Source organism: Sphaeramia orbicularis, chromosome 10, assembly GCF_902148855.1.
Source record: "Sphaeramia orbicularis chromosome 10, fSphaOr1.1, whole genome shotgun sequence".
In the NCBI taxonomy this organism is placed as follows: Eukaryota; Metazoa; Chordata; class Actinopteri; order Kurtiformes; family Apogonidae; genus Sphaeramia; species Sphaeramia orbicularis.
Window position 1 is genome coordinate 12,969,806 of NC_043966.1, and position 576,716 is coordinate 13,546,521.

The 576,716-nt window shown below is 37.1% G+C and overlaps 2 protein-coding genes across 3 annotated transcripts; one reads left to right on the forward strand and one right to left on the reverse strand.

Annotated features, from left to right (window-relative positions):
• Window positions 1–127,751: 127,751 nt before the first annotated feature.
• fstl5 (follistatin-like 5) lies at window positions 127,752–467,041 on the reverse strand. Of its 2 annotated transcripts, XM_030146006.1 has the most exons (17): window positions 466,656–467,041; window positions 408,758–408,899; window positions 394,981–395,011; window positions 348,000–348,248; window positions 293,806–294,002; window positions 282,007–282,127; window positions 237,857–238,023; window positions 229,526–229,537; window positions 223,334–223,454; window positions 189,150–189,311; window positions 186,221–186,355; window positions 169,316–169,342; window positions 168,973–169,091; window positions 157,858–158,007; window positions 151,395–151,502; window positions 145,020–145,144; window positions 127,752–130,165 (listed from the first exon to the last, which is right to left on the reverse strand). In XM_030146006.1, exons 1-17 carry the CDS (start codon window positions 466,676–466,678, stop codon window positions 129,463–129,465), a joined length of 2,592 nt encoding a protein of 863 aa, XP_030001866.1. In that variant the 5' UTR covers window positions 466,679–467,041; the 3' UTR covers window positions 127,752–129,462. The 2 variants fall into 2 exon arrangements, with proteins under 2 accessions (XP_030001866.1, XP_030001867.1); XM_030146007.1 differs by lacking the exon at window positions 229,526–229,537 and having other exon boundaries at window positions 466,656–467,039.
• Window positions 467,042–523,978: 56,937 nt separating this feature from the next.
• qdpra (quinoid dihydropteridine reductase a) lies at window positions 523,979–542,405 on the forward strand. The gene is made up of 7 exons (XM_030145997.1): window positions 523,979–524,157; window positions 524,283–524,375; window positions 526,591–526,687; window positions 527,890–528,030; window positions 532,328–532,436; window positions 538,322–538,405; window positions 541,257–542,405. Exons 1-7 carry the CDS (start codon window positions 524,074–524,076, stop codon window positions 541,357–541,359), a joined length of 711 nt encoding a protein of 236 aa, XP_030001857.1. The 5' UTR covers window positions 523,979–524,073; the 3' UTR covers window positions 541,360–542,405.
• Window positions 542,406–576,716: the final 34,311 nt, after the last annotated feature.

The following is a 576,716-nucleotide window of genomic DNA, read 5'->3' on the forward strand; positions in this document are numbered from 1 at the left end:
TTAGGCTCAATGACAGAAACACATTGATTTCACTGAAAACACAGTTGTAAGTCTCTTTAGAGGTAAACAGGCCTTAATGTTGTGGTACTGATACAAATGTTAACTTATGTTTGCACACACAGCTGTCTGCTTTTTTGATTGTGATTGGCCATGTGGTGCCCTTTATTGTGAATGCACTCACTATAAGAGAAAATATGTGTCTATATGTGTTTACAGTAAAATCACAACAGACATTTTTAATATATGAACAACGCAAGTCTGTAGACCTCACATCACTTTGCAGTAAAGATAGCATTTCTGGTTCCTGCTTATACAACATCACAAACTCTTTGTTCTTGTTAAAAGATATAATACAACCTATATTTCACTTATTCATTTACTTTGTGATAAGATAAAGAACCTGAAGGCCCCAAAAGGCTCCTGAATGTGTCAGCATTGGTGTAGTAGCTGTATTTATGCTTGTTCATTTGCTGTGACAGAGCACAGCGATCGCTGTGAACACCAGGTTTGTAGTAGATAAACAGTAAGTGTATTGGAAGTATTTTGCTGAAAACAAGAAGATAATTAGTATCAGTCCTTTTTGCATTTCATTTTGTCTTTTGTCAACAAACTCTGACAGCATCAGGAATATGAAGGAGAAAACCCAAGCATCCATTATCAACGGAACATGAACTAACACTCACATACCCACTGCTGTTATATATTTATTATGTATGTTATGTGTCATCTCATAGTTGTGTGTGTGGGTAACAGAGACTTTTTTTCTTTTTTTTTAAACATGAAAATTACTTGTGACCCAACGACAATTCCTATGGTGCTTTACAGCTTAATAATATAAATAGATGTCTTTTATATTTTTATTGCTTAGTGACAAAATGCGTAGTGCACACTGAGGGCAGAGTTTACATGAAGTTCTGCATGATGGTCTTTGTTTCTGTTGCATATAAGTGAAATAAAGACCGTCAGCCACAATATCAATGTCTAGTCAGATGGCATATTCAAATTTCATTCTAAAGTCATGTCTTGTGTCATATCCCTAACAAAAGCACAAAGGCAAGGTCCAATTCTACCGTAAATCTACTGTACTGACTATTTTCTGTTTTGAAAATTCATAAAAGAGTTGGAGCAACATCTCATGTAAGTCATATATTTTCTTGTTGTAGTCTCCACCTTGCCATAATTAAGTTATTTGTGTGAACCCTTGGTCTCGCCCTGTACCACAGCCATCTATAACCGTAAACTCTTGTAATCTTCCCGCTATTCATTAAAATATGAGGGCAGGAAACTGTGCACGGAAATGGGCATTTGACAGATTTAATGAGACTAGCTGCGAACAATGAGCCGTTGGGGTCTGTAGCAGGGCGATTCACACTTACTCAATTTAATGGGGAATTACATTTAACTGACAGACAAAGGTATTGGTGAGAGTTTGTCATTCTCGCCTCTCTTCACACATCGATCTGTACGTTAAGTTAGACGAGAGATTAAAAAGTTAACAAAGAAAAGTGTTTCTTTACAAAGTTGTACCGACTGTTTTCAGTGTGTGGAACAATATGAACTCATTATACTGATGTAATTATGATGCAGTCATAGGGTACAGTTGGTTCAGTTTGTGGTTGGGGAAGAGTAAGAGGTGGTGGTGTCAATTTACATTTCATTATAAAGGAAGACTTCATAGATTAAGCTTTTCATTAAATGTTAATTAGTTGTCTTACATCTGTTCTAACTCATCAAAAAATATTTAATTTAACAAGTGATTGATTGAAAATAAAACCATGTATTAGATTAACTTAATTTCCTCAGCTAATCTTCATTTCTTTCATATTTCATAATAAATGAACAAATTATTCTTTTATTAAAACGTCTGCTAGTGTGCAGTAATGAGGTCCGGGAGGTCGCCACCTTTGCTCATTGTGTATTTTGGCGATGCTTATGAAGACTGTAGTTAAGCGTCCACTGGGAAGTCCCCAGACTGGCTTCAGTTTATTGAATGTTTTAAATGTTTACTGCTTAAAGGCAAATGAATCAAAGATTATCTGTACACCTGAAGCACTGTGGTGCAGCAAAACAACATAAACAACAGCTCATGAATATGTATAGGGATGCAAATGATGTGCTTTTTGCTAAGCACTATTGTCCTTGGTTTTAATTTATGCATGGATATGTTTGTGGTATGTGTTTATAATACATTGTAAATATGTAATAATATGTTTTGTTTTTATTGAGCCGCTTTCATAATGTGTCAGTTAGCTTTATTCTCAGGGTCTGGGCTTTCTCCCCTAGGAGATCCTGAGCATTAGCCTAAACATCATTTGCTGCATTCTGATGAATTTATTAGCCAACTCATGCCATTAGTTTATGGAAATATATTGATTTATGTAAGGGAAAGCACAAATTCAGGCACCATAAATTTGTACCACAATATTTCTGAAATCCTGTATTATATTAAAGTATTTATTGTCCTGTGCAGTAACAGCCCTGCCAATGTCTTAAAGAAAGTATTTACACACCTTCTGGTATTCAAATACATTTTAGATTTAGTACTAACGTGCTGCCCATTAAAAGAGGTCTAACCTGCAACCCTTTTAATAGTAGAGACCAATTATGAAAAATCCCATGGTTGAAGCTCTGTAATTTGTTTTATGTTTATTTGTCCTTTATTTATTCAGGAAAGTCCCATTGAGATACAAGATATCTTCTTCCAGGGAGTTGAGGTCAAAATGGCAGCAAAGAATTAATATAAAAGATAAAAAAAAAAAAAAAAAACAACTTAAAAAACATAGTAAATGAAGGGGGAAAAAAATCCCATATTATGGCCTTTGGATGGTGGGAGGAAGCCAGAGTACTTGGAGAAAACCCACACAGACATGGGGAGAACAAGCAAATGCCACACAGAAAGGTCCATGCCAGCACTGGGATTGGTCCAGGATCTTCTTGCTGTGAGGCAGAAATGCTAAATCTAAGCAAAAAACAAATTCTCATTCCACATAATTCATTTAAAGATGCTAATGTAGCCACTTTACTCTAATTTGTCTATTTAGCACAACCTTTATTACTACAAGTAAGAATGCTCTTTCCTTGGTCTCTCATGGTATTTTCCCATCCTAAATTCTCATGAACCATCCAGTCTGTTGTTGTCCATGCCTGCTGTCACTTTGACTGACAGGGCTACCATAAGCCTTCATGAGCTTAGAAGTTAACTGGGGTTTTATGATTGATCGCTGACAGGGAGTCTGTTGTTTGGACACCACAGAAGACCATCAAAATCCAAAATTCTGCTGCAAAAATATAGCTTCTCTGCAGTTGTCCTGTGCTGTAAAAAAAAAAAAAAAAAAAAGGGTGGGAAGAAGCCAGGAACAATGTAATGTTTGTTCGATGCTAAGGTTAACACTGTGGATACACTGGGTGTAGTGTGAACTGCAGTGGCATCACTACGTGTTGCATTGGCGGTGTTCAGGCGCCATACTGTTAGGTCAGAGTATTTCTTTGCTGCAGGAAAGAAATACTCTGAGTATACAGCCTACGCTAAAGGGAAGTTAAACATTCAGCTTCAAAATTTGTTGGGCAGAATCTCTGTTTAAAAAAAAAAACAAAAAAAAAAAACACAACCAATGCCAAATAGACCATAAACACATAAAAAATATAATAAAGAATGGATTTAATACAAAACTTGATTATACTTGGCTGAGCTCTATACAATACCATAGTAAAATGCAGTAAAACACTCCATAAAAACACACTTGTGACTGCATTGTGTCAGTATTAAAGTGCCAAACAAACTGATTTTGTGCTGTGTTTTTGATTTAGTGGGTGACCCAAAAGTGGAAGAACTCTGGAGAGAAGTGGAAAAGATAGACGATGAAATAAGAAGGAAAAGACACATCCATGTGTTGCTTGGCAACCATCACTAAACATGGCTAAAGAACTATATTACTCAGCTGACCAGAGATCATTTATTGGCGGTACGGAAGTGCTGTCAAAAATGGCATTTTGTTATTCTTTTTAACAAACAGACAGGTTCAGACTGTGGAGATTTTTTCTACATTTTGTCCACAAGACAATCATACAACAATGGTCAGAGATACTGGTTAGGTTTATTTAAACATGTCATACACACAATGGCCAAAGAAAAAAGTACCAAACAAGATTTAACTTTTTTGTATACAAGTTTATGTTGTGGTTCTACACTTTGCCATCAACTGACCAACATCCAGAATATTTCCAAACCAGATGTTATAGGTGCTTGGACTTCAGATCATTCTCTTTGAGTTGGTCTAGAATCATTGGCACAAGGTTATTATTAAATCATTCACTTGAGCTTAACCTATAGCCCATATGAAACTGTGCAAAGTAACGATGTATGACTCCTGTCTATCATGCATTGCACCCAGTGTAGTGGCCCAGACCCATGTTGGATCTCTTTGAGACCTGCGGCACCAATAAAACTGTGCAGGTGAATATTGTCATAATGAGTTGCCTGTCTTTGTTTACCATTCTAGTCATTTGAGTTCTTTGTAGTTCTTTGTTTGTATTATGAAACTGTGCCAGGTACGTGGGCTAAGTAGGACTGCGCACTATTTTGAATTAATTGGAATAAAAGAGCTTTTGTTTTATTCAATAAGAATTTCAAGATTACTGATTTCTTTGGAGAATGTCTTACTCTACAGAAAATAAAAATCCAGTTTGTTTGTTATGATTCAGTATGTTTCAGTCTCTGGTGCTAAAAAGTATTCTTACAAATAATGCAAATGGACACATATAAATCCTGTTCTTTTATCACTGGTGTTTCGTTGTAGATTGGTAAAGAAGAATTGAACTTAATCTTGAGTTCATATGGGGAGGAAAAATGAATTAAAATTTCATCATCTATAATGCTGAAAAATAGAGACTAAATCTTTAGAGTTGTATTGTCTAGCTCTTGTTGTTTGTAACCCATCTGTTGTGTTGGTGCCAGAGCCCATCCCTGTTACTGTTGTTTGTAACCCTTTTTATAAACGCATTAAGCATTGTGAGACCCACAGTGCTGCTCTAGAATCGCTGTAAACCATGGCCTCTTAGGGCTCATTGCTTTAGTGAAGTGAGCAAATTATCCTCACCTATTAAAAACGCAGTATTCTCCTTTTGGGAAAGAAACAGCTGTTTACAGATATTGAGCTCTCAGGATCCAACAATATGGCTGAAAGAGTTACTAAAAGTCTCCTAAAGTCCCATTCCCAATAGCCAAGGCCTGGACTTTAGCTGATGGATGGTTCAGGGGATGGATTTCAGACGTAATTAGAGGTGACATTCTTCAAAGTCTGCAGTCAGCATCAAAGACCCTCTCTCTCTACAGGACCTGCTACTGTTCTGGTAAAGGGATGGGGAAGACCCTGAAGACTGCTGGCTCCAGATGCCTTTTTTACACTTCCTTAGTGAAGCAGACGGCTGACAACTTGCTGACACTGTGCGTTATCATACTGTGGCTGCCACTGAGAGGAACATGAAAGTGTGTGATTGACAGAGGCATGGATGGTAGTGTGAGAAACGGATGAGAAAAATCTGAATGTCAATGCCTCACTTTAGGTTGTCTCTCCATCATATGGTAATAAAAAGATGGTAGCGCCTGCCTATGGACTCTTCAGAACAGAAAAAGTCACCCATTCAACACGCTCATAGGTATTATTGGCCTTATCAAATGGAAAACACCTGCTGTACATGAAAATAAGTGATGATTAAAGTCTCGCAAATCATGGTGTTGAATTCTTGGGACAAAATTAAACCTCAGCTCCTGTTAGCATACATATATTTTGTGAACACAAAAATTTACCAAATGCTGAGAAATTTTGTAGTAATAAGTCTTATTTCCAGGGTTGCACTGATCAGATTTTGGCCCCGATATCAACATTTTAGCTGGATCTGTAAAAGCAACCGGTCCATAAGACAGATCCCTCCCCTTTAAATTTTTGTGGCACAGGCTACGTCATGCATGCCGAACGTTATTCTAAAAGTAATGTGACGGACCGTATGTGGAGGACGTGGTGGGTTATATAGCTCTGTACTGTCGATAAAACTGTGTGAAAGTGAACTCCCCTCGTCTTGTCTACCTGCTGCCCCCTGGAAACAAATTTGCCACTGGAGGGAGGTCATAGTACCGGACGACATGCTCGCCCCTGCCCCTCATGAAACTCAATCCGTGTGTGTGTGTGTGGTGGTGGTAGGGCTGCTGCTGTGTGCCGAGTGATTTATACTTGTGATTTTATACTGCATCTGCATGCATCCACAACGATGTCACTCGGAACCCCACCACCACCCCAGAAGAATGTCCCTCCTGGTTGAGAACCTCTGCTCTAAATCAACAATATCAGATGAGTATTGGGTATCGACTGATACACAAAGCATTGGTATCGGCATCAGAACTGAAAAAGTCAGATCAGTGCATCTTTACTTATTTCCACTTCATTTGTATTTATGATTTGCCTGAAATGTTTTTTAAAACTCCTTACTTTGTTTTTGTATTTCTAACTGTATTTTCAGTATTTAATCTAAAGACTATGAATGTCAGGAATCCCCAGTAGATGTGAAGCTTTCGTCTGTAATCTGTAAACCATTAGTAACAATCTGTCTGATATTGTGCTTCACATGCACTTAAACCCTTTTCAATTTTTGGATTTCCTTGCTGCTTTTTTGTCCATTCTAACATTGCTTCCTCACAAGTTTAATCCACAATGCACACCAGTAACATGCGGGGAAAAAAAGCCACTTACTAAGGTTTAGTAAGGCATCGCCAATTATCTTTTCCGTTTCTGCACAGCTGTATCAAAGGTTTGAGCTCACTGAGAAGAAAAGGCAAGAAAATGTGTTTGAATGTCTTGTCCATATTAATGACAGATAAGACACAGCTGTGAAAGGATCATGCCTGAAGGATGTACCACTGAACACACTACAGAGCCTTCTTCGGCTCACACTACTAGTCGCAGGATACTGGGTTAGAGCTGTGGTGAGACAGTGTTGGACAATGCATCAGTGACAAAAGTTTAGTGTTCATGTCGGTGAAGAACTGGAAGGGTAATATGAGCTTTTCTTTCACCAAAATGACTGAAATTTAGCAAGGTGTTTGAGACTGGTTTTTCATTCAGTGTCATCATCAGCTTCTTCATTGTCTTTGTCCTGAGTTTTTGTCAACTTCGGTTTCTTCGTTGTTGTCTGTCGTCTTCATCTTCACCTCATTCTTCCTCATTGTCTTCTTTGTCATCTTCATTGTCATTTTAGTCTTCATCTCTTTTGTCTTTGTCATCTTCATCTTCGTCTATCACCAGTTTCGTTGTCGTCTTCATTGTCTCCATTGTGTTAATTTTATTCACCTTTTTTTCTTCTTTGTTGTCTTGATTGTCATCTTCTTATTCTTATACTCTGATGTATGACCAAGAATCCTCAACTCTTACTTTTTACTGTCTTTCAGTAAATGTCACTATGCTAACAGTCTAAACTAGGGCTGTAACAATTATGTAAATATGTTGATTCATGTGGGATGTGTTATGCTGTTTACATTCACTACTCAATTATGATGGTTTGCACTTGGAGCTGCTGAAATTAAGACTTCAAAGAAAAATCCTGTGGCAGATGAACTTCAGGCAGATACGTTTTTACGTATTAAATTAAATATATTTTACATTCATTCATTCATCTTCTGAACCGCAGGGGTGCTGGAGCCTATCCCAACTACCTATGGGCGAAGGTGGGGTACACCCTGGACATGTCGCTAGTTCATCACAAAAAATGTCAATTCAGTCGACTTTTCAATGACAAAACTTGATACCACATCAATAAAACCTTTTCCATGCACTGCAAAATGATTGAAACGGAAGAATTTTTAGAACACTGGATTGAATGGGAGTCAGAAACAATAATGATGGAGGTAATGACGATTGTTTATTGATAAATTAGCTAAAGGTTGAATTGTCTAATTGCAGACTTAGGGCTGCATTAATTGATTTTAAATTTAATTAGGACAGTGTTTGAAAAAGGGTAATCATCAAATCGAATTTTATCTCTCTTGTGTCTCCAGGCCATGCGCCTTCAGGTTACCGTAAGCTCCTCCTCCTAACTGGGAGAGCGGTCTCCGCAGTCTTTGGTCTCCACACACCAGTACAAAAATAGAATTTGCTAAGGAGACTAAGAAGTTCGTGGCTAAAAACAGCAAGAGCAAGTCAGTTGTGTGGAATTGTTACAGCTTCGAAGTTTCCGATAAAGACCAAACCATTCCTCGCTGCAAACTCTGTCTGAAGGTGGGATCTGTCAAAGACGGCAGCACAACCAACTTACTTCAGCACCTCAAACATCATCACACGCCACAGTGGGAGCAGTGTGTTGCATTGTGGGCTGCACATGAAAACATGTCAACACGCTGACTTCTGTTGTCTTTTGTAGTTTTACCTAAAAATCAGAATCGAAAATCAACAGCCCGAGGTGGACTAATTAGTTCTGCATCAACATATTGTCACTGCGAATTTATGTATTTTAGATTCTCCTACTATCAATAAAGGAAACATTTTTACCAGGAACTAAACTAGTTCAGTTTTGAAAGTGTTTGCTTTACACCTGATCTGAATCCATAAAGCTGCAGTGTGCAGTAGTTTTTTGGTGTCATTGGACAAAAATAAAATCCCTCCTTACTTTCACTTTCAGCCCTCTTTAATGTAGGTAGTCTGAGAGGAAACAACAATTCTACTCCCTTCTCTGGACTCTGTTTTCAAGCTGTTGAAACATATTGGCCACTCATATGTGTTTTGATGGTTAAATACATAAGTGGCCTGTATTACTTGCTATTTGGGTGACTGATGAAGGAATGGGGCTATGATAAGATTATGTCTCTATGTATGACTGATATTGTACTGCCGTAATTTTCCTTGGTACACACAAATATTTATTTTCCATGTGACTTCTCTTTATGGTATTTCTATTGTATTCCATTTACTTTTGCTTTAATTCATAGGCTCCTACATCAGAAAAATGTTCTGTTTTGTGGGAAAATAAAAATATTTGAATAAAAAGTAAAAAAAACAAACAACAAAATAAAAAATGCATAAGTGGCAGATTCTATGGCCAGTTGTTTTAAAGAATGTGTCAGATGTAACTCTGCTGTTGTGTTTTGTGGTTGCAAACTCTTTACTTTTCCCAAAATGGCATAAAACAGCATCAGCTCATCTATCTTTACATTTACTGTTGTGATGTGACAGAGAGGAGGAGTGTATTATCAAAGTCTGCGGTTTTCTTTCCTTGTTTTCATCTCAGTCACTGGTCTACCCCTGCTGTGCTATGTTACTGTGTGGTATCTTGCAACTTCAATGCTGTAACATGTTGGTGTAGATCTAAACTAACTGATACTGACTGATTGAGGCAATGATGACATGCAACTCCATGTTTTGCAATGTAAAATGACTGTTTCTGTGGGAGTGTGGCAACTTTGAAGAGAGGAGCGTTACTTATTTACTTAGATCATATTTCAGCAAAATGGCAACAACTGAATAGTTACAGACATATCTGAACCTGAAAAAGGTAAATTCCTCTGATGTATTTTTATTACTCTTTCACCAGTCCTGTTAGAGTTGAATGCTAAGAAATGTTAACGCATTTGCACAATGAAAGAAAGAATCACACAGATAGTCTAATCTATGACTGTTTCTCAGTCACGAGGAAGGATATTTCAAGGATACATTCACATACAACTGCATCAATAAAATAAAATGACTGTTGCAATGTCCAGGACTAAGACCTTTTTCTGGAGAATTTCAAGGATGATTCTGTGGGTCCTTCATGTTCGCAATGATATTGAAATGACCACAATCCTCAGTGTGAGTCCTGAAAAATGCAGGTAAAACTGCAAATAAGAAAAAGAATAAAAAGCCCATCGGTTTACAAGTGTAAAAATACATTTAAATCTAATGTTCAGGCAATCTTATTAACTAGACGAGTCAAGGTTATTTACATTATTGAGAGCAAATTCTAAATAAATGGATGACGCATCATCAAAGAATAGATCAAACTGTAATAAAGTAATGTAGTTAAACAGTATTTAAAGTGATGAATAGAAGGAACAGTCCTGGATTTAGTAACAGTAAATCATACAGTGGAATAACAACTAATGAAGAGTTCAGTCACAGACACATGACAAGTGAAATGTTTTCAATTAATTTAAAAATATCAACCTCCGACAAATGTAAAAGAAGTTTGTTTCATTTTGCAGCAGAAAACACAGACATAATTATTTCCTCTGTAAATGTGTTTTCAAGTTTTCCATTAAATCCTGCCGTCATGTGTGTCAATATGTTATTGATCCATTGATTTGAGGGCAGGACGTTTTCTGCTCTTGTTAGACAGTTTCAGGAATAAATTGTTCAGAGGGAAGGATTCTTGCTTTGTCTCCAGAGGAAGTGACTAACAAGGGAGGATTCTTGATACTGAGGGAGGGCCTATCACTCCTGCTGATCCAGTCTGACTTTATATTATAACATCAACAGCTACTGCTTCTTCATCTTGTGTTGCACTGGAGGCAGACTGGCCACTACATTGACTTTAAGGTTATAAATTAGTACAATGACACAGGATGGAGTCAGCCAGCTTGTTAGTATGCTAACTGCTGTAGATAAGGTCCACTGACATACAGTAACTCTTATATCTTCACACTCTGATGTCAGGTGAAAGTACATGTTATAAATTCCCCCTTAAACTCTTGTGTTTGATGTGTATAGATATGGTTTATTGCAGTCACAGAGCTGCCAACGCGGCTTTTGAATCTTGTAGTCTCGTTTAATTAACAGAGTAAAACATTTTTTTAGTAGAGGCCTTGGCTCGACATGTGCTGCGTACACCTGCTGATCTGGAAACAAGCCACTGACTCTGCTTCACTGTTACTGAAAAACACAAGAACTCTGTGAGCAACACAGAAACTCACTGATCCGTTTGGTGGCCTTAACTTCTCTGGTGTGACTGATTAACACCTGACAGACTAAGCTTAATTTTCTGCTTACGTTGTTTTTAATGTACGCATAATATAAGTTTGCAATTAAAGTTAGAAGTTTTGTTCTCTACATTTTTGGAAAAACAGAGCTCAAGAGGGAGCTTTTTAATTAAAGTTCATGTTTGCTTGCTGTTATTTACCAATGAAATGCCTCGGGCTCCCACTCTGTGATTCCAGAGGTTTTCTGGCATTGAGCGGTGTGTGTTGTGTTTTATGTGCATGTGTATTGTCTGTGTAGAAAGACCATGATGATTAGCTACAGAACTGTGGGTAATCCATCACATCTTCTATTGGAGCGAATTCACAAACCTGACCTGACCTGTACAAGTTTTCAGTGAACCTGAGTTGCTATTGGTTGGATATATGCCTACAAATAGTTCATACTATCACCCTCTAATTTCGAGGAACATGCGTACATGATTAAAAAGGTTAGTTTAGGTAAATATACAAGCTTTCATAACAACTGTGTGGTATCTACACTCGGTTGCCTCCCTAATCTCATTTTAACGATATTTTGAATGCAAATCATTAAATAATGAAATTAGTGCATTGTGTGCCAGTAAATGATTAATGTCTTATCTCTGAACGATGCACATCTTGGAACAACTGCTTTAGAATTACACGCTCCATTAAAACTGTATAGGAAAGTCCGAAAAAAAAATCCCATCCTCTAGCAGTGAGTGCACTGTCCTGTAGTTTCCCCACTGAAACTCTGCAAATATCCACCATGGCTCTGAGCAAAGTGAATGATGATTCAGCAGTATTCAGAGACAACTGCATCCCTCACTTCTATAAATGATGAATGCACTTTGTTTTCAAAATCCTTTCTGTCAATTAAACAGTAAAATGAGTTTTATTCATCTTTGTCTTTGTAATCACTGTTTGAGGAGTTTTGTCTGTAATTTTGAGGAATATATTGATTAATTAATATTTTATACCATTAAGTTTCTGCAGGTCTTAAAAGGTATAACCCAAATATGGACATTTCACTGTTAACATTACTTGTGTAGAGTTTCATTGTGTTTCTGGGATAAAATGTATTAATCATATTAAGCTATTACAACAGACAGTACTCCTGCAGACTACAACACAGCCTGGGCAGAATATTTGTCAGAGCACACCCAGATAGTGTGTAATCCTGAAGTGTGTTGGTTAATGTTCTGTTTCCTATCATATAAAAATTCAAAAAATAAAAATTAATCAGGATTTATTTAATCAAGGAGCCCCACTGAGATCTGAAATCACTTCTACAAGGGAGATCTGGCCAAGGTAGCAGCCATGCAAAATCAACAGTTACAAATGAATAATAACACAGAATAATAACTATTCAAGCACAATGGCCTCTCAATAAAAGGCACATACACAATAACAATGGATCTTACCAGGTCCCGCCGCCTCCAGATGAAATCCGACATGAATGTTCAGACCGAAGTACGGGTGTAGCAGTACAGAAAAAATTCAGTTCAGTATGTTTTCGGTACAGTGAAGGAGACCAATTACATAAAAAAAAAAAACAAACAAAAAAACTAAACAAAACAACCGTTTAAATATAACCAATCTTCATGAAACAATGCTGGCACACCGCTTAACATAACTGACAGGGAATCTGAAATGCTCCCAAATCGGAGACCTTAGAGAAGATGGAGGGTCTTCCAACTCTGGCTTTGTACCTGTAACGTTGTGCTGAGCTGCAGTGCTGGTTCACATTTAGCATGTGTATGGTGCATGTACTGCTTAGACATCTAGGATATCAAATATTGCACATGGGCTCTGCTTTTGGCCACCCTGCTCATACTATGTGTTCCGCTTGAGTTCTTCACATAAGCTGCATGTATTCGTTTGGTACACCTCCGCATTGCATTGAAGGCCCTGAACTGAAACGGTTCGGTACGAACAAGTGTACTGTTACACCCCTAGACTGGAGTCATATTGCTGAACAGCAGATATGTATCTGATTTAGCACCACTTATGAAAGTGCTGTTGGTCTGACTTGAAAAAAATCTGATTTGTGCTATTCAGACTGTCATTAAATAAATACATAAATAAATAAAATTAGATAGGGGTCACACATATGGGCAAAAAGTCAGATTTGGGCCCCTTTTACCTGCAGTGTGAATGTAGCATTAGAGGTGTGATGATGGTTAGAGAGAAGGTACTGAGGTTTTCTGGGAGTTAATCGAGCAAAACTTTATACATATGCCAGTGTTGTTGAAGCATGGTACATTGGATCGAAACTCCTTAAAATGTCTAAGTTCAGGTGGATGTGTCTACGTTTGTACCGTAATCTTTACATACGGTTGTCCGTTACCACCTGCAAAGTGACCAAACCTTTCAGACATTCTGTAAAATGTAAAGAGACTGATGGAAGAACAGACCTCCTTAGATAAACCTAGATACACCTAACAACAGGTACCTGCAGAACTAATAAGCAGAAATTGCCTCTGTTAACATTTCATCTAACATGGGTATGTGCTGGTTCAAGGACAGTGCATTCAGTGCTTTAGTGAACTGCTCTGCCTTGTGAAAAAAATTGCTCAAACTGGGAATGTTGGGTATAAAGTCGTCTGGTCACATGGGAGGTCATAAATGCATATACCTGCTAAGAGCCACCAGAAAACGCCTGCCATTATCTAATATTGTCATGAATTTACACCCACCTCTGGCTCTAACAGGCCTTTGAGGCTGGGATCAGACTCCTCTCTGCTGCTCGGAACCCTCACATGTTCCACACACGACCAGAGAGACTTTCATTTGCAGATGTTTCAGTCCTCCATTTTCATTTTTCAAACAGGCCGTTCACATTTTCTTGTTACTTATATCCCTTCTGAAGGGCTTTGTGCTCCACCGCTCCCTCTCTTCACTGTGTTCGACTTGAGCAGGTCTCGGACTCAGCTGTGGAGTTTTGGAGTGGATCAGAGGGGTTTTGAGAATTGCCTCTACATGAGCCACATAATTATTAATGTGTGGGCAGTGAGTTAAGCCACTGTGCCTCAAATCAATATAACAATTCTATTTCGAATATATGTCTTTTGTTTCAGTGCAAATATATGCTTTTATGTACTCATTTTTTTTGGTGAATGAAACAAAAGCTCATCTCTGGCTTGATAGACAGTTTCTAAAACAATGTCATGCTGTTTCTCTGCACGTCTAAAAATCCAAATACTGAAATCCTGTGGGGTTATTATCTCATCTGTGCATCTGATAATATTAATGGTAATACACTGGGCTTGTTTCGTATTGTGGAGCATCTCAGCTTTGGCGATTTGTGCAGCATATTTGCAGTTTTTTCACAATCAACCCATTTTTTCCGATGGTATTTCTGCCCAGCATTGATGCTCCTCAGTTCTGTATGTCTTGTATGTATAAAGCATAATGTATTTGCACTCGTTACCTCTGTATAGAATGCCTTGTCATTCCTTTTCCATTCATTCTAATTGTGTGCACATTCACAAAGGATTTCCAGGAGATGATTCATGCACAGACTAGAGCCATCTCATGATCATTATATGTAATATATCACGTACTGCAGCACTTTGAAAGAAGGGAATAGCAAGCCACATGCATTTTAAAGAGGAAAACAAATATGCACAGGTGGAAATGAAGCTGTAGCCGATATGGAGTGGAATACAATTTTCGTGCTGTATTTGTAGCTCCTCAAATTGCAATTCTTGCCTCCAGTGACCAGAAAGTGTATTAGAAGTCAGGAATTCATATTTTTAAGGGACTGTATTATTAAAACTACTAAACACGGTTGTCTCCATCTTAAGGATTATTGTTCTCTCACTGAATGTATTGTTGTACGTTGATGTGGCTGCTACTGAGTTGTTTCATTCTTGCTGATTCAGTGTTTCTGTGCACCATGGCATACATTTGATACAAAAAAAATCGTCACCATCCCATTAGACTTATTATACATATGTATAATATATAATAGGGGTACTGTTTTCAGTAAGAAGCTGCATGTGTGAGGTACAGGGAAAATCATTATGCAGTTCTTCTGTTTAAAAATACTTACATTTATTGAATACAAATGTTAAAAAAACTTTAGGGAAGGGAAAGAAAGGGTTTCTGAGTCTCTGGAGCCCTCCTAGCTGAGCCCACAGCCCGGCTTTAATTACTGGGAAACACCCCCTGCTCCGTGAGTGACATCACACACCCAGGTGAAGATGATTCCCTCATCAGCTGCAAATAGACAGTGCACAGTGTGCACTCTGTGCTGTTGTACAATTTTTAACCCCCTTTTTTTTTTTTTACCCCCTAAGAATTATGTGCATGCTCCAAACAACTGAGAATGTGCAACTGCATTCTTTTCAATGTAAACATCCTGTAGTGAAACCTGTCATAGTGAATTTACCCCGTTTATTTATCACTTACTACAGTAAATTTCACTTTAATTGGATATTCAATGGACATGGACAAAACCTGTGCACTATGTCATTGAGTGTATCATGACTCAATAATTAATACTATTTTCATTATCAAATGTCATTATTAAATTATCAAATGCTGCTGCAATATATTAATTTTCTTTCCTTAAAAATACACAACAGAAACTGACTAACCCCCCAGCCCCGACATACCGCCACACCAAGAGATCAATTCCACAGGAAACACTGTGATATTGAAATCTCTTCAGGATAATAAAGTACCCATCTTGCATGTACTGGTAGCTGAACTTGGTCAGTATTTTGCCCTTTCCTTTTATTTCCTAGTTCTGAAATTACAGAATTTACGGCTGAGATCTGTATGACGTTACAGAAAAGTTGCAGGATTTTGGTTAAATCCCCTGTTACCTGGCCATCTGGCTGTATCAGTGATGCTGAGCTGTCAAGATGCTGTCAGATAACTGACAATCTGAGTATTTTGATGAAAACCCAGTGGATAAAAACAACACGGTTGGAAGTTTCACATTGAAACTCCCCAGTCAAGTCCAGTGGAACCAGGAGTTACATTGTTTTTGGGAAAAATCATGTTCAATTCTACTGTATGTATTTTTCATATGTTACAAAAACAGTAAAACGCATCATCAATACGAGATAAATATAAGATAAATGCTCTTTTCATAGTAAATAGGAGTAAGGTGAGAACTACACTGGTCTCGAACCTTGTTATTGTCTTTCCAAGTCAGTTTATTACTGACTATGTAATTTTTTACCTGAACAGAATATAAAGCTAATATTCATGACTGAGCAGACAGAGTACGCTATTTATTTATTCAAGTGTTGTGAGTAATAATTATTTACATCTTAATATGCAATCAAGTCCCCGACCTTCACACTATAGCTTTGCTCTCACCTCTCTAAATGCCACATTGTATATGAAGTGATAGAGGAAGCAAAACCATTTTATTTGTGTAGGCTCAGTTTTACTATTTGTTTTTCTCTCTTTTTTTTTATCAGGAGACTAATACATAACCTTGTAAGTTTGTGGTATTATAGGAATTGAATAGGAAAGCTGGAATGCAATAAAAAGAAGAAAATAAATGAGAAAATAACGAATTAAAAGCACTAAACAGCAATATGTGAACTTGCCACAGAGCTGGGATCACATGGTGATGTTTTGACAAAGTGTCTTATTTTATGATCCAAATTACAGTTTTTCTCATGATGTGAAGCATAGAAGATAATCTTTCTTAGGCTATAGTTTGATTGCTTTGTCTGCTTGTTAAACCAAAAGCTCTGACAAATATTTAGATGAAAACTTGAAGAAACCTGAGACAGATCTGCTCACTAATTCACATGTTCCCAAATGTACATCCATCTGTGACTGCTGCTCTGTTTTCCATTAATTACATAGACTGTGGTGGCCTATTTTTTATTTCGTCCAACATCTGGTTGGACAAAATGATATAATGAACTGGTATTTAGCAGTAGAAGCTTGAGTTTTGCATCATTGTTTCTGCAAATTATCTTAATAAATCACTCTTACCATCAGAGTTTAGAAACTGAACAGCTCAGGGAGTTAATGAAGTTCTCCTCTGTCTAGACTTGTCATTTCATCAGTCACTATTTCTGTATCAGTAACACAGTGCACAAAGAAGACTCTAAAGAAACTTCCTCTTTAACAATTAACTCAGTAGCCTAGCAACATGAACACTACAAATAACCCATGATGCAACATTACTGTATTTACACCGATGGTTGGGATGAGCATGTAAGTTTAGGCAGTTATTTGTTTATTTAATGATAAAATCTGTGTGATTTCCACTGATCATATGACAAAAGATATATATGATCAAGCTCTAAGACATTTCATACTTACCACATCTTTCCTCTTTGTTGTGTTGAGTACCAATGCTTTTTCCATCTCTCTCTAAACGTTAGAATGCTAGTGGCAGTTGTACAAGTTTGTGAAGGTCACGGACTTTGGAACTGGGTCCCAGACTGTCCTCCTGCAGTGTTAACCTTGTGATTGGTAAGCTCCCACATCTGCTGTGGAGTGTGAAGGAGCATGCCAGATGTGTCACAGCCTGTAAACAGACATGCTGACAACAGTTTAATTTCATGAAGTTCATTTCTGGTATTTTTTTTACCACCTGTTGTCTGTCTTTTCTTGTGTGTTTTTGGATTTCTCTCCACATTTGCCCTCCAGACACATAATAAGTGGGATGTAGCGATCTGCACGTCTGTCCATCCATCATCATTTTTGATAACTGGAAAACATTCAATATTTCTTCACTAAACCTGCTACACTTATCAGTTATGGATTGGAGTTTTGCTTTTGTGGTTGTTGTCCGTTTGCATTGTCTGTCATGCCATTTGTCATCATTTCCAAAGCAGAAATAGAAAACCGTTCAATACTTTGGTATTAAACTACTCAAGAAATACTCCTCTGCTGTCAGTAGCCCTTTTTATATAGCACTTCTGTACCTGGAATATTTCACCTTTATTCCGAAATGACATCTGTGTAAAGAAAATGGTGGCATCATTTGGTCCCACCTCTGTCATGGCTCTGTAATGCCTCTGGAGGTAGAAATAGAGCTGTGATAAAGGTGGAATCATGATTCTGGAACGCTATGTAAAAGGAACACTTCTTGTTCCACAACCATGGTGTGATGTTTTGATGGCGACCACCGTGCCGGGAGGATTTAAAATTGAGCGTGTACAATAAACAAAATTATCAACGCAACCAGAAAGATGTCAAACTGGGAAGACTCTGAGATCCATGAGCTGTTGTGACTTCAGGTGGAGGACTCTATCCATGCTAACATTTGTGGAACGCTGAAAGACTGGCTGGGGAGGTTAGCAACACTGCTATGCTCGGGGTATTTCCGATGTGCAAGTTATACGTCACAGTATACACTTTGCGTCACCATGCTTTTGATTCTGGAACACAGGTCGGCTGTGTAAAAGTCCGGCCTGTCTCATCTTTGTTATTCCTTTAGCTTGGCTGTAGAAATCAGTCAATGGTGGAAAAAAGGTGGGATCACTATCTCACCTTTTTTCCAAGATCTCTGTGTAAAAGTGTCTAATGGGTAAACTCAAAGAAAATAAGTAGCATCACATCAGCATTACTAATAGAGTTAAGGCCTCTGCAGTTCTGTTTATTTAATTGAACTTGTCTAGAAAGTCATCAACAGTAATCAATAAATACAAAATGTATTTCAGTACATGATAAACTAGTGTTAATTCCTCTGTCGCATTATAAACAGAACTTTCTAATTTAATTTGATTTAGTGGCTTTAGGTTCACACAGTAAATCATCTGCACCTGTTATCACAATGCAAATGAGAAACTCTTATTCCTCATGCAGGAGAAAAATTGTTGAGCACTTGTTAAGAAAAAATTGAATATTTCAATTCCCAAAGTAAAACCACTGGCTTAGTCTAATTACTCTAATGTAAGATGACTTAAACTGTAATTACAGCTTATTGGAAGGATGGATGTCAAAAAACTGCACCAATTAGCTACCAAACTTGATAAACAGGCAGCTAATCAACTAAGTTAATACTTCCAAAGTTTGAAGGGACATTTTCTGTCTAAAAATATTTGCTCAAAATAAATATTCCAGTTTTTCTTTTGAATAACTCTGTCATCAGCTGAGGTAATGCTATTGTGAATGAGCTTGTGAGGCACTGTCAATGTCACATGAAAGTCTTTGTCTATGGTGACATTTCTGGACATGTGTTCCATCACCATGGTGACCTGTGGCCTGTCACTGTGTGTGTTGATGTGTGACCTGAACACACAGAGAGGTGAGACGGGTACTGTTTCCTGGTGTTTAGACATATAGACTTTCCTGAGCCTCATAGATATTCACAGCCATCAAAATATTTTTAGTTCAGAGTGGGTAATTCTAACATTTTACCTTCATCAGTGATTCAGAACTATGGATTCAGTCTGAAAGTAGAGTTTTTCATGACAGTATTCCATGCATTATATGTAACGGTATTCATTTAGAAATCCTTAAAAACTGCTTTTCCAGAACTCTGTTCTTACTACTCGACTACATCTGATTCAACTAGCAAAAGTATGAGTCAGGGGCAGCAGGAGTAGACTAGGTATAATAATATATAATAGTATAATAGTGTTCATTCATTTCATTCTACAGTTCTAGCCCGTATCAAACAGAAGGTGCTGTTATTCTATTATCCTGTTCCTGTAAACAGAATAATAGAACAGAATAATGGGGGCGGCTGTGGCTCAGGAGGCAGAGCAGGTCATCCAATTACCGAAGGATTGGCGGTTTGAATCCCACTCTGTCCTGGTTTGTTGTGTCCTTGGGCAAGACGCTTCACCCTCCTTGCCCCCAGTGCTGCTACTCACACTGGTGTATGAATGCACATGAATAATCGGTGGTGGTCAGAGGGGCCGTAGGCACCAGTTGGCAGTCATGCTTGCGTCAGCCTGCCCCAGGGCAGCTGTGGCAACATCTGTAGTTTACCACCACCAGAGTGTGAATGTGTGAGTGAATGAATAATGGATCCACTGTACGTGCTTTGAGTATGCATTCATAGAAAAGCGCTATATAAATCGAATCCATTATTATTATTATTGTTATTATTATTAAAACATATTTATAGCCTACACATGCCAACAGAAAGTAATCCTTATTATAAAGTTATTCTTTGTTAAGGTGCTGCTGAAGGTGGGAGAAACCCTTGTGAACCATGATGATGTTGAACCAACATATGTAATATCTATTTGTATAGGAAATGCTGCTTCATACATACACGTTATCAATGCTGGACTTGAAGTGGACTAATGAAACACTTTGTGCAGACAAAGCACAACAGATGAAACACTCCTGTATGAATCACTGTAATCAATATCAGGGCATGGCCACAGGATTCAGCTGTCAGCTGATTGATGATGAAGGATGATGTCACATGGATGACTGTTCTGAACACTTTAAAGTGCTGGTCTAAAACAAATCTGCAGTTACCACTCATCACCAATAGGGGCCACCTAAAAGAACAAAACAGAAGGTCTGGGTGAGAAGGTATTAATTAGAAATCCGTAGGTATCTAAGAAATATGCACGTTATATGTAAGATCGAAGGCTACCTTCAGACGGCAGGTCTTAATGCACAGTTCAGGTTTTTTTGGTGAAATCCGATTTATTTGTGTGCTTTTTCATATTACACATTAAATGCGACTTCTATCAGTTTTGAATATTAACAGAATGCAACCCTGAAGTGACCCACATGCACAAAAGAGGTCCTGATGTAATACGTGGCCACGCAGGCCCGCACTGTGTTTACGGGAGTACATATGTTTTTCCTGCTGTTCCTTCTCCTGGGACACAGAATTATGACGTTTGTCATACAGGGGTTGGACAAAATAATGGAAACACCTTCACCTCAAGATGATAATGCTCCAATCCATACAGCTAGAATTGTTAAAGAATGGCATGAGGAACATTCTAATGAAGTTGAGCATCTCGTATGGCCGGCACAGTCCCCAGACCTCAACATTATTGAGCAGTTATGGTCAGTTTTAGAGATTCAAGTAAGACGTCGATTTCCACCGCCATTGTCTCTAAAAGAGTTGGAGGGTATTCTAACTGAAGAATGGCTTAAAATTCCTTTGGAAACAATTCACAAGTTGTGTGAATCAATACCTCAGAGAATTGAGGCTGTAATTGCCGCAAAAGGTGGACCTACACCATATTAAATTATATTTTGTTGATTTTTTAAGGTGTTTCCATTATTTTGTCCAACCCCTGTATTCCAATGACGTAAAGGTCGGGTAATTGCAACCTGGCCGTTCAGACTGAAGTCGCATTGCAAAATGTCACATATGTATCGGATTTAGGACCACAAATGAAAGTGGCATGGGTTGGATTTGAAAAAATTGGATTTGTGTTGTTCAAACTGTGTTTAACAGATCAGATACAGGTCACATATGGGCAAAAAAAATCAGATTTGGGCCACATTTGCCTGCAGTCTGACCGCAGTCTTTGTCTGAATGTGCTGATCAAAGCTGGCTGCTTGATCAGGGATGTGATGGTCAGCTCTGAAACCATCTGTTTAAAGAAGTAGTCTCTTTGACCTATATTAGACTATAATGGTTTTTTGCTCTGTCTTTCCTCCTCTGACTTAAACTCAAATTACATGACAGTGACTGACAGCAAAGACACACAAAGACATACCAAGTGTGGTGTAGTCAGCTTGTTAAATTTGTTTCCTGGAAGTCAATGTCGGACCATAAAATTGAACATACCTACACAACCATGCACTGGAAGGATATGCAGGCAGAATCTAAAATATAATGCAAATGGTTCAGCAGATAGCAAGACACCAGTGATTGAGAAGCTGTCATATACTGCGCACACTGAAAGAAAAAAAAAATATTGTGGTATAAAATATTAAGGTCCTCACTTCCCTATGACAGCTATATACTAGCACTGGTGGGAGGAAGAGAAGGAACACTTTTAAGATAAGTAATTTAAGTGACAAAGTAAGGGTTATTTTCAGAAAACACACAGCCTTTAAACACAACATTTTTACAGTAGATGGTGGGCGACTCCACACTATTAGAATTATTACATAATCACCTGATCACGATTATTTGATTTATATTTGATTATTTATTTTTTGACAGTGGTTATCATGGTTTCCATTCATTTGGTGTCGGCAGAAAAAAATATCAAAACAGCATTACGATAAACATTATGTTCATAATGATTAGCTATACAGATACACTGCAAAACATTTTATAAAACAAATCACACACATGTCAAGTGTCCTGTCTTTGGACATCTAGAATGTGGATCTTCTTGTAGGACTGAGTTATGGAACAAAATGCTTTATGTAAATATTTAAAGGTGAGATGTACTGTAGATTTTGCGTTACAGTTGTGGACAGACGGACATACCCAGATCCATGTACAATGCAGAACACTACTGGTTTTGTATACGTGTTTAATGTGTGTGTTGGTTCTGGAGTATTGTGGTGTAGAACACTACTAGTTTATGTATACATGTACAATGATAGGGGTTTACTAGGAAAGCTAATCACCAAAGCACCACTGGGGGAAATATTTACTGTAAAACAGAAGACAGAAATGTTTTTTAAATAAGCTTTTATTCATTTGTTTAATGGATAATATGTAATATAGAACATACTAGGGTAGCATGTAATGAGAACTGCAATAAGCTGAATATAATATGACTGTGATCCTAAACATACTGTTTAGGTATCCACACGACGTTTTCCATTTTAAGCAACATGTTGGCCAAGACTTACAATTAAATGAAGCTGAACTTAACTTTAATGTCTGAGGCTTCGGTTAATCCTTTCAGCTCTCAGTCCATCTGTTTGGGTTTCTGGTGAGATGCAAAGCAATGTTCATGGGGACTCATTCTTCATCTTTGAATACAGTTCTCCTGGATCACATGCCAAGAGAGGAAGAGTCATTATGCCTTCGCTTGCCTGCATGCCTCAGAAGGAATCTGTACTTTGTGAAAGTGGCTTTTACAAAGTAATAATATCTGTGACAGCAGATGGCTTTGAACTGTTTTCTGGAACACAGAAACGAAGATCAGAACACTGAATGATAACTTAATTTAGTGCTCAAACACATAACCTAATAGGTAAATTTTTTCATGTATGTGTTTTCAGTGGTTGATGTTAATCAGTGCTAAATAAAACTGACAGCAGCAGTTAGAGGTTAGAAACTAATCATCCCTTCTACCTGTCACACTAATAGGCCTAATAAAAAAGTTTTCTGTAAGTGGAAATCATAAATATGATGCCTAAGAATAGTCTAGTATAATTTACATTTCATTGTATTTGATGAGAATTTAAACGCCACGATCATATTTCATTAACTTTATGGTCACAATAACTTGTTTTCACAACTTTGCCTGGATACAATCAAAGATAACAGAAGAATCAGGTCTGACATGCTTCACTGTTGAGATTCAGATTCAGAAAACTTTATTTATCCCATAGGGGCAATTCATTTGCAGCTTACCACAGACATCGGTCAATTTTCAAAGTGCGATGAGACAAACATGAATCAGTATGCAAATACAAGATCATTGGAAGGCAACTACAAACAGATGCATTAAATAATCAACAATAAATAATCAATAAATCCCATGGTAGGCTAAAAGACTAAAAGACCCTGTTGGTTTTGCTAACATTAAAATTCTCATGTAAAATGTGCTGCAGAGCTTAGAGTATATATTTTTTGTGTGTGTATTTTTCCAGTGAAAACATAGTTAACTGGCTGTTACGAGCATGTGGGATGCTCAACTCTACTTCTGACTGGTATTTTGTCATATTCTGGTACAATTTTAAAATGTGTTAATTTTATACCTGACAGTTCAAAAGTGCTGGATGGCAGGATGTTAAGTTGTTCATGTTGGTTCTCACATGCTGTGTGAATAAAAGCCCTGTTAGATATAAATATTTAATGCGTACAGCTAGGTTTTTTTCCCTCCCATGAAGACATGTTACACGCTGGTTGATGACAGCTATGGTTCAACTGAGGCGAAAGGACCTTGGCTCCAGTATGAAGCCAGTGTGGACGTGTCTTTAAGTATCATACGGCTGTCAAATCTAAAGATCTGGCCCACTGAAGTCAATTATTTTATTTCCAAGAGGCTTTAAGATCTCATTTATTTTATATAGACCATTTAATTAATGATCTGGTTGTCCATCTTTAAATTGGTGTTCTGTTAATAAAATTTCATAGTAAATAGATGGTTTGATGTCAGACTCTGACAGGTGTGAATGTTGCTACTGTTTATTGAATTATTCTGTGTAGGTCACGTAACCACACTAGCTGTGTGTTAATTCATGATGAGATTACTGTTTTACTGAATCTGTAAGCTAGTATTTAACATTATCTCACCCAAGACTAGTAGATTACTGTGACCCCTCCTGTTCCTGCAGCCCCGCCCCTTTGCCCAAATATGGTTGCTGCCAGCGCCAAAAAGACAGTATACTATTGGCTTCAAAATAGCAGTTGACAAACCAATGGCAGACATCACCGTAACTCCATTAACCTTTTATGTACAGTTTATGGTTGTTGAAAGCTTAATTTAGACTTGCTGTGTGTTGCAAAGATGTTGCTATGGTTCACATTTGAAATTTTCATCATGTCTTTTTCTGACTCAGACATAAGATTGACAAATTACATCACCATCAGATTCACTTGAAGAGGCTCAAAACATAATAATGTTAGTTTCCAAGCTGATCTCACCAGAAAAATGACTGTATTAACAATTGGTTTTTAGTTAAAACATTTGAAGGGCTGTATAATAATTTTAAAAAAAATTAAAAATACAGTCTTTTTTTGAAGGATGTACCTTTTTGTTTCAGTTGTGCAGCGTCATTTTCCTTCCTCCTGATATCTTCAGGTTGCCATTTTCAAAGTCCTCCGCTCTACATGAAAAAACAACAACCTCAGACTGAAAATGGCAAATTTTTACAGACTTCGGTCTTTTTATGTGGCATTTTCTTTTGTAGGGATTTAGTCATTTTAATACCAAAGTATGCTTCCTTGTGTGCACATGTTCCACCAAAACAACTTGTCTTTGAACATAATTTTCCAAAAGCTACATCCAGGGCTTAGCAGACCACTGTGATCCATCTAAAGAACAGCAACTTCTACCCCTTTTGCTAGAACAATAGCGCATGGTGCCAGACCTACAACACTGGCACAGCACTACCAACCTGTGGAGACGTGCCTGGGTGTGTAAGAATATTATTTTTGTGCAGTTTCTGCTGGTGTTAAAGGGGAACTAATCTGTATTCCACAACCAGCAAATCTAGTCTCTTTCTTTCTTTAAATGTTACAGCATTAAACAAGACATAAAATAACATTTAAATAAAACTACAGACTCAAAAGTAGCTCTGCTTACTGACAGCCACAAGCTGTACCTAACAATGAGCTAATATTTAACTCTATTAATATCTGCAGTAAGGGCAGGAGCAGAGGTCGTATTAACTGAAAATATTCAGTCGTTGACAGATTTTTTTAAAACGATGATGGAAAATTCTGAAGGCCATCCGTCATTTTGACAGATTAAAATACTGAGGGTAATCTAACAAAGAAAGTTTTCACATACTGCGAACAGAACCTGCTTGCAGGATCGCTGGACTGTCTCTCTCTTAACAAGGCATCAAACGGTGCATAACGGTATCCTTCCTGTATAGAACCGTGCAGCGCCACTGTTCACAACTACGCTGAATACAACACAGGGCTCGTGACTGCGACTGAATTACGGTCGCATGCGCCTGAGAATTTCGGTAGTGCGACTGTTTTTGAGATTATGATCGCACGGTGCACCAATAAAAAAATGAGCGAAAATTAATACGTGCGCCTAGAATAATGGCTGCAGAAGTAACTCGTCAGCTGAAAATAAACAAGCTCCACGCCCCGCTGACTGAAGCGGAAAATCTAGTCCCCGCCCCCTCGCGTGCGCAGGCGGCATAAACAAAGGGATCAAATAACTCCACCGACGTTTGAAACAATCTCCTGACTTCAGGCGTGGTGTAGACCACAGTGACTAAGGGGCACCAGGTCAAGGAGACTTGACTTCAGGCGTGGTGTAGACCACAGTGACTAGGATACGTTTACACGGCAACACTCCGCAAAGATTTCTCCTTTGCGTTATAAAATCATTCCGCGTTAAGACGCCGCCGCTGTGATAACGATCTGCGTTAACATGAGTCCGCGAGGACGGCTGAATACGCTGTAGTGGCCATGCCAGACCAGTAGCTGGCGATGTAGAGCTGTAGTGAAACAGTGGTGGTAAAACAGGCGCCTGCGCACAAACAATTTCCGGTTTAGACAGCCTTTAAATGAGGAGAAGAAGAAGAAGAGGAGGAGGCGGACAACACTATTTACAAACAACAATGGCGAGTGGTCGTACAAAGACGCAGGACTTCTTTGTCTGGACAGACGAGCTGAGCACAGTTAGCAGCACGTATGTTGTTCTGAAACCGGCCATTGTTGTTGTGGTTGTTCCTTCTTTTTCTGCAGCTTTATTGTGTCATAGAGGCTGGCAAACCAGCTTGGAGGCGCATTACTGCCACCAACTGGCCCGGAGTGGGTTAACTGGCGGTTCTTGGCTGCGCGCGCATGCGGTGACGTCATATTTACCCCGGAACGCTCCGACTCGCGTTAACATGGAGCTGGAATGCGGAGCGGATCGATAATGTTCCACCCTGGACCCTGGTATCAAAAGTTTCCGGATTCAGGCACTCTAGGCACCGTTTCCATGTTAACAGAAGGCTAATCCGCGATGAAATCTTCCCGGAGTCGACTGAAGCCGACGCCGTGTAAACGGCCCCTAAGGGCCTTTAGGCCATGAAATAAAAAAGTTGGTTGTTGCAAATAATGGTGTGATTCGTCTTTCTTCTCCAAGAACCAACTAAAGTATATACCACACATTGACAATTGTTTTGCACCTGTGTCAATGTAAGCTTTTTCTTTCATACTCTATTCAAATACTTTATTCTAGGTTGTTAACATTGCTTAAATACATATAGGAATATTACTTGGTATGGCCAAGAGTTTTGCTTGTTCTCCAAATTTTTTATATAATAGTGGTGCGCCTAGATTTTAGCTTGTGCTCCTAACTTTTTAGGGTTAGGAGCACAGTGCTCCTAGGTCAAAAAGTTAATTTTGAGCCCTGCAACACCGTTACTTCTTTCAAATGATTCACCGTTAGTTCACCTGTAGTAGACCCCTGTCCAGCTGATGGTGATTTGGCATATTAATCAATCATTGTCAAGTCTTGTCTCATTGTTTAGCTGACTTTATCCAAAATTATATGATTTTTTTGCTAGTGCAAAATGTCACAACAGCCAAGTCTCCTCAGTTATTTAAAAAGCCCAGTAAATGTGATGGCATTGATAAATGTAGTGAAAAGAGAGGGACTGATGTGATGACAAGCGCGTAAGCAAGTGACAAGCAAGTAATACACCAGTTTTTTTGGCATTTGGTGTGCTATACATATGCATATGCATTTTCTACCCTTTTTGTGTTCTTCAATGCCATTTGATGGTGGGTCAATTTACACTAAGATCTCCAGTTCACATAACCCTAAGCGTAACCCTCAGTTTGTGGTATTTGATGCGGTGTGAACATACAAGTGCAAAGCTCATAATGTATGCAGATAACACACCAATTAAAAGTGGCATTTATATTTACGCGAGTCATGATATCACATTGGGTTATCAGCTAGCAGCAACTACAGCTGCTGCATCATTGAGATGTTTTTGAACATTAAATACTACTAGGAATGTCTCATTATCATGAAAAAAAAATATTTGAAATGGCAGATAATGTGTTAAGACGGAATTTTTAAAATGTCTAGCGCAACTACTGGGCAAGAGTGCATGTTTGGTCTAGAAATCCTGAGGTAAAAGGTCTGTGCACAATGTCAGTTACATCATGCATACATGTCCTTTAGACTCACATCAGGGGGCTATAGACCATAGGTATTACAGTCTCTCAATGGGTTTTCACTGCCAGAGTGGCAGGAAAAAACTCATTAACTTCAGAGTCAGACGGAGTGTTTCATGCTGTGTTCAGGTTGTCCCTATGAGCCTTTGCTCCTCTGCGCCAAGAGGTAAGACTGGTAGGCTTCAGTACATGAAAAAAACATAATGCTCGACTTGAAGAGTCTGTGTCTGAGCTGCCCTAGAAGATGTGATGTCAAAGCTGCAGGAAATGCTAAAATCACACCACATCTGCTTTCTGTAGGTGTCTCCTCTCTGTCCAAATCAAAAGAATAAATGAATAAAGATGTCCTGATGCTGTTTCTGCTGTGGAAAAGAAAAGCCACTCGTCAAGCCCCTGAGAAGAGCCACTCAGAGGAGTTGTATCACACAGAATCGTAACACTGATCAGTAATTACAACCCTCAACCACATATTTAACCCTATTCCTTCCTGAAAACATACATGAGTAGCTCACAATCTCCTGTTATGATGTAAAATTTCAACAGCCCAAACACAAAGCCATAGGTAGATGCAAAAATCATGTTGCTGCTCAGATCTTGTAAATTACAATATGCTAAAGGTTATAGAACTTTTACTCACCAACACAAGGAAAGTATTGTGCAGTAAAGCTTTAATTTGTTGCTTTTCCCTCCCCATCCTCAGATGTCTGTACTGTCTCTGTGCCTTTTAAACAGGTTAGTAACCTAGAGTATTATCTCACCATTATGGCCAAACCACGCTCTCATCTCATCTAGATGAAAGAAATCTCATTTACATGGCACATCTCTGGGAGAGGAATTCCACATTGCAATATTGCATTACAAGATTAAATGGATTTCCGACTGCCTTTGCACATATTACCACATCTTTATGTGTTTTATATAGAGACCAGTACTACTACTGTAGAAAGGTTTGTGTACCATTGAGTTATCCATAGACACCTTAATCAGTTTACTGGTAATGAAGTCGCCAGTGGTTGAGTAATTTATTGGTGTGTTTGTCTCCATGCTAATGGTGTTTTGCCTCATTAAGCCACATAGTGTAGGCAGATATTTTATCTTAGGAGTTAGTTGTACAGGTTTAACTTTAGCTTCAGGTAATAATTTGCTCCTTTTGGCATATCAGCCTCTGTTGCATATGGTTATTGAGTTCATCATTTGGATTATAATTCATGTTTATTTTATCTGCACAACAGCGATAACTTACTACAACAATATGCAAGCCCATTTCAGCCTCCTATCATTATCATTGCAACAACATTCATATATCAGTGTTATATAGTACTCCAAACAGAGAGAGTTGGGGGGTTGACAGTGTAAAAATTCATTACCCTGACAGTCTTTTTGTTCATCTGTAAACAATACCTTTAACCAAGTTCTCTCTGAGTAGTTCTGGCTATTAAATCATGAAGCAGCGTATAGAGGTCATTACTTTTAATGGTTGCATTGATTAATGATGGTTCAGGGCAGGATGATGAGGTCAGGAAAGGATGGAAGCCTGAAAGTACCCCATATAGACCTCACTGTGTGTGAGCACTTTTTTTTTTTCCGTTTTTATTTTCACAGATATTATCAGTGCTGTACACCACTGACTATGGTCTTGGCAGGATTGTATGAATTAAAGGTTAAAGCGACTGGGAAAACAAAGTGCCACACAGGCTCTGCAGTGTGCACATGGTTTTGAGCCAAATTATTTTAATACTTAAGAAAAAAACAAACAAACAGGAGAACAACCCCCAGTGTGCCACCATCTGCAATTAGTTTAAAATATTACACAGTTGTTTTGTTGCCTTGGAGATCTTCAGCTTTAGCACTGATCAGTCACTTCCCCCTCAGTGTTTTCCGTTATTGCTGTTCTTAATTTTAACCTCCGCCACAAACTCACTGTGTTAAAAAAATCATTGCACCTAAATGTATCTGAATTCCTAGATAATAGTTGTTTTCAGCACGCTTGCCTCTCTTAATCAAAAGCCTCTCATTGGTTTCTTAATAAATATGCTCAGTTTAAGCTCCACTTACATGAGTTACTCATATTAAGGAGTGGTTTAATAGGTACATTTAGTATAAGCTCCACTTACAGGGATTACTCATGTTAAGCAGCTGTTTACTATAATATTTCCAGCAGAGAAAAAAGTGTTTTATCCAAGGCAAAAAATGTCTGCATCAATTAATGGAATTATTTCACACCAAATAATATTTGATTTGGACTGTGTAGAGCGTGGAACGAATAAAAAACACATTCCTCTGTTGATACTGCAAACAAGAAAAGAAATATGAAAACAGATTATTGAAAAACAGCAGTTGGGACATGGTATTACTTATGTTAACCATGGGTTAAAGGGAGTTGGTTCATTTCATACTAGGGATGCACTACAAGTAAAACAGTATCAAGCTGTGCAGTTTTACGAAATACTGCAATCTGATGGTCCAGATAAAAAAAAAAAAAACAAAAGACAAAAAAAACATCAATTTTTAGTTTGAAGTGTTCTTCAAACTAAAAGTCAGAGTTGATTATTTTGACAGTCCATCACTCTGTCAGTCCAACACACTTATAATCCTGTGCTGCATCAGCTGTTGGCTTATGTTATAGCTCTGTTAACTTAGCTCAGCTGCAGTAAAACCACAAATCCCCTCCATTTTCTGTACGGTGTGTCTTGTCAGTAGCTGCCATTTCCGCATCAAAGCCCATTCTTTTCATTTAGAGCTTTATTCAGTTCCAGAGAAAACAAGAGTGATTCTAGCTTTTATCACTTTCTCTCTTTTTTGATTCTATTAGTTGTTTCTTAGTCGTTCTCATCCCATCTGATCACTTTTGGATGCTTTGGTCCTGTGGCGGTAGTTTTCCTCACCATGGGGGACCAGCAGAGTGACTCACCACTCCCTCTAGTGGTCACATAAATCCCCCCCCCCCCCCCCGCTTGTCTGTAAATAAATTCTGTTCATATCTCTGCAATCTAATACAATGGCATCTCTGACTCATTCTAAACACAGTGATACTCCTAGGTCATTTTTCTATAGCTCTTTGAAAGTAGCAGTAATCTGTTGAAAGATATCCTCAGTTATTTGTTGTATTTTGTGTAGATGAAGGTCACACGTTTACATAAGTGAACTCTGAACGGAAGTGTGAAGTATAAATGTTGAACATATAAAGACATTTTTCATGCAGCATTTCCTCTCATATCTAATGGGTCCATCACAAATGTCCATGCTCACTGATTAGCTACATATTGAAAAAGAAAATGAAATGCTGCTGAGGCTGTGGGACGATTGGTGGTCACAGAATTTGTTGAGTGGCAGCATGTCACAGCAGTAATAATTACTGACAGTTCTGACAGCCAACCATTACGCAGATTCATAGCTGTTGATCAGATATTAAAGTGAACACACAGCATGGAATTACTGAGCAACAGCAAAGGTGAAACAGTGGCTGGTGACAAACAGTCATTCCTGTTAATTAATCGTGCTGTAACAATTAGTCATTTTTGACATAAAAATGGTTAATTGGCTCTTATTCAAGTCAGTGTTAAATGTTGTCGTACATATTCATTCATCACCAAGGGGAAAGCCAATGGGAAGTATCATAGCATCTTGAAGGAGTGATATTTTGCTTTTTTAAATGGAATAATGCATTTTAAAACATTTCCCTGTGATCTACATAAACTGTAAATGCTATGCTTGGGTCTGAATTCTTCATTAATTCAACTCCACAGGTCTATCTTCAACCCTATTTCTGAGTAATGACACCAGAAAGGTAATTTTGAGTGCTGGCCCATTAAATGCAAATGAGCCAATTCACGCCCCGCCCTCTCTAGGTTGCTGACCATGTGGCTCTGTCCCATTCAGCCACTTGTGTTTGTTAATACAACCAACAACTGAACATTTTAGGTAATTAGCTCGAAATTCGGACATATTTTCAGTTTTTACTTCAACTGCTGCTGGTGATAAACAGTTATGGCATACTCGGATGAAAATGTTCGTCAGAAGTCTTGACCTTATATGTGCAAATGTCATGATGTAACTAGCTATAGATGTTACAAATTAACACTTTCAGTGCCATGGGCCGATTAAATCGGCTTTACGAAAACAACCTGTAAAGTGGCACGGGCCGATCAGATCGGCTTTGGAGAACACGCCACATTTGTGTACAAACAAACCATCCACCCCCATTTCTTTCTCACATTTCGATGACGTTCTTTCTGTGTCCCCCTTTTGAGACCAAGCAGACGGGAATTTGAGGTCACGCGACCGAATAATATTTTTATATCTTTTTAATGTTTCTTATTCTCCGGTGTTTCATCAGAGGGAGCCCTCCATGCCGGGGGGCGGCGGCTGTGGACTCCGGGGGCTGTGGCGCCTTCTCTCACTGGGGTCCGCTCCTTTCTGGTGGGTGGGGGTCCCAGTTGGCCCTCTCCCACTAGTTGGGATGCGGGGCTGTGTTGCTGGTGCCTGTTCGCCGGGGTCGGCGGCTGCATCCTGGTGCGGATGGCTCCCTGAGACAGCGCCTCCTAAATTGATGTTTTACTTTTACTTGTACATTTTTGTTCTGGTCTACCCGTGCTCAGTCAGTCTTCTTAAGTATGTGTGAGCTTGTGGGTTTGCATGTATGTGTGTGTGTGTGTGCGGGTGAGTGGGTGGGTGTGGGTGGGGGGCGGTACTGATTTTTAAACTGATATGTAAAGCACTTTGTGCTACAGTTTTTAATGTATGAAAAGTGCTATATAAATAAAGATTATTATTATTATTATTATTATGCAAATTACGATCAATAATGAATCGGCTGCGTCCGGTGCGTTTTGAATCTAATCAGCAATCGGTCGGATGTTACTGAGCGGTTTCCTGCAGGATTCTTCAAATATTATAAAAACGATGCGAAATACTGAAAAACGGCCAAATTCTGTGGCACTTTTAAGGCTTATTAGCCCCTTAACTGTCTGGCACTTAAAGAGTTAAGAAGGAATTAAAACGGGTTGTAGAAATCCACTCGATTTTTGCCTAAATGAATGTAAAGAAAGCTTTGCAGCACCTGGAGGGTTTCAATTCAAGCTTTTTGAACTATTAGGGTCCAAATACACAAATAAATAAACCAAAGACTAATAAAAGTGGTTTTAGCAAAATATGACCCCTTTAAACTCCTCTGTGTTGCCATGGTAATCACTATGTGGTGCTTGTTGCCATATACACATTCTATACAACCATGTAACCAGAAGAATATCACTTAAAACTTAACAAAACCAATTTTTGGACAACGGAACACAATCTAAACAACAAACCCTTAAATGGGCAAATATCTAAAGCCAGCTAACAGTTTGAGACCAGTGTATGTCAGGAATAATTTTATAAAACAAAGGACCAATGCATCAAACTTTGCAGTGCTAGTCTTATACTAAGCACATCCAACAGTACAATTATTATTCTCTACCACTAAAACTCGTTGAACAAGAAAAAGACGAACAAAAATGAAGATTGTATATGAAGTGATGATATTTTCTCTCTCCTTTGCTGTTTTCTGTTTATGACTTGGTTTTGTATGAATGAAGCATCTGCTATCAACTAATGCACTGAAATGCTGGTTAGAAACAAATGGCCCAGGTAGTTTAATAGGTTGTAAGTTGTAGTACTGCTGATAACCACTAGGATTGGCTCTGAACAGCCCTTTCACCTGTAGATTTAAATTAACTCTATTTAGTTATTTTTGTTCCCCCCGGACTTATTCTGGTCTCATTCCTTTAATTTGGAACCACTAATAAATGATCTGGTCCATCTTTAAATTATTGCTCCATTAATGAGATCTCAGGCAAATAAATGTCTTTAATATCTGCTTTGTCTGGCTTTGATTGACACATCTGAATGAGTTTGCTCACCGGCAAGTTGGACTTCCTGAGTTTTTCTTTAATAAAACCCATTTTTCCTCCTTACAGAGTGCTTTACAACTGAGCCGTTAATAGGCTCCATTAACAAGACTATGCTTGATGTTTACCATCTGACCTTTGTAGTTGACTGTTGCAGTTCTGCAGCTCCACCCCTTTACCCAAATATGGTCAAATAACAAACTCAAATTACAACTGGCTTGAAAAACACAATTCAGAAACCAATAGGTGACATGAAGATTCCTCAACTCAACATTAACCCTTAAAGAACCACAATTATGTTTTAGGCCACGTCCAAAGCAATTATTCCTCTATTTTTAACCTATTCTGAGGGATTTATTACCATTTATTATTATATTATCATCTGTATTTTACATTTTTCAGTGTAAATCATGTATTTTTCCATATTTAATGTACTGATCATGTAGATGTTCATAAAAGCTCAGAGCAATTTCTTAGGTTATTTATATGGGTGCTTCTATGGAACTGGGTTCATTTTGGTATCTGGGACTTTGCCAGCTTTTTACACCCAATAATAAAAGAGAAATTTTGACATATATGCCCCCAGGATGTACCTAATGATGACCTCCAATAAATACAACAAAATTGTACTCTTGCTCTGAGCCATCCCAAAATTAATGAATTTTTAATAAAATATTGGAGCCAAAAATAGGACCAAAATTGGGACAGGAAAAGCTACCTCGGTATCAGCGCATTTTATCTTGAAAACACAGCTTGAAATGGTCTTATATACCACTATAAATAAAGACACTGTGTTAAATTTGACAATCCTAGTTTTTCTAATCCAGATTTCTCATTCGAGGTTTTGTGTGTAACCCATCGTGTCCACTCATGTTACATGCAGAACCTGCCCATTTAAATATGTATAAATCACGAGTGATTTTGCAACAGCGGTCATTTTTGTTTCCTTTTTACTGTGTTACATGCAGATTTTTGTATAAAAATAATATGAAATGTGTTGTATCTGAAAAAATAGTTTCTCTTTTATCTCAGTAAATACTTAGGTTTAAAACAGACCCAAAGTGCTTCCAAACTTGCTTCATTAGTCTCCATCTGGTTTGAATTTTTAGCCCCTCTGTCCTGCTTTTAGGGACCAGTTTCATAGAAGCACCCACATCAGAACAGATACAACTGTGGCTCGACAGTTATTAAACATTTTAGATCAGCTGATACTTTTGCTCATTCTTTGAGGCTTAAATTACATTAAATCCACAGTGTATTTATATCCACAATGTAGCAGAAAATGAGTAGGAAGAATTGTAAACTTCAATGGTCCCTTTATGTAACTCTTATGAATTTCAAATGAATTACATTTAATATATATTCTCTTCATTGTCATGGTTCATGTGTCCCTCCACTAACACCCCCTCTCCAAAAAAACCAACAAAAAAACTAGATAAACAACTAACATTACTACCCTGAAGGAAATGCCACTTCTTTGTCCTTGTACGTGCCCTGTTTTACATATTTGAAACTAATTCACACAGTAGCTACTTGTTTTTCATGAGCTAAACCATTCCACAAATTCACCTTCTATAGGCTCTTCAAAGTGGGACAGTTATAGTTTTTATTTTCTAATATCAGCCTTCAATAGAACATTATATAAACTCTGTTAGTTTGTTAGCCTAATAGGTATTCATTGCTGCTGTTGTCCTCAGGAGGATGTTATGTGTATATTACCTCATCACAAAAAAAAAAAAAATGAAACGAAGAACAACACAACAGAAAACAAAAGCAGCATCAGAACAACATGAAAACAGGACGTTCCCTCAATGGGTCATGTTGTTTATGGCTGCCGTGGCTGCAGGCTTCAAGCTTTTGCCAAAACAAGCTCTTGTGGATCTCGGGGACCTGAATCTGCACCCAGACGAGAGTACAGTGAAGAGGCCAGTGAGTGCCATTGTATTTTAGATGTGTGAGATGGTCTTACAATCGAACTCTGAGAGGTTGGGTGTTGGGAGACCTATTATCGTAGTGTGATTGTGGTTCAGTTTGTGACAGAGGACGCCCAAGAAACAGGTGCAGGATAGGTTGAACAATACATCGATTCAGCTGTTGGAGGAGATGGTGGGATGGCATGGAGTTGAGGGTATGACTGTCTTTTGTTTACCGTCCAAAGCTGAGTTTATCGCCCAGTGTGAGTCTGAGGTAGTTGAAGCCGTCAGCTGTTTCTGTATAGAAGGATGATGGATGGTGAGGTGCTGAGGTGCCTCTTACCAAATCTATTGTTTGTCTCGCATCGATGCTGTTTATATGCACACTAATATTCTAATTCAGGAAAAAGACAATTATGAATATGTTGTTTACATGATCAATGAAAATGACTATTCCTCTCATATTCTCATTTACATGCAGCCATTTATACCCCATTAAAATGTCTTCTGGAGGCAGATGGTCCACGGTGAGAACTCAGCCTCTCTCTGTTGTTCCTTCAAACTGCCTCTGGAAAAAGGGGAGCTCATATATCCATAAACCTGTTGAGGTCCTTTGTCATGTCGAACAGGAGGTGTGTTAGTCATTCCAACCAAATATGTGGACTTCTTTTGGAGCATCCATCTGTACAAGAGAGGATCTTTGATTTTACCACCATATACAGTTACAGTAAAATGCTTAAATTAGACTGATTTTCTGAAAGCACTGTATCCACGTCTGGACAAGAGTTCTGGTGGTGATACACACTGACTTTGCATATATATATATATATATATATATATATATATATATATTTAAATATATATATATATTTAAATAATCATTGAAACTTTTAAAGTGCTCTGAATTTTTTCTCAACGTACCTCTGAAACACATGGAAAAAAAATCAGAAAGAACAGTGAAAAAGAGCTGAAAGTTTGAGAAATTAAATTTATCTCACTGTCTTGACAGTACATGTCCCTTGAATCCTCACAAAACCAGAATAATATCAGCATATCACACATGTCTGAATTGGAAAATGCTCCATTCTGGAAAAAAGGTCCAATTCAGAATATCCACAGTGAATATAATGGTCAAATTCAGGATATTCTTAAATCTGGAGCAGTCTTGGAATATGAGTGTGCATGTAAACATACTCATTGATAGCGCTTTTCAAGATTTTTTACAGTGTATTATGTCACTTGTTAACACATGGGAAAACACAAATTTACTCACAGTCTCTGAGGACCATGTTGGGTGGGTCAGACCTCCAACTTTCCAGTTTATGGATGACCTGCTCTACTTTCTGGGCTGCAGTTTTCCCCCACTGTGCAACAGTTTTTGTTTTGTTTTCATAGCGGTTATCAGTGACAAGCAGAAGATTTGCAGTGTTGATAAAGAATCAGAGGTAAGTGGTTTAGGGACAGGGGAGTTGGTGCAGGTGTTTATGAACAGTGTCTCTGTTTTCAAAATGAAGGCAAAAATACCACATAGTTATCATAACATTGGGACAGATTTCTGTCTTCTAACTAAGCAAGTAATTGGTTAAAAAACATGATTGAGAAAAGGAAAACATTCTTGTATTCCAATCTGGTGCAGTATGTGTCATAGCAGTATTTCTGCCACTAGGGGTCTCTCAATCAAAACAACAATAGAAGACGTAATAGTAGAAGACATTATGAAGTAGTGTGGGTTCATGGAAGTTTTTGTTTTCACCATTATTATGGATGATAATCTATTTGATATGACTTAAATTTTTTTAGAGGTCATGTAGTGAAACTGGATCCACGTTTTATCTTGTGATGTACATTTTGAGCCATTGTACTGAATCAAAATTTAAAATTCCCTGAATTTGAGAAGCTGGCAATGTTTGATATGTTATGAAAGTCAACAAAATTTACAACACAAAAGTAGTTTGTGAATGATGGAAAATGCAGTGATATTCATACACTTGACTTGCATTTCAGTGTATACAATATGGACTCTGTTTTATCTGGTTGTTTGCAAATATACATCTATTCATCACATTCAGGCTGAAACACATTTGACAAAGTCACAATGGGCCCAATTTAGAGCTAGTGATGAGATAGAATAATGAAATAATGATGTGATTTAAAATTTAAGATATCAACACATGATTGTGGTCATGGTTTGGCACAAAAAGCAGCATCCATTAAAGGTCTATTTTCTTTGGAGCAAAAAGGAGGAAATTATCAAAGTGTTTAAAAACAATGTTCCACAAAGACAGATAATAATTGATTTCTACCTCTACGTATGTCTTCTACTCTAAGGGCAAAATCCTGAAGTGAACAACTGTGACTCAGACACCATCACATCCAGCACCATCATTCATCTACAGCTGATAGATCCATGTGATAGACCTCTGTCAGGATCTTACATATTATATCCTACACTTCTGATTTAGATGTTTCTGATCTGTATCAAACTCATATTATACAGCAGTACTTCTCTGTAATGTCAGCTGGAACTGTGTCCAGAAAATTATTTCTGGCTCAGATGGTGAAGTCTGGTGAACTTAATAATAGCTGCCAAGAAAAAAAGTTGAAGCCAAAACAATTAGCATGCACTTTTCTGAGGGGAAAAAAAGTCAAATGATTGGACACTGTGGCTCCATGAAGAGTAGGAGTAGCACACAGGCAGTTTGTGAAGCTGTTTGGCACATTCCTGGCCCTGAGTGGATTTAATTGTCCTGTGGTCAGAGACTGTCAGTTCGTAGAATGTGTATTACCATGGTATTAAAGTGTTACCGCCCATCAATGGTTCTGACCATGATGTGAGGAGTTTAGTGATTCCACAGGCACATTACGTATAAAGACCTTTTATTTAAAGATTTACAAAGAAAAAATGTCAAATTAATTAGATTTAATCTGTACTTAGTTTTGCTTTGATATTATAGATGGGTGATGAAGGAAATGCCTCGTGATAGTGGTCTCCTCAGGATGACAACAACCTCCCACCCACCCACACGACATGAGGAATCACCAGATAGTTCATTTAGTGATCACAGAGAATGAAAATAATTAGATTCGGACTAACACAGCAAGAGTTTAGAGGGAGTTGAGATGATTGGTGAAAGGTGATCACAAAATGAGGTCTAAATGTTACAAAAATAAAACCATGTTGATTTTATAAGTTTTGAACCTTGGCTAATAATGCAAACATGAGGAAATAAACTTGAGTGCAGTTGTGTGATTAAAATAGAAAACCCACAGCCTTCAGTCAACGCCGGAGTTTTTGCGCACCATTCAGACAGACGGACAGATGGTGTGCCGGACGTGCCCCCCCCCCCCCCCCCCCCCCCCCACACACACACACACACACACACACACACAGACCTCAATCCAGACCTCAATACATTATTCTAAAGTTACATGACAGACCTGTATGTGGAGGACATAAAGCTGTGAGAAAGTGAACGTGACCTCCCCTCACCTTATCATTGACTTTCTTCTCTCCGACAACAATTTGCGACCCCCCCCCCCCCCAGCTTATGGACCTCCCAACCTCAATACATAATTCTATAAGTAACGTGACAGACCTGTATTTGAAGGACGTGCCAATAAACCTGTAAGAAAGTGACCTCCCCTCACCTTATCATCGTTGTTGACTATCTGCTGCCCCCCATGGTTGAGAACCACTGGTGCATGCCAATGTTTTTGTACGTACATGGATGGATGGATGAACGGACGGACAGACGACCAACTGATGAAAATACCCTGCAGCCAGTGCAGCCGAGGGTAAAAATGACAACAGACATCAGCTTGATATGCATTCTCTTTGTAGAGAAATGATGGTAGTGATGCAGATGATAATGAATGTACAGTATTTTACAGACACATGAGTTACTCCACTCCGCTTTGTTCTTCTTCTGGAGTTAAAGTAGTGTTAGTGCAGACAAGACTGAAGGTCATTAAAATACCTCGTTATAGCTCTAGTACTTTTTGCCTTTGTTCTTTGGCCTTAAGAGCAGAAAATGCCAGTCCATCCAAAGCTTGAGGGAATTTCTTCATATTTTGCACAAAAGTTGAACTGGTTATACATCGGAAAAGCAGGTTTTGGGCATTAACGCCATCATTCATACAACAGTTATGATCAAAGTTCCCTGCAAATATATTAGAGAATTACCCGATATCAGATTCAACATATAGTCAAGCTATCCTATGGGTATGAAGACACTTCTTACCATTTTAATTACCACTCAGCTGTTTGTGAAGCTGTTCTAGTGGTCAGTCAGAATGTTAAAGGTTCTTTATAAATAGCTTTATCCAAATGAGATGTTAACCAGAGGATCGTCAATAGGCTGTGTTGTCTGTGCATGCCAAATGTAACAAACAAAAGACAGAAGTAAATCCATTCCAAATGGCTGTCGATGAATGTGTTGGCCGTTGATGGGGTTTAACACTTTCTAATTAAAGCACGTTATCTTTAACCACAGCGGCATCTCCTTTGTGCACCACCAGGGAAATCAAACTGCAGAAGAGATTTCCTCTCTGGTGTTCTGCAGCCTCTGTCTGTGTTTTATACGTTTGTCCTTGGCCTTCACTTTGCCTCCTCACTTCCTTCCTCAGCCAATCCTGCTTACTGAGATGTTTCAGTACTTGTAGGTCTGGGTGTCTGATGTCCTCTGAAGCTCAGTAGGTAGAGCGTCGTGCTCTCACTGCCAGGATTAACGTTTTTATTACATGTGTAGCTCAGTAGATAGAGCATCGACCTGACTCTGCCAAGGTTAGGGATCTGATGCACGGAGCAATGGTCATAATCATGATGCTGTGTAGATGCTTGGATTATAACTGCAGCACAGGAAAACCTAGTCGAGAATCGCATTTCCCAAATCTATACTGAAGCAGGTGCAGCCACTGTAGATATCAGGTTGCCATGGTGACAAATAATGCTATCGTCATCTAAATTATACTGTATATTTGAACAGCAAGGAGTAAAATATGTTTAACCCAACAAATAACAGCATCTGTAAAATGGATTGAGTGAGTGTGGCTTAATATTGATGGAACATAGGTGTGTGTGTGTGTGTGTGTGTGTGTGTGTGAGCAGAGCGTGGATGTGTGGAATACAGGCTCGAGTTATAATCGATTCAACAAGTCAATGAAGTGAAAAACACACCCTGTCTTGTGCTTTTCACAGTATCTGAGGCAGGAACAGGAAGATAGATGCATTAATTTAGCAGTGCCAAAAGGCTGCTTAACTCCACATTTTCATCTACACTTACAGCTGATACCGTAAAGTGTGTGTGCCATTCAAGTTGTCCATTTCATTTAATTGTAACAAGTACATTAATTGTTGCCAATTTACAGTTTATTTGGGAAAAAAACTTTTCTTACCAATTGAACAATGGCTTCTATTGTTTTTTTCTTGACTTTATTCCAAAACTTTTCTGCTAGTACCAAGTTGTATAAATGAAATGTGCACTTCATCCAAATACTCCTTTTCATTGTTGCTTAGAATAAGTTGCTTGAATATTTTAAGATTTATTTTGACAAACTTTTCTCTCGATTATCAGAGTTTAAATGGCCAGTAGAAAGCTACTGAGTGAGAGCCAACCAGGAAATGAAGAAGGAATGTACAATGTTTGGATTACTTCGCACTGTTGAGACCAGTTATGTGAGTGATTTTTAATTTAGTAAGTAAAGGCACTGATATGGGATTTTTGTGGCCGATGCTGATATTGGGGGCTAAAAAAAGCCAATAGTTGATGTATCGGCCGATCACCAATATATCCGATATATATCGGCCAATCACCGATATGTCAACCGATATATGAAATAAGAACATTGCTATACACAGGATATATAGTCTTACATCAGATAATGGTGGATGTGTGAATTAATAGTTGCATCTTTATCTCACAAAGATAATTTACACAACTTTAACAACTTCGGTCTGTGAAAGTGAAACTGATCACGCTTTACTGTTCCTCTAACACACAGGGGCAGAGCGACAGAATCTCCGCACAGCTAAAAAGTTAATATATCGGTTACATATTGACTGAACTGCTGATATGTCCGGAGTGTAACCCACCTTCACCCATTGGTAACTGGAATACGCTTTGATACCTCCACAACCCTCTCAAGGATGAAGTGGTTCAGAAAATGTATGAATGAATGGATGGATGAAGTAAAGAGTTTGTTTAGAGTTCAGTTCATTGATATGTCTGTTACAGACCTCCAGTGAGTGTTTCTGGCACTAGTGGAACCAGTAAACACACAGACTATTCAATTCAATCCTATTCTTTAATTAGTTAACATAATTATGTGCATTTATGCAGGTTTTCAGAAAGGATGGTGAACTTACCAGTAATGTTTGGAATCATCAGTCACAGAGGCTGATTTTATCCGTCCATTCTTTTGAAACACTGTCATTATAGATGGCACAATGCAGAACAGTATGGCAAAAGGGTCCTTGGGTGAACTTTCACAAAATAACCTACAACAGAAACAAAACAAAGATGACGTAAACAGTGCCCAGTGTGAGAAAGTCGACTAAACTTTTGAACCAGCTGCAGGTAAATCTCCTCCACCACCATCCGGTGCTCTGTGGCTGACAGCCTGTCAGCAGCTCAACAGGAGAGATGCTCTGCACTGTGCTATTTTATAACACCAGTGCAACCAGGAAGCACAACTTTTTCTTTATTCTCTTCCTTTATGAAGATGTGATGCTGAATGTAGGGCATTAAATATAATTCTTAAGGCCTTTTCACACAGAATATCATTTTTTCAGATCTTTCTCACCACAATATAGGTGTACATCCATTAATCAGATACAGAATAGATGACACATCACAACAGCAATACTGAACCTTTTGATTCCTGTCTACCCTGTGTTGAATATGTTGCATTTATGTAGTTCATTTATCTGAGTAAAGGATTTTATAAGTGAAGCAGCAATTCAAACAGCCTGAAACATAGGATGATCTATTTCAGTATAAATACACTGTTCCTGTGAAGTTGGAGCAATTTTGTTTCTCTTCATACCTCTTTTTATTCCTATTCATACTAATCAGTAATCACCTTTGACTAGGAGCAGTGATTACATACGGAGTCCCAGTTACGCTTTATCTATCAAAAATAAATCACATTGTCACAGTTATGTCATGAGAATAGGTAACAATATTGTATTCCAACTTCATGGTCAACAGTGTATGTCTCATATGTGTTGTAGATGTAAGAGATAAAATGACAGCAAAATGTACTAGAAACAGATACTTCACTGGTAACAATCAGTATGTAAATTGAAGTAGAAATGCAGTGAATGCAAATCATCATGAAGACACATCACAAATGCACAAAGTTCAGTTGCGTGCTCACTCCCCGCTTCATAACAGATAATCATATCCCCTGATAATGGAGTGTTCTACACGTGACACACAAACCGCATCATTTAACAGGACTGTCACTATAAAAAGCATTATTGGTCGGTGGAACACAACAAATAGTTTGAGTCATACACAGGTGACAGTGGTATATTCAGTCTTCACCTGAAAATAGCAGACACACCAGGTTAGTTAGAGCTACAGAGGCTAACTGTGGTAGCTTATGTGACAGCAACATAACATATTGTATGTACAGGTGTTTCACAAGCCAATAAAACAGCAGCTATGAAAAAAGAACTTAATCAATACCCAGAAAAGACAAAGGGGCCCCTTTCCAGGATGAACGCGATGAAACCCAAATGATTAAACACAACAACCCTGTACAGAGCTGCATTCAGCTGTTTGTGAAAGTGGGTTCGAGTGGTGCAGTGACACATTACTGATTAGTCTTTGTTTAACTGTTGTTGTTTATTTGCTTTTGTGCCTTGATGAAGTGGATAAATCCAAAGAGGTGAGCATTTTTCCATTGGTCTCCTCTGAACAGGGGCATTTAAACAATTAACAATTGTTGATATTTACTGAAATAAAACATTTTTCAGCTATAGGCTGTAATGCAAGTCAGTATCAATATAATATCTTTGCTTTTAAAATAATTTAGTACATCGTCTATGGGAACATGAGTTGATTTTTACTGTTTTTTTTCGAGTGTGTCGCTGTAGTTCTGCAGGTAGAATATTGTTTATGCATGCACATCTCAAAACCCTCCCTAAACCTCTTTATGTTGAAGCTCTGTTGCTCTATATTTGTGTCTGTCTTCCCGACACATTTCTCACGCAGGAAAAACTATCGATTGAGATTACTCGATCCTCAGTGCTTTGATGTTTCTGCTCACCACCGTGTCCTGCAGGACATCTTTGTCTCCTCTGTACAAAGACAGCCTCATCAGCTCTATCGCATTGAGAGTTTATTTTCCTTCTGGTTTCACTTTTGATCCTGTGTGTGCATTTGTTCAGAAATACATCTCACAGCCTTTTGTTCTGCAGAGCTTCATGCTATAGAATTGTCGGTGTAAGCTAGAAGTAATTTATTGGATAACCACAAAGGAAATTTTTTGAAGAGATTTTCTTGGAAAAGTGATATATTTCCTTTAACATCAGTGACATGGGAAAATGAAAGTAAGTGGAAAAGTGTAAAATTACAATTGACAGATAATGTGTTTTCTGAAGCATTGACCGTAAAATTGTGTTCTATATTTTTTGTTAAATTACCCAAATTCTTGAGGGAAAAGTTTTCAACAACACTGACTTCAAACAGTTTCAGAACAATTTTGCAGCCTAAACAAAAACTAATATTTGACTTGCTCATCTTATTTCACAGTCGCCACTGGGTAAACTCTTCTAGAATCCCAAATGAGATTCTGCAGGGAGCAAACATTAAGCTTTAATTTATTGTTTCATACCTCAAAACTGAGCGTGATCATGGTAGGGAATCATCTCTGTGGCCTTGGTGTTGATGGCTTTGTTGTCAGTCGCAGTTGTTTTATGACAGGGTCTAGATTGGGTTTTGTTGGCGAGCCTTGATTACAGCAGCAGCCCTACTCATTTCACAAATGAGCACCTCGGCAGACACCACACCCTGTTGTATCATCTCTGACATGCTGAAACTGCTCCCCCTGTGATGGAGACTGTCCTGTTGGAAGAGTTTTCATAAATTATTCAAGTACCTTGTGTATACGCCTGGTCGTTCTCATGATTTTAGATTGTGAACTGTGGCTGTGAAGACTGGGAATCTTAATTTGGAATATGATCTAGTTTTTAGAGGAATCATACACATTATTATTCTGCTGTAAATCATAGGTCATATTTGAAAGCTGGTGTAAGAGGCAGCCCTTTCTGTTCAATAAGTACAAATGCTAGCATTTAGTTTGGAATCTCATTTTGATCCATCCATGTTTAGATTTTGAAAGAAATACAATGTGCTTTTCTACAAATGTAACTCGTCCTAAACAGTTACGAAACATAAGCCTTTTAATGTTTCTACTAGGGATGTAACAATTACCGGGATAGCAATAAACCGCGGTAAAATTCCCAACGGTTAGTATTACCGTTGAAATTCAAATTATCATGAAAACCGTGTTTGATTACCACACTTTGAAAACTCACAGTGATACTGCTCATTTCCTGGAGAAGCAGCAGCACTCAAGGCATGCATGTGCAGTTTGCAATGTTTGGCCTCTGAAAATATGGCTGAAGGCACCCGCATGACACAGTGACCTGTCCAACTACTTTTTTTTTCCCCACTCAAAAACCCTCAGGAATCAGTAGGAGAATTGATAAGGAATTGAATTGGTAAGCAGAATAGACAATGGCACTGATACTGACCAAATCCTATCAATTCCCACCCCTAGTGCAGATATCTCTTATGGCCATAAGGTGCCATCTTTAATTCATGTTTGTATGTTTGATGTTTACATGTTAATATTTTAATGTTTCTGCCAACAGAAAGTACATTGTGTGTGTTATTTAATTTGTGTTTTTTTTTTTGTTTTTTTTTTTCCAAAATACAACTTGGTAAAATTATTTCAGTGTGTGTATAAGTACTTTTTGAACATTTTGAGCACATTTCAACAACTCCAACTACTACTATGGTCACAACAACCATGATATGAAATTTTCATATTGCTACATCTCTGGTTTCTACAAATGATGGTTGGCTACATTAAAAAAAGTAAGACGCACTCCTGCAGTAACTGTAATTGGAACATAACACTTCAGGTGAGTGATCTAAAACAACATATTGCTGAAAACATCAAACATCATCAAATATATATTAAACTTGTACAAGTAAACATTTTGAATAAGTGGCAGCTCATTACATGACGGACACTAGAGGTTTATTCCTATAATTTTTTTCTGTCTTGTAATATAGAACCAGTTTTTATTTGTTGGTGTTGACTTATTAGAGACCCAGCTGGTAATTGTATTCTATCTTTTATTTGATGAAAGAAGATATTCACTGTAAATTACAGTGTTGGACAAATTGATAGGTTGATCGCAGTGATATTGCTAGACTAATGTGTTTATTTCAGTATATTCATAGCGATACTTCAAGCTCTAGCCACACTAAAGTGTTCCATTTTACTCTCCAGCCTGCAGAATTTGTGTAACGACTGTAATTGTTTAGCTGCTCCTGAAGAATTAATAATGAAGAACTATCTTAAATCTGACAACTGCTGGTTTGGTGTCTGGCCTCCGGTGTGCAGTGAGAGTGATTCACATTACACATAGAAAACATTTTGTTATTGGACAGAAAACTGTGACAGGTTGTCTAAGGCTGTCACAATCTAGGTAATTAATGGAAACGCTGCAGCGGTATGCACAGGAAAACGTGGTTTACTATATCTAGATATTGTCAACATTGTCAACAGATAAAACTAGAGGCAAAGTTCGATTGCAACTTGCCTACATTTAAAGGCTGAGGAAATTGGGATTCAGAAAGAACATCATGATTGTACATTATATTGTCATATGATTATTTGGCTGCAATGCCTGCATATTATGATCCAAACATTCATACTGTTGTTTAAAGGGTCATATTTTGCTAAACCCACTTTTATTAGTCTTTGGTTCATTTATTTGTGTATTTGGACCCTAATAGTTCAAAAAGTTTGAATTTGAACCCTTCAGGTGCTGCAAAGCTACCTTTATATTCACTTTGGCAAAAATCGAGTGGATTTCTACAACCCGTTTCAATTCCTGCTTAATTTATTACGTCTATAACTAGGCCTAGTTGTTGGTTGTATTAACAAACACAAGTGGCTAAAATGGACAGAACGCATGGTCAACAACATGGAGGGGGTGTGGCGTGAAGTGGTTCATGTATTTAAAGGGCCAGCGCTCAAAATGACCTTTCTGGTGTCATTACTCAGAAATAGGATTGAAGATGGACCATTGGAATTGAATTTAATGAAGAATTCAGAGCCAAGCATAGCATTTACAGTTTATGTAGACCACAGGGAAATGTTTGAAAATGCATAATTCCATTTAAAAAAAAAAAAAAGCAAAATATCACTCTTTAACCGTGGCAAAACGTGTTTTACAATCCTGATTTTACATTTGGGTTATATCTCATACATAAGAAGAATCTTCACAGATTTTCTTGCCTCTAATTTGGAACGTGCACACACTGTAAAATCTGAAACATAACATATCACACACTATCACACACAGGATAGGATTATCATGCTGATGGAACAGCAATACACCTCGTTTAATCTTACTGGGGCAGAGACGTAAACATAGGTTTTACATGGTGATGGATGCCATGACACATAAGTAACATAGAGTAAAAATGAATCCCTTTAAAATCCCTGGGTCACGAGAGCTGACATGTATGTGTGATGCAACTTGGAGTCAGAGTCTGACAGTACTGACACAAGGACACCATGGTTACCTGTAGGTCAACTGCCTGGTTGGTTTACAGTTACATGTCTGATGGTCCGATATAAAAAAGGAGACAAAATACTGCACTAATGTTTTGTAGGGGAGAGTAAAAGAAAACACATAAGGCTAAATAAAGGAGTTGAAATTGCTAAATAGTTGAGGAAATGCAGTAAACTCCTAAGAACTAGAGGTAGGATATTAACAGCCGTGTTAGATATTTGTTAAAATGTGCTCGCTAACTATACCTGAAGCCTTTGGGGGGATATAACCATTAGGGACTTGTCTGCAGCCTATATTGCTTTGGTTAAATATTGATCTTTGAGAATTGAGTCTTTTGTGTTTATCTGATAAATTGATTAGTTATTAAAGTAATCTACAGATTAATAAATTATTAAAATTATCATTAGTTGCAGCCCTATCTAAATGCCATAGCTATTTTGTAAATTTTAATGTCACCTGGAGTGTTTGTCTTGCTCTCCACATCCACTGTTTTATGGCATGTGATATATAGGGTCAAAACGCATTAATGTCCCATCAGAGAGCGAAGTTTGATTGATTGCCATTCCAACATTTATTTCAATATAAAATAGCTCCTTGTTTTAGATAATCCCTTATGGTCCAACTAAAGCAAAAATGAATTTAAAAGTAAAAATGTAGGTCATTTAGCAACACTAATCGGTCAAATTGTCTCTAAGATGTCCCGTCAAAGAGATTTCGAATACTTTGTTTTGACCTGATAATAGATGTATGATATTCTCCTGGACGCCTCCCTGGGGAGGTGTTTTGGGCATGTCCGTCCGGGAGGAGACCTCGGGGCCGACCCAGGACACACTGGAGGGATCATATCTCTCGGCTGGCCTGGGAACGTCTTGGGAGCTGGTGGAAGTAGCTGAGGAGAGGGGCTGTCTGGGCTTCTTTGCTGAGGCTGCTGCCCCCACGATCCGGACCCAGATAAGCAGATGAAGATGGTACAGTTCTAATTGATTAATCATAACAGGTCTAGTAAACATATTATCAATGTTTTCAGCTTTTGAGCAACTCAGTTAACAGTTTAAAAATAAAAACAAAACACTTGCTGTATGTCTTTTTAGTTGAATCTTTTTTTCGATGAAACTATTGTGCTGTTCGTGTCGTAACTAAGCTGCAGGCTGATATTTTGAAGCTGTTGCGATCCACAAAGTTCAACATACTGCCTCAGGAGTCCGGCACTTCAACATTACAATAGCTGTTGGACATGTCACCTGCTGCCTGTGTTTATTTTCTTCAGTCTAAATGGTACGTACAGGCTGTTATGAGCTCCCTCACTAATCCACTGCTGGAGTTATTTATACTGTTGCATTGTCACAGTGGATCCGGTCTCACCAGGAGTCAGAGAACCAAAAGAGCTGTCATTGTCATGTGTCATTGTCAGTCCAGCTCTACATGCTGCGCCTCAGTACTCTCACCCGTAGAAACACTTCATCTCTCTTCTATGCTCTCTGCCACTGAGAATGAGGAATAGGCAATGTTTTGACCAATCAGATGTGACTTTGACCTTTCAGCCCATTCCCAAGACAGCAAAGTAAAACACACCAAAAGACGGGCAAGGACAGTTGGAGCTGGGCAGCATGTGAGCCTCCAGTAAGGTGTCTGGGAAATACAATTCTCCATTTGTTCCATTAGTCTCCTCCCTTGGCACATCCTATTCCTTCTGGGAATTAGTCTGTCGATAAGAGAGCATCAAACCCGCAGCAAAGGATAGAATCCATTTAACCAGCCTTTTTGTTTCCGACATTTTTCAGCCGCCATCTGGAAAATGTCATGGCAACCTTATCACAAAAGTCACATGCCGTAGTGTCAACACTCAGCATCTGACAGATAGAGTCTTGGAAATAATTTGACATGTCGGTCCATATACGGTCCAATCAAGCTTTTGCCATTTTGCAACGTTTGTTCGTAACAAGCTATGGGTGTGAAAGGAGTCAGCTGTGCACAGATGATTGTTAATGGCCGTTTCTCAGTATCAAGAACGCAGAGTATGGTCTTGGTAAGAACGGTCCCAGAGAACAGACTTCCTAAAAACTCAGATTTCTCCGTTATTGGAACGGCTGTCTTCTTGTGAACTTTCCTCCCTATTTTTGCTGGATTTCTGCCATCGGCTCCCTAATGGATTTCCCTCAAATCTCCACATTGTCCCTCAATCTGATTTCAATACATTTGTACTAGCATTTACATGTCATTTATACATTTTGTATATTTTTCAAAACTAAAACATTTCGTTGAATCCCATATCATGATAATTAAGACTTATTTCTCGCTGTTCTGCCTCTCGCTCGTGCTCTAACATTGTATCACATCGTCTCGTTACAGTCATTTAGTCAAAAAACATTTCTGATTTAAGTTATCACAGAGGCCACCATAGCATTCGAGAATAGTATGAAGTACATCTTGCGAATTATTTCCCAGCCAAGTCTACACGAGTCACCAACCAGTGCATCCTTGGTTTAAGCTAGCAGACAAGAACAACATCCGGGTATTCCATGTGTTCTTGGTTTATGCGAACTTTCAAATGGAACAGTACTTGGGCTGCAACTGATGACGATTCACGAGAACATGAGAATGGAAGAAAGGACAAGAACGCGTATTGAGAAACGGCCATTGTGCTTGGTTTGTATTTTGTGTGCCATTTTATTTCTGCACTTTGGAAATAAAACACTTAAGGTAATCAAGAGCTGAAAGGATGTAAACTTCATCATCAGCCTTGAGGGTTCATCAGTTTTAGGCTATAATTCATCCTTTAGTGGTCAGATCTTCTCAGACGTGACAATTTGCTATTTTTCTCTCCTTAACATTGACAACTGAAGATGCCATTGTGGGATTTAGAAACTTTTAATTGCCATTGTTCACTTTTTCTGACATTTTATGGACTGAACAAAAAATTGCAAATGCTTTTCTCATCCATTAACCACTATAATGACATACAGGATGTGTCACTTAAGTACAAGAAGTGAAACTGTACTGAAGTTTCTGAATTACACTCCTTCCACCTACATTATCAAACATGGCCATGATGTAGTTCAGTGTACTGATAAGTAGATTATTTGTGGATTTACACGTCTTTGTCTTAAACTGTATTAATGGAATCTGCTTTGCGGGTTTTGGACTGCTCATTTTTAAATAATTATTTTGTGTTCAAAGTATCGTATTGTACTTGTGCTGTTTATTAATTGACATTTCACAAACTAAACAAATGTGAAAAGTATTATTATTATTATTTCTAACTGTTTCCAGTTCCACATGGTTGCATCAGTTTTGGACAGTCATACTTTGTCAGTTTAATGCCTGATCTTCTCTGTTCAGTTTTTCAGTACTGTAAAATTGAGCATAGAAATTACAGTATTTGTTGTTGTTGTTGTACTAGGCTATGCCTCATCTTGTGATTTCTCAGGTATGTTCCGTTGAGGTACCACAATGATTTCTTTATTCCAGGAGATCTCTATTTCTAGACAGTACCTTTAAAAGACAGTGCCTGGTTTATTTTTAATTGAGTCTTCCCTCTGCAATTGCAATATGCCACAGTGCAGTAGACAAGCAATTAGTCCACAAAGGCCAGACAATTACAGAGACTGTAGCAACACTTCAAAGAGACCAGGGCATAAATCCTTAAGGGCACAGTATGTTTCCCCTCACACATCTTCGCTGGTCGGCAGTTTGTTATTTTGTCTGCAGCTAGTGCAGAGAACCAGCTGGAATGTGTCAGTTTGAGTCTCCACTGAGCCGTAGGCGAGATAAAGCAGCAGAATCGTCCTGTAAACACACAGAGACAGACCTGTCAGTAATTTCGGAGGAAGGCTGCCTGCTCTGTGCAGTTAGCGTTTGCTTTCCCGTTGCTGCGCTGTGTTGAATACTTTAGCCGGTGCCAGGTCTGACCTCCAGTGATGTTGCTGTCTGAAGAGACATTTGCATTTGAATCAACTGTCTCTACTGTGCACAGTATTGTGTCTGAAGGAAAAAAAAGTTAGTGATGAAATCACCTGTGTCAACATTTGGCAGGCTGGTGTATTTGTAAGATGAGCTGTCTTCTGATGGTAAGGTCACTGACTCAATCATACAGCTCCTAACATTACAAGCTGCTGTGTTGTTGTGTTTTGTTTTATTGTCTGGGAGGTGACAGGAATAAGTCAAGGGTTTACAAAGACCGGTGATTTTCCTTTGATTATTGTTAAAAAAAAAAAAAAAAATTTGAGACATCTTACAAAGAACTGACAAAGTTATTTCTTGTTTGTTGTTTCCTAGGAGTTACCAAAAAAAAAAAGTACCAAAATAACTGCCAATGATGAGAAGCTGCTGCGCTCAGTTTCTTGCCAATTGCTTGATTACACCATTGTTGATTGGAAGAGAAATGCTATCATTAGATCAAATTACAATGATTTGCTGAAATTACAGTCTGATACATTTTTCAAGTACGTTGGGTGAATTATTTGACATAAAAATGGCTGCAATCATTACTTCTGATTTCAAAACTGATGAAATTGGCAGAAAAAAAATCTTAAAATTACAAAAAATTGCATTAGATTTCTTTCTTTCTCTCTCTCTCTCTCTCTCTCTCTCTCTCTCTCTCTCTCTCAGTCATTAAGGTTATTTTTGTCATTATACAACTATAACATAACCACACTGCATGACTTCCCTCACTTGAAATCTCACAATTATTACTTAGGCACACAACTGTAAGATTTTGTAGGAATAAAGTGAAGACAGTAGTTGTCGTAATAGGCTGCTTCTTCTAAACATGGACAGTCTTTTCACTGTATTTTCTAACTTGTACTTGACTGACCCCATGTATGTACATCCACACTGAAAATTCACTATTATTCTGAATATAACAATCAACCCATTTTGACATGGGTTATGTAAACTGCATGTTGAGTTTTGTTCTTGTGAAAACAGCAAATCCAGAGTAAGTGTTTTCCATCCAGTTTGTGACAAGCAGCCTCTTATCTGTTTACAGCCTGCCCTGTGCATCACACACAGTCCAACAGATGACAGTTTTCATGGTTGGAGTGTAAATGCATGACCAGACCCAACTGGTTGGAAACAGACACACACCTATGTCTAAACATGAAATACTGGTATTTTAACAGGTTTTTGGATATTTACAAAAATTGAAAAAACAACCCTTTTGAGAGGGAGGCTGAAGGAGCAGAAGAGGGAAGCTGCATTTTAATGGCTGAACAAGTCTGCAATCGGGAAACAAATCACACTGTGACGCAAAACTTTAATTTCCCTTGGGATTGATAAAGTATCTATCTACCTAAACATACAATATAGCACAAGCCACTCTGAATGTTCCTATTTCCCATGTTCTTATTTGACAAATTACTTATTATGGCATTAATCTAACATGTCATAAGTGTTTATAATGAGGAATATTAGTGAAATAATCATTTTAATTAGCCATAGAAAAATTATCTTTGTGGGAACACTGTCTTTTTCAGTTTATGTTCAAACCTGGATTTTGTCCCAGCATGTAAACACAGTCACTGTTACATTTAGCATAAGACAGGGATTAAAGTTTTCTGTCTCTAGTATGGAATTCCATTAATTGGGAAAATGATGGAAAGAAGAAACACATGAGTTGCGCTTGATTGTTGTTGTTTTCCTGTATAGGGTACATGTAACACAGCTCTGTTGTAGTACAGATGGAGCTACAGCCATTACACTGATGTGGTTGTTAACCCGTAAACTAGTCAGATGTGATATTATGGTATTAACCAGTCAGAAGTGTGTGTTTGTGTGTGGTGAGGGTGGGGGCGTGTTGGTTTTGTTGATATCTATTCATGTTCAAAGCTAAATGAGCATGTCAGCAATGTCACATAAACGCATTGTTTGTGGATGAAGGTGCCAATGTGCCGACAAAACTGTGAAAATACCATTTATCATGTAGTCAAGCCAAAAGTGTTAGTTTTACTGAATAGATTAAAATACAAATAATTAATAAAGTAAGTACATTGAAATTACATAAAGGTATCCTAACAATAGAAAAGCAGTTCAAAATCACCCCTACTTTAAAATGTAGTTGTTCTTGAGTATCTAATAGATGTAGGTTAAAGCATGTTACTCACTATACTCTGTGTACTATACTTCTTAAAGTCTTTCATTCTAACCTCTTGAATTGTGGTGTGGTGTGTGTATGGCTGGGGAAATATGTTTTGGCTTTTTTTACCTCACCCCCTAAAGGGAGGCAAGGGGTATTGTTTTTGGTTCAGTTTGTTTCTTTGTTTGCTTGCTTGTTATGACCCGAGCAAGAATACTATTGGTTGAATTCATACCAAATTGGGTTTATAGATTACCAGTGACTCAGAATAGATGTGACTACATTTTGGGAAAAGTAGGTCAAGCTTTAATTTTTTAATGAATTTTTTAGATCTCTTTTTCTCCCATTTACTTATAATGGGCAACATTTCACATGCCTATAAAAACATCGGTTTTGTTTCAATTTACTCCAAACTTGGCACATACAGTACAGGCCAAAAGTTTGGACACACCTTCTCATTCTTTGCATTTTCTTTATTTTCATGACTATTTACATTGTAGATTCTCACTGAAGGCATCAAAACTATGAATGAACACGTGGAATTATGTACTTAACAAAAAAGTGTGAAATAACTGAAAACATATCTTATATTCTAGTTTCTTCAAAGTAGCCACCCTTAGCTCTGATGACTGTTTTGCACACTCTTGGCATTCTCTTGATGAGTTTCAAGAGGTAGTCACCTGAAATGGTTTCCTAACAGTCTTGAAGAAGTTCCCAGAGATGCTTAGCACTTGTTGGCCCTTTTGCCTTCACTCTGCGGTCCAGCTCACCCCAAACCATCTCGATTGGGTTCAGGTCCGGTGACTGTGGAGGCCAGGTCATCTGGCGCAGCACTCCATCACTCTCCTTCTTGGTCAAATATCCCTCACACAGCCTGGAGGTGTGTTTGGGGTCATTGTCCTGTTGAAACATAAATGATGGTCCAACTAAACGCAAACCGGATGGAATGGCATGTCACTTCAGGATGCTGTGGTAGCCATGCTGATTCAGGTTGCCTTCAATCTTGAATAAATCCCCAACAGCGTCACCAGCAAAGCACCCCCACACCATCACACCTCCTCCTCCATGCTTCACGGTGGGATGTAGCATCCATCCGTTCACCTTTTCTGCGTCGCACAAAGACACGGCGGTTGGATCCAAAGATCTCAAATTTGGACTCATCAGACCAAAGCACAGATTTCCACTGGTCTAATGTCCATTCCTTGGGTTTCTTGGCCCAAATAAATCTCTTCTGTTTGTTGCCTCTCCTGAGCAGTGGTTTCCTAGCAGCTATTTGACCATGAAGGCCTGATTCACGCAGTCTCCTCTTAACAGTTGTTGTAGAGATGTGTCTGCTGCTAGAGCTCTGTGTGGTATTCATCTGGTCTCTAATCTGAGCTGCTGTTAATTTGCGATTTCTGAGGCTGGTGACTCAGATGAACTTATCTTCAGCATCAGAGGTGACTCTCGGTCTTCCTTTCCTGGGGCGGTCCTCATGTGAGCCAGTTTCGTTGGAGCGCTTGATGGTTTTTGCGACTGCACTTGGGGACACATTCAAAGTTTTTGAAATTTTCTAGACTGACTGACCTTCATTTCTTAAAGTAATGATGGCCACTCGTTTGTCTTTACTTAGCTGATTGGTTCTCGCCATAATATGCGTTCTAACAGTTGTCCAATAGGGCTGTCAGCTGTGCATCAACCTGACTTCTGCACAACACAACTGATGGTCCCAACCCCATCAATAAGGCAAGAAATTCCACTAAGTAACCCTGACAAGGCACAGCTATGAAGTGAAAACCATTTCAGGTGACTACCTCTTGATGCTCATCAAGAGAATGCCAAGGGTGTGCAAGGCAGTCATCAGAGCTAAGGGTGGCTACTTTGAAGAAACTAGAATATAAGAGATGTTTTCAGTTATTTCACACTTTTTTGTTAAGTACATAATTCCACATGTGTTCATTCATAGTTTTGATGACTTCAGTGAGAATCTACAATGCAAATAGTCATGAAAATAAAGAAAATGCGAAGAATGAGAAGGTGTGTCCAAACTTTTGGCCTGTACTGTATATAGAGGCAATTGATATGCTGACATCAGCACACGCATAGAAATGATGAAATCAGCTGGATCAATGCCAAAATAAGCTACAATATGTGCGAGGGGCGTGGTTTGTTGTGCCTGGGACCACTTGTTCAACTCTGTTATTGCATTAGGAATGAAACTTCTGCTAAATTTTTAAAATGTTTTTTATTATTTATGTGTTTATTTTATGCTTTATCCCATGAAGTAAGAATAAGCCATGATGATCCAATGATGGTCTCATGATACAGCGATTCTAATATATGTCATACACTGCATTCAACTCAAATATTTTATATATATATATATATATATATATATATATATGTATGTATGTATATATGTATATATGTATGTATATATGTATATATGTATGTATATATGTATGTATATGTATGTATATATGTATGTATATGTATGTATATATGTATGTATATGTATATATATGTATGTATATGTATATATATGTATGTATATATATATATGTATGTATATATATATATATATATATATATATATATATATATGTATATATATATGTGTATGTATATATATGTATATGTATATATATATATATATATATATATATGTATATGTGTAATGAAGTCTTTGAAAACGTATCCATAGAAAGAAAAAAAAAACAGGCAAACAGGAACTATGTATTCACTTTCACTCCCTCCATTGTGGTGTTAAACAGAAACTGACAACTGAGATGAAACAACGTACACAGCAGTTGTTAGTTCTATCTTAGTCCCTCTCACATGTGCACATGATGCAGCCTCCATGTCTATGTATACATTCACAGAAGCTGCAACACTGGAGAAGCTGCCAAAGCCAATGCAGGCACGTTACAGTAAAAATCTTAATATTTTGTGCCAGTGAGATAAATATATTCCTGTGTTATTTCAATATTCTTCATTCTGTGTCAAATCTCTGCTTTATGTAATTGTTGCGTGCTGACTCTTCACACTAACTTTACTGAACTGTTTTCTTTTGTGCTACTGGTAGAATTTTGTACATGCAACCAGGAAAATTACACTATTCTCTATCTTTATTTTCTCCTCTTCCATCTGCTTGATTATCACAGTAGAGGAGCCATCATGTGAAAGAGGTGCACGCGAGAGTATTCATCTCAAAATTTTGTATTAGTAATTACCACAATTAATCTAGCTCCCAGGAGGCAGATAAGTTGCCAAGAAATGGAGCCTCTTTAGAATAGTAATCTCATCAGTCACTCTGCAGAGACTTAATGTTGACATTTGGGTGGTCCCATTATTTTGACCTTACCTTGTCTGTAATTTATCATAAAAAGCACCTGCTGATCAGATAAGCTGTCAGTTTCAGCCTGGAAACAGATATATCAACACGCTTTTCTGAAATCACTGGAGCACAAAATTACAGCTCCAGTTACCTGACAGAGTCCTATCAAGTTTGTGATTAGGTGTCCAACCTGAACGGGAACCGATAACCAGCTCGATTGTTCTCTCGGTCACCAGGCAGTCCAGGGTTGATGATGTGCCTACTTGAAATACAGACGAGTCTTGTGTCACTAATCATCTGCAACATTTTTATTTGACTCCGAGTTGATTTACAGGGACAGGGCGCCTTAAAACAAAACGCCCTGTGAATATTTACTTCTCATCTTCTGAGACTACTTTAAAAGTTCCTGTTTTTCTGTGTATTCTTGCACTTCAAAGCAACACAAATCATTTTTCGCTGAGGTTAACATCTTTATCTGTTACCTTGATGCACTATTAAATTGACACCCCATACAAAACCGAGCAGAGCAGCAGAAAAGGACTGCGCACTTCCCCGACTTGCTCCTGCTAAAGTGAATGCTCTTACATCTGAGCGCACTGTTCTGCTTGACTGGATTTGTCAGCCAGCTTGCTTTTGTCAGGCCCCGATAGAAACCAAAAGAGAGACAGAAAGAGAAAGATGGAGGGGAAGACCGAGAAGCTTAGCTCTGCCAGATGCTCACTTGCCACAAAGAGGAGACAAAAGAAAAAGCCAGAGGGTTTGGGGCAGCAAGATCATCTCTCCTTTCTTTTCACCTCATCTTTTTTCACGATCCTGTTCACCTGCTTGAGAGATATATCATCATGAGCGTCAGAGCTGTGGGAAAAGTGAACCTGCTGAGGCTTCCAGGTCCTCAGGCTCCTTCAAGAATGGTTAAATGAGCAAAATCCTAAAAATCCCATTTACTGAGGAGAACCAAAACCAAGAAAAATCCCACTTTGACTCAAAAGAGGTGGAAACATTTTGTGGGTGTTTTTATTTGGCAATTTAGTGCTGATTACCACATAGGCAGGCTTTCAACAAAGCAGGCTTTCATTTATTTAGTTACGGCAACATGTAAATTCATTAATGCAATAAGAATTAGTTTCCCTTTGTGTTTTTTTTTTTTTTTTTTTGCTTTTAGTGAAAATTAAAGGGAAAAACAATCAATAAACCCAGCTGCAGCCGGTTGATTAAAAAAAAACATAGGAGAAAAGAACCGTCTCCAGCTGCCGGATGAGTGACCATTTATCATCATCTGACCACCGAAGTTGCCAATTGAAATCCAAATTTAGGTTTCTAAGAGCGTATAATGGAGGCGAGAAAATGAGTGAAGTGGAAGACAAAAGAGATACGTTTTTGAGATGAGGAAACAAAATGAGATTTGGAAAATAAACTGTGATTCTAATAGGAATTTAGTGAAGGGTACTTGCCAATTGAAATCTGAATTTAGGCTTTTTTTTGGAAGGGGGTAGCAGAGTGGAACACAAAAAAAAGGATAAGTTTCAGAAATGATGAAAGTAAGTGAGACAATAAAAAATACAATGTGACGTTAAATGGAAATTAGACAGAAATTGCACCAAAAAAGCAGTGCCTAGAGGTGAAAAGATTCTGAAATAAATGAAAGACCCGAAGAGGGGTGAAGACTACTGAGGAAGGGGGAGAGAGGATAGAAAATGGGAGTAAAAGACTGTAGAAGCAAAAGGGAAAATAAGAGGAACTACAGGGGAGGCTCGGAGAATGTTGGATGTCTGCCTGCTATTGTAAAGCTGCCAAATCCCCTCTTGGACCTGGGAGCTGCTGGAGTAGCTGAGACAACTGTGGGAGGTTCTGGGATGCTGAGATCCATCTCAACTAAGGGCAGGGAAACATCCACAGCAATGATGAAGAGGCAGGTTATCATTGTCATCTGGATATTATTAGATTTTCATGCAAGTGATGCATTTTACACAGCACTTTGCTTGACTTCATAGTCAAATTTCACTGCACTGGCATGAAATTAAAATAATCTGTCAGAGAAGCTGTAGTCAAATCGTCAATCTCTCAGCGGAATTGGCAAATCGACATTTCTTTATGACTCCTGCATCTTTGTCAACAGAAAATTGTGTGATAAAAGCTATAACTGACAAGAAATGATGAATGGTTTGGCTGCTGTTTGCCAGCTGAGGCTTCCAATGAAGAAAGTGGAGTCACCAAAACTAGTGGAGAGATGCAGCTGGCACTAGACTCAGCCTGAGGGTGAGGTCACGCCACAGTGGAACAGTCTTTTGGAAGGTTTTAGCATGAAAAAGTAGGCTAGAATAGTGAAAGTGAATGAATAGCACACTTAAATCTGCATCAAAATGAAAGGTTTTCAAGATAGGAGTATTTTTATTAGGCTAATCCATGTCCATTTTGATATCACTGGCCAATAATACATTATCAGCTGTTATGAAGGTGTTGTATCTGGTGTCTTCATCGTCATCCTGTTCCTGATTTTGGTTAGCAATTTCTTCAGACATCTTCTCCGTCGAAACTACTGGTCATATTAATTTCAGATTTTTTTAAATGTAGCTTCCCTGAGATAATGCCTGCAAAGTCTGTTCACAGTTTTGACATTTTGATTTTTAAATTTTTGACGAATTTTTGAACTATTAAAACATTTGCCTTTACTTATAATGCGACATATTTTGATGGTTTACAACATGGAAATGGTTAGAGATATCAATATTGAGCACTGTTAAGAAGTCATATACAGACTTTCATTTAATTAGTTATCCTGCAGTGAAAGTATCGCCCATTTCTATTGGGAGATTGATCTCCCGCATCATCACCACAGGACTCTAACATAGTGGCAGAACTCGGCAGACTTGCAAATTCAAGTTGTTATTGATTCTTGATAGAACATGCTGATGAGATACAGGTCCATTGATCCTAGTTTAATTAACTTCTTTATTTATTTAGTCTCAATAAAATCAAAGACATGAAAAAAAAAATACAAAGTTTGTGGTCTAAAATACATATAATGCCATTGGTGGAGGAAGAATAGAAGTCCCAATACCACAGTCGGAAAACACTTAAGCAATATAGCAAATGCGTAGTATCCTTCCATTGGATAATTACTGCAGTGATTAATGTATTTCAGTTTCTTCAGGTACCCTTTAACTGATGCAGTGAGGAGCTGCTCATTCCATAAACGACTATCAGTTTAATAAAGAACAAAAAAAATTAGACTGTGTTTCAATGGAAAAGGATCATGCGGTTTAATGAGTCCAGATACACCCTGTTCCAGAGCAATGGTGATCAGGATGAGAAGAGAGGCAGATTAAGTGATTACCCATCATTCCTAGTGCCTATGGTACAAACCTGTGGGGACAGTAATATGATCTGGAGTTGCTTCAGTTGCTCAGGTCTAGGTTCAGTAATATTATGTGTATATTTCTTTATTTGAGTTTTTACAATCCCAGATCTGAATGTGCTCAACAGTCATGTCAACAGTTGTCATTGGAATATCAGCTGGTGTCATTTTAAAGCTTTTAATATTGTGACTCTCCAAACCTTGAGCAAACACTCAGTAACCATGGGTTCCTCAAATCACCTGTGTACAACTATGAAAATGCAAGTTGTCAATGTCCACAGGCTACGAAAAGTGTATGAAGCATTTTCAGTGCGCAATTTCCACAGTGGGAATTGTAATTAAGAGATGGCAGGTGAGGGGAGGGGAACTGTGGAGGTCAGAATGAGATCTTGAAGACAAAGAAAACTCTGAGAGAACTGCTCAGAAGATGGGTAGAATAACAAATCAAAACTCCCATTATTATTGTTATTATTATTATTATTTTTTTTTTTAAATAAATCCTGCAGGAAGATTCAGCTGATGTAGGAGTTGACATGCACCATTTTACTGTGCAACAATATGTGCACTAAGAACAGTCTGTTGGAGAAAACCTTACCTATATCATAAAATCCAACGTTGTAATTGTCTGACATGTTCTGGCAATAAGTGCTGTGGACTGATGGAGTTATAATAGAACTCTTTGGCCCCAAAAATAAATATTTGGAAGAAAACAGGAGCATCATTTCCATCTGTGAAGCATGGAGGTGGAACCATCATGCTTTTAGGTTGTGTTGCAGCCAGTAGGACCGTGTACACATATGCATGGGTAGAGGGAAGATTGGATTCCTCAAGTTCTGGAAGCAAACAACAAAAGAAAGAAAGAAAGAAAAGTTTAATCATAAAGGATGATGATGATGATGATCTGAAACATACTTCAAAATCCACCATGGATGACTCCAAGAGACACCAGCTGAAGGTTTTGGAATGACCCTCTCAGTCCCCCAGACGTAAACATCACTGATGATCTGTGGGTAGATTTTAAAAGAGCTGTGCATGGAAGACGGCCAAAGACTATCGCAGAAGCAGAGGTCTTTTACAAGGAAGAATGGGAAAGACATTTAGCTGACTACAGAAAATGTTAAAATACTGTGATATCTGCCCAGGGGGGTCTTTCAAAGTATTGAGTGAAGAGAGTAAACAAACTTTTGTGTGTGCTACAGTTTTATTTTATATTATTCACAAAATATATAACTGCATTAATATTCTTGGTATATTGTTGGTTATTTCTATATCCCAAAGAGTTATAAATCTCCAAATAATGCAGTTTTCCAGGCGTGCACCTTTTTGCATGCAACTGTAAGTGTGGATGACAATGTAAACAAAACTAACCCTAAAGACAAAAAATCAAAATCCTTACTGTGGTGATATTTACTGCAATGTGAATTTATGTCATATATTATTATTGTTTTGTAGCTCAGCCTCTAAACTCAGTGTGTGCCGATACTTTTGTCTAAAAATCGTGTAACTCCTCCGACCCAACCCACTTTTATAAGAAACATGTCACACGAGAACTCTTTCACCTTCTTTAATAAAGGACAAGGTCATAGACACTGCTGTTTCATGAATATCACAGTATCATTACACATTAATGTAAAGTCTCTCTGACAAATGAATTTTTTAATTGAGTGTGCTTGCAGAATAGATGAACCCAGCGGAGGTTTATCAGTCACCGTCTCTTCCACTCTGTAGTAGTGTTCGGTGGTAGAGTGGGTTCCAGATCGGCTGAGTGAAAAACAGATGTGCAGCCGTCAGATTTACCGTCACCTGCCCAAATAAGCCGTCCAGATGTTTCACATGTATGTAAGAGAACGCAAGAGGCACACAGCTGATAGTTACTGAAAGCAGCTGCAGGATATGCTTTACTAAATATGAGAGGACAAAAAAATGTCCAGGAAAATGACAAACGAAGTTCATTTTGTGTGTGATTATTCTTTTGTATGATAAGTACTGAGCATTACAGAAAAACACCCTCCATTTCTGGTCATTTCTGTTGGATGGATGATTATGATAAAACAAAAATGGCTCCTATTCTCCAGAGTTGCATTGTTTTAACAGAATGTCTTCCATTGAATTTTTGCATATTTATCAACATTCTAATGTTTGTTGGAAAATATGTAAATGGGATTTGTTACAGCTCATTGATGTAATTCCACACACCGTCGTTAAATGATAATGAAGGAGAGGAGGGGTAACTGAGGATAAGGTGATTTAAATACAGCCTGAATGGTGGTTTTGTACTTTTAAATCCCTCTGTACTATTGTGAAGGGAAAAAAGCTTCTGCAGGTTGAAGCCTCTGACAGCTATAGAAGTACGACTGTGAAAATCACATGTCTTTTCAACACTTGGCAAAAGCTAAAATGAAAAGTCATTCTTAGATTCTAATAGTAGCTTATTAAAGAATAAAAGTAGACTGTTCTGCTTTATGTCATACTCAGAAGGTGTAATTGTGCTTTAAACACTATATGTAATTAGGCTCTGACAGGATATAAGTGTAATTAGTTTTACCTGAAGACCCAACAGCGTGTAGTGACTGATCGAGGTGGCACATTTATGATTAAGATTTAGAATACAAGTGCATTACATGGCAGACACATAGTCACCTTATTATTTTTAATTACTCTGAATTCTTTGAAAACAACTTACTTTAGTTTTTCAGTCAGTGTTTGTGAAGCTTACAGTAAAGTAACCACCGCCAGACTCATATGTGGAGATGTTCTCAGACCCCATGAAGATCATTTTAATAGTGAGTTCAGAGTGAGTTGCATGGCAGTTCTGGTATTAATATGAGACAAAAAAAAATCATCTGTCAGTACAGTTTTTCTGAATGTTGATGCAATGTTGTTTTCTGGGTGCTTCTATGAAATTGGGTTCATTTTGGCCAGCTTTTTAGACCCAATAATAAAGGACAAATTTAGACTTATTTCCCCCCAGGATGTACCTAATGATGACCTCAGATAAACGCAAAAAAAAAATTATACTCCTGCTCTGAGCCATCCCAAAATTAATAAATTTTTAATCAAATATTGGGGCCAAAAGTAGGACCAACATTGGGACAGGAAAAGCTACCTAGGTGTCAGTAGATTTGATCTGGAAAGCATGTCTTGAAATGGTCTCATATACCGCTATAAATAAAGACACTGTGTTAAATTTGATGATCCTAGTGGTTTTTTGGCCTGTTTTGACAAAAAACTTGCCAATCATCAGGAAACGTAAATGAAAAAGTGAGTTTCACATTTGTGGGTAAAAGAATCAGGATGATTTGTACTTGATGTTTCTAATACTGTATCTGCCTGTTGTGGCGTCATGGAATTGTGAAATACCTCCAATCCAGTCAACAATGGACTTCTTTCTTACGTGAGGCACCAGTGTGAGCTTACAATTAGTATAGTCTTCAATAGCCTGTGTTTGATCTGCAGTAGATAGTGGTCCACAAGGACACATTTACAGGACTGGCAACTGAAACATGTTCCACAGGTTATCAAAGACTTCCATAAAGATCCAGTTTGGCAGATGCAATATCAGCTAAAATTAGCTAATGTGCTAACGTCAACCACCTTCTCCACTCTTTATCATCATATGTAAAATAGTAGAATGAGAACTGTTTGTGTGTTTTTTTATTGGCTCACAGACACAGCGCTGCAGCTGATTGAATATAGATGAATGAACAAAAAAAAAGACCTGGAAACAGGAAATGACATCACAGCTTCACAAGCAGTTGCTATTTACGCATGGCATTAAATGTATTCAATGTATCACTGTGCCGTAAAGGGGGTGGGGTAAACATGACAAATTCATGAGGCCCAGTGGATATACGTCAGAAGTTGTGAATATTTTTGTGTGAGCTCCACAGTAAAAGAGAGGAATAGAAGACAGGAGTTGGATGTTCAAAGTTTAGTTTTACTTTCATTTTCACACCCGTTGTGATTGTTCCGGCATTTATGAAACGCACCCCTGTACCTGCATTGGTTACACAATGTTCACCCCCCCCCCCCCCCCCCCCCCAACCAATGACAGATTTACACATAGCTTATTTTCTGAAGTCTCCATGAAACATCTGGAAGAGTGCTATTTGCTTGTACATATTTACACATTTCTTGTAAAAACAGGAATCTAGAGAGGGCAGCCCCTTCCTGAAAAGCTCAGTCTGGTCTGATTGTCGACTGAAGACCCGGTGACGACCCAGATGTGCTGGCTCATGGGTCAGTGCATTATAAAAAGTAATGAAAGTCAATTAGACACAAAGTTCACATTTTCAGAAAATAAATGTGTATGATGTGTGCTTTTTGATCGTTACACATTCGACTAAACATTCTAAAGGTAGGCCTAATTTTTTATTTATAAATGTAATGTTCCAGCAGTCATCAGGGGTTTTACTTGTACTTGAAACATGGATTTTAATTCATGGAAACCAGAGAACATGTAGCACAATACTTATTCCCACAACTACAAGAGGCTGCTTGGAGTCATACATAAATTTAGCTTTGTGTTTTGACAACAGCCCAGGCTGCTGTTCTCCTTTCTGTGCTGTCTGCACTTAGTTAGGATGTGGGTTTAATAAAGGCAGCAGTGTAAGTGCTGTTTACACATCTGAAGTAATGCAGATACCCAGTTACACAGAATGTGTATTTTTCAATCTCCTGGGTTTTGTTTCAGTTTTTTGTTCTATATATACAGTTTGGGGTCACGTTGAGGTGAATTTTCGTAATTTTCCAAGTATCCAGTATGATTTAACCCATAAAGACCCAGTGTTGCTTTTGTGTCAGTTCCCAATTGAATTTGTATCTATTTTTAACCTTTCATAAGTGATTTATCACCATTTACTCTAATATCATGCTCTGTATTTTGCATTTATAAGTGAAAATCAGGTATTTTCCTATATTTAATGTATCAAATCAAATTTTATTTATATAGCGCAAAATCATAACAAACATTATCTCATGACACTTTACATATAGAGTTGGTCAAAATCAGACTCTAAGCCAATTTACAGAAACCTAACAGAATCCTCCAGGATCAAACACTTGTGACTGGTGACAGTGGCGAGGAAAAACTTCCCTTTAACAGCCGAAACCTCCAGCAGACCCAGACTCCTGGAGCATGGCCGTCTGCCTTGACCAGTTGGGGTTAAAGAGAGTGTAAAGGAAGAGAAAAAGAGAGTGCAATAAGAGAGAGACTGGGGGAGAGGGGGAGAAGAGGGGAAGTAGGGGGAGACACATGACTGCAGTTGATGCACAGATAATTAAACTAGAACATCTATGGAAGTATATAATAAGCACTATCATAACTATATGGATAAGTGAGTGATGACGATGAAGGCAAGAGAGAGGCAGGACCACAGCAGCAGGTCCAGAGATGATTCAGAGAAAACCTGTGATGATCCTGGGAAAACCTGTGAGGCGATAAAGCAGAGACTCCAGGGAAGAAGTCAAGTCAGTAACATGTATTCACTGGGGCGTAAATAGAAGAGAAAATTAGGAGATAAAATGTCAGGGAGAAAGAGGAGCAGAGAGGAGGTCAGAGAGGAGGAGGAGCAGAGAAGAGCTCATTGTATCCAGATGAGTCTCCCGTTAGTCTAAGCCTGTAGCAGCAGAACTAAGAGCAGCCTGAGCTGCCCTAACTACAGTCTACTCTCGTTATACCGCCAACTTCCGTTCACGGCCAAATTGGCGGTATAGTGAAAATGGCGTTACAACGGGTTGCGTCCATAATGTGCATGTCTTTACTATATGATGTCTATGCTGCCTCCGTTAACCCGTTCTAATTGCGTTTCTAAATAAATCTTGATTCTGTTATGTTGTAAGGCAGGGATCGGCAACCTTTAACACTCAAAGAGCCATTTCAACCCGGTTTCCATGGAAAAGACAACACTGGGAGCCACACCTCGGAGGTGCCACGGCGGCGCACCTCGGAGGTGCCGCGCCGCGACGCTGGCGGTATAACGGTCGGGAAATCAATGGTATAAGTGTTGTTTGTGCATGGAACTGGGCTGGCGGATGGCGATAAGCGGAAATGGCGGTATAACGGCGGGCGGTTTAACGAGAGTAGACTGTATAAGATTCATCAAAAAGGAAAGTTTTTAACCTACTCTTAAACAGAGGGTGTCTGCCTCCCGGACTGAGGCAGGGAGATGGTTCCACAATCGTGGAGCTTGATAGCTGAAGGCTCTGGCCCCCATCCTACTTTTGGAGATTCAGAATGTACTGATTATGTAGATGATCATTAACGCTCAGATTAAAGTTGGCAGTTATTGCATCCAAAACAGAGAAAATTGAAGAAAAAGATACATTTTTCTGCAAAATATATTGTTAACTGAACATAAAACAAGTGTCTCTATCCACTTTTGTTGATCAAACTCCATTGGTTTTACTGGTGAATCAATGTTGTAGAAGATGACTGTGTTTCCATGTTCACTGCGGCTCTTCTGAATGTCCAAATGGGTCATATCTGATGACCATGAAAAGATGACAAATTGCATTTTACACCAATTATTTACATGTATCAATAGGATTAGTGGATCAACAGGTATTGACCATTTTATATAAGTGAATGATTTTGGTCGCCAGTGGCTGTTTGGGTCTTTATGGGTTAATAATGACAGAAATACATTTTTCTGAGCATGTGCATGAGTGACCTGAGTAATATAGAGCACAGAGATAATATTTACTGATTATGAGAAATATTTGCCTTTTATTCTGATCGATATAAAAAGCCTGTCATCGTTTTATTAATGCAGAGACGTTTGGATATATTGATGGGTTCTGGGTTATTGTGTGTGTGCATTAGCATCCAGTGCAGTGCATGACTTTGTGTTGTTTTGAATTTGTGCATTTATCTATTAATGAATGAGATCTCCCAACCTCTGCCTTTTGGCTTCAGCTCTGTTCCATTTTATCTGCAGGCTCATCCAGTCGCACTAAAGCACTCAGACGTGATCAAGCGCAGCATTCAGAAATTAGTGAGTTAAAATAAAAGATGGAAATGGATTTCAGGCCCAAGTTATCAAGTGAATTGAGGATTACAATTTACATAGTTTGTAATTCAGAAACCTCAATTTGAGTTAACCCAGCAAATAGCAGCCAGGAGATGCAATGCAATATCCTCTTAACTCCATTAATGGGTCTGCAGCTAGAGTGAGGTTACACTATCCACACTATAAATGATTGCTTATGAATGCACCTTTGTTAATAGAATTATAGAAATGGATCCTTCAACCAAAAGCCAACAGATTTGTCAGAGCTTCAATTTCTTTGTAACTCATTTTTACTCTTCTGTACATATTATGCCCTAACCCCAACTAAGTATAGGTTTGAAATCGAACATTTAGTGTCCCATGAAGAATAAGTAGCTGTGAATGAAAACTGTGACTCAAACAGACTCATTACTGGCGACAGAATAATACTGGTTGTTTTCAAAGTCTAAACACAAAGAGAGTGATATCTGGAAATCTCTTTAATATTTTGCTTTCTGAGGCATTATTTCAAGTGTTTAGAGCAAATGCAGAAATGTCTGAAAAGAGTGTGGACTGACCTTCTTGTTCCGGAGTCCTGTGTTAATTTTCCATCATCTAAAGTGTCTCTCAAAGACAACATCATTTGTGTGTTTACTATGCATGAGGAACTAAACATTTTCCAGTCAGCTCAGTGTGTACTTGGCAGCACTCTGCATGGCTGATGCTTCTCGCAACACAATTAAAATACAAACAGGGTTGGGGTTTTTTTTCTTTGCTTTTTACAGAAAAGATGTGCCATTTTCAGCATATCATTCTTGCGTATGCTGGAATAAAACACATTACATGCACAGTTTATGATTGAATAAAGCTTTATCTGTAGAAGTTAAGTGTGAAAAGGTTAATATTGCCACCTTTGATTGCCATGAGTTCTTAATAAATACAGAAAAGAGTGCAATACATTCTTACATTTTTTTTATATTCTCAATTCTATCCTTTTATCTTCATATTGTATAGAAAACTAACTTCTCTGTCTTGTAGGACTTTATCTTGTGCATATGTTGCATTTATATATAGTCACCTGTTTGCGCCATTTGTACTGAAAAAGGAGAAGCTCTCCAATCTCGTCATACATTCCATATAATGGCATTGAAGGGCATTCTATTTCTATTCTATAACCAAGAGCATTTTAAATAGCACTGTATATTAAATGGCATTTTTGATTGTGATAGAAAAGTGCAACTATCTCTGCATGAATTACTGATTTTGAAGGAAGCAACAGCCCTGTTCAGTTCAGTAATAATTTTTCTACACTTATCAGTTTCCAATAGTCAGAAACAGATGTCTGGAAGTGTTTTTTCAGTTACAAGTATTAAATACCTTAGAAAAAAGTTGTCGTCGTCTAACTAATGTTAATTCCCACTGCATCTGCCAAACTGGATCTTTATGGATTCCCCTGATAATAGAATATGAGTTCCATGAGCTGTATAACATCTTCACATTTAGTGTTTCATTTGTGCCGTCCAGGAGTTTATGTCGACACACAGCTGTGCACAAAGTAAAGCAACATAATGTTATAGAAGGACAAGAAGTTGAAACAGTATTTAACACTTGAAATCTCGATTTACTGCAGTTGAAAAACTAGCCCCTTTTACACAGCACTTCTGTTCCGGGAATATTTCACCTGTATTCCGGAATGGCGTCTGTAGTAACGGAACTGTGATGAAGGTGGAATCATGATTCCGGAATGCTATGTAAAAGGAACACCTCTCGTTCCACAACCAAGGTATGATGTTTTGATGATGTATTGCGACGCTCACGCTGGGGCATTTAAAAATGAGCGCTGGCCATGTACAATAAACAAACATATCAACGTGACCAGAAAGATGTCAAACTGTGGAGACGCTGAGATCTGCGAGCTGTTGTCACTTCGGGTGAAGGACTCTATCCATGCTAACATTTGTGAAACACTGAAAGACTCTGAGAGGTTAGCAACACTGCTATGCTTGGAGTATTTCCAATGCGCAAGTTATACGTCACACTATATGCTGCGCCACTGCCCCTTTGATTCTGGAACACAGGTCAACTCTGTAAAAGTCCAGCCTGTCTTATCTCTGTTACTCCTTTGGCTTGATTGCGTAAATTGGTCAATGGTGGAAAAAAGGTGTGATCACCATCTCCCATTTTATCTGGGATCTCTATGTAAAAGTTGCTACTGACTCTGGAAGCTAGTCATTGCATTTGAGTCAAAGTAGATTTAGACGATGCAGGGGACAGGTCAGATGGAATCAGAGGATTTACTGTGGTGACCCTTATAGAGACGAGCCACAGGTAGTAGTAGTAATAGTAATAGTTGTAGTAGTAGTCTAACTTGTATGTTTTTTAAAGAAAGGAGTTAGAGTAAAGACTGTTTGGACCTAAAAATGAGTTTTACAGTTCAGTCATGTTAGACTCAACAACTGAATTAAAGCAGACAGACTTAAGACATTTGCAACCAACACATACTTTTAAATAGGGCTGCTCGATTATAGAAAAAAAAAAGAAATCACGATTATTTTAGCAATAATTGAAATCACAATTATTAAAAACGATTATTTGTTAACCTTAAAGTTGTTTATTTTTTTCTTGCAAAACAATGTAAGATATATAAATATATATATATAATAATATAATATAATATAATATATATAATATAAATAAAGCTTTTAACCATTAAAACAAAGTATGTTCACTTTTGTACAAAACAAAAAAATCTTTGAATGCAAATAAGTATACTGTAAATTCAAGTATGTTTCCTTTTCTAAACAAACAGTGCACTGGAATTAAACTGCTATAGACTTGCCATAGAACTGGAGCAATAAAAAAAACTCATGTAAAGTGCAAATTATAAATTCAAGTATGTTCAATGTAGTATGAAACAGTAAATTCAGTGGCGTGCCGTGAGGTTTCAGTTAGGTTAATATGGGAGTTGCAGCGTAAAGAGATTCGGAGACTGAAGATTGCATTGCGGACGAAGTTGTAGACAGAGTTTTTTTATGTGTTTTAGTTTTTCATAAGGTTATGATAAAGGTCGCGGTGGTTAAACTTTAGATGGTTAAAAAGGTTTGTTGTGTTACCGGTCGGTGCGGACACAACTACAAAACACTTTTTGCACATAATGGGTTTTTGCTCTTCATCAAACCCAAAGTGATTCCATATAATTCAATTTGACTTGCCTTTTTTGTTTACCAAGCACTTCTGCTGCGATTCTCCTGCTATTTTTCCAGACCGCTAGGTACAACTTTCCTCTTGGGGTGGACCTGCTGGCTAGCTGGCAGCTGTAGCTTAGAGGGGGGTGGGGCAGAGCAGCTCATGGTAGCTTGCGTGCGCGTGAATTAAACAACTCAAAATTAATAATCGTTTTTTCTCGATTACATAATTTTTGTAATCGTTGCGTGTAATAATCGAAATCGTAATTGAATTTCGATTAATTGCACAGCCCTACTTTTAAATATTTATTTTTCAGAAGTCAAACCATCGCAATATTGGACAGTGTCATCTCACATCACAGCCTGTCATCCTGCAGGTCTAATTATAAAAATATGATACTCTAAAGCTGAAAAAATCTAAATCCTTTATCAGAAATTATGCAGGAAGTCTCCATCATGATTATATTCTTTCAGCAAACTGTATTTGTTTGCATTTTCTGCTGCTTTATCAACCCAGAGGCTACACAACCATTTTCATACAATGCATGTCTATTATTCTGTGCGATTCTTATAGATCTGCATTATTTGCATGCAAATTCCTTGAGACAGTGAATGAAATTGGCTGAGGAAATGTAAAGAGTGAACGCAGCAGCAGATTCCACGCCTCAGTACCCTGTAAGGCGTCAAGAGACTGAGTTGGCAAAACCCTGCTTTACATTCAAGGCTGAGCGAGGCCATTTTAACCAGAGCTTAGACACTTCATATTAGTTCAATGAAGTGAGCAAGTCGAGATAAATGCACCCCCCCCCCCCCACCACCACCACCACCACCACCAACCAAGAGAAGTTACAAGTACATGCTGTTTTTGTACCAAGTTGGTATTAATTCGTGATCTTCTACACCTACAGGATAGTGATGCAGTAACTTCACTGAGATTATCTGACTGATTATGATGTTTTGTCAATACTGATGCTCTTCATCAAATTCCCATTCAGCTGCTATTCAGTGACTGATACCACCACAAAACCCTTCACCCACTGCCCTGCTGATTGGAGCTCTAATCAGACAGGTACAGATGACAATAGGAGGTGATTCCTACTAGCCAAATTACACAAAGACTTCATTATATACTGTACATAGTAAAAACAACAGCGAAAAAGGTATGTGATGAGGAAGGAATAAGGGCGCGTACATGTAAATTACTAGTTAACATGATTACAAAGATTAATTATGGATGATATCTTCAAAATCCAATTATCAAACCGTGATTGAAAGCCCTGAACTATGCAATTCATACAATCTGCTTCACAAAATAAAGAGCCTTTCAATTTAGGGACAAAGATGGTGAATCATACAGACATAAAACAGAATAAAATCCAATAAAACATAGCTTTTCAAGACCATTAAAACAAAAGAGATAAAACGGAGTGATAAAAGCAGAATATAAAGAAAAACATTAAAAGTTCTGAATAGACACGATAAAAATATTATGTAAATGCTGGTGTGTACAGCTGTGCATTAAAGGGTTTGTAAAAGGAAGCACTGACTCAGCTGATCTGATATCGAGGGGAGTTTGTGCCACCGTTTTGGAGCCAAAACAATAGTAACATGATCCCCTGGTGTTTCAAGTCTAGACCGTGGAATTAAAAAAATAAAAGGAAATCCGTATGCACTGGAAAACCATTTATATAGAGATCAGTAACTCTAATTCTGACTAATAAATTGCTCAATAAAAACAGAAAGTGTGAGTTCTCTTATCACTTCTTTTATTGTTCCATTTTCAAACTTGGCCTTTGAGTGCAGTTAATGGAAAGAGAAATACATACATATGAATCCAAACATTTGTTATTTGGATTTAACAGCACATCTATAAAACACTGCAGCAATAAAAACACCCATAAGAACACGAGAGTCATAAAAAACACAAAATGATGCAGCAGTTGCACAAAGTTCTACCTCTGCTGCAGTATTGGCTGTTTTTAGTCAAGTGTAGAGTGGAAGATCTGGACAAAAGAGGAGATGACTTTTTTTTTTTTTTTTTTTTTTTAATCATAATGACTATCTGTTCTCAAATCTGCTAAAGATTGTAATGAAAACAATATTACATTAAAGATAGCACTAAGGTCCAATCCCAATTCTGGATCTTGCACTTGGCACTACCCCGTAAAACACCTGACACCGGCACACCCGAAAATCACCTGACTTGGCTCAACAAGCAATGTAAAACAAGTCACTAGAGGTTCATAGGACTACTTTCTTTACACAAACAATGACTCAACATGACATTCACCTTAGTAACGCTGGGCTTGCTGTCGACTTAAACATTAAGGCCCAATCCCATTTCACCCCTTGGCCCTCCACCTTACCCCTACTCCTTGCCCCTTGCACTTGGCACTACCCCTTAAAACAGAGTTGTAAGAGGTAGGGGTTGAAATATTCCCCTATGAAATGAGACAACCCTTCCAGACCTGTTATGTCATCAGCAGTCATCAATGCCGCTATAAACAGATGCGACAACTTTGTTTGTGAAATAATTCACCATACCGTCAGCAGGTGTAACCATTTCTGTTGCATGGGCTTTAAGCATCTTTTTACGGAATAAATGCAGTCTGTAATACATTGAAATGGTATTAAACAGACGATCAAATGATTAAGTTATTTACAAAGAAATTACTTACATTTGTGTGTTTCTTTTATCGCATTGCTGCACTTTTTTACTATGTTTACTTCCATCTTCCCGATGATTCAAACAGAATTATGGGAAATTTCTCATACCCCTCCGTTTGTAGCGTGGTCCTGAAAAATCTGTTTCGAGGGCCAAACCGCCCTTCCCCTCTGACTCATCAAGAATCGGGACACTCTCATTCACATAAAGATGTGAATGTGCAAAATGGATGTGTAGGGGTAAGGGGGAGGGGCCAAGGGGTGAATTGGGATTTGGCTGTAGTGTTTATTAAGTTTATTTGCACATTTCACACCAGACAATGGTAAAAATAAAACAACGGCATTATGCAGGAGATGCTGGAAGCCAAAAGATTCAACAGTCATATAAAGACTCACAAAATGAGGCAACTAAAGCAACAGTTTACATATAATCTCTGGGGGAAAAAAAAAAAAAGTAAGGAAATCATTCTTTAGGATGGATTTTTTTTTTTTTTTTAATCTAATGACCAAGATTGTTCCAAACAGAGTGTCCTCAATATTTCAATGAATAGTGATTATCTGGAGTCTGGCAGTTTGGAAGATGAAAGTCCTTAGAATATGTCTGTCTTGTGGAATAACTCTGAGTGTCTGAGGGAAACTTGAAGAAATGTTCAGGCCTTTACATACCAGGAACATAGTGAAAAAATAACATGAAAGTGCAAAATATTCAGAACTGTTCCCACCAGCGGCGATGCAACACTTGTTCAATAAAAGATTCATCTACTCGTGCCAGGCTGTTCAGCAGCAGTATTAATGGATTCACCGTCTTTGCATCTGTACGATCCAGCATAATTTTTTTTTTGCAAGTCCATGTTCATTGTATAGATAAAAAGACAGTCATGGTGCAAACTGTATCTAACTCATGTAATTTTCACCTTACAGACTCACTATCCTGATTGTCTAGTTGTTTGTCGTTGCTCGCCCACACATTGTCCTTTCACCTGATGGTCTTTAGAATTTTCTCACAGCTAAACTAAGTGTGACTAGAAATCAATACAGCCAGCGCTGTTATTGTTGTTGTCACATGTCTGGTCTTTATTTGTGCTGTAAAAGCTGAGAAAAATCAACCTTGTTGTGAAAAAAATTAAATGTGTCTCTTTTTTGCTGTGAAATACTCACATGCTGTGTGAAATTACTCATGACTTAAACAGCTCATGACATAAATCGTGCAAAAAAAGTCCACTGAATTATAGATAATTACTGTTCTCAAGATAATGATTAAAACATGGGATTATTACGTGGTCAAGATAAGAGTTGTCCCCATTAATTAAAATTACCTTTGGCATCTACAGACTTGATACTGGGAGGTTTTTTTTTTTTTTTTAATGTCTGTAATGGTGTTTTTTTTTTGCATCATTGCTTCAGAAAAGTGTCTCTGTAAAACCATGATTATTCTGCTGTCAGTTATATGAAGCCATAACACTCCTGGAGGTTAAAGTGGAATAGTTGTGTTTAGTTCAATCAGATTCCAAAGAATCACTACAAACAGACTAACTTCTAAACAAGTCATGATGCTCTCTGTAAATATGTATTGGTTTAAAAGTAATATTAGAAGAGATACATTTTAACACTGTTAATAATGTACATTGACCAGAATATGGTGATATGATGCATATCAGTGCATATGGGTTATGATTCAGTGTTTTGTAATATAGTGTGATACTGTTAGTAAGGCGATGTATGTTATTTTTTCTTAATATTTAGGAAAAATTGATAAAGATTATAAAGTACACACTACCCACAACCAACAACTTCAAAGATGACTCCATCATAAACACAGTCCATTTGTTTACATAACAAACCGAAATGTCACTTCGGCCTTTTCGGAAATTTTGTCGCAAAGTGCATTGTGGGAATGGGAATTCCATGCAGTAGCAATTTTGCTGTCTCTTCGTGAATGCTGAACCTAAGTGAGGCCTTTACCTCCATCCACCGACTATACTCATTCTTAAAAACAACCTTGGTGGACTGTGTATAATTTTTTTTACGGTGCAGCGATCTGGCTCCTTTTCTTGCATCGAATCTGTGAGAAATCACTTTCGCTTGGTCGCCATTCCCACAATGCACAATGCAAAACTTTTGAAAAGGCCCGAGTGACTTTTTTTTCTTGTTATGTGAACAAGTGGACTGTGTTTATGATGGAGTCATCTTCAAAGTTGTTCATTGTGAGGGATGTGATTCAGGTTTGTAAGCACAGAAAGACTAATGAGTTAGTAGTAATTATCACTGGGGTTTTACACATTTGAAAAACAATTTGTGATGGAAGTCACTTGCTGCTTTAAACACAAAAAAAATCAACCTCTGCTTGACACAAATCTGTATATGAACTATTACTTCAGCACACATGCAGTGTTTTTTAGAACTCATACAGTAACACAAAACATAATATTGTGATCCTCAAGTGTAGTGGTATTTTGTCATATGCCTCGTGTCTGTGTAGTGAACCATCGCAGACAGATGCTTGAAGGAAAAACTTTCACATTCACAGCCAATTGCCTGTGTCACACACTTGAAGCAGAGAGTGAGGAGAAGAAGAAAAACTCAGGCTAACAGCACTGCTGTCACGTTGAAGGTATTAGAATACTCCAAAACCCACACAGCATACAGCTAAACAATTTGTTCCAGCTTACAGATGGTAATTTCTGCCGTGTTGCTGTCATGGATAGTTGAATAGTGGGCAGCCAGCATTTGTTGACTTGTACTCAAAGCTTTAGACAGATTTTTATTTGGCTCCTCATAACAAGAACTGTAAATGAAGAAAGCTTAAAATCTAAAGTTGGTTGTCCTTGTTTAATCACATCTCTGCCCTGTGGTGACCAATTAAGGCTTCTATTACTCAAGTAAAGAGAGGTATACGCAGCTGTTTAAGTTTTATCTGTCTTTTTAGTTGAACATATGGATGAAAAATTACAGGGCATAGTGCAGGATTTGCTTTTCTCAGATATGTTTTACTCTGTAATGGGGAGTTTTGCTTGCTTTTGGTCTCTCACTCATTATCTCTCTAAATGGGCTCTCTGTGATAATTAAATGCAGTTCTGCTGCGGGAAAATGCAAATGACTGGGACCAACAGAGCAACAAGTCCTTGGATTTCCCCATGGACAAGCCAAGCCAGGAAGTGATTCATAGACAACAGAGGAAACAGTCCCGATGTGGAAACAGCAGAAGAGCATTGCAGTTTTATTGTTAACTCTGTTGTTGACATAATGAACTACTTCAGTTTTGTGTGGGGCTAGATTTTGACATCCAGAGGTGATTAATTTCTGCAAAAATGCTTAGTTTGATTCTGCAAATGCTATGCATTGGTCTCTTTGATCCGAGATATTGCTCATTTTGTGGAGTTTGAAGTTAAGATCATTTATGCTAAACAAGCTGGAAATACAGACTGATGATGAATTAGAAGAAAAACCTAAAGGGAGGATTTTGTGATTACAACGCCCACAGCAGTAGGGAAGAGGAACATGAGAATCATATTCACCACCAGAACTGAACTGAACACTTACGGATCCATGTAGTAGATATGTCTATCCACACCACAGACTTCAAAACAACAAATGACTCCACTAAGACCATTAGTCCTCCTCCTCCTCCTCCTCCTCCTCCACCTTTTTCATCTGCTCCTCCTCCTCAACAACATAAAACTAGCAACTACGATCAATCAGTTTTCCTTATTTCTGTCAGAGTAAGAACAGCCACTTAAATGAAAAAAATAATATAAAAATCCTTCTTGGCCCTTCTGGAACAGGGCATTGATTTGACATGTATTGTGATAATTATGGAGAGGTCACATTAACATGTTTATCTTGACACTCTAAGTATGATGTCTAATATATATCTTGGAGGAATGATGTTCATCCCTCTAGAGGAGGAGGAAGGATTGAAACTGCTCTGGACCCACAGTGGTTTTCTAAGATTATGTCCACACTAATATGTTTATGTTTTATTAGTAAATACATGTAAGTAACTCCTCATATTCATCACGGCCCTGTCATGTGACTCTTTTCAACTGAAAACCTCAGCCTCAACTACCAGCTGTTCAAGGCAATTCAGCCGGTATTATCCCTGCTAGCAGCTGCTGTGTATTTCAGTTCAGCGTTATATCATAACACAGTGGACAAGACATTGTTCAACCACTTCGAGACAATTCCTGTCCATCCTGAAACATTTAGTCAAAATGCTCATCCCCAGTAAAATTGGAGCCAAATGTTCTTGTTGCTCTTTTTGGGGTCACTGGAGTGGAGGTCCCTTTTTTTTGGTGTGGTGTGTTGGGGAGAGGGAGCTCGCATTTCTGACAGAAACAGACTGAACAAACTCATTAAGAAAGCGAGCTCCATCATTGGGACTGGACTGGAAACAGTTCAGCAGGTGGCTGGGGTGAGAATGCTCAGGAAACTGGACTCTATTCTGAAGAACGCATCTCACCCATTGCACCATCTTGAGGTGTTCAGAGAGAGCACCTTCAGCCACAGACTGATCCCCCCTCGGTCCAAGACTGAACGCAGTAGGAGGTCCTTCCTGCCGGCTGCTATTAGACTTTTTAATATCGCTGTGCGATAAATTATTATTGTATGCTGTGCATACTTAGGTGTGTTAGGTGTTTTCAGGTTATTGTATTATATACAGTACTTGTATTGTACATATATATATAGAGATATATATATCTTCTATTCTGTTTATTATTTATTTGTTCCATTGATGGCTGTTTGTGGGATGTTCATGCGATGGGTCAGAGTGTTTTTCTTCTTGTACTGCTGCTGTTGTAACAAAGCAATTTCCTGCAAAGGATCAATAAAGTATCTATCTATCTATCTATCTATCTATCTATCTATCTATCTATCTATCTATCTATCTATCTATCTATCTATCTATCTATCTATCTATCTATCTATCTATCTATCTATCTATCTATCTATCTATCTATCTATCTATCTATCTATCTATCTATCTATCTATCTATCTATCTATCTATCTATCTATCTATCTATCTATCTATCTATCTATCTATCTATCTATCTATCTATCTATCTATCTATCTATCTATCTATCTATCTATCTATCTATCTATCTATCTATCTATCTATCTATCTATCTATCTATCTATCTATCTATCTATCTATCTATCTATCTATCTATCTATCTATCTATCTATCTATCTATCTATCTATCTATCTATCTATCTATCTATCTATCTATCTATCTATCTATCTATCTATCTATCTATCTATCTATCTATCTATCTATCTATCTATCTATCTATCTATCTATCTATCTATCTATCTATCTATCTATCTATCTATCTATCTATCTATCTATCTATCTATCTATCTATCTATCTATCTATCTATCTATCTATCTATCTATCTATCTATCTATCTATCTATCTATCTATCTATCTATCTATCTATCTATCTATCTATCTATCTATCTATCTATCTATCTATCTATCTATCTATCTATCTATCTATCTATCTATCTATCTATCTATCTATCTATCTATCTATCTATCTATCTATCTATCTATCTATCTATCTATCTATCTATCTATCTATCTATCTATCTATCTATCTATCTATCTATCTATCTATCTATCTATCTATCTATCTATCTATCTATCTATCTATCTATCTATCTATCTATCTATCTATCTATCTATCTATCTATCTATCTATCTATCTATCTATCTATCTATCTATCTATCTATCTATCTATCTATCTATCTATCTATCTATCTATCTATCTATCTATCTATCTATCTATCTATCTATCTATCTATCTATCTATCTATCTATCTATCTATCTATCTATCTATCTATCTATCTATCTATCTATCTATCTATCTATCTATCTATCTATCTATCTATCTATCTATCTATCTATCTATCTATCTATCTATCTATCTATCTATCTATCTATCTATCTATCTATCTATCTATCTATCTATCTATCTATCTATCTATCTATCTATCTATCTATCTATCTATCTATCTATCTATCTATCTATCTATCTATCTATCTATCTATCTATCTATCTATCTATCTATCTATCTATCTATCTATCTATCTATCTATCTATCTATCTATCTATCTATCTATCTATCTATCTATCTATCTATCTATCTATCTATCTATCTATCTATCTATCTATCTATCTATCTATCTATCTATCTATCTATCTATCTATCTATCTATCTATCTATCTATCTATCTATCTATCTATCTATCTATCTATCTATCTATCTATCTATCTATCTATCTATCTATCTATCTATCTATCTATCTATCTATCTATCTATCTATCTATCTATCTATCTATCTATCTATCTATCTATCTATCTATCTATCTATCTATCTATCTATCTATCTATCTATCTATCTATCTATCTATCTATCTATCTATCTATCTATCTATCTATCTATCTATCTATCTATCTATCTATCTATCTATCTATCTATCTATCTATCTATCTATCTATCTATCTATCTATCTATCTATCTATCTATCTATCTATCTATCTATCTATCTATCTATCTATCTATCTATTCTATCTATCTATCTATCTATCTATCTATCTATCTATCTATCTATCTATCTATCTATCTATCTATCTATCTATCTATCTCATCATCATCAATCATATCAATCGTCTTCTTCTCCAAAACTCCAGTTGTAATTGACTTCAAACTTGGCATACAGCTTCTGTATGACGATGTCAACACAAGGTACTGAAATTATTTCGATCCGGATCTGATTCTGGATTTTGTGTGACTTTGAAAAATTTTCCCATTATAAGAGATAGGAAGTGGATCAGTACAATAAATCATTAAATATCAATGGTATCAAGTTGGAATTTAATTTTTTACAGATCTGATTGGAATATGACGAAAACATGGGCTATTTCTGTAATATAATAAATACACATAATTGGGTGATAATAAATGGCATCTGGATACATTTCTCAAATCTTTTCTTTTGGCCGGTAAGCTACAGGGCCGTTGGTCCTATTTTTAAACATGTTTCAGGCCTTGTGAACATTTAACATTATCCCAAATTACCAATCCGCGCCCCATGCATCATTGTTATGACAGGCTAATACTGATATTCGAAAGTTCGCTGGCAGTGATGGGGGATTATTTTTTGTTTTTGTTTATTTTCTATTTTATTTTTCTTTAGTTATTCTTCCTTGCCGTAATGTGCTAAGATATTGACCTGCATCTATTCATACAACTTATCTGTAACAACTTAACACCTGTGCACTATGTTCTGGAAAGCAAATTAAAAAAAAAAAAATGCTCATCTCAACAAAAATCCCTTTTGAAGATGCCTTAGTGCAGATGTTGCTGGTTTTTCTTTTAATTTGTCACCACTTTGCGGCTGCTGCAGCAAAGTTGTATGATTACTCCATACTTATCAAGGTCAAAGTAATAAACCAAAAATTCCAACCCTAAATCCTGCACAAAATATAATGGCAAAACATTAAAGTAAATGTCACACACTGAAGCACCTGGAGAGGAGGTTTTACATGGAGGGACTTTTGACAATCACTGCTCATCAAGCAAACTATTTCCATTTTCTGTGACATCAAAGTCCTTTGCATTGTACGCCTGCCGTCCCTCCCTCTGAGGCCAGTCAGCAATAAAAATGAGTGCTTTGTTCATTTCATTTTGCGTCACCTCTTTACATTAGGACACTGATAACATTTGTCAGAAAAATGTGTTTGCGGTTGCGACATACTCGTATATGAATGTAATTTCTGGGAGACAGGGTTGACGGATCACGGCAGATCATAATCACGGAGATGAAAGAAGGAAAGTTTGTTCTATCAGTGTTGTGACAGAGGCGGCACATTGTTTTCTACATCCTCCCCGGGTCAGATGTAGACTGTAGTGTAACAACTGTGACTATTCTCAGATTCACAACAGTATCCTGAGCACCGAACCCGAATATCCTTACGTGATCATAACAATAAGTAGGTTTCTAAAGGTTTGTGTGCAGGTGTGTGTCTGACGTGAATAACTGCAGTTCCAAACTTAGAAAACTCAGAGGTAAAATGAAGAAATAAATAAAAAATCCCTCTTTAGATCTTCTTATCCCACAAGCACTCACAATTGTACGGTATAAAGATGCACTCTCTGCACATCTATTATGCACATTTATTTATTTATTTATTTACAGTTGACCCTAAAGCAGAGCACATCAACTCACCTCAGCACTAACACAGCTGTATAAAACTGAAGAGATCTTTAACTGCTCACTAGGTAATTTCCTTAGGTTTATTGTAGAAATAACAGGACTGTAGGACTTGGCAGTAATAAATGAACATGCAGCTGTTTGAAAGGTACTCCCGTGTTCAATATATTCCAGAGAAAACTCTAAATTCCCATGTGAAGCGAGTGTGGGGGGTTGCAGGCAGGCTGTTGAGAAATGCTGCAAGTATTGGCTGGCTCTATATTATTTTGGGAAATATAAGCTCGCTTGCTCCATTGCATTTGAATTGCCTCCAACTCACCTGCGCATAGCGTTCTCCTGGAGGGAATAACTGTTTATACTTGTGCCATATGTGATGTTTTTTTTTCCCCCCGCCATAACAAAAACAAATTTATATTGAGCACCATATAAAGTGGCCCTATTCTTTTTCCAGCGTAAGAACTATTACAATGGTCAGGGGACGTGTGAGGAAGAAGATTAAAACCTTGTTACAGTGTCAGACATCAGTGAAACATCTGACAGCTTTGTGGCTGAACATGTAAATCAAACGTCCCCACAGATTTGAATACCAAACACATTCATTTTACTGCTTTATAGTGCAATATGTTGGAGCTGTGTTCCCGCTCTTTGTGCTGGTTCTACCACTTCACCTACGAAGGACGAAAAACAATGCTGTTTCTTTGCTGTTTGAGCATAGTATCTAAGGCTTCTACCGAAAATCAAAAAGACATATATGTTGGAGCTTTAGGCTTCAGGCGTAGGTTTATCTGTGCAATATCTACAACAGTATCAGCACTGAAATGACACTGTACTAACATTGTACTTGTCCTTGGTTTAACCCCTAGGGGTCCATGGTCATGGCCCCGTGACTGAATCACATGACATATTCAACACATCGTAGCATCGGAAGTCGGTCACGTAGACCACTGGGGATAATTGCATTTGAAAGTGCAGACTTAAAACACTCTCCCAGGGGTGAGAAAACTGGTGAAAATGTCTATGTGAAGATATGCTTTTATATTTGAGTTTTAATTTATTACAATTTTAATCTTATATACCTAATATTTGGAACCAATTTTCACTTTTAAAGTTTTTGAAAAGGTTTGTTAAGCATCTTTGTGTTATTTGTGCAATGAATTATATACATTTTTCAAATCAGATTTTATCTTTTTTCTGTATTTTTTGGCCTTTTATGTTATATTTGGTTAAAGTGAAAAAATAATAGGCAGATGAGATAGATGAAGTTGTGCTGAAAAAAAAGATACCAAACATGGGTATAAGTAAACATTTCTATATAAAGTATATAAAGACAAAATCAAAAGTACTAAAAAACGGCCAAAACGGGCTCAGACCCCTAAGGGTTAACTCATAAAGACCCAGTGGTACTTCTGTGGCAGCCCCTTAATGAATCTGTCTCTGTATTTGACCTTTCTTAAGTGATTTATCACCAGTTATTATTATATTATCTTCTGTAATGTTGCATTTTTCTTTGGAAATTAGGTATTTTCCTCTATTTAATTCACTGATCATGTAGATCCTCTTAAAAGCTCAAATCAAAGTTGAGGGTTATTATATCAGAAACAGAGAAAACTGAAGAAAAAGTGACTTTTTCAGCAAATATATCAATAACTGAAGATAAAACCCAGTGTCTCTATCCACTGTCATTGATCCAACTCCATGGGTTTTATTGGTGAATCAGTGTTGTAGAAGATGACGGTATTTCCATGTTCACAAGAGAGCCTCTGAACGTCCAAATGGGTCATATCTGATGACCATGAAAGGATGACAAACTGTATTTCACACCAATTATTTCAACCTATTGATCGGATTAATGTTGCAGAAGTTATTGGACATTTTAGAACAGTAGATGCTTTTAGATGCCAGTGGCTGTTTGAGTCTTTATGGGTTAAAAAAAACTCAGACATGGAAGGAGAGGCAAGTCCATGTAGCACCTTGTAAATAAAACACTCATTTAAATAAGGTAAACTTTCTCAAAACTCAATATATTTAAGCAAATGTTGCAGTGATGGAAAGAACATCATCTGCTTCTGTCTGATCCTGTCTGCTGCATCTTCTTCTTTCATACCTACTACCTACATGTCCTCCTTCACCACATCCATAAATCTCCTTCTTTTTTCTGTCTATGGACACCTTTACCTCCTCTCTTTCTTCAACCAACAGTAACCCAGTTTCCGTCTGCACTCTGTTCATCAGTAGCATTGGTGGTGGCCATTGTTAACTCAGACCATGACCAATCTAGTATGGAAGTCTTGTATGTGATTTGCATGGTTTTCATGGCAGAAGTTTCACAACGGATGCCCTTCCTGATGCAACTCTCTCCATTTACTAGAGCTAGAATGCATGTTAGGCTTCAGAAGAGGCTAAAAATGCAATGACTAGTTTCCAGAGGCACTGTTTTACCTGCAGTAAATCACAAAAAAATACTGTTTCAGCTCATGGTCCTTCTACAACAGTGTATTGCTGTACTTTGTGCTCAGCTGTGTGTTGACATAAACTCCAGTACGGCACAAAGGAAACACTAAATGTGAAGAATTTTAACTTATTGACATCATTCACATTATCTACTCTTTAAAACTGGAATCAGTGGCTGGATTATGGCATGGGAATTCTGAAATGGAAAATGTGAAGGAACCCTAACAATGTAACAAGTCGAGGCAGCAGTAGATTTGCAGCTCTTGTTATGTGAGATAAAATTACTTATTTTATTAAAGGAGTCTGGTGGTTTCACTTCTCCTTCAGAAAAATGGGGATATCACATTAAATTCATAGTCTCACTTTTTATTATGGATCCTCCTAGTGATGCCTGATGCTTTTTCTGTGCAGTGGAAAAATGTCCTACACAATGACCTACACATTTATTTTATTTATTCAGATTCTGAATGAAGTGCAGACAGTTTTATATGAATTGCAACGATTGTATGAAACCTAATATTTTATTGCATCACTCACTGGTTGAAGAATCAACAAGTATTTCGGGTGACCAGTATCATACTGAGGCTGTTGAGAATTAAGTGAAAGTGAAGTGGAAAAATGGAATGATTTTATTCAGTTTGATCTGGGAAGAGTAGAACCCATGGATAATGATAGATAATATCTGTACATATTAGCACTGTGCCAGCACTGGAGTCAGGTTTAGCACCATCCTTTATCGTTCTAGAGTAGGGTTGGATTTTTTTTAAATGAATCCCAATCATCTGAGGCAGCACTAAGTGCAGGATACAGTGTCAAAATCGTGTCAGAGAGAAGCCATTTGGGTGCAACATTTACACAACGGGAAGTGAGCCATGGCATTAAAATAACTAAATCCCTGCGAAAGGAAACGCTGGATAAAAAAAGATGTATTTTCAGCATGTAGTTACCTACCTCAGAGGCTGTTGCTATTCTTTCATGTTGTGAGGAGGAACGCGATAACACACACAGATAGTGAAGTGGGGGAGAATGCCGAATGAACAAGTCGCTGAATGGCAGGATTATTCCAGCAGAGTACATCCCATGAGCCAGAATATGAATGAGCTGAAGTCGAGCATTAATAGAAGATGCTTTGAACCAACAAGTACATTCAGTCATGTGAAATATCCACAACAGTGTCCTTAATCCACGCCTCTTTAAGGTGGAGAGGAGGGATGGCTGAAGAAAATGTTTGGTAAGAATTCTAGTCATAGCAGTGTAAAAACAGTGTGGTTTGGGTATCATATTACTGTAAAAACTGTTTAAATATGTGTTTTTTTTTCCCCCTACAGTGTGACTCTGGTCTGTATACTGTATATATATGCTGTGGAAAGAAGCAGAGAAGCTGCATGGTTTGCTTCTTTGTCATGGAGACAGATGAATTGTATAAACGCTGCACTTTCATCATGTGATATCGGTAAATGGTATAGAGTGGATCATAACTCCTGTCTGTAAGATGGTTGCGGTAATAAATCTCTAGATGACCTTTAACCTTTCTCTTTCTGCTGCTGTTCTATTGTCCACGTTCTGCTGACGTCTGTGTTGTTTGATGGACACATTGTCCCATGTGATGTCCCACTGGTTCCATTTCTCCCTCATAGACATTTCTGTCTTTACTGGGAATCCTAATGTTGAATGGCTTTACTTTAGCCTCCTATTCATGCACTGTTGAGTATTGTTTATATACTAATATTTATAATATGTCAACTGTTGCCTAGAAACAGTGGCTGTAAGCATGAGATAACAGACAAGTGTTCAGAGGATTGACAAGGGAGGATTGTAAGAATATCCGACTGACAGAGGAGACTGAGCATGTTTGAAAAGTGACAATCGTCTCAATATTTTGACTTACCTTCATAGAGATGAGGATTTCAGATAGAAACTCCACCACTGTCACCTCGATGAGCTGTACGCTGACTTAATAAACCACGGAGAGACACATTTGGTTCATCCTTATTTTTCAAATATAAGTTATATAATGTGATACTTCACTCTTTACTCGAGGGGCATTTGTCACCATATGACAGAGACTTTTCTGACAGTGGGTGTAGAAAAACACTGGAGTGAATAACACTCAGGGGACTCTGGATAAATTGCATAGACAGATTTTTATTGACAATACAAGTGTGGAAAACAGATGTGGTGAATATGAATGTACTTCCTTTTGACCAGTTTTTTGCACTAGTAGCACAATAATCCATCCAACATAATTCCATCCATCATTGTTTTACATTGTGGGGTTTTTAAAGTATGTAATCTTTATGTGTGAGAATGAAAACAACATCTCAAGATTTCAGAACTCTGATATTATCTAGGATATTGTTATGTGTACTTATCCTGGTTTCTGACAGGTTTGGATTATTGTGCAGGCACTTATGGTGTCTTTGCACCTGAATTTTGTTCCAATTCAGGGAGTAATGTATTACAATGTATGACAGCGTTGCACATCACCTTGTTTCGGTTCGTGTTCACAGTGTTCCATGCCCTTCATGCGCTCACTGACAATCTTGAATACTTAAAAGTTTTTGTGCCTGTTATCAAGCACTTCCAATATATGCTTGTCTTCTCAAATGCCAATGAGGCATTCTATCTCTTCCTTCGTCCAAATTGCTTCTCGACTCATTTTGTTCACTTGTTTATCCGGCAGCTGACGAAAGGTGTGAAGCTCATTAAGCTCTTTAGCCTACTGTCTGTTTACATCTGGCAGCGGCACTTTTTCAACAGAGCCACTCTGCTTTATGATAATGTTTGTGACATCGCAGCGTATCATGCCCAGAGTGATAGAGAAAACTGTAGTCCTCTATTTCTGTCACTGTGTTCACGTTCACACTGGGAACGAAACGCTCTGCAGAGCGATTGTAATCGAGCTAAGACCACCTCTTCCAAGCAGTCTCAGCTTGGTTGTTTTGTTCCTAAATGGAGCGTGATCATGGCTTTCACATAAGCCCAGTCAAACCAAGCTGAAGACTTGTTTTGGAACAACGGCTTCAATCGATCCAGCTGTGAAAACACCCTAAATGAACAGAAATACAAACATGGGATTATTAAATTAATAACCTGTAATGCGTAACCAAGATACTGGGAATTTATCATGTATACAGGGATATAAGTAACTAGATTTCTCTGTGTTTCATGAAAATTCCATATTCTGAATATGATTAAAACCAGAATAAACCTCGTAACATGATACTAGTGTGTATTTATGAAGGTTCAATCCATTTTTTCTACCTGTGTCATGTGGGTTTCCTCCAGGTACTCCAGTTTCACCAAAAACATGCATGCTAGGTTAATTCTCCTGTCAGTACCATAGATCTGATGGGCCCCAGGGTGCCCTCAGTGGCCCACTTTGCTTTGTGTTTATACTAGGATGAGTGAAATGTAGGGGCGATCAAATTGAACTTTACTTGAAATAACATATTGTTAATGGTGGTAATATAAAATGTCTGTGTGATGATCCCATTGGGAACAAAAACCAGGACAACTGTTCTTATTGGGCCACATTAAAACCTCTGTTACACTAAATAGTGCAAAACAGGCCATAAACATCACTTTCTGAGGATAGCTAGCTTAGTTACCCCGCCCCCCCGAAGGGGAGGCCAGGGGTATTGTATTTGGTTCAGTTTGTTTGTTTCTTTATTTGATTGTTAACACTCTAACAGCAAACTATTGGTTGAATTCATACCAAACTGAGTTTATAGATTGCCAGGGACCCAGAATATATCTCATCACATTTTGGGAACAGTAGATCAAAGTTCAAATTTTTTAATGAATTTTCTCCATCTTTTTTTTGTTTCCTCATTTACTTATCATGGATGACATCTCATATGTCTGTAGCAGCAAAATTATTGGTTGAATTCATACCAAATTGACTTTAAGATTGCCAGTGACCCAGAATGGATCCCATTACATTTTGGGAACAGTAGGTCAAAGTTCAAATTTTTTTTAATGTATTTTTAAAATCTTCCCATTGACCTATAATGGGTGAAATATGTGTGAGGGGCGGGATTTGTTATGCCTGGCACCACTTGTTGTACCTTTTTTGCTGTTGAAAAAGTTGATCAATATAATGCTGTCAATCACTGATGTATGAAATTTCTGTGACACTGTCCCTATAAATCATTAGCAACTAGAGCTGCAACCGATTAATTGATTAGGTGTTTGACATAAATGCAAAAATTCACGATTTGATTAATTGACTCGAATTGATTGACGGGAAATATTCTATTGCAGTTTTCCTGAACTGAAGCTTCTTTGTGCGCCACAATAAGTGTCTGTGTGAAACACAACAGTGGAACCAATGTTTAACAGCAGAGACGGGAAGGAAACAAAGCTTTGATTCAGGAGGATTGTGGTTGAATGATTTTTTTTTTTATCACTTTGAGTCAGTTAATCAGTTGCAGCTCTATTAGCAACATTCAGAAAATCTCATCACATTTTTCTTCAGCATTTGATTCACTTCACATTATAATTCAGCAGTTGTCAGAGTTTAGTTTATTCAGTGCAAACATTGTTGACATTTTTCTAGAGAACTGTTCGTAAGATTGTACTTTTAATCCCATAAAAATCACTGAAAACCGTGTGACATTTCCTAGTGCATGAATTCTGTTAATTACCAGCTAATGTCAAGGCAAGTAGCGGCTGATCTACAAATACTACAGCTACACATAGTGACAGGTGGTGGTATTGGGTTGGTGGTCGAACAAATACATTATATCCTTCAACATTTCACATGGCAACGGAAGCTTCACATTGGAGGTACTAAGTTAACAGCAGTGACACTTGCATACCTTGTTAAAGCAAGTGCTCTACAATATAAAGCTGCAGAGAAGTACTTACAAAAATAGTCCGATGCCAAAAAACTATTTCTCACTCTGACATTGATTCGAATTCATTGTCGGAAAAGGGTCCACCTGGGCATACAACTGTAATGACTGTCAGTAGATACCGCAACTGTTTTAATCACAACTCATATTGCCAGACATCATGCACATAACAAAACACTTTGGTAAATATTGCAAAAATAAGAGTTATTATTGAAGAGAGACAGCCAATATGTACACAAACAAGATGAAGGAAACGTGTGATACAGTCTACAGGCCTGGCTCTTTGTTATTTGGAAGAGAAACTCAATATTTCTTCAACACAAACAGGTTAATTAGGTCCTACTCAATACTTGCTTCGGCTGCAATTGTCTGTTATTTTCATTCTTTATTAATCTGCCAGTTAGCTTCTTCATTAATTGATCACTTTAGATGGTGAAAGATGATTGCTGTCAAATGTCAAATCCCAAAATGACATCCTCAAATGTGTTGTTAGTCCGAAACCCAATAGATTGAGGAGCTCATGAGAAAACCAGATATTATTCCAGTTTTAAGAATCTAAAACACTGTCAAGTATCAAAACAGTTGATCAGTCATTTCTATTCTATGCCTCTTGGATATTGTTAAAGGAGTGATATTTTACTTTAAAAAAAAAAAAAAAAGAAATTATGCATTTTAAAACATTTCCCTGTGATCTACCTGAACTGTAAATGCTATGGTTGGATCTGAATTCTTCATTAATTCAACTCCACAGGTCCATCTTCAGCCCTATTTCTGAGTAATGACACCAGAAAGGTCATTTTGAGTGGTGGCCCTTTAAATGCAAATGAGCCGCTACAGGTCCCACCCCCTCTTGGTTGTTGGCTGTGCTTCTCTGTCCTGTTCAACCAACAACTGAACATTTTAGGTAATCGGCTCGAAGTTTGGACATATTTTCAGTTTTTACTACAACCACTGCTGCTGATAAACAATTATGGCGTACTCAGAGAAATGTTCATCGGAAGTCTTGACCTTATATGTGCAAATGTTGTGACGTAGCTTGTTATAGACATAACAAATCAAACAGGAATTAAAACAGGTTGTAGAAATCCACTCGATTTTTGCCAAAATTAATATAAAGATAGTTTTGCAGCACCTGGAGGATTCAAATTTTTTGAACTATTAGGGTCCAATTACACAAATAAATGTACCAAATAAACGTGAGTTTAGCAAAATATCATCAATGAGCCTGTTTACAAGCAAACCAATACTACGATCATTATCCGATCTCTGTAGTTGTCAGGTTATTCAAGTGACACTGTAAACAGGATAATCTGATTGGTTTTATCAGATAATGGCAGTTATCTGATTATGAGAAATTGAATTAATACACCTGGATTTCTCCCCAATACTCCGTCTTCCTGCATGTATATGGGTTTATCTGATTTATTTCATTCTTTTACATCTGTATGTGTAAACACAATTAAAATCATAGAGAAGGGAAGTTACATAATCAAACGTGAGCAGAAAACAACAGGAAATTTAAGTCTATCATCATTACAGACATAATGTACTCCGATAGAAATCTGATAATGGACTGGAGTGTCTAAAGCAGGATTTTTCAATTATTGCATTTCTTAAGTGCATGTAAATTCGTTAGATCTGATTATTACAATTCTCTGATTACTCCCAGATATCAGACTTTGATAGTCATGTACAGGGTGGGGAAGCAAAATTTACAATGAACATTTAGTTGTTTTTTCTCAGCAGGCACTACGTCAATTGTTTTGAAACCAAGCATATCCATCCATCCATTATCTTCCGCTTATCCGGGGCCGGGTCGCGGGGGTAACAGTCTAAGCAGGGATGCTCAGACTTCCCTCTCCCCAGACACTTCTTCCAGCTCTTCCGGGGGGACCCCGAGGCGTTCCCAGGCCAGCCGAGAGACATAGTCTCTCCAACGTGTCCTGGGTCTTCCCCGAGGTCTCCTCCCGGTGGGACATGCCCGGAACACCTCCCCAGGGAGGCGTCCAGGAGGTATCCGAAACAGATGCCCGAGCCACCTCAGCTGGCCCCTCTCGACACGGAGGAACAGCGGCTCTACTCCGAGCTCCTCCCTGGTGACTGAGCTCCTCACCCTATCCCTAAGGGTGCGCCCAGCCACCCGACGGAGGAAACTCATTTCGACCACTTGTATCCGGGATCTTGTCCTTTCGGTCATGACCCAAAGCTCATGACCATAGGTGAGGGTAGGGACGTAGATTGACCGGTAAATCGAGAGCTTCGCCTCTCGGCTCAGCTCCTTCTTTACCACAACCGACCAGTACAGCGACTGCATCACTGCAGATGCTGCACCGATCCGTCTGTCAATCTCACGCTCCATCCTTCCCTCACTCGTGAACAAGACCCCGAGATACTTAAACTCCTCTACTTGGGGCAAAGACTCCCCACCGACCCGGAGATGGCAGACCACCTTTTTCCGGTCGAGAACCGTGGCCTCGGATTTGGAGGTGCTGATCCTCATCCCGCTCGCTTCACACTCGGCTGCAAACCGCCCCAGTGCACGCTGAAGGTCCAGGTTCGATGAGGCCAACAGGACAACATCATCTGCAAAAAGCAGAGATGAAATCCTGTGGTCCCCAAACCGGACCCCCTCCGGCCCTTGGCTGCGCCTAGAAATTCTGTCCATAAAAATTATGAACAGAACTGGTGACAAAGGGCAGCCCTGCCGGAGTCCAACATGCACCTGGAACAGGTTTGACTTACTGCCGGCAATGCGAACCAGGCTCCTGCTTCAGTCATACCAAACATATATTGATGTCATAATCATACCTAACACTATTATCCATACCTTTTCAGAAACTTTTGCCCATATGAGTAATCAGGAAAGTAAACGTCAAAGAGTGTGTGATTTGCTGAATGCACTTGTCACACCAAAGGAGATTGCAAAAATAGTTGGAGTGTCCATAAAGACTGTTTATAATGTAAAGAAGAGAATGACTATGAGCAAAACTATTACGAGAAAGTCTGGAAGTGGAGGAAGCAACAAAAAACGTACCAAAGCTTTTATTAAAGCTCTCAAATCTAAAATCCTAAAGGATCCAACCAAATCCATGAGAAAAATGGCAACTGAGCTTGAGGTAGACAACAAGACCGCTAGAAATGCAGTAAAATATGATTTGAAGTTAAAATCTTACACAAGAACACCAAAACATTTGTTGACAACAGCAACAAATCCAACTTTAACAATTTTTGGGAATTGTGTTTATGGCCGCCTTCTAGCCCAGATCTAAACCCTCTGGATTATGCTGTTTGGGGCGTTTTAGAACATGCTACCAATAGAACATCACACAGCAATGTCGACTTTCTTAAAGATACTATTAAAGAAGAATGGGAGAAGTTGTCACCCGAATATTTGAGGAACACTTGCGCAAGTTTCAGGAAGCGTGTGTAGGCAGTTATTGAGAAAGGAGGAGGACACATAGAATCAAAACATTTTCTATTATGTAAATTTTCTTGTGGCAAATAAATTCTCATGACTTTCAATAAACTAATTGGTCATACACTGTCTTTCAATCCCTGCCTCTACATATTGTAAATTTTGCTTCCCCACCCTGTTAACAGGCTCAATGTTTAAGTCCACTGTTACTGTCAAATGAGTCTAATGGTGACTAAGTTTATGACCCACTTAGACCATTATAGAAGAACACGTGAAGGTTTTGCTTCACTTTCATGTTATCTAATTTAGTTAGATAATGTTTAATATGCACAAGGACATCTGCATGAAAAAGATAAAGATGAGCTATTAGATGTTTTGTTGAAACCAAGTAAAGCAAAACAGGATTTTTTCATTTGTCGATTTGTTTTTATACCATAAATTCCATTACAGTTGCCTTATTTCTGTCATTTTATGGAGTATTAATGTAATCCCTGTGTTGCACAGTTGCTGATGTACTTGACTTCTTTGGAGAAGGGTCAGCAGAATGAAGTGTGGTAGAAGTGTGGTCTGAACAACAACACTATTGACATGTGTGGGAGTTGAGTAAAGCTTTTGACCCTCTGTTAAACTGGCACATTACATTAAAGTAAAATACATATACAATCATTTCTTAACATTGAGTTACAGCATAATCTGATATATATTTACTGTAATATTTTTTTTAATTCAATTTTGTTCATTACTTCAGATTCAAATGTTAAGACAGAAGATGATCTGTCAAATAGCACAATGGGCTCATTTACATTTTCAGAAAAATCAATCAAGAGCAAGAAGGAAATAATTTAAACCTGTCATTACCAACATTCGTGTGACATTAAATTCTCCTACTGTATTTACTTGATATTTTCTATTTCAGATAAAGGAGCCAAACTCAATGTAAAACTCAGACAAAGGCTACGTTCAGACTGCAGGCAAGTGTAGCCCAAATCCAATTTTTTTTATTATTTTTGTCCATATTTGACCTGTATCTGATCTGTTGGACATTTTGAACAGCACAAATCCGACCCAGGCCACTTTCATCTGTGGTCTTAAATCCAATATGTATCTGATATTTTGCAGTGTGACTTCTATCTCAATGGCCAGGTCGCATTTATCCGACCTTTATGTCATTGAAATGCGACAAACGTCAGAATTCTGCATTCCTCCATATTTACTTCTGTAAACACAGTGCATGTCTGTGTGATCACGTATTATGTCAGGACCTCTTTTTCGCATGTGGGTCACTTCAGGGTTGCATTCAGTTTATACTCAAAACTGACAGAAGTCGCATTTAATGTTTAAAATGAGCAAGCACTCAAAAAAATCAGATTTCCCCAAGAAAATCCCAATTGTGCATTAAAAGTAGGATAGGAGATATTTTCCTGGGACATTTTTTCCTATATTGCTTAAAATCCCCTTCACACTCCGATTGCAGCCAATTAATTACATAACACAAAAATAAAAATTTTTAGTCACTTGTGGAACGGACAAGACTGCAAAAACACCATCCAATCATTTTAACCAGTCCATCGAAATGATTGAATGATGATCAGTCTCTCAAACTCAACTGCCATTTGTCTCTCCCCCCTCGGCACGTACCCATCTTTGTACATGAATCGCGCGGTCTCAGAGGCTTGGGGCACTTGTACAGGAAACAAAGCCAGAGCTAGGCTAGGAATATTCGCTATATTAGGATGTAAAGTTCACCGGCAAGCTGTTTTGTCACTAACATTTTATTTTTTTATTTTATTTTATCTTTATTTAACCAGGAAAACCTCATTGAGATTAAGAATCTCTTTTTCAAGAGTGTCCTGGCCAAGACGGGCAGCAGTACATTAAATAGTTACAGACAGACTTCCATACATAAAACGAATACATAAAAAGCACACAGACAAGTCAAACCTTCCAAAGTCAACTCAAAAAGCGCTCATGAAATGTAGACAAAAGTCCGTCAGGTAAAACATCTGCAGCCAGATATCTCCCTCTCTAAGTCACACAGCATCCTCTTAAAAGTGTCCACCGAAACCAGATCCTTCAGTTTCAGGTCTTTTTGTAGTTCATTCCAGGTGAATGGGGCCACATACCTGAAGGCCTTTTTCCCCTGTTCAGTTCTAACTTTAGGAACAGACCTCGGGAACAAGAATTGTGTGTTCTGGTACACTGGAGGCGTGGCTTTGGGGGAAAGTCTGAAGAAAGGGGTTTGGACTTGGACTGAATTGTGTATTTTCAAAATGTAGCTTGCTCGAACTGTTTTTCCAGGATCTCCTACCCCTCCTTTAAGACCTGCAGTCTGAACGTAGCCTAAGAGGCTGAGGCTGGTGGACGATATTTAGGTGATATTCTTGTTTTCCTGTTAAGGTTTGAGAAGCTGAGAATGATGTTTTCCTAATGATTTATACCTATGATGTGGTCTGGGATTGATTACTGAGCCCGGTTTTAAGATTTTCTGCCGCTCCTTGGTCTGAATGTGACAGTTAATATGACTGGGAGAGTTGATTCACTTAGACTGACATGTCCTTCCTGCTGCCGCCAAGTAATAGTTTCATTAGACAGAATGAATCAATATGATGATTACTTATCAAATCATTTTCTAATAAAGATTTGGATGAGAGAGAAATTATATTTCACAGTCCACATTTGATTATCTTGGTGTGTAGTGTAGTGTTCAATTTCGTGAGGGTGTTATAAATAATGTTCTTGGGTTTTTTTTTACAAAACATGTAACAAAATATTTTATTTATTTATTTATTTATTTATTTATTTATTTTGCAGTTTTCAGTTATGTAAAACACAAAAACAAAGGCTCAGATGTGTGTAACAACTAATTAATTAACTAACCAGTCCTTTTTCAAAGAAAGAAAGAGGGGCAGAGGCAGAGGACAGTCACAGGTATCCAGATATAATCCTTAGTCCATTTTATCTTCCTCCAAGAATGCGAGAAACTGAGTCCAAGCACCTGAAAAAGTGTTCACAGAAGAGGTTCTCAAAGATCTTAGCTTTTCCATCTGTATTAATGACAACATATCATTGACTTGAAAAGGAGGATTTGGGGACTTCCATTCCTTTAATATTAGCCTCTCAGTGATTATTCCAAGTTCCAGTGGACGCTGTAGTGTTGCAGGAATATTCCCAACAGTGTGAGAACTGCCAAAAATAGCAAGTCCTGGTTCAGGCCAAAATAATAATTTCTAAGGTGTATCAATAATTTTCTCTTTGTTGTAAAAGATTCAAATGTTTATCAATCCAGTGAGCTAATAGTATCCAGCACTGATTAGTGTTTTTTTTTTCTTTCTTTGGACAAATTTACAATGATCAGAAGTAAAGTGATTGTTTTACTTTTAAACTGACAATATCAGCTCAACTCACTTCAACTCAGCACAGCTTCTTCTGAGCAGGGACCACCTACCATCACATTGTATTTCTACTCCCAACTGAGGTTACAAGCAAGCCAAAGCAATACTAAACATAACTGAGAACACCTGCAGATCACAGATGGATCTATCCAGAATTGTCGCGGGGTCAATACGCATGTGTATGGGACACCGTCAAACTAACTGGACATTTACAAGTCTGATAAATCAACCTCATATTTAAGTCGGAACAGCTACATTCTTACTTTAAAAAGTTGTGATATTTTGTTTTCTTGTGGAAATTATAAATTCTAAGTTTCATCCTCCATATTCTCAGTCTCCACACCCTGAAGAAGGTGCATGCCGACACACGTTGGTGTGTTTTTAACTTCATCCCCAATGAATTAATCTACAGGCCCTCATGAAATAAAGACTTTTTACAATTGCTAATTTTTCCAACCGAGTGAGTGCCTGGATTTTTGTCTTTTTTTTCCTTTCATTCTCAGTTGTTGCATTGCATGTGCCTTCTGTGGTGCTGAAGATGACATCACAATAATCTATATTGTGTTGCTATGACAACACGGCACAATGAGCAAGTACTAACTATACTATATGCAGGGGAAATGCAATGTTCTGGAGGCCAAACTGAGGAAATAAAGTTAGTGAGTCGCGCTGATACCATTAGTTGAAAAGCAGAATTATATGCATTTATCACACAGTTCTATTACCTGTACTTTATTTCTTAGATTTTTTTTTTTTTTTTTTATGTGATGATTAGGAACCCCTCACACGGAATATAAATCATTAATCAAAAACATTTCCTTTAATTTTTATTATATAATCACAGTTTTTTGACTTCTTACGTACTGTAGGGAGATACAGGCAAAGTATAACATACTTTCTTTGGGTTTTGAAGATGTTTAGTTGTTGCTTTTATCTGTCCAGAAACTATTTTTGTGTTATTTCGAACAATAGCTGATGAACACTTGTCCATTATTTTCCAACTCTGCATAGAGTCACATACAAACATCTTCATCCACCTGCAGATGTGCTACTTTCGCAGGGTTCATTCATTCACTCATTCATTCTTTAATTCATCTCCTGTAACCTCTTAACCCTCTGGAGGATCATGGGGGGTTGGATTGTTTCCACTAATTGCATAGGCTGCAGATGAATTTTTCCCACTGGAGTTTTATAATGAACCAAAAGTGTTTGTACACTGTAATATAATTCTAAAGTGTCTGAGACAATCACAAGTACTGGACACCGGAGTTCAGAATCGAACCAGAGACCCACAGACTTGGGGTAATTCTTGAATGTCTGACTTTGTGATTTCACATCATTAATTCTTCAGCAGCAGCAACACAGCAGGTTACACAAATGCTGCAAATTAATGTGGACTAGAGCTGAACACTGTTTGAGTATCATGTGAATATTGTTTAAGGTGTTGTATTGAAGTTAGAAATTCAACCATTGTGACATTGTGCTGTTTCTTGGGGGAGATTAAAGGATTTAACATCACTTTCAGAATTGTCACTGATAAACTGAGCTTCAGTTCATTATACAGAAATGAAAATATGTATGTGTCAAAGTAATACTAACTAGTAACTCTCAAATAGTTGTAAAGTGATTCTACTGTGTATAATCACGACAAGGAGAATAATGTCAATATCAATAATCAGAAGTAGGTCTTAATATGTTCTTTTATTCAGTTGTACTGCAGGATTCTTTTAACTCACTCTATTACTTTAGATTTTTATCCATTTTTATTCAGTACAAGTTCCATTTTTCTGTCAGAGTCAGATCTCTGAAATGCCCTCACCCTCCATTTCCACAGTTTTATTGGAGGATTTACACACAAAACATTCTAAGACTTTGTCAAAATATTGTTTGACATCACTTCAATCTTTCTAAATATGTAATTGTTAATTTTTAAGAGTTTATTTGGTGTGAATTAGATGCTTCCTGCTTTGCTCAAAGTCCACTTTTATTCTTTGTGCACTGATGGCTTTAGGTTTTCACATATTTTTGATGAGTACTGAGGAACTTTCCCCTCAGATGAATGTGAGAAATCTCTGACAGTGTCAAACTCTTCACAGACATCATTCTGCAGACTGAAAGTCAAAAGAGTGCTTTGAACAAACACAGAAGAGTACTTTTTATTGAGATGAGGGCGAATTTAAGTTAACTTTGCAAAATGAAATGAGGTCAAAAGTTGACTAAGAATGGACATGAAGGTTTGATTCACACTCATGGAATGAATGTGCCATAGACTAAATTAAATTGTACTGCGCTTTCATTATTCAGACAAATCCAACACCGCAGTGGTTTTATGGGTTAATTTTCTTTCAAAAGTTGCTTTTACATTTCAGTGGCGGATCCAGAAAAAAAGGTGATATCCTTCTCCGAATTGTCATATTCTGACTCAGCAGGAATGCTTACTTTGTTTACAGAAAACACTATGCATTACAGTCATTTTTCACAACACAATATACACTGTAATCTTAACTGTCCCTGAGGCTTTTTCTTCTTTGTAGTAGACCTACGAGTAGTTCATACAGGAAAGTGTGTGTGTGCATGTAGAATTCTTGACCATCTGTCAAACAAAACACTGATTCACTAGATGCTGACACATGTCCAACAGCCAGTAAATGCAGTGAAATGTATCTACACACCCCAGGTAGATATAGACCTATGTTTGACAACTGCCTGTTGATTCACTCTGTCACCGGCTGTGTTCTGTGGCAAATGTCATGCAGTTCTATAGTTACGACTGTATAATAATACATTATATACCTTCTGTGGTGGCCCATTTGTTTTTGTGGCATGTAGACCCAAATGCTGCGTGAAGACAGTTGTCTCTTCATGATAATTAGACTTTAGATTTAACTCCCTTTGCCATAAAAAACGCTAGTTATAAATGGTGCTTGCACAGCAGACCCCCCCCCCCAATGCAAGAGATGGGAGAGCCTTGGGGCACAAAAGTTAGTATCCAAGCCCCACCCACAGGAGTAAACGTCACATCCCAAAAAGCACCAAGACAAAGAGGTAGCAAATAGGTCGGCCCCATCGTTGACTCAGGTTTAGCTCAGTAGGTAACGCTTCAGACTGCAAGGTGGAAGACCAGAGTAAAAGTCCTGGCTATAGTAGCATTTTTTTCTGCAGATTTTCAAATGGGAGTACAGCGCCATGGGCACCAGTAGGTAAATCTGCCATTGCATTTGTAGATATTAACTGTCCATTAGTGCAGTTTACATCCTGTGGGCAAATTCAACAACTGAGAGCTGTACAGCCCACTGTAAAGAAAAAAAAAACAAAGACACAGAGAAATGGCAAATACCACCACCTGCTTGTGCATGAAACATTCACAGTGTACTGTAGGTCTGTTCTTTCCAAGAGCTGAATAACATCTACCAGAAGCTCAATCCTTCTCACTCAAGTTAATGTGATTTTTGACAATTTGAGGTTGATACTCAAAGGAAGCGCTGATTAGTCACACCTTGCATCCTGTTGACTGATTGACAGCTGTCAGTTTGTGTTCTTTGCCCTTTGTGCGTTTTTGTTTTGCTCTCTGTTTCTAAATTGGCACACAGGACATAACGTATATAGTTTGAGTGGGTATGTTTTCCTGCTTTCCAAACTTTTGATGGAAACTTGACATGTACTGTTGAAGACTTAAGTCATTGTGAACAGATCAGTATTTACCAGTTTCTAAGCTTGTTCACTGTCAGAACATCTACAGAATGATGGGAATAATAAATACTGGTCTTCTGTGTTTATCGGCATTCATTAAACTGAAGCAAGAGCTAAATATTTAATCTGTTTATGTTTTGTTTCCTCAGATGAACACTCGTTGATTATTAATAAACACTTAAGTTGTAAGTTGCAACTAAAAAGTAATTAAATTTTCAGGCTTTTTCTTGGATACTTTCTTAGAATATTTTGTAGCTATTCTTAAATATTAAATATGCTTTACTGATATCATTTCTTTGAGCTATCAGTTATGGTTTTAATGGCTTTGACTGATGCAAATGTCCATGGTACTAGGTAAGGTTTATTTTGTTTACATATCTGAAGTTTGTTTATGAAGATAATCTACTTTCACAGTGTTTGTTTGTGTGTGAGATAAATTGTATTTAACTTAGAGAAACAATAAGTCCCAAGAACTGAAACCTCCAGAATTCAGAATTACTGCTACTGTAAACAGACCGTGTCCTTATTTCTCCTTACGAAGATAAATGACAGAAGTTAAGAAATCAGTTTGAAGTGTTGCAGTGTTTGCTTCAGCTTTCTAGATGTGAATTCATTAAATGATGACTGAGGAGCTGACCTGACAGGGACCTGTGGAAAAGACTGATGACATGAGCAGTGCCACATAAAAGGCACTGTGTTTCTGTACGTGTTAGTGTGACCAACCTTTTTTTTTTTCCTAATCTTTCAGTGAAGTGTTGCACAGTTAAAGGTCATTGCTGTAGACATCCTGTATGTGTTTAATCTTGGAGGTTCTGTGACAAACGTGCAGCTCCAGGCACAAATCCACAGAGCAGAACAGCTTTGAGCTTACATCTCCAAATGGTGACATGTTGTTTTTCAGCAGCATGGAGATGTCAGGCTGGCATTTTCTGGTTTTTAAATATTGATCTATAATCTATTATCTTCATCAGTTGTCACTGGCGGGTACACTGTGAATGCCATCTGCAGATGTACATTTACCAGTGGGACTCCAGGTTAGAGCTCAGAATAACTCTAATGCTTCAGAGTATAATGTCATATTCTCTTATTGTTTTGACACGTCTGCAGGTTGATCGTGAGCAGGTATAAGGTGAGAGAACTCAGGGGTGATGTACGTCTTAATCTTACTAACTATGAGTCACAGTTGCTGAAACAAGCGTATAATTAGCACATTCACATGTTGAAGTTTAGTGTGATATGCCGGTTTGGAAGTGTTGTCTGAGATGACAAATGAGGAATGCTGGAGGGTCCTAGTAGTTTGATGTTTTACATTAAAAGTCACGTACAGTGATCGCACTGTTCATGTGAGTCCCTGCCAGATGTTGGATAGCATTCCTCCTGGCTTTGTTCTATTTTCCTATAATCTCTGCTGTGTTACTTACTGAGAGCTTGCTTGCATATGACATGACGTCAGTGCATTGCTGTGGTGCAAACTGCAGACGGAGGCAAAATGCGAACCACCACAAACCCTCACAATGCCTCTGGTTTGCATTGTTTACAGTTTCTTAAACCAGTCAAACCAAAAAACCACAAGGAAACTTGATCAGGTGCCAAACATTGTTGGTCATGAGGGGAAAAAAGAAGCTGATATAAAAACAATAGCAAAAAGTGGCTTATTAGCAGTGTTGGGAGTAACATGTTACAAAAGTAATGCATTATAGTAACAGGTTACTTTTTAGTGTAAGGCATTGCTAATCAATTTTCAGTAATATTTTACTCAGTACATGTTCAGTAGCAGTTGCGTTACAATACACTTTTCGCCCATAATTTGATTGCTCAAATAAAAAAACAAAAAACAAACAGCAAGACCGTGAGACGTGAAGGAATCAAAAATGCAGCAGGAAACTTCTATTTCGTGTTGGTGTTCGGCCAATGGGTGAAGATGGCAGAAAACAGTACATTGGCCACATGGACATATGCTCATTACTAACCCTAACCCTGCTTTAGAGAAGATAGTTAGCATGATCCCTTTGATCAGCAATGACAAAGTAAGCTAACGTTTCTGTGACTAGTTAGAATTGTTTCCCAATTGTGGATATGTCTACCGGTGTCCTCAGTGTCGTACCCCCCGTTTGAACATGTAAATGTTGAAAAAAATGTAAGCGTTCCTGCTGGGATTCAAACATCGTAGACTGTAGCGTTACTTGTTGAGCTATCCATCCACATGCACTTCAGGGGGCAAATATATGCGTCACAAGGCTCTCCTATCTCTTGTATTGGGGGGGGGGGGGGGGGGGGGGGGCACACCAGAGTCCTGCATGGGTCCACTTTTCCAAACCCACAGCCATCCGTACCTGCGTACATTAGACTCACAACCCAACCCGACCCAACCTGCGATTAAACACATTGTCTACACAGTAACTCGCTTTTAAAGGGCTTTATTTTCGTCTAAGACGTACGCCATCAATAAATCTCTAATATATGCTGCTCAATGTCGTCTGTGGCCAGATATAAACAGAGGTAAAGCTCACTCCACACTAAAACATATTAACTGTGGTTGAGCCACAGCAAAAACAAGAAAAGCACTTGAAGAGAACAGACCTCCACCAAGACAGATCTCTGCCCCCCTTGATCACCACCAGAATTTTATCATTACTTCCTTGTGCCAGTATCAACATTTCCTAAAAATTTCATGCAAATCCTTCCATAACATTTGGAGTTATCTTGCTAACAATCAAACACAGGAGGCAGATCTGTCTTGGCGGAGGTCTGCGCTCTCCGAGTGCTTTTCTTGTTTTCATCCATGAATCTTCTTTCATTTTTTCACTTCCTTGCCCACTACCCACCTGCATTTCATTTCATTTTACCCATGCCCATATCCATGAAAATTATTTATTTTATCCGTCCCCATATGTTTTTGCCAGTACCCAACCCAGTGCAGGACTCTGGGGCACACGCTATTTATCTATTTATGACAGGAGTCTATATGTAACTCAAAAGTGATACAGATGTCATGTAACTCATTACAATTCTGAGACGGTAATAATGTAAGGTAAGGAATTACTTTTAAACAACATTAACAAGTAATCTGTAATGTATTACGGTTTGGAAGTAACTTGCACAATGCTGATTATTAATCTTCATTTCTTCATTGTGTTGATTTATTTGGGTGTACAATGGTGCTTGTAGCTGCTTTTCACCATTGTACACCCAAAGAAATCTACCCAATGAAGAAATGAAGGTTAATAATCAGCATAGTGCAAGTTACTTCCAAACTGTAATACATTACAGATTACTTGTAACAGCTACTAGCAATGCCACTAACACTTGAATAATGTTACAAAAAACCCAAGTAAACATCCATCCTTACTCTGCCAATCAGCTGCTCCCTTCAGCTCCATCATTTTTTGTGGTGACCTGTGTCTTTAGTAGCCTTTCACCAGACATTTGAGAGAAACTTGGAACATTAAGTAAACAGCCATAATGTGAAGCACTGCGGCTTGAACTGGGAATTAACATCTGTCCTGAAAGATCTGAACACATGCAGACATCACAAATGCCAGGGGTCATCGCACTCAGTATGCGCTGAGGAGGCATTGAAGTCTGTTCCCAGGATGCATTTGGAGGCGATCTGACATGCATGCATCCACATTCTGTCAGTAGTCTGAACAGGAATGTGTCCTGGGATGGATTGCAAATTCACCTGATATTGTATGCTTAACCCACGAAGACCCAAATATACACCAGTGACCAAGAGCATCTACTGATCTAAAATGTTTAATAACCTTAGAGCCACTAATCCTATCAATACATATAAGTAATTGATGTAAAATGCAGTTTGTCGTGTTTTCATTGTCATCAGATATGACCCATTTGGACGTTCAGAGGCTCCATAGTGAATGTGGAAACACCATCATCGTCTACAATATCAATTCACCAGTAAAACCCATGGAGTTGGATCAGGGGTCCTCAATCATGGCTCTGTTACTGAATCACATGACATTTTCAACATGTCATAACATCAGAAGTCGGTCACATAGATCACTGGGGAAAATTGCATTCAAAAGTGCGAACTTGAAACACTCTCCCACTTTTTATTTGACATTGATAGAGCAAATACAAGCAGAGATATGATGTTTTGAAACCGGAGCAAACAAGCGATATACCGTTATTATAGCGATATAAAGCAAGTGTTAAATTTCTTAACATATCTTCGTCATTTTTTGTCCTTTTTCAAAACGGAAAAAACTGGCCACATCTGTGGACTCTAATCCACAGACTGCATTAGCATTGCAGGTAAGGGTGAGAATGACTCCCACCTTAACCAGATGCGGAAACCGGGAGGACCCGGGGGTGAAGAAAACCGGACAAAACACCTATGCTTTTATGTCATGTATTTGAATATAGTTTTAATTTATTACAATTTTGATTTTATTTACCTAAAATTTTGAACCAATATTCACTTTTAAAGTCTTTGAAAAGGTTCGTTAAGCATCTTTGTGTTATTTATGCAATAAATTATATACATTTTTCAAATTGGCTTTTATATTTTGTTTGTGTTTTTTGGCCTTTTGTGTTGATAGAGTAGGTTAAAGTACAAAAAATAATAGGCAGATGAGATAGATGAAGTTGTGCCGAAAAAAAAGACACCAAATATGGGTGTAGTAAACATTTCTTTACATAGTTTATAAAGGCAAAATCATAAGTACTCAAAAATGGCCAAAATAGGCTCAGATCCCTAAGGGTTAAATAGCGAAAAATACAATTGGGAACTGCCACAAAAGTAGTACTGGGTCTTTATGGGTTAAGTGAAACTCAGATAACGTCATATTAAGTTATTTTAAAGACATTTGAAATGCACTTTTTAGATTGGAAGTATTCACAGTTCACATAGACCTAGAGATTCAATCATTCTGAAAGTGTACAGCCGATAACAACAGGGGACATGATCAAAGTTGTTATGCTGATATTCAAGGTGTACACGGATTCATTGTCACCTCATGCAGTAGATAAAGACCAGAGAACATTCTATTTTAAAAGCAGCTGCTGATAAATACAATCTGCCATGAAACATCCTAAGACCAGCCTGTTCAAAGCCAACTGAGAGGTTCCACTATGTTTTAGGCTGTAGATGTGCTTCTTTGGTTCCATATGGAAGCAGAATGGGTCTTTTCAGGGTCTTTGTTGCTAAACCACAGAAGCGAACAGGTAACTAAAATAAAAACAGTATGTCTCTTTACTTTTATTAATTTATTTTTCGTTAGTAGACGGTTGTCTGGAGGTATTTATCGTCCACTGCCTTCATAGCGAGCAAGTCTTTCAGCAGTTAAAAAAAATAGTTTCTTAAAAAGATCAAGAATACATTGAACACATGTGCCCCTCTGTCTACATCTTTCTCATGATATTTTCTGTACTTATTGAATCTCCTCTTTCTGATTCACTGTTTATCACTGGACACCCTCCATCAGAATGGACTGTAAACATAGTCATTTTAAGTAATTATAGTATACTTAATAGGACGTCAGGTTTTATTATTAAATTCTTTTTTATTTTAGACAACTATATTCAGTGGCATTAGAACTGTTTATCAAAAATAAATAACAGAATCTTGCATGCTGTAATCCATTATACAGTACCTTTTTTTTTTTTTTGTTAACAACATTAGAGTCTGATTTAATCTCCTATCATGACACATTTGTATGTTTTTTTTTTACAGACTGTACTAACTTGTCTCCTGGATAGTGATTCCACAAAAGGCTGTAATCACCTTCTTCCCTTTTGCACTTTACTCAGTATTATTCATTACGTGTGATTTAACCTTTACATGTAAAACCATACTGTTCTTCGTGTTCAGTGTTCTCATACTGTTCGTGGGTGAAGGTTGGGTGTTTTTTGCCCAGTAACACAGCTATATTCCTCCTGGCTTCCTGCCCAGAATAAGTTATTTACATCCATTCATGTAGTTTCATAACAAAGCCAGATTGTATTTGATCAAACTGAGGATGACAGGTTTTATGAAAAAGTATGAATGAAAAATGACCTCACCTGTCTGAGCAGGATGAAATGATCTACCTTTTCCCTCAGTGAATGAAAATAAACAGACTTTTCTTTAACTTTCACCAAAAAACAACATTTGTTGTGGATGTTGTGTGAATCACAATATTCCTAGACCAGTGGAGCAGATCATGCATTTGCATATATTTTAATATATATGATATTTCTTAAGGTACAGTAATAAAAATGTCTGTCTTTTTTTATAGTGTTTCCTATGGTTAAAAGTCAAATCTGCTGCCTATAGAATCTGAAAATCTCCTATTTTTTTCTTTATGTTATGATTGAATAAGGTTTTAATGAAAGGTTTTGATTTTAATACCAGTTAACAAACACATTCCTTCTTCTTTATTTACCAACTAACTGCAAGTATACCAAGGCAGCAATGTTTTTACATGTCAGTTAAAATGTTTGTGGTTTATTGAAGTTTGTGAGGCGATAGATCATGGTCTTATTAGTAACTCTGGAGCCTTAATTATGTTTTATACTTTTTTATGGCACTTGATGTGATTACAGCGCTGTTTGGCCTTGGTGAAGGTATTTGCTCTACTGAGGCCTTTCTAATCATTGGTGTCTTTTTATACTCATATTATTTACTTAATAGTACCACTTGACTGCATAACTTTTAGTAACTACTTTAGTTTCCTGTTCTTTGGTTGAGAACTTAAGGACACATTGGAAACAACAGTGTCACAGTGATTAAAGTTTCTCCTCCTACTGACAACTCAAAAGTACATTTTTCTGCAAAACTAAGGGTAAGGGGTTCATGGTGCCTTTCAAGCATGTTTCTCTTTATTTTTTTTATTCAGACTACTGTATATTCTACTGTAGAAACATAGCATTACAACTTGTAACACTCAGAGGCGGTGACCTCATGAGTTTATATATAAATGATTAGTTATATGGTTACCAAAACACAACTATTCTTATTTCCATCCACTAATGAAAAAAAATATGAATGTTATTTTTGTAGTTAAACACTGGACCTTGGAACATAGTCTTCATTTAATTGCAGAACAATTCCTTTGTGATATGTTACAGTAAGATAAAACTATATAGTAAGATATATTTTCTGCATATTACCCACTCAGGTCCTTCTGTAGTTATTCCAGGAAGTGGGGGCAGCATTTAAAAACTTATTTTTTCCTTTTTCTAGCCTAAGACTATTCTGACTAATAAACCACCCAAACCGTCTCTCTCTGGATTCACTCAGTGGGAAAACAGGTGCATATTTCTTCCAAACACTTAGACGTGTGGTTATTTTAAGACAAAGCCAAAGATACACGATAAAAGCAACAAATCCAAACACTAGTCCATGATGTTGCTGCCTGCTACAGTACTTGAGTGAGGAGCTTTACATATTAGAGTCGTCCTCTCAGGCTAAAACCACAGGACTACTACTTCTCTGTGCACTCAGAGTTCCTCTCTTAACAGCTGGCTCTTTGGCTGAGAGCCGTCAAGCTGGAGAGAGCTGTGTGATGTTTCCTCCTGGCAGTGATAGAGCCGCTCACTAGAATGATTTCCCCCCGGTGCAGGATGCGTCTCGCTGTGTTCCGCAACCCAAGAGGCTGGCATCACATCTGGTCGTCCGCCCGGGAGCGTCAGTCAGCGAGAAGTAAATTCTCCTAATGACGCCAGGCTGGCCACCGGCCCGGTCCGCCCAGACCCCGCTGTAAAGCTGGCCTCCTGCTCTAATGGAGAGAGAAATCTAAAGATGGGGACCGTCCATGATTTGTGAAACGGTGAACACATTTCAGGGCTTGCACTTAACGCCTGGATGGAAATGAGGAGGGCTGAAGCCAGAGCATATCGCTGCACGTTTCACTCTACTAGTTGTTTTCCTCACACATATTGTAACTATAGCTCACTTAACAATGGTGTGAAGCTGCTGTATCCAGATGGAGTCAGCCAGATGGATAATAGATGCTAAATGCTCAAATTGCTCCTTTCATTAATAATTTATACAACAGTGATTTTACTTTTAGCCACTGGAAGTACAATGCTATTCACCAATACCAACATATCAGTTTTTTGCACAGGAATATTTCCTATTTTCCTGCAAGAGCGATGCTGTGTTTGTAAAGTAAATAAATAAATACAGTGGGAGCCAGATAATTAGCATGAGCAGGAATGTCCTCTATGGCTGAGCAGACAAAAAGCTCCGCATAGAGACACTTGTAACTTCCTCGCCACAAAATTCAGCATCAGAGACATCGCCTAATAACTTGTAAACAAACATTTAGAAGAGATGCTTAGCAGTGTACAAACATATGATATATCAACCTTATTTACTATGAACATCTTGGAAGGATATCCAAGTAAAAGCATCTGTACACGTGAGACACTGAACAGAAGCACAAAGCAGTTCTTAGGCTGCAGAGAACTTAATGTCTTTCTGGGTTCAGTAACCACATCCAGGGAAAACAATAGGATAAGCTGCTCGATTTGGTTCTGGACTAATGCCAGGAAAATAAAAAGAAGTGCAGTTTTGAGTTTGCTTTATATTGATATTAATCAATAAATTGTTCCTTTATTAATGTAGATAAGTGTTTCATAAATGTGAAGATATGATTGTTTTCATTGACGTATCTGAGAGGAAACTAAACTTGCTTGGATTGTGGATTTGAGCTTATAGAAAATAAGTCTTCTTTTTGTATGACATTGTAAAGAAGTGAAGGATTATGGGGCTTGTTTTCACCACCATCACAGATAAATATCTGTCTGATGTGACTCAGGCAGAAATCATGTATTAAAGTTTTATTCACATTACTTTTACTGATGTATATTCTCATCTTATCATTTCATTCTGATGAAATATTTGCAAGTCACATTAAACATTAATGTTTGTAAATGGGATATGATGCCACTGACAGGCTGGGCTGTAACACTGAGTAAAGTTACAGATAATAGATGAATACTTGGCTGTAATGGTTGCATTTCACCTTCACCTTGGAGTTGTCCTTTCTCCTTTCAGATGATCTCATACTTCAGATTTTCTGTGACTTAAAATAAATTAATTCTTATCCATTTCCTGTAATCAACATCATCTGCATTTATAGGGCAATGGAAACTAGAACTCAGAATTAAACTAAAGGATTTGCACAGAAAAACTAACATGTGTTTTCTACATTGAAAAAAAAAGTATCTAGCATCTGGATTAAACTAAACAAATGGCTAAGATCTTTCTACTGGATAATTACTGCTGTATTTTAACATTTTTGGTTAAAAGTTCATATAATAAAAGTCCTTAGAACACAGTCTAAAAATCCTCAAGTAGAATAGCAAATAGATCAGAGCCTTCAATTGGATATTTACTGCAGTGATTCATGTTTCAGCTGTTCTTTAACCCTTTAACTCATGCAATGAGTAGCCTCTCATTACTTAAACAACCATCAGTTTGATAGAGAGAATAAAAATTAGACTGTGTTTCAATGTACAATGGTCATGTGGTCTGATGAGTCCAGTTTGAGCCTGTTCCAGAGGGATGGACGCATCAGTGTGAGAAAAGAGGTAGATGAAGTGATTATCCATCATGCCTAGTGCCTACAGTACAAGCCTTAAGGGGCAGTGTTATGATCTGGGGTTGTTTCAGTTGGTCAGATCTTAGTTATTGAAAGTTATGGGTCCAAAAAATGACAGAAATACATGTTGAATACAGTGAATGTGTGTCACAATCAAAGCTAAAGGCTAATTAAGGCTAAGACAAAATATTAGGGCGTGGAACTGTTTTCTTTGTTTGTCCAGGCATTAACTAATAACCATCTCACAACAAACAATTTATAGAATTACCCATCATGCCTAGTGCCTACAGTACAAGCCTTAGGGGGCAGTGTTGTGACCTGGGGTTGTTTCAGTTGGTCAGATCTTAGTTATTGAAAGTTATGGGTCCAAAAAATGACAGAAATACATGTTGAATACAGTGAATGTATGTCACAATCAAAGCTAAAGGCTAATTAAGGCTAAGACAAAATATTAGGGCATGGAACTGTTTTCTTTGTTTGTCCAGGCATTAACTAATAACCATCTCACAACAAACAATTTATAGAATTACCCATCATGCCTAGTGCCTACAGTACAAGCCTTAGGGGGCAGTGTTATGACCTGGGGTTGTTTCAGTTGGTCAGATCTTAGTTATTGAAAGTTATTGGTCCAAAAAATGACAGAAATACATGTTGAATACAGTGAATGTGTGTCACAATCAAAGCTAAAGGCTAATTAAGGCTAAGACAAAATACTAGGGCATGGGACTGTTTTCTTTGTTTGTCCAGGCATTAACTAATAACCATCTCACAACAAACAATTTATAGAATCTGTCTTACCCTGAATTTCCAGTGAATTTGTGGAACCTTCACACATTTATATATTTAGTAAACTTTGAGACCTTTTTCCTCGTTGTTTTTCTGTCTGGGGTCGACCTTCAGCACCCTCCCCTCCGCTGCCTTTACGCAGCACACTGATCAGCAAAAGGACAGACAAGGTGCATGTTAAGCGGAGGTGGTGGCTCCTGTCATGGTCGACCTGGGCGCTATCAGCGGGATCAGTCGGCTGTGTCTGGATGACAGGACTCTGCCTGCATCCCCGTCACTGCTGATTGTCCACGGGCGTCCTTCGGCCTCTGTGCCATGAGAGGCAGCTCAGCATGACAATAGGTTGACTAAAGGGACTGAGGTGTCTGCTGTCAGTATCTAAAACCACACCCTGAGCCTCTACCATATGCCCAGCATTTACAAAGCTCCAAACAGGCACAAACATAGTTAAAACCAATATAAACAGTCAGATGAAGCTCATTATTCATCATGTCTATAGTGCATTATTCAGTGTGTAAATGGGAGCGGCAAAGATTTACTAAATGACCTTTAAAAAGTTCTCTTATTTGCAAAGACTGACTTCCAGATCCGTGAACTCCCTGAAGGACTGCTAAACACAGCTTAATGAGCGAAAACCCTAAAACTCCCATCTGTTAAAGGGAGCAAAACTGACGGGAGCAAAAACACTGAGAGCGCTTTCAACATTGCATCTCAGTAATTCTGGCTCAATTTATGTAGAATATTATGTTGATGTTATAAGCTGTTTAGATTATTAGATGATGAAGGGAAAATCAACATCAGTTGAGAAGTAAATGCTGATACTAATGCTGCAGTGAGGCCTAAAAATATTCAATCTAGACTTAAGAGGTGTTTTATATTCAGTTGTTTTGTTCTTTTGAGCCATTTTGCCGGATTTATGCTTGGAAATTTTTGTTCTTGGAAATTTGTGTTTGTTATTTTCGAATCTTTTATAGACTTAACTATTAAATATTTGTTGAATTAATTCTTAATGAGCCCTATCATCAGTAAAGTGTGGATTGACTTGCAGACTTGGCTTGTGCTAGAATGAATACATTATAAAGTTATGTATAACTTTAACTTTGGCTTTAGAAAATGTGGGTAATTACATTTGCAAATTAATAAGCAGAGGTGACAGTAAGTCACTCATGCTCAAGTAACAAGTAAATCTTGAGTTTTAGGCCCAATCCCAGTTCACCCCTTGGCCCCTCACCCTCACCCCTTAAAAGAGTCAAGTCTTAGGAACCTTTAATGATTTGTTTTACATGGCAAATTGAGCCAAGTCAGGTGATTTTCGCTCTATAAAATAATGACCTTAGTATGAATGATTCATTAGTATATTGGTATATTTGACTCTGACTCAGTCCCTTATTTCACTTAAAGGGAGACTGACGCATTTAATTAGAAATCAAGCAATAATAATAATAATTAAAAAAAAAAAAAAACATTAAAAAAAACAAAAAACAAATCAAACATGACTATACATTATATTTCTGTGCAGGATGACTTGGGGAGTTGTCAGCCACAGAGTCAAGTTGTCTCAAGTCTTAAAAAATACTGTTAGACTTAAGTCAAGTGAGTCCGGTCCCTCACCTATATCACTAAGGAGAGTAAACCGGCTGGTTAAATTGCTATTTTTGTGTTTTGTGAAAATAGTAGTATAATGGATACATATGCTTCTGCACAGATTGTAAAATTATTTTCTGATGCCAATACCAACATTATTTTCTATTTATTTACTGTGGTTTTGTGGTTATTTATCCCCCCTTAACAAGGAAAATTTTAATTTTGAATAAAAGATTAGTTACTATTTTAAAGCCTGAACAGATGAACAGATTGAAATATCCAAATTTATGTTTTTTAACGACAAAAAAAAAAAAACCAACAACTTCATACCAGCTGCCACCATTGGTGAAAAGATATCTTATATTCCGATACCAGCAAATATCAGTGTTTCACCATTATGTTGGCCTTGATATGATAACACGTTTAATGTTAAATTGTGGGCCATTTGTTTTAAGTAGAAATCATTTCACTGAAACACAAAACAATGGATTAGCCAATAGCATTCATATAAACCCAGTTAAACAACAGAAAACACCAAAAGTAATGTTCAGAATGTGATTTGTATTCAGTGTCGGGCAAATTACTCTTAAAAAATAATTAATTATAGTTACTAGTTACTTTCCCAAAAAAGTAATGAATTAGTAATGGAATTACTCCTTTATAGATGTAATTAGTTATCACGGAAAGTAATTATTGCATTACTTTTTTGAAAAACCCTCAAATATGTAAAAGGAAACTGATTTTTGAGCGTGTTTCATGGGCCAGTTGCATAGAGTAGAACAGCAGACAGGTACTTCATACCATGACTGTGGTGAGGCTGGGGTCTACCAGGGCCCGGCTTTTCCACCACATAAGTGCATATCTGCATTTATAGGAAGAAGATGCTCCTGCAGTTAATCCCACATCTCCACTTTTTTCAGTCGCTCCTCCCTGATACAGCGGTAAATGTCTCCAGTCCAGTCAGTCAGACTCACTGATAACTCCTCCCCTAAATTAGCTGCACACGTAGCTGCGTTCAAGTGAATGGGGTGTGCTGCAGACAACTCAAACTTGGAGATATCATTAGTCGTTCAGGTGAAGGCATCATGGACAACTCAGACTCATGGACACACAGGTGAAGCATGAAGGCAAACGAATGGTTTGCAACTAATCGGTCCTTACCGTTCACTGAAAAGAGCCATTCAAAGACTCGACTCGTCCGCGAACGTCACACCTCTTGTGCCTGGCTGAGCGAGCCAGGATGGATAACAGCTGTTAGATATCAGTGCATAGTAATGCACCACATTTCACTGCCGGCGTTGTAACGTTTCAAATAGTAATTCATTAGATTACCCATTACTGGAAAACAATAACGACGTTAGTAATGCTGTTATTTTTAATGCCATTATTCCCAACACTGCTTGTATTTTTTTTCTTCTTTGTCTTGTTCGGTGAGTTTTATTGGTAGATTAATAATATTTGTACTGTTGGATCTGCTTAGTGTTAGCTTAGTGTTAGCTTAGCACTGCAAAGTTAATCGCATTGGTCTGTTGTTTAATTATATTATTCATGACATATGCTGGTCTGGACTGTTTGCTTCTTCTAGGTATTTGCCCATTTAAGTGGTTGTTGTTTTGATTGTGTTCTTTGGTCTGAAAATTGGTTTTGTTGAGTTTATTCATGTGATGATCTTCTGCTTACATAGCTCTATAGCATATGTATATGGCTGCAAGCGTTGCATAGTAATACTGTGGCAACCTAGACGTTACTGTGGCTGCTACTGGGTGTAAGAGGCAGATAGTTGAAAGCTAATTAGGAATATACCAGTAATGAACAGAAATATATGCATGTCTCCTATACCACTAATTACTTTTCATCATAGTTACAATGAGTACAGTGACCAATGCGATATCATGGTACCAGCATGGTACCATAGCAACACTGAAACTATGGTGTATGTGCGCAACAAAAGTCATTTAAGCAATAGCTGTTAGGAGAAGTACCTTGTAATAGTAATATATCACTCATTTACATTGTCTGGTACAACACTGGAAACCTTAATAGAAAATATCACCTGCTCAGCCCAGTTTGGTGAAAAAATGACAAAGCAGGGTTCTGTGTTGTAAATGATTTACAGTACACTGTGTGGAATAAGCTGTGAGTACTCGTCCACCTACCTCTCTGTTTGTCAGTCTCTGTTGAACACACAAACACCTGAGGGTTCAGGTCCACTAATGCCCAAGCTGTCAAAAAAATCTGCATTAGTGAGCTGTAAAGTAACCTACACACATCACTCAGGCTGTCATTTATAATGCATTAGACCAGGCTGCAATTAATAATTATAGTCAGGTCCTGGTAGCTTATTATTACCCTTATCATCAATCTGTGATTACTGTTTTGGTCAGTGCATGTGTTTCAGAGTATCAGTAACAGCAAAAGGAAAAAAAAAAAAGAGTTTTGAAGCCTAAGTGGTTTTTGATAGCTAAATGTGCTTTTTGTTGCTGTTTTTACTTTTTGCAATTAAAGTCTAACAAATGCCTACACCAGGGGTCCCCATCCCTGGTCCTCAAGATCTACCATCCGGCATGTTTTAGGTGTTTCTCTCCTCCAACACACCTGATGGTCGTTATCAGGCTCCTGCAGAGCTTGATTTTAGGCTTATCATTTGAATCAGATGTGTTGGAAGAGGGATACATCTAAAATATGCAGGATAGTAGATCTGGAGGACCAGGGTTGGGCACCCCTGACCGACACACTTGGTAAAACTGCATCTAACTCATTATGGCTGGAGCACACTTAGAAACCAAAACACCAACGAATCAACACTATACATCCACAGACTGTATCACTCACTGAATAAAGTCTAAAGCTCATTGTTTACATATGTCTGTATTATAGTATCATCACATTTGCCTCTAACTTATAGACGCTTATTTCAACAGTTGGTCAAAATAACACAGCCTTATCATCTTCAAGTGCTGCATCAGCTGATAGTTTACATATTGCACTGTTAGCTTAGCTCTGTTTTCAGACAGAAAACAGTCACAGCAAAACCACAGATCACCTCCATTTTCTGTACTATATTTCTGTACCTATAATACAAATACCATAATGAAAATAGTCAAATATAAGCAAAAGGTTAGCATTCCAAACCATATGCATGGAATCGTTATCAGAAAAATGTACTTCAGGTATGAAAAGTAGAAAGACTTTGTTCTAACCTGACTGATTTTAATATTTTGAATTTATATTTAAGAGTAAAGTGAGGCACAACCAGAAATGTAAAATCAGTTCCTGTCATGAGGAATCATGAGGATCTGTTCAGAGCATCATAAGTCACTTTTCCACTGGACATATGCACAAAATTTTACAGATATTTACTAAATGTTGATAAAACACAAGTGTGTAATGGCAGTTTTTTCCATTAAACCACAAATATTATACCAATAAAAAAAGTGTTTACTTATTAGCATGAGATGACGTGAAAAATCATTCCATAAACATGGCAACAAACGTAAATATCAGGTTGATTTACAGATATATTCATTATTATATATTACCCCTCTATCCCGTACTAAATTAAAAAGTGATTTGGTTTCCTGGTGTGTCCACATGCCATGTTTATTTTAAAACTCTTCTTCCCTTGTAATGTCTGTCAACAATTTTTTTTTTTTTTTTTTTTAAATATATATATATATACAGGTGACTCTAATTGCAGAAAAAGGTCTTTCCATTGCAGTTTTGCATGATATACCAAATGCATTATGCCCGAAAAACCACCTCTCGCCGGCACAAAAACTTTTAATCGAATGAGAATTTTGGCAAAATTTTTGTTTTTCCATTAGGTAAATTTTTATATGCAAGTTATATTTGTGCAGTTTGAGGGTCAATGGAAAAGCAGCTATAGATGCATGCATGACAGTTTATCACATGTGAGGTAAGCGGCTCATGGCAAAAAAGCTCTATTGATAGTCAAATTAGTTTTGTCTTTTTTTTTTCGGGCAACATCTGAATTGGTCATATACATGAAAAAAAAAAAAAAAATCAGTGTAATCTCTATTTCTCTCTTTCTGCTGTTCAAGGTTGAATGTAAATCACACCATGGCTTATAACGTTCACTTTTCTCAGAAGCTTATTTATAGTTAAATGGAGTCATATTGATAGGATATCAGTGGGAAAGTAGACAGTAGGATTGACAGGAGCAGCTCTGCCTTATAGAGGTGAACACTAAGTATACTGGCGCAGGTTATGAATTGTGCGTATTATTCACAGCTTATTTAATGTGGTGAAAAGTACGACCAAGCATCAAAGCAGTTCTACACCCTCAGGCTTTGAGCAGTGCATTTCCCAGCATCGAAATCAGTTACTTAACCTATAAATGTCAGGAAATCAGATTCTTGCATCTCCATGGACCACTGATTCTTTGGTAAAATGTTAGGGACACTATTGAGTTGATCTGCCCTTAATTTAACCAGATGATCATTTATTTCACTCCTAATTGTGCTGTTTTTCCAACTAAACCCATCTTCCATGTTTTGCCACTCGTTCTGACTGAGTGGGCATTTCCAGTGGGAAAGTGAGTTCAGTGTAAACCCTCTATAGACTCATACATGTCGCCTCCTATTTTGTCAAGTGCACCATTAAGATGTGAAGGAAACAGTGTTTGTGTGTGTGTGTGTGTGTGTGTGTGTGTGTGTGTGTGTGTGTGTGTGTGTGTGTCAAATAGAAAGAGACAGTGTGTGTCTTTAATGAATGGTTACTTGGTTTGCTGATATCTAATACAGAACACCATATGCTACTATTCATCTGCTTGGTTAGTGGCTGAGACCAAGACTCTATTAAGCACAGATATAAGAAGATCTGCCTCGCAAATCAATATAATGCACTAATGTTTTGGAAGAAGCTCTAAATACTGTTAGAAAATGGCATGTGTTGCTTTGTGATAAGGATGTCATTTCTATACAGTCAGCTTTAGATACTAATGGATTAAAACATTTTTGGGCCCAGCTGAAAAACTTGACCAATACATCAATGATCATCATTATTCCTAGATCAATAAGTAGACAGTGTTGTTATTATCTTTGAACTGGCAGATGTTTGGATTCATTTTGCATTCAACATGTCAAGCAGTGGTGGATCAAGGATTCAGATCTCCAAGAAAAGTATTAATATGTGCTAGAGATACTCCACTACAAGTAAAGGTTCTTAATTCAGAACCACATACATGCATATATGCATACATACATACATCACATGCATACATACATACATACATACATACATATATACATATTGTACATACATACTGTACATACATTCATACTGTACATACATACATACATCACATGCATACATACATACATACATCACATGCATACAATACATACCGACATACATACACACTTACATACAGTCCACACATACATGCATGCATACATACATGCAGTACATACATACACACACACTTAAATACAGTGCACACATACACACATACAAACGTACATACAGTGCATACATACTAGGGATGTAACGATTACCGGTATAACGATAAACCGCAGTAAAATTGCAGATGGTTAGTATTACCGTTTAGATTCTAATTATCATGATAACCGTGTTTGATTACCGCATTTTTAGGGGGAAAAAAAAACTATTAAAGCTATGCTTTTATGTCAAATATTTGAGTATAGTTTTAATTTATTACAATTTTAATTTTATATACCTAATATTTGGAACCAATATTAACTTTTAAAGTCTTTGAAAAGGTTCATTAAGCATATTTGTGTTATCTAAGCAATAAAGTATATAAATTTTTCAAATCCGATTTTATATATTTTTTTGTGTTTTCTGGCCTTTTATTTTGATATAGTAGGTTAAAGTGAAAAAATAATAGGCAGATGAGATAGAAAAAGAGATACCAAACAGAGTTATAGTAAAGATTTGTTTATATAGTATTTAAAGGAAAAATCAAAAGTACTGAAAAACGGCCAAAATAGGCTCAGACCACTAAGGGTTAATACTTGAATGTTTCTGCTGACAGAAGGTACATTGTGCCTATTATTTTATTTTATTTGTTTTTGTTTTTTTAAATACAACTTGGTTAAATTATTTCAGTGTGTGTATAAGTACTTTTTGAACATTTTGAGCACAGTTTCAATAATACCGTGATAATAATGATAACCGTGATAATTTTGGTCACAGTAACCGTGATATGAAATTCTCATATTGTTACATCCCTAATACATACATGCATATATACATACATACATACATACATACATACACACTTACATACATGCATACATACACACTTACATACATACACACTTGCATACATACACACACACACACACACACACTTGCATACATATACATACACATACATACAGTACATACCTACTTACATACACACATACATACACACTTACATACAGTGCACACATACATGCATGTATACACACAGTGCATACATGCACACATACATACATACATACACACTTACATACATACATATCAGGGTTTTGGGGACAGCAGCTTAAGCACTGGAGCCCAGACCTCCCTCTCACTGACCATCTCCTCCAGCTTTGACACTGACATGTTTCCAGGCCATCTGACTGATATTATCCCTCCAGTGTATCCTGGGTCTGCCTGGGGGTCTCTACTTGGTAGGACATATCTGAAACTACCTCAGCCGGTTCCTATCGGAGTGGAGAAGTAGCAGCTCTACTGCGACCACCTCCTGGATGACTGAACTCCTCACCCTATCTCTAAGGGAGATCCAAACCTCCCCGTGGGAGGAAAACCTAATTCTGCCGCTTAAATCTGTCGTCCTTTCTGTCACTACCCACACAACTCGTGAGCAAAGGTGAGAGTAAGAGATTGACTGGTGTCTGTCCCTCGATCTTTCCCTGACTCACAACTTAACCCCAACCTGGGGGGGCGCTTCATGCCACCCTGGCTCAGAACCAAATGTTTCATATAAGTATGATAAGTAAAAGTAAGACAGTATAACTCTAACACCTGTATTAAGGTTGGTTATTTGAATTAGTATTTTTCAATTTTATTTGCATTGTTACTTTGTCATAGAAGTAAAACTGAAGAACAAAGTGTGACAAAACCAAAAATGTAAAACTGTTCCTCTTATGAGGGATGATAAGTTTTCACATTTGCATTTGCACAACACAAGAGACTCACAGACTGAGATTACTCTGCACCTTGGCAGAAATTACAATACAACATGAGTTTTGGATATTTGTGCTTGCCCCTTATTGTTCTGAATAACTCCCTGCTCCCCTGTACTACTGCTGCTGCTGCTCTGACAGTGTGCTCTTTGTGCACTGCAGTGTTATCAGATATGAATTTGTTTTTCACTCAGCAAGGAAATGGACATGTGGCATGAGAGCGGGTGAGAAGTGTAAATTGCTTTGCTCAATCTGGGAGAGTTGGCAGCCCTGAATAAGTTCATGCTATGCTGGAGTCAGTTGTTACTGAAGGAGCAGAGCTGGGATAAGTGTAAAGCAAACCCAGAGTGAAGACAGAGATGCATTGTCGCTCTTCACTTAATGACATGTTCATCCTATTTAACCACCTCATTTGTTGTTCTCTTTCTTGAAACTACCTCAGTAAGCTCCTTTTATTGGAGCTTTGTGAGGGCGGATGCTACTTGATAGTGTAATATAACCTATTAACCAACTGAATTCCCTAATGTGTGCATGGGAGCTGGAATTCCTTCCTGGGTGAGTCAGACATTTGATTAGAGAATCGATTTGTGGGATTGATTTTTTTTTTTTTTTTTTTTTTTTTTTTTTTATTGCCACAGCAGCAAATATTTTGTTGCACTTGGACGCTATGGAGAAACGATAGAGTCAGGAAACGGTTCCATATATGTATAATTTTATGTGTATCTGATATTTACAGTAAAAGTAGTGTAATTGTTCATATTGCATGTTCTGTTAGTGTAATAACCTCTGTATATTTGCATTTTGCTTACTGCACCGCTCCAACAAGTCAATTTTGTAGTTTAGTAAGGCTTCCCTCCCTGAGAGAAAATCCATTTTCTAACCGCTGCCATCTAATACCACACACAAGTACGCTGATTACTCTGTATGCAGCGAGAAAAGTGAGCAGGCAGGAGAATGCACGATGAGGACCTACAACTGGCACAAGGTGCAGCGGCATCAGTGGCCTCAATCAGTCATCAGGGGCCCGGGTGTGGATGGAGCAGGGGGGTTGTACAGCCGGCAGCCCCAGCAACATGATTAAGGAGCCGCCGCTATGATTACGCTGCTCGCCTTATGAATGGAGTAATAGAGAGAGGCAGAGGCTGGTGCTAAATTCTCCTGATGGAGGCGAGACACAAACGTGGTGCTGGGGAGGAGTCCGAGGCCCTCCCATGTGACCGCGAGAAGATAAAGGACTGACAATAGATAATTAAGGAACTGCCAGGACCTCTTTTCTATTCACATGGCTGTTTTATTAAAGGGGATTCAGTAAGGAAGAATATTAATATAAACTACCAGCCTGGGTGACTCAGAGATGAATATAAATTGAGAGCGGTGGGGGAGGAATGCATTAGGGAGCGTTTATCAGGAGTGCAGGGGGGCATGGTGATCATGAAAATGGGCCGAACACTTTGGCACCGAAGCGTCGGCTCTGCAGATCTCCGGCGAAAATTGCACTCGTCATCGCTGAGAGTTTGCGCGTTCGCATTTATTCTGCTGTCGGAGAACAATAACGCAGCTGTTTTTGTTTTCTTTCTTTGCATTTTAGTCTCATGACCTTTCAAGTGGGGTTTTTTTGTTGGTTTTTTGTCTTTTTTACTTTTTTAAGACAATTCTTCAGAACTTGTTTTTTTTTTTTTTTGTTTTTTTTTCCCTAGAGTGTTGTGTAAAGTCATAGCACTCGTTTTACAAACCACTGAACGCAGCTACTGTTGTTAACCTTGTTTTCATTTGACCTGTCCTGTTCATGGGTCCTGGACTAAGAGAGTTGATGCTCCAGAGCAAAAATACTGTAGATTATTTCCTCTCTACTTTGAGTCTCTTACAAACTGTACAAAAAAAATATCCATTTTCACTTTCTCCCTTTTCTCCACAGGTCAATGTACACATCTATGAATGTATCAGAGTAATTACTAAACATGTTTGTTCTTAACAACTACAGTGACCTCCATATAAAGTAGTGTGTGTGTGTGTGTGTGTGTGGGGGGGGGGGGGGGGGGGGGTTTCGGACATCCTTAAAATTTTACAAAATCTCAAATATTATCATGAAATATTTGTAGAAAAAAACATTTGTGTTTCAAAAGGTGTGGCTCCATCAGACAGACACAAACAAATGCAATGATTTTTTTTTAAGCGAGAAAACATAGTTCTTGACTGTTTCAACATGTCATTTCCTGGATGTTATTGGTAATTCTTCTCAGTTCAACTGGACTGGTTTAGCTCTTTTGAAAACATTTTGTCTCTCATCCAAGAGACTTCTTCAGTCACTGAACTACCAAGAAGAACAATGACCTGGCCAAATGAGAACCTACACAGACTTTTCCTGGATGTGTTTCATTTTCTGCTGAAACATCCCGTTCTGACCTCGATGGAACAGAGCATGTGCAGAACAGAGCATGTGGGTTAGAGAATAGAACAGTATTTGGCAATGTTCAATGACTAAAGTGTGATTCTTAACGGAATATATCATGAATGCATGGGTGTGCAAAAACTTTTTTCCTCCACTGTGTGTGGACTTTTTTACATAGTGGTCTATTGGGAACAGCGCTCTACTCCCACTACCACAAAACCCTCAACATCTCCCAGAGAACATTGTTGCAGGATACTTTCACCATAACTGGCATTATCATTTTACAGATCCATTTTGACCAGTTACCTCCCAGTTGTCTTTTTATAACTTGTGGGGGACACTGTCCTCTGTCTTGGTCAATAACAGCATGTGCATGTTGGATATAGGGTTGTAACTATATCATGGTGTTACGATTAATTGCGATTTTAAACGTCACGGTTAATTGATCGTCAAGGCTGCTAAAAACCACTTCATAAAGTACAGTAGATTAAGAGCGGAACCAAAGACACACCAATATGCGCTTCCCGCACAGAACAAAAGCAACGTTACACAAACACTACATTCAACATTCCACAAGTGAAAATGACAGAGAGAACAAGCTGACCATCTTTTCTCAGGGGGTGGACATATTTCTGAATTGTTTTGACCGTAAATATATTTTCGATGTGGCCTCACTTTGATTTCCATAGAATTTGTGTTTGCGACCATCATCTACACAGCTTCAGGCTACCATTGTGCAACTCATCTGTGAGACCACCACACCCATGAACATCTCTTATAGAAAAGTAGTTTTGGACTCCTGGATTCTCACATATCTATACTCTGTAGTACATTAGTCCTGTGCCAGTTCTGGAAAACCATCTGGTGCCCTCCAGTGTCATTCTGGAATAGGGGTAAAACCTGACCGGGTTGTTTCGGTACTTCTTTAAATGAATCACACCGGACTTGGGCAACACTGAGCACAGGATGTAGCAACTGTGCATCTGTAAAGTAGCATCTGGGGAGAATTTGTTTTGGTAGAATACATGCACTTGAGGACATACATTGTGATCCAAAAATGACTAAATCCCTGAAAAAAAAAAAAAAAAATTCATACAAAGTCATGCCTGAAAGTAAAAATTTCCAGAGGTTGCAGAGTGAGTCTTTTAAAGCAGCAACAAACAAACAGCTGAAAATTAAAGACATCAATAGAAGTATTTGCCCTTTTTCTAGGGGAGTCTGTCTCAACATTGTCTGTTCTATTACATTTTAACCCCTGTGGTTCACCAGACAATTTGAGTTTTTGGTCATTTGGCCCATGTTTAACATAAATAAGTAAGTTTTATTTATAGAGCACTTTTCACAGACAGAGTCACAAAGTGCTTTATCAAATCAAAATCAAATCAAATTCACAAAAACCCAACAGAGAATGGGATAAAGTTTCAACCACAGTTCCCGTTGTAAGTCTTTAATAAGCTGTGTTTTCCAAATAGTACCAGCGTTACCTCAGGGACAAAACTCCCTCAATGAAACCCATTAAAACTGCACTTTTAAATCATACAACCATTACTCATTTAAATAATGCGTTCTGTTATAGTAGGCTTTGGACGTTTTCAATCTCTCTTTACAGTTTTTTTTATCGCTATTGGTGCTTTTTCTCTCATATTTGGCTACACAGGTTTCTACTATATGAACTGTTCCTCTGCTATAGAGGCCTGTGTGTGTTGATATTATTGACCTACAAAAATAAGTACTTGATAGTTATGATGAGGACTTAAGATTAAAAGTCTTAACTCAGTAGAAGTGGGACATAACCATATATTACATTTTTATGGCATTCTTAGATGCACATATTTTTGTCCCTAGAGACCCAAAGAAAATTTTTAAATGAGCCACCAGAGTTAAATAAATACTAAAATGAGCACATAGGCCTTACTGTTGCACCAGAAGCAAGTTGAAAAGCCTTAGAAACAATTCAGTGACCCCTTACTATTAATTATCTTAGAAATTATGTTTTTTTAACTGGGGATGGCCCAATTTGAGCCAAACAACCAACCATCGATGAACACATCCCAGAGGACATTATTGCAGGACACCTTAACATCTGTGACATTTCTAATTGAAATATCAAATTGAATATTACATTTTGTCATCAGTCATGTTCAGTGACCCCATCATCTCCTCTTAAACTACTTTCTGGTTCTTTGGATTACACATGGTTTGTACATTATTCTCTCAAAATTAATTGTTAAATAAAAATATCAGATGTTATTAATTTAGCTTTTTGGTGTGGAGTTGTATGAGTTGCTTATCCAACCACACACAAAAATATGTCCCTGTAGTGAAAATATGTGGCTGCAACCTCCCCAAAGCCAATTGAAATATAATTTACTGTTATCTGGACAAAGAATAGAGCTACAAAAGGCATTAATATTTTAGTGTTTGGCCTGCAAACACCAAATATTTTTCTGTCTTTGAAAATGTTTTATGCAGTTTTTGAAGATTTTGCCCTGGAGTTCTCTGAATACATCATATATGTGAAGTAGGGCTACAACTAATGATAATTTTAATAATCAATTAATCTGTAGATTATTTTAATTACTAATCGATTCATTGGATAAACTCAAAAGACTCGTTTCTCAAAGATCAGTATTTAACCCAAAGCAATGTAGGCTGCAGACAAGTCACTAATGATTATATCCCCACAGTGGCTTCAGGTATAGTTAGCGAGCAGTAGCCCACTACCTAGACTTGTTATGGCTAGAGACTAGCAAGATATAGTCTTCAACCAGCTCCGGTTATAGGCTTGATAAACAGAGATGGATGAAAACAGTATAATTGCTGCAATAGTGTCTAACTAGCTAGCGGGCTAAACTAATCATGATGCACAGGCTATCTTAAGCTGATGTTTACATTATGTGGCCACAGCAGCCCCATTTGCCCAAAATTTAGTGCGCCATGGGATTTTGGCCATCTTTTTTCTCCATATTCAAGTTTTGTTACATAAATGGCGCACTACATTTCAGCCAAACGGGGCTGCCGTGGCCACTGGGAACATAATTTAAACCTAACTTTAAAAATCTGTCCTGAATGTGATTCAGTCACTTTTAATGCTAGCAAGAAAAGCCATAATGGTCAAATGGGTTGGAGAAGACCCCCCCACCTCCATTCCTATGTGGAAATCCCTGATCTCAGAAGTTGTGATATTGGCAAAACTAGAACACTATATTAATGAAAGGACTCATGTTTTCCTGCAGAAATGGAGGAAGCCACTGGAACTTTTGGGAGTGCAGTATAATTTGGACTTGAATACATAGCATGGATATCTGTCACTTTTTGTTTTGCTTTCTCTACTTGTCTTCCTTTTCACTTTGATTGTATAGAAATAACATTCTTGATTCACTTACTCATGTGTTTTATTTTACAATATGGTATGAGCTATTGTGCAAACATCCACTACCTCAGTGTGCTAGTGATGTTACACAAGCATAGATTACATAAACCAGCTTGTAACATTATTGTAATTAAAAGTTTTACTGACTGTTTTTTTTTTAAATATTTGTTGGTTTATTTTTTGTAAAGTTATCATAAAACTTGAATAAATAGAAGTTTAAAAAAAAAAAAAAAAAAATTTCTCCCGGCATCCAAAACCTCAGCCATGCCGCTCTGTGTTTTCCTCTGTTTCACTCCACTGCATGTGGGCATGCCTCAATACTAATGTGCTCAAGACCCAACGAATCGACTCCCGAATTTGTTGCCAACACTTTTAAGAATTGATTTGGATCGATTTAATCAATTCGTTGTTGCAGCCCTAGTGTAAAGTAACCAGCGGGCTAAACAACAATGTATGCATTTTTAAAATTTCATAGGTAATGGCAGGTTTTCAGGATCCACAGTGGAGTACATAGTGATACAGGTTCAATATGATTCAGTAAATATAGCAGCTGTTCTCCTTTGTCCTGGATGTGGCTGGATGTGGTGGGTGTTCATTATCAGTAGGAAAAGCTTATCTGATGTAGAGTTGTTCAGATGGAAGCACCTCTCCACATGGATTTTAAAGATAAGTGCAAGGCCTGGTGCAGTTTGGAGCATCCTTTTATCCAAAACAGCTCACAGCACCAGAAACCCTATGAATTTTGGGGATGAATAAACCCAAAGGGTGGAAAAAAACTGCCTCAGAGTGTTAAAATAAGAACATACTGAACATTTTATTGATGATCTGCTGGTGTTTTTGTGTTCCATAGAAATGGTTAGTGTGGTGGAAGGCTCATTTATGTAGAAAGTTTCTTTACAGATTGATTAAGATGCTCCTTACATCTTGTTTGAAGTCGTCGTAAACAACACTTCACGCTGCATTCCCAGAAAATAACTATTAAGCAGAGTTTTCAAATGTGTTATTTTGTTGAAATGTGTTGTGTGTGTAGCCTGTTAGAAATGTATTATGTAATTTAAGTGTTTTAATTACTGCATTTTAGTGTGTCTAACTGACTTGTACTTACCCAATGTGATTGGTTGAAGTAATATTAACTGAGCTATAGTTGTTTCTTCAGGTTTGACATCCAATACTCTGATGCTGATGGCACTTTCACCACTGGTAAACAAGCTTTACACTTCACAGGAATGTTGGAGCCCTTTTGTGATTTCAGAAGGAAAATACTGTTGAATTTTCAGCACTGAAAGTCTTTCTTGTCTGACATGTCTGACTGGCCACTCACCTTGAAGTTGTCGACTGATCGCAGCCAGACCTCCTTGTATTTATCAACCTGCTTCCCTGCTTGTCTCAGCAGGTAAAACACAGGTGATGCCAATAACAATGCTGTTGTAATATTCTGTTACAGAAAGTTAGGCCAGTGACTCTGGAACTGAAGCACCTACCTGTGCAAAATACATAAGCATTCGCCTGTTTATTCATTTTCTGTCAAAATATCTGTTTTCAAAAAGTTTCACAGGCTTTGATATTATTGGCAGAGCAGAGATGCTGTGAATACTAAGGAATCGAATCATCAGAAACACTGTTTGGTGCATAAGGTCAAATAAATGGGGTTTGTATTGATGTAGAGACAACCCATTGTGAGTCATTTTACCTCTGGTAGTCCTTTGCTGACGTGTGTTTCACAGAAATGTGCCAGTTTGTCAAATAAATGCAAAGTAACATCATGCGTATTTGCCCATATACGCTTTTTACCGTAATGATGTATTCAGGCACAGCCTCTTTGCATCACCAATATTTGCATAAGAAACTGCAATTCTATATGCATATTTTTCCCAGTGATAGTAATAAGTGACCGTTACATTTATTTTGTATTTTCTAAGTATTATTACACCATTACATGTAAAAAAGTGGCATTCCTGCCTGAAAGTACAGATAATTGTACTTATACTTTACACATATTCATATCTGTAGTTCACCCAGTTGATATTGCACTTAGAGTCTCCCACATTTTCTTCACAGCTGAGATCACATGTCTAAAAACACCTGTCAGTTGTTAACTACAGTGGGGTACACACGTAAGGATTTTCTAAATCTGAAGAGATCTTTTATCTGTTACAGACCCCACACATGAAGATAAAAATCAGGCATTAAACAGTTTTGATCGTACTGTGTGTGGTGTGCTCTGATAATCTCAACACAGCACGCCACACATATGTCCATTCTGTCCCACCACCGATCTAGAATCTAGTCCTCCAAGCCTGAAATCTTGCGTGATCAAATTCAATCTAACAAAAACGAAGAAGAAACATAGCAACAACCAGAGAACACAACACGTAACATGGAAGAGGACATACGAGAGGAGGGAATGATAGTGTTCTTGGGACTATTTTTGCCGGAAAAATCACGAATTTCTGAAGTCCACCAAACTTTGTTTCAGGTCAGCCATGTTTGTTTTATTTAAACCTGCTTCCTTGTTCCTCAGTCAGCTCGCTTCTTGATTGGCTACATTTCATTCCACGTCACAATTCATGGAGTCATGACTCGGGAGTAGTCGGCTTTCCCCACATACATGAAGATTTTTGGTCGTAAATATTGAACAAGTTGAATATTTACGATTGTAGGCCCCGACCCATTTCGGAGCTGATTATCAGGACAAATTCACTCTTAACACACCTCAGAACACAAGATTATTTTATAGGATAATCTTATAAAACATAAGATAATCTAGTGTTTGCCGTCCTTGGTTGGTAAGGGGGAAAATCGGGACAAAAACAGCCTGATTATTTTTATGTGTGTACCCCACTTAAACATCAGTATAAAGATAAGAAGAACCCAACCTGCTCATACTTTCATGTTAATACCACCTATGTAAGACTTTATAAAGAACCCAGTCTGCAAAAATTAAGTGCATTTACATTTTATATTTATAAATTAACTTACACTAATTCATCAGTCTCTTCAATAAATGTGATCTTTGTCTTTGCTTTTTTTTTTTTTTTTAAGAAGAGTTTCTGGCAGTGAGGGGAGACTTGGTTCACTTTGCCTCAAATACAGGCTTTTCCAAAACAATCAGTTTAATTTATATGCAGACTAATTTACATTTAGTCTCCACACATTTAAATGTACAAAACACCTCCTAGACTTTGGGTGCCAATGTTTTATTAAGCTTTTATTGACTGAATTATTTATCATCTTTATCTCCACAGTTCATGTAAAAAAAAAAAAAAAAAATCTAGTTCTTTAACTTCTGTAGAATATCTATCTGACGGAAAATTTACACAAAGGTCAGTTTCATTGTTTTAAAACATTTATGAAATGTATTTTTGCAGCATCAAAGTGTGTAGTAATTTGTGTTGTGCCTTACACAATTAGACAGTGTGTATTTGGAATATATCCGTTTCTTTGTAGCAACTTTAGAAACTTTTCTGCAGTGAACAAGTACATAATTTAAACCTAAGAATCCAATCTTTATATAGTACTTGCACAGTGACTCCATAAGAAGTCGCCCACTTTCTCATAAATCTATAAATGTAAGTCTATAAAATATTTTTTCTTTGCTAATTATAACCGTACATTAAAGTGCAAGCCTTGCTGTGAGATAAGTGCACCTTAGGGAAAACCAAGTCTTGACCTTGTTTCTGTAGCATCTCTTGTCGCATAATAATTTTCAACAATCTACTTTTGCTCCTAAAGGAAACTTGTCATCGTGTGATTGTGTACCCAGACCTATTTAAGCAGGATTTAATGAGGAAAGGAGCAGACATTACACGGCATTTCCATGGTATAGGTTTTATTGTTGGGTAAAATGACAAACGTGTTTTCTCTATATAAATTACAGTCACATGAAGGAACATACAGGACATGGCTATATGAAGGTGGAAGTGATCACAATGTGCTTGGTACAAGATGACAAGAATGACAGCTGTTTGTTTTTTTTTTAATTTCTTAAAAAGGAGTGTCATCGGAAAGTCAACAGAAATGTGTTAAATCTGTACATTAATGGAAACCTAATGGATTCACAGTCAGCTGCTATGTACAGAACAGAGAGAGAAAAAAAGCTTATCAGCAGTACTGTTGAGTTTAAGGGCTGGAAAACAACATGAGACAGGAAAGAAAAGGATTAAATGAGACTAGAACTAAAACGTATGCCTTAACAGCAAGGAAAGGAAAAGCAAGGTGACTTTATGTAATCTGTACACATCAAAAGTCCATACTAAATTTGAGATACATTTGCCCATTGTGAGTCATAGAGTGCTAGGGTGAAGATGCATAGAAATGTGTCCAGCTAGCAAACAGTTTTCCATCGACTTGCCAACTATGTCAGATTTCTCACAGCTACGAATCTACCGCAGAAAGATTTGTTTTATTCAAAGCTCATCCTCAAAAGACCCTCTACGCAAACACCACAAACTACCCACTCCCCTGTGAGCTAGCTCATTACTTCACATTAAAACATCAACTTGAAATGCGCTGTCAGACAGAGCAGACAAAGCATGTCCTCCGCATCCACTCAATTACAGTCTAAGATGCTTTTTACTCATCTTTTGTTGGTCCAAACATGGTTAAATTTTGAGAAGGTTTTTTCTTCACATACAAGTGCTCTATTGACTCGTCGCTAAGAACATCTGAAATACCTACATTTCACAATGTGTAAGTGTATAAAGCTGGTAACTATCACCACTGACTTCCAATTGTTCAGCTTTGGACTAAAGAAAAAAAAAAAAAAAAAGAAAATCATTGCAAACCTTCCAACGCTGGTTATAATTTCAGATCAAAGGTTACCGAACGCACAACTGTAATGAACCACTCTGTCTCTCAGTCTCCACTTCAAACAGGATGGGATCACAGTAAGGGCTCGTTTTAATTAGACTAAGTCGGCAGCGTCGGACGGACTCGTAGAAGAGAGCGGGAGATTTGCGAGGAACCACACTCATCACAAATGGAGGGGTCAAAGAAAGAGGTGTAGTCTGCAGTCACACTGGGAATAATTACGCTAATTCCTCTGATGGAGCGGAATTTTCCTTGAAGGCACAGGAAAAAGTCGGGGATGGGCAAACTGAAATTACTGGACATATACAGTATATATATGGATGTCTTTTTTGCCAATTCATTTAAGTATTAGTTTGTTAAAAGATTATCTACAGCATTCCCACACACTGAATACAACCGACTGAATAATTATGCAAAGTTTCACATATTTAGTCATACCAAATGTACCATCAAGCAGCTTTATGGGGAAAAAACTGATTCAGACTTAGCCTTAGGGTTATACTCATAGTTAAATCCACTGCATTTTTTTTATCATTATGTTTCTTTTTTTGTTTTTTTTGTTTTTTACATGGCAGTCCCTCTTCCATTGGACTTAAATGGTCAATTTGGTTTTGTTATCATGTCTCGCTCCGATAAAATTAAAAAATCTGCAACAGAATTCAGTGCAACAGTACCTTTGAGGAAAACAAAGCTCATTGGGTGTCGACGTATGACCTAAGAATCCCCAACCCACACCACCACGTTTCCTTTGAGGACATCGGTGATCTCACAGTTGAGCTTGTTGAGTCGTCCGTCCAGGATGAAGAGGGACTCTCTGGACGGGGTCGTGAGGTACTGTCCAAACAGTCCGCTGCTCACCATGACCCTGTTCCTGCTGCTCCACGGCCACTCGAATGGCTTGGTCGCCTCTTTCAAACTCTTGATCATCTTGACTTTGCCGGTGCTCAGCTCCACAAACAGGACGTCGGTTTGCCGGCCCGAGCTGCCGAACATGTTGTACTGGTGGATCTCAGTGAAGGAGCGCTGGAAGGCCAGGTCGGACAGGTGGAGGTTGGTGTGGATGTCGAAAGGCTCCTGGATCTGCCCTCGCTCCGTGATGGTCTGGATCCTCATCAGGCCGTCGCTATCGTCGACAGTGACCAAGTAGTGACCGTCTGGAGATACGTAGGGACTGCCGGTGACGTCGCGGTTTTGTCCGATCACACTATCGGTCACGCTGTCCAAGATGAGCTGGGGCTGTGTTGCGCCGGTGGAGTCGGGCCTGCAGTTGATGAAGTAGTAACCGCCAAGATGGGTGTAGGCCACAGACTTGGGGATGCAGTTATACTCCTGTAAGCTGATGTTTTTCACGTATGATGTCGTCTCCAGGTCGATTTTGTGGAGGACAGGCTCATTTCGATGAAGGATGAGGCCAAATCTGTCAACAATTTAAAGAGAAAAACAAAGAAAATGAGTCGGTCAATAACATATTTGATCTAAGGTTAAACACTGGTGGATGAAGAATTCACAGCTTCATACCATGATGTGAAAATACTACAGTAAACACAGTGCACTTTAATCCAAAGTAAAAGTATGTAAGTATAATCACCAGAATGTACTTGTAGTAAAATGGTCACAGTTGTACTATTATATTTTATGCCCGTTGATACATTTTTACTCCCGTGTTTATGTGTATGGTTCCTTTTAATACTCTATGGTTTAAGGATGAGCTGTACTTTATTTACTGTTGGTACTTAAATATGCATCAGTGCATCATAATCTTTCGTTGTATGTTTGTACCGTCACTTTCTGTTAAATGCTTACATTGCTAATGCTACTTCCTCACTGTCTGTATCACCTCAGCTGGGTTTGGCCTTTCTATTGTATGTTTAGTACCGTCCATGGAGGCTGTTGGCATATTAGTGGCATTGTCTTCAGTGCAACTGCAATGACAAGCAACGCAACAAAGGAGGAGGATGAAACTTAACCTGTAACCATAACCTTTATTTTGGTATCAGGCACATTTCCAGCTTTTTAGACCCAATAATAAAAGAGAAATTCAGACGTGCTTTCCCCCTCAGAGTACCTAAAAATGACCACAGATAAATGCAAAAAAATTATACTCTTGTTCTCAGCCGTTCCAAAATTAATGTATTTTTAATAAAATATTGGGGCCAAAAATAGAACCAAAACTGGGACAGGGAAAGCTACCTAGGTGTCATCTATCTATATCTATATCTATTATTTTGAAAACATGGCTGGAAATGATCTTATATACCATTATAAATAAAGACACTGTGTTAAATTTGGCAATCTTAGTGGTTTTTCTAATCCAGATATGTGGGTTTTTCATGAATCGGCAGTCTCTGTCTAGGTTTTGTGTGTAACTCATTTTGTCCACTCACGATATATTTGGAACCTGCCCCTTTAAACACGAATAAATCTAAAGTGATTTTACAAGTCAATTTTTGTGAAACACTCTGCCTTGCATATTTAGATACCCAAAATGTACCTGTGAGAGAACAAAAAGATATTTGAAAAAAATAGTAGATCATAATTTTCATGTAATTTTACTGTGTTACATGCAGATTTTTGTTTGCATGCGCTAAATGTGATATCTGAAAAAGTTTTTCCTTTATCTTATTAAATATTTATTTCGAAAATAGACCCAAAGTGCTTCCAAACTTGCTTCTTAACTTTAGTCTGTATCTGGTTTGACTTTTTAGCCCCTCTGTCCTGTTTTTAGGGACCAGTTTCATCAAAGCACCCACATCCAATCTGTGGTCAATTCATCCAGATAGAGCCTTCTTAAAACTTCCTCCGCTGTTTTTGGACATTTCTTGCTAGCTTGCCTTATCGTTCGATGTAACAACATGATGACACATGCAGCGATGATTCAACCAATGTCACATCTGCATGATTTTACAACATGTTTAGTATTGCTCTGACTTGCTCGGATCCTCAGTAAAGGTGATTCTAGACATACTGCAGTATCTGATGGTCTTTACTCACACTGAGGAAATGCCAAAAAGTCGGGTTAAGGCAAGTTGAGCCGATACCTGCAGTGGAAAAGCAGCATGAAAATGTAGCTTTTCAGGAGCTAAGAAGAGCACAGATTTTAGTTTCTTGAAGATTCATTTTCTACTTATTCCAAGTAGATTTTAAGGCTTATATTTATTTGAAGTTGGAGAAAAATTGTCTTAAAACAGGGGTGTCAAACTCATTTCAGTTCAGGGGCCACATTCAGCTACATTTGATCTGCAGTGGGCCGAACCAGTAAAATAATAACATAATAATATATAAATAATATCAACTCCAAACTTTTCTCTGTTTTAGAGTGAAAAAAGTAAATTTACAATACGAAAAGGTTTACATCTACAAACTATCCTTTCGAAAGATGTGAATAACATGAACAAACTGAAAAAATAAGTGTAATTTTAACAATATGATGCCTCAGTTTATCTTTTACACATGTACATTATAACTTACAGATCACAGTGGATCTACAAACACACAAAACATTTAATAGCAGGCAGAATATTGTTAAAATTGTACTTAAGACATTTCAGGTTATTCACATTTTTTGCAAAATTATACTTTGTTTTAGTGTAAACACATGAAAATATTTACATTTACAAAGACAAAGATTTGGAGTTGTCATTATTTATATGTTATGATCGTATTTTACTGATCCTGCCCACTTGAGATTGAATTGGTCTGAATGTGGAACCTGAACTAAAAGGATTACTAATATCTTAGTGTAATTTTTGCATTTCACAAATTCATCCCAAGGGCCGGACTGGACCCTTTGGCGGGCCGAATTTGGCCCCCGGGCCGCATGTTTGACACCTGTGTCTTAAAAGAACACGTTATGCTTGAGTTTATAAAAAACACTTAATGAAATACATTTGGAAATATATATGACATAAACTGGTCCGGAAGAGGATGATAAATTGTAATGTAAGATGTATAGGAGAAAATTGAATAAAAATATCCATTCTTAGTTACATTCAGCCTCAACTTTAAACTCCAATTATAACATTTTTATCCTTCATGAATTCTTGATTTTCACTGATGCATTAAACACTTAAATCTATGATCAATAGAAAAAGAATGTCTACGGAGAAAATCCTGCTTTTAAAAGCTGCATCCCACTCCTCTAAAAGGGTCCTTTCTGCTTTAACGTCTAAAATAAAGCAGCACAAGCTTCACATCAATATGACATTAGCACAAATGCAAATTGATTTGCACTGAGTAATTATAAAATCTGTTGACCTTGCACAATTTTAAAGAAATGTTATGGAGAAAAATTAAATGTTGCTTTTGGGTCCATTTAGCCACTTTAACAGCCAAACTCTGCTCCCTGACAATCTCTATGACCGTCTAGTATCATCTACAGCCCTTCTTAATAGAATTACAGCAGACTTGCATGTGGCTATGGATCAGTGAAAATGCTGCTCATTAGAAAACCCAAAGTGTCTGTTAATGGCACATTAGACGTTAACAGCTGAACAGTGTAGATGGGGAATATTCAAGCCTCAATTAAATGTGAACACCAGCAGATCGATGCTGACAGACACTTCAATTTCACCATCATTCATCATCTTTTATGCCATCTGAACACAAAGCTGTCTGTACCTGTGAACAGAAAATGGCTGTTGGAAAAGGCATGAGGCACATAATGGTCCCTGTGGACGAATCATTGATCCAGAGATCGTTGTGTCCGCCGGGTTAAAGCAGGAGGCTCAGCTGGGTCAGAAAGAGGAGATCTGAGCTTTTGTTTTTACTTTGAATAAACGCAATTAAACTAAACTCTGTCTACTGTGAATGGACCGGCATGTTCATTAGTTTACACATTATCAACTGCAGTGCGTAACGGATCAACCACTTCCATTCTTATCTGCCAGACTAGACAGAATAGAACTTGACAATTGTTTCAGACCCAGATGTCTCTTCCTAAATGTTTTATGTCTTTGTAGATGCATATCATCTGTAAAATTGCACTTATCTTTCGTAAGAAATTTCTGGTTAATCATATTTGTTCAGGTTATTTACATTTTTTGTGATAAGATACTTGGTAAATGTAAATATTTTCATAATTCACAAAAACAGAGTAAAAGTTGGAGTTGTTATGACTTATAAGTTATTATTTTACTTGAGATCATATTGGGGTGAACTAAAATGAGTTTGTTTTTTGTTTCACACCAGCATTAGTTACATTAGTTATGGACCTCATACCGGCCCATACCCCCCAGCTCCGACAAAAAAAAAAAAACACCCCCCCCTCTGTTTTTTAGACAAATCGCACCCTGCCCCTAAGTGCTGGTATCTTTATCTACCGAAAACAGCCACTATCAGCTGTGGTAGGGGCACATATTGATCTGTTGTATTTTATAGAACATTGTTTCATTCATTTGATTAAATTAATTTGTATGAACTTGAAGATAATGTGTGGCTCTGGTAGACTTTAAAACAGTTAATTCAGCCCAGTATGTGATAGAGTTTGCTCTGCTTCCCTGATGCAAAAGAGAGAATAAGTAATAAAAAACCCCCAAACAAAATAAATAGTTAGATAACATTGCTATCGGCCTGGAATGTCATAATTAGTGCATCCCTAGAATCACAATTGCACAGAGCAGAACATCACAGATGCTTTCTTCTTCTTCTTTCACGGTCTCTCAGATTGTAGACAGTGTCCAGTTTTCCAGCCCATTATACCTCTGTTTAATCCCCTCCTGCCGTATGCGCTCGCATCGCATGTATGAATCCGGCTGAACTCACTATAATGATCTTATTTACTTACTTTTCCATTCCTGTTGTCAGACAGCTGAACGGGCATGAAATAGACCTTTACTCACAGCATATAAAGGCTGCATGTGAACCAGCAGCCACTTGGAAGCCACCAGAAACATCTTTATTTCATTACCATGTTGTTGACAAATAAAATAGTATGCAATTTGAATAAGAGTGGAGCATCTATTGAATAGTATTTTTACTTGACAAAATATCCTCAGTTGAAGCTGCGGCGCTTGATAGTTTTTTGGTATTACTGAATAAAAAATTCCATAATTACCTTTCAGGGAATTCAAGTGGAGACGGGAAACACAAATTCTAACAATATCTGTAGGCTACATTTTCAGACTGTAGAGAATTTGCTCCATAGTGCAGACGTCAGATGAATCACAGGTGTTTTCAGGCAGGTAGGGGGTTAAATATATATGATTGACAGTTGTAATTACTGATCGCTGTTCATATATGTAATTCCACTGCTTGACTCAACACGGATGTCTTCTCTTTGCACAGCGGCATGAAAGAGCGTCAGGTTCATCTATATTTTTATTAAGTCTTTTGATTTTCACTGAGAGGAGAGAGCTGCAGAAGGAAGTGTATTTTCATATTCTGGTGTTTTTCCCCCTGTGATTTCAGCTCCTGCAGTTTTAATATGACCCTGAACAAAAAGCCTAGAACCAAACCTCGGCTCTGGTTTTCAGCAGCCTCGACCAGATTTCACTAAATATCACACACAGTTAAATAATGGCATTACCTACCAACAATTATATTATTTCGCAGTAAGTCACTCTTTCTTGTATTTGTGCAGATACATATGTATTTACTTATTTCTACTTTAAATGTATTTATTTTTTATTTTATTTTACCTTTATTTAACCAGGAAGTCCCACTGAGATTAGGAATCTCTTTTGCAAGGAAGACCTGGCCAAGGTAGCAGCCATACAAAGTCCAAACAACATAAAACACATACATGATACACAATGAACAATAAAACGCAATAACAACTATTCAACCATAATGGCATCAAGAAAAACAGTGACATTTCCTTCTTCACTGAATAAATAACATAAATGAGTGACTAATATAAGTGGGAAGAGTCACTCCTAAATGACTAAGTAAAGACTCATTCTATGTCAGGTGGGAGATTGGAGGTTTTTGACTTTTATGTTGAAGTACACATAGTAGTTTTATGTTTAGAGTAAATTCACTGGAGTCCTTTTGACACCAAACCTCTGGTATATCAATGGTATTTACAGAAAGAAGCTGAGAGATGGGTAGGGGTGTGTATTGGCAAGAATCTAGCGATATGATACAAGTCACGATACTAGGATCACAATACGATATATCACGATACTGTTTGTTTCTTTTTTTTTTAAATGATTATTTCCTCGAGGAATTGAATTACATCTGAAATAAGCACAAATATTCAACACATTTTGTTTGATCACAACAGGATCTAATCTAAAAGCTCTAATTTTCTAAAATTTTCCTGTGTTAAAATTTAAATTATGTTTTACAGACATTACAGATTCAAATGTATATATTCTATTAGTTCATAACTAACATCATAGCATTATTTTTGTGCAATCCCAACAAAGGAACTCCCATTATTTAATAAAAGAGTGTTAAATAATAATAAATAAAATATAAGCAAAAAACAAAAAACAAAACAAAAAAACAAAATGAACCTCCACAATATCTGCATTTGAATAAATACCTAAAAACATTGATACAGTACTTTTTAATATCGATACAGTATTGTGGAATGAAATATCGCAATATATTGCAGAACCGATATTTTCTTACACCGCAAGAGACAGGTGAGTTTTACTGAAAAATCATCTTAAAAATGTTGTGCAGTTTAAAGCTTAAAAATGCATTTGCCTTTTCTATACTCGGGGCGACGTGGCTGATGATTTACACACCAATATCAGGACTGTGCTGTAACCGGTCCACTGTGTACATACTGTATTGTTTTGAACTTAGTGGCTGTTATGACAGATCAGCGGGTACTGATATTGTATTGTGATTTATTGGTAAAATGGTTGGAAAGTAATGGTTAGGGCTGCATTTATCCTGCAATGAAAATAATATTTGCACCACCAGCTTTCCATGTTTGATAAATCAATAATCAGACAATGTTTGGCCTCAGTCTGATGTGAACACAGCTGGGTTGCTTCATTGGCAAATCCAGATTGCATTCAGCCAAAGTGACAGCTGCTGTTTGTCGTTTGTACCAACGATTAATGCACTGACAACTCTCCCTGCCTCTGCACAACACGGTTATGTTCAGCTAAAGCTACTCATATTCTAATAACTCATCTCCATGTCAATAATGTAGAAGTGAGTCTGAGCACTTAACCCCAAAGTTGTGTTCGCTTTGCAGTTCAGTTAAAGATCCCCAGGCCAAAAGCCATCAACAGTGAACAATGAGTGCTACACAGTAAAAGATATCCATAACATAGCAATTCTTGTTCACCCATCCTCCTGCACAAATACATTGAATCAACACATCTCGCTTGGATTGTTTTGCCAAAAGGCAGTCTGTGCAATGATTAGAAATTTGTGAAAAATAGGCGTTGGCATCCAGAGCTGCAGGGTACTGTAGATGTGGGTAACAATAAGAAATAGCAGCCTTTTTTTTGCTGACATGCAGAGTCGCTGGACTGTAAGTCGATGGTTGTAATGAATGACAGTCCACAGAAGTTCCTGCTCACTTTATATTAGCTGCTGAGGGAATCCCCAGCCGTTAAACAATCCCCAGAAGTTGCTGAATATATGTTGGATGTCCGCACACTGTTCATGTTGCTAAATCGACTAATCAATGGTGCGTTCCTGCCAACAAAGGGCACTAGATCAAAAAAGCGGAGCCACAAGGCAGCAGTTAATTTAGGCTCTCCTAATATCGGCAATAAAACAACTGACCAAGTACAGAAGAAATGCTGTAATACTCCTTGTGTATTTTAAAAATATATTCTGCTGCTAGCATCAACAAAAACGCCATCTAGCTACACCAAATCTAATTCACTGACTGGGGTTTGAAGTGGAAACAAATATTACAAAGACTATTAAATGTAATGCACTCTAATTAAAGGATGATTTATTTTTTTTTTGTAATAAATACTTTTGTTATTGTCAAGTCCAATGGAAGAGTAACAACAGCAATGAATTCTTCCCACAACTGGCATTATCTGTGTTTCCATTTTAGCTCCACCGTTATCTGAAAACAATTAAAAACACATCAGTGAGCCTCACTGTTGCACTGGCCGACATGTCTCTTCATTATGAAATGGAGGGCAAGACTATTCTTTAACAAAATGACTCCAAAGTCCAATAACAGACGTCTGTTTTTAACATTTTTTGTAAAAGGGCAGAGGAGGATAGCTGATGGTGAGTTCCTGCCAACGGGGGTATTAGATCAAAACCAGAGCCACAAGGCACCAGTTAATTTAATCTTTCCTAATATCTGCAATAAAACAACCTACCAAGTACAAAACACACACTGCAGTAGTTCATGTGCTGTACTTTAAAAATGATAATACATTCCACTCACATACAGGCATTCATCTTAATACTGTTATGATTTTATTTTTATTTTTTTTTAATCACCACAAATTCAGTGACAATTTTAGATGAAACAATTAACACAATTAAGACATTCACAATTAAAGGCGATTTTCACAAATTCTATGGAAACACTGACACCAGCACTGAACTAATCCTCCAAATGGATTAGAAACTACCAAATTTTTGCTAGTCTCACATAAACAAACCTATCTCTAGACTTTGTTACTTCTGTTCCAGTGCTGTAAAAAGGTCAAGACAAAAATTTTGACAATTTCTAGATGTGTTAAAAAATCATATTCACAGTTCTGCTAACATTCAAATTAAATACTCATAAAATGTTATATTAATGTGGGTACCATGTTAGACAAACTTAACAACTCCAAAGTATTTGAATATATTATTATTATACTATTAGTTTTGACTGATTAATAAACATTGTATAAATAAAATACTACTATCAATACACATCAGATACCATGACATCATCGACAGCAATGGTCAGACAAAATATCAAAATGGCACATGTTGTATTGATTGTTATCGATGCTGTGATGTCAGATATCTGTTTTTTTTTAAACTCTGGAGTTTGTGTTAAAGGAACGATAAGCAAAAATCTATGCACTTTTTTTTTTTTTTCATATGCCGTTTCATCTCAGTCGTCAACTTTGTGAACCTGGCACCACAACACAGTAAATAGTAACACAATCCTACTTTTTGGCTTTTTAGGGCTATCTTTTCTTCTTCAACTACACATACATTTTGAATTGTAGATGAATGTTTTGCATATTTTATGTATCACAGAATTTCTGCCATGATACCATGATTATTGTGGGCATGAAAGTGTAAAAAACAGTTACTTACACCGTTCACACCTCTTATCGGATGTGATCACCAAGACGACGACAACATTAGACTGATGTACACATATTTTAATTTTCCTCGTAAACATCTGTATGAAGTTACATTTGCTATGGTGTGGAAGGCGGCGGCAGCAGCAGTAACATGGAGCAGCTCACTTATTGAAAAGCATCAAAGGTGATGAGCAGCTCACTGGTAAACATAGCAATTTCCTAACACAACATTGCAAAAAATGAGGCCACTCTTTCCTGCAATCTTCCCTGCTGGTCTCAGTGGATCTAATTACAGCTGTGCCAGCGACGCCATCCCACCCACAACCCCCACCACACACAAACACACACTGGACTATTTGTGCCTCCTCTCCAGGAGAGCGTTAACATCCTGAAATCCTCCAGGCCGCTTGCTTTACACTTGGCCTCTGCGTGACATTAGCCAAGCGTTTGGGACTGACTTCCTCTGTCCACATTAAGCCTGAGTGTGAGAGGCTCATGACTGGTGAAAACCGCACTGGTCATTTAATACACACTGCACTTTGTTTGTTTTACTGGCATACTACAATAATTTAAAAGAGGAAGATGAAAGATGCCAACTATCCCCTACTGTGTCTTTATACCTAATGTATTTTCAATTTCCAGTGTGTCTGTGGAAGAAATAAAATCCAAATTAACCCATATAAACCTGGTGCAACTTTTGTGGCAGTTCCCATAATAATAATAATAATAATAATAATGATAATAATAATAATAAAATTGCATGTATAAAGCATTTTTCATTCGGCGGAATCTCAGAGTGCGACAGAGAGTAATTGTAATGTTATCCTCTTCAGTTGTAGTTTTGTCAGTGTAAATCATGTATTTTCCTATATTTAATTCACTGATCATGTAGACATTAATTAAAACTCAGAGTAAATTCACAGGTTATTTCATCAGAAACAAAGAAAACTGAACAAATAATGACTTTTTCTGTGAAATCTATCATTAACTGAACAAAAACCCAAGTGTCTCCATCAACTGGGTGAAGTCAAGGGTAGGTTAAAATCTGGTCAAAATAATAAAATTACAATAATCTACACCAAACTTATATTTTTGGGTAGGTGATTACTTATATTCTCAGGAAAATGTATTTTGAAATGAGAAAAAATTGGTGAAGTTTTATGAGTGTGAATGTTTGGAAAGTGACAAAGTTCTCTGCCGTCATTTCGGGTTCATTTTATAAACTCTCATAAATAAACTAAATGTGTTCCAAATACATCGATATTGGACTATTACATTGTTTATGTCATATTCTAAACACACTGTTTGAAATTAATAACTGCATATATCTATGCAAAATACATTTGAATATAATATTCAAATGTTAATATTATTTGTATGTTGTAAATATTGAAAAAAAAAATTTGATAATTGAAATAAAAAATGTTTAATTTGATATTTACTTTTGTTGTTCATCCGTGACGTGCCCTTATGTCCAGCAGTAGCCTCGGTCTAGCTCATTTAGATCAGCTATTGTCAAAGAGAAACTGTCAGGGCTCATAAACATTATGTGTAATTCAGTGTTTTAAAGTTTGTGTCATCGGCGTGCACATTCAAAGAACACGTCCTCTGTCTAAAATGAGTCTGCACTGGTGGTCATTCCAGATGCTTAGCAACATAATTACACCTTCAACTGTTTGTTTGACTGACACACGTGGTAAAAGCAAGGTGCTTATTAAACACCGGCCACGCTGGTAAAAGAAGCTTCAGGTTTCAGATGAACAAAAGACCAACCTGCCAGAATAGACAACGGAACATTATATAATAACAACAATTATGGGCTGTTGTTGAACAGACTGGAAATGTAAAAAAAAAATAAAAAGGCTTTTCTTTTAGAGCTATTTCAGATGATTAGCCATGTTCTCATCTGCAGCACAGACAGTAAATATCTGAAACCACCACACACAAACCCACGGATACTGTCATAAACTAGGCCTTCAAATCTATAATCTCGGACTAAATCTGAAAGGGTTAACAGGTTTTAAATCAATCAATCAAAGTTTATTTATATAGCACCTTACAACAACATGAAGAAGACCAAAGTGCTTTACATCTAAAACATGATTAAATTATAAAATAGAAACAGTTTAGTCAGATACCATAAATATGCATAAATCAGTAAGACACAATACACAGTGATAAAAAAGACCACAGATTAAAACTTAATATTGCCTCAGCACTAAGGGTTAAAAGCCACTCTGAACAGGTGTGTTTAAACTGAGGCACGCTGTTGACGTTCATCAGTTACAGCCCCAATTCTTAAGCATTCAGAAAATAAGACTTTATACAGACGCAAAACAAATTAAAAGAAAAACAGTCGAACATCAAAAGTGTGAATCCTTTCAACACTGACTGAATAAAATGGTGCTGTGAACACAGTCTGAGGCTGAAATAACGGAACATAAGAGCTCATTACAGGCTAATGCTAATGGATATCTACAGGTAGATCTGCATCCAGATATTTGTTTTGTGTTTTTTTATCCTGAGAAATGCATATTTGTGAGAAACACTGAAGATAAAAGGTTTAAAGATTAACTGCACAAGTTAGTTATTGCTGTTTATTATCTATTCTTTTCAGTTTGATTTTTTCAGTTTGTACTGACATTTTTTTCAGAATTAATCAGTCTTTACTTCAGACTCAAAGGTCCATATAAAAAACAACCACACACATGCAGTAAGATTTAACCTTATAGTACATATAAGAACTGTCTCCAAAGTCCAGATGTGTACCTGACACTGCTCTCCCCAGGTCTGACAGCTGCATTTATAATTGTCTTCTGTGACAGCTTCAGTCTGCCTGCCTATAAATTTATACATCAAGTTTTAATCACAGCATTAAGAGTGGGGACATTATTTTATACAAACAGCTGACTGGCACTCACCCACTGTGGGACCTTCAATAGAAAGCACAGCATACCATTGTACACAGGAAATAAACAGTGTCAATTTAACTCTTAGATAGTTGAATTTAACTCTGTTTCAGATAACATTTGGTCCCACTTAAAATTAGAGTAAATTGACTCTATGGCCAGTGTCAGATTTTCAGAGTTAATTCTGCTCAATTCAGTGTCAAAGTTAACAATGAAATAAAACAAAAATTAACACTGTGGTGTTTTCACACTTTTAAGAGTAATATGATTACACTTTATAGAGCTATTTTTACTCTGAATTTAGTTGAAAATGACTATTATGTTTTAATATTTATTTCTCTACAGTGTTATTTTCTTCATCAGTTTGCACCCTATGCTTATATTGAAACAATGTAGAATTGTGGGGGTCAATGGGTAAAGAGCGTAAGTTCACTCTATGGGTTTCGTTCACCCTAGAAGGGGGGTGGACAACCTGTGGCTCCGGGGCCACATTTGGCTCTTGAGCTTTTCTCCAGTGGCTCCCTGTGGTTTTGTCAAAAAACGTGGAAATGAATAAAACATTTTTTTTTAACCATTTTGCTGTTATTGTCACAACCATTATGTTATTCTGATGGTATGCAATTGTAAAAATGTGACTACTCTCCAAATTAATGTAAAAACAAAAATACTACTAGTAGTAAATGTAGAGTACTTTTATTTTATGACACTGAAGGTATTCATCTGTATACTCCATTGCAAAGACAGCCTTCACATACCAGGTGGTTTTCGCTGCACATCCCAATAATGACAAATGTCACCATTTTCTTTAATGTAGTTCTGTAATTTCTTTGTAATTCTGAAAATGCACTAAAACTTTGATTTAATCTTGACATATTCTTTAGCAACTCATCCTGAAGAGCTTCTCATAGTCAGCACTTTGACAGAAAACATAGTGAGTTTTTCTTAATTTTTGACCCAAAATGGCTCTTTAAATAGTAAAGGTTGCAGACCCATGCCCTAGATCATGCTTTTCCTTTGAAAGAGCAAAATCCTCCTAACTTGTAATACAATTATAGCTTCATAGTGACAATCAGGTTCAGCATTGTTCTGCCTACAGGTTTGACAAAAGGTGTCACATTCACAAAAAAAATAAACATAAGAAGGCCAATAAATGTTGTAAAACAGACATATTAACCTAAATAAACATTAACAAAAAAAACAAAACCTTGAACCCCTGCACATAAAATAGAACACAATGAGTAAAATGTCCAGTACCCACAATGCAATGCGGCAGACTGGCACTAATCATCACTCTATAGAGTTGAATTTTACACTGTATCTGTGCACAACTTTACAATGACTTTTAACTCTACTGTCGGAGCTGGTTTACTGTCCATATAGCTAAAAATACTCAATCTAGGTTAAAGTCGCTTGACTCTGAAATAATGACACTGCATTTTTTACTGTGTATGTAACCTGCAGCTTCTTGAATTTGGCTCTGCTGCAGTTCCACTACAAGTGGGCAGTGTACAGCTGGGTACAGTAGGCTTTGAACAAAGTTAGCTTTACTTTGTTCGTACATATGCTAAATTTGCGTGCTACCACATTTGCTTTGACATACAATTGACAGTTTTGCCTTTGTATGTCCTCATCATCACAAAGATCACTCCTAGTGACTCGACCAAGATAATGAACTCATTTCCTGACAGATGGAAAGAGGGATGTAATGTAAACACTAATCTAGACACTACATTTCATGGACAACAAAACAATATTGTCTGAAAAGGTGTAGGTTTAAGCTGTGTTAGTTCGCCTACCCACTGTACTTATTAAAGCAGCAGCAGCTCTGTAGGTTAAAGCAGCCCCTCCTACAGTTTAGTGAGTTATCAATAGAAAATAGAAACTAATAAAAAAACAAAAAGAACATTTCCATTTGGTCTACACAATCAACATATCTTGTGATTATGCATTACTTTTATATTTTGTTCAGCAACACGTTAACCCAGTGTTTTTCAACCGTGGGGTCACCTGGAATTCAAATGGAGTTGCCTGAAATGTCTAGTAATTGATAAAAAAAAAAACGTACTAATAAAAAATATATGGTGAGTTGAGAGAGACAATCCCAATACATAAGACATGACAAACTCTGAAGCTGAAACTGAAGCATTGTGGTACTGTTTATCTTTAAAATGGTCATTGTGGTCGGGTTAATATGCTGCAGCGCTTTCATAATTCATAGTTTGAGTTCTTGTTTGTTCAGTATTAATTGTCAGCCTTGTAAATCCAAGCTGGACTGACTGTACATATCCTGACCAAGGACAATAAAATTCTCACTTTGTGCAGTAATCTACACCTGGCTTTTCTACCTCCGTCCATAATAATATTCATTATATAGAATGTATATATATATATATATATATATATATATATATATATATATATATATATATATATATGTATATATTTATATATATATAAATGTTGTCTAAAATTAACGTTTATTTGCAACATAGTGTAGCAAACTATTACATGATCAAAAACAAATTAATTTTAGCAAAAAAAAATGTGATGTTAAAATGGGGTCATGAGCCAAAACAGGTTGGGAACCACTGGGTTAACACCTTTAACAGATAGACGCCTACTCTTTGTATTGATATGATAATTTATTGGTAAGTTAGCTAAAGTCTTAAACAATTAATTACCAAATAGGATAAAAGTATAAGTTATCTATGGTCTGTCCTTCAGCTGAGTTCACATGTGCCACTCCACCTACACATGTGAAAACATGTTATCGACCTCCAATAGTCGAAGCCCACAGTCAGTGGGCTCGGTGGGCCCACAAAATGTCCTCTTCGAAGAGCTCCTCATTTTCACCCATCGATCGAAAAAGCTTCCAATGCCCTCATGTCCTTCCCACATTGAACTGTTATTCTCCATTGTTTATCATGAAATATCCGAACACAGAGGTTTCGATTCCTGAACATAGATGCATTAGACATATGACAGCGTCCTGTTGTGAAGCTGCTCTACAATTTTTTTTTTTTTTTTTTATTTCTTTCCTGACTCATGCTCTCCACACAAAGGCCAAAACAAATGATTATTACATTGGGTCTGGCAGTGATTAAATGCCAATAAAGTGAATTTAACTTTCAAATCAATTTGCATTAAGAGCTCTCTTGGATAACGCTGAACATACCTGACGTGGTTAATGATGAGGCTGGAGGCGGGGATGAAGAAGTCGTCCACCCGGTCGAAGCGTCTGCCCACGGGCTGAGTGTGGACCGTGTGGTGGGACACTCGTCCACTGGCCTGATTGATCACCTGGTGAGCAGCAGATGAAAGCGTGTTTTAACATGAGGCTGATGAATCCACTCTGTGCTGCCTGTCAGCACACCTGGGTCTGAGCCTTGTGCTTATCTGGAGCTCATTACCAGATGGAAATTATTGTATAATTGACATGTTTATTTTTCATTTTGGACGAAAATGTTTCATTTCAAAGTGTCCACCTGAGATAAATCATTTAATAGGCTTCAGCTATAAGTGAAATAATTGTTGTGTGGATGCTCTTATTTGGTATGAAACTCCTCGCCTTATTACTAAGACGGAGCTTCACAGTGGGAGGTGGTGTGTGCGGTGTTGTCATCGGTGTCTAAATAATGTTTGTGCATGCGTGGAAGCGTGCAGACGTGTGCTTGTGTGTAGGCAGGATGTGATTTGATTGTGGCACAAAGCAAATCGCCGCAGATTGAACCCTGCATTATGAATATCTGCTCTGCCGATGACGAGCTGGATTTACAAATAAGCAAAACCACATCCAGGCACTCAAGCTGAATCCAAATGGCTCTGAGCGGAAACAAGGAAAACCAGTAAAATATGTGTTGATTCTATTTGTAGTGCATTAAATATGCATCAGTGTAATCTGTAAATGTTCTATAGCGCATTGAACGGAAAATGCAGGGACTATAATGTGGAGTTGTAATTTGAGGGTATTACTGTATATATTGGATGAGTAGCACAAGAATTACTTTTGTTTGAGTTGAGCATAAAAGGAGGTAATTTTTCTACATTATTTGCCAAAACTGAATGTAGCTACTGTTAATTTAAAGCTGAGATTCAGCACTTTATATTCTTTTCACTTTTATTGTGCTTTATTACAGTACCAAAACAACTGAAAATCTGTCACTGTCCACATATTTACAGACTCTAAGTGACTTTTAATTGGTTCTCATCGAGCAAGGCAAACAAATCAATTGAAAAATGAAATCCCAGTGAGGCTGGCAGCATTAATTACACATTCTTATCTTATTGGGGAGGAATAGATGGACTTGGATGTGTTCATATTTAATTATTCATCATGCCCTGCCAATAGGGGGATCATATGGTTATTTGCAAAATATTGTATATGTGTCGCCTTAAAAAACAAACAAACAAAAAACCCCTTCAGATTTTGCTACTCTGTTTGTGTAAAAGGACTGTCGTAAATATAACTGGTCATTTGAGTTTTGTTAATTTGTGTCTTTGTCGCCTTTGTTCTGCATTTTTGATGTCCATTTGACACTTAATTAAATCCCATCCCACACATAGTAGATACTTCAGTCAGCTCTAAACTACCACTATCCCAGTTTATCCCAGTCTGTTCATTCTGTTTACAGAAACATGATCTCGACGTCCACCAAGGCCAACAGTCCACTCTTTCTACTGTTCCACAACATCATTAAAACACGCGCAAATTATGAGTGTTCCTGTTTTGTTCATTTAGTTTAACTGACAATTATTACCCCGCCCCCCAAAGGGGAGGCAAGGGGTATTGTTTTTGGTTTGTTTGTTTGTTTGTTTGTTAACACTAGCAGCAAATCTATTGGTTGAATTCATACTAAATTGGGTTTATAGATTGCCAGTGACTCAGAATAGATCTCATTACATTTTAGAAACAGTAGGTCAAAGTTTCAATTTTGTGTGAATTTTCAAAATCTCCCCCCCCCCCCCCCCATTTACTTATAATGGGCGAAATTTCACATGTCTGTCGTAGCAAAACTATTTGTTAAATTCATATCAAATTGACTTATAGATTGCCAGTGACCCAGAGTAGATGTGATTACATTTTGGGGAAAGTAGGTGAAGGTTCAAATTTTTTTGGGATTTTTTTTTTTTTTTCCTCCCATTTACTTATAATGGGTGAAATTTCACATGTCTGTAAAAACATCAGTTTTGTTTCAATTTACTTCAAACTTAGCACATATATAGAGGCAATTGATATGCTGACATCAGCATGCATGCGTACACATGATGACATCAGCTGGATCGATCATAAAATAAGCTACAATATGTGTGAGGGGTGGGGTTTGTTGTGCCTGGCACAACTTGTTATGAAAAAGGTTTACATTCAGTTTTGTTTCATGTAGTTTTTGTGTCATCCTGCTGACAGACAAGCATCCTGTGTTTATGGACAGTGAATGAATATACACTTGAAATATTTTTTCTTCATCAGCTCCTTAAATGGGGCTATTTTTGTTTCTTGTTATAATTACATGGGTTTTGGACTTTTTTAAAAATCAATCAACCTGAAGATGTTTGACACAATTATAAGCAAAATAATTAAGTAAATAATCTGCAGATTAACCAACAGGTCATACATTAACAGAGCATGTATCAAACATCTTTAGACCTTTGAACAAATGCTAATGAGGCCAATCTTTTGTCTTGCAGAGGATGAACATTAAACCATGTGTAAGAAGACTCCTAAGTCGAATGAGATTTCTCAAGTAGAGCTGTATTGATTCATTTATTTCTATTTCGTCCATGTATAAATCCTTCTGGTCTTACAGAGGCTTATGAGGAGCATCTGAACCCACCATCAAACACATTGTAATAGGTGGCGTTGGACTGAGAGTAATTGACTTACCATGAGGATGTCAGAATAACTCCCTAAAAAGCCTCCACTTAATCCAACAGGAGCCAGAAAGAGAAATAATATCGTCTCTTCAATAGCTCCCCGTTAAATCTAGAATAGACTTTCATATCCCACTGCTAACACACAAAGCCCAACACAACAAAGCTCTGTGGCGTATCAGAAACCTCATAGTGTCTTATAACCCAACACTTGGCGTCCACTGGGCAGGATTAGACTACTTCTGTTCAGTTGTGAGAGTTTTTAGAAGTAGACTAGGAGTGCTCAGTGTCCAGCTCCTCTGCTGTGGAACCAGCTCCAGGACGCAGACACTCCTCCTCTACCTTTAAAGGAGTGATATTTTTGCTAAACCCACTTATATTAGTCTTTGGTTCATTTAGGCTATGAAGGGCTATGAAAGTAATATGATTACAAAATAACTTATTACACTGAATGTAGTATAATTTAAGTTTAAATATTTATCTGCTGCAATTTAAGGTGTGGACATGGACTAAGGATGTAAATAGGAGAAGCAGAAATAAGCCTCTGGCTTCAGCTTCTTCCTTTTTCAGTTACAAAATGTGTTAATTTTATGTTTGTTTTTTTTAATATGTAGGTGTTTTGTTTTGTTGTTTTTTTAATATGTATGTGTTTTGTATTTTGTATTTAACTGAAATAAACATTCATTCATTCATTTATTTGTGTATTTGGACCCTAACAGATAAAAAGTTTGAATTTGAACCCTCCAGGTGCTGCAAAGCAATCTTTCTATTCATTCCAAAAATCGAGTGGATTTCTACAACCTGTTTTAATTCCTGCTTAATTTATTACGCTTTATAACTAGTCACGACATTTGCACATATAAGGTCAAGACTTCTGACAAACATTTCTCCAAGTACGCCATAATTGTTTTATCAACAGCAGTGGCTGTAGTAAAAACTGAAAATATGTCCAAACTTTGAGCTGATTACCTAAAATGTAGGAATGTTCCAGTAAACAAACGTACTACTCCCTCAAATTAAAGTTTCTGAAAGTAGGTAGAAGGAAAATTACCTGCACAACAGCGGGAGGCTTAGAAGAATTAGTAAAGCATCTATAAGTTTCACTTTCACTTTAAGGTCCAGTAGTGATGCACAAGACAGTGTTTTTTTGCAACCTGAGGGGCTTTTGTGGAATTATTTGACCCGACCCAAGCCACCCCCGCAAATAAACTGACAGTCTTTTGACCCGCCCCAACCCAACCTGCGAGTAACCCGCTGATCCACACATCACTAATGTACGGCACAGAACACACCCCCATATAATCCCTGGGTGGACCTGTTCATAGACACGCTACAGCGATGGCAAACATACGGCCCGTGGGCCAGAACCGGCCCGCCAAAGGTTCTAATTTGTCCCACAGTATGAATTTGGAAAGATCAAAAATTGTACCAAAGTTATTAAGAGTCAAAGGTGTCATAGTTGTTTTAGTTCAGCTTCTACATTCAGCTCAACTGTGATCTCAAGTCAAATAATAGCATAATAACCTATTAATAATGACTCCAAATTTAAATCAAAATTTCATTGTAAAAAGTCGGTATCGGATCAGTATCGGAAAAACTAATCCTAAAAAAATCGGATTGGATCAGAAGGAAAAAAATCCAGATCGGGACATCACTACTAAAATGTTCAGTTGTTGGTTGTATTAACGAACACAAGTGGTTGAATGGGACAGAGCAGCACAGTTAACAATCTGGAGGGGGTGGGGCATGAAGTAGCTCATTTGCATTTAAAGGGCCAGCGCTCAAAATGCCCTTTCTGGTGTCATTACTCATAAACAGGGTTGAAGATGGACCTGTGGAGTTGAATTAATGAAGAATTCAGACCCAAGCATAGCATTTACAGTTTACATAGACCACAAAGAAATGGTTTAAGATGCATAATTTCATTTAAAAAAGCAAAATATCTCTCCTTTAAGACTAAACTCATAGAGTAGACGCACAGTTATGACTGACCTGCCTTAGTTCTGTATAGTCCTAGGCTGTTGGTTGACTCCCATGAAGCACTGAGCACCTCTGCTTTGTCTAAGAGTCAGGTTCTGTATATTATTATAGCATTTTAAGGTCTTGGCCTTAATTTGTGAAGTGCCTGGAGATAATTATATACCATGATTGGCACTATGTAAATAAAACTGAACTAAAATTAACTCTCTGTAATTAACTAAATTCTTTCTTCATTTATTTATTAATTTTTCTGTAAACATTAGGATGATAACTTATTTAGACAGTGTGACATGTTTTCGATAACTCATCCTCTCAATTATTTCCTTATGCCTATTTCAGAATACACATGCACCCTTGGCCTCAACTGTACATCTTGATTAATTTTAAGTTAATTAGTGGCTTTGCTTTGGCTGCATACTTCATATGCAGCTGTCTTTTATAGGGTTTTAATGCCTCAAGAATATGTTCACGTTGTGCTACTGCATGTCACACAGTCGTGGAAAAAAATATTAGATCATCAAAAGTCATCAAAAACAATGGTTATGTAATCAAGTACTAACTCCTGTGTGTATCATGATACACACAGGCTAAAACAGAAAAGAAAACACGGAATGCCTAAAAGCACTGTTTTTGTCAGTACAATGCCATAGCTATTGATGTAAGAACTGGAGTGATTTTGGTTATTATGAAGAAAAACAAGGAAAATGGCTAGATATCAGCTCTGAAATTAAATTCTTATGAGCTATTTTTTTTGTTATCATTATATTTGTCCAAACAAATGTACCTTTAGTTGTGCAAGGCATTAAAATGAACAGGAAATTGAAGAAAACAAGGGTGGTATAAGAATTTTTTCCACAACTGTATAGTGATTTTATGATTGTCAGATATGGAAATGATTGGATATAATGATAAATAAACAGGTACAGAAGAGTCCCATCCTTCCAGTATGAGCCATGAGATCAAACTTTGGGGAAAAAAAAAAAAAGAATTGTGATAAATTGTGAGAGACTTTTAATCCCATTTTAATTATGGCACCATTTACATATATGATCTTTTTTTTCTTCTTTGATTTAAAAGATAATTTAACAGACATCTTACTTTGTGTGAAATGGTTCAGTGTCCTCACATGTTACCCGTTAATAACACCAAAACCAACTGTTAACTTTGTCATATTTCACCTTGATTTTCAAGATGGAGGTCAAAAAGTAATAAAAGGAGGTGAAAATCACTCTAAGTCTGATCGTGTTGAAGCTTCAGAGACATCCTCGGGAACTCTCAACAGATCATGGCGTCACCTTCATAACTGTTGTCTTTATGTGTATTTATGCATTTCCACAGTCTGATACTTTCTTCAATGGTAAAGTTAACTTTTAAATAAACAAATTTCTTATGTTTAAATGGTGATATAATAATAGAAGAAAAAAAAAAAGCGTGTTATTCTCCACTGACCATAGTACTGTTTTTTTTCTCCTCTCTTAAATAGAGTCTCATGGGACCAGTTTCATAGAAGCACCCAGACGTAAAAGAACTAAATAAATCAGATTAACGGGTATACGTGCATGAAGGCATCGGAGTATTGGAAAGAAATTGGAGTGATAATTTTAGTTTTAGTGTGTATATAAACAGGCTCAGTGTCACAAAGATTAAACTGAAGAGTCATGAATATCATCATAATGTGACAGACGAAAAAGTGTAATCTTACCTGAAGCGTAGGGAAGTTCTTCTCCATGTCTCCCCAGCTGAGCAGCCACACCTGGTCATGTGACTTGTCATAGTGGAGCTGCACGGGATAAGGGTCGGTGCTGACAGTCTACAGGGAAACACAACCACATCAACCTGAGCCTTTAAAGACAGCAGGGCCACAGAATTACAATTTAAAGCAATCTCGGCTGCGCTTTTGAAGAGATCCCTCTTTGATGTGTGGTGGTAATGCTTTGAAAAGTTTTCCTACACACTAATGCTTCATGGGTTGACAGGAGCAGGTCTTCTTTTAACAAGGCGCATTGAAGGTACGCTTTTTATAAAGGTGTTTTTTTGCGTTCACTGCATTTCAAATCAAGTGGTGACAGACACAATTGCTTTACCACAGTGAAGTAATTGCTTTCAGTCTTTATCCGTTCCTTGACACACCGTGGCTATATTCCAAGACAGAACAATAGATGAGTCGCATGTGACAGAAAAAGGCTCCTCATGCATTATGTCCACCTGAGTGCGAATAGACAGGAGGCTCAAAGGGAAAAGGGAAAAGCACTGGGGAAAAGAATGCATGCAGCAGCTTTACCCCTTGACAGCCGAAAAAAAGCAATCATCTTTTTTCACTAAAATTATTGCACCCCAGTATTCACAGAATCCCCTTAGACTGCAGCTTGCTTGCAATACTATTTGTTTTGCTATGAAGTCCTAATAGTATTGTTTACCTCTGCAAATATATATTGTATCACTGAGAGTAAACGGCTCCTGAGAGGGATGTAGCAAATAAGATGAGCATATCTGTTGAATCCTAACTAATCTCTGAGCATGTAGTCATCTGAGAAAACAGGTGTTCATGTTGTTCTTTTTCTCTTGACTAACAACTTCCTCTGGCTGACGAAGATTATCAAGATCCTCAGCCAATATGCTCTTGTAGCTCAAGCATCGACTGCAGATCTGTCAGAAATCAAGCACAGCTAACATTTATCTGCAAATAATGTGATACGAGCAAAAAATTAATAAAGCCGCTCATTAAAAACCTGTCAACATGCATTTAGTGGGTTACAAGTTCTAATATGCATTTTGCTCATTATTATGACTTTACACATCTCAATCATGGTTATAATTTAATAAGATAGTGAAAATCCGGGAAAGCAAAACCAGAACTTGCATCTTTTTTTCTATTCCAGATGAGAAATGGGTTCAGGTGCTTAATTAACAACTGCTAATATAATGCAGTGAAGCTAAACCTCCAGGCGACTGAATAATGAGCCTGTGACAGTCTCTGGGACGCCAGCGCGTTCACTGGCAGGTCCCTGAGAGGCTCTTGAACTATAAACAGTCATCACGGTGTCAGATACATCAGCAGGGACTGGAGCCACCCTGGATTAACCCGACACACCCACAAACCCATGGACACAGCTGATAACCCACTCAAAAGGGGGCTGGATTTAGTCGCATATGAACTGTGGTACTCCCCGAGCCACGCTTAAAAAGTAAAAATCCTGTCTGGAAAAGAAATGTTGCTACGAGGGGTTAGAGTGGTCAAAAGACTCTGCCTCTAAAGATGACTGCACAGGCTGCCATGTTACAATATCTGTGAAGGGTTGCCAGGTTACAGTATCCATGAAAAGTGGAACAGAGGTAGGTCTCCGGGTTATTCAGTCACCACATCGGTGCGTAGGTCAAGAGTAATTCTCACCCATTGCAGTATAAATGAAACGGGTCAGGTCAAGGCGTAGGGGTGGCACAATGGGTGAGAAACCTGATCTAACAGCTGGAAAAGCTGCAGTTTAGATGATCAGTGTGAAGTGTAAAGAGCAGGAGTCACGAACCAAGAAGGCACTGGACAAGGTAGACACTTCAGTCATGTAGAAGAACACACCATGTATGATATAAGCTACATATCATCTGGTTTAATAAACGACTGAACGTTTATCCAAATCCAAAACTTGCCAATGACTCAAAATGTTTAGAATTATAAATAAATGGGAAAACAGGAGAAATCTTTAAGTAGCTGTTGTTGGCAGAGGAAGTAAAATCATGATGTTAAGACGGCAGACAAGTGGCTCCAATCTGATTTTCTTTTGCTTTTAAGAGACTCTGATCACTTCAGGACAGTGTGAACGGCTCAAATCACATCATGCTGGGACAACAGAAACAAATAATAATATTAGCTTTAATCCATCATTTTTACATCTGATGTCTCAATACAGATGTTCATTAATGTGCATTGTTCCTACCAAGTAAAGTAATAATAATAATAATAATAATAATAATAAAAATAATATATGGAATCAAATCTTTTCCATTGTAATTTGGGAAACTCATTTTTAGTAACGTGACCTGTCTGTCCAGTCAGATCAGAATTATTGGACTCGTCTACATTTGGCGCAATTGTGTACTACACTTAAAAGTAATGGTTTAGTTACATTATTCATGTTAGAGTGCCACCACTCCATCTTCATGCATGACCAAAAGTAGCAGCTAATGTTTAAAAAAAAAAAGAAGAAAAAAATAAAAAGATGATGGAGTCGTGTGTAGGTCAACGATCAAGGTATCTAAACAAAAGCACATTGGTGCATGTGTTCATTTTATCGTGCTTGAAGGGCAGCAAATCTGTCCTGTGGTGAGACATGTCTGTGGAAAATGGATCTCTTGCAAAAGTACATGTGATACAGAGGGTACCATGTTACTGGCAGAGTAAAGAGGCTTAAAGCAAAGCAAAGTGTTTAGGGCGTAAATGTTCAGCGTGGCAAAGAAAATCACTCCAAATGAGGCAAACCGAGACCTCAGCAGAACAAGAACCTCTAGCTGTGCATAATGTTACATTACCTGATCCTCACTACAGCGTGGATACAGGAGGAGGCAGGTGTGCATTTGTTACAACCTTGCAGGTTTTTTTTCTTCACACTTTACACAACAGGGAAATTCAAGATTTAAATGGATGAAAATGATGCACATATTCTGTGATGTATAATTATGCACTCGTCATACAATAACTATGAGCAAAGTGCTAACCAGCCTGATGTTCATGGTTGATGGAAAAACAAATGCCATTCTTCAACAGAAACCACACTGACATGAACAGGAGCACACTGCTACTGCGTCTTTGAGTACTTATAAAAGTGCTATATAAAACTGATGTATTATTATTATTATTATTATTATTATTATTACAGACAGACAGTCAGCCGTATTCTAATCTGTGGCCCTTTAGTTTTTCATTATTATTGTGATGTTGTCTGTATTCTTAATCTTAGGTGAATCTGCCATATCTAAAACTTGTAAAAGTCAGAATTCCATTGCAAAGACCATCCAACCTATTTTGATGGACACAAAGATCTTATAATAGCCACTTTTACACAGAGATCCTGGAAAATAGGTGAGATGGTGATCCCACCCTTTTTCCACCACTGACTGATTTCTACAGCCAAGCCAAAGGAGTAACAGAGGTGAGACAGGCTGGATTTTTACACAGCCAACCTGCATTTCGGAATCAAAGGGGCGGTGATGCAGTGCAGCGGAAAGTGTGACATATAACTTTAGCATCGGAAATACCCCGAGCATAGCGGTGTCGCTAACCTCTGCAGAGTCTTTCACCGCTTCACAGATGTTAGCATGGATAGAGTCCTCTGCCTGAAGTGACAACAGCTCATGGATCTCAGCATCTCCCCAGTTCAACATTTTTCTGATCGTGTTGATGTTTGTTTACTGTACACGGCCCTCGCTCATTTTTAAATCCCCCTGGCGTGGGGGTCGCACATGCAATACGTCATCAAAGATCACACCTTGGTTGCAGAACGAGAGGTGTTTCTTTTACATAGTGTTCCAGAATCATAATGCCACTTTTATGATGGCTCTGTTACAACCTCCAGAGGTGTTACCGAGGTGGGACCAAATGATCCACCATTTTGTTTACACAGACGTCGTTCCAGAATAAAGGTGAAATATTCCTGGAACAGAAGTGCTGTGTAAAAGGGACTATAAACAATGTTTGAAATGGTATCTCTGTAAATTGGGCTGATTTTCAATTATTTTTCCGTGTCCACTTATCTGTCCCCAGGTTGAGAATTATGGAAGCTTGACAACTATAGTTGTAAGTTTAAAAACACTCTGTCTACAGATTTAGGAGCATGGAGATCCATTCATGGAGCTTCCACCTCCAGACCCTCAGATGAATGACATGTACATAATAAGGACCATGTTTCTATCATGTCATCATCTTCCATCATCTTTCAGGTACCAGGATCTAACAATTTAACTCCACGGTTCTTCTGATTTGAACTCGATGGATAACACAACCTTCAGAAAGCTCTGTGTTTTGTTCCACAACAAACATGCAAGTAAACACGTTTCTTGTGGATTATACAGCTGTCACATGTCTTAGAATGGGAGGCTGACAATTAGAGACTTAAAGGAGACGACAGTGGTTGTCAAGGACGTTTAATGTCATCAAACTGAACACAGAGGCTCATCTCATCACTGTCTGCCTTTAAGCCTTTGTGTGTGATTCTTTACAAACTATTCTATTCATTAGTTTGATTAAGAGGATTAGTAAAAATGTTTACTCATGTTGTAAAATAATAACCCATGATCAGGACAACAAATGTCTCAGAAATCTAGAACAGTAGAACAATTATAATGGAAAAAATTCCAATTAAGTCAAAACAAACTGAAGCATTTTGTATATTTTAGGTCAGTGGTTCCTAACTGTTTTTTCCTTGGAGCACCCCCCCCCCCATTTTTCAGACATGGTGTTTTACACATATGACATTACACTGACAACAGGGTAAAAAAAAAACTGATGAATCATCTATCTGACCTGACGAGACTGTTACTCTGGCTGTGGGGGTCACAAAGTTTCAGGGGTCAAGAGGGCGTGGCTACTAAATGGCTTGATATTTTTAAATGCAGACAAAATATGTTTTGAGTGGGTTCATACAGGCTTTTGGTTTTCTTAATGGGTATATAAGTATTTTTTTCTGTAACACCCACAAATAGAATTTTCACACCCAGGTTAAGAACCACTGTTTTAGATGACAATATAAATAAATGAAAAATACAAATGTTTTTGGCAATAATATTAATTTATTAATTCGCTTATTCATTTTCTGTAACTGTTTAATCTTAATGTGTTGGAAGGTTGTATTATGTCATTTTACATAATTGTTTTGCATCCCAACACCCTGTCAGAAATGAGACAATAGAAATGACTAAAATCTCATGGGTTTTCCTATACATGTCTGTATTGGAACTCAACTGCATCTTCTGTCTGAATGGATTCAAATATGCAAATTGAAGTATTTATGAAACATTAGCACTGATATTCCCTTCACTTCAGCCAGAAAACAAATCATTTTCATATAGTTGTTTTTTTCCATCAGAAACAGTGACATGTTGTGGAGGTGCAGCCTAAAACTGTGAACCTGCTTCCTTAATAAAGTGCTCTTTTATACAACGTCCATGTAAAAGGAAGAAAAGAAGAGCAAGACTAAATGTTAAAGACATTTCTTTGCTTGGGTAACACTTGTATATTTCCAGTAGGAACCCAAACCAAAAAGAAATAATTTCTCTAAGCTTTCTCACTAAGCCTCATTATATGAGAATCTGACAAATTACAGTTTTTAAATCCTCACAGGAGAGAATAATTTCAATGTAAAATCTTTACTTTGGAGTGCACTAATGGTGTCAAAAGACTTAACGGTACTTTGTAACCTTGAGCACTTTTCAATACATTTAGCACATAAAACCCTCCGGTCTCATTTCTGGAAGCATCAGTCAGGCTTATTTATTTATTTATTTATTTATTTACAACTTTGATTGCTAGCAGTATCTTCCAAAACACTGAAGTGCAACAGCTATGAATAGCCAAATGAGTTTCTGATGAACCACAGGTAGGATTTAAGGGAGATCTAATGCAGTTTTTACATCATCAATCAGCTGAATCTGGAACTCACTAGTATCAAGTGTATTAGTAAGCTTCTAAATTATTACTCAAGAAGAATATTTTAAGTGTAGGCTGGAGTGTGTTTCAAAAAGTGTAACACAAAGTTAAGATACAGAGTGGAAAAAGTTTTGACTGCACTCTGTAGTAACTGAGTTTGTGGATGAAGGATAACGTATTATTGTATCAAACTGGATCCAGGGGCCAAGAGAACATTGAAATGGATGTGACCTTACTCCATCAAATCAATCACCAACAATACAATTTACAGTGATGATAAATTGTTAAATGTTTGACAAAATGAGGCAAAAAAGAAAGAAAAACTATGTTTTGACTCTTCCAACCTTGAGATTTGTTGAAACAGATGGAGGCAGCTCTCTAAAAAACTTCACTTTTACAAAGGCATGAACAGGAAGGATCATTACTTTCTTTCCTGCGTTGGGTGTTGTGTATATAACTCCTCTGACGTTATATACATTGTTTGAAAATTGGACATGAACCCAGCTTTCCAATTTGGTCAGAAAATTACCTGGACAGCCTTCTGGGACTGGATGTCAACTATGAGCACTCGGTCCAAGGTTGGCTGAGTCGCATAAATAAACTTGTCCTTGACGTTGACCGCTGATGACCACACACATCTCTGGGTCGCCTCCCCTGTTGAACTGGGACAGACCTCCTCCTGCAAAAACAAAGCACAGACGTGCACTAAGTGTTTGTCATATCACAGCGAAAATACGTTTCATTAAAAAACAATTATCTTTTTCCAGTCGCTATTCTGTGTTGTTTACTGCTTGCGGTCTTATCACCTATGCTGATGAGAATTGCGTTATCTTGGCAACTTAGATAAATGAGCTTTTCAAGGTCCTGCAAAATCTCAGTAATCGCTCCCATTTGTTCACACATAATCCACAGAACAAAGCCTGCAGATGATCTGTGGTCGTTGAGCCTCCAGTCCTGGCAGCTCTTTCCTTCCTGGGCAATAGGAACCTTAGCCGTCCGTCCGTCCGTCTGTCTCTAGAGCTTTCCTCCCCTTCGCTGCCTCCCAGCCTTCCGAACCTCCAGGCTCTGCCCAGTCATCTGTTCAAACTCTGTGGGACGATTTAGGGAGCTGTTCAGCATCAAGGATGAATGAAGGGCTCCGCTATGGTGTGATGAACTCTTTTCCCCTTATTTACAGTCACAAAGGCAGCCGACTGACAGGTACCTGCCTAAAGGCCAGCTTTTCATAGTCGGAGGGAAATTAGGTACCGTATGAACGTCACTGAACTCGATCAAGAAAGAGGGAGCTACACTGATCTCACCTTTCATACTCACTCTGTCAATAAAGGCAGGACATTTACTTAAATACGCTCCATGTACAACAATAACATTTAGTGAGGATGACATTAACATATTTTCATTAACCCATAAAGACCCAAACAGTCACTGGTGACCAAAATCATGGACTGATGTAACTGTTTAATACCTGTTGATCCACTAGTCCTATCAATACATGTAAATAATTGGTGTAAAATGTAGTTTGTCGTCTGTTTATGGTCATCAGATCAGGCTCCGTAATGAACATGGAAACACCATCATCTTCTACAACGTTGATTTACCAGTAAAACCATTGGAGTTGGATCAATGACAGTGGTTGAAGATGCTTATTTAATGTTCAGTTAATGATATATTTTGCTGAAAGTCACTCTTCATTTTTCTCTGTTTCTGATATAATAACCCTCAATTTTAATCTGACTTTTTATGGACATCTACATAATCGGTAAACAAATATAGGAAAACACGATTTACACTGAGAAAAACAAGGAGGGTAATATTACAATCAATGGAGAGAAAAATTCATTTCAGAACTGCCACAAAAGTAGCATTGGGTCTTCATGGGTTAATAGTAATATAAAATGTTCCAATGTTCAACAGTTTCACTTAATTGCATTGATCTATGAAGGCTGTTTTGAACATTTGCATGCTTGTCCCTGTAGAGTCGGATGCAAGATGAACGTGTTTTGTATCTTATAGCTCTCATTTTCAAGACGTGACCAAAGAAATCCATTGTGATTTGCTGTAGTACACACAAAGAAGGCAGAAGGCATTATTTTGTTCCTTTTTCTCCAGTGACAATGGCTGACCACTCTATATGAGGGGAGTGTGTATTCCAGTTCCCATGTGTATGCCAGTGAATCAGAAAGTGTTTCATTGATCACGTGTCTTGAGAATGCACTTCTCTAAAGGGAGAAGCATGCACCCGGTATTAAACGTACATCACATCAAGAATTAATTAGGTTTAACTCAAACCGCCACAAAAGCAGCCCAGCAGACCCCCTCCCTGCTTCTGAAGAGACAGTCCTCCCCCTTGATAATGGAGCGTGTTACGAGTGAAAAGTAGTATCTATTGGTGAAACATGAGGGAGTTTATACATGACATAGAGCTACAGCAGATGTAAACTTCACTGGAGATTATCAGTAAGAATTCGTGAGTTACAGGTAAATCATGTGGCTGTGGTGGCGCAAAAGACGGCGTCATGACTGAATGTTTCTACGTTCTATGTAAGCTACAAAAAAATAAATAAATTACTTTAATGCTTCCACGAAGGAAAAAAAAAAAGAATCAGCCACTTTTCAGGCAGAACGCCATTATGTCCTAATGATTAAACACACACACCAACCTTGAACATAGCATGCTGAGTTCACAGTTCTGTGTGGGATTGGAAAATGTCAGACTGAATAAAAGTAACTGGAATTGGTACAATGACGCACGACTTGTTTTTTGTTTTTTTTTTTGCCATATATTCTACATTCCGCAATATTCATCCATCTAGGAAAGGTGTTGAATTCAAAACAAAGTTCATTTTAACCTTATGTTCTTACAGATTTTATTGAAAAGATGATAAATGTATCAAATGATCATTCATTCTATGTGAAATGATGTTAAAAAAAAAAAAAAAAAAAAAAAAAAAAGCAAGAATTTGTCCTGCATTGTTCAGCCTCATAACCATCTGTCAGTATTTTCAGTCTAAAACAAAGTTAGGAAAGTCAGCTTATGAAATTGATACTGCATTAGCTTTAGTCATCGTTGAGTCATTGGTGTTGAACCCCATAAGACCCTTACAGACCCACACTGTGGTCATTTCACACCACACGCTGTAAATACCTTACTTATTGCACCTTTAAGAGGTGTGAAATGGAACATCTGATGCCCAGCTGAGGGTGAGAATGGAGGCGGCTGTAATCCTCTGCGTTTGTGCGCTGCATATGTCTGTATGTGTGTGGGTGACAGCATGTATGTGATTTATGTAGTAACTGACAGCTTGTAAAGAGTGCAGAGGGATGTTTCCTTTTTTTCCCCTTTCTTATGGAAATGCCTACACTCTCCAGTTGCACAACAGTAGATATTTTCACGGAGTCACTAAAATCCTTATTGTGCGGCTCTGGAACCACGCCAGAGACAATATAGTACAACTGGGTATTTCATGCGCATGGTTGTGACATTCAAGAGGACATAATCTGCAGTGCATATATATTTGTGACAACATCAGTGTCTTTAGGGAAGAAGACAGTCGAAAACAGTAAAGCCGAAAAATCCATAAAACTACACCCTATTACACTCATTTCCTATTTACCATATGTATGCATATGTCGAAAAGTCATCTTTTGTACCAAGCGTTGATTATTATAACTTACAGTAAGCAATATCTGCCGAGAAAAACTAATGCAAAGCACAAATAAGCAGTTTTGTGCGTCCATTTCAGGCTCCGTGTACAGTATAGATGACATTTCCTCTGTACACCATTATAACCTCCCTGTAGTGCGTTTTGGACATGCACTGCAACCCTGAACTTAGGACGCAGAGGACCTTGATGTGAAAATGCAAATGTCCACATCAGTTGGAGGGACATTAGACAAATTGCTCCCTCATACATAGTCTCTGTAACATCCTATTGTCCTGGTCCTGTGTGTGAACTGGGCGGGTCACTGAGTATACATCGAATGGGTGTATTCATGACGCCACCATCATGTGACCAATGTGAAATAGAAAACAACAAGTGGTGTCAGGCAAACAAACCCCTCCCCTCGCATGTATTGTAGCTTATTTTGGCATCGATCCAGCTGATGTTATCATGTCTATGCATGTGCTGATGTCAGCATGTAAATTGCCTCTATATATGTGCCAAGTTGAAGTAAATTGAAACAAAATTGATGTTGTAGATGTGAAATTTTGCCTATTATAAGTAAATAGGCATATTAATTATCTCTACAGTCACAGAAAAAATTATTAGACCACCCCTTGTTTTCTTCAATTTCTTGTTCATTTTAATGCCTGGTACAACTAAAGGTACATTTGTTTGGACAAATATAATGAAGAGTTTAATTTAACAGCTGATATCTATCCATTTTCCATGGTTTTCTTGATAATAACCAAAATCACTTCAGTTCTTACATCAATATCTATGGCATTGTACTGACAAAAACAGTGCTTTTAGGCATTCCATGTTTTCTTTTCTGTCTGTTTTAGTCACATGATACACACAGGAGTTAGTACTTGACTGTATAACCATTGTTTTCGATGACTTGATAGTCTAATAATTTTTTTCCATGACTGTATATATGTACCAAGTTTGAAGTAAACTGAAACAATATTTATACTTTTACAGACATTTGTAATTCCACCCATTATAAGTAAATGGGAGAAGAAAAAAGATTTAAAAAATTCATAAAAAAATTTAACTTTGACCTAGTGTTCCCAAAATGTAATGAAATCTATTCTGGGTCACTGTCAATCAACCAACAGTTTGGCTGCTACACATATTTGAAATTACACCCATTATAAGTAAATGGGGGAAAAAAAAGATTTAAAAAATTCATAAAAAAATTTAACTTTGACCTAGTGTTCCCAAAATGTAATGAAATCTATTCTGGGTCACTGTCAATCTATAAACCAGATTTGGTATAAATCCAACCTATAGTTTTGCTGGTAGAGTGTTAACAAACCAAAAACACCCCTTGCCTCCTCTTCGGGGGGCGGGGTAACCAACCAAGGATGAAAAAACAGGGTAATCTGCACCAAGACACCAAAAACAAACATCTAAAAGCAGAGAGCAGTTCAAATAACAGTGGTACAGGTGTCAGTGCAACAAACCAGACATCATTCTGTGATGGGCTGTAAACACAACACTGCTATTTCCTCTGTGTACGTTTTACATCATGTCCTGCCTCCTGCACGATTTACTCAGGGGTCACACAACCCCCCCTCCCTCCTCAAACCAAACAACATATTTCCAATGAGAATGTGTCTGCCACGGACAATCTCCTGTTGTGTACTACAAGTGTGAAAGGGCAGCAGGTCATATGAGAAAACAGTTAAGGTTTAAATAATAGAACAGAACAATACAGTCGTAGTTTCCGTATTTTCCACACTCTCAGTAGCAGCGAGAAAAACATGGATGTTACCTTTCAGTCTGCCTGCAGAGAAAAGCAAAATACATGCAGTAAAATACAGAGGAAAGTGCTTATAGCAGGGGTTTCCAAAGTTTTTCTGCATCAGAGATGAAGTTGGTGTCTTCCTCGGACATAAACTTATAGAATTATTGCAAGAATCTGTCAGAAATTGCCATAAACTGCTAACAAAGAGTACAACAAACAGCAACTTTTGACTTCTACAAATCTACCAGGCAAGCATATTTTTAATGGCTAAAATGTGAAGTATTTCCAAGGCTGGGTAAAATATTCCATACCACCAATACCTTCAATAACAATTCATAAGTGATACATTTTTTTTTTTTTTAACTATATGTTTGCATATAGACAAATAGAAACAACACAGCACAAACCTTACAGTTTACAGTCGCGGAAAAAAATATTAGACCATCAAAAGTCATCAAAAACAATGGTTATGCCATCAAGTACTAACTCCTGTGTGTATCATATGACTAAAACAGACAGAAAAGAAAACATGGAATGCCTAAAAGCACTGTTTTTGTCAGTACAATGCCATAGATATTGTAAAAACTGAAGTGATTTTGGTTATTATCAAGAAAACATGGAGAATGTCTAGATATCAGCTCTTAAATTAAAGTCTTATGAGCTATTTTTGTTGTTATCATTATATTTGTCCAAACAAATGTACCTTTAGGTCTACCCGGCATTAAAATGAACAAGAAACTGACAAAAAAAAAACAAGGGTGGTCTAATATTTTTTTCCACGACTATATATTCAAGACAATTATACCTTCATAAATATAAATCTATTTACTAAAATGTGATTTAGATGAAGTTGTCAAAGCTATTTACTGCAACTTAAAGTGACATTAATTAAAATGAAACCAACACCCAGACCGACCTTGGAATGACTTTAGTGCTTAGAATATTTAACAACGCTGCAGTAAATCAACTCGAAAATGATCCCAGAGTAGAAAGTAGTTAAAGCCTTGGTGCCGATGGACATCACTGTGTTTCTTGAATATTGTATGTATCACAGTAAACAGCCTTTAAAGTAGTGAAGTACGATGTAATAGTTGTGTGATTACCATAAACTTATCAATCAGAGCTCCTGTGCGCCACACAGGCAGCATGTGTTCACGGAACAAACCTCCCAAACAGCACTGGAACTGGCATCGCAGAGCTCCCAGTGATTGATATCCTAATACAAATACACTCTCAGAGGAACACTTTCCTGATTGTTGTGCATTCATGGCATCGCTTTATGTATAACAGCCATCAAATCAGCATGGGCTCCTGGATGAAAAGCAGCTCTGAGGAAAGCGTCCGTTGGAGAACACATGTAAATCTAACAGGTATCTATCAGCGACCTGCTTTGAATATTTTTCTGCTTGGAGGCTTTAGTGATAAACAGTGATTCATTGGGGAAGAAGGTTGTAAAGAGTCTGCCGGGAGGTGAAACCCCTTCTGCTGTAGCATGTGGTAGGTCATTGGATTAAATTAAACACTGGTTGAACACAGCGGGGGGTCCATGGGGCTTTGTGTTTTGTTTTGTAGCGAGCAGTAGAACATGTGTGACTATCAATAACCACTTTAAAGCTCCTCACATCGATAGTTTTATATTAACAATGGAAAAAAAAAATGACTGTGTAATATAAAGGGGTCGTTCATAGTGACAAACCCACAGGGAAATAACGTCTGGAGTTCTTCTGTTCTCTTCAGCTTTGTGGACTCAATGCACTCATTTTACAGCCAACTTTTTGATCCAAGCTGAGCATTTTTTCTGCAAGAAAACTTCTTAGAAATTCCAAACAGCAGGCAAGCAACGAGCTAAGTACCACTGTAGCATTTAGCAGCTACAGAGCAACATGTTTGGGTTTTTATTGTTGTTTTTTCTCCTCCTGTATATTTTCTGTTTTTGAGACTATTACACTGATATTCATTACAAAGCAATAAATACAAATATCTGCTGCTAATGTCAGTTTATGCAAGATGTAAACAGTATATGAATACCATATTTACAGTGTCATGTAAACAATAACATTGTAAACAATTGGTGCCAGGCACGTATTTCACCCATTATGAGTAAATAGGAAGATTAAAAAAATGTAATGACATCTATTTTGGGTTACTGGCCATCTATAAACCCAATTTGGTATGAACTGAACCAATAGTTTTGCTGCTAAAGTGTTAACAAACAAACAAGTGCCAGGCACAACAAACCCTGGCCCTCGCATCTATTGTTGCTTATTTTTGCACCGATCCAGCTGATGTCATCATGTCTGTGTGTGCTGATGTCAGCATATCAATTGCCTCTATATATGTGCCAAGTTCGAAGTATTTTTAAACAAAATTGATGTTTTTGTAGGCATTTGAATTTCACCCATTATAAGTAAATGGGAGGGGGAAAAAAAAAAAAAAATCATAAAAATTTTTAACTTTGACCTATTTTTCCCAAAATATAATGACACCTATTCTGGGTCACTGGCAATCTATAAACCAAATCTAGTATGATTTCAACCAAAAGTTTTGCTGCTAAAGTGTTAACAAGCAAACAAACCGAATCAACCCCCGGAATCGGAGCGGGGGGGGGGGGGGGGGGTGTAATTACTGCTTCTGACTTGTGGTTAAAATCTTCTATTAGTGTGCAGTCATCAAAATATGCAAAAATGGAAATGTCTCAATGTTGATATTGGTGGTGAAATCAGTAAATAATAAAATCACCTGAATTTAACCAATTAGTTTGTATTTTTTATAGTTTGTATGATCTTTTCTAAACTCAATAGTACAGAATATGCCAGTGGCTTTGAAAACTCTGTGTTGTGGCAGTTTTACAGCATCATTAAGTCCAAACAACATTCCATGACAGATTCGTGCAAATCTCAGATGACCGTCAATTAGACCTGCATATGAGGAAAATCTGTGATCTGGAACAATATTACTGACTATGACTTTGACAGTAAAACTTGCAATTAACAGAATATAGAAAACAAACAAACAAAAGGAGCATGCATATTAGCCGTACAGGTCTTTGAGCTTTTACAGGGATGTTTCTAACACAGACAGACAAACCTCAAACACCTTGTATCTGCTGAATAAAAGAATAAAATCACTGCCAAACTGACACCAATTAATCTGAGAGGAGCCGACGGGAAGACAGGGAGGGCTTCATCGAATTGGTCAAATGTTTGCATAAATAAAATTCTTTTTCTTTAGGGCAGACTTGTGTGATTTATTTATCATACATGTTCATATCATGATGACGGTGGGATTAGATTTATTGTTCAGTGCTTCTAACAAGATGAGTCTGTAATGTCATTATTTGTCTGGAAGGTGCTTAAGGACAAATACACCAGGGTTCAAATGATATCTGTGTTCTCTTATCTGAGCTGGTGGTGTGGTAGTTTGAGGCAGTGTCCTCTAAGTTCACAAAGGCAAAGCCTGTTTTTCCAGAGCAGAAAATCCCAGTGCAAAGTATATTGACTGCTAATGATTGATTTCAGCAGTCGGTACTAGGTCAGGCAACAGGACACATCAAATGTTGCCTTTCGAGGCCAATGAATTATGAATTAAATTGTGAGTCACACACCACAACAACCTGCTACTGGCAAACCGAAACGATTCCCTTTCCTGTCAAAAGGAAATATCTGTGTATGTGTGGATGGGGGTGTCGCGCAGTTCTGGGATTTGTAGGAATTAAAACTGTGCATTTATTTTCACAGATTTTTAGGCTATTGCAATGTCTATCTACCCTGGGTTTGTGGAAAACTTAGACCTGCAGTATTTAAGTTCAGATAATTATGGATGAATATTATAATACCTATGAAAATTTAGAAAGGCAGGAGCAACTAATGAATAGAAAACAACCCAAAAAGCTTAAGTCTGTAAGATTTAGAGAGCTGTAGGGGATGATTCATAGAGATAATGACATCACAGTGATGGTTTTATCTGTGGTGGGAGCAGAGCAGATCATCTACCCTGGAATCATCTACTCTGGGGTGGTTTCTCCTGGACCAGACTCTGTGAAGGTCCATCATACTACAGTCATGGAAAAAATTATTAGACCACCCTTGTTTTCTTTAATTTCTTGTTCATTTTAATGCCTGGTACAACTAAAGGTACATTTGTTTGGTCAAATATAATAACAACAAAAATAGCTCATAAGAGTTTAATGTCACAGCTGATATCTATTCATTTTCCATGGTTTTCTTGATAATAACCAAAATGACTTAAATTCTTACATCAATATCTATGGCATTGTACTGACAAAAACACTGCTTTTAGACATTCCTTGTTTTCTTTTCGGTCTGTTTTAGTCACATGATACACACAGGAGTTAGTACTTGATTGCATAACCATTGTTTTTAATGACTTTGAATGGTCTAATAATTTTTTCAGTGACTATATGTATATATAAATATATATATATATATATATATATATATATATATATATATATATATATATAGAGAGAGAGAGAGAGAGAGAGAGAGAGAGAGAGAGAGAGAGAGAGAGAGAGAGAGAGAGAGAGCATATATTATACACAAAGTAAGCAATAAGCAGTCAGCAAAGAAACAATTTTTTTTAAAAATAGCGTAAAAAATCAACATTGGAATGCATGACTTGATTTAACAGTGAAGGTGATGGCATTTCCACGTGTATTATGCAAATTGTAGGGATTTGGAGTAAACAGCTGTGTTTCCTTAAAAACATCAATTAAATGATCAATGAGGACAATTGAAAGAAATAGCTTTGATTTACTAGAGAGCATAAAGAGTGGACTGTGTTTCAGTGGAAAAGGTCATGTGGTCTGATGAGTCCAGACTGACCCTGTTCCAGAGTCATACACCCATCACAGTGAGAAAAGAGGTGGATGAAGTGATTACCCATCATGCCTAGTGCCTGCAGTACAAGCCTGTGGGGGTAGTGTTGTGGTCTGAGGTCAGTTCAGTTGGTCAGGTCTTGGTTCAGCAAAGTTACATGTCCATAAAATGAAGTCAGTTGATCCTGAATATACTGAATGACCAGATCTGAATATCTGTGGATTTTTTTCTTCGCTGATGACACAAATGTATTCAGAAATGACAATACCAGAATTAATCAGGATCGGATTGTTGAAGAGTGGTTCAGAGAACATCAGTGGTAATTTTCACATATGGATGAGAGTCTATACCTGAACCCCCTTGAGAATCTTTGGGATTTGATGGAAAAGACTTTACTTAGTGGTACTAGTCTTAGTGCGTTACCCAGTGGTCCTACATATTTGAAATTTCAAAATTCCATACTTTTTCCAGACCCTAATTTCCTGATATCTTGGTTAAAAAAAACAATTCCAACCAGCCAACCAGTCTTTATATTTGGGATCTATGAGTTAGTCGTCAGAGAATTTACATCTACCCATTATGGGTTCTGACAGCGATCATTCAAGGCATGTTGAATAGCTTGCTCATGAACAGTGTGTGAACATCACCTGTCCGTCGAAGCAGCAGTGAAACTTGACAACACCTGGGCGGGCCTTAAAATGGGTTGGAGGAGGATAAGAGCAGAAGGCTGGGCATTCAACTTGTCAATCTGCCCAAATTTTTCCGGGGATGCGTATCCTACTATATGTGCTCTCACACAAACATTTTAGCTGCGCTAGCAAGAGCCTTAGAAAAACTGATTGATCCATTCCTTTTTTAGATATTGATAATTTTATGTTTTAGAAAATAGAACAGTGGTAACAGTCTTGGAAACATGAATATGTTTCCATACATTTGTTTCCATTTTCCATACTTTTCCAGACCTGGAAATTTATAAAATCAAATTCCATACTTTCCATACTTGTGTAGGAACCCTGGTTACCATCACGTGCTATGTTTGAGTGTGGACTGATTTATTCCTCTCTGAGCTATAAAGTCCAGAACAGACGAAAACCCAAACACTGGGTCTAAAGGACGGCCTTGCACATTTTTATTGGCCACCACAGGAGACGATGCAGAGAATATTCATTTGGCAATAATCTGCAACTTCTCTACTAAATGCCACTAAATATTAGAGTAATTACCTCTTTGACAGAATGTTTTTAAAGGTTCAGTGTGTTGGTCAACACGGTAATTTGGCTGAAGTCCAGAACGACTGAGGTGCTGCACCTTCTTATAACGGTTTTGAAACCCCTGCTTCAAACAAAATATTAGTGTGAGCTAAAAATGGTTTATTCTGCTAAACAACTCACCTGCAGAGCCAGCAGCCTCTCATTGGGCTTAATATGTCGCTGTATTTCACAGGCCACAGGTTGAATGACTTTAATTCCATCTTCATAGAAAACATAGAACATGTTGCCAATGCCAAGACCTGGAAGCAGAGAAAAAGAAAAAGCATTGCTTTATACCTGAAATGGGTTTGGAGACTGCACAGCATGAACATTTGCAACGGAAATAAGCCTACAACACTGTTATCTATTTTCAAAGCATCAAATCATTTAATCCCTCTCACCACAGTTCAGTAACCCTATTACAAAAATTCAATTAACTTAGTTTAATGAATGCAATAGGAGAGCTGATGGAGTCTAGACGTACCTTCTTCTCGCCACAAAATGTTTGCCACTGTGAGGGAGAAAAAAGCGGAAAGCATGGTTGAAAATAAATGCAAGAATCAATAGGGTCCCTTTGTGAGAGCAAAAGACACAAACAGTAAGTCTTGTTGAGGCAAAGAGGAAAGCAGACTGCATGAAAGTTTTATGGAAACCGTCTCTCTGACACCTAGCGCAACAAACAATCGATAGAGCCCTCTGCTTGGAAATAATTTGATACCGAACACTGGAAAATGGAGTGCAGTCAACAAACTACAACTACAGTAAAACAGTTTATGATTTTATAGATGCTGCAACTCAAGTGAGCGTATGCGTACAGATGTGGAATAAGTCCCAAAAAATAATCCAACACATCAGATTTTATCGATCAATATGAGTTTTGTGAGTAAGCACTCTTAGACGCCCATGAGTAGTCGGCAGGTTTCAGGCTCTGATGATTATCATAAGTCATTAGGAAGGATTATGGGGCTCCTTCTGTACCAGTTTTGGATTCTCTAACAGGTAATTTCTCATTAAATTCACTTAGATGTGACTAATGACCTGAAATATGGATTGAAAGTCACATAAGAGCTTTGGCGAGTTAATGGACAGTCTAAAACACAAACCAGCTGCTAGCTCTTGAAGCGTTTAAAGAGAACATATGCCATTACTTTAAATCATATAAGGCCTGATATGCTAACGAAGAAGAAGAGGTAATTTTCCGTGCATATGTCGGACTGAATTCTGCCGCTCAGTTATTATACTCCAACCCTTGGCCGCTACATCTACCCTCTCACACTTGCTTTTTTAACTATGACCTTCTCCCTCATTGTTCATCTGTCCCCAGCCTTCCCTCTGCTTCCATTCCATCTCCCATTTTCAGGCATTTTCAGTCTACAAACCAATCTCCCGCCCAATTCACATCCGATTCTAATCTCACCTCTATTGCAATACTCATTCCCTCAGCTTCTGCTCGGGTGGATAGATGCAGAGAAAGAAAAGGGGGGAGACAAAGCCAACTAGACACTGCCGTGCCGTTAGTCAGCCTTAATCTTTCAAAAGTGCTTTGTCAAGTGTTTCGCTGCGCACTCTTGCATACCTTTTAGCTCATTAAAAGTTGGACAAAAGGTCTCGTCTACAGATACAGGGACAAGAAAGGGAAGGAAGGCAAGGACAAAACAAAAAAAGGAGAAACAATACAATTTATTTGAGATGTGCCAAAAATGGAAAATGGGGAAAATGGAAAAGAGGAGTTGAGATGAGATCTTGCGTGCCCAGGTCTTTTCCAATAGCCCACGGTATTGATGCTATTCATCACTTGGCAGAAAGACTGTGGCTGCTCTGCGCATACAAGAGGCCCATACATCAACTTCATCATCCATATAACAAAACAAGCTGGCTGCCACTGTAGGCGATGAGTTCACTCTTTTTGGCCGTAATAACTGTGTTTCCACTGGGCTCCAGACATCGGGAACGGCATGCTTGTGAACTGGCCTGGACTCTGCAGTTCCTACCCGTCAGCAAGGTTACATAAATTCAATTTGTTTACAAGAGCATGCCGCTGCGACAGTGGGCCAAACAGCCTGTGGTGCTCACCATAGTGGCATGGCGGAAGACAGCGACTGCATAATATCGGTAGAGTAATTGGGTCAGAGTTGATGCAAATGCAAAATGTAGCCGAGGAAGACGGCCCTGGGTCTCGAGGCCTTTTTGGCTCTTCCCATGGATTATATCAGAAGTTTCCAGGAAAACTGTAAACCCTGCAGTCTGTTTAGGTTTAATTACACGCTGTAGAAAAATACTTTACTATTGACGAGCTGAAAGTGTTGTGACAAGTAGAGGCCCCGCAATACTGGAGCAAGTTTTAATGAGGAACTAAAACGGAGACGCTTCTTAAACAGACAGAAAAATCTTTATTACCTCCTTCTCCTTTTTACTTTGTTTCTTGTTGTAATGGAACAAATGACCTTTCAGTTCGATGAGTAACAACATGCAGAGCAGGTACACCACATGTCCATTAGTCCAGCTATGCTAAAAAGATTCCAAACACACCTGCCAACACCCACTTACTGAACATCCAGGATCCGGGACTAAATGAAGACGCCTGAGAACCCCCTGTTTTGGTTCCTTGCCAAAGCATGTGAACCTCACTATCAGCAGAACTGTGTATATCAAGGAAATCTCAGTCCTTTTCTCTAAAATGCTTTTTATTTTCCAATACCATTCTCTCTCTTCCATTACTAACTCCAAATTTGCTGCCTCTAACGTCCTTTTTCCATTCTGCTTTTATTGATTCTCCATTAACAAAGGTGATCACCCTTGCACAGTTTTGTTTTGCTAATCAAAATTCAGTCATACTTGACTAAATTTTTTTAAATTTATTTATTTATTTATTTTTTAAAGAAAAAAACAGAGTAGCTCAGAAAAAGGCTGGATTCAGAAAGGGAAGAAAATGATGAATATGCTAAGAAGTTGAACCATGCACACAAAGAAAGGTTGAACAATTCACTGTCCAGCTTTAAGAATGTTGTTTTTATACCTTCCATTGCTCCACACTCAAACTGGGTTTAAGGAGATCACAAAATTGTTAAACTAGATAGACAGATTAGAGGTAAAACTCTTCTTTATACAGGGAGAGAGGCAGCTAGGAAGGGTGATTTAAAAGCAGAATATTTCCATGTATAACTCAAAGAGGACACCAACCGAGACTGGCTTCAGCTTTCAACTACTACAGCACATGATTAAAAAATATATATATGTGTGTTTCAGTGCTGTGTGTGTCTCCTCTCACTTCGTCTATCAGCATCATACAGTCATGACTCACCGATCATACACTACTTCTGACAGAGCGAGACATCTTTCAGCCTTAATATTATATCGATCAGACGGAGATAGGAAATTGTTCAGGTTTTTTTGGTCACTTTTGGTGGTTCTGTGTGTGAAATACAATTCAGTGAGCATGAACAACAAGAGCTACCTTCGACAGAAAGTCCAAAGCAATGAATTTACCAGCCAGGTAGAGTAAGGACACAGTGAAAATGACAAAACTCAATGTGCAAGAATTGGAGTCAGAAGCCCTAGCAGGACTGAAGGCTGTATCATCTCCTTAACAGGAAATGTATTTAAAAGACATAATCCTTGAGGAAAATCCCTGAGAGTTAGAGAGAAAAAAAAATACAAGTTCTTGGAGAAAAAGCAAAACTTTAGGAATATAACAAAATCTCCCTTAAATAACAGAAAGACACAGAACAACGCTGCGTAAAGGCTTGATTTAGTTTATTTGATCAAATTAGTAGAAGCTTTTGGATCCATATTATCACATGAACAATTTTTAACCCCTAAACATGTAGAGCTATTTTTGTGGTGACTTCAAAATGAAGTTTTCTCTACATCTTTTCATCTCGTCTCAATATACGTATGGTCAGTACAACTGTCCTGTCATTGAGGTAGATTTTCTACAGCGAGAAAATGCAACCAGGAGATAGATGTCAAATTATAATGCTGAATTGTGTTAGGCTGAGAGGCCTGATGATGGAATCTTTGTCCAATGACACTAAAAAAAACTTGAAACTGAAGCTTTAATGTTTCTTTCAGTATCTAAAGGATGTTTTGAAAAAGCTAAAAAAAAAAAAAAAAAAAAAAAGTAGATTTTAAAAAAGGCACAAATGATACAAAGTGTGATTAACTGTTTGACTTTGAGAATACCTGTAAACATTTTAATAGTCTGCACTTCACTGTAAAAGACAATAGTGTTTTCTTTTTTCATTTTCTTTTGTGTGTGTGTTTGCGATGTCTGTAGGTACACACCATACGACTGTGCAAAGTGGAAGTGAAACTTAAAATACTTTACTAATTCCTCTATGTATCCCAATGTTGTGCACTTCATTTTCCTTTTCCCTACCTTTGGAAGCTTTTATTTGAGGGGGCAGGATGTTTGTTGCCCCCCCAATTGAGCCAGGCCTGGATGATGCCCTGGTGTTCGCACTGCCCCTAGATTCACAAGTGTTGCTAAGTAGCTTATCAAACACGTGACATTCCTGCAAATGAATCGCATGCTGTGCAGACAAATGTTTTAGCACATTAGAGGGATTTCCTCCCTTTGAAGAAATGGAAGCTTTGCAAGTGTTACAAGTGGCCCTGGTGTCATCTTTTCGTATGAAATATAGCCATACTTTGGAGTGTTTCTGCCTCGACGCCATGTTGGCTACGTTCTGAATCAAAACAATGCAGTCTACATTTGATATCATCATGCATGTGCAACAAAGGTGGAATCAATAAGCAGGATCATTAAGCAGGCAGGCAAACGATTCCAAGGAATTAAGCTACTGGGAACCGGTTCTCAAAAAAAGAACTGGTTCTCAATTCCTATCCCTATGTTTTAAACAGTTATTTTTAGCAGTATTTGTGGAAAAGACAACTGTACTCGAGTAAATCAACAGAAATATGCATATGGTGCCATATTGTAAGTAAGGCTTCAAGGAGTTTAAACTTTCTGGTGGATTTACAATACTTATTCCATAAATCCTTTAGCATGAAACTCAGTCGACAGGCAGTGGGCTGCTGACACTGTGGATAGCGTCACTGCCTGGTTAGAGCTCCTGGCTGCTGACAGCGTGTCCAACACTGTGTGAAAGCCTGCTGTGATGGGGAGGGACACTGCTGATGGAAACATGGGCGCTATTGGCATGAGCAAACATTCTGTTCAGAGGATGTGGAGCACACAGCATGGTGGACGCTGTAGAATGGAACAGCTTTGTGGAGACATTAGTGTGAAGCATTGCTTCTCAACTGTGCGTCATCGAAGACCAGGAGATCGCAGGGTTTTGTTACAACCAATCACTTCACCAGCAGGTTTTGCTGATTAGATGTTTTGTGTGTCTAAATCTGTGAAATGAACAAGTGGCATGTTTGATTGGAACAACAGCCTACGAACCTAAAGACTTAAATGGTTGGAGAACAGCAAATATGGAATGAAGAGGGGTGTGTAGAAAACAGAACATAGAGGGTTATGTTACATGAACATGACAGCTTTCAAAACTATTAAACTTGTAGTACAGTGAACAATGCAACAGGTCCACGGTGTACAATGCATTACTCAATAATAGACTTTAAATAATCAACAGTATTTGTCATGTCAGTGGGAGGGTACCAAAACATACTTTATTGTGGAGGACCGGGGGGGGGGGGGGGGCACAGAATTGCCCCATTGACATAACACATACCTTGATATTAATACTTATACAGACTAACACCCTCGTTTTGGTCTCAGCACCCCCTTCTCAGGTTTCTCATTCCAAACACCCCCAAACAGTCTTTCAGTGCTCCCTGGGGGGCAGTACCGCCCCCGCTGAGAAACACTAGACTTTTTTTTTTTTTTTATTCTCACAGGAGGAAGAAAATATCTTTTCAGAAAAATATCCACATTAGTGTGGACGGAGTAAAAGTCACACAGGTGTAAAAGTCATTGTATAACCTGCAGTCGATTGAGGTCAGTGCAGATACATTTGGGAGACAGACGTGGTGGTTTTGTGGTGAAAACTATAGAATATAAAAAGTAGAGTTTACCTACCCGAAGCAACACTTAAGGTAACTGAAGTTTATAACTCAACTTATTGTTGCTGCTCAACTTGATAACAGAGTAAAGTCTCTGTATTTGCTGCATACAGATCTGTGAACAGCGGAACAGTTTTTAGTCCCCCCCCCCCCCCCCCAAAACAATGGTTTGTTGATGCATTTGTAACAGATGGTATTTGCTCGGGTTGTAATATGGACAAATACAGTGGTGGAACAACGTTTTTGGACACTCCATGCATTTATGATGAATTGCATTATGAATCACTCTTAAGTCGCTGAACTGTTGTTCTATTCTCCAAACTCAGATGCTCCCTTCTGCACATGCTCAGTTCCATCAAGGTCAAAACTGGATGTTTCAGCAGATAATGAAACACATCCACGGCATGACATGTTGAAACTGTCAAGAATTTAGTTTTATAATTTTGTTTCGTTAACAATTAAAAAAAAATAAAAATTTCCATTTGTTTCTGTCTGTCCACAACTTTTGAAACACAAAAATAAATTAATGCAAATATTTTATGATAATGTTCGAGATTGTAGTGTTTTCCACTGCTGTATTTTGTAAAATGAAGATCCAGTGGACAGAAAAAATAAATAAAATGGAGGAAAATACCCTTTTAGAAAGATCTGTGTTAACATGGACAGAGTATTAAGTCAGTTGGTGGCCTCTGAACATCAAAATAGTCAGTTCTTCAGAATAAAAATAAAAAAGCTTGACCAACTAATACTTAACTGAAAACAGAAATATTTATATTCTGACTTTAACATATCACATACCAATCAGACTGAATCTAAAACTGGACCTAAAATACTTTCATACACTTCATAGATTTGTTATGTAAAGGTCACACAGCACATCAGTCCAGGACTAAATGAAGATACCTCTGGACTGTCATTCTTCATCAGAGACTGTGAACCAAACATCAGCACAGATGTGTCAATAACAGTGAACTCTTTCAGTCCTTTTTTCTCAGATCTTTTTTTTGTACCATTCCATCTCTCTGCCTCTAACTCTGTCGTTCAATTCTCCTTTCATTGATTGTCCATTAAGAAAGCTGATAACCCTCACATACAGTACACAAAAGATGATCAATAACACAAATGGATGGATACACACACACACACACACACATATATATATATATATATATATATATATATATATATATATATATATAAACCTCACAAGAACCCTCAGACTCTTAAGTTTTGTCGTGAACATACACTAAGTTTCAAGTCCCACAAACTGACTCATATGCGAGTGGAGATGTTTTGCTGTTCAGCCCACTGGGGTTTTAGGACTCTATGTGGTACGTAAAGGTCAAACATTATATAACAATCCTTAAAGTGAATCATGAAGCAGGGAGTAAAATAAGGCGGATGGACTAATGCTGCGAGTGAAGACCACAGGATGAGGACGAGGAGGAAGGTGCAAAGACATTTCAGATTGTTTTCACTCCGATCCCGTTACATCCATCAAGCCTCCAAACTACGTCACCGAGCGCCTTCAAAAAACCAATTTATCTCTGACTTCCATGACCGTTCATTCATGATTTCAAGAAACAAATGATCTCTGTAGGAAAAGAAATGGCAACTTTACCCCGAAGACATCCTGCCATAAGAGTTTCTGCTCTAGGCTCTTTTTACTTCGGTCTTTTGTGTTTATCCTCATTCATTAATTCTGGTTGAGGTTCTTGTCCTTGTCAGAGAAACAACAGACGTCCTGTGTTGTCCTTTCTCTCTGCAGTCTTTTCATAATGAATCACCTTTTGAAACCAGCTTCACACACCGGCTTTTTGTTTGGCATTTGGCCTCCATTGTTTCAGTGTGTGTGGTTGTAAGCACTACTCAGTACACAGCTTGAGAATTCATTTTTGGAGCTGCTTTAACCACTGCCAACCGATCTAGGGTTACGCTGTTACACTCGGATGCAACCGATTCTTGATGTGGTAGATTATATCTTAGTGATATTAATTCAATCTTCAATTTTTTTTTTTTTTTTTTTTTTTATTATTTGCAAGTTTTCAAGGGTAACTGGATCAGAAGACCACAAACTCCACAACAGTACACACCATGCAGTGTCCTCTATGCTAATTAGACTACTTCTTTAATGAAAACCAATTAAAAATGAAATGGTTGGAGAACGTGTGGTTTCAGGCAACATGCAAACTAACCACAACTTCCAGCTCAATCACCTCCATTATTACAAATAATGACATTTACCAGGTTCGCTGATGTATAAAGGAGAATAATGGTGTTTATAGGAACATTTCGTTCTAAATTCTGGTAATGAAACAAATATGTGGCCCTGACAACCATGGTACCAAACCAAAGCATTTTATATAATAGTAATTAAACAGCCCTGCAGACACATTATAAACTAAGCACAAATACCAGGCTTTGAATGATAATTTGTGTCTGATGTATTTTTGTTCACCGTTTTTCCTCAAATAAAAACTGGCATTTAATTAAAAGCTGGGTCTTTGATAATGGCTGTGGTCGTCATGAACGAACATGGCAGGAAAAAACAAACGTAGACAAACTCCTGGTCCCTGTCATATAATGAGCGAGTCTAATGTACATTTCTATGGCTTTATTTGAAATGGTTACATGAGTAATGCAGCTACTTCAACAGCATAAACAGAGCAGATCAAAACTAGTCTTTCTTTGAACATATGTCCAAGTTTACCTATCAAACAGGGAATTATGAATAATAATAATAATAATAATAATAATAATAATAATAATAAACTTGTCTGTGATACAAGCCTGTTCTGTATGTAGATACATTACTGTCTGCAAATGAGGTAAATAAAGGACCCGGTCATAGTTTGTGGAAATATGGTAAACAAAAAAAGTTCAAAGTTCCACATTAAAAAATCCCAAAGAGACCATCTCCACCTCTTCTCAAATAGAAAAACTCTTACTAAAAAATACACAAATATTCCCCATGAGACGGCTAACCGAGGGATATTAGCTTTTGCATATTGATGAACTTTTTGGAATCTAGTTAGTTAGGCCGTCCCTGTCCTGAGAAACAACCTGTAACTGGAACCTCTTAGATCAGAACTGTCAAACTCATTTTAGTTCAGTGGACACATACAGCTCAATCAAGTGGGCCGGACTAAAAAAAAAGTGAAAAAAGGAAAATTACATCATGAAAATGTTTACATCTACAAATTATCCTTAAAAAAAGTGAACAACATGACACTTGTTTCCTTAACCCTGTAAGGCTTGAACCATTAAATCATTGACAGAAAATTCCAGTTCTTTGAAAGTGGAGCCTTAATTGGTTCTTCTGAACAACCTCCCCCAATTTTTGTTTTTCTCCAAATATCAATTTCCATGTATGAGTTTCAATTTTGTATCATATTTGATACATCAGGTCTCAGTGCTTTAATATTATTAACTTTGAACAAACAAAAACGTAATATAACACAAACATGTCTAACAAATTGGTAATTCCTTTTCAAAACTGGCAAAGTTCTGCCTCCTTCCTCATTAATGACAATCTTGTAGTGTCACTGGAAAGTGCTCTGGTGAATGAATTCCTCCCCCTGGTGGATTATCAGTGTACTGCAGGTATCTAATTGTATGCATCAGGTTTTTGAAGAAAAAAAATATCACACTGATCATGTAGAGGGCTTCAAAACTCATGTATCAAATATGATACATTTGGTGTTATAGGGTTAAAGCCAACACAGTGACAGCCACGTTACACAGTTTTACTGGAGGGTTCACCCTCTATTTCCATACTATCTATGTAGGTAACGTTGGTGCTGACTGACTAATAGTATTTGTCCTCTGTAAATAAAACAAATCAGATAAAGCCTCAGCCATCCATTAACTACTGTCAGTAATTAGTGTTTATTTAATAATGACTAGGTTAGATTATCACAGTACTGACAGTCATTATTACACTTTGTGAATTTTCCTCATTAAATAGGTCTTGGTGGGGTTCCATATAAAAATACTTTAACACTTAGTTTTACTTCATTAGGGCTTTAATTTCGTGTTAGCCTAACCACTGGACACCACGGGGGCAGCTCTTTGTAAAGTTCATTGTCATTGTTGAGGCCCTGAGGCTTAAATGTACAATGTGGCATGTCCCCGATTTGACTGGATCTATATTTTAATTGAGCACAAATAAACATTGCTCTACAGCGGAAGAATGCACAATAACACCTCCAAATTTAAGTGTTAGGGAACACAAAGCTAAGAAGCATTTTTGAGTGGGAAGGGACAGTAAATGATAGTAGCAGAAGCTTCAATACTTCCACCAATAATTACTGTCTCATTTTTTGGTGTAAAAGGGCACTTCATCCAACTGGAGCAAAAGGCCAGCAGCTTGAGCGTCTATATTCACTGTACAGACCTCGGCAAGTGCCGAATATGAGGCATGAAGGGAGGCATAATGTGAAGACAAACACAAAGTGGAGAGACTAAAGCAACAAACGGAGCTTTACAGATCCTCTGACACTGCAGAAATAATTGGCACATTGTGAAGGGCAGATATTTATGCCAGTTTAGCGGCAGACTGTCAGAGATGGATGGTGCTCTGCCTGCTGGTGACAGACTCCGTTAAAGAGATCTCAGAATAGTGACTGCTCAGGTTTTCCCAAGCAGTGAAGCGGCTGGGTAAATTTGAGAGAAAAACAATTCACTTTAATGTCGCGCCTGTGAAAAAAAAGGTTTTGACCTTCAAGCTGGTTGTGAATTCACACAAAGAAGATCTTTCTCAGCACAGTCATCAAATTATGTTATTTAGATCGTCTCCTGCTTAATACTTCATTCAGCCGGGGCTTAGTTAGTTATTCAGCTCTCTGTTTTTCGAGTGTTTCAATGACATGCCTAAGGCGGGTCATAAACACAGTGACTTCACAGAATGAGTTCATTACTTTCCACAAAGTCAGATTTCTAAAACATTTCCGAGTACAATCACAATGTGTCGTTTGGATGTGTGTCTGTTTTACATCAGTAGCATGAGATCAAGGCTTGTCTGCTCTACAACATACCCATCAGCATTTCATCTTCAGTGGGATTACAGAAGGGCCTCTTGGTTCAAAACATCCTTGATGCTGCGACTTCAAGGCAAATGCCATCCGTTTTTTAAATGTGCATGTCTTTTTTTGCCACAAGTTGAAGATAATTCAGATAATACTTGTGAACTCCAAACATAAATTGCGATGAAAGTCGATGCGGGCTGCTCTGAGTATGTGAGGACATCTGTTGGGCTTTTTATTGTGACGGTGTTGTTCATATTTGTTATTTATACTGTTTTATTTTCATCTTGCTACATCGTGCCCTCCCAAAAACCACAATGTCACACAAGATGTTGTTCTATTGATGGATGATAACGTAATAACTGCAAATGACTTTAGAGAGGCTGTCTGGATAGAACATGCCATCTGGATTTGCACTCTGGACGTACTTCAGCCTGAGCTTGAATGAGGTTTGTGACATGACTCTGATGGATGTGACAAAAATGAGGAACACAGATGTTAGAAATATGAGAGTTTTGATTTCATTATGGGGCTCTGGCCAATAATAAATAAATAATTGTGAAAAAGTGTAGAATCACATGAAAATTTCACTTTGAATTTATTTTTTATACATCTGCAAGAGCACAGTGATGTATAAAGAATACTTAAAGATTGATATTGTAGTTTGTATTAATGCAAATGGTCCTTTGTTAAACTTGGAGGGATTTTATTTATTCTGTAAATTAATAAGATTTTGATCTAAGTCTTCAGCAATAACAGTCTGGTTGATGACAGATTAACCAGTTTGTAATTTTTGGATGAATGAAAAAAGAGATTGGGAGAGGTGTTTTAGAGAAGTCACATAAAACATAAGACTGATCACTAAAAAGCAGATTATTACAGTGACCTGACACCTGTATAAATCATAATAAGAGATTTGAGCGATATACGATAGACAAGAGTCTTCAGGTCTTTTCAATCTAAGAGTCAGTAGTGACTTTTCCAGAGGTCAATGAAACACGCCATTTTCACAACAAACAACAAATTTATACATGAACTGACGCTAAAAGTCTCTAAATGAAAAAAGTGAGCCCACTTGAAGTGATGATCATGAAGAGTTTTAGTCAAACTGAGCTGAGCTGTAAACACATCATTGTCTCCATCACACATCCATCCCCAGACAATGCAAAAAAGGGGTGTCTAAAAACTAGATGAAAACACTAAATCTGAGGAAAAAGGTGCTCAAAAAAAGTGAAATATCTGTCCATGCAACAAAATTATTTAACTTTACAAGATTTCTTGAAGTAAGATTATTAAATCAAGAAATGAGCATGTCCACAGATGTATGAACACTTAAAATAAGAAATTGACTCTTAAAACGAGATCAGTTACCCAACACTTCTAAATCTAAGTTTTATATCTTGGCAAGAACCACATAATTTGCAGTGCATTGTTATTTACTCATTCTAGTTTTTATTTTTATTATAGCACAAAAATAAATTTTAAAAAATTCGATGTATTACTTTTGGTGTGAAATGTGTTTCTGTTGCCAGTGGTAAGTTAAAAAGTGGAAAAATCTAACACTTTGATCTGGTTAAAATTCACACCAGGCTGGATATCACACTGGGAAGTCTTACTGATACATGTAAAACACATGAAAAATTCAGTGTGAAATAAACTTCGAACGTCCCAATATTTTTTGTGTGAAATTAAACTAAGTTACAGATATCAATATACTGACTGCACCTTTCAAAGTAACAACATCTGCAATTGAAATTCTTCCCCAAAATGACATATTTTTCTGCATCGTGGTACGGTTGGAATTTCTAGACAGATGAGTATTAATGACCTAAACCTAAATTATCGGAGACTTCTGAAACGTGTTTTGAGAGAAAACCTTGTGTGAAATACATTTCCATTAATTAATGAATGTGTGCACAGCTAAATCTAATACTGAAATGTGTTAAAAATACGTTCAGGCTGAGGGAGTGTGTGCAGATATGTCCTGTGAAATGTTTGGGGTGAAAGCGGTGCCACTGCTGCTAAAGTGTGCCAGGATCCCAACTGAGCATATGAACATAGCACAGCAGGGAGTGAGTAAACCACAGACGGGACTGTGTTGTTTAGTTAAATGAACAGCCCTTCATGCTCGAGGCTTTCATTGCACGATCATCTGTTTGTACCGACTGCATACATTTATCCCGAGTGCTCATCTCTTCTCCTCACTGTGTCCTTTTCTCTCTCAGTTTGAACCACTCTGTGATGGGCCACCGTTAAAAGCACTTTAGAAGTAAATTTGATTTGACCTTTCCACGACTATTAAACTAATTATACTTGTAAAGCTCAACAATCTGATAGTCCTCTTTCCGTCCATTTCATAGCAGACCTTTTGAAGTTTCATTGTAAAGGAGACATGATGAGTGGAGTGCTTTTAGTACATGAAAAGAATGTCTTGATTTGATTTGACTCATTTAGTAATACCTAAAATATGCAATAATTGAATTCAGTGCTACTGTTAGACTCTGATATTCAATACTTCAGGTCAGCAAAAATAAAGCTTCTTGGAAATAAATGAAACCACTTAAAGACAGTGATGCTGCTGCAATGTTGAGTTGTATTAAATCAGATGCCAATTAACAGGATTTTAGGCTCAAAAAGAGGCCTGAAAATCCCTTCTATTATATATGCATCTAAGGCTACATTCAGACAAGAAGTCATGTAGGTCCATACACACCATCACTTATGCTAGCGTGAGATGAAACTGAAACTTAAGATACTTTCAATGTCAGACTCCTGACTTCTGTGCCTCTCTTATACAACAGATGTAACATGAAAGTTTCACAACCTCTTGCCTGTATCCACTGGACCCCCTCCACTACTCTATGGGCCCCCCACAAATGCTGGGCTCCATGAATTTGTCATGTGTCCCCCCCTTTATCGATGCCCCAGCATACAACCAGGAAAAGTTTTTGTGTTTCGGTCAGTGGGGTGAGACTGTGGAACAGATTCAACATAGAGTTAAAGCAATGTCCAAGCATGAAACAATTTAAAAGGAGGTATAAAGACATAATTTTTAAGAGATACAGGGATGAGGGAGGTGTTGGCTATCACTGGGTGTTATGTTTAAATGTTTAATTTGTTTATTTATTTTTCTTTCTTTTTTTTCACATTCATATTCGAGATAAATACATCAGTCAGTCAGTCAATCAATCAAACTATCATCCACAGCTACACATTTTACAATTAATTTATTTAAAGATGTGTTGGTGGCAGAATTTACAATCTGTGCATTTAACCTTTGCTAGTGTTTTGGGAAATTGTTGGTGAAAAAAAAAGTAAAGAAATACATGTATAGAGATAATAACGGACATATTTTTTCATGATCTTCATGCAGTCGCGGAAAAAATTATCAGACCACCCTGGTTTTCTTCAATTTTTTGTTCATTTTAATGCCTGGTACAACTAAAGGTACATTTGTTTGGACAAATATAATGATAACAACAAAAACAGCTCATAAGAGTTTAATTTCAGAGCTGATATCTATCCATTTTCCATGCTTTCTTGATAATAACCAAAATCACTTCAGTTATTACATCAATATCTATGGCATTGTACTGACAAAAACAGTGCTTTTAGGCATGCCATGTTTTCTTTTCTGTCTGTTTTAGTCACATGATACACACAGGAGTTAGTACTTGATTGCATAACCATTGTTTATGATGACCTTTGATGGTCTAATAATTTTTTTCGCGACTGCATATGAAACAAGGCCTCTTCCAGGAATACAGACTGAACTAAAAGACTTGTCAGGTCTGATATTTTTAGGTGCAGAGGTGAAGGTTTCAGCTGTTTAAGGCTGCAGTTGGTGTGAGCTGACACTGTGCATTAGCCTCAGGCTGAGAGAGACAGTCAATCCAGGCGGGAGAGATAGTCAGCTTCCATTTGCTCACTTAATTTGTTTCTGACTAAAGGTGGCACTCTCATAGGAAAACTGCAGTGGGTCAAGTATGCAGTCAGTCTTTTAGTCAGGCCAGACTACGACAGCATAGTAAAGTTTTTTCCCTCCCCTGTTCTTTTTGTGGTGTAGTGCAGCCATGTCTGTCCGTCTGCGTCTATCCTTTGAACTTGTGTCCTGTGGGGCTGCTCACTTCCTAAAGGGTCTGCAGTATCTAACTCCTAGCACCATTTTGGCCCGCGGTAGAGCTTCAAAAGCTTCAAAGCACACCGGTGACTTCTGACCCCGGTGAGCACGAGCCTCTGATGCATGACAGGTTGGGTGGAGGAAGTGTTGTACATGGGGATGACATCTAAACGCATGCAGCCCGGTGGAGGTGTGTGACAGTGGAAGTGGGCGCTGTGACTTGACTGCAGAGTTTGTGCCGGTGCTGTTTGGGAACCCTAATTACCCTTGGAAAAGAACAACACACTTAGAACTAATCCTGAACCCCTAAGACAGTTTCTGGCATCTCTGAAAAGGTCAGTGTTAATTACTCTGAGACTCTATTCACGGGCACAAACAAGAGCAGATTGTTTCCAAAATGGATGTGAAATTTGACAAACAAGGTGACTTGTTATACAGTTACATATTGACTACAGACTAGAAATATCACACTTTTCTGTTACTATTCGCTCTAAATATTTTCAGACATGGACTTTATATAATGCAGAGCTACAACTAATGATTTTGTGGATCGATCGATTACCATGTGTCCAGTTACAGGCTGTAATTTCTGATTATGTCCCAAGGCACCATCAGTGCAAACAAATACAGGCTGGATTAAAAAGACATAAACTCCCGCATGTACCACCTGAAAATAATGTACACTTTAATATAGAACTGAATGAATTCAATAATCTGAAGTGTTATTGTCTGATTTCAATCTCTGATCTGAGACAAACTGTATTTTATCGTTGTATACAATCAGGCCCCCATGAAAGCATAAACGTTGTGGACCCTTCATAAATTCACTGTCATCTCAATCTGCCTGAACGGGGGGGGGGGGGGGGGGGGGCTTACATACCGTCACTTATACTAGCGTGAAATGAAACTGAAACCTAATATGCTTTCAACGTCTGACTCCCAACTTCTATGTCTCTCTTACATGAAATTTTCACTACTTCTAACCTGTGTCCACTAGACCCCCTCCATTGCTCTATGGGCCCCCCACAAATGCTGTCAATTTGTCATGTTTACCCCCCCCCCCCCCATCGGCACCCCAGTATACAATTGTCACAAAATACTAAAGCTTTCACAACAAAAGTGCTACACAGAAAATTAATTTTGTCCATCAGCTGAGCTATGAAAGACCTTTTAATATGAAATGTTGGGTTTGTATGGACGGCACAAATGGCAGCAGATTAAAACTAGGGTCAGTTGTAAAATATGACCTGTTCTACTTATTGAAAGGAGGGAATATGAAATAAAGTCCTGTCTTTACTACAAAACCATTGCAGATAAAGGCCTGGCACCTTCTGAAGTTCATGTAGTGCAGTTCAGGGAAGGCCCTGGATTATTTTTAGGAAATATTCTAGTTATTTGGTTCATGAAATGTCAGAAGATGAAGAAAAATGTCAATTAGAGGATCACAAAGGAAAATATGCAGTTTTTAGAAGGTGAAATCAGCTTAAAAATGGCTCAAAACAATTAATGTGTTGTGGCAAAATTTGGTGAAGCTAACTGGTTAAAGTTTGCAGCTTGAGTAATACATATAGTACCACGGTTTTCAGCTTATTATTCTGAAACAGAGCAATGCTGGAATTGTACATATTGGAGGTCTGGATGTTTCCTGCAGTGTGGACATTATCAAATCATGGGTTCAGTGAATATTCACACCTTTACTTATAATGAACTGCAGAGGGATTTATATTTTCTTTGTGTGATATTTATGTACTGAGGTGAGTCACAGAGCTAGGCTACTGGTATTAAAATATGTGGCTTGTTTTTTACATAGAAGGTTGCAGTTTGACATTAGACGACCACAAGGGAGTTTGTATTAATAGTTGAGGATGAATATAGAAATGAAGAATTATTAACAGGTGAATCTTAATCCAACAGAACTGGGTGGCCAGAGAAGATTCACACCTCTAATAATAATATCTAGAATGAACTGAGAGAAACAAAACTTGTTGCAGGAGAATAAACAACAGAAAAGGCTTCATGAGGAGACCAAAGTATAGAAACCACTGGTTCTGCTCCCAAAATAGAGGCTACAGAGAGGTAAAGATAGCATCAATATTATCTCCATTGCAGAGGCTCTATCATTGTATCATCAGATATAAACCATTAAGAACCGACAGAATAAAATATTCAGATCTCCATTTGATAAAAACAGCCTGGCATCATGACTTATACATACATGTCTTGCGCGCAGAGTCTTCCACAAATAACGATGAGATGTCCTCGTCCACTCCAGCCTCATTTTTGGCAATGCAGGTGTAGGCGCCGGTGTCCTCAAAGTGAACGTTGCTGATGTGCACCTCGCTTCCATTAGCTTTGAAGAGCAACAGAGGAAACAGACACAGGTTTGCCCTCAAGAAAGAGATAAAAGATGACTCTCATGCTGCCATCCTCTAACCCATTACTGCTACAGAACAGTTGTCTCCCACATTAGAAAGGAGAGCAAAAGGTTTGTTTCGTAAGGAATGTAAAATTGTAGAGTTCAAAGAGAATTTGTCAGAGTCCTACCTCACGCTGTGTCTCTGTGACAGGTTTGTGGTTTTGTATTTTCATGTACAACCTTAAAAAAAACATGGGCTTTTTCGGTTTACTCCAAGACCTTTAAGGAAATGTAATACTTTGCTTCGGAAATTTCAGTGCAGGAGATGTAAAGCATTAAAATCAAATACATTTTCTTGTTACTAACTGTCATTTCCCTAATAACCAGTCACAGTATATGAAAAACGTCACCATACATTTGTACGGTCTACTGTAATGATAGTAGCAATAGTGAAATAGCAGTAATATTAGGGCCTTTACATCCTGTATTTTCACAAAAAGTACATATATTATGTGTGGGGGAAAAATATGTTGGGGGTTTTTCATGATGAATTCAGTTTTTTGAGCTTTAACATCAATTTCATGATGATGTGGCACATAGAACAGCATCATCTACTGCAATATGTTCTCTAAATGCAAACTGCAGGGGGTTGAGGTGATGTATAATGTTAGGGCCCCCACTCTGTAGTGGTTTAACTCAGCTGGACAGCATACTTAAGACACTAGTGTGATACGTGATGTTTTCCACAGAGCTCCAACTCTCCCCATTGTAGATTCAGGTTAAAGATCTCCTGGAGAGGTTCACACAGTTGGGCAGCTCAGTCCTTAAATAGCCTCGAACACACACCATCTGGACCGGCTGCTTTCCCAGGATACAGTTACCAAGATCCATCCACACTTCTATCACAGTGACAGACAGTGGAGGGGGTCCAGGTGTGGAGGTGTGGAGGGGAGGTGGGGTGGGGGTGGGGGGGTAGCTGCTGTGATGAGGATGAACACTTGTGGAAAGCAGGTACAATCCCAAGCAGGTGGAACAGCTGTATGAAGATGGAGCTGCTGCTGAAGTGGAGGAAGATTGAGTGGGTGTGGGTGTTGGTGTAGTGCCTGTTACATCTACTCTGAACACATGTAGCTCCATGTGGTTTTTACCAGGGTGTCTGCAGAATCTTTAATTTGAATGTCCTAAATTAATGCTGCGTTCCAGGCAGGTTTTTGAGCCCACAAGTCACGACTTCAAGCCACGACTCACAACTTTGTAGCATTTCAGAGAAATCACGCCAAACTGCCTGAGGTGGTAGTTAGATGTAAACAAACCAGCATGGCGGACCGTACAGGGTTTATGCTCATTTACAATCATTTCTATCCCAGAGGTGCTTATTTGAGGGAAACAGAGGAGGAAAAACAGGGCATAAGGCAAGAGAAGCTGTTATACCTTTTATGTTACATTATTTGGATACGTATTTGGTATTAATTTATTCTTGCACTCAATGGACTGAAAACTAGCTAACGCTAGAGTAGCTGCTGATTTTGCTTAACATTTGCAAATAAATAGCGTTAGCGTAATACCTTGTTTTAATAAATAATTAGCATAAACACCGCCATCCATGGGGGCCGCCACTGTTGTTTCACGGGCTATGTGTCGTCAAAGCGCGGAACTGGGAGTACATAGATCTAGTACAAGTTCACAGGTGGGAAGTCATGGCTCTGACTGCCATTCCAGTGCATTTTCACTGGTAGAAGGTTGGAAAAACACAGGTTATGGGTTGTGTGGAATGCAGCATAAGGCCTTAATTATCTTGTATAATGTATAACACGTATAAGTAACTAACGCTATGACCCATGGAGATCCACGGGTTCCAGATGTGTTCGTTTTTCTGCTGTTGTGTATTCGTGCATGCTGTACCGCATTTGTCCAGCAGTCACCGCCGAAGCATTCTACCCATAGCAACGTAATTATAAGACTATTGTATTCCAAAATTACTAGTGTCTCCCAAAATATTGGTCCTATCAACTTGCCGTTTCCACTAGTCTCTTCCTTGACCAAAAATACATACATATGACAAACTGCAGCAGTCAGCTCTTTCTAGATTTTCTGTGACTCCCTGGACACACACACAAACACAGAGGCCACTTGGCTTTTATAATGTAAATCCTTAAATCTGACACAGAACTATCTTCCACAGACACAATAAATGATATTCCTGTGTTTGCTTTGGAAATCTTTGTAAAGAATTGGTCATATTTGTCATTCATTGATGGAGGGGCTCAGCTGTGAGCTTCAGCAACTTGAACGTCAGTAACAGAAACATTAGCTGAACTGCAACATATTTAACACTGGTTCATGCCAATAACTATGAGGCCTGCTCTGTTATTTTTGTGAATATACGGTCTTAAATTTGAGCAAAGACATCTTGAAAACTGTCTTAAGAAGTGATATATGTGGCTTCCGCAAACCTGTGGATATGCTTTTTTACATGTTGCATATTATGCTCTTGATGAGTTGTCCACATGATGACATTTCCATCATTTTGTATTTGGACAAGCGTTGTAACTATTGCAGATTCATCATTGTGAGTATAAATAGTTTCGTAGTACACCACTGACAGGCATGTTTTGTATTTCATGTCATTTATTCATCTTGTGTGCGGTGTGTGAAGGCCCTTAGTAGTGATAAACGTTGTAGTTGAAGCTGTTTCTATAGTAGAAATGCTTGTCATAGTTAGAAATATTAGTGGAAGTATAAATAAAACCATGGTGGAGCCCAGGCAGCAGGAGTGGGCTGTGTGTACCTTGCAGGGTGAGCTGTTTGGACAGCTTGGTTGCGATGTCCATGCCGTTCTTCAGCCAGGCCAGCTGGGGGCTGGGGATCCCCTCGGCATGGCAGCGCAGACTGGCAGTGACGCCTGGCTCCCTGGCTTGGCTCTCTGGGTACACTCGGATAACAGGAGGGACTGGAAGAAGGAAAGGGGGATTAAGATGAGTACGATGGGGACATGATAGACATCCGACCATCTTAATGGCAATGATACATACTGAAGTTTTATTTTAGGAAAGATGCAGAGTCCGGTTTGGCATTAGCATACACTATCAATAGACCTGAGAGTATTTTCAGCTTTGCAGAGTGTTTTTAGATAAGGTTAACATGCTCTGTCAAGCCAAACAAATCAGATAGATAAATAAAGGAGAGAACCTCTGTTCGGACAGTATCGATTTTGCTTGGTGTCCATTGATTTTATGCAACCTTTTGTCAGAAAAAAGAAGGGAAGATAAGGCAAAGATAACAAAATGTGTGGGGAAGAGAACAAACAAAACTAAACGCTGCTTTCTTTTGCAAAGTCTTCCATAAGCTGACAACACATTCCGACACACTGTGCCACCGTCACCCAGCAGTTTCACTTCTTTACCCTGAAGCAAAAACAAACAACACAACTCTCAGACACACAGCACTTCTAAGAACTGTAAATCACCATGAATCAATGAAACACAAATACAATATTAATATGCATTTATGCATTGGGGGAAAAACATGCTACAAGTATTTCTCTAAAGCTGTGAGCTGACTGGTCAGAGTCCTGAAAAATATCAAAGGAACACATTAGAATAATCCCCTAAAACAACAAACCTTCCTATCATTGTATAACCACAGTAAAGCTTTCAACAGGACAGTGGCACCGAGGAGACTCACATGCAGGGTCGGTGACTCAAACTTGGGCAGCGACAATGAACTGTTTACAGTGGGACCATAAAAAAGCAGCATGATTCATTCCACAACAGCCTGTCACATATAAGGATGACAGGCTGGCGGCAGTTTAAGTAGGGACATCAAATCTCTATCTCGCCATCTTGCTTTGAGAATCCCTCGTAGCCCATGTGGCCCAAATCAGTGTCCTCTTTTTTGGCGCTCTGAAACGGACTTGACAGACAGCGAAGCAAGAGCTTTGGCAGACCCAGAGAAGGCAGACGCTCTGTAGAGGCCGTTTCCTGTGGGCACTGGGTTAGAGGAAGCCTTTACTCAGCCAGGTGAGTGCAGGACTGAAGATTTCTGCCACGGCCATCTGGTAACCACGGCGCTCCCGGGCTTTGGACCTCACATCAACCTGACTGCCAACACGCTGTACACAGTGGGTCACAGAGGAATCCTATGGCACCCAGGTTACTTTACCAATCATAGTCTGATATAACTGGACCTCTGGCTCAGCAGAGTCCACGGACTGACTTATTATGGACAACATTTAGACTGAATAACACAGCTCACACTATGAGGCACATTCGGATTAGAATATCTAAAACTGTCCATGCATGTGTTCTGTATTTCTTGGGCTTGTGTATTCACAGTATAATGTTTCAGAAAAATCACATCACTGAACTATAAGATATTTTATAGAGTTGCAGTATATTTTTAAGGCTTTTATTGTGAAAAGTAATTATGGAAGTGATGGATCCACAATACATGACAATAGACATCAGCAGTGAAAGGCAGAAAATATATACATTGTAATCAACCCTTTATTGTGCAAATGACTATTTTTGGTCCCGTAGTAGTCTAATATAAGACTATTAGACAGCATTTTAAAGTTGTTTAAATTATCTTTCTGAGATAAACAAAGATGCAGCTGTAAATTCACACGTCCACCATTATCTAATACAAGACTGTTAAATCCTGTGTATATCAATGTTCTTATTTCATATATCGGCCGATATATCATTTATCGGGCAATATATCGGATATTGGCTTTTTTTTTAGCCCCCAATATTGGTATCAGCCACAAAATCTTGGATTTTATTTATTTATTTTTTTTTTACAATTATGGGCAAGGAACCAAATATGGTAACTTCATTGACCTTGATTTTCTACATAATAATAAACAAATTTTACAAAAATAACAAAGTCTTGTTATGTCCAATAACAAACTAAGGTTGAAATTTGGAATTTCAGAGTATTTCTATGAGTGTCCTATAAAGGGTTAAATATATGTTTATTGTATTTGTACTTGTTTATTGAAGAGGTAGTTCCATTGAGCTCATTGTTTCTATCTAGTGTATGTGTGTGTGGTTGAAGATTTAAAATTCTATAGCGATATAGGGAATTTTTTGAAGTCACAGCAAGTTAATGGAAGTTTGTGTGATGTTTTTAGCGATTTAATGTCCGTGTTTTGACCAAATTAAGTAGGTCTCCCATGTTTTTGTAATATATTTCCCTATGCCCATCTTTATTTATGTTGAATTGGGTTTGTTTATACGCCCAAAGCAAATAAAAATCCCAAATTTGTAGCCATGTATAGAAAGGCCCAGTCTGTAAAAAGGTAAAGCTAATGTTAAAATGTGGTGAGTTATTATAGTTTTGCAATTTTCATCTAGTTTAAGTGCAAACGTTTTATTTTTAGTCTTATGTTGGTTTATTATTTATTAAGTTCATTGTTAGTTTTAGCTTTTCAGGTATTATGAGCAAAGCCTTGATTTGAAAAAGCTGAAAAGGGTAGGATTTAACTAAACATGGCAAATACATAATATAATCTTTGTTTTATTAAAAGGACCTTTATCTTTTTCTGATCCACCATGAATTACTAACATGGGGATAATTAAGCGGATTTTATCTACAATTCTATTTTTTGTCTGTCATCATTTTGCATTGTCCATTGTTACTTTTCTTTATTTTTTTTTGTGTTTATAATATTTAGCTGTACATAGAAAGCAGAGGGTTTTTGTCGCAGAGCTTTACAGATCAACAGCATTCAGTAGTGCTGTATTCTGTGTATTAAGAAGGCCCATCACACCTTTTCATAGAGGATACAAAGGTGAGTGAGGAAAGTATCACTTGTGATGGAACAGACTGAACCGTGATACATGGAGTGAAAAGGCTTAAAGGGAGATGGTGAAGAATACATATACAACATCACCATAATCAAGTGCAGGCAGGACTGTAGACTGTACAATGAGCTTTTGAGCAGCAAATAAGAAAAATGTTTTGTTTCTATACAAAGAAATCCAATTTTGCCTTTCAGTATGCTTGTTAGACACTCCACGTAGGCCTTGAAAGAGTCATGAACCCCATGTATTTATACCACTGAACACCCTCAACTTCAGGTTGGTGAATGGCTTGGATTTGTCCATTGAGCTGTAGATCAGGGGTGCCCAACCCTGGTCCTCCACAGCTACTGTCCTGCATGTTTTAAATGTATCCCTCTTCCAACACACCTGATTCAAATGATAAGCCTATCATCAAGTTCTGCAGAAGCTTGATAATGACCCGTCAGGTGTGCTAGAAGAGGGAAACATCTAAAACATGCAGGATAGTAGATCTCGAGGACCAGGATTGGTGATCCCTGCTGTAGAGTATCCAAACACATGCATACAAAACCTCTCACCTGATATTCAAGATGTGGTTTTCTGTTTCATATTTTTTATTGATGTGTATACAAGAGGAACAAAGGCACTTGCATATACCCGGGCACACTGATGTCAACATTTACCATGTTTGTAAACACCGGTGTTTTTCAACCTTGGGGTCAGGACCCCATGTGGGGTCGCCTGAAATTTCTAGTAATTGAAAAAAAACAAAACAAAACTTAATAAAAAATATATGGTGAGTTGAGAGAGACAATCCCAATACATAAAAGACAAACTCTGAAGCTGAAACTGAAGCACTGTGGTACTGGTTATTCTTTCAAATGTTCATTGTGGTCAGTTTCAGATGCTGCAGCTCTTTCGTAATTCATAGTTTGAGTTCTTGTTTTTTCAGTATTAATTGTCAGCCTTGTAAATCGAAGCTGGACTGACCAAGGAAAATTAAATTCTCACTTTGTGCAGTAATCTACACCTGGCTTTTCTGCCTCCATCCATAATAATATACATTATATAGACTAAATGTGTCTAAAATTAGCGTTTATTTGCAACATAGTATAGCAAAAACAATGTCTTTGTTTTGAATGTCTGGGGTCTCCAGAAATTTATGATGTTAAAATGGAGTCATGAGCGAAAAAAGGTCAGGAACCACTGGTATACACCGTTAGATTTACTGTAGATTTATATATTTTTAAGAACAAATAACAATGAAACCTGACAAACAATACAGTGAAAAGAACACGAAAACATAGTCTGTGTAAAATAATTTAACTGGTCACATAAACATAACAATTAATAAAACAAATAAATAAATAAATAACAGTAAATTAAAAGGGAGGGGAAAAAAAGGAAGAGAATTACATTGTCTCAAAAAAATCCATAAACGGTTGCTATTTATTGTCGAATTTTAGTTTCCCCCATTTTGAATATCTAATTTTCTCTACTTTTAAAAAGGACATAACCTCGTTAATCCACTGTGTGCTGGAAGGGACTGTTGTGGATTTCCAGTTAAGAATGAGGAGGCGTTTTGCAATTATGAAGGTAAAAACTATTACTTCCGGGTATACTCGTCCGGAAGACCAAAAATACCAATGTGTGGTGAAGTGTCAATAGGTTTGGAGAATACCTTAGACGTGGTGTCAAGATGTGTTTTTCGTCCAGTTTTATTATTATTTTTCTTTTTATGTTCTTGTTTGTTTACCGTCTGACAGCCTTGTTGAACCACTCTGCAAATGACAGCTCACAGTTTGAATTATATTGGCGTCATTATTTTGGTCCACATGGATAAACATACATCTGCAGTTCAGTACAAAGGGCTTAGACCACCTGTGGGTTAGTCATTTTAGCAAGATGATAATGGCATAAAAGTGTCCAGTACTGAGTGTGACTTCTCTTTGTACTTAACATGAGTTGAACTCTTGTGGGCTGATGAAACACTGTTGCCTGTAGAAGCCATTAGTATTGAGGATTTTTTTTTATACAATGCATAACAAATTATCCTTATGTTCTTGTTTTATCTTAATGAAGAGACAGAGTTTGATATCATGCCATAGAGAGCTGAGGTCAAACTCCTTCTGCTTTTGCTCAGTGGGAGATGATTTAGGAAAAAAAACTGCATTACCTTTAATGTTGTGAGACAAGTGTTTTTTGTTTTTATCCTGTTTGTATTATGCTTCTATCTACACATATGGTATTCATCACTTTAAAAGATCATTTTACAAGTTAACCCTCCGTTATCCCGTCCAGCAAGGTCCTTACTAAGCACCAAGTGTGCCTTTTTGGCACACTTGTAGAATAATGTCAAAAAAATTTTCATACAGTTTGTTTTTAATTCTTTTACACTTTTTTCTATTTCATCAACTTGAGCCGTAAATAAAAATACCAAATACTCTATAATTGTCACATTTTTTAACCCTTTAAATGCCATGTTTGTAATGTAAATAAATCATTTTTTTGGATGCAAAAAACACAAAAAAATTATTTTTTTAAATATACTATATAAAAAGTGGATCACATATTTGATTTTTGCAGCCTGGCATATGTCAATGATTAACAGCAACACTGGTTAATTTGCATTATTATTTTTGGCGCTAGGTCAAATGTTCAAAAATACTAGCATCTGTCACCAAGTGTGCGTAAAATGCACACCTATAAATCAAACTATTAAATATTATATATTGATTTATTTTTCTGCTCTAATTTGATTTTATTTTTGTAAATCAAGGTCAGCCCTAATCATCATACATATCAAATAATCATTCATTTTAGATTTTTTTTTAACCCTTTAAACAATCTCTTTTCATCATGATATCACTATATTTTTTGATTCAAAAAACACAATATATGTTTTGTTTTGTTTTTTTCAAAATACTACTTAAAATTTGGATTACATATTATTTGATTTTTGCAGCCTGGCATATGTCAATGATTAACAGCAACATTAACAACCTTAATAAATTACTTTAGACCCTCACCTCTCAAATGAAGCCCAGATATCAGTAAAAGCAGGATTTATGCCTTAATGGCTTACAGATCAAAAACAGTGGTTATAATGGAGGAAGTAGTGCGTTTTAGGCACACTTGGGAGACCGATGCTAGTCTTGTAATTTTCTTTTGTTTACAATGTGCAAATTTTAGTTGGTGGCCAGAATTTTAAAGATCATACACAAATGAACAACTTTTGAATTCTAACCCTATTTAAATTGTGAAAAATAATATGAAGTTTTTTAACACGAAGTGCAAAGTGTGCCTAAAAAGTGCACCCGGATACCGGAGGGTTGAGAAAGTCATAATTTGGGTTCAGATTGTTGATTATCAGACTGATGATATGGACATTGAAAGAGTGCACCTCTGAAAAACCTGTAGGTGAAGTCATTGGAACTGTTCGGAGGCACTGGAGATGTCTCTAGTGCTTTAATTTGCCCATGATTGTAGGAATTTTCATTTGTATTATTATTATTTTTTTAGTCTCACTCTCAAAAACTGAAGTCATTGATCTATTTGCCTCACCGACTGATTACTTGACTGTTCATTTTCATTGTGTTTTTTTTTAATCAATTCAACAATTTCTGTAAAGCCCTGTGAGAAGACTGTCGTGACATTGGGCTCCATAAATAAAATTGAATTGAAGCAAAATATACAGAGGATGTAGCTGTTTTGGTGACACAGTCCATTTAACAGTTTAACACAAAACTATATATTTCTTTTCTATCTTTACCACAAACCAGTATTTTCTTGGCAAACATCAAATGTGTAAATGGCAGCACAATTTAGAGGAGATCAAAAAGTTGTGCGTCTCTTGCCATTGACCAAAACTCATATTTTTTTTAAAGTTAGGTCCCATGGGGCACAGTGGAAGGGGGGAGATTTCAGATCTCTATTTAAGCTTACAACCCTGTAAAAATGTCATTGCTAAAAATGTTTGAACACTTTTGCACAGTACTGCTCATGAGCAATAAAATATGCCAAATTAATTACGAAATGATTCAGTTATATGACTTGTATGCAGCGGCGCCACTACCAATTGTGGGCTCCATCAAAGGTAAACGTTGCAGACCCTTCACAAAAGTCAATATCTTGTTGATCTGTCAGAACGGGGAGGGGAGGGGTATAGGTGGGAGCGCGGTCTGTACATAACGTTACTTACGCTAGCGTGAAACAAAACTGAAACTTAGGGGTAGGGCAACTTCTGTGCCTCTGTTATACAGCGGACCTTACACAAAATGTTCACAACTTCTACCCTGTATCCACTGGACCCTATGGGCCCCCACAAATGCTGGGCCCCATGAATTTGTCATGTTTATCCCCCCCGGTATTGGTGCCATAGCTTGTAAGCATGCATGCTAGTGGGAAAATAAGAAAATATCAATATTAACAGTTTACATGTACAGAAAGAGGTTTTTTTCCCTTTGATTCTAGGCAAATGGTGTTCTTTTTGCAAATCACAAAACATTGCCTCCCTTAAGCCAGTTTGAGCATGTTTATTTATCACGTCTCGACTGGACTATTTAATTAACTCTATTATGGATTGGACCAGTCCTCCATCCACCAGCTGCAGGTGGTCCAGAATGCAGCGGACCCCCCCCCCCCCCACACACACACACACACACACCCGTACTGGCTTCCCTTCACTGGCTTCCTGTCACTTACAGGATCCAGTTTAAGATTATATTGTTTGTTTTTAAGTGCCGGAATGGTTTGGCACCCCCTTTACCTTTCAGAGCTTTTAACTGTGCACATCCCAGCCAGAGAAACACGATCCTCAAATCGCCTGTTTTTAGACGTTCCAAGAACCCACCTGAAGACAAAAGGCGACGGAGCCTTTTCTGTTACAGGTCCAAGGCTCTGGAACATGTCACATGTGCACAATCCATTGAACATTTTAAATCTCTTTTAAAGACATACCTATTTGCACTGGATTTTAATACAAGTGTGTGACTTTTAATTTGTTTTATCTTCTCGTTGTATTTTTAGAGACTATTTTATTATTGTGTACCTGTTTTATCAGTTTTAGTATATCTTATCTTTTATATCCATATATTTTTTATTAGTTTTATTATATTTTGTATTTTTTTTTACCTAGCTGTATCCTTTGCGTTGCAGTAAATGTGCTATAGAAATAAACCTGACCTTGACCTTAAGCACCACAACATATCCCAATGTGTTGTACTGTAACATATGTACTATGTACCACAGCTCTACAGGGCAGGGAGATGTGACTTGTGGAAAATCCTGGTGATGAATCATATCCTGCTTTTAACAGTATCTGGGGTACCTTGCTACCTAGAGTTACAAAAAAAAAAAAAGTAAAACTTAAAATAGTTGTTTGGGTTTCTAACAATTCTCTGCTACGTTCACAGTCTTCTCCTCAATAAATAGCAAGAAAAAACCTGATAAATTATACAGTTATGTCATGATGAAATTAAAGTTGATGGAAAAATTTAAAGTCTCAAATGAAAGTCCCTGATGATAGAATTTACTGACATTTTTATGCCAAATGAGTGGCAACTGTGTGAACCACTAATCTGGGTGCTGAGGTAATGTTATTGTTCTAGAAGTGTCAAAAAGACTAATTTTTGCTAATTCAGAAGGCTGTAAAACTTGTTAATTCAAGTCATGCATAAAAGAACCAGAATAGCCAGGTTGTTCTACTTTAATGTCAAAATAACACCGATTATAATAAAAATCCTCTGACACCGAACTCACTTAACGTAATTTCATGAAATGTCGTGCTGTAATTGGTTTTTCTCTAAAACATGGTTCAACCAAAGTTCTGTCATGCGCATCTATGTACATAAAGAGATGACTGCGGCTTTATCTACTTTGTGATCTGTTGAGGCTGAATGGCAGGATGTGTAGCTGGATGTGTGTAGCGGTTGCAGGGACATTTACCTCCACAACCACAACAGCCTATTAATCAGCGGTCGTATAGTGCGAGCATTAATCGACCAGCCTCCCAGGAGCACCTCATTAATAAATCCTTTCAGGCAGTTCAACAAAGACATGTTAATTAGTGTGTTAAAATTAAAATGGAATGGATCCACGGGCTTTTTTTATTTAAGAGAAAATGTACACTCTGCCAGGATACCAGTGATATTCAAGTACAGCTTAGTTAATCAGGGATGGAGCTTCAGTGGGAAAAAGTAGAAAGGGTTTTAATTCAATACCTGGTGGTGATATTAATGACACAACAAATCAGGTCTAAATTGGAGAAGAAATTGGGGTGGTCTAACATTCAAGGCCTACCTGCATCGTTAAATATTCAACAGTCAAGGAAAATAATGATGGACATTTTTACCCCACCCCCCGAAGGGGAGGCAAGGGGTATTGTGTTTGGTTTGGTTTGTTTGTTTGTTTGTTAACACTCTAGCAGTAAAAATATTGGTTGAATTCATACCAAATTGGGTGTATAGAGTGCCAGTGACCCAGAATATATGTCATTACATTTTGGGAACAGTAGGTCAAAGTTTGACTTTTTAATGTATTTTTTAAATCTTTTTTTTTTTTCCTTTACTTATAATGGGTAAAATTTCACATGTTTGTAGCAGTTCAACTTTTGGTTGAATTCATACCAAATTGGGTTTATAGATTGCCAGTAACACAGAATATATGTGGTCAAATTTTGGGAAAAGTAGGTCAAAGTTAAAAGTTTTTATGATTTAATTGTTTTTCTTTTTTTCTCCTATTTACTTATAATGGGAAAAATTTCAAATGTCTATAAATTCGTCAATTTGGTTTCAATTTACCTCAAACTTGGCACATATATAGAGGCAATTGATATGCTGACAGCTACAATATGTGTGAGGGGTGGGGATTGTTGTGCCTGACGCTGCTTGTTTTTTTTGTTTTTTTTTCCATCAAATTCCTACAAGATTTTTCATCATCTAATCAACCATTTGTTTAAGATCTAAAACACCGCCATGCATATTTACAAGCTATTCTGGTCAAATCTACTAATATGTGGTTTCTGTTTTTTTTTTTTTTTTTTTTCACTTAAGCCCTATTCACATGAGATCTCTAGTAATTTGGATAAAATCTCCATGCATGTGTTAAGCAAAGTATGTTTCTTACTCCAATTAAGCCATATTATTCCATGGTTCTGATGTCAAAAACAGATTCAACCCTTACCAGTAATTGCTGAAATACAGAATAATGTCCCTTACTATAGCTGCCATCATGACTTCTGTCCATCTTTTTTAGATGTTGTGCTATATTGCAACATTACTCTTCTGGATTTTCACTTAAAACACTTAAAAAAAAAAAAAAACTTGATTTATCATCACCACCACCAGGAATATCTATGCAGAAGAAACTAAAAAATGTTGCAGATTACAGAAATGTCGATTTGTATAGAAGTAAAATGATCACAGGACCTGTGTTTACTGAAATAGGGTAGATAATTTGTGGAGGAATTTTTACTTTACAAATTACAGACATGGTAGATACACATGAGAATAAGATCATAGATGACCTTTGCAGTTATTACAAATCAGCAGAAGTCCACTGGTAGAACTAGTCTGGTGTAAATAAGGCTTTTGACTGTATTTCTTTGGTCTTATTTGGCTTTAAAAAAGAGTTCCCCCACATCATTTTTTGCTGAAAACAGCTTGTAGAAAGTGAAATTGTGACTATTCAAATGATCACAGTGGTTTTCTGTTGAGACCAATTCAATGAAATACAATCACAGGTCTGATGGATAGCGACAGATAGCATGGAATTGTGCTCACATCTCTTGCACCTTTTGGAGTAAACTGTGAGTAATTCAAGAAAAAGGAGCAGAGGGATGCTTAGTGTTGAAGAGTTCATCCTGTGATCTAATCACAGCTACTGACAGAGGCAGCACCGAGTTTATAGAAAAAAAACCTGTTGGTTCTACTGAGGTGTAACTGCAGAACAGTTACTAAGGGGGGTGGGGGTGGGGGGGTCCAATCAGTGTGGGTCTAATCAGAGCTGAGAAAAAGATATATAAAGGCTGGCTGAGGCACAGCAGAATTTGCAGTTGAGGCCTCTGTAGGTTTCGTGAACCCAATTCAACCAAACATCTGTCAGAGGAGGGGCCCAGCGCCTGCCAAAACTTTAATAACCCAGCCTAGTTTCCTCAAACAGGCATTTTCCTGCCTGGGTCTTAAGCCTATTTCAGTCCAACATGGTTATGTATGTGGAAAAGAATCGAAAATAGAATAGTTTATTTTTGTTGTATAAAGCATGGTTCTATAGAGTAAACATGTCTGGAAGTGGGGATGCATAATTTAATGTCTGATACAAAGCTCTTCTATGTTTTTAATCACATGTATCATAAATAATACTGCATTAATCACAGTGAGCTTGGGAATTGTTCCAGTTATTTTGATGATTGTACTTTTCACTTATTATCTAAAGGTTGTAGGTATATTCAAGTGTTGAGACCACAGACTGTATTACAGAAGTGGATAATGGTGTGATACACTGGATTTTGGACAACAGAAGCTGGGAGTGTGTTTTGGTCATTGTAGTCATGGCTTTTATTAGGGATGTAACGGTACAGAAAAATTTAGGTTCGGTATGTTTTCGGTACAGAGGAATTTAGCTCGATACTTTTTCGGTACAGTGAAGGAGACCAGTGGGGGGGTCAGAGGGGTTCGGGGGCTTCTCCATAACTACCCTGAACATGGGTTCTGCTTGCATCCACCCTTCTCATACTGTGTGCTGTCTGCTTCAAGGTTCGTGTGGAAACTTAAGGCGAGTGTTTGCGTTCTTCACATAGGCTACATGTATTCTTCTGACCACTTGCATATTGAATCAAAGGCCCCAAACCGAAACAGTGCACAGTTACACCCCTAGCTTTTATGGAGCTTGGATGATGGCAAGCTAATACTCAATACCCTACTGCTAACACAGGAAAACGTGTGTAACAAAATAATTTTTAGTGTAATATTACCAAAACTATAATTGTTGTCAAGAAAAAAAAAATTGTTTAATAAAAAGAAGCTCTCAAACATGGCAGACACAGAACCCTCCAGTTCAACTAAAGTCCATTTAAACTGGGATCAACCGTTCTGTTGTCAGAGCGTCCAAATAAAACAAATGAGAACAGAATGACTCCTGGTAAAGATAAATAAATAAATACATAGAAAGATGTTAAATATATCTTGTTATGCACTCTAATATATACTTTAATATACTTCAGCTTTGACTTCACTTTCACACCACAGTTGTTACCTTTTGGTTTTCACACCTGATAATGCTCAGATAGGGACGGTTCATTGTTTGGCATATTATTAAGCAAGAAAAGACAGTGCATGTTTTTTTTTTTTTTTTTTTTTTATTTATTGTATAGTTTAACTTTTCTGTGATACACCTGTCACTTATTCAGGTGCACATTGAGACCTTTGGTTGTAGTTCAAGGATTTTCCATTAAATGCTGCATGAAACAAAAGTAGAGACAATCTAGCAGTAAAAAGTGTTAAAGGTTTACATGAGTGTTAAATGAGGAGCATGTTTTGACTTTCACAAATTAAATGATGCCTGTGAGCTAGTTGAGGGAAGCCGCTTGATCTGTGTTTCTACCAAATATCAACGATCTTGGCTCCAAAATGAAGCCAATGCTCAAATATCTTAAGTTTTAATGCCGCTGACTGCTGATAGGATTGGTTCTGATTAACTCCAAAAAGTCAATCATTTCTGGTTGATCTTTAAATATTTCCTCTGTTAAGACCTCAGGGCAAATAGAAGCTGTGATGTCTGCCACTTCAGGCTTTGACAGGTCGTCATGACAGCTGAGTCTTGCTTTTGGAGATCCGGTTTTCTTAATAAAATGCATTTTTTTCCTGACAGACAGCTCCACTGTAGTTGTGGTTGACAGATTCCACTAATAAAACTGTCAAATGACTTGTTTTGCAGTGTTCAATGAAGTCAGTAAGCTAGCGATTAGCATTAGGTCACCTTTTGACCCCTCTGGCTCCCATCATTCCACCCCGTTTTGTCTAAATACGGCTATCTATGGCTCCAAAAATCCAATATGCCAACAGCCAAATTGAAAACTATGACAAATATTTTTTCCATCACTCCCTATATTTAAAATATCTGCGATTAGTAATGATCCCAAAGCTTAGACACCAAACTGTAAATGTCTCTCCTGCAATTAAAATATATATATATATATACATATACGAGGGCTGTTCAATAAGTTCATGGCCTCACCCAGAAATACTGGTTGTTATAATACAGGATGTTACATTCTTTTGTGATGGAATAGTGATGCTTGAACATCGATGGACCAAATGCATTGCTGTAAATGGAGATTATGTTGAAAAATAAAATATAAATTATCAGTCTGTGTTGTTCTGTTCTGGGTGAGGCCATGAACTTATTGAACGGCCCTCGTATCTGTATGTATACAGGGTGGGGAAGCAAAATTTACAATATTTTGAGGCAGGGATTGAAAGACAGTGTATGACCAATTAGTTTATTGAAAGTCATGAGAATTTATTTGCCACAAGAAAATTTACATAGTAGAAAATGTTTTTATTCTATGTGTCCTCCTTCTTTCTCAATAACTGCCTTCACACGCTTCCTGAAACTTGCGCAAGTGTTCCTCAAATATTCGGGTGACAACTTCTGCCATTCTTCTTTAATAGTATCTTCCAGACTTTCTCGTAATAGTTTTGCTCATAGTCATTCTCTTCTTTCCATTATAAACAGTCTTTATGGACACTCCAACTATTTTTGAAATCTCCTTTGGTGTGACGAGTGCATTCAGCAAATCACACACTCTTTGACGTTTGCTTTCCTGATTACTCATATGGGCAAAAGTTTCTGAAAAGGTATGGATAATAGTGTTAGGTATGATTATGACATCAATATATGTTTGGTTTCAAAACAATTGACGTAGTGCCTGCTGAGAAAAAACAACTAAATGTTCATTGTAAATTTTGCTTCCTCACCCTGTATATATATATATATATATATATATATATATATATATATATATTTTTTTTTTTTTTTTTTTTTTTAAACAACTGAATAGTGCTTCTAGTAGCTACAGCACAGCTTTCTTGCCAATTAAAAATGAATAATGACATAAGCTGAGGCATCTGTCACTAACTACTTAGGCAAAAGTAAACTTAAAAACAACCTTGAAATTTGAGAAGAAAGAGTTTGCTCTTTAAATGTTGATTTTGTGGTGTGCTTAAAAGGGTTTTTGAATGGACACATGGAGAATTTGCAATACTGAAGAGGTATTTAATGGAATTTTTAAATGATTACATTATGAAAAGAACAATGTGTGACCTTACAACATGGTTTAAGAGCGTCGTAATACCATATCAGCAAAGATAAACATCAGTGAGTCAAATGTGTCTTTAAAAACTGCTGAGACTTCTGCCTTTCATATCCGCTGGCTGACAATACAGCACTTTCCATTGCACTTATCTCATTCTTACACCTTAAAAACCTGTAAAGCAGCATCACCACAGTTTGCATCGTATTACCTTTTATGGATTTTTCTGTCAGGACTCTACTTTAAATATCTGCCTTACCTATCGCTAATGTGCAAATGTGAGTGGTGCCTGTCAATTAGAGCCTGCTGTCGTTTCTCAAGGGGATGGGAGGCGTGGAGTGTCGTGTCAGAAGCCTCTCTATGAGGAGCCAACTTCTATCAGTGTTGCTGCAATTCCCACTGGTTGCCCATTCAGCTCAATAAAGGTCATTCCTTAGTTAAAGGCCCATTATTAGAGAACAAGCTCATATCCCTGAATTCCCTGAGTAACAGTGAATGTTGGAGAGAACGTACATCCTGAGCTGCTTTTGATGTGTATTTTTTTGCTGTTTCTACCGGTCACTGATTTAATTCCCTCCCAAGGTAGAGAGGAAAATTAAAAAATCACAAGGTAATGTTAAAAATGTATCTGAATGTGGATATTGTTTTAAAACAGAAATGTCTGGAGAGTGCAGATTAAAATGTGTTATTGCATTAAAGAGTGCTTTATGTGTGTAATTTAGTTCAAAGCTTTTACCCAGAGAATTACGATAATTGGTGTTAGTTTAGGATAAGTATTGTTTGCTGTAGGAATTGCTAAACACTTGTTTCCATGTCAAAGATGAATAAAAATGATTACATAGAACACAACCTTAGTATCAATTGGTAATACAGTACTATGGACATGAATACTGATGTTTTAAAGCTAAAAAAAAATGGCTGTATTTAGAGTTTAGTAGATGGCGGTGGCTCAAAAATAACAGTTAATACATTCCAGGCAGTTATGTGATAAATTAATTACACTCTGCTCCTTTCAAAAACACAATTTGCCGGAAACACTAACACAAGTACACTCACAGTAACAGACTCTTCAGATGAGTAATGCATAATAACAAATGTTGTGAAAATAGCATGATCACCGTTTTGAACTTACTAAATTAAAACTGTAGACATGCACGTTATTTAACAGGTATGAGGAGTTTATAGTGGGAGTCCAGTATGTATTTTAACATCCTGATGAATTTATCTTGACCTCCAGAATGAACATAGAGATCTCAAATAAAGAAAATCAAAAGCTTAAAGGTGGAAAATGAACATTTACTTTTCAGTAGTTATAATTAATTACTTTGAAGCTGACATGAATTTATTAATTAACCCATAAAGACCCAGTGCTACTTTTATGCTAGTTCCCAAATGAAATTTTCTCTATATTTAACCTCTCTTAAGAGATTTATCACCATTTATTTATCATATTATCCTCTGTATTCTGTATTTTATAAGTATAAATCAGGTATTTTTCCTGTATTTAACTTACTGATAATGTGGATGCCCATAAAAGCTCGATTAAAGTTGAAGGTTATTATATCAAAAGCAGAGAAAACTGCAGAAAAAGTGACTTTTTCAGTAAAATATATCATTGACTGAAGATAAACCAAGTGTCTCCATCCACTGTCATTGATCCAACTCCATGGGTTTTACTGGTGAATCAATGTTATAGAAAATGACAGTGTTTCCATGGTAACTACAGAGTCTCTGAATGTCCAAACGGGTCATATCTGATGAACATGAAAATATGACAAACTGCATTTAACACCAAATATTTACATGGATTGATAGAATTAGTGGATCAACAGGTATTGAACAGTTTAGACCAGTAGATGGTTTTGGTTGGTGGTGAATGTTTGGGTCTTTAAGGGTTAAATGCAACTTAATTATTGATTTAATTAACAAAAGTATTTTTAAGAGTTACCTTGTAGCCTGAAGCTGTCAATTAATGTTCTCTGAATATGTCAGTGTTTAAAAAAAAAAAAAAAAGTTTTTACCAGTCACTTGAACGTCTCATTTGGTCTCCAGTACCTTGAAGTTAATTTTTTCTCCACACAGAAAAAGCAGGAATCGAGTGTATTATGGCCTTTTGAAAATATCACACTTACATACTCCGACAGTGTGCATGTGTAAAGTAAATTCTTGCATGAAGTCACCATTTCCTTTGTCTGGACAGTCGTGAAAATGAAAAGACTGAGCTTGTCTGCAAGTTTTTTTCCGCTCAAAAACTCATTTCAGACAAGATGTGAGAGAAGTTGTATTCTGATGTGTTTCTGAGAGTGTCAGGAGAGCCACTGCCAGGAGAATGCGACACAGCAGGGCTGACAGCTCCATCATAAAGCTCCCCAGCCAGTCGTCAATCACTCAGCATGGCTCCCGTCGACCATGGTGCTCTAGAAGATGAGCAGGCGTGCACACTCACACATACATACACAACAGACTGCACAAGCACAAAAACACCATGGCAGGGGACCACTTCGCCATCATACTACTGGGAGATTTCCAACTAAGCCTGGCAGACTTGTTACAACTCTTCAATCAAATTGAACTTGTGGCTGTTGCAAGAAACATGGTGGCCGTAACCACTGGATTGAGAATCATCCAGGTAGCAGTGAAAAACAGTCAGAGGTCACAGAAAGGATCTGGTCTCTGCCTTTTTCCTGGTTCCTCCCAAGAAAACCAATCAATCAGACGTCATTTTCTAATGTGATTCGCTGCTACTAATCCACAAAACACTAACGTTTAGTGATGCTCATGACATCTCTAGTTGTTTCTGAGTCTGCCCACATTTGGTAAATCTGTTTAAGTTTCACAAACATGCACTTCGAACAGCTATCATTTAATGAGGTTATGATGATGTTGAGTTTTTAAGTCACAAAATGCAATGTCAATAGAAAATAATGAAATGGGCCAAACCAGTAAAATAATAACATAATAATATAGGAATAATGTCAACTCCAAACTTTTCTCTGTTTTAGAGCAAAAAAAAGTTAATTTACTGTACATTATGAATAGGTTTCCATCTACAAACTATCCTTTCAAAAGATGTGAATAACATGAACAAACTGAAAAAATAAGTGTAATTTTAACAATATTATGCCTCAGTTTATCATTTCCACATGTTCATTATAACTTACAGATTAAAGAGGATCTACAAATACACAAAACACTGAGTAACAGGCAGAATATTGTTAAAATTGTACTTGCTTCTCTTAAGACATTTCAGGTTATTGACGTTTTTAGCAAAATTATACTTTGTTTTAGTGTAAATACGTGAAAATATTTACATTCACAAAGAGAAACATTTGGAGTTGTCATTATTTTTATGTTATCATGATAGTATTTTACTGGTCCTGCCCACTTGAGATTGAATTGGTCTAAATGTGAACCTGAACTAAAAGGATTGTTAATATCTTAGTGTAATTTTTGCATTTCACAAATTCATCCCAAGGGCCAGACTGGACCCGTTGGCGGGCCGGATTTGGCCCCCGAGCCGCATGTTTGACACCTGTGCCTTATAGCTTTCCTCAAACTGGTGACTGTTTAAGAAGCTCTTTAGGATTATTTTTACAAAGTATGTGGAAAAGAAATCAAAGTTTCAGTGCATTTACAGAACTACAAATAAATGACAAAACTAAAGAAAACAGTGACGTTTGTCATTATTTTTGTTTGATGCAAAAATCAGTTGGTAGGTGAAAACTTTCTTTGCAATGGAGAATACAGATGAATATCTTCTGTGGTATAAAATTAAAAAGTAATTTACTTTTGCTACTATTACTATATAGTTTTTTATTCATTTGGAGTAGAGTCGACATTTTTACAACTGCATAACGTCAGGATCACTTTATTGCAATGGCAAAATGTGTAAAAAAAAAAAAGTGTTATTCATTTTTATATGGTTGTTGACAAAGCCACATTGAGCCACTGGAAAAGGGCCCGAGAGCCATATGTGGCCCCGGAGCCACAGGTTGCCTACCCCTGGTTTAAACCATATAAACCCAGATTCTTAGATCTATTGACTCATCATCCCATGGAGCCCAGAGTCAACACTAAACATGGTGAAGTAGTGTTACCTGCTGTGTTACTGGAAAACACGGACAGCAGATCTAAGATGGGTACCAATGAAGACATTTTTAAGTCTTGGTTAAAGAACAAAGCAAAACAAGTGGTGCCACTCACAACAAACCCCGCCCCTCACATGTATTGTAGGTTTTTTTGGCATCGATCCAGCTGATGTCATCATGTCTATGCAGGTGCTGATGTCAGTATATCAATTGCCTCTATATATGTGCCAAGTTTGAAGTAAATTGAAACAAAATTGATGTTTTTATAGACATTTAAAATTTTGTCCATTACAAGTGCATGGGAGAAGAAAAAAGATTTTAAAAAATTCATAAAAACTTTGACCTACTTTTTCCAAAGTGTAACCACATCTCTTCTGGGTCACTGCCAATCTATAAACCCAATTTGGTATGAATTCAACGAATAGTTTTGCTGCTAACAGACATGTGAAATTTCGACCGATATACGTAAATGGGAAAAAAAAAAAATCATAAAAAAATTAACTTGGACCTACTTTTGTCAAAATGTAATCAGATCCATTCTGGGTCACTGGCAATCTATAAACCCAATTTTGTATGAATTCAACCAATAGTTTTGCTGCTAGCGTGTTAACAAACAAACAAACAATACCCCTTGTCTCCCCTTTGGGGGGCAGGGAAAAAGAAAAAAAACATCACTTAATAGACACATTGATTGTTTATGTATCTTTGGTGTTCAAATATATATTTTTATGCACATTGTACAACATTTTAATTCTATTTTTTTTATATGTCCATCCTTTACTGTTGATGCACTTTGTTTTATTTTTCTCTGGATGTTCTCTCTGTTTATATAAACCCCTCTGAATTGCCTTTATGCATTAAATGTACCATATAAGTTAATTTGCCTTTTCTCACTTTACTGTACTGCACCACATTCACCAGCTCCAACTAAAGTATTATCCATGACCTGAATCTAATCCATTACATGTACAGAACATTTCTAATTTCCAAGGGTAAAACAAAAGTAAAAACGGTAAAACTGCTGGTGCAGTTCTGCAAAAGATCTGGGACAGAAATTAAGAAGCGTAATGGATCTCTGGAGGATACCGCCGTGCCCTGTTTGTACGCTTTTTATTTTCTCAGTTTCTTCTTCTGTAGTGTATGTAAAAGAGGGTCTCATTTTCTACATTTGTATTGTGTTCTTTTGTTTGATTTATTATTTACTGGAAAGAATCTAAATTATTAAATTTAAATTAAGGCAGTTTAATCCACAGAGGATACATTTTCCAAACAATAGAGAACACCGTGTTACAATAGGATATGAAAAATTCATAATTTTGAAAAAATGATTGTGTAAATGAATAAGTGGAGCTCTGATGCTTTTAATACTTCTTTATGTATCCACAATAATTCTAAAGAGGGTGGTTAAACTGTAATGGAGGATGTCAACGGGTCACATGCTAATGATGGTATTTTTTTTTTCTTTTGTAAGGGGTTTTAAAATGGACAAAAGGAGGTCTAGTTTTATTAAAGTAGAATCTGGTGGCAAATGCTGCACTGAAGTTCAATCATTTGAGAGAAAATGTATTGATAGAACAGTCCTGTCATATCCACGGTGTGCAAGGAGACCCTGTATGTGTATTGATATTATATTTGGTCATGCCTGCATCAGTGTATTAACAATAATCAAAGCAGTGGTCTTTTTATCTGTGCAAAACATACAGTCTAATATACCCCTGGTCTGGTGAGGCTGCAGACGGTTCAGCTCCCATCAGGCCTGTGGTTTTTGGTAAGTGATGTGTTGTAAAAGGTCTGGAACATCCTGTCTACCTCACCTGTAATTGATGGCTACGTTACAGCACTACTGCAGCTTTTATTATTCCCTTTTGATAATCCCATCAATAATAGAATGTTTGACTTAAATTCTTTATGAACTTAATTTACATTTAGACGGTAAAATGCCGAGAAGTATGTATTCTCAAGGCAGACCCTCACCCAAGACCAGTAGTACACTCTTTTTGTTCCATGGCATTTTTCAGCGTTTTCCTTTAACCAGTGGTAACATAGATCTTAGTGTTTAGTTCTAATTCATCAGCTAATGATTAGTTCTGCATTCTAAGCTACCTGAAGGCTCTCTGATATTAACCCATAAAGACCCATAGCTGCTTTTTTGGCAGTTTGCAAATTAATTTTTCCCTGTATTTAACCTTTCTTAAGTGATTTATCACCATTTATCATAATATTATCCTCTGTATTTTGCATTTTTTCTGTGTAAATCAGATATTTTCCCTCTATTTAATTCATTGATCATGTAGATGTTCCATTAAAGCTCAGATTAAAGTTGAGGTTTATTATATCAGAAACAGAGAAAACTGAAGAAAAAGTGACTTTTTCGGTAAAATGTATCATTAACTCCACATAAACCAAGTGTGTCCATCCACTGTCATTGATCCAACTCCATGGGTTTTACTGGTGAATCAATGTTGTAGAAGATGACGGTGTTTCCACATTCACTATGGACCCTCTGAACGTTCAAATGGGTCATATCTGATGACCATGAAAAGACGACAAACTGCATTTTACACCAATTATTTACATGTATTGATAGAATTAGTGGATCAATGAGTTTTAAGCAGTTTAGATCAGTAGATGCTTTTGGTCACCAGTGGCTGTTTGGGTCTTCATGGGTTAAGGAACAACTGAAAAATTCTACCATTTGGCCTTTTTATTGGCTCTCTTTCAAAATTTAAGGGGTTCATCCTTAGATTTTGCCCTTCCATTCTTCCAAGTCTCACCAAAGTCAGTGCAGTTGCTTTTGGGTAATCCAGCTAACAGATAAACAGGCATGGTAATGTAACCTCCTTGGCAGAAGTATTAAAAATGAACATATCCACACTTCACCTGGCTCAGTTTAAAAGCATCAGTTATGTAGTTATGTTCTGCTACAGGTTTGACATCAATAACAATAGTATCTTCACCGATGACTGTCTGAAGATCCGTGTGACTCATAGGTAAAAAATAGGCTTCTTGCTTTAACTCTAGACGATGTTGTTTTTGCCACGAGGTTGGAGTCACATCTCAGAAATAGCCTGTGAGGCTGCTACAACCTGTCAAAGACTCTGTGTAATATATAGTGGCTGAAGTAGCAGATTTTAACCAGCATAACAAGTCCTCTCCTTTACCTGTGGTGGCTGTTGAAAATGTGAAACTACTTGTTTGAATCAATCTTTAGTTTTCCAGTTTTGCCTAGTTTGGTTAAGACAATAATAACTCGTGATGACACTCAAACATAGTAGGTGATGGTCATGCATCTGAATGTTGACAAAACAGGAAGAAGAAAACTTTCATTGTTGCAGAGGGGACAGGCAGGGTTTTTGTATTAAGACGAAGGAACCTAATTATTATTACTAGCATGTGACCCATGGGGAACCACAGGTTGTAGATGTGGGGAGGATTGTGGTCCATGATTGTCGGACTAAAGATGCTTTACTATTCCTTTAACTCTCCTGGCCCACTCCACTGCTGCATGGGCCCCTTGGGAATGCTGGGCCCCATGAATTTGTCATGTTTGTCCCCCTTAACGGTGGCCCAGGCTGAAGGTGCCATTGCTAATAGTGATATGATGGGACTGTAGGAGTAAATGTGGCGTTCCAGTTTTTAACTTAATTTCCCATCATGCAGCGTGGTACTGTGCTTCCGTGATTGTAAGGCAACTGTATTCCAAAATAACTAATATCTCAGAAAATATTGGTCCTATCAACTTCCCGAGATATTTAATGTGGAGATGGGCTATTCCTCAACTGTAGGTACCAAATTGACCAGGTAAAAACGTCTACATTTGTCAGAATTGTAAATGCGGCGTTCCTGTTTTTCACTTAATTTCCTGTCATGCAGCGTGGCACTGTGCTTCTGTGACTCTAAAATTAGTAATAACTCAGAAAATATTGGTCCTATCAACTTGCTGTGATATTTAATGTGGAAATGAGACTATTCCTCAACTGTAGGTACTAAATTGGCCAGGTAAAAACGTCTACATTTGTCAGAATCATGCCAATACACACACACACACACACACACACACACACGCTCTGAGCCCTTCCTGTATTATGATATAGATAATATACTTAATTTCTGCAATTATGTTCACCTAAATCTCATATACTGAACCTTTAACATAGGCACCAAAATGAAAAGAGGTTCCACAACTGTCACACACAGGGCAGGTAAGCAAGGTGACAACAGAGCATGCAATACATCTACTACACCCTTCAAGTATAAGTAAACCCTGACAACGGTTGGAAAATGAAATTTAAAATTGCATTCAGGACACTTGGATAAAAACTACAGTGGACTGGAGCCACAACAGAAGGGAAAAATAGAACCAATGGCCCTATAGCTCACCAGCGTGTTTTTATCAAGAATCAATAACAACTTGAATTTGTGAGGTTGTCGGCTTCTGCTGCTGTGTTAGAGTCCTGTGGTCTAGATGCAGGAGATCAATCTCCCAATTGACGCGGGTGTTACTTTGACAGGAGGATAACTCAACTAATTACTTAATTTTACATAAATATTTTCCTATTAGTGCTCAATACTAACTATATTGATATCTGTAACCATTTCCATGTTATGAGTCATCAAAATATGGCCCATTATAAGTAAAGGCAAATATTTAGTATTTCAAAAAATTTGTCAAAAATTTAAATTTCTCAAAACTGTGAACAAACTTTGTAGACATTATCCCAATGAAGCTACATATAAATTTTTATGTGAATCCAACCAGTAATTTTGTAGAAGAAGATGTCTGAAGAAATTGCAAACGGGTCAAAACACGGTATTCGAAATCTCTCTGACGGGACATTTTAGAGACAATTTGACAGATTAGTGTTGCTAAATGACCCACATTTTACATTTAAATTCATTTTTGCTTTAGTTGAACCATAAGGGATTATCCAGAACAAGGAGCGACTTTATATTGAAATAAAAGTTGGAATGGCAATCAATCAAAGGTCGCTCTCTGACGGGACATTACTGTGTTTTGACCCCAACAAAGATGGTGAAGATGATGCCAGACACGACACCTTCACAATTGGCCAGTGAGCTAAACAGAGATGTTGCACCTTGGAAAAAAGAAAATGACTATCAGCACAGGCATTTTTTTTTCTTATCTAAAGTTGTCTTGTTAGGAAAGAGCTTGAGAGGACATTGATGAGACGGAGAAGGACAGAAACAGTGGTTAACCGTGAACCAGAGCAGCATCAACAAAGACATGAAGCAGACACCTGTTCATCTACTCCACCTTCATCTGCACCGGAGCTGAAACTGATCCAGACTGCAGACACCTGGTAGGATCAGTGTATCAGAATCAGAGTTTATCTGTTACAGTTCACCGAAATACTTCAGCTATACAGACTACAGACAGCAGGATAAAGAAACTGAAGGAGAGATGGTTTGATCATAATATAAATTCACTCACAACCACAAAAAACCTCAGAAAGCTAAAATAAAAATGGCATCAGGGCTTGTGTTCAGTGTTTCACTCTGATAGAAAAGTACTAAGAGGGTACTCGGATGAGAGAGAAAAGCTACATCATAATCATTTCAATCAAAGAATAATAATCAGACTCACATAATGGGACTGTCTGTGTGTTTACATCCTGCTGAGTTGTCTCAGGCTTTCTCTACAGATATCTACAGCTAATGATATTGTCCTTTCGGCTGTGATCATGGGCTGTTATGTCTCAGTGGAAATACAGGTGTTAACAACTGCTCTGCTCATTAACCACTGCAGCCATAAGTTAGTTCACATGTATGCCTCTTTCATGTGCTGTTTGTGAAGCTGTGCAGACCTGTGTACACCTTTATTTAATTGTGTAGACCTGTGGCTATGCCTTGTTGTATGTGGATGTCAACTGGCACCACATTAGCCAATAGGAAATCTAAGTTGTAGTAACCAGTGTTCAACCTGTAGAGGGCAGACTAAATCGAGATCTAGTTACTGTTTGAATGACAGCCTCACGACTAAGCTGTCCAAAACAAGACACACAGGCCACTTTATTAGGTACACCTGTTCCAATGCCCATTAGGCCAATTATGTGACAGGAACTCAGTGTAAAACATGAAGACATGCTTAAGCATCAGAATGAGAAGAAATAGGGATCACAATCGAGAACTGGTTCTTTTTGAGAACCAGTTCCCAGTAGCTCAATTCCTTGCAACTGTTTGCCTGCCTGCTTAATGATTCTGCTTATCGATTCCACCTTCGTTGCACATGGGTGATAATGTCACATGTCCGCTGCATTGTTTTGGTTTAGAATGTAGCCAACATGGCACAGAGGCAGAAACGCTCCGAAGTATAGCTATATTGGACACAAAAAGATGACACCAGGGCCACTTGTAACACTTGCAAAGCTTCCATTTCTTCAAAGGAGGAAATTCCTCCAGTATGATAACCCCCCCCCCCCCCCCCCCCCCCCCCAATCATTGCTTTTCTTACCAGCATGTGCCCCGTTAACATTCCTGATTGCCACCTCATATATGACTATCTGGAACCAGGTCCGGTGTCATCTGTTATTATTATTTGTGCATACTGTATATATTATATTTTCTGTGCAGAGATAGAAATAGAAAAGTCAGTTAAGGCAAACAAACCCGTTTGTACTCTTTTATTCCCTCACCCAATGAGAATCAATGAGAGAATCGATAAGGAATCGGATCGATGAGCAAAATCGATAATGGAATCATTAAATTCTTAGCAATTCCCATCCCTAAGAGGAAAAGTGATGTAAATCACTTTGAATGTGGCATGGTTGCTGTGCCAGATGGGCAGTATTTCACAAACTGCTGATCTACTGGCTTTTTCACACATGACTGTCTCTAGGGTTTAAAGAGAATTGTCTGATAAATAGAAAATATCCAGTGAGAGACAGTTCTGTGGGTGAAAATGTCTCGTTGATGTCAGAGATCTGACAAGAATGACCAGACTGGTTCAAGCTGATAGAAAGGCATCAGTAACTCAGATAACCACTGGTTAGAACTGAAGTCTGCAGAAGAGCATGTCTGAGTATATATGTCGACTCAACACTCACTGGCCATTTTATTAGGCACACCCAGTATCAAGAAGGTGTACAGAATAAAGGGGCTGGTGAGTGTAGTTTTGTGAGTGATGGGCTTACACTTCCATGCCAGCATCTCATTATTTAACCTACAGGTAAAGCCTGGACCACAGACCACAGGTATTCCATGTTCATCACATGACCGTCCGGGTCCATCACAGGGGACCAGTTTGCCCTACCAGGAGCTGTTGCCCTTGACAACGCAGCTCCCCTGGTTAAAAAACCCAATCCCACTTAGTGATAGAGACCACCTTCAGAGAGTCCTAATCAAGCCATTTTCTGTTAATCAAGATATCGTAACAGTGCAATTAAGATGTGACACTGACAAGAACTATGATATGAAACACTCCATATCACTAATAACTGTGAACAGCAGCTGCCAGGGTGCAGCAAACATAACATTAGGGCTGATATTGTTTCATTTTACCCATTAGAGAAACTTATATTCCAAATTATGTATTAAAAATGAATGCAGCTTTCAAGTGTGGAAAACTAAATATATTTTTCCAGCAACAGAATTGGTTCATGTATTCGAAGATTCAAGCAAGTCTTCCATTAATTTACCCCGAACAACAATTTGCTTTCTGCTAAAGTAGTTGGCGAAGTGGACCAACTTTGGAGCCACAGCACAAATTAGATGCAACATTATTGATTTCTGTGGGTAAAACAGGGTCAGTGCAACAAAGGAAGGGATATAGATTTAATTAAAAAAAAAAAAACAGTAGACAGAAGACACTGAAAATAAATAATAACCGCAAGGAAATACACATCTGTATCAGAATGAGGCAGATCATACAAAGAAGCTGACTATCAATAAAACACATGGACAAAGCATCTGTGTTGAATTCATGCTTGTAAGATTTCAGTGAGTTTTTCTACCTGTTGTGCCTTTTCCAAAGAGGGCACATGGGATAAAATGATTCTTAATCCATGACACTTGGACTGTGATTCAGAAACGTCTCCACCGGCTTCACTTGGAAATCACAAAGTTCCTTTAAAACCTCATTACTGTCTAGATTTGATCAGATTTTCTGAATAAAACCCCAAATACTGTTTAAGCTGTCATTCTCAAGTGGATACAGAGTGATGGACTGCATTTTGAAACCAGTTTTTCAGAAATATCCTCCCTTTCAGCTGTTTCTTAATTGAGTTTTAGGAAATCTCAGTTGCCTTGGAAGAGTGATAGCAGGTCTGTGGAGACTTCCTCCTGACTTGAAATGTGAAATTCATAGTCTGTCGTTAAAAGGTCATCTGGAAAGTTCTATATCAATTACCTCTGAGTCACCGTCCTCATGAGACTCACCCTTTCCATAAACAGAAGATGTGGCATAATAAGACAAAAAAGGCAAACGTATTATGTATCATTGCAATTAACCTCAGGGAAAGGCTTTTCGAAGAATGATAATGAAGTCACTGTCAATGTAATGAAGACGTTGAGTTTTCTTTATGCATTCTTTATTCATACTTGGCTCATTTAAACGAGTATGATTCTTAACCTTGAGGACGGAGGGAAGGCTCATTCACTCAGGTTTAATGAAGCTGCTAAACCTTTGCCCTCTTTATACTGTTATACATTCATATAGAGGGTCAGTCACAGCAAAAACCATTCTGGAAAAGGAAAAGGACATTGATGCTGATGTAAGGCAGGGTAACCTGCAAAAACATGAGGGGACGGGTAAAAAAAAAAAGAAGTATTTTTACAGGTACTGGCATGGGTGAAATTAAACTAAATGTGGGCGGGTAGCGGGCAAGGAAGTGAAAAACTAAAAGAAAGTTCATGGATCAAAATAATTTGCAGGACATTTAATGATGATGATCAACTAATTTGACCGTCATTGATCCACAATCAGTTTGTTTTATTTTGAAGTGAGCTTTTCCTCTGTTTACATCCAGCCACAGATGTCATTGAGCAGTACATGTTAGAGATTTATTGATGGCGTGTGTTTTAGCCAAAAATAAAGCCCATCAAAGTGAGTTACTGTGTAGACAATGTGTTTAAATACGGGTCAAGTACAGGCGAGTGTGGATTGGACATGGAGAAAAAATGCGGGTAGCGGGTCGGGTTGCAGTACTCAGCTTTGCAAGTACAGGCAAGTGTGGGTTTGGAAAAGTGGACCCGTACAGGACTGGGGACCAGACCGGACTGCTGTATGTAGTGCCTCTGCTTTCAAATACTAAAAAGAAACTAAAATACCAGTGTGTGTTTTAGAATAAAGAGTCCTAAAGTTCTGTCAAAGATGCCATTGTATTGGATTATAGAGATACGAACTAAATGTATTTACAGTAATGGGCCAGGGATTTATGGGACCACGAGGGGGAATAATGAGTCACTCTGTTAGTCTCCCATGGTGAGGAAAACTCACACCACAGGGCGTTTGACCAAAGCATCAGAAAGTGATCAGATAGGAAAAGAAACAAATATTAGTATTAAAGAAAAAAGTGATAAATGCTAGAAGCAGTTACTGTTCACACCACTGGACACAACAATAAATGAAAAGCATGGAGTTTGATACTGAAATTGCAGCATTTTGGGTGAGTTTGATTATGAGGCTTATGCAGGTATAAAGTTAATATGGGATATTATTATCTTTGCTAAGTGGCAATTTGTTGATCCATGGTTCAGACTAAACTATGACAGTTCTGACCTTGCTTGTTCAATTCCAAACAGATCTTTTAGTGTCATTTACTGACAACACAAACTGTACAGAAAATGGAGGTGATTTGTGGTTTTACTGTGGCTCACACCATACAACCGCACAAAGTGAAAGTGACACTTCAGACGCTTTACTAATTCCTCTGTGTCTCCCGCTGTTGTGCACCTCATTTTCCTTTTCCCTAGCTTTGGAAACTTTTATTTGAAGGGGTAGGACGTTTGTTGCCCCCCCCCCCCCCCCCCCAGAACCGGGCCTGGATGACACCCTGGTGTTTGCTCTGCCACTAGATTCACAAGCGTTGTTAAGTAGTGTATCAAACATGTAGCATTCCTGAAAAACAGCAGTGTACTCATGTTTAATACTTGTATAATTTTATGTTTCTTTGCTTTAACCTGATTATTTTCTTTCCTATACCACAGTTTTGTATGTAAAAGGTCATTGTCTCTCCATTCCTCTCTGTCTTTTAACTTTTCATAAAAGCCCATCGAGGGACCGGTGCTGCAAATTAGCTTTTGCTATAGACACTATGATGCATGCATGGGATTGCTGTGTTACAGTTGGTCTATGTCTTTGGTATCTGTCCCTATCAAATAAACCAAATAAATAAATAAATAAATAGATAAAAAAATCACATGCTGTATGGACAAATGTTTGAGCACATTGGAGGGATTTCCTCCCTTTGAAGAAATGGAAGCTTTGCAAGTGTTACAAGTGGCCCTGGTGTCATCTTTTTGCATTAAATATTTTCATACTTTGGAGCACTTCATCCTCAATGCCATGTTGGCTATGTTCTAAACCAAAATAATGCAGTGTACATGTGATGTCACCATGCATTCGCAACAAAGGCAGAACTGATAAACAGAATTGTTAAGCAGGCAGGCAAATGATTCCAAGGAATTGAGCTACTAGGAGCTGGTTCTCAATTTCCATCCTTAGCTGTGAATTTTAACTTGAAGAAAACTTGATGACACCATAATACAGATGTGTGTAAACAATGAGCTTTATATGTTATTGAGTGGGTGATACAGTCTGTGGATACATAGGGTTGATTCATTGGTGGTTTTGGTAGAAATAATTGGAGTGGTAGAGAATTGTCACTTGAGTTTTTGGGATTCTTCAGCTTCGGCGTTCTCTAATGATAGGTAATAGATTCAGTGGCTTGTAAGGCTCTGCAGGAAGCCTGTGTAAACATGATGATGCAGTGTGTGGTCTCATAGGGTACATTTATTAAATAAACAAGGTGATAGTCCCCAACTAGAATCATGATTCTTCATCTTTAAATTCAAGATGCATCAGGACCAAATGGCTTCTACATGCAGTTAAACATGAACCTGCAGCAGGAAACGCCCACATGAACTCCAGCTGTCACGCAACATAACAAATATCCCACAGGATTAGACTAATTTAAAGGATTTCATTACTGTTAATTTCATAGATTTATTACAGACTTGGGGAGGATGTTGGGTAGTCATTAGCATGGCCAGCCATCCATCTTTCTCAATAAGAAATCCATCTGCAATTGCGGGGCTTGAATCCAAATATGATTCAGTCCGTCCTATCACAGGTAAGGTGGGTGTGACGTAATTATGTGACGAGCAGATCCCTAACGTCAACAAACCTCAGCATGTTTCCATCATGGCGTGTGGTGGTGGTGGTCGATTAGAAACTTCGGTGATTGATTATTGTTGCTTTTGCCCGAGAAATTTGAGAATACAGGGTGTAGTCTGTAATTCAGTCCTTATTTTTGAACCAAGTAAACAACCGACAACAGTTTTAAACAGATTTATGGACTTGGAACTGACTTTGACTCATGACTAATAGAAGTTGGTGTGTATGATGCATTGTGAAACACCTGCCCCCAGACTTGTGATTGGTCGGTATAGAATAGATAGTGCATGTCAGTGATTGGCCCAATTCCAGACTGTTTTCTCAGTATACTTTTTATACTTTATACTTTTTACTTTTATTTTTATTTTATTGTATTTCAAATTTCATTTTATTTCTTGCACTTCAAAAATTCTACGTATAATCAAATAATTTAATGTGCACTGTTTTTATTTTTATTTTATTGTATTTCTCTCAAATTTCATTTTATTTCTTGATGTATAATCAAATCTTAATGTATTTTAATATTGTATTTTTTCAATCAATGTGAAGCACTTTGGGCTACAATTTCTGTATGAAAGGTGCTATACAAATAAAGTTTATTATTATTATTATTATTATTATTATTGTTGTTATTGTTATTATACTGAATACACCGAGGAAACCGGATGGCTGGCCAGGCTAGGTAGTCATAGGGATATGTTTTTGTGCTGTTTTTATGACTGCTTCCTGAGAGGGGCATGTGGCACACAGCTTACCCACTTATGTGGCATCTCCATCACTAAGGAGTGCCCTCCACAGCTGTTCATAGAGACCACTACGCTTTGAAGCGCTGCAGTGGATGGACCTCTTTCAAAAAGCTGTCTCCCAGGAATAAATCTGTCTAAAGTAATATCCCCTATGTATTTTCTGTGAGTGGATTTCCACTTGCAGTCATTAGGTGTAGCCCGACCCAATGCTGAAGGATTATTTTGATGTACAGAGGGTTATGTACTTGTTTTGTTGTGTTTTCTTGTTTTGTTTACTTCTGTTTAAGGCCCAATATATTACATTTATGGGAATTTAGGACAATTTAATCAAATATAGCACTTCTTATTCTGTTTTCATTAGTGCACAGCCACACAACAATGAGAATCATTGTCTTTTCTTTACTTCAACCAATAAAGACCCAAACATCCACCGTCGACCAAAACCATCTGCTGATCTAAACTGTTTAACCCCTGTTGATCCGTTAATCCTATCAATACATGTCAATAACTGGTGTAAAATACAGTTTGTCATCTTTTCATGGTCATCAGATATGATCCATGTGAACGCTCAGAGGCTCCGTAGTTACCGTGGAAACACTGTCATTTTCTACAACATTAATTCACCAGTAAAACCCATGGAGTTGGATCAATGACAGTGAATGGAGACATTGGGTTTATGTTCAGTTATTGATGTAGTTTACTGAAAAGGTAACTTTTTCTTCAGTTTTCTCTGTTTTTTTTAATCAGAGCTTTAATGAACATCTACGTGATCAGTGAACTAAAAACCGGAAAATACCTGATTTATACCGATAAAATACAAAATACAGAGGATAATATTTTAAATAAATGGTGATAAATCACTTAAGAAAGGTTAGATGTAGAGAAAATTTCATTTGGGAACTGACACAAAAATGCTGTTGGGTCTTTTTGGATTAAAATGAGAGGTTTATATTTACAACTGCGGCAAAGTGCCATGCCTTTGCAGTAGCTCATTCCCTTTTTTTCATTTAATAAAGGGTAGTATTCAGTGTTAAGGTGTATTACCATCACCTAAATGTGTGGAGTGCGGACTAGTGTTAAATTTTTTTCGACATAAATCACCAAAATAGAAGTAACCACAGATTTAATGCCCTAAGCCACACTTACACAAACTAAATAATGAACACAAACACACATTTTTCCAATCAAGAGTCAGTTTTCACTTGTCCATGTATAAATTGCTGTTGGTTGTTATGGCCTTAAGGCTGTGATGTTTTTGGAAACTCAATGTACCTTTGAAAACCAGACCCATTTTATCCGCCTTTTTCCTCAAATTTAGGGCAAATTGCTCAATTAGTTGGAGACTCATCTATAAACTTCACCTCCACCTAATTACAACTTTTTGTTCTTTTTGTTTTGTTTGTTTGTGAAGTGTCTTTGAGTGCCCAAAAAAGTGCTATATAAGTGTGATGTATGATTATTATTATTTTTGAAGATAACTGAAACACCTGCTTGAACTTTGATAGCTTCATCCTGCTTTTTGAAAGTGACTGATCAATATTACACATGTGCAACACTTAGCAAACATGAGAAGGAACCAAAGTCAGTCATTCAGCTCAGTATAAAGCATGTGTCTGATGCAGAAGTTACCAGACTTTTTCAGCTCCAGACACAAAACATCAATTTTATATCTCCTGAATTCCAGCATGGATGGCAGGATAATGTCAACAATTGGTTGCAGCAGTGATGTGTATGTTTTTCTAGGAAGCCACACAATGTGTCCAACTAACGGATGCAAGAAAGAAACAGGTCCAGACAGTTTAAATCCTCAAAACATGACTCATTGACTTTTCAGCTGCCAAAACATCATGTCTGAAAGTTAGTTTTTTTTTTTTGCTGAATTTTCAACTTGTGGCATGCTTTTGATAGATAGATAGATAGATAGATAGATAGATAGATAGATAGATAGATAGATAGATAGATAGATAGATAGATAGATAGATAGATAGATAGATGTAAAAATAGACTGGTACTGCAGTTAAATCTGATGTAGAGTACACCAGATAATGCTACTAATGAAGGACTTGTTTTATACAGTATTACCAGGGTGTGATTTGTTGGGGGGGATAGGGGGGGTCAACCTCCCCTCTGGTTTTTACATCCCTACTTCTGCTCATTGAATTTCATCCTGGAAATAAAAGGCAGGTTGAGACAGCTTTCTTACACCTATATCCTACATTACTGACACTAACGTTCACCTGAACCGAACTGTCCGCAGTCTCAGAATTCATGAACGTCCCCATGAACTGGGGTGCCGTACAGGGGGGTAAATGTAACAAATTCACGGGGCCCAGTATTAGTGTGTCCAGTGCATACAGGTTAGAAGTTGTGAAAATGTCATGTAAGAGCTGCTGTATAATAGAGTAATAAAACCTGGGAGTTGGACGATGAAAGTATGTAAAGTTTCACACCAGCGTTAGTTACGGATCGTACCCCCACGTATATAACTGCTGCCCCACCGACTCCAAAAAAAAAAAAAAAAAAATCCCCCCCCTCTTTTTTTTTTGACAAATCGCACCGAGTATTACCACCTATAAACATGCCTTTTTAACTTAATTGCTGCTTAAGACACTTAAATGTGTAACTTATTTTAAAAGCATATGAGTTAAAAGGGAAATCAGGAAAAAAAAAATCAATTTAAACAAATAAAAAAACCCAGAAAATGCATGTTCTGCCTTCATATCACTGGTATTGCCAAAGTTCATAGATAATTTTTGTCTTATGATTCATATTACTTTCATCTTACGTCTTGTTCACCATTTTTTGTTTTCACCTAATTACATCAGTTTCATCTTGTTACATCTTTTACAACTGATGCCTCCTCACTGCATGTCACATGACTGTGGTCAACATTTATAAACTCCTCCAGAGAACACTGTTCTATATTAATTGGGGAAATGAATTCACATATCCTCTTATTTTCATATATGTTGTAATTTTCAACCGAAAAAAAAACAGCTCCATGACACATTTTGGCTGAGACCCTAAATTTGACAGTCAGGTCTAATATGATGATGTTTACATATGAACTTACCCTAACATGTTGTACCTGGCCTCGTCAACCCTGTACTATAATGCGAATCTCAGTAAAACCTTCCCACTGATCTGACTTTTAACTTCATTGTTGGTATTTGCAGGATAATCCAGACTAAAACATTTAATAGACATTTTAAAATAACTATAAAAATTCATCAACTTCTTTGAACCCTCACAGGTTATGCAGTTTCCATCTTCTAAAATACTTGACATGCTTGACAGACTGGTGCTTTTCTCTGTCTTGTCAAATTTTAAAGAAAAATGTCATAGGCACTAAAGCCATGTTTTGCCAAACAATTAGCAAGAAAGGGCAGAAATGCTAGACGTTTACTAACGGATGTTAGTAAATGCTTACAATTACCACTTTATCTCCAATAACGGTTGTTGAAATAAATTGCTTTACTATCGACAAAAGACCGTGTTGATCAGCACAACAAAAGAGTACGAGTGAATCTATCTGTGCTCTGAAAGACTGAGACTATGAGGCTTCCATCTGCCAAACAAAGTGGATGATTGGATGAAAATACAACAGCTTTTCATTCAGCAAGGACACATTTTCAGGCTGGTAATGGACTGTGACTGGTACTGTGCTGAGATATTTTCAGGTCCTTACCGTTCACTTGGAGAGTGTGGGTCTGGAACAGTTTTTCGTAGCCATCAGCGTGGCAGGTGTAGTTCCCCATGTGGGTTGTGGTCACTTTGGTGATGTACAGCGAGCCATCATCCCCAAAGTCCTACCAGAGAAACACAGATAGAAATGAGTTAAAGAAGCTGCCGGGAGCTTTTCCTTCAGGAGTGATGGGTTGGACATGAACTGTGTCAGTGGAAATACGACATGCTGCAGTGTGTGCACAGAGGCAAGATAGGAGGATGTTTCATAGCACAGGAAATGAAAAATGAAAAATATAACTATTATCCAAACAAAAGGTACACCGTGGAGCAGATGACCATTGATCTACGTCAACACTGAGGTTATTCGGTGCCACAGAAAGCAAACAAGGAAAAAACTGTCAAAGTCATAGTTAAGAAAAATAGTTTGTCATTTTTCCAATGAGATGAAAATGATCCAATGGGAAAAGACTGAAGCTGTCATTTGCAAACAAAATAAGTTACATTCAAAGTATTGACTATCACAACAGGTGGGTGTCACTTGAATTTATTTACATGCAAATACACCAGACATGCTGATATATAATGGCTGAAACAAAAGCTGCAATTAAACCAAAACCTTTCTGTGTTGTGAACTTGTGTTAAAGCCAGAACAAATATGATTAATTCATGCTGTGCTGTGATTATTAATCCAATAAACACTAAAAATGGTGCTGGACAAGGCAGAGAACCAAACAGAAACAGAAAATGAATTATTCAGCGTTATCACAGACTGAAACCCCCAAAGCTAATGAGTGTGTGGTTTAAGGAACCCATCTGGCAAGAGTGGAGGTCTGCCACTGTGTGAAGACCACACATCTGATACCACAGAGGCGTAATATAAACATACATGGCACTACAAAGAAAATGAAACCAATGGACATATGGATTTTGTCTTCTCTTTTCTAATCAGGGGTCAGTTTTATCAAAATGGTAGCTGGTTAGAGGCACATTTAAAATTTACATTAAAAAAATTGTATTTTGTAGAAAACACTTTTTTGAGGTTTCTATCAGAGTAGGCAACCATGTGTCATATGATGAAACAGTTCCATATGAATAAGAATTTTTAGATTAGAGGAGTAGATTAAAAGAGTATATTTATTTGATATCCGAACAGTTTCTACTTTTTGTTCTATGTATTTGCACATTCAACAAAGATATATTTATATATTTATTGTATTGAATTGGATTGTTAAAAATATCTATTTATTGTATATTTCTAAAACCTTTCATTTGCAGCAGCAACTTTTTTTTTTTTTTTTTATCTTAGGTGTATTTATTTATTTATTTATTTATTTTTCAATCTTTAAGATGTTCTTTTTTTGTTTTGTTTCGTGCATAGGACATAAAAGCCTTTGATTAGATGCAAAATGAAAATTCATTGATTCTATTTAAGCTTGATTGTTGAGGTTGTTGAAGTGACCGTGACATGAAACACCAGCAAAATATACAAAGTAAAAATGAAAGTAAAGTAAAATAAGAACATAAAACAGTTGAACAAAGACAAAGGCTAAAAAATTTTAATCGTCTGAAGCACATGTTGATGGAAGATGAGTGATTTTTGACCGTGGATTTAAATTCACTAAACGGTACTCCTCCAAATGCAAGATTAGTCATCAGATAATAAATATATACGGATATGAAACAACTTGGCCTCACCGTGGTGGAGAGGTGTCGTGTTCTAGAATCTTCAGCTCATTCAGATCATTCACTCAGGGTTTAATTATTCCTTCATCATGTTCTGTTCACGTCCCTAGAAAACTATTACCAGTTACTGTTGTAAATGAATATCAATTCTAGTAAGTTGGGGCAAATTTGATGATATTCTGACAGTATTCATCGAATCTCCCTTTTTAAATCCTCTTATAAAACCTAAACATCAAACTAATTGTCTCATTGGGGACTACAGAATATGTGCATGTGTGAAGATTCTGCTATTTTTTCAGTGAGAATAGAGAGAAAGATGACTTAATGAAGTTACTGAACTTTCTGATGACACTGAACTCAAACTATTATTCATTGCAGCGTATTTTTATTGTTCAAGTTGTTCATATTTGTAGAAATATACACCAAGGGTCAACTGAGTGCATTAGCTGCTACATTTAACTAATAGATATAAATGCCTGAGCTCACATTCACTTATAGATTTCACTATATTCCAATGCACATCAGCCTTATAGAAACGAACGTCCTCTGCCTTCAGGCATTCAGCCTTCATTAGTTTTCTTTAGTGCTCACTAACTGGATGAAGGCCAAGAGGCAAAACGTGGTCACTTGTGAATGCTGCATGCATTAAAAACATTCACCTACGAATCTGATAGCGGAGTGAACCTTGGCCCTTAGAAATGTCTGAGCTTGTGCTAAGGCTCCTTATTTCTAATGAGAAAAAAGTGGATTCAAGTAATTACTTGTATTTGCCAAGTTTTTCTCTAGAGGAGTTCATAGTAAGTGTCTTTTCTTATTACATTGTTTTTAAAGGAGTGATAGTTTTGCTTGTTTTAAATGGAATTATGCATTTTAAAACATTTCCCTGTGGTCTACATAAACTGTAAATGCTCTGCTAGGGTCTGAATTCTTCATTAATTCAGCTCCACAGGTCCATCTTCAACCCTATTTCTGAGTAATGACACTAGAAAGGTCGTTTTGAGTGCTGGCTCTTTAAATGCAAAAGAGCCATTTCATGCCCCGCCCCCTCCAGTTTGTTGGCTGGGCTGCTCTGTTCCATTCAACCAACAACTGAACATTTTAGGTAATTGGCTTGAAGTTTGGACATATTTTCAGTTTTTACTACCACTGCTGCTGCTGATAAACAGTTATGGCGTACTCAGAGAAATGTTCATCGGAAGTCTCGACCTTATATGTGCAAATGTTGTGATGTAACTAGTTATAGACGTAATAAATTAAGCAGGAATTAAAACGGGTTGTAGAAATCCACTTGATTTTTGCCAAAATGAATATAAAGATAGGTTTGCAACATCTGGAGCAGTGTTTTTCAACCTTAGGGTTGCCTAGAATTTCTAGTAACTGATTAAAAAAAAAAATTACTAATAAGAAAAATGTATGGTGAGTTGAGAGAGACAATCACAATACATAAAAGACATGTCAAACTGTGAAGCTGAAACTGAAGTACTGTGGTACTGTTTATCTTTCGAATGTTCATTGTGGTCGGTTTAAGATGCTGCATCTCTTTCATAATTCATAGTTTGAGTTATAGTTTTTTCAGTATACCTCCATAATAATATACATTATATAGCCTAAATGTCGTCTAAAATTAATGTTTATTTGCAACATAGTATAGCAAACTATTACATGATCAAAAACAATTAATTTGAGCAAAAACAAAGCCTGGGGTCGCCAGAAATTTGTGATGTTAAAATGGGGTCACAAACTAAAAAAAGTTGGAAACCACTGATCTGGAGGGTTAAAATTCAAAGACTAATAAAGGTGGATTTACCAAAATATAACCGCTTTAAACGACAATTAAGTGATTAGAGCCTCGTCTTACGTTTATGTCCTCCAGGTTCAGTGAGTTCAGACATGGTTTCTTTTCCACAAAATTTAATTGTGTATTGTGTGTAGGGGTGTGTATTGGCAAGAATCTGGCCATATGATACAAATCACAATACTAGGATCACAATACGATATATTATGATACTGTTAAAAAGGCATTTTTTTGTTTTTGAAATGATTATTTCCTTGAAGAATTGAATTACACCAGAAATATGGACAAATACTAAACACATTTTTATTTGATCAGAGCAGGATCTAATGCCATATCACAAAAATTTCCTGTGTTAACACTTAAATTAATGTTTAACAGACATTACAATTTAAGATCCTGCTCAAATGTTCATCTTCTATTAATTCATAACTAACATCATAACATTATTTTTGTGCAATCCCAACACAGGAACTAAAATTATTTAGTAAAAGAGTGTTAAATAATAATAAATAAAATATAAACAAAAAAGAAAAACAAAAAAACTAAAGTGAGCCTCCACAATATCTTCATTCGAATAAATACCTAAAAATATGAATACAGTACTTTTTAATACCCATACAGTATTGTGAAATGAAATATCGTGATATTTTGCAGAACTGATTTTTTCTTACACCCCTAATTATGTGTGAATTCTTTGAATATCCAAGACTAATAAAAGTGGATTTAGCAAAATATGACCCCTTGAATGTTTCCATCACCTCCTCACTGGTTGTTTACATGTTGGCATTTAGTTTCCACTTAAATTCTACAGACAAACGAGAGCATGAGCTGTGACTGTCATGTGTACAGATGTACAGTATGTTTATCAGTTCGTCCCGGTTTGCTCTGATCTCTCAGACGACTTTGGCAACAGCTCGAGCTGAGTGAAGCATCAGAGCCTCACAATATGAGGGGAAATCGATGGTGCGTTTTGGCCCCTTGGGCTGAGAGCATATTGTGTCACCTTCTTAAATGAAAAATGAATGGGGGGAGAAATGAAACTCAGAGGGGTGGAACGAGCCGCGGCGGAGGCTGTCGACAAGATTCCTCCAGCTCAACTCAGCACCCTCACCTCAGCCTTCAGCGGCCGATTCTCTGCAGACGAACAGGCCAGGGTACGAGCGCTGAGACTGAGGGGAGACAAGGGCAGGTAGAGGTGGATTTACAAATAGGCTGTAGCCTTCAAGAAACTATAATTAATAAAGCTGTCAGCTGGGGGGTCACCTCTGAAAGGACACTAAAGAGCCACCTCGCCGAATGGCTAACCTCAGGTAGATGACGAGGCATTTTAGAAAATGAGGTGGTAGAGATATTCAGTGTGGCCTTTTACAACTTTGAAATATGCCGCCATGAAAAGAAATGTTGTGAAAATGGGTGGTATGACATTAAAAAGGCAGGTTTAACAAGTATCTGGTCATGCAGATAAGTTTGGTTGGTAGAGGTGGTTTATGTCCTAATGTTTAGCAGTATCGACCCCACAAAAATGAAGCCTTTTTTATTTATTTATTTATTTATTTATTTTACTATCTCTGTTTGCTGGATTTGTTTCATTGCACAATAACTCCAAACTGAAACTGCACCCATTAGATTGAAATGAAATGAAAACCTGACATTTCTTCATTTGTTATGACTGAGTTCTGAGGTGCCAGTAACATCTAGGTCAGTTTTTGGAAACACATTTTGTTGGATTTAATTTTCTTTGCTGTCAATATAAAAAATAAACTAAAACACATGTTTAAAATAATCCCAGGTCTATGTCTATGTCTTTTGAATGATGATACTGCTTTGAACTTTAAACTAATTTGTTGGAGATTTTTTTTTTTTTTTTTTTATTTTCCAGCTGTGAGAAAAGCAATCTTAGAATTAAGGTTAAATAAAGACATTAACCCTGTTAAACGCTGGTTATTAAATGTACAACACATGGCTAATTTAGAGAACTCGACAGCCAGACTTAACCGAGCAAAGCCCCAAACTGTAGCTAAATGGTCAAATTTTGTGGTAGATATTACTGGAATGTTGAAAAAACAGTAATGTATTTTTCCTTTGCTTTTTTTTTTTTTTTTAAATTTGTATGTATATGTATTGTAACCCTCACTTTTTCCTCTCATCTGTCAAACATGGTATGCGCCTATTTTCCTTGGTTTTGACTTTAGTTCTTAATGAGATGACGGTCTGTGTTCTTTGTGTTTTTGTTGCGTTAGTGTTGTTAAAACTTTTCAATAAAAAGTAAATGACAAAAAAAACAAACAAACAGAAGAACAATCACAACCATAGCAATAAAATCTTACAGTGAAGATTTTATATGAAGGAGTTTTATAAAGTATAATGAAAGACAATAGAGTTGATTGGTATTAGTTTTAGATTTTTTTTTTTTTTTTTGCATCAATTACTGAATATATTGATCCACTGAAACGTTTTATAATTGAATCATTTAAATGTTTTTGTTAACTTTACTCAATCATACACTAATTTTGATATGTGTGCATGCAGTAAATTAAAACCATGTTTGTGTGATTAGTTGTTTTCAGTCTGTTGTGTGTTTGGAGTCTGAGGTTTTGCCACAACATCTTGAATCCCTTTAGAAGAACCTCAGTAGCTTTGGGTTTTGTGAGTGAGTTGAAAAAAAAAAAAAAAGAGTGAACAAATGTCTTGTTTAGACAGAAAAAGGCATCCTACCTGCGATGGGATCTGTTAGGAGAGAAAAATAGAAGTCAAACATTTAGAGGTTACACAACCACAGCAGGCCTCGTCTTCACTAATACAACATATTATGTAATATTTATCCAAACAAACATGTTCCTCTTATTCTCATGCAAACTGCATTTTGTTTTATTACTCAACAGAATTCTGAAAAATCTCAGTTCGTGTAGGTCCATGTGAACACGTGGAGACACATAACAGTCAATGTTTTCTCATGATTTCATCACCTCGTATCATAATGTGACACTTAACACCAGCTCCATCTCCTTCATCTGTTCTGTTTTGGTGTCAGATTCACACCTTGGGCCATGTACCAGAAAAAAGATGATGAAACAGATGTCAAATGACTATAAATGAATAAGTACTTGGCATTTGATGTTTATGTTTTACTGTAACTATGCACGCTCCGAATATTCTTCTCATATCATTGATGTAGACGTACGCAGCATCTTCTCTGGTGTTTTGAGTATTTGTAGTCATTCTCACATTCTGGTGTGTGACTAAAGCCATGTGGACAGACTTATTTTTTATAAACTGAGAAGAAAGCTGTTGGTATTTATGGGCCTGGCCAAGCGAAAGTGAACATCAGGGTCAATTTCTTGTTTCTCTAAAATAATACGTTTGATTACTCAGCATGACAGACATGTATCTCTAGTTTCTAAAACTGTGTTTATTTAATTTGTACCTGAATTACAATTGAATATATTAAAAAATGTATGAGAATACAGCGTAATTTAAGAACAGTAAAGGTTGTAAATGAATGTATACAGCATACAATCAAAATGTAAATAGTAATGTGTAAATAAACATGTTCCAAAGATATGCCTGTGTCTAATCTTATATTTCATAATAATCAAATACAATAATGATTTTGAATGGTATTTATTATAAAAAAACAGCAGACAGATGTGTATTAAATATAGTCATGAAACATATGTGGCCAAAGACTGATTATTTTGTCAGTATCTTAATAAAATCTTTGATTATTATTCTGGTGCATCACACTGAACAAACACCTCACTCCATTACTTTTTTGGATTCTCACTTTGTTACCATGACTTAATGTCTTTTAAAACTAAAATAATAAAATAAAAATGATATCAGTTTAATTTTTGGATATAATGTACTCTCATATATTAAGAAAAGTGTAGTATGCTAAATATTTGCATTTTCCTTGAGGAACAGCACTTTTTGGCATTTTTTCCAAACCTTGAATAACTGCTGTATATTTTTCTTCACTCTGTTACTTTGTCAGTGATGATAAATTCATGTTTTTATTAAATAAATCTCATTCATACTGCTCTCATCATTTAAAAGATCAATGAGAGATACACTTCTGGACCACTGCACCTGTTTCTATTTGTTATATGTCATTGTAATTGGTGTCCATCCTGTTTGGTTGTTTGTTTGGTTGTTTGTTTGTTTGTTTGGTTGGTTGGTTGGTTGTGCTGCTTCTTGGTCTGGTTGTTTTTGGAAATGAGAATCAGTTCTCAACTACGGGACAGCCGTGGCTCAGGTCGCCAGTTCGATTCCACGGACTGGCAGAAAAAGTTGGTGGCTGATGTGCCCTTGAGCAAGGCACTTAACCCCTCATTTGCTCCCCGGCTGCCTGCTATGGCAAGCCCGCTGCTCCTAATTTGCAGTGTATGTTGTGGTCCTACATGTTCTAGAGATGGATTAAAAGCAGAGGTTGAATTTCAGTGTATGGTAAAAAAAATGTACTATGTACTGACAATAAAGGATCTTAAATTAAAAAAAAAAACTAACTTACCCAGTTAAAGAAAGGTTAAATAAATACATTAATAAATAATATAAATATTGGGTTATTATTCCTTAATGGCATGTTAAAGTACTTGCTTAGACCTACAATTTGAGCTATTATGGTTGCTGCTAAATAATCTGTAAAAACAGATATGGACTGATTAGTATTGGCGCACAGTGCTTTCTCACTCTGTTTTTCGCTTGGCCAGGCCTTTATGTGGTCAAGGCTGGTGTCTTATACAAAATGGACTTAAAGCAAACAGATGTTGTTGGGGTCATGTCCAATGATTGATTTAAACCAAATAAAATAAATCCCTCAGGAAAGGTCTCGCATCCAGGTGATGCAGGACCAGCTCCATCCATGATACTCCCTTGTGTGTTTTCATTCAAGGTGATTAATTCGACAAAAAACCTAAGCTGACAACATAATACAACAGGCCACTATGATTCATACATTATCTGCCATATCTGGTTGATTTATTCATCGTCAGGAAACGGCGCAGCGAGAATACAAATGATATTCCACCATGTACACTCTGATCAAAGAAGAACGTAGATATAAAATATAATCATGTATGCTTTATGTTACATATGGTCCATCTCCAATATGCAGAGATAATATGGAACACCTCAGCTGAAGGCACGGAGCATTATGGGAGATAAAAACACCTATTCCAGTGGACAAGATAAGAAAAAAAAGAAGAGAGATTGAACTCAGATTATGCCGCTTTCTTTGTTATTTCTATTTCTGATGTAGCTGCCATCTCTTCCCCCAAAAACATATTCCACACACTATGAAGTCCCACATTTCTCTGTTTATTATAAATTCAAAGGTTTAGCTGCTAAATCTAAAATACACTGATTGTGACCTTAAAAAGTGGAGTTAGGACACAGTACGTATAATCCAATCCTTCCCCCAAATACATTTTCACATTTCTAAGCAAGAATAACTAATGGTTTTTCAATCTGCATAAATATTTTGCACCCCGAAGGATCACCATCATCACACATAGAGGCATATACACAGTGCGGGGCTGTATCTCTGGCTCGTCCACTTGGGAAGGATTGAAAAACTGACAGCCTTGGATGATGATGCAATAGCCAGCAACTGTCAACTTCATGGAATTACAGTAAGCTGCTTTGTCAAAATTTTTAGAGAGGCTCTATTGAACTTGGGGATACAAGCAAACCGCTGGGATTAATGCATGATTCGCTAAGTCGGAATGTCGACAAACATTTCTAAAATAACCACGTTCTACACTGGGAAGGCCTGTTAGATGAGACTGCATAAACCTCCCATGTGTACTCACAGGAATATGACTCTAATTAAGCCTGGCAGTGGATGCTCACAAATATTAACAGCCAGCAATTATACAGAAATTGTCTGCAAGGCAATTTAGAATGGGTGTGTGGATGCCAGGTGCCGACGAAATCCATTCTCCTCTGTGGAAGAACAACAATGATTGACTGGGAGCCTGAGAGCCAAAAATAAATCTGGATTAAGACAGTGTTGGTGCGCCGCTCTTGTTCTGTTGGTAGTTTCTTTTGGTGCGCTGTGGTCTGCACACAGTCTTCTGATGAGACACAGGAGACTGCTAGCGCTAATGCTGATTCACTTGCTGGTGGTGTTTTGTTGTTGTTGTTAGCGTAGTTGCTCTGGTGGTAGCAGAGGCTGGAAACTCAGACTATGTTAGAAATGGACAAAGAAAATATTAAATCTGACAAATGCGGTCTCCTGAGGGTCATAGCAGCGAGTTTCCACTCCCAACAGTGGTTTACTCAGTCTCACTTCATGAAACTGCACCACCATCATCTGAACATGCCTCTTGTACCAGTAATTTTATGCGACAACCTTAAATACCAGTAATGTGAAGATCCACCAAAGTGGTTCAGAATTAGTTGAAATGCAAACAGAGCTCGAAGCATCCTTTTTCTTCCTCGTTCTTTCTATCATCTATAACTGGAACTCTGTGGACTGAAATCCAATGTTTCCTCAAGCAGTATGAACAAAGCACAAAAGACCAAGTCATCGATTACCATGACAACCTGTGAACCTTTCCATCGTGTCGATGAATGAAAAAAAGTTTAAATTCAATTCAAAATTGTTTTTGAGGAAAAAATCTGAGCATCGCTGAACAGTTTTAAGGGACAACAGGTCAACTCAGGTTCTACAAATACTCAAGCTATGCATTTTCATGAACAATTAATGCAGGGTTCCTCAACCTTTTTTGAACCACGCACCACTAATGGCATCATGAGGCTACTGGCACCCCCCCCATGCCTGAAAAAATGTGTGGGATGAGGGGTGGTGTTTGTGTGAGGGTGGTACTTAATTGTAAACTAAACTGAAGCAACACGAAGGACCTATATCAGGAGGATGTGGTGGGTTATATAGCTCTGTAGATAAAACTGTGACAAAGTAAAGTGAGCTCCCCTCTCACATTTGCAACTGGGGGGGGTGGGGGGTGATATGCCAGGCAATATACCCCCTGGCACATACCCCCTCCTAGACCTCAATTCATGAGAGTATGTGCTGAGTGATTAATTTAAACTGTTGTGATGTAAAACAGTAGTCACTCGCAACCCCCTCCTGTGCTTGTGCCCCCCCCCCAGGAGAGTGTGTGTGTGTGTGTCCTCTTCCTGGTTGAGAACCACTGAGTTAATGGATAAAATATGAAAAAACATCTCAAGTTAAGCAAAACATTTTTACTTGTGTGAGATGGCTTTGGTCTTTTTTTTTTTATTTTTTTTAAATATGTGTAAGAGAGGACATTGAAACCCCTAACATAAATACCAATTCAACATTTGGGATAACTGATGTTTGTGTTTTCTTCCCAGATTGTCCCTTAAACTAAAACATGGGTATTTTTACAACAGGTAATGTTTACTGATGAGGCAACCAAATTATTCTGTGGCTTCATGCAAAACTTATTACCGCATTTTTAGATGGAAAAACAAAAACTGCAACGAAAAGTTCTACTACTTTTGTCCTACTTCAGCAGAGCCTTATGTAACAACCTATATGACCACTGTCTTCTGTGGGTTAGCATGAAAATCAGAAGAAATGGGTTTTGTAAGTTTCTGAATGAGTGATATGACATTTACATGCGCAAACACAAAAGTGCACTACCTTTAAAACCTGACTGTAACCAGGATATTCAAGTCACCCATTGATGAACTTCTGGAAAACCTTTGATTTCGTTTGGAATGGGAACACTTAACATTATCTCAGAGCAAAACTTTTGATCCCAGAGCATCTTAATTAAAAATAAACCTGTGCAACAATTGATATTAGTCAGCGGGGAAACTGATGACAGATTGTGTGAAGCACAAAGACCACCTCCGGTCGGGACACCCTGAACTTCATTGTGTCTTCAGGCAAAATCAGGAGATGAAATAAAAGCTAGTTCTATTGAAACCGCCAAAAAGGAAGCTGTGAAACAGTTCATAGGAAAAAAAATAATGAAAGTTAGATCAAAGTCTGCTTTGACCCTGAAGGACCTGGATCCTCTGTTTCTCTGGTAAATCCTGTGAAAGATATTCAGTGCATTTTCTAGACATAATCTGGCTTTACATTTTCCTTTTTGCTACACACAGCAGTTGCATACACATTTTTCACCGGGAATGAGTTAAAAGCATTTACAATGTATTAGAGAATGTACTAAAAATGGCAAAGAGCTGAAAAGCTGTTCCCTGTTGTGCACAGCCTAAAATCACTTCATAGCTTGGCTCTTTATGTGAATCACACATCACCAACAACCAGAACCGGCATGCGAGTTTAGAGCCAGTTGATGGTGCCAAGGATGACTGGCGACAGCTGGGCGCCTCTTACTCATTTTAAGGGTCATCAACATTTAATGTTACATTAGTGGCTTCGCTGGGTCTCCCTTTATCTACTGCGACAGTGTTGACTTAATTATGCACAGCGGTATCGCACTCATCTTGGTCAGCCCTGACACATACAGAGGAAAACGGTAAGGTAACACAAGTCTGACTCCTCTACCTCACCACACAAGTGCTCTCCCTCCTTTTGATGTGGAGAAAAATGACTTACGGGGCTGGTCTTGGGCCACGCGTGCTGATTTAACACACATACTTTTTCACTGACTAGTAAAAGTAGGTCCGTCCTCTAGGGTCGAACCCCTTTGGTATCCCCCTTCATCTTCTTTCTTCATCTGAAATCCCTGTCCCTCCCAGCAGTCTCTAAACACAGGCACTCAGAACACCAGCTGACACCATGGATTACTGTCAGACCTACAATACAAAGCCTGCATCAACAGTCAATAATAAAAAAAGGGGGATTTGAGTCACTGACCAAGATAACATGATGAAAAAGAAACATATGCAAAAATACAGCTCTGAAACAGTCATTTGGCTTCAAGATATGGAATTTTTTTTGTATCCATAAATAATAGTAGTTTTATTACATTCTTTGGACATTCTTGTGTTTCAAACATGTCCTATACATGAAATCATCTGGTATTACAAAAATGTGGTCATTAAAATTAAGTTGCAATTAAGCTGACACTTTGGCAATGAAATGCATTCAATGGACCTGAGTATCCTGATTACTGTTGTAGTTTTAATTATCCCAGTATCGCATGTGTTGCAGGTAAACCTCATATCTTTCAGTGTCGTGGTCTTGAGAAAACTGAATATTGTTACTCCAAAAGAAACTGGGATATTTTTGCATGCTTACATTTGATCCCAGTTCTAAACCAATAAAGTCAACCTGAGCAGGCACATCTCCAGCCAAGTGATGCGACTGAAAAACAAATAATGGTGGCGATGGAAGTGTCTCACAACTGGAGCAATAATGTCTTGTGGAATTATAGCCTGATGCCAGTTCCAATAACAATTTTCAGAAGCATATTCAAAAATCATTTGCGGTTTATTTTGTTTTTAAAAACTTATGTACCTTTTGTGCCAGGGAAACAATGAAATCCTCATTATTACCACCTGCTTATTGTTTCGGTCCCTCATTTGCTGCCAAAACAGCTTCTGGACTCAACCAGAACCATGAAGGTGTGCTGTGGTATCTGGGATTAAGTCAGTCCTGATATTTTTTCCCGCTGCTCCTCCTCCTGGGACGCAGAATTGTAACGTTTGTTGCATTTCAATGATGTAAAGGTCCGTTCAGACTGAGGTCACATTGCAAAATATCAGATATCAGATTTAGGACCACATATGAAAGTGGCCTGGGTTGGATTTGTGCTGTTCAAACTGTTTTTAATAGATCAGATACAGGTCACATATGGGCAAAAAAATCAGATTTGGGCCACATTTGCCTGCAGTCGGAACGTAGCCATAGCCAAACGTGAGCAAAAGACGGTAATAGGAAGTATGAGTCCACCATCACTATATATGTACACACTCTGAAAAAAAAACCCATAATGGACTGAAATGTCAACACCAGAGGTGGACAATTGTCACATTTCTGAAGTGTATGTAAAGGTGCCAGCTCTGTTTATTACAATTATGTGATTACTGGCAGTTACTGGATTTTTATGGTCATGTAAACAGGCTCAACGAGGACTAAATGTTCACTTATTGCCTATTATATCCCACCCACTGATTGCGTTGATCGTCTCATTACAGAGACCCCTATTACCACTTCACCTCTCAGTTGTCATAATGTTATGACAGATAGGTGTACGCTGATATCAGTGGTAGAAATAATGGTGTGGAAATGTACCTGCCACTTAAGGTGACTCAACTCTATCATCAAGATCCTATCACAGCAGCTACAACTGTGTGTCTTAATCCACCGCTCCCTTGTCTTACACAGACATTAACTGATTGACACCTGTGTTGTCAACATCACAGGCCTACTATGATCTAAAACAGAATCAGCTGCATTGTGCACTGTTGCACATGTACACACAATCTGAGTATGTTAAAGGAGTGATATGTTGCTGTTTTTTGAATGGAATTATGCATTTTAAAACATTTCCCTGTGGTTTACATAAACTGTAAATGCTATGCTTGGGTCTGAATTCTTTATTTATTCAACTCCACAGGTCCATCTTCAGCCCTATTTATGAGTAATGACACCAGAAAGGTCTTTTTGAGTGCTGGCCCTTTAAATGCTAATGAGTAACATCATGCCCCGCCCCCTCCAGGTTGTTGGCTGTGCTGCTTTGTCCCGCTCAACAAACAACTGAACATTTTAGGTAATCGGCTCGAAGTTTGGACATATTTTCAGTTTGGACTATAACTGCTGCTGTTCACAAACAATTATGGTGTACTCGGAGAAATGTTCGCTGGAAATCGTGACCTTATATGTGCAAATGTCATGACGTAACTAGTTATAAAACATAACAAATTAAGAAGAAATTAAAACAGGTTGCAGATAACCAGTCGATTTTTGCTGGAATTAATATAAACATAGCTTTGCAGCACCTGGAGGGTTCAAATTCAAACTTATGGAACTATTAGGGTCCAAATACACAAATAATTGTACCAAAGACTAATAAAAGTAGATTTAGCAAAATATGACCCCTTTAAAACTACAACTGAGAAAGAGTGATTATAGCCTCGTCTTACGTTTATGTCCTCCAGGTTCAATGAGTTCAGATACTGATGGTTTCTTTTCCATAAAATTGGAGGTCTGCGTTCCCCTGTGATGGCACAAGTCAGCACCACACTCTGTCCAACCGTTACTGTGGTGACGCTCACCTTCTGGTCATCTGGAAGGTTAAGTAGGTACACATCTGTCAAGGAGAGGAAAAAAAACACAGTGTCAGATAGTTTATCCTGACTCAACCAGGCTGATTTAATTCAGTGCAAAGAAAAAGAAACAGCTGAGTCAATGTGGACATATGTCATGGTTTTGTAGAACTCTCATAGTTCAGCCTGAACAAAGGAAAGGAAAGTCATCAAATTCTGCATGTCGGAAAATTGATACAGTTCTTCAGCACATAATTCAGGAGAGAAAAACCCACTGAGATATTTTAAAATGTAAGAATTCATGTTTGGCCACATTTTTGTCTTAACCCTTAAAGACCTGGTGCTACTTTTATTTCACTTCCCAAATGATTTTTTCTCTCTATTTAACCTTTCTTAAGTGACTTATCCCCATTTATTATAATATTATCCTCTGCGTTTTACACATTTTTCCCATGAAAATCAGGTATTTTCCTGTATTTAATTTAGTGATAATGTAGATGTTCATGAAAGCTCAGATTAAATTTGAGGGTTATTATATCAGAAACGATGAAAACTGAAGAAAAAGTGACTTTTTCTGCTAAGATATCAACAACTGAATGTAAAAACAAGCATTTCCATCCACTGTCATTGACCTAATTCCATGGGTTTTACTGGTGAATCAATGTCGTAGAAGATGACAGTGTTTCCACGTTCACTACAGAGCCTCTGAATGTCCAAACAGGTCATATCTAATGACCATGAAAATATGACAAACTGTATTTTATACCAATTATTTACATGGATTGATAGGATTAGTGGATCAGAAGTTTAGATCAGTAGATGCTTTTGGTGGATGGTTGATGTTTGGGTCTTTATGGTTTAAAACTATATGTACGATAGCACATGATATCAAAAAAAGGCAGCATTTGTGTCAAGTGCAGAAATGTTAAAAAAAAAAAATGCAAAAAGAAAGAATACAAACTAAAACAGCGTCTCAATTAGCAGTTATGCTATAAAGGCAGATTTTTTTTTTTTTTTTAGTTAAAGATGCACCGAGGCAGTAGCCTGGCCAGCCATCTGTCTTTCTCATGGAGAAATCTGTCTGGAATCAGGGGGCTTGAATCCAAATATGAAGGCGGGACTAACAGGTGCCGAGTAAACGAATCACAGATAAGACGGATGTGACACTTTTGCCAGAGAAACTAGAGAATACAGGGTGTAATCTGTAATTCAGTCCTTATTTTTGAATCAAGTAAACAACCGACAACAGTTGTAAATATTGTGTATATTGTGTGGGAGAGTGAGTGAGTGAGTGAATGAATGCCTCATGTATAAATGCAACACTGGATTTTCCAATTGTATGGTATGATCGTTTTAAATGATGTATATTTTATACTTGTACTGCAGTGTTGTGGAAGAGCCCAACTGGGAACTGGAGTTGAGAATTAGCACTAGCTATAAACTCCATACGCATCACATCAGCTGCAAATTTGTAACTATGTTTGACTGCATTGTCCCTGTCAAATAAATAAATAAATAAATAAAGAGATTGGCAGGCTTGGAACTGACTTTGACTCATGACAAAAAGAAGTCGGTGCATATGACACATTGCAAAACACCCGCCCTCCTAGACTTGTGATTGGTCGGTAAAGAATAGATCGTGCATATTTCACAGCCATTCCAGACTGTTTTCGAAAACCGGATGGTTGGCCAGGCTACCGAGGAAGCACAATTATTGCAATTTGCAAAGTAATGGGAAGGAATTAAGTCTGGGTTGAGTAAATGCATTTCATAATTTATGTGATAATACTATAATGGGAGTCCTACTTCTCACAGTGCCTCGGAGGACTGTGTGTCCAGAACCATGTACGTCCTTTTTAACAGAACAAAACAGACACTTCAGGGAGGCAGCAGTGCAGCTGGTCTGCTGACTGTTGAAATCTCATCTGAAGAAAAGTGCTTCGTATCCAGGAGTATTTTTAACATCCGCTGTATTCTGAGAGTTTAAAACAACCCAGGCTCTCAACATTGCTGTAAATGCCCGAGAGTGCATCCGATCTGATGGAAAGTAACAGGAAGAAAAACCCTTCCCTACCAGGAGAGATGTCCAAAAGCAAAGACCAAAACCAGAGTCGGTGTTTCTCTACAAAAATCCAGCAGTGCCTCTTGGTTTTTAAGAGCTGCTGTGTGGTGATGTGGGTTGAAACTGTACTCACCAGGTTTATTTCTTTATAATAATGAGAATAAATACTGGCACGAAGATAAAGCAGAGTTGGTGAGAGGTCAGCATGGCTATGGTTGGTTAACAGCTTTTGTGTCCAGTGTTTTGATCAGACAATGAACACAATGTACACTCATCCATTCTTTGACAGCATTATGTAACACGGACTGTGAGAGAATGCTTTTTAATCTTTCTCTTGGGTAATGAGCAACGGAGCAAAAGGAAACAGAGACTCAATTTGTTCTGCTCCTAAGGGCATGAAATACAAAACCTAATGAAAAAGCAGGTCCAGCAGACACTGTTCACTTGCCACAGCCCCAAGAATAAGGATGAGAGCACCTTCAATTACAGGTTGACTTCTGTGGCCTTGTACAAATGGCTTCTCAATGCTTTTTTAACCTTCTCACTCATTTGCTGTGTTTGCTCCACTTGCTGGGTCTTTGAACTGTAAACTGCACAGACCTGTTACATCCAGACCAATCTGACTGGATCCATGAGACAACACATACTTGTTTTCAGTGAGAAGCTCAGAGTTAAGATGACTAATCTCTCATTTAGCCCCCTTAAACCCTGCTAAAGCCCAGGCAAATCACTGCCAGGATTATATCAAAATTAGATGATGAATAACATCCATTACTTTTGAGTGGGTAACAAAGTTTGGAGAATGACTGCACAGAGATGGTTTAACTCTGTGATGATCTGGTGAATCGTAAGATATAAAGCATGGGTGTATTTGACTTTTTTTTTTTTTTTTTGCACTTCAAATTAGTCCCGGTAAAAATCACTCTAAAATAATAATAATAATAATAATAATAATAATAATAATAATAATAATAATAATAATAATAATAATAATTATTATTATTATTATTATTATTATTATTATTATTATTATTATTATTATTATTTTATTAATTTATTTATTTATTTTTGCAACTTTATCATTTTTCAATATCAACAACATTGACACCATTAACCCTTTCATGAATAGTGGCCACTACAGTGGACAGCTATTCTACAGCTACTCTCTTGTATATTTATGGATTTTGTTGTTTTAGTTCCATATCAGCCAACATAGTGGACGCTTATGCACCATCCCATACACTGCAATTCATACCATTACTGTAACTTTCCTGTTCTTTATAGACTTGATCTTCTGTAACATATGAGTATAAATCAATTGCTAATTGTTATTAGACTGTAATTAACAGTTAAGGATGTTATTTTTTTTTGCATATTATCTGAGTGTGTAATAACTAGTATTATAGTTTGTTAAAATGTGAGAAAACATCAGATTAGCAGCATTAAAAATGTCTTTATTTCATAGTTTTCACACAGTAAGTCGCTTCAAAAGTGAAACACACGGTGTCCAGCTGAGAGGACATTTTTGTAACTTACGTTCGGAAAAAAATTTAACCACATTGTTGTTTTTCATGCCTAAAGAGGAATAAAAACACTCAGGAAAAAAACATCCTGATTAAGGTTCTCATAATTCATGCATGAAAGGGTTGAAGCATTTCTTACAAAAGTTGTGAACTTGCCCCCCACCCCACCCCCCATCCAGGTGGCATCCCCACAAATACATCCACGTAAACACACACATATCAAATAGGCAAACAGAACACCAAAAGAAGAAAAGATATATACACATAGGGCTGCTCGATTATAGAAAAAAAATAATCACGATTATTTTAGCAATAATTGAAATCACAATTATTAAAAACGATTATTTGTTAACCTTAAAGTTGTTTATTTTTTTCTTGCAAAACAATGTAAAATATACTCTTTAAACATAAATAAAGCTTTTAACCACTAAAACAAAGTATTTTCACTTTTGTACGAAACAAAAAAATCTTTGAAATCAAATAAGTGTACTGTAAATTCAAGTATGTTTCCTTTTGTAAACAAATAGTGCACTGTAATTAAACTGCCATAGACTTGCCATAGAACTGTAGCAATAAAAAAAAAACCTCACGTAAAGTGCAAATTATAAATTCAAGTATGTTCAATGTAGTATGAAACATAGTAAATTCAGTGGCGTGCTGTGAGGTTTCAGTTCAGGCCTTCTGTATACATCAGCCATCTACAGGGTGTCCCATAAGTCTCCATACATAGGAGACATAATACAAATGGTTCTAACATGTATTTCTTTATATTTCTTCTTTATAGTTCTTCAGCAGTGGAGGACACGCATTGAAATGTGTTCCCGACAAAATGTCATATAGAGCATATTATATAAATAAAAATGGTTTATGTCAAGAAACGTTTATTTTTCCTATGTATGGAGACTTATGGGACACCCTATAGAATTCGTACGTTAGGGTTATACGGGTTAGGGTTAGGTTAATACGGGAGTTGTAGCGTAAAGAGATTCGGAGACTGAAGATTGCACTGCGGATGAAGTTGTTTTTATGCGTTTTAGTTTTTCATAAGATTAATGATAAAGGTGGAGGTGGTTAAACTTTAGATGGTTAAAAAGGTCTGCTGTGTTAGCGGTCGGTGCGGACACAACTACGAAACACTTTTTGTACGTGATGTGTTTTTGCTCTTCGTCTTCTTCATCAAACCCAAAGTGATTCCATACAACTGAATTTGACTTGCCTTTTTTGTTTACCAAGCACTTCTGCTGTGATTTTCCTGCTATTTTTCCAGACCGCTGGTCCAACTGTCCTCTTGGGGTGGACCTGCCGGCTAGCAGGCAGCAGTAGCTTAGAGGGGGGCGGGGCAGAGCAGCTCATGGTAGCTTGCGTGCGCGTGAATTAAAACAACTCAAAATTAATAATCGTTTTTTCTCGATTACATAATTTTTGTAATCATTGCGTGTAATAATTGAAATCGTAATTGAATTTCGATTAATTGCACAGCCCTATATACACAAGTTTAACATTATTTTAAAGGGGCATTTATATAGTATATATACTTTCAAATCTTTAAAAATGATCTACAGTTATCATTAGAGTGTTTCTTATGTTCTGTAAACGATGATAATGCTTTGGATTATGTACATATGAACTGAATTCATTTACACCGACAGGCTGAAGGATTTATGTGACCATTAGAGGGAGTAGTGAGTCACTCTGCTGGTCTCCCATGGTGAAGAAAACTATCACCACGGGGCCTTTGACCAAAGTGACCACATGGGATGAGAACCATTAAGAAACAACTATTAGAGTCAAAGAAAGTGATAACGTGATAAAATCTAGAATCACTGTTGTTGTTTTTCCCATTGGCCACAGCTCTAAATTTTAAAGAATGGAGTTTGACACTGAAACTGCAGCATTTTGGGTGAGTTTGATTATGAGGCTTATGAAGGTATAAAGTTATTACGTGATGTTAATATATTTGCCCAGCTGCCATTTGTTGATCCACAGTTCAGACTAAACTATGGCAGTTCTGACCTTATTTGTTGGATTCCAAACAGATCTTTAGTTCAGTTACTGACAACACAAACTGTACAGAAAACGTAATCTGTGGTTTTACTGTGGCTGTTTTCTGTCTAAAAACAGAGCTAAGCTAACAGAGCTGTAATGTAAACTATCAGCTAATGCAGCATGTGATGATCATAAAACAGTGCTATTTTGACCGTCAACATAAGCAGCCATGAGTTTTAGTTTGAAGAAGAAAACTTGATGATACCATAATCCAGACGTGTGTAAACAATGAGCTTCATACTTTATTCAGTGGTTGATTCAGTCTGTGGATACGTAGTGTTGATTTGTTGGTGGTTTTGGTCCTAAGTGTGTTCTGGTAGGTGACTTTCCGCTGCTGTTGGAAGTGTGGAATATCAATTTAATATACTGTGTAACCCGTTTAACATAATATTATAGTTAAACCACTTTTTGTTCTTCGAGGGATTTGATAATAACAGCCAATAAATGTGCATCTTTTCCAGTTTTCCTTGTAGGTTATGTTATTATTGTGGCCAAATAGGGGACAATGTCCTTTTTCATTGTCAATGAAAGCTGTTTTTGATATACTTTACTTTCTGCTTTGTGGGTAAAGGTTAGGCCAGGGAATTTGACGAGCTTAATTTGTCACATGATCTGCTTTTCAGAGAAATCCTACATGTTGCATCATTAAATGAAAAAACATCAGCACATTCCAAAATTTCTGACTCAACAAATGTTAATTTTAATTTGTCAGAGTACCAGTGTAATTACTGCAGCAGGATTTCAGTCTGTTTCTAGTGATTATTTAGAGCGTGTTGGCACTAAAAATGTTAGTTAGTTCGTCTGTGTCAACCTGCAGGAGGTTGTGTAATGTCTCGTTTGGCTGTCACTGGGGCAGTGATGAGGTGTCCCACTCAGACTGTGGTGGAGCTCCACAGGCTTTAATGGGAAACACTATGAGCTGTCACTGACCTGACTTAAATTAATGGCTGCACCCAGTTTTGACGGTCAGTTCAGTGTATTGTGTTACAAAAAGAGAATACAGGAGAAAAAAAATAAAAAATAAAAACATATGAAAGTTGGTTTGTGAATGCAGAGAGCTGACTGCTTATTAAAAACACATAATTGTGGGACTAATAAAGGATAGGGTTGGGCGTATCAATCTAAATATCAATAGTATTGATACCAAGGTGAGTATCGGTATTGGATCGATACTAGCATGATGAGATCGATACTTTTGTTGCAGTTTCTCTACTGTACATCCAGCAAATTACTCTAATTTTCTCACAGAGTTCGTGCAAGTGTAACTTCTCACCAAGTCTGTCAGCCCGTGATGGTGGACAGAAAGAGAAGGAGCTTATTCACTGCAGCTGACAGGGAAACTGACGCATGTGATGTGTGCAAAACATGTTTATTTGCCTAAAGTCTTTGTCCTGTTTTTTGTCATAATCATCTAACTACAGGCAAAATCGCAAAATTATTCAATGATCATGATATTTCAAGTAAAAACTATTGGTATTGTATCAAAATCGGCAATACTAGCCCTGTATTTACTTAGTATCGCATCAATATCAAAATTCCCATAATCACCCGCCCTTAATAAAGGAATATCTTATCTTATCTTATCTTATCTTATCTTATCTTATCTTATCTTATCTTATCTTATCTTATCTTATCTTATCTTATCTTATCTTATCTTATCTTGTCTTGTCTTGTCTTGTCTTGTCTTGTCATTTGGGTGTTCATGTGCTGCAGTTTTCATTATGGACACAACTATGTGTTCAAATGTGGTGAAAGGCCTGAAACACCTTATAAGATGAAAAACAATAGACATGTCACACTCGGGTCCAGATGTCATGTGTGTTCATATCATATCAGTGTAATAATAGTGTAACCTTTTGTTTATTGGTCTTCAAAACAGTGGCTGTGGGCAAAGATTATGGCCACAACTAAAGTGTAATCCCACAACCTTTACTTTGTCTACTTTTGGTTTGCTTCAGTCCCCCCCCCCTCAGTTTTCAGATTTTGAAAACTTGAAAACTCAACCCTATAATGCCAAACACATCATATTTGATACATGAGTTTTGAAGCCCTCTACATGATCAGTGTGATGTTTGTTTTCTTGAAAAAACTAATGTATACAATTAGATACATGCAATACAGAGATAATCCACCAGGGGGGAGGAATTCGTTCACCAGAGGCCTTTCCAGTGACACTACAAGACTGTCATTAATGAGGAAGGAGGCAGAACTTTGCCAATTTTGAAAAGGAATTACCAATTTCTTATATATGTTAGTCTTATATTATGTTTTTATTTGTTGAAAAATAATAATATTTGAGCATTGAGACCCGATGTATCAAATATGATACAAAATTGAAACTCATACATGGAAATGGATATTTGGAAAAAAAAAACAAAAACAAAAACAATTGGGTTGTTCAGAAGGACCAATAAAGGCTCTAGTTTCAAAGAACTGGAATTTTCTGTCAATAATTTAATAGGTCAGGCTTTCATTCATTTGTTTGTTTTGAGCAGACGAAAAAAAATCTAACATCTTTCATGTACTGACAAAGTGTCAGTTTAATTGTAACTTAATTTTAATGAAGACATTTTTCCAATACCAGGTGATTTCATGTATAGAACGTGTTTGAACCACAAGAATGTCATTAATTCTTTACAAGGGTAATATCGCTTGGTTACAACAAGCTTACATTTTTCAATTCTGCTCCAAAAGATCATCATAGACAGCATACCATCATTCATCATATGTTGTGTACAGGTACCTAAAACCATACCACAGAGATGAACCAACTTAAAAGAAAAAAAAAAAAAAACGATGAACACCCAGCATCATTAAGTCCATGGTAATGATGTGAATATTTCCAGGTTACTGCATCAGACTTCATTTTCCCTTACAGCTGTTTCTATTTCTGTGCTTAAATTGAATTATTAATTAACTGGGTAGTATATATGTATTGCTTTATGTCAGGTTTGCAATTTATTTTCAACATTTCGATTTTTGGATATTACAAATGTTTAAAAAAAAAAAAAAAAAACATTGAGATTTTAATAGCAATGTTAAGTAAGTAAAATGAGATCATTATTCATACCCACTAATCCAGTCTCACACATAACATCTAAATGAAAAGATCAGAAAACGAGTTCAAGCATCCATTAATGAGCAAATCAGTTCTTCATTTCCAAAACACAAACATGTGATTATGCATTCATTTGTCATTCTCTCTCAATGGTTGATGATGAAATGTCGTGTGAAGGCCCGCGCTGACGGAAATGACTTCTGCTGTGAACACGACTTGTCACTTGTATTGATCTGGAAAAGGCAGGCTTTAAATGCTGCATGAAATGGAATAAGCAGAATCCTGAAGCAGCGGAAGGACTTATCCCAGAGACATCATAGTGTGAGCGAAACACACTCAACAGGACGTTTTTGATCAGTGAGCGCTTTTTTCTGTATAATAGGACATGACAGCAGAATTGAGATTTAATGTTCAATATGAGAGCCAACATGGTCCGAAATAACAAATGACTGAACAGAAAGAAACACGTGTTGGTGTAACAAAATCTCGCCAAATATCCGTTTTATCTAGCAAGGCTGCGATAAAGCTAGTTCAGTTCAAGTACAGCAGAATTCAGCAGAGGCCACAGAGAATGTTTTTGAAATTATTTCTTCCACTGTTTACTCATAGCCACTTGTCTCAGCTATTATTTTAAAGCAAAAACACATCCATGCTGCTTCAACAAAGTAGTTGAGCTGCAGAGAAGAATGACTCATCACCTTACTTTAGACATTGAAATTGAAACTTGAGAGTGAACGCACAAACAGTCCTTAACCGAGGTGAGCAAGTGCTGTTTTCAGAGCAAACTGAACTAAACTGCAACGCACCTTCTGCCTCTTGTCTGAAAACATCACAGGCCCGGTGGAAAATGGCAAATCCAAGTTCAGTTGTTGACATTTTTGGAACTGTGGTTTATTAGCTGTACTGGGTAAGAAGGGATAGATAGATAGATAGATAGATAGATAGATAGATAGATAGATAGATAGATAGATAGATAGATAGATAGATAGATAGATAGATAGATAGATAGATGTTATTTTGAATACAAGTATGCAAAAGAAATTCCAGATTTAAAAAGATACTCAAATAAATGAAAATAAATCAACAAAAAAGAAAACAAATATTACACAAATGTAGCTATACCTACTTCATTGTGGCTCTTTAACAATACTTTATGTCTGAAAAGGAGTTCGAAGAAGTCGAGCTTATATTGTCCAAACCCCGATTTTATATAACTTGGCTAATCAGCTAACGTATAGACTATAGTCCATAACAAAGAATAGGTCAGTCATTAAATTACAGAAATAGAGAATAAATGATTACATACCATCAGTAACTATTATTGTTGTACTCACGTTATTGTTGCTGTTTCTCTGGAAATGAAGGTTTTTATACATCTTTTTAAATTTTGTGATGTTTCCATACTGTTTGATATTAAGGCTATGTTCAGACTGCAGTCAAATGTGGCCTAAATCCGATTTTTTTGCCCATATGTGACCTGTATCCGATCTGTTAAAGACAGTTTGAACAGCACAAATCTGTTTTTTTTTTTTTTTTTTCTCAAATCCGACCCAGGCCACTATCATATGTGGTCCTAAATCCAATACGTATCTGATATTTTGCAATGCGACTTCAAAGTGAACGGCCAGGTCGCATTTATCCGACCTTTACGTCATTGAAAACGTCAAACGTTACAATTCTGCATCCCAGGAGGAGAAGCAGTGGGAAAAGCACATTTACTTCCGTAAACACAGTGTGTGCCTGTGTTGTCACATATTATGTCAGGACCTCTTTTGCGCATTCAGTTCATACTCAAAACTGAAAGAAGTCGCATTTAATATGTAATATGAGCGAGCACATAAAAAAATCTGATTTCACCAAAAATCTGACTTGTGCATTAAGACCTGCTGTCTGAACATAGTGTTAGATCCAATCCATTGCACAAAACCACCATAAAATACACATTTTTAAGATTTGTTCTAGTGAAATGTTTCATATTTAGTGTCTGTCTATAGTCATAACCACCTCCTCTATCTGTGAATAATTTCTGTATGTTACTTGGAAGTAATTTATTTCTTGCTTTGTATAATATTTGTACTGTTTTAATTTCCACCAAAACCTTTCATTTGAGCGTATTTGAGAGTAAAATAGTCTATCGGTATGTTCCAGATAGCCTGTATTGTTTATTATCCTTATCACTCTCTAGATTGATGATTCTTGTGAGACAAAAAGAGGTGGTCTTGATGATGAGGCAAATTAAAAGTACAGTTTGGTTTGTTCCTAATGTGAAACAATCAAACAGATGGTTCAGCATTTCAGGCCAGTTTTAGGATTCAAAGGCAGCCATCATCAACCATTAAACAAAACAACAAGAAGATGATCCAGAAGGTAAATTGAGCCACAGAGAGAGGAGGAGACGGGAAGTCTAGTAGAGAATTGGCCAGAGTAAGTAATAAAAAGTCAGTTTGCTTGCAATTAAAATTTTTACATGGACACTCATTTGGTGAATTCCTGCTGGACCACTGGTAGTAATGGCAAAATAATAATGGTACAGTGACAGGAAACAGAAACAGCTACCTGCCAAATTCAGACACACACCCTTCTACAAATCAATCAATGTCAAGAACAGGGAGACATAACTAGTCAGGTGATAAGGACAGAATGTACCACAAGTATGTCTTGAAAAAATCTCACAGAATGTCATCATGCGACCAAAAATAACTGGAGCAAATTTATAGAAAAAAACCCTCGGTACACACTTCAAGTGAAAGGCGCCAAGTGCTTGTAGAGAGTTTGGTGCATCAAGCAAAAAACCTGACGAGTCATGTAATCAGACCTACAATTCTACCAGATTAGCTTCAGAATATGGAAGGAACGCATCAAAGATCTCCACACAGGGTTCCCATAGAGTCTTGAATTAAGAAATCTGCATTTAATACCTTAAAAAGTCTTTAAAAGGTATTAAATTTGATATGGTAGGTCTTAAGTTATGTTGGCATAAACGTGTTGGCTCTGTTGTGTTTAAGGATGTTTTCAGACTGGGTATCTGGACTGTGCTGTACCTGGATATGATCACACCTTTCCCACAGATGTTGTGTTCACAAACACATATCAGGGACCGTGTCTGAGAACGAGTGGGTGTTACAGGGTCCAAACAGTAGGTGGCGGTGGGGAAGGAATTCTGTAGCTATCCAACAAACGCAGAAGTGACAAACCCCTACGTCATCAACCGAGCGACTGTTCTGTTCACAGGCAATACTTGTCTATCTGTTAGCCTGTTTGAGGCAAAGAGAAGAAAAGCGACCTTCGTTGTCCCTGATTTATCACTGAATAGTTTGGTCGATGAGGCAAGCCCATGCCGAGGCTTTTTCAGGAGACAACAAGAGCGCCGACTATGATCTCCTTGTGATTAGGTCACTTCCGATCTCGGGTACAGATCGCTTTCACACGGCAACATTCCGTACTGGAATCCACGCAGTCCGTTCCCAGGACTACCTTCTCAGCTGGACTCGTGTGGAGTATTGACGCATGGAATGTTTGCATTCACATTGATACAAGTAGGTGGACTTTGGGGTCCGACGTAGTCAGATACCCAGTCTGAAAAACAGCCTAACTGTGTTTGTTAATGTCCAAGCTGCAAAGAAAGTAACGTTAGTCAACTCAGTTCCAGCTGTTCCAACCCAACAATTTATATTGAAATTAGGAACCAGTTATCACTAACTTTGCCCCCAGTGAGAAATGACTCAGAATGGTGGGAATGAAGGCATTGGAGTAAATAAACACATTTTCCTAAATTCGAGGAGTCACAAATTTTTGCCAGTATGGCTGTGAAATAGGTATTAAATTCTGTTCTAAGTAGTCTTAAAAGGTCTTTAAAAGTCTTAAATTTAACTTGTAGGAACCCCGGTGCAACTGTGAAGGATTTTTCCTACAAGCAGTCTCACCAGATATCTTCATTCTGTATTCCAAAATAACTTATCCATGCAGACAAAGGTCAGTCACTGGACTCCAGCTAATGTGGTATATGACATTTTTCAATACAATTCAATACAACCTTTATTTTATTTCAGGATATATTGAGGTACGAACCTTATATAACAGTATATAACAGTGCAACATCTGTACAAACAGCTGGGACGATAACAATAAACATAACGGTAAACATTAGACTTAAATAAATCAACAGATTGCCATATCAGCCTGCCAAAAATTATATAATCGCTAAAATCTGCAGTGTACATGTTGAGTTTTTGCATTTTTATAATAGAACATGGACATTTCATCATGATCAGCACACACTGTATTTTCCTACTAATAGAAGAGACAAATTGTTTTCGTTGTATTGCTCAGGATATTACTTTCTCACTAAATTGTGCAGCCGAGTGGACAATAAAAAAAAAGAATAATTGCAGAGATTTATGTTTCATAAAGTCTATTAATACTTCACTGGTGTAAGGAAATGTTCCATTTTCTTAGTATTTTGTGGGTTTAACTCATAAAGACCCAAACAGCCACTGGTGACCAAAACCATCTATTGATCTACAATTGTTTAATACCTGTTGATCCATTAATCCTATCAATCCATGTAAATAATTGGTGTAAAATGCAGTTTGTCATCTTTTCATGGTCATCAGATATGACCCATTTGGACGTTCAGAGGCTCCGTAGTGAACGCGGAAGCACCGTCATCTTCTACAACATTGATTCACCAGCAAAACCCATGGAGTTGGATTGATTACAGTGGATGGAGACACTTAGTATATGTTAAATTAGTGATATAATTTGCTGAAAAAGTTACTTTTTCTTCAGTTTTCTCTGTTTCTGATATAATAAACCTCAACTATAATCTGAGCGTTTATGAACGTCTACATGATCAGTGAATTAAATACAGGAAAATACCTGAATTTTATTGTAAAAAAACACAAAATACAGAGGATAATATTAAAATAAATGGTGATAAATCCTCTAAGAAAAGTTACATACAGAGGAAAAAACTATTTTGGAACTGCCATATACGTAGCACTGGGTCTTCATGGGTTAAAATAATAATTTCTGATATTTCTTAAAACCTAAAAGCAGGAGAACAGCATGGGCAACAACAAAGCAGGGTTAAAAAAAATACATTAAAAGTGGCCAAATGTAGGAAGTGAAGAATTACTAATAGAGGATCTTCCATCAGTCACACATGGCTGATTCATGATCCTCCTCCTCTCCGACACCGATAACAGATCAACACAGGATGCAGACACTTGGCACTCCTTATGATGTTCAGGTGGGAGGGAGTGGATGCAATAACAAAAAAAAAAGAAAATCACCATCCATAATATCCTCCCTAACCATTAAATTACATCCGCTTTCTATTTTAATGCTTTCGGAAGATGCTGCAAGTTACAAACTCGATTTGTCACCGAGCTTTAAGAAGGATTGAAATGTGTTATAGTCATAGTGAGAGTTTAAAGAAGAAAGGAGGAAGACAGGCTCTATCATAGCTGTCGGATGGAGGAGGAGGCAGAGGTGGGAAGGAAGGGGTTTGTATCCGACCTGAATGAGAAATTCCTTAGAGAGATGGGAGTCTGGGCTGTTGGATCAGACTCAAACAGTTTTGAGTCCTGCTCCTTTTCAGTGGGAGATTTATCAGAGGAGGAAGTGGCCTCGGCTTCTCTTCTTGGTCTGATTTGAGGCCTGGGGGACTGAGCCTCCTGGGAAGGATCAGCCTTCACCGTCCAACCTGTAATTAGTGATTAACGGTGAGGTCCAGACTTTTGATTTACTCTGCTCTGCTCCCAGACTGGGATGTTGGTCAGTGCCACAGTGAGAGGTAAATCACCTATTGCACCGAAGGCAACAAGCTTGTCAGGGAAAACAGCCTGGACCTGCAGGACGTTTGGAGGGCCCGACTGCATGAAGACAAATTGCACCGAGGTTGCTTAGCCAACCCGGTTACTCCATCCTCTATCATACTCTGTCGCTCCCCTCTCAAACATGCTCACTTGCTCTGTCTCTCTTTGCCAAGCCTCTCATTCCTCTCCAACACACTCTGAACAGTTGTGTACCCCCATTTGGCTTTGAGTTTGACATTCTGAAGTGCAGATAAAAGTCTTTTTCCTAATGCAAGCATTCACACTGCAAAATCAAAATCATACCAAGTGTATTTTTCTCATTTCTTGTCAAAATATCTCATCACACTTAAAATAAGACATAATCGCCTAAAGAGTAACTTTTCACTGAGATATAAGGACTTATTTTTCCCTCTGCCAAGGAACGGCGGGGGTTATGTTTTCATTGGGGTTTGTTTATTTGTTAGTTTGTTTGTCTGTTAGCAAGATAACTCAAAAAGTTATGGACTGATTTGGATGAAATTTTCAGGAAAAGTTAATACTGGCACTAGGAAGAAATTATTAAATTTTGGTGGTGTTTGGGGGGTGGGGGGGTTGATGAAATTTTCAGGAACTGTTGGGGGGGAGGGCTAATCTGCCTTGGCGGAGGTCTGCGCTCTCTGAGTGCTTTTCTAGTTAGACAATAGATCTTGAAAATCTTATTTCAAGAAATCTTACCAAGATCATTTTCACTTGTTCCATTGGCAGATTTTTTTTTTGCTTAATTCAAGATTTTTTTGCTTAATTCAAGCAACAAATCTGCCAGTGGAGCAATTGAAAATGATCTTGGTAAGATTTCTTGAAATAAGATTTTCAAGATCTATTGTCTCCCCCTTGAACTGCCACCTTATCGTGGTGGGGGAGTTTGTGTGCCCGAATGATCCCAGGAGCTATGTTGTTGGGGGCTTTATGCCCCTGGTAGGGTCTCCCAAGGCAAACAGGTCCTGGGTGACGGGCCAGACTAAGAGCAGTTCAGAAGCCCCTATGAATAACAAACATCTTAAGAACGTGACGTCGCCCGGTACGGCGCAGCCGGGGCCCCACCCTGGAGCCAGGCCCGGGGTTGGGGCTCGCATGCGAGCGCCTGGTGGTCGGGCCTATGCCCACGGGGTCCGGCCGGGCCCAGCCCGAAAGAGCGACGTGGGCCCACCCTCCGACGGACTCACCACCCATCGAGGGAATCATAGGGGCCGGGTGCAGTGTGGATTGGGTGACAGTCGAAGGCAGGGAGCCCGACAACCCGATCCCCGGACACGGAGTCTAGCTCTTGGGACATGGAATGTCACTTCGCTGGGGGGGAAGGAGCCAGAGCTTGTGAGGGAGGTTGAGAGATACCATCTAGATATAGTCGGGCTCACCTCCACACATAGCTTGGGCTCTGGAACCCAACCCCTCGAAAGGGGCTGGACTCTCCACTTCACTGGCGTTGCCCGCGGTGAGAGGCGGCGGGCTGGTGTGGGCTTACTTATAGCCCCTCAGCTCAGCCGCCATGTGTTGGGGTTCACCCCGGTGAACGAGAGGGTCGTGTCCCTACGCCTTCGGGTCGGGGACAGGTGCCTCACTGTTGTTTCGGCCTACGGGCCGAACAGCAGTGCAGAGTACCCGGCCTTCTTGGAGTCTCTGGGAGGGGTGCTGGATGGTGCTCCGACTGGGGACTCCGTTGTTCTCCTGGGCGACTTCAATGCCCACGTGGGCAACGACAGTGAGACCTGGAGGGGGGTGATGGGGAGGAACGGCCTCCCTGATCTGAACCTGAGTGGTGTTCTGTTACTGGACTTCTGTGCTAGTCACAGTTTGTCCATAACAAACACCATGTTCCAACACGGGGATGTCCATAAGTGCACTTGGCACCAGGACACCCTAGGCCGGAGGTCGATGATCGACTTCATTGTCGTATCATCAGACCTCCGGCCACGTGTTTTGGACACTCGGGTGAAGAGAGGGGCAGAGCTGTCAACCGATCACCACCTGGTGGTGAGTTGGATCCGCTGGCGAAGGAGGAAGCCGGACCGACTCGGCAGGCCCAAACATGTTGTGAAGGTCTGTTGGGAGGTCTCAGAGGTGGACTCGTCCATCACCCAAGCTGAAGTCACCGAGGTGGTTGGCAAGCTCCTCGGTGGCAGGGCACCGGGGGTGGATGAGATTCGCCCTGAGTACCTTAAGTCTCTGGATGTGCAGGGACTGTCTTGGTTGACACGTCTCTGTAACATCACGTGGCGGTCGGGGACAGTACCTCTGGATTGGCAGACCGGGGTGGTGGTTCCCCTTTTTAAGAAAGGGGACCGGAGGATGTGCTCCAACTATAGGGGGATCACACTCCTCAGCCTCCCGGGGAAAGTCTATTCCAGGGTACTGGAGAGGAGGATCCGACCGATAGTCGAACCTCAGATCCAGGAGGAACAAGGCGGTTTTCGTCCTGGTCGTCGAACGCTGGACCAGCTCTATACTCTCCATCGGGTGCTCGAGGGTTCATGGGAGTTCGCCCAACCAGTCCACATGTGTTTTGTGGATCTGGAGAACGCGTTCGACCGTGTCCCTCGTGGTATCTTGTGAGAGGTGCTTCGGGTGTATGGGGTCCGGGGCCCTTTGCTAAGGGCAGTCCGGTCCTTGTATGACCGAAGCAGGAGCCTGGTTCGCATTGCCGGCAGTAAGTCAGACCTGTTCCAGGTGCATGTTGGACTCCAGCAGGGCTGCCCTTTGTCACCGGTTCTGTTCATAATTTTTATGGACAGAATTTCTAGGCGCAGCCAAGGGCCGGAGGGGGTCCGGTTTGGGGACCACAGGATTTCATCTCTGCTTTTTGCAGATGATGTTGTCCTGTTGGCCTCATCGAACCTGGACCTTCAGCGTGCACTGGGGCGGTTTGTAGCCGAGTGTGAAGCGAGCGGGATGAGGATCAGCACCTCCAAATCCGAGGCCATGGTTCTCGACCGGAAAAAGGTGGTTTGCCCTCTCCGGGTCGGTGGGGAGTCTTTGCCCCAAGTGGAGGAGTTTAAGTATCTCGGGGTCTTGTTCACGAGTGAGGGAAGGATGGAGCGTGAGATTGACAGACGGATCGGTGCAGCATCTGCAATGATGCAGTCACTGTACCGGTCGGTTGTGGTAAAGAAGGAGCTGAGCCGAGAGGCAAAGCTCTCAATTTACCGGTCAATCTACGTTCCTACCCTCACCTATGGTCATGAGCTTTGGGTCATGACCGAAAGGACAAGATCCCGGATACAAGCGGTCGAAATGAGTTTCCTCTGTCGGGTGGCTGGGCGCACCCTTAGGGATAGGGTGAGGAGCCCAGTTACCAGGGAGGAGCTCGGAGTAGAGCCGCTGCTCCTCCGCATCGAGAGGGGCCAGCTGAGGTGGCTCGGGCATCTGTTTCGGATGCCTCCTGGACGCCTCCCTGGGGAGGTGTTCCGGGCATGTCCCACCGGGGGGAGACCTCGGGGAAGACCCAGGACACGTTGGAGAGACTATGTCTCTCGGCTGGCCTGGGAACGCCTCGGGATCCCCCCGGAAGAGCTGGAGGAGGTGTCTGGGGAGAGGGAAGTCTGGGCATCCCTGCTTAGACTGTTACCCCCGCGACCCGGCCCCGGATAAGCGGAAGAGAATGGATGGATGGATGGAAGATCTATTGTCTAACTAGAAAAGCACTTAGAGAGCGCAGACCTCCGCCAAGGCAGAACCCCCACCACCACCACCACCACCACCACCGATCACCACCAAAATGTAATCATGTGTTCCTTGTGCCAGTATCTACATTTCCTGAAAATTTCATCAAAATCCTTCCATAACTTTTTCAGTTATCTTCCCAACAGACAAACCCCGATGAAAACACTGGCAGAGGTAAAAATCAGTTCTTATATCTCACAGAAAGGTCACTCTTTAGGTGGTTATGTCTTATTTTAAGTGTGATGAGATATTTTGACTAGCAATGAGAAAAACACACTTGGTAAGATTTAGATTTTTCCAGTGCAGAGCCCAAACTCATTGATGCAAAGGGGGAAAATACCCCAAAAACAGAATACACCTCATGTGAATATCCTCTGATGTTGAATGGTTGAGTTGATTTGTGCAAACTCTTCCCAAAACAAGAAGAAAGGAGCAGTTTTTTATTTCTTTTTTTTGATACTGGAGATAAGTGACTCTGTGGACGTATATATTTGACGGCTATTGAAACACACACACACTCCCCTTTGTTTTCCCTGGAAAATAACTTCTTTTTTCTTCGTATATTGAATTGCTGCCACCAGTCACACTACTAAAGAAGTTGCAACCCCAGCTGATAAGACAACAATAATGCTGATCAGGTAATGCCAAGACAAATATGCACTGACAGGCAGAGATCAAGGCTTCAAATCCAGGTTGTATTTCCTTTTCAGCTCTTAACACAGATGCAACTCACTTTAGAAGAGTAAAAAATATCTGACTGTGATGTTAAGTGAGGAAACTCTAGGAGGAGACACAAACGGGAACACAAATAGAACTTTGTTTATCTTCAGCGTGACTGGCATAAAGTAAATCGAGGCATATTAGATAGTACATTGGCATTTAAAGGAAGATCAGGGTATGCAGACAGTCAGTGTGTAGAGCACCTTTGCCCTCCGTGGTATTTCTGCTGTTTATATTGAATTGGATTAGATTTTGTTGTAAATCAGCGTTACCTTTCGGTGATCTTGAGTATGTAAAATATCATGTTCTTAAGTTAAACATCTTAGGTCACCACTTTTTGCTGCATACTGTGTAATTTTGTACATATAAATAATTTATTTATTTATTTCATATTTTATTTTTTGCATATTTTATGGTAGTTTTTTCTACCCTTCTTACCGTGTATATTTATTCTTTATCTTATCTTATGCTACAAACCGAAACCGGGGTAACTATATTTCATTCTGTCATGTATCATCGATCGATTGAATGACAGTAAAACTGAGTCTGTGTTAAAGTACTTGTCAAAAACATTCTGGAGCATCTGTTTTTTGTTTTATATCCATTTCGATTTCCATATCCATTTTGTCCTGTCTTTTTGTCCTATCTCTATGTTCGATCAAGTACCTGTCTAATATGTTCAATGTATGTCTTGCTGTAATGCCAAAGCAATCACCTCGACTGCAAAACAAATCTACCCACGGGTACAAATAAAGTAACCTTGAACCTTGTTGAGCCGCATTGTGTAATAAATTCCCATTATGTAATAAAAGTTCAAAATGTAATAAGAATGTCACGTCATCTTGTAAAAAAGCCGCATTATGTAATAAACTGACACATTTTGTAATAAACTACCTCAATGCATTATGTAGTAAATTTTTTCGCGTTATGTAGTAAGTTATAACAGTTTGAGAAATTTGTTACAAAATGCACTTGACACATTTTTATTTTCAGGACAATGTAATAACATGGTTCATTACGTAATAACGACACTCAAGTTGTTTTTTTTTTCCCGTCTTTAATTGAAGTAGCCCTGCAGATTAGTAGTTGTAGTAGTGGTAATGATAGCCTGTCAAGTACATTTTGTAATAAATTTCTCAAATTGTAATAACTTACTACATAATGTGAAAAATTTACTATATAATGCGTTGACGTAGTTTATTACAAAATGCGTCAGTTTATTACATAATGCGGCTTTATTACAAGATGACGTGACATTCTTATTACATTTTGAACTTTTATTACATAATGGGAATTTGTTACATAATGCAGCTCAACAAACCTTGAATCTTTCTTTTCCATAAAAGGAGATTTTATTTGTGTATTTGGCATGTCTTTGTATATGGGTGCTTCTATGAAACTGGTTCATTTTGGTACCTAGCTTGTTGCCAGCTTTTTAGACCCAATAATAAAAGAGAAATTTAGACATATTTCCAACCAGGATGTACCAAATGATGACCTCAGATAAATGCAAAAAAAAAAAAAAAAAAAAAAAGATACTCTTGCTCTGAGCCATCCCAAAATTAATACATTTTTTATAAGTATTGGGGCCAAAAATTGGGACAGGAAAAGCTACCTGGGTGTCAGTGCATTTGATCTGAAAAAATGTCTTGAAATGGTCTCATATTCCGCTATAAATAAAGACACTACGTTAAATTTGATGATCCTAGTGGTTTTTCTAATCCACACATGCAGGTTTTTCATGAATTTCAGTCTCATTCCAGGTTTTGTGCGTAACCTATCATGTCCGCTTGTGTTACATGCAGAACCTGCCCATTTAAACACAAATAAATCTCAAGTGATATTACAACAGCGGTTATTTTTGTGAAACACTGTGCCTTGCATAATTGGTTAGATTCCCAAAATGTACCTGTGAGAGAATAAAAAGATATTCCGAAAAATAGTAGCGTGTAATTTTTGTGTCCTTTTTACCTTGTTACATGCAGATTTTTGTATAAAAAAAATAATATGAAAATGTGTTGTTATCTGAAAAATAGTTTCTCTTTTATCTCAGTAAATATTTATTTTTAAAATAGACCCAAAGTGCTTCCAAATTTGCTTCATAACATTAGTCAACATCTGGTTTGAATTTTTAGCCTCCATGTCCTGCTTTTAGGTTCCAGTTTCATAGAAGCACCCATGTTCCTAACGTCATGCTCCTATAATTCCACCCATCTGCCGTCTTTGTTCTGTGGACTACATGGTCTGTTGGAATTTTTTTGTGATATCCCAGTGCCCAAATAAACAAACTATAGTAAGTTAAAAACTGAGGAGACAAGACAGAAAACCATAAAACACATGTAAACATCAGGGGCTTGTTATCTCAACATCACAGCTTTTTAATTAAGATCTTCTGAACATCTTTGAAGGTAATGAGTCAATAGCATCTCAGACAGTCCTACCCACGTCTGCACCAGTGAATTTCTGAATGCAAATAAATGGCTGTTTACATGAACTCTGAAGCTAAACTTGAGGTCAAAGAAGTTTGGTATCATTTTGAGAGTGGAACTACCTTTGAAGCTGATTCTTGGCTTTTCCACTTAAATGAGATTTATTTCATAAAGCTGAGAATAGTCCAAATGTGGGAAAGATACCCTAGGGAATGCTGCGGTGACTAGTCTTTGAGTATTTTTCCAGCTTTTCTGTGTTATCCCTCTGCAGCTTGTGAACGTGAAAAAAATAATTGTTTTTTTCACAGAATAATTGCTATAACTTGTCTGAAATGCAGAAATTACAGGTAGTGGGTTATGGGTGTAAGGATAATTATTACCCCCTTCTTCTCTCTTCCTACAAATAGTATAAACATCAGGATGGCTGTAAAACATTAACAAATGGCCTTAGTGAATGCATTACCTCTGGCTGATCAGCTTCAAGCCTGTTTCCAGAACAGCTGCAAGGAGTGATCCTGAGGGACGGCCAACATTAGTATGCAACAGAGCCAAAGAGGAGCTCTAATTGGACTAATTTTATCACAGCTACCTTGAGAAAAACAACTTATGAAAAATTCCCCTATCTCACTGCAATAAGTAAATCATTGCTCTATACAGCTATAGCTTAAGAGAGGCCTTGATTTAATGCTTCCATCATATTTCACAAGCGAGCCTGCATAACAGAGCGTGTGTACTTTATCTTGTTAAGTGAAGTCTTTTTTTTGTCATGGAACTTCATTATCTGAAGAAAGAGACACCTGATTTGTGTTTTACATACAAATTATCATCCCCACAAAATACTGCAACCTTCTGTAAAGCGATATCTGATAGTGACTGTGTTCCATTTGATGTTAAAGTGTGTTTTAGTGATCTGAATATTAGAGGACAGCCTGCATATATCACTGTTATTATACGTTGGCTGTCATGTATTAAAGATGTTTGGATGATTTTATTACTGCTGAGCAAAAGAGTGATGGATAAAACAGAAAGGAAGATTCTGAAGCTGTTAAATTATGCATGTGAATGTTGATACTTAGAACCAAGAGCCTTGGCTCCTAATGGAGCCAACCTGGAAGTATGTTAATGTTGTAATACCGCTGACAGCCACTAGACTTGACTCTGAATGGCTCCAAAAAGCCCTGGCTCCCATACACTTACATTGAACTTCGCTCTAAACTTAAAAGTAAAGTAAATTACAATTTTTAGGTGGTTTTGGTCTCACGTTTTATTTAGAAGTTGTAATAAAGGATCTGGTTTTTCTTCCATTAGTAAAAGATCTCAGGGCAAATACAAAACTTTGATGCCTACCAAGGTGGACTTTTGGGTTTTGGTTTATTTAATTGAAGTGGCTTTTGCCACAGTACTGTGGGACTAACTTTCTCATTTGTCTATGACCACAGAGCCAATCAGCGCTCTCGTTATGTCATGTGTAGAGATAACCTGTCATCCTACTGTGGTAATAAGCATTGCACAGGCCATGGGCCGATACAGGAAAAGGCTAGGGTACCAGTTACCGGAGGCTGCGTCCAGACGACAATGCTTGTGGTATTTTTTTTGCGGATTCTAAACATTTTGCATCCATACACATATTGTTTCAAGAAATATCTGCATTCAGGTGGAAACTGTAAAACGTGTAATACATATGCCACATCTATAGGTGGCACTGTATACAAACACACAGAGCTGCAGGATACACTAAAATCCCAGAAAAATGTAGTGAGCATGCGCATGAAGTTATGTCCAGGGATTTCTTCTTCTGGTCACTTCGTACTTTAGCGTCATCGTTTCCATAAAGTGGTGTTTTGTCTATCCAGCAATGTGAGGGCGACGTTGTGAGATTTTTCTGCTCTGGGACTTGTCCTCCAAAAATGTGATTTCAGGGCACCGACAACACCAGTGTCATGTGGATGAAAGTCCTATAATGATATTAAACTTCTGCAGACTGACATCATTTCGTTGTCGTGTGAATGTGGCATATACTCCATATATCACCACAGCACTGAGACAACAAGAGGCTAATGAGTTCATGGAACAGTATCCATGATTGGCTCTGTGGCAACAAAATGTCCTTACTGCTTATTGTCACAGGACAAATGCTAACACTTGATTGGTTCTGTAGCAATAGACAAAGCAATATTTCATGCCCAAGTACTGTGGCAGTAGCCATTGCTTTATTTAATAAAACACATTTCTTCCTGACATATCTACTGTAATTGTTGATAAGAGGCTTCACTGTTAGTCTTTCATAATACTTTACAAAGTTTACTGTTCTACAGAGCCAGTAGGTTAGCATTTAGCATTAACTCACCTCTGATTACTCAGGCTTTTGAAGTTCTGGCCTTTTTGTCCAAATATGGCCACTTCTGGCTTCAAAAACCAAGTATCATGACAACAAAATCACAAACTATTTGCTTCAAAATGTGAGTTCAGAAACCAATGTGTGACATCATGATTCCTCCGTCTGCTAATTATCTACAGTCTATAGTTGGCTAGATGTAACTGATGATGTACTTTCCTGTCATGCTGTTATCAGGGATGAATCAAGACACAGTAACATTTATAAAACAAAATATATGTGATGAAATGTATCTCAGACAAACTCGCTCTTGATGGTCATTTCTGTAAATATCACATGCATCTTTAACTAGATGACATGTTGATGGAAGATATTCTGCTCAGTAAACTTCTCGAAGTGCACTAAGGACACTGAAAACCATCCTCAGAGATTCTCCTTAGAGGGAAATTTAAACCAGACATGTCAGGGACGCATAAGTGCATTTGTTCATTGAATCCACAGAGACACTGAGCTGTGTGTCCTCAGAACCATCTGTCCTGTCAGCAGCACAGCTCCCAAAAAGATGTGCTGACAGCGGCCAAGCAATGGGTATTAAACAAGTCAGTAACAGCAATTCAATGGGTGAAAAATAGCAAAAAAGTGTCTGCAGAATTCACACAGGACAAGTGTTTGTAATTTTTAAAGAAAGTATTTAAACCTCCTGCTCTGTTAGACATTTTCATTAAACTACTGATAACGTCTAAACTCTGGTCTTTCATTTACCTTTGTAATCAAGAAAGTCACAACATTATCAAACAAGAAAAGCACTCGGAGAGCGCAGACCTCCGCCAAGGCAGATCAGTGGGCCCCCGTGGCCCCCCCACCCCCAATCACTACCAAAATTTAATCATTTCTTCCTTGTGCCAGTATCAACATTTCCTGAAAATATCATGAAAATCTGTCCATAACTTTTTGAGTTATCTTGCTAACAAACAAACAAACACGCATGCACACAAACACACAAAGCAAAGCGATCACAATACCCCCTGGCGGAGGTAATTATAATAGCCTCAACTGTAACTTATTGAGATAATAAGTAAGACAAAAAGAAAACCTTTGAAAACATTAACCCATAAAAACCCAAACATCCACCACTGACCAAAACAATTCTCTGATCCAAAATGTTTAATACCTCTTGATCCACTTATCCTATCAATACATGTAAATAACTGGCATAAAATGCAGTTTGCATCTTTTCATGGTCATCAGATATGACCCATTTGGACATTCAGATGCACCGTAGTTACCATGGAAACACTGTCATCTTCTACAACATCGATTCACCAGGAAAACCCATGGAGGTGGATCAGTGAGAGTGGATGGAGACAAGTGGTTTTTGTTCAGTTAATGATACATTTTACTGGAAAAGTCACTTTTTCTTCAGTTTTCTCTGTTTTTATATAATAACCTTCAACTTTTCATTTGGATTTTTTAGGAACATCTACATGATCAGTAAATTAAATATAGGAAAATTCTTTATTTTCACTTAAAAATTTAATTCAGAGTATAATATTTAATTAAATGGTGACAAAGTGACACTGGGTCTTTATGGGTTAATGACAACAACAATCCCTACATGTTTCATAGTTGAAATAGATAATTAAAAGAAAAAATGAGCTATACTTGTTCTGTGCGATTGGCAGACATTAATAACACTTCCTAAAACAGACTGCAGGTGTGAACATGCCCTTTTCAAACTTATGCATCTTCTACCCAGCAATTATATTTTCTCTAAATTGTCTCATTTAAATACTATGGGATAATGTATTTTGAGCAGTTGAGAAGTAAAAGTAGTTTAGAGCTGAAGTTTTAATAAGGTTTATATAACCTTTCTGCACATTGCCTATAGCAATGACAGTTACCACATGCAAGTTCTTATTATTAGTGACCAGCCAAACTCTGCTGCTAAGTGCTGGAGATGATTTTGCTTTGATTTTCCTACTCTGCAGCATAAGGTCAAACATGCCTTAAATTTCACTATAAACTATTAAATAACTTTAACTTTCTTTAGTGATAGTCTAAGCTCGAACTTGTGGACAACATTGAAATAATCCAGTTTATGTGAAATACATGAGGAGCCAGTATCAAAGAAACGCTTCAACCTTGTCAGAGTTTGATCAAAGTACTATTATCTATTATTTATACTGTATCTAATACCATTGTAATAGGAGGCTCTTTTACATATCAATCGAATAGAAAAAAAGTGCTCTGAGTGCTGTGTGTGGTTCAACATAAAAACATATTATTATTTCAAAATAAACTACAGTAGCAAGTACACACCTCAGTCTTTAACTGCTTTTAAGTTACTCTGTTACTTTCAAAGCAGCTGCATTAGAGCAGCTTTCAACTCAAGGCCCAAAAATATTTCAATACCCAAATTTACAAAACATGTCATTGTCCACATTTCTACTGACTCACTTCAACCATTTTGTCTTGGAGGGAAAGGTGCAATATATAGATAAGGTGTAACACATAACTGTGATTATGCTGACTTCAATATTTTGTGACTGTGTTTTGTCACTGTATGTGTCCGAATGTGAATGTAGCAACGTGTAGCACTGTTGTACAAAACAAATTTCTCGCATTCGACAATAAAGTTTATCCTGATCCTGATCAAAACCATACTGAACAAGTGGTGCCAGGCACAATAAACCCCGCCCTTTGCATGTAATGTATCTTATTTTGGCATCGATCCAGCTGATGTCATCATGTCTATGCATGTGCTGATGTCAGCATATCAACTGCCTCTATATATGTTCCAAGTTTGAAGTAAGTTGAAACAAATGTGATGTTTCTATAGACATTTGAAATTTCACCCATTATATTATAAGTAAATGGGAGAAGAGAAAACAATTGAAAAATTCATAAAAAATTTGAACTTTCACATACTTATCCCAAAATGTAACCACATCTACTCTGGGTCACTGGCAATGTATAAACCCAATTTGGTATAAATTCAACCTATAGTTTTGCTGCTACAGACATTTGAAATTGTGCTCATTATAAGTAAATGGGGAAAAAAAATTAAAAATTTAAAAAAATTCATAAAGATTTTGAACTTTGATCTACTTTTCCCAAAATGTAATCTATTCTGGGTCACTGACAACCTATAAATCCAGTTTGGTATGAATTCAACCAATGGTTTTGATGCTAGACTGTTAACAAACAAACAAACAAACAAACCGAACCAAAAACAACACCCCTCGCCTCCCCTTCCCATATTTGCTGAAACATGGATGTCGACCATACATGAAACAAACACTTCAAATGAACACAAACACACAGACACATCTGATTGACATTTCCATGGTCAAAATACTGTTTGGAACTCTCCTCTGTATCATACTCTTCCCGTTGCTTCCTTTACATTGTTTTCATCTTGTGTTGGTTTACCCTTTTATGCCTCTTTTATGTCATCCCCAGCTTGTTATGTTTTTACTGCTTTCAAAAGGCTTTTGTGAGGTCAACATACAGCTCGCCACAAAACTCTTCTGTTTTAATAAGGAAAATAAATGCACATACCATATTATTAGCATTTTACTCTGGCAAAGGACAACCCAATAAAAAGAACCCCACAGCCCATTATAGGTCCCAACCCTAAATTTAGTAGCACAATAATAGAGTCACTGAAATATATTATAAAGATTTGTTTGCTGTATCTCTTTCTTTTACTGTTTTGCAGAGCAGCATTGATCCTTTTGGGCATTGAGTTCAAGAGTTGCACTGGTATTTCTTGCACTTCTACTCTTCTATGATAACTTATGTATGAAAACCAGTTGTTAGTTCACTTCGAGTTTCATGATATTCCACAAGTGTTTGATTGGGTTCAGACGTCAGAGGCCATCTTCTTCAAAACATTGTACACAGGGGAAACCATCAATTACTCTGAACTCTCAAGTATCAGCAGCACTCATGCAGCCCCAAAATAATAGAATAAAATTGAATAGAATAGGCTTTATTGTTATTACATCAGTTGCGTAATGAAACTGTGGTCTCTACTAGCGACAGTGCACTTAAATCTAAATAACAACACAATGAAATACAGACATATGGGTCTTTCTATGAAACTGGCTTCATTTTATTGTCTGCTTTTTAGACCCAATAATAAAAGACAAATTTACACATATTTTCCCCCACGATGTACCTAATGATGACCTCAGATAAATGCAAAAAAACATATATTCCTGCTCTGAGCCATCCCAAAATTAATGAATTTTTAATCAAAAATTGGGGCCAAAAATAGGACCAAGACTGGGACAGGAAAAGCTGCCTAGGTGTCAGTGCATTTGATCTTGAAAACATCCCTTGAAATGGTCTTATATATTGCTATAAATAAAGACACAGTGTTAAATTTGATGATCCTAGTGGTTTTTCTAATCCAGACGTGCAGGTTTTTCATGAATCTCAGTCTCATTCCATTTTTTGTGTGTAACCCATCGTGTCCACTGGCGTTACATGCAGAACCTGCTCATTTAAACACATATTAATCGCCAGTGATTTTGCGACAGCGGTCATTTTTGTGAAACAATCTGCCTTGCATATTTACTCGAATTCCCAAAATGTACCTGTGAGAGAATAAAAATATATTTGAAAACATAGTAGCGCATAATTTTCATGTCCTTTTTACCGTGTTACATGCAGATTTTTGTATTTTAAAAAATATATTAAAAATTTTAAAAAAAAAGTGTGTTATATATGGAAAAATAGTTTGTCTTTTATCTCAGTAAATGTTTATTTTTAAAATAGACCCAAAGTGCTTCCAAACTTGCTTCATAACATTAGTCTACATCTGGTTTCGAATTTTTAGCCCCCATGTCCTGTTTTTAAATTGTCTCAAAATTTGATTTGATTTGATCTATGTCTGCTTTATGTGAAGCACTTTGTAACATGTTGTTTTAAAAAGTGCTATATAAACCAAACTTTACTTACTTACTTACTTACTTACCAGTTTTATAGAAGCACCCATATATATATATATATATATATATATATATATATATATATATATATATATATATATATATATATATATATATATATATAGTGTGTGTGTGTGTGTGTGTGTGTGCAATTGAAATATGTGCAAATTAGAATTGCAGATATACTGTATGAAAGGGTAAAATTAAAAAATATATATAAAAGTAGTAGAAAAATGTGCAGATGTAACAGTGTAAACATACATGTAAACATACATGTGCCAGACATGAGGCATAGTCTCTGTGGGTTATTACACATTAAATTATGGTATGGAAACTCTATTTAAGAGCTGAATTCCACCATCACTGTCATCACTCAAACCAGACCACTGCTGTTTGAAGAAGTGGCCTCGTCTGTTGCCTGATCTGAGCCTCATCCAGCACTTGTGGGATGCCATGAAAAATTAATGGGAGGAACATCAGGTGTCCAACGTCAGCAGCTCAGAAAGGTCATGACAGAAGAGTAGAAGAACATCCCAGCAAAGACTTGTGCAACTCTGTGAAACCAGTGCCCGGTAGGATGAAGGTTCTATGTAAGGCTCTGTTCTATATAAACAATATAAACAAATCAGAGAATACACAATATACAATATATTTCAGGTCAGTGCCTCTAATAAAACTGCTTGGGAACAGTGAAATAATTAAATAAATACAAAGGGGATAGTCGCTTGTGGGAGCTACTGTAAATACAGTGCTTTCTTTCGTTGTCTACTTAAAAAGAAGAGCAACCATCCCCTGAGAACTGTTGAGGAAATTGGCCCATGTACTTCAGTTGAGGATCACGTCGAATTAAAAAACCAATTCAGCTTCTTTTAAATCTCTCTAATACATTCCGCAGATAGAGGAGTCACATGTTGGGAAATGAACCGTGCATTATGAAACCATTTTAACATTACTTCTCACTGCCTGTGAATGGAATTCTCAGCAGGGGTTTGACGAGTAAAAGCCTGACTATCCATTAATTGTGGTTGTGCCATGGGTGCTGAGTAACACCAGTCTCACATAAATGGAAGAAGTCTTCCCTCGAGTAGGCCCAGCAATTGGTTTGGAGGTATAATTTTAATCTTCACAGAAGTAGAAAATGAAAGTCAACTAATTTTCTTGCTTGGCAAACTTGCTGCAAATCTAGGGCTTATATTAGACTGACAAAAGATACATAAGAGCAAAACGAAACAAAAAAGTAAAAAAAATATATTTCTTTCAGTCACAGCTCTGGTGTTCCTTACATGTTGGGTAATAAAACTATATTTATACAGTTGCGGAAACAATTATTAGACCACCCTTGTTTTCTTCAGTTTCTTATTCATTTTAATGTCTGGTACCTTTCACATTATTCCAAGTACATAATAAGCACATTTAAGTATTCATATCTTCATTAGATTCCTTCAAAACACAGAGTTGCTGTTCAAGTAAGATGAGAGCGATACAGCTTGTATAGTCGTGGAAAAAAAATATTAGAACACTCTTTGTTTTCTTCAATTTCTTGTTCATTTTAATGCACTAAAGGCACATTTGTTTGGACACATATATCATGATAACAACAAAAAAGCTCATAAGAGTGTAATTTCAGAGCTGATATCTATCCATTTTCCATGGTTTTCTTGATAATAACCAAAATCACTTCAGTTCTTGCATCAATAGCTATGGCATTGTACTGCCAAAAACAGTGCTTTTAGGCATTCCATGTTTTCTTTTCTGTCTGTTTCAGTCACATCATACACACAGGAGTTATTACTTGATTGCATAACCATTGTTTTTGATGACTTTTGATGGTCTAATAATTTTTTCCGCAACTGTATACATTTTTTTTTTTTTTTTTTTTTAAGAAAAGATCTGCTTCAGAGATTAAATGTGCTGAATGACAAAAGTGCTGGTTTGCTGATGATTTCAAGGTATAGGATGAAGTGTTATAACACACATATATATTGGTTTATGTACATTTATACAATAGATTTATAACCATTCTTTTTGATGACTTTTGATGGTCTAATAATTTTTTTCCCGCAACTGTATGTACCAGCAATGGACACTTAATCAATTTGAGTAAAGAAAATTGTTTGATGCAATGTTCAATTAAATATATAAAATGCAAACTGCCATGACAGAACAAAACGAACATGCAAAACTCTGATGCATGAGCAAACCTCCAGCATTGTCCTTCTGTGCGTCATAGACAGATAATCACACGCCCTGATAATGGAGTGTGCTACGAGTGTTCGGCTGTACCGTCACTGTGAAAAGTAATAGCAATCTGCCAGTGAAACATGACTAACCCACAGCTGACGGCGTTATATGTAATCTATACTGGGAAATATCACACAGGCTTATTGAGTTATAGCTAAGCCGGCTAACTGCGGTAGTCGACATGACAGCAACATTACTTACTGTTTATAAGAGCCACAAAAGCCCATAAAGGAGCGAGCAATAGGTATGAATACACAACTAAAGACCATCCCAGAAACACAGACTGACAAGCTATCAGCCGCTCCCCAGACTGAACAACATCATAAGAAAAAGCACAAACCCTTAATATAGTGCGGTGCATTCACAGTTCTATGTTAGAGTTGGAAAACTCAGACTAAGTACGACTTTAATTTGGATTACATTTCCAATTAAATAGGGGTCTGTTAAGGTTATTCTGTATCGTCACATCAGTTAAAACTATGGTGAATGAGCTCATGACCCACTGACAATATCACATTAACCCATAAAAACAGTCACAGGCGACCGAAACCATCCACTGATCTAAACTGTTTCATACCTGTTGATCCATTAATCCTGTCAATACATGTAAACAATTGGTGTAAAATGCAGTTTGTCATCTTTTCATGATCATCAGATATGACCCATTTGGACGTTCAGAGGCTCCGTAGTTACAGTGGAAACATCATCAACTTCTACAACATTGATTCACCAGTAAAACCCATGGGCTGAATCCCAATTCACCCCTTGGCCCCTACCCCTCTGTTTTGTGCGCACACGTGAAGTGGTAATGTTGTCCTGATTCTCAATTAGGCGGAGGGGAAGGGCTAGGGTGGTGCTGTATAGCCCTTGAAACGAAATATTCCAGAACCACACTACGAACGGAAGGGTAGGAGAAATTTCCCATAATTCTGTTCGAATCATCGGCAAGATGGAGGTAAACACAGCCAAAAAGTGCAGCAGTGTGATGAAAGAAACACACAAATGTACGCATTTTCTTCATAAACAACTTAATCATTTGATCAACCATTTAATGCCATTTCAATGTGTTATAGATCGCATTTCTGCAGTTTATAGTTGATAGCCGTAAAAAGATTACCAAAGCCCATGCAACAGAGATGGTTACAGCTGCTGACAGCATGGTGAATACTTTCAGAAACAAAGTTGTCGTATCTGTTTATAGCAGCATTGATGACTGCTGCTGATGTAACAGGTCACGAAAGGTTGTTCCATTTCACAGGGGAATGTTTCAACCCCTAACCCTTGCAGCTCCATTTCAAGGGGTAGTGCCAAGTGCAAGAGCCAAGGAGTAGGGGTAAGGGGAACGGCCAAGGGGTGAATGGGGATTGGGCCATGGAGTTGGATCAATGACAGTGAATGGAAACACAGGATTTATGTTCAGTTAATGATAGATTTTACTGAAAAAGTCACTTTTTTCTGCAGTTTTCTCTGTTTTTGATATAATAACCCTCAACTTTAATCTGAGGTTTTTTGAACATTTTCATGATCCGTAAATTAAATATAGGAAAATACCTGATTTATACTGATAAAATGCAAAATACAGAGGATAATATTATAAATAATGGTCATAAATAACTTAAGAAATGTTAGATATCATACAAATTTCATTTGGGAACCGACACAAAAGTAGCACTGGGTCTTTATGGGTTAAAGTCCGTCCTTTTACAGTTTTATGATCCGGGTGTCTCTGGTAATGTTCCCACACAAAAAAAAAAAAAAAAGAAAAAAATCATCATCTGTGAACAGTAGTGACGTATCTTCCATCACCATAGGGACCAGTGACCGGTTACTGAGTCCATGTCAGACCTGAACAGACAAAGAGGCAGATGGAGGCAATGTGCGTATTAATGGCTACCAAAGTATATTGACTTTATAGTGAGTAATTATCACATTTTTACCTCCACCAGGGAGGTTGTGCAGTGCAGTGTTATAGGCTTATTTCGCCAAATGCAGACACATAATGAGCCAAAAGACTTCCCATCTGTTTTCACTCGCAGGCAGAGTCTCAACTTTTCCTCTCCATCATTGAGGAGGGAGGTGAAGGCCCATGTTCCCTCTTACCCACTGTGAAGTCCTGATCCAGGACAGTGACAGGTGACATGGTTTAGTGTTACCTGCCAAACTGTGATGCAGCTGTTCTAAAGTGAACAGACATGTTCTCTGCAGACAAACGTTTAACACTCCCAGAACACTGCAGTTTTGGAGTTCTTAACCTCACTGCTACTTTTGTGGCAGTTCCAAAATATTTTTTTCTCAATATATACATTTTCTTAACTGGTTTATCACCATTTATTATAATATTATTGTCTGTAGTTTTGTGTTTTTTCAGTGAACATCAGGTTTACCATACTTAATTTACTGCTCATGTCGATGTTCATAAAAGCTCAGATTAAAGTTGAGGGTTATACTTTTTCAGCAAATAAATCACTGACTGAACACAAAAACATGTTTCTCCATCCGCTGTCATTGATCCAACTCCATGGGTTTTACTGGTGAATCAATGTTGTTGAAGATGACAGTGTTTCCACGTTCACTACAGAGCCTCTGAACGTCCAAATGGCTCATATCTGATGACCATGAAAACATGACAAACTGTATTTTACAACAATTATTTGCATATATTGATAGGATTAATGGATCGACAGGTAACTTTGTTAGCCTGTGTTCCTTGATAAGTAAAACAGTTGAATATTTTTTTCTCCTGGTCTTTGTTCAACTTCAGGTCATTAATAATGTTCAGTAATAACTGATGTTGTTGTGACCTCAAAACAAAAACAATCTGTAGTTTAATGTATAGACTGTGTCCCTCCCCTGCAGTAAGAGCCCACTGTAATGCAAACTCTGTAATGTGACAAATTTATCAACAATTCTGCACATCCACCCAACCAATATATCACTTATTCATTCATTCATTCATTCATTCATTTTCTGAACTGCTTAATCCTCAAGATGGTTGTAGGGATGCTGGAGCCCAGTCACCAATTCAATACATCATTTAGAATAATTTAATTTGTCAAATCCAATACTTAAATTACACGATTGATTGACATATGCAGATGAATAATGAATTAAATCTTTAAAAACATTGCTATTAGTTTGCGGACAGTGAAGCAGTGACCTGATGTGAATATAAAGTACACACATTCTCCCCTGAAAATATTGTCAATTTTTACTTTTTGCCTTGTAAAATCTATACATCAATAAAGTGAGGGATCATATTATAGTTTATCTTTGTGTCCCATCAGTCCTTTAGGTCTCTAACAGCCACTCTAAGGTTTCTGGCCTCAGCAGAAATCAAAGAACTGTATCTCCTGGCTGTGTGTTCTGTCAGAAGGTGTCAGAGTTCAGATCAATATCTTCGCACCCAAGAAACAACAAGCAGGGTGAGATACATCCTACAACGCAGCACACACAGCTTTACCAATTTACTTAATAGAAGAGTACAATTAAGGTCACTGCAGAACTAATATTTCAACTTCATTTGTAAACACAAACCTTTTAGAACTACGAGAGCAGAAATACTACAATAGTGTTTAACCGTTTATGGGGAAAGTGACTATTTTTGGTCATTTCTGCACATATTACAAGACAGCAACAGTTACTGAGGACAGTGAGTCAACAATCTCAGCTCCAATGTGGTCTCCAGGGTCTGTAAGGTCCACCTCTGCATGAACAGTAAGTGGACCTGCTTTGTTAGGTACCATGAAGTAATGGTACTAATGTAAGGAATGATGTTCAAAGGGTTAATGTGGATGTGGACAGGGGTCTGGACCAGCACTTATGTTGGTCTAATGTTCTAAAAGTGATGTTCTAGTGTTGTAAAAATACATCTTCCTTTCACATTATGCATTTTTTCTTGTCTTTATATATATATATATATATATATATATATATATATATACTTATTTGATTTTTTTTTTTTGGTCACATAAGGGCAAGGAACCAAATACGGTAACTTCATTGACCTTGATTTTTGATTGATTGATTTTTTTTTTTACTTATTATTTATTAGAGACAGAGACATTCAGTGTACAGTCGTAAGACTTACACTGTACATACTCAAAAGACAACAAACTGAAAGTGTCACATCAGATCTAGACACAAACAAACAAACACACAAAACAAAATAAAACAAAAACTACCAGGTCTTGTTCTTTTGACTCAAAACATTATGAGCAACACAGGTGACCATCTCCTTGGGAGTTTCTCCCTCTGGAGTCTTAAATTATGAGTTCTAGCCTCCATTCTATAGAGTTCTCATACATGGTCTTTTCATGACTAGAATGCTGGAACATTTGCTGTCAACCAGTTGACAGTGATACCCTTAATTGCTGCTGCCAAGAGGATGTGAAGTAGATATATATTATCTCTACATTCAAAGCCCTCAGGGATGGCTCCTAGCAAAGCAAACGAGGGCTCCTTAGGTATGTGTATTTAGAATATGTCGAACAGTACCGTGTAGATGTCATCCCAGTATTTTTTAAGCTGACTGTAAGACCAGAAGGTCTCCCCACACTTCCTCCAGCAAAAAGTCAAAATACGTCTTCCTTTCACGTTATGTGTTTTTTCTTGTATTTTTATATACATACTTGTTTATTTTATTTTTTTATTTTTTTTATTTTTTTTTGCCACATACGGGCAAGGAACCAAATGTGGTAACTTCATTGTCCTTGATTTTCTACATGACAATAGAATAAAATAGATCTTTATTGTCACTGTCACAGGAACAATGAAAATCAGTTTAGCAGCTCAGTTCAATTTAGCAGCAAAACACTTAGTGCAAAAGGGACTGAATAAGAAAAATAAAATAAAATAAAAATATCACAGAGTATTAAGGAAAAGTAGGACTGTGCAAGGGCTTCAGAATAAAATATTAATACACATGGGCTGCTAAAGTAATGCTAGAACTCCATGACGATAAAACATTTTGAAAAATTTCATAAAAGTAATGAAATCTTCTTAGGTCCGCCAGTAACACACTTGAAATGTTGAATTTCAGAGAATTTGAGTGCTCTATAAAGGGTTAAAGCTCTTATAAGGGATGATACCCCTAACATGCACTGTAATCCTTCTGTGTATAGACCAAAGAGTGTTTCTGGGGGCGACAGGGATGAGATTTAAGCCAACAAACTACCTTAAGGGAGCATTTGGACAGAGGATTCTCTACAAACTGCAGCACATTCATTTTCTGTGCAGCCTGTGAAGCAGAATACCCAGACACTTAGAGGATGCATTTCGTAGGTGTACCCAAACTAACCACATTTAAAGTGTGTGCAGCACAGGCAAAGCTTTGTGATTGTCCAGCCAACTTCAAGAGGCTTAAAAGAACATTGGCACAAGGACGAAGTGTGGGACTCTGGTAAAAGCACTGAAAATACCACCAACTTGGCTAATGGTAACCCACCCTGTAGACCTGTACCCTGTGTTTATCACTTGCAGCTCTCAGTTATACTCCACAGTAAGTCCAAAATCAGCTGAACAATAGCCCAGACAGAATTTTTGTATTCAGGTGAAGATATTACTTGAGGCAAACTGCAAGCGTGACCTTTTCCTAAGTTTATTCGGTGGTGATGACAGATATTGGCTCATCTTCTGCAAGTCTTCCTCCTAACACCGACTGCACAAAATGAGTTTAACCATCCTACTTTGGCAGTGGAAAGCTGCAGAGAAAAAAGAAAGCAACGCAATCAATATAGTCCAATATATTGACCACTGGTGACCAAAAGCATCTACTGATGTAAAATGTTTAATGACTATTGATCCATTAATCCTATCAATACATGTCATTAAGTGGTGTAAAATAGTTTGTCGTCTTTTCATGGTCATCAGATATGACCTGTGTGGACGTTCAGAGGCTCCGTAGTTAACATAGAAACACTGTCAACTTCTACAACATTGATTCACCAGTAAAACCCATGGAGTTGGATCAATGACAGTGGATGGACACAGTTGTTTTTGTGTTCAGTTAATGATTTATTTACTGAAAAACTACATTTTTCTTCAGCTTTCTCTGTTTTTGAGATAATAACCCTCAACTTTAATCTGAGCTTTTATGAGCATTTACATGATCAGTGAATTAAATATAGGAAAATACTTGATGTTCACTAAAAAAATACAAAACAAAGAAGATGGTATTACAGTAAATGGTGATAAATCACTTATGAAAGGTTAAATAGAGAAAAATTACCATCTATGGCACTAACACTGTGCTAATATAGTGTTTAGGTAGGTGTCAGTATACAAGACTACATACGCTGTATAAAATTCTGCATAACAGTGAAATATGAATAAGAATGTGAACATAGTAAGAAGACATGTTGCAGCGTTAATGCAGGAAAACAGATGTTTCTGATTTGCACAGAACATACAGGGTTACCTGCAAATATTGAAATGCATTACTGATGCTACTATACTATACTAAAGCTAAGACACAGCTAACTCATTTATCACTTTTCTTAAACATTGTTCCAGCTGACATTTAAACCTGTTGTAGAGCACTGGATTCATTAAATATTTAGGCTCTAAAATGTGACAGAGCAACAGACTCCTGTCTCAACTGCCAATACCTGATGTTTAAGAGTGACAGCTCACACCCCGATGTATTATGACACTCTCCTACCACAAGTTAATGACACATTATGATAGATGACACCTTATCTGTTTACCCGTGATGCACTGAGCCATCACTCACCAAATTATTCAACGATGACAAGGGGCTGACTATCAGTAGCGTGGCAGACATCATTCATATCTGTAACATCATCTAATTAAAAGACATCACTTCTGCTAGACACTTTCCTTACTGCAAGCTGAAGCAAATTGATTCTCAACCCCCTTCTAGCCTATGCAAAGCAGTAATGAATAATGCATGGACATTAAAGTCTTATCTTCTGTCCTGACAAACAATGTTGCCATGCTTTCAATATTCCACAAAGGTGTGCAAGGGTCCTTATTAGCAGAGTAGTCAGACAGGTGCCGTTTTCATGGGGAACCATTCTGCATTTACTGCTATTCGTTTCTAAGCTGCTACATAATTCTGGACACACTGGATCAACACATTTACTTTATGACGGGACTCAGTTTACGACAGCGCTTAAGGTATTTGCATAGATTTTAATAGCTGCCACTCACAGATTATGTCAGCAATGAACTGAAGAGTTTAATCTTGTGATGTGTTTTTGGCCTCGGGCGCACTGACCACTGTCTATAAAATAATTTCACAGATTTCCGTCCATGTTGGGCGGCTGTACTGCTGGTCTCAAAACTACAGCTGCCATGTCACAGTGGAGACCTGTAATTACATCATATTAACAGCTGTGCAGGTTTGCCGTAACAAAAAAAGTTGCAGCTCTAAATGCTGTTACACTATTTTACATCTGCATGTGGGAGAACACCAACAGTAATAAAATAGATTGGCCATGCTCAGTAAATCTGATTGACCAGTGCATTTTAGTCTGTTCAATAACACAATAAAAGTAATGCATTTTCCAATTAGCATTTAGTTCCCAATGCAAATTTTATAGATGATGCCGAATGATTATTAGCATTAGGGTAAAGTACATGTTATTGCAGCAGTGTGATGTGGTGGAGGTGATTTGTAAACTCCCAGCATCTGCTTGACTACAGTCGAGGAAAAAATTATTAGAACATCAGAAGTCATTAAAAACAATGGTTATGCAATCAAGTATTAACTCCTGTGTGTATCATGTGACTGAAACAGACAGAAAAGAAAACATGGAATGTCTAAAGGCACTGTTTTTGGCAGTACAGTGTAGGGCTGCACGATATCGGAAAAAAATGACATTGTGATTTTTTTTTTTAACCCTGTGATATATATTGCAAAATGAAAAAAATACTCAGAGGATATAATAGCTGTGTGGTGCCGGGTCAAACAATGATCAAATTAGTTGTGTTTCCTCTCGTTGTGTTGACACAGAACACATGTTTCAGTATCATCCTTCTTGTAACTGACATAATTCCAGATAACTGACGTTGCTTTTCTTTTTGGCACCAAGTCTTCATTTACGGTGATGTTCTCTTGTTCGTTGCTCATTTTTCAATGTTGTTACCAGTGACTCACTCCAAACTGATTAAGAACAGTTGTGATTGGTGGATCTCTGTGTCCAGTGTGTGTCAGGTACCCAGGTTGAACTTAGATGAGAACACATTGAGTTCATTTGCCCCCTACATTGCAGGATCTGTGATGTGACTATTGCGCACACTTACATCGTGATGACAATGCTCAAACAATATATTTTGCAGCTCTAGTACAATACCATAGCTATTGATGTAAGAACTGAAGTGAGTTTGGTTATTATCAAGAAAACCATGGAAAATGGATAGATATCAGCTCTGAAATTAAACTCTTATGAGCTATTTTTGTTGTTATCATATTTGTACAAACAAATGTACCTTTAGTTGTACCAGGCATTAAAATGAACGAGAAATTGAAGAAAACTAGGGTGGTCTAATATTTTATTCCGCGACTGTACATACTGTATTGCTCTCATCTTACTTGAACAGCAACTCTGTGATTTGAAGGAATCTAATGAAGCTATGAATGTTTAAAATGTGCTTATTATGTACTTGGAATAATGTGAAAGGTTCTCTGCTGAACCCTCTTCAACTTCTTTTGGTTTGCTCGCTTGGCACTGACTTACATAACAGATAAATCAGTTCTTTTGAGTAGCTTCTTCTCTTCTGCTTGATGTTTCTCTTGTTAGATGAATAAAGTGTTGTTCTTTTGAAATCAAGTTCCTTATAATATTTAATATACTTGTTAGTCTGCAGACAAGGTGAATTTTCAACCTTATGAGGCTTTTCTTCCTCAGCTCCTCACAAGTGAATTAAGGGTAACCTGTGAAGCATTTGAGCATTTATCAGAGCAAAGTAATTTATTAATATGATGAAGGCATCAGCTACAAACAACAGTAACCTCCATCATTAACATTCAGTTTTGTGTGGAGGTGGGAAACTGAACTTGAATGTTCATTCTGTGGAACTGCAGCTAATGCTATATTATTTTCTTCTTTCTTGCATAAGTTTTGGGCGTAGAAATCTGATTCTATTACATGGTGGATAAACATGACATTACTGACATGACCTGCATTCTGTTAAACCACAGGTCAATGGAATTCATCCAAATTATTGCAATAATTATCCAGTCTTACATGTTTCTAGGCCAGAATTATGCTTGATATTCATCCAGTTTTATGCTTCATGTGTCTAAGTTAGAATTATCCTTCACCTTCATGCAGTTTTACATGTTTCTAAGCCTGAATGGAACTTCTATTTTAGATGTTTTCACATTCTTAGGAAACATCATAACCTTTTTAACCCTTAACAGGTCACTCATAGAAATACTGTGTATTTTAAAATTTCAACCTTATTGGAGGACATCACAAGAGTATTACTTTGGTGATTTTTTTCCCCAATTTTTTTTTAATTGTAATGTAGAAAATCAACATCAATGAAATTATCATATTTGGTTCCTTACCCGTAAGTGGCAATAAATAAATAAATAAATAAAACAAGTGGTTCCAGGCGCAGCAAACTCCGCCCCTTGCACATATTGTAGCTTATTTTATCATTGATCCAGCTGATGTCATCATGTCTGTGTGTGCTGATGTCAGCATATCAATTGCCTCTATATATGTGGCAAGTTTGAAGTAAATTGAAACTAAATTAATGTTCTTTTTATGGTCATTTTAAATTTCGGCTTTTATAAGTAAATGGGAAAAGAAAACAGACTTGAAAAATTAATAAAAAAATTTGAACTTTAACCTACTTTTCTAAAAATGTAACCACATGTATTGTGGGTCACTGGCAATGTATGTATGAATTCAACCAATAGTTTTGCTGCTAGAGTGTTAACAAACAAAGAAACAAACAAACCGAACCAAAAACAATACCCCTTGGCTCTCCTTTGGGGGGCAGGGCAATAAAGAAGAAATTGTAAAAAATACAAGAATTACACATGTAAGGTGAAAGGAACATGTAATTAGAAGATTAAAACATCACTTTTATAACATTAGACCAACATAAGTGCTGATCCAGACCCCTGTCCACATCCACATTCTCCTTTTGAACATCATTCCTTACATTAGTACCATTACTTCATGGTACCTAAAAAAGCAGGTACACTCACTGTTCATTCAGAGGTGGACCTTACAGACCCTGTAGACCACATTGGACCTGAGACTGACTCACTGTAACTGTTGCTGTCACTGTCTTGTAATGTATGCGGAAATTACCAAAAATAGTCACTTGCCCGATTAAGGGTTATATAGCTCTCACTGAATACTTTGTTAACAGACTATGTTAAAATGAACAAAGATGAAACCTGCTCAGAGTTTTGAGGATGGTCTCAGTTAAATAAACTCACAATTTCCAGCAAAGAGACTGGATAAAACAGCACAATCACAGCTAACTCTTGCTAACAAGCTAACTGTTGCTGTTTAATTCCACATTTAGTCGTACTAGAGAAAGAAGAGTAGGGAAGAAAAAAATAAGAAGTTCTAAAAGAAGTTCTACCACAGAGGTTTTCGGTTGAGGAATTAAGTTGGAATCTTGCAATAAAAAAAAAAAAAATACTTGAAAAGTGATGAGGCGGTAGTTCTACTTAGAGCAAGTGAACTCTTCAAGGAAACCCAGCTGTCCCCGATTGGCTGAGGCTCGGTTCTTTTTGTGATTTGCCAGAAGCGGTTTGCTCCCACACATTCACGTATGATGTGGAAGAGGAGATGAGACTCCTTCATTTTGCCATTTGCAGTCTCAGGATTTCATTTTTTTTTTCTTCTTTTCTGTCTGCTCTAAGAAATGCTTTAAATACAAAAGGCAGATGAGATGAAAGTTGATTATGAATTCTCTCCCACTGCTAAATGTGTCGAGCCAGCCAAATGTCAGAGGATATTCTGTCAGAGGATATTGAGCTGACTGAAAATGTCAGACAGGGAGGACTCATGAAAGAGCGCATGAGGAGGAAATAAAGGGGGGAAACTGGAGCATGTGTTGTTGTTATTCAGACATTACAGAGCTCCTGTTATCATTGTGTCACTTAATGAGGGGATGAGGTGAACATGTGACCTGGTTCTTTTGGCACCGGCTCTGTGTTGAACCCTTTTTTTTCATCCCAAAGGATCAAATGTTTGACAATAAAGAAGGCAACAATCTGGAGCTGTGAGTGGGTAAACCCTGGCTGAATATCAAAGACTACTCCAGGTTTACCATCCTCGTAGCTCTGCGATGGAACATATTTGTGTGGAAATGCAACATCGACTGACAGATGAGATGAGATGAGATATCATCCTCAGGTTTTAAAGCAGACTGAAATCTCAGTGTAATTAGAATACAATTTTTAGATGTACATTACGAGGTTGGAATGTGTAAAGGTAGGTTTTTTTCTTTTTTTTTTTTCAGGTTTTATTAATTTATAATGAATGGAAGAAAAAGATGAAGAGGAGGGAAATGAGGTGGAGGGAGAAGGAAAAAAAGGAGGAAAAGGAGGAGAGAGTAGGAGAAGAGGAAAAGAAGAGGAAACAGGATAAGGAGGGAGGAGGAGGAAGAAGCGAAGAAGTGGAAGAAAAGAAGTACAAGACAAATGGGGAGGAAGGAGGAGGTAGAAAAGAAGGAGGCAAAGGAGGAGAGAGCAGAGGAAGAAGAGAGGAAAGAGGAGAAGAAAAAGGAGAGGAGAAGGAGGGAGGAGGAGGAATAAAAGAAGGGGAAGAGAGCAGAAGAATGGGAGGAGGTTTAGAAGAAGATGATGAAAAGAAGCAGAAGACAAAGAAGAGAGGACAGAGGGAGGAGGAGGAAGAATAGAAGTAGGAAAGGAGGACAGAGCAGAAGAAAGATGAAAAAGGAGAGAAGGAGGGTGAGGGAGGAAGAAAAAGGAGGAGAGAGCAGAAGAAAAAGGAGAGAAGAAGGAGGGTGAAGGAGGAAGAAAAGAATAGGAGGAAGAAAAGAAGAAGGGGAAGTGAGCAGAAGAGGCAAAGGAGAACTAGAAGAAAAGAAGTAAAAGATAAACAAGAGGAGGAAGGAGGAGGAAAAGGAGAGAGCAGAAGAAGAAAGAGGAGAAAAAGGAGAGAGAACAAGGGAGAAAAGGTGGAGAGAGCAGAAAGAGGAGAAGAAAAGGAGGAAAAGGAAGAAGAAAATAAGAAGGTGAAGAGAACAGAAGAAGAGGAGGCGAAGGAGAACTAGAAGAAAAAGACAAACAAGAGGAGGAGGAAAAGGAGGAGAGAGCAAGAGAAGAGGAAAAGAAGAGGAAACAGGATAAGGAGGAAGAATAGAAGTAGGAAAGGAGGACTGAGCAGAAGAAAGAGATGAAAAAGGAGAGAAGGAGGGTGAGGGAGGAAGAAAAGGAGGAGAGAGCAGAAGAAAAAGGAGAGAAGAAGGAGGGAGAAAGAGGAAGAAAAGATAGGAGGAAGAAAAGAAGAAGGGGAAGTGAGCAGAAGAGGCGAAGGAGAACTAGAAGAAAAGAAGTAAAAGACAAACAAGAGGAGGAAAAGAAGGAGAGAGCAGAAGAAGAAAGAGGAGAAAAGGGAGAAGAGGAGGAGAGAGCAGAAAGAGAAGAGGAGGGAAAGAGGAGAAAAAGGAGGAAAAGGAAGAAGAAAATAAGAAGGGGAAGAGAATAGAAGAAGTGGAGGTGGAAGAGAACTACAAGAAAAAGACAAACAAGAGGAGGAGGAGGTAGAAAAGAAGGAGGAAAAGTAGGAGAGAACAGAAGAAGGAAGAGGAGAAAAAGGAGAGAAGTAGGGAGGAAAGCAGGAGGAGGAGAAGAACTTGAAGACAAAGAAGAGGAGAAGGTGGGAAGAGGAGGAAGCAGCAGTAATAGTCCCACTGACATCCACAGAACATCAGCAGATACTCCACATACACATGCAGTGGTTTGGAAGCTCCAAACATACAAGAGCGAATTATATATAAAATATTCATGGACTATATTCACACTAGAAGACACTGATCTAAAGTCACATACATCAGGACTAACATAAATGGAAAAAATGGCCTTGAAATAGTCTAAACATTTCTATGTATCAGAATAAAGGGTTTGAACTGCTTTACTCTGAACGTCCTAAAACCTACTCTGAAACCCTTTGGACTCACCAAACGCTGTGTAAAACTCCTCCTTTGTCAGATGCTCGTCGTCGTTGATGTCGTTGTACTTGAGCAGGTCAAACAGTGTGCACTCAGACTTTTCCTTGGTCAAACCCTCTTGTTTGATGACCTTCAATGAAAAAAACATTTCTGTGTAATAATGCTGCGGTCTTCAGGATTCATTGTTGTTCATTTTACTCCTAATATTGTCCAGTATGAACAGAAACACTTCAGAGTTTACAACAAACACTTATATGAATGTCCTGTACAATGAAAACTTCAACCTTCATACACATGTTTCAATGTATTATAGCAACTCTGATAAAGTACAATTCACATTGAACTAGGGTTGTGCAACTTATTGAATTAATCTTTTTTTTTTTGTTTTATTCTGGAACAATGTAGAAAATGGTCTAAATCATAAAATCGAGGTAAGTGTTTCTCCTTGCAGACCTTTCCAGTGCAACAGGAATTCAATTTGCAACCTCATTTTCTTTTAATACATCCACTGCAATTGTTTTTTTCCACTATGTCGCTCCATTTTATTTTACGATACATGCACTTTTTTTTTAACATTGCTGCACATTCACACTTGTAAATGCTGCCTTTTGTTCATATCATGTGCTATCATACAGAGTTTTAACCCATAAACACCCAAACCCAAAGCATCTAATGATCTAAACCAGAGATGTTAAACATGCGGCCCGGGGGCCAAATCCGGCCCGTGGGATGAATTTGTGAAATGCAAAAATTACACTAAAGATATTAATCATTTTAGTTCAGGTTCCACATACAGACCAGTTTAATCTGAAGTAGGTCAGATCAGTAAAATACTATCATAATAACCTATAAATACTCACAACTCCAAATTTTTCTCTTTGTAAATGTCAACATTTTCACATAATTTACACTAAAACAAACTATTATTTCATTTAATGCAAATAACCTGAACAAATTTGAACATTTTGAAATGTCTGAAGTACAAGTTTACCAATATTCTGCCTGTTATTAAATGTTTTGTGTATTTGTAGATCCAATGTGATCTGTAAGTTGTAATTTACATGTGTAAATGATAAAATGAGACATAATATTGTCAAAATTGCACTTAATTTTCTTAAGAAATTTCAGTTTGTTCACGTTATTCACATTGTTTTAAAGGAATAGCTGGTAGATGTGAACATTTTCATTGCATAAGTTTACTTTTTTCACTCTAAAACATAGAGAAAAGTTTGGAGTTTACATTATTTACATATTGTTATGTTATTATTTTACTGGTCTGGCCCAGTTCTGATCAAATTTGGCTGGATGTGGCCCCTGAACTAGAATGAGTTTGACACCCCTGATCTCAACTGTTGATCCCTTAATCCTATCAGTACATGTAAATAATCGGTGTAAAACTCAGTTTGTCACTTTGTCATGGTCATCAGATATGACCCATTTGGACATTCAGAGGCGCCATAGTTACCGTGGAAACACTGTCACCTTCTACACCATTGATTCACCAGTAAAATCCATGGAGTTGGATCAATGACAGTGGATGGAGACACTTGGTTTATGTTCACTTAATGATGTATTTTACTGAAAAAGTCACTTTTTCATCAGCTTTTTTCTGTTTTGATATAATAACCTTTGACTTTAATCTGAGCTTTTATGAACATCCACATGACCAGTCGATTAAACATAGGAAAGTAGATGACTTTCACTGGAAAAAAATGCAAAATTCAGAGGATAATATTATAATAAACAGTGATAAATCACTTAAGCTGGATTTATGGTTGTGCAGACGTCACACACCTACACCAGCACCGTCACTTTGGACAGCAGCACGTTGGCCCACACAGCCTTGACACGCTCCTCTTCCAGACTGTAACTACGCAGCATGGCAACACAGAGACACTGCCTCCTGGTTGGCCAATTTATGATCATGTGACACCAGGACTATAGAGGATATGCATGTGATGTCACCACTAGCGGAAGTCACCACGGTTCTGCGCACTGAGTGGCAGAAAGAGGGAGATAAGTGGCAGCGTTGGCTTCAATACTGTCTAAACTTAAGAACGATATTTAATAAAAATGGGGAAGAGCTGTTGTGAGATTGACTGTATGAACAGGTTTGAAAAGCAGTCGGAGTTATCGTTTTACAGGTACCGAAAGACAGAAAAGAGAAGTAGATGGATCCACAAATCCAGGAAACCAAACCTAGATTTGTGGGTCCCGTTTTGTGTCAGGTAACATTAATTTAAGCTGTATTTTTGGGTAAAATCAGACCTTAAATTACATATTGTTTTGGCTAACGTTACTTCTTACTAAAGCTCTTGGTTTCATGATCAGATCTTTCATGGTTTTTGTCTTCATTGTGTGATTATGAACCTTGTGCTACTACATGATTAGTAAACCAACTTAAACTGAGGCTAACCTAGTTTTTCAAATACAGGGGTACTCGAGCATAAAGCTACGACGGCGTATTAGGGCCAACACTTGTCACTACGAGTATAAAGTCATAAAATACCGATATAAAACCCATAATTTTATGATAATAAAGTCGAATACAAAAAGAATCTTACTGTTATGAGAATAAAGTTATAGTGATAAAAAAAAAACTCATAATTTAACAAAAATGTCATTAGTTTATGAGATTAAAGTCATCATATTCTGACAATAAAGCCATAATATTACAAGAATAATGTCGTAATTTAAAAACAGGCGGGAAAAACATAATTTACAAGAATAAAGTTGTACCCTGCTCATCCCCAGCAGTGGTATCTGTGTTGTATAAAGTACTTGATATTAACAAGACGTACATATCAGAAGTACCAGTAGATTATGCATATATTCACTGGGGTCAGTACATGGTCTACTGTAAATGCACTCTGGATCAGCTGGTTCTCTGCCTAGTTTTGGACCCTGGTTGTCAGTAATGATGAAACCATGTATATTTGTTTCAGGTAAAAATAGCGATGATCCCCTACACCCTGGATGCCCAGATATGTGATTTCCGTCCGCATGTCAGTGTTCATGGACCACTTGTTCTTTGGTAGCTCGTACGGATCCATGTCCAGTCCAGTTGTCCTTAATTTAATTTCATATTTCACATTTTTCTGATCTCGCTGCATTTACTGTTATACTCCGTCATGTTAAGCAGGTTGGTTTTTGCCACTCAGTCTGACTCAGAGGGGCGTGGCCCAGGGGGAAGGGACGTATGGGCATGCCCTCTATACAGCAACAACGGTTGTGGGGTTCTGCTGTATATAGTTTATTTGTTTTTGTTCATTACTTATTTCACTTCTGTTCTTGTCTGTTATTTTTTGCTCCTGAAAGACCTGTGTGGTTATGCACATTAATTAACCCACATAATTTACCAAAATTGTGCCTTTATTTGATGAGTATATAGTAATAGTCGTTTCAACTGTTTTCGTTCAGCAGTCACAGCCCATCTCCTGTGTTGCCTCCTTCTCCATCGCTTACGCTGTAATACTTTTAAAAGAACAATGATATCTTCGTTGACTTCTACAAGCCCGCACAGACATTGCTCCGTGTCGGCCGCTATTGTTGATTTAAAACAGGAAATGCCTGCCGGAAGATATCGAAACCATGGAAACAACTCCGCCCAGTTGAGTTTAATCTTTAACCAGCCAATACCAGCACTACTGCCACCTTCTGATTTGAAGGAAAACTACAACACTTTCTCAAAATAATGCCACTACAGTATGCTCGAGTGTGAGAGCAAATAACGCTACATGACGCAGAGCTACGTGCGACTATAAATCCAGCTTTAGGAAAGGTCAAATAGAGAAAAAAAATCATTTGGTAACTGCCATAAAAGTCAGACTGGGTCCTTATGGGTTAAATGAAAATAATGTCCATGAATCATTTTTACTCTCGGCCTTCACCGCAGGGTATTGTCATTGGTTCAGCGTCTGTCTGTCCATCTGTATGTGCAAACACTTTGGCATGCACCAGTAGTTCTCAAGCAGGGGGGGTGGGGGGCAGATAGTCAATGATAAGGAAACCCTGGTGTGGACTGAAGGCCGAGGGTTTTCAAGTGCAGGCACGTTATGTTTTGTTTTGAATTCTTGTTGACAGAAAAAACCCCACATTGAACCACCATCATCTGACAGGGTTTCATTTTTTATTCCAGTAAACCTCAGGTATCTCAGTGGAACTCTTATTTTGAGTAGATGAACTTTCTGTTACTCACAGATTTATCATAAATATCTGCAATGAGTCCAAACTTGTGGCCTGTGATGAATGTCATAGTTGATGATGCAGACGTGCAGTAGTAGCTGTCAGTTTATTGTAGCACAAATTGAGACTCAGACGTGTTGTCAGAGTAAACGGTGGAAGGGCTGCAAACACTCTGCAGGTTTTATCGTCATCCTGCTAAAACATGATCCTATTCAGCACTCTCAACATGGCCCTGGTGGCAGTAAAGCATCCATCATACTAGATCAGCTGTCAGAAAGCTGATCACAAGGGACGGCTTTATACATCATGGCTCATCCTTCGGATCAGTGCACTTCCCTTCCCAGACGACTCGCCCAAAATTTAGGAGTCACCTGTAATGATAGATCTCAACCCTATCTGAGAATCTCTACAAATAATGGATATCTGTGGTGCACAGCAAACTGATACTAGTGTCTTTGGCATTTTAAAGGAGTCATATTTATCTAAACCCACTTTTATTAGCCTTTGGTTCATTTATTTGTGTATTTGGATTCTAATAGTTCATAAAGTTTGAATTTGAACCCTCCAGCTGCTGCAAAGCAATCTTTGTATTCATTTTAGCAAAAATCGAGTGGATTTCTACAACCTGTTTTAATTCCTGCTTAATTTGTTACGTCTATAATTAGTTATGTCACGACTTTTGCACAAATAAGGTCAAGACTTTCGACGAACATTTCTCAGAGTACAACATAATTGTTAGTCAGCAGCAGCGGTTGTAGTAAAAACTGAAAATGTGTCCAAACTTTGAGCCAGTTATCTACAATGTTCAGTTGTTGGTTGAATTAACGAACACAAGTGGTTGAACGGGACAGAGCAGCACAGCAAACAACCTGGAGGGGGTGGGGGGGTAGGAAGTGGCTCATTTGCATTTAAAGGGCCAGCGCTCACCATTGTACTTTAAGTTTTGAGACTGCCCTGTCTGTGCTTGTTGACGTCTGTTGCTTCTTATGTATTTGCATTTTCGTTTTGTTGTCTGTTTGTTAAAAAATGTAAAATCTGTCAAAATTAAAGTATAAAGAAAAAAGAAAGAAATTAACTGAGGCCAGCAGGCTACAAAAAGACAAAAAATAAAAATAAAAAATAAAGGGCCAGCACTCAAAATTACCTTTCTGGTGTCATTACTCAGAAATACAGTTGAAGATAGACCTATGGAGTTGAATTCATGAAGAATTCAGACCCAAGCATAGCATTTACAGTTTATGTAGACCACAGGGAAATGTTTAAAATGCATAATTCCCTTTAAAAAGAAGTTAAATATCACACCTTTAAATGATTTGATTCCATCTATACATATGGCTTTTTTTTTTTTTTAATAATTGTTACTAAATGTTTAGCTGAATTCTTATACAAATCTAAAATGAATATAGGTCCTAAACTAGTAGAGTCAGCTTGACTTTCTTTCATTGGAGCTCAGTGTGAGTTGGAGTGATGTAGGTGGCCTTGAAGGTAAAGTGCAGGCTTTGATGCTTAAATTTCTTGGAAATGGTGTGACATGGGCCCACTCCCCCCACACAAAGCTTTTATCCCTGTGAATGCTTCAGATTTTGCAGTCACTTCGCTCTAAAGAGTGATTATTGGGCTCCATTAAAAGAGGAGCCATGGACATGCTCGCTGGCTTTCAGCAGATTCTGAGAGCTAAATGAACTGAGACACATCATTGATGTGATAACCAGCTGTAATGTTTATTGAGAATGTAGCTTCTGCCCATTTTGAATCAAAGCTTAATTTAGAGCCAATAGAACATTGACTGGTTAGTCAGATAGAACATCTATCTGATAATTAACCCCAATACGGAGTCTGTACTTCTTCATAATCTTACAGATATGATAGGGCCTACTGAGCAGAGAATGGGAATTGGAAAAGACCTGAACGTGATGGAGTACATAGTTTTGTTTAGAAAACATTAACCCTCAAAGACCTTGAATTATTTTGTGGCAACTTTAAAATGAATTTTTCTGTACATTTAAGTTTTGCTAAGCAGTTTATCACCATTAATGACCATATTATCCTTTGCATTTTCAGTGAAAATCAAGTATTTCTACCTCCGTTAAGTTTAACGGCAGAGGTTATGTTTTCATTGGGGGTTGTCTGTCTGTGTGTTTGTTTGTTTGTTTGTCTGTTTGTTAGCAAGATAACTCAAAAAGTTATGGACGGATTTGGGTGAAATTTTCAGGAAATGTTGATACTGGCACAAGGAACAAATGATTACATTTTGGTGGTGATTGGGGGGGCTGATCTACCTTGGTGGAGGTCTGTGTTCTCCGAGTGCTTTTCTAGTTACCTATATTTAATTTAGATGTTCATAAAGACTCAGGTTAAATCCAAATGTTATATCAAAACAGAGACTTTTGCTGTAAAATCTATCCCCACCAGAACATAATAACATGTATCTACAGACATTGTTGTCAAAGTACATGGCTTTTAACCAGTGAATCAGTCAATCTGAACATCCACGTATGTTATATCTGATGATGCACAACAGCTGAGAAACTGCATTTTACCTCAATCATTTACACATACATTTTACATTTAGTGGTTCAAAAGTGATTAACATTTAAATCAGTAGATGCTTTTATTTTCTGGCGGCTGTTTAAGTCTTTGAGGGTTAAAGAACAATTATTATCGTTATTTTATCAAAATAGAGAAAACTACACTGGGTTTTACTGTGAGTTTTGAGATATGCGATATACTGTGATTTATTTTCTCTGCCAACAATTAACTTAACTTACTTAACTTACTTATTTCTCCTAAAGAAAAATCCTTGTGTAAATTTAAAAACAGGCTTATTATGTATTTGTAAGGAAGTCTTTGAAATACCACTGTCAATTAAAGCTTCACACTCATCACCTTCTTGTTCTTAGAGATCTGCTTTGTTTCAAATACACACAAACTCTTGACTCCACTTCTGTCCAGGGACACAAAAGGCAGTTTTAAAAGCTATGGCCTTGAAACTTTAGTCAGATATTCTTTCTTTGATCAACAGACAGATACACGCAATGCATGGAGAAAAAAGAAGTTTTGATTTGCCATTTTCAAAGGGCACCCTTGACCAAAAGGGCAGAGACAATTTGCTCCCCTGCCCCTCCTTGTGAATATGCCTAACAAGTCAAGCAAGCCAGGATGAGGGAGCTTTTCTGAGAGAATGAGATCAGAAAATGCTCCAATTATAAAGGCTGCTTTAGGGCATGAGCGCGTCAGTCATGGGTTTATACTTATAACTGCTGATAGGAGCACGGTTTAATGTGCACTGTTCTATTAGGGCTTATTCACACCAAAAATTTAAATGAATGAATTTATCTTTTGCATTTGCATTCATCTTCAGTCAATAACACAGAAGTCTGCTGCTTTAAACAACTGGGGTTAAAACATACAAATGATCCTGGCAGAGCCTTGTGTGATACATGCATAAAACTCGCTGCATTTCTAGAGTATACTGTCTGAGCTACTTTATTATTAAAAATGAGATTGTGAAATGCAGCTGAGAGAACATTTATACAAGAAGATAAAAACTCATTATAGACCCAATCCATAATTACATTCAGGCGCCTCCGTGTTAACACGCTGTCACCTCACTACAGCATTTGCTTATTAAGTGATTTATCAGATTGATTAAACAGTTTTTTTTCCTAAAATGTATCAAGTGAGCATTTAATCTGAAGTGAGAACTGTGGAGATGTATAAAAAGTTTACTTCTCAGCTGTAGGTGTTAATAATGCTATTATTTTTGTCACTCCTTCAAAACAGATCTGGCAGTTTCGGTAAGATAAAAAAAAATATATTATTCACAGTCTTGTTTGTTTTATTTCTGTAAAGGGCATAAATAAATCCAATACAGCTGCCACTCATTTCTCTGTGTGCATCAAAGTTAAACCACAGAGAAGACGATGAATGTGTGCAATAAAAGCCTTTGAATTACGATATGAAAAAAAAGCCCAAAAGGGTCACCTGCACTCCACTGATAGTTTATTATCAGTCTATTCTAGAAAAGCTTTGTGAAGAATTTGTCGTACTGACACTGTATCAAGTCCGCCAACATTTCCATATGTCTCAAGGATAAAAAAGGAGAGGTGGGCTTAAAGCAACCCTCGAGGATCACCTGAAAAGAGGTTCTCCATCTGGATGTTAATTATTACGGACTAGCTTGTGTCATTCAAACTCCAAGGGAGAAGTGAAGTGGTACAGTTCAACCTCTGACAGCAGAAAAAGCATCGCCAAGAGGTTTGAGAATCTGCCCACCGTATATATTCACAGCGTTTAAAGGGCATATTCAAATGTGATTTCAGGGCACACACAATAACATGGCTTGTTGACGTTGCACTCACTAAGCATCAGCTTCTCCCATGCTGTGTGTAAAATGTAAAAACATGTAAAAATATGTAAATTATATTAAAATACGGCACAAATATCTCTGTTTTTTAGGGTATTCTTACATTCTTTGAACTAAAAATACTACAGACACATTTAAATAAGTTTAATGACAAGTCAGCGCTGAAAAGCATAACCAAGGTGACTCCTTTACAGATGGGTTTTCTTACTGGATCAGCAGGAAACCGACCTCAGACCAGTAACTGGATCATGGTTCTGAAGCCCACCACAGGCTGCGTATTGAAATTATTCAAATACCTCACATATTGGCAGATTGTCGTTGTTATGCACTGAATATTTCCCATCCTCATAGAAGCCACAAAATGCTTTTTTGTTTCCTTTTTTTGCCTTTTGGCAGCGCTGGTCAAAGGCTGCAGCCTGCAATGAGCCCAGGACTGCTTTAACCCACGCTGCTTTTCTAAAGGTTTGACCGAAAGCAATGCACCACAGCGACCAGAGGGGAGGGTGAACGGAGCGAAATGGACAAATCACAGACAAATCTCGCCTCACACATGGTTTATTTATTTTTTCAGCCTGCTTTTGCACATATTTACCGACTAAACACTGGGGTAACATTGGCCAGTATGACACTTCATCGCAGTGGTTCCCAAGCTTTTTTGGCTCCTGACCCCATTTTAACATTATTCACATTTAACAACATTAAATTAATTTGTTTTTGATCATGCATTGTTGTAATGTATGTATTTATTAACTGTTTGTTTTTGTAATTGTTTAACCTTGTTTTTACTTTTAGCCCCCTCACCCCCTACCCCTCAAGGAGCCATTGCTCTTTGATCAGGGTGCATCTGTAAGTAAGAATCTGTTCTTAACTGCTTGCCTGGGTAAATAAAGGTTGTATAAAAATAAAAATAAAAATGTAATAGTTTGCTATACTATGTTCCAAATAAATGTTAATTTTAGACACATTTAGTCTATATAATGTATATTATTATGGATGGAGGCAGAAAAGCCAGGTTTAGATTACTGCACAAAGTGAGAATTTTATTTTCCTTGGTCAGGATATGTACAATCAGTCCAGGTTGGATTTACAAGGCTGACAATTAATACTGAATAAACAAGAACTCAAACTATGAATTATGAAAGAGCTGCAGCATCTGAAACTGACCACAATGAACATTTGACAGATGAACAGTACCACAGTGCTTCAGTTTCAGCTTCACAGTTTTGTGATTCTCTCTTAACTCACCATATATTTTTATTAGTAAGTTTTTTTGTTTTGTTTTGTTTTTAATCAATTACTAGAAATTTCAGGCAACCCCACATGGTATCCTGAACCCAAGGTTGAAAAACACTGCTTCATACCATGAAACAAGGTTATTAAAACTAACGAAATGATGAAAACTAGCATTGAAAAAACATTTTTGTTAACTGAAATAAATACACACTATTATTAAAAGAAAAAATGATAACTAACTGAAACTGTATTGTGTGCTTACAAAACTAAAACGTGTAAGAATTATGGATAAAATTCCGTTAATTTTCATCTTCGTCAATGTCGGACTGATATGAAATCGATTTATTTCGCTCAAGCAATTTTAGATGGCGGCACCATACGGCACTTCACGGACCGTCAACTTGTCGTTTAGATCCGTCTTCTCGTCCCCACTCTACCTGACAACGTGGGTACTAAAGTTGTTCAGAAGCAGCAGAGTCCTGTATGGGATTCATTTGAATACGACGACGAGGAAGAGAAAAGATATGAAAACACTAAAACTAATATTAAAGCTAAGCATTTAGAAGAAAATGAAAACTACTAAAAACTAGCAAACCTGCTTTAAAAAAAATATTAAAACTGAATCAGAGAAAGAAGAAAGTCAAAATTAAATAAAACTAACAAATCCTAAACTATTACAACCTTGCCATGAAACAGTATAAATGTTTCCAATAGTACTGTTTCCTCTACAGGTTCCATCCTTGAGGGTTTCTGCCATAGATTCAGGGCAGGATGCTCAGTAAATCAATGCTAGACTTTCACATGTAATCCTCATGTGATTTCATGATCTTATGAGTCCAGCCGCCTGGCAAGGTAACATGATTTGAGACTGCTTAGCATGATCACAGACTATACCACAGAAGAAGACTGTATCACTTCATCCTCTGAAAATATACAGGATGAGTGTGAAATTGTCAGGCATCGTATTTACATTTTGACAGTGTTTATCAGCTTTTTGAGGCTGAAGATAAACAAGTCATGTCTTATTTTTTCTTTTGGCATGCACTAAGATCCACATTTATATGGATTTTAGTCAGGGTGGTAGTTATTTGCATGTGTTAACCTTCAAACCTTTAACCCTTGAAACTGTAGTTAGCTTCCATTTTGTTGTTTTACCATTCTGAGGTTCGGAGTCTTGTATTTTGAGCTCAGTGTTGTCTTTGTTTCTGTTTGCATGGAAAAACACATCTTGTTTAAAACCCTCAACCTTTAAAGACCTTGAATTATTTTTGTGGGTTCCAAATGAATGAATGTTTCCCTACATTTACTTTTTCAGTGAAAATCAGGTATTTCTGTATATTTAATGTACTGACCGTGGAGATGTTCATAAAAGCTCAGATTAAATTCAAAGATTATTAGGAGAAAATGAAAGAAAAAGCAACTTTTTGGGGGGCAAATCTTCTCATTAATGCAAAGCAGGTGTCTACAACCACTAGCATTTGTGTTGATGACAGTGTTTCCACGGTAACTGCGGAGCCTCTGAACGTCCAGATGGGTCATATCTGATGACCATGAAAAGCTGAGAAATTGCATTTTACAGGAATTATTTAAATACATTGATAGGATTAGTGGTTATAAAGTTATTGCACATTTTAGATCAGTAGATGCTTTTAGACACTGGCCACTGTTCAGGTCTTTTAGAGTTACAGAACAATTACATACTCTATGTTGTACCACAGTGTGTATGCTGTGATTGATCATAGCATAAATTTTGATTGATTGATTGATGATATTTCGAATATGAATGTCAAACAGAAGAAAATAAATAAACACTTAAACATAAGACAAATAATACATATTCAATCTTTTTTTTCTTTAATTTAACATTAAAGAAATAAACTACACAAACACATTTAACAGTGCATTCTCAGTCATACCATGTTTCTAGCTGTATAAAGTCACCTAGTTTTTGCCTAAGCAGTGTTTTCTTCAATGGTTAACATCTAACTAACATCAAAGCATCTCCTCCTGTTTGACATTCTTACCTGTGAAAGCTCTCCGGCATCTATTTGACCGCTGTTATCTGCATCAAAGCGCTTGAACATCATATCGACCAGCTGCTTCTTGGCGGCCATGTTGTCCCTGTGGCTCCCGCGGACTGCAGACCCCATGTATCTTTTGTCATGCAGCTCTAGAATCTTGGTTTTCAGACGACGGTAATCACTCAATCGGCAATTATCATCTGGAGGAGAAAAGAAACAAGAGATGCAGAAGCAGAAGGTGAGAGAGAGGCTCTGAAAACCTGCTTCTACTCATGTGAGAGACGAGCAAAAATCCTATTTAAATGTTACTGGAAAAAAGGGACGCCTAAAAACACATGTTTTTTTTTAACTACATAATGACTCCCAGGTGTTGAAATGTGCATGATTAAAAAAACACTACATTTAGGATTTCAGAACCAGGTTGCAGCGTTTTAAATCGCAGCCAATTAGTACCTGTACATAAAAAAAAAAAAAAGATTCCCCTGAAGACTTACATTATTTAACAATGAGATGCTGTTTATGTTCAACAAAACCCAAATCTGGGCATGTCTGTGATTGTCTGCATCACAATAACAAAAAGGAATAACAAAATAAGGATTATTTTCCTGAGGGGAGCACACAGTGACAGTTGTGCAGCTTTTCACTGCCGCAAACTAAGAAAGCAGCAGCTTTGTCAACAAAAGAAAGTGACGAACAAATCCATCACACAGGTGTCAAAAGCTAACCCTGACAGCAACAGAAAACATGAGGCTCCAGATCAAAGAAGTCAACTACATGAAAGGTTCAGCAGAGTGGAGTCGAGGCAAAGAGAAAATAATGACTAGAACTAGCGGTTGACACATGTCATATCAACTTCCCATTGTTAGATCTAGAAGTGTTTCTCCTCTAATAACAGTCATATTAGCTGATGTCAACCAGCCCACAAGAAAAAAATCAAACTTAGTTGTTTGGAAAGACGCTTTTCAATTCCCAGGGGAGGTAGGTGACATCTCTGCCACGTTGTATGAAGTAATCACCTACCTAAGAGGGGAAAAAACACATGTTTAAAAGCTGCTGCGTAGAGTCTTCAGAAAGACAAATGAACTTTGCTTGGGATGATCAGGCGAGAATGATTTAGTGAGTGCTGTAATGAGATCTCCACTCAGTAGAACTGGGTTCTCACTGAGCGCTGATGACTGGTTTAGTGAAATCAGTGCAACTCTACAAACCAATGACATGTCATTACTGAATGCGTGGGATCCCATTTTTATCTGCTAAATTCCTTCCAGCGTACGTTCTGTGAAACATCTTGAGTAATCAGTGAACATTTAAATGAGATGTGTCGTGTAACACTGACGCCAACGACAATTTGGATATAAGAGGCTCAAAGAAGTTCTATCAAGACTCTGTAGAAGTAAAATCAGCACAAAAGCCAAGAAGTCATTTTCATTTTCATCTTCAGTCTGTTTGACCTCAAATGAACCAAAGATATTGAAAGGCACTGAAAATTTTATCATTGTTTCTGAAAAATAAGTGACTCCTTTTTAGTTTAGAAACTTTAAAGAAGACAGCTGTGAAGATTTTCTATTTCACAGAGATGAAAAATGCTCTGAATTATATCAACTGCAAATGATATTTGACATTTCAACCATATCACTTCTGTTTGGTCCAACTGGCAGCTTTAGATAGAGTCCAAAAAGTCCAAAAATAATTCAATATGTGATGCAGAGTTTATTACTGACAAATGACCAACAGGACTCTCAACCCAACTGCTAAAATGCACTTGTTTTTCTCTAATTTTATCTTAAATAGATGTTTCTGGGCTGTAGAATTGTCCAAAATGGAAATATCTTCCCACTTTGAACCAGATGAGACAAAAAAGCACAAATCTTCATTTTTGAAGATCCATCTCATCTGTCTTCTTTTACATGGTCTATCATTTAACCTCAAATAAAAAGAAAAAAGAAAAAGAAAAGAAGTGGTGTCAGGCATAACAAACCCCACCCCTCGCACATATTGTAACTTATTTTGGCATCAATCCATGATGTCATCATGTCTGTTAACTTTGACCTACTGTTCCCAAAATGTAACCACATCTATTCTGGGTCACTGGCAATCTATAAACCCAATTTGGTATAAATTCAACCAATAGTTTTGCTTGTTAGACAAACTGAACCAAAAACAATACCCCTTGCCTCCCCCTGGGGGGGCGGGGCCAATAATGAAACTTTTGATCTTGCATGCAAATGAGGTTTCATTGTCAGCAACAGAACTTGACATATTTTAATGCATTCTTCTCTGCAGTCAAGTCGACCTTTCATTTCTGTTTGATCTTATGTATTTTTATGCTGCTTTCGTCTTAACATGTCATGTGTGATAAATACTAGTGGATTATCTTATATGTTTTTTACAGGTTGAAATCAGTATCTGTGTTGGGAATGCAGACGATAGTTAAAAAAACAAAAAAAAAAACAATACAAAACACCCGTCAAGAAAAATATCCATATTAGAGAAGACAGAGCAATAGTCAGGGAGCTTTGAAATGACGCCTCAGTTTGTTTAACAGTTACATCTGACAGGAAGACACAAACGGACTTCTTCCAGACATAAGTAAGAGCTGCATGTTAAGTGTGAAATGTTCTCTGAGTACCAGGGTACAAACATCCTATCTAACAGCACCAATAAATAAAAAAACAAAAACAAGAGAATCTATTCATTTAAAAAAAAAAAAAAAAATCTGGCTGTTGCAACACAGAGAGGCTAGTTAATTTCTGGGAAGGGAACCAACAAATTTAATGTTTGCCCTGGAATCTGCATAAGCCGCTGTAGTGGGTGCTGCTCAGGCGGCAGCATGTTGCATATCATGGGACAGGGTCTGTTTTGACAAGTGTCGGTGCCAGAGAAGCTGCCGTGGTCACAAATGGCAGTATGAATAAAAGATAAATAGCTGCTGGCGTACCCGGGGGATATGAAGGTCAGCACCGTCAAAGGAGCATGTGCACACCCCCCCAACCCCACCCCACCCCAACACATACATTGTCTATAGGCACACAAACGCACACAACCTCTTACATACAGTATCTACACCCCACCAATCCAAACAGTGCAGGTCTACACAGGGGAGTGTCAACATTAATTAGAAAATGGCTACCATTATCCCATCTAATTTAACCAAGTCAATTTGCCAGAGTCCGTTAGGGAACCAATAACAACTCAGCAGGAATCTAGTGTATTTTTAGAGTCGAGTGTAGGTTTGCGTCTTACAACACCCAACCCTGGACTTGTCAGACTGACACTTCCTCAAATTTCTTTCAAGCTGTGATAGTAGCAAGACATATTGTAACGCCATCTGTGCCTTTATTATATGTGATTTATGAGGTAATAATAGGTTTTAATAAACAGAGCTTCCATTATTGACTGTATATTGCGGCTCTTGTGTTATGTAGCATTCACATATCCACTGTAAAGCATTTCATTTAGTTCTATGCGAATGTAGTTTCATCCATGTAAGATTAAACAGAAGTGGCAGTTTTCCACTTCAAGTGTGTGACTAGAGAATGTGTTTTCCATGTCGCAGGAGCCTGTCTCCTCTTATAGCAAATGGACATAGCACAGATTATGGAAATGTATGTGAAAGAGCAAACAAACAATTAAATATTTACATGTTAAGTGTTCAGCATCCTTTGGGTTTCTTATATTATAGATACAGAGGAACTTCATTGATCTCCAGGGGAAAATGTAGTTTTTTTCATCAGCTCACAAAAAAAAAATAGAAAGTAGAGCTGCAACGAATACTCAAGTAATGTGAGTACAAAAAAAACCCTTGAATCTTTTTTTTTTTTTTGCCTCCAGTATTCGTTTAATTATTTATTTCGGTTAAGTGGTCACTTGTGTTCCGTCCAGGGTTTGTGTTCTACAGGGACTGTAAACAGTAATGCACATGATTTAAAAAGTCAAAAAGTCATTGCTATGGAAGAGAGCGAGGAGACCGTTCGCAAAAGGCAAAAGATGTCCAAAGTTTGGGGTCACTTCAAACTTAAAAAAACAGAGAATCTTGTGCAATGTGTGTACGTACAGATCCGATTCCAGCACGAGATAAATGCACATTTTCCACTCAACAGTAGCCTAACATCAGCCGATTTAACGGGATTGTTAACTGTGAAACACAACAGCGTGGTTAGAACGTAGGCTATGCATTTGTTGTAGTTTACAATAATGAGTCTCGATGACGGCTTGATGATGAAATCTGATTACTTGATTAATCACTGAAATATTTGGTAGAATACTCGACTCCAGAAAGAATCAATAGCTGCAGCTGTAATAGAAAGAAAACCAAACGAAAAACAGAACTAATGAACATGTAATCACTACACAGGAAATACAGTTTGGTCTTAGAGCCTGTCTATATATCAAGAATAATGACCATAGTACGGCAGATAAAAGTATCCCCATGGGTTTTTAATCCACTTAACACTCCTCAATGAGAGATAACTCTGTTGTAGCAGAACCATCAACACTAAAACTCCCAAAAGTTAACCCTTTATAGGGCACTCATAGAGGCACTCTGAAATTCAACATTACAACCTTGGTGTGTTATTGGAGGACATAAAAAGACTCTATTACTGTATTTTTATTGTCATGTAGAAAATCAAGGTCAATGAAATTACCATATTTGGTTCCTATAGCAAAAAATGAAAAATAAGAAATCCAAGAAGTATATATGAAAAATACAAGAAAAACACATATGAGGTGATTGGAACATGTATTTTAGAACAGTAGACCAACATAACTACTGATCCAGACCCCTGTCCACATCCACATTATCCTTTTGAACATCATTGCTTACATTAGTACCATTACTTCAGGGTACCTAACAAAGCAGGTACATTACAAAAATCTAAATCTTACGAAATCTATTTTTCTCATTTCTAGTCAAAATATCTCATCACAATTAGAATAAGACATAAACACCTAAAGAGTAACTTGTTAGTGAGATATAAGAACTTATTTTCAGACAATAGATCTTGAAAATCTTATTTCAAGAAATCTTTCCAAGATCATTTTCACTTGCTCCATTGGCAGATTTTTTTTTTTTTTTCTTAATTCAAGATTTTTTTTTTTTTTTTTTTTTGGAACAAGTGAAAATAATCTTGGTAAGATTTTTTGAAATAAGATTTTCAAGATCTATTGTCCAAAAATAAGTTCTTATATCTCACTTACAAGTTACTCTTAAGGTGATTATGTCTTATTTTAAGTGTGATGAGATATTTTGACTAGAAATGAGAAAAATACACTTGGTAAGATTTTGATTTTTGCAGGTACACTCACTGTTCATGCAGAGGTGGACCTTCCAGACCCTGTGACCTTCCACATTGGACCTGAGATTGGTGACTCACTGTCCTCATTGTAACTGTTGTTGTCACTGTCTTGTAATGTGTGCGGAAATGACCAAAAATAGTCACTTGCCTGATAAAAGGGTTAAAGCACATGGCATTTTTTCAGGCTGATGCATCTGAACTGGGTGCTGTGGAGTCAAACTATTTCATCCACTCAGCTGAGCTTTTAGTCTCCATTTTGTGATATTTTAAAAACGTCGATGTAGAAGAGTATTTGCAGAGCGGTGGTTAATCTGACACCGAGGCTTTTAGTCAGAATGCAGAGGCATTTCCGTGGTAGGTGGTGTTCAGGTTTGGTGTTGGCGTGTGAAGGTCATGTTCTTGTCACAGTTTGTTTTAGTGTTTGGCTTCGGCTGTTCAATGACCTTGTGTGTGACAAATGCCTCTGGTTACATGCTCCATATGTGGCAACTGGAGCCATGTGTTGCCACGTTCCACACTGAAAACCATTGCCTCTTATTAATTGCCTTGAACTGTTCATATTACGTGGAGGTCGTGTTCGCACTTGGATGGAAATACTGGACGTCTGGTGCATTACAACAGTTGGGGTCAAATCATTTGTGATTAAAGTGTTTGCCAGTAGAAAATACTGCTGCAGCATGTGGCTCGTCTCCAGGAAGTGAGGAGCTTTGTTATTACTGTACACACAGAAGAGCAGCGTCTCTCTTACTCTGAACACAAACACATACTAAAGTGCCCAAGGTCAGTTTCCAGTATGAATAAACTTAACAGGCTCTAAATAAGTGGCAGAAAAGCAATCGTAGTTTTAATGGATGTTGTTATATGTCTATATGCCACTGGTATAAACAAATGGAAGCAGTGATGGAACAAATTCAGATCTCTCACTTAAAGCCACAGGAGCGAAAATCAGAGGGGGAAAAAAAACAAAAAATGAGAATATGCAAATGCACTCCTTCCTTGTGCTGCTCTCCTTTCAGTCCACATCAGAAGACTAAGGCCCAATCCCAATTCACCCCTCGGCCCTCCCCCTTACCCTACTCCTCCATTTTGCACATTCACGTGAAGGGGTAAGGGGCTGGGGTGCCGATAAGGGAAGGGTAAACATAAACTCATGAGGCCCAGCATTTGTAGGGGGCCCATAGAGCAGTGGAGGGGGCACAGTGGGTGTATGTTAGAAGTTGTGAAAATTTCGTGTAAGAGCCGCTGCATAAGAGAGGCATAGAAGTCGGGAGTCGAACGTCGAAATCATGTTAAGTTTCAGTTTCGTTTTCAAGCGATGGCTAGTTTATGGACCGCCCCCTCACCTATATACCCCCCCACCCCTGTCCGATAGATTGAGAAGATAGTCATATTCTGCAGGGTCCACAATGATTATGCTTTCATGGGGCCCATAATTGGTAGATGTTTCAGCAAAATGATGAAACACATCCAAGGCATGACATGTTCAAGAAATTAGCTTTATTACCCCACCCCCCAAAGGGAAGGAGAGGGGTATTGTTTTTGGTTGGTGTGTTTGTTTGTTAACACTCTAGCAGCAAAACTATTGGTTAATTCATACCAAATTGGGTGTATAGATTGCCAGTGACCAAGAATAGATGTGATTACATTTTGGGAACAGTAGGTCAAAGTTAAAATTTTTAATGAATTTTTAAAATCTTTTTTTTTTTTTCGTCTCATTTACTGCCATGTCTATGTCTATGCTGATATCAGCACATGCATAGACATGATGAGGATGAGGAGAACCCTCCTTCTTGGCAAGGAAAAACTCCAAAAAAAAACCTAGTGGGAAAAAGAGAAACCTCAGGGAGAACCACAGTGAAGGAGAGATCCACTCCCATTATATATGTGTTATAACACTTTATCATATACCTATAAAACATCAGCAAACCAGAACTTTTGTCATTTATTTTTCTAATTAATCAGATTAAAATATGCAACATTTAGCACATTTAATCTCTGAAGCAGATAATTTCCAAAATAAATAAATAAAACTGTAGACCAGTGTAATGTGAGTGTAGCTTCTTTATAGATTTCTTTATTTCCTTGGAAAAACAGAGAGAATACATGCAATTATTACACAAAAAATATAGTTAACTGCATTTTTAGATGCAAAATAATCTTGCTGAATAACAATAGAAATACCCATGTATTTGGAAATATTGGTATACCACACAAATACCAGTCGGTCTGGACTCTGCAGCCACTGAAGTAATAAGAAGCTGCAGGAACAAACAACTTCTCCTCCTGTAATCACTGTAAATCCAGGTGGCACTCAGGAGACCTAAAAGTTCCCGTACATCAACCAAGACTGTTCCATTACGTAAAGATATATGCCTCCGCTTATCACTCTGGTTCATTTTAACTGCATCGAGTAATTAAAAACATATAAATCCCTCTCGAAAAAGTACAGTCAGTGGAGTAAAAAAAGCAAAGCGTGTCCAGTCTGATTGCTGAGGCCATAACCGTGAATGAACCCACCACCCGCTGGCTGCTCCAGCTGCCCCTTTAAAAGCACTACTGTTTTATTTATACGGCCAAAGAGGTGCCTCAGCAGAATAGCAGCAGTCAGCTAAGCTACAACAGCCCCATCTCGGCCCCCCCCCACCTCCCCACAGTCTCTTCCAGCTTTTCCATCTCCGTCTCCTGGGCCCTGGTACTGCCACAGCTCACAATATATCAAGCCAGTGCAGTGTGACAACTGGGCTACCCAAATCAGAGGTCACTGATTGCAATCTTTAAGAGCAACTAGAGGTGTCACTACGGCAACACCTGACTGAATCTGAAATGGATATCTAGGCAGTAGGGCAGCGAGCTCCTCACCGCCGCTCTGCCCAGGATGATACAAATGCAAAAACTCCAACAGTTCCCAGGCCCACGGAGCAGACTTAACAGGATGCTTGGGAACAGAATACAACTTCTAGTCTCACACTGTCAGGCTGGAGGTGTGCACATTTATATGAAAGTGCACGAAAAAAAAAAACATGAAGTTGAGACTGCATCTTGAAAAAAAAAAACGTGAAGAAAAAAATCCCTTTAGTAGCATTTAACCTGGTATTTAGAAAGCGAGACGGAGCCAGGCTTTTAAATCAACATGGAAGAGACGTCTTTAGAAGTGCTTCGAAAAAATGTGCCGTCACCTCAGGTAAACTCCGTCTGCTGAATACCAACACAATCTCATCTTCTGGTATGATTGCTATCTATGATCAACAATTTTTTTTTTTTTTTTTTTTTTTTTTTTTTTTACAAACCAAATTCTCATGATTTTCACTTTGCTGTGAGTAGGTTTTCATATCAAAGTGTCTTCAAGGTCCTGCTTCAAACATACTCTGAATGGTTTGGTTTATAAGCAGCAACGAAATCATTCTGCGGCACAATTCTTTGCATCATCAATGTAAAATAACCGTGGACAAATCTTATATTTTGAGGTTTAAAAATACACACAGTTGTGATCCAACCAACTGTATGTAACGGCAAAAAGCAGGCGTTGCTGTAGGTGTTTTTATGTCACTCATCAAAAGTTTTATGTTTGCAATTAGACACACAGCTGCTGAAAGTACGCAATTAAAACCACAGACATGATCTATTTATTATAAACCAAATGCCATCCACAACCTCTTCTTTAATTATTTTCATGTTTGTTTCGGAGCAAAAACAATCATTGCTTACAGAACATGATTAGTCACATTAAAGGGAGATGGGAGAAAATGATCTAGACATTATTAATTACCTTAAAAAAAAACAACAAATGCTGTTGTTGTTTTTTTTCACTGCGATCATTTTCTAAGATGTTTTCTCTGGGACTTAATGTTTGTTTGTGCTGCTCTGTAACTTTTTGGATGTACTGTGTAGATGCAGACACGTTATTAATTATCTTAGGTGGTTAAAAAAAAAAAAAAGTAAATAAATAAAATAAATATCAGTAAATGTTCTTTTTGGTGTGCTCGGTCCCTAAACATCAGCTTCTTCTTGGACTTGACATTTCTGTTTACTGCCCTGTAACTTCCTGGATCTGTCGTGTAGTAAAGGAGATGGGAGAAGACAGTGTACACATTAATTATATTCTTTCTTTTTTTTTTTTTTTTGTGAAATCAGTCTAAAAGCTTGGGTTTCTTCTGGGACTTCTCATTTCTTTGTGCCGCTCTGTCTCTTCCTGGGGGTGCAGTAACAGTCGAAGACAGATTTCCTCTTTTCATTTAGTCCCTGTCACTTCGGTTTCCTCCCTGGATGCAGGTGTAATTCTCTCCCTCCCATCTTTCATCAGGATTGCTGCTCTTCCTCATGTCTTAATCTCTGATGTATTACCCCTCCAACCCCTCCTCTCTCACCTTGAAAGGCATCATTATGGTCCGGTGGAGTGCAGCCCCACCCACCTGGCTCACCCCTCCCACCTTCCTCTTCTTCGCCTCACTTATAGAAGTCTTCAACGATGTTCACAGCCTCCAAATGTCCTCATTAAACCGTCTGAACACCTGTGCCATCTGCTTCTCTTAACTGTGGAACCCCAAACTAGACTCCTTCCACTTTTCTTTGGAGTCTGTGTTAAATCATGGTCTTGGAGGCTGTTGTGTTCTGTTACGACGAATCATATTCATTTTTAATGACAACAGGGAAAACTAAGGCTCATTTTGACCCTTGCTTTGTACTTGCAAACTAGCAAAAAAAAAAAAAAAAAGCTCTCCAAGCTGTAGCTCCACTTAAAACAGTGGTTCTCAGTCTTTTTCTGTGGAGAATGAAAAATCTCCAGGCCCCCCTCAACCCCAACAACATTGTAACAATGGTGCAATTATAACTTTTATTGAAATAAACATCAATACACGAACAATACTTTTTTGCTTTTCCTTGAATAAATAAAAAATAAATAAAACCCTATTTGTTGTACAAATTAAAAATAAATAATAAGTAATCGCCAACTATTGTGACAAGAGATTAATCAGCTCTTGCAGAAAACAACTCAAATTTATCTGATTCTAACTCTTTAAATCTCAGTATTTTCTGTTTTTCTTTCAGATGAGTATCACAGAACATTCTCCTCCCAGTCTTTCCCATAGACCACTGATTCATAAACCTTTTCAGCTTCACACCAAAAGAGAGATTTATTGTCTCCTTGGGACCCCGACTTACAGAAATATGTCATAAATTGCCATAAATCTACATTTTTACTAACTCATCCAAGATCAGAACACCGTCTGTTTTTTAATCCTCTTTTATTTCCTTTTTTTATCTGATAATATGTTCCATGTCTTTAACATTGTCTAGTCATGTATTTTTTCCATGTTGCATTTTCATGTGTCATTTTAATACTTTTATGTCTTTTACAAGGTTTTCATCCTTTACATTTCCTTCTGTTTCTCTTTGGTCATTATTCATGAACTGTTCCAGAAAACACTTGTCTTCTGTTTTAATTAGGAATATATTCCTCTGCCAGTTGGTGACCCTAACAGCTCCCTGACCCATTTTAGATCCTGACCCTAAGTTTGGGAACTGTGTTAACAGACTGTAGCAGCTGAGCAGATTCTTATAGGGAGCTGAAAATATTGGAGTGAGCTGAGTCTCACTGCTGAATGAGAATCAGTCTAAGTTCATTTTGGGACAAATCCTGGACGAACCATTACTGAAAATAGTGGAAGGTGACAGAACTGTCCGTGGTGCTGACACAGTACGAATGAAAAGTGAACATACTGTAGGTCCGACTATGTGAGACTAGGGCCGAATCCCAAGTCACCCGTTGGCCCCTCCCCCTCAATTTTGCATGTTCATGAGAAAGGGGTAGGGGTAGGGGTGTCCCAGTTCTCGAGGAGGTGGGAGGGAAGGGCTGTTTGGCCCTCGAAACAGAGATTTTTCAGGATTTTTTTGCTAGTGACGTTGTTTATGGACCGCCCCCCACCTACATACACCCTAGTCTGATGTTCGGTTCGCTGGTTCAGTAAAGTTCTAATCTCCACACATATGCATTTCTCAGTCTCTGTATTAAGATCCAATCTGGACATATGAGAAGTATGTATAGCAGTGCATACAAAAGTTTCAGTGAAAAACAGCTTCTCTAAACCATAATGGTTGTATTTACTGTGACCTCCAGTTAGACTTTCATGTCTTTAACTCTTTTGTTCAGACAATATAACATTTATTGCTTTAACTTTCAGGTTTCATTCAACACGCAGAATGTTTAAATAGTGTCTTTAACCTTTACAACACATTTAGTTCAGGGTTTTTTTGTATCTTTTAAGTCTGTGCACATATTTTCTGTATTTTCTTGTTGTATCTGAAGAAAAGAGATGGAGAAATAAATATATATTCTCATTCCAACCCTGAAAAAACAACCAAGCTGAAAGTAGACTAAGAAGTTTGCACAGTTACTGTATGTGTATATGGACAGTTAATAAATCAACAGATTAGTTTATAATGCGTATACACATTCATCATCACTGTTCCTTTCCTTGTTTCTTTAAGCCAGTGCTGGTATCCCACAGGTTTGTCTTTTCCTGTACAGAATACTCACTATATGACAGCTTTTCAATCATTGGTGCCTTTGTGCATTTCCATTACATTTTAATATTGGCTGCACATCTGCTCAGTGTATGATTGTGTACATATGTTTAATTTAGAGGTTAGACACCCACTCCAAACAAATCATCTGTCCACACCATATTTGCTATGTCTTTCTGTGCCTTTGAGCTGCCAATCACTGCCTCCTCTGAGTTTCAGTCAGAAGAGGCAACACGGAGCCGAAAACTATTATATACAGTACATTACAAGCCAGCAGACGTTTATTTTTTTCATAAACTGACAGCAGTATTTGAGCTTAACATCCACATAAAGACTAGATGCAACCTCAGACCAACAACTGGTTTCTTAGACATCATTTTAAAGACAGGAAACTGCCCTTTAAATGCTACCCACTGTAACCCCATTCTTAGTAAATAAATACACTGTCAGTCTAGTTTAGTAGCAAGTTTATGCATTATTGTTTTTGAGGCTTACCTTCTTGAAGTGTGTATTATTAGAGTTCAAGGGTCGTAGAGTTGTATAAATAAACGCTATTAGAATTATTCAGCTCTTTTAATCTGTGTTTTAACCCATAAAGACCCAGTGCTGCTTTTGTGGCAGTTCCCATATGATTTTTTTCTTCTAAATTTAACCTTAAAGGTGGGGTGGGGGATGTTTTCATGGAGCATTTTTTACTATATTTCTTAAAATCCCCTTCACACCCTGATTGCAACCAATTAATTAAATGCTCTAACACAAAAATGAAAAAAATTTAGTCACCTGTGGAACAGACAGGACTGAAAAAACACCAACCAATCATTTGTACTGGCCCACTGAAATGATTGGACGGTGATATGTCTATCAACATCAACTGCCATTTGTCCCTCCCCCCTCTGCACGTACACCTCTTCGTGCACGAATCGCGCCTTCTCAGAGGCTTGGAGCACTTGCACAGGAAGTGGAGCCAGAGCTTGGCTAGCAATATTAGCTATATTAGCATGTAAAGTTCAGCGATAAGCTGTTTTGTCACTAACATAAATCACTCAGGAATGTAACATTAGCCAGATCAGTTTGAATTGGGGCTGTTCTGCCGACAAACACAATGGTGAAATGTACAGATTACAGTATTCAAAGCTAACTTTAGTGGGCTGCTAGCCTGACATCAGTCTGACTGCAATCAGTTGTTCTTACTAGCCCGAGATTACTTAGAACACATATCGAAACAAGAAGACCTGAACTCAGGGGTATGCATGGATCCGCGGAAGGAGGGGTGAATCGTAAGAGCGGGGGGGTGTTGAAGGACAATAAATGAAGCACACATGGATCTACGGACTGTGGGGGGGGGGGCAAACTGATGCTGCACAGTGCTCATGAACCCTCAGGAACAAGCATTGTGTATTCTGGTACTCGGGAGGTGTGGCTTCAGGGGGAAGTCTGAAGAAAGGGGTTTAGACTTTTGAATTGTGTGTTTTCAAAATGTAGCTTGCTCGAACCGTTTTTTCAAGATCTCCTACTCCACCTTTAAGTGATTTATCACCATTTATTACGATATTCTTCTGTGTGTTTTGCTTCATTTCACTAAAGATCAGGCATTTTCCTATATTTAATTTACTGATCATGTAGATGTTCATAAAAGCTCAGATTAAAGTTGAGGAATATTATAGGAAGCTGAAGTAAAGAGTGACTTTTTCAGCAAAATCTATCATTAACTGAACATAAACCAAGTGTGTCCATCCACTGTCACTGATCCAACTCCATGGGTTTTACTTTTGAATCAATGTTGTAGAAGATGATGGTGTTTCCATTTTCACTATGGAGCCTCTGAACGTTCAAATGGATCATATGTGATGACCATGAAAAGATGACAAACTGTATTTTACACCAATTATTTACATGTATTGATAGGATTAATGGATCAACAGGTATTAAACAGTTTCAGTAGATGGCTCTGGTCGCCGGTGGATGTTTAATTGGAGTTATTTCTTGACTTATTTCATGTTACATCATGTCCCTAAAGGTTTAACTTGAACTGAAAGACAGAATAAGGAGGACAGGAGATAGCAGGTACTGAACAGGACAGCTTTGTCCACTTCCCAAATCCGATCCCAGGAGACTTGATTACATCGAGCTTATTCTTTCTGCTGGGACGTGGGGCTGATGACATGACAGAGGACAGTGACCCAAAGGACGGAACACAACTCAACAGAGATATCAAAACACACTACTGCTGCTCTATATTTGGACTACGGCAGACAGACCACCGAAAAATGATTTTATCAGAGTCATAGCGTACATTGACAGTCCAGGGTTTTATACTTGATACAGAAGCATGTCTCATATTTAGATGTGGGTCAAAATTCATGTCATTGGTTGATTTAAAAGTTTCATGTCAGACTACAGCATCTACAGCCATTATTAATCATTACTCTCTTGCTGCATGACAAAGTTATAATCTAACAATGATATATTTCATAGGTCATAAATAATCTAGGTGATGTTGCCTTTTCAGATTAGTGATGGCAACTTTAAGATTGATAAAAATGAACAAAATGACATCTGAAAGTGGAGCTTTTAACCGGTGAAGATATGCCAAAACACAAACGTCACGTTCTAAACCAGCTAGTGTTACTTCATTACTTAACAAAACTGTTACTGTCAAACAGAAGTACGTCACGGAAAATTCACGGAATGCTGCTGTTTTACTGAAAAGGGTAAAACTTGGTTTATAATTTTAAAAACTGCTTGAATATCTAATTTGTAACGGGACTTTTGGATTCCTGTATCAAAATTGAGTCGAATTCCCGATGATCTTTAGGAAGCAAAAAAAACAACAACTCTGGACATGCTTCTGCTTCTGTTCTTCAGTCCTCGGATGCAGTTTTTCACTGTGCGTGCAGGTTTATTACTGCAGATGTTTAAATACCCTCCATTCCATTTTAGATAAAATGTTGGGTAGTTTTCCTTGCGTCAAAGACAAAATATGCATATTCTTGTCATAACCTCCTTCCCATATCACTTTCCTGTTACAGTGGTCTCAAGGAAATGACTAAACTCAGTCCAATAACTGGCTTTCACTATAAGTTCCACATGTTTTTACCCAACTTGGAAAAACTACTTTTAGTTTTTATGAAATCAATAAATGGAACTTTTTACAGAGCCGCCTGAGAGTGAACTTGCTCACAAACTGCTCATCTTCTATTGGCATGTCCTTCAAATTATTAGTTGTTTTTGTTTATTATATAACTGTCTTCAGATGCCTATTTTCATTTAATTATAATTTATTATTCTGTATTTTACATTTTAGTTTTATGTCATTGTCGCTCTTTGTCAATGTCATTGCAAATTAGTGTCATTATTTTCTTGAGTTTAAATAAAGCATATTAATAACTTGTTAACTTTAAAAAAATAAATAAATAAATGATTTGCAGTTGAACTCACTGGGCCTAACGTTTCAGAAGTTTAAGCCACTTTAAGTGCTTGAGCGTCGGTGTTGTTAGACCTCGGCATTAAGCCCCGAATGCCCAGGTTTGTTTTTTCTTTTAAAATAAGGATATGAGTAAATACATGTCCCCTTCATCATTGGCGCCTGCAACTGTACAGCCTTTTTATTTCATTTATTTAACCTTTATTTAAGCAGGAAATCCCTTGAGATTAAAATATCTGTTTTGAGGGAGACCTGGTCAAGACAGCACACCATTACAAAGTTACAAATATTCTAAAATAAAACACATTAAAAACAGACAAAGACAACAAGCACATACAGCAAAATCCAGCTTAGGAAAAGCAATTGCACTCTTCAGTAACAGTTTTTTTTTTTTAATCAGACCTTTGAACTCTCCCAGTGAGACCAAATCATTAAGCTTTGCGTGCCTCGTTCATACTGAGTGAAATTTGAGAGAGAAATAGAACAGTTTTACGTACTATTCATCCTCCACCCCACCTCACCCCCAGTTGCAAATTTGTTTATTAACCCCCGGAAGTTTTCAAGTCCTAACGGCGCCCATGTGCTTTAGTGAATGAACCGTTGAACATATATTGTTCCCTTGCAGTGTGAGTCTCTACACTCACCTCTCATACAGATCAGATGGACATTTTACATTTGGTTTTTATTGTAGAAGTCTGTTCAAATAACTGGAAACTTCAGTGTGTGTGCTTGTGTTTGTGGTTTTTTGTCCATGTGCAATGTCTGCATCTCCTCTCAGATGGATTTTTCCAGTGAATTAAGAAATGCTGATAATCCAAGACAGGCCAAATGACTGATGACAGCCATGTAACACAGCTGAAACCTCTGGAAGTATTCAGCAAACAGACCTTCAGCAGACCTCGTCCAGAAAGCCAGATTATATCGTTTAACCACAGGGAATATGCTCTGCCAGCCTGTTGTTTCGACACAGTAAAAAACGGTTGTGTCCAAATAGCTCTTCTGTGGCTGAGCGTTAAAGTTGACTGTATTTACATTTTATGAAGCCATCTTTGACGTACCAGTGTTTACTTCAACCAGTAACTTTATTTAGTCCCCAGAGCAGCCCAGCCTCTCAGAAATATGTGAGCTGCATTAATAAAATTCTAATCTCCCGTAAGTCTGTTTTGTGGTCCAGAGCAGTACGAGACTCCATCCACCTTAATGTAGTGGCTGGGATTCTAAGTAGACTGAACGCAGACACACTCCTACTGGAGGAATGAAGCAGATCTAACACTGACCACCGCTGATAATCACACAGCCTCCTGAGCCCTGCTTTTCATCTCACACCGGGGTCAGCATTAGGTTAAAGGACTTTATTATCATCCATCTTGCCACTCGACTCATGGTAGTAACTATAAAAAGTTCAATTCACATAGATCTGCTGCCCCAGATATAAGATAATCTACGGCCTGTATTGATCCGGTCATAAAGCCTTCAAGTTCACAAACAGCATTGGAAACAAGACGGTTTTGTCACAACAACCAAATAGATCTTTTACACAATTCAGAAGACAGCCAAATGTTTCCAGTAACCTGTCTGGGCACTTGATTTAGCTGAGGACAGTGGCAAACCTCAGCCATATATTAAAGGAGTGATATTTAGCTTTTTTAAATGGAATTATGCATTTTAAAATACTTCCCTGTGGTCTACATAAACTGTAAATGCTCTGCTTGGGTCTGAATTCTTCATTAATTCAACTCCACAGGTCCATCTTCAACCCTATTTCTGAGTAATGACACCAGAAAGGTCGTTTTGAGCACTGGCCCTTTAAATGCAAATGAGCCACTTCATGCCCCCCCCCCCTTCAGGTTGTTGACTGTGCTGCTCTGTCCCGTTCAACGACTTGTGTTCGTTAATACAACCAACAACTGAACATTTTAGGTAATCGGCTCAAAGTTTGGACATATTTTCAGTTTTGTACTACAACCGCTGCTGATAAACAGTTATGGCGTACTCAGAGAAATGTTCATTGGAAGTCTTGACCTTATATGTGCAAATGTAGTGATGTAATTAGTTATAAAAAATTTTAAATCCAGGTTAAAAACCTTCCTCTTTTCATGGCTTATGAGTCAATCTTGTCTTTTAAATGCACTTTTTTGATTTTAATGTCTTGCTTTACTGTATTTTAATTTTAATGTTAATCTATAATGTATGATTGTAATATAATTAATGTCTTTCTTTTATTCGGTGAATGCATTTTAAAATCATGTTTTATCTCTGATGATTTTGTCTTTTTTCCCTTTTTTGATTTTCATGTACTTTCAATGTCTTTTTTTCTTCTGATTTTTTTTTTGTTTGTTTATGCCTTTGTAAAGCACTTTGAGTTACCCTGTGTATGAATAATTCTGTTCAATAACCTTGCCTTGCCTAAAACATGACAAATTAAGCAGGAATTGAACATGGTTGTAGAAATACGCTCAATTTTTGCCAAAATGAATATAAAGACAGCTTTGCAGCACCTGGAGGGTTCAAATTCAAACTTTATGAACTATTAGGGTCCAAATGCACAAATAAACTAAGACTAATGAAAGTGGGTTAGCAAAATATGACCCCTTTAAAGAGCATTTAGCTTTTATGGCTGACATTTGCTTTTTTGACATAATTATTGTGACCTGTGCAATCGTTTCACTTCAGCAATTTCAGATCTGAAACAAAACATGACGTCAGGTCATTAGTTTGACATATATTCATAAATCGTTTGTGTTTTTCGTCTTAGTGGAAGTGAATTGTGATCACCTGGCCCATCGGTGCTGAGGTGCAAATGGTTCGCGGTCAGTTGGATTGTAAAGCATTTATTTTGAGGCCAGAACATGCATTTTTCTTGCTGATGGTTTGTCAGAAATCTGAACATTTTCTGATGTATGGTCTAATCTGCAGTATTGGCAGACAGCTCAGTCATTTCTGCTTTCGACAGACTCTCATTCAAACTGATAGAGCCATGAGGAAAAAAGTTTTCATACCAAAAATCACAGAGGAGCTTTTCCTGCACTTTACTGTGTGTGTTGTTGTGAATATAAATGAATTCAGTCCAACATTAACTACTGCAATTTCTTCATCAGTCTGTGCCGTCTATGCCAAACCCTGTGAGGAGGGTAAGGATTTTTCAATGTTTGGTCTTAAAATTTTCTTCAACTCCATTTAAAACTGGCATGGTGAACATTTTGGCTTCATGTCGGTATAATGACGGTATATGACGTAGTAATATTTGGCTTAGGTTAATAGATCTGACATTTAGAAAATCATAGTTATTTTTGAAAAAACATCTTTATCAAAGTATATTCATGTTAAAGCCTTGTTGGAAGTTTACCTCTCCAACCCACAGACAGACTAACGTCTATCAGTGCAAAATTTAAGGAGGAATCAGTCGATACTGATATCAGATATCGGTCTAATACCTGATTCAAAGCTGGATCAAGTATAGGTGATAGTCGCTGTATTTTCATAAAACGTTAAGCAAATTTAAAGCAGACTTTTACAAAAACAGAAATGTGAATTATGTTCATAATATTAAATTGGTTTGGAGCAAATGATCTAAGCTGTGGTGTGTCTTCAGCAGGTAAAGGTACTGTAGGATGCCGTGCACATAGCTGTAGATCTATGTTGTTTTCCGTCTATGACTATGATGTTCCTTTTGTCAGTTGGATAATTCAGTCTCCACATCAGTCCTACCCATTATACCAGATGCTTTATCAGAATGTCTTTGAAGATGCAGATACAAACAGTTAAGTAAATCTTCATTACAGCATAATGTGTCAGAAAAAGGTGTTTCCATTTGCCCTAAACCACCTAAAGCAAGCAGAAAAACTAATGTGCAAAGTGTTTTTTTTTTCCTTTTTTTTCCCTCCCTCTTACCAACATGAAATTTTAACATGTGCATTAATTTCTGAACATTTATGAAATGACACTTAATAGGGTTCATCTATGATGTTCTATGCTATTTGATGTAACACTGTGTGTAACGTGATACGTCAGCAGTTTGTTGGTAGAAGATCTAACACACACACACACACACACACACACACAAGTTCACACACAGTACAGCTGTAGCATAAAACAACAGGAGCATTAACAGAGCATGAATTATAAGTAATGTTCACCCAGTTATCCTTGTAATTTACAAATGTTGCCCTTTGTTGCATTTGCATTTGACTTTTAGTTGATGAAAAAGTCATAGCTAAGTATTATTTTTAGTTGGAGCAGTTATGATGAAGAAAGACAAAGATGGAGGAGTCTTCACATATTCACCAGCAAAACTCAAACAAACAGTTCATAAACTTTCTGCAACCCATGTAAAAGGATCGGGAAATGTAATCAGAACAGACCAAATTTAATTTAACAAGGTAAGAAAAGTTATGACTGAGTCAAGCCTGATGTGTGTTTACATAAAAAATGATGCCAGTTTCTTCCACACTTCGGCTATGTTTTTTTCAAATCCGACCCAGGCCACTTTCATATATGGTCCTAAATCTGATACGTATCTGATATGTTGCAATGCAACTTCAGTCTGAACAGCCAGGTCACATTTATCTGACCTTTATGTCATTGAAATGTGACAAACATCACAATTGAGATGCCTCCATATTTACTTCCGTAAACACAGTGCGTGCCTGCGTGGTCATGTATTACGTCAGGACCTCTTTTGTGCATGTGGGTCACTTCAGGGTCACATTCAGTTCATACTCAAAACTGATAGAAGTCGCATTTAACGTGGAATATGAACAAGCACACAAAAAAATCGGATTTCACCCAAAAATCTGAATGTGCATGAAGACCTGCTGTCTGACCGTAGTGTTTGAGACTCACATCTTTGTAATTGGTATCGTCCATGTGTTGGTGTCGCCCATTCATAGCAACAACAATGGAAAAGGATATTGATCACACCGCTGCGAGAAAACACAACCTTCATCACATCCTGTGATGCACAGATATTTTTCTCCCTCTTTCTGTTTGTGTCTTCAGTGTGATGTACTATTCACTTTATTGCTTTGTCCAGAACCTGAAAATCCAACACATTTGTCACAGCACTAGGTCACATGGTCAGGCTCTATACATAGAAAGCTTTGACATTAGACGACGCCCACAATGGTGTGACCCAGCTGACCCTCTCCCTCCATGCTCTTCTCCAACTCTTTGTATCTGTGACTAACTCGCACAACACTGTGTCAAGCTAAGTTGGCAGCTACTGTTTACTTTTTTTCACCTAATTGCTCACAGTCTTAACCCTGTATCAGGCAAGTGACTATTTTTGGTAATTTCTGTATACATTACTAGACAGTGACAGCAACAGTTACAGTGAGGCAACAATCTCAGGTCCAATGTGGTCTACAGGGTCTGTAAGGTCCATCTCTGTATGAACAGTGAATGTACCTGCTTTGTTAGGTACCATGAAGTAATGGTACTAATGTAAGGAATGATGTTCAAAAGGAGAATGTGGATATCAGCACTTACAGTCACGGAAAAAAATTATTAGACCACCTTTGTTTTCTTCAATTTCTTGTTCATTTTAATGCCTGGTACAACTAAAGGTACATTTGTTTGGACAAATATGACAACAACAAAAATAGCTCATAAGAGTTTAATTTCAGAGCTGACATCTAGCCATTTTCCATGTTTTTTTTAGATAATAACCAAAATCACTTCAGTTCTTACATCAATAGCTATGGCATTGTACTGCCAAAAACAGTGCTTTTAGGCATTCCATGTTTTCTGTTCTGTCTGTTTTAGTCACATGATACACACAGGAGTTAGTACTTGATTGCATAACCATTGTTTTGATTACTTTTGATGGTCTAATAATTTTTTCCACGACTAGATGTAGTGTTTTAAAAATGTTGTTCAAATGTTCTAAAGTACATGTTCCTTTCACCATGTTTGTTTTTTTTTTTTGTTTTGTTTTGTTTTTTTTTACACATATTTCATATATTTTCATTGTTTGTTTTTTTTTGCCATGTATGGATATGGAACCAAATATGGGAACTTCTTCTTCTACATGACAATAAAAAATTTAGAAAATTTTCTCAAAAGTTATAAAGTCTTGTTAGCTCCTCCAATGAACAAAGGTTCAGTTTTCAGAGTATTTCTATGAATGCCCTATAAAGGGTTAATATCCAGGATGGAAGAGAGTGGATGGAAACAATAGAGAAGTAGAAGAAGAAGTATGAGAGGCAGCAATAAATTAAAAACTTTTCAGGATAATGGCTTTTACAAGAAGGTGGTTTTTGCCAGAGGTTTAATGGGCAGAAGTTGTACAAACTGAAAGAAAAAAAACAACTAGAATCCAACTCAATTCATCATACGCCGAAAGAGTTGTGTCTATAAAAAATGTTACTGCTTCGAAAGCTTTAGAAGAAAGAACAATCAATGACATAAACTGTGGCTTTACACAAAAACTACAGACAAAAAGTCAGAAAAGTCACCCATTCTGACAGAGAAAATCAGATCTGTAAACTGTTCTGCCCAAGCTCAGTTCTTTAAAACTGCACAACTCAGAGCTAGTTAAAAAAGACGCTCTATATTTACCCTCCTGGAAATGTTTTCTCTATGTTTCCTTGGTTATTTAAAACTTTTCAAATGGACTTTTCATAAAATGTGTCCTGTGAAGATTCCTGGAATGATTCTGTGCTGTCAGCGTCTTATTCAGCACTGCAGGGGACAGGAACATCAAACCTGTTTAATTGGCTAATTTGTCATATGAGTGTTTGGGATCCATGGCCCGGTCGTTTATACACACCTTTGATGGAATAATTGGCCATTTTAGACACATAATGAACATGCAAATGAATATAGGAGGCTCTGAAGCTGAGCAACTATAAATAAGTCCATCGATCAAAAGCACGAGTTCTTTGTCCTGAAGTGTGCAAACCTGCAGGGGTTTTTGGCGTCATCTACATAGAGCTATAATCTCCTACAAACACTAAACAGAATCTATTAGTTTCGGTCTATTAATAGAATTGTTGCTCCTGTAGGCAGATACAAGTAAAGAGTGGCTGATATTCTTTTATTTTCTCCTGCAACTGCACAGGGCAATTAAAAATCTTTCAGCCAGACATTTATTTCTATAGAAGCATACTTGTGTTTCAGACTGAAGTACATGATGTTGATGAAGATATAAAAGCTGTGCTCTGTGTCCTTGACCCTTTAACCCCTGATGTGTCTGCGGTGAGCGTTCTGTTTGTATGATTAATTTGAAATATTCCTAAAAATTCAACTGTTTGCTCAGTAAGAAAAATTTCCATACGTGCTCAAAGAATAGACCTTGTGCTTTCCATACACATCTGAGCATGCCCAGTTCACCCCCCACTGCATTTGAAATGGGGGGCGGGGGGCAGTGAATGAGTGCGACTTGCTATAAAAAATAGATGGCTTGGGCTTTTTTTTTTTTTTACTCTGTTTTCCTTGTCACTTTTTGTTTTTCCTGTTGTTTGCAGTGAAGTATTTTCCCGTATTTATTATTTATTTATTACTGTGTATTTAGTGACTTTTGACTGTGTAACTGCGTTTTGGAGTTAAACCAAGGAGCCAAAAAACAGCTGGACTGATTTAGAAAAAAAGAGCCCCAAAACAAAAACTACGGGGTCAAAATTCAAATACTTCTTGTTTTTTTTTTTATCTGTGTTCCAGTTCAAAGTTCATGTTCAACATCCTAAATCTCTTAGTGATGTACATTCTGAGTGCTTTATTTAGTAAATATAATGTGCTGCACACTTTTAATAAACCTCAGCCATGTATACTGTAAGATTTTGTTGGAAATTACTGACCTATAATTTCGATTAGATTGTCTTTGTGTAAAACCTATTACATATATATTTATATTTGAAAGTATTCAGATATTATAACTGTACAAGGCCATTTGACTTTGAAAAAGTAGGTCAAGGTCACCTATTTTCAATAAGCTTCCGCTCCATGCCAATATGTATCCACTGTGTACATTTGGTGCAGATATGTCAATGCATTTTTCAGATAATGTGATTATATTGTTGAATGGACAGACAGACGACAAAACGGCCAAGGGGTAAAAACCAGTAAAGTTTCAATTCTTCTCTTTGTCTTTTTCAGTTATTCCACCTGTTTTGACCCTAAAACACACAGTAAAGCAAAACCACTGAAGAAAAGGAACACAAGTACATACATACTCACTGCAGCTTTTATGACACTGAAATTCACAGCAGAATGTTTCATTGAAATAATGTCTCAGGAGTTAAAGGGTTAAAATCATTACTGAAATGAGCTTGTGGCAATGGTTGAGTCTAGTTTATCATCCTGTGATGATTTCCACACTACCTCAGAGCTGCACCAACACACTCTTTTGCATGTAAAGTTCATGCACCTACACATAACTGAGTATTCTGAAGGAACTGGTGCGTGTTATCAATGATTTATTAAAAGCAAAAGCAGGATTTTAACAGCACCTGACATTTACAGCTGACGAGACTTAAATATTTTTAGACTGATTTTCTATCATTTTTAGCATTAATCACTAACCTAAGGGACAGTCTATGGCCAGAGGAGATAGTCATTCACGTCTTTGACAGATAATGGGGTGGTTCACATTGGGTTCATCACAATAATGGGGTTTTGGGGCTTTTCTCTGGGGTCTTGATGAGTGTGGAAAAGAAGAAGGAAGGAGGGGAATTTAAAAAGTATCTTCTCTTCGCTTCCAATCTATTGTCAAACACAGAATATGTATAAGATTATATTTCAAGGCTTGAGGTTTCTTTATCAGTACCCTGGGGTAAATTTGTTTGCAGAAGAATATATAGTAGTGTTGTAGCTTATTTTGGCATCGATTCAGCTGATGTCATCATGTCTATGCATGTGGTGATGTCAGCATGAATATTGCCTCTATATACTGTATGAGCCAAGTTTGAAGTAAATTGAAACAAAATTGATATTTTTATAGACATTTGAAATTTTGCCCATTATAAGTAAATGAGAGAAGAAAAATATTTAAAAATTCATAAAAATTTTAACTTTGACCTACTTTTCCCAAAATGTAATGACATTTTTTCTGGATCACTGGCAATCTACGAATCCAATTTAGTATGAATTCAATTAATAGTTTTGCTGCTACAGACATGTGAAATTTCGCCCATTATAAGTAAATGGGGAAAAAAAGATTTAAAAAATGCATTAAAAATCTGAACTTTGACCTACTTTTCCCAAAATGTAATTACATCTATTCTGGGTCAGTGGCAATCTGTAAACCAAATTTGGTATGAACTTAACCAATAGTTTTGCTGCTACAGACATGTGAAATTTTGCCCCTTTATAAGTAAATAAAAAAAACATTTAAAAAATTCATTAACAATTTAAACTTTGACCTACTTTTCCCAAAATGTAATGAGATCTATTCTGGGTCACTGGCAATCTCTAACACCAATTTGGTATGAATTCAACCAGTAGTTTTGTTGCTACAGACATTTGAAATTTCCCCCATTATAAGTAAATGGGGATGGGGTGGGGTAAAATAAAAAAACAAGACAAAGTTAACTCATGTTAACTCATTTTGGTGAAGGTATCTAAGAATTGCTGCGAGACATATGATTGAGACTCCATACTGGGTTCAGTGTGACTTAATACACACCGCAGACACACACGGTGTTTAGTAGCCTGAGAGTAAGTCTGTGCTTGGGTGGCTCATTAGAGGAAGGTGCTTGGAAGGTAACAGCAGGGGACGGGCGCTATGTGCACGGAATTACACTGACTGCAGTATCTAGTGTAATTGAAGTTAGCCAGATTTCATGGTAACTCAAAGTTTTTAATAATGATCTCAACTCTGTTACTATGACACAGCTGAGATCATCCGCAGCGACCAAAATTAATTTACTTCGAATGCCGTTTGTGTATTAAATTATATCTAGAGTTGTCGATGGGAGGGCAGAGGCTGTTAAATGGAATCCAATGGGAGAGGGGCTCAGTTCCATGAACAAACAGTACCGTGGTTTTATAACAATTAGACGACCTCTGTGATGAACTTTAACATTTTATCAATAAACCAGCAAAATATGATACCACCTGATAAGATGGAAGATGTCATAATTAGTGTTTTGTGAGACTGATGGCAGCTGTTGTTAGACATGGAACCCGTTTACTCAAAATTCAACATCCAATGAGTCATGTAGGTTGTTTTGGTTTATTTATGGATCATCATGTGGAATATCCTCCTGAGAGCCACGAAAGTAAAGGTTTGAGCTGTTTTACATTAAAAGTTCTACACAGCTGCAGCAGGAGGTAATGAAGCTGTTTCCGTGTTTGTTGCCGCTGCAGCCAGAATGTGGCTGCGTGGAGCTCCACTTCCCACAATGTATGCCAAAAATGCCTGAGTGACCTACCAGCTCTGTAAACAAATAGGTTGTTTATGGTGGAGTACACTTCCAAATTGTTCACCATGAGGGAAAAGATTCAGGTGCATAATCACGGAAAGACTTAGCGATTCATGATACTTAGGCTATGACTCAGGTTTTACAGATTTGATGAAAAATCGGTAATGAAAGTCATACGCAGCTTTAATATTTATGCCTTTTTTATGCATTTTTTAAAAATATTTCTTAGGTTTTCTTTGCTTTTTAACTTGACTTGGGGAAAAGCACAAGAATTCCAAAGTATCTGCACAAATGGCATTAAACTTGATTCTATTCTATTCTTTTCTATTCTATTCTATGAAAACATTGAAAGACTGTCTTTTTTTTTTTTCCATTTGTGCTTTTGTTACAATGTGCACCATAATATTCCACATTTTTGACACATAAAACATGTATATTATTCTATAGATCGACTGTTTCACTGGGGAAATGTCAGTTAACGACAGGAAATAATCACATAAAAAAAACAAAAACACACTGGTTCTTCTCACCATTTGTGAAAAAAGTGAAAGTTCAGACATTAAATATAATTTAACTGTATTGTTCATATCAGTACTTATTTTTAGGTGGGTAAACGTAAATCCTGGGTATTTAGTGGATTTTATATTATATAGTAACTGTGTATATTTAATACACCACTGGTTTGTGGTTATTTTACAAAACACTGCAAACATTCAGAGTTTATTTCTTTTTTTAATACAGTTGTGTTCCTCCACTCTACTGATAAGTGCTTTTACTGATTCCATTATTACATTTTTTAAAAAAGAAAAACAATGTCATTTCTCTCCCACACAGTTTTTTTTCCTTGTGTGGTTTTCTATTTTCTACCATTGTCCATGATATTGTTAACCTAACACTAAACTACCTTATGGGATTAAACGCAGAAAAATGCCATTTGAGACATTTTCTAGAGCTCCTGTAGGATTTTAAAGGTCTAAGAATGGCATTAATGGTTAAAGCTTAGTTTTTTTCCCCTTATGGCTATATAAATCTTTTGCTTTTTAACCCATAAAGACCCAAACAGCCACTGGTAACAAAAAAACATCTACTGATCTAAACTGTTTAATACCTGTTGATTCACTAATCCTATCAATACATGCAAATGACAGGTGGTTTCAGGGACAACAAACCCCGCCCCTCGCATGTATTTTAGCTTATTTTGGCATTGATCCAGCTGATGTCGTCATGTGCATGCATGTGCTGATGTCAGCATATCAATTACCTCTATATATGTGCCAAATTTGAAGTAAACTGAAACAAAATTGATGTTTTTATAGACATTTGAGATTTCACCCATTGTAAGTAAATGGGGAAAAACAAGATTTTAAAAATCCATAAAAAAAAACTTAAACTTTGATGTACTTTTCTCAAAATGTATTGACATCTATTCTGGGTCACTGGCAATCTACAAACCAAATTTGGTATCAATTCAATCAATACTTTTGCTGCTACAGACATTTGAAATTTCATCCATTATAAATAAATGGGGGAAAAAACATTAAAAAATTCATTAAAAATTTTAACTGTGATGTAGTTCTCTCTAAATGCAATCGGATCTATTCTGGGTCAATGGCAATCTATAAACCCAATTTGGAATGAATTCAACCAGTAGGTTTGCTGCTTGAGTGTTAACAATTAAAGAAAGAAACAAACTGAATCAAAAACAATACCCCTCGCCCCTTTCCTCCCAGGGGGTGGGGTTGAGGTAATTAGTGTAAAATACAGTTTGTCATCTTTTCAGGGTCATCAGATATGACCCGTTTGGATGTTCAGAGGCTCCGTAGTTACCATGGAAACACCGTCATCTTCTATAACATTGATTCACCAGTAAAACCCATGGAGTTGGATCGAAAACAGTGGATGGAGACACTTGTTTTTACATTTAGTTAATTGTATATTGATATAATAACCCTCAAATGTCATGTCAGCATGATGATTCAAGAACATGATTAGTAAATTAAATCTAGGAAAATACCAGATTTTCACTGAAAAAAAGCAAAATACATAGGATAATATTATGATAAATGGTGGTAAATCACTTAACAAAGGTTAAAGTGAGAGAAAACTTGCCACAAAAGTAACACTGTGTTTTTATGGGTTAAGTTAGATATGTTTCTTTCCCACAATTCATTAGAGACATTCCTGTATTAATGGCTGCTGTAAAAAGTTTATATATGGATTATAAGAATTGCAGAAATATTTTCAAGCAATAAAAGGCAGTTGGTGCTAATTGTTCCTATAAATAGAGTAAATCAATAGTCAGATGTCAATATTCTGCACCACTGAGGAGCTCACCTCATAACAGGCAGGAGGAGCGGCATGCATAAATATGCCCTGAATAAATTAGAACTCTTTTGGTGTGAAAATACTCAAGGGTTCTCTCCTCACTAAAAAAGCACCCAGAACAATCTTATTTATAGGTACACGGAGAGACGTTGTACTGGGACAAATTTAATCAAAACAGTATAATAATTTTGATAACAGGGTGTGCATAAATCCCCAGGCTATGGAGTTTCACGCTGTGTGTTTGGAGCAATAACAGAATGCACAAAAGCCATATTTTTTATTTGTCTTGGTTTTTCATATACCAGTATACGTACTAACGGTCTGTAAACATAAACCAGAGAAGTACATAGACTTTAATGCTGACGGTATTACACAGAGAAACATTAAACACAAACTGACAAAGGAAAGAAAATCCAACAAATCCACTTCATGTAGATAAATTATTACATAATGCATAATATATGATGGATAAACTGAGCAGATTGTGACAAAGCAGAGTGGAAATGTCATTTAATCAGTCGAGTTGTAGTTTGAGGTTCATGCGATGCAATTAAACCCAAATTAATGACAAGCCTCTGAGTAATGGTTGCTTAGTTTTTCTGAGTAGGAACTCCCTCAACAGTTCACGCAGGTGTTATCACACCACAAATCAACACATAATGAGAAAAATAAGCAAAGATGGAAAACAACAACGACGACAGGAGAAAACAATGTGTGAATGTGTCAACGCTGAAATGAAAAGGTAGTAATTTGGTCCAATGGGATTTAAAGCATGTTAGAAGGAGAGCGGCTGATGTTTACTAGATGGAAGCGTTTGTTGGAATGTGTACACAGTGTTCTAGACGTTTCTGTGTCAGCTGTGGGGTCATCCTCACTGTGGTTATGTCTCAAATCACGACGATTGATGACACGTTCACAGACAGAGCCACCAGGGATTTGGAGCCCCATGAAACAAATATGACTTTAGTGCAAAACCTAAAAATATAACACTGTTCAGACATGGATCAATATTCTGCTAACAATAGATTACACAATTTTGTGCAAGATTGATGAGAAAGGTGTCATCCAAACCATCTTTTACATTTTAATCATGTTTTTTTTAAATGATAACAGTGTTACAATTTATTTACATTGATACATGAATAAAATGGTAATGGCTACTGCCACAGAACTGTGTCACTATTGCCGAAGACCAATCAAGTGTTAGCATTTGTACTAGAGCCAATCAGGGATACTGTTACATGAACTCAGTCACCTCTTGTTACCACAGTACTGTGGTGATATAGGGTGTATACTTCAGTGCATTTTTTTGTACATTTTGCTACCACAGTACTGTGGTAACTGATGGAAGAAACAACAAATTAGTGATAGTATATCGTATAGAATAGGAATTATTGTTCTAAATACTCTATATGTTGTTTTATGGTGTTCTTTGCTCTGTAGGCTGGAGAAAGTGGGCGGAGCTACATGTTAGATACGGCCGTGTGCTGTGTGACTTCAGTTCTGTGTCGGTTCAGTGTCAGTTGAGTGCTGTGGTCCTGTGGAATTCTGTGTCCTGAACATTGTCCCAGTGGCTGACTTATATCAATGTCAAATTTACCCCCCCCCCCCCCCCCCATCACTTTATTAGGTTAGTAATTAACCCTTTATAGGGTACTCATATAAATACTCTGAAATTCAAAATTTCAACCTTAGTGTATTAGTGGAGGACATAACAAGACTTTATTACTTTTGTGAAAATTTTCTACATTTTTGATCATTATGTTGAAAATCAAGGTCAATGAAATTACCATATTTAGTTCCTTTGGCAAAAAAAAAAAAAAAAAAATCCAAGATGTCACCTATGTGTAAAAGACACAAGAAAAACACATATAAGGGGAAAGGGGAACATGTATTTTAGAACATTAGAACACCTCTTTTACATCATCTGACCAACATAAGCGCTGATATCCACATTGTCCCTTTGAACATCATTCCTTACATTAGTACCATTACTTCATGGTGCCTAACAAAGCAGGTACACTCACTGCTCATGCAGAGGTGGACCTTACAGACCCTGTAGACCACATTGGACCTAACGCTGACTCGCTGTCCTCACTGTAACTGTTGTTGTCTCTGTCTTGTAATGTGTGCAGAAATGACCAAAAAATAGTCACTTGCCTGATAAAGGATTAAAAGTTAATAATTTTTGTTAATTTTTTTTTTTTTTTTTACTAATAATCTACTATTTTCTGGAGCCCCCCTCAGTTATAGGCCCTTAGAATCAGTATCAACTGTCTCCCCCTTACAGTGTCCCTGAATGTGAAGAACCCAGAGCAAAACAAAACAATTGGTTTCCATTTCCATAGACTTTTCTTTTTGCCTGTTTTCTTCCTTACCTGTACTTTTCCACCACCTCCAATCAGCAGCTACATAAATCTGATTGGCAGTTACAGGTACAATGTCAAGCAAGTTCTTTTTTTTTGTTTTGTAGCAGAGTATTTCTTTCAGCTGATGCCATCAAGATACTCACCCAACAAATCACAAAGTCATTTCCCTCCACGGCACTAAGATCACTATGAAAGTTACACACTTCCCTTTGTGTCCAAGTGGGTGTAAATGTTTACAACTTAGATGAGAGGATGAAGCGGAACCACAAAAATAGGGGGAAACACAAGAGTGAAGTGGGAACAGCAATCAGATAAACTTTTCTTTTCTCATTTTAAAATTCGAGGTCAGCCAGTAACAGTGGCGTTATGTAGATGTGGAAGTAACAGCTGCATCCCGTAGACTGTATTTTGCTTCCAGGATTTTCTGTTCTTTCGGTTCAAGATCAGTGACTCTGACAAAAATGAAAATGCAATACACCTATTTCAGAAATGCCAACGGCACAGGTGCTTATAAACTGAACCTCGGAGAAGATAACAGCTCCAAATGTGAACAAGCATTTATATATGTGAGACTGCAGTGTCTCTGCAGAGACCAGACAGTACATGGGACTGACGGGTCATCACAGACAGACAGTGACTCTAGTATCTGAATAAGGTTCAGTCATAACTCTGGTCTAAATGGACTGATTAACCCTTTTATACATGGTGTTATTGAAGCTTCTGTTAAAACCACAATATTTGCAATAATTACTTCAAAGTACAAAACCAAAATTACTACATAGATTGTTTGATTTTTTTTTTTTTTTTTTCGACCTTATCGGATAATATGTATTACCACTTAGGTTTAACATCAACTCCAGTTACATTGTGGATTAAATTTTCTTAAGTAAATCATACTGCTTCCCTCAATGTATCCTCCAAATCACTTCCTGTAATGTGCGATAACCCTGCAAATGTGAATTATGTGCAATAAATTGTGCAATTATCTTTTGTCCTGCAGTAACAATGCAACATTTATTCAATATTCATCAAAAATAAATGCACAATTTTTATATAGAGTTGGTTCATAGGTATACTGTTTATATATATACTGTTATTCATAAGTAATACATACTGTTCATATTGTTCATAGATATACATACTGTCACATAATCACATACTGCATTTATTCAGATTTTGTCCAGTTTTATTTTTATTCTAAGCTGTATTCCTGTGTTACCTTGTTTAATTGTAATTTTTTAAATTATATTTTCTCATCTTATTTTTAGTATTTGTAATTTTATATTCGCTCTCTTTTTACTTCTGTAGTACTGGTGTTTTGTTAATATTGTTGCATTGACTGGAGTAGCACTCCTAATTTCATTGTACACACAATGACAATAAATTCTATTCTATTCTATTCTATTCTATTCTATTCTATTCTATTCTATTCTATTCTATTCTATTCCAGTCTAGTCTAGTCTAGTCTAGTCTATCTTTATGCTAAAAAATATAAGTATCAGTAAAGTTGTGTTTAAGCAAATAATTGGCTGTAATATATAGCCTATTTCACACAAACTAATCCAATAGTACATATTATTTGTTTGGATGTAATGATCCCACTCAGGTTTAGAATAATTCATGCATGACAGAGTTAAATACTTGATTAAAATGTTGATTAGCTGAGGCAGACTGGTCCACATTGATGCATATTTTCATCTCTCTGTAAATAATAAACATTTGGAACTCAGCCAAACCATAATGTAAGTAGTATTTTATATTTGAAAAGGAAATCTGGTTGGAGTCCAGCTGATGGCATTAATAATAGTATTGTTATGTATCATTTAAAAGGGCTGTGGTAAGGTCTGTCATCAGGAAGTACAGGCACACACTCTGTTGGTCCAAATCCAGCCTCAGTCAGTATTAACACAGTCCAAGTACAGCCAACCTCAGCAAATACGGACACAAACACAGTATCCACAGGTCAGGTAGGAGGACACCCTGGCAGAATTTTGCTCAGGGGCCCAGGGATGACAGGATCAGCTCTGCTCACAGTACAAATCAATCTGGAAGTTATTTTTGAGAGGAGTCATTTCTTGCCACTGCACAAGATTTTAGGATTCCCCACCTGCCAAATCCCACTTTAACCCTGAAAATACCTCACAATTCCTTCCAATTCATCTAATCCAAACATCCTATGACTGTGAGGAAACACACATAAACACGAGGAAAGCATGGAAACTCCTCCAGCCACAGCTGACCTGCAGGCAACTGCCAGGGCCGTTTCTAGCTTTGTGGGGGCCCTAAGCAAGCAGCTGTGTGGGGGGCCCTAGTTCGTCAAACAACGCTGAAGAGATTCCTAACCCTTTAGATGGTCTACCAAGATGCCACAATCTATTAGACTTCATGAGCAAAACAGGCTACAGTTAAAACAAGAAAAGCACTCAGAGAGCGCACACCTCCACCAAGACAGATTGCCCCCCCCATCACCACCAAAATTTAATAATTTCTTCCTTGTTCCAGTGTCAACATTTCATGAAAATCCGTCCATAACTTTTTGAGTTATCTTGGTAACAAACAAACACGCACGCACGCAAACACACAAAGCAAAGCGATCCCAATACCTCCTGGCGGAGGTAATTAAACATCTTAAGTTGAGCCACTCAGGCAGGTTAAACTGATACAAACTACAATACAAGGAAAACAACAATCTGTTATACATCAATAAATAAAACGTGTGTTTATAAACAGAACCGGTAGGTCACTCGGGCATTTTCAGAAATTTGTCTTGATGTGCACTGTGGGAAGTGGAGGTCCGCACAGCTGCAGTAGCAGCAATAACAAACATGTTGACCAAGTGAAAATGGGTGCGTAGAGCTTCGCTTCCTACAGTGCACATCGTGACAAATTTCCAAAAATGCCCGAGTGACCTACCGGCTATGCTGGCAGATGAGGCTGAACGTGCAGTTTTGGGGGCTCCTAGTGGCTTGGGGGCCCTTAGTATTTGCCTAGTTTGCCTATAGCAAGAAATGACCCTTGCAACCGCTTTCAGAGAGATGACAACTCTGCGTTTTGAACTTTGGCAGCAGACCTGAAGCATTTCCCAAATTTCAGATGAAGCTACAGAGATGCAGGCCTTCACAGGACGTGAGCTGCCCAGGGAGTCATAACTCACAAATGATACTCAAGGTATCAGTTGGTAACGAAATGCACCTATGACAGGAGCTCCTGTATAAACCTACAGCCATTGACTTAGCAGCTAATTTAGGTGACGTGTGAGGTGTTTAGTGTTTTGTCACTTTGACAGGAGTCAGGGTTGTGAATAAACAAACTGAACCCAGAGCCTTTAAAATTAGACCACTGTAGCTGCTCATCCTTGTCAAACAGCACAAAGGATAGCTGCTCCAGGCCCCGTCCTTCAGTAAATATTAACTGTCCTTGCCATCCACTGTGACTTTTTGCCACTCATTTTCCCTCCTGAAACCTTACTGTACAGAGGAGCTTCATATATCTTGTGCAGCTCAGCCAGTGAATAGAGGTATTTTTTTCATGTAAATGAGTATATGTAAATGTGAAATAGTCTGGATCACAGGATGTACCCTGTCGGAATAATCCTATCATTGAGAGATTACAGAGAATACCTCATCTCATCTAAATCTGGTTGGATGACTCTGAATCTGACTTTAGAATTTCACTAACGTCATGCACAAGTCACTATGTAGCTATTATCGACATATCACACCAGTATTTTAGTTCTACAAATGATAAGGGATCCAAATAGAACAGTTTTGTGCAGTCTGAAGTGATACAAATCTGGAATTTCATTAGGGCTCAGATTGGAGAACTCGTTGGTGGTCATGTATTCCCCTCAAAGCTTTCGAATTAATTGACTGGGATTCATTTGTGAAAGTGGTGCATCATTTTCTGACCATAAAGCACCAAATTATGACAAACTAGTTGAGGACATAAAATAAAATCATGTGAATGGATGGGTTATAGAAAGTCACTCCAGACTAGTTTCCTCTACTCACACCTTTATTTTTCTCATCTAATCACGTGGCATTTGACGCGGTGGGAACATACACGTAGAAAGCTTATAATGTGTACAGATAACATGGCAATTAAAAGTTGTGTGTTATCTGTACGCAATTCATGATATCACATTGCAATTTTACATGGTTTAGCTGAGACCATTATTGGGTACTGCACCTTAGCCTTTTAACAGTAAAGAAAATACTGTGACAGCTGCAAACTTTGACAAAACAAGCATCTTTTTGCACACCGTTTTCTTATAGAATAGAATAGAATGCCTTTATTGTCATTATACACATCAGCTAAAATTTACTTAGGGGGTCAAATGAGTGGCCATTTTTGTCAAAAAAAAAAGTTGCAAGAAATGCATAGAGCTGTGTTGAAATAATGCTAATACATTTGTGCACAGACTACTGATATTATTTGACAGTGGAAGCTCTATTTTCAGAAATATTGGATTTTGAATAGCACGCGTATGTGAAAACTTTTGCTGGTGGATGGACGTGACATTACCCATGATGATCTGGTCAGTACCAGTGCTTAAAATTATATACTTACTATTGTTAATTATCCTCTTATTCATAAACGTTAGTATTGTGGATCTAAAACAACAACAGCTGATACAAAAACACAAAATGTGGCAGTGGACGGATGTGACATGGTTGTTACAGATCCCATCATACTGATGGTCGGCAGCCATGTCACCGTTTCCACAAATGATCCCTGTGCAAAAACTAGGGTCATAATTATTTATTGTATAGTTTATCATCATACTAAAGAGTAAATAACAATATGGAATTGTTATTTCTTTATAAAAATGCTTATTATTAGAGAACTGTTGATTTAAAAAGTGACGTGTGACATTCTTCATGTATGTATTGGCGTAACATAAGCAGGATGGATCAGCACCATACTGCATATTGCAACCTGTAAAAATAAAACGTGATATGTAGTATATAATCTTGTAAGAAAAATTGGGGAATCTAAAAGAATAGACTATTTGTTTTTCAGGTAAATTCAGTTAAAATATAACTTGGCCATTTGTGACATGAAAATATAGCATTAATTGTGATGAAATTGGACATTTTTGACCTGAAAACATAGTTCATATGACCATCAACATGTTGCAACAGAACTGAAATCCTGTAAATTTGCATAACTTGCATTTACCAACACAAAGTTCCTTTGGGGATTCACTTATATTGATTTCTTATGCACAAAGACATAACTAAGACCTCTAAGCAAATTTTAGCCAACATACAATGAAATTAAAAGAGACAGCTCTCTTGTGGTGCATAGTGCAAAACAGTGTAGAAGTTTAAAAGAAAAGTGTAAATATATACAGAATAAAAAAAAGCATGTCAACCAACCAAAAACAAAAACAGAAGGGGTTTCGTCATTTTAATACTACAGGTTTCTTTCCAATGTACAGATATTCCACCCAAACACCCACAGGCTACCCAAAACACATCAACTGTTTCAAGACATATAAAACCAGCCAGAAACGACACAGTTTTCTCCTTATGTGAGTGAATGATAGTGGAAGGAGCCAGACTCATCTCCAACAAAGTGGATTTCTGTGTGGTTTTTCTGATATTGTCTGTGGTATGAGTTTTCAGTCCTGACTTCTGACCCTTGTCTTACTGTATTGTCCCTTTTTTAACCTCTTTTCCTGTGTATCAACACTGGTCTTTCGGTCTTTTGTCAGTGCATCCTTCCTGACGACTGCATGAAAAAGCTGTTCCTGCAAGGCGAGACACAAAGAGTGATGAGACCATTGTGCTCTGAAATTTTCCTTACTATATCAGTTTTCAACAAACGGACCCGTGCCAGTCCCTACAGCTATGTCATACATCTACAGTGTTTTTCTCCGGCATTCGTCTTCATTGGACTGTAATAAGGGAGGCTAACGGTGCCATGTATTCAGTGATATGACTATCATTAGCAGATGCCTGTGTCATACAAAAAAGCTGGGAGTAAAAAAGGAATCAATGAGGGGGGAAAAAAATCACAATATCTTCTTTGGATTGAATGTAATGCTCCAGCTGTTAGTTGAAGGTTTTCCATTGGTCAAGTTTGGTGAAACTTACTCAAATATTACTTTGTATGCCTTAGTGGGGAATATGAATTTACTTTTTCAATGTCTTCTTTTAAAATCCAGTGAAATGAGTCATAGCAGGAGAATTTATTCATGCTCCAAAAAGTAATTTCATTGTGTCCTTTCTAGTATTATGACCTGGCCTTGTATTTTCCATTTCCTGCATTATGTGTGAACCTGAATTGTACTGTTTATAGTGAACGACGACCAGGTCTGGGCTGAATTTTAAAGGCTGAACATATGTTGCTCTCAGCCTCTTCATGTTTTGGGTAATAGGATGGTTGTACTCATTTTTGTCTGTCTCTCCACTAGGTTATCGCTGTTGACATGAATATCAATTTCCAGGATAACAAGCTTGTTTTTTTATGATATTGACTAACAAACCCTGAAGTCAGTGCTTTTCTGTGTGTATCTGGAGTAAAAAAACAAAAAAAAACAAAAAAACAACCCCGATCCTACATCAACAGATCTGCTACACAACAGATGAGCAGATAATCTGGATAAATTGAACTGACACATTAATCTTTTCTGCCCTGAGTACACTAAAATTCAAGAGGAACACTGATTTGCTTGAAATAACACTTTCCTGTTCATTTTCATTCATTCATTTCACTCATACCTTATGTATATTGTACCGAATGCACTACTGTCCTATCACACAGGACTGTTGACTTCATATAATGTACTAATGTTTTTTTTTTATTATACTTGGACAATTGTAGTAGTAGCACTTAAGAAGCATATTTCTATTCATATTTTATTCTGAAGCCTTTGCACATTCCTACTTTTTCTTAATACTCTGTGTGATATTTAGAAAATTACATGCTACTATTTTTTTTAATATCTCTTTATTCTCTCACAGGCACATTTTGGGAATTAAACTAATACTGCAAGGCAGAGTGTTTCACAAAAATGGCCGCTGTTGCAAAATCATTTGCGATTTATATGCGTTTAAATGGGCAGGTTCTGCGTGTAACAGAAGTAGACACGATGGATTACTCAAAAAACCTGGAATGAGACTGAGATTCATGAAAAACCTGGAAGTGTGGATTAAAAAAACCCACTAGGATCATCAAATTTAACATTGTGTCTTTATTTATAGTGGTATATAAGACTATTTCTAGCCATGTGGTCCAGACAAAATGACACCTAGGTAGTTCTTCCTGTCCCAATTTTGGTCCTATTTTTGGCCCAAATATTTGATTAAAAAAATCACAAATTTTGGGATGGCTCAAAGCAAGAATATATATTTTTTGCATTTATCTAAAGTCATCATTGGGTACATCCTGGGGGAAAATATGTCTAAATTCCTCTTTTATTATGGGGTCTAAAAAGTAGATACCAAAATGAACCCAGTTTCATAGAAGCACCCAATTCTTCTTACCCAAATTTTACCAAGATATTTTCTAGTACATTTTTCTTTACATGTTACTGTGTTGGTCTTAGATAAGAGTGTACGTCAGAGCAACAATTTAAAGAATAAATCAGCTCCCAGTTCACAGAAACTAACTTTAAAGGTGAGTGGCACAAAGACCCCGCCTTTGACAGTAGTTTCGACGTCCTTGCAAACTTAATGATCCGCAGCTCCAGATTTTAATGAGGAGCATTTCTGTGGCACTGCGGTTGAACACAATGCTAAGTTTCATACAGAGGTCGCAGCATTAATGGCACCACAAAGTCATTAAAAGAAGCAGGAACGTACAGGAGGTTCTGAGGAGGTTTCTCCCATAGGACAGACACATCGTTAAGGTACAAGGTCTCAGGAGGAAAGTAGCTACGAAGCTTCATGAGTGTGTTTTTCTTGGCAGAGCCCGGGGGAGACATCCACATTGAGTTGATTCTGCTGAGACGTCAGGGGAACAGCAAACAACAAAAGAACTCTCCTTCAACAAAGCGTACAGCCCAATTACAGATTGTCATTATTGGTCTTTGGCATATGTGTTTAGTTTTCTGTAAAAAATACTCATGTAACTGTGTTGTACAGAAGCAGTTTAACCAGTATACTAAACATATAAAAGTATTAAAGGCCATTTAACCTCTAACAGGGTACTTCTAAGAGGGTCAAATTTGGCCTCATTTATCAAAAGTCGACATCAGGATATAAACAAAGAAGAGAAACTGATGATGAAGTGGCATCAGTGTGTGTCAGAAAACTGAAACATGGAATCAAATTACTGCTGTGGTTAACATCTGTGCCATCAATAAAATCCATATTGTCACCTTCTTAAATAATGGCCTAAGTCAGTGATTCTCAACTGGGAGGGCACAAGCACATGGGGGGTCGCGAGTCAAATCGTCGTGCGGGTGCATTAGCAACTAGTTGTGCATCACATTATAAATCACTTGGCACATACCCCCCCTCCCACACACACACACACACACACATATACTCATGTATCAGATTGAGGTCCGTGAGTGTGTGTGTGTGTGTGTGTGTGTGGGGGGGGTATCGTCCAGCACATTATTTGCCCCCTCTGGTTTCAAATTTGTTTCGGGGGGCAGCAGATAGTCAGTGATAAGGTGAGGGGAGTTCACTTTCTCACAGTTTTATCTACACGTGGTGTTACTTGTAGAATTATGGATTGAGGTCTGGATTGAGGACACATTGAGGTCCGTAAGTGTTGGGGGGCATATCGTCCAGCACATCCCCCCCTGCCCGCAAATGTGTTTTGAGGGGGCAGCAGGTATTAGCAGGTATAAGGTGAGGGGAGTTTCACTTTCACTTTTTCACAGCTTTATCTACAGAGCTATAAAACTCACCACGTCCTCAACATACAAGTCCATTGCGTTACTTGTACAATTACGTACCCCCCACCACCTATCCCACTTTTTTGGGGGGTGGGCATAGGGAGGCCGCAAGTAGGCTCATGACACCATTCGTGGGGCTTGGTTCAAAAAAGGTTGAGAAACCCTGGCTTAAGTCAGAATTTTCAGGTTATTCCAAAAACTCAAAAAATATCATATACTCATATATTTGGTGCAGTTTTTTTTTCTGGTTTTTGAAAAACTTGAAAATTACATAAAGCCAAATGCATAAAGCCAAATCTCTGAATATAATGATAGGCTTATGTAATAGCTTATGTTAGAATTCTTTACATTTAGGTGAAGCGTAAAAAGACTAGAGCTCAAATCCACCCTACATTCTCAGAGCTGAAGTCCTGGAATGGAGGATAACTGAGAGTCTCAGACAGAAACCCTATTCAGTTTGTGTTTCAAATATTTCACTACACCGCTTTAACGCTGTTGAAAACATTTGTGCTGCTTTGTTCAGAACAGATGACCAGAACTTCCAGGTTCAAATTCTCTGAGACACTACAGAAACTGTAAAAGCAGCTCTAGCCTTACACAGTCTGCCTTTTCTTTTAAAACTGTTAAGGATGGAAACAAGCTGCCAGATGTAGTCTGAAACATGTTTTTATATTTTCTTTCACGATGCTAAAAACTTGATTTTAAGAAACTAGTATGGCTGACATCAATTTGATGTTTTCCATCTCTGTATATCTGTTGTTAATATTACGATCATGTGTTGATGGTGTGATTTGAGGATTGAATGTAGAAGTATGTTTATAAGTATATGTGTGTGTTACAGTGTGAATGTGGGTATGACAGTGGGTGTCAGTCTGTGCTTGTGTGTTTGATGACATCATCCTAATAATATTTAATACCTTCTATATGCATCTGCATTTCATATTCACGGCTGTACCTACTGGGATATGGTAGATGGAAACTAACTGGTAGATATGGTCCAATGAAACATTTCTGTCATAAGATTAATATTTTTGTGCATGATCCAGGATAATTTCATAAATACATGACTCATTAACAGCACTTCAAGACTTGCATAAAAGTCTGAAACTCCAATACATAAAATATGAATAAATGTTGTACTTTGTTTTCCATGTTAAATTTGGGACTATACTTGAAGCTCTCAGCACAGCAGCTCATTTGACAACCAAATATTAATGGTACCTTGTTATAAGAGTGCAATACTGTGCAGAACCCACAGACTGAAATATGGAACAAACTTTCTCTGGTTAATGCAAAAAGAAATCAATTGTAATTAAAGTCAAAAAATATTATCACTGCTAATTGCAAACAATTTGAAAACACCAGGGCTATCTATATTATATGACACAGGGTCGTTGCAGGCCTTTTTATAATATGTTGCAGTAGGCTGTGTTTATCTGTCCACACGTCCGTCCATCCATCCATCCATCTTCTGATCCAAATGTGGCTGACATGCAGATGAACATTCCCTCTAACATTCACACCTACAGGTGATTTAAACTGACCAATTAACTTATTAAGTGCATGTCTTTGAACAGTGGGAGAAGGTGGAGTACCCACAGAGAACCCTTGTAGATACAAGGAGAACATGCAGACCTCTACACAGAAAGGCCCATACCAGCCAAACCACTGCACCACCCATATACTTTTATGTGATGAATAAATATTTGCATTCAAGTACATGCCAGAAAAACAGTTCTGCCTGAATTGATTCAGAACAAGGACTATAACAACATCTGCAGGGTGTGATTTGTTGGGGGGGATGGGGGCAAGCAACTCCCCTCTCTGGTTTTTACATCCCTGCGTCTGCTCAATGAATTTCATCCTTGGGGGGGACAACCAGCCAACTGAAATAACAGTCAGGTTGTGACAGTTGTCTTACACCTATATCCTTCATTAGTGGCACTAACGTTCACCTGAACTGAACTGTCATCAGTCTCAGAAATTCGCGAATGTTCCCATGAACTGGGGTGCCATAAAGGGGAAGTAAACGTGACAAATCCATGGGGCCCAGCATTTGTGGGGGGGCCATAGATCAGTGGAGGGGGTCCAGTGGATACAGGTTAGAAGTTGTGAAAATTTCATGTAAGATCTGCTGTAAAAGAGGAATAGAACTTGGGAGTTGGACGTTGAAAGTAGGTAAAATTTAACTTTCGTTTCATGCCAGCGTTAGTTAGGTCAGTTATGGACCGCACCCTGATGTATATAACTGCCCCCCTTGCTCCGCCAAAAAAAAAAAAAAATCCTTCCCTCTGTTTTTTTGACAAATCACAACCTGAATGTCTGTATATCAGAATGTAATAGTTTAACTCAGTCACATTGGAGCAGCAAATGGACATGATATGTATCAGACCAAATGTGTACATTACACACATCATTATGACGTAATGCATCCACCCTGAACCACCGGTGGGCCCTTGGGTGCGCTCCAGTGGGCTGTAGAGGCTGTGGTTCTACCAAATATTTCAAATTAAAACCTAAATGCATAAATAAAAGAAATGTAAATGTGTAATTTCAGTAACAGTTACACTTGAATATCACCAAAGCAATCAAAAGAAATTATGGGGTAGAAACACATGTGTTTCCTGCTGTTAGCTTGCTAACCTGCAACTGGATGCAATGAAATGAAATAATAGATTTTTAATATGAAGGAGAGATCCTTAGTCAGCAGGTGTTGGAGAAATATGAGCTGGATACAATTAATTTGGATTCATAAAGGTGTTCAGTGATAAGGAGATTTATTTGTGTATTTATTCATTGCTAACATATTTGATTTTTTTTTTTTTTGGCATGTTCAGATTTATTTATTTAATGAATTCATTTACTTAGAGAATGTTCTCCTCTGAATAACAGTCAGAAGTTATGAAAGGTTAGGGAACCCTGATGAAATCTAACAACCCATGGAAACATTTAGATCCACATAATTTGATGAATTTCTCACCTGAAGATAAATAAACTCTATCTATATCTGAATCTCTATCTATAACAGGATGATGAAACAGAAAAGCAAGTGATGCATTTACACTAAGTAGTAAATAAAAAATCGAGAAGCTCTGGCACGGAGGGTTTATTGAGAGCCAAAAGACTGAACGTTTTCTAAATGTATGATCTCCCAGATAATTGGATGTGCTGTATGAATTGAAACCACTTGCTTGATGTCCCACAACCTCAGCCATAATTGTCTCCGCTTGTGGCAATTGCCTGCTGCAGAGAATGCTCGGCCTCATGCACACATTGCCCTCCGCAGATTGGACAGGCTTTTGTGCACCACTTAATTTTCAATCAGATCCGATCCTGGCTAAGTTGCCATGCAGTGAAAATGGGGGTCATATGCTCTACCCAGTGCTAATGAGAAGCTTCAGTCAACACATGGCTGTCATTTTTTATCCTGTCTTCCCTAACAGATAAGAGGCATGGTGAAGGTCTGGCTGACAAGGCCTTCCATTCCCAACATAGACTTATCCAACTGGGACCAGCAGAACCAATATAGATTCATCCTTTCTGCATATGGGTGTCAGTTCAAAAGCAGTCATTTCAGAGTTTAAGCTCACCCAGGAGACTAATTGTCGATCAAATTAATATGAAGCACTTTTTTTTTTAGTCATAATGACATGGGAATGTCTGCTAATGACATGTACTCTCATCAAGACATCCCACTGAGCTGTGGACGCAGGACATAATGGTGCAATATGGTGACTTCAAGCAAGAACCAATGGCACATCACTGTTGTATTCAACTGTGGTATCATTACTCTACTTTTCCAAATGGCATGCTAAAATCACCTCTCAAACTTATCCATGAATATTTATTCAGGTTAGATGTCACAACCTGAATAATTATTAATATTTTACATACTTACTTGGGCTTCACAGTTCTGATATTTTTGACTTTTGACCAGCTTCATTTGCAAAAAAAAGAACAATTATGTGTATAGTATGATCCTGGTTCCATTATAGATATCACTAATCGATTCCCTATCGATTCTCTTATCAATTCTCTTTGGATTAGGAAATTAACTGTAGTACAAGTGGCTTTATTTGCATTAACTCTTTATTGTCAAATATCCTCCAGAGACCCAACATTGCATTTTTGTCCTCTGTAGGGGACAAGAGTTGCATAGCTTTGCTAAAAAAAACAAAACAAAACAAAACAAAAAAAAACAGCATCTATTGCAAAGAACATTCTATAAATAAGAAAAAAAAGTAAAAAAAACAAGTGGTACCAGGCACAACAAACCCTGCCCCTTGCACATATTGTAGCTTATTTTGGCATTGATCCAGCTGATGTCATCATGTCTATGCATGTGCTCATGTCAGCATATCAGTTGCCTCTGTATATGTGCCAAGTTTGAAGTAAAGTGGAACAAAATGGTTGTTTTCATAGACGTGAAATATTGCCCATCATAAGTAAATAGGAAAGGAGAAAAATATTTTAAAAATTCTTAAAAAAAAAAAAAGAAACTTTGACCTACTTTTCCCCAAATGCAATGGCATCTCTTCTGGGTCACTGGCAATCTATGAACCCAATTTGGTATGAATTCAACCAATAGTTTTGCTGCTAGAGTGTTAAACAAAGAAGGAAACAAACAAATAAACAAACCGAACCAAAAACAATACCCCTCACCTCCGCTTCGGGGAGCGGGGTAAAAAAAAAAAAAAAGTCATGTTGGTTCCAATCAAGTCAATTATTTAATATATAAAAGCCAAAACTTTCACTTTCCTAGGCCTCAGGAGGATATGCACCACCTCATGAAGGGTTCTAAAGGTGTGGTTAAAGGAGTGTGAGCTCTACCTGCTGCAGCCTCTGAGCTTCGTTCTCATCTAAGTGTCATTATCAGACATGGAGATTATTCATAAACAATAGTGACAGCAGGTCACCATGAAATGGCACTAACATTAACAGTACTGATAGAACCCAGAGGAGTTTAATGTTAGCAGGTGCGACAGAAGGTGCTTCACTGTAGGCCCCACTTCCAGAGTCACCGCCCCCTTCGCTAAGCAGCCAATCAAAGACGTTCATTGGTGCAGTTTAATTGGATGCAGTGGTTGAACGTTTCTACATGTTGGAGGTATTTCCCCTTTGTCGTGCCGTCTTTACTGGTGAAATACAACCATACTTTAGAGGGTTCTGAACCAAAATGTGGAAATGACGTGTGATGTATTTCACATGGTGACGTCGCAGAATCATTAAAACAAACTAAATATTCGAAGCAACTGAGCTTCCGGTTCTGTCCTCCCATCCCTAAGTGTCAGTGCTCCACCGCTCAACAAACACACTGGGTTTAAATACTGCTGTAAACTGAGGCTGTTGGTGTTGGTATGTGTGTTACAACCTGAACGAATATTAATATTTGATGTACAGAGTTCAACTTGACAGATCTGACCGTTTTCCCCTTTGAAAAGCCGCTGCTGTTCTTTCAGTATTGTTAAATGTTTATGTGGACTTTTCAGATTCCATTCACTGTACCAGTTCGACACATGGATGCTACATTTAAGCACTGATGCAAACTAGAACATCTGAGCTTTTGTTCAGGTATTATTTAAAAGTGGGAAAGACGTTTTAAATGTAACGTGAACTGACATTCTTGGAGCTGTTAATTCCAGGCGTGTTCGGGGCCTAGTTTGTTGCTAGTTTGTTAACATTACTTGTCAGCGCTCGAAGCAAGTTGTGACATTATCTCACAAGCTGTGATTGACATTCTGTGTCTGACTCGCAGCCTTGTCCCTAATGTGGATTTTGGCAGATTACTGCATTTAATCACCATTGCTTTGAGGATAGAAGAGTCAATAATTTAAAAAAACAAACAAACAAAAAAAAAACAAAAGCTGTGAGACTTGGGAAACAACAGCTTTAAAAAAAAAATGTTAAGAGCTGGAAATACAGTCACTGAAAAAATTATTAGACCATCAAAAGTCATGACCTTAAACACAACAGACTGACCGACATTTGACAAAAAAACGTCTGAGTGCATTGAGTGATTTAAAAAAAGGAAGTACACATGTTCAGGTGTTAGCAGAAAAGGTGAGGAGGAATGTTAATTGCATGCGCAGTATGTAGGAACACTTCCTAAAAAGAGAAAGTGATAAGTAACAAGTGTTAAAGGAAGAAAAAAACACATTAAAGTATTGAGAGATGAAAACAAACACCAAAGATGTGTTGGAAATAAATATATAACAAACTTAAAATTACATATATTATTGAACACAAATAAATACAATAAAAATTCCCATATCTGATGAAAATTTCAATGAGGACTCCCTTTAATTTCACTACTGAGCTTAAAGCCTGGTTGTATTCTGACACGAGCACTTGTGGAATCCTTAATTTAAATTTTTTTAACCTCCTAAACTCTTTTCTCCCACATTACTGACACGAATTTTATGTATACAGTCGCGGAAAAAAATATTAGACCATCAAAAGTCATCAAAAGCAATGGTTATGCAATCAAGTACTAACTCCTGTGTGTATCATGTGACTAAAAGAAGACATGGAATTCCTAAAAGCACTGTTTTTGTCAGTACAATGCCATAGATATTGATGAAAGAACTGAAGTGATTTTGATATTATCAAGAAAACATTGAAAATGGATAGATATCAGCTCTGAAATTAAACTCTTATGAGCTATTTTTGTTGTTATCACTATATTTGTCCAAATAAATGTACCTTTAGTTGTACCAGACATTAAAATGAACAAGAAACTGAAGAAAACAAGGGTGGTCTGATACTTTTTTTCTGCAACTGTATGTCTAAATATACTTATTCTGAACAGATTGTCTGACTATTTTTATACTGGAAGATTTCATATTTGAAAACTATAACTGTAGTTATGGGTGAGAAGGTTTTGCTAAAACACTTGATTTTATTTGAAAGATTTGCCAAGTAGTTATGTGTGTCTTCAAATAAAACGCCATAGCTGATTAATGATTGTACCAGACCATCTGCAACCTCTACTTCATTAGCTCCTCTATATCCAAACACAAGCAACATATGACATTTTCTGCACCTCATTAGTACAACAGACACGTCATCCATATGGCACTGAAAGTTCATTTATAGACTCTGACACAAAATAAGCCTCACCTGGAAGCGTGAAGCCTGTCAGCGCTATCCCCTTAAATTAAGGATAAAAACTTTTTTTTTTTTTTTTTTTTTTTTTTACAAACTTTAAATAAGCATCTGGTTTTCAATCTGCAACAACAACATTGACACATTATAGACAGGCAGAGTGGCTAATTGCAGCTGTAAAATTTGGAATTTATGATGCAGTTTTATCTTAAATAAAACTTAGGACATTGTTTCAAATGACTCATACTCATAACAAGAAAGAATAGATAAAATGTTGAATTTTACAGACATAATAGAGCCATAGCTGATATCTGTACCACATGTGAAAACTTTCCATTTGGGAATGTACTGAAATACAAAAATTCTGGCAAGAGCTGAAACAATGCATCCAAAGCATTTTACAGATTCAAATAATCTTAGTCCCACAGCTGTTTATATTAGGTTTACACCCAGATGATGGTAAGGTTTTAAAAAAATCAACAAATATTTGCAGATTTAAGCAGATTATTGGCAAAAGGAGTAATAGCCCCCTCTCGGAAAAACACCAAAAGACCAAGAATAAGCAGATGGTTGTCTGAGCTATCTACAACTGTCCCTTTAGAGAAAACAACATATGCAATAAAACATCAACAATATACAGGGTGTATCCGAAAAAAAGTAACCACTGGTAATTTTGGCCTCAAAATTGCATAATTCATGGGTATAAATCTGTGCACATTCTGTACATTGGCCTTGCTGTTCATCTGGATGTCCATGTGGTTTGGCAGAAGATGGTCAGCCCTCATGAATTATGCAAAATTGCAAAATTACCAGTGGTTATTGGTCTGTTTCTAACAAATTAAAATATGTATTCATTCAAGCTTTATTAAGGACAATATATATATATATATATATATATATATATATATATATATATATATATATATATATATATATATATATGTATATATATATATATATATATATATATATATATATATATATATATATAATATGTTGGTTAAAAAAAACAACTGTAATGTTATGCAGTATTTATCACTGGTGAATGTTCCAGGGATTTAAAGAGTTTAAAGATAAATTTTATGTTTTATCTGAAATGTTCCAAATCATATAATATGTGTTGAACTATTTTTACATCCTGATAATCAGATTTATTAACATGGCATCCATTAAAAACACGGCATCAATTAACCCTGTAAAGCCTGAACCATTAAATCATTGACAGAAAATTCCACTTCTTTGAAACTGGAGCCTTTATTGGTCCTTCTGAACAACCCAAAAAAATGTTTTTTCAAATATCAATTTCCATGTATTTTGTATCATATTTGATACATCAGGTCTCAATGCTCAAATGTTATTATTTTTTGAACAAACAAAAACATAATATAAAACAAACATGTCTAACAGATTGGTAATTCCTTTTCAAAATTGATAAAGTTCTGCCTCCTTCCATTAATTTAATCTTGCAGTGTCACTGGAAAGGCCTCTGGTGAATGAATTCCTCCCCCTGGTGGATTATCTGTGTATTGTATGTATCTAATTGTATACGTCAGGTTATCTATTTTTTTTTTTTTTTAATATATCACACTGATTAAGCAGGGGGCATCAAAACTCATGCATCAAATATGATATATTTGTCATTATAGGGTTAACCACACAACCTGATGCAAAAACATAACATATTTAACACGTGGCTGTGTTATTGGTTTATTACAAAATCTGTCTGATTAAGTAACACCTTCGAGCAGACAGAGAAAAATGGTACTGAAAACACCCATCTAAAGTAAAGCTGAACATGGTTAAATTCATTATTATGCTCTAATCAGCAGCGTATACCTCCATATTGTGGGTAAATTGCGAGAATTACCTGGAGGACAAGTAGTCAAGTAATACATTTAACATGCCATGGAGGGCACATTCCATTTTACTCACTAATAACCCCTGAACCATAATTACATCTAGATTTGGTTGTAAGCTCTATTACATTTGTTCAATTATCCATTTCCTCCCATCCACAGTGCCTTTTGTAGCAGCAACAAAGAATAAATTCCTTGAAGCAATGAAGAAATACCGTCCCCCTGCTCATATGTAAATATTTAAATCTGTAATCAACTTTTTTTGTTTTTTGTTTTTTTAATTTATGCCGTTATTTTTCAATTTGTTGCAGTGAAAATAACACCTTTGGCTGAGATAATTAATCAGTCTAGCAGATTCCTGTGTCCTCTATCTTGAACCCTCATCCGATGAGAAATTGATTACATATCAGTCACAGTAAAAAGAAAAACCGTGTGGATCGAGAAAGGAATGAAATGAGAGAGGGGGGAAAAAAAACAGAGCGCGTTTGTGTTTTTATTCTTTCCTTTGGCTCCTGTTGATCTAATATTGATTCCCTGACATTGGTCAAATATCCCACTCTGCATTGCGGATAGATGTTGATTGGGGTTGGGGACAGTTGGGGAGGGTAATCTGACAGGACAGGGCACATGAGAGAGGCTGATTAGGACTGTCACCTACCACTGGAGACGCTGTCATTGATCTGAACACTTTTTTTTCTGTGATTGGAATGAAAGCTTTGATTGTTAACACCGTCTTGCTCCCACTGTTTCTGCACAGGCTGCTGTTAATGCATGCCAAATCATGAAGCTGCTCTCATAGGATCTGTATGAGGGAATTGAATTGTAGTAAAAGGCTTGTAAGCATCTTCCTCCCTGTAGTTTGCCTCTGTTTATCTCTATATTAAACATTTCAGTAGTGGAAAAATGTGTTCTTGGTAAAAAAAAAAAAAAAAAGTGTTGTTTGCTTTTGTTTTGGTTATTTTGGTTCTACAATCCGACTTAGGAAGACCACAGAGAATTTCATATGCAACAGTATACAAACCCGAAGCCATTCCCAGCCTTCTATGAAGTTACTTTCAAAGTTAACAAGAAACACTGTCAAATCAATGCAGGGATTCAGTCAATTGCATGAATGAATATGCTGTCTGTGTGCCGTTTCCACCTATTCCCTTTTGCCCTGAATGGAACAAAGGTGCAGTGTCGGGAGCTCTTACCTCACTGATGTCTAGCTTTACAAAAGGGAGACTAGCCTTGTTTCCAGGGACTAGGAATAATTGGTGTGTTTATACAATCAATGGTAGAGAGCAGTCAACCCTCTCTGGGGAAATATGAGCGGTACAGCAATACCACCTGCTCCTACCTCCAAACCCAGCTCTGCATTTTAGAAGGAGCTAATATGACTGCTTTCAGATTGTGCCTTTTATTCTTTATGTTCCACTCACAATATAATGTTCTACACCGATGCGTGTGCCAATACGTCATGTCGCTGGTCCTTTCAGTAATGTATGCTGTGTTCGTTACATGTTGTGTGAAGGTGTTATATTGTAGTTCATACACTGTACGTGTTTGTGTTTTGACATTAGCAGGTTAGAGTGCACCATGCATCCACTTCAGGAAGTACTTATTCTGTTAGTCAGGGTTAGAAATGCTCTCTCCATTACAACTCTGCTTTTCATGTTGCTCCCTGTATGATTCACTCACATTATTTTCTTTATGAAAATACAAAGATGCAGATGCTGGAAGGGGTCACTTTTTACAGGCTATTGTTTTAATAAGAATCTTATGGAAAACAAGTATATTGTGGCTATATTCACACTAATATGTTTTCTGTTTTAACCCATGTTTAGTTTATTTTATTTTGAATATGCAACAAAACCAAGTAATCCCACTGAGTCTTTACAAATGAAATAGATTATAAGAAAACAAAACAAACAAAAACCTGTACATAGACATGAAAACAAAGTATGGCTTCATTTGCACATTCGAAAAGGAGTGGGAGGAAGTCTAATTTATTTAATCCCACCCCAAATGTTGACATATTTTGATGTGAAATGCTGTCGTGAAATGGCCAGAGTCTATCCTTGATATGTATAACATGTTGTGTTTTGTGCTTAGTCAGAATTTAGTCTGTTATGTGTAGGATTTTTGAGTTACTTTTTGGATGTGACATAGGAATTTAGGGGAGGTAGAAGGATGAGGTAAGGGTTATAAAGAGATTATAAATTAAATTTCATCCCACTCCTTTTCAAATGTTTTCCTTTCTCTTTATATAAATCTTTTTGTTGTTTGGTTTTAATGTTATATTTGAAAAAAATAGGTCAACAAACAAACCCATAAAAACCCAAACACCCACCGTTGACCAAAACCCTCTACTGATGGAACTGTTTAATACCTACATCTGCATGATCAGGAAATAAAAAGTCAGTTAAAAAAAAAGAAGAAAATATGTGAGTTTTGCTGAAAAGCACCAAATAAAGAAGATAATATTACTATACATGGTGATGAATCACTAAAAGAAATGTTAGATATGGAGAAAAATTCCTTTGGGAACTGACACAAATGTAGCACTGCACTGTAAAAAACAATGGTAGCTGTGGTTACCAGAACAATACATTCAACAATGAATTCGACATTGGATTTTGGTGATATTTACAAGTTCAAAATGTTAAATTTGCTTTTTTTCAAAATTACTTTTTAATTTAATAAACAAACATTTTTTAAGTATGACAATAGGCTGTTATTTCAACATTATGGTCTTGAAATTTAAACAGCACCACACCGTTTTTCAACTAACAGTTTTATTTTCTCAAAACAATATCCAAATCTAGTTTTGTTAACATACTCTTCCCATTAAAAATACAGCTATATTTGATTTAATTGTTAACACAAAAATCTTTACAAATAAACAACTTTGCATTGTATTTTCACTTACAGTTTATTAATGTTGCAATTTTACAACATTTTGGTGTTAATTCTATGGTCATTCTTAACAGTGGGGGTCTTTATGGGTTAGGATGAAAATAACCTTCCTCCACACCAGTGTTTTAGTGAAGTGTCAGAAATAATCTGTCATCAGTGGGATCATGATCAAATGCAGAAATTAACTGTACAAGCTGCAAATACAGACAACACAGTTAGCCGTTATGTAGTTACTGATACAACCCAGCCAGACAGTGAATGGAGGAGTCTGTGATCATTGTTTGGAAATGTCTCAGTTTCTTTCCACTTGCACTAAAACAAAACCTCTAGAGTTTCCCCAACTGAAACAGGGTCAGCAACCTTTACAGAAGTCTTTTACAGATCCCAAAACACCAAAGGTTTGTGGACACTAGGTACAGGCATAGCAAAAGATACACATTTTAAAACAAAAGCATTTTAGTGTGCGTATAAATTCTGCATCCCAGAATGTCTTCCCTATAGTCATTTTAAAAAGTACTGTGTAACCTACAGTTTGTGGTTTTGCCAGCTCAATCCGATGTGGGAGATTAATGTACAATGCATTGCCAAAAAGAAAAAGTCCCTCACACAGTATTTCATCGGAGCACCTTTAGCTTTGACAACGCTGATGCAATGTCACAATAAATGTCTCCATATTTATTTCTATCCACAATTGCATTTGTTTTTGACTAAGATCATGTACTGATGGTGGGAGGGTGGGACTGCAGCATAAAGTCCAGCACATCCCATAGATTCTGAATGGGACTAAGGTCTGGACTCTGGTGGCCAGTCCATGTGTGACAAGGATTTCTCATGCTTCCTCTACCACTCTTGCAGAAGCTCAACAAGCCCATTGAACCCTGGTTTCGTCCAATCCTTATGTTCTCTACAAAGTGATAGTTGTTTAAGAAAGAAGAAGCTACTCACTGCATGAGTTAGCATTACAGATTTACAGATGAAACATAATCACTGCACTGATCATCCAATGGAAGGGTCTTACCTATTAGCTTTGTTAAATCCAGTTTTTGGGTTTTTTTGGCCAGGCCGTATAGTTTACTTTATTCAAACTGACTGAACTCATATGTATCATTATAACAGGTTGTGTTGAATTAAAAAAAAAATGTTGTCAACCTGATTGTGACAGCATCTCAATGCTAAATGTAACTTGTTTTGCATCAGTAATAACCAACAAGACAACCTGATGAACAAATGATTGTAATCTTGTTATAAACAGAGGACTGGAGCCATGTGTAATTTGCTGCCAAATTGAGGCTGGTAACACGAAGAAGATCAAGATTTCAGTAGAGGGAGAGCAGATGCACACTATGCACTGATATTGTAATGTGTCAGACGTGAGGCTACAGGATATGAGCTAAAAATGTGGATGAGGCAACATATAAAGTAAACTCTGCAAAAAGTCATCATAAAAGTGACCATGAAGCTGCATTTACAACCAGATCATCCCCACATTTACTCATTAATTTGTGTTTAGTGGTAGTTGTCAAAATAGATTGAAGGTTTGCATTACTGCTCCACAGTGGACTGGGCTCACTACACTCTACTGGGAATGTCTGCTGAGGGGAATTAAAGATAGGTCGATCCAGTGTTTGGCTTCAAAATAAACCAGACACAAACTAACCAACCATATACAACGTGGTAAACACTTAAAGGAGTGATATCTAGCTATTTTTTAAATGGAATTATACATTTTAAACATTTCCCTGTGGTCTACATAAACTGTAAATGCTCTGCTTGGGTCTGAATTCTTCATTAATTCAACTCCACAGGTCCATTTTCAACCCTATTTCTGAGTAATGATTCCAGAAAGGTTGTTTGAGCGCTGGCCCTTTAAATGCACATGAGCCACTTCATGCCCCACCCCCTCCAGGTTGTTGGCTGTGCTGCTCTGTCCCGATCAGCCAACAACTGAACATTTTAGGTAATGAGCTCGAAGTTTGGACATATTTACAGTATGGACAACAGCCGCTGCTGCTTACAAAAAATGGTGTCATACTCTGAGAAATGTTCGTCGGAAGTCTTGACTTTTTCGTGCAAATGTTGAGATGTAGCTAGTTATTGACGTAACAAATTTAGCAGGAATTAAAACAGGTTGTAGAAATCTGCTTGATTTTTTGTCAAAATGAATATAAAGATAGCTTTGCAGGGTCCCCAAATACACAAAGAAAGGTACGAAAGACGAATAAAAGTGGGTTTAGTAAAATATGACCCCTGTAACAGTTCATTGCTAGTGATGTTTTCTCAAAATTCAATGAATAATTGAAGACCCTGGTGCTTAAAGTACTGAAGTCACATTTTTTGGATAATTCAAGTTGAGCATATAAACATGTATTTGTTTAGCTAAGTCCACCCCAGACATATTTACAACAAATTTTTTGGGGGGCTTCAGTACTTTTACTTTTAACACTGGGGTTTTCCATTCAAGTATCAGCTCTGTTGGGTACCGTTTTACGTTTCCCAGCCAAAACAAAGACCTTCCACCAGAGCATCATACGATTAGAGCAGATCTTCCTATTGAAAGTTGGTCATCTGCCAAACTGGATGGCGCAGTAACATGCTTATCGGGCATTTGGCCGATGGTAATTTCCCACCCCGCATAAGTCTGTAAGGCACAGATTATTCAGTTATTCCTCTTTTTCTATTTTGAAAGAACAGGTCTCCTTGATTCACTTTCATTTTCCCATTCCTTTAGGTCATAACTAACCTAGATGCAGTCCAGTGTGAATTAACAGGTCAGGCATAGTACTTTAACTGCCTAGGGCCATGCATTTGTGGCCCATGAGGGTATCATAAGAAAGGTACAGGCGCTTATGCATGTAAATCTGCACTTTGGTTTAAAGCATCCATGACATTGCTTTATGGGTCATTTTTTTGTTCCAGCAGCAGTGGACAATAATTGCTTTTACTTGTAATACTGGAGAGACATCTTTAAATGCACATGGCCTAACTATTTAAAGTAGGACTGTCTTAAAGGTAAAGTATCATGGTGCATTTTTAGTGCTGTTGTGCAACATTAGACTCATGTAAATGGTATCCCACAGGGTTTAAAGCCAGCAGAAATACATAAATTGCAAAGAGTGCAGCAGAGAAAATATCGTATAAGTTTAACAGACACCATACATTAGTGGACGGTGGTATGAGCTCTTACCTTTGTAGAAGCACTCCTCACTGTGCATGATGGTAATCTTGCGTCCCCTGAGACAAGACGCCCGATGGAGCTCACAATGGTTCTGGTAAAGCTTCCCATCTGAACCGCACACAGGTTTATAGTGCGGTTTACAGTGATCCAAGCATTTACAGTCTCCTTGGCCGGTCTCATGGTTGACCACACAGTGACGTCCCAAGCCACAGTACTTATGTTCACAAGGACCTGGATAGCCATTATGTCCCATAAAACCTGAGGAAACACACACAAAAAACACATTTCTTTTCACTCACTAAACATTTAATAAGGGCAGCTGACAAAAAAAGGTCTCATTCAGAGAGTTTCAGTCCCCTAAAGCAGGGTTTCTCAACCTTTTTTAAACCAAGCTCTGCTAACGGCATCATGAGCCTACTGGCACCCCCCCCCCCATGCCCAACGGGACGGGATGGGGGGGGTACATAATTCTACAAGTAACGTGTGTGGATCATGTAGTCGGTTATATATGTACTACTCCCCTCACCTTATCATTGACTATCTGTTGCCCCCGAAAACAAATTTGCGACCGGGGTGGGGTGTGTGCTGGACAGTATGCCCCCCACGCACACATGATGATGTCACTTCCGCCCCCCCCATGTGACCCCTCCCTGGAAAGTGTAAAGGCATCACCAAATACATGACACTATCTTGGTCGCCCGTAAAGATGGAATAGTTTTCTTTCTATTCCTATGTATCAGTAATTACCTTTGAGCAGGTGCAAGGATTATATACGAGTCTCAGTTACACTTTATCTATCAGGAATAAATCACATTCTCATAATTGTTTCATGAAAAGATGTAGAAATATTTCAATCCAACTTTATGGGCAACTTTTATTACTATAAGTGGTGTGAGAGACATTCATTATCTTGAGTTGTAATGTTGGTATGTGTAAAATGAATAATGAACAGTTTGTAATGGTTGCCTCTCTGTGTACTGTTTCTTGAAATGCTTTTTAAATGGTTACTATGGTGACGCACACCAACGTGAGGACGTAACCTGTACACTTCGAAGTCAGACAGGAGCTGCTCCGGTACCGATATGCTGCTTTTGTTAATAAGTTGGGACTCTCAAACCATTTATTTAGTTTTTCCCTCGACAAAAGTATGCTTATGTGACATGTGAAGAATGTCTGAGCTGCCCTGCAAACATTAAACATGCAGTGTGACAGTAAAGAGCTGTTTCGAGTCATGGTTTCAACTAGGGCTGCTCGATTATAGGAAAAAAAAAAAATCACGATTATTTTAGCAATAATTGAAATCACGATTATTAAAAACGATTATTTTTTAACCTTAAAGTTGTTTATTTTTTTCTTGCAAAGCAATGTAAAATATACTCTTTAAACATAAATGAAGCTTTTAACCACTAAAACAAAGTATGTTCACTTTTGTATGAAACAAAAAAATCTTTGAATGCAAATAAGTGTACTGTAAATTCAAGTATGTTTCCTTTTGTAAACAAATAGTGCACTGTAATTAAACTGCTATAGACTTGCCATAGAACTGTAGCAATTAAAAAAAACTCACGTAAAGTGCAAATTATAAATTCAAGTATGTTCAATGTAGTATGAAACATAATAAATTCAGTGGCATGCCATGAGGTTTCAGTTCAGGCCTTCTGTTTACATCAGCCATCAAGAATACGTACGTTAAGGTTATACGGGTTAGGGTTAGGTTAATACAGGAGTTACAGCATAAAGAGATTCGGAGACTGAAGACTGCATTGCGGACGAAGTTGTTTTTATGTGTTTTAGTTTTTCAAAAGATTATGATAAAGGTGGCGGTGGTTAAACTTTAGATGGTTAAAAAGGTCTGCTGTGTTAGCGGTCAGTGCGGACACAACTACGAAACACTTTTTGCACGTGATGTGTTTTTGCTCTTCGTCTTCTTCATCAAACCCAAAGTGATTCCATACAATTGAATTGGACTTGCCTTTTTTGTTTACCAAGCACTTCTGCTGTGATTCTCCTGCCATTTGTCCAGACCGCTAGGTACAACTTTCCTCTTGGGGTGGACCTGCCGGCTAGCAGGCAGCAGTAGCTTATAGGGGGGCGGGGCAGAGCAGCTCATGGTAGCTTGTGTGCGCGTGAATTAAAACAACTCAAAATTAATAATCGTTTTTTCTCGATTACATAATTTTTGTAATCGTTGCGTGTAATAATCGAAATCGTAATTGAATTTCGATTAATTGCACAGCCCTAGTTTCAACTCTTCTGACTCATGGAGGCCTCCCTGACCACTACAAGTTCTATCTCCTGATCTTACCTCCATTGTGTTCTCAATATTCCAAACCCAATGACAAGGTGTCTCAAGTTTAACTACTTGGTAATTTGATCACTTATTTGAAGGGAGTGCATGAGTGTAAAAGGCCCTCACATAAGAAAACCTTCATCTTCTTTTTATGCTTACTGTATTTACTTAGTGTGGGAGTAGATGAAGTTGTAACCATTCTATCCTGAATGTCTAACCTACAGCCTCTGTAGTCTATTGTGTGTGTGTTTTTCCATTTTCTAAGTCAGATCTAATACTTCCTTTCAGCTTTGGGAAACTGTCCCATGTTGTCCCACGTTAACATCCTCTGCAATTTCGTGACCTTAATTCTCAATTGTACTGTGATTTAATAAAATGCAGGAATTTTCTTCAAATAAAAACAAAACAAACTGTGACTAAAAAAATAAAACACCAAAAAAGAAATCAAGGTTTGAACCAAAAGATGGGTTTGGAGAATTGATGCACTTCTATAAATTATTCAAGTCATGTTCTCTACAAAGCACTCACAGTGGGAGTGATTAAAAAGTCAGTTTACTTCAACGCTACGCAAAACAACTTGTGTTTTATCTGACCATATCTGAATGTGTGCAGAATCACAATGTTATATACAGCCAATATAGACTGTAACCATTACACATTCATACAGGAATATCTAAAGATCTGAAAGATTAACATTAACGTATTCTGGACATGTAGCCAATGCGATTCATTTTGCTTCTGGCTGTGTGTTCAAACAGAGGATTCTATGTTTTCTGGGTTATATGAGATCAGTTAGCAGGGAGCCAAAACTCACCTTGAACCCTGATGACTATAACATGGTCAGTGAGGATTTTACAGTAGGACTCTATATCTGCAATACTAGCATTTCTTAGTTTTTCTTTCTGAAATGATGTGAAGGTCTTATTTTATGTGCCTTTAAATGGCAAAATGTGTGAAAAGTTGTGCTGAACTTCCTTAAGTAAAAGCCTGTGATAGGGCTGAGGTAGTCTTGCATAACCATAACCATCTTCACACCGTTCTGGACTGTCATCAGAGTTATCTGGCTTAAGTAGTACTGAGTGCAAGTTGCTGCAACAGTGCATTTGTAAAATAGTGCTGGGAGAAGAGTTGTTTTGGTGCAACATTCGCACTTGAGGGAGCATGTCGTGGTATGAAAATGACTTAATCTCTATAAAAGTGTCTTTTTTAAATGTGCTACTTGTGCAGGTGTAGTTTGGAAGTTGCTGTTCTTTCATGTAGCTAGGAGGACTTTCAAAGCAATAACTCACAGACGGCAGAAGAAAGGAGGACAGTCCTAACACTGTGCCATACAAACATTCACCCTTATTCCAGCAGACTAGTGGGGATGTGTGTGTTTTCATTGGCCTCACGACGTGATTCAGTTAAAATGTACTTGTTATGTGTGGTATTACTTCCAAACTCTCAACAGCACAGGATAGTTCTAAGTGTGTACCAGAACACACCAACCAAAACCATCAACAAATCAACACTGTGTATCCACAGACTGTATCACTCACTGAATAAAGTATAAAGCTCATTGTTTACACACATCTGTATTATGGTATCATCAAGTTTTCTTCTTCAAACTAAAACTCATAGCTGCTTATTTTGACAGTTGATCAAAATAACGCTATCTATCTATATTATAAAAGCCAAGTGGCCTCTGTGTGTGTGTGTGTGTGTGTGTGTGTGTGTGTGTGTGTGTGTGTCCAGGAAATCTTACCAAGATATTTTTCACTTGTTCCATTGGCAGATTTTATGCTTAATTCAAGATTTTTTTTGCTTAATTTTTTTGCCAATGGAACAAGTGAAAATGATCTTGGTAAGATTTCTTGAAATAAGATTTTCAAGATCTATTGTCTATAAATAAGTTCTTATACAGTATCTCAGTGAAAAGTTACTCTCTAGGTGCTTATGTCTTATTACCTTCACCAACGAGGTTATGGTTTTGCCAGCATTGGTTTGTCTGTTTTTCTGTGTGCAAGATAACTCAAAAAGTTATGGACGGATTTGGATGAAAATTTCAGGAAGTGTTGATACTGGCACAAGGAACAAATGATTAAATTTTGGTGGTGGTGGTGGTGTGGTGTGTGTGGGGGTGGGGTGGGGGGGTGGGGGGCCAATCTGCCTTGACAGAGGTCTGCGCTCTCTGAGTCCTTTTCTAGTTTTAAATGTGATGAGATATTTTGACTAGAAATGAGAAAAATGCATTTGGTAAGATTTTGATTTTTGCAGTGTGTGTGTGATTGATCCTTCATACTTTAAATTACTCTTTCATTAATTAACACAATCAGCCAGGTAAGTCTGAAATCCCTTTCTGAAGACTACACCAGGCTACAATAGTCTATATAATACAGCATAAGTCGCTACATCTTTACCTCCGCCAAGGAGGTTATGTTTTTGTTGGCGTTGGTTTGTCTGTTTGTCTGTCTGTCTGTGTGCAAGATAAGTTAAAAAGTTATCGATGGATTTGGATGAAAATTTCAGGAAATGTTGATACCGGCACAAGAACAAATGATTAAATTTTGGTGGTGATCGGGGGTGGGGGGGGCCACAGGGGGGCCACTGATCTGCGGAGGCGGAGGTCTGGGCTGTCTGAGTGCTTCTAGTTTCAGCATAGATAGATGTCTGTCATGAACCCACCACAGTGCATAAAAACATAAGACAGTTTCTCTGCAGTCCATTACAAGCAGAGGTGTGAATATTTCCCGACCTCACCATTTGATGATGATGACCATAATGTATCTATGAAATTTCCACAGCACTAGATAGGGGTCACACCTAGCCATTTCTTCTCTTGAAGGTGTAAAGTTAAAAAGGTTGAGAATTGGAGTTTGTTTTATAGCCAGAAGAGCATATAACAGCTGTTACTTTTATACCCTTCACCTTAATATAGACCTTAACAGCTGTCAGTATGACTAAATGTGGAGTAAGACTCGGTGATGAATGAGAAAGGGGAAAGTACTGTGTTTGCTGTAATCTTTCTCAAACAAAGTGACCCTTGCAATGAAACGGACTAAAACATCATCAAGTAATCATTAGATCAGAGGCGATGAGGAGCGAGGCACTGAAATGACAAGCAAATGAAAGGTTGGGAAAGTGTCCTTGAGAAAGACACACTAGGGTTTTGCAGTTCTGCCGCAGACCCTGAAGTGACCAATGTGTGGAGGCAGAAAGTAAAAGGAGAATTTCCCTACAGGATTAAGAGAACGACGTGGAAGGGAGAAAAATAATAACACTGGTCTACAAGGAAAATGCTTCCAGAATAAAAGTAGTGACATTTTACCGTGTGTGAGTCATAAATGCTGGTTGGCTGAAGTTTCCAAGATACAGTCTTGGGTCAAAATGTGAAATTCCAGAATTAACGAGAGAATGGGTTTTACTCCAAAGGAATATTTGTCTCAGAGCTACCAGGTCTACTTCAAAACACTGTCTGCACATGACAATACATTCACCTTACAGGTTCTGTCTAGTGGAAGATTTATACATCTATTGTATAAATGTACATAAACCAATAAATACGTGTAATAACACTTTATCATATACCTTGAAAACATCAGCAAACCAGCACTTTTGTCATTTTTTTCCAAGTCATCTTATTAAAATACGTAACATTTAGCACGTTTCATCTCTAAAGCAGAAAATTTCTAAACAAGTGGTGCCAGGCACAACAAACCCCACCCCTCGCACGTATTGTAGCTTATTTTAACATCAATCCAGCTGATGTCATCATGTCTATGTGTGTGCTGATGTCAGTATATCAATTTCCTCTACATGTGTGTCAAGTTTGAAGTAAATTGAAACAAAATTGAGGTTTTTATAGACATTTGAAATTTCACCCATTATAAGCAAATGGGAGAAAAAAAAGATTTTAAAAAATGTATAAACATTTTGAACTTTGACCTACTTTTCCCAAAAGGTAACCAGTTCTATTCTGGGTCCCTGGAAATCTATAACTTCAATTTGGTATGAATTCAACCAATTCCTTTGCTGCTACAGACATGTGACATTTCGCCCATGATAAGTAAATGGGGTAAGAAAAAGATTTTAATTTTTTTTTTTTTTTTTTTTAACTTTGACCTACTGTTCCCAAAATGTAATCATGGATAATCTGGGTAAATAAAAGTTAAATAAAAATAAATAAAATAAAATAATCACTTCTATTCTGGGTCTCTGGCAATCAATAAAATCAATTTGGTATGAATTCAACCAATAGTTTTGCTACTAGAGTGTTAACAAAGAAACAATCTGGACCAAAAACTATACCCCTTGCCTCCCCTTCGGGGGTCAGGATTAAAATCGTAGACCAGTATAATCACAGAGCCAATACTGCAGCCTGCACTGTATGAACTGTATGTATTTAATTGGAATATAATCCAGTACTGTGAGAAAAGCTGCACTTGCAATAGGGTTTTCTGAGAGCAAGTTCTTCCTGTAATTGGTGTGATTTTCTCATATGACACAAATACAGTCTCCATTTATGTATTAACACTTGCATGTGTTGACAGGCTACAGTGTGCACATTAAACCTTGAACTGTACTATATATACAGGCTTTGTAAGAAAAATAATAAGAAAGACAGGAAGAAAGTCAGTGCTGCACTGTTAAGTAAAGTTATAACTGTAAGGGTGTGATAATAAAAAGTGCACAGGCTATATGTGCAGGCTTGTCTTGTTCCTCTATGAAAAGGTCATTGTGTTTAAACAGGTTACATTATTCTTTGGAAAAGAAAGAAATTAGATTAGTACAAAAACCTGAATGTCTGCTATTGAATTGTATGCTTCTTCCAGTTAAATTACAGTTTCCATCCAGGTTCATAATTGAAATGAAGACTTTGAAAGGTTGTGTGCAAATCTTTGATATGTTTTTGACACTAGAAAAATAACGTTACTGGCATGTACTAAAATGCTTCATCATTCCACTTCAAACAGTGTGTCATCAGTGTCAGTGGAGGAAGGGCATGTTGTTTTAATAATTTTCTTTAACTAAAGGTATTTTGTTAATAAGCAACTTCAACTTATTTCTATTTTTTGAGTTAATAAAATTAAGGTGAGGAGTTGAAAAATGTTGACGTCCAATGTAATTTTCATTTTCTTGTAATGGAAAATTGGTTATGAAACATATTCTATACAAACTCATATCAAAGGATACCAGTGGTGTAACAGTTCACAAAACTAATTTTTAATGTCTTTTCAGAATAAATTATAAATAAAGAGAAACATACAAACACGAAGTACAAAAAGAGAGAAAAAAAATCAAAAAAGTGTAATTGGTTATGATTTTTACAGTAACTGATGGATTCAGATGCTCCCCAGTCAATAACAAATAACCCATTTTCTCGAGTATGAAATAAATCAAATAAAGAAATGTCCAAACACAGCAGAACCAACTCATCATTTCCTTAGATTAACCTATAAAGTCAGCAGTTCTAACATCAGCTTCATAGACAGACTAACATTTCCTTTTCCTCGAGTGAACAAAGGTCATTAACCCTTCAGAGTCAATACAAATTAAATTCCTGACAAAATCAAAGTACACTAATGACTATTATTAAGGCTAAACTCCCAGCATGCACCAGTGAAGTAGCTGTAGATGGTGTGTTCAGGTGTGACTAGAGTGAGCAGAAAAGTCACAGACTGTGGATGCAGGAAAGTCATTTAAAGGCTTTATGTGACTTAACACATCACACTTGTGTATTAATATCTGCTCAACGTCTGCACACCTTCAAGGCTAACGTTAGCATACTGTACTGATCTGTTCAGGTGGATGCCACGCATTAATGTTCTTTTTGAGAGTGCGAGTATGCAGACATAAATAGTAGGGCTGTCAAAATTCATGCATTAACGCAGATTAATCCATCATCATGATTAATCTGATTAAACATTTTAACACAGTTAACCCATCTGCACAATGACTCTGAACGTCTCTGCTAACACATTTAGGGCAGTTTGTCCAAGTAGAGTTAGCGTCGCCCATGAACAAATGTTCAGTTGGTCCGGTAGTGACAGGCAGCAGAACCAACCCATAAAGACGGAAGACACTAAACAGCACGTTGTCCTCTGGATGGAATTATGGAACAGCTGTTTACAGTTGTTTTGTTTCAGCTGTTGAAGGTGTTTAATAAACACGTTAAGTGCATTTATATTCCCTTCTTTACAAAATGAAACACGATTAATATAGACTGAAATTTCGTATATATATATATCATTATCATATATCATTTCGTATATATTTCATTGTGAATAATTGAAATTAATCCACAGCAACCCTGTGATTAATCTGATTAAAAATGTTCATCGTTTGACCGCACTAATAAACAGACGTCTGACAGTAAATGCATGGTTCATAAAGTGAACTGAACAGAAAATACACCAACTGAATCAGTACTGTATAGTAACTAAGTACTAATACTTCACTACTGTACTCAAGTATGTTTTGGGAGACTTTGTACTTTACTGAGTATTTTTTTATTGTGTTTACTTTCACTTTTACGTCACTGCATTTCCTAACTCAGTTGCATACTTCTGCTCCCATACATTTTTAATGCACAGTATCAATACTTGTTACAAAAAAATAAATCAAAGGAAATTTGGTGTTTTCACCGCTGAGACTACCGATGACTGCAGTGAAGTCAGGAAGATGATTTGTCATTGGGCCTAAAGTGAAAACGGCAGTGCTCACTCAACCTGTCAGTGATCTGTTGATGTGAGGGAGAGTTGAATGAAGTTTTACCAAAACACAGGCTGGTATGATGTCAGTGGTTTAGACTTTGGGTACCTTGTTTATGAAGTGTAACGGAGGCTCCAGGTTTTGAGGTGCCACATCAGTTGCTTAGTTTTCTTTTTTTTTTCTTTTTTTAAACAATAACAGCAGTAGCCTGCTCCTGTTTAGGTTTTTGGAACCTTATTTTTTGAAGTGTGTGATGTAGGATAATTTTTTATATTTCGACTGCTTGTCTTTTACTTCACCATGTTTTAAAATCCTGGATAAACTATATAATATTCTGAACATTTACTTGTACTTTTGCTTTCATTACTTGAGTACATTTAATTGTAGATTACTTGATGTACTTAACTACAGTAAATACTAGATACTTAAAGACTTTAACCCATAAAGACCCAGTGCTACTTTTGTGTCAGTTCCCAAATGATTTTTTTCTCTCTAACCTTTTCTAAGTGATTTATCACCATTTATTCTTACATTACCCTCTATATTTAACATTTTTTCCAATGTAAATCATGTATTTTCCTATATTTAATTTACGGGTCATGTAGATGTTCATAGAAGCTCAGATTAAAGTGAAGGGTTATTGTATTACAAACTGGAAACTGAAGAAAAAGGGACTTTTTATGGTAAAATCTATCAATAACTGAAGATAAAACCAAGTGTATCCATCCACCGTCACTGATCCAACTCCATGGGTTTTACTGGTGTATCAATGTTGTAGAAGATGATGGTGTTTCCATGGTAACTACGGAGCTTCTGAACGTCCATATGGGTCATATCTGATGACCATGAAAAGATGAATTTATTTACATGTATTGATAGGATTAGTGGATTAACGGGAATTAGCCTAAACAGTTTACATCAGTAAACGCTTTTAGTCACCAGTGGCTGTTTGGGGCTTTATGGGTTAACTTGAGTAGCGTTTCAGTTGGTGACTTGAACTTCTACCTTAGTCATTTTTTGTTAGATTACCTGTACTTCTACTCCAGTGTGACCTTCCAGTACTTTATACAACACTGAATTGAATGTTCCCGAAACCAAAATAGTTCAATAACAAATCATAAATGTAAAATGTATGAGTCCAATACTCAACCAGTAGTCCTACGAAGATATTGGTAATGGGATTTTTATATATAGTATATTTTTGACAAAAGCATATTTTCCTAGTATTCCAGTGAGTAAATTCAAATGTAAAATGTGTCATGTTAACTCTATTCCTCTTATCTCCCTCTTCTTACTGAGGCATACGGCATTGAATCATTTTTAAGTGCCATCATTTTATACTGCACCTTTGTGTCCTAATTATATTAATTGTTGAGTTACTTCCAAAACCATGCTTTGTGAGGTCACTATGATCATTGACGAGCGAATCTTTACCACCTCAGCCTTGAGTTGCACAAATGCCCGATCAACTACCTGAAAGTATCACATCTCCATCCATAACCATCACGGGTGCAGAAGCTTTATATTTTTGCACTTTTTTCTTCTCCAGTCACATAAAAAGAACATTTTCAGTGAAAGCTCTCATGCAGCTGCCACAGTGCTCATACTACTACTCCAACTCTGACACAAAAGATCCTGCAGCAGCAAAGAAAACACGGTGGCAATGTCTTCTATTTGATGTATTGTGTTCATCAAAAAAACATAAATCTCAACAGCCTGCATATTAAGTGATGAAGAGTATGTTGTATGACGATGAAAGGGTTATGCAGACAAGACTGATAAAAATCAGACAGGATGCAAACTTTCATCTGTAGTGTTCATGCAGTCATGTGCCTAATTCTAAAAACAGTCACGTAAAAAAGAAAAAAAAAGTATTGAGCCTCCAGACTGGGATCCACTCACATCGCACACATTCTATGTTGCACTGTTGACCAATAAATATTGACTATAGAGTGGTGTTCCATTGCTTTGAGCTGCAGTCTCCTGATGTGGAAACCCACAAAAGCTACCGTCAGTGTTAGTGTATGACCAAGGCAGACGGGTGTATTAATGCATTATTGAAAAGGAGCTTCGTTTCTCGATTAAAACATGAGTATCAGCCCAGTATGTCGTGCTTGACATTTACATCATAACACGAACGCAAGTTGAACTGCCTGGTTGTAATTTGATTTTAAATATTTAATATTTTTCTTCCCAAATGTTTGTGGCATATATCATCTGTCATCATTTGTTTACCGGTACATTCTAAAGACTAATCAGCTGAAAAACCATGAGTCTGTAAAGGAAGTATTTCTGTTTATTCTATTAACTTCAGTGGCTTTGAAGGTCATTTATTGTGGCTATGAGGCTCAGTTTTACTGGAAGATAAACCGCTGTCACAGAACTATCTGGACATTTCTGACATGATTATATTACATGATTTTTGTCTTGTGTAAGAAACAGTATTTATGTCATTTCCCAGTTTGGGATTAATAATATCTATCTATCTGTCTGTCTGTCTGTCTGTCTGTCTGTCTGTCTGTCTGCCTGTCTCATATCCATGTTGGCATGAATCAACACAGGCAGAAAAGGGCATTCTGTCAACATAACAGAGTTTAGATAGGTGGAAAATACTTATAGGCCCAATCCCAATTCACCCTTTGGCCCTCCCCCTTACCCGGCCCCCTCCATTTTGTGCGTTCATGTGAAGGGGTAGTGTTGTCCCAATTCTTGATGAGTCGGAGGGGAACGGCTAAGGGGGAGGGCTGTTTGGCCCTCGAAACGGAGAATTTTCCAGGACCACAGTACAAACAAAGGGGTATGAGAAATTTCCCATTATTCTGTTCGAATCATCGGCAAAATGTGTTATAGACCGCAAAAAAGATGCCCAAAGCCCACGCAACAGAGATGGTTACAGCTACTGACAGCATGGGGAATTCTTTCAGAAACAAAGTTGTCGCATCGGTTTATAGTCAATGACTGCTGATGACGAAACAGGTCATGAAGGGTTGTCCCATTTCATAGGGAAATGTTTCAACCCCTACCAAGCGCCAAGTGCAAGGGCCAAGGGGTAGGGGTAAGGGGGAGGGCCAAGGGATAAATTAGAATTGGGCCATAATGTTATATTGTTATATACAGGGTTTCTACAAATTAAATTTAAGACCTTTTTAAGACTACTTAGGACAGAATTTAATGCCCATTTCGCGTCCATACTGGCAAAAAATTTGGGACTCCTAGAATTTAGGAAAATGTATTTATTTACTCCAACGCCTTGATTCCCACTGTTCCGAGTCATTTCTCCCCAGGGGCAAAGTTAGTGATAATTGGTTCCTAATTTCATTATAAAATATCGGGTTGGAACGGGTGGAACTGAGTCGATTAATGTTACTTTCTTCGCTGCTTGGACATTTAACAGACACATTTAAACACAATGCAGTGAACAAGTTTATAGCAACATAACTTAAGACCTACCATATCAAATTTAATACCTTTTAAAGACTTTTTAAGATATTAAATGGAGATTTGTAAATTCAAGACTTTTTAAGACCCTGCAGCTGCCCTGTATATCACATTTAATCTCAATAAAACATTTTCATATAAAACAAAAGAGCTTCTAGAAATGTTTGACATCACTGGACGTAAATCCCAGTAATTGTTTTGCTGCACATGACATGCAAAGACCATAAGGCATGAGAGGAAAAAAAAATTCACCCGAGCAGTAATGAGAAACCAGACATAATTAATTGTGAAATTCCACTTTTGATAGATACATGGCTGCCAATTAAAGTGTGCTCATGAATACTGAAGCTTTAGCAGTAGGACATCAGGGTAAACAAAGTGACTTAAAGTGTTAAGCCTCATTCACATCCCCGACATCTCCCCGCATGGAGGCCTGCATTATCCTTTACCCGTCACAGAGGATTTAGACGAGATACAAGTGTGTACACTGTGACCTGATTGGAGCCAGTCAATTTGCTAGTTTATTAATTCCCCACAGTGCCCTGGCATAATGATTATCCAGTGAATTTGTGTCGTGCAGCCAGGCATCCTCTCGCCACCAGCAGGGTCAGCGAAGGCCGCAGTCATCTGTTATCAGTATGCACATCCAACAGTCCGGTCATCATCTGACATCGGAGACAAATGAGGAATTGCACAAAGCCATTCATTTATCGATGACCTATTACTTTTTCAGAACGTGGATGGAAATACATATAGAGATGCTGAGTGTTCAGTGAGTGCCTCAGGGTCAATGTTAGACACAAAAGCTCAGCGATTGCTCAGCTGATTTCAGTTGTAATGCACAGTATTTTGCCAGACAATGTTACACATATTACAGTATAATACAACAATGTAATAGTTATGAGTTGATTTGTGAGGTTTGTTGGGGCTTAGGCTCAGAGTTTGCAGGCTTCTCGGGTTTGGAGTGTTTCATACTTTTGATATAAAATGTACATTTTTACAAAATATGCTGTAATGTTTAAAGGAGGGATATTTAGCTTTTTTAAATGAAATGATGCATTTTAAAACATTTCCCTGTGGTCTACATAAACTGTAAATGCTATGCTTAGGTTTGAATTCTTCATTAATTCAACTCCACAGGTCCACCTTCAACCCTATTTCTGAGTAATGACACCAGAAAGGTTGTTTTGAGCGCTGGCTACTTCATGCCCCACCCCCTCCAGGTTGGTGGCTGTGCTGCTCTGTCCAGTTCAACCAACAACTGAATATTTTAGGTAATCGACTCCAAGTTTGGACATATTTTCACTATGGACTACAACCGCTGCTGCTGATAAACAATTATGTCGTTCTCTGAGACATGTTCATCAGAAGTCTTGACCTTATATGTGCAAATGTTGTGACATAACTAGTTATAACACATAACAAATTAAGAAGGAATTGAAACGGGTTGTAGAAATCCACTTGATTTTTGCCGAAATATATAGATAATATATATAAAAATACCTTTGCAGCACCTGGAGGGTTCAAATTCAAACTTTATGAACTATTAGGGTCCAAATACACAAATAAATGAACCAAAGACTAATAAAAGTGGGTTTAGCAAAATATGACCCCTTTAAAATACAATAAAAATATGCAGGTTTTCATGTTATAAGCAAAGGTAAATGTCATTTCCATGTGCCATAAAAAAAATTATAATTACAAAAAATGCTGGATAAACAATAGCAAAGGGATCTGAAATTTTAATTAGTGCAGCTTTAAATGACTGTAAACATGGGGAATATGATAGATAGTCCCTTTTTTATTTTATTTGTCTTATGTGCCGGGAAAAAAAAAAAAAACACATCAGTGCTACATCAAAGGAAACCCCTAATTACAGAATATTCTTTTACATAACATCACTGGATGTCAGACAGAAGACAGTTAAAAGAAAATACTGTAGTAAAATGTCACTGAAAGGAAAATAATAGTATCATCGTAGGTTTTATGATGAATGCATTTTGTCGATGAGTGGAAATATAGTCAAGGCTGAAGAAGTTTATATTATGAAAAAAAAGCTAAATATCCAGGGACAATGTTATCTACTGTAAGTGTCATAAAATGAGTCACATGAAACAGAAAAGCAAAACAAATGTTGCTCAGTTGCAGCTTCATTATGCTGTTGGAAAGTAAATATCTGTTTAAAAATTACACATGGCTGCAGCATATGTCAACGCATTGGAAAATAGACTTACAAAATGCCTACATGACAGCAACATGACAGTGAAATAATAGAAACACTAAAAATAAAATTGCAATCAAATACATTAAACAAAGCAAATAGGTAAAGCCTTTCATTGGATCATTACTGCAGTGATTGTGTTTCAGTTGTTTACCCCCAACTGATGCAGTCAGTAGCTTCTCATTTCTTAAATAACTAAATATAACAAGTGGTGCCAGGCACGACAAACCCCACCCCTCATACATACATAATGTAGCTTATTTTGGCATCAATCCAGCTGATGTCATTATGTCTATGCATGTGGTGATGTCAGCATATCAACTGCCTCTACATATGGGGCAAGTTTTAAGTAAATTGATACAAAATTGATATTTTTATAGACATTTGAACTCTCCCCATTATAAGCAAATGGAAGAAAAAAGGATTTAAAAAATTCTTTACAAATTTTCAACTTTGACCTACTTTTCTCAACATGTAATCACATCTATTCTGGGTCACTGGCAATCTATAAACCCAATTTGGTATGAATTCAACCAATGGTTTTACTCCTAGAGTGTTAACAAACAAACCAACCAAAACGAAAACAATACCCCTTGCCTCCCCTTCGGTGGGCAGGGTAATAAATGTGACTTCAGGTGATACATGAGGCATTTCTCCATATCAAGTTTGCCAAGTTCAGACTTGGTAAGAATGGTCCAAGAGAATGGACTTCATAAGAACACAAGTCTTAAGTTGACAGTAGCACAAAATGCATCTCAGAATATTTGCCATCCAAGTCCACAGGAGTCACCAACCAGTCCATCCTTGGTTTAACGGATGAACTTGTAAATGGAACAGCACCTGGACCTTGATTGATGACATTTCACGAGATTGCAAGAATAGAAGAACAGACAAGACGGTGTATTGAGAAACGCTTATTGATTGTAAGTCAGACGATAGCAGGCCAAGTTAGAACAGTTCAGAACTGAACAAAGACAGTAACTCATTTGAACTGGAATGAACAGAATTGGCTGATGTCATCCCACATTTCAAAACCTGACTACGGACCAAGTAACTCTGACTGAAGGAGTGAATACTACGTTGAAGAAAACATACATTAATCTGAATCACTGAACATCAAAAGAGTTCATCAATAAATTTAGAAATGAAAGGGTGGAATCGACTTTTATTTTTTGGGCTTGGAATTATTTTCCCTCAAAGTCAGTTTTTGCAACTGAGACGCCACCATTAACCTCAACTACAGCTGATACAACAGCTGGAAACACATCCAGTCAAAGCTGGTAAATGGGTCTAACACTGACAGATGATTGACTGGTCTTTTCTGTGAGTTCTACTTTATTTACCTGTTTGTCTTCAGGTGATTAAAGATGAACTGACATTGAACATGTTATCATGGCACATTTTTCAGTTCAAGCGTCCATTACTGGAGTAAATACAAAGAAAACGACTCTGAAACGCCTCATTAAAAACAAAGCCGACATGGAACGCACCCTGCGCTGGTTAAATGTTAACCTTTAATCAGAGCATGTAAGCAACACTGAGGTCCTGACATGTGCGAGTGCAGTGTGCATCATTTGAAGGGCATCAACCCTTGATGCATGCATAATAAGGTGGAACAGCCCAACAGACGTACTTGGACATGGCAGACACAATCAGATTGTCATTGCAGACGGATCAAAGTAACACTATCACAGCCAAAGTTAAGCCCCAGGAAAAAATGCAAACCAGAATAATGGAAAAGTACAAATGTGGAACAACCTGCTTTCTGCATCTAAAACCTTCTGAGCTGCTCTCAAAGATCTCCAGCGCTCACACTGAATGTAAATGTTTACATCCACTTAAGCAAAATGTTCCAGTGTTTTGAAGCTCATTCACTCTCGGACATGGAACTTGTACGAAGCTATAAAACATTTTCTATTTCTGGTTTACCTTTTTCGTCTTCCCTTCATAAACTAAGACTGTTTGTGCGGTACCCATCTGATGTTTTCCATTACATTTAGAGTCCTGGGGGAGAGACCAGACTGTGGTAAACAACAGTCTAAGGCTCACTAGGTGAACTAAGTTAAGCCAGCCCACAAGGTCTATGAACAAGAACAAGAGGATGCAAATCAGAGTAAGCAGCCTCTAAAACACAGGTGACAAACATAAACTGGCTGAAAATGCAACTGAAATGCAAAAAATACTCAAAATGTAACGAAAAATGTATTATATTAACCCTTTATAGTTCACTCATAGAAATACTCTGAAATTCAATATTTTAACCTTAGTGTGTTATTAAAGGACCTACAAAGACTTCTTTTTTTTTTATTGTGATGTAGAAAGTAAAGATCAATACTATATATCAATAATATCAATACAATCAATCAATATTTGGCTCCTTGCCCATTTGTGAAAAAAAAAAAAAAAAATCCAAAAAGTATCTGAAATTCAACATTTCAACCTCAGTGTGTTATTGGAGGACATAACAACCGTGTTCGGTCCATAGGTGTTTGTGTTATGTAGTGAATTTGAAAATGAACCTTGAAGAAATTTCAGGTTGTTCATGTTCACGTTGATTTTTTTGTTTGTTTGTTTTTTTAACTTTATTTATAGAACATTTTGAACATTTTAAACCGACACAGTGACACGCAGCTTGAGGTACAAAAATATATAGAACAGACATCGACTGCCACACCTGAATGTCAACCCCCACCACCACCACCCAAGGCCAGCCACTCAAAACCCAAACAAAAGACAAAGAAATAGTTAAGAAAAACAATTCAGCCAAAAGTAAATAAATGGATAGATAGATAGATAGATAGCTAGATAGATAGATAGATAGATAGATAGATAGATAGATAGATAGATAGATAGATAGATAAGGGGGAAAAAAGTGTATACAAAAACCCATATATATATATATATATATATATATATATATATATATATATATACACACACACACACACACACAGGGTGGGGAAGCAAAATTTACAATATTTTGAGGCAGGGATTGAAAGACAGTGTATGACCAATTAGTTTATTGAAAGTCATGAGAATTTATTTGCCACAAGAAAATGTAGATAATAGAAAATGTTTTTATTCTATGACACATGTGTCCTCCTTCTTTCTCAATAACTGCCTTCACACGCTTCCTGAAACTTGCGCAAGTGTTCCTCAAATATTCGGGTGACAACTTCTCCCATTCTTCTTTAATAGTATCTTCCAGACTTTCTCCTAATAGTTTTGCTCATAGTCATTCTCTTCTTTCCATTATAAACAGTCTTTATGGACACTCCAACTATTTTTGAAATCTCCTTTGGTGTGACGAGTGCATTCAGCAAATCACACACTCTTTGACGTTTGCTTTCCTGATTACTCATATGGGCAAAAGTTTCTGAAAAGGTATGGATAATAGTGTTAGGTATGATTATGACATCAATATATGTTTGGTTTCAAAACAATTGACGTAGTGCCTGCTGAGAAAAAACAACTAAATGTTCATTGTAAATTTTGCTTCCCCACCCTGTATATATGCAGACATTTACAAATACACATAAATATATATAAATTAGAAATGAATAAATAATATTACATAAAATAAAAAGCAAAAAATAAATAAATAACCACATATCAATCCTCCATATGTTATTGACATTTTTAAGGAAATTTTGCAGATGTAAACATTTTCCTAATGTAATTTTACTGTTTTTACTGTTATTATTTTACTAAGATCATATTGGGCTGAATGTGACCCCTGAAAGAAGATGAGTTTGACCCCCCTGCTCTAAAACAAAGCTTAAACTTTACATCACACATAAACAATGTCCCACTCGTCTCAGTTCCATGCTTTGAATGACTCAGGTACCTAATACCGTGGATCAGCAGTTAATGCCAGACACAAAAATCTACAATAGCACCAGCATGTTAGGAGTATTTTTAGCCAACCTGTTGTCATGCAAAAAAGTGTAATATATTCATGGCTAAAGGTCTGACGTTATTCAATCTGCCATCACCTAGGAATTTCTCCCACAATGACTGAATTAAACTGTGACCATTAGCAGTGTCTCAGCAACTGCAAGCTCCTGAATGTCACCAATTTGTTGACAATGAATTATTTGTGACCTACTTCTGGAGAATGAAATCTAATGGCCGGGAGCAGGATTTACAGCTTGAGTTAGAGCTATTCCCCATTGTTGTAGGTTTTTATTTGATATGTTAGGCTCTTAAACTGGCAGCCATTTAACAAATAGTGGGTGAATTTTGCTTGAGGACACCAAAACAAAGCAACATCAGCTGAAGTTTGTCCCTTTTCATTTATTTAATAAGAATGATTCATTTTAGTTTTTGGCTCTGTGCAGGTATCCTTGGGCTGTCACTGAAATGATACCACCAAAACACAAGTGCACTTCCAAATGATGCACTCAAGTAAAGCCAAGTTGGAGATGCTTTCAGATGCTATTTGATTGTTCGCATAAAATCCGTCTCCAGTCGCATATAGAACCTGTGTCCCGGCTTAAGCTATAGAAAATATGTTAATGTACATAATTACTACAATTTCCATAATAACCATAATTTCACACTTCAGTACAGAATTATCGTCACCTTGTTGTGAATAAGAAGTCTGCAGCAGTAGTGGATACAGCTTGATGTTAACTTTCAGAAAGTAAAGTGTGACGAGAAATATTCATCCCTTTTTTTGCCCCAAAGGTGAAAAACGTGTATCTATCAGCAGAGTAATAGAGGTGTTGCGTTATCACCAGCTGAAAAACATATCCTGTTTTCCTCACTGTATGCTAATTGCAACTCTGTGACAACACTTTCACTCCTAGTGGCATAAACAACTCGTGAACATTTTATGATATGCTATTTAAGGCCTAAGAGCTTTTCCAACCCAGAGTAACCCGCTATGTTTGAAACATTGATGACTTCTCTTCCACCTCAGTGGGTCCATTCCACGGTCTGTTCTCTGAAATACCAGGACAAAAATAAAAGAAAGAAAGAAGGGGTCATTTTTCTCAGCTAAATTCACACTATTTGAGAGAGTCATCGTCACCGTCTAATGAACTGAATGCTGGTTGTATCTTTAACCCATAAAGACCCAAATATATGCCAGTGACCAAAAGCATCTACTGATCTACAGTGTTTAATAACTTTACAGTCACTAATCCTATCAATACATGTAAATAATTGGTGTTTTGGTCTTTTCATGGTTATCAGATATGACCCATTTGGACATTCAGAGGCTCCGTAGTTACCGTGGAAACACCATCATCTTCTAGAACATTGACTCGCCATTAAAATCCGTGGAATTTGATAAATGATAGTGGAGGGAGACACTTGTTTTACATTCAGTTATTGCTATCTTTGCTTAAAAAGCCACATTTTCTTCAGTTTCCTCTGTTTCTGATATAATAACCTTTGAATTTACTCTGAGCTATTATGAACATCAACATGATCAAGAGATTAAATATAGGAAAATACTTTATTTACGCTGAAAAATTAAAGATACAGACAATAATATTTTAATAAATGGTGATAAATCCTTTAAAAGAGGTGAAAAGTCTCAAAAGTAGTATTGGTACTTTATGGGTTAACACTAGTGCCCATGTAAACCCAAAAAGGAAGTTTGCCTTCTTGATCACAAACTTTAAACATAAATATAAAACATTTGTAACGCAGAACAGCATGACTGTGGATGGAAACACTTGGATTATGTTCAGTTAATTCAAAGATTCTTTTTTGTCAATTCACTAGATTCATAACATACAGAGAATGGAGATACTGTTTCTCTCTCACCTTGTTCAACACAAGGTTATTATTGCTTACGAAAACTAACGAAATAATGAAAACTAGAATTGAAAAAACATTTTTGTTAACTGAAATAAATAAATGAAAACTATAATTCAATGAAAAACAATTACTAACCGAAACTGTATTGTGTGCTTACAAAACTAATGACTAACCAATATCGGACTGATATAAAATTTATTTATTTCACTCGAGTAGTTTTAGCTGACAGAGATTCACGGTCCGTTACTCCTCGTCACTTGTGGTTTAGTCGGCTTTTCATCCCCACTCTACCTGGAAACATGGAGACTAAAGTTGGACGAAAGCAGCAGAGTTCTGTATGGGATTTGTTTGAATATGATGGTGAGGAAGATAAAAAATATGAAAAAACTAAGCATTTAGAAAAAGAAAAAAAGGCGACTCATAAAAACTAGCAAACCTGCTCTAAAAACTATTTAAAAGTAACTGAATTACAGGGAAAAAAAAGGTTAAAAGTAAATAAAACTAAACTATAATGAAAAATCCAAAACTATAACCTTGGTTCAATGTCATGCACTTAAAAAAGGTAAAAATAATAATAATAATAATAATTTAAAAAAAAGAAATAGAATAGGAATAAATAAACAGTATAAAGAATAAACTACAGCAGGATATAAAGTGTACATGTCAGTCTATTTACAGTAGCAACAGTAGTGCAGTACAGTAATAGGAATGATTATGAGGTGAGAAGGTGCATAATGGAACCAAACAGCAGCAGCTATGACACTAGTGCAATGTTAATTTAAAAAAAATGTGCAGAAGACAGTCAGCAGCAGATGTGAGAAAAATCACAGGATATAAGTCTAATGTGTCTTATGTGCAAAAAAAAGACTGTTGCGGTAGCATCTTTGTGTAAATATTAGGATGGGTAACGATATATTTTACTGAAAAAGTCCCTTTTTTTTTTCAAGTTTTCTCTGTTTTTGGTATGATCACCTTTTTTTTTTTTTTTCATTTCATTTTCTGAACCCATTTTATCCTCACTAGGGTCACAGGGGTCACTTGGAGCCTATCCCAGCTGCATAGGGGCGAAGGCGGGGTACACCCTGGACAAGTCGCCAGTTCATCGCAGGGCTGAACATATAGAGACAAACAATCACTCTCACATTCACACCTATGGGCAATTTAGATTAACCAATTAACCTATCAGTGCATGTCTTTGGATGGTGGGAGGAAGCCGGAGTATCCAGATAGAACCCACGCAGACACAGGGAGAACATGCAAACTCCACACAGAAAGGTCCCACCCCCGTCGACTGGTGTTGGAATGGAACCCAGGACCTTCTTGCTGTGAGGCACGAGTGCTAACCACTGCACCACTGTGGCGCCTGGTATGATATTCCTCAAATATAATCTCAGCATGATGATTAAAATACATGATCAGAAGGAAAATACCTGATTTTCACTGAAGAAAATGCAAAATAGAGTATAATATTATGATAAATAGGGATAAATCACTTAACCCTTAGGGGTCCACGGATACGGCCCCGTTACTGAATCACATGATACAGGGTGACCCAAAAAAACAGGAATTTTTGAAGTGCGTATTGGCAGACATGAGCAAGTGGCAGCACTGCGAGACAGTGACCTTGAGAAAGTAAACTCACCCCCATTTTAGTAACCATTGGCGGCTGTGCGAGAATTGTTCGGTAACCGTGTGATCTCAAGATTCGGTAACGTTCCCTGCCCCCCTAGATCGCCAGATTTGTCCCTTTGTGATTTTTTCTTGTGGGGCTATCTCAAGCGTGAAGTGTACACGACTCGACCAAGAACACTGGATGAGTTAAAACAGAGAATTCAGGATGAAATTCACAGTATCCCAGCTGAGATGTTGCAGCGGTCAATGAGGAATCTCAACAGCAGATTTCAAGAATCCATTCGTACAGGAGGACGCCATCTACAGGAAGTAATTTTTAAAAAAATTAAAATTCCATCATTGTTTCTTAAATGGCATGTTTTAAGTTTTCAATTAGTATGAATAAAATATTTTTCTTCCATCACTCTTGGTTTTATTGGATTGTTAAAAAGTTCCCGTTTTTTTTGTGTCACGCTGTATTTTCATAAGAATACCAGACAAAACGCCGATGTAAAGATAAGGGTTTATGTCAGATATTTGAGTATAGTTTTAATTTATTACAATTTTAATTTTATATACCTAATATTTGGAACCAATATTCACTTTTAAAGTCTTTGAAAAGATTTGTTAAGCATCTTTGTAGAATAGAATAGAATGTCTTTATTGTCATTGTACAGGTACAAGGGAAATTAAAAAGTGCAATCGTCCTAGGTGCCATAAAAAAAGTATAAATAATGTATATAAAAGAGTATAAAAACTAAACTATAAAAGGAAAACCCTGAAGGCATAAATATCTAAAAAGCAGCATAAAAAAGAGTGTTACTAGAAGTATAAAAGACACATAAAACATCATCATATACTCTGGACAGTATTCAGCATTCCACACAGTTAATTAATGTCCAACAGTATTCAGTGCAATTATGGCCCTGGGATCAAAACTGTTTTTTAGACAGTTTGTGCTGGCTTTTAGTGTCTGGAAACGTCTGCTGGAAGGTTGTGTTATTTATGCAATAAATTATATATGTTTTTCAAATCAGGTTTTATCTTTTTTGTGTGTTTTTTGGTCTTTTGTGTTGATATAGTAGGTTAAAGTGAATAAATCATAGGCAGATGAGATACATGAAGTTGTGCTGAAAAAAAAAAAGATACCAAACATGAGTATAGTAAACATTTCTGTATATAGGATATAAAGGCAAAGTCAAAAGTACTCAAAAACGGCCAAAATAGGCTCAGACCCCTAAGGGTTAAAATAGGTTAAATAGAGAAAAATATTAATTTGGGAACTAACACAAAAGTAGCACTGGGTCTTTATGGGTTAATGGTGATTTTCCAGTTGTTTTTTTTGGGAAAGTTGAAGTGTGCAACTTGCTGATACAACACCTGTTTTTATTCTTACTATAAAAAATACAACAGTCACGGTGAGAGAAGGTGTTGAACAGTTGCATTTATATTTTAGATGGTTACTCTTTGGCAGGATGACTCAACAGTACAACTCAATTTTCTTTTGAAGAGTAAAAGAAGCAGAAGTGCAATGGTCCTGATGTGCTGACAGGAGCTGCAGCAAAATGACTCCTGTGTTTTTCAAATGATCATGTGTGATGGAGAGGTATACGATAAAGAAGCACCAACAAAAGCCAAATGCGTTACATTTTAAGAAGAGGCCGGGTTTTCAGTGCAGGTATAGGAGGAGAATGTGCGACGTGAACATCCATCTTGTGGCCATTTACCAAATACAACTGACAGCACATGAACAGGCTGTGCTGGGCGTTCGCAAAATCTAACAGAACATTCAAATCAAGTCACGTCCAATTTATTCATAAAAACCCGCCTGACACATTCATCACAAACCACTTTGCAGAGTACAGAGGACATACTGTAAATACTAATTTTAAAATGTATGAATGCGCCGAACAAGGAACATTCTCGAACTTGTCAATTGTTCAGCGCGCTTTAATTCTCACTGTCTGTCCTCTAAGGAGCCTATTAAAAGCATCTCTGCCGCTCATTTACTTAATATTCTATTGTTTTTATGTAACTTAAATCAGTGAGGATTCATTATTCTCCTATGACACTATTCAGAAGTTTTTCCTTTTGAAATGGAATCAACAAATCTGTCTTTTTCGCAGTCTGCAAAGCGTATGATACGTTTTGAAATATAGATACTTCTAAGACAAATTGCAGCGCCTTGTGAGAGGACAATCCTGTTTTGTTTTACAAGAACAGGCTGTCAGTAGGTACATGGCAAAGCAGACTGGAAACACTTCAGCTATGTACAGGACTGTGCAAAAGGTTTAACCCACAAGGACCCAAACGGACACAGGCGACCAAAGCTATCTACTGATCAGAAATGTTTAACACCTGCTGATCTACTAATCCGATCAATACTTGTAAATAACTGGTGTAAAATGCAGTTTGTCGTCTTTTCGTGGGCATCAGATATGACCCATTTGGATGTTCAGAGGCTCCGTAGTTACCATGGAAACACTGTCATCTTCTACAACATTGAGTCACCAGTAAAACCCATGGAGTTGGATCAATGACAGTGGATGTTCAGTTCATGATAGATTTTGCTGAAAAAGTCACTTTTTCTTCAGTTTTGGCTGTTTTTGATATAATAACCCTCAAGTTTAATTTGAGCTTTTTATGATCATCTACTTGATCAGTGAATTAAAAATAGTAAAATACCAGATTTTCACTGAAAAAAAGCAGAATACAGATGATAATATTAGAATAAATGGTAATTAATGTAAAATTGGAAAAAATTAGGTGCACCCGAAATAACTCTGTCAACAAATTTAACAAAGTATCGGAGCCTCTTTTACACTATGTGAATATATTACCTGGCCTTGAACTGTAAACACATTTTACTTGTTTATATTGTGATTGACCTATTTATGTATTTATTTATGTATTTTCTTTCTTTCTTTCTTTCTTTCTTTAAATGTACCAGAATGCACTGACTGTCTTGTTATACGTGTTTTGTTCGTATTGCCTTTTTTTTTTTTTCTCCATGGGTTCTGTTTGTTTATCATGTCCAGTGTCAATCTTTGTATTATGAACACATTACTTGAATTTATGAGTGTTATATTTTTTACATTTTGAAAAGTTCTATAAAGTTAAAAAAAAAAATGGTAATGATGAATCGCTTAAGAAAGGTTAAAATATAGAGAAAAATACATTGGGGAATGGCCACAAAAGTAGCTCTGGGTCTTTATGGGTTAAATTACTATAATGTTTGTTGTTTGAGCAGGAATATTAAGCAAATATGTAAGTGATATTAAAAACAAAAATGCATTTCAGAAAAATAGAAATTTCATAGAAGCTATATGGGATTATCTGGACAGAGAAATGGATAAAATAGTATAAAAGCCTCCGGGACACTCTGAAGGTGTGTAATATAACACAACATTATTTAAGGAAACATCCTGATAGTCGACCCAAGAGAGTCGGAGATTTACTGAATCCAAATGGAGGTCACACTAAATACTGACTTCACACACAGAAGCTGTTCAGTTCTGGCTTTAATACTGTGCACATACTGGCTGCACATATCTTCTTAGTAATAGACACACACCCATTACAACCCTACAAAAACGACATACCGAAATGCTGACTGAGACGTTTACACATTTTATACCATAATTCTTTCTTTAGTTAAACCTGCTTTCCTCTTCAGTCATATTAAGAAGTGAAATTTCAGCTCAACTTTCTCTTAAAAATCATAAATCCTGGTTCTTACCAAGAAAATTTAACACAAGCAAATTTATCAATGCTATTTTCTGTTCATTGATTTTGTTTGTTGTTCATTTATTTCCCATTTTGTGACAAACAAAGAAAACTTCAAAGTAACCAATATATTGTTCATGAACTCATCACACCAACTTTGAATGAGCACAAATCCAATCATAAATATCTACAAAACAGTTTCTAACAAAACACAGCAGACTGGATCAGCCAGTGCCAGCAGACGTCAGTCAGCAAAGTCAATATTTACTGATACCAATGTTCAGCCTATATTCCCCCTATATTTTTTGGACAGTAACTAAACTACAAAATATGACAGAAACCTCTATATAGATTAGCATTTAACAAAATGTTTTTCCCTTATGTATTGTTTGTAGGAACTTGTGAGTTGCATGTTCTTAACACTTTACCAGGCAAGACTGTTTTACACATTATAAGACAGTGACACTGAGGACAGTGAGTCAACAATCTCAGGTCCAATGTAGTCTCCAGGGTCTGTAAGGTCCACCTCTGCATGAACAGTGAGTGGACCTGCTTCGTTAGGTACCATGAAGTAATGGTACTAATGTAAGGAATGATGTTCAAAGGGATCATGTGGATGTGGACAGGGGTCTGGATCAGCACTGATGTTGGAATGTTTTAAAAGTGTTGTTCCAATGTTCTATAATACATGTTCTTTTCATCTTTACATGTGTTTTTTCTTGTATTTATATATATATATATATATATATATATATATATATATATATATATATATGTATATATATATATATATATATGTATACTTCTTGGATTTTTTTGTTGTTGTTTGTTTTGTTTGTTTGTTTGGCCATTTATGGGCAAGGAACTAATTATGGTAACTTAACTGACCTTGATTTTCTACATGAAAAAAATTTGTTTTGAAAAATTTCACAAAAGTAATAAAGTCTTGTAATGTCCTGCAATAACACACTATAGTTGAAATTTTGAATTTCAGAGTATTTTATGAGTGACCTATAAAGGGTTAACCTTAAATCATTGAGGATTCATTATTCTCCTCTGGTAGTAAAATCATGAATCCAGGTTCTTGGTAATAAATCTAAGACAAATGTATAAAATAATTTAATCAATAACCTACATCATTTAGTATTTGTCTTTCTTTTTCTCCTTTTGGTGATTATTTATTCCCCCATCTGTGCCAAGAAGACAAAGAAATGTTCTTTATAAAAAATAAATGTTCTGTTGCACTACCTCATTACACAAATTCACCTTATAAAAGATTTACAGAACCACTTCTAACAGAACACAGCCGATAGAACTCATCCAGTGCTATTGCCGAATGCAGATGTAAGCCATCAAGGTTGACATTTGTTGATACCAATGTTCATTCTACAGTATGTTTGCAAAAATATGTCAGAAGCTGGACAAAATAAGGGGAGCTAAGAGGATACTTGGCCTTAAAGAAAACCCTCCCTTCTCTATATTGTTTGTAAGAACTTGAATGTTGCATTTTTTTGTCAGAAAGTGCAACTTATATTGATTCAATAACTCTTTGCATCCAGTTTCTCTGGCAGCTGCTGGATCACGTTGTTTCCGTATTGATTTTAAGTTACAAAAAGGTCATGTCATTGAATAATGTCCACATTGCATAGCCTTCGTTCTAATGTGAGCCATTACTATATTTATTATTTCCTCCTCTCGTGTTCTATAATTCCCTTTATGAGGATTGTGGTTTCCACATTTACCGCCGCCTCAGCAAAAGCACAAGTATTTACTTTTGTTCAATATTTGCAATGCTCATGCAGACTCAACTTAATGTACTTTGTAATGGATGTGATGATACAAAAGCGTATTCCACCGCAGTAACGAGACCAAAAGGAATGTGTATCTTCCAGGCCTGTCCGTTATGTGTTGCTGATTGCTGGCTGAGTGGATATGAGAGCACCTGGCAGCCACTTGGCAACTTTCCGTCCCATTTCATTCCCTCGCCTAATGACTGAACGTGGGCCTGGCTCCTCTCTCATTCTGTCCACATCAGAATGCAGTACTGAGAGCGTTTCCACCAACAACCCCATTTATCAGAGATTACCCACTAATTGTAAGCACCCCACACAGCTCCCATTACTACTTCACATTACAGTGAGTCTGTTTGGTAGGCAAACAGCACAAAGCTGAGTAGTCTCCTTTATTTTACTGGATTTCTTTCTCTGCTGTTGCACTTGTGTGATCATTTTATACATTCTTACAATATTCGTGTATTCAAGCATCAAATATATACATATACTTACATACAGCCCCCCTACAAATGAAAGAAATAATTTAATGTAGATTATCTTCATTTGAGTGCACAATAAAGAACATCCAATTGGGGATACAAACCCACATCTAAGACAAAAGGCCCATCTCTTAAAGCAGTGGTTCTCAACTGGTCTGGCTTCAGGACCCACCATCACCCCTCAATGATGACCCTCATTGATAAAAGTTAAACTTCTTAAATTTATTGAATCAAAAAATGGTGTGTTTTGAACCTCAGATAATACAGAATATCACAGTATGAAAACACATGAGACAAGTTTAATGAAAAACCAAACTGACCAGCAGGTGGTGATGCTAAATATGGGAATACTAGCACACTGACCCGTGGGGAACCACTGGTCATATTAATACCAATATCTAGGGACTGAAGTTAGTAAATGGGTCTTTCCTGTTTTTAATTTCATTTCCCATCATGCAGCGTGGTACTCTGGTTCCATTCAACCATCATGGGCAATGCAATGTGATTATAAGGCTGTTGTATTCCAAAATGACTAATATCTCCCAAAATATTGGTCCAATCAACTTGCCAAGATGTTTAATGCGTAGATGGGACTATTCATCAACTGTAGGTACCAAATTGGCCAATTAAAAATGTCTCAATTTCTCAGAACTGTGCAGATACACACACACACACACACACACACACGCACGCTCTGAGACTTCCAGTATTATAATATAGATTCCCTTTAACACTAAACTGGGTACATTTTAGCCAAAACCAAACATGTGCAATCAGTTAAAAATTAAAAGTGCCTTCAGTCACTTATTGAAGCATTAAACACACTGAGGTTTTTCTGCCCCATCGTAGATAAAACCATATCTGATGTAGTCGTCCTACCTGAGTTTCACCACAGTATGAACAGAAACTTTTGGGTCTTCTTTCATGCTGTGAAATATCTGGTGTTATTTAACATTACAGCACATTACCGCCACCTACTGTTGGGGAGTGTGAATGGACAGGGCTGAACTAGATAAGAAATAAAGCACAGGATTGGTTTCTTAACATTATTTTTTGCCCAGGCATAGGCCCACGACCCACTGAAAATGGGTTTGTGACCCATTTTTGGGTCATGACCCACCAGTTGAGCATCACTGTCTTAAAAAGAACACAACAGTTGTTAAGACACCATTTTTTTTTTAAATTTTCCAGCAGGACCTGAACCAAAATGTACTTCACAGAAACACAAACACAGTTTTTAGTTGTTTCACATCCCTGACAAATACAATGTTCTGTTAATGTCACAGTTTTCTCTGTCATTTTAAATGTTATTAGAGTTTAAGGACCTTGGCTCCAACATGATGCTAATCCAGACGCATCCTAAAGTTGTAACTACAGCAACAGCCCAAAAAAGCCATGGCTCCCATGATTCATTACTGCTGTTTATCAGCAGATCAATTATATGACTAATTTCTGCCATGTTGGGGTTTGATTGACAGATGTGATTGACAGCTTGCCGAGTTAGACTTTCAGATCTTCTGTTTATCAAAAACATTCTTCCTGACAGACAACTCAGCTGTGGTTGTGATTAATAAGTTCCACTAACAAGACAGGGAAATAAGTTTGTTGTGAAATACTTTGTATAAAGTTGGGGAATGACCTGATCCCATTCATCCAAATATGGTCACTTGAGGCTAAAAAAAAGTCACCATGGTGATGACCAAATTGCCAGCAGCTGGTTTCAAAATGGCAATTCAGAAACCAGTGGGTGACATTATGGTTCTTACATCCATTAGTTACACAGTCTGTTGTTCAAGTGTGTGTGTGTGTGTGTGTGTGTGTGTGTGTGTGTGTGGGGTGGGGGTGGGGGGGTACTGTGATGTACCTTGTTGCTGAGGACCAGTGTGTGTGTGTGTGTGTGTGTGTGTGTGGGGGGGGGGGGGGGGGCATGGTGATTTGCCATTGACATAACATGCAGCTTGATATGGATACTTATACAGACTAATGAACCCATTCTGTCTCAGCGCCCCCTTCTCAGCTTTCTCATTCCAAACACCCCCCAAATGTGTCTCAAGCCCCCTGGGGGCAGTACCGCTCTCGTTGAGAAACACTGGTATAGACCGTGTTAATTTTACAAAGTAAATGGGGGATTTTCAGATTCCATTTCAATCAAAATGAAAGAAAAACTGTTTCCAGGTATTCATTCAATCAATATTCAGCCTAATATATCCGCAGATGAGTTATTCCACTCAAACTTACACACACACACACACACACACACACAAACCATAAAGAGATGTTCATTAAGAAGTAATTGAACATCTAATGCTAGATGCTCTTTGTTGGGAGCACTGAGAGCTCATTTCAGGTTCAATGTAATAAAGCAGTGGGTTGACTGTAATGAGAGCAGTACCAAATTACAAATATTTTTTATTATGGCAGAACACCAAGTAAGTACTTTTGGTGGTTAAAATGCACGATAATAGTTTATTCAACTTTATGTATCAGTTACAGTCATTGTAAATGAATAAAAACCTTCTACAAACATGATCACACAAATATAGTCGTGGAAAAAATGACTAGACCACCCCTTGTTTTCTTCAATTTCTTGTTCATTTTAATGCCTGGTACAAGTAAAGGTACATTTGTTTGGACAAATACAATGATAACAACAAAAATAGCTCATAAGAATTTATTTTCAGAGCCATTTTCCATGGTGTTCTTGATAAAAACTAAAATTCAGTTCTTACATTAATAGCTATGGCATTGTGCTGTCAAAAACAGTGCTTTTAGGCATTCCATGTTTTCTTTTCTGTCTGTTTTAGTCACATGATACACACAGGAGTTAGTATTTGATTGCATAACCATTGTTTTTGATGACTTTTGATGGTCTAATAATTTTTTCCGTGACTGTATATTGAAGCCAAACCACTATCAAATATTGTGCCTATGGTGTAATTTCTGTTGTTTACTCACAACTTATTCGTCCCTAGAAAGCAGGTGGGATCAGAAGTCCATTTTTTTCCCTTGTGATGAATATATGTTTTGTTCTGAAACTCTTATGGTTGTCTGTCACTACTCCAGGTTATAAAAGCAGAGAGATGGATCAAGGCTTTTGTTATATTGCCTCAGAGGGTTTTTCTTTTTACACTCAGAGGCCTTTGAGAGTGCAAAAAAAAACTTCTAGTGTCACATGAAGAAAGTAAACAAACATAGGACTAGAACTTAACAGTGATGAGATTAAAGCACAACCAACATCTTTTTGTGAAATGATGAAATACATAAGAGACTATCCAACATTTCAACTTTGAAACTGAAGAAAAACAAAAATTGTAGTGGTATTTTTTCAACAAACTGCAGAGAAAAGCTGAACCCCTGCTGAGAACAAGACCTTACAAACACTACAGAACTATCCTGCCACTCAAACTGACTTTATATTCCTCTACATGCAACAAATTGTTTAAAAAAAAAAAAAAGATGTTCTGAAGGATAATCTGAGTATGGAGACATTGCATCCTCAGCAGTTTCCACTCATCTCTAGATGTTAGTTCTTGCTGCCAAGGGGTGACATGAAACAATCAGTAAAGACTTTTGAAGAATCTTAAATAATTCACTCGTACGTCGATAAACTTGACGCATTTGGATTTTATGTACAATAAAATAAAATAAAGCCACGTAAAAAGGCTAAGCGTTTTCTGATGGAGTTATTGGATGTTTCCACACTGACGCGGTCCTGCCATTCAGATAAAAGGTACATTAAAGATAATCTTGGCTGAGAGCAGAAGCCGTCCTTCAAGATAATGTTCCTTCCTGTGATTACCATGTTGACCTTCAGATGAGGAAAAAGCACCACTATTGCCAAGCCTTCATCATTACCCACTGTAAGTACCACGGGTTCATGTAGATCACTAAGAATTATTGATGAATCTCAATTAGATTTGTCTCAGTCCATTTAATTCCACATATTCTGAATATAGTTTGCCAAAATTATGGGTATCAACATCCAGGGAGTCATTTACATGCTGAAGATAAGTGTTGATGGAAATATTGTTGATCTTGCTAAGTGTGTAGCCCGTTATGAATGCTTTGACAGCACTGATGACACCCATGACACCTATTACTGTATTTTTTTTTTTTTTTTTTTTTACCTTTCTGCATCATTTTCAAATATGCAATTTATGTTCTTTGCTAAGTTATTAAGCCATGACCTGAAAACAAATAGCATTCCATAACAGTATAATAGTGTATGGCTCATAAATGTTATTATTATGGAATAGTAGAGTCCAGTTAATGTTTGTGAGCATTAATAACTCACTTTCAAAGGCAGACAGCTATGATTTAAACAGGCTGTATAATCAGAAATAAAAATCTGTCAAGGACAGGATGCTCATAGTGACGAGTAGAGAGGCTGTGGGAGAGATAATATATGTGCTTTTTCTGTGTTAAAAATTTGGTCAAATGTTACACAAGTCCACAAAATGTGCATTTTGTTCTTTTCAAGTGAAGCAGTCACTTCAGGAAAAGCAAACAGCGAATGACGGACATGAAACTGTTTAAGTGATTATTTATGGTAAAGTAGCTCATTAGAAATCTGTCAGGATCCATTTGAGTAAGTCACATTATGATTCACAACATGCAAAAGTGTGCTTTTTTATATTTTATATATCCACTCATCCATCTAATTAAATGACTTTACACTGAGAATTAGCAAAGACAATGGAAACGGCTGTGGATTTATGACATAGTGCAAATCATTTAGCAAAATTAAAAACTGATGTCCTTTATTAGGTTGTTGATATATTTAAAACAGGACTTTTGAAAGAACAAAAAAATAGAAATATAGTAGGAAAATGATTGTTAATTTAGCTGTTCTTGTGTATATATTATCAATAGTCCCTTTTCCATTGACCCTCAAATTGCGCGAATATAACTTGCGCATAAAAATGAACCTAATGGCAAAACGACAATTTCGCCAAAAGTCTAATTTTTCGATTAAAAGGTTTTGCGCTGGCAAGAGGTGGTTTTTCGTGCGTAGCGCAAATGGTATATCATGCAAAACCGCAATGGAAAGACCTTTTTTCACAACTACAGTCAGGTGACTTAAAAAACTGGATGTTGACGGACATTACAACAAGTGAAGAAGGAGAAGAAACATGTTGCGGTATGTGTGGACACACCAGGAAACCCAGTCATTTTTTAATTTAGTACAAGATACAGGGGTAATATATAATAATAATGAATATATCTGTAAATCAACACCATACTTATGTTAGTCGCCATGTTTATGGAATGACTTCTCGTGCCATCTCATGATAATAAATAAATCATTGCATTTGTGATTTAATGGAAAAACCGACATTACACACTTCTGTTTTTTCGTCATTTAGTAAATATCAGTAAAGTTTTGCACAGATGTCCAATGGAAAAGCTACTATTGTTGAATTCAAGTCCTTTCTAAAAGCACTGTATATGATTTTATTTCTATTAAAATCACATTAATGAGTAAACTCTCCAATAGCTACGGCTACGTTTAGACGGTAACAATCTGAACGCAAAAGTGGCGTTGCGTTCTCACTTTTAATTCCACATTTAGTCGTGCATTTTGGGGGGAAAACCTGCATGCAGACGGACACGCAAAAGTGTGTGAAATGTCCCATTTATTGATGTAGTATGCACACCAGGGTCTCATCCACTGCTGTCTGGTTCTCCTCCACTGTGTTGGTGCGTCAATAATTTGCTGAAGGTAGTTCATGTGCCTTCTCTGCTTTCTAGTACTCTCTATAAAGATTCATGACAATTGCTGAAATGACTCTTGGATGTAAATTAGAGCCGTTATGTGCAACTTGAAGGTCTGTCGTAGGGAAATAATCTGACATGATTTTGTTTTCCTGTACTGGCGCCTGCCTGTGATGTAAACTCTATGCGACGAGAAAATGTAGTTTTGTGTTTTCAACCTTTAGTTGGTTGCTTGGTTGGAATTGTTTTACCAAGACGTCTGGAAATTAGGGTCCGGAAAAAGTATGGAATTTTGACATTTCAAATATGTAGGAACCCTGTTTTTAGTGGTTCTCATCCATCTGGTCACTTTGGGATGCTTTGGTCTAAAGCTCCGCAGTGTTAGTATTCCATTAGAGTGACTCACTACTCCCTCTAGTGGTCACATAAATGTGCCTGACCAACAGTGTAAACACTTGCAGTTCATATCTCTACCATCCAATACATTTGCATCATTGGCAGAACTACAGCCCTTTCATAATAATTTAAGGTCATTTTTTAAATATTTGAAAGTAAAAATATTATATATAGCCCCATTAAAGGGGTCATATTTTGCTAAACCCACTTTTATTAGTCTTTGGTTCATTTATTTGTGTATTTGGACCCTAATAGTTCATAAAGTTTGAATTTGAACCCTCCAGGTGCTGCAAAGCTATCTTTATATTCATTCTGGCAAAAATTGAGGGGATTTCTACAACCTGTTTTAACTCCTGCTTAAGTTATGTTTATAACTAGTTATGTTACAACATTTGCACATATAAGGTCAAGACTTCCAACGAATATTTATCCAAGTGTGATGTAATTGTTTGTCAGCAGCAGAGGTTGTAGTAAAAACTGAAAATATGTCCAAACTTCGAGCCGATTACCTAAAATATTCAGTTGTTGGTTGTATTAACAAAGTCAAGTGGCTGAACGGGACAGAGCAGCACGGTCAACAACCTGGAGGGGGTGGGCTCATGTGCATTTAAAGGGCCAGTGCTCAAAACCACCTTTTTCATGTCATTAATGAAAAATAGGATTGAAGATGGACCTGTGGAGTTGAATTAATGAGGAATTCAGACCCAAACATAGCATTTACAGTTTATGTAGACCACAGGGAGCTGTTTTAAAATGCATAAATCCATTTAAAAAAGCAAAATATTACTTCTTTGAGGGAATGTTTCAAAATTACAGATTGCTGTTCATGGATGTTGTTGTAATTTTTAAAACCATTTATGTTAAACTCAGTATGAGAAATTAGAGAAAGATGAATAGACACCCACATCCTCATTCTTCCATCACTGGTTGTGTTGTAACAGTGTTGTCAGGTTGAATAATATCAGTATGGGCTGTATCCAAGGATTTTAACACTCATCCAGAAAAAGTAAAAAAAAAAATCTATAAAACTGAGCATTAATACCTGCAGCACAAATGCTTCTTGAAGCGCAGTGTGACCATGAAAGGTATAGCTGACCTCGTCCTCTGGGAAGGTGACAAAGTTGTACCGTAGAGCATTTAGACCTGACATATCTGTCATTTTATGGCTTAATGGGTCAAGAAGCACAAGTTACCTGTAAAGTTAACAAGAAGGTCCCATGATAATTCAAATAAAACCCTACATAACCCGATTTGGGAGATATGACTGTATGATATGTATCCACTGGTAGAGATTTGGCAATACCTTTTCCATCACAGGAGCCCCTCAGTCCCTTATTCCCTTAGTGTCTCTGCTATATATTCAGGGCAGGCGATGTAACAAATCAGGCCTGGATTCTCATGTAATCTTGCAATTCCCGTGTGATCACCCAGATCCAAATGCTTTGCACAGAAACATGATTTGGGCAGCAGGAGCACTTAGTATGTTCTTAAATTACTGCAGCACAACAGTTGGAGGGAACATGATTTTTCCTATTTGAAACCCTAAAGTCTCCACTGTAGATGAATATTACCTTTAGTGTTTGTAGTGTCGTGCTTCAAACTCAAAAATAGCTTTGTCATTTGGCTGGAATTACTCATTTTTGGTGTAATTTTGGACTGCAATTCAAGGATTTTTGTTGTAATTTTCACTGTGCGCCTACATACACAAGAGAATGAGATGTTTGTTCCTCAGTCTGCGCCTACAGTGCAGTAGCAACGTCAAAGAAATAATACGCTTCATAATAATTAAAATGTTCGATGGCATATTAGAGCCACATAAGAAAATGAAAACGCTTGTTACTATGAGAATAAAGTCAGAATATTTTGAGAAAAAAGTCATAATATAATGAGAATAAAGTCATAGTTTAAAAAAACGCATTATTTAATGAGAATAAAGTCGTAACATTTTGAAAATAAAGTGATAATATTATTCTAATTATTTTTCTGTACAGCACTTTGGTCCACTGTGGTTGTTACCTCCGCCAAGGAGGTTATGTTTTTGCCGGTGTTGGTTTGTCTGTCTGTTTGTCTGTCTTTCTGTCTGTCTGTCCGTGTGCAAGATAACTCAAAAAGTTATGGACGGATTTGGATGAAAATTGGGGGGGGGGCACTGATCTGCCTTGGCGGAGGTCTGTGCTTTCTGAATGCTTTCCTAGTTTTACAGTGCTTTACAAATAAAATTGGATTGGATAATATAATGAGAATAAAGTCATAATTTTACAAAAAAACTCATTATTTAACAAGAATAAAGTTGTAATATTTCGAGAATAAAGTCATAATATAATGAGAATATAGTCCTATTTAAAAAAAAAAACATTATTTAACGAGAATAAAGTTGTATTTTTATGAGATTAAAGTGGTAATATTTTGAAAATTCGACAGAGTTTCCGGTTTTACAGCAAGGAAGGAAGATGGAGGAAGATAAGGAAGATGAAGTCATTTAATGTGTGCGGGACTCTGATGACTGTTTTTTATCAGTGCTTTATTGCCTCTGCCAAGGAGGTTATGTTTTTGCCGGCGCTGGTTTGTTTGTCTGTCTGTCCATGTGCAAGATAACTCAAAAAGTTACGGACAGATTTGGATGAAAATTTCAGGAAATGTTGATACTGGCACAAGGAACAAATGATTAAATTTTGGTGGTGATTGGGGGCAGGGGCACTGATCTGCCTTGGCGGAGGTCTGCACTCTCAGAGTGCTTTTCTAGTTGAATCTGTTTTGACATTTTGTATTGTGGTCTGGTTTGGTGGTCTTTCAATGATCAGCAAGTGTAAGCTAACTAGGCTGGTAAATGTAGCGTCAAAGGTAGTCCAGCTGCAAGACGTACATGTTAAACAGGTCAACGGGAAGGCCAAACACATTTTAAACTGCCCTGATCACCCACTCTTTGGGGAGTTTAATTTGCGCCCCTTCGGTCGCCATTTCAAGCTTTCTGAATTGAGACCTAGATGTGATAGGGATTGTTTTATTTCTGTAGCTATTAGGAATCTGAATTCACTTGGCTCCACTGTTACTGATGTTGATCTAATGAGGGGTTTACAGATGGAATATTGACATTATATTTGTTGTAGTTGTTCGATATTAGACTGCTTGGACATCAGTAGTCTTACAGTCACGGAAAAAAATATTAGACCATCAAAAGTCATCAAAAACAATGGTTATGCAATCAAGTCCTATCTCCTGTGTGTATCATGTGACTAAAACAGACAGAAAAGAAAACATGGAATGCCTAAAAGCACTGTTTTTGTCAGTAGAATGCCATAGATATTGAGGTAAGAACTGAAGGGATTTTGGTTATTATCAAGAAAACCATGGAAAATAGATAGATATCAGCTCTGAAATTAAACTCTTATGAGCTATTTTTGTTATCATTATATTTGTCCAAACAAATGTACCTTTAGTTGTACCAGGCATTAAAATGAACAAGAAATTGAAGAAAACAAGTGTTGGCCTTATACTTTTTTTTTCCACTACTGTACATTCCATCTCTTCAGTTTGACAGATATTGGAATGTACAGTAAAATCTTCACCTCCGTTTGTCATGTGTTCACCACATCTGCCTAACAGTTTCCTCTTTCAGTCTTCTGTTTGGTCGTCGTTTATGTTTTTCAGCGACAGTGACTTTATGTTTAGTCATTTTCCCATGAGATCCCACGAGGTGGGGAATCTGAATATCCTGCGGTGTGTGATGTGTTATTGTTTTCAGTTGTTGTAATGTGTACATGTTAGAGATTAGAGAGAAGATTATCTGTGGAGATTCTCCTTCCGTGTGTGGTGTAACCAGATTTCACATCTTAAAATCCTCTGGTGTGGGCCAGGCAGAACAGAAAACCCACACTTATAGAAAGCCGATTTCCCAAACACACCGGCTCTTTTCTCTGCAGTGGTGGAGAAATCTCAGCACTGTTTTCATATTTCTTTAGTCTGAGTTTCTCTTATAAGTCTTGTAAAAGTAGGGAAAACACTGTCAATGCCTTTTTTTGTGAAATAAAATTTAAAAAGAATCAAATGTGATGAAGTCCATTCATAGTTATACTAACAGAAGACTGACTGCCAGGGTTGACCTTGGAGGTTTTGTGGAGTTTCTTCTTTGTATAGTTGTTTTTAGGTCAGGGCCTGAATTTGTGAAGTTGTCTTTTTCTTTTTTTCTTTATCTTGGACAATGGGCAATGCAGTGAAACATAGTGGACGTAAAGAACAACTGTTGTTCTGCACAAAGAGTATTATAGCATTTAGGTCATTTGCAACTCCCACCCCTGGTTTATGATTGACACTATATGGATTTGACATATTTTTTTATTTATGACCCTGTGCCCTGAAGGGGAAGTAAGGGGTATTGTTTTTGGTTCGGTTTGTTTGTTTCTTTGTTTGTTTGTCTGTTTCTTAACACTTTAGCAGCAGAACTATTGGTTGAATTCCTACCAAACTGGGTTTATAGATTGCCAGTGACCCAGAATAGAACTCATTATATTTTGGGAAAAGTAGGTCAAAGTTCACATTTTTTTATGATTTTTGAAAATCCTCCCTTTTATTTATAATGGGTGAAATACGTGTGAGGGGCAGGGTTTGTTTGTCCGGCACAGACTTGTTTAACCTTTATTTAACCAGGTAAGAGCTAAATTTCAAGGGTGACCTGGTCAGCAACACACATCAGAACAAGTGGTGCCAGGCACAACAAAGCCCGCCCCTCGCACATATTGTAGCTTATTTTGGCATCGATCCAGCTGATGTCATCATGTCTATGCGTTTGCTAACGTCAGCATAGATATAGACAACATAGACAAATTTCGGCCATTATAAGTAAATGAAAAAAAAAAAAAAAAAAAAGAAGATTTTAAAAATTCATAAAAAATTTTAACTTTGACCTACTTTTCCCAAAATGTAACAAGATCTATTATAGGTCACTGGCAATCTATGAACCCAATTTAGTATGAATTCAACAAATAGTTTTACTGCTAAAGTGTTAACAATCAAACAAAGAAACAAATACAAACGAAAAACAATACCCCTTGCCTCCCCTTCGGGGGGGTGAGGAACAATAAATACAAGTTAAATATCAGAGTAAACCTGAGTTGAATCAAGTTATTATTCTATTATGACACACTGATGGCACAGTATACACCATGTGATAGTCCTTTACCAGGATGTACTTGTTTTGTGTTATATCTTTGCTCATATCTTAGCTTAGGTCCCATCTGAATCTGTTAACGGTGTTTGTAAACATGTGGTGTTGTGGAGTTTCTCAGACAGCTTAACTTTTTCCACCCATACTCTGTGGACAGTGACTTGATTAAGACTTAGTATATGAGGAATATTATAAATTAAGTTGTTGCAAAAGTCTAGATACAACAACAGGGAGTCTTCCAATATTTCCATTGGTGGAAGGAGGTCCTCTGTACAGCTGTGACGACTTATTAGAAGTATAACCCAGGCCCAGGGGGGTGGTGTGTAATTTTAGAATTAATATACAATTTAGAGCTTAGTGTTTGCAGCCTCTGAATTATTCAAATATATTTCTGCTATGAGCTTGGGTCTGGTGAGGGTAAAGCAGCTGATTTGCATACAAATTAATTTATTATGTCAGTGTAGGACAGAATGGCAGCCATCATAGATTAGAGAAACATAAATATTGGTGCTAGGCAACAAAACAAGATGTTTGCTCTTTTGCAGAGTTAAACCTGAAGGGTTGTGGCATACTAATGTGTGACTGAGGGATGACAGATTCATGATTTAAGCCAGGTGCTGCTTAAATAATTGCCTAAGTCTAATACAGTGGAAGTTTTCCCTTAGTGTCTGTAAGAAGTCTTATGTTTGTGAACTCAACACATCCACTAGTTATGAGAAAGGACACTAGGACTGGCAACTAAAACAAAAATGAAAGCACAATAGCATGAAACGATCAACATCTATCACATTAATTTAGTCAAAATGATTATTTCAATAAGGAGTCGATATCAAAAAGATTGCTTTCCTCTTACTTTACAAGCTATCATAAATATCTCTTCACACCTCTGGATGGTTTATTCACGCAGACATGAAACAGCAAAGGGTCTAGTTTTTTATGATAGACTGTGAATGAGTAAAAACATGGCATCGACATCAAACCTCAACTGTGATTAGAGCTAGACTGCCATCCTAATTTGTACTGACAAATCTATGGCCTTTACTGAAGTAAAGGAAATCACAGGGCTTTGAAGACTATAATTTAATATGTATAAGTATAATTTAACATAATTTTAATGTCATTCTTATTACATTTATCACTAGAGAGGAAAACCTCATCTTAAAGTGCAGCACATTTTCTGCACATCCGTACTACAGAGGCAGACAACATCTCGAGTCACATTTATGTATTTGTCATATTTTCCATCGCTGTTGCAGATGCACTGAAATGTCACTGCCCCACGCAAAAAATATATCATTTGGACGAGATATAGACTGAGCTGGCATCGTCTACTAGACAGGTGTGACCTGACAAATCTAATGAACATCTTTACAAAGCAGATTATGGAAGGCCTCCAGCTAAAGGGGCCTTTTCTAGTAGCTACTTCATCACATTCAACTACATACTAGATGAATGATTTAATTGCTTTTTATATCTGCACTAATATATAAAGGCTAATTAAATATTGTCTTACTGCTCTGTTGGGCTGACATGCAAAATTATGTTTTCATATTAGGTCGCAGGTTGCAAACCACTCTCTTTATGGCAACATTTTTTTGTATTTTGGGTAAAAAAAAAAAAAAACTGGAAGGAAAACTGTATTAAAGCAACATACACACAGAGGGAAATGAACCTGACACAGAACGGGGTTATTCTGAACAGGAATGTTTGATTTAAGCTACAAATGAAAGAAGAAAATTATAAAATGATGAATTACAGTTTGAATATTTCACCTGCTTTAATTGGAATATAATATTGCATATACCTTATATATTTATATACTTCTATGTGCTTTGTAAATGTATAAATTGTAATGTTTTTATATTGAGAAGTAATCATGTTGAGTTTTAAACAAATATTAAGAAATCTGTAATCAATAATGAAACTATGAAAATAATGAAATGAAATAATGTTTTTCTGGGGGGTTCTGTCTATGTGCTTTGTAAATGTAAAAATTGTAATACTTATTAATATTTGGAATGGACCCCAGGAAGAATAGTCTCTACTTTGGTAGAGACTAATGGGGATCCTTACAGAAAGAAAGAAAAATACCGTGACCGCTCCCACTGCTTCAGTGGTATTTGGAGTGGAACAACAATTGAAAATATTGGCTATAATATAGGTTTCAAATACTGGAAGTTTGTGCAAGTAACCAAATCGCAATAGCATCAGTTTATATCCGCTTGTGCAGTTGTATAATGGCAAAAGGCTACAATTTAAAGGTCAGATTCACTTTGCATCATACTTTGCATAAATATTCTCTGGCAGTGCCAACCTACAGAAAATGAAAAAGTTCAGTATTGTATGAATTATACACTATCTACTGTATTATATTCTGCCTCAACCTAAAGCCAAATATGTCAGAGAACCTGCAGAATGCTTCAAGACAGGCTATCGTTCCTCTGTCCCCTGTTTTTGATACTGTACCAGCAAAAGTCAATCTTCATAACAGTCTTTCCGCAGCTCTGACATTTTACAAGTAATGAGGATTATATGGAAAAAGTTCCATCAGGTATTTCATAAGCCTAAACCAGTCTTTTTATTCCACGAAATTGCATTTCACCAGCAGCCTAAGGTGTTTCTGCATCTGGCATAACAAGCTTGGTTAGTGTGGCACACACTCGATCTGGGACTCCAATTACAGTGCATCCTGGAAAGCGGCTGGCATTTGTCTGTCTTTGTCTCTTACGAGCTGACATTCAGATATCGTTTAGAGGGTGCTGCATTCCCTCGGTCTATAATTATTTTTTGTTTTCTCATTCATGGTAAATGTAGGAATATAATATCATCCATCAATCTATGCTTCAATTTTCTAAACTGCATATCTTGTTAAGGGCTGTGGGATTCTGGGCCTATCCAAGCACACACTGTGAAAGATTAGACAGCCTATATCTTGGACAGGTCTGCAGTCTGTCAGAGTGCAAAGAATATTATAGCACTGGAGTAATTTGGACATAAAGTATGAGACATACAGTCACGGAAAAAATTATTAGACCATCAAAAGTCATCAAAAACAATGGTTACGCAATCAAGTACTAACTCCTGTGTGTATCATGTGACTAAAACAGACAGAAAAGAAAACATGGAATGCCTAAAAGCACTGTTTTTGTCAGTACAATGCCATTGATATTGATGTAAGAACTGAAGTGATTTTGGTTATTATCAAGAAAACATGGAAAATGGTTAGATATCAGCTGTTAAAGGGGTCATATTTTGCTAAACCCACTTTTATTAGTCTTTGGTTCATTTATTTGTGTATTTGGACCCTAATAGTTCATAAAGTTTGAATTTAAACCCTCCAGGTGCTGCAAAGCTATCTTTATATTCATTTTGGCAAAAATTTAGTGGATTTTTACAACCTGTTTTAATTCCTTCTTAATTTTTTATGTTTATAACTAGTTACGTCACAACATTTGCACATATAAGGTCAAGACTTCCGACGAACATTTCTCCGAGTGTGACAAAATTGAAGAAAACAAGGGTGGTTTCATAATTTTTTCCGCGACTGTATGTGCAAATAAATACTATAATCAGACACATGACGACTCTCAGCATTACAGACTGAACATACATGTGATTCACCAACATAAATACTACTCCTATGCCACCTTTTCTTGCCATGAAAGGCGTCCACTCCAAATATAGATGGTGACGTAGCTTGTTTTAAAGCTAAATTGACCTCAGTTACGTAATAATGTGAAGCCTCAATTGTACAGTGTGACGCCTGAATTATTTATGATTTTCTCTACAGTTCGCTCGGCTTCTCGTTATCAGGACTGGAAATGAGTTTGCTGAAAACTGGCCAAAGTGAGATCTCCCCTCTCGGCTTACAGAACATGGCGCATTAAAGTGAATCACAGCAGACAGCTGGGGCCGCCCTTTATGGTAATGCACCCTCTACAATTACTGCTTCGACCTTCTCTGGTGAGGAAAAATGGGGAGACGTCCATTTAGCGGCCCTTTCAAACACTTAGTGGCAGACATGTTGGGCAGTAGGGCCACCTTTTGCCTGACATTGACTCTTGTTTAGAGGAGACAGAGAAGACATTAGAAAGGTGACAGGTTGACGGATTAGATGCATCTGTCAAACAGCAAGAGGATCAGAGCGCATTAAAGTGTCCACAGTGCACAGTGTCACCGCGAACACAGATAATAGAGCCAATGGGATAATGACACAGAGGTTGAATTGTAGTCATTTAAAACTTTTACTTGTATTATTATTATTGTTATTATTATTAACTGAGTGCCGTCATTGGTTTGATTTCATTGAACTGTTTGAAGTGGGGTTGTATGAGGTACTTGTCCATAGTGTGCTGCCTATGTTTGATGGCAGTCTGCTGAAAACAGGCAGGAATAAAGGTATGGAGGCTGAGCAACGCAATGTACTGGTCTGGACCAAGGTTTGTTTGTTTGTTTAATTATTTATTTCGAATATTGCAATAAAATCAAACAACAAAAGAATTATATAAAAAGAAAGTAAACCATTCGAAAAGGAGCGGGATAGGACAGGTTATTATTGTTAACAAAAACTAACTAAATGCCAAAAATTAGAATTGAAAAAACACTTTTGTTAATGGAAATAAATAAAAATGTTTGTCACAAGCTGTTTGTCACTAGCCGAAGTGCTAGCAGAACTAATGTACGCTTCACGTTAATGTGGTATTTCAAGGTGGAAGTGCTTCGGTGAAAAGAAAACTCCTCCCTGCAGAGTATGGATAATATTTTATGTAGGTTGACTGTTCCGTCTTGTTTTTTTTTGTTTTTTTTGGGCTCATATTTCCATCCAGAGGGCCAGCGTGCTGTTTAGTGTCTTCCATCTTTATGGGTCAGTTCTGCTGACTGTCACTACCAAATCAACTGTCCATTTGTTCATGAGCAACGCAAACTTACTTGGACAAACTGACCCAAATGTGTTGCCAGAGACGTTCAGCGTCATTCTACGCTGCAGATGGGTTAATTGCATTAAAATTTTTAATCATATTAATCATGATAAGATAAGATATGCCTTTATTAGTCCCACAGGGGGAAATTTCAGGTTTACAACAGCAAAGTACAAGCACACAAGAGCAAAGAAAGTGCAGAATCAAGATAAACACAATCAAGAAAGTTATATGCACTATTTACAACTGAGCACATGCTGATCATGTCACAGGTTTATTGCACAGTTTACTGTATGATGATGGATTAATCTGCGTTGAAGTGTTCATTTTGACAGCCCTAAAAATTATAATATGAAATGTGTCTTTATTGTTTTGTGGTCCAGCCTCCTGTTAGCAATGAAACACCTGAATACAATGTGTCCCAATACTTTTGTCCATAAAGGTATGCATTTCAGATAAATAAGAATGGTCGGTAATATTTCTAATTCGCAGTTATTCGGCTGAGTTAAGTACTGGGTATTATCCTTTATAGGCATTAGCACTTATGCAAACTCATCATATTAGTTTCTTAAGCTCATAGTTATTTAATTTTTCAACATCTGACGTTCTTTTGGAGCCTCATACGACTAAGACAACACAACTCTTACGCATATAATCTTTAAGACTGAAAGAAATGACTGTGATAAGAAGAACATTAGCGTAGTCTCCACCTGATTTGTACTGATCCACATCACACGTTACTGCCTTGTTTTATTAAAACACACACATATAAACACACACACATAAAACTCCTACTTTATGCATAATTGAGGAATCTCTTTTACAGAAGGATATCACTGTACACATGCTATTCTGCCCGAACCCACAGAACTGCAGGTTTTGCCTGGATATGTTTGGCTATAATTAACAAATTATAACACAACACCACCTGCTCTATGATGGAAAAGTGTCTATAGTCTGTAAAACATGTGTAGATGGTGGATTTTATCAGGAGATTGCCTTATCTGTAGCTTGTTAATTAAAAAGCTCATATCAGATGTTAACACCTGAATGTGTTAACCCTTTCATGCATGAATTATGTGAACCTTAATCAAGATGTTTTTCCTGAGTGTTTTTATTCCTCTTTAGGGGTGGAAAAAAACAATGTGATTGAAATTTTTCTTATGAACCTATTTTTCATGGAGTTGCAAAAATGTCCACAATGAAACATGTATTTACTGATATACTGTGTGAAAACCATGTAATAAAACACTTTTTAATGGTGCTAATCTGATGTTTTCTCACATTTTAACATACTCTAATAGTAGTCATTACTCACTTCATGGAGACACAATGCAAAAATTAAACTCTTACCAAGTGTATTTTTCTCATTTCTAGTCAAAATATCTCATCACACTTAAAATAAGACATAATCACCTAAAGAGTTTTTTTTTCAGTGACATATAAGAATTTATTTTTAGACAATAGATCTTGAAAATGTTATTTCAAGAAATCTTACCAAGATAATTTTCACTTCAACCATTGGCAGATTTTTTGGCTTGAATTAAGCAAAAAAAAAAAAAAAAAAAAAAAATCTTGACTTAAAGGTAGGGTAGGAGATGTTTTCCTGGAGCATTTTTTTACTATATTACTTAAAATCCTCTTCACACCTCAATTGCAACCAATTAATTAAATGCTCTAACACAAAAATAAAAAATGTAGTCACCTGTGGAACAGACAGGACTGAAAAAACACTATCCAATCATTTTAACAGGCCCATTGAAAGGATTGAATGGTGATATGTCTATTAAGTTCAACTGCCATTTGTCCCTCCCCCTCTGTGAGTACAGTCAGTACAATGGAGGTGTGGCTTCAGGGGGAAATCTGAAGACAGGGGCTTGGACTGTTGAACTGTGTATTTTCAAAGTGTAGCTTGTTTTAACCGTTTTTCCAGGATCTCCTACCCTACCTTGAAGCAAAAAAAAAAATCTACCAATGGAACAAGTGAAAATTAGCTTGGTAAGATTTCTTGAAATAAGATTTTCAAGATCTATTGTCTAAAAATAAGTTCTTATTATCTCACAGAAAAGTTACTCTTTAGGTGATTATCTTACTTTAAGTGTGATGAGATATTTTGACTAGAAATGAGAAAAATACACTTGGTAAGATTTTGATTTTTTCCTGTGTACTAAGCTAAAAAAAAAAACGTATTGTTTTAAAAAAATCCCTGTTAATTACAGTCTAATAACAATAACAAGCAACTGATTTACAGTCAAACATGTTACTGCAGATCAGGTTTATCAAGAACAGCAAAGTTACAGTAATGGTATGAATGTCAGTGTATGGGATGATGCATAAGCGTCCACTGTGTTGGCTGATATGGAACTAAAACAACAAAATCCATCACTATATATATAAGAGAACAACTTTGAATAAGTGTCCACTGTAGTGACCACTTTGCATGAAAGGGTTAAACATCACTATAAAGGGAGGTCTCTTTATTGAACCTAAAAGGTCAAATATAAGACAGAAAAGTGCTTTAGTCCTATCAGTATCAGGTTACTTGATGTGAAGCCTGTTACTAAGGCTGCTTTCTATTGCAAATGTTCACCAAAAAAAAAAAAAGAAAAAAAAAAAAGCTCCTGATTCCTTTTGGTTCACAATATCAGACAGTGGATTTTACTTCCATGCTGCAACATCCAACTGAGAACAACCATAGACCTAACCTGCATGAAGCTGGTTGTCCATTATCAGACAAAAAGAGGAAAAAGCACAAAAATACAGCAAGGATAAAACTCACCTTTTATCCTCAGGCTCTCAGGGATCCCATCCTGTTGGAACAAAAAGAAAAAAGAAAAATTCAGTTAAAGGAAAGTAATTTTTGGAACAGAATCATTCTCCAGGTGTCATACTTAATATGTTAAATAGAACACATTAACAGCCTCTGTCCCTGTAAATTGCCGATTTTCCAATGTAAGCAATACGTTCAGGCCCACAGGTTTTCACTGGGGTAGAACTGTCTAATGCAATGTAGTGTTTCTCATTTGAGTGGCAGCTAATGATGCAATTGATAAGTCAGGCAATAATATGCCATTATATTAAAGCGGTCATTTCTCTCTCATTTCCCTTTGTGTTGCCATAGTTACTGCCACTGCTATTCTGCATTTTAAGAATATGGTGGCAATTGCTTTCCACGACTAGATTTAAACACCACTCCAAAAACAGGTGAAATAGGGTCTGATGACATTATCCTTCCTCCTCATACTGGCCATTAAAAATGATTTCCTTTACGATTTGTAACAATAGTAACGAAAGACAAAACCCACAGTGTTTAGCAGAAATACTGTTCCAAATTATAAGATTAATGTTATGTTGTAAAGTACTGTAGTCAGTAATGGCTGTCATGTTTTTACCACAGTTCGTCCTGGTTTTCTTTCATTGGACAAGAGAGGAGAAGAGTGGAGAACTGACTTTTTTTTTCCACTTGTGAACATTATTGTCATTTTCAATGATGTTCCGGGCAAATCACAAACCCACCAATGTATGATAACTAAGATAAAAAAAGCAAACAAAAAAAACAACATTCATATAACAAGTGGCTCCAGGCAAAACAAACCCCACCCCTTGCACGTATCGCAGCTTATTTTGGTATAGATCCAGCTAATGTCATCATGTCTGTACGTGTACTGATGTCATGTGCCAAGTTTGAAGTAAATTGAAACAAAATTGATGTAATTATAGACATATGAAATTTCAGCCATTATAAGTGAATTGGAGAAAAAAAGATTTTGAAAATTCATTAAAAAGTTTAACTTTAACCTACTTTTCATAAATGTAATGACATCTATTCTGGGTCACTGGTAATCTATGAACCCAATTTAGTGTGAATTCAACCAATACTTTTGCCGCTACAGACATTTGAAATTTCGTCTATTATAAGTAAATGGTGAAAAAAAAAAAAAAAAGATTTTAAAAATTCATACAAAATGTGAACTTTGACCTACTGTTCCCCAAATGTAATAAGATCTATTCTGGCTCACTAGCAATCTATAAACCCAATTTGGTATGAATTCAACCAATAGTTTTGCTGCTAAAGTGTTAACAAACAAACAAACAAACAAACTGAACCAAAAAACAATACCCCTTGCCTCTACTTTGGGGGGGGTGGGGTAATAAAATAAAAAAGATTGCAAACTTAAAATTATTAAAATTATTATAAGGGCTTTCATCCATTAGTCACCAGGATGACTTCTTTTTTATCTTTAAGATGTTCACACATACAGTATTCTGAGACATTTTATAAAGTTTGAAAAATTACTTATGTTCCTCCCGAAGCACTCAATTCATCACAGTTAGCCCTCGTACAGTAGAAACAGAGTTATTAAAAATTAACAAATTCAGTTAGAGGACCAAGGCGCTCTCTGTAGGCGCACTACAAAACCAACTTCCTTTAGAGCATGCATAATAGTTGTAGAAAATGTATTTATCGGGCCACTATTCTGAGGAGCTGCTCTCTACAAACCATGAATACGAAAGAAAGAGGCATAAATATTTGATTTCTCCACACTGAAATCTGCATAGCTCATCCTTCTCTTTCTTGTACAGAACATCCAGACTCTTTTTCTACCAGCAAAAGCAAGGTGCTGTTATGGAGAAGATGCATTATGCAACAGGTCTAGAGTCAATAATGAACAACGGCCCCTGAAAATAGCAGATACACCTACTGGGTTCCTGGATTTCCACTGAAAATCTGCATACGGTATAATTTTTGTTAAAATATATTAACCTAATCCTAGTTTTATTAACGGGCTGAGATGTTGTTTTATGCATGTAAAGGTAATTGTATAAAGAGAATTTCAAGGATTAAATAATGTACTGACTTCCCTTGGTTTTTAAAGCTTTGTATAATACTGAATGCTATTTTATTGTAGACCAGTGGTTCTCAAACTTTTTACAGTGGAGTACCCCATGAAATATACTTTTTTTAGCCAAGTACCCCCAACTCTCGCTTCAGCATTTTTGATTGAAAAAAAATTTGGCAAAATTTGTTCCTGAGCCAAAGGTGTCTATTTATATTTTCAAAACTTTGTAACCAAACAGCATATATTTAATTGTGATTTATAAAACATAGCAAATTTTTTATAGTAAATTTTGTGTGTAAAATATAAACGGAAACGTGCCATCCTTCATTGATAAGAAAAAAATAAATAGACTGTCATTAATTAATAAATGAACCTTTCAGCAACAAAAAATAATTACTTAGCCACTCAAATGAACTTATTTTGAATAATATAAAATACAAATGTTCTTAAACTGTCACCAAAGCTTAAACAAGATGGTTGATAATAAAACTATTATATAAATGTATTTATTGTGTTTTATATTTCAGCGTTAATTCTCATTATTTATTTTGTATTCAGTACATGATGACTCATTTAACGTATTATTCCCCAAGCAATTTCAAGTACCCCCTGGGCTTCTTCCAAGTACCCCTAGGGGTACACGTACCCCCTGTTGTATACTGTGTGTCATGCTACACACATATTTATTCACTGAGAATATGGCAGTGACAAATGAGATGATTATTTGTTAGAAAAATCACTGCCAACCCCAGTGAATTTAGACTTAGACAAACTTTATTGATCCACAAGGGAAATTACGTGGTTGCAGTAGCTCAGTTGCATACAAAAACACTCTTTAAAAAACATTAGCAAAAAGGAGGAAAAAAGGAAAGTAAGTGTGAAGAGATAAAAGCAATAAATAATAGAAATAAAATACACACTGGAAAAAATCTAAATCTTACTCAGTGTATTTTTCTCATTTCTAGTCAAAATATCTCATCACACTTAAAATAAGACATAATCACCTAAAGAGTAACTTTTCAGTGAGATATAAGAACTTATTTTTAGACAATAGATCTGGAAAATCTTATTTCAAGAAATCTTACCAAGATAATTTTCACTTGTTCCACTGGCAGATTTTTTTTAATGATTTTTGAATTAAGCAAAAAAAATTAAAAATAAAAAAAAAAAATCTTGAATTAAGCAAAAAAAAAACTGCCAATGGAACAAGTGAAAAGGATCTTGGTAAGATTTCTTGAAATAAGATTTTCTAAATCTATTGTCTAAAAATAAGTTCATATATCTCACTGAAAAGTTACTCTTTAGGTGATTATGTCTTATTTTAAGTGTGATGAGATATTTTGAATAGAAATGAGAAAATATACTTGGGAAGATTTTGATGTTTTCAGTGCACTAATAAAGCAGAAAGGATACAAAATTTGCATATGCACAAATCTACAGGAAATGGAAGTAAATATCCATTATATACATACAGGTGTAAAAGTAATTAAGGTGCAGTAATGTGAATGTATGAGCTGTGAGTTTACTGTGTCATGTCTTTTGTCAGTGTGTGAAATGAACAATAACTAGTTTTGTTTTGTAAAAATAGCTGCAAAAACAGTTGCAGTTGAATCCTCAGGTTGCCCGTTTTTTTATTCCCATCTAAAAAAATAAGATCAAACTTTGGAAAATATAATCAAGACTGAAAATTGAGTTAAGCATCAGTGGCTAAATTGTGTCAACACACTTCACGAATGTTTTACCAAACAGTGGTGAGTGCATAAATCACAGCAAACACCTGTGGCTTGCTGACATTCTTCATATCCCACCACCCTCTAGAGGAGGTGACATTTAGAACTGCACCAAGATATGAAATGGGGCTTATTTGCATATGGCAGACGGTGTTCACACTTCATTTGTCTGAAGAGAGTGATTTCCCCTGGGCCGCCGGCACTCCTGTCTCTGCTGCCCCTACACCCAGGGGACGGCGAAGCACCCAGCTGCACAACCTGTGGTTCATCTGCCCACATCGCTCCCAATCTCATCCTCTCGTCGTGATACGCAAACTTTTTCCAATCTAAACCCCTGCTTTGTTCTGAATAGTTTCCATAGCGACACCAGGCCAAGGCGAGATTGAGAGAGAAAAGAGAAAAAGGTAGATCTATTTAATATCATTTTGTCTTGTGTTGGACAATTTTTAGCAAATTCCATTGAAAGGTTCCTTTAAGTCAGTGGTTCCCAAACTTTTTTGGCTCATGACCCCATTTTAACAGCATGAATTTCTGGCGACCCCAGACATTAAAAACCAAGACTTTTTTTTATTTTTTGCTAAAATTAATTTGTTTTTGATCATGTAATAGTTTGCTATACTATGTTGCAAATAAACGTTGATTTTAGATGACATTTGGTCTATATAACAGCTGCTCAGTGGCATCCTGAGACACTGTGGTCTGAGTCCATTACTAATGAACAATAAACTCAGCTGGAAACTACATACAGATATAAAAACAAAAGTCTCAAAACCATTGCAATACGACATAAAATGAAGTACACACTGAACAAAAACTCACTTTATATACTGTACTGCTCCTTCATACTTCCATACTTAACATATTGTGTAGAGCAGTGGTTCCCAACCTTTTTTGGCTCATGACCCTATTTTAACAACCAGACATTCAAAATGGAGCCTTTTTTTTTTTTTTTTTCAAAAATTGATTTGTTTTTGATCATGTAATAGTTTGCTACACTATGTTGCAAATAAACATTAATTTCAAATGACATTTAGTCTATATAATGTATATTATTGTGGACGGAGGCAGAAAATCCAGGTGTAGATTACTGCACAAAGGGAGACTTTTATTTTCCTTGGTCAGGATATGTACAGTCAGTCCAGCTTGGATTTACAAGGCTGACAAATAATACTGAACAAACAATAACTCAAACTGTGAATAATGAAAGAGCTGCAGCATCTGAAACCGAACATTTGACAGATAAACAGTATTACAATGCTTCAGTTTCAGCTTCACAGTTTGTCATGTCTTTTATGTATTGGGATTGCCTCTCTCAACTCACCATATATTTTTTATTAGTAAGTTTTTTTTTTATCAATTACTAGAAATTTCAGGCGACCCCATTTGAATTCTAGGTGAGGGGTCCTGATCACAAAGTTGAAAAAACACTAGGTTAGATATTCTATTACCTACGAACAGGAGTTGACAGAATTATGGATTGTACCCTCAATAATGTTAAAAAAATTGCCAAGCAGTCAGTACAAATATTAGTCACAACACTGTGCTTGAGTAGAAGAAAACCTAAGCGTCACCTTTTATCAAAATAGATCTGAATTATGCCTAAAGCTCTTAAATGTGGGCTGTTGAATGGTTAAACTGTTCCACATGGGGTCCCGACCCCAAGGTTTGAAAAACACTGCTTTAAGTACTAATATAAACGGTCTTGTCTCGTTTCAAGTGTCTAGCGTTGGAGCACGGAGCATGACTGGAAAACATGCACTCTGAGTCAAATACTTTTGCTGTTGAAAAAAAAAAAAAAAAAAAAAAAAAGCACTGTTTCAGCTTAGGTTATTTATTTTGTTGCTGAGTTGGCCAAGTGCTGTCAGTACATCCAGGACTTTCATTCATTTATTCATTCATTTTCCGAACCGCCTAATCCTGGAGAAGGTCCTGGGGGTGCTGGAGCCCATCCCAGCTACCAACAGGCGAAGGCGGGGTAAACTCTGGACGTGTTGCCAGTTCATCACAGGGCTGATATATAAAAACAAACAAGCATTCACTCTCACATTCACAAGTACAGACATCCACAACCTGTGTCCTTCAAAATACGAAAACATTCTCCTATCTTTTCATATTATGCAGTAAAGCCTCTTCATTTGATTTCATATATACAAAAATTTCATGAAAAGTTAGGACGTTTTTCAATCAAAACTAAATTGTGGGATTTGTTATTTCATCTGAACCTTTAACTATTATAAAAATCACTATTGAATGAAGGTGAGATTCAGTTCTTCAAGCAGCATCTCAAAAGAAACCATTATACACTGAGATGAATGCACACTGCAAAAAAGGGGTGTCTAAAAACAGATAAAAACGCTAAATCTGAGGAAAAAGGTGCAGAAAACAAGTGAAATATCTGTCCATGCTGCAAAATAACTTCTCTTGACCAAATTTCTTGAATCATGATTGTAAATCTAGAAACAAGCATGTCTACAGATGTATGACCACTTAAAAATAAGAAATTAACTCTTAAAGGGGTCATATTTTGCTAAACCCACTTTTATTAGTCTTCGGTTCATTTATTTGTGTATTTGGACCCTAATAGTTCATAAAGTTTGAATTTGAACCCTCCATGTGCTGCAACGCTATCTTTATATTCATTCCAGCAAAAACTGAGTGGATTTAATAATAATAATAATAATAATAATAATAATAATAATAATAATAATAAACTTTATTTGTATAGCACCTTTCATACAGAAATTGCAGCCCAAAGTGCTTCTCATTGATTGAAAAAATACAATATTAAAATACATTAAGATTTGATTATACATCAAGAAATAAAATGAAATTTGAGAGAAATACAATAAAATAAAAATAAATATAAAAACAGCGCACATTAAAATATTTGATTATGCATAGAATTTTTGAAGTGCAAGAAATAAGATGAAATTTGAAATACAATAAAATAAAAAATAAAAACAGAAATACAATAAAATAAAATAAAAATAAAAAACTACAACCTGTTTTAATTCCTGCTTAATTTGTTACATTTTATAATTAGTTACATCACAACATTTGCACATATAAGGTCAAGACTTCCAACCAATATTTCTCTGAGTACGCCATAACTGTTTGTCAGCAGCAGCAGTTGTAGTCCATACTGAAAATATGTCCAAACTTTGAACCAGTTACCTAAAATGTTCATTTGTCGGTTGAACGGGACAAAGCAGCACAGTCGACAACCTGGAGGGGGTGGGGCATGAAGTGGGTCATTTGCATTTAAAGGGCCAGTGCTCAAAACAACCTTTCTGGTGTCATTACTCAGAAATAAGGCTGAAGATGGACCTGTGGAGTTGAATTAATGAAGAATTCAGACCCAAGCATAGCATTTACAGTTTATGTAGACCACAGGGAAATGTTTGAAAATGCATAATTCCACTGAAAAAGCAAAATATCACTCCTTTTAAACAAGATAAATTATCTAACATTTCTAAATCTAAAGTTTTTTTGTATCTTGGCAAGAACCAAATAATTTGCAGTGTCACTACGCAGTCCACTCCTGCTTCAAGAAATGTAACAAGAAACTGTATTTCATAAAGAGGAAGCCCTGTGTCATGTCTGTACGCATCAAATTCTCTAGGATCTGTGATGGTCTGGGGCTGCATCAGTGTCCACATGAAGACCTGCATGTGTCTGAAGGTACTGGAAGGTCTGAAGAGTTTTAGACATACATATACTGCCATTGAGTTGACATGCCTCAGGGTCAGAGTGCATGTGCTTAACGGGCCGACTATTGAAAATGTATGGAGCATCAGATTCAGACAACCGCCATGGGACTGTTGAGCAGCTGCAGTCTTGTAAACCTTGGAATGAGCAAAACTTCCACTTGAAAAAATGGCAGTGACTTGGACAGTAGAATAAGATTTAGCATCCTCTTATTGCATACCTTGAACACAGAAGCTCTTAAACTCTGATCGAGTCGTACACATTGTCACCCATATCAGTTAAAGGGGGGATGAGTGAGTAAAGGGCAGAGGATGGGGATATGGGAGAGGGTAAGGATGAGGGGGAAGGTTAGTGGGAAAATAGGATGAAGGGCAGTTTTTCTTTGAAATATCTGCCCTGATAATGTTCCAAGTCTTAGGAGGTAGTCCTGCCCTACTTGTTAAATATTTGTGAGAAATGGAAATCCAATATTTCTGTATTTTTATTTTATTTCAAATTATTTTATTTCATTTTTTTAAGGGGGGGAGGGGGGGGGGGGTTATAAGCAAAAATGAGCATTGAAAGGACAGTTTTGTATGTATAAGATATCTTGGCGCAAAAAAAAAAAAAAAACATTTGGAGAAAAAACTGCAACAGCTAATGTCTGCAGTTTCCAAACTCAAGGAAACTCATTAGCAAACATGTTCCAGCCTTTTTGTCACCGGTATCAAACTCTAAATGTGTTTATATTTACCAAATAAAATAAACTTGGCCAGTGAAAACACAGAAATAATTTTTTTTGTACCTCGTTCAGTTAAACAAAGGTTCAAGGAAATTAGGAAATCACAGATTTCAGATAATATTGCATGTCAGAAAATATTCCAACTTTTGAGAGACATAACAGAGGAAAGGATCAATAAAGGGCAGAATAATGGTTGGACACAAAACATCATATTATAATCATGATGAATAATATTTTTCCAATTCAAAACAACACTACAAAGTAATCACTAGAGGTGTGGGGATGTTTTGTTTCATGATCTAATTACATCATGAAGCCAGTGAATCTCTCCTTACAATGCACTGCAGAGGGATGTTTAGTTTATGTAATGTTTCCATTCAGTGGCAGATCACACAAACCCAGGTATTAAGAAGATGCAGCTGCTTATATCACAGTTTACATAACAGGTGTAGTCTGTTTTAGCACTTTCCCAGTTTAATGGAATTCAGATTAATTTGACTGATTTAATTAACAGATGAAAAGTCGCCATGTTCAGTAATATAGAAAACAATACAAGGAGATGGAGAGTTGTTGTGCATTTGATTTGTTAACTGGTGAATCAGAAATGAAGTCAATAAGGGTTCACATTCCTAGGAATCACTTCTGAGGAATAAGCATATTTAAGCAATAAATAAGGAAAAGAAAACCAAAAATAAGCGTACAGTAATGATTTAGAAAACCGCAAGTTAACAGCAGCATCGACACCGGCATCTTGTTATTGTTCTAGTAGACTGGCTTCATACAGTGTGTGCTTCCTGAGCCCCAGAGGAGACTTTACAGAAGCTGGTTACCTCAGCCTCAGGCTGGCTGCCATTTGAAAGTAGACAGCTCATCAAGATGAGTGACATGGGTTGGGGCTAAAACTGACCAGCTAAGGAGGGGGAGGATGGGAATAATACTGACAATAGTCACATTTAAAGCCAAACATTGCCTGTTGCTGTTTTTATTCCAGATACTGTGTGTCATTTTCCCAGTTACATCTAATTTTTACTCTATATTCCTGTATTTATAATTTGTTCCATCCTTTATTCCCTGACGCTCCATCTCAATCTCATTTGCCCACTCCCTCTCTCACTGCCCCCCCCCCCCCCCCCCCTCTCTGCTTATCCTCGGTTAATCTAGATTTGCCATGTGGCCAAGCTGGTGCTGGATGGATAGGGCTTTGCACACAGTTGTCCTTGCCTCCATTTTGTTTGTCCTGACATAACAGCTTGATGTCAGATCGACAAACTCTCAGAAATTGCTTTTGTCCCTCGTGTCAAACAGGCCTGGCTGCTTTTCCACAAATTTCACAAATTACACATACAGCCTTTCCATCACTCATCCGGGGAAACTTGCTGAAAGAGCCTATAAAATAAGGAATACGGTGGAAGCTTGAAAACAAAGCCCAGCCCTCTGTGTGGTGTTCTTATTACAATGTTCAACTTAACCTGACCTCATGTGGAGGCTTTCATGGTGAATTTCTGAAACAATACATGGGAATAATGGCTAGAACATGTGACCAGCTGTTTATGGCCCAGTGGCTTCTGGTGATTGAAGTCTTTGTGAGGAAAGCTTATAAGGTCGGACCCGATCCTGTTACCCATGTCAAACACTGTCCTTCAAAGGAGACGGAGGAGCATTAACACATTTCCCCACAGCGAAGCTCATTTCTTTAAGCACGTAGACGATGAAATGAATAGTGTAACGTTAAGGAAAATTAAAGTCATTTCTCTGCTATTTTATTCTCTTCTAATGGAGGCTAGGGAATGGAATATATTAGATTTAGAATTGTACTATGTAGAATTCAAAGCATGATTTATTTATTTTTGTTACATATGCAAATGGTTGTAAATATATAAAACCATGTCACTTCTTTTACACTACTACATTTATAGCAGCGAACAATGTTCTAATATAAATACTGGGTCATATATCCAACTAAGGACGTTAATTACTACATTCTATTAAAATATGTCATTTCTAGTAGTTAACCATGTTCTCGTATTTGTAGAATTTTACGCAAATAGGATTTATGACATGAATATTTTGTCATATATCTGACTTTGGACAATGATGACTACATTCTTTTAAAAAGGAGCTTTTCCAGCTGTTAACTGTGCTTTAAATCTTGACATTTCTTTTGTGCAACTTTGGGATATCTCATTTTAAAACAACTGTTCTTTAACTCTGCTCAGTCAACTGTATTGACAAGTAGATGACCCAGGACTCTCTGCAATCGAGCGAACAGCAGAGAAAATTCTCCGAGCAACAAAAAGGCCTATGACATTTGGAAAAGGGCTTGAAATATGGCCATTTTTCACCAAAGGCCTGTAAATTCCCACAGCTTCATCTGACAGGCGGATAGATGAGCGGAGTTTACCTCTGTCCTCTCACAAGACGAATTGTAATAGTATGCAGATGCTGTAATGACATTCCTCTGCGATGTAATCACAGTGGTGGCACATTAATTTCATTGGAGTGGAAAAGCACATACATCATTTTTGTAGCTTCTCGTCAAAGTCCTGCTACATGTGGACATACATTACTGTAACTATTAAAGTCACTCTACTCCAAACTAGGACAATAAAAGGAGAGGAAACAGTTTTCCACAAGAAGAACTGTTGTTGTTATACAAAAAAATAAAAATAAAAAAATGTAAAGGACTATTCATGCCACCTTCAGAATCAGTTGATGGATGAGGGTTATGCTTATTCCCCCCGTATGAGATGGCACCACAATGGAGCACAAAACGTACATTCATAGTTCAGTACAATGGAGAATAAGGTGAAAGCAAGGATTCCTGGGATTTCGCTATGAAAGCCACCTTGCAAATTTATGTCTTATTGTCTTTTAAACAACCTCGGCAATTTTAAAACTGCTGGCATTAACAAAAATGCTTCCAATACACTTCTCAGTGTCTGCTATAATGAAAAGATGATGATTTTAGGATGTCACGTGTAATAGTGAGTACACAGTTTCACCCTAACACATAAGATCCTACTCATATATTCTGTCACTGGTCACTTTTCCATTGACCCTCAAATTGTGCAAATATAACTTGCGCATAAAAATTTACCTAAGGAAAAAAACAACAATTTTGCCAAGTTTCTTTCTTTTTTTTTTTTTTTTATAAGTGATAGTTAACAGGACAATGTGGACAGAAAAACAACAACACATAAAAAAAGAGAAAATCAAACAAATAAACAAACAAACAAACCAAAAACAACAACAACAGCAGGGTACTGACAAACAACAACAACACATTACAATGAAAAAGATCATCAGTGTAAATAGGAACTAAACAATATAGCTTGGGCGATAGGGAAAAGGGAATGAAAGTGTGAATGAAAGTGAGAAAGAGAGAGGGGGGAGTGAGGGGGAAAATAATAATTGTTGTAATAATACCAAAAAATATATAATAATACTAGTAGTCTAATTTGCCAGAATTATTGTGGCGGCAGTAGCGGTGGACGCAGTCACAATACAACAATGAGTTAAATAATTTAATATTTGTAATAATGTATTTGTATCAGTTACAATCTGTTTTGAGTTTATATAAATCAATTTTAATTAATATGGCTATGAGGGGGGGGTGGAGCCCAGCACGCAGAGGAGGGGAGGAGGAGGGGAGGACACCATCAACCCCCCATACAACCTCCAGCACCCCCAGCAGCACAGTCACAGCCCAAGGATGAGACCAGCTATGGCCAATCAAAGGATATTCCTCCTAGCCCCCTTTTTTTTTTTTTTTCTTGTTGTTGAATATAGACGTAGTCCACTCCAAAGTTTCGCCAAAAGTTTCATTTATTGATTAAAAGTTTTTGTGCTGGCAAGAGGTGGTTTTTCGGGTGTAACACAAATGGTATATTACGTAAAACTGCAATGGAAAGACCTTTTTTCACAACTAGAGTCAGGTGAATTAAAAAAACAGATGTTGACGGACGTTACAACAAGTGAAGAAGAAGAAACATCTCACGGTATGTGTGGACACACCAGGAAACCCAACCGTTTTTTTTTTTATTTAGAGGGGAGATAGAGGGGTAGTATATAATAACAATGAGCATATCTGTAAATCAGCATGATATTTACGTTCATCACCATGTTTATGGAATGACTTCTTGTGTCATATTGTGATAATAAATAAACAAATCATCGCATTTGTGATTTAATGGAAAAACCAACATTACGCACTTATGTTTTTTGGACATTTAGTAAATATCGGTGAGGTTTTGTGCAGATGTCAGATGGAAAAGTGACTACTGAAGGATTAGGTTCAACAGTGATTCATTTAGTCGTATCACACACACACACACACACACACACACACACACACACACACATACTGTCTGGAGTAGTGATGTGGTCCTTTAAATGAAACTCAATACCATTCAGGAAGACGAGGATGCCGGATCATTTGACTCTGCTCCTTCCCTATAAAGCATCTCAGTTGGGCAGAAGTGCTATCTCTGCAGTTTACTGAGATCATATTACAGGGTTTTAGGGTATTGAAGTTTAAATCTCTTTACTTCTTTAACTCATACCATTTGCAGCGATGGTGTGACTGAAAAGAGGCTGAGATCTCGTTTGGCCGGTCTCCGCCTTCTGCGTGTTTAGAAAGCGTCTCTGTGAATGAACTTGTTGAAAAGGTCAGGTTCGTTTGACCATTGTGTCGTTTCAACAGCTTTGCGTCACTCCTCACTCAGCTCTGATACAGTTCAATGACGTTCCCGCCATCTGTTCCTCCGTTGTCCCTCCCCATCTCTCACTCTACCCAACCACCTCTCACCCCTCTGTCTTTAGTTTCACTGTCTTTGCCTTTAATTCCTACGCAGCTAAAGCCGGTTGAAACAAACTGCATTTACGACTATGAAGATGAGAGAATATGCAACATTTTTTCATCATTATTACTCTTATTAATCTTGGATTATATAGGGAATAAGGGTTTACTAGTGAGAAGAATTGGAAGAGGGGCTTATGGGAAGTATGTGAAGCTACTATCTGAGTAATTCCTCTTGACAAACCACTTTGCTTTCCCAAAGTCCCCTTCTGCCAGAACAACTTCATATCCAGCTCGATCCCTTTCAGCTTCTCTGTCATTTTGGAGTCATATCAGAGAAAGCACTGCCTGTGCTACTGGTTTAGAGAGGAAAAGAAATGGAAGCTCGACACACTGCTAGCGAGATTAATAAAAGTGGAAGATTTTGCTTGTGGGGCCTGCCCTGTATCACTGAGTCGATAAGCATTCAATTACATCTTTTACTTTAAACGTTCAGTTAAAATGCCACACGGACATCCTCATCTTCATCTTAGCTTAGCTGTGCCTCACATTAATCTGATATTGTCTTTGAAAAGACAGTCCCCTGGCTCAGAGGGAGGGATAATGATTCATCAAGTATTTTTCAGTGGGCAGAAAAACAACCACAGGAGAGTCATTTGATGCAGGAAGAAAGCGCTGCTGTAATTAGTTTCATACTTGGCAAAAGCACACGGGCTTCTTGTTACAGACAACAAATGAAAAAAGAAAGTGATCAATACCTTGTGTCGGAATCTCACGACTGGTCGATAGGGTGGCGACCCAAATCCTTCCTTGTTGGGTACCCCGTTGGCGCCCAGCACAGCGAGCCCCAACAGTACAATTGACGCCAACCACCATCTGGCTGTCTTCATTGGTCTTTTCCTGTCAAAAACCAAACAGGAATGGTGAGCACCCGTCTCTACTGAACACTCTGGGGGTTCAATATGGTCGCCCAAGACAATAGATCAACTCCTCTGTAATTAGTGTAGACAATAGGAACCGCAAAACTGTCGCTGATTTCAACTAGAGCTATCAATACGTGGCCCACACTCAGCGAGGAGATTAGATCTCCTTTTGAATCAATTAAGAGGAAATAGACGTCATGAGAAAATCAAGATAAAGAAGACAAAGAGCTAATATATTAAGGCAATTACAGTGAGGGCTTTGGATTAATTAGGCTGAGTGTCTAAGTCAAGCAACTGTGATGTCGCACAGAGATTACATCTTTAACAGTTTCCTCACACCCTCACAGAGATGCAAACCAAATATATTTAGTTAAAAGAACGAGGCTGTTCATTTTAACCCAAAATACTACCAGATTCAATTATTCATTATGCTGTAGAAAAGAAGTGTGACCCATCCATGACATGAATTAAACAAAACAGTCTTTGAAAAAATGTCTGTCTCCTACAAGCAACATTTTTAAAAAGGACTTAAAAAACAGAGAATACACAGAGAAGAGGATGTGTGTGTTATCCAGGGCTCTCATATTGCCTAACACAGGGTTTAACAATTGCACAAGTACACAAACACATGCACACAGGCTTTATGTTGAAGACTGTTTGTTCTTTGTTATTTTTGTTGGCCATTTTTATCTGCATTCAAGCCCTTGGTTCTTTGTGAAATGCGCTGCAAAATCCCCTTTGTTAGACGCGCTTATAAATACATGTGACTCAGCTTGACTTGTTGATTTTTGGAGGCAAACACTGAGCTGTACTTTCTAAGCCATCTCAAGCCACCAGAGCCTGCTCATCATCCTCTAGCCGAGGGAGATGACTGACAGCAGCATGGTAACCCTGCCTCCTTGTTCTTCTGGAGTGACACTGAGTCAGACAACATCGGCGCTGTTGAGGCAGCTCTGTGGCCCACATGCTATTCGCCGCAGGTCAGGGGGTCACTCCGGCGGAGCAGCAAGTCCCTGTGATGCACTGGACAAGAATGGAGCTCTGAAAGTTATTTTCATGAATGTACGTGACTTTTTATGCCTTTGTGAGCAGTTTGACATTGGCACTTTTCCAGCCTGTTTCTGCTTTTAAAAGACAGTCCTTTTTTGTAGTTTCTTTCCACTTTACTGCTGATAGTCATGATTCTCCAGCACAGCAATCATTTACAATATTTTTTATTACCAAAGTCCACACTCCATTTTTAAGACGTGTGGATGAACTTAACTCAGTGGTTTCCAACCTTTTTTGGCTTCTGACCACATTTTAACATCACAAATTTCTGGCGACCCCAAACATTCAAATCTGACACTTTTTTTTTTTTTTTGGTTAAAATTAATTTGTTTTTGATCATATAATAGTTTGCTATACTATGTTGCTAATAAATGGTAATTTTAGACAACATTTAGTCTATGTAATGTATATTATTATTGCCGGAGGCAGAAAAGCCAGGTGTAGATTACACAATGAACATTTGACAGATAAACAGAACCACAGTGCTTCAGTTTCAGCTTCACAGTTTGTCATGTCTTTTATGTATTGAGATTGTCTCTCTCAACTTACCATATATTTTTTTCATTAGTACGTTTTTTTTTTGTTTGTTTGTTTGTTTTTTTTAATCAATTACTAGAAATTTCAGGCAACCCCACGTGAGGTCTCAACCCCAAGGTTAAAAAACACTGACATAACCCATGAAGACCCACACATCCACTGACGACTAAAACCATCTACTGATCTAAACTGTTTAATACCTGTTGATCCATTAATCCTATCAATACATGTCAATAATTGGTATAAAAATACAGTTTTTCATCTTTTCATGGTCATCAGATATGACCCATTTGGACGTTCAGAGGCTCCATATTTACCATGGAAACACCTTCATCTTCTACAACATTGTTTCACCAATAAAACCCATGGAGTTGGATCAATGACAGTAGATGGACACACTGGGTTTATGTTCAGTTAATGACAGATTGGACTGAAAAGGACACTTTTTTTCAGTTTTCTCTGTTTTTGATGTAATAAACTTCAGCTTTAATCTGAGTTTTTTGTTGTTGTTTTTTCTGGTCAATGTCTTTATTGAGTTTTTTATATAACACAAAAAAAATAAAGAAAAGAATAAATACAAATATAAAGCAAGAGGCTGGAGAGCCATAAATGAAAGGTTATACCATGTGTAACAAAACTAGATTACACTGTCTGTTCCTTCACATATACAACATGTCATTATGAGCAGCCAAATATACATAGACACAAACCAGCATAGACAGGAACAGAAACAAACAATGCGGTCTTAGACTAAAACAACCATAACATCAAAAACAATAGGGGATGGTGCCATATCATACATAAACAGAAGAATCATACATGATACATAGAAATAAGAGGGGGGGGGGGGTCCAATTTTTACATTCCAGCATCATTAGCATAAGTGCATATTAACTCAGGTAACCCACTATGTGTTGATCCGTTGTGTATTTTCTCACTTATGGTCCACCAGGCCCTTCAACACAATGGTAGTTAGTAGGGCTGTGCAATTAATCGAAATTCAATTACGATTTGGATTATTACACGCAACGATTACAAAAATTATGTAATCGAGAAAAAACAATTATTAATTTTGCGTTGTTTAATTCACGCGCACGCAAGCTCCCATGAGCTGCTCTGCCCCGCCCCCCTCTAAGCTAACGCTGCCTGCTAGTCGGCAGGTCCACCCCAAGAGGAAAGTTGTACCTAGCGGTCTGGAAAAATAGCAGGAGAATCACAGCAGAAGTGCTTGGTAAACAAAAAAGGCAAGTCAAATTCAATTGTATGGAATCCCTTTGGGTTTGATGAAGAGCAAAAACCCATTACGTGCAAAAAGTGTTTCGTAGTTGTGTCCGCACCGACCGGTAACACAGCAAACCTTTTTAACCATCTAAAGTTTAACCACCGCCACCTTTATCATAATCTTATGAAAAACTAAAATACAAAAAAAACTCCGTCTACAACTTCGTCCGCAATGCAATCTTCAGTCTCCGAATCTCTTTACGCTGCAACTCCCGTATTAACCTAACTGAAACCTCACGGCACGCCACTGAATTTACTATGTTTCATACTACATTGAACATACTTGAATTTATAATTTGCACTTTACGTGAGTTTTTTTTTTATTGCTCCAGTTCTATGGCAAGTGTAGAGCAGTTTAATTCCAGTGCACTGTTTGGTTACAAAAGGAAACATACTTGAATTTACAGTATACTTATTTGCATTCAAAGATTTTTTTGTTTTGTACAAAAGTGAACATACTTTGTTTTAATGGTTAAAAGCTTTATTTATATTTAAAGAGTATATCTTACATTGTTTTGCAAGAAAAAAATAAACAACTTTAAGGTTTACAAATAATCGTTTTTAATAATTGTGATTTCAATTATTGCTAAAATAATCTTTTTTTTTTTTTTTTTTCTATAATCGAGCAGCCCTAGTAGTTAGTCTTGTACCAATGTAAGTCTGGAATGGGGACCAGATTCTGTAGAAAACTTCAGTCATACATCTAGACCTGTATTTTACGTATTCCATGGGTAGCAGGTCAAAAATACCCTTATGTCATCCAGCTACTGTGGGGGATTTACAATAATCTGATCTTTTATGAACATCTACATGATCAGTGAATGAAATATAGGAAAATACCTGATTTACACTGAAAAAAACCCAAAATAAGGAAGATAATGTTACAATCAATGGTGATAAATCACTTAAGAAAGGTTGAATAAAGGTTGATGAAAATGCACTCCGTACTTTAAACTGCTCCTTGGTCCTCCCATACCTCACATATTGTATTGAAGTGTGGGGAAACGGTTACCAATGGACCATAAATCCATTAGTTATATTACAGAAACGAGCAGTACGGATCATACATAAAGTTGGATTTCTAGAACACACTCATAATTTTTTTATTCAGTCAAAACTATTAAAAATCCATGATCTTGTAAAATATTATACAGCAATAACTTTGTTTAAAGCATTCAACAAATTACTACCAAGTAATATACAAAAAAAACTTCACAATTCGGGAGAGTACTCATAATTTGAGAGGTTTTGGAGATTTCACATTACCCAAATTTCGAACCACTTGTAAACGCTTTTGTGTGTCTGTATGTGGAGTGAAACTTTGGAACAGTCTGGACATCCAACACAAGCAATGCCAAAATATCCACCGATTTAAACTGCTCTACGGAAATATGGTCTGGTCCCAGTATAAAGATGGAGGGTCTTCAAACTGATGTTCCATAAATACTCTGTCTTAAATGTTAAGGTGTGCTTGTCGTTCCTCATCTAGTTGGTCTGTGTTGTCCATTACCATCTGCTAATGTTCTTACCATCGCTGGTATGTGCTGCCCTTTACCATTAGTGCTATTGTAGTTTTTTGGGGGTTTTTTTTCTTACCATTGCCGGTAGGTAATTATTGCTGTTCTTTACCAATTGTGGTATTGCAGTTTTTTGTTTTTACCATTGTTGGTATGTAATTATCATCATGTAAGTTGATGGTTAACTGTTACCTGTGGTAACATCACCAGGAATTTACTTTGTTTCAATTTTTTTTTTTACGCACATTTTGGTTATGCAATGTAAATACTGTCAAATGAGTTTACTCTAGTTTGGTACAGGCCTATTTTGTTCTATTTTGTCCATTGTTCTGGCTTGAAGTTGAAGGACAGGAATAAGTATTTAAAATGTTATTATATTCAGTTATTTGATGATGAGAGTGGGGGTGGGATTAAATAAGTTTTTCTTCTTCCCACTCCTTTTTGAGTATAAATGAATGATTTGTTTTTTGGGGGGGGAATTTTGAATTTGCATGTGTTCTATAATGCTCGAAATAAACAAACGAAAAAAAAATATGGAGAAAATTTTAATTTGGGAACTGACATAAAAGTAGTGTTGCGTCTTTATGGGTTTAAATCCTTATCTAATGCTAAAACCACCTTATTAGTATTGACGTCTACTTAAAGATAAAAAAAACAATTCCTGTTCATGTTCATAAACTGTGCCTCCTTCCACTTGATGTGGAGGCCAAGCAAATGGTAGAAAAAATGAGAACGCAAATAAAGAGCTGTAAAACATAAAAAGCACATCAAATTCACAGCATGTTCCAGTATTTATGTAATATTACATACATACACATGCCCACACTCTTACATACAACCAAAGCCTTCACTTCATTCCTCTTATTTATTTTTTTTATGCTCAGATGTTGTTCATCCGTCTTCTTTATCTTACTTATCTTATCTATACTTCCACAGAACTACGAACAGCACAATGAACTGGAATTGCTTTGCGTTTATGTTGTTCCTGTGCGTCTTGTGTGACGATGTTATTCAGTAGCTATAGGTGCAAACACACCACCTGAAGGTCAACACCCAGAAACATCTCAAACACAGCAAAACAAGAGGAAAATAGAAAGTACAGATAGAGGGCAGGTTCTCTGCAGGTAAATACAGACCGACAGAGGGTAAGAAGTGAAGGATTTTTATCATATGAGTCTGTAGATCTGTGTTTTTAGTAAAATATTACAAAATGGGCCATTAAAGCAATGTTTTTCAACCTTTGGGTCACCTGAAATTTCTAGTGATTGATGAAAAAAAAACCTTACAAATAAAAAATATATGTTGAGTTGAGAGAGACAATCACAATCCATGAAAGACATGACAAACTGTGAAGCTGAAACTGAAGCACTGTGGTACTGTTTATCTGTCAAATGTTCATTGTGGTCGGTTTCAGATGCTGCAGCTCTTTCATAATTCATATTTTGAGTTCTTGTTTGTTCAGTATTAATTGTAAATCTAAGCTGGACTGACTGTACATATCCTGACCAAGGAAAATAAAATTCTCACTTTGTGCAGTAATCTCCATATCTCAATAATAATAAAGGTTAAATAAAATAAAATAAAATAAAATAAAATCAATAATATACATTATATAGCCTAAATGTCATGTAAAATTAACGTTTATGTGCAACATAGTATAGCAAACTATTACATGATCAGAAACAAATTAATTTTTCGCATTTTGAGATCCGGGTTAGAGTTTTTTTGTATTGTACTTTTGAAGATGCATAATGAAAAGAATAAAAAAAAAAAAAAAAAAAAAAAAAAAAAAAAAAAAAAATAATAATAATAATAATAATAATAATAATAATGATTTTAGCAGAAAAGTGTCTCCGTTTTGAATGTCTGGGGTCACCAGAAATTTGTGATGTTAAAATGGGGTCATGAACCAAAAAAGGTTGGGAACCACTGCTTTAAAGTCTGTGTAAAGCAGTGGTAAATGAGGCCTGGGTTTGTTTTAATCTCTAAACCAGATGAATAATGAAATCTATATCATTAGGTTTAAGCTGTATTGTCTGCTCTGATATGCTGCAACATGTAGCTGAAACCACACACAGTTGTGAAAAACGTGCAGCCTTTATTAAGTGTCAGCCTGGAAAATGGATGCTCTGTGCAGCAGCGTTATGTATATCTGCACATGTCTGTGCCACAGAGCAAGAATCCCATTTAAAACCAGAGGACACTGATCAATGTGAGAACCAACCTTGTTTCTCTCAGTGTGTAACACAATGGCCATGTTTTTTTTTGTTTGTTTTTTTCTAACATGTGTTGTCACTATTGTGACCTAGTCCATCTATTGTGTATGTAATAATTCACAATCAAGCAGAAAGCGGGGCAGATTAATATAAAAATAGTCTGCATCTTGAGCATAATAATAATAATAATAATAATAATAATAATAATAATAATAATAATAATAATAATAATAATTATTATTATTATTATTATTATTATTATTATATAACCTATTCAGTAATACACAGTTCCAGGTAGATAATGTGTTTAAAAACAAATCCCTGAATTTCATTTGGACAAAAACTTTATAAGTCAAATTTTCACAGCAGAGCAAACAAAACCAGCTCATTAGAGCATATCTATAAAAGGATCTACAGAGAATAAAGTGCAGATTTTAAGCAATACCCAGCATAATAATACTGCTCTAACCCTTGGTCTTCATCTGATTTGCGTTGGCAATAAGGCTTTTAAGATTTTGTAGATCAAGTGTGTTGTCATACCAATCCCTCAAGTTACTGTTCAGCAATAAGATGTGGGAGGTAATAGGAGCGCTGATATATTCCACTGGTCAGATGGATGCATATCTTCAGAAAAACCAAGTCATCAGAGCTATTTAGTCCAAGCAATTGTTTAAACATGAGAAATATTTACTCAGTGTTTCTTTAATGTGATGATATTCATGCTCTGTGCCTGTCTACCGTCTACAGATCCAGGTAGGAACCCTGCCTGCAGCTGCTGCTGCTCCACTTCAGAGTTAATGCAGTATTTTAGCAACACTAGGTGGATTACCATATCAGCTCGGACAATCAATCACCTTCTATACAGCATCCCACTGTTAAATGGGTTATTAATGGACTAACTTTTGTGAGACGCTGTGTCAGAGACAGAGACATATGTACAGTTTTACATAGTTTAACTGCATCACACAGCTCAGTTAGTCACAGATATTTAATTCATTATAATCTGTCACAGTTTAATCTAGAGGTGTAATGGATGTGAAACCGAGTCTACAACACAAATGTCCATGGTTTCACTGCAAAAATCTTTTAAATCTCACCAGGTGTATTGTTCTCATTTCTAGTCCAAATATCTCATCACATTTAAAATAAGACATAATCACCTAAAGAGTAACTTTTCAGGGAGACATAAGAACTTATTTTTAGACGATAGATCTTGAAAATCTTATTTCAAGAAATTTTACCAAGATCATTTTCACTCGTTCCATTGGCAGATTTTTTTGCTCAATTCAAGATTTTTTTTTTTTTTTTTTTTTTTTGCTTAATTCAAGATTGTTATGCTTAATTCAAGATGTTTTGGCTTAATTCAAGATTTCTGTCTTAATTTAAGATTTTTTTTTTTCATAATTCTTTTTTTTTTTTTTTTTGCGTAATTCAAGATTGTTTTGCTTAATTCAAGATTTTTTTTGGCTTAATCCATTTTTATTTTTATTTATTTATTTATTTATTTATTTTTGCTTAATTCAAGCAAAAAAAATCTGCCAGTGGAACAAGTGAAAATGATCTTGGTAAGATTTCTTGAAATAAGATTTTCAAGATCTATTGTCTAAAAAGAAGTTCTCACTTACAAGTTCCTCTTTAGGTGATTATGTCTTATTTTATGTGTGATGAGATATTTTGAATAGAAATGAGAAAAATACACTTGGTAAGATTCAGACTTTTGCAGTGTGTATTCTTATTTCCTTTTTGTGAAGCGCTTCACGGTGTTCCTCAGTAGCCTGGGAAACAACTACATGCATCTGGCTGAGAACAAATGTTCATCTGCTGTGGTAGACCGGTCTGGCACGGCTCCCGTTCCAACTGAACCTACTGAACCTCGACTGGGCAGAACTGATCACAGCCGTTTATCTGATACAGGGTGAGTCAGATGTGGTTTGACACGATGACGGGCTGCCACCTGTGACTGATGTCTGCCCTGCGTTGGCTTTTGACTTTGACCGTTGCTCTGATCGGCTGCTCAGTGGCATCCAGAGACACTGTGGTCTGAGTCCATTACTAATGAACAAGAAACTCAGCTGGAAACCACATGCAGATATTAGAAAAACAAAAGTCTCAAAAACCATTGCAATACGACATAAAATGAAGTACACACTGAACAAAAACTCACTGTACATACTGTACCCCAGACATTCAAAACCAAGACTTTTTTTTTTTTGCTAAAATTAATTTGTTTTTGATCATGTAATAGTTTGCTATACTATGTTGCACATAAATGTTAATTTTAGATGACATTTAGTCTACAGGGTGGGGAAGCAAAATTTACAATAAACATTTAGTTGTTTTTTCTCGGCAGGCACTACGTCAATTGTTTTGAAACCAAACATATATTGATGTCATAATCATACCTAACACTATTATCCATACCTTTTCAGAAACTTTTGCCCATATGAGTAATCAGGAAAGCAAACGTCAAAGAGTGTGTGATTTGCTGAATGCACTCGTCACACCAAAGGAGATTTCAAAAATAGATGAGTGTCCATAAAGACTGTTTATAATGGAAAGAAGAGAATGACTATGAGCAAAACTATTACGAGAAAGTCTGGAAGATACTATTAAAGAAGAATGGGAGAAGTTGTCACCCGAATATTTGAGGAACACTTGCGCAAGTTTCAGGAAGTGTGTGAAGGCAGTTATTGAGAAAGGAGGAGGACACATAGAATAAAAACATTTTCTATTATGTCAATTTTCTTGTGGCAAATAAATTCGCATGACTTTCAATAAACTAATTGGTCATACACTGTCTTTCAATCCCTGCCTCAAAATATTGTAAATTTTGCTTCCCCACTCTGTATATAATGTATATTATTATGGACGGAGGCAGAAAAGCCAGGTGTAGAGTACTGCACAAAGTGAGAATTTAATTTTCCTTGGTCAGGATATGTACAGTCAGTCCAGCTTGGATTTACAAGGCTGACAATTAATACTGAACAAACAAGAACTCAAACTATGAATTATGAAAGAGCTGCAGCATCTGAAACCGACCACAATGAACATTTGAAAGATAAACAGAACCACAGTGCTTCAGTTTCAGCTTCACAGTTTGTCATGTTTTTTTATGTATTGGGATTGTCTCTCTCAACTCACCATATATTTTTTACTAATAAGTTTTTATTTTTATGAATTACTAGAAATTTCAGGTGACCCCATTTGAATTCCAGGTGACCCCAAGTGGGGTCCTGACCCCATGGTTGACAAACACTGGTGTAGAGGTATGGAGAAGCACATACAAAACAATCATCAAACCAACCATCACCCTGCAAAAGAAAGCCATTAGGATTACACATCAGAAGGATTGCTTTGCACTAACTAATCCACTTTTCATCAGTACAAATATTCTGAAATTAGAAGATCTGGTTAACCTTAACACTGCTGTATTCATCTATAAGATAGATAGATAGATAGATAGATAGATAGATAGATAGATAGATAGATAGATAGATAGATAGATAGATAGATAGATAGATAGATAGATAGATAGATAGATAGATAGATAGATAGATAGATAGATAGATAGATAGATAGATAGATAGATTGATTGATTGATTGATTGATTTACTGTATTAATCCCCAAGGGGAAATTCAAAGTACAGTCACCGCTCCACAGAAACAGTCATAACCACATCAACAATAAATAAATAAATAAAGGCAGAGTAAAAGTAGCTAAGAATAAGTTAGATTAAAAAGAAAGCTATATCTCTCTATCATCTATAAGGCACACAACAGCCTACTTCCACCCTGCATACAGGAGCTGTTCTCAGTCAGTCCCAGTCCAACCTTAGGGGGACCAGTATGTTCAAGAAATCAAAGGCAAGGACCAACACAAAAGGCAAAAGTATATCTCTAATTGGAGTAAAATAACCTTGATAAAGAATTAAAAACATGCACATCAGTCACTACATGTAAAAGGATGTTTAAAACTAAAGTATTCAATAAATATAAAATATTAGGATAAAATAAACCAATTGTCAGTATGAGTCTAAGATTTTGCTTAGATTGTATTATTTGTCTTATTTATGTTATTGTTTAAAACGGCACCATCTTGTTATCTTGTTCTGTTTCGGCAACTTTCCTTTTTGTAAATAGGGTCGGCATAAATAAGCCGTTGCTTCAGCCTACGCCTTTTCACCCATGTTTAATATAGAAATCCAAACTGCATGTATGTATATATCGTGTTCTGTTAAATGGACAAATAAATTACTACAAATGAAAACTGCAGTTCATGTGATAAAACCTTCTTCTTTATTGCACTCCAGTAACATGTGACTGATCCTTGTTTAATTAGTTCATATGTAGACTGGTTTTTAGTAGATATTGTTTATTCATCTACAAATTCATGGTCTGAAAGGCGTGTCGCAATTATTACATAATCACCGTATCACAATTATCGGAGCTAATTGAAATTATTTACAATTTCAATAATCGTCTCTATTTAACTGTACAAACACATGAATTGGATTACACTAAGAAACACATCATCCCCATTTTTTCACCTTGTTTTCTGCCTCAGTAATTTCATTGTAGATTTCAATAATAGGCTTTGTATATTTATTTATATCAAATGTATCCTGTGTAATTCTTGATTACTAAGCTTTAAAATCAAACAAAATTCCTGCATGTTTCCCAGTATTAATACCAATAAATATATTTTAATTATAGTGACAGCCCTTAGTCTGAACAGTGGATTTGGAGCATTAGTACACTCTTTCTTGTCCTTCTGTGTCATAATGACAACACTTACAAACACTTCTCAGTTCTGCTGTTACTGACTCTGCACTGAAAGCACTGAACTGTAAGGTCTTTTTTCGATTTAAAGCTTAATGAAAGTGGTGAATAAGAGGTCATACACCCTGAAAAGTCTATTATTAAACAGAAACTACACACAGAAAATCCTGGATTACTTTTTTTGAGCGCTTTATGGTCATTGATTTGACTTCTGACTGTGTGTGTAATGTAAAACTGCACTAGTTATGTGCGGAAGATACCAAACATCCACTAGTTGGTGGATCTGGAGGGAGTCCACCTAAGAAGAAAAGTAAACAGATAACAGAAATGTTGGAGAATTTGATGTAGATCACACACGTTTTTTGGAAATGTGATAAAATAATTGGGTTCTGGGAAATGGTGTGTGTAGTACTACAACAAATAATGGGGTATGAGATTCCAATGTGTTGCGATGTGCTGTATTTGTGTAACTTATCTGATGGAAATGTAGTGGGAAATGACATATACTTGGTTAAGGTACTTTTAGTGGTTTGCAAAAAAGCTATTACAATGAACTGGGGAAAGACAGAGCCACCATCACAGGACCAGTAGATCGCAATTATTGAAGGAATATATACAATGGAAAGGGTGACTCATAGACTGTGACTACAGGAAGCTCAAATGGACAAAAAGTGGAATAAATGGACGGTTTACAGAGCTCAGAACGGAGGAAAGACTGGATAACACCAGTGTATTGAAATGTGTGTAATGTACCCAAACAATGTTGGTTTGTTCATTTTTTGTTGTTTTACTAAATATTTGTGTAGAAAATTTACATAAAAATTTAATCATTAGGGATCTGATCCTATTTTGGCCATTTTTGTGTACTTTTGATTTTGCCTTCATATACTATATAAAGAAATGTTTACTATACCCATGTTTGGTATCTTTTTTTTTTCCAGCACAACTTCATCTATCTCATTTGTCTATTATTTTTTCACTTTAAGCAAATATATTAACACAAAAGGCCAAAAAACACACAAAAATAAAATCCGATTTGAAAAATGTATATAATTTATTGCATAAATAATACAAAGATGCTTAACAAACCTTTTTAAAGACTTTAAAAGTGAATATTGGTTCCAAATATTAGGTATATAAAATTAAAATTGTAATAAATTAAAACTATACTCAAATATTTGACATAAAAGTATATCTTTACATAGCCTCCCCCTGCCCCCCCATCCTCACCCTTACCTGTAATGCTAATGCAGTCTGTGGATTAGAAACAGCAGATTCTGCCAGTTTTTTCCATTTTGGAAAAGAACAAAAAATGACAAAGATATGGTCAGAAATATAACCCCCACCCACCTCATTGTCATAATTTTATTCATGTTTGTTTGCTCTGGGTTCAAACCCTCATATCTCCGGTTGTATTTGCTCTATCAACATCAAATAAAAAGTGGTGTGGAGTGTTTCAAGTCTGCGCTTTCGAATGCAGTTATCCCCAGTGGTTTACATGACTGACTTCCGACGTTATGAGGTGTTGAAATTGTCATGTGATTCAGTCATGGGGCCGTAACCATGGACCCCTAAGGGTTAAGTGAAAAAAAATAAAAAATAAAAAAAAAGCTGCACTAGTTGCCTTATGTTAGGAAGAGTCCAGACTAAAATCTCAAGTCTTATTTATTTGCCAGAAAAGCACAGGAGACAGGAACAGTCCACAAGTTTTCCCCGGACACCCCAGGGGACGCCATCATAACTTTGACTCACTGTTTTAAGTCCCTCTAAGCACGTCCAGGCTCAGGAATTGACTTTCAAATGAAGGCTACGTATTTCCCACTATGTATACAATGCATCATGTCCTGACAGGCTCAACACCTCCTCCTCTCCCCCTCCCCCTCTCCCTCCATTCCTCCATCCCTCTATCCCTCCGTCCTCTAGTCTGTCTCATTCAGCACATTTTCACTCTTCACTGTACAGGCTGAGCATAACAACATACATGTCCACATACAGATACTATGCATGTACTGACACTATACTGGTTGAATTAATTCACACATTTCCATTTACTATCAGCTGTCATGCATATTTGGTAAGTCATAAGTCTGGAAAATGGGAATACATAATTAAAACATGCTATACATTTTTCTGACATGCTGCATGATTTTGTTTCCCCCTCAAAAGGACTCAATTTAAGGATGGCATCTCCCACATGAGTAGTTTAATTCAGCCAAGTCTTACACTGACTTATTGATAATGATTCAATTTACAGCTTTCTAATTACAGTCAGCTCGTCTCAAATGTAATTAATCAAAACCCTTGAGAAATATGGACGTCTAAATCCAGTGGGAGCAGCTCTGAGCCTTCCCCCTCCCCGTTTTAGTTGATACTATAGAAGGAAGTCAGTATATCAGAAATAAGTATCGTTTTAACAGTAAGAACGTCATCTAGCAGAACAGATATTTAACCTTAAAGGAGTGATATTTAGCTTTTTTTTCTCTTTTTTTTTTAACGAATTATGCATTTTAAACATTTCCCTGTGGTCTACATAAACTGTAAATGCTATGTTTGGGTCTGAATTCTTCATTAATTCACCTCCACAGGTCCATCTTCAACCCTGTTTCTGAGTAATGACACCAGAACGGACGTTTTAAGTGCTGGCCCTTTAAATGCAAATGAGCCACTTCACCCCCCACCCCCTCCAGGTTGTTGGCTGTGCTTACTGTCCCATTCAACCACTTGTGTTCGTTAATACAACCAACAGCTGAACATTTTAGGTAATCGACTGCTGCTGACAAACAATTACGTCGTACTTGGAGAAATGTTCGTTGGAAGTGTTGACCTTATGCAAATGTCGTGACGTAACTAGTTAGAGATGCAACAAATTAAGCAGGAATTATAACAGTTGTACCTTTTGTATATTTGGATTATATGTGCTGTCTCTGTATGATTGTGCTGATGTTTCACTGTTCTCTTTTAGCTTTTTCTCTTTATTGATTTATCTTGTCTCTTAGCTGTCTTAACTATCTCTTTTTAATTCATGTGATGTAATGTATATATATGTATTGTATATGTATATATATATATTTTTTAGGGTGCCTATTGTCATCAGGCCGGGTACTACAGCAGGATACTAGCCATGTTGGCTAAAGCGGCCCTTTTTACTGTTATTGATACAGTTAATTAATTGGGATTGTGCACAATACAATAAACTAACAAGAAAAGCACTTGGAGAGCGCAGACCTCCACCAAGGCAGATCAGCCCCCCCCAATCACCACCAAAATTTAACCATTTGTTCCTTGTGCCAGTATCAACATTTCCTGAAATTTTCATCCAAATCCATCCATAAGTTTTTGAGTTATCTTGCTAACAAACAAACAAACAAACACACAAAGCAAAGTGATCACAATACCTCCTGGCAGAGGTAATAAACTAAATTAAATAAATCCACTTGATTTTTGCTCAAATGAATATGAAGATAGCTTTGCAGCACCTGGAGGGTTCATATTCAAACTTTATGAACTATTAGGGTCCAAATACACAAATAAATGAACCAAAGACTAATGAAAGTGGGTTTAGCAAAATATGACCCCCTTAAGTATTAATAATACTCAAATGTATAACAATGACAAACAATACTGTTGCAAGCCTCTGTTTCTAATGCAAAATTTCCAGTAACAACTGATACTGTGACAATTTAACTTTCATCCGACAAAATGTTGGATAATACTGTATATTAATTACATACTGAATTTATTTTTAATGAAATTATCCGATAAAGACCCAAATAACCACTGGCAACTCAAATCATCTAATGATCTAAAATATTTATGTTGATCCACTAATCCTATCAATACTTGTAAATAATTGGTGTAAAATACAGTTGGTCATCTTTTCATGGTCATCAGATATGACCCATTTGGACGTTCAGAGGCTCCGTAGTGAATGTGGAAACACAATCATCTTCTACAACATTGATTCACCAGTAAAACCCATGGAGTTTAATACATGATAGTGGATGGACACTGTTATTTTACATTCAGTTATTGATATTTTTGCTGAAAAAGTCTCATTTTCTTCAGTTTTCTTTGTTTCTGATATAATAACTTTTGAATTTACTCTGAGCTATTATGAACATCGACATGATCAAGGGATTAAATATAGGAAAATACCTCATTTATGCTGAAAAAAGCAAAAAAAAAAACAAAACAGGATATTATTCTAATAAATGGTGATAAATCACTTAAAAAGGTGAAATGTCACAAAAGTTGCACTGGGACTTCATGAGTTAACACTAGTGCGCATGTAAACTCAAAAAGGAAGTTTACCTTCTTGATCACAAACTTTAAACATAAATATTAAACATTTGTAACGCAGAACAGCATGAAGAAGCCTAAGATGTAGAGGGATGGAGGCACTGATAGAACTGCAACACTTCTGCCTGCAGCTCCAGTAGAAGGTGATGTATGACATGAAATGCAATACTCCTCTATCTGTATCTAAAGAGGATACATATCACAGTGCATTTGCACAGTATAGACGACAGCACAACAGTGGAGCTCTGCAGGAAAAGATGACTCAGACTACAGATGCATGGACAGTAATATTTGGAACAGGGTTGGTCAGTCTGGACAAAGCTTCATAGGATGTTTAACCCATAAAGACCCAGTGCTACTTTTGTGGCCGCTCTCAAATGTTTTTTCCCTCTATATTCAACCTATCTTAAGTGATTTATCACCATTTATTGTGTTATTAACATCTTTATTTTGCATTTTTTCCAATGAAAATCATGCATTTTCCTATATTTAATTTACTAATCATGTAGATGTTCTTAAAAGCTCAGACTGAAGTTGAGGGTTATTATATCAAAAACAGAGGAAACTGAAGAAAAAATTACTTTTTCAGCAAAAACATCATTAATTGAACTTCAACGAAGTGTCTCCATCCACTGTCATTGATCCAACGCCATGGGTTTTACTGGTGAATCAATGTTGGAGAAGTTGACAGTGTTTCCATGGTAACTACGGAGACTCTGAACATCCAAATGGGTCATATCTGATGACCATGAAAAGATGACAAACTGTATTTTACAGCAATTATTTCTCTTATTAATAGGTTTAGTGGTTCAGAAGGTCTTTAACATTTTATCAGTGGATGATTTGGGATGATTGGCTCTTTATGGGTTAATGTAGAATCACAACATTAGGTGAGTTATAACCAAATTTTTACAAGTTCATCTCTAGTTTTCTGTGGTTTCTGAAACTTTAGTCTGTGTGGATTTGCTGTTAATTTCTAACCAGAAAACTCTGCCTTGTTGCATAATTTTTGACTGACATTATTCCAATAATAATATCTAGATGGTGTAAACACTAGTCAGATTCTCCTGAACAAACAGCTGCAGTGTTTCCATTAATTACCCTCACTGTGATGGCCTAATTTGTCTACTGGAGTTTTATAATCAATTGAAAATGGTTTCACACCAGTAAAACTCTAAAGCATCTGTGTAAATTAGTCTCACTGTACGCCAGAGTTCGGAGGCCGGACCTGCAGCCGACAGATTTATTTGAATAGTAATTATTTGTCGGCAGCAAAACAACACGTCAAATAAACTCAGTAAGCTTATGTAAGTTAATACAGACTAAAATCAATGTAGTGCAGATAGATATTAGAAGTTGCTAGAAACAAACTGAAATATCCAACATTGTTATTTCAAACCTGTAGATTACTGCAATTCTTTGTTCAAAGTTTTCTGTAAAACTCCATAATTACACTAATAAACAGGCTATTAAAGAATGTTAACTAACTTTTGACAGCACTGTTTTTATTTAGTTTTTACCTTAACCCGTAAAGACCCAGTGCTACTTTGGTGTCAGTTCCCAAATGAATTTTTCTCTCTATTTAACCTTGCTTAAGTGATTTATCAGCGTTTATTGCAATATTATCTTCTTTATTTTGTGTTTTTTAGCTGAAAATCAGGTATTTTCTTGTGTTTAATTCACTCATTATATAGATGTTCATAAAAGCTCAGATCAAAGTTAGAGTTATTATATCAAAAACTGAGAGAAATTACTTTTTCTGTAAAATATATCATTAACTGAATGGAAAAACATGCATCTCCATCCACTGTCATTGATCCAGTTCCATGGGTTTTACTGGTGAATCAATGTAGAAGATGACGGTGTTTGTACTTTCACTACGGAGCCTCTGAACGTCCATATGGGTCATATCTGATGACTATGAAAAGATGACAAACTGTATTTTACACCAATTATTTACATGTATTAATAGGATTAGTGGATCAACAGGTATTAAACAGGTTAGATCAGTAGAGGAATTTGATCGACAGTTTATGGGTTAATGATTCATCTGCAATTATGAGATCATCCAGCCCTGATTCAAACTCTGAATTTTTTACATTTCATGACCAAAGCATCTATCACAAATACATTTAAGATGGGAAAAATATCATTAGCTTCAAAGAATAATTGCTTAAGTCATATTTTTTTTAATTTATAGTCAGTGATGGAAAATGTAGCCGCAGTGTTAGGAAAGTAAAGTTATGCAGATGTCACAATTTGGCCAAAAATATGACTTAGGCAATTACGCTATGAAGCTAATAATATGATGTGTAGAAGTGGAAGCGGTGGTTCAAAAATCTACTATGGAAGAGTTTGTCTGAAGCCCTCAAATACTACAGCTGTCCTCCAGAGTCATTGGTTCACACCTCCAAACTATTAAGAGTGAACTTTTTATTTGACAGCGTTTAGTCCTGTTTAAAAGTCCTCATCCAACATTAGGTTTGTTGGTTCAGAGTAGTTCTAATTACCACAGGTATGCATTTCTCAGTCTCTGTATTAAGCTCCAGTCTGGATATATGTGAAATATATACAGCAGTAAAAACAAGTTTCAGGAGAAAAACAGCTTCTATAAACCAAAGTGGTAGCATTTAGTGTGACCCTCCTTTGTACTTAACATGGCTTTTGTGCATATATTATCTGATGTTTTATACCTGGTTGTCAGATGTTTTTAATTGTTTCTGCTGCTTCTTGTCGTGGGGTCAGAGGTCACACTAAATAGTTCTTTTCGAACCCATTTAGTTCAGTTTTTTGTGTCTTCTGTTTGCCTCTGCACGTTTCCTATATTTTCTTCCTGTATCTGAAGCAAAGAGAATGACACTTAAATATGTATGCTCATTTCAACCCTACAAAAACAAAGCTAAAGGTGGTCCAAGACGTTTGCACAGTGCTGTATATTTAAAAACACTTACACAGGCCATTTCTTTTGCCCGACACAAAAAAACATGTTATGAGTCTTAATCCCAGCATGATGCAGCAACAGAGACAGGCGTCCAGTCGACACAAACAACAGTAACCACACACCACAGACCAAACAGGAGCTCCACTGGAAAACATGAGAACGCCGCAATTACATAACAAGGATGGATAAAGGCGCTACAGAAAATACAAAGTGTGTCTGCTCAGTCACTGTGCTGGCGGAATGACTTTTTGTCTCTGAGTGTCACATATTTCAAGTGCCAGATAATGGTGTTTGAGAAATCCACAAGGTCACACTTCTGCCACATTAGCTTATCTCATTCTCATGTTGTGACAAAAATAAATTCATGACAGATGCAATTCAAAGAAGCAGCACAAATGCAGATCATTTCAAAATGCAAGTCTGATCTGCTGCATAAACACATTTCTTCACACCAACATTATTGGGAATAGTTTCTTTAAATACCATTTTTGCAAACCGTGTTTGAAACCTGTCAAGTGCTGAAGCTTCATTCGTCATTTTCCTGTGGCAGCAACTTTTCAGCCTTTTGGCAGGTGTATCATATTTTTTCAAAGGATAAAATGAAGGGAGTCTGACGGAAAGAAATAAATACTTTTTCCCCCATTTGTTCACTGTTACTAATCTAGTTTGCTGAGCATGCATGAGGTGTTTCCTTTAGAGACAGCTATACACATTTTTCAACCACTGAGGAGTTTTGTCTTTAAATCATTTTACAATTTCTACAAATCCATCATATAAAAAGAGCATCCTCACCATCTGCACGTTCATATTTTATTTAATTGAGAGTCTATTAAATAAGTAGTTAATGATGACATTGAATAAATACTGAAAGTTACAGCAAAGGCACTGCAAAAATAACTTTAGGTTCTGTTAGACAGATATTATCTGTAGCTGAGGAAGTTCAGCTTTAAGCAATTTTTAACAAATGTTAATTACTGACTAGAATTATATTAAACTAGCGTATTGACCTGTGGTTCCCCGCAGGTTCTAGATGTGGTAGTTTTTATGCTGGGCAGAGCTGACTTTTGGAAATAGAAGTTAGTCTGTACTATATAAATACTGACATAAAAATGGTTTGGTAAATCATTCTTTAAAATTTATTTATTTATCTATTTATTTATTTTTTAAACCCGCCACCACCACCCCTCTTCACAGGACAACTTTATTTTTAATTACAGCTTGTGTTTAAGTAACAATCTCCAACTTTATATTCACATGTTCATCCATTCCTTGCTTGTGTACATATACATAGAGGAAGCGCTTATATAGTCCAAAGTGTACAGGGACAGGACGAGACGAGACAGTGGGACAAGCCAGACAAGACCTTTAAAATTTAAATGAAAATTAATATATTAATACTGATATCTAGGGACTGAAGTTAGTAAATGTGTTTTTCCAGTTTTTAACTTAATTTCCCGTAATACAGCGTAGTACTGTGCTTCCCGTCAGCCATCATGGCCATAGCAAGGTGATTTTAAGGTTATATTATTTCAGAATTACTAATATCTCCCAAAATATTGGTCCTATCATCTTGCCATTTTCGCTACTGTCTTCCCTGACCAAAAATACATAAGTATGTCAAACTGTAGCAGTCAGCTCTTTGCAGATTTTTGTGATTCCCAAGACACACACACACACAGGCCACTTTACTTTTATAATATAGATAGCAAGTATGTGTACAGATGCATGATTTACGAAACAGTGACTAACATCAACTAATGTCGAATATAGTGGATGGGAAACAATGAAAAACACATTTGAAACATTTTAAGTACACTGCAAAAATCTTAATGTTATCAAGTGTATTTTTCTCATTTCTAGTCAAAATATCTCATCAAACTTAAAAGAAGACATAATCACCTAAAGAGCAACTTTTCAGTGAAACATATGAACTTATTTTTAGACAATAGATCTTGAAAATCTTATTTCAAGAAATCTTGCCAAGATTATTTTCCTTTGTTCCATTGGCAGATTTTTTTTTTTTTTTTTTGCTTAATTCAGGATTTTTATTTATTTATTTATTTTTTTGCTTAATTCCATTTTTTTTTCTTGCTTAATTCAAGCAAAAACAATCTGCTTTATTTAAGTGTTATAAGATATTTTGACTAGAAATGAGAAAAATATGCTTGATAAAATTTAGATTTTTTCCAGTGTATTGTCCAGCTGTAAATGATACAACCACCTTATTTACAGTTAACATGAATCACTTCTAAACAGTATTCATCTGTCTTTTTTTGCTGATGACTGTGAGTTAAATGCACTAATGTCAAGGTGTCTTGCCTTAAGAATTATCGTTAATGCAATTAACGTATCATGCAAAAATAGCTCATCGACTTCTTAAAGCGAACCACCCTCTCCTACTCCTTACTCGTCACATAAATTTCAGAGTGTTTTCATTTGAATATCTCTTTGGTAAAGTTGAAAATGTCTTGTAGTGACTTGTTGAGTGCTAAAGGTTGACAGGTGTTAACAGCAGTAACTAACAGGAGTGGGATTTAACGCTGGGTCAATTCAGCGCAATCCGGATTAAATCCAAGATGGTGCACATGCGTCTTTGATTAGTCTGCTGTGCTTAACAGTTACATAGGCTTCTACTGACGGGCAGGAAGTGTATGTAAAGCCTGTTAAATGTATCTCTTCTGTTAGCAGCAGTGGCGGAGGAAATGCAGCCCATTATAATCAATGTGCAGTAAAATGGTCCCTGTCAGTGTTTGACTGTTATATATATAATGTTTTTAGATTTGTAATACTGCTGTGTTTTACTGTTGGTTGAGTACAGGTTGAACCCATTTCATTTACTTCATATAGTTGGGTGGTTTAAACTACAACAAAGTAGAATATTCAATAAGATTATCACATATATAGTCGCGGAAAAAATTATTAAGCACTGCAAAAATCAAAATCTTACCAAGTGTATTTTTTGTCATTTCTTGTCAAATATCTCATCACACTTTAAATGAGATATAATCACCTAAAGAGGAACTTGTGAGATATAAGAAACTTATTTTTAGATGATAGATCTTGAAAATCTTATTTCAAGAAAACTTACCAAGATAATTTTCACTTGTTCCATTGGCAGATTTTTTTTTTGGCTTATTTCAAGATTTTTTTTGCTAAATTCAAGCAAAAAAAAAAAAAAATCTGCCAATGGAACAAGTGAAAATTACCTTGGTAAGATTTCTTGAAACAAGATTTTCAAGATCTATTGTCTACAAATAAGTTCTTATATCTCACTGAAAAGTTACTCTTTAGGTGATTATGTCGTATTTTAAGTGTGATGCGATATTTTGACTAGAAATGAGAAAAATACACTTGGTAAGATTTAGATTTTTGCAGTGAGACCAGCCTTGTTTTCTTCAATTTCTTGTTCATTTTAATGCCTGGTACAACTAAAGGTACATTTGTTTGGACTAATATAATGATAACAACAAAAATAGCTCATAAGAGTTTAATTTAAGAGCTGATATCTAGCCATTTTCCATGTTTTCTTGATAATAACCAAAATCATTTCAGTTCTTACATCAATACCTGTCATTACACTGACAAAAACAGTGCTTTTAGGCATTCCATGTTTTCTTTTCTGTCTGTTTTAGTCACATGATACTCACAGGAGTTAGTACTTGATTGCATAACCATTGTTTCTGATGACTTTTGATGGTCTAAATATTTTTTTCCTTAACTGCATAACATATTTCCTAAACATAATACAGAGCAAGCAATCACCATAGTCATGCAAGGTCTGGAATTTTTCCTATTTTGAGTTTTATCCAATATTTTCAGCTGTTTATGCATATTTTTAAAAAATAATTGTGTTGGGGTTTTTTGTGATTTTATTTTCATTTTCCCAAATTCCATTCAGTTCAGTAAGTTTTCAAATTACATGTGTGCTGCAATTACCTAAAAAGTAGCACAGCGGGTTCTTATAAACGCTGCAGCCTTGTAAGGTGAGGTGTTGCAGGGAATACCAACCCCACAAATTAGATTTTCTTTTAATTATTTTTGCTTTTTCATAGAGAGGAAACGGGCTGTAGATGTAATTTAAGCCCGAAATTCTTTGTTTATAAGGCAACTTTTTACAGTTTTGTGAATTAACACATTGTAATGCCAGAGGGGTTAAGAGTTTTTTGTTTTTATTATATGGATGGTTTAGTGGCATTTTCTCATAATGTCTTCTGAGATTTGTTTTTCAGGAGTTATGAAACAGAAGCAGCGCTCTGTAAACAAACGAAAAATGTCAGCTCTATTGTGACCATACCTGCCTTTACTCAAGTTTCAAACCCCAGTGTTTGCTTCTGAGGAAAACATTATTATTTTCAGCATTCCTGTTGGGCAGGCAGTGTAAAACCCACCTGTACAACTGGGAAATGGGTTGGAGTGTGGGGCGCTGAGGCCTGTTCTGACGGCGGGGATGTGCTGACGCTCCCAGTTTACTCTGTAAACCAATGATTTCCTAGAGAGACTTGTTTGAAATTATTCAAATTGTCAGCGAGGTCACTGGAGGAGAACTTGAAGTCAGCAGATAAATTGCTCTGCTTTTCTTCCCCATACCCCCCCCCCCCACACCCATTCACCATATGCTTCAGCTGACACATCTCTGACCCCCTGTGGGCAGATCTCTTTAAGCACGCTCAGCGGTATTTCTATGTACAGATCAATTCGGCTGGAGTACTACAGTTTGTCTCTGAGATATCTGGAGAACACTGGAGCATCTGCTGTGTGTTTGCTGCCCAACCAGTCAGCCACAGCATGTCTTATTTGGCAGAGTTATCACCACACTTCTCATACTCATACATCCCCGGCAGCACTGTACACTGATAAAGGACTCCTTCAAGTTCAAAGCACGTCCAAAATCACAGGAGAGGTGACACTCTTCCCTCTGAGGTACTGCTTCCATTTGGTGCTTGTTCTTCGCCTAGAAATGCTGGAAAAGCTAATACCAGTATCTTCAATTGGAACCACAAAGGACCAGTCATACGTGCCTAAATGAGTATCTTACATAGAACTCATATTATGTCCCTCCAAACCATCTGTATATTTTTTTTCCCCTTATAATCCTCACATCCTGCACTTGCTGTGTTATTATTCTAATGCGTGAAAAGGAAACATCAGCGTTCTCTGCAGTCCACATGCCCACAATGCCCATGCAAATCAAACACTTGAAAGGACAGACTGAGAATATTTTTTGGTGAAACGTTTTTCTCTAAGTTCTGAGGGAGAGAGGAAAAAAAACACTCCACCGTTCGACAGTTCTTTCTGCAAGACCTACACTCAGTCAGATAATAAATGGCAAAAGTGGGTTCATAAAAAGAGGCAGCGCTTGCCTAGAGGTTAGAGAAGCTTGGTGGTGAATGTAAGGTTGTAAGCTTATATTCTCACAGCCGTTTGGAGAAACTTGGTGTTTGAAGTAAAGCAACAACAATCTACCCCCCTTCTCATAAAATACTGCCGGAATCCCCCTTGAGCGAAGTACTCAGCCCCGAATATCTGCAACTACACAGAGGTCAAGAACATAAGAGGGAGTATACTGTATGTTCCCAATATATTTTTAGAATAGCTGTTAGTCTGATATTTAAGTTATATGGAGAAAGTCAAGGTAGATACTACAGTTTTATTTCTTAAACCTCATATTTCTGAAATCAGGGCTTGTAACTTTCTGCTATAAACTGTGCAGGCATTGGCGATAAACTGTGAATTAAAATTGAACTGTGGTGGCTGCAAACATTGTCATATTTTCTATGTGATGGAAGTCATTACACTGGTCTTCAGAAGTGATCTGTCTGAGAGATTAAATGTGCTAAATGTTATGTATTTTAAGAAGATTAATTGGAAAACAAATGACGTAAGTGCTGGTTTGGTGATGTTTTCCAGGTAAATGATGAAGTGTTAATACACATATACATAGACCACTTCGGAGTCGACATCACGGTCTATGTCACCGCAGTTGTGCACGCAGTTTGATGGCAGAAAAACTCTGTATGTCAACGGAGGTAAATGTAGAGATTGGAGAGAACAGAGGGAAAAGAGGAGGGAAAATGTCTTACTGTGCTGTAGGTTGTCAGAATCAAAATGCTAAAAAAAAAAAGCAAGCGTCACTTTTACTGAATACCATTGTTAAAGATGCCATTTTAGGCAAACTGTAGACACTTTTGATTGAAGCCATTAAACGTATGGACTGGACTGATGAAACTGACTGAATCAGCAGTGATTTACATTGTTCTAACGTCCATTAAACCACACTTACCCAACCATGCAAGTGCAGTTGTCTGTCAGTGTATAGTTGGTCATCCTGTCGATGATCGCTCACGTCTGATAAAACTGTGTTTTATGTCCTCGTCGCTGACTAGGCAGCACATCGGTCCTCAACACACCAAAACCATCAGACAAATTTGATGTTCTGTGTTCCAACCTGTTCTGTGTTCTTTGTGCTCTTAAACTGAAGGGTCAAACAGGACGTTCACTAATAAGTGACACGGGCTCAATGTTACCGATGGCTGCGTATGTGATTTGTCTTCCATGAATTGTGCGACTTATCACGGTATACCTACCCTTAAAAAGTTCGGTGCAACACTCAGTACACATACACATAGAGTGTATATTGGTTTATATACATCTATACAACAGATGTATAAATCTTCCACTAGACAGAACCTGTAAAGTGAATTATTGTCATGTGCAGACAGTGTTTTGAGGTAGATCTGGTAGCTCTGAGACAAATATTCCTTTTGAGTAAAACCCATTCACTCATTAATTCTTGAATTTAACATTTTGACCCAAGACTGTATCTTTGTAACTTCAGCCAACCACCATTTTTGACTTGATTTTTCTTTATCATTGACCCACACGTGGTTAAATGTCACTACTTTTATTCTGGAAGCATTTCACTCGTAGACCAGTGGTATCAAAACACTTGAGCATTTTGTTTTATTCACTCTTCAGGAGTGTAAAATGCAGTTGTCCAGAACATGTGTAATATTGGTGAAAGCTCAGAATAGAGTTACGGAGTGAATTCCTGAGTAACTGTGTCAAACATATATATCAAGTTGAAGTCCGAACCCATAATGATAATTGTTTTGTGCAGTATAGTGCTGATGTACAGCTTTTGCTTTTGGCAACAACTGAGATCGCACATACAGTTTATTAAACATCTTGGCAAGAATGTGGATGTCCTTTTCTTTTGTGTAGTTGATGTTTCTGCAAGTTGTGAGTATGCAAATGTAGATGATGGCTATTAACTGGACAGTCTTCCAGTTTATTCCAAGCTGTTGCAGTAGGTGCAAATGTGAAAATGTAACTTTCTGTGTGTCTGTGAGCTTTTCAGTGGTGCCAGGCACAACAAACCCCGCCCCTCACACATATTGTTGCTTATTTTGGCATTGATCCAGCTGATGTCATCATGTCTATGCATGTGCTCATGTCAGCGTATCAACTGCCTCTGTACATGTGCCAAGTTTGAAGTAAATTGAAACTAAATTGATGTTTTTATAGACATTTGAAAGTTTGCCCATTATAAGTAAGTGGGAGAAAAAAAGATTTTAAAAATTCATTAACAATTTGAACTTTGACCAACTTTTCCCAAAATGTAATCATATCTATTGTGGGTCACTGGCAATCTATAAGCCCAATTTGGTATGAATTCAACCAATAGTTTTGCTGCTAGAGTGTTAACAAGCAAACAAACAAACAATACCCCTTGCCTCCCCTCCTCTTTGGGGGGGTGGGGTAACAAAACAGAATAACCCGGTGCTACAAGAGTGGAAAGTACCACCAAAAGGGTCTTCTTTGGAAGAGAATTTTGTAAACTCAGCAGTGAAAAGACAGTCATTTTGCTGTCTTCAACAACAGAAATGCATTGAAGGATTTCAAGTGCTTGTTCTGCATTACAGAGACGTCTTGGCCAAAATGCAAACACAAGCTTTGAAACTGCAACAAAAACCACTGGTTGTATATGTACATTTTCATTCAATTTGTTGGAAGTGCAGTACAAGGACCAAGGACGAACCACTAACATTTTGGAACAGATCCATAAAAACGGATGTCGGCTGGAATTGTTTTCACTTTCTTCAATTTCAGTGAGCAGTTTACCCAAGGCTAAGTTAAAATTAGACCAAAGATTTACACAAGACAAATTAGTTTTTAAGACATCATGGGGAGGAGTTGCTGCAGTGTGAACTGACCTCAAGGCTTTGTCTCACATTGTTAAAACTCCAGTGGCAGGTCTTAGAATACGCTGTTATATTATCTATGATTTTCTTACTATATGTATGTTGTAGCTCACCTGTTGCCAAGATGTGCACCATTATCAGCAGTCCCTGTGGTAAAACGCTGGCTCAATAGTTCATGTTTTCTCCGCTTATTAGTGGTGACATCAACACCCCCAAACAATGTAACCACTCTGGGAATACCGTCTCATTTGGTGTGTTTTTGCCATTTCATCAATAGTAGAAATGCAATTGCAGTATGTATTGCTATCCTCATTCATATTTCAAGACGATACAAATTATCCAACAAAAAGCCTGAAAAAAGGCAGGAAGGACACAAGTACAGAGAGTCACTGCTATGGAGACGATACAGTGGAAGTGGCAGGCTTTCACAATGATGTAGAAGAAAATAGACGTTTTCAACTCATTTCACTGAAACACTTGTAACTATAATAACAGTCAAGCTAACCAGCTGCACAAGCTGACAAATGATAATGAAGACCTTTGTTACCATGGCAACAATCTGTTATGCTAACATGAAATGGTCCTCAGAAAATGATCACAACACATCTCAATCTCCCACTAATCATAAACACAGCCCCTCTATATATATTCTAGATATATATTTCAAAGTCTATTAAGTGTTTCCCATGTGTCATTTCAGTCTTTTATGAAGTTATAAAAACAGGTGATTGACAGCTGTAACGACAATCCATCACACAAACCAGACATGGAAGCTCTCAAGAACATGGGATTTTGGCGTCGTTCAGAAACAGTGTTAAGGTGTCCATCTTTATATACAGATTTTGCTGTAACCTGTGGCATCAACTGACAAAAAGGATTAAAACGTAGGTCTTAAAATGTTTGTGGTTTCATAATATTGTAAAAGATGATATTTGACCTTAGTAGAGGTTTGTACTCTTACTAGAAATTTTCAGCCACAGTATTTTGTCCAAATATGGTTTAAAAATTGTCACTGAAGTTCCTTTTTTCTGGGCTCCTCAAATTTGGTCAAAGAGGCACGATGAGCATTATTTGTATTAAAATATCACACAACGTTTAGATGTTATTGATTTGAAATTCTGACATGGCACATCTAATCAGCGGCTCTTTTTCCCTGGAGAGTAATATGAAGTCTTGTCACTCGCCTAAGAGGAGATGGTTGGAAGCCACTTCCTGACAAAACTATCATTGTGTAATCACAGACCATTCATCTAAAATGACATGGTGACAGATGTTTTGGTGAGAGGATGTACAGAATCTTTTTGCTATGAGAGCACTTCCTCTGCAGACGCCCAGCTGTGCTCGCAGCTGTATCTGCTCACAGCTACAGTGAATTCTGCTTTGTGAGCAGCCTTTAATTTGCCAGTGATCTCCACTTTTGCGAAGTGCAGTTACATATGACATATTTAGCTCATGCTGGAACAGAGATCAGGTCATCTGTGACCTTTAGGTGGTGCTGCGGTCTCTGCGATAATTAGCTGTTGGTCTGAAAAAGACTGAAAAGAATCATGTGATTCTGATTGGTCTGACAGGTCACAGCTTGTTTTACTTTTCTTTTATCTTCAGAAAGGACAGATCATTATTTCCATAACAGATGAACTTAAATTCACTTTTAAGTTACTTGAGGCGGCCTTTACTGTTCAGATGTCAACAGGAAGTGTAAGACTTCATTAAATGTGTTACAGTTTGTGTTATTCACAGCAAGATAACGAGCAGCAGTGGCAACTTTAAACAAAGCTGTTACAGGCTGTCTTTTTTTTCTTCACAAAAAAAAATATATGCTGGTGTATTAATTTCTCTCTTTTCATCTCAAGGGTACTTCTAAAAAATGGGGATTTCTTTGTGGAGATGAAAGCGAGTCCAAATACTTCAGCTAAATCTGAACAGGCCTAGAAAAGCAGAGTCCTGAACCTGGCAGAGTCTTAATCATCTGTCAGATAACCTGGACTGAATCCAACTAAGTCCAACTACCGAATGTCCTCTCTTTATCACCACGGTATATTAAATACAGGCAGTTATGCTAATGGACTAATTCATTAAGCTAATTAATGTGGCAATTTGTATATATTGTACATTGATGTAATTGCCTTCATACAATGTGTAGGTGTTACTATCAACTCCGCAGAATTCTAAAGCAGTAAGGGGTTTAAGTCATTGAAAAATCATGCATTTTGCCTCATTACTATGCCAAATTATGCAACATCCAAGCACATCAGCCTGAAATCTACAATATGAATATGAAGTACAACAAACAAAAGCAGGCAGACTTCAGCTGCACTATGTGCTAGGCTGGTAGGAGGAAATATGACAATGTCCCAAAAGGGCAAAATGAACCGAAAACTATAGTTAAAGTCAAAGAAATGATCTAAATGGTAAAACATTTTCTCTTATCCCATAAAGACCCAGTGCTACTTTTGTGGCAGTTCCTAAATTACTTTTTTCATCTATCCTTTCTTAACTGATTTATCACCATTTAAAATAATAATAATAATATTATCCTCTGTATTTGCATTTTTGGGTGTAAATCATGCATTTTTACCTCTGCCAAGGAGGTTATGTTTTTGATGGCATTGGTTTGTTTGTCTGTCGGTCTGTCCATGTGCAAGGTAACTCAAAAAGTTATGGATGGATTTGGATGAAAATTTCAGGAAATGTTAATACTGGCACATGGAACAAATGATTAAAATTTGGTGGTGATCGGTGGGGGGGGCACTGATCTGCCTTGGCGGAGGTCAGATCATTTAGATGTTCCTAAAAACTCAGAGTAAAGCAAAGTTAATTCTACCAAAACAGAGAAAAATGAAAAGTGACTTTTTCAGTCACTACATCATTAGCTGAACATAAACACCAAGTGTCTCCATCCACTGTCACTGATCCAACTCCATGGGTTTTACTGGTGAATGTTGTAGAAGATGACGGTGTTTCCACGGTAACTATGGAACATCCAAGTGGGTCATATCTGATGACCATGAAAAGATGAATAACTGTAGTTTACACTAATTATTGACATGGATTGGCAGGATTAGTGGATCAACAGGTATTAAACAGTTTTATATCAGTAGATGGTTTGTGTTGCTGGTGGCTGTTTGGGTCTTTATGGGTTAATTGTTTTCCATCTTCAGCCTACCTGAATGCTGTAAATGTGATTAGCAGATTGTTGAAAACTAGTATCTACCAAGAAAGATTGCGTCAGTTAGTATATGCCCTTTAGTAATAAATGTAAATCTAATCCATGAAATGTAAACATAACTTCAAAAATCTTGTGTTGTTGAAAGAGACACCCTTCTATCTGATGCAAGCCCTCGAGTTTTTAAAGAAAGTGCAGAGTACTTTTAGTAGAGCGGGCTTCTCACTCAGGAAGTTTGCATTTAATTTAAGGTAGTTCTGATTTTTACTGCCGCCTTTTGCTGTAGGTAAAGTTCGGGTAATGGTGCACCCTTTTAACTTCACATTAATTCACTTTATACAAGGTCACACTTGAGACCTTTCCTTTACAGCTAAAGTCTTCTTCGGGCCACTGAGCAGCTGCAAATAAATAAGTAGAAGTTAAGGGATGATTCAGGACATCAAGAGGCTGTGTGTCCTCCTATTAAGGACAGAATAGTAAAAAACTTGCCCCACCAAAGTCCCCTTGAGAAGTAGTGGAGATGAGACACTTCAGATGTTGTATGATGTTCCAGAGACACTTTTTTATGTGGAGGGGAGGTGGATGAATGACAGTTTAATGCCTTTAACAGTAACACAGCAGAGAGGCGACAAAAAGCAAGGAATGTCCTGTTCCCCAGTTGTCAAAGATGATTTGCATATTTGTTCCAGTTGTATTGAAGATATTCCCTGGCACTGAAAAGGCTGCCTCAACACTGAGGAAAATGTTAGCACACTCTAAGAAATGATTCATGGGGTTCATGAGTTAAGCTTCAAATCAAGAGCTTTTTCTGCTTAAAAAAATAAGTTTGTCACATGTAGACATTTTAATCAACTGATAAGTTATTTTATTAAGTTGGTCTAAATGAAAAATAAGGAAAACAGTCTTAACTTAGTAACATCGATTTTGAACAGGCAATTCTGCCTTAACTTAACATAGAAGTTAAGGCAGAAATGGAGATAAGGCTTATTATTAAGTTAGTACAGCTTAAAAATTGCGTAAGCTTCCTTTAAAAGCGGAGTACAAAGCTGACAAGCCTGGACATGTTTTACTAACAGATGGAGGGAAGCACAGAAAGAAAAGGGACACACATGATTTTGCATGGAACTTTACTAAACTTAAAGGCTTCATGAGTATAATTTTGCTTTGTTTTATTCACAACAGCTAATAACTATCAGCACACACAACAAGACATCGTTTTTACACCACACTAAAGTCTTTTCCTCAGCTAGAGGTGGTAATGTTTAAGCTAAGACTTTTAGCTAATTGATGTAGGAATTCAACCATAACATTAGTTTTGTTTGATTTTGATTTACGGAAGCCGAATGGCGTTATGGTTATTAACTGGCACTGAATTTCTGCAACAGTAGTTTTAATTATGCAAGGACTGGATAATACACATTTTGCTCTTTTCTAATTTAAAATTGTAGTGTGTATATATATATATATATATATATATATATATATATATATATATATATATATATATATAGTTTTATGTCATTTATTTTGTGGAGGCTACAGTTTTGTGTGCTATTGAAATGTCAATATGCAGTCAGTTCCAATTGGGATGCATGGTGTTATAATAAACAGTTGGATCATAAAACTGGATTTTCAATGTGTAATTTGCTCTGACATTCAGAAATAAGTTAGGCCTACTCAAAAAATTAAGGTAACAATTTGCATGGACATTTTTGAGTAGAATAAAAGTAAAAGAATAAGTTAGTATAACTAAACTGGAGTAGTTTTTCCACAATTAAAATTAAGTTGGTTTGACTTAATTAAGCTTGTAGAGTACAAAGTAAATCATGTTGTTTGTACTTAATAGAGTTTGCCTTTAGAGAAGTCTTGTGGCTTTTACGCAATTATGGCCAAGTTGAAATAACTTAAAAAGATCCATGCAAATTATTACCTCAGTTTGTTTTTTTTTACGTTGAGCCAGCATATCATTTCTTAGAGTGCAGTAGAAAAAAACCTGTTTGAAGATCACCTCCAGACACGTAATGACACATAATGAAAACACTCGTCTTCAAATAATGATTTAAGTCTGATAAGGTTTTTCCTCAAAGCAAAAAAAATTCTAGTAGAAGTATTTTCAGACCAAGGCCAGTCATGTCTGCTCTTATTCCACAACAATATTACGCCACAAACCATGACCTGTTATTTAATGAATTTATCACTTAGTGCCACTGGATAATTGAACCAACAATGAGCTAATGAAAGGAGGAAGATTCCAGTCAGTATGTGTAAACATATTTAGCCCATAAAGACCCAGTGCTGCTTATGCAGCAGTTCCCAAATTATTTTTTCTCCTTATTTAACCTTTCCTAAGTGATTTATTACCATTTATTTTAATATTATCCTCAGGTGTTTTTTTTTTTTCATTTTTTAAGTAAAAATCTGGTATTTTCCTGTATTTAACTCATTGATCATGTAGATGTTCATAAAAGCTCAGTTTAAGGTTGAGGGATATTATATCAAAAACAGATAAAACTGAAGAAAACGGGACTTTTTCAGTGAAGATGTCAATAACTGAATGTAAAAACAAGTGTGTCCATTCACTGTCATTGATCCAACTCCATGGGTTTTCCTGGTGAATCAATGTTGTAGAAGATGACGGTGCATCCACGGTAACGAAAAAGCCTCTGAATGTCCAAATGGGTCATATCTGATGACCATGAAAAGATGACAAACTGTATTTTACACCAATTATTCACATGTATTGATAGGATTAGTGGCTCTAAGGTTCTTAAACATTTTAAATCAGTAGATGCTTTTGGTCTCCAGTGGATGTTTGTGTCTTTATGGGTTAAATTGATGGTGATGTTGAATCTCCATCTGTTGAAGGTACAAGGCCTGTCCTGCTCATTAAGTAAATATTGAAGTTAAAGGTGGATAAAAACAGCTAAAAAAAAAACAGGACTCATTGTCATCTGATATTTGTTGTACTCATAACAACCATCTACATATTTCATGAACATTATGAAATGAAATTAAATATTTTGGGGCAAAAAATGTCATATTTTCAGATCTGTCAGGTGTTCTAATAATTTTGGCCACCCATGTGTCTAAGTAATGCAAGTCGTGGAAAAAATTATTAGACCACACTTGTTTTCTTCAACTTCTTGTTCATTTTAATGCCTGGTACAACTAAAGGTACATTTGTTTGGGCAAATATAATGAGTTTAATTTAAAAGCTGATATCTATCCATTTTGCCCATATCTATGGCATTGTACTGCCAAAAACAGTGCTTTTAGGCTTTCCGTGTTTTCTTTTCTGTCTGTTTTAGTCACATGATACACACAGGAGTTAGTACTTGATTGCATAACCATTGTTTCTGATGACTTTTCCACCACATGGTCTAATAATTTTTTCCCATGACTGTATAGCCTAACATATTTGCTAAACATAATACAGAGCAAACAGTCAACATAGTCATACAAGGTCTGCACTTTTTCCTATTTTGAGTTTTATCCAATATTTTCTGATGGTTTTGCATGTTTTTTTTTTGTTTGTTTTGTTTTTAATAATTGTGTTCGGGGTTTTTTCCTGATTTTATTTTAATATTCCCAAATTCCATTCAGTTCAGTAAGTTTTCAAATTACATGTGTACTGCAATTACCAAAAAGTAGCACAGTGGGTTCTTCTAAATGCTGCAGCCTTGTAAGGTGAGGTGGTGCTACGGCATTGTACTGCCAAAAACAGTGCTTTTAAGCATTCCATGTTTTCTTTTCTGTCTGTTTTAGTCACATGATATACACAGGAGTTAGTACTTTGCATAACTATTATTTTTGATGACTTTTGATGGGCTAATAATTTTTTTCTGTGACTGTATCTATTATAAAAACTAGAAAAACATACCGATCACATCACTGCTGTTCCACAAAGATGAACTACATGAGGAGACAGTGATGCATGTGATTGAAGTTTCAGGTTCAGATAAGCCATTGTGTTTTTAGCAGCTATCAAACAGCCAACTTGGGAATCTTTCCCTTGAGTTTGATGGTTTAACGGTAAATGGACGCGCACTTATAGAGTACTTTTCTATTGTTATGATGCTGGAAGTGCTTTACACTGCATCACCTTCACCTGTTCACACACAAACACAGCACTCAAACAGTCTTTGGGAGAAACGAGGAGCTTAAGGACACTTTGGCTACGTTCAGACTGCAGCCAAATGTGGCCCAGATCTGATTTTTTGCCACTATTTGACCTGTATCTGACCTGTTAAAGACAGTTTAACCCTTTCATGCATAGTGGTCATTACAGTGGACAGCTATTCTACAGCTATTCTCTTGTACAGGGTGGGGAAGCTAAATTTACAATGAACATTTAGTTGTTTTTTCTCAGCAGGCACTACGTCAATTGTTTTGTAACCAAACATATATTGATGTCATAATCATACCTAACACTATTATCCATACCTTTTCAGAAACTTTTGCCCATATGAGTAATCAGGAAAGCAAACGTCAAAGAGTGTGTGATTTGCTGAATGCACTCGTCACACCAAAGGAGATTTCAAAAATAGTTGGAGTGTCCATAAAGACTGTTTATAATGGAAAGAAGAGAATGACTATGAGCAAAACTATTAGGAGAAAGTCTGGAAGATACTATTAAAGAAGAATGGGAGAAGTTGTCACCCGAATATTTGAGGAACACTTGCGCAAGTTTCAGGAAGCGTGTGAAGGCAGTTATTGAGAAAGAAGGAGGACACATAGAATAAAAACATTTTCTATTATGTCAATTTTCTTGTGACAAATAAATTCTCATGACTTTCAATAAACTAATCGGTCATACACTGTCTTTCAATCCCTGCCTCAAAATATTGTAAATTTTGCTTCCCCACCCTATATATTCATGGATTTTGTTGTTTTAGTTCCGTATCATCTCAGCCACTGCAATTGATAGTGATGGGACTTTTGGCTCTTTGAAGGGAGCCGTTCAAAAGACTGGCTCTTTTATGTTTTTTTTTTTTTTTTGCATTATTTTGAAACACCAATGTTTTAATGACTAAATAGGCTACATGTGATTGATGACTGACGTTACATTTTATAGGTGTTTAACCCTTCCATGCATAGTGGTCACTACAGTGGACAGCTTTTCTCCAGCTGTTCTCTTATATATTTATATATTTTGTTGTTTTAGTTCCATATCAGCCAAAACAGTGGACACTTATGCATCATTCTAAACACTGAAATTCATACCATTACTGTACATTTGCTGTTCTAGATAAACTTGATCTGCAGAAACATGTTTGAGTGTAAATTAATTGCTTGTTATTGTTATTAAACAGCACAAATCAGATTTTTTCAAATCCAACCCAGGCCACTTTCATATGTGGTCCTAAATCCAATATATATCGGCTATTTTGCAATGCGACATCAGTCTGAACGGCCAGGTCACATTTATCTGACCTTTATGTCATTGAAATGCCAGTACAGCCTGACTGCAACACGCTTGCGAACAGATATAGGTCGCCGGAGATGAGTGTCTTGTCGTGAGAGTGTCACGGAGAGGCGGTCACAGATATATTTAAACGTTCTTCTTGTCATTTGAAAATTATAAATGAAGTCTGTGTGAGTGAAGCCGCTAACATCACTATCCCACCACTCCTGACTCTGACTCCGCATCCAAATACTTTGTTGTACAGACGTAGCAGCCATTGCACCACAAAAGGCCATAGCACAAAACCTGGCTCTCCTCTTTTTTAATCTTCTACTTACGATTATTTGACTGTAATGGTGCTGACTTCGGTTGTAGAGAAACTTTATCAGTGCCGCACACGCGCCGACATGAGATGCCTCCATATTTACTTCCGTAAACACAGTGTGTGTTTACGTATTACGTCAGGACCTCTTTTGTGCATGCATTTAATGTGTAATATGAATGAGCACACAAAAAATCGGATTTCACAAAAAAATTCGAATTGAGCATTAGGACCTACTGTCTTAACATAGCCTTTGACATGTGGACAGGGTCAGAGGTCAGGGGTCAAACCACCAGCCGTCTAATTTGCCGTCAAAATCATCTTCGATTCAGGTGACTGTTCCTCGGTAACAACACCACTTGCATTTGTCATGTGAAGCCTGTTGGTGAGGGTTCGTTTTTTAATTTAACCATTACCATTCTACACTAGCCTGGGGTTCTGCACTGTGTAAGAAAGTGAAAATCAATTCCACCTCATGTCCCTGGATCTGCTGCAAAACTGAAGGGGTTCATCCTTGGCTCTGCCCTTCTACCAAGTTTAATGAAATCCGTGTGGTGCTTTTTGGATAATCCTGCTGACAGACAGACATTGATAATAATGTTAAAATGACATCTCGTCATCATTGAAAAACCCATAATCTCTCTATATGCAGACGTTAACTACAGGTTTTTAGTCTCTTAAATGCCCGTTTTTACACAGTCTAAAAGCACCTCACACAACGAAATGCTTCCTACGACATCAGAACTGTCACAAATCACACAGGCCTTGAACATAGATTGTAGCTGAACACAGAGAAAAGTTCCCCTTTCAGCAGAAGAACATGAAAACACCCTCATAGATGCACAGATGAAACCCTGCACAGTGAAACCGAGAGAAGAAAAATGGATGAAATGTGTTTTTGAGTGGAGGGTAGCTTTAATGTGAAATCCATCATACAAATTTTTGTGGTGTAATGATAAAGCTGAAAGTGCAGATTATTTTGACACCCTGATTACCTGCAGTTAAGATACATTTATCCCCCATTTGCTCCAGTGGCTCTGCTCAGCACTCAGCATGTGAAAACTTTGGCTAGACACAGCAGTTTAAGAAAAGTCATGCTGACAAAACTTAACATGCATGAAGAAAACTGCACTTATACTCTGAAAGACTGGTCTAAAAAAAAAGAAAAAAATGCTTTAAGTTCCTTTAAATCAATTTTCAATGTCAGTTTACTTTTAGTTTCATGAATAGTTTTATGCAGTGTCCACACTAATGCAGATATTTGGCAAAACAGGTACTTTTCTCTATATTTGGGCGTTTCATCCACATTTTAAGAGCATTTTAGGACAACAAAGTTTTTTTTATTTCCAAAGTGAAGAAACTCTAGTTTATGTGTATCAATATGGAGAGGGAATACTGAAGAACTGGAAAACAATGGCGTCAAAACACTGCTTACAATTCAAATGAGGTCGCTTGAAATTTCCAGCAATTGATAAAATAAATAAATAAATAAATACTTACTAATAAAAAATATATGGTGACTTAAGAGAGACAATCCCAATACATAAAAGACACGACAAACTCTGAAGCTGAAACTGAAGCACTGCGGTACTGTTTATCTTTCAAATGTTCATTGTGGTCGGTTTCAGATGCTGCAGCTCTTTCATAATTCATAGTTTGAGTTCTTGTTCGTTCAGTATTAATTGTCAGCCTTGTAAATCCAAGCTGGACTGACTGTACATATCCTGACCAAGGAAAATAAAATTCTCCCTTTGTGCAGTAATCTCCACCTGGCTTTTCTGCCTCCATCCATACACTGTAAGCCCAGAATTTGTATTTACTAAAATGCTTTAATGACAATGCACTTAAGTGATTTAAGTTTTATGATGTTACTATAAAATGTTAAGTATATTCTACTAATTTGTAGACATAGTTGAAAGTACGAAAAAGCTTGAGTTGAATGGAATTAAATCACTAAGTTTTAGTCATGACCACACCTTTTTATCTTCGCATTGCATTGTGGGTATTTGGGCATGTTGTTGAAAATGTGTTATTTTTATGTGCAGGGGTTCAGCGGGGTTGTGGTGTTAGTGTTAATTTGGATTTAATGTGTGTATGGCAGTGTTTATTGGCCTTTTTGTATTTGTTTTTGTATTTTTGTAGAGCTGCACCATGAGTCAGAGCCATAGGAAGAACAATGACTTTACTGTTCATCCAATACTGTTAATGTACAATAGAAATTGTAATATCTTGTTAAATTAAAAGCACTTCCTGCACTGGCAAATGACATTGAGCTAACTTCCATTCATACTACAATACATTTACTCTTTCATGCACAAATTATGAGAACCTGAATCAAAATTTATTCCTGAGTGTTTTTATTCCTCTTTAGGCATGAAAAAACAATGTGATTGAAAATTAATATAAAATAAAATAAATAAATAGTTTCTTATGAACCTATTTTTCATGAAGTTGCAAAAATGTCCAATCAGCTGGACACCACACGTATAATTTTTGATGCACAGAAACATGTATTTACTGATAAATTGTGTGGAAAACTATGGGGAGGGGTTGTGATTCTGGGGGTTTATGCTCAGGAGAGATCTACATAATGTTACCAATTCATGTCAGAAAAGATATGTAGTGTCTTAAAACTTTAATAAAGTTATGTGTAAAAAACAACAACAGCAACAACAACGAAAACAACAACAAAATCCATGAATATACAAGAAAACAGCTGTAGAATAGCTGTCCACTGTAGTGACCAGTATACATGAAAGGGTTCAGTTGAATAATTTCATAACTATTTTGGTCAGGAATAGGATTTTGAGTTTGATTATCTTAAAAAAAAAGTTGTTTAATAAATGATAAATTAATCTGGCTGCAATTGAGAAAATTAGTCAGTGTAATCTAAAATGCTGAGTTGAATGGTTGGATAGTGGGGTTGATTTTACAACAGATTTAAAGTACAAATGACTTGTCTTTTAGTGTTTTCTACTTAATAGTTTAAGTTCAATACTTTTAGCATTAAAGTTGAACCTACTTAAACCAATTGATTAGTCGATCATTACTCAAATCATCTAAGTGCAATCACTTGCCTCAAATTTTTTGAGTAAACTCTACTTATCTGGGCTTACAGTGTAATAATTTACATTATATAGCCCAAATGTCGTCTAAAATTAATGTTTATTTATAACATAGTATAGCAAACTATTACATTTAATTTTAGCAAAAAAAATGTCTGGGGTCGGCAGAAATTTGTGATGTTAAAATGGAGTCACAAGCCAAAAAAGGTTGGGAACCACTTCTTTAAAGGGTCAGTGTTAGTCTCCAGTGCTGCATCTCAATCCTTTAGGACACCACCGCTCTGATTCGCCCAATCATTAGGTAGGCACCAAATGTCGAGCCGATAACAGCAGTGCATCTCCGTGCCACCAGATAACAGATAAAGACGGAGATAGACTCTTGTTGTGTAAATTTGTTGGCAGCCTGATGCGATGACATAATTCATTATCCCTCATCCTTTTTATGAGGCTGTTATCTGTTTCATTCAGATATCTATTCAAACGCATAAAATCTGATTACTGTGAGCTTTGAACTTATGCTTGTGTATTGTGTCGAACTAAAACATCCCACACAGACCACAGTTACTTGTTACAGCTACATCACAGATGGACGGATGTCACAAACGCTGCCTGGGAGCCCCTACTGAGTTTGTGTTTGATCCAATAATAAATATATGGGTGTCTCTCCTCCATATTTATGCCTTCGTGACTTTGATATCGGTCATATCTTCTTCCACCAAGACATTTAATTAAATTAGGTTTTGATCTACACTGCCTGACAATATTAGTCACACAAACAGATCATTTTGTGCTCAGAAATGATAGGCTATTTACATGTTTGGAATATTTAGTGAGTTTGGAAGTATGTGGAAAGTACTAGTGGTGATAGCCGAGGAGAAAAAACGTATTTTTATGCACTGGCAGCGACTGCACAACCCAAGAGCTAAATCACTTTTAAAGTTAATCTACTATCAATCCTGGCAGGCAGTCCAAATCTAGGCAGAGAAACTTTTGAAATCAAATGTGGAATTTCAATGACGCTTGTACTTAAAAAGTCGGGGCTTCACTAACATTCAACAACAATCAGAGAAACAGCACATGGCAGGTTGTCCTCTTCTTCTCCTTAACTCTTTTACTGTATTTGTGATTGGAACAGATCCTTCCTCTGCCTGAATCCCGGTCATGTCAACTGTGGGAGACTGGTGCATATAATGAGAGATACAAAGAGGTTTAAAGGCTGAGGGTATCAGGAGTTCAACTGGTCAATCACTAGAACGTTAATGAGCCTCTGATGAGTTTCTAACTTAGTTGCATGCTTTGTTCTCAGCAGGACTGTAGATATTTTGTTTTATGGGCTGTGGGCTTTCTAAGACCGACAGAAGGGGCTCTCAGGGGCTCTCGGGGGCTTCATTCTTGCTTTATAACCTCTTTAACAGGATATGTCATCGCCTCTAATCTATTTCTCTTTTTCACTATCTTCCAGTTTAAAGCTGCAGAGGCACAGAAATAAGCAGAAAAAAAAAAGCCAGAATATGAAAATACGTCTGTCGTTTCTGCAGCTCTCTCATCTTTGTCCAAATCAGAGTAATTATATATAAGATCAACAGTTTTGTGAATCCTTAAAAGACGCAGAAAAAACTGACCTAAATGGGTTTTAAGCTTAAAGTCGCTATTTATTGTGACCCCTGACCTGGGGCGCTGTAAAGGTGGGGGAAATATGACAATTTCATGGGACCCAGCATTTCCAGGAGGCCCAGTGGATATAAGTTAGAAGTTGTGAAAATGTAAAACTTAAAGAGAGGCATAGGATGACAAAAGTTAAGTTTTACTTTCGTTTTTATGCCAATTGTGGTTGTTACGGCACTTATGAAATGCACTGCTATACCTCCAGTCCTTACACTACCCACCCCCCACCCCCCGACGACACATTTTTGGATAATGTTTTTTCTGAAGGGCCCACAATGTTTACCTTCCATGGGGTCCACAATTTGTAGCGGTGCTCCAGCCCCTGACCCCATGACAAAAAGCAGAACAAAGATCTGACATGTGTTGAATCAGACCTGGAGATCTCACAAAATATGACCGCTTTGGTTTATGGAAGCTGTTTTTTTCCGGAAAATGTTGTGTTTCCTGCTCTACATGCTTCACATATACCCAGAATGGATATGAATACAGAGACTGAGAAATACATATGTGTGGTCATTAGAACTTTAGTAGTTGTTTTGTTTTTTTCTCTCTCTTCTGCCCAGTTTACTCAGTTCTGGTTGTAGTTATTGTTACCATTAGAATTGTCTCCATGGTTGTTACTGTTTGTATTGTTGATACTTTCTTGTGAGGGTCTTTGCCACCTTCTTCTCTCTTGTTCTCTCCCCTTCTTCTACCCCCACCCCCCATGTCAGGTCTGGCATCGAAATGTGGTTCAAGAAAACTCATAATAAACACAGTAGAATATCAAAGGGCGCTTCATATACTTTATGAATGTACCCTTGGCAAAGCAAATTTGTTCAGCACCAAAAGGAACCAGACTACCATTCTGCTGTTAGGACGCTGGACAAGACAAGTAGAAAAAAAAAAAAAAAAAAAAGTAGTGTGAGATACTCCCTGGTAAAATGTCCAAATAAAAGAGGATACACAAGCAAAGGTGTCAGAAAAATGGGCAATGATGACTGGGAGTACAGTTGGTGTCGGCTGCTGCCTTATTGGTACAGACAGCTGCCTGTCAGCCAGCTGAGCCCATAAGAAGAAGAAAAAAAGATTTAAAAAAAGATAAAAAAAAAAAAAAATAAAAGAACTTTAGTAAACCAACAAACCTGCTGTTGGTATAAGACTTTTGCACAGTAATGTAAATACCCTGACACTGTTTCATGCAGCTGTGGGAATGTGACAGATATAACAGTTATGGAGCTGCCATGTTGCTTCTATGCTGAGCTACAGTATTAAAGCCTCTAAACCTACACTGTTATTCTACTCTGTGATCTTCAATCATGGTCTAGATTTTCCTAAACAGTTTAGACCAGTGGCTCTCAAACTGTCTATAGTGGAATACCCCCTGAAATATACATTTTAGCCAAGTACCCCTAACACTTGCTTCAGCATTTTTGATTGAAAAAATTTGTTCTTGTGCCAAAGGTGTCTGTTTATATTTTCAAAACTTTCTAAACAAACCACATATATTTAACTGTAATACATAATTTAAAAAAAAAAACTAATTTTAAAAGTAAATTTTGTGTGCAAAATATAAACTTAATTTATAAGAAAAATAAATAAATTGGTCATTAATTGATAAATGAACCTTTCATCAACAAAAAAATAATTACTTAGCTACTCAAATAAACTCATTTTGAATAATATAAAACGGAAATCTTCTTAAAATGTTACCAAAGTTTTAACAAGATGATTGACAATACAGCTAGTATATGAATGTATTTATTGTGTTTTATATTTCAGCCTTAATTCTCACTATTTATTTTGTATTTGGTACATGATGACCTATTGAATGTATTTTTCCAAAAAAATTCTTCTAAGTACCCCTGGGGATTCGCGTACCCCACTTTGGGAACCCCTGGTCTAGGGGAGGTTTGAAAGTCTTGAATTAGTATGATTAGTATGACTGCTGGAATTACAGTATATTAAAAGGTAATTATGGATTTTTCTCCTGATGACACCAACAAATAGCACACTGTGAGGCTGCTATAGACAGCTTAACATTTGTCATTCCTGTCATAACACAATGTGTAGATGGGTGACAAATTAATGACTGACAATGCCCCATCTGTAGGACATGAGAATGCACTGAAGCAGTTCTGGAGCCACATGTGTTGGCTCCAACACATAACTGAGTCACTTTGTCACCCATCTGCAGGTCCATATGTACACTACATTCAGAATATACTGTAGGAATTTCAATGCCTCCTGCTTTATCTGACCTTTCACTGCACCTCCAATGTCAGCGACAATGGATAGAACCTGGAGCCCTCGCCAACAGGCCAGAAAAATATAAGATAATGTCAAGGGTGAGGAGCCACCGATACATTTTACATCAACATTTCTACATAAATAGAATATCAACATTTTGCTACTTTTCCTGCATTGTGACTTTCCAAAGTAGCAGAGGGTCCATCCAGCTCCTATAAGAGTTTAGGTTTAGGTGATAAAAGTACTTTAAGTTTTGAAAAGAATCGAGATTTGTTGGATTATTACTAATTACACTGTTGGCCATAAAGTTTGAATTTTTTTTTTTTTTTTTTTCAGACATGTTCCTCTTTTTATTCCTATTTCTGTACGTCAGTAGTGACCTTTGACCAGGTACAATCATTACATAGTGAGTCCCAGTTACACTTTATCAAGAATAAATCATATTACCATAATCACTTCATGAGAAGAGGTAAACTTATTTTATTCTAACTTTTTGAGCAACAGTGTACACCTTTTGTCACATCTTGTATTAAACCGAGCCCTAACATCTTTTTCTGTTCTTAACCAAGTGTTGGTACTGCCTAAATCTGAGCGTAAAAGGACGGTAATTACCTTAACTATTAAAAGACTTTTGATAGAGACAGAAGAGCACCATAACTGGTTTAAGAACTAAAGCACAGTTTAACTAGAAATGTTAATAATAATAATAAAAAAAATGGTGAAAAAAAATGTTATTTGTAGTTTGCAGTGTTTTTTTCTGGTTCTTTAGTATCTCTATTATGCATCCAGCAAGAACTTTCTACTTCTGTGAAATCTATATATTTTGGCACACTCAAATATAAACACCGAAAATATGGACCTGGTCTTCAACACAGACATTTTAAGCCTTGAAGTTCTAAAACTATTTTTATGGCTGCTTCTAAATGAACATTTAAACCTCTCTCAAGTGATTTATCATCATTTATTACAATATCATCCTCTGCATATTGCATTTTTAAGTGAAAACTATCTTTTCCTATACTTAACTTACAGACCACATAGATGTTCATAAAAGATCAGAATGAATTCATCTTATGAAAGCTGAAAACAGTGACCTTTCCAGTAAAATATGTTAGTACTAGAACATAAAAACAAGTGTCTACAGACCTTGTCATTTATGAAACTCCATGGGTTTTACTGGCGAATCAATGTTGCAGAAGACGATGGTGTTTCCACATTCACTACGGAGCCTCTGAACGTCCAAATGGGTCATAGCTGATGACCATGAAAAGATGATAAAACTGCATTTTATCTGAATTATTTATGTGTAGTGATAGGATTAGTGGTCAGTGGTTTAAAATGTATTGAACATTTTAGATGTTTTTGGTTACCGGCGGTTGTTTAGGTCTTTGAGGGTTAAAGGGTACCTGTGGTGAATTGTCGTTGCTAGCTAAAGATTCATACGGCTCTTGTCATTTAAAAGATCAGTGAGAGATACACGTCTGGACCACTGCACCTGTTTTTAGCTTTTCTATTTGCAATGTCATTGTGATCAGTTCTGCTGTCCATCCTGTTTGTTTGTTTGTTATATATTTCATCTGTTGTTTGCTGTTCATACAAACTGTGCTGCTATTTATTCTGTTTGTGTGCTGCCTCTTGCCAGGGTCGTTATTGTAAATGAGAATCAATTCTCAACAAACCTACCTGGTTAAGTAAAGGTTAAATAAATACATAAATATAACTTGCGGTTCTGTCTAGTAACTTACATTACAGCCCGTTGTCAAGGATACGCGAGTATGCATGGTCAGAGACATGTCGCTTTTACAAGCTGTTCCAGCACAGGTAGTGACGAAAGCTCATTGTACAGTCGGATTACCTGGGCTGGGATGGCCTGGTCACTGACCCTGTGCAGCAGAAACCAGTCTAAGATGACGCACCATCGGCCAGTGCTGGGTCACGTCTCTAGGACAGGGGCAGAGTGCTAAGCCTTCAGCTGCACAAGCACGAAAACATACTTCCCACTCAATCTGCTCACTGACTGCTGCTTATTTACTAGTACTATATCAACTGGAATTAGGGCTGGGTGATATGGAAAAAAAATCATATCATGATACATTTTCTTATCAGATGATATCGATATGTATCACGATATAAATCAAATCACTATTTTTGTCAAGCTTAAAATTTCCGTTACTCAAAAGTTAGTTGTGAAGACATCGGAAGGTTATTTTTCTATTAGAGGTTGAACACAACAGATGTGCTGAAGAACATTATACAACTGTTTCAGAAAAATAAAACAGGTACATATATTTAAAACTAAACTAAATGTCTGACCAGCAGGAAAAAACTTTCAAGTTTTAAAAGAGAACACGAACAAAACAGACCATCTTCACCAAACAATACTGAGGTATATACGTAGGAGTGCATTCCATAAGTGCTGTTGCTCCCACAAAAGTGAAACTTAACATGCTTTGAATGTCCGACTCTCAGGTTCTATGCCTCTATTGTACGACAGAACCAAAAAGGTTCACACCCTACTTTTCAGTAACCCGGTCGCCCGAGATCTCGGTCAAATTTTCTCCTGAAGGAACACTCATTATCTCCCACTGTAGCCCAAACATTAGCATGTGTGCTGTGGCTGCTCTTACACCTGTGCTGTGTGTGTCAACCTAACTTGACATGGCTCTAGCGTGATTGGTTCGGTGTGGTGCTACTTAATTATGATTGGCTGTTTTTATGTCTGTCAAAACATGGACGAATGAATTCTATTGAAATTGTATCGAGTATGTCTCATATTCCTATCGAGGAAAAGTTATTTTGCGATATATATCATTATCATTTTATCGCCCAGCCCTACCCGGAATCAACACCAGGTACGTCACTTACGGTCAGCAGTGGCTGCTCCCCACAGGTTCTGCCCACACCTGTGATTCAAATAATAAAAAAAGGGTACAGTGTGGTCTGACTTTTTACTGAATTTGCACCTCCTTTGCTTATAAGTGCAACTCATCCCGCTCATTCCACTCCTTTTTGAATAGTTTACTTTCTCATTTATATAATTGTTTTGTGTTTGATTTTATTGCAAATATTCGAAATAAATAAATAAAAACAAAGTGATGGACAAAGCACCATTAATGCCATAAGTATGACCAGTACAGGTTTACTTTAATAATTCAATGAAGACGTGTATGTGGTCATGATCCTGACCAACATTTTTTATTGTTTTTTTTTTTTTAAGACAGGAGATTTTAATAACCTTATCATTCACTCTAACTCTAACAGCCAATTTTACAGTCTTCGAAGTAGCTGGAACAGAACTAAATAAACCTTACACTTTTTGACAGCAGTGAGATTTGTGGCTTCTGACGGCTGCTAAAGTGGCGTCAGTTTTGCTCAGTTCATACTATATCTTTGATCCAAGCAGGTGGGCTTCTAAGAAATTCCAGACAACACGCTGCGACTAATTCCCAACTTCCACTTTATGGAAATTTACACTAATTCATCCTTAGAGAGGACATATTATTCATCACAGGTCTGAATAACCCCCCGGTGAGAAAACGAAGTGGTTCTAATGTATCCTTTGTCATGCAGAGGATTTGTGTCTAGCTTGGCACATCTTAGAATTATAAACAGACAACTACTGGCTTCAATTGTTCCCTTGGATCCCTCCAAAAGACGCAATTATTAACAGTTAACAGCATGAAAGACCACCATCACAAATCCCAAAAGTTGTTTTCACAGCAGAGGCTTTTCCTGTGTAGTAACTAATGATGCAAGTTTTCAGATCCTTTACTTATAAAATACAAAATACAGTATAACGTAAAAATACTCATTACAAGGAAAGGTTATACATGAAATATCCAACATAGTACAATTATTTAACCCTGTAAAGCCTGAACCATTAAATCACTGACAGAACATTCCAGTTCTTTGAAACTGGAGCCTTTATTGGTCCTTCTGAACAACCAAAATTTTTTTTTTCAAATGTCTGTTTCCATGTATAAGTTTCAATTTTGTATCATATTTGATACATCAGGTCTCAATGCTCAAATGTTACTATTGTTGAACAAACAAACACATAATATAACACAAACATGTCTCACAAATTGGTAATTCCTTTTCAAAATTGTCAAAGTTCTGCCTCCTTCCTCATTAATTTCATCATGTAGTGTTACTGGAAAGGCCTCTGGTGAACAGATTCCTCCCCCCTGGTGGATTATCTGTGTACTGCATGTATTTAATTGTATACATCAGGTTTTTCAAGAAAAAAAATATTGCACTGATCATGTAGAGGGCTTCAAAACTCATGTATTAAATATGATACTTTTGGCGTTATAGGGTTAAGTATCGACAATATAATTTTGTTAAAATATTGTTGTATGATCAATACATTGTTGTCATATCATTAATACTGATTCAGCAATTTTACAGCAGCATATTACTGTTGAAATGTGAGCTGTTTTAATCATTTTTCCCATATAAATATATTTTTTCATATCCAGTTTTATACAGAGGGACACCAGTTCAATCTAAGACTCATGAAAAGATTAATGAGAAAGCAGTTAAAAAAAAAGAAAAAAAGTTCTGATATATAAATCTGTTTTCAGTTTCTGGACTTTTTCTCTAATCTGTGATTTTTGGTGAGATATTAGATGATTTGAATATTTAATGAAAAGAAAACATTTGAGAAGTTTTAGAGAGAGAAAAAAAAAAAAAAAAAAAACATTTGCTGGAGCTGTTAACATCTCATAAACAGATGAAATGTGAGCTGACTACATGCTGCTTTTTCCTCAAAGCTGCCAGAAGCCAAAAAGTTTGTAAACCAAACTGTGATGTATTTTAACAGCTTCTTACATTATTCATGGTGGAAAAATCTTGATTTTAATGATGATGGTGGTAATAATAATAATGATAATAATTATGCTTTATTGTCAGATTAGGTCTGACATTTTTCTTGCATCTCAGCAGCTCAATTTGCAACACCACAAAAAAAAAAAAAAAAAAAAAAAAAAAAGACTAAATGACAAAAAACAAAAATGACATGCATTTAACATAACAGTAGAATGTATTAACACCATGTTCAGGCTCTTTAACCTACTTTTAACCCATAAAGACCCAAACAACCACTGGTGACCACAAGCATCTACTGATCTAAACTGTTTAATATCTTCTGAACCACTAACCACTAACTAATACATGTAAATAATTTAGGTAAAATGCAGTTTGTCATCTTTTCATGGTCATCAGATATGACCCATTTGGACGTTCAGTGAATGTGGAAAAACCGTCATCTTCTACAACGTAGATTCACCAGTAAAACCCATGGAGCTGGATCCATGACAGTGAATGGAGACACTTATTTTACATTCAGTTATTGATATCTTTGCTGAAAAAGTCACATTTTATTCCGTTTTCTCTGTTTTTGATATAATAACCCTCAATTTTAATCTGAAGTTTTATGAACATCTGTATGATCAATAAATTAAATACAGGAAAATGTATGATTTTCCCTGAAAACAAGGCAAAATACAGAGGATAGTGTTATAATAAATGGTGATAAATCACTTAAGAAAGGCTAAATCTACCGAAAAATTCATTTGGGAACTGCCACAAAAGTAGCACCAGGTCTTTATGGGTTAATCTGCATGTTTTGATTCTGAATGATCAGTGCCTGTGTCTCATTATACTATATCATGGAACTCTGTATTTCAGTTTGTTCAAAACATGCCTGGGGTCAGAGGTGCTTATGGATGACTGACCTACAGTCTTTGGGTAAATGTTCATCTAGTGGAGAGGTTTTGAACTAAACCCTCACAGACCTAAACATTTACAGATCTAAAATTTGTGCCATGCATCTGGTCATGTATGAATGTAAGTTACAGTTACTTCCAACATGAAAACACAGTTCTGTAGTCACATAAAAATGTTTAATATGGGTCAGTTCCTGGTACACTCTTCACCCATAAAGACCAAGTGTTACTTTTGTGGCACTTCCAAAATAGTTTTTTCTCTATATTTGGCTTTTTTCAGTGATTTATCATTATTTGTTAAATTATTATCCTCTGTGTTTTGTGTTTTTTTCAGTTTAAACCATATATTTTTCTATATTTAATTCAATGATAATGTCCTTGTTCATAAAAGCTCAGACTAAAATTGAAGGTTATTATATATATATAAAAAAACAGAGAAAACTGAAGAAAAATGACTTTTTCAGTAAAATGTGTCATTAAATGAACATAAACCTAGTGTCTCCATCCACTGTCATTGATCCAACTCCATGGGTTTTACTGGTGAATCAATGTTGTAGAAGATGACAGTGTTTCCATGGTAACTACGGAGCCTCTGAACGTCCAAATGGGTCATATCTGATGACCATGAAAAGATGACAAACTGTATTTTACACCAATTATTTACATGCGTTGATAGGATTAGTGGATCAACAGGTATTAAACAGTTTAGATCAGGAGATGGTTACGGTCAACGGTGGATATTTGGGCCTTTATGGGTTAAGCCCCCCGGTACCAGGAGCATCCACAGTTCTGCTGATGGATGGATGGATGGATGGATGGATATTTTATTAATCCTGAGGGAAATTCAAGTATTCAGCAGCTTTGCTTACAGCACAGGAAGACAAAACAAAACAGACAGGTGAGTAACCAGATCAACATGTGATTAGCCTGTGGCTCTGGGCTCACATTTGGCTCTTGGGCCCTTTTCAAGTGGCTCCATGTGGCGTTGTCAAGAAATATATATATATATACATATATATATATATATATATATATATATATATATATATATATATATATATATATATATATATGGAAATGTATAAAGTTTTTGTTTTTTTTTTTAACACATTTTTCTATTGTCGCGACCATAAAGTAATTCTGGATTAAAAAATAGTACAAGTAGTAGTAAAAGTACACTATGTTTTATTTTATGACAATTCCTCCATTTGCTTCATATACCAGTCGTTTTTTTTTCTCCACAAACACAATAACAACAAATGTCAGTTGTCTTTAGTGGAGTTCTGTAATTTCTTTGGAGTTCTGTAAATGCACAGAAACTTTGATGGATCCTTGACATATTCCGTACAGACTAATCCTAAACAGTTGTCCCTTTGAGGTAAATCATATAGGGATATATTTTGGCTCCAGACAGGTTTTTTTCTTCTATTTCAGTTCTAAAATGGCTCTTTAGACAGTAAAGGTTGCCGACCCATGGGTTAGTGTATACTCTAAAAAACTTACTCTAAAAAAACTTCCTGTACAATACTGTATACAAAACATTTCTAATTTAAAAATCTGTAGAAAACTAAATGTACTATCAATGTACAGTATTTACACATTTCAGGGCACAGTGGTTTAAAGTGATCTGTGTTGCCATGGTAACGCTACAAAATGCTTGTAGCAATAGATACATTCTATACATCTATGTAACTAGAAGAACATCAGCTAAAAGCCCCATAAAACTAATATTCAGACAACAGAATATGACTCAAACAAAAAGCACTTAAATGGGCAGATATGTAAAACAAGCCAACAGTCTGAGACCAACGTATGTTTGGAACTTAAGTTTTGATCCAGACCCCTGTCCACATCCACATAATCCCTTTGAACATCATTCCTTACATTAGTACCATTACTTCATGGTACCTAACGAAGCAGGTACACTCACTGCTCATGCAGGGGTGGACCTTACAGACCCTGTGGACCACATCGGACCTGAGGCTCACTGTCCTCACTGTAACTGCTGCTTTCACTGTCTTGTAATATATGTGGAAATGACCAAAATAGTCACTTGCCCCATAAAGGGAGTAAAGTACCTCAAACTTACTTGAGTAAAGGTAGTTAAATGCTTTCCACTGGCAGTGATTCTATAGTGTCTCGTATATTTGAAAATAGGGTTTTGACATTATACGGTCTACCTGTAATTATTTATGATTGCGGGCCGCTCTGAATTCCAGGCGGTGGCGGGGAAGACCTTGACTTCTCTTTTATAGTCATTTAATTTATAGGCCATTGGAAATGTCATGAAGTACAGGCTGTTTCTACAAGTCTGCTAGTGAAGTCTGGCACAGGCACATGGCTCTCCCGTTGTTCACAATCATTGCATAATTGGACTGATGTGATCTACTGTACTGTTCCCAGATCGATGCCGTCACATTTGGCCCAAGCTGCAGCGAACACTGACATGACCTGCGATGCCATTAAAATGCAACACATGGTCAGACCACCCAAACATCCAGTTCCCAAAGTGTCCAAACAAACAGCAAACAACAGCGTTATTATCTCAGAGACAGACTGTTGCTTCCCTGATCTAGCTTTGGCCGGCACTACCAACACCACCACCCACTCAGGCATATTTTACAATGCCTGAAGCCATATTTGCCAACAGCCTGCTGACAGACACAGACAGGATTAGCGCAGCAACTGAGAACCTGCTGACCCCTTACCCTTAAGGTTTGTGCAGCTTCTATAATGGTCTGACTGACCATCTGCCAAAGAGTACGAAGACAGAGCAAAGAGGTCTTTCAATACTGCACTCAGCCTACAGCTTCATGACCCTTGTTCTGTCATACTGTATGAAATAGGTTACGACAATAACAATTTAACAGTCCACTTTGAGCTCAATCGAGACATGGAGTAGTGGAGGTCATGCTTCAGGAATCAGGAGCTGTTTGAGAAGTCAGGGGGAGAGAGCCTTAGACTGATTCCTGAAGTGAAGAAAAAGGAATCTGATCCAGCAGAAATGTAACACATTCTCATACATCATTACAGAACATTAGGCACATGATGATAATAATGCTTTTTTTTTCTCTCAATGTCCTCATCTGTGGCTGCATAATGTGAAAAAAAGAGGGTTTTGTATTTGTTTGCATATTTCCAACAACAGCAGACCCCAACAAAAGAGAAATGCAAAGTGCACAATAGTAGAAAAACTGTTTTTACATCATCAAACAAACCGCCTGCTTGCCAGTAGACACATGAATGTCAGGAGGTAGTGTCTCCTAAACATGGCAGCAGGATAACATATCTCAGTGTGTGTGGGTCTGCACAATAAAGATTCCACATACTGGAGATGGGAACAACAAAGACAGACACAGAGACACAGATGGGAGTTGGCAGCGGTTAAAGCTTAGCTTGGAGTGGGAAGAAGGGAGATGAAAAAGGGGAAAGCAATGTTAGAAGTGTTATTGTTCAGATGGGTTGGGCTGAGCTGCTGTGAGATGAAACAAACAGGATACCTTAAAAACTGTACATCAAAATGGATCAACAAAACACAGAACAGTGTTTTATTATTGGATAAACCCAATTTTGCATATCCTCGCGCTGCTGCATCATCATCATCTTTCTGATATGATCATCGTAAAATGTCTGAATCGTGATAGTTATGAAAAATATTTTAGAATCACATGAAGCCTCAGGTTATTGTCAGCTAATTGGTATCAATTTGGTGATGACTGTGAGGTGAGTTTTGTTGCTTCATTATTACAAAACGGAATATTGTCAGTCATTACAGGTGTTCTTTACTTTGCACAAACCTGGTTTATTCCAATAGTTACATCTGTTCTTTGAGTAAATGTAGCCTCTACGTTTTTAATTTCACCCTACAGTATGTAACATTTCTGCAAGAAATGACTGAAAATGTCAAGAACGCGGTTACATGGAAGGGATAATGTACAGGAACATTCTACAGTTTTACACAGAATAATTACACAGAAATGACAGACCACAGAATGGCATTACTGAGAATCCTGTTTAGTGACTTCAGTTGAGTTGTGAGTTTACACTATACCAGATGTTTCCTGCAATGCTCGGATTTATAGGAAATTTATTCAGTGTACTAGTTAATTTCTGTCACCTGCGTCATAATCCCTTTAAAAGGAAACGGTAAACACTCTATATAATCATCTGAAACTAGTGATGAATGCAGGTGAACAAGCTAAAGTGTATAATGTTATTATAATGGTATAATGTCATAATGTTAGTAGTTAACATTAGACCAGATGACTCATCTAATGCTAACTTTCCATTTAACATTATAATAGTTAGACTAACATTACCTGGTGTTATTTTCAGATATTTCAATAGAATTAGATGACATAATGTGAATAATAGGAATTGAGAGATATACTGGAGAAATTCAGATAAAATCAAGGTAAAAAAAAGGTAAAAATAAGATAAAATCAGGTTTTTTTGTTCCTCCTGCTAGCAAAATCATAAGTCGCTTTTCCATTGACCCTCAAATTGCATGAATATAACTTGTGCATAAAAAAATTGCCAAATGGAAAAACAACAATTTTGCCAAAACTCTTGTTCTTTGATGAAAAGTTTTTGCGCTGGCAAGAGGTGTTTTTTGGGTAGCACAAATGGTATCTCATGCAAAACTTCAATGGAAAGACCTTCTTTTCACAACTAGAGTCACATGAACAAAAAAAAAAAAAGGATGTTGACGGATGTTACAACAAGCGAAGAAGAAGAGTTGTAAAAGAAACATGGAGCAGTATGTGTGGACACACCAGGAAACGGAATCATTTTTTAATTTAGTAGAGGGGTATAATAATAATGAATATATCTGTAAATCAACGTGATATTTACGTTCGTCACCATGTTTATGGAGTGACTTCTCATGTCATCTCGCAATAATAAATAAACAAATCATTGCATTTGTGCTTTAATGGAAGAACTGACATTATGCACTTCTGTTTTTTCGACGTTTTGTAAATATCGGTAAAGTTTTACACAGATGTCCAATGGAAAAGCCACTATAGATGGTCATGTGAATGTTTTACTTCAGGACTGAATGAAAACCAATAATCATTACTTGCAGTTGTTATATACTAGTGGTTGAAAAAAAAAAATCTTTGTGTTTAATTTCAGAATAACTCAAACAAAAACATAGTTGAAATCCCATTACACTCAGTGTCAAATCAAATAAAGTTAAGTTCATTTAAATGTTCAGCACTGTTTATTATCATGTTCTGCACTGGACCAGAAGGAATATAACTGATAGTATAATGATTAAATGTTCAGTGCATTATGTATGATATGAAAGAACTGTAAAGGCATTAGTGTTGTAGTCAAGACCAGCTAGACTGAGACCAAGACACTGCAGAGACTTAACCTCCTAAGACCCAGGGAATGTCAGCAAAGTACAAGCTTTTTTTTGTTGTTTATTAAATAAGTGCCTCTATTGGAAACATCATGGTGCAACAGTTTTTTCAGATGCAGTTTTTAAATGTTTTATGGAATGTCCTTTGTGGTGGACAGTTTCCTTTTCTTTTTTTTTGTATAAAGTTGTGAAACTCTTGTCCACAAATGTGGACAGAAAACCCATAGCTGGGTCTTAGGAGGTTAAGGGTATCAAGACCAAGAGACCGGAGGGTATCAATACTAACACACTGCCAAGATGGAAGGGTATTGAGACCAAGACAAGACCAAGACCATGACACACTAAGATAAGACCAAGACCAAGCTTTGTCGAGACCAAGACCAAGACTGAAAACAGACTGGAGTTAGAATTGATATGACATGATTACTCATATCAGTTGTAGAGCAAAAGGCTGTGAAGTGTCATTAGTTAAATCAAATTCATATTATCTTTTCTATTATATTGTCCTTATGTCTTTCATTTTAAATCACCTAGATTTGCCATAGTTACATGTTAGGCCTATATTTTATGAATGCAACACTCCCTCAAGGCCTGATGGAAAATAATATTCTCAGCCGTCCTCGCCTATGACCACTTAATCAGAATTCATCAAGGGAAAGAGATGGGATGTACGAGGACGACGTTCATAGTCTTATACAATGTAACATGTTTTTAAAATAGATGCGTCTGACCGGTACTATTCTGGGAGGATGTGGTTTTTGTACAAATCCCATCAAGGCCGCTATGTCTGAGACAAAGACAAGACCAAGACTGAGACCAACGAGACTCGAGACCAAGACCACAAAAAATTGGTCTTGAAACCGGTCTCGAGAACTACATCACTAAAAGACATAGATGAGTGAATCTGATAATTGGCCTGTTTCTAGTGTAAGTACTGAAAATCATTAAATGAATATAATGTAAATACTGATTTAACCCATAAAGACCCAAACATCCACCGTCGACCAAAAGCATCATCTGATCTAAACTCTTCATCCACTAATCCTGTCAATGCATCTAAATAATTAGTGTAAAATGCAGTTTGTCGTTTTTTTGTGGTCATCAGATATGACCCATTTGGACGTTCAGAGGCTCTGTAGTGAACGTGGAAACACTGTCATCTTCTACAACATTGATTCACCAGTAAAACCCATGGAGTTGGATCAGTGACAGTGGATGGACACACTGGGTTTATGTTCAGTTAATGATAGATTTTACAGAAAAAGTCACTTTTTTTTCTTTTTTTCTGTTTTTGATATAATAGCCTTTGACTTTTGTTTGTGCTTTTATGAACATTTACATGATCAGTTAATGAAATATAGGAAAATAGATTATTTTAACTGGGAAAAAAGCTAAATTTAATGGATAATATAATGAATGGTGATAAATCACTTAAGAAAGGTTAAATAGAGAGAAAAATTCATTTGGAAACTGCCACAAAAGTCACACTGGGTCTTTATGAGTTAATAGATTATCTCATTTGATTTCTGCTTGATTTACTGAGTCTTTTGTTACTGTTTTGATTGAGAGACGCCTAGTGGCAGAAATTACATACTGCACAGCCTGGACAACACTACTACTAATTACAGAACTACTGTACCACTACTACTGATCTGGGCTCATTATAAAGGTCGTTTACCGTCCAAACAGCCCCAGAGGGGTCACTGTGGTTCTAATACATTGTATATCCAGGAGTAAATGTACTCCACACTGCGGCTGTGAATGTAAAACAAGCTCCAAAAGTGAACATGTACTCAGAAAACCTTCAACATAAACAACATGGATTTTCTAAAAACCCCATTTACAGAGAAAACTGGCAGAGTTGCATTATATAGTCTTTTCAAGTAGTCAATGCCATCTTGCATGTTTTGTCCCAGCAGAAAGGCACCCAGTTGCTTTGAGCTTAGTTGTGCAGTTCCAGAATATTAGTGAAATAAGAAAACCTCACATAGCTGGCATGGCATTGAAAAACCAAAGAGCAGCATTTGTTGATGCATCTGAAAGTACCACACTGAAAACCAATGTTTCATACTGTAAAAAGCCACAAGAGACTGTCTCTGAAATAGCCCAATAAAAACCCGGAAACTCTTAAGGAATCTTTTAACCCGCTGCGACAGAGGAACACTTCAGATCACAGTGAAAACCTTAAAATGGGGTTATTTTCAGTGGCAGCACAATTTTCCTCCCCAACATACAGCTTTATTGTCATATCATCCGGATCTGTCCTCCACTTCCAGCTGCCATCACTGGGCGCCCAAAACCTCTACACAGAGTGCTATTTCGCTCCAATCTCAAACACTTTGATCAGTTTTCCAGCTATTTTTTCCTCCCTTCTAGTGAAAAGCAATATTGATTCAAAAGCCTTTTCCTCCCTGTGGCGCTCGAAGAAAGTCATTGTAATGAAAAACAGAGCAGACCCATTACCACTGGCTCCTCAGCCGGCACTATCTCCTACCTGTTGTTAAATGGCTTAATTGGATCTGAAGTGGTAAAAAAAAAATGGAACAGGTGGAAAGAATTTTTGAGTCGAGCAAAACGTTTCCTTGAGAGAGTACACAACACTTTGGTTTTTGTTTGAGTTCTAATGGGTTTAGCTGCGGATGAGAATATCATTATCAATTCACAGCAGAAAGCCTGGAGAGCGAAAATGGGCATTGTCTTATCTGTCTTTCTCCAACAGAGTCAATTCTTTATTAGGTCTAGTGCGTTTATCAAGCATCCCCACTATACTCTGCACTCTATGTATAATATATAGCCAGTATAAATCATAGATTCCCTTTTCCCTGGTTTGTATTCAAGTGGAGAATCAATTAGTTAGTGCGGCTTTAAAAAAAAAAAAAAAAAAAAAAAACAGCCTCACTTATTCATCTATGCATCAGTAGAAATAGAATCTGTCTTGTGCTTTCAAGGAGCTTTTGCAGATAAAGTGAATGCATTGTGGATTTAAAGGGATTGAAGTTGTATTGTAACAGGCCTGCAGATGGCTGACTGCTCAAAATGCATAGTTTCTGTATCAGTCACTGTCTGTTCAAGAATTCCAATTGCGATTAGGAGGGAAATGATTTATGAAAATAGATAAAATGCCTACGATTTAATCCTTAATCCTCATGTCAACTGTGTTTGCTCCATCTTTCTAATTTCTAACTTGTATTTTGGTGCATGAGATCAAGTTTTCCAGAAGTAATATTCTGCTACGGTTGCTGTAATTTGTCTACAGAGGAGATTAGGCTGTGAAATTCAGGATCGATAGCAGGACTTAATCTGGTTTTAAGGTTTGCTCCAACTCCATCTGCTGCACCGTCGGCGGGACTGCAATAATGACCCCAAAAATTTTTATTGGTAGAGCATCAAACAACACAATTAATGGCCATCCCCGGCGTAAGAGCCTGTAATATATTGCCAAATGAGTCAGGCGCAAAGCTGAGGATGAAAAACAAAAGTATAATCCCTCTGCTGCTAACGGTGTCACTCAAGGATTATCGTGCCAAGGAAAAAAAAAAATAACACACTAAGTACTACGCGGATAAATTAAAAGCTCTGGGCAACGTGGCGTGTCTCCAGTCGAACCGAAAACACTGATTCTGTTACAGTGTGAGTGTTTTTTTTTTTTCGCTTTGGTGTGAGCGTCCTGACAGTGTAACAGCAACTAATCTTAACTTTAGATGCTCCCCGGATATCAGCTGCTTTGAGCCTCTGGGATCTTGCACAAGCAGCGGAATAGTAACAGCTTAAGGCAGTAGATTGAAAGATATTTTCTGAGTCAAGGAGGCTGACCTGGTGGATTATTAGAAAAGAGTTGCAGCGCCTCGACGATGATGAGGGTTAAACTGGATGTGTGATAGACTCAAGACAATGCGTGGGGACTTTCCACGCATGTAAAGCACATATGAGATATTTAAGGTTTTTTTTTTTTTTTTTTTTTTACCTGTGTGTCCAGACGTAAAACATCCAGGAGAGATAATCCACACGAGATAAGACTTCTCAACTCAAAACTAATGGTAATCTCAAGCAGCGTGTCCGGTCAAATCCACGGCTGGTGGAGTAATTTCCGATGTGGATGTGGTGGGTTGTCCTCGGGAGAAGTTTGCACCTAAGCAGTCACAGGGGACGGTGTTAATCCTTTCCCAAAATATCATCAATGTACTGACAGAAGGGGAGGAGAGGAGGAGAGCGGTAGCGGCAGCAGCGGCGGCAGTAGAAGAGGGGACGCGGAGTTTCAGCACCACAGCAGAGTGAACAGCTCCGTCGGCGCGATCTAACCTCGGCCGCGCTCGGGTCTCGTGTGCGCCACCGAGGCAGGAGCCACCAGCCCCAACCTCACCTAGCAGCTCAGCCTGGACCGGATTTACATACAATCACGAGGGAGGGAGAGAAGAGAGGAGAGGAGAGGGGAGGGGAGGGACGGGCCAATCAAAAATACCCCCAAGTAGAGGAGGGAAAAAAAATATCCAAAATAAAAAACAGAAGCAGGACAGACAGACAGGAATGTGAAGCAGCTCAGTCCCATCCGTGCAAACTGGCCTTGACTAAGACGGAATAGGATGAGGATGAGGATGAGGAAGAGGAAGAGGGAGACGGACAGTTGGGTTCTTTATGGCTGTCCCTCAGACTCCACGACGCGCGCACATGCGTACACGCACAGGTGCACGCGTAAAAAAAAAGGCTCTGGTGATGGAGTGGTGAAGGAAAAGGTGCTGTATCCACCGTTTTATACTGTACTTCATCAACACATGACACTGCTGCTACTGCTGCTACTGCTGGTAGTGCTGCCGTGACCTCCAGGTGATCACCATGGGGGGGGGGGGGGGGCATGAGGAGCAAGAAACATGACGATGATGCGGATTTTAACATATTATGAGTAAGATGTAACTGCAAGTAACATTAATAACAGCCAAACTTTAAAGCGCAGGTGTCAAACATGCGGTCCGGGGGCCAAATCCGGCCCGTCAAAGGGTCCAATCTGGCCCATAGGATGAATTTGTGAAATGCAAAAATGACACTGAAGATATTAATCAGTCGCGTAAAAATTATTTTATTTCAGGTTCCATACATACAAATAAAAAACAATTGAATCAAAATCTCAATTGGGTCAGACCAGAAAAATACTCTCATAATAACTTTTAAATAATAATAACTGCAGATTTTATCTTTGTTTTAGTGTAAAAAAAAAGTAAAATTACATGAAGATATTTACATTAACAAATAATCCTTTTACAAAAAATGTGGATAACCTGAAGAAATATGAACAACGTGAAATGTAAATATACTATTTTCTTTTGTTCAGACAAGGTATAGTTTTTAGATGTTACCTGCTTGACAGTTTCGACTGTGACTCCAGTCTTCCTCAGAAGCGTCATCCGACGTGCTGCTGACGTGTCATTTATCAGCTGGTCGGCTCGACAGACCAATCAGAGCCCGTCGAGCCGACCGTTCCTCCTCCGCCTTGGGTGGTCTCTGGAGGATGGAATCCCAGGTGTGCGACAGGGTGTATGCCCCCTCGTCCCGGTTGATGGTGCCACTCCCTCCTCCAGAGACCACCCAAGGCGGAGGAGGCACGGTCGGCTCGATGGGCTCTGATTGGTCCGTCGAGCCGACCAGCTGATAAATGACACGTCAGCAGCACGTCAGATGACGCTTCTGAGGAAGACTGGAGTCACAGTCGAAACTGTCAAGCAGGTAACATAGAAGTTTCTTGTTGCTGTAGTAGTAAAAATGATTAATAAAAAAGAAGAAGTTTTAAGACAAATGTAATAAGACGATGATGAATTTAAGTGGTTCACTTCTCTGACAAAGTTTAAAAAATGCCTTACGTATAAGATCATTCAGGAATATTAAGTGGAGATGGTAGATGTGTTTTGTTGTTGTTGATTCTTTTGTTATAATGAGAATGCACGATGATGTACATATTTAAATTAATGTAAGCGGTGTGTCAGGTGAGAAGGATAGGCAAAAGATAAGCTTCTGCTTCTGGCCTATTCCTTTTTTTTTTGTTTTTGTGTTTATTGTGGTTGTTGTACTGTGTGAGGTGATTACTGTACAAACCAAAAATAAACCATTCATTCATTTATTCAAGACATAACCCAACCAAACAATGAAAATAAGACATATGCGAAACATGTAACTCAAGTGAAACAAGATACAACAGAAGGAAATGTCTAAAACAATAAAACAGGTCTTAATAGAAGTAAAACATGTATAGCAAAACTGTAAAACAATGTTATTTTATTCTGTATTTAGACGCTCATTAGTTCCACTACAGTTCACACAGTGAAACAAAACACAGCTCAAGAAAAACATGCCACATAAGGTACACGATACAAAAAATACGACACAAAAATTATGTTTTTCCCGGAAAATAAGACATAACAAAAGAAAAGCACCGAACATGAGGAAGGCAAGACAGCACAAAAGTACAACCTGTAACCGGCAAAACAAGACATATAACACAAGAAAATATAAAAAAAAAAAAAAACAAGACCTCCCAAAACATGAGCACAAGAAAGAAATGACACAAGAACCCCAAAAAATTATATGAAAAGTACAGAAAAACAAAAGAATAGTATAACACAAATATAACAAGCTTTAAAAAAGTAAACAAAAAAATTATAATAAGATGAGATATAAACAAAAACATGTTACACAATGAATATATCACATAACACAAATGAAATATGTTACATAAGATACAAAACCAAGACACGAAAAACATAATTTCTTCAGAAAATAAGACGTAACACAAGAAAAAACAACTTACACAAGGACAACAACACAAATCTGCTACAGATAAAACAAGGCATAACACGACATAAACATGGAGCACAGTAAGAAAGACAGGTTACACATTGAAAATAAGACATAATACAAATGAAACATGGAACTCAAGTAAAACACAACATCGAAAACAAGTCAAGTAAAAAATGCAATAGGTAGCATACAAAATAAAAATGTAGCCAGTGAAACAAAACATAATGTAGCGCAAGTGTGTAGGAGAAGTAAAACCAGAAATATCACAAGACAAATTAAGTATGAAAAGTCTAAAATAAAATGTATTAGACAAGTTTAGCAAAACTTAAGTAGAAAAAAGTAAACAAGAGATATAAGAAAAGAAAACAAGCAACAAGCAAAATAAAAGATATTATAACACTAGTAATACATGCAAGACAAGAAAAACATGTTACACAAGACATAAAAGGAAAAACTTTTTATAGATATTTTTCTTGTTACATCTGGTTCTACTTCTTACATGTTTTTCTTGTGTGTGTTAATTACATTTTATTTCATTTTTGTTCTGTCTTATGTCTGGTTTTACATCTAATTTGTCTTGTTTTGGATATTTTCCTTTGTTGTGTCTCATCTTGCATGCGTCACCGTTGTCATAGTATCTTTTATTTCCCTTGTTGCATGTTTTTCTTTTGTTATATGTCTTTGATGTTAACAAATAAATCAATCTAACACTGCAGAAGCAATTTAATTTTACTGTATTCTTATATTTGTGGTCTGGGCTTGAATTGAAAGCCTTGGGCCATTTTTATCCGAGACAAGACAAGACTTTGAAAATGACAGATCTCAAATACTACAACTCCAAACACATCTAAAAAAAAAAAAAGAAAACATGTAACACAAACAAAATATACAACACAACGAACACAATGCTTATTAAATCAGGATAAAGCCTGAATATGAGCACATTCAAGGCAAATAAAAGTGTCACAACACATGAAACTGTTTTCCATCCTATTATTCAGGTCAGTTTTCTCCCTCTGTAACCAGTCAGCTTTTAGAAAAACAGACTTATTTTTATACACAGAAGTGCAGCAAACATCACTGGGGGAGACTTAGATCTCACCTGTAAACAAACATTCCGATGTATTCATAATTCTTCTATTACAGATGTATGTTATTTCATTTTAAATGTTAATTCCACCTCATTTTAATCAGGCGTTTCATCGAGATTAGCATCTGTTTTCCAAGAGAGACCTGAGAACAAGAAGCATTCATAAGAACAAAGTCGACTCACGGAAACAACAACACCGCACAATAAACAAGGAATTAATTCAAACTGTTAAAAGAATCATAAAAACATCCGATAGTAAAGGTTTAAGATTTCCGAAAGGAATGTAGGACTCTATTTTGAGGATAGTTTATGAAGTACTTGAAAACAGTTGTAGTGAAGTTTGTGGATGAGATACTGTGCATTATGAATGAAGCAAGTTATGATGAAGAATGTCCTGTTTATTTAATTATTTCAACAATGAATTAAGCAGTATTTAAATATCACAGTATTATTTAGTATCTAATATACAGCCCGACCGATTAATCGGCTGGCTGATTAATCAGGCTGATTATAGCGTGTCACCAATTAATCAACATCGGCCAATATGTAGCTGATGTAGCCGATATATGAACTTTTTTTTGCTGCACGGAGATTCTGTCGCTTGCTGCTCTTGTGTGTGTGTGTGTGTGCGTGTGTGTGTGTGTGTGCTGCCTGGAGAATAAGAGGAACTTTAAAGCGAGGTAGTTTCACTTTCACTCCTGCTCGGACAATGACGCTATCATCCCCACACACACACACAATCACATAATCACGGAGCTACCCCCCCCCCCCCCCCATGCGCTCTGACAAGGATGGACTGGTTACCCCACCCCCCACCCCCCACCCCGGCGAAAATCACAGACCACTACTTCCTGCCTACTCACAGTTTCATTCTGCAGGCAGGCCTGGGTGTTAATAGTGTAGGGGAGACTGGGGACAGTTGTAACACGGGTCAGTTGTAACTCTTGCAGTTGCTCTAATCAGGAACAACTTAGGACTCACCTAATTCACTCTGCACATGCTCAGTTTAGTCCTTAGTCCACATGGGAAGTTGTAGTGCTGTGAGGCAGACACATCAAAATTTTAAATTTGAGTGAAAACATAATTGTGTGCTCAGTCATATTTTTTACTCTAGTTATTTTTGTGATTGCATAGTTTCCATTTGAAAGTTGTGGAAATTATATTTGTCAGATAAACAAAGATTTATGCAACTGTTAACCTGTCCACAATTATGTAATATAAGATTATTATATCCTGTGTAGATCAGTGTTCTTATTTCATATATCGGCCAATATATCGGTTATCGACCAGTATCAGATATCGGCCGATATATTGGATATCGGCTTTTTTTAGCCCCCAAGATTGGTATTGGCATCGGCCCCAAAAATCCCATATCGGTCGGGCTCTAATCGACAGGGTGTCACATAAGTCTCCATGCATAGGAAAAATAAACGTTTCTTGACATAAACCATTTTTATTTATATAATATGCTCTATATGACTGCCATTTTGTCGGGAACACATTTCAATGCGTGTCCTCCACTGCTGAAGAACTATAAAGAAGAAATATAAAGAAATACATGTTAGAACCATTTGTATTATGTCTCCTATGTATGGAGACTTATGGGACACCCTGTAGTATTATTTAGTGCATGAAAAGCTGTATGGTACTTCTTCAACAATATGGAGGGAACACACTGCAAAAATCTAAATCATACCAAGTGTATTTTTCTGAATTTCAAGTCAAAATATCTTATCACACTTAACCCTTTATCAGGCAAGTAAGTATTTTTGGTAATTTCCTCAAACATTAAATATGGGGCTAACCCCTTAATGCCTTAGTGAGTTCCAGAAGCATGTTGGGTTTTATAACATTACACACTCATTCAGAGAGATTTTATGGATATTTTGAAGCTGTAAATAGTGAATATGAGTGATTTGTGTCAGTTTATAACGATATAACAGTTGTTTTATTGCATGTGTTTACTTTTTAGCAAGTGCTGCTCAGATGTTTTAAAGCAAGAGGTGGTAGGTGATGATGTCCAATAACACACTAAGGTTGAAATTTTGAATTTCACAGTATTTCAGTGAGTGCCCTGTAAAGGGTTAAAATAATTACTGCATTATGTATTCATTATGGTTGCCGCTATGCTAAAATTAGGAAAAATGTATTGTTTGATTCTTGTATTAAGTTGGTGATAATAGTGTAAAAGCACTTGAGGGGTAGGATTAAATAAGTTTATACTTCTTCCTACTCCTTTTTGACCATGAAAAATTCAGACTTGCACATACTTGAAGATAGATTCTGTTTATTTAAATGTTATTTTGTTTTTGTCTCATTTTGCTTTGTTTTGTTTTATTTCTTTGCATGTTCGAAATAAATAGATAAATACATAAAATACATAAATAAGACATAATCACCTAAAAAGTAACTTTTCAGTGAGACAGAAGAACTTATTTTTAGACAATAGATCTTGAAAATCGTATTTCAAGAAATCTTACCAAGATAATTTTTACTTGTTCCATTGGCAGATTTTTTTTTTTTTTTTTTTTTACTTAATTCAACATTTTTTTTTTAATTCAATTTTTTTAAATTTCTTAATTCAAGCAAAAAATCTGCCAATGGAACAAGTAAAAATTAAATTAGTAAGATTTCTTGAAATAAGATTTTCAAGATCTATTGTCTAAATAGAAGTTCTTATATCTCACTGAAATGTTACTCTTTAGGTGATTATGCCTTATTTTAAGTGTGATGAGATATTGTGACTAGAAATGAGAAAAACACACTTTGGATTTTTTCCAGTGCGTTTTTGTAAAATTCTAATTAGATTTTTCATTACTCCTAAAATTACAGCTAAATATGTGTCCAGAGTTCAGTCTTGTTGGAGAGAATGTGGTGATGTCAGTGTAAATCATGCACATGTCTTTTGGTTATGTCCTAAACTTGCATCATTTTGGCATAATGTCTATACCATAATTAAGATACTGGGTTATGCAATCCCTAAAACATGTTTGGTGATGTATTTCAGATATATTATTGCTAATAATGTAATCAAAAATGATAGATATTTGTTTAAAGTACTATTATCAGCCTGTAAAATGGCTATTACCAAAAAATGGTGCAGATTAGAACCACCTACAACTAACAACTGGCTGTAAATTATGAATGAAATATTTGAGATAGAGATTCTCAAGAAGAGCAGTGTCATGATAAAAGGGAGAAATGGACAATTTTCATTTCAACATCACATTACTAAAAGCAATTGTTAGTCACAAAAGTTTTTTTTATGGTCAGAGTATCCCAAATGTCCCTTATGTTTGTTTTGTATTGTATAGAAATAAACAGTAAAAATTAAGTTAAAAAAAAAACGTTGATTGACAGTGCATCCATCTTATGTTTATCTGATGTGCAAATGAAATAATTTATGCATTCTGTCATTCTTTATTCATGTGTTTATACTATTGTTATCCTAGTTTCTATCCATAAGAATTTCCGTTTTCCATTTCAAGGCAGATTTATGCGCAGTGCTGGAATTTAAATCCACTGCCCAGCCAAAAAAAAAAAAAAAAGTCGCATATGCATATTTCACTGCACCACCTTTTGGTTTGGATTCCAGCATTCATCCCTGATATAACAGTGCAGTAATCCCTACTTGGGTTAATGATATGCTCTATTCCCATGTTATTAGTTTGAAGTGTAGTGTCTGCTGTTTTATTTCTCACACAATAGAAGTGATTCATTTTACCTTCAGAACAGAATGAACACAGAGGAGGAGCTGTGTAGCGTTGTAGCATTACTCACCATGACTGAACAGACAAAGGAACACAACACCACCAGCACACAACTTGGCTGTTTCTCAAAGTAATCCTTCACTACATGTTATACTGCCCAAGAACTAAGACATTTTCTAGGTTGTCCCAGTGTGAAAACTGTTCTAGTGATGGAAAAAAAAATAAAATAAAAATAAAAATAAAAATTCAAGTCCAGATATACAAAAACATCTACAGCTAAAAATGTTCTTCTCTGACTGTCTGGAATCATAACACTCCTGCTTTACTCCACTTTCACTGCAGAGGCAGGACCAGTGTGAGGACGGATGAACTTAATTAACACATTTTTGTTACAGTATGTTAATCAGTCTATAAAGCTTAATCTCCATTTTTACTATGCACTGATAGATGGAAAGGTAGATTTATTGTTGAGGCAGTGCCATTGTCACATTTAAAACTCACTTATTGTGTGATCATTGTAAGATTCTGGATATAAACAAAATAATCTTGTTTCAAATGTAATAAATCTGATTCTCTGCAATTTATTATAAAGTCAATATGTATTTTCATTTAACCCGTAAAGACCCAGTGCTACTTTTGTGACAGTTCCAAAATAATATTTTGTCTATTTTTAACTTTTCTTATGTGATTTCTCACCATTTATTATGACATTATCCTCTGCATTTTGCGTTTTTTTTTTTTTTTTTGGGTAAACCTCAGCTATTTTCCAACGTTTTATTTACTGAACATGTAGATGTCCATAAAAGTTGATGGTTAATAACTGAATGTAAAACCAAGCGTCTCCATCCACTGTTGTTGATCCAACTCCATGGGTTTTACTGGTGAATCAATGTTGTAGAAGATGATGGTGTTTCCATGGTAACTACGGAGCCTCCAAACTTCCAAAAAGGATCATATCTGATGACCATGAAAAGATGACAAACTGCATTTTACACCAATTATTTAATATTTAGTCACCAATTATGTATTGATAAAATTAGTGGATCAACAGGTATTAAGTATTTTACATCAATAGATAGTTTTGGTCGCCAGTGGACGTTTGGGTCTTTATGGGTTAAAGAGAGAAGCTGACTGTATTATACAGGACAGTGGTTCTGAACTTTGAGAAAAAAAATTGATTCAAAGGATCCAAAAATGCATCAGTTATAAAAATACTTAATGAATTTCCATAGATCTACATCATTATTGAGTCTTCTTTCAAAACACTGTCTGGAAGTTTCTTTTCTATATCATACTTTGTCTTTTTGTCTCTAATAAGTTGTTGTAATCTTCTGTGTTACTATATTTTACACCATGTCCATCTTGTTATGTCGTTTTCATGTTGTTGAGGCCTAACGACTATGGCCAAAAATCTGAGGTATTATTTTCTTGTCATTTCCTATAAACATCTTCCACTTTTCATATTTTAGACTCAGTGTTGGGGAAAGAATAGCAAACCTTTCAGATTCACTCTGAAAGACACTGAACTACTCCAAAGCTAATCATGAGAGAACTAGAGTTTGGAAACTACTACCAGTGGCCAACTTTTTCAGTCAACATTCTCCTTCCTTCCACTATCACCATTTTAAAAGCCTCCTTCACTACATGACAGACCAACAACAACAACAACACCTTCAGAGCAGAAACTACATGCTGATTTAGTCATTTTTATGCCAGGACTCACTTCTCCATGTGCAAATGTTCCTCCAACACTCTTTTCAAAGACACCATCAGTGTGTCTTTGACTGAATGTTGCCCATTGTGCCCAAAACAAGTGAGCGACCAAAAAACTTCTACTGGTCTCTCATATTTAAGAACTTCTGAACCACTAATCCTGTCAGTATGTTTAATAATTCAGGTGAAATACAGTTTCTCAACACATCCAGGGTGTAGGGGGAGATGTGGCAAAGGCATGGATTCAGTAACATCAGGTATGACCCGTTTGGACGTTCACAGGCTTTTCATAGTGAATGTGGAAACAGCAACATTTCAACAAAATCGATTCTGAAAGAAAACTCATGTAGTTTGACATGACAGTGGTTTCAGAGCAGGGGTGTCAAACATACGGCCTGTGGGCAAAAACCGGCCCTTCAAAGGGTTCAATCCGGTCCAAAGGATGAATTTGCAAAGTCCAAAAATTACACAGAAGATAATGACAGTTAAGTGGTACTGATCATAAAGTTAAATGGTCTATTTTTCAGTTTCAGATGCCTGTTACTAAAGGTTTTGTGTCTTTGTAGATTCACTGTGATCTGTAAGTTGCAATTTATATGTGTAAATCAGTCCCTCCAGAAAAACACGATTATGCGATCGCATAATTCAATGCATAATCAAGCAAATAGTTCGGGGTCTGTTTTTTTTCTAAATGGGCACATATTCACCACAATAATAGCATATTTCCACACAAAATATGCGAGACTCGCATGATTTCATAATCCTCGCATTTTTCCACATAAAGTTTTTAAAAATATTGCATTGTACCTTGACATGGGTAGTGATGTAATATGCAACGTTTACTGACCTTGAATAGAGTTTCTTGTTTTTGTATGCTAGACAGCTAGCTAACACGTGTAATGTAGGCTGAAATGATGACAATAGTGTTCTTTATCTTGTTTATTGAATTCCAGCATCACTTTTGGAATGTGTAAAAAGACAAATGATGTCCAAGGTGACAACTGCTGAGACATAGTAAGTTCTGCACAAACCCGCTTCTTCATCACATTCCTTTAATTTCCATTGTTCAGTGTACCTGGGACTCAGTAAGTAATCATTGTACCTGGTCAAAGGTGATTACTGATGAGTATAAGTAAGAATAAAAAGAGGACTTTAACTGAAAACCCAATTATTCTAACTTTATGGGCAACAGTGTACATGCTTTTTTGTGAAAAATGCAAAATGCAGAGGATGATGTTATTTTAAATTGTGATAAATCACATGAGAAATGTTAAATTTTAAGGAAAAACTCATTTCAGAGTCAACACAAAAGTAGGTCTAGGTCTTTAAGTGTTAAGCCGGTGCTGTCCCCAGTGCTGGCACAGCCTTTAAATCCAAGTGTGCAGATACTGTAGGTCTGGAAATCTATGGGTGACTCTTTTTCGGCTTCATGACGACGTCACTGTGTTAGCACGCTGAACAATGGCTGCCCTTTTGCACATGTGGTTCATGAAGGTCAAGTGAGCGGTGGTGGCTTTCATCCTGACGCTAAAGATGAAAGAAAAACCCAGGTGGAGGCAGGTCAATGGGGGTGCAGTTACAGCACAGAAGCAATGGTGGAATAAGATTAAAACCAATTTCTTTCCTTCAGTGGCCCATAATATAGTTGACTGTGCAAAAGAATGGATTATACAACCTGATATGAAACTACTAATTTAAATAATCTACATCTACTGTATCCCCTGTTCACACTAATATGGATATATATATCATATGCTCTATTTTACCCCTCAAACACTTAGTATATTCTTTATATTATATGGATTTTGTTATAACACTGGATATTTACCTCCGCCAAGGAGGTTATGTTTTTGCCAGGGTTTGTTTGTCTGTCTGTCTGTTTGTTTGTCTGTCCGTTAGTGTGCAACATAACTCAAAAGTTATGGACAGATTTTGATGAAATTTTCAGGGTTTGTTGGAAATGGGATAAGGAAGAAATGATTAAATTTTGGTGGTGATCGGGGGTGGGGGGGCCCACGGGGGGGGGGGGGGGGGGGGGGGGGGGAGACCACAAAATTTCATCAAAATCTGTCCATAACTGTTTGAGTTATGTTGCACACTAACGGACAGACAGACAGACAGACAGACAAACAAACCCTGGCAAAAACATAACCTCCTTGGCGTGGGGGGGCCCACGGGGGGGGGGCCACTGATCAGCCTTGGCGGAGGTCTGCGCTCTCCGAGTGCTTCTAGTTCCCAACTGTTATGTGCCTATTGTGATCTATTGCAGGTCATACAATAATTTAACCCATAAGAACCCAAACATCCAATGTGGACCAAAAGCATCTACTGATCTGAACTGTTGATCCAATAATCCTATCAATACATGTAAATAATTGGTGTGAAATACAGTTTGTCATCTTTTCATGCTCATCAGATATGACCCATTTGGACGTTCAGAGGGTCCGTAGTGAACGTGGAAACACTGTCATCTTCTACAAAATTGATTCACCAGTAAAACCCATGGGATTGGATAAATGGCAGTGGATGGACACACTTGGTTTATGTTCGGTTAAAGATAGATTTTACTGAAAAAGTCACTATTTCTTCTGTTTTGGTATAATAACCTTTGACTTTACTCTGAGCTTTTATGAACATCTACATGATCAGTCAATTAAGTGTAGGAAAATAGATGATTTTCACTGGGAAAAAAATGCAAAATTCAGAGGATAATATTATAATAAATGGTGATAAATCACTTAGGAAAGGTTAAATAGAGACAAAAATTCATTTGGGAACACACAATAGTCGCACTGGGTCCTTACGGGTTTAACACCTGTAAAATCTATATTTAATGTTTCAGGCATAGTGGATATGTACAGGATGTTCATTACATACATAAAGCAACAATAACAACACACTAACTTAAGTGTGATGTCATTGTTTTCCAGTTTATTTATTTCCCATGCAGAAACATACAAATCTGAGCTTATCAAAATCTTCACTTTTGACTCATCTCTGCTTTAATGACAGTGATTAGCTCAAATTAAAAAAGGCTAAGGGTTAAATTAACCCATAAAGACCCAAACAGCCATCGACGACCAAAACCATCCACTGATCTTAAATGACTAATATCTGTTGATCCACTAATCCTATCAATACATGCAAGTAATTGGTGTAAAATACAGTTTGTCATCTTTTCATGGTCATCAGATATGACCCAATTGTATGTTCAGAGGGTCTGTAGTTACCATGGAAACACTGTCATCTTGTACAACATTGATTCACCAGTAAAACCCATGGAGTTGCATCAATGACAGTGGATGGAAACACTTGAATAGTGTTCAATTAATTTTTTTTATTTTACTGAAAAAGTCACTTTTTCTTCAGTTTTCTCTGTTTTTGATATAATAATCCATATTTTAAGTCTGAGCTTTAATGAATATCTACATGATCAGTGAATTAAATATAGGAAAATGCCTGATTGTGACTGAAAAAATGCTAAATAAGGAAGATAATATTGCAATCAATGGTGATAAACCACTAAAGAAAGGTCAAATAGAGAGAAAAATTCATTTGGAAACTGACACAAATGTAACATTGGGTTCTTATGGGTTAAAGGTTAATTCATTTCAATATCCTTGTAGGGAAACTCATTTTACCCATCCTAACACACACAGTACCTAGCATTAGTGTTAGTTTTAGCACATATTATACATTAGGAGCTGTGAGCTGCCACTGAAGGTGCTCGGGGACCAACTCCAGATCTTCATCAGTACTCTGGTCAGAGGCATTGACAGAAGAATTAACCTATAACCGTTTATAATAGCGGGGAAAACCAGAGGACTGTCAGGAAAAAAGGCTCTGGTCCAAAAAGTGCTAACCACTACTCCACTGTGCCGCCCTTTTCCTATGTTCATCTGAGTATTATTCCTCAATTGGAACATTATGTTTATGTTTAGCTTATGTCAGGGTAGAGTTGGAGTCTTTTTTTTGCTGCCAATTGGTTATTTGATGATGTCTCTAAGCTAACATAAACAGGTAGCTACACTTAGCTACAACTGGGTGGTTCAACCAACCTCTTAATTCTAACACTAATGTGGGAAAACATGGACAAAAGTCTTGCTTGTATTCATGAATCAGCCATTTATTCCCTGAGTAGGAACAGAATATGCACCAGAGAGTTACAAAAGTTGTCTTATTGCAGTCACCTTACACAGCAAACAATAAAAGAACAGCATACTACAGTGGCATAAATGCTAACATGATATAGCATCTGTAGCACTTAAAAAGTACACTAAGCACAACCATAACACACTTCATTGACATTTCTACAACACATAATGATAATGTTCATATAATGAACTTAAAGGAATAAATACACAGTATTTGTACACAGTGCTGTAGTCTGTGATCTACTTTGTGCATGCCTCTCATAAACTGGCTCAATGTTAGCGCGGCCAGTAGGTTTTACTGACTATTCTTAAGAGAGGGAAGTATTGAGCCAGTATATCTATGAGAATACCACATAATTTGACAAGTGGAAACACATTAACAATAAATCCTGTTACACTAATGGTTCTCCGTCACCTACATCCATCATAAGAGCCTGTAGTCGGATTTCTGTGAGAGGACTCAGGTTGTTTTTTTCACTCCTGAGCTCTTAAGTGCTTCTCTTTTGCTCTTCTACAGCAGCAACACTGTGCATCATTAGATACCATTAGCTTTGAAATGGAAGCCAGTGTCAGCAAGAGACCGACTTCAGGGATATTTGTCTTTACATTTAGTTCATCTAACCGTGAAATTCCTTGAACAACAACTAAATAACCTCTGAAAAAACAGCTTAGAAGATGGATGGATGGATGGATGGATGGACAGACAGACTTCCTAATACTTTCTGTAACCTTTCCTGAGTGACTCATTACTATTTGTCAGTTTATCCTCTGCATGTTTCAATAAAAGTCAAGTTTTTTTCTATATTTAATTCACTGATTGTGCAAATATTCATAAAGCTCAGAGTCAATTCAAACATTATTTCATAACGGAGATAAACTGAAGAAAAAGGGAATTTCTCAGCAAAATATACCAGAAATTGAATATAAAAACCAAGGGACTACAATTGTTATTTGTAAAACTACATGGGTTTTATGATGAATCAATGTTGCAGAAGATGACAGTGTTTTTATGTTTACTATGAAGCCTCTGAACGTCCAAATGGGTCATATCTGATGATCATGAAAAGCGGTGGAACTGTATTTTACCTGAATTACTTACATGTATTGATAAAATTAATGGTGCAGAAGGTAAGTAGATGATTTTGGTTAAAACGTTATTAAACATTTCATTATCAAACATTTGACATCATTAGATGCTGGCATTTGTTTTTGAGGGTTAAATACATTATATCAGTAAATTATCATAATTAAAATTAAAATATAATGCAGTTTACACAGTTATATGTCAGTTTGCCTTGACCTTTATGTTTACACGTTATGCTATGCATTGTGGGACAGAAAAGTCCACTAGCAAAATATGAAGTCTTACATGTCCTGTCTTACTCTTTTCCTATGCTTGTAAAAGCAATAGCTGTAAGTTTCCAGTTATTTAATCCTTAAATGACATGTCTGACTTTTTTCACTATCTATGCATAATTCCAGTTGGCTGTATGCAGATGTGTGTTTACAGTAATTAATTCTGCTTTATAATGGTTTTAATTGGAAGAATGCATATTATGCTAGTTGTCTATATTAGCATATCAATTCAATCTATTATAACCATTTTGCATAATTATGTATGTGCATATTGATAAGATGTTGCAATAATGTATTTACATGTAAACATAGCATCCAGTCATTATTTTGATGGTTACTGGCAGCATTTACTACTTGCTATGTTAAAATCATATTGTAACTTGTCATGCTGCTTTAGATAATTTTGCTCTTTTCTGGTTGTGTATTACAGTCTTGCTCAGATTTTCACCTGTCGTACATGGGAAGTGTTAATGAAGAATAAAGGTGTTCATTTCCAAAACTGTAAAAAACTGAGTATGACTGACTGTTTAATTATGTTAACATACTAATTGTATAAATCCTATTAAAAAAACAGTGCCGTATTCAGCCTTTAGTAATGTATTATTGGCATACACATTGACTTTGCAGGTAAAACATGCTTCAGCTCACAAAGTTGGAGGAAAAAGTCAACTCATAGCTGCACATCTGTTTGACAAGTAATGTCGGAAACAGATGCAGATACAAATCAAATCAATTTTTTTTATCGACGGACGGACAGACAGACAGATACTTTATTAATCCTGAGGGATTTACAGCTTTACATACAGCACAAGAAGACAAAAAGAAAACCCACATTTATAAACATTTATATAGCGCCAAATCATAACAAACGTTATCTCATGACACTTTACATATAGAGCCAGTTGGAACCAGACTCTCAAGCCAATTTACTGAAACCCAACAGAATCTTCCAGGAGCAAACACTAGTGACTGATGACAGTGACGAGGAAAAACTTCCTTTAACAGCAGAAACCTGGAGCAGACCCAGACTCCTGGGGGATGGTCGTCTGCCTTGACCAGTTGGGGTTAAAGAGAGAGGGTAAAGGAGGACAGAAAGAGAGAGACTGGAGAAGGGGGGGAGTAGGGGGAGACGCATGGATGCAGTTGATGCACAGATAACTGAACCAGAACTATCAAAAAGTAGATCAGCTGGTGTTAGCACAACCACCAACAGCCAGAACAAATGACCATGACAGTTAATACTACAGGGTTATTCAAAAAGAATGAACCGATTTCATTACACAATGTTTTAATAAGGAAAAGCGATAGAAAAGTCCAGCCAAGTCACAAGTATTCTACTCACAATCAACTTTTATTTCCTGTCTTACAAATGTTCAATGTGGCCACCACCTGCAGCACGGACAACATCAATGCGATAAGAGAATTCGTCCCAGACGCGTATCAGCATATCATGATCCACTGAGTTGATCGCTGTTTTTATTTGATGTTTAAGGTCGTTGAGGTTAGTGGGTAGCGGTGGAACATAAACACGTGAGGTCTGGGGATCTCGCAGGCCAAGCACAAAGAGCAAGGTCCTGGGCCCCCTTCCTACTGATCCATTGCCCCTGGCGCCCCTGTGGCAGCCATTCAAAACTTAGAAAACTCCTCTTTCAAATGGTCGCTGACTCATTCCATGATGATGCTTGAGAACTGAAGAAATGCATCATGAAATCGGTTCATTCTTTTTGAATAACCCTGTACTACTATAAATACCAGTATTAACAGTGGACATATCACTACAAATATAAGCACCAACAGCAGATGTATAGTATGTAAAGTTATGTAAAGTGTCATGACATAACTTTTGTTATGATTTGGTGCTGTATAAATAAAATTTGATTAATTGATGTACCACTATGGAATCATGAAACACGAGACATGATGTTAAACCGTCCATTGTGCTGATAGATGGTATGTACATGAAGTTTGGCTTGATGTTGAGAGGGGGATGGGAGCTGTATCTCAGACATGGGAAGGATGTAAATTTCAGGACACATCATCAGTAGTAGGCCTGTAACAGTACATGTGCCGAACTGAACCGTTTCGGTACACACCTGTTCGGTTCGGTACACAGCTGTACCGAAACGGCACAGTATGATGAGAAAAAGAAAAAGGAATGAAAGACGTTGTTCGATGCGGAACTTTAAATCTGTGCAAGTTTCACACGGACATATTGAAGGATGCACACATTGACCCGAAATATGAAATAGCAGCTGATATAAGGTAAAAAAAAAAACAACAACAATATGATGTGAACCTGGAAGGAAGAGACTGAAGACCCTCCACCATCAGTACAGTCCAGTTTGGATCAGTTCAGGGTCAGGTGAAAGACAACAACGAGGAAAGAGACGTTAATAAGACGGACGTTGTTTGGCCCCTAGGAACTACGGTAGTTCTAAAACACTGACACTAGCTCTGTCTGTGTGTCTGTCTGTCTGTCTGTCTATCATGCATACTGTATAATAGAGGAATAAATAGAACGTTGAAAGTATGTAAAGTTTCACTTTCGTTTCACGACAGCGTTCATTACGTTAGTTATGGACCGTACCCCAGGTATATAACTGCACGCCCCCCCCTACCCCCCCCCCCCGGCTCCGACAAAAAAAAAAAAAAAAATCCCCCGTGCACACAGGCACACAGAAATACACACAGTGTCCTAAACAGTTTGTTCTCTGTCCTAAAATAAATAATTTGGTTCATCGTGTTGTCAAAGTTTCTCTTCAGTTTGTTTAAAGAGAATACCAGTTTACCCTCTTGTTAATGTTGCACTTCATGTGGAATTTTTTTGTTATTTTTCTGCAGAATGTGAACTGACAGAACTGTGATTAGATTTTTCTTGTTTGTTCGAAACTACCTTTCAGGGAAAAGTGCAATACTAATGTTTAAAATACATTTAGTAATATTAATAATTTCTTTTATTTTCTATTTGATTTGTAGCAGCAGAATTATATTATTCTTGTTTTTTCTATATTCTATTGTCTCCAAAAATTGGGGGAAAAATGTTTTTTAAAAAAAAAAGTCATAAATGCATTAATAGATATTTTGAGGGGTTTTCTTTCTTCCCGTACCAAACCGAAAAAACCGAACCGTGGCTTTGAAAACCGAAAACATACCGAACCGGAAATTTTGTGTACTGTTACAGGCCTAATCAGTAGTGTGGCCAATACAGATGTTGGAATCAGCAGTCCACAATACTTAGACCAAGTTGCTACAATGCACATCCTTGCAGAAAAGTCGAGTTTCTTGTGTCATGAGCCTATAACAAATATCGAGCGCTGTTGGAATGAAATCACCGTTATGAAACATGAAGTACATGCTGACGCTCATTCAGCACATATGCCCGATGTGTTGCTGCTCCTGTGAAATGAAGTTACAGCATGATTCATTAAGGCAAATAAGAGTGAGCTCTCCCTTGACATTCTCCCTGCGAATCCAGAGATTATGTTGCCACATCTGTGCTTATAAACAACCCGTGTGTATATGTCACTTGGGTGCTGCTGAGATGACTGTAATTTATCATGCAGACAATTAATGCCCTGCATGTTAAATAAGGAACAAGGGGAAGGAAATGTCTCCGTGGGTGAAATATAGGATGTTCGCATGTTTTGTTATTCAAGCTGTGTGTAATTTTTAGTACAGAAAGGGTGTGTTGAAGAGGACAATAGTTTTGGTGTGTGTGCAGAGGTTTAGGAGTCGGCAACACACAGTGGAGTGCACTTCTACATGTGTGAATTGGCATTTTTTCCACACAAAGGAAAGTAATCTGAAAGAAAATGTGTGTCTGTGTGTGGTGGAGACTGTAATAGATTGTGACATATTCTGTGGGGAGCGTCAGCAGGAGCGCGTTCACACAGATGTGCTACGCAACCAGATTCAGCTTCCATTATCTGTTAAACTGAGCGATGGCGTGCACGGCCTCAGATTGCGACGTCAACTCGGTGTGTATCCGCTCTGACTGCTGTGTTTGGACTGAACATGTCACCACTGTGTGGGCCGTGGCTCAAACACACAAACATTATTTAGGACCACTCTCTCCAAGAAAAGACTTTTCATTTGACCTCTGCGAATTAATGTGGCTACTGTGCTGAGGAATCAGACCTGCATGCACTCCAGGAAAGCTAAAAACAGCTCTTTAGTGATATACAGTAACTGATACTTGTGATTTTGTTCTTGTGTGTATGAAATGTGACTACTGCAGTGCTTTTTATGGCCCCAACTGCAGTGCTCACATTTCATCACTTGTTTTTTTCTCTATTACTGGTCTCCTCTATTCAAGGCAATCACCCTAATGCATGGAAACCTGTACATTCAATTACACCCACCCCACCCCCATGTCACATCCATTGTCCGGGTTATACAAGTCAAAAATAAATACTGAGAAAAGATTAAGTAAATAAATAACATTTTAAGAGACCATAAATTATAGCAATAATGACAGATTAATGGTAACCTAATGATGGAAAATCGATGATAAAATACAACTCTATATCAGAAATATGATGCAGACCAATCCAAACCAAAAACTATAGCCATGAGTGGTTGGAAACACTGAGTTCTATTCGACTACATCATTTACATATTTTTCATTCAAAGGAAATAAAAAGTCTTCAACTTAACTAATGAACCATAAACTTACTTTCATTTATAGCTTGGTGTAAAGGTAAATATTTTTCTCTCTTCAGTTTGACAAATAAAGTCTCCTACAAAAGCTTCATGATGCATTCATTCAGTTGCTCATACTCATCCACTTAAATGACACTCTTCTAAAATAGACATCTTTTATATCCTAGTAAAACAGCAAAACAAAAAACTATCATCAGTTTCCACTTCAGCTTTATCTTGGGCATTTCTGCTCTGCACTGACATTAAGGCACCAACACTGTACCTATGGATTCTTTATCCTTCACATTTCCATCGCATTTCTTGTACTTATTCCTCATGAGACAATATGCTTGTAATTATCGTGTAAACATATCGTCTTCCAGTTCACAATATAATGTTTTCTTCATTTGTGCCAAAAAAACAACATATGGTCGCAAATTAAATCAGTAAACACTATCAGATATTGTCTGCTTTGAAAGTACATGGAACATTCAGCAGTTACTTATCTACCTTCCCACCTATCCACTTAGCTTCCTAATTATAGGTTCTTTCCTGTCTTCCTTCCTACCTAACTACTTATCTTTTTCTCCACCTACGTACTTCTGTACCCAAGTGTCCATCTACCTTCCCACCTTCATGCCTTCCAGTCTTCCTACCTATTGATATATCTACCTACTTTAGGTTCCGACCTTCCTTCCCACCGACCTAGCTTCTAGGATCGAATCTACTTACCCTCCTATCTGCATACCTTACTACATTTCCACCCACCTACAGCCTACTAACCCTCACAACTACCTCGCTACCCAGGGACCTACTCACTGTCCTTCCTTCCTACCTGTCTGCCAACTTACCAAGGGTGTACCTACCTACTGCCCCTCCTATCAATACTTACCTTTCTACCTACCTACAGTACAGGCCAAAAGTTTGGACACACCTTCTCATTCTTCGCATTTTCTTTATTTTCATGACTATTTTCATTGTAGATCCTTACTGAAGGCATCAAAACTATGAATGAACACATGTGGAATTATGTACTTAACAAAAAAGTGTGAAATAACTGAAAACATCTCTTATATTCTAGTTTCTTCCAAGTAGCCACCCTTAGCTCTGATGACTGTTTTGCACACTCTTGGCATTCTCTTGATGAGCTTCCAGAGGTAGTCACCTGAAATGGTTTCCTAACAGTCTTGAAGAAGTTCCCAGAGATGCTTAGCACTTGTTGGTCCTTTTGCCTTCACTCTGCGGTCCAGCTCAACCAAACCATCTCGGTTGGGTTCAAGTCTGGTGACTGTGGAGGCCAGGTCATCTGGCGCAGCACTCCATCACTCTCCTTCTTGGTCAAATATCCCTCACACAGCCAGGAGGTGTGTTTGGGGTCATTGTCCTGTTGAAAAATAAATGATGGTCCAACTAAACGCAGACCAGATGGAATGGCATGTCGCTGCAGGATGCTGTGGTAGCCATGCTGATTCAGGTTGCCTTTAATCTTGAATAAATCCCCAACAGTGTCACCAGCAAAGCACCCCCACACCATCACACCTCCTCCTCCATGCTTCACGGTGGGAACCAGGCATGTAGCATCCATCCGTTCACCTTTTCTGCGTCGCACAAAGACATGGCGGTTGGATCCAAAGATCTGAAATTTGGACTCATCAGACCAAAGCACAGATTTCCACTGGTCTAATGTCCATTCCTTGGGTTTCTTGGCCCAAATAAATCTCTTGTGTTTGTTGCCTCTCCTGAGCAGTGGTTTCCTAGCAGCTATTTGACCATGAAGGCCTGATTCACGCAGTCTCCTCTTAACAGTTGTTGTAGAGATGTGTCTGCTGCTAGAGCTCTGTGTGGTATTCATCTGGTCTCTAATCTGAGCTGCTGTTAATTTGCGAGTTCTGAGGCTGGTGACTCAGATGAACTTATCTTCAGCATCAGAGGTGACTCTTGGTCTTCCTTTCCTGGGGCGGTCCTCATGTGAGCCAGTTTCATTGGAGCGCTTGATGGTTTTTGCGACTGCACTTGGGGACACATTCAAAGTTTTTGCAATTTTCCGGACTGACTGACCTTCATTTCTTAAAGTAATGATGGCCACTTGTTTCTCTTTACTTAGCTGATTGGTTCTCGCCATAATATGCATTCTAACAGTTGTCCAATAGGGCTGTCAGCTGTGCATCAACCTGACTTCTGCACAACACAACTGATGGTCCCAACCCCATCAATAAGGCAAGAAATTCCACGAAGTAACCCTGATGAGGCACACCTATGAAGTGAAAACCATTTCAGGTGACTACCTCTTGAAGCTCATCAAGAGAATGCCAAGAGTGTGCAAAGCAGTCATCAGAGCTAAGGGTGGCTACTTTGAAGAAACTAGAATATAAGAGATGTTGTCAGTTATTTCACACTTTTTTGGTAAGTACATAATTCCACATGTGTTCATTCATAGTTTTAATGCCTTCAGTGAGGCTCTACAATGAAAATAGTCATGAAAATAAAGAAAATGCGAAGAATGAGAAGGTGTGTCCAAACTTTTGGCCTGTACTGTACATACCTACCTACTCAATGTCTTTCCTTCCTTCCTTCCTTCCTACATACCTGCCAACTTACCAATGATCTACCTGTCCTACCCACCCATATGTATGTACCTGCCAACTTACCAACCTAACTGCCTAAATTTTTACCTTCCTACCTACCATCCGTCCTTCCTTTCTACTTACCTACTTACCTTTTTTTTCTCCACCGACGTACTTCTGTACCCAAGTGTCCATCTAGCTTCCCACTTTCATGCCTTCCAGTCTTCCTACTTATCAATATATCTACCTCCTTTAGGTTCCGACCTTCCTTCCCACTGACCTAGCTTCCTACCTACTTACTCTTCTACCGACAAACCTACCTACTTACCCTCCTGCCTACTCACTACCCAATCAACAAATCTACTTACCTTCCTTTCTGCAAAACTTGATGCATTTCCACTCACCGACAACCTACCAACCCTCCCAACTATCTCGCTACCCATGGACCTACTCACTGTCCTTCCTTCTGACCTACCTGCCAACTTACCAAAGGTCTACCTACCTACTGTCCTTCCTATCAAAACTTACCTTTCTACCTACATACCTTCCTACTCAGCGTCTTTACTTCCTCCCTTCCTTCTTTCCTTCCATCCTTCCTACCTACCTACCTACCAACCAACCAACCTATATGTATGAACCTGTCAACTTACCAACCTATCTACCTAAATATTTACCTTCCTACCTACCATCCTTCCTTTCCTCCTACCTACCTACCACCTCTATTATCTAGTTTACAGTAAAATGCATGTTTTCAGAGCCTGAGCACCACTCTTTATCACCACTGAATTGAGGAGTCCTTTTTATCATTTGTTCACCTAATGTTGACAACCTTTTGAATCCAGCAGCAGCAGCAAGACACAATGAGAAGACACTGAGGGAAAAAGTTTATGACAATTCTATACCCAAAAAAAGAAAAGAAAGAAAAAAAATGAGACAGCAGCACATGGCCATATATAACACAGCCTCGGAGTGTTAAAGCTGATCCCTAAATATCCATTCAGCTTCCTGTTTTGTGCTTCATCTACCTGCAGCTGATGTATTCCCGTGCTGCCGAACCCTTTCAGCAGGCTCATGTTTTGGTCTAGTCATTTATGCACAGAATGATACTTTGAAAATGAGTGAAAGTCTCTGCTCAGACATTCTTAATGGAATATTCTGAGAGCCCATTCATAATGCAAAAGTCATGCCACTATGAGGGAAAGCTTTTGTCTCTGGCTGGAGGTCAGAGACCAAACATCGGTCTAATATCACAGACTGAAAAGCCAAATAGCATCATGCTGGTTCCAGAACACCTCATTTGTTTTTCTTACCAGTGTTTCCTTCTCTAAAATTGTTGCATGCTTCCAAAAACATGAGTTCAGAAATTATGCAAAATAATGTCTGTGCCAGACAGATTAAAAACTGCCTATTTATTTTAATTAGAATGAGAGTAAAGTAGACTATATGCATCCCACTTTATAATTAAGATGACTATTGCTGCATATTTAATTACTTCGCATATTCTCCTGATTAGAAAATCATGTGAAGATGGTTGTTGAACATCTCATCTACTACTGCTGTGGCCAAACATTTCCCCAACGGATGCAGAGCAGAAAATGGATCACCACTGATCAAAACTTTTTACGTACTACACTATAAGTCTGTGTTGTTGGCTTTTGAAGTGCTTCTTAGCAAACTATTGTTTCCCAAGGGATGTAGAACGGGATCTGACTCAGCAGCAAGGAAAACATGAAACACTTCTTTGACATACAGAAACACCATCCTGGTTGAAAGCAGGTCTAGGAATAGAAAAGAAAACCTGTGTCTTCCAAAAAAAAAAAAAAAAAGCTTAAATTATTCCAACCGTTACATCTTCTGCCAAAATCATTTGATGATGACTGCGATAAAACAGTTCTGGACAAACAGTAAATCAAAAGAAGAGTGAGGAAAGTGCATTTATTTAGTTGTGAAATATCATGTTGGCATCGAAGCGTGTGCAAGTTATTTTTCATTTCCACAATGAGTAGGGGTTCTTTAAATGAGGTAGACAGCAGATACACAAAATTGTGACTCTGGGAGGTGTTAAAACGTGAACGTGTTGATTGGAATTAAGCAAAAATTGTGGTTTAATTTAAGTATTAATTGTAAGTCACTTTTATCACATCTTTGTAGACATTTTTAGGGGTCTAAATCCCTTTGTCCATCAGATTTCTAATGTGCCCTTTTTCTTATATCGTTTTTGTTCAGACACGTTTATGGCCCTCATCAATGGAAATATCTACCAGTTAATAGTAATCGAGTTATAAATAACCTGTCTGCCATCTTTGGGTTTATGTCACATGGTGATCTTTCACCTGAGGTCAAGTCGTGCCCACATCGACCTGAAGATGTGACCAAGGGGAGAGGACCTGGACCTCAGTTATTAGCCTCACAGCATAATTCCCAAAGTCATAGTTTGCCTAAGTATATTATTCATATTTGGCCTAAGTCACTATTATTTGTTATGAAATTGTTGTGTCTCCTTTTTTATTTGCAAACTCCTTCACACATCCGGTCGAGCTTACTATTACAGTGAAAAATGTGTTCTTTTCTTCTTTTATGAAAACCTTAATATATGGCTTAGGCAGTTATGCTAAGTATCTTAAAGTTGTAATACCCCTGATGGCCACTGGGGGTTGCTCCAAAAAGCTGGTTGGCTGCCACAGACTTAAAGGGGTCATATTTTGCTAAACCCACTTTTATTAGTCTTTGGCACATTTATTTGTGTATTTGGACCCTAATAGTTTATAAAGTTTGATTTTGAACCCTCCAGGTGCTGCAAAGCTATCTTCATGTTCATTTTGGCAAAAATCAAGTGGATTTCTACAACCTGTTTTAATTCTTGCTTAATTTGTTACATCTATAACTAGTTACGTCACGACATTTGCACATATAAGGTCAAGATTTCCAACAGACATTTCTCAGAGTACGCCATAACTGTTTGTCAGCAGCAGCGGTTGTAGTCCATACTGAAAATATGTCCAAACTTTGAGCCGATTGCCTAAAATGTTCAGTTGTTGGTTGAACAGGACAGAGCAGCACAATCAACAACCTGGAGGGGGTGGGGCATGAAGTGGCTCATTTGCATTTAAAGGGCCAGCGCTCAAAACCACCTTTCTGGTGTCATTACTCAGAAGTAGGGTTGAAGATGGACCTGTGGAGTTGAATGAATGAAGAATTCAGACCCAAGCAGAGCATTTACAGTTTATGTAGACCACAGGGAAATGTTTGAAAATGCATAATTCCATGTAAAAAAGCAAAATATCACTCCTTTAAGTTGAACTTCTCTATAAAAACAGCAGGTCAATAATTTTTTTTCCAGGACTCATTCTGGTCTTATTCCTTTTTATTTGGAAGCTCTAATAAGTGTCCTGGTCCATATTTATATATTGCTTTGTTTTTTAGATTTCTGGTCAAATAGAGGGCTGTGATGTCTGCAGTGTTTCACCTGCCAGGTCAGACTGTTAGAGTTTCTGTTGATTTGATAAAGAAAACATTATACCTGACAGACAGCTCCTGTAATAATAGTCACCACATACACTAACAAAATTCTAAAATGACTTTGTTACATAGTAATTGATGAAGTTTATTGTAACTGAGCCAGTACGTTTGTCCTAATGTCACTCCCAGCTCCAAAAGGCCAATGTCGTGATGTGCTTCAAAATTACAGGTCAGTAACCAGTGGGTGATGCCACAGTTCCTCCATCCACAACCCTCTCAGGCAGAGAAATAACAGCATAATTGTGATTTGACTTCACTCTGCAGAGGACAATCTTCAGCTCCAATAAGTTGGTTTGCTGCATTACTATGTGCATATTATTAGTGTATTTTACAAGAAGAGGAGAGCTGCATGTTTGTGCCAATACCACAAACATTTTGGACTCTCTTTGGACTTTCCATGGCTTCGCTTTAGTTATTTATGAATATTAATGTTACTGTCAGATGTATATATTGTTCGTCCACCACACCAAGCTACATTTTAACCTTGCAGATTTTCATGAACTGTTCTCTGCTCGAATGCACAGAGATTCTGTACACATGCTCTCTCTTTTTTTTTTTTTTTTCTACACAATATTAAATGTGACAGCTCTGTGAGTCTCAGGTCTGGGTTTATTCACAACTAACTCACACGAAAGAAGCCGTTTCATTTTCACCTGTAACTTGTGTGATTAGTGAGAGATATGGCTCATGTTTGCTTTATGAAGGTCTTCACTGCTGTATCTTAGTTTGGATTGGAGATAATAGAGTTTCCTTAAACTGTATATATTTACTTCACTACTGGACTCTGTTTTCAACCACACTGATTTTTCAGTGTGGTTCTGGTTTTATCTTTTAGTGTTGTTTTACATCTTTGGTGGACTCGAGTCCGTACCACACTTGGATATGTTCACACCTTTCGCACAGATGTTGCATTCACACATGCGTACCGCGGCCCGTGCCCAAGTACTAATGGGTGTTACAGAGCCAAAACAATAGGTGGCGGTGTGGAGGAAATTCTGTTGTTGTCCTACAAACGCAGAAGTCAGAAGAAGACAAAGCCTTACCTATCTGTTAGCCGGAAGAGAAGCAGAGCGATCTTCGTTGTTCCTGATATATCACAGTGTTTCGGTCAATAAGGCCAACCTGTGCCGTGTGGATCTGGGGCTTTTTCAGGAGGCAACAAGAGCGCTGTCTATGGTCTCATGGTGATTAACCCACTTCCGTTGTCGGAGTGGTGATTAGGTCACTTCCGGATTCAGGCACAGATTGCATTCACACAGCAATGTACCGTGCTGGAGTCCAGGCAGTCCGGACCCAAGACTATCTTCTCAACTGGACTCAACGGTTGCATTCACATGGACAAAATTAAGCAGACTTTGGGGTCCAGGGAACTCGGATACGGACCTGAGTATGCTGTCTGAAAATGCCCTTATATTCATATTTTTGGTGTCTTAATAGTCTATGCTTAACCCTTTTAATACTAAGTTCAATTACCTAAAAGCATGCAGTATTAACCAACTTTTGCATCTTGCACTTACTTAAGTGTTTCTGCAAAGGTTCATCGTAGAATAAGGAGCTAAAGTGACCACATTAGGAGCTATGTTAGTGCTGTTTGCACACCTGTCGCTATAATTCACCTGGTATGGTGTAAATTCGGTTATTTTTTGTTATGTTCAAATCCAGTTCCACCTTCCTCTCTGATGGTGTGTTGCATAGTTCTGTTTGTCAGGGTCTAAAACTAACCATAAAGACTACAAATGTTTTTAACTAAGACTTTCTAGACTTTCCTTTTTGTGTCAAACTAGACGTAATTTGTGTCTGAACAAGGTAAATGATGCTAAAAAACTGAACTGTTGACATTCATTTATGTCATCTGTAACATTTACATCCAGGATAAACCTTTGTGCCACTTCAATGTTGAATTAATTACCAACATTTAATTTTTTTGTTGAAGCAAAATGTACTGCAGGCAGCATTACATCAAAACAAAGTGTATTTGTAGTTACTATTCAGTTGCATATGAACATATTTTGTGTGAGACAGGCTTGGTAAATCACAGAGTCCCCAGTGGGTGTACTATGTTTAGCTGGAGTATAGACAGTATTAAAGACTCAGTAAAATATAATATGGACTTAGAAGTGGATATGTTTATGTGAACAGGTGACATGGCACAGATTGATGCATGCTTTTCATAAAGCCAAGTGGATTATTGCAGGTGGTGAAACAGAACAAGCTGTTAAATTGCAGAAAATAGGTGGGTGTAAATGTTAGCTAGCAGTTCCACACAAAACAAATCCACCTATATGTGTAAAGAGCCCAGAGAAGATGAGGAAGAGATGAGTGAATCTTCAAATAGTGAAGGAGCTGACTTACCTGTGGCTGTCTGGAAAGATACCAAACTCTGAGAGTGAAAGAGATGAAACATGTTCTGCAAAATGGAAAAACCGTGTTCTTCTCAGCCATATTCCTGCATAAATAAATAAAAAAAAAGAGATGGAAGAAAATCCCACATATGGACAGATGTGATAATATAGATGAAAATATGTTCAATCAAAATGCCTTTTCAGATTTGCAACAGCACCACAGTGGAAGGCAATAACATCCCCCTACAACTGAGAAACGACACATGTTCCAACACAAACACAGAAATGTAAAAACACATGATGTTTTACGTCAGATTATCTTCATGAACTTCACTTCAGATCTGATTTCCACCACACGATGCATTATTTCTGCACAGAATATATGGAGCTAATGAACTGTCCTATCACGTCCTCACACTTACATCTGTGATTTATATGCATGCCTGCATTCTGTCATATTATGATCAGATCTCATTATGCAAAGCAAGCGAATGTGGCAGCTCTTGCTCCATTGCCTGGACTCGCTTTTGCTTTAGCTGCAAAGGTGGCTGAGGGTGGAGCTCATCCTTCACAGTAAATGAGTCTCTGGTAGGAGGTGACTGAAAAACAGTGTGGATGCGTCTGCTTTGGAAAAATTCTACAAGCAACTCCCAAATGGAATGGGAACATACCTGGAGAGTGAGTTAATTAACTGCAGATGGGCAAATTGTGACAAAAATGAACCACTGAGAGAAAACTCCAGTTCTTTGAAACTGGAGCCTTTATTGGTCCTTCTGAACAACCAAAAAAAACAAACATTTTTCAAATAGCAATTTCCACGTATGACTCTCAATTTTGTATCATATTTGACACATCGGGTCTCAGTGCTCAAATATTATTATTTTTGAACAAACAAAAACATAATGTAACACAAAAACGTCTAATTCCTTTTCAAAATTGGCAAAGTTCGGCCTCCTTCCTCATTAATAACAATCTTGTAGTGTCAATGGAAAGGCCTCTAGGGAACGAATTCCTCCCCCCTGGTGGATTATCAGTGTATTTCATGTATCTAATTGTAAAAATCAGGATTTTTAAGAAAAAAATATCACACTGATCATGTAGAGCATCCGTCGGCAACCTTTACTGTCTAAAGAGCCATTTTAGAACTGAAATTTAAAAAAAAAACTGTCTGGAGCCAAAAGATATCCCTATATGTTTACCTCAAAGGGGCAACTGTTTAGGATTAGTCTGTACAGAATATGTCAAGGATCCATCAAAGTGTCTGTGCATTTACAGAACTCCAAAGAAATTACAGAACTACACTAAAGACAACTGACATTTGTCGTTATTGTGTTTGTGCAGAAAAAATCAACTGGTATATGAAGCAAATGGAGGAATTGTCATAAAATAAAACATAGTCTACTTTTACTACTACTTGTACTATTTTTTTTTTTTTTTTTTTTTTTTTTTTTTTTATTCAGAATGACTTTATGGTTGCGACAATAACAAAATGTGTAAAAGAAAGAAAAAAAAAAAAAAGCACTATACATTTCCATACATATATATTTCTTGACAAAGCCACATGGAGCCACTTGAAAAGGGCCTTAGAAACAAATGTGGCCCCAGAGCCACAGGTTGCCTACCCCTGATGTAGAGGGCTTCAAAACTCATGTATCAAATATGATACGTTTGGCATTATAGGGTTAATGGTAGCCTCATACATTGTAATTAACAGCAGCATAAGTGTATTAAGTAGAGGTGGATGTTTACAATAATATGTCATGTACAGAGGGTTTTTGGATTTGGATGAATTAGTGTCACCACAGTAGCACTATAATAAAGCTCCCATACTGAAGCTATTCTTAGTACATTTACAGTGGAAACACAACATCTCTAATAATCTAGTCCTCATTATTTTCTTTAAAAATATTGATACTACTACTACACATCAGTTTTTACAGGACCTAATTGTTAATTAAAGCTAGTTTCAAAGCTTGTGAATCTGTTTTAGCTTTTTACATTTTATTTGTTTAGTCTGTGCCCTTTGAGTCGACCAGAATAGCGTGATAAATGGCCGCTTTTATGGCTGTAATTTCAAGCGCAATAAGCTACACTTTGATTTTGCATAAAAGTAATGATCATAAAGACAAAGTGTTATCCTCAGTCCTAAACATACTTCTCATATTATCTCTCTACCGTGGCTTCAGCTTCAGAACAATGAAAAGAAAATATAAAACCATTTCAAAAACAATATATAAACAATATATTGTGATCAAAATACAAAAAAAAGTATATAAATATAAAAGAATGAATTTACCATGTGCCAGTAAACCACATGTGGGATTATAGTGTGTTTGTGTTACTAAGAGATAGAGGTGTTTTTTCGTTTTTAAAATGTATGTCTTAAAAGTCGAATTATATCTTTGTGCAAGAACACATTTTATCTGTTCAGGTCTGTTTTGTACAACTTGACATTTTCTCCTCTTGTAGCAAAGATGAATGAAGTTTAATAAGAATAAGAGATTGAACTTGAAAATGAACCATGAAAGCACCAAAAGAAAAAAGTGAATAAAAATGAATGGAAGCAATCAACAAAAGGAAAACTACGTATAAAATAACCCACATATTCAATAAAACAATCATATAAATGAACAAAAATGAATCAACAAAATGAATAAAAATGAACTCAAAATAACCAAATAATGAACAAAATGAAAAAATAACATGAAATGAATTGAATCATCAAGAGAACGAACAGAAATGGATAAATTAGTCAAAAAAAAAAAGATCAGAAATTAACAAAATAATAACAAATATAGTTAAAAATAAATAAAATTAACAACAAAATCAAATATACAATCAATGCAATGAACAAATATGAATAAGTCAATCAACAAAATGAAAAGAAATGAACAAAAAAAGAACCAAATGATCAATAAAATGATGAAAAATGAACAAAATTTCCAATAATTTGAACATAAATTAAATAAATAAGCAAAATAAGAAACAAAATATTTGAAAATGAACAAAATAAGATACAGAACAGACATAAAAATATCCTAGTGATCAGTGTTTAAGGTCTTATAATCTTTTGTCTGGGAAAATAGTAGAATGCTTTTTGCAGATTTCCTAAAAACAATTAATTTAAACTTTGTGATTGACTTTAATCTACTTGATATAAACTAGCGGGACATTCGTCATAAAATACATTAAACCATCATAAGTAACAGGATGGTTTATTACTGCACGTGTTTAACCCTTTCATGCATGAATTATGAGAACCTTAATCAAGATTTTTTTTTTTCCCCTGGGTGTTTTTATTCCTTTTTAGGCATTTTTTTTATGAAGCAATTTTTCATAGAGTTGCAAAAAAGTCCACTAAACTGGACACCAAAGAAAGCAAAGAAAACAAGTATTTACTGATATACTGCGTGAAAACTATGAAATAAGAACATTTTATTGCTGTTAATCTGATGTTTTTGAGAAACTCTAACACAAGTTATTACTAACTTCATGGAGATAATATGCAAAAAAAAAAAAAAAAAAATCTTTCTGTTGTTAATTACAGTCTAATAACGGTAACAAGCAATTGACTTACACTCAAATATGTTAGATCCGGTTTATCAAGAACAGCAAAGTTCCAGTAATGTTATCAATTGTAGTGTATGGGATGATGCATGTGTTGGCAGATATGAAACTAAAACAAAAGCCATGAATATACAAGAGATCAGCTGTAGAATAATTGTCCACTGTAGTGACCACTGTGCATGAAAGGGTTAATATCCATCTAGTTTCGTACAGTAAAATGTTCCACTATATATAATGTAGTCTAATGTTTTTCCAACCATCTCTCACCCTGTGTGTGTTTTACAACAACAGACTGTGCCATTCTGCCTTTTATTAACAGAAGAGGGTGAATATGATTTGTGGTTTTTAATCTAAAGAGACATAAACGCTGCATCCTTGACTTTATTTCAGTCAAAAGACGCCTGCATGCAGCTCACCTCAACCATCAAAGCTGATTTCAGGTGATATTTGGCTTTAAATGTCAAAGCCGAGTCACATTTCAGGGTGTTATCGTTTACAGACTCAGACAGAACATCTAAATAAATATAAATTCTTGTTTTATCAGCCTAAATTCCTCTTCACAATGAAATTCCTTTACACCAAAGGGGGCCACAAAAGGCTTTTTAACCAAGAATTCCGAGAAGACAACGCATTAAAATGTTTTATAAACTCTGCTTTTCTTTCCAGACTGTTACATTCCACCGGTGCTTTCACAGAAGCAGACTCTACATAATTCTTTACATCTTCCACACAGTCCAGAATCAAAACAAATACATCATTATGATTTGTTCTTTACCATTTAATTTTTCACAGCATGAAGCTTTTCCTCCAAATACCTTTACTTTCTGCCTTTCGTAAACAGGCTCATTACTTCAATTTAAATGTATCTGAGTGACTTTATCCATTGAATTTGCATTATTGTGCATGTCAGTAACATCAATACTGATTTCAACCCAGAAAGACCCAAACAGCCACAAATTATCACCTGATCTAAAATGCTAATAACTTCTGATCCACTCATCCTATCAATACATGTAAATAACTGGTGAAAATGCAGTTTGTCGTTCTTTCATGGTCATCAGATTTGATCTATTTGGACGTTCAGAGACATCGTCATCTTCTACAACATTAATTCACCAGTAAAACCCATGGAGTTTGATCAATAACAGTGCATGAAAACAGTGGTTTTTATGTTCAATTAATGATATATTTGCTGATAAAGTAATTTTTTCTTCAGTTTTCTCTGTTTCTGATATAATAACCCTCGACTTTAATCTGAGCTTTAATGAACATCTACGTGATCAGTGAATTAAATATAGGAAAATACCTGATTTTCACTGAAAAAACACAAAATTAAGAAGATAATATTACAACAAATGGTAATAAATTACTTAAGAAAGGTTAAATATAGAGGAAAAAATCAGAGCTGCCACTAAAGTAGCACTGGGTCTTTATGGGTTAAACCCCCTTTACACAGGGGTGGCGATCATTGAGATGAAAAAATGGCCAGATCTCTCGACAATCTTTCAATGCCCAGCGATCACAAAGATCTCTCGATGATCTTCCTGTGATCTCCACAGTCTCTTCAAAGTTTTAACTTGGTCCAAAACAATCAAACGATTGCCAAGGAAAGCGATATCTCAAAGAACGCTCAAAGAGCCCTCAACGATCTCATCGATCTCCCAATGATCTCTCAGCGATCTTTCAATGAACGCCGAAATTTTCCACCCCGAAGGTAGAGATGGTTGAGAAATTAATGAGGGAATGGGTACGACTATCTCAATGACCCCCCCCACACACACACACACCACACACACACACACACACACACACACCTGATCCAACTGACCAGTAGGAGGCCAAAGGCACAACGAGTGCACAATGATCTCCCAAACATTTACACAGAAATGAGAGATCGGGCCAATTTTTGATCACTCAATGGTCACCCAACGATCTTGGTGCTGTGTAAAAGGGCCCTTAGTGAGTGTGACAGTAACATACAGGGTGGGGAAGCAAAATTTACAATATTTTGAGGCAGGGATTGAAAGACAGTGTATGACCAATTAGTTTATTGAAAGTCATGAGAATTTATTTGCTACAAGAAAATTGACATAATAGAAAATGTTTTTATTCTATGTGTCCTCCTTCTTTCTCAATAACTGCCTTCACACACTTCCTGAAACTTGTGCAAGTGTTCCTCAAATATTCGGGTGACAACTTCTGCCATTCTTCTTTAATAGTATCTTCCAGACTTTCTCGTAATAGTTTTGCTCATAGTCATTCTCTTCTTTACATTATAAACAGTCTTTATGGACACTCCAACTGTTTTTGAAATCTCCTTTGGTGTGACAAGTGCATTCAGCAAATCACACACTCTTTGACGTTTGCTTTCCTGATTACTCATATGGTCAAAAGTTTCTGAAAAGGTATGGATAATAGTGTTAGGTATGATTATGACATCAATATATGTTTGGTTTCAAAACAACTGACGTAGTGCCTGCTGAGAAAAAACAACTAAATGTTCATTGTAAATTTTGCTTCCCCACCCTGTAAAGAAAAAAGGATTCTTTGTACATTCCTCAATGCGTATTTCACTACAAACATAAAGTAAGATGAACACAATGTAAATGACGTCACAAGAAGAACACAATATGTACGACCTTACCAGAGGAAACGTGTGAAAAACAACAAACATCAAAACATGATGGAAATAATAGAAAGACAACAATGAAGACAACATGACAGGATGAAAATAACATAAGAGATAAAAACAACATGAAGGTTGTAATAAGACAAACACGATGTGAAAGATGGAAACAGGAACCACATTAAGACAATATAAAAGAAAAAAATATCTGACAAGAGGTATGGCAAAATGAAAATAAAGCAATACATGTAAGTACTTAAAAAAAAAGTCATACTGAAAATCATGTAGAGGAAGCAACATTAACGGAGCAATGATGCAAAAGACAGAAGAGCCAAACTTTGTAAAACAGTGGTTTCCAAAATCACTTCATACCTCATCTAGACCCAGAGTAGAGGGACGATTTTTTTTTTTTTTTTTTTTTACTTTTTTTTTGTTGCTTTAATTTTCATTGGTATTTTCAGTATTTATAATCAACAATAACAACAGCCCTGTTTGGGAGTCACATTATTAATAGTCCATCCATTCTTTGCTTTTCCTGTTATTCCTTTTTCCTTTGTTTTTGTCGCTGTTTCGGGTTCTGAATGAAGTCCATTTTCCCCATTTTTCTTCAAACTGTGCCTCTTGTAATCTAAGACAGTGAGTCAGCTTTTCCATTCTGCAGATTTCTTCAATAATTTCCATCCACTGTTCCTGGTTAGGAGGATCTACCATGCCTGATTTCCTTGTAATTGCGTTCTTGCTAGCTATCAGTAATATTTTAACCAAATACCTATCAGATGCTTGTACATTTTCTGTAATGTAATTAAAATGACAAAGATAAAGTATCATGTAATTCATATGGATGTCATATCCCAATAGCGCCTTTATGTTTGTATGTATATTTTTCCAAAACAAAGACAATTTATGACATTTCCAAAATATGTTTATGTTTATGTTTATGTTTACGCATTTGGCAGACGCTTTTTTCCAAAGCGACTTACAGGGGAAAACCAATTAAATCACTCAATCAATCAAATTTTATTTATATAGCGCCAGATCACAAAAAAAGTTATCTCTTGACATTTTATGTATAGAGTTGGTCAAAACCAGACTCTAAGCCAAGTTACTGAAACCCAACAGAATCCTCCAAAATACATGTGAGTGGTCAGAGAGACAAGATTTGATAAACACTTCATCTCAACTATGTACTTTTACTACTATGATACTACTCATGCATGGAAGTGCACTGTAAAGTACCTGGATGTACATTCACTGAACACTTCTAATAAATACCTTCTACTACAAATACAAATACAAGTTAGTGAATTATGTTGCAGACACCCAAGAGAAAGTTAAGTTTAATGCTCTGCTGATTAGCCGATTAAAAAGCAGTGAAGAAGAACATTGCCTCCCCATAGCCGGTTGTGGAAAGTGCAAAGCAGTCAGTTTGATTTGAAACACTACTTTGTTAGAGGAAGTACATTAAATGTACAATGAATGTAACAAGACACATAATTTGTCAACATTTTACGGCCTCTTATTTCATCAACACTGCAAACTGTTTTTGTCTTGTTTTACACTTTGTTATGTGTTTCGCATTGTATTTGTATTTGTATTGTTGTGTCTTTATGTCTTGTTTTTTTCACTGTTTTGTCTTTTTACATTGTCACATTTAACCCATAAAGACCCAAACAGCCACTGGCGACCAAGACCATCTATTGATGTAAAATGTTCAATAACTTTAGAAACACTAATCGTATCAATACATGTAAATAATTGGTGTAAAATACAGTTTGTCATCTTTTCATGGTCATCAGATTTGACCCATTTGGACATTCAGAGGCTCCGTAGTGAATGCTGGAACATCATCATCTTCTACAACATTGATTCACCAGTAAAACCCATGGAGTTGGATCAATGACAGTGCATGGACACACTTGTTTTATGTTCAGTTTTTGATATTTTTGCTGAAAATTTCACTTTTTCTTCAGTTTTCCCTGACCTTTTATGAACATCTACATGGCTAATGTAGATGTTTAGTTAATGATATATTTTACTGCAGTGGTTCTCAACCATACATCATCATGAGCCTTCTGCAACCCCCCGAAAAAATTTGGCTGGGGGGGGATTATAGTGCTCCATAGGTAACGCCCCCCTCACCTCATCATTATCCTCCTTGTTGCACCCCAACCCCACCGCACCCCCTCCAGGGAGATAGATTTGGTGGGGGGGTGCAGGAGACACGCATTTGCCATTTTGATAACATGCTAGTTGTAGGAAAGCAGCAGCACAAGCAGTGCTGGAAACCAAGTTTCTTCTGATATGGATACTTAAACATTGTGATGAATAACACTGACTAACGCCCTCATTTGTGCCTCAGCGCCCCCCCTCTCAGCTTTCTCCTTCCAAACGCCCCAAATGTCATCCCAACACCCCATGGGGGGCTGTACTGCCCCTGTTGAGAAACACTATTTTACTGAAAAAGTCACTTTTTCTTCAGTTTTCTCCATTTTGATATAATAACCATTGAATTTACTCTGAGCTTTTTTGAACTTCTACATGATCAGTGAATTAAATACAGGAAAACACATGATTTACACTAAAAAAAACTCAAAATAAAGAAGATAATATTACAATAAATGGTGATAAAACACTTAAGATAAGTTAAATATAGAAAAAAAAATCATGTAGGAGCTGCCACAAAAGTAGAAACTGGGTTTTTATGGTTTAATAGTGAAGGGGAGGTTCAGACACAGTGCAAAACATAATTTATGAAACAAAACTAAACTTAGAGAGATAACCAGAGAGCCCAACAGAAAGCCCAAAAGCTGCACAAAAGGAACATGAGGGTCAGAGGAGAAACAGGTGAACGGTAAATATAGACTGTGAGATAACAGAACAGAGACCAGGTGAATGTGGGCGGGGTCAGGGTCTAAAGAGGTGTTTAGGACAGTAGGAAACAAGGACACAGGTGAGAGACAACAGGGTGGAAAACACCAGAAGACACAGGTGAGACTAATGAGGGACATGCAGACAGGATGTGGCCTGGCAACCACACAGAAACAGGCAACTTCCACAATAAAACAGGAAATAAACTGCAAACTATGACACACAGTAGTGGAAAAACATGTTTGGACACCCTTAAAGACCCAAACAGCCTCTGACAACCAAAAGCATCTACTGATCTAAACTGTTTAATACCAGTTAATCCACTAATTCTATCAATACATGTGGATAATTGGTGTAAAATACAGTTTTTCATTTTTTCATGGTTATCAGATATGACCCATTTGGACATTCAGAGGCTCCGTAGTTACCGTGGAAACACCGTCATCTTCTATAACATTGATTCACCAGTAAAACCCATGGAGCTGGATCTATGACAGTGGATGGAGACACTGGGTTTATGTTCAGTTATTGATATTTTTGCTGAAAAAGACACTTTTTCTTCAGTTTTCTCGGAGCTTTTATGTACATTTATATGATCAGTGAATTAAATATGTACAAAAAAAACATAATTGTTACTGAAAAAATGCAACATACAGAGGACAATATTATAGTGAATGCTTAAAAATCACTTAAGAAAGGTTAAATAGACAAAAATGGATCAACAGGAATGAAATATTTTAAATCAGTAGATGCTTTTGGTTGTCAGTGGATGTTTGGGATTTTATGGGTTAATTTTTACTTAGATTTTACTTTACTTTATTTATGTTTCTACTGGAGTAAATTACATACTATTGTCACCTCTGTGTCAAAGTGATTCAGGACGTCTTTAATATTCTCCATATTTTCTGTTATTTCGTTTCCCAATTAATTATTTGTCAGTGATGCATAAAATCGTGATCGTCTGCCATTTAAAACACATTTAGACAGGTTTATTCCAAACTTTAATTAAAGTGTGCCTTTTTCATCAAACACATCATCAGAAACTAAGTAACGCTCATCAAACAAGACACTTTTGCAAATGAAAAATAAATGAGAAAAAGAAAAAAAAAAACAACAGAGTGATAAAATATGCCCTGAAATAGCGGATCTGCTCTGTTTCACCCCACTCCGCTGTGCTGTGTTTTAACAATATGATTAAAACATGTTAATCAGAAGGTTCAGGTGAGCAGAATAATAGACAGTGATGTGTTGTTTTGGTTTAATTAATCATAACTACAGGAGGGAACAGCTGCTGGCACTTTCACAGAGCTTTCTACTTTCTCCAGCTGAAGCCCAGAGTCCCCAGCACAGATGTATCAATCCAATTTTTGACTCTTCCACAACTCCATTTTGATTGTTTCCTTACACCCATGAAAGTAAAACCTCAATAACCACCTGCACAGATGCTGGTGATTCCCTGGGATTTCACCTCCAATCTCTCTCTAATCACAGTTTCACCCTCCTGTGGAACCTCTTCGCCGGCTCGCCCTCCCACCAGACTGTACAGTATTGCTTTATTGCTTCTCCACGCCGAACTTAAGTCTTACTGGAGGCAAGCTCTACTTTTATCCCACATCAGCCGCCTCTTCCGTCTCTTCCTCTGTCTACCAACAGATTACGCCGGCCCCTCCAGTAAACTTCTGACACCAATATCAGTTTCATAATCCACTTTCAGGGCGAGCTGCTGTGAGATCTGACATTACACCCCTCAAGCTTCACTATCTAATCCTCTCTGTTTAGATCACCTGGCCCACAATACATAGAGTTTTTTTTTTTCTTTTTCTTTTTTTTTTTTGTTTGTTTTTGTGAGCTCAGAGTTTTTCCACAGGCTGCAGCGATGTACAATCTCTGTAATACTACATGACGCCCCGCATTGAGCCAGGGTGTTTAGTATTTCACCCCCTATTTGCCATGTCTGCACAGCTGCTTCTTTGCCTAATCTCTTCATAATCTCTTAATTTGCATCTAAGTTTTATGCTCTTGAAAGAAATAAAGCATAATAAAATGCATGTTTATGATCTTATAAACAGTGCCTCGCAGGCAGAGAAAGAGATGCCAAGAGCTAGAGATGAGTTGTTGTTCTATCAAAGGCTCATGGGGACATCTAGTGTTAACTGAGAAAAAAGCAAAGGAAGGGTTTGATTATTTCCCTTGTTAAATATTAGACACCCAATTCATAACTAATTTGAGAATCTGCCTTAAAAAAGATGTAGGAGAAGGGTACATCTCTGACTGCAGGTTCTCTGGAAATGCCTTAAGGTAAAAAAAAAAAAAAAAAAAGGCAGTACTCTGCAGGATCAGTGCAGAGGAATGACTCTGAATTCTCTCTCAGGTTATATGTGCTGGGAGACCCATTAGTGGTGAAAGAAGTGGAAGTGCAGAACTAATTCAAAGTGCTATAATGGCTAGTAGACAGACTCTATTAAAGGGTTTGAAAAAGAAAGAATCCTCTTCCTGTAGGCAGTGGAAGTTGGAAAAGGTGTCCTCATGTGAGCAACTCTCTCATAGAAGGGCTGACAGATGGGAAGATTATACCTTAAAAAGGGGAAAATACCAGATCTATATCAGACTAAAGTCAGAATAAAGGTAGGACTGAAAAAGTATTTCTGATCTACGTGCTTATCTATGATATTCCAGGACAGTAGTTTTGTTGTTTTTTTTTCCCAACATTTTCCAAATGGCAAACCATTGTGACCAAATGACAGCAGGCTTTATCTATAAAATCACAAGGAAAGAGGAAATGTGTGCAGAATTTAACATTCCTGACACTGTTCCTGCCATTTCCACATCATTATCTTGAAACCAGCCATTTTGAAGTGATACACATTTAATAATTCACATTTTTGTTACTAATACATAAATTAACCCTTTCATGCATGAATTATGAGAACCTTAGTCAAGATTTTTTCTTGAATGTTTTTTTCCTCCTTAGGCATAAAAAAACAATGCAATTGACTTTTTTTCATGGAGTTACAAAAATGTCCATTCAGCTACACCATGGATTTAATTTTTGAAGCAAAGAAACACGTATTTAACACCCAATATCAGAAAGTGCTATGAAAACATTTTTAATGCTGCTAATCTGATGTTTTCTCACATTTTAACATATTTTAATACTAGTTATCACTCACTTCATGGAGAATAAATTAAATAATTAATTAATGAATTGATTATATATATATATATATATATATATATATATATATATATATATATATATATATATATATATATATATATGAGAAACCTTTGTATTACAAAAAAACCCTATTAATTACAGTCTAATAACAATTAGGAACTGATTTCCACTAAACATGTTAGTGCAGATCAGGTTTGTCAAGAACAGCAAAGTTACAGTAATGGTCTGAATGTCAGTGTATTATTATGAGATGGTGCAAAAGTGTCCACTGTGTTGGCTGATACGGAACTAAAACAACAAAACCCATGAATATACAAGAGAACAGCTGGAGAAGAACTGTTCACTGTAGTGACCACTATGCATGAAAGGGTTAATAGACCAATAAATGCATTTAGGTGGAGTTAAAATGACTGATGCTTCTTGTTTTAAACCCATAAAGACTCAGTTTGAGTCGGTTCCCAAATGAATTTTTCTCTCTATTTAATCTTTATTAAGTGATTTATCACCATTTATTGCCATATTATCTTCCTTATTTTGCATTTTTTCAGTGCAAATCATATATTTTCCTATATTTAATTCACTGATCATGTAGATGTTCATTAAAGCTCAGATTAAAGTTTAGGATCATAATATCAAAAATAGAGAAAACTGAAGAAACTAGAAGCACTCGGAGAGCACAGACCTCCGCCAAGGCTGATCAGTGGGCCCCCCCGTGGGCCCCCCCACCCCCGATCACCCCCAAAAGTTAATAATTTCTTCCTTATCCCATTTCCAACAAACCCTGAAAATTTCATCAAAATCTGTCCATAACTTTTTGAGTTATGTTGCACACTAATGGACAGACAAACAGACAGACAAACAAACCCTGGCAAAAACATAACCTCCTTGGCGGAGGTAAAAATGACATTTTCAGCAACAACATCAATAACTAAACATATAAACCCCGTGTCTCCATCCACTGTCATTGATCCAACTCTATGGATTTTACTGGTGAATCAATTTTGTAGGCGATAACAGTGTTTCCATGTTCACTCTGAACATCCAAATGGGGCATATCTGATGATCCTGAAAACATGACAAACTGTATTTTACACTAATTATTTACTTGCATTGATAGGATTAATGGACCAGCAGGTATTAAATATCTTTGATCAATAGATGTTTTTGGTCGACAGTGGATGTTTGGGTCTTATGGGTTAAACTGATTGGATTGATTTAGTGATTTTTTCCAAACATGCAATGAAATTTAACATATATGCGAACAAGCAAAAGATACATAATAATACAAATATCAACAATCATAACAATCTTAAACAGAAGAATAGCACAATAGTTCCGTTTACATGTCTGAAAAGGGGTGGGAAGAAGTGCTACTTATTTAATCCCACCCCCTCTCCATAAAATATTATTAATAATATATATGTCCCTCTTCCTTTTACATTACTCTATTATTTTATATATCTATTCACACATACACACACACACACACACACTCATTCATTCATAAACACATACATACGCACATCCGTTTATACATACACCCACAACATACAAGTACACATACACGCATACAAATACAAATTTAATCTTTTACCTGTGCGCTTCTTAGTTATGCTGGTGAATAAATAAATAATAAATAACTCAAAGAAAGAAACATATACATAAACGACAGTGAACATATGGTGACAATTAATAACCCTCCTCCCTATATCTTGTGAAAAACATTTCCTTATAAGTGTTTTTGAACATTCCTTGTGCTCCTCTCTCAATCTATCCCATACTTTAACACCATACACAGCTCAAAAATGGTTTCGATACAGGACCAAAAAAAGAAGAAAAGAGGAATTTAATGTTATGTGAACACGTGCCTGCACTTTGTATTGTGCATTCAAAATATGTGTGTCTGCTAAACTGATTCTATTTACATATGGATATGCATGTGGAGCACAATGACATATAATAAAAATAGGAAGTATCAGAGCCCAAGTTTTAAACAGTGTCTTTTGTGACAGTTTCCTGCTGTAGAACCATCAGCAATCACCAACATGTTTTGTTGAAGCCCGTTGGTAGCTGGTTTTCATTTCAGAAATATCTTGATAAAATCATTCACCATGATCATCACTTACATGGTCCAAACTGGAAAATAATCCAAGCATAAGAGCAGAAAATTAGTTCTGAGCAGCATTCTCCAACCCATTCATTCATATGCCTTTATCAAGTCCTCAAGTAGTTGATCATAATTTAGAGCTCTATGGTTGAACAGAAGACTTTGCAGCTCATGCACAAATGTATCCTGAGCTATTCCTTCGAGAGCTGAGCTTTGATGGGAATACAGTGAATATTCAAGCCTTCAGCTTTGCATCACTTTAGACTGAAGCTACATTTTCTTTCAGATATTGAAATGCCTGTCATCTGAATTTCAGGTGTTAATTTATAGATCTGAAACTTTGGTGTGATATGCTGCTCATGGCTATGTATGAACGCATGCATAACTCATTTAGAATCAGCACGACTGATTTACATAGAAGCAGGTATTTTTCTCCCAACAACAAAATCACTGTTGATCAGTGTTACATAAGCAAATTTTAGTGAGTTACCTGTGGGTTATGAATAGATGTTCTGGGATACTGTTTACTTTGTATTTACTCATTTATGCATTCCTCTGAATATTCCGCATTATTATGTTGCTGTTGAATATTCATCCTTTTGGTGCTTTTGTTCTTTTTAGCATTTGTGTATTATTTTAATTAATTTACTGCCGTTTATTAAGTTGACGTTTTGCTATTTGCTACAACTCTTCTCTTCTTGTTTCAGTTTTAACTTAACTTTTACCATTTATTGGGCAAGTGACTATTTTTGGTAATTTTCACATACATTATAAGACAATGACAGCAACAGTTCCAGTGAGGACAGTGAGTCAACAATCTCAGGTCCAATGTGGTCTACAGGGTCTGTAAGGTCCACCTGTGCATGAACAGTGAGTGTACCTGCTTTGTTAGGTACCGTGAAGTAATGGTACTAATGTAAGGAATGATGTTCAAAGGGACAATGTGGATGTGGACAGGGGTCTGGATCAGCACTTATGTTGGTGTAATGTTCTAAAAGTGCTAGAAACTAACTCAATGACTTGGACTTGTTTTTCATAGTTTGACTTGTCCTGTAAATTCTTGTATGTTCTAACTGTGTGTTATATTTCATGCTGCCTCTTGACCAGGACTCCCTTGAAAAAGAGGTTCTTTATCTCAATGGGATCTTTTATTTCCAGGTTAGATAAAGGTTAAATAAAAATAATTTTAAAAAATGTTGTTCTAATGTTCTAAAATGCATGTTCCTTTCACATTACATCTGTTTTACTTGTATTTTTATATATACTTCTTGGATTTTTTTTTTTTTTTTTTTTTGGGTGACAAGTAAGGAACCAAATATGAAAACTTCATTGACCTTGATCTTCTATATAACATTTTTTTTTTTTTTTTTTTTAATTTCACAGAAGTAATAAAGTCTTGTTCTGTCCTCCAATTACACGCTAAGGTTGAAATTTTGAATTTCAGAGTATTTCTATGAGCTTTAACCCCTATAAAGGGTTAAAGCTCCTACAGCTCTGACTTTACTTTACCGTCCTGTTTTATCATCAGTCTGTCTTCTACAAACAAACCAGAGAGTGTTTGCTTTCAAGTGAAGTCTAACATATATTTTGGTTTTGCTTTTTTTTTTTGCTTGCTGAAAAGGGTGCAGGTTAATGGCCCACCTGTGGGCTGAAAAAAATTATATTAATATTCATCTACTATAAAAATATAATAAATCAGGACAATGGATGTTTTTTTCAACTTTTGCTCAAAGTTTAGACCCTAATGTTAATAAAAGTACATCAAAAGTGTATTTTAGTGCAAACTTTAATGTTCAAACATGATTTTTAATCTTTGTGGGGTGAAATATACGCTATTTAAAATCTCTGACACAAACAATTAATTTATGCATATCATCATCAATCCAGCCGGAAAAAAAAAAACAGGCGAGGATAAAAAATTGTGATTTCTCTTTTAGTTTGTTACAGTTTACTCAGGCATAGTAATAGATACAATATTTTAGACAATGGGAATAGATTCTGTGCGGTCTCTAAATGTCCATAGACACCAAGAACATCCATATGAACTTTATTATTGTGAAGTAATTCTTCATTTACTTTGGGTATGTCTTTTTAGGCTTTTTACCCCTGAAAATATGGTCAGGGTTAAACAGGTTAAAAGTGAAATCAAATCAAATGAAAATTCCAGGACACTTTTCTAGAAGTCAAGGAGAAATCAGCAGAGTTACAGAAGGCGTTGGTCCATTCATATAATTATTCCTCTCTACTTAATGTCCTCAGTGGTATCTCTCAGCAGTAGAATCCAGCTCCCTCTCTGTCTTGTGCCTGTTATCTGTCTCCTTCCTCCCCTACTGTTCTCTGCTTCCCCCCTGCTTTGATTAGCTCCCATTAAGAAGCCACTCCAAACCACTGAGCAACCCAACACATTTACAAGGCATAAAGCATTGTAATCAACAAACTCACACCAGGACTAAACTCTCCAAACACCCATTTGGAGACTGCCATGATGAAATGGAGAATTCAAATGGCAACAAAGTGGTACTTGACACAGCTTGGAGATGAATGGAAAATCTGCCGAGGATTTATGTCTAAAAGCCATCAAAAGACCATGAGCGAGGGCCCCTGGGGAGGGGATGGAGCGGTACCCTCTGTCAAGATTGAGGCAATCAGTCCAAACAATTTGGCCGGTTGTAGACGGCTGCCACAGCCTGAGACAAAACAATCAACAAGATTTGTCAGTGGTGAACTGATTTTACACTGGTTTATCCACAGCTACAGGAAATGATAGGAAGAAGATGCAATAAACTGTATATCAAACATGCGTCCACCTCGGATCTGCTGCTGTTTGATACAGGTAATAGTGTTGTCACTGTGGTACTCTGAGACAGTATTTCAAACAGGATGGTATTGAGGTAAACCGAGGTTTCAAATGCACCAAGTATGCAAGGACGTCTTTTTACTGTGAAGAGACTCAACATTGCCTACATAGTTTGTGCTTAATGCTGCAGAGAGCATATACAGAATATACAAGAAAGAGTAAAAAAAATAATGATCAAGACCTGGAGAAACCTGAGAAATGATTTGTCTACACAATTGTTTTTTCTCTGGCATGTTCAGAGTTTTTGTGTCACTTTTAGTCAAACGAAGTTGTTCTGAGTTTCACTTTTAACCATTGATGAACCATGTCTGTCCACATGGGAGGGATTTGTTCCAGAGGTCACAGTGTCTAAAGCTGACATGAGGCACATTATTCACGCTTTTTATTCATCTTACGTTTCCTACTGTGACTTCATTCTCCTCTTTCTGTTTAAGATTACTCTGAATTGTTTGCAGATTTTGATCAGTTGATCTCATAAGGCTCTAAACCTAGTTCTGGATCTTGAACTATAGGGTTATTGAAAAAGAATGAAGTGATTTCATGACGCGTGGCTTCAGTTCTCAAGCATCGTCATGGAATGAGTCAGTGACCATCTGAAAGAGGAGTTTTCTAAGTTTTGAATGGCTGCCTCGATGACCTTAATCATTGAATAACAACAGAGATCATCAGCTGATACGTGTCTGGGAGGAATTCTCTTATCGCATTGATGTTGTCTGTGCTGCAGGTGGTGGCCACATTGAACACTTGTAAAACAGGAAATAGAAGTTGATTGTGAGTAGAATACTTGTGACCTGGCTGGAGTTTTCTATTGCTTTTCCTTATGAAAATATTGTGTAATGAAATTTGTTTGTTCTTTTTGAATAACCCTGTAGTTCCATTCAGGAATTTTGGAACCTTGATGCTTCTGTAGTTAACTGTGTGTTTCCACATGTTTGGAACAAATAAAACGTACATAATAGGGGACAGATGAACTGTGACGTTACCCATCAGTTTGTGAATGTTGACTTTTTGGAGCCAGAAGTGATCGGATTTATTTTTCATTTGCTAATAGTTTTTGACTTGGTAAGACAGAAAAGTTAATTTGGTCAAGCTCTGGTTGACAAAGTCATTTTTCAGTCTCATCAGTGTAACTTATGAACAGTGATAAAAAATGTGTTTTAAACAGGAAATGCAAATGTCTCATTTTGTAGAAAAGCTACCTTATATGCTTGTTAGTCAAAACCTTTCATGGCGGACATTTAAAGACTTCAGTTTGAGTCCAATTAGTGGCTTTGGTTCAGTGTTGGTCTTTTGGAGTTGGGACTTTTTGAAATGGGCACCCAGCAGCTCTCAGGGGTATTACAACTTTAAGAAGGTTCCTTTTGCAGCCACAGTCCTTCCCCTCTGACAGAACCATCCTAATCAAGAATGTGTCAGTATAGTGCAGTGCACAATGTATAGTGAACCAAAATATGGTTATGTGGTATAGTACCTCAGGGCAGCAGCACTATTTGGCAGTGTTTTGTCAGTCTCTGTAGTCTTGATACTTTTTAGTTTGTGTATTATTCAAGCGAAACCGTCTCTTTTTCTCTTTTGTTATTTGCTACCTTTTCTTTAAACCCAGACACCAAATCATCACTGAGCACAAGGAACAGTCAGTTACTGCTCATTTTCCACTGGTTTCTCAGACATTTATATTGTTGTTGTCTCCATTGTCTCTTTCCAGTCTTTAGAATATGACATGATCACAACGCTTCACAACTCAAGTGAAGGGAAAATCTACCACTTTCTGGTTTCAACTGGGAACCAACATTCTAGTGGCTCATCCAATTTATTTTTTACTGAAATGCTTGGAACAGATCAAAATTAGGTTTTGGAATTGTGATGCCAGCAGTTTCATCTAAGTGGAGGGATTGCGTTAAGCTAAAGTCACAAAAAAAGAACAAATAGGTTAATATAGTCCCTTTCACACAGCACTTCTGTTACGGGAATATTTCACCTTTATTCCGAAACCGCGTCTGTGTAAATGAAATGGTGGATCATTTGGTCAAATCTTTATTGCGGCTTTGTATCACCTCTGGAGGTCGTAACAGATCCGTGATAAAGGTGGAATTATGAGTCCGGAACGTTATGTAAAAGGAACACCTCTTGTTCCACAACCAAAGTGTCGTTTTGATGTTGTATTGCATGTGCGACTCCTGTGCCAGGAGGATTTAAAAATGAGCATGGGCCGTGTACAGTAAACAAACATACCAATGCGACCAGAAAAAAGGTCGAACTGGGGACATGCCAAGATCCGTGAGCTGTTGTCACTTCGGGTGGAGGACTCTATCCATGCTAACATCTGTGGAACAGTGAAAGACAGGCCGACTCTGGAGAGGTTAGCAACACCACTGTCCTCGGGGTATTTCTGACATGCAAGTTATACGTTACACCATGCGCTACGTCACTGCCCCTATGATTCTGGAGCGCAGGTCCGCTGTGTAAAAGTCCAGCCTGTCTCACCTCTGTTATTCCTTTGGCTTGGCTGTGGAAATCAGTCAATGGTGGAAAAAAGGTGGGATCACCATCTTACCTTTTTTCGGGATTTCTGTGTAAAAGTGGCTTATGAGTCATTACAGAACAAGGGAGAACTTAGAGAGAGGTGCATTTTAAGCAACAAAACACAGCTCTTTAGTTCTTCATCCTTTTATCCTTTTTTGCACAGTTATCTCTGACCTCTGGTGTTATTTACAACCTGAGATGAAGTCTCCAGTATGTGAATGCAGCAAAAAAACAGAAAACAGACAAAAAAAAAAAAACATAAAACTTGAGGAGACAACAGCCAGATTGGCTTTTAAAGGATTTATTTCACAGTGATGCTTCAGTTTGTCAGTATTGTTCTCCACTGCCATCTTTTGACCTTCCTCACCTCATCCACATCCATAATGGGTGTTCTTTCATCCAAACACTGAGGTTATGTCTTTTTCATTGCTGCACTGTCCTTTTACTTCATTGAATAATGGCGATTATACGCATTTATCTTTGGTGCGCAGCACTTTATAAAATTTGTTTCCGAAGTGGCCCGTGAAAAAACATAATCACTGTTCTATTTGTAAGTTGCTGAGCAGTGTTACCTTTTATTTTATTTTATTGAGGGATTTTCTGCATAGGTGAGCCTGCTACATTCTTCAGGGAGAATTTATACTGTATATAAATTCCGCAGCTATGCGTAAAGCCATTACTCATACATTTTAATGCATACATTACTCATTTGACTGCACCTAGTAAAGGCATTGTGGTGTTTCTTAAAGTTTTATCGTTCTCCTTCCAGTCATTTTGCACGAAAAGGTCAGATAACATTTGGATTTGGTGAAACTACTGTTTTTAGGTGACACTTCACAGCTAAACAAGCAGCTGTTGGGCTGCATTTTAAAGAGGAAAGTTATCAAAGTTACGAGGTACAGTTTCAGAAGTTAACAGAGTTGAACCCCGCAGCAGAAACAAGTAATGGTCAAATTCCAACCAATCCCTTCATAGTCAGTCTTTACATATAAAAATACATTGTAACTTAACACATTAAGCATTCATTGCCCTCCGAGGATAGTTTTCATTATTCCTATGTAAAATAATGTATTCATTATTGGCTAGTATGTCCAAGTTTCCACTGTCTGAAAGTGTGAAAACTGGATTTATATGAGAAGTTTGTAGCTCCAGCCACTTATAGCCATGGGTGGTCATAGTATAGAAACCAGAGGTTACATCTGAAGTCAAACTCAAGTCAAGCTGCTGGAGGATATAAAAGGGTGGCAAACAGTCCTTACCTACTGTCACTCTTTTACCACCAAGCCCAGGCACACACAAAAAAAAAATTTTCAAAAGTTGATACTAATTTTAGTGCTGTGTTACGCAAGGGGAAAAAAATGTCCTTATCATCACTGTGGACGGCAATCTGGATGTTAATGACTGGAAAGAGGCTAAAGGTCCATTATAAAGATGTCCTGCACTTTCACAGAACCAGAGCATATATATGATTTGGATTTTAGTGGTTGTACCAACACATTTGTTGGACATTTGCAAAGGACCAGCTGCAACATTGGTTCACAAAAGATATGTCAGTAATGTAGTATTATTAGTATTTGGTATAATATATATAGTATTTATAAAATGCAGTCTTTCTACTGTCAAATATTAAAAATGACCTGAAATTATCTTTAGATTGTTGAAAATATCGTCTCACCTATGAAGTTCTGCCAAAGATCCTTAAGTATTGGATTGTAGCGATATGAACTGGATGTATTTACTGCCACAGTCCATCAGATTTATGTGACCACTAGAGGGAGTAGTGAGTCACTCTGCTGGTCAGATGGGAACAGACATGGGTTGGGAACCACTAAGAAACAACTTCTAGAGTCAAAGAAAGTCATAGTAGCTAGAAGCACTGTTGTTGTTTTCACCACTAGTCACAGCTCTAAATGAAAATAATGGAGTTTGATGCTGAAATGACAACATTTCTTCTACACTGTTGAGTTTGATTGTGAGGCTTATGAACATATAAAGTTATGATGTGATGTTATTATCCTTCCTAAGTTGCTGTTTGTTGATCCACAGTTCAGACTAAACTGTGACACTTCTGACCTTGTTTGGACAATTCCAAACAGATCTTTAGTTTAGCTATTGACAACACAAACAGTACAGAAAACTGAGGTGATTTGTGGTTTTCCTGTGGCTGTTTTCTGTCTAAAAGCAGAGCTAAGATAACAGAGCTATAATGTAAACTATCAGCCAGTGCAGCATATGAAAATTGTAAAATGCAGTGTTATTTTGATCTAATTGTCTGAATAAGCATGTTTGAGTTTTAATTTGAAGAAGAAAACTTGATGATACCAAAATACAGATGTGTGTAAACAATGAACTTTATACTTTATTCAGTGACTGATTCAGTCTGTGGATACATAGTATTGATTTGTGGTTTTGGTCCTGAGTGTGTTCTGGTACCACACTTGCCCCTGCTGTTGAAAGTCTGGAATACCAATACTACAGTGAACCCCTTTATATTACATACTATATATTCTATTTGTTGCAGCAAATAAAACACCCTAAATCTCACATACTATGTCTTTAAATCTTAAAGGTAGGGTAGGAGATCCTGGAAAAATGGTTCGAGCAAGCTACATTTTGAAAATAGACAATTCAGAAGTCCAAACCCCTTTCCTCAGACTTCACCCCTGAACCCACGCCTCCAGAGTACCGGATTGTACTCACAGACGGGGGAGGGAGGAGGGACATATCACCATTCAATCATTTCGATGGGCCAGTTAAAATGATCGGAAGGTGTTTTTTCAGTCCTGTCCATTCCACAGGTGACTAAAAGTTTTTATTTTTGTGTTAGAGCATTTAATTAATTGGTTGCAATCGGGGTGTGAAGGGGATTTTAAGCAATATAGTAAAAAAAAAAAAAAAATGCCTCAGGAAAACATCTCCTCCCCTACCTTTAAGTCAAAAATATAACCACCAAAACTGGAATCTATCACAAATCCCTTTCATCCAGTTGAAAAATGCTTCACGTTGCCATGGCGATCAACTTGGAAGAGTTTGTCTCTTGTTCACCTTCCTCGTGCCCCTGTGTGCTCCCAGTTTCTAGTCTGCCAACCTTTCAGTCCTCAGCCCACAGTTATCACAGCGCCAGCCTCTGCTTCTACTACAGTAGGCATTATTGTGTCCACTTCACGGCATGAGATGCTGAGCCGCTGACAGATGCTCAACCTGGGTCGGACTGTTCGGGTATGTTTCTAATTCTGTGTTTGTCGACTGTCAGAAAACTGCGGGGTGTCTCTCCGAGGTCTGCAGCGCACAGCAGGACATAATTATTGTGTGTTCCTTGGTACGTCACCCAGCTCTCGAGGAGAAGCGAGCTCGGTCAGCCTCACTGACTCCCATCACCCATGCAGCTCCTCCTCATCTCACACTCTGAAGAAAATGTGTATGTGTGTGTGTACAGCACTGCTTTGTTTGTGTGTTTGTTGTTTTCTGCAGGATATACGAAGACAGGCAGGAAGGGATGGCATAATACTTTTGTTTACATGACTGTAAAAAGTGTGGATTTGCCTCTCATAGTTTCTTTGTGTGTGTGTGTGTGTGTGTGTGTGTGTGTGTGTGTGTGTGTGTGTGTGTGTGTGTGTGTGTGTGTGTGTGTGTGCATGGATGTCAAACTAGACAAACCACGCATTTATTCCCTATAGCAGAAGTGTGTGTCATATCTAGGTGAGTGTGACAGATCGGGGGCTTCACCACATTGACAGGGGAGCCAAGGCCATCTCACTTGTATTATTCATGAGAGCCGGGAATGTCTCGTTTGCACAGCACAGATAGCACAGCTGCAGAATAATAGGAAGCTGTAGCTCACTGCTGTGTCATCAGCATCACAGTGTTACAGCAGCACCTAGTGCTCACTGCATGGAAGCTAAAAGGTCTGGAGGACGCTGCACACAGGAAGATGTTTGTTATTTAGTGGCAGAGGAAGGATTCTTAAAGGGATCAGAAATACTCCATTACAACTAGTGGTGAAATAATGTGTTTCCTTTTGTCACAGATTTATCCTTCAACTCACCACATCTGAGTGGAAAATATTGGGCTTTTTACTCCTCAGCATTTGTCTAAAAGTATTTTCAGGATTTTTTAAAATTCTTTATTTCTGTGTAGAAAAGATGTATTTTGTTTTGGTTTTGGATATATGTGATAAACTGAAGGATAAATTGTTCCTTTATGGGTCCTCCATTGAAGTAAAAGCCTTAAAAGCGTTAAAAACGTAAACACATATAATGAAAATAGGCTTTTTTTGAGCCCATGAAAAGTTTTAGAGATACGTAGTTCTCACAGGATGGTGATGCTATAAAAAGACTATGATCTAATAGACTTTGATGAAAATTTTTTTCAACTGCCAACAGTTTTGTAAAGTAGTTCAAATGACTGCAACTAAACATGTATTGTCATAAAGTAAAATATATAAACAAATACCAAATATACCAGATTCATGAGGTAATTTTTGGAAAAATAAATTTTATTCATCAGTGAATGTAGTTTTTTTTTAACAGGATTTCAGATGAAAACACTTGTAGCTTAGAAGGTATTTTGGAGTATTATTACTCCAAAAGTACACAGTAAAAGTAGTTCACAGTGTCTGTGCTAATACTATATGAAGTACTAATACCAAAAATACTAGATTCATGAGGTAGTTATTGGAAAAATGTATTTTCTTCATCATTAAATTTTTTCTGAAAGCCTATTTCAGATGAAAAAAACTTGTAGCCTGGAAGGGATTTTGGTGTATGATTACTCCAAAAGTACACAGTAAAAGTAGTTCATGGTGTTTGTACTAATAATACATGAAGTACTAATACCAAATTTGTGAAATACTTGTGGAGGAAAAATATTTTATTTCATGTTAAAAATAGCCTTAAAACCCTTTTTGCCAACTTTACCGTAATTATCAGATAAATAGTGCACATGAAAAACACTAGGGGCTGGTTTGACCATGCAGAGGAGAATCAGGGCTGGTTTGACCACAGTGATAATATGGCCAATGCATTTAGACCAGGGGTGAAGGTAGATTGTATGGCATTAAAAAAATAAAAAGTCAACGTAAGGGTTAAAACATGTCATTGTTATCACTTGTGTCAAGACTTGAACTCCACTCTCCTGCCTTCTGTGTCCTTCTTCATGTGAGACAGGTAGGGCGGCTCTATTGACACGCCACCACTGTTTCATTTTCAAACTCTGAGGTTGCATTGAAATGTGGACTGATAGGAATTAACAACTTTGGAAACGCTGATGCTGGTTTATTGCGCGTCTTTCACATGGTTGTTTTGAGAAGAAAATGAGTGGCCATGAGTAACAGCTGTCACTGGCTCTGTTAGCAGCTGTTGTGCAGTTAAATTTTTTTTTTTTTTTTGTTTGTTTTTTTATCACCCAACTATTCAGAGCAAGAAAGCTGTTGTTGGAGACAGTCAGTCTCAGGTGTGATTGAATGTCAGGACATTAACACAATGAAAACATACTAGTGTAGATGTAGGCATAAGATCAATCTTAAATTATTCTTTCGTTACATTTGCATCCAAAAAGAACTGGTGACTGAGGATTTTGGCTAATCTGAATATTCTGGTATGTAATGCAATCTCATCACTTCTGTACAACCTGCATTGACCAGCAGCTGAACAGTAATTTCATCCTCTACTACCTCCTATTACTTTTTTCTTTACATAAACCCGGTTTGTCATAAATTGTATAAATTAATTTGGCTCGAACCTAATACAAGTAAGGGATTACTTGAGGGATTGTCTGTTTTGGACCTCCTCTGTTGATTTTTGGCAATATATTAGATTATTTGAATGTTTATTGCTATTTAATCAGGTGTGAAGTTTAGCCAGAAAAATCAGTATTCAGACACAGAATGAGATTCAGTATGAACTTTATTGCTAAGTATGTTTTCACATACAAGAAATTTGTCAATGTGCAACAAACAGCCATAATAATATACATAGAGAAATCTAAAGAAACATTCAATAAATGAAAATATAAATAAATACATACATACATACATACATAAATGACTGTACAAAATTTGCAATGCTTGATGTAGAAATTTTAAAAAGACAAGAAAAAGAGACAATATGCTTTTAGCAAACTTGTAGATATCTGATTTATGAACACAATCACTGGTTTAATCTTTGAGAATGTGTTGTAAATTAAAGTTTCATTATATTTTCCAATGTGTAAAATTTTCACCTGAAAATGAGGTGTCAGAGCAAAGTGAAATGCATTAAAAGTCCAATATTTGCCTCTAAAAAGTGGTGGAGTTGAAGAATACGTAGCATCAAATAAAAATACTCAAGTACAAATAGCACAAATTTGTATCCAAGTACAGGGTTTGAGTAAATGTACTCTTTTCTCCACTGATTAAACCAAGTTGAAGGTCTTCTGTGCTCAGAAACATGTTTTTTTAATGGAATTTCACTATGCGAATGATGTCAGAGTATGAAACTGTCTGGGTGTTTTCACATGCTACATCTGCAGATGGTGAAACATTTGTGCTCAGCTTAAATCTGAGTTTAAGTCTTCTACCCACAGGCAGGGTTTGTGGAATAAAATATTTATGTAGTCTAGAGATAGTATGCATCTTTTAGGAGGAAACTTGAAATCATTAGTGCGCTTAGCGTGAACACTTTAACAGAAAAATAATTGTTTATGCAGAGATTTGATGAGAGGATGTGATTTCTTGAAGGAGTGGGAAACATCTCAAAGCTACAAGCATAATAAGTTTCAATGTGACGGATGAAATGTTTGGAGCATTTCTTAAAGTTTTATGTGCATATTTCTTTTAAGCAGATGCTGCAGAGAGCACACTGTTACATATCTAAACCAAATGTGTGATTCATGAATTCTGTTGAAAATGCAAAAGAAGGACAAGAGGGCTGCACTGACCTAACATAGGACTTAGACTTTGAGGGTTTGTATTAGAGAATTTTGAAGCTAAAGTGACCTTTAAAACAACGTCTTGATTATTTTGTAGAAAAATACGATTAAAAACATTTTCATTTAACTGTGTTTCACTCCAGACTCACTGAACTGTGTTTTTAGTTTAGTAGTAATACAGTCTTTACTTAGTTTGATCCATCTGTCTGTTTATGTTTTAAGCACAAAATCTTAGCCAAAGTTTGACAGAACATTGTAAAAACTGGAACAAATGTTAGCTTGGATGTATGATGACGATTTTGTTGTCTAAAAGCTAAAGGTTAAGGTTATAGTGACCTTTTTGCCAGTCCATTCTTATAATTGCAATCTCTTGGAATGTCGTGGGGGAATGTCATCAAACCTGTCACAAACTGTTACTCAGATTCAAGGGTTTAGATTTTGGTGGCTAAAGGTCAAAGATCAAGGTTTTTGTGATGATGCAAACATGGTGGACATATATCTAGACTATGATTGTAACTATTGTCTGCAGACACAAAGAATTTCCAAAAAATTATAATGAATGTATTAGTTATTTATGTTTATGTTTACGCATTTGGCAGACGCTTTTTTCCAAAGCGACTTACAGGGGAAAACCAATTAAATCACTCAATCAATCAAATTTTATTTATATAGCGCCAGATCACAAAAAAAGTTATCTCTTTACATTTTATATATAGAGTTGGTCAAAACCAGACTCTAAGTCAATTTACAGAAACCCAACAGAATCCTCCAGGAGCAAACACTTGTGACTGGTGACAGTGGCGAGGAAAAACTTCCCTTTAACAGCAGAAACCTCGAGCAGACCCAGACTCCTGGAGGATGGACGTCTGCCTTGACCAGTTGGGGTTAAAGAGAGAGGGTAGAGAAGGGGAAAAAGAGAGAGCGATAGAGATAGAGACTGGGGGAGAGGGGGAGAAGGGGGGAGTAGGGGGAGACACATGGAGGCGGTTGAGGATAAGTGAGTGGTGATGATGAGGGCAGGGAAGAGGCCGGACCACCGCAGCAGGTCCAGAGATAATCCTGGAAGAATCTGTAGTTATCCTGGGAAAAACCTTATTAGAATATTTAAAATGGAATGTTTGAAAGCGCTAGGACAGGAGGTGCTCTCGGAAGAGCTGGGTCTTCAGGAGCTTCTTGAAGATAGGCAGGGATGACTCTGTTCTTGTAGCACTTGGTAGAGCGTTCCACCAACGTGGAACGACCCATGAAAAGAGCCTGGATTGTCTTGTACAAGGTCTGGGGACCACCAGACTACGTTCCCCAGACGAGCGGAGTGGTCGTGGGGCGACATAAACTTTTATTAGTGCACCTAAGTAGACAGGAGCAGACCCACTGAGAATTTTGTAGGCTAGGATTAAAGATTTGAATTTGATGCGGGCAGCTATGGGTAGCCAGTGTAACTCAATGAGTAAGGGGGTGACATGTGCCCTTTTAGGCTGATTGAAGACCAGACGCGCTGCTGCATTTTGGACCATCTGTAGTGGTTTGACAACACAAGCTGGGAGGCCCGTTAGAAGAGCATATTTAATAGACTAACATTATCCATTGTGACCATTGACCTCTTTAGAGAAATGCTAGAATAGGTTTTAGCCATTTGGGGGAAAAACAATTAGTTGCTGTGTTGTGGAGGTGTAAACAACAAAGAAATTCATGGAGAATGGATTGGTTGTATATCAGGCCTTCCTTTATTGTGCACAAGTGAGAAACTGACAAACGAAGCTTCGCCCTCTCTCACAAGTCAGTTCTGACCTGTCCAGGAAGTCAGTCTAATTTATAGTAGCCTGCGTTAAGCTTAAATGTGATTGGTTAATATGATGTATGACTCTGTCGCTAAGCAGAAGAAAGAAAATAAGACACAAACAGACAGAATGCAAGACCTTGGAGTTGTCCTGGGAAGTTTTAGGGAGTTGGGTTGTGCTGTATCTTGTGGTATCGTTAGAGACAAAGTAGCTTACAAAACATGCAGAATTGAGAAACTGAGAGTAAACATTCATAACTAGGCCTGTGGTTAAAAAGAGAATGAAAACTGAAGAGCTATCATAGGTGTCTTATAAACTAATAGAAGACTTATGGTCAGTATTAAAATCAGTATTAACAGCAGTCATTAATATTAGTCATTACGGGCAACTCCACTACAAGATGTGAATGACACGTAAAAGACAATGAAAATTACACAAAAGTAACAGGATGTGAAGGATAAAAAATGTGAAGGAAACTTTCCGACACTGTTTTGACAGTGGAAGAAGTGAAAAAAAGTAGACATAGTATCATCATTATTATTTTGTACTTACATTACATATGTTGTTATTTTGAACATAATTACTTTGTCATTATTTTGTTCTTACATTACTTTTGTTATTATTTTGTACTTACATCACCTTCATTATTATCATTTTGTACTTACATTACTTTTTATTATTATTATTATTATTATTATTATTATTATTATTATTATTATTATTATTATTATTATTATTATTCTTTTCATCATCATCATCATCATCATCATCATACTTTTAATGTTACCATTTTTGGACTTGCATTACTTGTTTTATGATTATTTTGCATTTATATAACTTTTCTTGTTATTGTTTTGTTGGTTCAGGTAATCATCCGTGTGATTATATACATGAATTGTCATGAAGTTGTTAGCTTTAGTGTTACAACTATGAAACTCTGTCTGAAACGGACTCCATTTGTTCGAGTGTCTTTGAAGGCATCATTAGTTCCGCCAACCTGTTGCTCGAGCGGAGGGACACGCCCCCCGCTCCGTCCGCGTATTTCATCTGCGGCTCCGCTCTGGTCTGTCACTGCTAACGCTGCTAAGTCCAACACAAACATGGCTGCTAACCGGGTGCTGGTTTACGGCGGAAAAGGGGCTCTGGGCTCCAAGTGCGTCCAACATTTCAAGTCCAAAGGCTGGGTGAGTGACCCGAGCGGAGTCCGGAGATGCTAACACTCAGCTATGCTAATCATGAGCTAACGTCAAACTGTGTGTGTGTGTGTGTGTGTGTGTGTGTGTGTGTGTGTGTGTGTTGTGTTTTCCAGTGGGTTGCTAGCATCGATTTGGCAGCTAATGAAGAGGCGAATGAAAATGTTATAGTGAAGTTGACTGAATCCTTCACCGAGCAGGCAGGACAGGTGAGTAGCAGAAGACACACAGCAGCACATATGACACGTTTAATGTCCCTGTATTGGCTAAATATTACACTCTGGTTGAATTAGTGTCTGTAAAGCAAAGTCCAACAGGCATTCAACTATCTCATGCACGTGCATATTCAGGTAGAATAGAATAGAATAGAATAGAATAGAATAGAATAGAATAGAATAGAATAGAATAGATTAGAATGGGCTTTATTGTCATTACACTAGTTGTGCAACGAAATTGCAGGAGGTCTCTACCAGCGACAGTGCACTTACGTCTAAGTAGCAAAACAATAAGATACAGACATGTTTACAAAAGTATAAAAATATAAAGTGTGCAATTAAAGTATGTACAAAATGGAGATATACTGTATGAAAGGCTAAGATTTAATATTGTATTAAAGTGACTGTAGAAACAAAAGTGAAATCAGTACACTTAGCAAAATAAGAACAAGAAATGAGTAAAGTTTTAGTTTTTCATTTGGACCAGGGGTGTCAAATATACGGCCAAAACCGGCCCTCCAAACGGAATAATTTGTGAAGTGCAAAAATTACACTGAATAATTCATTCAGTTCATTCATTTTCTGAAGGAGAAGGTTGCAGGGGTGCTGCAGCCTATCCCAGCTAGAGAATATAGTTTAAATAATATATATTTCAGTTCCAAATGTGTGGTACTAAATATTTAGTGCCTCTGTAGATTAACTGTGATCTGTAAGTTTTAATGCACATGTGTAAATGATGAGGTGAGGCATAATAATGTTAATATGTATTTATTTTTAGTAAGACATTTCACGTTGTTGTTAAGGTTATTCACATTTTGTGTGAAAGAATAGTTTGTAAATGGGTACTTTGACAGCTTTTTTAGACCCGATAATAAAATAGAAATTCAGATATATTTCCCCCCAGGATGTACCTAAAGATGACCTCAGATAAATGCAAAAAAATTATACTTTTGGTCTGAGCCATCCCAAAATTAATGAATTTTTAATAAAATATTGGGGCCAAAAATAGGACCAAAACTGGGACAAGAAAAGCTACCTAGGTGTCAGAGCATTTGATCTTGAAAACATGGCTTAAAATGGTCTTATATACCGCTATAAATAAAGACACTGTGTTAAATTTGAGGATCTTAGTGGTTTTTCTGATGACTTTTTGTCACATATCAAATTAACAGGCACAAAGGCTCTTATATTAATGCATCTTTGTTTTAGAATATGTATCCAATAAAATTATTGAGCAAATAAAGACTGTATGAAACAAAACAATTTAAAAACAAACCAAGAAACCTTAAAGAACTCAGGTAATCTGAGTTTAGCAGGGGATCAGGGTGTTATTGTGCACCTAATGCTGCTTTTATTGTTAAGCTGCTGTGGGTCTGTCTGTATGTGGGTCGATAAAAATCAATCTCAGAGCAATTTTTTTGCATTACTAAAACATAATGCATCATATTGAACCAGTTTGTTATTCCGGGCAGTTCTTGAATTCACCGTGTTTTCATTATTATATGGATTTTTTTTTATGCTGTAGTCTTAATATGGTGCATAATGGTATATTGTAAGATTTTGCTTATGTTTATCATTGTAGATGCTGGAAGAATCGATTCACACTTTATCCAGCATTTTCAGTAAAGAGACTGTAAAACCTTTAAAGTTCTGCTTTACAAAAATATATGCAAGTGAAGACATGGTCTGTAGGGCGATGGTGTCCTTCTGGGTCTTTATTCAGTCCCAACTTTAACTTCCGATTCTTTCTTCTATCTTTTATCTAATTCTTTCTTCATTTTGCGGTGGAATATAGAGGAATACACGTGCATATTCAGTTGTCCTACATATGAAATCACTCATATCTGTATTCACTCTTACACCCTTTATACCAATCTGTTTAGCCATTTCTCATTTAGTCTCAGATCTAAGTTTGGACCAAGGGAGATTGCATTTCTTTTATTTTCAGCAAAAATAAGAAAAGAACTAGAAATATCAGTGGACTCATTTAGACCACCTGTTTATCTTGAGTACTATCTCCTGTATGTCCAGTTACTGTCCAGTTTTGTACCTCATATGACTGTTTACGACTTTTCTCCACTTTGAATTAAAGGTATGAAAATATAGCTAGTGTGGTTATTATTTTCCATGTACTGTTCTTCTGTTTGTTTTGAGCGCAGCGTCAACCATGGCTTTATTAAAAGCTGATGATATCTGTCTTTGTGCGCAGGTTTCAGCAGATGTGGCCCAGTTGCTAGGGGAACAGAAAGTCGATGCCATCCTTTGTGTGGCTGGAGGATGGGCGGGAGGAAACTGCAACTCCAAAGGTCAGATTTCATGCGTATTTTGCCCTAAGATGTATCATTAGACATGTGTTTCCAACAGAAAATAATTCATAAACATGAGGACTCCAGAGAGTTTTTGCAAATTGGGAAATCATGCTCCATTCTTGTCTTCATTTTTACTGGTAGTATACTTATAGTTTTTTAAATTTTTTTTAAATGATCTGTCAGCGTTAAAGGTGTACAGTTTGTCCGCTTTAACCTGCAGGAGTTTGTCTTATGTGTTTTTCTGTAAAGTGAGTCACACGGTCACCATTCAGACAAAATATATCAGTTGATTTTTTTTTTCCATAGTACACTGCACTAATGTCTTTAAAGGTACATTTATTAGCAATTTTGTAGCTTTATTTGTTGAGTTTAAAAACACCTTAATGTTTTCTACCTACACAATTTAACACAAATAGTTCCATTCTCTAGTGTGCAGTTTAATGTTCTTGCCTTATTAAAAGTTTTCTTCTGATATAAGTGGCCCTTTAAAGGGGTTGTATTTAGCTAAACCCACTTTTATTAGTCTTTGGTACATTTATTTGTGTATTTGGACCCTAACAGTCCCAAAACTTTGAATTTGAACCCTCCAGGTGCTGCAAAACTATCTTTATATTCATTCCGGCAAAATTCGAGTGGATTGCCACAACCTGTTTCAATTCCTTCTTAATTTGTTACGTTTTCTAAGTAGTTTCATCACAACATTTGCACATATAAGGTCAAGACTTCCGTCGAACATTTCTCCGAGTACGCGTAATTGTTTATCAGCAGCAGCGTTTGTAGTAAAAACTGAAAACATGTCCAAACTTTGAGCCGATTACCTTAAATGTTCAGTTGTTGGTTGTATTAATAAACACAGGTGGTTGAAGAGGACAGAAAGCACGGTCAACAACCTGGAGGAGGTGGGGTCATGTGCATTTAAAGGGCCAGCGCTCAAAACCACCTTTCTGGTGTCATTAGTCAGAAATAGGGTTGAAGATGGACCTGTGAAGTTGAGTTAATGAAGAATTCCTTCCCAAGCATAGCATTTACAGTTTATGTAGACCACAGGGAAATGTCTTAAAATGCATAATTCCAAAGAAAAAGGCAAAATATCACTCCTTTAAAAGCAGTCACCCAAGTGCATGATGCGTTTAAAGGAACATTGTAAGATATTGCAGTATTAAAACTGAGGCTTTTGTCTGATCTGATTTATTTTACAGATTTATACAAAAACACAGATTTGATGTGGAAGCAGAGTGTTTGGACTTCCACCATCTCCAGTCACCTCGCTGCTCGACATCTGAAAGCGGACGGACTGTTGACTTTGGCCGGAGCTAAAGCTGCCCTCTCAGGCACTGGAGGTGAGTTACAGATTTGTGTGTTTGCTCTTGTCATCATGATGACCTGGTTTGTCGAGTGTCGCGTCACGGTTGCAGACAGACTTTGACTTATTGGAGACTACATTGCGGATACGTCTTTGTTGACCAACCTGCCATGTCAAATAATGAAGGTAATAGAAATCGCTGCTGGGCTCTGATCAGGGGATTGACTCGCTGATCAGAGGCATTTGGAGTCTCACACAGAACACGATAATGAGAGGAGAAGGTGTCAATAAAATGGATCCAAGAAATAAAATAAGGGTAAAAAAAAAAGAGGCAGATGGGGTGTTTGGTTCTGTGGTTCTACGAGTCATACATGAACAAAAAAGTCAGTCATTTGTTTGTCCTTTATAACCTTTAGTATCAGACTCAACCCTGACTCACTCAGTCTCTACATACTACAACAGGAGTGTAAATATTTAACATTTAACATGGAGAGCATCGTTTAACCTAAGTGTATAAAGATAAGGGCAACATATGGTTAATGATTAACATATTGATTGTGTAAAAGAAAGATGATTAGTCCATATCAGCAAAAAATAGTGTGCTTTATATTAATTTAAGTTGATTTCAGGTCAACTAATAAATGTAATAATGTATGAAACTATTTTTTCATGTTATTAATAGTGCCAGTGGGATGAAAATAAGCAAACATTAGTTTGAATTAGTTACATTTCAATCTCAGTGAACCTTAAGTTTATTTAATATCCTGTAAACACCAGATTCAGTCATGTTGTAAAGTTTTTCCTGATTCAGTCTTTTAGACTTTTTACTTGCTGATTATTTGCTATTTCTGTTTCTTTAATTGATTTTTAATTAGTCAATTAAATTTAGAGTCAGTTAATTTGAGTAGTATTTAGACAAGGGCTGAAAGATCTGTAGTTTTTGTCAAAAAGCTACTAATTAATTTTGGTTGAAACTGAAGGTTCATCTTTGCTGCACTAAAACATTGTAGATCTGAAACTAAAAGTTTATTAAAAATCTTACAGAAAGAAAGTCATTTTTATGTGTCCTTTACCTTTATTTAACCAGAAAGGACCCATCCATATAAGTATTATATGAATGACTCTAAAATCACGGAAAGAGACATGAATAGCAAACATAATCAGCAAGTAAAAAGTCAAAATTATCGGTCATCATCCATAGAATACATGAACAAATCAGGCAAAATGTTTGGACTTGCAGATCTTTAAAAACCACTTTTTACATGATTAATTTGCAATGTTTTCTTAACATATGGAATAGAAAATCCAATACTTTACCCAAAACTCTTTTGATGCCAGTGAGATTAACTTTACTAATACTTAAACAGTGTTATCATGTGACACCTGTCTGCCTCATGACGGCCTGTGTGGCGTCCCAGAAGGCTTTGCTATGGTGCCATGTGATGTCCAGTGCCCCCACCACCACTATCACCACCACCCAAACCCAAGTAAACCATGTGATGGGCTCAGATCCAAGTCAATACAAAGCCCTGGCTCAGCAGCACAGAGCCTAAAATCTCATTGGCTGCTGGCTTAGGAAGAGAATGACTCAGCAGTTGTGGATTCACACATTATCCACATGGACACAGTGTGTTCGCTCTAACCGTTTGGAACAGGGAATATCTTTTGTTCTCTTCGCGGTGGCCTCGTATTCCTGTGCATCTGCCTTTGTGCTGATTGTTCTCTGGGATTGTCTTCTGAACACATAAGCGTGGTGTGGAAATGACAATTATTTTCTGTGAGGTCTAATTAAATGCAAGGCAGAAGTAGAGCCAAATGTTAAGAAGTACAGCAAACAGTGTTAAGATGTACTTATGCTTTCCCTTTATTCTGCCCACTTTGATCAAACAAAGTGAGTAGGAAGTTAATGAGCATCAGTGAAGCCAGAACATCTGGGAAGTGGAAAGAGGAATGCAGATGAAGAAGACTAATTGTATTGACTTTGATGGCTGTTGTTAATCAGTGTTTTTGAGTGAGAGTCAGGAGTGAACATTTCAACGCCAGAAGGCATTAGCTCATTAACCAAATGTGAAGGTTATCTTCTGGTAAAATGGTATGAAGAGATATACAGTACTGTGCAAAAGTCTTAGTCCAACATTACGTTTGCTGGGTTAGTAAAGTTCTACTGACCGCACATATGGGTCTGATCAAGCAGGAGCACATGGACACATTTCCTGTTCAACAGTCTCTGTCATGTAAGCAGAGTAATTTATATGCATGTATTATAGATATTTGAGTAGGTATTTATAAGCACTTTAACATTATATAAAACAAAATGTGGGGTGAGAAAAATTTTAGGTGAAAAATGTCAAATTACTGCTCGGTAACACTCAATTTTTAAAGCTTTAGGCAACCATTCAAAACGTGGTTCTTTACAGAAACTGATATCAAGTAGGAAGAAACCTTTTAGATATTATGTTCAACTATGCTGAAAATACATTTTGGAGTAAACTATTGAAAAGTCTCTGTTTTATTGACACGAGAGTGTGGTAACACATGGACAGGCTGCCATAGTAACATGTGGACGACTCTTTACCATTGTATGCACCACCCAAAATGTTAACTTATTTTTTAAAACAATAAGCCAGATATAATCGCAATGCTTTATTTAATGTATTTAATACTAACACAGTGTTATTTACAACTTGTGCTGGTTCATACTGATATGGGTAAATTACAAATAAAGAGTAATTTCTCAGTAACAGTTCACAGATAGTCTTTTTAAATGTGACCAGTGTATGAATTCATAAACTTTGTAATTCAGAATTTTAATTTCTCAAAGTAATAGACAGTCTTATGCATTTCATTTTGTTAATTTAATGCAGCCTAGCAGAAGGTTCAGAACTTCTCCTGTACTGTGTGAGTGGTATTTTAAAAAGGATAACAGTTCCATAAAATAGAGATCTTTTTCTAAAAAAAAAAAAAAAAAAAAGAGCCCACTTGATAAATGATGTGTGCAAATTTACTTTTTCATGTTGATGTTCACTTTCGCTTGATCGGACCCTTATGCATGTCTCAGTCTCTGTATTAAGGTCCAATCTAGATATATGCGAAGTATGTACAACAGTAAAAACAGAAGTTTCAGGGGAAAAATCGCATTTATAACCTTAAGTGGTAGCATTTAGTTTGGTTTTGCAAGTGTTTTTCATCTTCAGCATTTTTACCTTTGGTTGAACCCCAGAGGGAGTGACAGGACAGGGCTTTTAATGTAGGAATCGGATGCCCATTAGTTCTACTTACCATGTATCCAACAGTTCTAGTACATCCCCACCCCCATCTTGTACTACACCTTCTGAATAAATCCAGATCTTACTGTTGGTGAAAAACAAAGCATTTAAGAACAGTCATGTCACCACCCCTTGTTCCTATTGGTCAGTTGTTTGTGAGATACCTCAATGTGCCTGTCATAAGATTGGTTTAGGAGGGCGGGCAGATGCTTGGCATTCTTTGGAAAGTCACTTCATATGAGGAGAGAAAATGCTCTTAGTGATTCCAGATGCTGAAGCTGCAAAGCATTTATGGGAATGAGTCCTGGTAAAAGTAGGAAAGAAAAGCAGCTGAAATTAATGTCATCTGTTGCATTCTGTTTTTCCTCTAATCCTATCAGTACATGTAAATAACTGGTGTAAAATGCAGTTTGTCGTCTTTTCAAGGTCATCACATGTGACCCATTTGGACATTCAGAGCCTCCGTAGTAAACATGGAAACACCGTCATCTTCTACAATAATTGATATCTTTGCTGAAAAAGTCAGTTTTCTCTATTTCTGATATAATAACCCTCAACTTTAATCTGAGCTTTTATGAACCTCTACATGACCAGTGAATTAAATATAGGAAAATACCTGATTTACACTGAAAACTGCAGAAGACAGAGGCTAATATGATAATAAATGGTGATAAATTTTTTTAAAAAAAGGTTGAAAATAGAAGTTGGGAACAGCCACATAAGTAGCACTGGGTCTTTGACTAAATAACTAAACTATCTGCATCAACTAACAGACACACAAAACAAATCGATATCGAATCGTGATTAATTGATTCAGAATCTTATGAATCTAAATCGAATCGATTGAGGAATTTGGCTATGATACCCAGCCCTACTGTCCAGTCAAGCCTTTAAACGGCACATACATGTTCCCCAATATAAAGAACTTTGTTTCATTTTATCTGGTATCGACATTTAGTTGTGTACCTCACCTGTATGAATGCCCTGTGCAGTGTCAGTGTGTGATGCATGTATTTGCCGATGAACACATACTTCCCCAGAATACTGAAAAGTATCTGTATTCTGCAGGTATGGTTGGCTATGGCATGGCCAAAGCTGCCGTCCACCAGCTGTGTCAGAGTTTAGCGGCCAAGAACAGCGGGATGCCATCAGGAGCTGCTGCTGTCACAATACTGCCGTAAGTACTGCAGCCAGATATTGCAATATTTATTGTATAGTACTAAGTTTTGACACATCATCCTCAAACACCTAAACGGCCGCTGGCAATCAAAAGCACCTATTTTTGGTCACATCTAAAATGTTTAATAATGGTTAACTCACTAATTCTATCAATACATGTAAATCATTCAGGTAAAATGTAGTTTCTTAGCTTCATTAGATTTGACCCATTTGGACGTTTAGAGGCTCTGTAGTGAATATTGAAACACCATCATGTTCTGTAACAGTGATTCACTTGTAAAACCCATGTAGTTTTATTAATTATAGTAGTAATAGATGCATATTTTTGTATTCAGTTAATTATATATATATGCTTAAAATATGCTTTTGCTTCTCTGGACCATAGATTACCACTGCAAGACAGTCTGCTGATTTCTCCCAAAAGCCATAACATTGAAGTCAACTACTAAATTGACACATCTGAGTTTGGAGCAACAGTTTTGGATTTTTTGACTTTTTGTTTTAATTTTCAGTTTGGTTTTAATTTGTTCTGAAAGCAGGCTTTTCAACATGCTTAGTTTCAGTGATGGTCCCCTTGCACTGGTGGTCCATGTTAATCTTCTTGTGCCTGTCAGCTTCTCAAATTAACTTTTAAATCCATGGGTTATTTTCCTCTTGAGAGGTGCTCCACATATTTTATCACCTTCCACTACAAGTTACTTGCTCTTATCTAAGACATATTCAAAGTAATCCCAAATGGAACTTCAGCACTCGCTCCCCTGATGTTCCCGCCATGATGGATGGATGGACAATGCAGATGCATGACGAGCTGCCATCTACTGGGTTAAAACTGGCACTGCTTAAAAAAAACTATAGAATACATGTCATATCCACAAAAAGTTAAATTAATTATAAATGATGAAAACTAAACACATCTCCTGATTTTAGACTTTGTTAGTTGTGTAAATACACACACACACACACAGAGTTTCAGTTAGTTTATTAATTATAAAGCCTTGTTTTTTATTTTTCTTCCAGTGTTAAGTTATAGACTTGAAGGTTTTCATTCACAGTATTATATGAAAGTCCTTTTACTTACAGTTTCATGATCTGGGTGTCTGTGGTGACATTCCTGTAAAAAAAAAAAAAAAAAAAATCATCTTCTACAATCAGTAGTGACACCATAGTGAGTGTGACGGTGCTGAATGCATTATATACCACTGTATTCATTTGGAAATCCTCAAAAACATGTTCACACATCTCTGTTGTATCTGGCAAAGTTATGAATCAGGGGCTGCCCTACTAAATAAAATAAGTGAAAACAGAAGAAAAACACATCTAAAGTTTGTATTAATTCACTTCACAATTATGGTTTTACATTTCTACAGTCTGTATCAAACTGTAACAACAGAGGATTATGTTCTTTTATTCTATTACTGCACAATCTAGTTACAAACACTTACAACAACTGTTCCTGAATGTATTGTCAATGACACACTATGTTAAGGTGGCACTGGATGTTTGCGCCCACTGTTCTGCAGTATCTACAGACAGCGCCCAGGGGAATGCTCAGTTAGATGATGGTTCAGCATCATTGTATACCATCACCATATGCAATATCCAATTCCGTGGATTTGATATGCTTTCATACAGTTGTGGAAAAAATTATTAGATCGTCAAAAGTCATAAAAAAACAATGGTTATGCAATCAAGTACTAACTCCTGTGTCTATCATGTGACTAAAACAGACAGAAAATGCCTAAAAGCACTGTTTTTAGCAGTACAGTGCCATAGCTATTAATATAAGAACTTAAGTGATTTGGGTTATTATCAAGAAAACCATGGAAAATGGCGAGATATCAGCTCTGAAATTAAACTCTTATGAGCTATTTTTGTTGTTATCGTTATATTTGTCCAAACAAATGTACCTTAATTTGTACCAGGCATTAAAATAAATAAGAGATTGAAGAAAACAAGGGTGGTCTAATAGTGTTTTTCGTCACTTGAGCAAACCAAATACATCTAGCGCTAATGAAGTGGACACATCACCCCAGATAAATTGTAACCTTATAAGAATCACTGCGATCACTATGGGGGCGTGGCCACAGGTCCCAGCTGTCATCTGACCGATAATGTTGGATGACCTTACACGGGTGATGGTTCCATTTCGTTAAGCAGTACTCCACAGAGATTGGAACCATCACACAGATGAATGTTCTAAGCTCTTTGAGATGTGGCTAAAAAACAAACCAGCAATTACCACTTCTTACAAATAGGCCAAAGAGAACTGAAGTCTGAAATCTGAAATGTTCGAGTTTGACTCTTAAACTAAGCATTAATGATTAGAATCTTGGAAAGAAGTGGACTGAACCATTCACCGGTTGGTAGCTTGGATAGGCTCCAACATCCCTGTGACCCTCACAAGAACTGAATGGTTCAGAAAATAGATGGATCTGTATCTGTTTTAAACTTCATCAGGACATAAACAAACGAGACAGTCCAGTTTGTATGATTTGTCACATTTTTGACCGTAAATGATCATAATTACATGCTCTTGCTGCAGAAAAAAATCTTACCATCATATGACAAAACAGAAACTCAGGGTCTCAGTTACATTGTATTTGCTTTTCTTTACTGTAGATCCACATTTAGTGCTTTAGTCTGAAAGAGGTGAGTGTATTTAACATAGGTGACATGAGCAGCTTTGAATACACCTAGCAGCACAAGCAGGAGGGAAAATGAAACCTATTGTGTTGTAAATTAGCTGTGTCTTACATCTTTTTGTTGTGTTCTAAGAATACAAGCGAGGTGACAAGCTACAAAAGAAAAGGTGACTTAATACTGCCATGAAACCTCTTGTTGTGCTTGATCTGTTTTAGATTTGTGACGCACACGGCAGCCTTTGCATCATCGACTCTTCCGTTCGCTTATTTAATCTACGCCAGTGTTTTTTTGCACTATCATCATGACAAACCATGAATGTATTTTCAGGGGTGTATCTCCCTCCTGCTCTCTCTTTGGTTGCATTCAGCACAAACATGAGGGAGCTCTGAGTCTGCCTCTGCAGCCTGCTGTCACATCTGTTTAGCATTAGCTCCATGACTTGCATTTTCTACTGCAGCCTTCATCCCCCAGCCTCCTTGTCATGCTGTACCATCGTATACCAACGGTGAACTATATACTGGAGCATTCTGTGCAGCATGCCACACTATAGAATTTCTACTCCAGTTGTGACCCAACAATTACTCTTATTTATTCATTTTGTTGATGTAAATATTGCTTTTATTCATTTTTTTTTATTTTGTAGAATACAGAGTAGGGCTATTTAGTTTCCATTAGTGTAATAATACATTTGTAAGGTATTAGATAATGGTTACTTAATCCTGCATTTAAGTAACAATTAATCCTGTATGTTCATGATCATCAAAAAAAAATCATCAAAAAAGCTATAATTTCATCTACATCTGGGATCTCAAAATGAAATGATTAGTGTCATGATTGCCGTGATTATACAGTGATGTTAATTATAATTTAACAACACTAATAAATCAGGGTTAATAAGAAGAATTAGATTTCATAATTATCTTTCTTGTAAATCTCAGTCAACATGTGTGAAGGTTTGGGCGGCGCAGTGGTGAAGTGATTAGCACAGCTCACAGCGACAGGGTTTGGGGTTCGACACTCAGTATCACTGTTCTCTACACGGTATGTAGGGTTCCATCATTTCTCCCGTCATTAAAAACTGGTTAATTTAGCCATTGGTGACCCTTATGACAGTGCTAATGAAGATCTGGAGTTGGTCCCTGAGGGCCTTCAATGGCAGCTCACTGTTCCTAATGTGTGCTGTGTGCTAATGCTAATGCTAGGTACTGTGTGTGTTTTAAGATGGGTAAAATGCAGAGACCAAATTGCCCCACAGGCTTAAGAAAACAAGTTAACCTTTAACTTAGCATGTGGACTCATCTTTCCACATGCTTGGATAGTCTGTTCTTAGATGCAGATTTGTTGGACCTGAAATTGAAGCAACCACATCCATCTGTGAGAATCTTTTTACGAATTCATCTTTGCTCAGATCTGTAGTGACAACATTTTTATTTCCCATATGCCAGTGTTACGTACCGTATTGCAAATTTAAATTTTGACCATAGATCTGGGTAGTGGAATTTATCTACATCAAGTTTTTACTACCAAGAGCATCTGTGCTACTTGACGCACTGTAAAAAGGGTATGTTACTAATGCTACAAGTGTCTGTAACATTGGCAGATGAGGATTAATCTGGAGGAAAAAAAAGAGATTTTTCTTAGGCGGCCTCATATCTTCAAAACTATGGGCAGATTCTGAGGTGATTATGCTCCACCAGTGGGTCTATCTAAGACAACCTGAGACTTAATGCATTACCTGGTCTCTAAATATGATTTATGCCTCAGTCACATTTGATTTCCATCTGCAATTCATTATTATCAGCATTTATTACCGTTCTGATTGAGAGCAGAATTGATTTGATGAAGTGATTTTTCAGAGAATGCATGGAAGTGGTCATATATTCGTATCTCACCCTTCATGTTCCACAGTTGGAACAGTGTACTTTAGTATGCAGTGGAAGGCTGAAAAGGGTGGGTTTTGAGCATAGTCCCCTTTGACTTCCTCACTTCTTCTCATGGAGCTGCAGTGCTGGATTCCCTTTCATATGGAAGCTTTCATCTTCCAGAGTGAAAAGCTCCTCAGCAGTTGATACGACCTCGTTGTCACTTCAATACTCCATTGCAGCTGAATATTTTTAATACAGGAGTGTCACGGCCTCATATGTAAACCACGTTAGCCTGAACACTTCTTCTTTTGAATTTGATTTTGTCCCTTAGTTACCACCAAAGTTAAAGGAGTGATGTTTTGATTTTTTAAAATGGAATTATGCATTTTCAAACATTTCCCTGTGGTCTACATAAACTGTAAATGTTATGCTTGGATCTGAATTCTTCATTAATTCAACTCCACAGGTCCAACTTCAATCCTATTTTGAGTAATGACACCAGAAAGGTCATTTTGAGCGCTGGCCCTTTAAATGCATATGACCCCATCCTCTTCCAAGTAGTTGGCCGTGCTGCTCTGTCCCATTCAGCCACTTATGTTCGTTAATACAACCAACAACTGAACATTTTAGGTAATCGGCTCAAAGTTTGGACATGTTTTCAGTTTTTGCTACAACTGCTGCTGCTGCTGAACAGTTATGCCGTACTTGTAGAAATGTCGGTTGGAAGTCTTGACCTTATATCTGCAAATGTCATGATGTAACTAGTTATAAAACGTAACAAATTAAGAAGGAATTAAAGCAGGTTGTAGAAATCCACTCGATTTTTGCCGGAATAAATATAAAGATAGCTTTGCAGCACCTGGAGGGTTCAAATTCAAACTATGAACTGTTAGGGTCCCCAAATACACAAATAAATGTACCAAAGACTATTAAAAATGGGTTTAGCAAAATATGACCCCTTTAAAATCAACTATAAGCAAAGGGATGCAATATTAGCTGTAAAACAAAGAATGTTAAGTTTCATCAGTCTGGTCCGTTATTGTCAGTCTATGTCTTAAGGAATCCAAAGCTACATTCAGCTCACAGATCAGGCGGTTTTGTTATTTAAAAGCATATTACACAGGGGCAACACACTTTAATAATAGAACACTTGTACTAAAGCTGACATGAAGTACATGCCGTGTTGAATTTGTAAGGGATATTTGAAGTCATGAATATGATAATAAAACAGAAACATGATGCAAATGACTTAATCCTTTTATCCAATGCAGACAAACTGTGTGTAGAGCTCAGTGTTGGTGTGCTGTGTGTGGAGACGCTGCAGTCTGCCAGCTCTGCCTCCTCACGCTGATTGCTATTTGATTTCATTTGGCAGGGTTACCTTGGATACGCCGATGAACAGGAAGTTCATGCCTGATGCAGACTTCAGTTCCTGGACACCGCTGGAGTACATCGCAGAGTAAGTGCCCAAGCAAATGTGACTGTGGAGCCTTCTCTTTTATGTTTTATTTACCTACTGTTCTCACCTCAGTTTTTCCAAAAGAATATATTTTGTATGTTTCTGCATACTGGTTAAAGCCAACCCATGTTTTCATTTGCACTTCGTTGGACACATTTGTTTTCTTCTAGTTTAGAAAGGTCGTTGATGGTAAATGGAAACATCTGCTTGTGTATTTAATCTTGTCCAGACTAAACCTGCTGTATGTGAACGTTTAAGTCAGGTAGAACACCACTGAAGGCCTGGGTGTGAAATACATGACCTGCCACTGGTAAAGACCCATGATTTTGGCCAACATTTACACAAAATAAAAACAGGTGATTGACTGTCCTGTACATTAGTGTTTTTCCAGCTATTGTGTTTATTTTATATTGCAGGTCCAGTGTCACTTGTTGGTATCCAAGTCTAATAACTATGTGTAACCTTATGAGCAGTCACCATTGAGACTTCATCAGCTGCATCTCCACAAGAGCTACAATTGACAATTATTTTCACAGTTGATTATTTTCTTGATTAAATGATTAGGTGAATCTGTAAAATGCCAAAACATGGTTCAAATTGGTGTCTCCTAGAGCTTAAGATGACACAACTCTGATTTAAGAAGCTGGGATCACAATTTCAAGAATATTCAGATTAGTTATTAAAATCATTGCCAATTAATCACAACATTGATTTAACTGTTATGTTTTGGCTTCAGTGATGTGATTCAGTTCATCTTTCAGTCAATGTCTGAGCAGACAGGAGAGAACTGCAGTGTGTTTTCAAAATCTGCAGTTTTCTCCCTAATTTCTGCCCTCTGAAGCTTTACCGTTTTAATATTAATGAATGCACTCAAGTTTGCCATTTCTTAGAGTACACTATAAACTGTGTGCCTTGGAGATTATTAGAAGTCTTCGTTTGAATGAACGCCGAGTGTCTTTAGACAGACGTCTGTGTTGATTTCTACAGTGTTTACTCTGTGTGTATGCATGAGGAGATTAGATGGGATCTGATCCAGTTTGATAATCTCTGAGGAAACAGATGCTGGTCTGAGGACAAAAATAGAAATGATCCAGGTGGCAGTCAGTCCTTTAATGTTCCTTTTTTCCAACACTATGACAGCGTTCACTCATAAAACCTACAGGCTTCACTGACAACTGAAGGTCATTAGGTCATTCAACACTACTATAAATGAACAGACTTAATCTATATGTGTGGTGCGTATTTACCCATGTTTTATTTATTTCACTTTGTCTGCATGGCTTTGGTCAACTGTTTTAGCCACAGTTTAGAAGTATTAGTTACTCCATGTAACCCTGAGCATTTGTCTGTATTCAGTTGAAGTGTTTATGAAGTGTACCTTGCTGTATTTGGTGCAATTAGTAATGTTTGCCATACAGTTTCATGTTGTCTGTCAGGATTAAGCAAAAATATTTATTGATTTTTATGCCATTTTGTGGAAAGTTATGTCCAATGAACCATTCAAACTCAGGAGGGGGTTAAAAAAGGAGCAGAATTTGGACCCCTGCACTGGGGGGATTTAAAAAGGAGCGTGTGCAGTAAACAAACATAACGCAACCAGAAAGATGTCAAACTGGGGAGATGCCGAGATCTGTGAGCTGTTGTCATTTTGGGCAGAGAACTCTATTCATGCTAACATTTGTGAAATGGTAAAAGATGGTAAAAGAGGACTCTGGAGAAGCTGGCAACACCGCTATGGTCGCGGTTTTCCTGATGTGCAAGTTATACATCACACTATATGCTGTGATGTGCCACCGCCCATTGATTCCAGAAAGTAGGTCTGCTGTGTAAAAGTCCAGCCTGTCTCACCTCTGTTAGTCCTTTAGCTTGGCTGTGGAAATCAATGGCAGCAAAAAGGTGAGATCACCATCTCACCTTTTTTCTGGGATCTTGGTGTAAAAGTGGCTTGTGTCATGTCCACACTGTAACGGATATTTGTCTACATGGGGATTTTCCTGTCCATACCAGCTTAGATTGACAAAATATCACTTTTTACATCAAATGACTACAAACTAGTACAAACACTCAGACAAAACATTACTACTTCTGGTGGAATTTAAACTGTGGGCATTGTTAATACTTAATGCAGCAGACCAGAGGTTTTAATCTGTTATGAAGTTGAGTTGCAATGGAAAGTTAAGTTGGTTCAAGTATTTGAAGTGCATTCTGTGTATTGTAAAGATTGTGCTACAGTATTGGTACATGTGTCTATCTTCGTAAGTGTCTGTGCAGGTAACAGACTGACTTACACACAGATATCACCTATATTTGGTGTTTCAGGTGCAGGTTTCATTACGCAAAGCAGCTATAGGCTTGGACGGAATGGGTGGCAATGTCATCATTTTCTAATCTCTTCTTAAAAATTTTGGCTTGGAAAGTGTTTGAAAAATCTCCATTTTTGCAACTTAAACACTAATGTATGGATACGTAAAATGTTTGTGTCGCAGTACATTGGCGTTACTCTAGACGGGACAATAGAGAAAAACAACCACAACCTCTGACTCATTTACATCCAGGGACAGTTTAGAGGGACTAGTCAACCCACTGAGGTGCAGGTGTTTGGTCTGTGGGGGAGGCCGGGGTACACACATACAACCCTCACTGGACTTCAACCTAGGTCCCATACTGACTCACATTAATATTCTGTGTATTTACTCCCCAGTAATAGTGCAGGTTGTAGAGAACTGCCTTAAAAGTGATGTGTTTGTATAATAAGGTGCATTAAAATGCTGTTGATTCATATGACATATTTAGCCTCTGACAGCTGCAATAAAATGACAAATGTTGCTGTGGCTTCTTTGTTTTCCTCCAGGTTATTCTTCAACTGGGCCACCGGAGTGGACCGGCCGGCCTCGGGGAGCCTCATGCAGCTGCTGACCTCTGGAGGTGAAACCCAGGCTGTGGCCACACAGTAGAGGACAGAGTGGAGCTGTGGAAACGGGGGGCCGAGGCGGAGAGTCGGATAAAGATGGATGTTAGCAGAGATGGAGACTGGTGGTGACAAGAGGATATAGGGGAGAAAGAGGGAGTTGGAGGGTGTAGAGGTGAAGAGGAGGGATGACGACTGAGAGAAACTGAATAAAAGAAGGAGGTGGAGAGGGCTAAATGGTTTGTTGTGAGGGCTTGAATAGGAGGAGGTGGTGGTGGTGGAGGGGGGGGGGCTAATGGTGCAAGTGCAGCCTCACAGCACCATCTAGCTGTGGATAATTCTTTTAAACAGTCAAACCATTCAGATTGTCCCATGGAAATCTGGAACTGCAGCCATGGAAATACACCAGTGGCCAGTTTGGGACTCACTGAAGAGAAACTGTTAAATTTAAAAAAGAAAAAAACACAAACTATCAGATTGTGTCTAAGATGCACAAATTTGGGATACTGTGTCATTGTAATTCTTTATCGTACAGTGTTTTAAATCCTAATGTGAAAATCATCCACATTCTTCTTGTTTTCCTCTCCCTTAAAAGTTCATATTCATTCCTAATGTTTGTACCTTAGAACCAAAAACACACCTAACAGTATCCACCCTTTGTGATATTCGTAGACTTTTTACTTTGTGCTGTTTCGTCCCTGAACGTCCTCTGCAACTGCACAACCTCGAAGTCAAAGCAAGCCGCTGTCTTCTCGGAAACGGACAACACGCTTTAAAGTGGAGTGGCCTTAGTTTATGTTTGTAGCTTTCAAATCCAAGTGTCCTTGGTGTCCACAGTTTGAAAAAGGTGCTGTCTGTCCTGTTTTCTAAGTTGTATATTGTAACTGTGTCAAATCAACAAGAAAAATGAATAAAAAATAAACAATCTATGGAGGTTTAAGGTTCATTCTTCACCTTGGAAAAACAATCTTACTTCAAGGTCTATTTGGTCCCTATTTTAAAGCTTTTCATCAGGTGAACTTCATCAGCAGATGTGTAGTGCATTGTTCCCTTGTCAAAGCCTTGCAGGAAATAAAAACTTCATTTACTGAACGCTTTATGAACTTTTTCTTTTCCATGCTTCCTTTAAAAACAGGTTTTGAGTGTATTTTTGGCTGTCTAGGTGGTAGATGCAGTAGATCCAGATGAAAACTTAAGTGATCTATAGTTTTATTCTTACAGAGCTGAACAGTTAATTAAAATAACAATATCCAAATGTGAAGTTTTGGTAAAGGTAGAATGAATCGCAACGTAGTAGTAGTTTATTCGGTCGTTAATTACTTTACACATACAATGTAGCTGAAAGGGTTTAGGCTGAAGTAAAGACTTATTTGGACCCTATTTACAATTAACACAATGTTTCCACAAAAAAAAATAAAAAAAAATTTCCAATGTAATCATTGCTAAATATACAACAGAGGAGAATACATATTTAATTCAGATAAATCATGTCCTCATGTCAACTATCAGTATTGATCCTTGTCTTTTAAACAAGTATTTTCTTAAGTCAATCCTGAGCTCTATATTTTTGAATAATAGTTCACTTGTATATCTTTTTAAAAGTTTTAATTGTTTTCGACTGTTTTAATCGATCTTCCAGTCCATTCCAAAGATTAACTTCTCTAACAAATACATCTGCTGTTTTTATTTGTTCTTAGCTTTTATAAATCTAGTGTGGTGCCAAGGAGATGCTGCAATTCTACAAACCCTATTCTCCAGACATAAAAGAGTAGGGTTGTTCAGAACATACACCAGCTAAAGTTGTATCACCATTTATATCGTCCCCTTTCCCATGGACTCATTGAAATTGGAAAAACAGCACTGGTTTACAGTTGTTTGGAAATTACCTGCTTCCCAGATAACATGGATTAGTGATTTAAAAAATTATTAAACATTTTAGATTAGTGGATGCTTTTGGCTGTTTAGGTCTTTAAGGTATTATAATAATACCATGTATTCGTAGTAGAAACATTTAAAAACCTGTTGAACCGTTTGTTTCCAGTGGGAATCATTTCAGTGTAACACGAAACAATGGGTTAGCCAACAGCAGAAGCACCATTCATATAAAAGCAAGTTGTCATCACCAAACACCAAAGGTAAGACAAATATTCATCATGGCTTTATAATTTTTCTTTTTTTTCTTTTTTTTCTTTTTTTTTTTCGCTGTTCTTTGGCTTGTTCAGTGAGTTTTATCAGTAGATAAAGAACACTAGTGCTGTTGGATGTGGTCGGTGTTAGCTTAGCTCTGCACAGTGTACTCTGTGTTTTTTTTTTTACATTCGGACCTAAGAAGGTTAGCCTGTTTTAGGTATTTGTTCATTTAAGTGCTTGTTGTTTGAATTGTGTTCTGTTTCCCAAAAATTGGTTTTGTTGAGCTCATAACTGACACTGTTCTGGGTACACGGTTGTATGACAACAGAGACGGACTAGTACCGGGAACGGGACAACTGGGCTTAAGAGGTTTCTAATGTTAGACATGTTTTAGTGAAGTACAGAACTGTGTTTTCATGTTGGAAACAATTTAACCTTAGTTTCATAGATGACCAGATGCACAAAATGTTCTTTATACAACTTATACAACATAACTTTTAAAAATAATTAGCTAATAGTCAGATATTTACTATTTACACACTGGTTTGTGTATGGTGTGGTAGGATAGGGTTTAGCTTTTTTTTCTCTTAAGCATAATCAGATCTGAGTTTCAAGATAAGATATCCAGTGAAGTTTTTTTTTTTTTTTTTTTTGGGGGGGGGCTTAGTTTTACTCAGTAGGATTGTTGTTTTTTTTTCTTTCATCTTCTAGATTTCTGAAAAGTTTGTCACATTCTGACCATAAATAATAATTATAAACAATAAATAACCCTCTGGTTTCTTCAGCTCTCCCTCAAAAAGAAAAATTAACCTGTAAACTTTTCACATTTATCGTGATAGTTATTGTCAAGTACTGGCATTAACATTTTTTATCATAGTAATATTTCAGATTTATGGGAGTGGGAAGCTGTAGGTGTGATGTATCCCAATATTTTTTTTTTTTATATTTGTATAAATAAAATGTGATTTATTGATTTGTAAAAAGACATACCTGTCATATAATTGATGCTCCAGCAACAACAACACAAGTGTAATAATATATAAGCAGTACAGTGTGCTATTTTCACATATTCTGTTTACATGTATTATATGCAAATGGACAATTGTCACACACACACACACACACACACACACACACACACAAACACACACACACGAAGTAGATGTACACTACCAGTCGAAAGTTTGGACTCACCTGGTTTTTCTTTATTTTCATGACTATTTACATTGTAAATTCTCACTGAAGGCATCAAAACTATGAATGAACACATATGGAATTATGTAGTTAAAAAAAAGTCTGACATAACTCAAAACATGTTTTATGTTTTAGATTTTTCAAAATAGCCACATTTTGCTTGTATTACTGCTTTGCACATTCTTGGCATTCTCTCGATGACCTTCATGAGGTAGTCACCTGAAATGTTTTCCAATAGTCTTGAAGGAGTTCCCAGTGATGATGAGCACTTGTTGGACATCTGCGGTCCATTTCATCTCATTTAAATGAGAACGTGAGTCCAAACTTTTGACTGGTAGTGTAGTAGCTCTCAGACAAATTTTCCTTTGGACTAAAACCCATTCTCTCATTAATTCTCAGAATTTCACATTTTGATCTAAGTCTGTATCTTGGAAACTACAGCCAACCAGTGTAAAGTTTCACTACTATTATTATGGAGGCATTTTACTTGCACGTCTTTGACATTAGATAATCCTGATAATCTGATTGTGTCCACTAGATGGTGCTCTTAAACTAGCGTTTCACTGCTCTATGGTTTCCAGTGAACGTGGTATTAATCAAATGGATGGGTTAACACTCGGAGCTGAATATCCCTACCATGCAAACAGTATATAAAAATAACTTAAGAGATGAGCCCTTTAACATTTATTGTTCTGCATGAGACTGAGCATTGAGCATCCAGGCCTCTCACCTTGGCAAATGCAAATCTCTAAAGCGGTGGAAGACATCAATTTAAAACTTTGATTATGATGAATAGATTATTTTACAAACCAATTCCTCTTTGCTCAAAATGTTGTTCTTGTTCAACCAACTCATATATTCACCTTCAGTGTGGACCAGAATGCACATAAATAGACTGCGGGGCAGCTGCTGGGCCTTAGTCTTAAACTCTACTATTTCTCCCGGCTGGCCACAGTTCCAGGGGACTATATGGCTGTTGACAAGCACACTGCAATAAATCACCATGCTGAGGATTAATAGGAAAGAGCAAAGCGCCCCAGCTCACTGTAGCTGATATGTATTTATTCTAGGTGGCGTAGCAATTCATCTCACTGTGTGTATGCCCGTGTGTGTGTGTGTTTGCATGGGTGTGAGGGCCCGAGGCAAATTCAACACGTCTATGCATACATTACCTCCCATGATGCTAGCACTATAGAGTGATTGCCCATGGGGATCGAGTCAATGTTTATCACAGAAAGCGTTTCAGCTGATCAAAGATTACCGCTGAGACAGAGCATGTTGTTCCTGTTTCAGCTGGAGCAGATAAGTTGTCACCCAGTGCCACAGATGCTATTGTTTTGTGCATTGTAAACCTATGAGAAGCAAATTATTTGTGTGTCACAGGTGCAGTGGTGTGCTAAAGAGAATTTATCCTGGGTACTCTCTTTGAAGCTGCAGAAGTACGTTTCTCACATCTGATCTTGCCAATACGATCGTGAGTAAGTAAATAGAGGTTGACTGATGTGATTTAAGAACGTCTGTAGTCTCTTATTGTCATTTGTAAACAAGGAACCAGGTCAAATAAGGTCAACAGGACTCTGGAGGAAAACGTGACATTGTGATCAGTATGGTTAGATTGTTCTAAAGCCATATATTTAACCCTGTTGTAATGCTTTGGGAGCTGAGTTAAATGTAATTAAACTAACCAGATGAATGTTTTTGAGCTGTTACTAAAGCTTTCCCGCTCAGTTATTTGCAGTTGTTCACCACTATCATAACAGAATTACATTTTTTAAGGGATAACTCTATTCAAATATTTCCAAACTCTCATCACTGACACATTGTCATGGAAAGTAAACTATTATTGTCACTCAACACATTTGAAGTAGTCACATTATGACCTCTGAGTGTGTGTGCTAATCTTAAAAAATGTATGAAAATAGAGTAAGTGCAAAATGATCAGCTTGAAAAACATTTATTAAACCAGTTTTTTCCGTAGTTCATGTGTTTACATGAAGTTTATATTGGAGTCTGTTTTATGCTTGGAGCTGATCGTATGTTGATATTAATTATTAATTAATGTTTTACACTGTTGCTGCTGTAAAGAGGCAGACTAGATGAAACTGAAGGATGCAGGCGCAAACGTTAAAGGAGTGATATTTTGCTCTTTTTAAACGAAATCACACATTTTCAAACATTTCCCTATGGTCTACATAAACTGTAAATGCTATGCTTAGGTTTGAATTCTTCATTAATTCAACTCCACAGGTCCATCTTCAACCTTATTTCTGACTAATGACACCAGAAAGGTGGTTTTGAGCGCTGGCCCTTTAAATGCAAATTAGCCGCTTCACACCCCACACCCTCCAGGTTGAGGCTGTGCTGGTCTGTCCTGTTCAACCAACAACTGAACATTTTAGGTAATTGGCTCAAAGTTTGGACATATTTTCAGTTTTTACTTCAACCAATTATGACAAACAATTATGTCGTACTCGGAGAAATATTCGTCGGAAGTCTTGACCTTATATGTGCAAGTGTCTTTATGTAACTAGTTATAAAACATAACAAATTAAGCAGGATTTGAAGCAGGTTGTAGAAATCCACTTGTTTTTTGGCAAAATGAATATAAAGATAGCTTTGCAGCACCTGGAGGGTTCAAATTCAAACTTTTGGAACTATTAGGGTCCAAATACACAAATAAATGAACCAAAGACTAATAAAAGTGGGTTTAGCAAAATATGACCCCTTTAAGGATTTCTGCAGAAAAAAGATATTATGGCAGGCTGTCTACGTCTTACCACATTCTCATGTCAATAAAACAGAGACTTTTCAATATTTTACTCCAAAATTTATTTTCAGCATAGGGGTGAAGTCCAGGGAAGGTTAACATCTGGTCAAAAAATGTAAATGACAATAATCTACACCAAACTTATGTTTCTGGGTAGGTAATTACTTATATTTTCGGGAAAATGTATTTTGAAATGAGAAAAAATTTGTGAAAAAAAAAATTGAGGAGTTTTATCAGTGTGAATGTTTGGAAAGTGACAAAGTTTTCTGCTGTCATTCTGGGTTCATTTTTATAAACTCTCATAAATAAACTAAATGTATTCCAAATACATTGATATTTGACTATTATATTATTTATGTCATATTCTAAACACACAGTGTCTAAAATTAATAAATGCATATATCTATGCAAAATCCATTTGAATATAATGTTATTATTTGTGTGTTGTAAATATTGTAAAAAAACAAAACAACACATTTGTATGATATTGATAATTGAAATAAATAGTGTTGAATTTGATATTTACTTTTGTTGTCCATTTGTGACGCTGTCATTTGTCAGAACTCTTGCTATTTACGTATGATAAAATATTTTTTCCTCTAACCAATTACTAGGTTGTAAAATGGAGGGTTTAAGGTATACACTGAATACATTTTAGGATGAAAATATCAGAGGAACTTCACTTTTGAGAACTTTGAAATTCTTGCACAAAATAGACGTTAATTTTTCGTCCAGTAGTTTTTGATATTTTTCATTTAAAAATATTTGAAATTAAATGTTGCCCTTGCCTTTGACCTCGCCCATAGTTGAACATAATATCTAAAAGCTTTTGTCCTACTTGATATCAAATTCCGTCGAGAACCACATGTTTTGAATCTTTGCGTAAAGCTTAAAAAATGTATGTCTTTTTCAAGTCCACGTGTTATCGAGCAGTAATTTGACATTTTTCACCTAAAAAAAATTATCTCCCCAAATTTTGTTATATACATAATGTTAAAGTGCTCATGCATAAAGTGCTCATAAACACCTACTCAAAAATGTATAATACATGCATATAAGTTACTCTGTTTACATGACAGAGACTGTTGAACACTAAATGTGTCTACGTGTTACCGCTTGATCGGACCCACAAGCTCTTATCATGGATGTAAGCAAGACTGTTATTGAAATCAAGTTAATGGATGTACCATTAACAGTACTGCCAGGTCTATAATAATTATCACATTTGTACAATAATTTTAGTTCAGTGATGCTAAATGTACAATAATTTGCTCATTTTGTGTAATCAGCCGAGGTTATATTATGCAATCAGGATAGTATTATATGGATCCTTTGTGTCTCCTTCATACACGACGTCTTTCCAGACACTCAGGCTTTTAATGAACATGACTCACAAGCACAGCCGTCCTTAACTAACATCTATTCATCAACAGTTTTAGGTTGAACGTGCACGGTACATGTCTCTTAGTATTGACTTGCGTGCAGTATTTTCCTCAGAATACAGTCATTTTAAGCCTGTGGTTTGAAATTTCAGCAATTCTCATCTGACAACACTGAACATCAACAAACAGCACAAAACAGATTCTGACGCAAACTTCAAAACAGCAAAAAAGCATGTGCAACATTGACATATTGAAGGTTTCTGAGAAGATGTAGCTGTGAATGTTCTGACATACATGTTAATTCTCATCAGCCAGTTAATAATAACTATTAGTATTGATTAAGAGACTTAAACAGACTTACCAATAGTTACCTCATGTTCATTTTTATATTAATGAAGTGTTGGCTAAGGCTTAAATTAATTAGTAATATTAAATAATGAATGAATTAATGCTTTAGTTAGCATGAACACGTCTGTATACGATTACTGTACACATCAGTTAATTTTTTAAATAAATTGTTAGCAAATCCTTATTACTGCATTAATTAATTACTAATTAATTAACCTTGATGCCCTTATTGTAAAGTGTTACCATAATAATCAGTGGTAAATCTGTACAATAAGAGCAGGAAATGGCACTGAATTTCCATGTTAATGATAAAATTAATTTATGAATTAGTAGAAGAAAGAAAGAAAGAAAGAAAGAAAGAAAGAAGGAAAGAAGGAAAGAATAAAGAAAGTCTGTAAATCTACACATTAAGGGAATGAAATGGCACTGAATTTCCATGTCAATGATAAATTAATTAATGAAATAGTAGAAGGAAGGAAGAAAGGAAGGAAGAAAGAAAGAAAGTCTGTAAATCTTTACAATAAGGGAATGAAATGGCACTGAATTTCTATGTCAATGATAAAATTAATTGATGAATTAGAAGGAAATAAAGAAAGAAAGAAAGAAAGAAAGAGTAAATTTAATCAAATAAGGGAATGAAATGGCACTGAATTTCTGTCAGTGATAAAATTAATAGATGAATTAGAAAGAAAGAAAGAAAGAAAGAAAGAAAGAGTGAAGGAAAGTAAGGCAGGCCTCGTGCACATGTCCTCGAGCATTTCCTTTTCATTTAAACTCACATTTCAGTGTCTGTAAACCACGAAGTTCAGTAAAGATTTGAGGTCAAACCAGCCTGTGACCTCTTGTACGTTATCTTTTCCCCTCAATCCTCTCCCTTACTGTTGTTTCCCTTCTCATTTTTATTGGATCAAATACTGCTTGAACATAACAGGTAACTCCAGACCTCTGTTTTATGCTGATTTTGTCCAGTACGTGACAGTACTTTTCATCTGGGGGGCTGCTGGTGGGTTTTGCTCATCCTGTGCATATGGAGACATATAATAGATTACCCCGCTCACAGACAACCTGTGATAGCATTAGCTTTATTGACACTGAACTGAAGCTTTCAACTACAAGCTGTCTTAGTGATTCATTGTGTGAAGCATGGAGAAGAGCAGCGTCCAGTCCTGCTTACATGAAACCGCTGGAGGTGAATTTCCTGATTAAAGCCCTTTCGTTCCCATCCCCCACAATCCCCTGCAGTTGTGTGAACCTATGTGTCTTTGTGCACACGCTCTGACATCCATGTGCGTATGTACATGCGTGTGGGCTGTGTGTAGATGTGGATACACAGTCTGTGCACATCTCTGAAGGTGAGAGCATACGCTATGTGAACACACGTTCTGGTTGTGTGGGGAGGCATGTGTGCAATTGCATGCATATATTTAATAACAATAATAGTAGGTTATCTATTTTCTTCTTAACAAGGTAACATTTTCAAGCATTTTTTTTTATTTCTTTGCACAACATAATTTAAGACACACTGTGTTTATTGCTCTTTGTGGTTTTTGTAATTGATGAATTGATGCATTGTTTATATTTTATTATATTATAAACTGAGATGTGGGTGAGCTGTCTGTACTTGTATAGTTACCGTGCATGTTATATGTTGCTGTTTTGTTTGTATATTCTGATTTTAGATTTTTAGGATTCCTTTAGAATTAGATGCGGCATCTCAAAATACTTATTCATTTCCTTTAGCTTTATATTTTGAGGGTTTCATGCATATTTAATACATTGCATTCACCCTGTCATCTGTATTATAAACCCTTCTCTTGATTCTGCAAGAAAAAAAGTATAATATTAATAATGATATATAATATTATGTTTACCCAGCTATTACAAGACATTTGACTGCATTTTGTGCATGGATATCATATAATTGTGTGTATCCCAGTGTATGATAAACATGTAACTGTGCATGTGGTGTGTGTGCATTAGCTTTATGAATGTGTATTTGTGTTTTTGTGTGTTGCAGAGGTTATGTCTGAGATGGCGGGGCGCCATGTGGAAGCCATTGAGACCCAAAGCAGCGGTGAACATGCAAGGTGAGGCCAGCTGGTAGTAGTTAGCCCTTGGCTGCTCTGGGTAACCTGACCTGCAGGGGAGGACCCCTCTGCCTCCTGAGGACCAGCCACCACATGTGTTGCGTGAGAGTAAGTCACCCAAAACCCAGGAACCGCCTCTCTGCTTCCTGGCCGCCTGTTCTCATAGCTGGGGCTGTTTTTTTAACCAAGGATCTAAAACAACAAATGAGAAACGGGATCAGACAGGAACAGTTCAGAGACAGGATCATGGAGGATCCTGAGGTCTGAGGAAGGTGTTATTAAGAGCATGTTCATGGGCTTATCCAGCATGTGCAGCCACTTACACTTACTTAAGACGCGCATCTACGTACATTAGTGCTGCGTAATGTTTTTTGACTTTAATACATTATTGACACTTAAGAAGACACACTAATCTGTCATCTGTGACATTTAGTCCAAGTCCTTGTAATGAAGACAGAGGAAATTTTAACAAGTTACTCTAAAATGCAGTCAAAATAAAGAGTTTTGCTTGCTTTGCTTCAGTTAAGTCCTGTACCCAGAGGTCAGTGACTATTTAGACGTTGAAATATCTGAGATGAGGCTCTACTGCTCTATGAAATCCCAAAAAACATATCATTATATAAACACACTTACCCACGTGCATACCTGTGTTCATATATTCCATCTACTGTACCTGTAAAAACAAACACATGTTTACACCCACATCTCCACGTACACGGACAGAAAAGAGAAAAGGTTATAAGATTAAGACAGAATATTTCCAACATATGCAGACTATGTAAAGGGCAGTAGTTGTGTGCGTTAAAACTGCAGTTAAATTAACATAAATATAATTGTAAGTACTGCACAGAATAGCAGGTCTTATAATTATTGTAACAGGATACAGATGTTAGCGCTGCCTTTGTAGAAATGCAGTGTAAAATTCCTCCAATGCAAAACACACAGGCAGAATTAAAATTTATGGTTCCACAAATGTATTGAATTTGCCCTTTTAACTGTTTCTGTGAAGGCATAAACAACATTAGGACGGCTGCAGCTGTATAAAAAGCTGTATTATATATAATCAAGACTAATGTTGCTCTCCTGGTTTCAGGCTGTACCCGAGTCGGCCTCTAGATGGCACTAAGTCATAAGTCAACCTGAGCAATGGCAGCATAATTAAATTTTGAGTGATAAGTTTTTGATTTAATTAAATGCCCCTCAAGACAGTAACTCACGGTGCGGGGTCAACGTGGATGGAAAATTTATTTTTCAAATAGGCAACATCAGGTCCAGTGTCTCTTAAGATCAAGGCAGCCTGAGATGGTGCTCAACATCTGCTCAGTGAGAGGTGAGCCACTGCTTGAAAATCCATGTCAATGAATAAATGATGGGCTTATGAAGACCTGCTCCAGATACTCGCTCAATGCGCAAGAATGAAATCTCAGAAATTAATCAAATGCAAAAACAGAAACTAAAAGTGAGGAGTTTGACAAACCCTGTTGCTGGAACTCAAAATGTAATCAGTCACACACACACAGACAGAAACAACAGACGCATGAGTAACTGTAGAGTGTTTTGATTTGTGATTACACTGAAGTTATGTGGGAACATGTTTTCCTGGCCTGTCAGGAGCGTCACTGTGACAGTAACGACAGGCTGACAGCAACGGCTCGTTTTGCACATAGTTTCTGTCAAACACCTACTATATATATTTCTGCTTTCCATCTAAGCCCGTACGTATTATATGCAGCGGAATATTCAGTAAGTTACTGCGGCAGTTTTGACATAATTTACTGTCCGTCCGCTGTGACACGCTACGATAGAGGCTGTTTATAAGAACATCATAATGGTGTTTCACTGCAGATTTTTACTATTTAGAGAAAGTAGGAACCCAAAAGCAAAACCTGCTGCTTTTCTGTATAATTGTAAGGCCATTATTACAATCATGCGTATGTACATGTGCAGAAAGAAATAAGTTTGGCTTTGAAGTTTTATTGTTTGTACATGAAACTGTCATACTGTCATGTAACTCAAAACGTGGCTTTATTTGTGCAACGCTCTGCTGTTTTTTTTTTTTCCCTTTCATGATATTCCTGCAATTATGTGATTATATTTCAAATACTGATCTAACACTATATATGTATACATTTAAACATACCGTACACCACAATAGAAACACTGGATTTGATCTAAAATTGACTTTTTAATATTTTGAATATGTTTTTTGTTGAATTTGGTTGTAATTTAGCTTTATTGTCTCTTAGTATTCATAGTCTTGATTGGTTTAACGGATTAATTGATAAACATGATAATATGAAATTCTATTGATTTTATTTATTTCAGGTGATATATTTATTATTATTATTATTAATTATTTTACTTTTTTCTTATAGAATAGAATAGAATAGAGTAGACTTTGTCATTGTGTAAAAAAGTGATGATACCGGTCAGTACAGTACAGTTAAAGTTGCCTCTTTAAGTTTCATAATGATTGTTTAGAAAATATTATGAATATTATATTTGTCCTGAAAATGATTAATCAGTAAATATTGGCACAATTCATTACAATGGCAATAATCATCAGCTGAAGGAAACAATTACACCATGTTGTGTGAAAAAAATCATCAAAAGCTTCAGTGAATAAATCTGTTAATTTAATAATCAACTTATAAAACAACATTTATACATCATATGTAAATTATTTACAGTTAATTATTTGTAAGTAAATTATAAATGTTTACAAAGACATTGCAATACACTTTTCATACATTGCACTTTGGCAAAATTATGTATCCAAGTCTTCTCTTAACTATTACTTCTCTTACTGGTCTTGTCCCTTTAACCTTCAGCATGTAACACAATTTATAAATAAACATGAGAAAAATGGAGCCTTATTGTATTGTGTAACTTTGCCAAAGTGTACGTATCTATTAATTTAACATGTCAAATATTTTCATTTTGAGGTTAAGATGATGGAGGTTAAATTCTAGCGATAAATCGCATTAACTGGTAAAATCTAAGAATAAAAATAGATTGACCCTTTTCTAATGTGTTTTAATTCATGATTTATACAATGTTTACATCCATTTTAACCCATAAAGACCCAGTGCTACATTTGTGGCAGGTCCCAAATGAATTCTCTCTATTTTAGGCTTTCTTAAGTGATTTCTCTCCATTTGTTATAAAATAATTCTCTGAATTTTGCATTTTTTTTTCAGTGAAAATCATGCATTTTCCTATTTAACCTTAGATCAAAATTGAGGGTTGTTATGTCAGAAACAGAAAACTGAAGAAAAAGTGACTTTTTCAGCAAAGATATGTTTAACTGAACATAAAACAAGCATCTCCATCCACTGCCATTGATCCAACTCCATGGGTTTTAGTGGTGAATCAATGTTGTAGAAGATGACGGTGTTTTCATGTTCACTACGGAGCCTCTGAACGTCCAAATGGGTCATATCTGATGACCATGAAAAGATGACAAACTGTATTTTATGCCAATTATTTACATTGATTTGGTAGGATTAGTGGATCAGAAGTTATTAAACGTTTAAGATCAGTAGATGATTTTAGTTGTCAGTGGATGTTTGGGTCTTTATGGGTTAGATGTAAAAACAAAGTGTTGAATAAAAGCTAAAATAAGATGATCATGATGACATAAATATAATATTTACCTTCAGCTGCAAAGAGGACACCAATATTTATCCCCAGCCCTCTTTTATTAACCCGTTTATTGATGCCACAAGACCAGTGCTATTTACATTCTTACACTTTCTTGTTAACTGTAAGAGGTCATCAAACAACCGTAAAATAAACCAAAACATTATTACCTCCGCCAGGGAGGTTATGTTTTTGCCAGGGTTTGTTTGTTTGTCTGTCTGTCTGTCCATTAGTGTGCAACATAATTCAAAAAGTTATGGACAGATTTTGATGAAATTTTCAGGGTTTGTTGGAAATGGGATAAGGAAGAAATGATTAAATTTTGGTGGTGATCGGGGGTGGGGGGGCCCACAAGGGGGGCGCAGACCAGAAAATTTCATCAAAATCTGTCCATAACTTTTTGAGTTATGTTGCACACTAATGGACAGACAGACAGACAGACAGACAGACAAACAAACCCTGGCAAAAACATAACCTCCTTGGCGTGGGGGGGCCCACGGGGGGGGCCACTGATCAGCCTTGGCGGAGGTCTGCGCTCTCCGAGTGCTTCTAGTTAAACATTTTAGATCAGTAGATGTTTTTAGTCACCAGTGGCTGTTTGGGTCTTTATCCAATCCAACTTTATTTGCAAAACACTTTAAAACAACCGCAGTGGACCAAAGTGCTGTACAGATGAAAATACCAGAATAGATTAAAAGACAGAGAACTGTACAAAACAAGAAAACAGTACTGTACCGAAGAATGAATAAAACGTAAATAAAATAATAAAATACCAGAATAGATTAAAAGACATAGAACTGTACAAAAAAACAGTACTGTACAGAACAATAAATAGAACCTAAAAAACAGAATAAAGTACGAGAATAGATTAAAAAATATAAAAAGAGTTAATGGGCTAAACATTAATGTCAGTGAAAAGTGTAAGTATTGTAGTTTCTAGTTACTTGTTGATCCAAGTAGAGAACAGGCTCCTGCAGTTACTTTCAGCTGTGAAATATGAATACACTATAAAGGCCTGTTGGCAGACTGGACTAAGTGATGACAACCTGCACATCAATGGGACGGAGGCAGGCTGCTATTAGATGTAATGGCCTCATTATTAGCCCAGTGGCGATGGGAGGAGGGTGTGGAGGACCCAACTGATCACATCTGTCACTTCTGGGATATGTGACACCTTCTGTCTTCTGCTTTCCTATAGCAGGTTGAGGATTCTTTCATTCAATTCATTTATTTATTTATATCTAAATTAGGCATCAGCGGCGGCCGGAGATAATGGGAGGAACTTGTCAGACAATAGAGGAGGTAGAGCTTCTGGAGGTGATCTAACAGGGAAACGACTTTTTGATGTGTTCAACATCTCCGCTGAGATGTGGGTGTCAACATGCACCGCCCATTACCCCATTATACACTGAAATAAAAAGTACATAGGTGAACTCTGAAGTGAAACATCAACCAAGTGCAGATTCTGAATCCTCATATTAAAGTTTAAGAGGTTATTTATCCACAATCAGTGAGTTTTAACATGTGAACATTCTAAAAAAACATGCAAATGACCTGGAAAATACATCCCCAAGAGCAACATTTAATAAATAATTCATATATTAAATATTCAGGTATGGTAATTTAATCTGCATCAGGTAGATATTTACATGCTGAGAATTATATACTGTAATAGACTGATAAAATGAAAGATGGCTGTATATACAGTCACTTTATGTGAATAGAACTGTTGTAAGTGCAAAACAGGATGTGAATGTGTGACACGAGTCAAATTCATATTTATTCAGCTTATTTTAGTGTGTAATGTCTAAATCCAGTTTCACAAAGAGTAACTCAAACTACTCACACACCACACCTTCCATGAATAAAAAAAGATCAAGAAGAAAAAAAAAATCTCATCTTTCCCAGCCCTTCCTAAATAATAAAAACATAAAAATGGACTTCTGTTTTCATTCTTTTTCCTCTAACGTACTGAAATACAAGCACTGAACTGTATTACAAATATGCTTCAGTGTACACACTTCCAGCTTTCTCTTGTTTAGCTGAAGATGTTTGGTCATTTAGTGCATGTGTGTGAATTAATAAAGCTCAATATTTTACACTTTTTGGTCAGAAATGACAGGCACAACCTTTATGAAGCTTTTATTACCCCACCCCCTCGAAGAGGAGGCATGGGGTATTGTTTTTGGTTCGGTTTGTTTGTTAACACTCTGGCAGCAAAACTATTGGTTGAATTCATACCAAATTGGGTTTATAGACTACCATTGACCCAGAATACATGTCTTTACATTTTGGAAACAGTAGGTCAAAGTTCACATTTTTTATGAATTTTTAAAATCTTTTTTTCCCCATTTACTTATAATGGTTGAAAGTTCAAACGTCTGTAGCAGCAAAACTGTTGGTTGAATTTATACCAAATTTGGGTTAAAGATTGCCAGTGACCCAGAATAGATGTATTTACATTGTGGGAAAAGTAGGTCAAAATTAAATTTTTTTTAATGAATTTTTAAAATCTTTTTTTTTTTCCCTCCCATTGACTTATAATAGGCCAAACTTTAAATGTCTGTAGCAGCAAAACTGTTGGTTGAATTTATACCAAATTTGGGTTAAAGATTGCCAGTGACCCTGAATAGATGTGATTACATTTTGGGAACAGTAGGTCAAAGTGAAAATTTTATATGAATTTTCAAGAAAAATCTGCTATTTACTTATAATGGGCAAAATTTCACGTCTATAAAAACATATATTTTGTTTCGATTTACTTCAGACTTGGCACATATATAGAGGCAGTTGATATACTGACATCAGCACATGCATAGACATGATGACATCAGCTGGATCGATGATAAAATAAGCTACAATACGTGCGAGGGGCAGGGTTTGTTGCGCCTGGCACCACTTGTTCATCATTAATATAATCACATCAGGTCAGCGTCACAGTGCAAACCTTCCAAATACAAGACGACTGTGCTTCTCCTCTTGTTAAATCCAAAGTTTGCGAGTTCCTCCTAAGCTGCCTTGTTTTCTTTTTGACGTATCTGTGTGCTTACTGCGGAAAACAGAAATGAATGATGGTGATTCTGGGCACAGACTGAGTGGGAAAGTGTGTTCTTTAGTTTTTTTATGATGAAGTTTACCATCAAAAAACTGCTCTTCTGATCTCAGTGTAAAATGTATGATACTGTGCAGCCTCAATTCCATTCTAACAGCAAGAACAGCATACGTATTAGAATGAATTAGAGATGAGTCACCCTCAAGCATGATTCAAACATCAGTAAGAGGCTAATTTTACTCATGACCTGCGATGATAAAGACTCACAAAATAGAAATACATAGCAAGGATTGCATATTGTCAGTGTTCCAGAGACCCCCCTAAATTTCACAAATTGCATTTTATTATTCTCATATCATGGTTTATATAACACAGCTGCAACAACCCAGTTGAAAAAGCCAGAAAGAGTGCTACAGTGTGCATCTGCAAAATACAGAAACATACAGTGTCTCCATTTTCTGAACCAAAAAAAAAAAAAACGTTTCATCTTAGTATTTCTCAGTAGATTGCTTTTACCAACCAAGGCTCCAGACCTGTTTTGCCTTTTCCTCAATGGGCTGGAGGTGATGGGAGTGGATGATGGATATAAGATAGAGTTCACATCCCTGGTCCTGGAGGCTTTTACGATTATACAGTAAGAGGGGTTTAGTTAGAGTTAGTGTTGGTAAACGGTGAATTTTTTAACATGTCTGTGTATTAAAGATGCACTATAGGGGATGTAGGTGAAGTCTATGTTGGAGTTTGTTTTGTGATTGGAGCTGGTTATTGGTTGGTGTTAGCCTTGGACTTTTCTAATTCTAGTCTGAACCCAGTAGAGATGCTGATTCACACCTTGTAGTTGTGTAAAGTATCTGACTTTTTCATTTTATAAGAGATTTATTATTAGAGTTCTATTTTCTAAAATATGACACAAATTATACACTGTTGCCCATGAAGTTTAATAAAATATTTTTACCTCTTCCATGAAATGATTGTGACAATGTGATTTATGACCCCGCCCCCCCCCCCCCGAAGGGGAGGCAAGGGGTATTGTTTCTGGTTTGGTTTGTTTCTTTGTTTGTTAACAGTCTAGCAGTAAACTATTGGTTGAATTCATACCAAACTGGGTTTATATTTTGCCAGTGACTCAGAATAGATGTCATTACATTTTGGGAACAGTAGGTCAAAGTTCACATTTTTTATGAATTTTTAAAATCTTTTTTTCTCCATTTACTTATAATGGGCAAAATTTCACATATGTGTGTAGCAGCAAAACTATTGGTTGAATTCATACCAGACTGGGTTTATAGATTGCCAGTGACCCAGAATAGATCTCATTACATTTTGGTAAAAGTAGGTCAAAGTTAAAAATTTTCATGAATTTTTAAAATCTTTTTTCTTTTCCCATTTACTTATAATGGGCGAAATCTCATGTCTATAAAAACATCAATTTTGTTTCAATTTACTTCAAACTTGGCACATATATAGAGGCATCTGATATGCTGACATCAGCACATGGATAGACATGATGACATCAGCTGGATTGATGCCAAAATAAGCTAAAATACATGCGAGGGGCGGGGTTTGTTGTGCCTGGAACCACTTGTTCTTCATGGATAAAGTGTGACTGGGACTCGGTATGTAATTGTTGCACCTGGTCAAAGGTGATTACTGATGTGTATAAATGGGAATAAAAAGAGGAATGGTGTGTATTTATATCCATATAAAGCAAGGTTATTATCGTTAACAAAAACTGACAAAATGACGAAAACTAGAATTGAAAAAACGTTTTGGTAACTGAAATAAATAAAAACTATAATTAAAACAAAAAATGATAACTAACTGAAACTGTATTGTGAGCTTATAGAACTAACTAAAACGTATTAAAATTATGGATAAAATTCCCTTTGTTTTCATTTTTGTCAATGTCGGATTGATATGAAATTAATTTATTTCACTCAAGCAGTTGTAGTTGGCGGCACCATACAGCACTACACGGTCCATCACTTGTTTAGAATCCTCTTCTCGTCCCCACTCTACCTGGCAACGTGGAGGCTGCTGCTGTGTGGGATTTGTTTGAATACGACGGCGAGGAAGATAAAAGATACGAAAAACTAAAAACTAGTTCTATAACGAAACTAAAACTAAGCACTTAGAAAAACATGAAAACTAATTAAAACTAGCAAACCTGCTCTGAAAACTAATTAAAACTGAATTAGAGAAAAAAAAAGTCAAAACGAAACTGTAATGAAAAATCCAAAAATATTATAACCTTGATAGAAAGAGAAACACACATTAAATTATAGATTAAATAATCATATGGGACATACTTTATCTGCATCATAGACTCTGGAGGGATTGTAACTAATTGTTTCATCCTGTAACCTTGAAGTTTGACCTCTTGACCCCAAAATTAGTGGGTGACCAGAGCAGGTCATGTTAATATTATTTCTGAGTTTGACCATCCTGGCTGTATTTGTTAAGGAGTTACGGTGCTGACACTGACTCCAACGATGTGGCTAATGGTGGTGTCAGATTCAGGCATCCGTGATAGACACAGTACTGTAATGGCAGGGTTCTTATGGGTGCTTGAAATCCTTGAAAATGTGTTTTCAAGGTCTGAAAAGTGCTTGAATTTTAGTTTAAGTGCTTGAAAGTGATTGCAATTATAACCAAAGCTAATTACAGAGGGGTGATACATTTAGAAAAATAAAACTTTATGTCAAAAAAGAAAATTAGCAGGTGCTCTCACGTGGACTCTAGGTATATTTTTATCTTTATCTTTGTTTTGGTGCAAGTGTTTCTGAAGAACACCAAGTGGCTTCCCTTTTTTTGGATAAAACTTTGTGTTGTTTAGTTTCTAAACTTTTTGCTGTTATGAAACATAATTTTAGATGTATATAGCATAATACAATGTACATCATTGTGATAAAAAGTGGAAAAAAAATTCAGAGTATATGTAATCCTGTAGATATGTATTTCAGTGATAAGGTGCAGTGCTGGAAAATTTTTAAAGTGACCCTTAAAAGTGCTTGAATTTGACCTTGAAAAATGTGTCTGAACCCTGAATGGTCAAAAGTTTTGGCAATGACACAGATTGACTTTTTACATATATAGCTGTGGAAAAAATTATTTGACCATCAAAAGTCATCAAAAACAATGGTTATGTAATCAAGTACTAACTCCTGTGTGTATCATGTGACTAAAACAGAGAAAAGAAAACATGGAATGCCTAAAAGCACTGTTTTTGTCAGTACAATGCCGTAGATATTGATGTAAGAACTGAAGTGATTTTGGTTATTATCAAGAAAACCATGGAAAATGGATAGATATCAGCTCTGAAATTAAACTATTATGAGCTATTTTTGTTGTTTTCATTATATTTGTCCAAACACATGTACCTTTAGTTGTACCAGGCATTAAAATGAACAAGAAATTGAAGAAAACAAGGGTGGTTTAATAATTTTTTTTTCCGTGACTGTATGTGATTTGTTTGCCAATAAAAGTCTTGGAAGCTTATTTCTTATAGTAGATCTTCAATGTACTGTAGAAATGTAAAAAAAAAAAAAAAAAATGTTTGAGCATCAAAGCTTGCAAAAATAAAACTTGTCGTTGCCCAAACTTTTGGATTTTCCATGAACATGTTTTCTCTTGGTCTTGAGTTCTTCGATTCCTTTCTTCTGCTGCTCTACGGCTGTAAAACTAGATCCAGTTAAGATTAGAATGGAGTCAGCGGATCTCAACAGACGTCCAGTTCCCAGGACAACAAACACTCCCACACCAACACATCCAGTAAGAACACACGCATGTACAAACCTCCGATGCAGAGCCTGCAAACGAAGCCTTGACATCTTGTCGTGACTCTAACCAAGTACTAAAAATCGATAAACGGTTATGAATGTGACTTAAAAAAAAGCCTGAAACACTGTCCAAATGAATAATGGTAGGCATCCAAAAAATGTGCAATTTAATAAAAGGTGGTCAGAAGAAAGTCCAAGGCACAAAAATATAAATCCTCTATTTCCTTGTGGACACTCCAACGCATTTCCACTCTTCATCAAGGCATGAAACCACAAAAAGAGTTGTGCACAGTTGGAAGCTGAATAAATCATGTGATGCTGGTCATGTGACTTGTAAAATAGGTCACAGAAATTTCACCAGAAATTATGGAAAAAAATATTAATCTTCTATGTTGGAGATTTTGGGGCAAAATTATGAATGTAAGGAAAAGCACCATGGTCGAACATTTTTGGGTGTAATCATCAGCAATATTTTAACCCCTGCTACTGCTAAACTTTTTCCACTCATACTGTATTTATAAGACCTTTGATATCATAAACATTTTTGCATCTCACAAACATATCAGCTTAATAATATTAGTGTTTTGCATCTTCATTAAAATAGATTTCTCTTAAAATATAGGAATATAAAAATTGTTTTCCTCACAGCTAAAACATCCAACAGCCAGGAGGCCCGTCGAAGTCAATGTGGGCGGATACCGCGAGCAACAGCCAGTCAAATCCAGGTCAGAGGAGATGGAGGGGGTAGGAGTTAGTGTGTGTGTAGGCGGGGTGGGGGTGGGGATGGGGGGGATTGTACTATATACTGGACAAATGATGTGACCGAATTGAGAGTTTCCATACAACCAACAGGATCTGACCAAGATAAGCCTCTTGGGAGTCGTGCGGTCCTCTCTCTCAGGGTGGATTATGCACAAACACACACACACACACACACACACACACACACTGCACACACATCTGTCCAGTTGCCTGTCTGTCTGCCAGCTCCTCCGTCAGTCTGTCTGTCTGTCTCTGTTTTCAGCAGGATGGCGCCTCATGCTCAGAAACGGGTCCAAAGATCCAGGTTTGGGGATTTTCTAGTTCTCCAAAGCCTCAGGTCTTTGTGGAAACATAGTCTCAGCAGCCCCCCCCACACCCCTTTCACCAACACCACCACCACCACCACTAACCCCCCACCCCCACCCCCCACTACAGCCGAACCTCCTACACATCTGTTTCTCATTTACATCCTAGGTCTAAGTTCAGTAAAAACTTGGGGGGGGGGGGGGGGGGTGGGTGGGTGTTGGAAGGCGAGGAGGGGAACAGAAACATTGCAGTCCACATGTAGTTTTTCTGTACATTATAAATACGCACTTTGTTTCCAATATGTGGGATCCAAAGGTTTAAAAACAGACTCTCACTTTGCAAAAAATAACTGAAAAACATACAGTAAATTCACCAAAAATTAGTGGTGATGTTTTTTTTAAAGGTGATGGATAATGTGAGACCAAATAATTACTTATTCTTCTGGAGTAAATATCAAGTAATATATATGTGTGAGGACTGGTTGACAAATTCAAGGCATGTTATTTATCGAAATGTTAAACTCACCTCTTTGTACATGTTTTGATGTTGTTCCCAACTGTATGTGTGTTGTTGAATTGTCTTCTGTATTGGTTGTATTAGTCTATTCTGCTCTGGTTTGTCTGTTTTATCTCCATTAACCCTATAATGCAAAACGTATCCTATTTGATACATGAGTTTTGAAGATGGCTACATGATCAGTGTGATATTTTTTTTTCTTGAAAAACCTGATGTATACAATTAGATACATGCAGTACACAGATAATCCACCAGGGGGGAGGAATTTGTTCACCACAGGCCTTTCCAGTGATACTACAAGACTGTCATTAATGAGGGAGGAGGCAGAACTTTGCCAGTTTTGAAAAGGAACTACCAATTTGTTAGACATGCTTGTGTTATAAAGATTTCTTTTTCTTTTTTGTCAGACTGGTGGAAAAAAGTAGATTTTTTTTTTTACCTTGACATGTTTCGGCTACAACCTGTAGCCTTCCTCAGGGGGGTCACTTAATGTTATTGTGACGTGTCATTGTCAGCTGTTTTATCCAGGTTTGCCATGGAACAGGGGATTATGCCCCCTGCTGTCTGGCATCCCACAGAGGACAGCATCCCAGGTGTGGGGCAAGGTGTAGGATCCCTCATCCCTTTTCCTGGTCCTCGAGGCCTGTTTTCTAATTTCTATGGCCTCCCTAATCCAGCGGTGGTATTTGTTAGTTTCAGAACGGATGACCGTGGCTTCTTCCCAGTCCATAATATGATTTTCCTTCCTGCAATGATCCGTTATGGCCAATTTTGATGTTTGTGTTATATTATGTTTTTGTTTGTTCAGAACTAATAATATTTGAGCATTGGGACCCGATGTATCAAATATGATACAAAATTAAAACTCATACACAGAAATTGATATTTGAAAAAATTTTTAAAAAATTCGGGTAGTTCAGAAGGACCAATAAAGGCTCCAGTTTCAACTGGAATTTTCTATCAATGATTTAATGGTTCAGGCTTTACAAGGTTAACGTGAGTTTTTATGCCTTTATATATTTGCATTAGTGTTGTTTCTTCAAAGTGAAACTCAGAGTAAGACCAGAGAATTAACTTCAAACCCTATAAACCTTAATATAAACCACATTTTGCATGTAGGTGGAGAATGATATTGTATTTTATCTAAATAGAATAACTCTTCCTGTCACATTCCTGAGGTAAAATGCATATTACATATTACTATGTCAGGACTGGTACTTACAAAGTGTAAAAAAAAAAGAGAAATTGAGTATTTAGTAGCTTGTATTTCAGAGATCTACAACCTATTATGTAAGCTGTGTAACCAAAGGGGTTTATTTATAGGAGCATTAAAGGATTTATTTACATTTATTATAGGATGCAAATGTATTGTGAGTCACTACGGCAAAGACATACTGTAATAACACATTTATGCAATTAAAATTATAATATTTACCGTTCATTACATGCAGTATACAGTGTCAGAAATCTGCAGATGATCAGTGCTTTTGTCATGAATTGTCCAAATGTCTGAGCTGCCTCTGATGCAAGCCTTTGCAATGGATTGTGGTCCTGAAAAGCAGGCAGGACTGTTGGTTGTGTGACAGTGGCCGTGGTTGTTGTGGAGAACATCCATATAAACATGTCTTCAGAATAACACATTTATTGTCTTTTTCTAATTTAGTGGAGAAACTGTGTTTGCAGGATGGGGTTGAAGCCGACATGGCGGTCGCTGTCAGCTGCGCCACATGGTTTTTACTGCCTTTGTTACAAAAAAAGACCACCAAGTCAGATTCAGGCTGGTCTGAAAACAGAGGAAATGGCAGCAAATCTCTGCAAGATGTGAACACTCCATACAGGGCACATTTCACATGTAGGTGGGAAGTGATGAAATACTTAGTTACTCTGTTCAAGTCAAATTCTCAGGTATCTGTGCTTTATCTGAGTGTGTATTTTTCCTACAGCTTTGTGTTTTTATTCCATATTTCAATCCAAACATCTCTAATTTCTACACTTTCCTTACGTTTTTGAGATTAATTAGTTTAGTTTTCGTGTATTTTAAAAAGGATTATCATTTATGTTTATTTTTCATAATTACACAGCTTCCCAACATCAAGACTAATTTGAACCTAAGCTGATGGAACACTTAACCCGTAAAGATCCAGTGTTACTTTTGTGGCAGTTCCAAAATATTTATTTCTCCATATTTAAGTTTCCTTAAGTGATTTATCACAATTTATTATGACATAATCCTCTGTATTTTGTGTTTTTTCAGTGAACATCAGGTATTTTTCTGTATTTAATTTATTGATCATGTAGATGTTTATAAAAGCTTAGATTAAAGTTGAGGATTATTATATCAGAAACAGAAAACTGAAGAAAAAGTGACTTTTTCTGTAAAATCTATCATTAACTGAACATAAACCAAGTGTCTCCATCCAATGTCGTTGATCCAACTCCGTGGGTTTTACTGGTGAAACGATGTTGTAGAAGATGACAGTGTTTCCACGGTAACTATGAAGCCTCTGAACATCCAAATGGGTCATATTTGGTGACCATGAAAAGATGAAACACTGCATTTTACACCAATTATTTACACGGACTGATAGGATTAGTGGATCAGAAGTTATTAAATATTTTAGATCAGTAGATAGTTTTGATCGTCAGTGGCTGTTTGGGTCTTTATGGTTAAAAGACAACCTATTGTGTTTTCCAGTTACAAGGCAGACATAGTCTTCACGTTGTATTAATATGATGCTAGGTTCAGTTCAAAGTCCATTAACCCTTAAAGATCAACTTTTTAACCACAAATCCTATCAATACATGTAAATAATTCAGGTAGTTGTAGTTTCTCAGCTTTTCAATGGCATCAGATGCATCTTTTTTTCATCATTCAACGCTCTATAGTGAACATATAAACAGTTATGGTCAGTTAATGATATATTTCGCTGGAAAAGCCAGTATTCCTCAGTTTTCCATTGTGATATAATAACCTTTTTAATTTACTCTGAGCTTTTATGGATATCTACATGATCAGTAAATTAAATATACAGTCTTGGCCAAAAATTGTGGCAAAGACATTTTTTATTTTCTCGAGCTTTACTGCTTAGGTTTTAAATGTAAAAAATCTGCATGTTTCAGCAATGCATTAAAGAACTATATAACAAGTTGGAAGCAAATAAATCACTTTTATGCAAAGAGACACTTTGTGTCATATCCAAAAGTTTTGACCATGACAGTGGTGAATACATGATTTTCACTGAAAAATGCAAAATGCAGAGAATAATACTATAAAAATGGTGACAAATCACTTAGAAAATGTTCAATATAGAGAAAAATTCATTTGGAAGTTGCCACAAAATAGTTGTAGGTCTTTAAAGGTTAGATACTTTACCTAAGGGCACATACTTTATACTTCTATATTTGGTTTTTAGAGCCTGTACTTTTCTTATACTGGAGCAAAATGTTATAAGTTATAAGTACTTTTACTTTTCCCAATATTTTTTACACAAGTATTTGTACATCTAGAAGAGTTAAGAATGAATAATCTTTGCTTTTCATATCTTTTTTCCCCTACTTTATTGAATATATGTGTATACAGAAGAAAGAGAAATTTTGAACAAACATCGAGATGTCAAAAGGAAAAATCCAAAGTCCAAACAAATAAATTAATATAATTTAAAAGGCTTACAGGCACAAAGAAGAAAGACAAATAATAATAATAATAACTTAAAGTATAAAGGTCTGAGAAAAAAAAAACAGCAGAGTAAATTCATTCCATTTTAAAGACGTCATTATAAATTGTCAGAGTGTTTGTGCTTTTTTTTTTTTGTTAAAGATAAATTCCAGTGATTTAATAAGTTTTTCACTTTTTGTTTTTCATATCTTTGAGTGAACTTTATTTATTTACATGCATAAAGGTCAACGAAACAAAGACACAGCCCTTCAATCACATACAGTATTGTTTGGCATTTGCAGATATTTCTATTAATAAGCTTTAGTTTGAGAGATAATAAAGGTGGATATCTACAACCACAGTTGGGTTTTATCAGTGCAATTAATAAGAAGTTAAAACTACTTCAATCATGCGTTCCATAAATGCTGTTCTCACTTGTCACAAACCAGTGAATGCAAACCTTTTCAATACAAAACCCACAGAAAGGCACTTCATCATCATTATAAACCAGCTCGAGCTGTGAAGATTGAATGGGTTCAGGGCATAAATGTCACTGTAACAACTTTCTGAACATGTGGAGTGTTTGAAGATATTTTTAGCTGCAGCAACATGTAAACAATTCAGCTGTTAAGGACTCCGTGGCCTGTTCGACCACACGAAGACATACCCTTTTATGTTCCTAAATGAGAGATTTCTTTGAATCCCCACTTTAAAGAAGCCCCTGTCCTTTATTATTCATGTTAATTTATGCACAGAATACCCAACTAATACAATTTTGGAATATATAAGTGTGTTCTGGTCCAGGGTAATGAGATATGCCAATAAGAATATGTAAATTTGGTGAATTATTGAATAGGCATGACTGAGGATTTCTTATTAGTTTGCATGTTTATTTGAAAAAAATCCATCAATTTTTCAGACTGTCTCTCATGCCCCATCCAATAAGTAAATCTAATCAAACACTGAAATCAATAATTCAGGTGTTTGTGTGCTGCTGTGTTATCTGTGTGTGCATGTATCTCTACAGGAGGTATATTCTTGTCTGGGCTTCATCACAGTTATTATAGGATATAAACTCTAAACTTTGTGAGTCGTATTGTTTACTGGGCGCAGATTTACTGTAATAAACTCATGACTGATCTGAAATCAATACAGTTTATCAACCGCTCAATAGCGATTACTGCTAAGTGCTGATTTTAATTACTTCGGCCCGTCATCAGTGTTGCAGAAATGCTGCAAAACACAAAGAGCTGATGGGGGGGAGCAGTAAATATATAGGCTGATAAATGTATAATGTATTACCAGAGCTGGGCATCGTTAAAAAAACACCATATAGATATTGATGCTTCGGCTCAGCTTCTAAATGAGACCAGTTTTCCATTTTAAGCAGCAAGACTGTTTTGGAAAAGGACAATAGAGGTTGATTTGTGAAAGGAAATATCACAACTAATTAAGGGTGGGCGATATGGCAAAAATATCATATCATGATTTTTAAAAAATAGAATCTCGGTTTGATCACAATTCTTTACATTGAGCTTTGAGACTAATTTGCCAGTTTCTGAACAGTGCAACCAAACAATTTTCCCATGTAAAACATAGCCCTAAAAGAAAAAAATAAAACAGACAATTTAGCCCAAAGAAACTTCCAGAACATTTTTAATTTAAGGGTCAATATATAATTGAGGAACTCTTCACAGGGTAACATAGTTGACAGGTAGAGCTGACATTTTTGTTGTTTTCAGGCCTAAGATCAACATAACCATCACACTACATGGCATTTTTACAGAAAGATTCTTCTAAATATCATATTGGTCATCAGATATGACCCATTTGGATGTTCAGAGGTTTCGTTGTTACCATGGAAACACTGTCATCTTCTACAACATTGATTCACCAGTAAAACCCATGGAGTTGGATCCATGACAGTGGATGGAGATGCTTGTTTTTATGTTCAGTTATTGATATCTTTGGTGAAAAGACCACTTTTTCTTTAGTTTTTTTTTTTTTTTTTTTTTTTTTTCTGTTTTTCATATAATAAGCCTCAACTTGCACTTCGATGAACATCTACATGATCAGTAAATTAAATAGAGGAAAATGCCTGATTTTTACTGGAAAAAGACAAAATAAAGGGGATAATATGACAATAAATGGTGATAAATCATTTAAGAAAGATTAAATATAGACGAAAATTCATTTGGGAATTGGCACAAAAGTAGAATTGGGTCTTTATGGATTAAACTAAGAAGTCACAGCTGGTCCATAGGGGGCATATGCCATACATATAATTGCAGAAGAGCCGTTTATTTGTATATATACTAATATTATCAAAGCCTAAACTAAACTCAAAAACTAAAAAAAAGCTTATATTTTTGTCATATAATAATCTTCTTATGTCTTGTACTTTATGTCAGTTTTTAATCTGTATTTAACCCTTTCATGCATACTGGTCACTACAGTGGACAACTGTTCTACAGCTGTTCTCTTGTATATTCATGGATTTTTTTTTTTTTTTTTTTACACATCTTTATTAAAGTTTTAAGACATTGCGTATCTTTTCTGACATGAACTGGTAGCCTTGTGTAGATCTCCCCTGAGCATAAACCCCCCAGAATCGCAAGCCCCCCGCCCCCATAGTTTTCACACAATTTATCAGTAAATACATGTTTCATTGCTTCAAAAATTAAACACATGGTGTCCAGCTGATTATTATTATTATTATTATTATTATTATTATTATTATTGTTAATTTTTGTACTTTTTTATTTTTTAATGGGTTTTTTCTTTACTTTTTATTTATTTTATCTGTTTATTTATTTTTAAATTTTTTTTTTATAAGAATTTTTTCAATCACACTGTTTTTTTCACGTTTAAAGAGAAATGAAAACACTCGGAAAAAATCTTGATTAAAGTTCTCATATTTCGTGCGTGAAAGGGTTAATTCATTTCCCTGTTGAATATGTTCACGTCCTAGTCATAATACAAATATATAGGTGGAAAAACTATAAACTTTTGCCTTGCAGGAGACATTAGACGTTCATTTGAGGATTAAAGACTCACCTTATTGTTCGAGACCTGCAGCCAATCAGAATAGTTTTTATTTTCTTAACTTTTTAGCGGATTGCATGATTTTTGCTGGGTTGTCAAGTCAGTTTGAGTGTGATACAGATGCTTTCAGGACTCTAGAATGAAGTCAAAACAGACAATTACACTGCTCCAAATGTCACACAGCAATTTATTTTTTTTCTTATTCAGCCCGTTACACCACATTTAGTCGCCTCCATCTCTGTATTTCACACAAGGACGGAGAATGAGGCTGAACACCACTTCTAGCTATTTGGTTAGAATGAAAAAAATAGCAGTTGACTGGTGGTCAGGTGGTCAGGTTGCAGGTTTGTCATGTAGGGTATATAAATTTTAGTCCTATGAGTAACCAACGCCCCCCCAAAAGGAAAGAATGCAGGCATAGTGTAGTCAAACATTAAAACCAAAGCCTTATGACAAGCATTATAAGATGACTGACATGTAAAAATGTGATTCTGCACACAAATTCACAACGACTGTGTTTGTTTAGCGTGTCTCCACTAAACCAAACCAAATGTCATTCAGCTGCAGCAAAACGATCACATATTGGTTTTAACTGTCTGTTGTTTATTGTTCTCTTGTCTCGCACTATTGTTTGTTACCGTTGTTCACAATAAGTCTTTATTAACGTCTTTTATCTTGCATTATTATTGTTTGTTGAAAGCCTCCCAGCGTCTCGGTCTCTAATTATTATAAGCTCTGCATTGGTTGCATTCTTGTGGTATTTTTCAATGCAATCAATTTGATTTTGTAACCTCAAAATTATGTTGTTTTGAGAGTGATTGGAAATTACCTTTTTCATTTGGGTTGCGAGGACATGTTGATTTTACCGAAGAAATTACATTACAGTAAAAAAGTTAAATTGAAGTGTTATTTTTTATAAAATTCATAACATAAAATATATAAATCTATTGACCACAATGTGATTTAACTTTTATTATCTGTTGAATGTTTCAGCATTTTTTCTTTTATCAGTTTTATATCATAAAATATAAAAAGCCTATTTATTATTGCTTAAAGTTGTCTGTTAATATAGAATCCTTAATAAAGAATTATACAAGTGTGTGTCCATTGACGCTAATGAGATTACTGAAATTTGGAACAAAAACCCCAACATTTTTTTATATTCGATACTGTTGAAATTATATCGTCTGAGCCGTAAAAGTATAAAGTTCAGTACTAACCCTGTAACAGTGTGTGGTGATTTGGTAAAAGCTGTGCCGAATGTGTTTTTTTCTTCTTCTTCTTTTTCTTCTTCTTTTTCTTCTTCTTCTTCTCCTTTTCCATTCCCCTGCCTCATTTGCAATGATTATGTTATCAGGGCAGCCAGGCAAAAGGGTGGAGCAACCATAATTTCAGTGCGGGATTAGGCAGAAATAACGAGGTCACCAAGTTACAGTTGCCATGGCAACGACACATCCAAGAACACAGGATGCCATTGCTTTAAAAAAAAAAAAATACAAGAAACAGGGCCCAGGATTTTTCCTCTCTCTCTCTCTTTTTCTCCCCACCTCTTTTTTTATTTCATTCCCCTCCCTCTCCTCCCATCCTCTCCTTCCCCCGTCTCCCTCTGTTTTTTTTTTTTTTTTTTTTTTTTTTTTAGGCAATGAGGAGTGGAGGGGAGCAGTTCACTTTCCTCCCTCTGTTTTCCAAAGCCTTTTGTTTCTGAACATATTCAGAATAATAAATTCACTGTTGAGAACATTTGCATCTTTCTGGTATTCATATTTGGTGGGAGGTCTGTTTCCTCTCATTTTAACGTGACTGTATCCAGTCTATAAAGCTCATTAGAAAACACCTCTCCTCACCCTCAACCCTTTCCTGCAACCCCCCTACCTCCCACGTTCTTACAAAAAGACTCAACTCAAGCTCTCCGCATTTTTGTCTCATTTCTGTTTTGGGGGGAAAACTTTGCTGTATGAGGTGATCGAAGTCGAGAAAGCCTCAGAAAGAAGAAACAACATCAGCTCTTTTGAGGGGAAACAATTCATCTGCTGCCCTGGCCTGAGTATTGATTTGGTTTGAAGTTGCCAGAAGCTTTGGGCTTCTATTCAAACAGATATCCATTCCCATGTTACACCTGGCTGCTGGTAAGACCAGAGCCCAGCAAACCAGCTCAACACTATGCAAAGTCCAATAATCAGCAAGCCTGGAGTTAGCGCCCCATCCAGCACTGTAATTTTGTTGTGCTATTGATCGTCTTTGGGATGAAGCCGATTACACAAAAGCCTGAAAAAAATAGGTATTGTTTGGGATTGTAGATGATACAAGGACACTGGTTGAACCTGGCACAGTAAACACAGCAGGGATGAATTAAGCAGTGAGCTGTTATGAGCGTGTCCAGTTGGCTGTGGGTTGTTAAAAGGTCTGGCAGTGGACGCTCGTCTCTTAAACAAAAGGTAATAAGACATTTTTGGACCTGCACTATACATCAAGCACAAATAACCTACAGTGTGTGTCATATTTTTAATATAGTTTACTGAAAGCTAGAGTGAACTAAACTTTTTCAGCCCAAGACCCAAAATGCTCCCTGGGGTTCAAAACAGTGTTGAATGAATGCACCTTAGAGCTTATCCACATTAGGAACAAACCTGGAATTGAGACGTGAGATGTCTTTCTGTCCTCTTACTATCATTATTTTTATTTATTTACGGCTGCAGTGCGTCATAATTACCTGTCTTCATACTGTAATTGAAGTAGACAAGAGACTTCTGCTTGTATTCCTTGCCTGTGTTTTCAGAGTATAGACAATTTAGCTAATGATCCCCTGATTTTTTTAAATTTTCTTGTTTTTTCTAATCACAGGACTTTTCAGAGAATTAGAGGGGTTAAATATGTGATTGATGGCTGTAATAACCAATCACTGATCAGATTCTGGGTCTCAACAGAGGAAAAGTGGCTTCACATGTCCGTAACAACCTGAAGTTCACTCATATTTATATTTAATCTTTTGACTTGGACTGAGAGGAGAGAGCTGCTCGACTGTACTTATTTTCAACATCTGGTGTTTTTTTTCTCCCTGATTTTGGCTGCTGTAGTTGTAATAGGGACACACTGATGGGCTACCATATTAGAGTAATATAGATGCCAGATTATAGTGGTGATTGCTGATTTACATCTGTAGTCCCAAGGCAGGTAATAAAAAAACAGATCATTACAAGAAACGACATACAATTCTGATCAGAAAAGGACAATAAATTCCAATGCCAGTGATGACGTCTATCACTGGTTAGCAATGTTACCTGGCAACACAGTAGTATCCAGTATCCAAAAACCCTTGTATAACTTACCTACCTATTACATAAACCTCTGTAGATCACTGTTATGGTCTGTTTTCCTCTTTCTGACCTTCTTTATCTATCTTTGATTCTTCTTGTACAATATTATTTATGTTGATTTATATTTTTAATGTGTTTCATAGCATATGTAAATTCACTATCCGCTTTACTATTATCCACTACGGAGCGGGCAACCAGAAGGGACCAGACCCGGTAGAACCAAGCAAGCTTTATGTACATGCTCCATGTCGTCTTCTACGTTTTTTGCGAGAACATTACAATGCCACATACAGGCCTGACATTTGTACTACATTGTTTTCAGTTGTTTTCAGTGGTTTCTTGTGGAGGCAGATATTTCCTTAAACGATTCCATATTTACGGAACACTGTTTTGAAAACGACAAAGAAAAAGATCGTATAGGAAAAGATGCGGTTTCATGTGGACGTGGCCTAAGACCTTCTGTCTATGCATGTCTTTAACTGTTCAAAGGCATGTATCCATTTAATCAGTCGGTCTAAATCACCCATAGATGTGAATGTGACAGTGAATGGTTATTCATGCATATGTATATGTTGACCTTGTCTTTAACTGTTTGTAGCTTAATAAGCTCTGGCACCCTATGACCCCCTCAGGGGTTTGGATAAAGAATGATTTTTTATTAATTTTTTTTTTAAATAAAGTTACCTACTTTTATACTTACTAACATTCATTTACACATATATGCACATACATTTGCTGTTTAATGTACATAAATGGATTCACAGGTATGTCTATATGAGTCTATATTATTAAAACCCTCATGTTGTAGTCAGTGATTAAACAGCTGAGTGTGCAATGCTGGATATGTTTTAGTGACTGCCATGTTAGAGGGCGGGAGAGTAATCACTGAACTTGGTAAAATAGCGTTTGCAGAGGCTACAATGGAACCTTCATTTGTTAGCTGAGCATTAGTCGGCACACATTCTGATGGAAAACAATCTCTGTCAAATGTTGGTGATAAAGCTCTACATGACTGATAATCAGTGTTAATTAAAAAGAGAACAATGTTGGGATAATCATTTCTGGAAAGAGCACAACAGTTGTGTTTGATTTGAGAAAACATACACTGTCGAAACACAGAATGTATGCCATGTACTGCTAAAGACTTTTAACATTTCCTGTTTCAGTGTCATATGGGTCTCTATATTGTCCCCTTTAAGTGACTAGTGGCAGATCTAGTCCAGTACATTTCAAAGGAAGGAATGAATGTGATGTACGGATGCAGAATGATTCTTTCACCTCAAAGTCACCCACGTACATGCTCGACCCATTTTCCACAGGCCTCATGTCCTCTGTACATTCTTATAGGAGAAATACATTTTCAAGACACACCAGGCAGGAGAAATTGGACTGTTTCTGTCTCAGTAATGAACTGTCACGACACAAATTGGTAAAAACAAGCAGGAAAATAAAACTGGATAATTGGTAGAAAATAAAACTGGTGATAATTATGATAAAATAATGTGAGATAGCAGTAAAGAAAAATATTGATACATAATTGTTGTATTTCAGCCTTATCAGTCTACTTTTAGTCATCCTCATTACATTCTGATCACACCCATTTAGGAAACAGGAAGTGAATTTCATTGGCTGAAGTGCCTTCTTTGTACAGAACTATCTGGAAGTGACAAATTTCCAAACAAACAAGTGGTACCAGGCACAACAAACCCCGCCCCTTGCATGTGTTGTAGCTTATTTTGGCATCGATCCAGTTGATGTCATCATGTCTATGCGTGTGCTGATGTCAGCATACCAGTTGCCTCTACATATGTGCCAAGTTTGATGTAAATTGAAAAAAAATGGATGTTTTTATAGACGTGAAATTTCCCCCATTATAAGTAAATGGGAGAAGAAAAAAGGATTTAAAAATTTATAAAAAATTTGAAATTTGACCTACTTTTACCAAAATGTAATGGCATCTATTGTGGGTCACTGGCAATTTCTAAACCCAATTTGGAATGAATTCAACCAATAGTTTTGCTGTTACAGACATGTGAATTTTCGCTTATTATAAGTAAATGGGGGAAAAAAAAGATTTAAAAAACTTAAACTTTGACCTATTTTTCCCAAAATGTAATGACATCTATTCTGGGTCACTGGCAATCTTCAAACCAAATTTGGTATGAATTCAACCAATAGTTTTGCTGCTAGAGTGTTAACAAACAAACAGATCGAACCATAAACAAAACCCCTTGCCCCCCCCCTTCAGGGGGGCGGGGTAAAAATACCAAAACCAGTCAAACATACAGAAACATGACTGATGTACTTTTCCGCTGTCATAACACTGTCACTGAAAGTCTGTACTTTGCTCTGAAATAATATTTTTGTCTTTACCCAATACTGAGAATATAACCTCTTTATAACATGTCGGTCTAATTTGTTCATTGTTAAGCTTTCATCACCAGGCAACTCCCAACATAAAACACTATGAGGTCTCTCCTCTGAATACACCAGTATAGCAGAAAGGAATGCTTTTCTTCTATATTAGCTAGGGAAATTAATTCACATATCATACCATATGTGTTTTACTGTGCTAATTGGCTCCAGTCATACATCATACATTTACAAACTCCTTGTACTTTTTTTCAGGTTTTTTAAAAAAATTTTTTTACATATAAAACTAGACAAATCTGGTTAAAGAGGAAGGTTTGTGACACTCCTGCATTTGCAAATTGGATTAGGCATTTGTTGCATTTCATGAAGTTGCAGAAGACTAACTATGTTGTGACAGTGTGAGCTGACTAGTCTACATTGATGTGGCATCGTTTTCTCATTCGTGTTGATGCTTTGGTACATTTGTGCATCACGAGGATCATCAGAAATGAAGCACTGACAGATGCAGTGTTTTTCATATTTTTCTGCCTAAAGCTTGTCAGTGCTCTGTATAATAAGGTGTACTGTTTTTTCCCAGTAATTATTATTCATCATTTGTATCCGTATTTATGTGTGTTTGCATAGTTGAGGTTCTGTACTTGATGAAAGTTATCATGGGTGATGGAGGAGGGATAGTTCTCAGCCCAACCTGTTTATAAACTATATGGACAGAAGTAGTCGGGCATGTTGAATTCAGGAGTTTCTTTTCTGACAGGAGTCTATTTTGATATAAATATTAATGTTTCTATCTCAAATCAGCATGAACAGGACATCTTATGAGCTGTAGCCATGATATGTCCCAATATTTTTGTCTGTATATTTTATAAACATCAGTATTTCCTTAAAGTTTAATGGGAGATTTTTCTTCCTAAGTGAGATGTGAAGAAAGTAGATGATTACTTGTGGTTAAAAAAAATATAAATATAATTACAGTTAGAATATGAAAAATGTTTTCATCATTTAGAGGTAGAATGTTTCAAATCATAATCATGGATATAAAAAAAAAAAATAC

Coding starts and splice junctions, on each gene's coding strand:
- fstl5 (XM_030146006.1), bottom strand. CDS start 466,678: ATGTTTTACGTCTGGACACACAG. Junction 169,343..186,220: donor AGACTCTGCGCGCAAGACAT/GTATGTATAAGT, acceptor TCTCCCTCACAG/TGGCAAACATTTTGTGGCGA. Junction 151,503..157,857: donor AGTCCCAGAAGGCTGTCCAG/GTAATTTTCTGA, acceptor GTTTCCCTGTAG/ACTGTCAGCACCGACCCTTA.
- qdpra (XM_030145997.1), top strand. CDS start 524,074: ATGGCTGCTAACCGGGTGCTGGTTTACGGCGGAAAAGGGGCTCTGGGC. Junction 524,376..526,590: donor TCACCGAGCAGGCAGGACAG/GTGAGTAGCAGA, acceptor CTTTGTGCGCAG/GTTTCAGCAGATGTGGCCCA. Junction 528,031..532,327: donor TGCCCTCTCAGGCACTGGAG/GTGAGTTACAGA, acceptor TGTATTCTGCAG/GTATGGTTGGCTATGGCATG.